General features: G+C 41.1%; 2 protein-coding genes and 1 non-coding gene across 3 annotated transcripts; 1 reads left to right on the top strand and 2 right to left on the bottom strand.

Moving 5' to 3' along the window:
- Positions 1 to 130,979: 130,979 nt before the first annotated feature.
- Positions 130,980 to 135,454, top strand: LOC149029030 (vesicle-associated protein 4-1-like). Its single transcript, XM_089140181.1, has 7 exons — positions 130,980 to 131,771; positions 132,463 to 132,533; positions 132,898 to 132,979; positions 133,070 to 133,188; positions 134,105 to 134,182; positions 134,284 to 134,403; positions 134,495 to 135,454. Exons 1-7 carry the CDS (start codon positions 131,540 to 131,542, stop codon positions 134,552 to 134,554), a joined length of 762 nt encoding a protein of 253 aa, XP_088996307.1. The 5' UTR covers positions 130,980 to 131,539; the 3' UTR covers positions 134,555 to 135,454.
- A 120,329-nt stretch (positions 135,455 to 255,783) lies between these two features.
- LOC149029029 (uncharacterized) lies at positions 255,784 to 265,586 on the bottom strand. The gene is made up of 2 exons (XM_089140171.1): positions 264,873 to 265,586; positions 255,784 to 261,202 (listed from the first exon to the last, which is right to left on the bottom strand). The coding sequence occupies exons 1-2, from the start codon at positions 265,347 to 265,349 to the stop codon at positions 260,843 to 260,845; spliced, it is 837 nt and encodes a 278-aa protein (XP_088996297.1). The 5' UTR covers positions 265,350 to 265,586; the 3' UTR covers positions 255,784 to 260,842.
- A 30,010-nt stretch (positions 265,587 to 295,596) lies between these two features.
- On the bottom strand, positions 295,597 to 295,703 carry LOC149029028 (small nucleolar RNA R71). The gene has a single exon (XR_016171337.1). It is a non-coding gene; the product is annotated as a small nucleolar RNA R71 (small nucleolar RNA).
- Between the last annotated feature and the right edge of the window lie 281,013 nt (positions 295,704 to 576,716).

Below are 576,716 nucleotides of genomic sequence, written 5' to 3'. Positions count from 1 at the left end.
GGGGTCCGACTTGACTTCCTAGGACTTTCCAAGGATAACAACACGGTATATAAGGTCAAACTCTAGGTCAAACATTAAACAAACCCTTCTTCATCCAAAACAAATAGGGTGTCCTGCCTAGGTTTGGGCTGGATTTTACATTCTCCCCCCCCCCTCGAAATTGGGGAAGTACTTGGCTTCCAAAGAGATGGAGATACTTTGCTTTTATCTTGACTTCCTTCTCCCAAACTTTACGGGAAACAAATAACAATAAGTCTTTTGTAAGAAAACAAAGGAGTAAATCTAACATGTTTTGAAATAAAAAGCAATTAGAAGGGTTAACAAATCATGAAGATCACACTTAATTTCCCTTCAAAATCATCATGTGGAGAATTCACAAGGTTATAAAGTGTATGGAGATCCACTGTAGAACAATAGGAATAGAAGGATCAGTCATGGGAATGGCTTAAGATCGCCGTCCTATCAAAGGGAAATAGAAGGCACTAGAAGAAATAGTAGAGAGAATAGATTAGCTTCAGGGGTAAACTTCTACCAAACGAAACTAGGCAACTCATACGACAGAGAATAAATCAAACAATGCATATGGTATGTATGCATTTGGCATAGCATCAAGGTTAGGGTTAGGTGGGATTTCACAATCTCGCCCCCTTACAAAAATTTCGTCCTCGAAATTGAAAGCATGTCTGGGCTTCCAAAAAGATGATGAAACTCCTTCAGGGGTGTGATTCTTCCACCGAATCTTTACCAAGGGGATGGAAAGTACACGAAAAATAGATCTAATAGGTACCAAACACTAGACTCTTGGTTGACTTCTTAAACAGCTGAGAGGAATTCAAAACAATAAGTAGATGTTAAGAATGCAAGAGATGCACAGGTGACAAATCGAACGAAGATAGGAACAAAGGCTACGAATAACGAACCTAAATAAAAGTTTTCTAGGCTTCCCAATAGGGTTCTAGGGTTCCAAAGGTCTTTCATAAAAGCATCACACAAGTAGAGATTATTCGAGGATAAGGAGGCAACAGTCCAAACTTCAAATGAGATTTAGGCTCAAGATGAAGATGATGCTGAGGATGAGGATGAGCACAGGGATGAGGTTCATGCTCAGGATGAGACTTAGGATTAGGAGGTTCAGGAAGATGAGGAGGAAACTATTCCAGCTCAACATTTTGAGGTTGGAGGTCAATCACATTCAACTTCCGAGGCACCAGGTGTGGTTTCTCAGTTGTCGGCGATAACTTCCACAGAAGAGAGGATAAAGACTTGACAGGAGAGGATGGAGACACACATATATACTATAGAAGATTGACTGACACGACTAGAAGAGGAGTCTCGGGCTATGAGAGATCAGCTCGATCCTCAGAAACAATTACCTAAATAGATAGTTCTAAGAATTTTCCTTTTATGTCATCACAAATGTAGTTACTTTCAGCTATGTAAACCTAAGTGATTAGTCAATTTCAATTTGTATCACTTGTATTATTGTACATTATGCTTTTCTTTCTGTTGCATTAGTAATTGTTCAACGTTTGGCTTATGACTCATACTCATGACTCACTACAACCACTCATGACCATTACTTCCAATGACAACTCTAAACAACAACTCCCGACTTAGATTCATATGACAACTCTCAACGACAACTTACAACTCATGACTCGACACATAACTACAACCTATAAGGACAACTCTCAACTCACTACAACCCAAGTACAAGTCAAAATTTATGATTATTGTGCATTATTCAAATTTGTGTATTATGCTTCATTTATTCAAGTTTCTAATCCAAGTTTTCTATTATTCACTTCTAAGAAAGTTTGTGTCACTTCTGGATCTATGACTCAAGGATGCTTCATTATTATGTTCTGTGGTTATGATTGTCCGAAAACTTGGGCTCTAATACCATTCTGTCACATTCAGCCAGCCGGTACCCTATCTAGAATACCCGGAGGAGTGATCCATAGCCCCATAGATCAAGTTTAGGAACGATCATATCCACTTAGCACAATAATATAATCAAAAGCAAGATTAAATCAAAATGTTAACTTTATTAATCAAAAGATCAAGATAAGGTTCAAGAATACAATCGGAGTGCGGAAAAGATACCCAACAAGTGTAGAGTGAGGCGGAAACTCACTCCACAATAGCAGCGGAAAAGTAGCTCAAACGTAAAAGATTACAATCGGCTCCCAGAATAAAAAGGGGAACAACAACTAAGGTCTCTATAATAGATCAAAAAGATAATGAGATGATGTCCCATCACTGGCACTCAAGTGCAAGAGTCGGACTACTCCTGATAAGTGTCAGTCTCGTACTGATAGTCTTCGCCAACGTTGTAAAACCCAACCCTAACCTTGACCAGGAAACCTTGTTATTTGTAGGTCCAGTGACCCGAAGTAAAGTAAGAAGTCAGCTTTGGGCCATCCCAGTGGAGGACTTGGTGTCTGGCTTTGAATCCATGAGAGTTGATGATGAAGTTCTATTTATGGAAACTGAATCTTGATGAAGATCGGATTAGTTGATGGACTTGGAGTGCTCTCTATCATGGTTTGAAGGCATTTCTACCTATTAGGTAAGTCACTTGTTATGTGTGCAGAACCCCTTTAGGATTGGATTTGATCTGGGTCTTCAATTCCCTGTTTTGGAATTGCTGTCAGCATTGGTCAACTGGACCAGTCGACCAATCCACTCGACCAATGGGTGTTGTCTTTGGCAATTAGGTTTTGCTTGCTCTATTTAAGTCCAATCTCGAGTCTACTTCGTATTTGCTGCCTCCAAACTCTTTGGAATGAACCAAAGACCTCTGCAAGTCATCTCCCTTGCATCCTTGGTGATTTTCTTGACGGATCTTCGTCAAAACTCTTCCTTTTGCATCAAAGGTATGTCTACACTCTCTTCTTCTCCTCCATCTCTGTTTTTCTTTCCTTTTTGAGTTGAGACAGTAGAGGAGATGCTGCATTCTCTGTTGCAAACATCTCTGGACTTGTCTCTCATGATCATCCTAAGGATTAATGGCTAGAACAATGATCTTAACCATGATCATTTCAAGCTTTTGAAGGAATCATGATCAAACCATGATCTAGTCTGTGTTTAACTTCTGATTTGAATTCTGATCTCCTTGGATCTTCTATATTGATCATGTTAGTAGTCAATTGCTGTGTTTTCTTTTCATGATCCATGATCTATCAATCTTTAGTTGTTCCTCTTCTACCATACCATGTTTTCTTCATGAATCATGATAGTTACATATATGGTAGGTTTTGTTTCCTTATTTAGATTTATGCTTTTAAGCCTATTTCCTTGAAGATCTAAGTATGCTTTTCATGATACCTTTACCTGAAGCAATGATCCATTCTCCTATTGTTCTTGTCTTTGATTTCTATCTTGAATTCTTCAAGATCCATGGTTGATCTAATTATGGTAACTTTTTGTTTCCTAATTTGGATCTTGATGGCTTGATTGGATTAGTGTTTTGAGGTCCCCTTTATGTTAGGATACTACTGATGTAGTTTACCCCTTGATTGGTACCCTTTTGAACCACCAAATTCGGATTTTATATCTTAAAACTCTGTTTTTTTTAGGCTACTGTCTGCATTGGTCGACTGATTGGTCGACTGGACCAGTCGACCAATCCACTCGACCAATGAGTAGAGCAACTCCAGAATTGGTCTGTGTTGGATGTTTTGGTATCTTTTCTGTTAGGGATCTTTCCTAATATGTTGTATACACTTGTTTAGGACCTTCTTCTCAAGTTTGCCAAGATCTTACTTTATTTCTTAGGATTCCTTTGCGAGTTATAAAAGGTAAGGATGGTTACTTCTTTAACAACATAAATTGCATATCCTAGTTTCTATATTAGAATCTTGTTAAGTTATTTCTTTAATTAGATTCTTATGATGTTATACTACTGTGGTACTATCTTGATATCAGTAGCATTACTTAATCATATTGAATTGACTCATGTATGATTTACTTACCAGTTATATACAAATTGATTGTAGTTATTGATTTCTTTCCATATATGAAGTTACCATATATGTGATGATATGAATTGATGCATGTGTATGCTTAAGTATGGTTTGGAAAGGAGAGGTGTCCTTTTGACACTTCTGTCCTTGGACTACTACGGGAATATTATGGGATGTTTCCGGAGATGCCCTATGGACACCTTCCTAAACTGTTGGATGACATATCTAGGATTGTCTAGTAGTGTTTGGCTAGGATGTCCTGTTATGTCAGACCCTAATCGGAGGGGTATTGAGACCGAACGACCCGTGGTAGCAATGGGGATTCATGGGCGCTCAAGACTGGTAACCAACCCGTGAGAGGACAGGAATCACATTGTGGGGGCCATTTATTGGTAGGGTTGCATATGGTTAGACTTGGGCTCACGGGCGTCTTGTGAAACTAGATAAGGGGTTATCTAAATGTCCTGTGTTGATTAGTGAGAAGAACTTGGAAGCCAATTTTGTAATTCTTGATATGAAGAACTTCGATATTATTTTGGGAATTGATTGGTTAACAGCCCACAAAGCTGTGTTCCTTTGTTCCTCAAAGAAAATTCAGTTCCATATTTGTGGAAGTCCGATCTTAGAATTTCAGGGGGAAAAGAGAAGGGTTTGTAAGAAGGTGATGTCCGCACTGATGCAAGTCTATGCCCTAGTGGATGATGCTTCATCTGAAGGCAAGGGTAAAGTGGAGAAAAGAGTCGATGAAGTCAGGGTTGTCTGTGACTTTGTTGATGTCTTCTCAGATGATCTATCGGGAGTGCCTCCAGATAGGGATGTCGAGTTTTCTATTGATCTCGTCCCTGGTGCCGCTCCGGTATCTAAAGCCCCGTATAGGATGGCTCCTACTGAGTTGAAAGAGTTGCAAAATCAGTTGAATGAACTCATTGATAGAGGTTTCGTACAGCCTAGTGTGTCACCTTGGGGAGCTCCGGTTTTGTTTGTCAAGAAGAAAGACGGTAGTATGCGCTTGTGCATCGACTACCGTGAGTTGAATAAGCCTACTATCAAGAATAGATACCCGCTGCCCAGAATTGATGATCTCTTCGATCAGTTGAAGGGTGCAGTTGTGTTCTCAAAGATTGACTTAAGATCCGGATATCACCAATTGAAAGTGAAGTCTAGTGATATCTTCAAGACAGCTTTCCGAACGCGGTATGGTCACTACGAGTTTAGAGTCATGCCCTTCGGATTGACCAATGCTCCTACGGTGTTCATGGACCTCATGAACCGAGTATTTCACGATGTGCTTGATAAGTTTGTGATTGTTTTCATTGATGACATCTTGATCTATTCGAAGAGCGAAGAAGAGCATGCGAGTCATCTAAGTTTCACTTTGCAAAGGTTGCGAGAAAAGAAGTTGTACGCCAAGTTTAGCAAGTGTGATTTCTGGCTTAAGAGAGTAGTATTCCTTGGTCATGTGGTTTCAGCCGAAGGTATTCGTGTCGATCCTGAAAAGGTTCAAGCTGTGGCTGATTGGGAAAGACCGAAGTCGGTAACGGAAATAAGAAGTTTTCTTGGATTGGCGGGTTACTACAGAAGGTTTATTGAGAACTTTTCTCGGTTGGCTGCTCCTATGACTAAGTTGACCAGGAAAGAAGAAAAGTTTGTTTGGTCTGACGCCTGTGAGAAGAATTTCCAAGAGTTGAAAGATAGATTGACAAGTGCCCCGGGTTTGACTATACCTGATAGTTCCGGTGGTATGACAGTTTATACCGATGCGTCAAAGATTGGATTGGGTTGCGTACTGATGCAACATGGCAAGGTCGTAGCCTATGCTTCTCGGCAATTGAAAGATTATGAGCGGAATTACCCCACTCACGATCTAGAACTCGCCGCTGTTGTCTTTGCTTTGAAGATTTGGAGACATTACCTCTACGGTGAGAAGATTGCCATTTTCACGGATCATAAGAGTTTGAAATACTTCTTCACCCAAAAGGAGTTGAACATGAGACAAAGGAGATGGTTGGAACTAGTCTCCGATTATGATTGTGATATTCAGTATCATCCTGGGAAAGCAAACGTTGTTGCTGATGCTCTTAGTAGGAAGAACCGGAGAGAAGACTTTGGATTTGAATGCTTTGAGTTTACCATTGTGGTCTTCTATTGAGAGTTTTGATTTGGAAATTGTCCCTGAGAATTCTGATTTTATTCTTTCTGCCATGACGGCAAGATCTGGTCTTAGAGATAAGATTGTTGCTCTGCAGAGTTCCGATCAAGAGCTTTTGATCAAAGTTGAGAAGATTTCTTCGAATCCTGAATCGGACCCCGACTTTGGTATATCCATGGATGGTGCTTTATTGTTTAGAGGAAGACTGTGCGTGCCTGCAAACGAAGAAGTTAAGAAAGAAATATTGAAGGAAGCACACCTGTCAGTCTTTACTATACACCCGGGAAGCACCAAGATGTACAAGGACTTGAAGGAACATTTTTTGGTGGATCGGTCTGAAGGCTGATGTTGATGATTTTGTTGCCAAGTGTGAGACTTGGCAACGTGTGAAAGCCGTTCGACAACCCCCATCTGGATTACTTCAACCTCTTCCTATTCCTAGTTGGAAGTGGGAGGATATCTCAATGGACTTTGTGACTAGCTTGCCACGGACAAGTAAAGGCAATGACACTGTGTGGGTGATTGTTGATAGGTTGACCAAATCAGCCCACTTCATTCCTATGAAGATCACTCATACTCTGGATAAGCTAGCAAGGCTTTACGTGGATAATGTGGTTCATCTGCATGGTGTGCCATTGAGTATTGTTTCGGATCGTGATCCTAGGTTCACCTCAAGGTTTTGGAATAGTTTGCAGAAGGCCTTGGGAACCCAATTGAACTTGAGTACAGCTCATCATCCACAAGTCGATGGACAATCCGAGCGGACAATTCAGACATTAGAAGACATGCTCAGATCTTGTGTGGTGGATATGGGTGGTAATTGGGATGAACACCTAGCTTTGGTTGAGTTTGCCTATAACAACAGTTATCAAGCAACAATAGGCATGGCTCCATTCAAGGCTTTGTATGGCAGTACTTGTAGGACACCTTTGTACTGGACTGAGACAGGTGAAAGAAAAGTCTTAGGTCCTGAAATGATTGAAGCTACGAGTGCTATGGTAGATATGATAAGAGAAAGGATTAAGTCTCGCCTGTCCAAGACAGAAATCTTATGCTGATAAGAGAAGGACCGATTTGGAATTTCAAGTTGGAGAGAAAGTCTTTCTGAAGGTTTCACCAATGAAGGGTGTGATGAGATTTAATGTTAAGGGAAAGCTTAGCCCTCGTTTCATTGGACCTTTCGAGATTTTGGAAAAGGTTGGACTTGTTGCGTATCGATTAGCATTACCTCCGCCTCTTGCTGGTGTTCACAATGTGTTTCATATTTCGATGCTCCGAAAATACATAGAGAATCCGGAACACATTTTGCAGCAAGCACCCGAAGGACTTACTGCTGATTTGACCTACGATGAAGAACCGGCCGAAATCTTGGATAGGAAGGACAAGCAGCTGCGGAATCGCACCATCCCTTTGGTAAAGATTCGGTGGAAGAACCATACCCCGGAAGAAGCTTCTTGGGAGAAGGAAGAAGACATGAAGGAGAAGTTTCCTTACCTCTTTGGAAGCACAGGTACGCTTTCAATTTCGAGGACGAAATTTCTTTAAGGGGGGGAGAATGTAAAACCCAGCCCTAACCTTGACCCGAAAACCTTGTTATTTGTAGGTCCAGTGACCCGAAGTAAAGTAAGAAGTCAGCTTTGGGCCATCCCAGTGGAGGACTTGGTGTTTGGCTTTGAATCCATGAGAGTTGATGATGAAGTTCTATTTATGGAAACTGAATCTTGATGAAGATCGGATTAGTTGATGGACTTGGAGTGCTCTCTATCATGGTTTGAAGGCATTTCTACCTATTAGGTAAGTCACTTGTTATGTGTGCAAAACCCCTTTAGGATTGGATTTGATCCGGGTCTTCAATTCCCTGTTTTGGAATTCTTGATCGACGCATTGGTCGACTGATTGGTCGACTGGACCAGTCGACCAATCCACACGACCAATGGGTGTTGTCTTTGGCAATTAGGTTTTGCTTGCTCTATTTAAGTCCAATCTCGAGTCTACTTCGTATTTTCTGCCTCCAAACTCTTTGGAACGAACCAAAGACCTCTGCAAGTCATCTCCCTTGCATCCTTGGTGATTTTCTTGACGGATCTTCGTCAAAACTCTTCCTTTTGCATCAAAGGTATGTCTACACTCTCTTCTTCTCCTCCATCTCTGTTTTTCTTTCCTTTTTGAGTTGTGACAGAGGAGGAGATGCTGCATTCTCTGTTGCAAACATCTCTGGACTTGTCTCTCATGATCATCCTAAGGATTAATGGCTAGAACAATGATCTTAACCATGATCATTTCAAGCTTTTGAAGGAATCATGATCAAACCATGATCTAGTCTGTGTTTAACTTCTGATTTGAATTCTGATCTCCTTGGATCTTCTATATTGATCATGTTAGTAGTCAATTGCTATGTTTTCTTTTCATGATCCATGATCTATCAATCTTTAGTTGTTCCTCTTCTACCATACCATGTTTTCTTCATGAATCATGATAGTTACATATATGGTAGGTTTTGTTTCCTTATTTAGATTTATGCTTTTAAGCCTATTTCCTTGAAGATCTAAGTATGCTTTTCATGATACCTTTACCTGAAGCAATGATCCATTCTCCTATTGTTCTTGTCTTTGATTTCTATCTTGAATTCTTCAAGATCCATGGTTGATCTAATTATGGTAATTTTTTGTTTCCTAATTTGGATCTTGATGGCTTGATTGGAATAGTGTTTTGAGGTCCCCTTTATGTTAGGATACTACTGATGTAGTTTACCCCTTGATTGGTACCCTTTTGATACACCAAATTCGGATTTTATATCTTAAAACTCTGTTTTTTTTAGGCTACTGTCTGCATTGGTCGACTGGACCAGTCGACCAATCCACTCGACCAATGAGTACAGCAACTCCAGAATTGGTCTGTGTTGGATGTTTTGGTATCTTTTCTGTTAGGGATCTTTCCTAATATGTTGTATACACTTGTTTAGGACCTTCTTCTCAAGTTTGCCAAGATCTTACTTGATTTCTTAGGATTCCTTTGCGAGTTATAAAAGGTAAGGATGGTTACTTCTTTAACAACATAAATTGCATATCTTAGTTTCTATATTAGAATCTTGTTAAGTTATTTCTTTAATTAGATTCTTATGATGTTATACTACTGTGGTACTATCTTCATATCAGTAGCATTACTTAATCATATTGAATTGACTCATGTATGATTTACTTACCAGTTATATACAAATTGATTGTAGTTATTGATTTCTTTCCATATATGAAGTTACCATATATGTGATGATATGAATTGATGCATGTGTATACTTAAGTATGGTTTGGAAAGGAGAGGTGTCCTTTTGACACTTCTGTCCTTGGACTACTACGGGAATATTATGGGATGTTTCCGGAGATGCCCTATGGACACCTTCCTAAACTGTTGGATGACATATCTAGGATTGTCTAGTAGTGTTTGGCTAGGATGTCATGTTATGTCAGACCCTAATTGGAGGGGTATTGAGACCGAACGACCCGTGGTAGCAATGGGGATTCATGGGCGCTCAAGACCGGTAACCAACCCGTGAGAGGACAGGAATCACATTGTGGGGGTCATTTATTGGTAGGGTTGCATATGGTTAGACTTGGGCTCACGGGCGCTCAAGACCGGTAACCAACCCATGAGAGGACGTGAGAGCTTCCTCTCACGGGTTGGTTACCGGTCTTGAGCGCCCCGTGAGCCCAAGTCTAACCATATGCAACCCTACCAATAAATGGCCCCCACAATGTGATTCCTGTCCTCTCACGGGTTGGTTACCGGTCTTGAGCGCCCATGAATCCCCTTTGCTACCACAGGTCGTTCGGTCTCAATACCCCTCCGATTAGGGTCTGACATAACAGGACATCCAAGCCAAACACTACTAAACAATCCTAGATATGTCATCCAACAGTTTAGGAACGTGTCCATAGGGCATCTCCGGAAACATCCCATAATATTCCCGTAGTAGTCCAAGGACAGAAGTGTCAAAAGGACACCTCTCCTTTCCAAACCATACTTAAGCATACACATGCATCAATTCATATCATCACATATATGGTAACTTCATATATGGAAAGAAATCAATAACTACAATCAATTTGTATATAACTGGTAAGTAAATCATACATGAGTCAATTCAATATGATTAAGTAATGCTACTGATATCAAGATAGTACCACAGTAGTATAACATCATAAGAATCTAATTAAAGAAATAACTTAACAGGATTCTAATATAGAAACTAAGATATGCAATTTATGTTGTTAAAGAAGTAACCATCCTTACCTTTTATAACTCGCAAAGGAATCCTAAGAAATCATGTAAGATCTTTGCAAACTTGAGAAGAAGGTCCCAAACAAGTGTATACAAGATATTAGGAAAGATCCTTAACAGAAAAGATACCAAAACATCCAACACAGACCAATTCTGGAATTGTTGTACTCATTGGTTGAGTGGATTGGTCGACTGGTCCAAATCGACCAATCAATGACCAATGCAGATAAAGAGCCTAAAAAAACAGAGTTTTAAGATATAAAATCCGAATTTGGTGGTTCAAAAGGGTAACAATCAAGGGGTAAACTACATCAGTAGTATCCTAACATAAAGGGGACCTCAAAACACTAATCCAATCAAGCCATCAAGATCCAAATTAGGAAACAAAAAGTTACCATAATTAGATCAACCATGGATCTTGAAGAATTCAAGATAGAAATCAAAGACAAGAACAATAGGAGAATGGATCATTGCTTCAGGTAAAGGTATCATAAAAAGCATACTTAGATCTTCAAGGAAATAGGCTTAAAAGCATAAATCTAAATAAGGAAACAAAACCTACCATATATGTAACTATCATGATTCATGAAGAAAACATGGTATGGTAGAAGAGGAACAACTAAAGATTGATAGATCATGGATCATGAAAAGAAAACACAGTAATTGACTACTAACATGATCAATATAGAAGATCCAAGGAGATCAGAATTCAAATCAGAAGTTAAACACATACTAGATCATGGTTTGATCATGATTCCTTCAAAAGCTTGCAATGATCATGGTTAAGATCATTGTTCTAGCCATTAATCCTTAGGATGATCATGAGAGACAAGTCCAGAGATGTTTGCAACAGAGAATGCAGCATCTCCTCTACTGTCTCAACTCAAAAAGGAAAGAAAAATAGAGATGGAGGAGAAGAAGAGAGTGTAGACATACCTTTGATGCAAAAGGAAGAGTTTTGACGAAGATCCGTCAAGAAAATCACCAAGGATGCAAGGGAGATGACTTGCAGAGGTCTTTGGTCTGCTCCAAAGAGTTTGGAGGCAGCAAATACGAAGTAGACTCGAGATTGGACTTAAATAGAGCAAGCAAAACCTAATTGCCAAAGACAAGACCCATTGGTCGAGTGGATTGGTCGATCGGCCCACCGACCAATCAACGACCAATGCCGACAAAGAATTCCAAAACAGGAATTGAAGACCCAGATCAAATCCAATCCTAAAGGGGTTTTGCACACATAACAAGTGACTTACCTAATAGGTAGAAATGCCTTCAAACCATGATAGAGAGCACTCCAAGTCCATCAACTAATCCGAACTTCATCAAGATTCAGTTTCCATAAATAGAACTTCACCATCAACTCTCATGGATTCAAAGCCAGACACCAAGTCCTCCACTGGGATGGCCCAAAGCTGACTTCTTACTTTACTTCGGGTCACTGGACCTACAAATAACAAGGTTTCCGGGTCAAGGTTAGGGCTGGGTTTTACAGTTGATGAGTCCGTAGTCAGGGACTATGAGGACTCTAGTGTGAAGGATACCGGAAAGGATCGTCAGGGACGAGGAATGGACTTATCTGGATCTGACTTGATGTAACTAAGTAGAAGACTTGCATTTGGCTAGGCTTTACCCTGACATGCGCCGGTACTTAGACCAATGGTGATGTGAGAGAGTGGTGACTTAACCCCCAGCCATGGAATGTCCCGAGGGATGCCGGACCCATTACCAACTGATGATGAGTGATTGAGACCTTCCTAAAGAAGTACGGTGCTATGACTTAAAGCATGTCTGCCAATAGAGACCAGCATATATAGAGTTAGATTCATTCATTCATTGCTTGTCTCATACCATAATGCATTTATGATTGTTCTGAAATCCTGCCATTTATGTTATTATGGATTTAACCGCCTTACTGAGTTTCTTTGAAACTCATTCCTTTATTGTACAATGTTTGTTAGACTATTCTGCAGTGTATCGAATATTATGACGGTCCCTATGAAGAAGCGCAAGGCGAAGAGGCATATCTCCAGGAAGGTGATTGCGGTTAAAACAATTACACTGAAGATTCCGCGAGTGGTTATGCTCCGTACGATGCTTAGTCCGACCATTGAGTGGAAGCGCCCTTGTGCCGTTTATGAGATTTATACTTATAGGGATGTTGTCTATAAAGTGGAGAACAATTTAGTTACCCATTGTACTTGCTACTGGGATTAGATTTTGTCTAGCTTATTCTCTTTTAGAACTACTTTTCCACTGGTTGTAGAGTGGGATTTTGCCTCACTTTACTTATCTGTTTTTGACACTCTGATTATATCTAGTACTCTGATTTATATATGATTCATTCTTTCCTTATTGGATCTATGGTTTATCTTCCGCACTTTTATTATTATTGTTCATGATTATGTTATTGTTTATGTGGGAGGTTGATTACTCGATACCTGATCTTCGGGCTGTGGATCACACTCTCGGGTATGCTAGATAGGGTACCGGCTGGGAGGATGTGACAAACGTTGTCACCGTAACCAGTACCATAAGAGTCCTCAACTTGGTCTTCATAATATAGACTATCATAGTCAATAGTAGTAGTACCTGCAGGAAAGTCTAACAAAAGATGTTGCAAAAAGGAGTGAGCTCAAAAGAACTCAGTAAGTATTCAATCACAATAAACATCTTCACACACATTCCAAGGCAAACATAAATGCAATGACATGAAACAATATGTGCAAGTATGCTTCTAACTCTACATATGTATGCTAGTCTCTATTGGCAGACACGCTTTAAGTCATAGCACCATACTCCTCTGGGTAGGTCTCAGTCAGTCTTCCCTCACGGCTCTGATGCACGTCTTTTGGGTTCTCCGCGGTAATTGGGTTAAGGCATCCATCCGAACATTCCAAATATCTTTAGATTATTTCCTGTGAAGATCAAATCATCAATATAAGCATACAATCAGATGTTTGCATTTTCATTCATCTTGGTCTAAAGGGCATTCTTTTTAGGAGAAAGCAACTCAAACTCATGGGGTTCCTTCTGGCAAATTGTACCGTTGCTACGCTAAGGCTACTTGAAAAATAAGAGAAAAGCCTAAACTAAAACTAAGATAAAAATGATAAGGTTAAATTGTCATTTGATTGATTGGTGAGTGGACCTGACAAACGAGTTTACACAACTACCTAAACCTACCTTTAAGAAAATCTCCTAAGGTTCTTGGAGATAAGCAAATCGAAATTCAAATTCAGAACTATAAATAACTGCTATATATAACTACTAAACTTTGAATGAGTTTCAGCCTGTTTGGACGAATCCAGTTTCATCATAAGTTAGCACTGTGTCAAACCTCCCTTATTCTTCTTGGTTTGTTCCAGAACCTGGTTTATTATAAGTGCCAATTTTTGGGGACTAACAAGGGGCCTAAATTAATAAAAGATATATATATATATATATATATATATATATATGGAGAACATGAACCTCACACTTCTGTCTCAAATGATATGAGTAACTTCTCACACCGGAGCAATCAATACGAGGACAAGTTACAAATATTCTAGAAATGTACCCTTTTGGAAGCCAAAACCTCACCCAAAGCTTCTTGGGGTTGGAACGCAATGCTCTAGGCTCATGATTTGCTAATCAAAGGACTTATGAAGCAAGTTGGGAATGGTACACCTATTGACCCTTAGGAGATAAATGTATACTGACCCTCAAACAGATGAAAGGGCATTTTCTTTACCACCAAATGCACTAAAATCTATAGCGAACCTTATCAATCAGGGTACCAAAACTTGGATATATAGGACGATATATCTCTTAAAATCTCCTAAGATACTGATATGGAGAGTTTATGATCAGACCGGGTTCACACCTGGTCCGACCCTTGACCCTGGTCGAGACGGAGAAAACCGAATCGCTCCCGAGCGAACCGGATCCAGAAGATGGCTTGCTGAAGAAGAAAGATTATTCTGCTGCAAGCGTGCCCTAATCTTACTTATGGATTAGGGTAATCACCCTGATGACAGCAGACTCAAACTGACGGTTGCGGATAATCATCATCAAAGGGATAACTATCGCATAACCTAACGGTTATCTCAGGAGTCCTCTACTAGCCCAAACTAGTAGAAGTCTATCGCTCAACGGGTCTTATTGATAAGATCCAACGACTACCCGAAGAAGGCTCGAGTGCATCCAACGAAGGAGATTCGAAGGTACACTCTATATAAACCTCACTACTATACATGGTGAGGGACGGATCAATTGATCAAGGAGAATATGATCTGAGACTCAAGTTCAGATACATACTGATAGACCTCAACTATCAGCATCCTGCTATCTAGATCACCTTTCCCGTTTCTTCATTCATTAGCTCGTTGCTTCTAGCAGAGCCGTTTGTGATTAAGTTCATCAACTGACTTTGTGACATCCAGCCCAAACCTAGCCCGGGATACCCTATTTGTTTTGGGATAAAGAAAGACTTGTTTAATGTTAGACCTTGAAGTTGGACCTTGATTTCAATGTTGTTATCCTTGAAAGCCTTAGGAAGCCATATCCGGCCTTATCCTTACCCTGACCCGGCCCGGAATTTGTATTGTCTGTTGATCCAATGACCCAAAGTGGTGGGAAAAGTCCTTGTATACCCTTTTGGTTGATGATTTGGTGTCGGAGCCCAAGCCCATGGACATTGACGATGATGCCCCTCACTTGAGAGCGTTGTCAGTGTTAGTTTTTAATCTGCGCACCGAAGAGGGGTGAATTATTTGGTAGACCTAATGAACACCTGTGCACAATCCAAAAGTATTTCCCGAAACTAGACTTCTTGATGGACTTGTAGGAGAAAATCCCACCCAATTTGACCCCATATAGCCCTCCAAATCCTTGTCCGAAGTTGCTGAACTATGTCTGGAAAATCCTGCTTGCGCATCGAAGAAGGTGAGCTTAGTTGGTAGACCTAATGAACTCCCATGCTTGATCCAAAGGTATTTCTGGAAACTAGACTTCTTTATTGACTTGTATGAGAAAACCTCACTCAATTTGACCTTGTATAGCCTTCCGAATCCCTGTTCGAAGTTCCTGAACTATTCCTGAGAATTCTGTTGAAACTGCTGTTGGTCGATACTATTGGTTGATACTATCAACCAAAGGTATCGACCAAAACAAGCCCAGAATCGTGAAAAAGATGCTGTTTGGATATTCCTTTGTCCTTTTAGGTGAAACCTCGAACCTAAATCATTATTTCACTCATTTCAACATCTGAGAACGTGGGAAAGCTCCTCTAAGCCTCCTCCTTGGCTTGGGTGATGATCTTCTACAAGAATCATTGTTTCTCTTCTCTAATCTCTTCTCCAAGGTATGTAATCTCTCACTCTCTCTCTCTAATCTACTTCTACCTCATCTTGTTCTTGCTACTGAGTTCGTGGAGAAGGTGCTGCAACCTTGCAACCACCTCTTCTACAAGCTCTCTTGGGTTGATTAAACCTCTCTTCATTCTTTCCATGCTATGATTCTCATACATGATGTTCTTGCTTTCTTATTTTGATTTTCCTCTTCTTTACAACATGAATTCATCTCTTAATCTGATTTTCTCTTTCAATTAGGTCTGATTATATGTTAGTAATTGTCTATATTCTGCTACTCATCATTCTATTGATTAAATTCCTAAGTTCTCTTGCAATTGTAATGGTTTTCATTGAAGAACATGGGTCTTGCAAGTTTGAACCTAGGACCTCAAATTGGGGGTTTTCAATCCGACCATTGGATCATGTTAATTCTTTCTACGTAGTCTCCTGCTACTGTTCTTAAGCATCCCTCCAAGTTTCATATCGATCCGAGACCCGGAAGACCAATTTTGAGCCAAAACCCAAAGAAATAGCCAATGCCATGATTAACAACTCTTGAACTTGATATGCCAATTTGGGGATTTCTAATTTGACCATTGGATGATGTTAATTCTTTGATAATTAGTGTCTCCATATTGTGTTTGAACTATTCCCCAAGTTTCGTATCGATCCGAGACCCGAAAGACCAATTTTGAACCAAAACCAAAAAAGCCAGCTTGCTGTCCGAGAGTCTATTGGTCGATGCTTGTTGGTCGATACTATCGACCCAATGTATCGACCAACAAGGTTGCTGTTCGAAACTTTTTCCCAGTTTTGATCCATTCGATCTTCGATTGTTTTGATTTCTTCTCTAATCCTTCATGTATGTTTGTTTAGGGCTTTAAGACTATAATTGGACCATTCTCTTGTGACTTCGGATCATCTTCTTCACAATTTGAGGTAAGGACGGTTATTGCCATATAACATAGACTGTATGACTTTTACATTGTTGTTGGTAACTTAGTAGACTTAACTTATTAGTTGATTTTAGACATCATATGACTACTGTAGTTACCTTATGACAGTAGCACCATGCTTAATTACTTGGTTTATCATGTTTACTTATTCTTGTCATTTATTTATACATTGTATTATGAGATGTTATGACATGTTTTCAATGTGATAATGTATTGTTGATATGTAATGGATGGAAATAAGCATGTGATTGCTTAGGTATGATTTGGGATTTGGGAGTGCCCTACTGGTACTTCTGTCCTTGGACATTGGAGGGAATAGTATGGGATGTTCTCCGAAGATGCCCATCGACGCTTTCCTGGATCAGTGGATGACATACATAGGACTTGTCTAGATGTATGGCTAGGATGCCCCTGTCATATCAGACCCGAATCGGAAGGGCATTGAGACCGAACTACCCGTGGTAGTAGTGTGGATTTGTGGGCGCTCAAGACCGGTAACCACTCCGTGAGAGGACATAAATTGCATTGCGGATACCCGGAAGGGGCCATTTATTGGTAGGGTTGCAAATGGCTAGACTTGGGCTCACGGGCACTCAAGACCGGTGAAATGATCCGTGAGGGGACGTGAGAGCTTCCCGTTTACCATTTGTGGATGACCAATAGGGTTGATGAGTCCGGTGAGTAATATCCGTGACTCTAGTGTGAAGGATACCGGAAAGGATCCCGAGAGGGGAGGAATGGACGTATCTGGAACTGACATGATATGACTAAGTAGATGACTTGCATTGGGCTAGGCTTTACTTTGACATGCGCCAATACTTAGACCAAATGGTGATGTGAGAGAGTGGTGACCGAAACCCCCAACCATGGATTTGTCTGAGAGGGATGCAGGACCCAACTTCCCCCCGGTGATGAGTGACTGAGACTACCTAAAGAAGTATGGTGCTATGTCTTAAAGCATGTCTACCATAGAGACCAGCATACTTAGAGTTAGAATCATATTTGCATCTTATGTCTCATGTCATCTGCATCATTTCATGATTGATATCATATGGCTTATGTATTATGGAATAACTTTCCTTGCTGAGTTCTTTTGAACTCACTCATTTTTGCAACATATTTTGTTAGACTTTTCTACAGGTACTCCTACTCACCGGACTCGTGACGGTCAACACTTTGAGGACTAAGTTGGTGACTCATACCACTTTGGCTACGGTGACTACATCGGTGAAGGCTATCAGTTCAAGACTCATATTTGTCAGGAGTAGATCCGGCCTGGCTTAGTTTCTTATGATTATGTTATTGAGGAGACATTGTATAAGTTAGAAGAAATTGTAACTTAGTTGCTTACCTTTTTATTTTCCTTCTTTGGAGATTTGGTTGTAACCTTTACCTTATTTCGATCTACCTTCCGCACAGTTGTCTTTTGATTTGGTACTTGTTATTCCGCACTCTGATGTTCGTTGTGATCCTTCTGTGATCATTTCTTAACTTTTATTATTAGATTACTTGAATACTATAAATTGTTCTTGCTTTTGATTATATTATTGTGATAAGTGGATATGATCGTTCCTAAACTAGATCTGTTGGGCTGTGGATCACTCCCGAGTAACCCAGATAGGGTACCCCCTCGGTGGATTTAGGGCGGGATGTGACAGACTTAACCTTCGGAGGTGGACTCCCGACCCCAGCGGTCGGGCCACATCTGACGCTTTTGTTTTGCAGGACATTACGTGGAGATCCAAGGGCTGAGCAGATTTTGGACGCATCATTTGGCGCCGTCTGTGGGAAAGACTTGAAAAAGCCATGGTGACTAGATCAGCAGCCGCTGCACAACGCAATTCCGGTGTTCAGATACCTGGGGTGAATAATCCAGATATTCCCCAGGAAAGCCAAAATCCTATCGAAGTGGATAAAGGCCAGGGAGGACGTAATCCTCCTGATACAATCCAAGATCAATTGGATCAGTTAAAGATTCAACTCTTGGAGGTGAGCCAAGCACTCCGCTTGCTCACCAGACGAGTGGTTTTGCCACAAGAACCTGATCAACATGATTCGGGGAGACGTGCATTGCCACGTGATCAAAGAATGGCTGAAGACCGGAATGTTGATCAGAATTTTCGTGAAGGAGATCGAGGACTTCGGAGGATTGATGATCAACTAAGGCGAGGCGATCGGTTCGATAGACCGCAAGAGAGTACAACCGATTCAAATACAAGGTTGGATTCTGGGGTAAGAACTCACTCACCCATTGTCAGAAGAACCGTTCGTGATGATCGAGCAGTTCGTGACGATAGAAACGTTCGAGAAGGACGAGTTGTTCGTGATGATCGAGTAGCACGTGATGATCGTGTTAATCGAGGTCGTGATCGTATTGCTGAAGATCACCCGACCCAGATTGGTCAAGAATTGGCCAACATCAATGAGAAGTTAGGGCAATTGGCTAAGGGAAGAATAACTGAGGATATATACTCAGTCATTCGGAAGACTCCTTTTGCTGAGCCCATCGCGGCATATCGGTTTCCCCATAACTTCCGTTTGCCTACCTTCTCAACATTCGATGGTTCCGGAGATCCAATAGCTCACATTGGCTATTACCAACAGACCATGGCGCTTCTGGTAATTCCGATGAAATTTTATGCGGGTTTTCAGATCATCTCTAATCGGAGCGGCACAAAAGTGGTTTTCTAACCTTCCCTCTGGAAGGATCGTAAACTTTGACGAATTGGCACGCCAATTCATAGGGCGATTCCAGAGTGGGATACAGGTCAAGAAAACGGAAGAAACCTTGTTTACTGTCAGACAGGGAAAGGACGAATCGATCAGAGAGTTTCTGAAAAGATTCAACAAGGTGACGATGGAGATAGAAAACTTGGATGAACAGGTAGCCAGAACCGCTCTATTCATAGGACTCACAAATCGGAAACTCCTGGAGTTATTACTACATGATATACCCACGACTTATGCTGAGTTGGTACAGAGATGCCAGAAGCAGGCTGAAGTCATGGAGATTCTAGATGCGTGCCAAGGAAATAATAAAGTCTCCAATAAGGAACAAAAAGCTCCCCGAGCGAAAGCGAAGCCAAGGAAGAATGTTCGTGATCGGGTTGGAAGATCCCAACCTTGGCGCCAAAGATCCCCCTGCAAAAGTGAGTACACTCCATTGAATGCTCCTCGGGCCAATATTCTGAATATCCTCAAAAGAAAAAATATTTTGAAGTGGCCGCCTAAAATTCTTTTGAAACCCGGAGAGCAACAGGATCGGGAAAAGTATTGCCGATTCCACAAGGACTATGGTCATTACACTAATGACTCGTCGTCATCCGAAGGCGATATTGAGAGATTGATATCTCGGGGACATCTCATCCGGTTTTGTTAGCAGGAGAAGGGAGGAGCCACGTGGGCCACGTGCGGCTGCCCCTAAAAGGAATCGTTCGGTCGTGCTCGTAACGATCAAGGGAGGCCCCGAAGTCCAAAAAAGGCAAGGAGGTGATTGAAGTCTGCTACTCGGTCACCGATCCTTACCATCTTCGGAGGTCCAGAGCCTGAATCATTCCGGAGTTTAAAAACCAAATCCAAATTTGTTGGAGCCGGAGAGGCGCAGAAGCGGAAGAAGCTGAATGGTGAAGATTCTATCACCTTTAGCGAAGAAGACGAGAGAGATGTTTGTTTACCTCACGATGATGCTATAGTCATCAAGGTAGAGATTGCACGGCGGGAAGTGCATAGAGTATTGATTGATACAGGGTCTGCGGCTGACCTAATTTCTTACGAAGTGTATCAAAAATTGAAGGTGGATCAAGATTTGATGAAACCATCATCAACACACCTATATGGCTTTGCAGGGTCATCTGCAGTGGCGGAAGGATCGGTTCAGTTGGATCTTTCCATTGGAAGTTTTCCCAAAGAAACGACTGTCCGAATCAACTTTCTGGTGGTTCGAGAACTACCAGCCTATAATATGATTCTTGGGCGACCATCTTTATCCAAGATAGGTGCTATTGTTTCGACGAAGCACTCGAAGATAAAATTCCCGACCGATATGGGAATCGGTCAAGTCTCCTCCGACCAGAAGATCTCTCGGCAGTGTTATGTTGCCTATTTAAAAGACAAGGAGGGTCCGAAGAAGGTTACTGCCCTCCCCATAGAAATTCGAGATGATCGGGAAGAGACAGAGATGCAAAGGCCCGAACCAGTGGAGAAACTGGAGCAAATCCAGCTGTGTACCGAGGATGCGAAAAAGATTACTTATGTCGGGTCTGAACAGCTGGAAGAGTTTAAAGATAAATTGAAGTTATTTCTTCAACAGAATAAAGATGTATTAGCGTGGTCTGCTGAGGACATGCCTGGGATCGATCGGGCCATTGTAGAGCACAAACTCGGATAGACCCTAAGGCGAAACCAAAGGATACGTAAAAGAAGAAATTTCTCTTTTGAAAAGTATGAAGCCGTTCGGAATGAAGTTGAAAAACTTAAGAATTCTGGTTTCATAGAACCAATCGAGTGCCCAACTTGGTTGGCCAACGTGGTAATGGTGAAAAAGGCGAATGGGAAGTGGAGGATGTGTACAGACTACACGGATCTAAACAAAGCTTGCCCAAAAGATTGTTACCCGTTGCCTCGGATTGACCTCTTGATAGATGCTATCAGCAGGGTATGAAACTTTAAGTTTCATGGATGCCTACTCAGGGTATAATCAGATCCTTATGAATAAGGAAGATGAGAAATATACGGCTTTTATGACTGATCATGAAAGCTATTATTACAAGGTCATGCCTTTTGGCCTGAAAAGTGCAGGAGCAACATATCAGAGGGCCGTCAACAAGATTTTCAAAGAGCTGATAGGAAAGAACGTTGAAGCATATGTTGACGACATGCTTTGGTGAAAAGCTTTACAAAAGCAAATCATATTGCAGATTTGATCGAGGTTTTCTCAGATCGAGGAAACATCAAATGAAGTTGAACCCCGAAAAATGTGCCTTTGGAGTCTCCTCGGGCAAATTCTTGGGTTTCATGGTATCACAGAGGGGAATTGAGGCAAATCCCGCCAAAATACAAGCTCGATTGATATGGAGGCTCCCAAAACCGTTCGGGATGTACAATGTTTGACAGGGAGAGTTGTTGCCTTAAATCGATTTATCTCCAAGTCCGGAGAAAAATGTTTGCCTTTCTTCAAGGCACTTAAAGACCTGAAGGGCAGTAAGGAAGCAAAGTGGATCGAAGAGTGCCGTAAAGCTTTCGAGGAATTAAAAGAATCACTTGGACAACCACCGATCCCGTCCGGGGCCAAAGAAGGGGGAAATATTACAGCTATATCTAGCGACATCCCTTTCCGCGGTCAGGGCAGTACTTGTTCGGGAGAAAGATAAGAAACAAGTGGCCGATTTACTATGTAAGCCACGTGTTGCTGGATGCGGAGACGAGATATTCGCAGATTGAGAAGTAGGCTCGCTCTCATGATGGCCGCCAGAAGCTAAGGCCATATTTTCGGGCTCATCCAATTGAGGTATTTACAATTTTTCCTCTTAGTAAAGTTCTTAACAAACCTGATTTGTCTGGAAGGATGGTATCCTGGTCGGTTGAGCTAAGTGAGTTCCAAGTGAGCTTTAAGCCCAGGACTGCAATCAAGGCTCAAGCATTAGCCGACTTTGTAGTAGAAACTACCGCACCAAAGTGGAACCCACCATTGAAGATCCCATTATACCAACCACTTGGGAGGTATATGTCGATGGTTCGAGTAATAAAGATGGAGCAAGCGCTGGAATTCTATTAAAAAGTCCGGCAGGATTCATTATTCGATATGCTTTGAGATTCGCATTTGATGCGAGTAATAACGAAGCGGAGTACGAGGCCCTAATAGCAGGACTTCGGTTGTCAAAGGCATTAGCTATTGCAGATGTTACTATTTATAGTGACTCTCAGCTTATAGTCAACCATGTCCAGGGGGAGTATGGCATTAAAGAACCACGCTTGCAAAAATATCGAGAGATAGTGCAAGCATTTCAGAACCAATTTCGGAATTTGAAGATATCTCAGATTTCGAGGAATGAAAATTCAAAGTGGCGGATGAGCTATCCCGACTAGCCAATGCCAAGGAAAAGAATCTAGACCCTTTGGTCTATATTGAAGAGGTAACTTTTCCAAGTTATCATGAGAAAAAAATTTCTTATATTGAAGCGAACGAACGTTCTTTGGATGGATCCAATAATTGAATATCTAAGAGATGACAAGTTACCGGGAGGATCCAAGAGAAGCAAGGTTGATCAAGATTCGATCAGCCGGATTTGTCATTCAGAATGGGAGACTATATAAAAGATCTTATGCTGGACCCCTTATGAGATGTATAGGTCCCGAAGGAGCAAACTCAGCTTTGGCTGAGGTTCATGAAGGAATTTGTGGCGCTCACATGGATGGCAGAGCCCTGGCCCACAAAATTCTAAGATTGGGGTTATATTGGCCTAAGATCCAAGAGGTCTGCTATGGACTACGTTCGTCGATGTAGTAACTGTCAAATTCATGCTACAAGATTTGAAGCGCCCGGCGGAGATTATGACTTCAATTCTAAATCCCATTCCCTTTGCAATGTGGGGAATTGATATCATGGGCAAATTCACCATGGCATCGGGCGGACGGGAATATCCGATAGTAGCAATTGATTACTTCACCAAATGGGTAGAAGCCAAGTGCACGCGGCGACAATTACTGAGAAAAAGTGGAGAAATTAGTGCTTGAATCAATCATATATCGCTTTGGGATTCCAAAGATAATTGTCACCGACCATGGTACTCGCCTCGACCGTCCACAATTTGAGCAATTCTCATGGAACATATATGATCGAGCATCGTATGTCCTCAGTGGCATACCCCCAAAGCAATGGCCAGGTAGAGGTTACTAACCGAACGCTACCGGAAGGAATAAAGAGAAGACTCGAAGCCGACAAAGCTTCTTGGGTCGAAGAACTATATAATGTACTGTGGGCTTATAGAACTACAGTTCGAACACCTAGGGGAGAAACTCCATTCAGAGTTGGCATATGGATCCGAAGCATTGGCACCAAGTGGAGATAATGGCAGGACGTTAATGGATCGTGAGTTCGAGGAAAAAGCAAATGAACAAGGACTCGCTTGATAGTCTTGATTTGTTGGATGAAGTTCGAGCAAAGGCAATAGCACGAACTCAACATTATCAAAGAAGGATAGCGTCTCATTATAATACTCGAGTGAAGAATCGTCGGTACTTAGCCGGAGATTTGGTGTTAAGAAACACCCTAGCTTCCGACCCGCGTCACCAAAGAAAGTTGGACCCTTCCTGGGAAGGACCTTATATGGTTGTGAAACCGGTCGGTTCAGGAGCTTACAAGCTGAAGAACATTGATTCCCAGAAAGAATTGGATCGTTCGTGGAATGCTAGGCATCTCAAAAAGTTTTATCCTTGAAGATGATTTCAATTTTGTTCGCGATGTAATCATTTTCAACTCAATCAATGCAATTTTTGGTTTTCAACAAACTATCTTTTGATTGGGGGGCATCATACACCACATTCAAGAACAAGATCCAACTATAAGGCATCGGATGAAAATTCGTGTGGGTCCTTCAACACTTCAACACTTATGGAAAATCTTTCGAACTTTCTTAAGTCGGGGCATCGGATGAAAATCCGAGTGAGTTCGTTTTGCAAGGCGTCGGTTTAATACCCGAGTGAGTTCCTTCGAGACTTACTGAATTTTTGAATTATCCTTAAGTATAAGGCATCGGTTTAAAACCCGAGTGAGTTCCTTCTCGCTTAGCCGCCGCCGACTTATTGTATTTCTCAGGAAATCCTTAAGTATAAGGCATCGGTTTAAAACCCGAGTGAGTTCCTTCTCAGACATATTGTATTTCTCCGAAAATCCTTAAGTGTAGGCATTGTTTCAGACAACTAAGACCTAATACAACGACGATTCAAGTGGCTAGCAAAGTTCAAGATAAAGTAATTTCTTATTTCTTCGGAAGATCCAAAGAGGCCAGTATCAAAACAATTACAAGAGCTGGATACAATCTCCGATCAAAGAAGGTCATTACAGGACTCGCTAACAAGTTATACAAGATCGATGCGACTTTGCTAGAACAAACATATGAGTCAACCATTGAGAGGAGTCAAGGAAAAGAAGAGAAGAAATGAGGATTACAAAAATATTCCAATATTTAGAAAATCCTCTGCAATTTCATACTCTTTGCCCAACTTTGTCCAGGAGAAGAATGGTCCTCGACCAAACTCGCATTCGGCACAAGCTCGTCATAATTGACTTATTCCAACTGGAGAATAAACAGAGAATCTTCCAGGATATTGCATAATATCCGGATTGGAAGGTGGAGGATCAATCTTATCCTTGGTCCAATCGGGAGGAGGAATACCCAGGTTGGTAAATACTTCAGGATGGCAAACAAGACCGTAGGGAGTCGTATCAAAATGAGGATCATTCCTTAGTATTGATTCCCATACTTCGTTCTCACCATCCCGGACGCCCGCAAGTTGTAAGCATTCAACATATCAACAAAAGGCTTACCGTGTAAATACTTGAAGACACAGCTCGCGAACATCGCTTGGAAGGGATTCGGGCAAAGGAACGACGGCTTGCCTGTCGGGTAATGTTTCAGATCCTTTAGCTCCCGACTTTCCAACTGTCCGTTCCAGCCGCGGATCTTCTCCCCGGCATCATCCAAATCTGACCGAAGACGACCAATCATCGAATTCTTTTCTCCCCGCCACCTCCCAAGCTAGATTCCGAAGGCGAGCAATCTCAACATCTTTAGCTTCAGAGATTCCCCGAAGCCTAGAAACTTCATTGCTCAACCTACCGAGTCTAGTAACCGCTTCCACTTGGTTGTGGAAGTTACCAAGAAGACTCCCGCAAACAACTATCGAGTTAGCAAGGAGCAGAAAAGTAATTTTTCAAAATCAGAGGAAAATGAAGAAAGACTTACATCACCAGTGACTTCGTAAAGACTTCAATCTGGAAGTTTGGAAAGAACTGCGCTCTCGTAAGTCATTCGAGCAGCAAGACACCATTCCAACGCTTTGTCAAACTCGTTTGACACTAATTCAGGCGAAGGATGAGAAGGATGAGCTACATCAAGAGAAGGACGAACTACACCAAGAGAAGGATGAGCTTCATCACTTGTCGTCCGACAACGCTTCCTGGTAGCAAAATCCTCCAACTCAGAAGGAGAGGAGGAGGATGCCAAACAAGCATTGGAGTTAGAAATAGGAGCAGCACTGGGGGGCACACACTTCATCGACGCCAACATAGTTGCCTCGGATGCCCGAAGAGTCTCCTTCGGGGGTGCACCGACAGAGCTCACCAACAAAGCTCACCAGCAGGATTGCCGCCGGGACCATCGGCAACGGAGTGATCAAGATCTTCCCGGGAAAGACGAGCGGTCACTTCGGGCAAAGGAGGCGCAGGGACGACATCAACAGAAGCTGCAGGAATCTGACTTGAAGATTCACCGCCAGCAGTCGCCTTACGCTTCGAGGATTCACTAGCTAAAACCACCACACTAGCCCCAATCACCACCGACGGAACGCTATTCTTGCGAGATTTTGCTCTGATAAAGTCTGGGTTGATCTTGGGAGCCACTATACAAAAAACAAACAGCCGTATCAGTACATAAATATAACGACAAAGCAACAATGGGGAAACCCTAGTTTTCTAAAGCATCCGACCGACCAAAAACTAAACCCCAAGTATAACTACTGTGCAGCTTACTATTGGGGGGAAAAGGGGAAGGAGATGAGAAATCTAAAACTCACTTGTTCAGAAATGGATAGAGCTATCGTCGAAGTACGACGAATACGGAGGCAGGCCAAAGGACGAAAGGTTGCTTTGGCACTTTAGCAAATCTATCTTGCAGAAGACAAGATAGATGGAGGGTACCCACGAAGGCTTTAAATAGCCTCAGGTATAAGACGACGGTTGAAGGCTAAGGACAACCGACGACCCAGATCGAAACGACGCTTCGAAATCCGTAAAAAGCAAGATCAACGGTCGAAGGGATGCCACATGGGAACATGTGGAAGCGAGCACCTGGTGCAGAGAAACCTCCAATCGTCGCACTGCCATTAAAATAATGGAGGTATTTCCGATTCATTGGAAACAATGAATGGTACACGAAAGCAGGAAAACGTTTGAACTTCGCATAAGGGAAACGTGCGGACTTTGCAATAAATGAAGTAGTGGGGAAGATTAACGCATCTTCCCGAAACGCATCTTCACATTATTTCTACAAGATCATTATTCGGCGAGGAATGAAGAGTTAAGTGATAAGCTTTATCATTAATACGTTGATATTCAAGGCAATACTTCGGCAAGAGATGGGGAAATTTTGAGACCAATATGAGTAAAGAAATGTCTATTCATTAAAATGAGGGTACATCTTTACAAAGGAACAACACCCTAAGCCTTTTCTTCATTGTTGCCCGAGGGACCCTGGTCGGGATGACTTTTCTCAGGATCCTGAGAAGAGCCTTCCTCAAGAATGTCATCGGCTGAATCCTCTACAGCAACAACTTGAGACTCGGCTTGTGATTTCTCCTCTGGAAGTGCCGGCTCCTCATCTAGATATGCCTCATATTGAGGGTCAGCTGGAAAAGGATCATCTACTCCCTGGGTCCAGTCTGGGAGATCCATACCAACTTTCCCGAAGACCTCTGGGTGGCATACTTCACGAAAAGGAGCAAGGTCGAAGTCGTGGATCGTTCCAAGGATCTGCTCCCAAATGTCGTTCTGCCCCATGCGATAAGCCTGAATGTTGTAGAAACCTAGCAATTCGGAGAAAGGTATGCTGTTCAGGTATTTCCGGATGCACTCCTTCCGAAGGTTTGGCTTGATATGCTCAGGCTTGCTAGGGATTGCCAACTTCAGATGTTCTTCGAGATCCCTACTCTTATTTTCAAGGCTGTCACCAAACAACGTGGCAGCTGCCTTTTGCTTCCTGGCCTCGCGCTCGGCAGCAGAGACACGAATTCTTGAAGCTTCAAGGGCTTCCTTGAGGGAGGTCACTTCTTCCTCATGCTTTTTCTCGCAACTCTACAAAGAGCTGCAACACACTGGTCTATTTCGGAATTGGCCTTGGCCAATTTCTCTTCACAAGTTTGCAAAGCAAGGAGCTGGTGCGACCAACACGGCTCAAAGCTTCCATGTGTTGATAAAAGCTCAACACAGCATTCCTGGGAAGATAGAAGATATCAGAAGAAGTCATAAGAAATTATGAAGTCATAAGAAATTATGAGAACATAAATAAGCAAGAAGAGCGTTACCTTGTGGATTGACTCACAAGGGAGGTGTCATCCAGGGCTTCAAATTGCTGGCGATCAGAAGGAGCAAGACTGAGAGAGCTCCACTCGCAGCTTTTCTCAGATCCCGAGTGACCCCATCGGTCATCTTCAGGGTCCACTAGGGGAGGAAGACTTCCTCACCATCCGTCGAAGCTTTGGATTTTTTGTTGGAGGGAGCATCAATTGTGTCATGCCTCCTCTTGGTTCGGACGGAGGAGGAGACGGTGGCCCTCTCCACCATTGGTTTCTTCCCTTTACCCGAAACATCAGCTACAGGCCTGATATTCCTGATACCCCTGTAAGAGGGATCGGGAGAGGGAAGAGAAGCCTCTTGATCTGCAGTCAAGACCCTGGGCGATTGTCGTTCGGCTGTCACAACGGCTCTAGCGGCCTTCACCCGCAGGCTTTCAGGGTTCGTTCTGGGAGGCACTGCAAAGAAGAAGGACAAGAATCGGAATTCAAGACATTTCACTTCAGTCAAATCAAAGGATGATGGTTAGAAGCTCACAATGAGCCAAGCCCCAGTACTGAAGGATGGAGTTATACTCCATTTCATATCCATGTATCTCTTGATACCACGGAATGGATTTGATCTTCCTGATGGCCGCCTCGTCTTCTTTGGATAAGGGAAGGCCCCGGTTACTTTCGGACGAAGAAGTAAACCTCCTCCAGGTGGTCGGGAAGTTAAGATCTGATGGAGGCGCTCGACAGAAAAAATATCGTTCGCGCCATCTTTTGTGGTTAGAAGGGCAAGTTCCTTTGGCGAGGATGCTGCCCCTCCAATCAAGTTCAGCCCTATTGCGCTTGGAAAGAAAGACCCATCCGGGAGGATGGGAGATAGAAAGAACATGAAAATGTACAAAAAGAGAAAGAGATGGCGTGATGCCAAGCTCAAAACACAAACCCAAGAAGCCGACGATGAGACGCCAGCTATTGGGGAGGAGCATTCCGGGACAAATGTTCCAGTGATTCAAAATTGCGGAGAACAAAGGATTAAAAAAGGGAAAGCGAATCCCGCTTTCCAGTGTATCTATATACAGAGAAAATTCACCCGGAAGGGATGAATCAACCCTCTCATCAGGGTGGGGAGCCCTAACCTAATATGAGGAAGGAAGGTCAAAATCTTGAACAGCGGAAAGAAGAGTTTCTCCATTATAAATGGAGGGAACAGAGCCAGGCCCACTATTGGACCCGGAGGTTTGAGGTTGCCTAGAGGAATCAACGATCTTGGAAGATCCAGACTCGACAAGGACAGGAGAAGTTTCGGTTTTTCTTTCAAAACCTTTTTGAGAAACTTCAGCGAACTCCTGCCAGAGGACGGTTAGGGTTTTGTTATCACTATCCGACTGTTCGAGGGTAGGAGAAGCAAAAGCATCACTGCTATCACCAGCATGGGGTATTAAAGAAGCCCTATCGTCCGCCATTACTCGTTTCAGTAAACTACAAAAGAAAAGATCAAGAAACTTACCGATTCAAAGGAGACGGAAGCTTGAGAGCAGGAAGGCGCGAAGGCACTGACAAAGGTTCAAATTCCAGACAGGAAGAATGAAACCTACGAAGACAACGAACCGCTTTTAAAACTCCCGCACGAGTGTTCGGGAATCTGGACGATCGAGATTGATTCAAAATTGACGATCACGATTGAAAGACGTTTTGAAAGTTTGAACTCACGAATCCGAAATAGGCGTTTGGAAACCGTCGCTTGGATGACGTGAGCCACGACAGATCAACTGCAACGGAGACATGTGGCCTTACACTCACAACGCTCGAGGAAAAGTGACCACCACATTAAATGTGATATGACATTTAATGAAGCACGCAGAGATCATCACTTAACGACGAACCCAGTTAAAAACCAAACCCTCGGGATCAACCGAACGCTTGGTCTGGGGGGCTCGTGATATGGAGAGTTTATGATCAGACCAGGTTCACACCTGGTCCGACCCTTGACCCCGGTCGAGACGGAGAAAACCGAATCGCTCCCGAGCGAACCGGATCCAGAAGATGGCTTGTCGAAGAAGAAAGATTATTCTCGTCAGCAAGCGTGCCCTAATCTTACTTATGGATTAGGGTAATCACCCTGATGACAGCAGACTCAAACTGACGGCTGCGGATAATCATCATCAAAGGGATAACTATCGCATAACCTAACGGTTATCTCAGGAGTCCTCTACTAGCCCAAACTAGTAGAAGTCTATCGCTCAACGGGTCTTATTGATAAGATCCAACGACTACCCGAAGAAGGCTCGAGTGCATCCAACGAAGGAGATTCGAAGGTACACTCTATATAAACCTCACTACTATACATGGTGAGGGACGGATCAATTGATCAAGGAGAATATGATCTGAGACTCAGGTTCAGATACATACTGATAGACCTCAACTATCAGCGTCCTGCTATCTAGGTCACCTTTCCCGTTTCTTCATTCATTAGCTCTGTGCTTCTAGCAGAGCCATTTGTGATTAAGTTCATCAACTGACTTAGCCTTCGGAGGTGGACTCCCGACCCCAGCGGTCGGGCCAGATCTGACGCTTTTGTTTTGCAGGACATTACGTGGAGATCCAAGGGCTGAGCAGATTTTGGACGCATCAGATACGATACTCAATACCAATACTTTAAACCTTGGCTCTTTGAGAGATTTTTTTTGAGTATTTACACGTTGCTCCTCTTAATAGAACATAAACTAATATTGGGTCGCACTTAGTACAATAAATTAAGTCTAGGTTTCATAGTAACTAAAAGTGTTTGAGAGGCGTTATGTATGTTTGGGAATTTACTAAAATACTCCCTTCATCCACACTTAACCTCCACACTCCCCTTGGCCACACCCAGTTACCCTGCTTGAAATTACCCACTACTGGCTTCACCCTTCTAAAAATCACCCACCACACAAATTTAATGGCTTAGATGAATCCCTACAGAACTTACAAGTCGTTGGGATCACATCAGGACAACACACCTCCTCTGCAATCAATGCCAATCTGGTTGCTCTAGCAATTGCCTTCCCATAGAAGTAAGACGAAGTTGTAGTATTTATTGGACACGAAATAAGACGATCAACATCTTTATAAAGGGCAAAGATAATTTCTGGAAAGCAACCATGGTTGCATCAGAAAATTGCCAATCATGGTTGCATCTACTTATAGGCTGTCTCTTGAGAATAATGAGAAGGTTGATGATATATTCTAGTTAAGGGCACCTTCCATTATCACATATCTTAACTGTCTTCTTTTTATTTTGAAGAATTAACTCTTGATCCCCTCTTTCTAGTTTCTACAATGCTGATTCAGCCAAAAACTCTTGGAATCTTATAATAAAGCCAAAATGGATACAATCACATAATATTGTGGAGCAAGTCCGAGATTTGATAAGAAACAGTGGAAAAAAAAGTTGCAATGCAACACTTAATGCTACAGTCGAACGTACATAGTATGGTCTTTGTATGGATACATGACACTGATGTTGTAACAACCCCTGTAATTCTAAACCATAATCCATATTGCAGGTACGATAACTTGAAGGTCAAGTTGGATTAAGTTGTGGAGTATCCGAATTGAAGTCAATGATCCATACCCTGAACCCATGGATCTGGATTCTCTTGATGAAGAACCTGCTTTGTTGGGAGAGTGGACTTCCAGCCAGGGTCAAGTGATGTTTGGAGATGTTCGGAATGAAGGTAAGACCTCCCTTATGTGTTGTTTAGGGTTAGGTTGAAGTTGAGAGTCAATCCCTTGAGCAAAGCACCCAAGTACAATAATGTACTAGGGGGCGGTTGCTTAAGGCGGTTGATTGGGCCAATCAACCACCCCAAGCAACCACCATGGTCTGGCTTGCGAAATTTGACCTAATTTGCCCCCTGTCCTCTATAAATAGCCAATCCCATGTTTTTAACTCATTATTATTGTCAAACTCCACCCATCAGTCTCGGTTACCCGCTTGACAACCCGTTGGAGTTATCCGTCATAGGATCCACGGTTTTAGTCTATCAATAATAATAAATGCAAGTAAAGACAATCATGAGCAAGAATAAGTTCATTAATTAAATAAAAGGATTACAGGAGTCCAAATACTCCAATAAAATAATCAAGGAAAGAATAAATGATGAAAAAGAGTATGAGTTCAGCAGAAGCAATAAAAGAATTAAATGATTTTCTTTTCAGTTTCTTTCTCTAAAGCTAGATAATGTTTCTCATGTATTTCAAGAAAAGGGGTCCTCCAGTTGTTCTCCAGACGATGACCAAACTGCCTAACAACTTGTCTCTACACCCATCAATGGGTGCTATAAGCGCACTCCATGCACTCGCAGGAGCTCCCGTACAGGCTATCTCCATTTTCCATTGCCGGTGCCACATCTTCTTCATACAAGAAAGCTCATTCATGGGAAACCAATCCATCTTCTAGCGTATATCATCAATTTGTACAGGCTATTAAAACATAGACAAATAAAAGAATAAGTTCTGGTGAACTCAGTAAGAACAACAATAATTCCCATCCATATGTCAAACCATCAGAAATGCATATATGATATGTATGAGTGTGATACAGAGAGATTATGATCAGACCGGGTTCATACCTGGTCCGACCCTCGACCCCGGTCGAGATGAAGAGATCCGACTCGACCCCGGTCGAGACGTAGAGATCCGACTCGACCCCGGTCGAGACGGAGAGATCCGACTCGCTCCGGAGCGAACCGGATCCGGAAGATGGCTTGCTGAAGAAGAAAGCTTATTCGGCTGCAAGCGCGCCCTAATCCTACTTATGGATTAGGGTAATCACCCTAATAATGGCAAACTCGAATTGACGGCTGCGGATAATCATTATCGAAGGGATAATCATCACATAACCTAAAGGTTATCTCAGGAGTCCTCTACTAGTCCAAACTAGTAGAACTCCATTGCTCAACGGATCTAACTGTTAAGATCCAACGACTACCCGAAGAAGGCTCAAGTGCATCCAACGAAGGAGATTCGAAGGTACACTATATATAAACCTCACTACCATACAAGGTGAGGGGATCGAAAAGAATACTATCTGAGACTCAGGTTCAGATACATACTGATAGACCTAAACTATCAGCGATCTGCTATCTAGATCACCTTTCCCAGTTCTTCATTCCTTAGCTCTGCGCTTCTAGCAGAGCCGTTTGTGATTAAGTTCATCAACTGACTTAGCCTTCGGAGGTGGACTCCCAACCCCAGCGGTTGGGCCACATCTGACGCTTTCGTTTTGCAGGACATCACGTGGATATCCAAGGGCTGAGCAGATTTTGGACGCATCATTTGGCGCCGTCTGTGGGAAAGACTTGAAAAAGCCATGGTGACTAGATCAGCAGCCGCTGCACAACGCAATTCCGGTGTTCAGATACCTGGGGTGAATAATCCAGATATTCCCCAGGAAAGCCAAAATCCTATCGAAGTGGATAAAGGCCAGGGAGGACGTAATCTTCCTCCTGATACAATCCAAGATCAATTGGATCAGGTAAAGATTCAACTCTTGGAGGTGAGCCAAGCACTCCGCTTGCTCACCGCACGAGTGGTTTTACCACAAGAACCTCGATCAACACGATTCAGGGAGACGTGCATTGCCACGTGACCAAAGAATGGCTGAGGACCGGAATGTTGATCAGAATTTCCGTGAAGGAGACCGAGGACTTCGGAGGATTGATGATCAACCAAGGCGAGGCGATCGGTTCGACAGACCGCAAGAGAGTACAACTGATTCAAATACAAGGTTGGATACTGGGGTAAGAACTCACTCACCCACCGTCGAAGAGCCGTTCGTGATGATCGAAGCGGTTCGTGACGAGAGAAACGTTGTGAAGGACGGGCTATTCGTGATGATCGAGTAGCACGTGATGATCGTGTTAATCGAGGTTGTGATCGTATTGCTGAAGATCACCCGACCCAGATTGGTCAAGAATTGGCCAACATCAATGAGAAGTTAGGGCAATTGGCTAAGGGAAGAATAATCGAGGATATTTACTCAGTCATTTGGAAGACTCCTTTTGCTGAGCCAATTGCGGGATATCGGTTTCCCCATAACTTCCGTTTGCCTACCTTCTCAACATTCGATGGCTCCGGAGATCCAACAGCTCACATCGGCTATTACCAACGAGACCATGGCGCTTTCGGGTAATTCGATGAAATTTTATGCGGGGTTTCGGATCATCTCTAACTCGAGCGGCACAAAAGTGGTTTTCTAACCTCCCCTCGGGAAGGATCGTAAACTTTGACGAATTGGCGCGCCAATTCATAGGGCGATTCCAGAGTGGGATACGAGGTCAAGAAAACGGAAGAAACCTTGTTTACTGTCAAACAAGGAAAGAACGAATCGATCAGAGAGTTTCTGAAAAGATTCAACAAAGTGACAATGGAGATAGAAAACTTGGATGAACAAGTAGCCAAAACTGCTCTATTCACGGGACTCACTAATCAGAAACTCCTGGAGTTATTACTACAAGATATGCCTGCGACTTATGCTGAGTTGGAACAGAGATGCCAGAAGCAGGCTGAAGTCATGGAGATTCTAGATGCGCGCCAAGGAGATAATAAAGTCTCCAATAAGGAACAGAAGGCTCCTGAGAAGAAGCAGAAGCCAAAGAAAAATGTTCGTGATCGGGTTGGAAAATCTCAGCCTTGGCGCCAAAGGTCCCCCGGTAAAAGTGAGTACACTCCATTGAATGCTCCTCGGGCTGATATTTTAAATATCCTCAAAAGAAAAAATATTTTAAAGTGGCCACCTAAAATTCTTTTGAAACCCGGAGAGCAGCAGGATCGAGAAAAGTATTGCCGATTCCACAAGGACTATGGTCATTATACTAATGACTGTCGTCATATGAAGGCAGATATTGAGAGATTAATATCTCAGGGACATCTGTCCAGTTTCGTTAGCAGAAGAAGGGAAGAGCCACGTGAGCCACGTGCAGCTGCTCCGAAAAGGGATCGTTTGGTTAGTTCGGAACGATCAAGGGAGGCCCCGAAATCTAAGAAGGGCAAGGAGGTGATTGAAGCTACTCGGTCACCAATCCTTACCATCTTCGGGGGACCAGAACCCGAATCACTCCGGAGTCTGAAAACAAAATCCAAATTTGTTGGAACCGGAGAGACGCAGAAGCGGAAGAAGCTGAATGGTGAAGATTCTATCACCTTTAGCGAGGAAGACGAAAGAGATGTTTGTTTACCTCATGATGATGCTATAGTCATCAAGGTAGAGATTGCACGACGGGAAGTGCGTAGAGTTTTGATTGATACAGGGTCTGCAGCTGACCTAATTTCCTATGAAGTGTATCAAAAATTGAAGGTGGATCAGGATTTGATGAAACCTTCATCCACACATCTATATCGTTTTGCAGGGTCATCTGCAGTGGCGGAAGGATCGGTCCAGTTGGATTTATCCATTGGAAGTTTTCCTAAGGAAACAACTATTCGAATCAATTTTTGGTGGTTCGGGAACTGCCAGCTTATAATATGATCCTCGGACGACCATCTTTATCCAAGATAGGTGCTATTGTTTCGACAAAGCACCTGAAGATAAAATTCCCGACTGATATGAGAATTGGTCAAGTCTCCTCCGACCGGAAGATCTCTCGGCAGTGTTATGTTGCCTATTTAAAAGACAAGGAGGGCCCAAGGAAGGTAACTGCCCTCCCCATAGAAGTTCGAGATGATCGGGAAGAGACAGAGATGCAAAGACCCGAACCAGTGGAGAAGCTGAAACAAATCCTACTGTGTACCGAGGATGAGAAGTATACGGCTTTCATGACTGATCGTGAGAGCTATTATTACAAGGTCATGCCTTTTGGCCTGAAGAATGCAGGAGCAACATATCAGAGGGCCGTCAACAAGATTTTCAAAGAGCTGATAGGAAAGAATGTTGAAGCTTATGTTGACGACATGCTAGTGAAAAGCTTTACAAAAGCAAATCATATTGCAGATTTGACTGAGGTATTCTCGATCTTTGGAAACATCAAATGAAGCTAAACCCGAGAAAAATGTGCCTTTGGAGTCTCCTCGGGCAAATTTTTGGGCTTTATGGTATCACAGAGGGGAATTGAGGCTAATCCTGCCAAAATACAAGCTCTGATTGATATGGAGGCTCCCAAAACTGTTCGGGATGTGCAGTGTTTAACAGGGAGAGTTGCTGCTTTAAATCGATTCATCTCCAAGTCTTGAGAAAAATGTTTGCCTTTCTTCAAGGCACTTAAAGACCTGAAGGGCAGTAAGGAAGCAAAGTGGACTGAAGAGTGCCGAAAGCTTTCGAGGAATTAAAAGAAGCACTTGGACAACCACCGATCCTGTCCAGACCAGAGAAGGGGGAAATATTACAGCTATATCTAGCGACGTCCCTTTCGGCGGTCAGTGCAGTACTTGTTCGGGAAAAAGATAAAAAACAGTGGCCGATTTACTATGTAAGCCACGTGTTGCTAGATGCAGAGACAAGATATTCACAGATTGAGAAGCAGGCTCTGTCTCTCATGATGGCCGCCAGGAAGCTAAGGCCATATTTTTAGGCTCATCCAATTGAGGTATTTACAACTTTTCCTCTTAGTAAAGTTCTTAACAAACCTGATTTGTCTAGAAGGATGGTGTCCTGGTCGGTTGAACTCAGCGAGTTCCAAGTGAGCTTTAAGCCCGAATCGCAATCAAGGCTCGGGCATTAGCCGACTTTGTAGTAGAAACTACTGCACCAGTGGAACCCACCATTGAGGATCCCATTATACCAACCACTTGGGAAGTATATGTGGATGGTTCGAGTAATAAAGATGGAGCAAGAGCTGGAATTCTATTAAAAAGTCCAGCAGGATTTATTATTCGATATGCTTTGAGATTCGCATTTGACGCAAGTAATAACGAAGCAGAATATGAGGCTCTGATAGCAGGACTTTGGTTGTCAAAAGCATTATCTATTGCAGATGTTACTATTTATAGTGACTCTCAACTTATAGTCAATCAAGTCCAGGGGGAGTATGGTATTAAAGAACCACTCTTGCAGAAATATCAAGAGATAGTGCAGGCATTTCAAAACAAATTTCGGAATTTGAAGATATCTCAGATTTCGAGGAATGAAAATTCGATGGCGAGATGAGCTATCCCGACTAGCCAATGCCAAGGAAAAGAATCTAGACCCTTCGGTCTACATTGAAGAGATAACTTTTCCAAGTTATCATGAGAAAGAAATTTCTTATATTGAAGCGAACGTTCTTTGGATGGATCCAATAATCGAGTATCTAAGGGATGACAAATTACCGGAGGATCCAGTAGAGGCAAGGTTGATCAAGATTCAATCAGCTAGATTTGTCATTCAGAATGGGAGACTATACAAAAGATCTTATGCTGGACCCCTTATGAGATGTATAGGCCCCGAAGGAGCAAAATCAGCTTTGGCTGAGGTTCATGAAGGAATTTGAGGAGCTCACATGGGTGGACGAGCCCTAGCTCACAAAATTCTGAGACTTGGGTTATATTGGCCTAAGGTCCAAGAGGCTTCTATGGAATATGTTCGTCGATGTGGTAACTGTCAAATTCATGCTACAGTATCGAAGCGCCCGACGGAAACTATGACTTCAATTCTAAAACCCATTCCCTTTGCGATGTGGGGAATTGATATCATGGGAAAATTCACCAAGGCATCAGGCGGACGGGAATATCAATAGTAGCAATTGATTACTTCACAAAATGGGTAGAAGCCAGTGCACTGGAGGCAATTACTGAGAAAAAAGTGGAGAAATTTGTGCTTGAATCAATCATATATCGCTTTGGGATTCCAAAGATTATTGTCACTGACCATGGTACTCAGTTCGACTGTCCACAATTTGAGCAATTCTGTGGAACATATATGATCGAGCATCGTATGTCCTCAGTGGCATACCCCCAAAGCAATGGACAGGTAGAGGTTACTAACCGAACGCTACTGGAAGGAATAAAGAGAAGACTCGAAGCTGACAAAGCTTCTTGGGTCGAAGAACTTCATAATGTACTGTGGGCTTATAGAACTACGGTTCGAACACCCACAGGAGAAACTCCATTCAGGTTGGCATATGGATCCAAGGCATTGGCACCAGTGGAGATAATGGCGGGGACATTACGGGATCGTGAGTTCGAGGAAAAAGCAAATGAACAAGGGCTGCTTGTGTGAAATCCTGCCTAATCCTAACCTTGCTACTGTGCCAAATCCATACCTACCTTATACATTGTTCGATTTATTCTCTGTTGTATGAGTTGCCTAGTTTCATTTGGTGGAAATTTATCTCGAAGCTGATCTTTTTCCCCTTCTATTTCTTCCCTTTGATGAGAGAGTGATCTTAAGTCATTCCCATGATTGATTTTTCTATACATGCTATTGTATAGAGGATCTCCATGCACTCTATAATGATCCTTCTATCCCTGCTATTGTAGAGTAGACCTCCATACACCCTATAACCTGGTGAATTCTCCACATGACGATTTTGAAGGGAAATCAAGTGTGATCTTCATGATTTGTAATTCCTTCTAATTATTTCAAGACTTCAAGCTTTTCATCCCCTGTTCCTCAATCAAAGGCTAGTAACCTCTCTTGTATTGTATTGATCTACTTTTACTATGTTTTATCCTTTGTGATTGAGATTTAGAAGAAGATGCTGCATCCTTGCAACCATCTCTTTACAATCTCTTTTCATTTTTTTTAGGTTTTATGATCTTCATATTGATCTTCACCATGATCCTTATGAAATCTTCATAAAGCCATGATCGTACTTTACTCTTACTATGTTTTATTCTTTGTGATTGAGACTATGAAGAAGATGCTGCATCCTTGCAACCATCTCTCTACAATCTATTTTCATTTTAAGGTTTTATGATCTTCATATTGATCTTCACCATGATCCTTGTGAAATCTTCATGAAACCATGATCATACTTTTGATTCGATTTCAAAGCATGTTAGATTTATTCCTTGTTTCTTATAAAATACTTTTTGTTATTTGTTTTCCTTTGATTTTGGGAGAAGAAAGGTCAAGATAAAAGCAATGTCCTCCATCTCTTTAGAAGCCTAGTACTCTCCCAATTTCGAGGACGAAATTATTTTAAGGGTGGGAGAATGTAACATCCAGCCCAAACCTATCCTGGACACCCTTTTTATTTTGGGATAAAGAAAGACTTGTTTGATATTAGACCTTAAAGTTGGACTTTAGTTTCAATATTATTATCTTTGAAAACCTTAGGAAGCCATGTCAGACCTTTCCCTTAGGGTAGATCTGTAATGTCTGGCCTTATCCTAACCTTGACCTGGCCTGGGACCTATTATGTTTATAGGTCCAAAGACCCAAATTGGGGGAAAATATACTTGTGGACCCTTTTGGTTGTTGATTTGGTGTTGGAACCCAAGCCCGTGGACATTGACGATGATGCCCCTCACTTGAGGGCATTGTCAGTGTTAGTTTTGAATCTGCGCACCCAAGAGGGGTGAATTAGTTAAAATACCAAATGAACTACTATGCTCAATCCAAATATATTTCCTGAAACTAGACTTATTTATGGAATTGTAGGAGAAAACCCCACTCCATTTGACCCCATATAGCCCTCCAAATCCCTGTCCGAAGTTACTGAACTGTGTCTGGCAAATCCTGCTTGCGCATCAAAGAAGGTGAGCTTAGTTGGTGGACCTAATGACCTCCCATGCTTGATCCAAAGGTATTTCTGGAAACTAGACTTCTTGATTGACTTTTAGGAGAAAACCTCACTCAATTTGACTATGTATAGCCTTTCAAATCCCTACTTGAAGTTGCTGTTCTAAACCTGAGTTTTCTGCTGAAAACATTTTGGTCCATCATTTTGGTCGATACCATCGACCAAGGACCATCAACCAGCATGGCCCAGTCTGCCAAATTAATGATTCCATGGAATATTCCTTTTTTATTTAATATGACCTCGATCCTTGAGCCTTTTGCAATCATTTTTCTCACCTGGGAACGTGGGGAGAGCTTCCCAAAGCAGCTCCTTGGTTAGTGTGAAGGGTATCTCATCAAAGACACTTAGTTTATCATTGATTCTTGCCTTCATCTTCTACACTAAGGTATGACTCTTCATTTCACTCTCTATCCTACCATTTCCTACTCTTTCCTATTGTCGTCTTGCTGATGGGACATTTGGAATGGTGCTGCAACCTTGCAACCACCACTCCAAGTGCCTACTCATGCTCAATCCATGATTCCCTTAGCCATTCATTGATGCTAATGCTTATATCTCATGCCTAGCATATGTTGTCACGCCCTCCCAGCCGGTACCCTATCTGGCATACCCGAGAGTGTGATCCACAGCCCGAAGATCAGGTATCGAGTGATCAACCTCCCACATAAACAATAACATAATCATGAACAATCAAAACAAGAGTGCGGAAGATAAATCATAGATCCAATAAAGAAAGAATGAATCATAAATGAATCAGAATAATAGATATAATCAGAGTATCAAACAGATAAGTAAAGTGAAGCAAAAATTCCACTTTACATCCAGCGGAAAAGTAGCTCTAAAGAATAAACTAGACAAAATCTAATCCCAGTAGCAAGTACATTGGGTAACTAAATTGTTCTCCACTTTATAGACAACATCCTTGTAAGTGTAAATCTCATAAATGGCACAAGGACGCTTCCACTCAATGGTCGGACTAAGCATCGTACGGAGCATAACCACTCGTGGGATCTTCAGAGTAATTGTGGTAACCGCAATCACCTTCCTGGAGATATGCCTCTTCGCCTTGCGCTTCTTCATAGGGACCGTCATAGTACTCGGTACTGCAGGGATAGTCTAACAACATTGTACAATAAAGGAATGAGTTTCCAAGAAACTCGGTAAGGCGATTAAAAATCCATAATAACATAAATGGCGGGATTCCGGAACAAACATAAATGCAATATGATATGAGACAAACAATGAATGAATGAATCTAACTCTATGTATGCTGGTCTCTATTGGCGGACATGCTTTAAGTCATAGCACCGTACTTCTTTAGGAAAGTCCACTCACATCCTCAACCATTTAAGATATCTTGGATTCTCTCACGGATCATTTCACCGGTCTTGAGCAGCCGATTGGTAATGGGTCCTTCATCCCTCGGGACAAACCTTGGCGGGGGTTAAGTCAACACACTCTCTCACAACCATTTGGTATAAGTCTTGGCGCATGTCGGGGTAAAACCTAGCCAAATGCAAGTCTTCTACTTAGTTACATCAAGTCGAGATCCAGATACTTCCATTCCTCGTCCCCGACGATCCTTTCCGGTATCCTTCACACTAGAGTCGGCGTATCCTATGGCACCGACCAACTCGGACTACGGACTCATCAACCCTATTGGTTATCCACATATGGTAAACGGGAAGCTCTCACGTCCTCTCACGGGTTGGTTACCGGTCTTAAGCGCCCGTGAGCCCAAGTCTAACCATATGCAACCCTACCAATAAATGGCCCCCACAATGTGATTCCTGTCCTCTCACGGGTTGGTTACCGGTCTTAAGCGCCCATGAATCCCCATTGCTACCACGGGTCGTTCGGTCTCAATACCCCTCCGATTAGGGTCTGACATAACAGGACATCCTAGCCAAACACTACTAGACAAATCCTAGATATGTCATCCAACAGTTTAGGAAGGTGTCCAGAGGGCATCTCCGGAAACATCCCATAATATTCCCGTAGTAGTCCAAGGACAGAAGTGTCAAAAGGACACCTCTCCTTTCCAAACCATACTTAAGCATACACATGCATCAAATCATATCATCACATATATGGTAACTTCATATATGGAAAGAAATCAATAATTACAATCACTTGTATAACATTGGTAAGTAAATCATACATGAATCAATTTAATATGAATAAGTAATGCTACTGTAATCAAAGTTATGCAACAGTAGTATATCATTGTAAGAATCTAATTTAGGAATCATATCTATGATATTCAAATATAGAAACTAGATTCATGCTATCTATGTAATTAAGGAAATAACCATCCTTACCTTTTATATCTCGCAAAGGAATCCTAAGAAATCAAGTAAGATCTTGGCAAACTTGAGAAGAAGGTCCTAAACAAGTATATACCACATATTAGGAAAGATCTCTAACAGAAAAGATACCAAAACATCCAACATAGACCAATTCTGGAGTTGCTGTACTCATTGCTCGAGTGGATTGGTCGAGTGGTCGATCGACCAATCAGTCGACCAATGCAGACAGTAGCCTAAAAAAAACTGAGTTTTAAGATATGAAATCCGAATTTGGTGGTTCAAAAGGGTATTAATCAAGGGGTAGACTACATCAGTAGTATTCTAACATATAGGGGACCTCAAAACACTAATCAAATCAAGATATCAAGATCCAAATTAGGAAACAAAAAGTTACCATAATTAAATCAATCATGGATCTTGATGAATTTGAAATAGAAAACAAAGACAAGAACAATAGGAGGATGGATCATTGCTTTCGGTAATGGTATCATGAAAACATACATAGATCTTCATGGAATAAGGCTTAGAAGCATAAATCTAAATAAGGAAATAAAACCTACCATATATGTAACTACCATGCATCATGAAGAACACATAGTATGGTAGAAGAGAACAACTAGAAATCTATAGATTATGGATCATGGAAAGAAAACACAGTAATTAACTACTAACATGATCAACAAAGAAGATCCAAAGAGATCAGAATTCAGATTAGAAGTTTAATCAAAGATTAGATCATGGTTTGATCATGATTCCTTCAAAAGCTTGCAATGATCATGGTTAAGATCATTGTTCTAGCCTCAAATCCTTAGGATGATCATGAGAACATGTTCAGAGATGTTTGCAACAGAGAATGCAGCATCTCTTCTACTGTCTCAACTCAAAAAGGAAAGAAAAACAAAGATGGAGGAGAAGAAGAGAGAGTAGACATACCTTTTGATGCAAAAAGAAGAGTTTCGACGAAGATCCGTCAAGAAAACACCAAGGATGCAAGAGAGATGACTTGCAGAGGTCTTTGGTTCGTTCCGAGAGAGTTTGGAGGCAGCAAATACGAAGTGGACTCGAGATTGGACTTAAATAGAGCAAGAACAACCTAATTGCCAAAGACAACGACTCATTGGTCGAGTGGATTGGTCGACTGCCCGCCGGTCGACCAATGCTTGACAAGAAGACCAAAACAGGGAATTGAAGGTCCAGATCAAATCCAATCCTAAAGGGGTTTTGCACACAAGTCAAGTGACTTACCTAATAGGTAGAAATGCCTTCAAACCAAGATAGAGAGCACTCCAAGTCCATCAACTAATCAGATCTTCATCGGGATTCAGTTTCCATAAATAGAACCTCATCATCAACTTTCATGGATTCAAAGCCGGACACCAAGTCCTCTCTTGGGATGGCCCAAAGCTGACTTCTTACTTTACTTCGGATCATCGGACCTACAAATAACAAGGTTTCCGGGTCAAGGTTAGGGCTGGGTTTTACATTCTCCCCCCTTAAAGAAATTTTGTCCCCGAAATTGAAAGCGTACCTGTGCTTCCAAAGAGGTAAGGAAAATTCTCCTTCATATCTTCTTCCTTCTCCCAAGAAGCTTCTTCAGGGGTATGGTTCTTCCACCGAATCTTCACCAAAGGAATGGTGCGATTCCGCAGCTGCTTGTCCTTCTTATCCATGATTTCGGCCGGTTCTTCATCATAGGTCAAATCAGCACTAAGTCCTTCAGTGCTTGCTGCAAAATGTGTTCCGGATTCTCTATGTATTTTCGGAGCATCGAAATATGAAACACATTGTGCACACCAGCAAGAGGCGGAGGTAATGCTAATCGATACGCAACAGGTCCAACCTTTTCCAAAATCTCGAACGGTCCAATGTAACGAGGGCTAAGCTTTCCCTTAACATTGAATCTCATCACACCCTTCATTGGTGAGACCTTCAGAAAGACCTTCTCTCCAACTTGAAATTCCAAATCGGTCCTTCTCTTATTAGCATAAGATTTCTGTCTCGATGGCGGACTTAATCCTTTCTCTTATCATATCTACCATAGCACTCGTAGCTTCAATCATCTCGGGACCTAAGACTTTTCTTTCACCTGTCTCGATCCAGTACAAAGGTGTCCTACAAGTACTGCCATACAAAGCCTTGAATGGAGCCATGCCTATTGTTGCTTGATAATTGTTGTTATAGGCAAACTCAACCAAAGCTAGGTGTTCATCCCAATTACCACCCATATCCACCACACAAGATCTGAGCATGTCTTCCAATGTCTGAATTGTCCGCTCGGATTGTCCATCGAGCTGTGGATGATGAGTTGTACTCAAGTTCAATTGGGTTCCCAAGGCCTTCTGCAAACTATTCCAAAACCTTGAGGTGAACCTAGGATCACGATCCGAAACAATACTCAATGGCACACCATGCGGACGCACCACATTATCCACATAAAGCCTTGCTAGCTTATCCGAGGTATGAGTGATCTTCATAGGAATGAAATGGGCTGATTTGGTCAACCTATCAACAATCACCCACACAGTGTCATTGCCTTTACTTGTCCGAGGCAAGCTAGTCACAAAGTCCATGGAGATATCCTCCCACTTCCAACTAGGAATAGGAAGAGGCTGAAGTAATCCAGGATGGAGGTTGTCGAACGGCTTTCACACGTTGGCAAGTCTCACACTTGGCAACAAAATCATCAACATCCGCCTTTAGACCAATCCACCAAAAATGTTCCTTCAAGTCCTTGTACATCTTGGTGCTTCCCGGTGTACTGATAAAGACCGACCGGTGTGCTTCCTTCAATATTTCTTTCTTAACTTCTTCGTTTGCGAGGCACACACGGTCTTCCTCTAAACAACAAAGCACCATCCATGGATATACCAAAGTCGGGGTCCGACTCGGGATTCGAAGAAATCTTCTCAACTTTGATCAAAAACTCTTGATCGAACTCTGTGAGCAACAATCTTATCTCTAAGACCAGATCTTGCCGTCATGGCGAGAAAGAATAAAATCAGAATTCTCGAGAACGATTTCCAAATCAAAACTCTCAATAGAAGACCACAATGGTAAACTCAAAGCATTCAAATCCAAAGTCTTCTTCTGGTTCTTCCTACTAAGAGCATCAGCAACAACATTTGTTTTCCCAGGATGATACTGAATATCACAATCATAATCAGAGACTAGTTCTAACCATCTCCTTTGTCTCATGTTCAAATCCTTTTGGGTAAAGAAGTATTTCAAACTCTTATGATCCGTGAAAATGGCAATCTTCTCACCGTAAAGATAATGTCTCCAAATCTTCAAAGCAAAGACAACGGCGGCAAGTTCTAGATCGTGAGTGGGGTAATTCCGCTCATAATCCTTCAATTGCCGAGAAGCATAGGCTACGACCTTGCCATGTTGCATCAGTACACAACCCAAACCAATCTTTGACGCATCGGTATAAACTTTCATACCACCGGAACTATCAGGTATAGTCAAAACCGGGGCACTTGTCAATCTATCTTTCAACTCTTGGAAATTCTTCTCACAAGCGTCAGACCAAACAAACTTCTCTTCTTTCCTGGTCAACTTAGTCATAGGAGCAGCCAACCGAGAAAAGTTCTCAATAAACCTTCGGTAGTAACCCGCCAATCCAAGAAAACTTCTTATTTCCGTTCTCGACTTCGGTCTCTCCCAATCAGCCACAGCTTGTACTTTTTCAGGATCGACACGAATACCTTCGGCTGAAACTACATGACCAAGGAAAACCACTCTCTTAAGCCAGAAATCACACTTGCTAAACTTAGCGAACAACTTCTTTTCTCGCAACCTTTGCAAAGTGAAACTTAGATGACTCGCATGCTCTTCTTCGCTCTTCGAATAGATCAAGATGTCATCAATGAAAACAATCACAAACTTATCAAGCACATCATGAAATACTCGGTTCATGAGGTCCATGAACACCGCAGGAGCATTGGTCAATCCGAAGGGCATGACTCTAAACTCGTAGTGACCATACCGCGTTCGGAAAGCTGTCTTGAAGATATCACTAGACTTCACTTTCAATTGGTGATATCCGGACCTTAAGTCAATCTTTGAGAACACAACTGCACCCTTCAACCGATCGAAGAGATCATCGATTACGGGCAGCGGATATCTATTCTTGATAGTCAACTTATTCAACTCACGGTAGTCGATGCACAAGCGCATACTACCGTCTTTCTTCTTGACGAACAAGACCGGAGCTCCCCAAGGTGACACACTAGGCTGCACGAAACCTCTATCTATGAGCTCATTCAACTAATTTTGCAACTCTTTTAACTCGGTAGGAGCCATCCTGTACGGGAGCTTTAGATACCGGAGCAGCACCGGGGACGAGATCAATAGAGAATTCGACATCTCTGTCCGGAGGCACTCCCGATAGATCATCGGGGAAGACATCAACAAAGTCGCAGACAACTCGACTTCATCGACTCTTTTCTCCACTATACCCTTGCCTTCGAGATGATGCATCATCCACTAGGGCATAGACTTGCATCGGTCAGAGACAGCACCTTCTTACAAACCCTTTTCTTTTCACCCCGAAATTCCAAGACCGGACTTCCACAAATATGGAACTGAATCTTCTTTGAGGAACAAAGGAACACGGCTTTGTGGGCTGTCAACCAATCAATTCCCAAAATAACATCGAAGTCCTTCATGTCAAGAATCACAAAATTGGCTTCCAAGTTCTTCTCACCAATCAACACGGGACATTTAGATAACCCCTTATCTAGTTTCACAACAGACCAGTAGGTGTACTAATCAATAAACAACTAGACAACTTCTCCGGGATTAGGTTAGTCTTCTTGATGAATGCGAGATGACATGAACGAATGAGATGGACCCGTATAAAATAAGACAAATGCGAAATAGAAGCGACTAACAATGTACACCGTAATCACATCATGGCTTGGATCCTGCTCAAGCCTTGGAAATACTGAAAACTCTACCGGAGGGAGGAGGCGGGAGCACTCTTCACCACCAGGGCGGGGCTGCTTGGGCGAGGCCGCCCGGACAGAGCACGAGCAAAATGACCAGCTTGCTTGCGGTAGAAGCAAACAGGATTGCTTTGGATCCAACGGGGGTGGCTGCAACAGAGGGCTTCCGAACAAAAGGCCTTGCACTTGCACTTGCTGGTGGTGGTCGGTTTCCGCCATCTTGTCCTAAACGGCCGGGCTGCTGAAAACCCGTGTTCGACCTACACTCTTAGCCCGAAAGGTAGGAGTGGGGGTAGGGTGTAGGTCTCACAAAACGACGGTCATTACGATCCACCAAACCAGAATTCCTTGACTGCCAAGGCTTTTGCACACGAGCACTTTCCTTCTCTGTTTCTTCCAACTTCTTCGAGTTCTCGCACCACTTGAGCATAGCTCACTATAGGCTGGAATGTGAGGTAAGCTTTAATGGCGGGACGCGATCCTCCGAAGAACTTCTTTGCTTTGGCGAGGTCTTCCTTCGGAGAATGCTGGAGCAAAGAAATGAAGCTCCTCGAACTTCGTTGGTACTCCAAAACAGACAGAGTTCCTTGAGTCGGAATCATGAACTCAGCTTCCTTCACATCTTTCACCGCCTCGGGAAAGTAGTTCATACAAAAAGCCTCTTTGAATAACTCCCAAGTTACAACTCCTGCATGCAAACCTTCCAAAACAGGCCGAGTGGAGATCCACCATGCATCAGCTTCTTGTTGCAACTTCTGTTCAACAAACAAAATCTTCGAGCTTCCGAGCATTGCGGATGTCGGAAAGCCTTCTCCAACTCACGAAGCCACTTGTTAGGAAACAAGGGGTCCTTGGTAACTCCGGTAAAAGTGGGTACTTGCATCTTCGAGAAAACTCTCCATCGAAGGCGAGTATGAGGAGTTCCGGCTAAACCTCCCGCATTCGGGACTGCGGCATGAGGATTCGCATTAGCACCAGCCCGGGTCTCATTATGCGAGTCATGAAACCCACCAACATCTGGTTGAACCGAGCTGCTTGCTGCTTGCATCATATTGCCCATAATATTGGCAATATCTCTGAAAACTTCCAACATTCGGGGCACCGGGGATCTCATGAGTACCCCTGATCAACATTTGGTATCTCACCACCTCCATGAGGTACTTCACCACCTCCATGACCACTGGATTCACCACGCCCACTTCTCGGAGTAACCATTACGCAAAACCGAGAACATCAAAATACCGAATTTCGAAGATTCAACATAAACCACAAGTCCAAATGATTTGAAAACTTAAATCATGCTCAAATATATCCATATAGTCATCAAACAATATTCCATAAGGCAAAAATCACATTTTCCAAAAATTCAACAGCAAATGAGGTCACTGTGTGACCATTGGTCGAGTGATTGGTCGAGTGACCCGATCGACCAATGAGTCGACCAATGCAGACAGAATGCGAAAATTCGCATTATAAGCCTCATTTTCACATTCCAACCTTATTCTAACTTCTTCCAAAGGTGAGAGAGCTCTAGGGAAAATCTCCAAGAGTTCCCACAAGTGTTCTTGAGGTGATTTAGTGCTTCAACAACAACACCACAACACACCATCTTCACAAACAAGGTAAACCTCTTAATCTTCCTTCCATTTTCATCTTCTCATGCTTGCATTTCAATAAAACCATGCTTTACTTGTATCCAATGCTAGAAATCATGCTTAGGAATGCTTAGAAACATATTCCTTAGGTTTTAGACACAATGCCATGCATAGACAACAAGTTTTAACACATTGGTGCTCATCTCGCAAAGTTTTATACCGAAATCGATATCTTTAGAAAAATTTCGTTTCCTCTCAAACCGCTTGAAATTTTCGCACGAGATCAAATGCTACATGCTCAAGATGACATTGTAGATAGGTCCATACAATTTGATTTAACCAATTTCAACTTTTCAAAAATCCAATTTTGACCTAAATTGCAAAATCCCAAATTTCCTTCTTGCTGAATTTTTCGCTTTAATCCAAGTTTTCGATCGATTTTCATCAAACAAACTTCATAGACATGAAATTCCAAGTATTGCGCACATGCTAGTATGTTCAAATCAAATTTCCCCCAAATTTGAAATTTTCCGAAAAATTACGAAAATACCCTTTTGGCTCAAATCTTAAAATAGCACTAATTGGAATTGTCTCTTGTCTCTTTCACAGATACACTATGCAAAGGGGAGCGCGAGGACGAGGTAGAGGTCGTGGTCGCATCGTAGGTGCTCTTAGGGGCAAAGGTCAGGTTCCTTTCGAGCCTAGACAGGAGGTTAGGAGACCGGACATGTTTGACACACCTCGGGCCGAGTTCTGTACGAGGCCTACTTCAGCTCTTGCAACATTGAGATGGGACGTCTACTACACTTACGCCAGCTCGAGCCTTTAGGATTCGGCGAGAGGTTCGACACTTTGCGGTGGACTCATCTCTTCACCGAGGATCTACCGGTATACCCGGAACTAGTGAGGTTGTTCTTCAGCAACCTAACTTACACGAGGAGGCTCGAGGCCAAGGACATCCACTTAGACTTGTCCTCGGGAGCGGGGTCTTCCGGACTCGGATTCGCTTCTCTACCCGGACACCGGCTTGAGATCTTGCAGGTTCCTTACTATCCACGGCGGTGTGTGTGGATACCTGCAGGAGAAGATCCGGACAGCCATCCGATGCCGTACGAGCTTCGCGAGATATGCTCTACGCTATGGGATAGCCGTCGATGCTTCACACCGTGGACTAGCGGACGGATGACGGGTTCTGCACGGATTATCGGTCGCATAGTCGGCTGAAACATTATGCCGAAAGCCGGACATCACCATCGGGTCACGGTGATGGAGGCCTTAGTCATCTACCGCATCTACATGGGCTTCGAGATCGATCTCTCCTACATCATTCAGCAGGTCATGCTTGGACTTAGTTCTGCGGCCTAGCATGCGGAACCTTTGCTATGGGAGGCTACTAACTTTGATCTTCGGGCATTTCGGGGTGAGTTTCGAGGATACACCGGTGGACACTAGATCACGGGGATACCCTATTGGGACTCGGACCATTCGTCGGATGAGACTACAGCGATCGGAGAGATCTCCTGGTCCGGAGGGTGAGGATGATGATGAATCGAGAGGATGAGGATCGGGGATCGGAGGATGGAGGAGGAGAGGATATCGGTCCCGATAGTGATGATCGGGCCGGAGATGATGCGGATATGCGCGAGGCTGAGCCCGTGCATCACGAGTTTCCTTCATCACACTTCGAGGTAGGTGGCCCTTCACATGCGGTTCCGGAGACTTCGGATCTTGGAGCACGGATGAGATCGATGACTTCCATGCTAGAGAGGATGGAGGCCGACAGGAGCAGATGTACGAGAGGATGGAGTCACGACGGGATAGGATAGAGCATCGGGTGACTCAGCTAGCGAGAGGAGTTCGAGCATACGAGAGATCGGAGCGGATCACCTAGATAGACTGTACCTTAGGATTTCCATTTATGCATTTCAGATGTAATCGTTGTAAAAACCTTTGAAATTAATGAAGTTCATTTTGTTCCTCTTTAATTATTGTATGTTATGCAACTTTCTTTTCCTTGCATTAGTGACATTTGTTCAAGTATAATTATGGTATGTTATTCGAATCTGTTCATTACACCTCAAAGGTCAAGTTTCTAATTCGGTGTTCTATTATTCACTTCTAACGAGTAGAAGAGTCATTTCGGATCAATGACTCGGGAATGTTCAGTTGTTGTCTTTTGTAGTTAGGATCTCCTCGAACCTTGGGCTCGATATACCAATCATCACGCCCTCCCGGCCCGGTACCCTATCTGGCATACCCGAGAGTGTGATCCACAGCCCGAAGATCAGGTATCGAGTGATCAACCTCCCACATAAACAATAACATAATCATGAAAAATCAAAACAAGAGTGCGGAAGATAAATCATAGATCCAATAAAGAAAGAATGAATCATAAATGAATCAGAATAATAGATATAATCAGAGTATCAAACAGATAAGTAAAGTGAAGCAAAAATTCCACTTTACATCCAGCGGAAAAGTAGCTCTAAAGAATAAACTAGACAAAATCTAATCCCAGTAGCAAGTACATTGGGTAACTAAATTGTTCTCCACTTTATAGACAACATCCTTGTAAGTGTAAATCTCATAAATGGCACAAGGACGCTTCCACTCAATGGTCGGACTAAGCATCGTACGGAGCATAACCACTCGTGGGATCTTCAGAGTAATTGTGGTAACCGCAATCACCTTCCCGGAGATATGCCTCTTCGCCTTGCGCTTCTTCATAGGGACCGTCATAGTACTCGGTACTGCAGGATAGTCTAACAACATTGTACAATAAAGGAATGAGTTTCCAAGAAACTCGGTAAAGCGATTAAAAATCCATAATAACATAAATGGCGGGATTCCGAACAAACATAAATGCAATATGATATGAGACAAACAATGAATGAATGAATCTAACTCTATGTATGCTGGTCTCTATTGGCGGACATGCTTTAAGTCATAGCACCGTACTTCTTTAGGAAAGTCCACTCACATCCTCAACCATTTAAGATATCTTGGATTCTCTCACGGATCATTTCACCGGTCTTGAGCAGCCGATTGGTAATGGGTCCTTCATCCCTCGGGACAAACCTTGGCGGGGGGTTAAGTCAACACACTCTCTCACAACCATTTGGTATAAGTACTTGGCGCATGTCGGGGGTAAAACCTAGCCAAATGCAAGTCTTCTACTTAGTTACATCAAGTCGAGATCCGAGATACTTCCATTCCTCGTCCCTGACGATCCTTTCCGGTATCCTTCACACTAGAGTCAGCGTATCCTATGGCACCGACCAACTCGGACTACGGACTCATCAACCCTATTGGTTATCCACATATGGTAAACGGGAAGCTCTCACGTCCTCTCACGGGTTGGTTACCGGTCTTAAGCACCCGTGAGCCCAAGTCTAACCATATGCAACCCTACCAATAAATGGCCCCCACAATGTGATTCCTGTCCTCTCACGGGTTGGTTACCGGTCTTAAGCGCCCATGAATCCCCATTGCTACCACGGGTCGTTCGGTCTCAATACCCCTCCGATTAGGGTCTGACATAACAGGACATCCTAGCCAAACACTACTAGACAAATCCTAGATATGTCATCCAACAGTTTAGGAAGGTGTCCAGAGGGCATCTCCGGAAACATCCCATAATATTCCCGTAGTAGTCCAAGGACAGAAGTGTCAAAAGGACACCTCTCCTTTCCAAACCATACTTAAGCATACACATGCATCAAATCATATCATCACATATATGGTAACTTCATATATGGAAAGAAATCAATAATTACAATCACTTGTATAACATTGGTAAGTAAATCATACATGAATCAATTTAATATGAATAAGTAATGCTACTGTAATCAAAGTTATGCAACAGTAGTATATCATTGTAAGAATCTAATTTAGGAATCATATCTATGATATTCAAATATAGAAACTAGATTCATGCTATCTATGTAATTAAGGAAATAACCATCCTTACCTTTTATAACTCGCAAAGGAATCCTAAGAAATCAAGTAAGATCTTGGCAAACTTGAGAAGAAGGTCCTAAACAAGTATATACCACATATTAGGAAAGATCCCTAACAGAAAAGATACCAAATCATCCAACATAGACCAATTCTGGAGTTGCTGTACTCATTGCTCGAGTGGATTGGTCGAGTGGTCCAGTCGACCAATCAGTCGACCAATGCAGACAATAGCCTAAAAAAAACAGAGTTTTAAGATATGAAATCCGAATTTGGTGGTTCAAAAGGGTACTAATCAAGGGGTAGACTACATCAGTAGTATTCTAACATATAGGGGACCTCAAAACACTAATCCAATCAATATATCAAGATCCAAATTAGGAAACAAAAAGTTACCATAATTAAATCAATCATGGATCTTGATGAATTTGAAATAGAAAACAAAGACAAGAACAATAGGAGGATGGATCATTGCTTTCGGTAATGGTATCATGAAAACATACATAGATCTTCATGGAATAAGGCTTAGAAGCATAAATCTAAATAAGGAAATAAAACCTACCATATATGTAACTACCATGCATCATGAAGAACACATAGTATGGTAGAAGAGAACAACTAGAAATCTATAGATTATGGATCATGGAAAGAAAACACAGTAATTAACTACTAACATGATCAACAAAGAAGATCCAAAGAGATCAGAATTCAGATTAGAAGTTTAATCAAAGATTAGATCATGGTTTGATCATGATTCCTTCAAAAGCTTGCAATGATCATGGTTAAGATCATTGTTCTAGCCTCAAATCCTTAGGATGATCATGAGAACATGTTCGAGAGATGTTTGCAACAGAGAATGCAGCATCTCTTCTACTGTCTCAACTCAAAAAGGAAAGAAAAACAAAGATGGAGGAGAAGAAGAGAGAGTAGACATACCTTTTGATGCAAAAAGAAGAGTTTCGACGAAGATCCGTCAAGAAAACACCAAGGATGCAAGAGAGATGACTTGCAGAGGTCTTTGGTTCGTTCCAGAGAGTTTGGAGGCAGCAAATACGAAGTGGACTCGAGATTGGACTTAAATAGAGCAAGAACAACCTAATTGCCAAAGACAGCACTCATTGGTCGAGTGGATTGGTCGACTGGCCCAGTCGACCAATGCTGACAGCAAGACCAAAACAGGGAATTGAAGGTCCAGATCAAATCCAATCCTAAAGGGGTTTTGCACACAAGTCAAGTGACTTACCTAATAGGTAGAAATGCCTTCAAACCAAGATAGAGAGCACTCCAAGTCCATCAACTAATCAGATCTTCATCAGGATTCAGTTTCCATAAATAGAACCTCATCATCAACTTTCATGGATTCAAAGCCAGACACCAAGTCCTCTACTGGGATGGCCCAAAGCTGACTTCTTACTTTACTTCGGGTCATCGGACATACAAATAACAAGGTTTCCGGGTCAAGGTTAGGGCTAGGTTTTACATATGTATTCCATGATTTACCTATTAACATCATACCATTAGATATCAAACTGAGCTATAGAGTGTATTATGTCCATGTTTAACATTGCCATATGATTCCAATCGAATTTCTATTAGTTCCCCTAGCTATTGCATGCTATTCCTCATCAATACAATCAATTCCAACTCATGCCATGATGTTTATCACTTGAACTTAATAGCTCAAATTGGGGCTTTTTAATTAGACCATTGGATTGGGTTAATTCCTTGATTTATAGTGTCCTACTACTGTTGTTAAGTATGCCTCCAAGTTTCAAATTGATCCGAACACCGGAAGACTCATTTCGGACCAAAATCCCCAAAATCCACTATTCTGCCCGAGGATTATTTTGGTCGATCCTTTTGGTCGATACCATCGACCAAGACCATTGACCAAACTTGTTGCTGACAGCAACCTTGCTCCGTTTTGATCCGTTTGACATCCGATCTTCCCGACTTCTTCTCTAACTTATTATTGATGTTTGTTTAGGGCCTTAACAATTATTTTGGACTATTTCTTGGTACTCTCAATTCATCATCAATTCAACCCAAGGTAAGGATGGTTATCTCCATAAACATATAGATCATCAACTTATGATTTATGTTCTTATTTATGAATAGAATCTCTTGATTTATTTTAATCGTTATAAGACTGTGATATATGTGTTAGAACAGTAGTATTGAAATCTTTATACTCTTGTCATGTTACATTACTATTCTTGTTTACTTATGTCTATGATGATTCATTTCAATATCATGATTTAACTTGTATTATGAAGATGTATTGGATGCATGAGAAGTGATGATCTTGAATATGTGATTGCCTACGTATAACTTGGGACTGGGGAGTGTCCTATTGACGCTTCTGTCCTTGGGCACCAGAGGGAATAGTATGGGATGTTCTCCGAAGGTGCCTATCGACTCTTTCCCGGGTTATTGGATAACATACATAGGATTGTCTAGTGGTTTGGCTAGGTGTCCCTGTCGTATCAGACCCGAATCGGAAGGGCATTGAGACCGAACGACCCGTGGTAGCAGTGGGGATTTGTGGGCACTCAAGACCGGTAACCAACCCGTGAGAGGTCATAAATCTCATTGTGGGAACCATTTATTGGTAGGGTTGCAAATGGATAGACTTGGGCTCACGGGCGCTCAAGACCGGTAACCAACCCGTGAGAGGACGTGAGAGCTTCCCGTTTACTATTTGTGGATGACCAATAGGGTTGATGAGTCCGTAATCCGGGATTACGCTGACTCTAGTGAGAAGGATACCGGAAAGGATCTCCGGGGGCGAGGAATGGACGTATCTGGATCTGAGTTGATATGACTGAGTAGATGACTTGCATTGGGCTAGGCTTTACTGTGACATGCACCAATACTTATACCAAATGGTGATGTGAGAGAGTGGTGACTAAATCCCCAACCATGGTTTTTTTTGAGGACTTTACCGATATTCCACGGGCATTCCCAAGATATGGAACGGGAGAGTGACAGACGACCCAGAGAAGTATGGTGCTATGACTTAAAGCATGTCTACCTTAGAGACCAGCATTCATAGAGTTAGAACCATACTTGCATCATGTGTTCCATATCATATTGCATCATGTTATGACTTGTATCATATGGTTTATATTTTATGGAATGACTACCTTGCTGAGTTCTTTCGAACTCACTCCTTTTTGCAACATATTTTGTTAGACTTTTCTGCAGGTACTACCACTGTTGACTGTGGCAGTCAACCCTCTGGAGGCTGAGTTGAAGACTTGTATCATACTGGTGGCGATGAACCAGTATATAAAGACGAGTAGACCGAGATCAGGCTGTTGCAGTTCAGTTTTATATTTGTGTGTTAGGGATGGGATGTCGCCTCATTCCCTTTTTAACCTTTTATTTGAATTGTCGGGACTATAGCTTAGTTGTTTCACTTGTTATTTGGTGAATCGGTTGTAACCTTTACTTTTAGTCGTCTCATCTTCCGCTATTATTATAGGATGGGTTTCCTCCCTCCTTTTCACACTTGATTGTTTATACTAATGAAATCCTTTCCGCACTCTGATGTTATTTGTGAATCCTTCGGAGGTACTTTCTCGACTTTTATTGTTTAATTATTTGGATACAAGGAATTGTTCTTGCTTTTGATTATATTATTGTGCTAAGTGACTATGATCGTTCCTAAACTTGATCGGCGGGACTGTAATTCACTCCCCAGGTAATCCAGATAGGGTATCCCCTTGGTGGATTTAGGGCGGGATGTGACAGCTTGATAGTCTTGATTTGTTGGACGAAGTTCGGGCAAAGACAATTGTCACGCCCTCCCAGCCAGTACCCTATCTGGCATACCCGAGAGTGTGATCCACAGCCCGAAGATCAGGTATCGAGTGATCAACCTCCCACATAAACAATAACATAATCATGAACAATCATAATAAAAGTGCGGAAGATAACCATAGATCCAATAAAGAAAGAATGAATCATAAATGAATCAGAATAATAGATATAATCAGAGTGTCAAACAGATAAGTAAAGTGAGGCAAAAATCCCACTTTACAACCAGCGGAAAAGTAGCTCTAAAAGAATAAACTAGACAAAAATCTAATCCCAGTAGCAAGTACATTGGGTAACTAAATTGTTCTCCACTTTATAGACAACATCCTTATAAGTGTAAATCTCATAAATGGCACAAGGACGCTTCCACTCAATGGTCGGACTAAGCATCGTACGGAGCATAACCACTCGCGGGATCTTCAGAGTAATTGTGGTAACCGCAATCACCTTCCTGGAGATATGCCTCTTCGCCTTGCGCTTCTTCATAGGGACCGTCATAATACTCAGTACCTGCAGGATAGTCTAACAAACATTGTACAATAAAGGAATGAGTTTCCAAGAAACTCGGTAAGGCGATTAAAATCCATAATAACATAAATGGCAGGATTCCGGAACAATCATAAATGCAATATGATATGAGACAAGCAATGAATGAATGAATCTAACTCTATGTATGCTGGTCTCTATTGGCAGACATGCTTTAAGTCATAGCACCGTACTTCTTTAGGAATGTCCACTCACATCCTCAACCATTTAAGATATCTTGGATTCTCTCACGGATCATTTCACCGGTCTTGAGCAGCCGATTGGTAATGGGTCCTTCATCCCTCAGGACAAACCTTGGCAGGGGGTTAAGTCAACACACTCTCTCACAACCATTTGGTATAAGTGCTGGCGCATGTCGTGGTAAAACCTAGCCAAATGCAAGTCTTCTACTTAGTTACATCAAGTCAGATCCAGATACTTCCATTCCTCGTCCTCCGACGATCCTTTCCGGTATCCTTCACACTAGAGTCCTCATAGTCCCTGACTACGGACTCATCAACCCTATTGATCATCCACATATGGTAAACGGGAAGCTCTCACGTCCTCTCACGGGTTGGTTACCGGTCTTAAGCGCCCGTGAGCCCAAGTCTAACCATATGCAACCCTACCAATAAATGGCCCCCACAATGTGATTCCCGTCCTCTCACGGGTTGGTTACCGGTCTTGAGCGCCCATGAATCCCCATTGCTACCACGGGTCGTTCGGTCTCAATACCCCTCCGATTAGGGTCTCGACATAACAGGACATCCTAGCCAAACACTACTAGACAATCCTAGATATGTCATCCAACAGTTTAGGAAGGTGTCCAGAGGGCATCTCCGGAAACATCCCATAATATTCCCGTAGTAGTCCAAGAACAGAAGTGTCAAAAGGACACCTCTCCTTTCCAAACCATACTTAAGCATACACATGCATCAATTCATATCATCATATATATGGTAACTTCATATATGGAAAGAAATCAATAATTACAATCACTTGTATAACATTGGTAAGTAAATCATACATGAATCAATTCAATATGAATAAGTAATGCTACTGTAATCAAAGTTATGCAACAGTAGTATATCATTGTAAGAATCTAATTTAGGAATCATATCTATGATATTCAAATATAGAAACTAGATTCATGCTATCTATGTAATTAAGGAAATAACCATCCTTACCTTTTATAACTCGCAAAGGAATCCTAAGAAATCAAGTAAGATCTTTGGCAAACTTGAGAGGAATGTCCTAAACAAGTATATACAACATATTAGGAAAGATCCCTAACAGAAAAGATACCAAAACATCCAACACAGACCAATTCTGGAGTTGCTGTACTCATTGGTCGAGTGGATTGGACGACTGGCCCAGTCGACCAATGCAGACAGTAGCCTAAAAAAACAGAGTTTTAAGATATGAAATCCGAATTTGGTGGTTCAAAAGGGTACTAATCAAGGGGTAAACTACATCAGCAGTATTCTAACATATAGGGGACCTCAAAACACCAATCAAATCAAGATATCAAGATCCAAATTAGGAAACAAAAAGTTACCATAATTAGATCAACCATGGATCTTGATGAATTCGAAATAGAAATCAAAGACAAGAACAATAGGAGGATGGATCATTGCTTCAGGTAATGGTATCATGAAAACATACTTAGATCTTCAAGGAACAAGGCTTAGAAGCATAAATCTAAATAAGGAAATAAAACCTACCATATATGTAACTACCATGCTTCATGAAGAATACATAGTATGGTAGAAGAGAACAACTAGTAATTGATAGATTATGGATCATGGAAGGAAAACACAGTAATTAACTACTAACATGATCAATCATAGAAGATCCAAAGAGATCAGAATTCAAATCAGATGTTTAACAAGATTAGATCATGGTTTGATCATGATTCCTTCAAAAGCTTGCAATGATCTTGGTTAAGATCATTGTTCTAGCCTCAAATCCTTAGGATGATCATGAGAACATGTTCAGAGATGTTTGCAACAGAGAATGCAGCATCTCTTCTACTGTCTCAACTTAAAAAGGAAAGAAAAACAAAGATGGAGGAGAAGAAGAGAGAGTAGACATACCTTTTGATGCAAAACGAAGAGTTTCGACGAAGATCCGTCAAGAAAACACCAAGGATGCAAGGGAGATGACTTGCAGAGGTCTTTGGTTCGTTCCAGAGAGTTTGGAGGCAGCAAATACGAAGTGGACTCGAGATTGGGCTTAAATAGAGCAAGAACAACCTAATTGCCAAACACAGCACTCATTGGTCGAGTGGATTGGTCGATCGGCCCATCGACCAATCAATCGACCAATGCCGACAAGAAGACCAAAACAGGGAATTGAAGGCCCGGATCAAATCCAATCCTAAAGGGGTTTTGCACACAAGTCAAGTGACTTACCTAATAGGTAGAAATGCCTTCAAACCAAGATAGAGAGCACTCCAAGTCCATCAACTAATCAGATCTTCATCAAGATTCAGTTTCCATAAATAGAACTTCATCATCAACTTTCATGGATTCAAAGCCAGACACCAAATCCTCTACTGGGATGGCCCAAAGCTGACTTCTTACTTTACTTCGGGTCACTGGACCTACAAATAACAAGGTTTCCGGGTCAAGGTTAGGGCTGGGTTTTACATTCTCCCCCCTTAAAGAAATTTCGTCCTCGAAATTGAAAGCGTACTCCGTGCTTCCAAAGAGGTAAGGAAACTTCTCCTTCATATCTTCTTCCTTCTCCCAAGAAGCTTCTTCAGGGGTATGGTTCTTCCACCGAATCTTCACCAAAGGGATGGTGCGATTCCGCAGCTGCTTGTCCTTCCTATCCAAGATTTCGGCCGGTTCTTCATCATAGGTCAAATCAGCACTAAGTCCTTCAGGTGCTTGCAGCAAAATGTGTTCCGGATTCTCTAAGTATTTTCGGAGCATCGAAATATGAAACACATTGTGAACACCAGCGAGAGGCGGAGGTAATGCTAATCGATACGCAACAGGTCCAACCTTTTCCAAAATCTCGAAAGGTCCAATGTAACGAGGGCTAAGCTTTCCCTTAACATTGAATCTCATCACACCCTTCATTGGTGAAACCTTCGGAAAGACTTTCTCTCCAACTTGAAATTCCAAATCGGTCCTTCTCTTATCAAAGATAAGATTTCTGTCTTGACCGGCGTACTTAATCCTTTCTCTTATCATATCTACCATAGCACTCGTAGCTTCAATCATCTCAGGACCTAAGACTTTTCTTTCACCTCGTCTCGATCCAAAGACAAAGGTGTCCTACAAGTACTGCCATACAAAGCCTTGAATGGAGCCATGCCTATTGTTGCTTGATAACTGTTGTTATAGGCAAACTCAACCAAAGCTAGATGTTCATCCCAATTACCACCCATATCCACCACACAAGATCCGAGCATGTCTTCCAATGTCCGAATTGTCCGCTCGGATTGTCCATCGACCGTGGATGATGAGCTATACTCAAGTTCAATTGGGTTCCCAAGGCCTTCTGCAAACTATTCCAAAACCTTGAGGTGAACCTGGGATCACGATCCGAAACAATACTCAATGGCACACCATGCAGACGAACCACATTATCCACATAAAGTCTTGCTAGCTTATCCAGAGTATGAGTGTTTTTCATAGGAATGAAATGGGCTGATTTGGTCAACCTATCAACAATCACCCACACAGTGTCATTGCCTTTACTTGTCCGAGGCAAGCTAGTCACAAAGTCCATGGAGATATCCTCCCACTTCCAACTAGGAATAGGAAGAGGCTGAAGTAATCCAGATGGAGGTTGTCGAACGGCTTTCACACGTTGGCAAGTCTCACACTTGGCAACAAAATCATCAACATCCGCCTTTAGACCAATCCACCAAAAATGTTCCTTCAAGTCCTTGTACATCTTGGTGCTTCCCGGGTGTATAGTAAAGACTGACTGGTGTGCTTCTTTCAATATTTCTTTCTTAACTTCTTCATTTGCAGGCACACACAGTCTTCCTCTAAACAACAAAGCACCATCCATGGATATACCAAAGTCGGGGTCTGACTCAGGATTCGAAGAAATCTTCTCAACTTTGATCAAAAACTCTTGATCGAACTCTCCAGAGCAACAATCTTATCTCTAAGACCAGATCTTGCCGTCATGGCGTAAAGAATAAAATCAGAATTCTCGGGACGATTTCCAAATCAAAACTCTCAATAGAAGACCACAATGGTAAACTCAAAGCATTCAAATCCAAAGTCTTCTTCTGGTTCTTCCTACTAAGAGCATCTGCAACAACGTTTGCTTTCCCAGGGTGATACTGAATATCACAATCATAATCGAAGACTAGTTCCAACCATCTCCTTTGTCTCATGTTCAAATCCTTTTGGGTAAAGAAGTATTTCAAACTCTTATGATCCGTGAAAATGGCAATCTTCTCACCGTAAAGGTAATGTCTCCAAATCTTCAAAGCAAAGACAACGGCGGCAAGTTCTAGATCGTGAGTGGGGTAATTCCGCTCATAATCCTTCAATTGCCGAGAAGCATAGGCTACGACCTTGCAATGTTGCATCAGTACACAACCCAAACCAATCTTTGACGCATCGGTATAAACTGTCATACCACCGGTACTATCAGGTATAGTCAAAACCGGGGCACTTGTCAATCTATCCTTCAACTCTTGGAAATTCTTCTCACAAAGCGCCGGACCAAACAAACTTTTCTTCTTTCCTGGTCAACTTAGTCATAGGAGCAGCCAACCGAGAAAAGTTCTCAATAAATCTTCGGTAGTAACCCGCCAATCCAAGGAAACTTCTTATTTCCGTTACTGACTTCGGTCGTTCCCAATCAGCCACAGCTTGGACCTTTTCAGGATCGACACGAATACCTTCGGCTGAAACTACATGACCAAGGAATACCACTCTCTTAAGCCAGAAATCACACTTGCTAAACTTAGCGAACAACTTCTTTTCTCGCAACCTTTGCAAAGTGAAACTTAGATGACTCGCATGCTCTTCTTCGCTCTTCGAATAGATCAAGATGTCATCAATGAAAACAATCACAAACTTGTCAAGCACATCATGAAATACTCGGTTCATGAGGTCCATGAACACCGCAGGAGCATTAGTCAATCCGAAGGGCATGACTCTAAACTCGTAGTGACCATACCGCGTTCGGAAAGCTGTCTTGAAGATATCACTAGACTTCACTTTCAATTGGTGATATCCGGACCTTAAGTCAATCTTTGAGAACACAATCGCACCCTTCAACTGATCGAAGAGATCATCAATTCTCGGGCAGCGGATATCTATTCTTGATAGTCAACTTATTCAACTCACGGTAGTCGATGCACAAGCGCATACTACCGTCTTTCTTCTTGACGAACAAGACCGGAGCTCCCCAAGGTGACACACTAGGCTGCACGAAACCTCTATCAATGAGCTCATTCAACTGATTTTGCAACTCTTTCAACTCAGTAGGAGCCATCCTGTACGGAGCTTTAGATACCGGAGCGGCACCAGGGACGAGATCAATAGAGAATTCGACATCCCTGTCCGGAGGCACTCCTGATAAATCATCAGGGAAGACATCAACAAAGTCGCAGACAACTCGACTTCATCGACTCTTTTCTCCACTATACCCTTGCCTTCGATGAAGCATCATCCACTAGGGCATAGACTTGCATCAAGTGCATAAAGCACCTTCTTACAAACCCTTCTCTTTTCACCCCGAAATTCAAAGACCGGACTTCCACAAATATGGAACTGAATCTTCTTTGAGGAACAAAGGAACACAGCTTTGTGGGCTGTCAACCAATCAATTCCCAAAATAACATCGAAGTCCTTCATGTCAAGAATCACAAAATTGGCTTCCAAGTTCTTCTCACCAATCAACACAGGACATTTAGATAACCCCTTATCTAGTTTCACAACAGACCAGAGGGTGTACTAATCAATAAACAACTAGACAACTTCTCGGGGATTAGGTTAGTCTTCTTGATGAATGCAGATGACATGAACGAATGAGATGCACCCGTATCAAATAAGACAAATGCAGAAATAGAAGGGACTAACAATGTACCCGTAATCACTTCATGGCTTGGATCCCGCTCAAGACCGAAAATACTGAAAACTCTACCGGAGGGAGGAGCAGGAGCACTCTTCACCACTGGGGCAGGCTGCTGGGCAGGCCGCTTTGGACAGGCACGAGCAAAATGACCAACGTGCTTGCAGTAGAAGCAAACAGGATTGCTGGATCCAACAGGGGGTGGCTGCAACAGAGGGCTTCCGAACAAAAGGCCTTGCACTTGCACTTGCACTTGCACTTGCTGGTGGTCGGTTTCCGCCATATCTTGTCTAAACCGGCCGGGCTGCTGAAAACCCATGTTTTGACCTACACTCTTAACCCGAAAGGTAGGAGTGGGGTAGGGTGTAGGTCTCACAAAACGACGGTCATTACGATCCACCAAACCAGAATTCCTTGACTGCCAGGGCTTTTGCACACGAGCACTTTCCTTCTCTGTTTCTTCCAACTTCTTCGAGTTCTCGCACCACTTGAGCATAGCTCACTATAGGCTGGACCGTGAGGTAAGCTTTAATGGCAGGGCGCAGTCCTTTGAAGAACTTCTTTGCTTTCGCGAGGTCATCCTTCGGAGAATCTGGAGCAAAGAAATGAAGCTCCTCGAACTTCGTTGGTACTCCAACACGACATGAGTTCCTTGAGTCGAATCATGAACTCAACTTCCTTCGCATCTTTCACCGCCTCGGGAAAGTAGTTCATACAAAAAGCCTCTTTGAATAACTCCCAAGTTACAACTCCTGCATGCAAACCTTCCAAAACAGGCCGAGTGGAGATCCACCATGCATCAGCTTCTTGTTGCAACTTCTGTTCAGCAAACAAAATCTTCTGAGCTTCCGAGCATTGCAGATGTCGGAAAGCCTTCTCCAACTCACGAAGCCACTTGTTAGGAAACAAGGGGTCCTTGGTAACTCCGGTGAAAGTGGGTACTTGCATCATCGGAAAACTCTCCATCAAAGTAGTATGAGGAGTTCCAATTAAACCTCCCTCATTCAGGATCTGCGGCATGAGGATTCACATTAGCACCAGCCCGGGTCTCATTATGCGAGTCATGAAACCCACCAACATCTGGTTGAATTGAGCTCCTTGCTGCTGCATCATATTGCCCATAATATTGGCAATATCTCGAAAACTTCCAACATTCGGGGCACCAGGTATCTCGTGAGTACCTTGATCAACATTTGGTATCTCACCACCTCCATGAGGTACTTCACCACCTCCCTGAGGTATTTCACCACCTCCATGACCACTTGGATTCACCACGCCCACTTCTCGGAGTAACCATTCTCAAAAACCGAGAACATCAAAATACCGAATTTCGAAGATTCAACATAAACCACAAGTCCAAATGATTTGAAAACTTAAATCATGCTCAAATATATCCATATAGTCATCAAACAATATTCCATAAGGCAAAAATCACATTTTCCAAAAATTCAACAGCAATTGAGGTCTCTATGACCATTGGTCGAGTGATTGGTCGACTGACCCAGTCGACCAATGAGTCGACCAATGCGATGCAATGCGAAAATTCGCATTATAAGCCTCACTTTCACATTCCAACCTCATTCTAACTTCTTCCAAAGGTGAGAGAGCCCTAGGGAAAGTCTCCAAGAGTTCTCACAAGTGTTCTTGAGGTGATTTGGTGCTTCAACCACAACACCACAACACACAATCTTCACAAACAAGGTAAATCTCTTATTCTTTCTTCCATTTTCATCTTCTCATGCTTGCATTTCAATAAAACCATGCTTTACTTGTATCCAATGCTAGAAATCATGCTTAGGAATGCTTAGAAACATATTCCTTAGGTTTTAAACACAATGCCATGCATAGACAACAAGTTTTAACATAATGGTGTTCATCTCGCAAAGTTTTATACCGAAATCGATATCTTTAGAAAAATTCCGTTTTCTCTCAAACCGCTTGAAATTTTCGCACGAGATCAAATGCTACATGCTCAAGATGACATTGTAGATAGGTCCATACAATTTGATTAAACCAATTTCAACTTTTCAAAAATCCAATTTTGACCTAAATTGCAAAATCCCCAAATTTCCTTCTTGCTGAATTTTTCGCTTTAATCCAAGTTTTCGATCGATTTTCATCAAACAAACTTCATAGACATGAAATTCCAAGTATTGCGCACATGCTAGTATGTTCAAATCAAATTTCCCCCAAATTTGAAATTTTCCGAAAATTAGGAAAATACCCTTTTGGCTCAAATCTTAAGATAGCACTAACTGGAATTGTCTCTTGTCTCTTTCACAGATACACTATGCGAGGGGAGGGCGAGGACGAGGTAGAGGTCGTGGTCGCATTGTAGGTGCTCTTAGGGGCAGAGGTCGGGTTCCTTCGGAGCCTAGACAGGAGGTTAGGAGACCGGACATGTTTGACACACCTCGGGCCGAGTTCCCGTACGAGGCCTACTTCAGGTCATCGCAATATCGAGATGGGACGTCTACTTCACTTACGCCAGCTCAGAGCCTTTAGGATTCGGCAGAGGTTCGACACATTGCAGTGGACTCATCTCTTCACCGAGGATCTGCCGGTATACCCGGAACTAGTGAGGTTGTTCTTCAGCAACCTTACATACACAGAGGAGGCCCGAGGCCAAGGACATCCACTTAGACTTGTCCTCAGGAGCAGGGTCTTCCGGACTCGATTCGCTTCTCTACCCGGACACCGGCTGAGATCTTGCAGGGTTCCTTACTATCCACAACGTGTGTGTGGATACCGGCAGGAGAAGATCCGGGACAGCCATCCGATGCCGTACGAGCTACGCGAGATATGCTCTACGCTATGGGATAGCCGTCGATACTTCACACCGTGGACCAGCGGACGGATGACGGATTCTGCACGGATTATCGGTCGCATAGTCGGCCGAAACATTATGCCGAAAGCCGGACATCACCATCGGGTCACAGTGATGGAGGCCTTAGTCATCTACCGCATCTACATGGGCTTCGAGATCGATCTCTCCTACATCATTCAGCAGGTCATGCTGGACTTAGTTCTGCGGCCTAACATGCGGAACCTTTGCTATGGGAGGCTACCGACTTTGATCTTCGGGCATTTCGGGGTGAGTTTCGAGGATACACCAATGGACACTAGTTCACGGGGATACTCTATTGGGACTCGGACCATTCGTCGATGAGACTACGGCGATCGGAGAGATCTCCCGGTCCGGAGGGTGAGGATGATGATGAATCGAGAGGATGAGGATCAGGGGTCGGAGGATGGAGGAGAGGATATCGGTCCCGATAGTGATGATCGGGCCGGAGATGATGGAGATATGCATGAGGCTGAGCCTCGTGCATCATGAGTTTCCTTCATCACACTTCGAGGCGGGTGGCCCTTCACATGCGGTTCCGGAGACTTCGGATCTTGGAGCACGAGATGAGATCGATGACTTCCATGCTAGAGAGAATGGAGGTCGGACAGGAGCAGATGTACGAGAGGATGGAGTCACGACGGGATAGGATAGAGCATCGGGTGACTCGGCTAGCGGAGCGAGTTCGAGCATACGAGATATCGAGAGAAGATCACCTAGATAGACCGTACCTTAGGATTTCCATTTATGCATTTCAGATGTAATCATTGTAAAAACCTTTGAAATTAATGAAGTTCATTTTGTTTCCCTTTAGTTATTGTATATTATGCACCTTTCTTTTCCTTGCATTAGTGACATTTGTTCAAGTATAATTATGGTATGTTATTCTGAAATGTTCTGTTATGCCTCAAAGGTCAAGTTTCTAATTCAGTGTTCTATTATTCGCTTCTAAGAGTAGAAGAGTCAGTTCAGATCAATGACTCAGGAATGTTCAGTTGTTGTCTTTTGTGGTTAGGATCTCCTCGAACCTTGGGCTCACGATACCAATCATCACGCCCTCCCGGCCGGTACCCTATCCGGCATACCCGAGAGTGTGATCCACGGCACGAAGATCGGGTATCGAGTGATCAACCTCCCACATAAACAATAACATAATCATGAACAATCATAATAAAAGTGCGGAAGATAAACCATAGATCCAATAAAGAAAGAATGAATCATAAATGAATCGAATAATAGATATAATCAGAGTGTCAAACAGATAAGTAAAGTGAGGCAAAAATCCCACTTTACAACCAGCGGAAAAGTAGCTCTAAAAGAATAAACTAGACAAAAATCTAATCCCAGTAGCAAGTACATTGGGTAACTAAATTGTTCTCCACTTTATAGACAACATCCTTATAAGTGTAAATCTCATAAATGGCACAAGGACGCTTCCACTCAATGGTCGGACTAAGCATCGTACGGAGCATAACCACTCGCGGGATCTTCGAGTAATTGTGGTAACCGCAATCACCTTCCTGGAGATATGCCTCTTCGCCTTGCGCTTCTTCATAGGGACCGTCATAATACTCAGTACCTGCAGGATAGTCTAACAAACATTGTACAATAAAGGAATGAGTTTCAAAGAAACTCGGTAAAGCGATTAAAATCCATAATAACATAAATGGCAGGATTCCGGAACAATCATAAATGCAATATGATATGAGACAAGCAATGAATGAATGAATCTAACTCTATGTATGCTGGTCTCTATTGGCAGACATGCTTTAAGTCATAGCACCGTACTTCTTTAGGAATGTCCACTCACATCCTCAACCATTTAAGATATCTTGGATTCTCTCACGGATCATTTCACCGGTCTTGAGCAGCCGATTGGTAATGGGTCCTTCATCCCTCGGGACAAACCTTGGCGGGGGTTAAGTCAACACACTCTCTCACAACCATTTGGTATAAGTGCGGCGCATGTCGGGGTAAAACCTAGCCAAATGCAAGTCTTCTACTTAGTTACATCAAGTCGAGATCCGGATACTTCCATTCCTCGTCCCTGACGATCCTTTCCGGTATCCTTCACACTAGAGTCCTCATAGTCCCTGACTACGGACTCATCAACCCTATTGATCATCCACATATGGTAAACGGGAAGCTCTCACGTCCTCTCACGGGTTGGTTACCGGTCTTAAGCGCCCGTGAGCCCAAGTCTAACCATATGCAACCCTACCAATAAATGGCCCCCACAATGTGATTCCTGTCCTCTCACGGGTTGGTTACCGGTCTTGAGCGCCCATGAATCCCCATTGCTACCACGGGTCGTTCGGTCTCAATACCCCTCCGATTAGGGTCGACATAACAGGACATCCTAGCCAAACACTACTAGACAATCCTAGATATGTCATCCAACAGTTTAGGAAGGTGTCCAGAGGGCATCTCCGGAAACATCCCATAATATTCCCGTAGTAGTCCAAGAACAGAAGTGTCAAAAGGACACCTCTCCTTTCCAAACCATACTTAAGCATACACATGCATCAATTCATATCATCATATATATGGTAACTTCATATATGGAAAGAAATCAATAATTACAATCACTTGTATAACATTGGTAAGTAAATCATACATGAATCAATTCAATATGAATAAGTAATGCTACTGTAATCAAAGTTATGCAACAGTAGTATATCATTGTAAGAATCTAATTTAGGAATCATATCTATGATATTCAAATATAGAAACTAGATTCATGCTATCTATGTAATTAAGGAAATAACCATCCTTACCTTTTATAACTCGCAAAGGAATCCTAAGAAATCAAGTAAGATCTTTGGCAAACTTGAGAGGAAGGTCCTAAACAAGTATATACAACATATTAGGAAAGATCCCTAACAGAAAAGATACCAAAACATCCAACACGGACCAATTCCGAGTTGCTGTACTCGATTGGTCGAGTGGATTGGTCGATTGGCCGATCACGACCAATCGATCGACCAATGCAGGCAATGCAGAGATAGCCTAAAAAAACAGAGTTTTAAGATATGAAATCCGAATTTGGTGGTTCAAAAGGGTACTAATCAAGGGGTAAACTACATCAGCAGTATTCTAACATATAGGGGACCTCAAAACACCAATCAAATCAAGATATCAAGATCCAAATTAGGAAACAAAAAGTTACCATAATTAGATCAACCATGGATCTTGATGAATTCGAAATAGAAATCAAAGACAAGAACAATAGGAGGATGGATCATTGCTTCAGGTAATGGTATCATGAAAACATACTTAGATCTTCAAGGAACAAGGCTTAGAAGCATAAATCTAAATAAGGAAATAAAACCTACCATATATGTAACTACCATGCTTCATGAAGAATACATAGTATGGTAGAAGAGAACAACTAGTAATTGATAGATTATGGATCATGGAAGGAAAACACAGTAATTAACTACTAACATGATCAATCATAGAAGATCCAAAGAGATCAGAATTCAAATCAGATGTTTAACAAGATTAGATCATGGTTTGATCATGATTCCTTCAAAAGCTTGCAATTATCTTGGTTAAGATCATTGTTCTAGCCTCAAATCCTTAGGATGATCATGAGAACATGTTCAGAGATGTTTGCAATAGAGAATGCAGCATCTCTTCTACTGTCTCAACTCAAAAAGGAAAGAAAAACAAAGATGGAGGAGAAGAAGAGAGAGTAGACATACCTTTTGATGCAAAAAGAAGAGTTTCGACGAAGATCCGTCAAGAAAACACCAAGGATGCAAGGGAGATGACTTGCAGAGGTCTTTGGTTCGTTCCAGAGAGTTTGGAGGCAGCAAATAGGAAGTGGACTCGAGATTGGGCTTAAATAGAGCAAGAACAACTTAATTGCCAAAGACAGCACTCATTGGTCGAGTGGATTGGTCGATCGCCCGATCGACCAATCGATCGACCAATGCTTGACAGCAAGACCAAAACAGGGAATTGAAGGCCCAGATCAAATCCAATCCTAAAGGGGTTTTGCACATAAGTCAAGTGACTTACCTAATAGGTAGAAATGCCTTCAAACCAAGATAGAGAGCACTCCAAGTCCATCAACTAATCAGATCTTCATCAAGATTCAGTTTCCATAAATAGAACTTCATCATCAACTTTCATGGATTCAAAGCCAGACACCAAGTCCTCTACTGGGATGGCCCAAAGCTGACTTCTTACTTTACTTCGGGTCACTGGACCTACAAATAACAAGGTTTCCGGGTCAAGGTTAGGGCTGGGTTTTACAACAATAGCACGAACTCAACATTATCAAAGAAGGATAGCGTCTCATTATAATACTCGAGTGAAGAATCGTCGGTACTTAGCCGGAGATTTGGTGTTGAGAAACACCCTAGCTTTCGACCCGCATCACCAAAGAAAATTAGACCCTTCCTGGGAAGGACCTTATATGGTTGTGAAACCGTTCGGTTCAGGAGCTTACAGGCTGAAGAACATCAACACCCAGAAAGAGTTGGATCGTTCGTGGAATGCTAGGCATCTCAAAAAGTTTTATCCTTGAGGATGATTTCAATTTTGTTAGCAATGTAATCATTTTCAACTCAATCATTGCAATTTTTGGCTTTCAACAAACTATCTTTTGATTGGGGGGCATCATACACCACATTCAAGAACAAGATCCAACTATAAGGCATCGGATGAAAATTCGCGTGGGTCCTTCAACACTTATGGAAATTTTTGGACTTTCTTAAGTCGAGGCATCGGATGAAAATCCAAGTGAGTTCCTTTTGCAAGGCGTCGGTTTAAAACCCGAGTGAGTTCCTTCTCAGACTTATTGTATTTCTCCGGAAATCCTTAAGTAAAGGCATCGGTTTAAAACCCGAGTGAGTTCCTTCTCAGACTTATTGTATTTCTCCGGAAATCCTTAAGTAAAGGCATCGGTTTAAAACCCGAGTGAGTTCCTTCTCAGACTTATTGTATTTCTCCGGAAATCCTTAAGTAAAGGCATCGGTTTAAAACCCAAGTGAGTTCCTTCTCAGACTTATTGTATTTCTCCGGAAATCCTTAAGTAAAGGCATTGTTTCAAACAACTAAGACCTAATGCAACAGCGATTCAAGTGGCTAGAAAAGTTCAAGATAAAGTTAATTTCTTATTTCTTCAAAAGATCCAAAGAGGCCAGTATCAAAACAATTACAAGAGCTGGATACAATCTTCGGTCAAAAAAGAAAGTCATCATAGGTGACTGTTGAGAAGTTATACAAGATCGACGCGACTTTGCTAGAACAAACATATGAGTCAACCATTGGTGGGGATTCAAGGAAAAGAAGAGAAGAAATGAGGATTACAAAAATATTTCGGTATGCATAAAATCCTCCGCAATTTCATACTCTTTGTTCAGCTTGTCCAAGAGAAGCATGGTTCTCGACCAAACTCGCATTCAGAACAAGCTCGTCATAATTGACTTCTTCCAGGGGAGAATAAACAGGAGAATCTTCCAGATAATGCATAATATCTGGATCGGAAGGTGGAGGATCAATCTTATCCTTGTTCCAGTCGGAAGGAGGAATACCCAAGTCAGTAAATACTTCAGGATGGCAAACAAGACCAGTAGGGAGTCGTATCAAAATGAGGATCCTTCCTTAATATTGATTCCCATACTTCGTTCTCACCATCCCGATGCACTTTGCAAGTTATAAGCATTCAGCATATCAACAAAAGGCTTACTGTGTAAATACTTGAAGACGCAGCTCTGCGAACATCGGTTGGAAGGGATTCGGGCAAAGGAATGACAGCTTGCCTTTCGGGTAACGTTTCAGATCCTTTGGCTCCCGACTTTCCAACTGTTCGCTCCGATCGCCGGATCTTCTCCCCGGCATCATCCAAGTTCGACCGAAGACGACCAATCATCGAATTTTTTCTCCCTGCCACCTCCCAAGCTAGATTCCGAAGGCGAGCAATCTCAACATCTTTAGCTTCGGAGATTTCCCGAAGCCTAGAAACTTCATTGCTCAATCTCTGAGCCTAATGCTGCTTCCACTTGGTTGTGGAAGTTACCAAAGAAGACTCCTGCAAAACAACTTTTGAGTTAACGTGGAGCGAGAAAAGTAATTTTTCAGAATCGAGAGGATAATGAAGAAAGACTTACATCACCGGTGACTTCGTAAAGACTTCATCCGGAAGTTTGGAAAGAAGCTGCGCTCTCGGAAGTCATTCAAGCAGCAGTACACCATTCCAACGCTCTGTCAAACTCGTTTGACACTAATTCAGGCGAAGGATGAGAAGGATGAGCTAAACCAAGAGAAGGATGAGCTGCATCACTTGTCACCCGACGGCGCTTCCTAGTGGCAAAATCCTCCAACTTGGAAGGAAAGGAGGAGGATGCCAAACATGCACTGGAGTTGGAAATAGGAGGAGCACCTGCTGGGACCACACCTTCATCAGACGCCAACATAGTTGCCTCAGATGCCCGAAGAGTCTCTTTCGGGGGTGCACCAACATCTCACCAGCAGGGGCGTCGGCAGCACCATCGGCAACGGAGTGATCAAGATCTTCCTGGGGAAGACGAGCGATCACTGTAAAACCCAGCCCTAACCTTGACCCGGAAACCTTGTTATTTGTAGGTCCAGTGACCCGAAGTAAAGTAAGAAGTCAGCTTTGGGCCATCCCAGTAGAGGACTTGGTGTCTGGCTTTGAATCCATGAAAGTTGATGATGAGGTTCGATTTATGGAAACTGAATCCTGATGAAGATCTGATTAGTTGATGGACTTGGAGTGCTCTCTATCTTGGTTTGAAGGCATTTCTACCTATTAGGTAAGTCACTTGACTTGTGTGCAAAACCCCTTTAGGATTGGATTTGATCTGGACCTTCAATTCCCTGTTTTTGGTCTTCTTGTCGACATTGGTCGTCGATTGGTCGATCGGGACCAGTCGACCAATCCACTCGACCAATGAGTGTTGTCTTTGGCAATTAGGTTGTTCTTGCTCTATTTAAGTCCAATCTCGAGTCCACTTCGTATTTGCTGCCTCCAAACTCTCTGGAACGAACCAAAGACCTCTGCAAGTCATCTCTCTTGCATCCTTGGTGTTTTCTTGACGGATCTTCGTCGAAACTCTTCTTTTTGCATCAAAAGGTATGTCTACTCTCTCTTCTTCTCCTCCATCTTTGTTTTTCTTTCCTTTTTGAGTTGAGACAGTAGAAGAGATGCTGCATTCTCTGTTGCAAACATCTCTGAAAATGTTCTCATGATCATCCTAAGGATTTGAGGCTAGAACAATGATCTTAACCATGATCATTGCAAGCTTTTGAAGGAATCATGATCAAACCATGATCTAATCTTTGTTAAACTCCTAATCTGAATTCTGATCTCTTTGGATCTTCTATGTTGATCATGTTAGTAGTTAATTACTGTGTTTTCCTTCCATGATCCATAATCTATCAATTTCTAGTTGTTCTCTTCTACCATACTATGTGTTCTTCATGATGCATGGTAGTTACATATATGGTAGGTTTTATTTCCTTATTTAGATTTATGCTTCTAAGCCTTATTCCATGAAGATCTAAGTATGTTTTCATGATACCTTTACCTGAAGCAATGATCCATCCTCCTATTGTTCTTGTCCTTGTTTTCTATTTCAAATTCATCAAGATCCATGGTTGATCTAATTATGGTAACTTTTTGTTTCCTAATTTGGATCTTGATATCTTGATTGGATTAGTGTTTTGACGTCCCCTATATGTTAGAATACTACTAATGTAGTCTACCCCTTGATTAGTACCCTTTTGAACCACCAAATTCGGATTTCATATCTTAAAACTCTGTTTTTTTAGGCTACTGTCTGCATTGGTCGACTGATTGGTCGACTGGACCAATCGACCAATCCACTCGACCAATGACTACAGCAACTCCAGAATTGGTCTATGTTGGATGTTTTGGTATCTTTTCTGTTAGGGATCTTTCCTAATATGTTGTATATACTTGTTTAGGACCTTCTTCTTAAGTTTGCCGAGATCTTACTTGATTTCTTAGGATTCCTTTGCGAGTTATAAAAGGTAAGGATGGTTATTTCCTTAATTACATAGATAGCATGAATCTAGTTTCTATATTTGAATATCATAGATATGATTCCTAAATTAGATTCTTACAATGATATACTACTGTTGCATAACTTTGATTACAGTAGCATTACTTATTCATATTAAATTGATTCATGTATGATTTACTTACCAATGTTATAAAAGTGATTGTAATTATTGATTTCTTTCCATATATGAAGTTACCATATATGTGATGATATGAATTGATGCATGTGTATGCTTAAGTATGGTTTGGAAAGGAGAGGTGTCCTTTTGACACTTCTGTTCTTGGACTACTACGGGAATATTATGGGATGTTTCCGGAGATGCCCTCTGGACACCTTCCTAAACTGTTGGATGACATATCTAGGATTGTCTAGTAGTGTTTGGCAAGGATGTCATGTTATGTCAGACCCTAATCGGAGGGGTATTGAGACCGAACGACCCGTGGTAGCAATGGGGATTCATGGGCGCTCAAGACCGGTAACCAACCCGTGAGAGGACAGGAATCACATTGTGGGGGCCATTTATTGGTAGGGTTGCATATGGTTAGACTTGGGCTCATGGGCGCTTAAGACCGGTAACCAACCCGTGAGAGGACGTGAGAGCTTCCCGTTTACCATATGTGGATGATCAATAGGGTTGATGAGTCCGTAGTCAGGGACTATGAGGACTCTAGTGTGAAGGATACCGGAAAGGATCGTCGGGGACGAGGAATGGACGTATCTGGATCCGACTTGATGTAACTAAGTAGAAGACTTGCATTTGGCTAGGTTTTACCACGACATGCGCCAGGACTTATACCAAATGGTTGTGAGAGAGTGTGTTGACTTAACCCCCGCCAAGGTTTGTCCCGAGGGATGAAGGACCCATTACCAATCGGCTGCTCAAGACCGGTGAAATGATCCGTGAGAGAATCCAAGATATCTTAAATGGTTGAGGATGTGAGTGGACTTTCCTAAAGAAGTACGGTGCTATGACTTAAAGCATGTCCGCCAATAGAGACCAAGCATACATAGAGTTAGATTCATTCATTCATTGCTTGTCTCATATCATATTGCATTTATGTTTGTTCGGAATCCTGCCATTTATGTTATTATAGATTTTAAGCGCCTTACGAGTTTCTTTGAAACTCATTCCTTTATTGTACAATGTTGTTAGACTATCCTGCAGTGCTTGAGTACTATGACGGTCCCTATGAAGAAGCGCAAGGCGAAGAGGCATATCTCCGGGGAAGGTGATTGCGGTTACCACAATTACTCGAAGATCCCGCGAGTGGTTATGCTCCGTACGATGCTTAGTCCGACCATTGTGTGGAAGCGTCCTTGTGCCATTTATGAGATTTACACTTACAAGGATGTTGTCTATAAAGTGGAGAACAATTTAGTTACCCAATGTACTAGCTACTGGGATTAGGTTTTGTCTAGTTTATTCTTTAGAGCTACTTTTCCGCTGGTTGTAAAGTGGGATTTTTGCCTCACTTTACTTATCCGTTTGATACTCGATTATATCTATTATTCCGATTCATTTATGATTCATTCTTTCTTTATTGGATCTATGATTTATCTTCCGCACTCTTGTTATGATTGTTCATGATTATGTTATTGTTTATGTGGGAGGTTGATCACTCGATACTTGATCTTCGGGCTGTGGATCACACTCTCGGGTATGCCAGATAGGGTATCGGCTGGGAGGGCGTGACAGATTGGTATCGAGCCCAAGGTTCGAGGAGATCCTAACCACAAAAGACAACAACTGAACATTCTCGAGTCATTGATCCGAATGACTCTTCTACTCTTAGAAGTGAATAATAGAACACCGAATTAGAAACCCGACCTTTGAAGCGTAACGAACATTTCCGAATAACATACCATAATTATACTTGAACAAATGTCACTAATGCAAGGAAAAGAAAGGTGCATAACATACAATAATTAAAGAGAAACAAAATGAACTTCATTAATTTCAAAGGTTTTTACAACGATTACATCCGAAATGCATAAATGGAAATCCTAAGGTACAGTCTATCTAGGTGATCTGCTCGATCTCTGTATGCTCCGAACTCCTCTCGCTAGCTGAGTCACCCGATGCTCTATCCTATCCCGTCGTGACTCCATCCTCTCGTACATCTGCTCCCGTCCGACCTCCATTCTCTCTAGCATGGAAGTCATCGATCTCATCTGTGCTCCAAGATCTGAAGTCTCCGGAACCGCATGTGAAGGGCCACCTACCTCGAAGTGTGATGAAGGAAACTCATGATGCACGGGCTCAGCCTCGCGCATATCTCGCATCATCTCCGGCCTGATCATCACTATCGGGACCGATATCCTCTCCTCCATCCTCCGATCCCTGATCCTCATCCTCCCGATTCATCATCATCCTCACCCTCCGGACCGGGGAGATCTCTCTCGATCGCTGTAGTCTCATCCGACGAATGGTCCGAGTCCCAATAGGGTATCCCCGTGATCTAGTGTCCACCGGTGTATCCTCGAAACTCACCCCGAAATGCCCGAAGATCAAGGTCGGTAGCCTCCCATAGCAAAGGTTCCGCATGCTAGGTCGCAGAACTAAGTCCAGCATGACCTGCGAATGATGTAGGAGAGATCGATCTCGAAGCCCATGTAGATGCGGTAGATGACTAAGGCCTCCATCACCGTGACCCGATGGTGATGTCCGGCTTTCAAGATGATTTTTCGGCCGACTATGCGACCGATAATCCGTGCAGAACCCGTCATCCGTCCGCTAGTCCACGGAGTGAAGCATCGACGGCTATCCCATAGCGTAGAGCATATCTCGCGAAGCTCGTACGGCATCGATGGCTGTCCGGATCTGCTCCTGCAGGTATCCACACACACCGCCTGTGGATAGTAAGGAACCCGCAAGATCTCAGCCGGTGTCCGGGTAGAGAAGCAAATCCGAGTCCGGAAGACCACTGCTCCCCGAGGACAAGTCTAAGTGGATGTCCTTGGCCTCGAGCCTCCTCTGTGTAAGTAAGGTTGCTAAAGAACAACCTCACTAGTTCCGGGTATACCGGTAGATCCTCGGTGAAGAGATGAGTCCACTGCAATGTGTCGAACCTCTGCCGAATCCTAAAGGCTCTGAGCTGGCGTAAGTGAAGTAGAGGTCCCATCTCAATATTGCAGTAGCTGAAGTAGGCCTCGTACAGGAACTCGGCCTGAGGTGTGTCAAACATGTCTGGTCTCCTAATGTGAAACCCAGCCCTAACCTTGACCCGGAAACCTTGTTATTTGTAGGTCCGATGACCCGAAGTAAAGTAAGAAGTCAGCTTTGGGCCATCCCAGTAGAGGACTTGGTGTCTGGCTTTGAATCCATGAAGGTTGATGATGAGGTTCTATTTATGGAAACAGAATCCTGATGAAGATCTAATTAGTTGATGGACTTGGAGTGATCTCTATCTTGGTTTGAAGGCATTTCTACCTACTAGGTGAGTCACTTGACTTGTGTGCAAAACCTCTTTAGGTTTGGATTTGATCTGGGCCTTCAATTCCCTGTTTTGGCCTTGCTGTCTGCATTGGTCGACTGATTGGTCGACTGGGCCAGTCGACCAATCCACTCGACCAATGGGTGCTGTCTTTGGCAATTAGGTTGATTCTTGCTCTATTTAAGTCTAACCTCGAGTCCACTTCGTATTTGCTGCCTCCAAACCCTCTGGAACGAACCAAAGACCTCTGCAAGTCATCTCTCTTGCATCCTTGGAGTTTTCTTGGCGGATCTTCGTCGGAACTCTTCTTTTTGCATCAAAAGGTATGTCTACTCTCTCTTCTTCTCCTCCATCTTTGTTTTTCTTTCCTTTTTGAGTTGAGACAGTAGAAGAGATGCTGCATCCTCTGTTGCAAACATCTCTGAACATGTTCTCATGATCATCCTAAGGATTTAAGGCTAGAACAATGATCTTAACCATGATCATTGCAAGCTTTTGAAGGATTCATGATCAAACCATGATTTAATCTCTGTTAATTTCCTAATCTGAATTCCGATCTCTTTGGATCTTCTTTCATTGATCATGTTAGTGGTTAATGGTTGTGTTTTCTTTCTATGATCCATAATCCATAGAATTCTAGTTGTTCTCTTCTACCTTACTATGTGTTCTTCATGATGCATGATAGTACATATATGGTAGGTTTTATTTCCTTATTTAGATTTATGCTTCTAAGCCTTATTCCATGAAGACCTATGCATGTTTTCATGTTTTCATTACCGAAAGCAATGATCCATCCTCCTATTGTTCTTGTCCTTGTTTTCTATTTCAAAATTCATCAAGATCCATGTTTGATTTATTTATGGTAACTTTTTGTTTCCTAATTTGGATCTTGATACCTTGATTTGATTAGTGTTTTGAGGTCCCCTATATGCTAGAATACTACTGATGTAGTCTACCCCTTGATTAGTACCCTTTTGAACCACCAAATTCGGATTTCATATCTCAAAACTCCGATTTTATAAGCAATCGTCTGCATTGGTCGACTGATTGGTCGACTGGACCATTCGACCAATCCACTCGACCAATGAGTACAACTCAACCTCCGAATTGGTCTGCTTCGGATGTTTTGCTATAGTTTCTGTTAGGGATCTTTCCTAATATGTTGTATATACTTGTTTAGGACCTTCTTCTCAAGTTTGCGAAGATCTTACTTGATTTCTTAGGATTCTTTGCGAGTTATAAAAGGTAAGGATGGTTATTTCCTTAATTACATAGATAGCATGAATCTAGTTTCTATATTTGAATATCATTAATATGTTTCTTAAATTAGATTCTTACAATGATATACTACTGTTGCATAACTTTGATTACAGTAGCATTACTTATTCATATTGAATTGATTCATGTATGATTTACTTACCAATGTTATACAAATGATTGTAAATATTGATTTCTTTCCATATATGGAGTTACCATATATGTGATGATATGAATTGATGCATGTGTATGCTTACGTATGGTTTGGAAAGGAGAGGTGTCCTTTTGACACTTCTGTCCTTGGACTACTACGGGAATATTATGGGATGTTTCCGGAGATGCCCTCTGGACACCTTCCTAAACTGTTGGATGACATATATAGGATTGTCTAGTAGTGTTTGGCTAGGATGTCCTGTTATGTCAGACCCTAATCGGAGGGGTATTGAGACCGAACGACCCGTGGTAGCAATGGGGATTCATGGGCGCTCAAGACCGGTAACCAACCCGTGAGAGGACAGGAATCACATTGCGGGGCCATTTATTGATAGGGTTGCATATGGTTAGACTTGGGCTCACGGGCGCTTAAGACCGGTAACCAACCCGTGAAAGGACGTGAGAGCTTCCCGTTTACCATATGTGGATGATCGATAGGGTTGGTGAGTCCGTAGTCAGGGACTATGAGGACTCTAGTGTGAAGGATACCGGAAAGGATCGTCGGGGACGAGGAATGGAAGTATCTGGATCCGACTTGATGTAACCAAGTAGAAGACTTGCATTTGGCTAGGTATTACCCCGACATGCGCCAAGATACTTATACCAAATGGTTGTGAGAGAGTGTGTTGACTTAACCCCCGCCAAGGTTTGTCCCGAGGGATGAAGGACCCATTACCAATCGGTCGCCCGAGATATCTTAAATGGTTGGAGGGAATCCAAGATATCTTAAATGGTTGAGGATGTGAGTGGACTTTCCTAAAGAAGTACGGTGCTATGACTTAAAGCATGTCTGCCAATAGAGACCAGCATACATAGAGTTAGAATCATTCATTCATTGTTTGTCTCATATCATATTGCATTTATGTTTGTTCGGAATTCTCGCCATTTAAGTTATTATGGATTTTAATCGCCTTACCGAGTTTCTTTGAAACTCATTCCTTTATTGTACAATGTTGTTAGACTATCCTGCAGTACGGAATACTATGACGGTCCCTATGAGGAAGCGCAAGGCGAAGAGACATATCTCCAGGGAAGGTGATTGCGGTTACCACAATTACTCTGAAGATCCCACGGGTGGTTATGCTCCGTACGATGCTTAGTCCGACCATTGAGTGGAAGCGTCCTTGTGCTATTTATGAGATTTACACCTACAAGGATGTCGTCTACAAAGTGGAGAATAATTTAGTTACCCAATGTACTTGCTACTGGGATTAGCTTTTATCTAGTTTATTCTTTCGAGCTACTTTTCCGCTGGATGTAAAGTGGGATTTTTGCTTCACTTTACTTATCTGTTGACACTCTGATTATATCTATTATTCCGTTTCGTTTACGATTCATTCTTTCTTTATTGAATCTATGATTTATCTTCCGCACTCTTGTTATGGTTGTTCATGATTATGTTATTGTTTATGTGGGATGTTGATCACTCGATACCTGATCTTCGGGCTGTGGATCACACTCTCGGGTATGCCAGATAGGGTACCGGCTGGGAGGGCGTGACACCTAACCTCCTGTCTAGGCTCGGAAGGAACCTGACCTCTGCCCCTAAGAGCACCTATGATGCGACCACGACCTCTACCTCGTCCTCGCCCTCCCCTTTGCATAGTGTATCTGTGAAAGAGACAAGAGACAATTCCAATTAGTGCTATTTTAAGATTTGAGCCAAAAGGGTATTTTCGTAATTTTTCGGAAAATTTCAAATTTGGGGGAAATTTGATTTGAACATACTAGCATGTGCGCAATACTTGGAATTTCATGTCTATGAAGTTTTTTTGATGAAAATCGATCGAAAACTTGGATTAAAGCGAAAAATTCAGCAAGAAGGAAATTTGGGGATTTTGCAATTTAGGTCAAAATTGGATTTTTGAAAAGTTGAAATTGGTTAAATCAAATTGTATGGACCTATCTACAATGTCATCTTGAGCATGTAGCATTTGATCTCGTGCGAAAATTTCAAGCGGTTTGAGAGGAAACGAAATTTTTCTAAAGATATCGATTTCGGTATAAAACTTTGCGAGATGAGCACCAATGTGTTAAAACTTGTTGTCTATGCATGGCATTGTGTTTAAAACCTAAGGAATATGTTTCTAAGCATTCCTAAGCATGATTTCTAGCATTGGATACAAGTAAAGCATGGTTTTATTGAAATGCAAGCATGAGAAGATGAAAATGGAAGGAAGATTAAGAGGTTTACCTTGTTTGTGAAGATGGTGTGTTGTGGTGTTGTTGTTGAAGCACTAAATCACCTCAAGAACACTTGTGGGAACTCTTGGAGATTTCCCTAGAGCTCTCTCACCTTTGGAAGAAGTTAGAATGAGGTTGGAATGTGGAAATGAGGCTTATAATGCGAATTTTCGCATTGCATCATGCATTGGTCGACTCATTGGTCGACTGGGTCATCGACCAATCACTCGACCAATGGTCACGAGACCTCATTTGCTGTTGAATTTTTGGAAAATGTGATTTTTGCCTTATGGAATATTGTTTGATGACTATATGGATATATTTAAGCATGATTTAAGATTTCCAATCATTTGGTCAAGTGGATTTTTGATGATTTTAAGTAAAGAGTGGAAGCAAGTTGTTGATGATGTTCTTGGATATCTTGCTTATGATTTGGAAACCAAGGTGACACACTAGGTGGGAAAAGTTAAAGAAGAGAAGGGAGTTTCACCTTGGGGAGCTCCGGTCTTGTTCGTCAAGAAGAAAGACGGTAGTATGCGCTTGTGCATCGACTACCGTGAGTTGAATAAGTTGACTATCAAGAATAGATATCCGCTGCCCAGAATCGATGATCTCTTCGATCAGTTGAAGGGTGCAGTTGTGTTCTCAAAGATTGACTTAAGGTCCGGATATCACCAATTGAAAGTGAAGTCTAGTGATATCTTCAAGACAGCTTTCCGAACGCGGTATGGTCACTACGAGTTTAGAGTCATGCCCTTCGGATTGACCAATGCTCTGCGGTGTTCATGGACCTCATGAACCGAGTATTTCATGATGTGCTTGATAAGTTTGTGATTGTTTTCATTGATGACATCTTGATCTATTCGAAGAGCGAAGAAGAGCATGCGAGTCATCTAAGTTTCACTTTGCAAAGGTTGCGAGAAAAGAAGTTGTTCGCTAAGTTTAGCAAGTGTGATTTCCGGCTTAAGAGAGTGGTATTCCTTGGTCATGTAGTTTCAGCCGAAGGTATTCGTGTCGATCCCGAAAAAGTCCAAGCTGTGGCTGATTGGGAAAGACCGAAGTCGATAACGGAAATAAGAAGTTTTCTTGGATTGGCGGGTTACTACCGAAGGTTTATTGAGAACTTTTCTCGGTTGGCTGCTCCTATGACTAAGTTGACCAGGAAAGAAGAGAAGTTTGTTTGGTCCGACGCTTGTGAGAAGAATTTCCAAGAGTTGAAAGATAGATTGACAAGTGCCCCGGTTTTGACTATACCCGATAGTTCCGGTGGTATGACAGTTTATACCGATGCGTCAAAGATTGGTTTGGGTTGTGTCTTGATGCAACATGGCAAGGTCGTAGCCTATGCTTCTCGGCAATTGAAGGATTATGAGCGGAATTACCCCACTCACGATCTAGAACTTGCCGCCGTTGTCTTTGCTTTGAAGATTTGGAGACATTATCTTTACGGTGAGAAGATTGCCATTTTCACGGATCATAAGAGTTTGAAATACTTCTTTACCCAAAAGGAGTTGAACATGAGACAAAGGAGATGGTTGGAACTAGTCTCTGATTATGATTGTGATATTCAGTATCATCCTGGGAAAGCAAATGTTGTTGCTGATGCTCTTAGTAGGAAGAACCAAAAGAAGACTTTGGATTTGAATGCTTTGAGTTTACCATTGTGTTCTTCTATTGAGAGTTTTGATTTGGAAATCGTTCCTGAGAATTCTGAATTTATTCTTTCTCGCCATGACGGCAAGATCTGGTCTTAGAGATAAGATTGTTGCTCTGCAGAGAGTTCGATCAAGAGTTTTTGATCAAAGTTGAGAAGATTTCTTCGAATCTGAGTCGGACCCCGACTTTGGTATATCCATGGATGGTGCTTTGTTGTTTAGAGGAAGACTGTGTGTGCCGCCGGTCTTTCCACCAGTCACCACCGGGAAGCACCAAGATGTACAAGGACTTGAAGGAACATTTTTGGTGGATTGGTCTAAAGGCGGATGTTGATAATTTTGTTGCCAAGTGTGAGACTTCCCAACGTGTGAAAGCCGTTTGACAACCTCCATCTGGATTACTTCAGCCTCTTCCTATTCCTAGTTGGAAGTGGGAGGATATCTCCATGGACTTTGTGACTAGCTTGCCTCGGACAAGTAAAGGCAATGACACCGTGTGGGTGATTGTTGATAGGTTGACCAAATCAGCCCATTTCATTCCTATGAAGATCACTCATACTGCGGATAAGCTAGCAAGGCTTTATGTGGATAATGTGGTTCGTCTGCATGGTGTGCCATTGAGTATTGTTTCGGATCGTGATCCCAGGTTCACCTCAAGGTTTTGGAATAGTTTGCAGAAGGCCTTGGGAACCCAATTGAACTTGAGTACAGCTCATCATCCACAGCTCGATGGACAATCCGAGCGGACAATTCAGACATTGGAAGACATGCTCAGATCTTGTGTGGTGGATATGGGTGGTAATTGGGATGAACACCTAGCTTTGGTTGAGTTTGCCTATAACAACAGTTATCAAGCAACAATAGGCATGGCTCCATTCAAGGCTTTGTATGGCAGTACTTGTAGGACACCTTTGTACTGGACTGAGACAGGTGAGAGAAAAGTCTTAGGTCCTGAGATGATTGAAGCTACAAGTGCTATGGTAGATATGATAAGAGAAAGGATTAAGTCTGCCCCAGTCGAGACAGAAATCTTATGCTGATAAGAGAAGGACCGATTTGGAATTTCAAGTTGGAGAGAAAGTCTTTCCGAAGGTCTCACCAATGAAGGGTGTGATGAGATTCAATGTTAAGGGAAAGCTTAGCCCTCGTTACATTGGACCTTTCGAGATTTTGGAAAAGGTTGGACCTGTTGTGTATCGATTAGCATTACCTCCGCCTCTTGCTGGTGTGCACAATGTGTTTCATATTTCGATGCTCCGAAAATACATAGAGAATCCGGAACACATTTTGCAGCAAGCACCTGAAGGACTTAGTGCTGATTTGACCTATGATGAAGAACCGGCCGAAATCTTGGATAGGAAGGACAAGCAGCAGCGGAATCGCACCATTCCTTTGGTGAAGATTCGGTGGAAGAACCATACCCCTGAAGAAGCTTCTTGGGAGAAGGAAGAAGATATGAAGGAGAAGTTTCCTTACCTCTTTGGAAGCACAGGTACGCTTTCAATTTCGGGGACGAAATTTCTTTAAGGGGGGAGAATGTAAAACCCAACCCTAACCTTGACCCGGAAACCTTGTTATTTGTAGGTCCGATGACCCGAAGTAAAGTAAGAAGTCAGCTTTGGGCCATCCCAGGTAGAGGACTTGGTGTCCGGCTTTGAATCCATGAAAGTTGATGATGAGGTTCTATTTATGGAAACTGAATCCTAATGAAGATCTGATTAGTTGATGGACTTGGAGTGCTCTCTATCTTGGTTTGAAGGCATTTCTACCTATTAGGTAAGTCACTTGACTTGTGTGCAAAACCCCTTTAGGATTGGATTTGATCTGGACCTTCAATTCCCTGTTTTGGTCTTCTTTATCGGCATTGGTCGATTGATTGGTCGACTGGGACCAGTCGACCAATCCACTCGACCAATGAGTGCTGTCTTTGGCAATTAGGTTGTTCTTGCTCTATTTAAGTCCAATCTCGAGTCCACTTCGTATTTGCTGCCTCCAAACTCTCTGGAACGAACCAAAGACCTCTGCAAGTCATCTCTCTTGCATCCTTGGTGTTTTCTTGACGGATCTTCGTCGAAACTCTTCTTTTTGCATCAAAAGGTATGTCTACTCTCTCTTCTTCTCCTCCATCTTTGTTTTTCTTTCCTTTTTGAGTTGAGACAGTAGAAGAGATGCTGCATTCTCTGTTGCAAACATCTCTGAACATGTTCTCATGATCATCCTAAGGATTTGAGGCTAGAACAATGATCTTAACCATGATCATTCCAAGCTTTTGAAGGAATCATGATCAAACCATGATCTAATCTTTGTTAAACTCCTAATCTGAATTCTGATCTCTTTGGATCTTCTATGTTGATCATGTTAGTAGTTAATTACTGTGTTTTCCTTCCATGATCCATAATCTATCAATTTCTAGTTGTTCTCTTCTACCATAGTATGTGTTCTTCATGATGCATGGTAGTTACATATATGGTAGGTTTTATTTCCTTATTTAGATTTATGCTTCTAAGCCTTATTCCATGAAGATCTAAGTATGTTTTCATGATACCTTTACCTGAAGCAATGATCCATCCTCCTATTGTTCTTGTCTTTGTTTTCTATTTCAAATTCATCAAGATCCATGGTTGATCTAATTATGGTAACTTTTTGTTTCCTAATTTGGATCTTGATATCTTGATTGGATTAGTGTTTTGAGGTCCCCTATATGTTAGAATACTACTGATGTAGTCTACCCCTTGATTAGTACCCTTTTGAACCACCAAATTCGGATTTCATATCTTAAAACTCTGTTTTTTTAGGCTACTATCTGCATTGGTCGACTGATTGGTCGACTGGACCAGTCGACCAATCCACTCGACCAATGAGTACAGCAACTGTAGAATTGGTCTATGTTGGATGTTTTGGTATCTTTTCTGTTAGGGATCTTTCCTAATATGTTGTATATACTTGTTTAGGACCTTCTTCTCAAGTTTGCCGAGATCTTACTTGATTTCTTAGGATTCCTTTGCGAGTTATAAAAGGTAAGGATGGTTATTTCCTTAATTACATAGATAGCATGAATCTAGTTTCTACATTTGAATATCATAGATATGATTCCTAAATTAGATTCTTACAATGATATACTACTGTTGCATAACTTTGATTACAGTAGCATTACTTATTCATATTAAATTGATTCATGTATGATTTACTTACCAATGTTATAAAAGTGATTGTAATTATTGATTTCTTTCCATATATGAAGTTACCATATATGTGATGATATGAATTGATGCATGTGTATGCTTAAGTATGGTTTGGAAAGGAGAGGTGTCCTTTTGACACTTCTGTTCTTGGACTACTACGGGAATATTATGGGATGTTTCCGGAGATGCCCTCTGGACACCTTCCTAAACTGTTGGATGACATATCTAGGATTGTCTAGTAGAGTTTGGCAAGGATGTCCTGTTATGTCAGACCCTAATCGGAGGGGTATTGAGACCGAACGACCCGTGGTAGCAATGGGGATTCATGGGCGCTCAAGACCGGTAACCAACCCGTGAGAGGACAGGAATCACATTGTGGGGGCCATTTATTGGTAGGGTTGCATATGGTTAGACTTGGGCTCACGGGTGCTTAAGACCGGTAACCAACCCGTGAGAGGACGTGAGAGCTTCCCGTTTACCATATGTGGATGATCAATAGGGTTGATGAGTCCGTAGTCAGGGACTATGAGGACTCTAGTGTGAAGGATACCGGAAAGGATCGTCAGGGACGAGGAATGGACGTATCTGGATCTGACTTGATGTAACTAAGTAGAAGACTTGCATTTGGCTAGGTTTTACCCCGACATGCGCCGGTACTTATACCAAATGGTTGTGAGAGAGTGTGTTGACTTAACCCCCTGCCAAGGTTTGTCTCGAGGGATGAAGGACCCATTACCAATCGGCTGCTCAAGACCGGTGAAATGATCCGTGAGAGAATCCAAGATATCTTAAATGGTTGAGGATGTGAGTGGACTTTCCTAAAGAAGTACGGTGCTATGACTTAAAGCATGTCCGCCAATAGAGACCAGCATACATAGAGTTAGATTCATTCATTCATTGCTTGTCTCATATCATATTGCATTTATGTTTGTTCCGGAATCCTGCCATTTATGTTATTATGGATTTTAAGCGCCTTCTGCGAGTTTCTTTGAAACTCATTCCTTTATTGTACAATGTTGTTAGACTATCCTGCAGTCTTGAGTACTATGACGGTCCCTATGAAGAAGCGCAAGGCGAAGAGGCATATCTCCGGGAAGGTGATTGCGGTTACCACAATTACTACGAAGATCCCGCGAGTGGTTATGCTCCGTACGATGCTTAGTCCGACCATTGAGTGGAAGCGTCCTTGTGCCATTTATGAGATTTACACTTACAAGGATGTTATCTATAAAGTGGAGAACAATTTAGTTACCCAATGTACTAGCTACTGGGATTAGGTTTTGTCTAGTTTATTCTTTAGAGCTACTTTTCCGCTGGTTGTAAAGTGGGATTTTTGCCTCACTTTACTTATCTGTTTGATACTCTGATTATATCTATTATTCTGATTCATTTATGATTCATTCTTTCTTTATTGGATCTATGATTTATCTTCCGCACTCTTGTTATGATTGTTCATGATTATGTTATTGTTTATGTGGGAGGTTGATCACTCGATACCTGATCTTCGGGCTGTGGATCACACTCTCGGGTATGCCAGATAGGGTACCGGCTGGGAGGGCGTGACAATCACTTCGGGCAAAGGAGGCGCAGGGACGGCATCAATAGAAACTGTGGGAATCTGACTTGAAGATTCACCGGCAGCAGTCGCCTTACGCTTGGAGGATTCACTAGCTGAAACCACTGCACTGGCCCCAACCACCACCGATGGAACGATTTTCTTGCAAGATTTTGCTCTGATAAAATCGGGTTGATCTTGGGAGCCACTATGCAAACAAACAAGCCGTATCAGTACAGAAATAAACGACAACAACAAGAGGGAAAACCCTAGTTTTTTATCAAATAACTAAACCCCAAGTATAACTACTGTGCAGTTTACTCAGGGGGGAAGTGGGGAAAGAGATGAGTAATCAAGAAACTCACTTGTTCAGAAGTTGATAGAACTATAGTTGGAGTACGAGGAATACGGAAGCAGGCCGAAGGACGAAAGGTCGCTTTAACACTTTAGCAAATCTAACTTGCAGAAGGCAGGATAGATGGAGAGTACCCACAAAGGCTTTAAATAGCCTCAGGTATTGAGACGACGGTTGAAGGCTAAGGACAACCGACGACCTAGATCGAAATGAAGCTTCGAAATCCGCAGAAAGCAAGATCAACGGTCGGAGGGATGCCACATGGTGACATGTGGAAGCGAGCAGCTGATGCAAAGATACCTCCAATCGTTGCACCGCCATTAAAATAATGGATGTATTTCCGATTCATTGGAAACAGTGAATGGTGTACAAAGGCAAGAAAACGTTTGAACTTTGCAGAAGGGAAACTTGCGGACTTTGCAATAAATGAAGTAGTGGAGAAGATTAATGCATCTTCCCGAAACGCATCTTCACAATATTTCTACAAGATTATTATTCGGCGAGGAATGTAAAGTTAAGTGATGAGTTTTATCATTAATACTTTGATATTCAAGGCAAGATTTCGGCAGGAGACGGGGAAATATAAAGGCCAACATGAGAAAAAAATGTCTATTCATTAAATAGAGGGTAAATCTATACAAAAAGATAACTCCCTAAGCCTTTTCTTCATTGTTGCCCGAGGGACCCTGGTCGGGAGGACTTTTCTCAGGATCATGAGAAGAGCCTTCCTCAAGAATGGCATCGGTTGAGTCCTCTACAGCAGCAACTTGAGACTCAGCTTGTGATTTCACCTCTGGAAGTGCCGGCTCATCAGCCAGGTATGCCTCATATTGAGGGTCAGCTGGAAAAGGATCATCTTCTTCCTGAGCCCAGTCCGGGAGATCCATACCAGCTTTCCCGAAGACCTCTTTGTGGCACACCCCACGAAAGGGAGCAGTGTCGAAGGCAGGGATTGATCCGAGGATTCGCTCCCAAACGTCGTTCTGCCCCAAGCGATAAGCTTGAAGGTTGTAGATACCTAGCAGCTCAGAGAAAGGTACGCTGTTCAGGTATTTCCGAACACACTCCTTCTGAAGCTCTGGCTTTATATGCTCGGGCTTGCTAGGGATCGCCAACTTCAGATGTTCTTCGAGCTCCCTACTTTTGAATTCAAGCCTATCACCAAACAACGTGGCAGCTGCTTTTTGCTTCCTGGCCTCGCGCTCGGCAGCAGCGGCACGAATCTTCGACGCTTCGAGGGCCTCCTTGAGGGAGATCACTTCTTCCTCATGCTTTTTCTGCAGCTCCACGGCAGCTGCAGTTAGCTGGTCTATTTCAGAATTAGCTTTCGCCAAATTCTCTTCACAGGTTTGCAGCAAGGAGCTGGTGCGACCAACCCGGCTCAATGCTTCCATGTGTTGATAAAAGCTCAACACAGCATTCCTGGGAAGGCGGAAAATATCAGAAGAAGTCATAAGAAATTATGAAAAAATAACTAAGCAAGAAGACCGGTACCTTGTAGATTGACTAACAAGGGAGGTGTCATCCAGGGCTTCAAATTCCTGGCGATCAGAAGGAGCAAGACTGAGGGAGCTCCATTCTGCAGCTTTCTCGGGATCCTGAGTCACCCTGTCGGTCAGCTTCAGGGTCCACTGGGGGGGTGAAGACCTCCTCACCATCCGTTGAAGCTTTGGATTTTTTATTGGAGGGAGCATCAATTGTGTTATGCCTCCTCTTGGTTCGGGCGGAGGAAGAGACATTAGACCTCTCCACCATCGGTTTCTTCCCTTTACCCGAAACATCAGCCATGGGCCTGATATTCCTGATACCCCTATAAGAGGGGTCGGGAGAGGGAATAGAAGCCTTTTGATCTACGGTCAAGGCTCTGGGCGATCGTTGCTCGGCTGTCACAACGGCCCTAGCAGCCTTCACCCGCAGGCTCTCAGGGTTCATTCTTGGAGGCACTGCAAAGAAGAAGGACAAGAGTCAGAATTAAAAACATATCACTTCAGTCAAATTAAAGGATGGTGGTTAGAAGCTCACAATGAGCCAAGCCCCAGTACTGAAGGATGGAGTTATACTCCACTTCAAGTCCATGTATCTCTTGATACCATGGAATGGATTTGATCTTCCTGACGGCCGCCTCGTCTTCTCTGGATAAGGGAAGGCCTCGGTTATTCTCGGAAGAAGAAGTACACCTCCTCCAGGTGGTTGGGAAGTTAAGATCTGATGGAGGCGCTCGACAGAAAAAGTATCGTTCGCGCCATCTTTTGTGGTTGGAAGGGCAAGTTCCTTTGACAAGGATGCTGCCCCTCCAATCAAGTTCAGCCTTATTGCGTTTGGACAGAAAAACCCATCCAGGAGGATGGGAGATAGAAAGAACATGAAAATGTACAAAGAGAGAAAGAGATGGCGTAATGCCAAGTTCAAAACACAAACCCAAGAAGCCGACGATAAGACGCCAGCTATTGGGGAGGAGTATTCCGGGACAAATGTTCCAATGATTCAGAACTACGGAGAACAAAGGATTAAAAAAGGGAAAGCGAACCCCGCTTTCCAGTGCATCTATATACAGAGAGAATTCACCCGAAAGGGATGAATCAACCCTCTCATCAGGGTGGGGAGCCCTAACATGATATGAGGAAGGAAAATCAAAATCTTGGACAGCTGAAAGAAGGGTTTCCTCATTGTAAATGGAGGGAACAGAGCCAGGTCCACCATCGGACCCGGAAGTTTGAGGCTGCCTAGAAGACTCGACAATCTTGGAAGATCCAGACTCGAGAAGGACAGGAGAAGTTTCGGTTTTTCTTTCTAAACCTTTTTGAGAAACTTCAGCGAACTCGAGCCAGAGGACAGTTAGGGTTTTGTTATCACTATCCGACTGTTCGAGAGCAGGAGAAGCAAAAGCCTCACTGCTATTACCAACACTGGGTACCAGAGAAGCCCTATCGTCCACCATTACTTGTTTCAGTAAACTACAAAAAGAAAAGGACCAGTAAACTTACTAATTCAGTGAGGCGGAAGCTTGAGAGCAAGAAGGCGCGAAGCAGACAACAAAGGTTCAAATTCCAGACAGGAAGAATGAAACCTACGAAGACAACGAATTGCTTTTAAAACTCCCGCACGAGTGTTCGGGAATCTGAACGATCGAGATTGATTCAAAATCAGCGATCAAGATTGAAAGACGTTTTGAAAGTTTGAACTCACGAATCCGAAATAGGCGTTCGGAAACCGTCGCTTGGATGATGTGAGCCACGACAGGTCAACTGCATGGAGATATGTGGCCTTACACTTACAACGCTCGAGGAAAAGTGACCACCGCATTAAATGTGATATGAAATTTAATGAAGCACGCAGAGATTACCACCTAACGACGAACCCAGTTAAAAACCAAGCCCTTGGGATTGACCGAACGCTTGGTTTGGGGGGCTCGTGATACGGAGAGATTATGATCAGACCGAGTTCATACCTGGTCCGACCCTCGACCCCGGTCGAGAGGAGAGATCCGACTCGCTCCCGAGCGAACCGGATCCGGAAGATGGCTTGCTGAAGAAGAAAGCTTATTCGGCTGCAAGCGCGCCCTAATCCTACTTATGGATTAGGGTAATCACCCTAATAATGGCAGACTCGAATTGACCGCTGCGGATAATCATTATCGAAGGGATAATCATCACATAACCTAAAGGTTATCTCAGGAGTCCTCTACTAGTCCAAACTAGTAGAAGTCCATTGCTCAACGGATCTAACTGTTAAGATCCAATGACTACCCGAAGAAGGCTCAAGTGCATCCAACGAAGGAGATTCGAAGGTACACTCTATATAAACCTCACTACCATACAAGGTGAGGGGATCGAAAAGAATACTAGCTGAGACTCAGGTTCAGATACATACTGATAGACCTAAACTATCAGCGATCTGCTATCTAGATCACCTTTCACAGTTCTTCATTCCTTAGCTCTGCGCTTCTAGCAGAGCCGTTTGTGATTAAGTTCATCAACTGACTTAGCCTTCGGAGGTGGACTCCCGACCCCAGCGGTCGGGCCACATCTGACGCTTTCGTTTTATCACGAGGAGATCTAAGGGCTGAGCAGATTTTGGACGCATCAGAGTGCAAAGTATGAATACCACTAAGATCTAACTGTGCAAGTCTCTAATAGTTGACATGCTTTAATATATGACACCAGCCCTCCTCTGGATAGGTCTAGTCACTCTGATCCGGCAAGGATTGGTTACCTCTGTAGGGATCCTGGGTAAAATGGAAAGTCCACACCTGGCTCTAAAACCATGGCTGGGGTTAAGTAAACACTCTCTCACCACGACCATTGGCATGAGTACTGGCACATGTTGGGGTTTTTAATCCAATGCAAGTCATAATGGTAACATACTACATGAAGTCCAGATACATCCCCTTTGGCACCAACCAACTCGGTTTAGTATCCTTCGCAACCTAGGAATGAGAATCCTCACGGATTGGTTACCACTATTAAACTCCATTCCATAACCCTATGGTCATCCACATATTGTTGGGGCGGAATGCTCTCATGACTCCTCACGACACCCGGTCTGTTCCTTGGATGTCCATAAGCCCAACCCTAACATATGCAACCCTACCATTGTATGACCAACAGTGGACCATAGTCACATCACTGATGTCACGGGTCATTCAGCTTCAATTCCCCTACCGAAAGGGTAGTAGCATGTGGGGTACCTAGCTATGCAACTCTAGACTCTACCTAAGTATGTCATCCAGTAGTTATGACAGTGCTGGAGACATCAGTGAGCATGTGTCCCATACCACAACCCTTTGATATCTCAACCAAGATATCCCTTCCATCAGAACCACAAACTGTCACATCCCCCCAGCCGGTACCCTAACTGGCATACCCGGGTGTGTGATCCACAGCCCCAAAGATCAAGTATCGAGGAAATCATCCTCCCACATATGCAATAACATAATCATGAACAAATAAAATCAAGTATAATGTTATAAACAAAAGATCCAATCAGGAAATGAATATCAGTATAATCAGAGTGTGGAGATGATACCAGATGTAAGCACATCAAAAAGAAGTAGAGTGAGGCGGAAACTCACTCCACAGTTACAGTGGAATGTAGTACGTAAGTCTAAAAAGAATTACAATTGCTTCTAAAGAAAAGTAAAGAAAACTGAACTACGAGCTTTCTATTCTATAGATAACATAGTCAAAATAGTGGACTTCATCAATCCAAAATAGATGTTCTAACTCTACGTTATGTCTAATTGTAGTACGCAACTTGATCGCTCGAGGGATCATCAGGGTTATCTTCATAGTTGCCAGTACCTTGCGTGTAGTACGCTTCATCGGTTTGCGCTTCATCGTACTATCCTTCATAGTAGTCAATACTCGTGGAATAATCTAACCAAAAAGATTGCACAAAAAGGAGTGAGTTCGAATGAACTCAACAGGGCAAGTTAACTCATAACAACATAAATAACATACAGCAGATCATAACAAGATGCAATGCAATATGAAACAGATAGTGTATGTATGCATCTAAAACTATATATGCTGTTCTCTATTGGCAAACATGCTTTAAGTCATAGCACCATACTTCTTTGGGAAGGTCTCAGTCACTTGGCTTCGGTTGGTAGTGGGTCCATCATCCCTCTCGGACAATTCATGGCTGGGGGTTAAGTCACCGCTCTCTCACATCACCATTGGTCTAAGTACTGGCACATGTTAGGGTTAAGCCTAGCCCAATGCAAGTCATCTACTAAGTTACATCAACTCAGATTCAAATACGTCCATTCCTCCCCTCTGGGGATCCTTTTCGGTATCCTTCACACTAGAGTCAGCGTATTCCCTCTCGGACTATGGACTCATCAACCCTATAGGTCATCCACATATAGTAAACGGGAAGCTCTCATGTCCTCTCACGGATATAACTCACCGGTCTTGAGCACCCATGAGCCCAAGTCTATCCATATGCAACCCTACCTATAAATGGCCCCCATAATGTGATTCTCGTCCTCTCATTGATATAACTCACCAGTCTCGAGTGCCCGTGAATCCCCATTGTTGCCACGGGTCGTTCGGTCTCAATACCCTTCCGAATTGGGTCTGATATAACTGGGACATCCAGCCAAACACTGCTGGACAGCCCTACGTATGACAACCAATGATTCGGGAAAGCGTCGATGGGCATCTTCGGAGAACATCCCATACTATTCCCTCCAGTGTCCAAGGACAAAAGTGTCAAAATCTCAATCCCAAACCATACCTAATCAAACACATTCCCAGATCAGTCATGACATACAAAATCAACAACTCATCACACAAAGAGAATGTAAAAGCATAATCTAATCATTAAACCATATGCAGTAATAAGCATTTCATATAATCTTGAATAATGAAAAAGAAGACATAAGTGAAGTGCTACTGTACTTACAATAGTACATCAGAAGTATAAAATACAAGAACAGTAAATAAACTCAGAGTTTCTTAAAGTAGAAACAAAAGAGTACGCGATCTATGTTATTATGAAATAACTGTCCTTACCTTGATTATCGTCGAAGATAATCCAAAGATCAAAGAGAGAGGCTCAAAACTTAGCAATTAAGCCCCTAACAATCATAGATATAGCATTAGGAAAGATGCCTAAAAGATCAGAGAGCAAACGAATCAAACTAAGCGAAAAACAAAGCTACTGACTTTATTGGTCGATTGATTGGTCTACTGACCCAGTCGACCAACAGAGTTAGTAAGAAGCAAATACGAGAATTCTGATCCAAAACTCAATCTATAGGGTTCGGAACTTCACGAAACTTGAAGGAAAACTATAGGATAGTATTCTAACACTAAGGGAGTAAAGATCGGGCACTAATAATAATTAAAAACATTACCCTCAATTTAAAATCATGGTTTCCCCAATTGGGAGAAAACCCTAGAATTCGATAAAAATATACTATGGAACTCAAAGAAAAGACAAGGGATGATCTAGATCTCATCCAAGAAAAAGGTAATCAGAATCAAGTACAAGTACGTCATGAAAATTAGATTTGGTCGGCTAAGAAATCAGATCCATAAGAAGAACTAGGGTTTCAAACGGATCTTACAAGAATTAGGGTTGAGATCTCTATGCTGATCATAAACCCTAAAGACAGAATGAGATCATGGAAGAGATGGTTGCAAGAATGCAGCATCTTCTTCCCATTCTCAATCAAGAACAAGATCGAAGAAAGAATAAATTACAATACAGAGGAGATACTAACCTTAGACTGACAAACCGGAGATGAGAAGCTTCAAATCTAGCAGAGGAATCTTCGAAATCACCGAAGAGAGTTTCAAACGAGTCTTCCCACATTCTCAGAGTGTTTTGGAGGCAGAGGATACTAAGAAACACAAAGTGTGTTTAAATAGAGAGTAAAAACCCTAAAATTGGAGTTTCTCGAATTTAACACACTATTGGTCGAATGCTTGGTCGACTGGCCCAGTCGACCAATCAGGTCAGCAAAGTTCAAACAGGGAAATGGAGGATCAAATGGACACTAAACCTCAAGGGCTTTTGCACACACATCAAGTGACATACCTAGGGTGTAGAAATGCCTTCAAACCAAGTCAGATAATATTCCAAGTCCTTCAACTAATCTCATCTTTAGTCAGGTGCAGCTTTCTTTCCAGATCTGCACAGACTTCCCAGTATGGAACACCAGCATCAATCTCCATGGGTTCTTTGTCAAACACCATGTCTTCTAATGAGATGGCCCATAGTTGGCTTCTTCCTTTACTCCGGGTCTTCGGACCTAAAAACAACCGGGTTTTCGGGTCAGGGTTAGGGTTAGGATAGGGCTGGATTTCACACAAACCATCAACCATCATCATATCACATTCATAATTGACAAGTATATGTAAAGACAGTACAAATAGCAAGCATATAATAAGATCAAAATGCTAAACAAGGTTACAACAACATATGAAATGAAAGAACTGTAATAACATAGATTGGACTAGCATGTTCAATTCATTACATAAAGATAGGATTGTATGTCCTTACCTGTAAATAAGTAGAATTTCTCTATATTGCAAACTAGAAACAATTATAAGACTTTTATTGGAAATAGAGGACACCTATAAACAGGGTTACATTAATATGTAAGTCGAATGAATCAAATCGGACAAAATCCAAAAGTTGCAAGCTCACTGGAAATCAGCCGGTCGCTTGGGTCAGTCGCTTAGGCTGAGCGACCGCCACTAGTGACCGCCCCAAAAACAGTGAGTTTCAAATCCAAAACTCATGCTTCTGATCATCTGGTTTCAATCCGAATTTTGAATGATCATAGTCCGAATTTCAAATCTATCACTCCCACAACCAACGGCGATACCAAACCTAACAACTGACACCAAATTGGTTACTCAGAATCCTCCTCTTGATTAGATCAGCCCTTTTCACGAAAGTAGGGCTTCGTTTTCAGATCTGATCTCACCAAGATCATTAAAAAGGTAGGTACTGTAATAGAAGGATCATGAACAACCAAAGAGGAAAATTAATCTACTTTAATCATAGCCAATGGTGGAGTTTGGGTGAACAGGGAATCACTTACCTCAACCAGATCAGCTATAAAAGATAGTAGAACCTTCTGGAACACTAATAGCACTTCAGATCACCTTCCAACACGTCTCCGCAACCGCCTAACCACCAAAAACAACAATATTGAATATAATATTCGTAAAATAAACGAGGGTTGCTATTTATAGAAGTTTGGGGGCAAAATAGGGCAAAACCCCACAACCAGGACCAAGTGGTCGCTTGGTCTAATCAATTGCCACTAGCAACCGCCCCCTAGTATATTGCTATACAAGGGTGCTTTGCTCAGGGGTTTGATGTCCAAGTACAACCTAACCCTAATGAACACATGGGGGAGGTCTTACCTTCAATCCGGACATCTCCAAACATCACTTGCCTTCTAGAAGTCCAATTACCAAGCAAGGCAAGCTCTTCATCAAGAGAATCCAGATCCAGGGTATGGATCATGGACTTCTATCCGGACACTCCACAAATTTACCCGACTAGACCTTCGGGTTCTCTGACCTGCAATACGGATCCCGGGTTAGAAATACAAGGGTTGTTACAATTATATTCGGGATTGCTGTTGTGGATGTTTAAGAGGTAGAAGGCACGTATTGGAAGTGAGGAAAGCGTAGTTTGAGATCTGGATCTGTTTCCCTCATTTGTTTGCAAGTCTGGTTTAGGTAAGTAAATCCCCTTCACTCAATTCTCTTTTTGAACTTTGGATTGATGTAGATCCATCTCCTTCATCTTGGGGTAACCTAATTGTGATTGGTTGTTTTCCCTTTTCAATGTTCTTGAAAGGATCCTGTCCGAAAACGAATCCTTGCATTCGAATAAAGGATGTATCCAATCAAGGGAGACGATTTGGGTGTTTGATCTCTGTCAATTTTAAGTTTTTGATTTGCTCCTTGATTATAAACTTGTTAAGTTTGGAATTCATATTAAGATAATCCCAAAATCGGATTGAAATCGGATGATCAAAAGTTGGAATTTCGGAGTTGGAAACTGTCTGTAATTGGGGCGGTTGCTTAAGGCGGTCGCTTGACCCAAGTGACCAGCCCAAGTGACCAGCTGGATCACAGTGACTGTGTGTGATTTGTGTTTGCTCTTATTTGACTCATGACTCTTGTGTATTCTTGTAACCCTATGTTTAGGTGTCCTCTGAGTCTATTGAAGGTCTTGTAATTGTGGTTTAGTTGCATTCTATTGAGCTTTTACTTAATTACAGGTAAGGACACACTATCTTGTTTATATGCAATGATATATATATATGATGATGAATTGGATGTTTCCTATATTATTCATTAATCATGTACATTGTTGTAGTTGTTTAATTCACTTTAATATTGTTATATACTTGTTGTTTGTGTTATATTTATATACTTTTTTACTTCATGATATTGGATGAATGGTTATGATATGATCTTGATTGATGTGGTGTAGTTGTGATAGAAAGGGTATCTGTTGTATATGTAACAAGGGTAATTTAGTCATTTACTTTCACTTAGGATAGGGGTATGTCTTATGTGTTTGTTAGTAGGGCAGGTTTGTCTTTTCAGCCCTATTGAGTGTTACTATGTAAATTAGGGGTTTTGGGGTTATTGTTTCATAACAAACGAATCACTCTCTCTCTCTCTTCTCTCATTCTCCTTCTCTGGTTCTTGCTCTCTCTATGGGAGTAAGGGTTTCGGTTGGTATGCTCTGGTGTTGATCTTGCTCATGCGATTGGCTCTCATGGTGGTTTGAATAGCTCTTGCTATTGAGGCGTGACGATACCTGTTGTGGTATTCTTGGATCTGCGCTAAAGAGAGGTTGAAGCTACGGTTCTTCTACAAGCTCAGGTGTAGTTGTTCCTAGTCTTGTTGTTTACCTTTCTTGTCCATGTATAGAGTTCTTATCTCAAGATCATAGGGCTGTAACCTTACTTTGCTATTGGATTGTTGCATAGCTTGATGAGTTCACCACTCATCCTTGGATGTAGGTCTTAAGGACCGAACCAAGTAAACATTTGGTGTATTGTTTCTTTTCTTCTCTTCCTTTCTTGATACAAATCCACTGCGTTTAGGTTATTATCTTAATAGTATCCAATTGGGTATCTTTGTTTGAGATATCAGAGAGCTGTGCTGGATGTCCATACCTAAGGAGTCTAGTATTGCATGGCTAGGCATCCTACATGTTATTACCCTTTCGGTAGGGGAATTGAAGTCAAATGACCCGTGACAATGGTGACGCGACTTTGTTTTGTCCTACAGCAATAACCAGTCCGTGCGAAGACTCAATGGTCCACTGTTGTTTTCAAGCAAAGGTAGGATTTCATATGTTAGGGTTGGGCTCATGAACGTACAAGGAGCGGCCCGGGTGTCGTGAGAAGTCATTAGAGCTTTCCGCCCCAATAATATGTGGATGACCATAGGGTTAGGGAGTGGAGTCCAAAAACGAAATCGAGTTGGTTGGTGCGATAGGGTAAGTATCTGGACTATATCTACTGTGTTATCAGTATGACCTTGCATTGGATTAGAAACTTTGACATGCGCCAGTACTCATTGCCAGTGGTTGTGGTAAGAGAGTATTGACTAAATCCCTAGCCATGGATGTCTGATGAGGACTTTACCCCTTCACCTAAGATCCCAATAGAGGTAATCAGTCTCTGAGGGATCAGAGTGACTAGACCTACCCAGAGGAGGGCTGATGTTATATCTTAAAGCATATCAAATATCTAGAGACTTGCATAGTTAGATCTTAATAGCATTCATACTATTGCATATCATTCATATCATATATGCATTGCTGATTGTGTTGACATATGAATGAGAAATGTGTTATATCCTTATTGAGTTCGTCAGAATTCATTCCTTTCTTTGTATGTTATACTAACTATACAGATGGTTACACGTCCTTGGAAATTGGAGAGAATTCATATGATTGAACCCTTTAGTATGAAGAAGACGTGGCACCGTCATTAGTAGACGGAGATAGCTTGCATGAAACTTCCAGCGGATACTTGGAGTGCACTTATAGCACCCATTGATAGCCGAAGGAGGCAGATTGCCAGACATTTTGAGGATCATATGAAGAAGAACTGGAGAACCCCTTTGCTTGCTAATTTAGAAAAGCTGTTCTTAGCTTTAGAGAAAAAAACTAGAAAGAAACTCATTTAGTTTATTTTAATTGCTTCCGCTAAACTCGTTATTTCTTTGATTATTGATTATTTTTTTCATTCTTTTATTGGAGTATTTGGACTTCTGTAATCATTTGATTAATTATTTGAACTCACTTGTGCTCTTGATTTATCTATACTCGCATTTATTATTATTACTGGGTAAGACTGTGGATTCTGTGACAGATCACACTCACTGGTTGTCGGGCGGATAATCGAAACTGGCAGGTGAAATGTGACAGATGTCATCTTTGGACAGGCATTCAAACAAGGTAAGCATGTATTTTAATTTAATTTGTAGCCCAGTTAATGCGAGAGTACAGCACCATCTTTAATTAGGAAAAATGGTGTTATGTTTTAAGGAGGGATGTGGTTGTAATCCTTGGTGGTTGTTGAAGCCTGGGCAGCAAGAAAGGACCTGGATTGGGTGATGAAAATGCATATTACCAAAGCTTGCGGTGGAAGGTGATAACTTGGACATCATGCTTCTACTCAATAAGATAACGAGTAATGCAAAAAAATAAGATACATTACACAGGATATCTGTGAAATAAACATAACCACTAGCTTTGAAAAAATTACCTTCGATAAGTTCGTGAAGCAACTAACATGGCTGATCTTTCTATAGAAAAATAAAAACAACGTCCCTGATCCATCTTTTCTGTTGGGATTTGTTAATAAACAATCCAGGTTGTAAAAATTCTCCCGTGATTTTAATTTTATATACTGACCAAAAAACAAAAAGACAGGACTCAAATTTCTAGACCAGTCCAAGATCAGTTCAATCAACACAAAACACCAAATTGAAATAACGGATTTAAAATGGAATTTGGTTTTTCTATATAGTAGTAGCTCAGATGTCACCATTCTAACTTACTTTGGGCAGCGAACTAGAAAAGCTGAATGTTTTATACGCATATGAGCACATTAGAATTATTCAATTCAATTCCGATAATCACGCATGATATTTATTTCCTATATTGGCTGGATTCAACAAAATTGCATGCGAATGTTTTTTGTTCTTATCATATTTCATTATGATGTGACTATCATTTTCAAAGAATATAGTAAGAATTGATCATGTCATTAGAAGGACTAATTGATCATTTCTTTTGTAATTGGTGTGTTGGTTATATTCTTATATATCTATACTCGAAATAGAAGGGAGAAAGATCTGGATTCGCATTCTTAAATATATAATAATTGCAGGGGAAATATTTTGGATCCACGTCCTCCTTTCTCCACAAACTCATCACCAGTTTGATTCCATAATCATGAGGAAATGGAATGTATTCCACAACCCAAATGCCGTGTGGATGGAAGAAAGCGGAGACCAAGACTAAGAAGAGAAGATCCATGAAAGCTTCTCCTTCCTACGTTTTCTTGGAGAGAGAGAGAGAGAGAGAGAGAGAGAGAGAGAGAGAGAGAGAGAGATGCCTTTCTGGAAATCTCACGTAATCGTATGTGATCACCCAAGTGATGTGGTGGTTACCAAAATATATATAACCCTATATTTTGTAACCGCCCAAAAGGTGAGTTTCCATTTTTGCCTTTGGGCATATAATTATATTAATAATAAATAAATCTTAACAATTCCCACTAGGCAAGTGTTAATCTCTCTCTCAATGTGTGTCCCAGACACACATGTATATCCAGATATACACATTCAATCTCTCTAACATAGTGTGTCCTAGACACACATATGTATCTCAGATATACATATTTTGATCTCTCTGCTATGTATCATAGATACATAGACCTCTTGTGTCCTAAACACTAACATCCACAAGTCATACTGACAAATGGGTTATGTGACTAGTGATATACCTGCAGGACTGAGCCCCAAACTATAAACCTTCCCAGAAGGCCAGAATGGCACATCACTCAAAGAAACGCATCAAATAAGCATAGTATACCATAGTTTCCTAGATTTATTCAATCTTACCAAACTAAAGGTATCTCAATCCCTCTAAGAGATCACCTTATTGTCCTTAAAATGTTCACTACTGTAATACATACAGTTCGCACCAGCAAACACTTTTAGGGTGCAGTTGAATCAAAAGTTTCCTTTAGCCCCAGACCATCACTACACTTGGGATTGACTCCTTTCCCAGTAATTCCCATTTAGGTCGAATCAATCATGATCATCAATAGGAACTATAAGTGCACTCCATGCACCCACAGGTAGCTTCGTGTTGTACATCACTACCTCCCATTGATGCCTCAAAAGTCTCTTCAAGGGGTTTTCCCAGTCATACAGAACTTCTTCCTTTTCAAAATAGCCATCTGAATAGTATACAATAATCCACAAAAAGGGTGAGTTCTAAAGAACTCAGTAAGGGAACAAATCTCATATACATGTCAACATCACATCACGGTAATTAACATAAAGGAAAGATGATATGCATGAGTATGGATGCACTTATTAGCTAACCATGCAAGTCTCTAGTATGGCAAACATGCTTTAAGATATATATCAGTCCTCCGTTGGGTAGGTCTAGTCACTCGGATCCCTCACGGACTAGTTACCTCTGTTGGGATCCTGGGCAAAGGGTACGGTCCTCGTTAATCAACCATGGCTAGAGTTTAGGTCCACAATCTCTCACCACAACCATTGGCATGAATATTGGCACATGTTAGGGATTCTAACCCAATACAGGGTCCTACAGTAACATACTACATATGGTCCAGATACTTTCCCTATGGTACCAACCAACTTGGTTTAGTATCCTTCTTCTCCACCTAGGAATGAGAATCCTCACAGGCTGACTACCTCTATTGGACTCCGCTTCCTAACCTTATGGTCATCCAAATATTGTTGGGACAGATGCTCTCATGTCCCCTCTGACTCTCAAGCTACTTATTGGACACCCATGAGCCCAACCCTAACATTTGCAACCTAAAAATGCATGATCAACAATGGACCACTGAGTCTCTGCAGGACTGGCTACCGTTGTAAGATGAAACAAGGTCACGTCATTGTTATCACGGGTCATTCGGCTTCAATACCCCTACGGAAAGTGTAGTAGCATGTATAGGTATCTAGCCATGCAATCTAGACCTTCTAAGTATGTAATCCAGCAACCATGATAGTGCTAGGGGCATCAGAGAACAGTGTCGATACCATAGTCCCTGATATCCCAAGCTAGGAATACCCAACATGGATACCCTCAATCATAGTTACAACATCTCATCATTCAATATCACATAATGATTCAAGTACGTCTTATCACATCCACCCAGCCGGTATTCAATCTAGCATTACCCGAGTGTGTGATCCATAGCTCAAAGATTAATTCAAGGAAATCAACCTCCCAAATTTACAATAATACATCAAGAACAAGACAAAATCAATGTTTAATTATTATAAAAGACAATCAAGAGAAGATTCAAAGAGAATTTATAATATAATCAGAGTGCAAAAAATGGTACCAATAGAATAAATCAATGTAGAGTGTAGCGGAAAATCAGTCTCCAACAGTAGCAGAAAAGTATATCAAAACTACAAAGAAGATTACAACCGATTCCAAAAATGGAAAGAAAAGAAGTAAACCAAATCTAAAGTAATGTCTCTTCAAACTTAAAAAGAACACTTCTAAAAGTAAAGGTCTCTATATCCAAGTATCGATGTACTAGCACATGAGTATGACTAATCCTGATACGCTCCTCCCTCACCTTAGTAGTCTTGACAGTCGAAGTCACAGTAGCCATCACCTTGGGTGTATATGAGTCAATCCAGGGCAATTTCATATGCTTGTCCGTTATAGTCATCAACACCTGTAGACGGATCTAACAAAATTGTTGCAAAAAGGAGTGAGTTCAAAAGAACTTAGCAAGACAGTTTATTCCACAGTAACACAATATAGCATGATATCAAAACATAAAGAATGCAATATGATATGAAACTGAAATGCAACTATGATTCTAACTCTATGTATGCTGGTCTCTATTGGCAAACATGCTTTAAGTTATAGCACCATACTCCTCTGGGTAGGTCTCAAATCACTCTCCCTCAACCATCTCAGTATCTTGGGTTCTCCGGTGGTAATTGGGTCCTACATCTCTCTCGGACATTCCATGGCTGGGGTTTAGGTCACCGCTCTCTCACATCACCATTGGTCTGAGTATTGGTGCATGTTAAGGTTAAACTTAGCCCAATGCAAGTCTTTTACTTAGTTATATTAAGTCAAAGTTAGATACTTCCATTCCTCACCTCTTGCAATCCTTTCTGGTATCCTTCTCACTAGAGTCAGCGTATCCTATAGCTACAACTAACTCGGCCTACGGACTCATCAACCCTATTGGTCATTTACAAATAGTAAACAGGAAGCTTTCATGTCCTCTCACGGGTTGGTTACTGGTCTTGAGTGCCCATGAGCCCAAGTCTACTACTGCAACCCTACCAATGAATGGACCCCACAATGTGATTTATGTCCTCTCACAGGTTGGTTTCCAGTCTTGAGTGCCCACAAATCCCCATTGCTACCATGGGTTACTTGGTCTCAATTCCCTTCCAAATCAGGTCTGATATAACAGGGTAGTCCTAGCCAAACACTGCTAGACAAACCCTAGGTATGTCAACCAATAATCAGGGAAAGAGTCAAGGGGCACCATAGGAAATGTCCCATACCACTTCCACTAATGTCCAAAGACAGAAATGTCAAAAGGACATTCCCCATTCCCCAATTACACTTAAGCAATCACATTCCAAATCAGTCATTCATAAGCACAACTGGCGAATCAATACATAGGGAAATAATCATTCATACATGATCAAAATAATAATTGAATTACATGAGCAAGTCCTATTGTAGTTACAGTATTTACAGCAGCAATTCAATTATAAAAAATATTATAAGAATAGTAGTATGGTTATGCAATACAAGTAAACATGCATTTTAGGTTATTAGGGAACAATCGTCCTTACCTTAATTAACTTCGAAGAATTCTGGAGAAAAGAATAAGGATAGGTCCAAAGTTAGCAAATAAACCCTAAACAAACATAGTTCAAGCATTAAGAACAAATCCTCGAAGATCGAAAGTTAAACAGATCAAAACAGACCAAACTTGAAGCTACTAACACAGTGGGCAGCTCAGCTGAGTCGCTCAGGCTGATCAACCTAGGTGATCGACCCCAGTGTCCTGTACGGATAGAAACTCCAATTTTTTATCTGAAACTTAACTTTCAGGATTCGAAAACACTCGAGAATTTAAGGAACTATCTAGCATAGATTAGGCATCAACAATGATCATTAGAGTAGAATTATAATTTAATAAAAAGTTAGGTTTACCGAAATTAATCTATGAATTCTACAAAGAGGCTAGAGAGAATGAGAATTCACTTTAGAAAGAAAAGAACAGTAGATCTTAGATAGAAATAATCATGGGAATGATTCTAGCATGCTTTAGAAATCAAAAACATAGAAAGGATAGTCAATCTTGAAGATCACATTTGATTTCCCTTTGAAATCATCATGTGGAGATTCACAAGGTTATAGAGTGTATGGAGATCCACTCTAGAACAGTAGGGATTGGAGGATCAATCATGGGAATGACATATGATTATCCTCCCAATGAAAGAGAATAGAAGGAACCAAAAGAAATAGAAGATGAAGTGTGTTTACCAACCTTAGAGAAGAAGAATCGCCAAAAAGCTTGAGGATTCGAAGAGGATCTTCCACAACTCCAATGTGAAGGCTTAAGAGAGGCTTCCCACATTCTCCAGAGGCTTTAGAACAATGTGGGGTTGATTACCACAAAGTTCTATTAAATAGAGCATAAAAACCTAAAAATCATAGATTTTACACTTAAGCCCCTATCACTGTGGGTCGCTCTGCCTGATCAACCTAGGCTGACAGCAGGCCCAAAACAAAGAACTAAAGCTCCAAACCTCAAATTTTCAATGGGGCTTCTCCCAACTCAACAAGTGACTTACCTAGCACTGAGGGACCTTCCAAAACATGTCCAACTAGGCCTCAAGTCCATCAACAAAGCTATTCAACACCAAGATGCAATTTCTTCTCCAAATCAAACAAGGTTTCAGAGTAGGGAATGTGAAACCCGACCCTAACCTTAACCCGGATACTCTTTTGTCAATAGGTCCGAAGACCCGAAATAGAAGTGAGAGTCAACTATGGACCATATTAGTAGAAGACATAGTGTTCAACTCCAAACCTATGAAGATTGAAGATGATGCCCCATACTTGAAGACAGTGTTGGATATAGAAAAGAGACTACGCCTTGATGAAGAGAAGATTGGTTGATGACCATAGAGTTTGGTGGGATATGATTTAAAGCCATTTTTCCATGCTAGGTAAGTTATAGAATATGTGTTTAAATTTTCGCTTGATTCCGAGTAGTGGAAGGCCCTCAAATCCCTGATCTTGGCTTTGCTGTCTGCCTGGGTCGACTGCTTGGGTCGACTGGGCCAGGCTTCCCAGCCAATCGACCCAGAGATGCTGAACTCGAGCAGAATCTTCTGTTTAGGTTATGTTGCTATATATACCCCCATGACTTCGTGATTTTAGTATCCCTAGCCTCCAAAACACTTAGAGAACGAAGGGAAACCATCTCCAAGCCTCCAAAAGTGTAGAAGAAGATCTAATCTTGCAAACTTGCTAGTTCTCTCTCTTGTTCTTCAATCAAAGGTTAGTATTCAATCTTTTATGTTCTTGATTCATTCTTTCCATGATCACTCTCATCTCTGAACTGAGATTATGATGAAGATGCTGCAACCTTGTAGTCATATCTTTACAATCTCTTTTCATTCTCTTATGCCATGATCATCTTATTCATTATTTATATGATTTTTTATGATTTCTTCTTAAACTATGATCATATTCTTATTTTGATTTATTCTAGCATTGTAGATGCCTCTCCATGATTATTCATACCTCTGATCTACTGTGTTCTTGTACTAGAATGAGACCTTATCATCTCTAGTTCATCTCTTTCATTCATAGCATGTTTCCAATGAAAACCATGATTTTTACCAAAATAGAAACTATGATTTCAAATTAGTAAGTAATGGTTTTAATAGTTGTTTGATGTCTAAATTATGCTTTTTAGTCTTAGATTACTGTGTTAGACATTCTCTCCAAGTTTCGTCGCATTCCGGATTGTGTAGCATAGGTTTCGGATCAAGATTCTCTTTTTGGATTCGGATTTGCTCTTGGGCGACTGCCTGGGTCGACTGACTCAGTCAACCTAGCCAATCAACCCGCAATGACAGAATTGGATTTCTTCATCCGTTTCGATTCGATTGATGCTTATTCTTCTAGGACTACTTCCTAATGATTGTGTGATGCTATTCTAGGGTTTATTTGCTAACTTTGGATTCGTCCTCTTGTCTGTCCAGAATATATTCGAATCTATTTAAGGTAAGGAAAGTTGTTACCATATTAACATAGATTGCATATATTTAGTTTCTAATTTGGGAACTACTTAGATTTGCTACTGTTATGTTAGTTTCTAATATGATATGAATGCTGTAAGTACAGTAGGATCTTATTTCCTTATTTACTTTATGTACTTGGATCATGTATGAATACTTATTCCTGTATGTTGCTTATTTATTTAATCATGTCTTATTATACTCTTTCATATGATGAGATATCTGCCGTGGATGATATGACTGAATTATGATTGTGATTGTTTAGGTATGATTTGGGATTGGGGAATGTCCTTTTGACATTTCTGTCCTTGGACCTCATTGGGAGTAGTATGGGATATTTCCAATGTTGCCCTTTGACACTTTCCCGAATTATTGGTTTTCATACCTAGGACTTGTCTAGCAGTGTTTGGCTAGGATATTTCCCTGTTATATCAGACCCGATTCGGAAGGGTATTGAGACCGAACGACCCGTGGTAGCAATGGGGATTCATGGTCACTCAAGACCGGTGAGTTATATCCGTGAGGGGACATGAATCACATTGTGGGGGCCATTTATGGGTAGAGTTGCATATGGATAGACTTGGGCTCACGGGCATTCAAGATCGGTAACCAACCCGTGAGAGGACATGAGAGCTTCCTGTTTACTATATGTGGATGACCTATAAGGTTGATGAGTCCGTATTTGAGAGAGTCGGATACGCTGACTCTAGTGTGAAGGATACCGGAAAGGATCCCGAGAGGGGAGGAATGGACATATATGCATCTGAGTTGATGTAACTAAGTAGATGACTTGCATTGGGTAGGCTTTACCCTGACATGCGCCAGTACTTAGACCAAACGGTGATGTGAGAGAGAGGTGACTTAACCCCTAGCCATGGATTGTCTGAGAGGGATGAAGGACCCTTTGCCAACCGAGGATGAGTGAATTGAGACCTACCCAAAGAAGTATGGTGCTATAACTTAAAGCATGTCTGCCTATAGAGACCAGCATACATAGAGTTAGACTCATACATGCATTGTCTATCTCATATCATATCACATTATGCTTTGCTTATATTATCATGTTATTTATGCTATTATGGAATTGCTTGCCTTATTGGGTTTCTTCTGAAAATCCCTCCTTTTGTACAACATCTTTTGTTAGACTATTCTACAGGCATTGATGACTATGAAGCGCAATATGAAGAAGCGCAAGATGAAGAAGCATACCATATGCAAGGTGTTGGCAACTATGAAGATTACGTTGAGGATTCCTCGAGTGGTCTCACTTATTACCAAGATTAGCCCTACTGTGGAGTGGGAGCATCTGAGCGTGATTGATGAAGTCTATGTTTATGAAGAAATTCTTTATAAAGTAGAATAGACTCTAGCTTAGTTAGATTATATCTTTCTTTCTTGTCTTTAGAACCAGTTGTAATTTCCTTTGTCTTTCGATCTACATTCCGCTGTACTCGTGGAGTGAGATTCCGCCTCATTCTATATTTGATTTTACATATCTATTGGTATCATTTCCGCACTCTGATGACTATTTCGTTACTTTACTTTGATTCAATTAAATAACATTGTTAACCGTGATTTAGTCTTGTTCTTGATTATATTATTGTGAATGTGGGAGGTTGATTTACTAGATACTGGATCTTGTGGACTGTGGATCACACACTAAGGTATGCCAGATAACGTACCGGCTGGGCCAGATAGGGTGTCACATCCACCCAGCCGGTACCCCATTTGGAATACCCGGGATGTGATCCACAGTCCAAGGATCAATGATCTAAGGTCCATGCCTCCCACATACACGGTAACATAATCATGAACAGTAATAATCAATGGTAAAAACAATTAATACTAAACAATATGTATAAGATAGGATTAAATATATATATATCAGAGTGCGGAAGGTAGATAATATCAGAATGTGGTCAAAATCATATCAAGGAGAGAAGGTGGGGTAGCCACTCTCAAAGCAGCGGAAAGTAAAAGTAGTTAAGTACATGTCCAAGTATTAAAGATAATTCCGAAAAGTTAATTAATTACAGATCCAAGTACTCCAAGAATACACCAGGGGAATGGGGCACTAAGCTAGGGTTTCTTCTATACTAATGGTAGTCTCCTCAACAGTACGGATGAAGTAAACCCAACGCTGCCGCTACCACACAACTGTGGGGCTAACCCTGGTGCGGATAGTAATCCTCCTCGGCTCCAATATACGGATCCTCACCGACGCCACTACCCGGAGGGTAGTATGTGGAATCATAGTCCGCCTCAAAGGAGGTGCCATCGTAGTCCTCGGTACCTGGAATATAATCTAAAAACATTTGCACAAAAAGGAATGAGTTCGAAAAACTCAGCAAGGCAGTTATTCCATAATTAGAAATCATACACATTCAGAACATAGTATAATGCAATGCGATATGGAACATATGATGCAAATATGAGTCTAACTCTATGAATGCTAGTCTCTAGGGTAGACATGCTTTAAGTCATAGCACCGTACTTCTTTGGGTCGTCAGTCACTCTCCCATTTCCATATCTTGGGAATGCCTGGGGAAGATCGGTAAAGTCATCAAAAACCGTGGTAAGGGGATCGGTCACCGCTCTCTCACATCACCATTTGGTCAAGTACTGGCGCATGTCACAGTAAAGCCTAGCCCAATGCAAGTCATCTACTCATTCAGTCAAGTCAGATTCATATACGTCCATTCCTCGCCCCCGGCGATCCTTTCCGGTATCCTTCACACTAGAGTCAGCGAAATCCCGGATTTCGGACTCATCAACCCTATTGGTCATCCACATATAGTAAACGGGAAGCTCTCACGTCCTCTCACGGATTGGTTACCGGTCTTGAGCGCCCGTGAGCCCAAGTCTAGCTATTTGCAACCCTAACAATAAATGGCCCCTTTCGGGTATCCGTAGCATGGTTTATGTCCTCTCCCGGGTTGGTTACCGGTCTTGAGCGCCCATCCAACCATACACTACCACGGGTTGTTCGGTCTCAATGCCCTTCCGATTCGGGTCTGACACGACAAGGATAAACCTAGCCAACCAACTAGACAGTCTTATGTATGTCATCCAATAACCCGGGAGAGTGTCGATAGGCACCATCGGAGAACATCCCATACTATTCCCTCCGATGCCTAAGGACAGAAGTGTCAATAGAACACTCCCCAATCCCAAGTCAAAACGTAAGCAATCATATATTCAAGTTCATCATCTTTCATGCATCCAATACATCTTATCATAAAAGTTAAAACATGATATTGAAATGAATCATCATAGACATAAGTAAACAAGAATAGTAATGTAACATGACAAGAGTATAAAGATGTCAATACTATTGTTCTAACACATATATAACAGTCTTATAAAGATTTAAAAGTAATCAAAAGGTTCCATTCATAAACAAGAACATAAATCATAAGTTGGTGATCCATATGTTTATGGAGATAACCATCCTTACCTTGGGTTGAATTGATGATGAAAAGAGAGTACCAAGAAATAGTCCAAAATAATTGTAAACATCAATAATAAGTTAGAGAATGGATTAAGAAGATTGGATATCAATTGGATCAAAATTGGCCAAGGTTGCTGTCAGCAACAACTTTGGTCGATGGTTTTGGTCGATGGTATCGACCAAAATTCCTTCAGGACAGAATGATGAATTTTGGGTGTTTTCATCCTAAATTGGTTTTTCGGTGTTTGGATCAATCTGAAACTTGGAGGAACACTTAACAACAGTAGTAGGACACTATAAGTCAAGAAAATTACCCAATTCAATGGTCCAAACAAAAAGCCCCAATTTGAGATATCAAGTTCAAGTGATAAACATCATGGCATGAGTTGGAATTGATTGCATTGATTAGGAATGGCATGTAATAGTTAGAGGAACTAATAGAAATTCAATTGGAATCATATAGAAGTGATAATCATGAACATAGCATGCCTTGCAACTCAGTTTGGTATAAAATGACATGATGTTAATAGAAGAATAGGGGAATACATAAGCTAGGCATGAGGTGGAGGCATAGCATCAATGGATGGCTAAGAAACTCATAGGTTAATCATGTGTAGACACTTGGAGTGGTGGTTGCAAGGTTGCAGCACCATTTCCAATGTCTCACCAGCAATAAAGGAAAAGAAAAGAGTAGAAAAGTGTAGGGTAGAGAGTGGAATGGTGATTCGTACCTTAGTGTGGAGGAAGTAGACAAGAATCAATAGTAAACAATGAGTTTTTGATGAGGTGCCCTTCACGTTAGCCAAGGAGGTGCCTTGGGAAGCTCTCCCCACGATTTCAGGTGAGAAAAATGATTGCACAAGGCTCAAGGCTCGAGGTCATAATAAATAGAATAGGAATATTCCATGGAATCTTTAACTTGGCAGACTGGGAAACTTTGGTCGATGGTATCGACCAAAAGGATCGACCAAAATGTTTCTCAGCAGAAAAACAGGTTTAGTTCAGCAACTTCAAGTAGGGATTTGAAAGGCTATACAAGGTCAATTTGAGTGAGGTTTTCTTCCACAATTCAATCAAGAAGTCTAGTTTCGGGGAATACCTTCGGATTGTGCACAGGAGGTCAATAGGTACATCAACGAGATTAATCTTCTCCGATGCGCAGACTTTCCTTAAACACTGATAATTCATTTAAGCAAGGGGTATCATCATCAATGTCCATAGGCTCAGTCTCCGAATCATGATCATCAATCAGAATGGTCCATAGGTCTCTTCTACCACCGCTTTGGGTCTTCGGACCTAAATACAACAGTGGATCCGGGTTAGGGTCAGGGTTAGAATAGGGCTGGATATTACATAGGGTACTGGCTTGTTGGATGTGATAGGGAACTCCATCATCAATCTCCATGGGTTTTGGGTCAAACACCATGTCTTCCACTAAGATGGCCCACAACTGCCTTCTACCTTCACTTCGGGTCTTCGGACACCTACAACCAAATGAGTTTTCAAGTTAGGGTTTGGGTTGGATTTCACACATCTAATCATCGTTCACAGCATATTATTATCAATTAATCATTTAAACTACTATAATAGCAAGTTATAAGATCACTTATGCATTCAAAGCAATGAACAATCATTACATTACATATCAATTCACATATAAGGAAATGTAACCTTGCTTGTCGAAGTGAAAAGTTACTAAAAATACAATTAAACTTCACAAGTAACAAGTTTAGTAAACCTCAGAGATCATCAAGATTAGGGTTAAGAAGATTCATTAAAATTAGAAGTCAAAACAAAGCAAAGGTCAAGTTGATAGGGCCACAGTGACCCAGCCGGTTGCTCATGGTGGTTGGTTGGGTCAATCAATCGCCCTGACCGACCACCCCCTTCTTGGGCAAAATCTTAAGTCTGAGATTCCAACTTTTGATCACCCATCCTCGATCTGATTTTGGGATGATCCAAATCTGAATTTCGTCCTTAACATTCTAGAGAGTTCATCTTATTCTTGAAATACAGAAGAGGAAGATTTATAATCCACTTTATCTCTTTGGACTAAACCAACCCTTGATTTGGATATAGAATACATATTCAGGTGTGATCTAGTCACGATCATCGATGGAAAGATCCTAGCCACCTCAACTTACTATCTACATAATCATAGAGGGGGAAAAAGCACACTACTAATAAAGAGAGACAAGTAGGAAGAGTGTGTGATTAACTAACTTCCCAAAAGATAGAGCAAGAATCAAAACTTCTCCATGATTCAAGCTTTCTTAACCACCAAACACGTATACTGTAGCTCCTAACCGTCCACAATAGCCTCCAAGAATTAAATAACACAAAATTAGGTTTTGGATGGCTATTTATAGAGAGCCAGGGCAAAACAGGGTTTAAAACTTGCAAATAGACCTTTTCAGTACTTGGGTGCTTTGCTCAACCAATTGATCCCCGACACCAATCTAACTTAAACCAACATGTGGGGGTCCTTACCTTGATCTCAAACATCTTCAAATTTGACTTGTCTTAGACTAGAGATTCATCTTCCTAGTCCATCAGGGTTTCCATTGGATCTCCTTTGAGTTCCTAGTATGGTAGGTTCTTCATTGGTAAAATCCAAATCCATGGGCTCAAGGTATGGATCATGGGCTTCAATTTGGATAGTCAACAACTTCTTCCAGCTGGAACTTCAGGTACTCAAACCTGCAATACAGATCTCAGGTTAGAATTACGAGGGTTGTTACATGATTAGTGTAATATCTAGCCCTATTCTAACCTTGACCCTAACCCGGATCCATTGTTGCTTTTAGGTCCGAAGACCCGAAGTGGTGGTAGAAGAGACTTACGGACCCTTTTGATTGATAATTATGAGTCGGAGACCGAGTCCATGGACATTGACGATGATACCCCTTACTTGAGTACATTGTCGGTGTTTAATGAAAGTCTGCACATCGGGGAAGAATGAGTTAGTTGATGTACCTAATGGACTCCCATACACAATCCAAAGGTATTCCCCGAAACTAGACTTCTTGATTGAATTGTAGAAGAAAACCCCACTCAATTTGACCTTGTATAGCCCTTCAAAACCCTGTGTGAAGTTGCTGAACTAAACCTGACTTTTCTGTTGAATTATATTTTGGTCGATCCTCTTTGGTCGATGCCATCGACCAAGGACCATCGACCAAAGTTTCCCAGTCAGACAAATTGATGATTCTTTGGAATATTCCCTATTCTATTTATACTAGCCTCGTGTTTTAAGCCCTATTGCAATCATTTTCACTCCTGAGAACATGGGGGGAGCTTCCCAAAGCAACTCCTAGGCATTTGTGAAGGAGACTCCACCAAAACTCATTGTTAATCATTGTTTCTTGTCTCCATCTACAACTACAAGGTATGATTCATCATCCCGCTCTCTATTCTATCTTTCTCTATTATTTTCTATCCCTCTCTTGCTGTTGAGACCTTGGAGATGGTGCCATTGATCAAAGACCATCGACCAAAGTTGTTGCTAACAGCAACCTTAGCCAGTTTTGACCCGTTTAACATCCGATCTTTCCGATTTCTTCTTTAACTTATTATTGATGTTTGTTTAGGGTCTTAACATTACTTTTGGACCATTTCTTGGTAATTCTCGATTCATCATCAACTTAACCTAAGGTAAGGATGGTTATCTCCATAAACATATAGGCCATAAACATATTGTCACATCCACCCAGCCGGTACCCCATTTGGAATACCCAGGATGTGATCCACAGTCCAAGGATCAATGATCTGAGGTCCATGCCTCCCACATACATGGTAACATAATCATGAACAGTAATAATCAATGGTAAAAACAGTTAATACTAAGTATCATGAATAAGATAAGATTAACTAAATTAGAGTGCAGAACACCATAACATTGAAGTATAAACATAATCATAAGGGTGAGAGAAGGTATGACAACCACTCAGTCACGCCCTCCCAGCCGGTACCCCATCTGGCATACCCGAGAGTGTGATCCACAGCCCGAAGATCAGGTATCGAGTGATCAACCTCCCACATAAACAATAACATAATCATGAACAACCATAACAAGAGTGCGGAAGATAAATCATGGATTCAATAAAGAAAGAATGAATCGTAAACGAAACGGAATAATAGATATAATCAGAGTGTCAACAGATAAGTAAAGTGAAGCAAAAATCCCACTTTACATCCAGCGGAAAAGTAGCTCGAAAGAATAAACTAGATAAAAGCTAATCCCAGTAGCAAGTACATTGGGTAACTAAATTATTCTCCACTTTGTAGACGACATCCTTGTAGGTGTAGATCTTATAAATAGCACAAGGACGCTTCCACTCAATGGTCGGACTAAGCATCGTACGGAGCATAACCACCCGTGGGATCTTCAGAGTAATTGTGGTAACCGCAATCACCTTCCCGGAGATATGTCTCTTCGCCTTGCGCTTCCTCATAGGGACCGTCATAGTATTCCGTACTGCAGGATAGTCTAACAACATTGTACAATAAAGGAATGAGTTTCAAAGAAACTCGGTAAGGCGCTTAAAATCCATAATAACATAAATGGCAGAATTCCAGAACAAACATAAATGCAATATGATATGAGACAAACAATGAATGAATGATTCTAACTCTATGTATGCTGGTCTCTATTGGCAGACATGCTTTAAGTCATAGCACCGTACTTCTTTAGGAAAGTCCACTCACATCCTCAACCATTTAAGATATCTTGGATTCCCTCCAACCATTTAAGATATCTCGGGCGACCGATTGGTAATGGGTCCTTCATCCCTCAGGACAAACCTTGGCAGGGGGTTAAGTCAACACACTCTCTCACAACCATTTGGTATAAGTACTGGCGCATGTCAGGGTAATACCTAGCCAAATGCAAGTCTTCTACTTGGTTACATCAAGTCAGATCCGGATACTTCCATTCCTCGTCCCCGACGATCCTTTCCGGTATCCTTCACACTAGAGTCCTCATAGTCCCTGACTACGGACTCACCAACCCTATCGATCATCCACATATGGTAAACGGGAAGCTCTCACGTCCTTTCACGGGTTGGTTACCGGTCTTAAGCGCCCGTGAGCCCAAGTCTAACCATATGCAACCCTATCAATAAATGGCCCCCACAATGTGATTCCTGTCCTCTCACGGGTTGGTTACCGGTCTTGAGCGCCCATGAATCCCCATTGCTACCACGGGTCGTTCGGTCTCAATACCCCTCCGATTAGGGTCCGACATAACAGGACATCCTAGCCAAACACTACTAGACAATCCTATATATGTCATCCAACAGTTTAGGAAGGTGTCCAGAGGGCATCTCCGGAAACATCCCATAATATTCCCGTAGTAGTCCAAGGACAGAAGTGTCAAAAGGACACCTCTCCTTTCCAAACCATACGTAAGCATACACATGCATCAATTCATATCATCACATATATGGTAACTCCATATATGGAAAGAAATCAATATTTACAATCATTTGTATAACATTGGTAAGTAAATCATACATGAATCAATTCAATATGAATAAGTAATGCTACCGTAATCAAAGTTATGCAACAGTAGTATATCATTGTAAGAATCTAATTTAAGAAACATATTAATGATATTCAAATATAGAAACTAGATTCATGCTATCTATGTAATTAAGGAAATAACCATCCTTACCTTTTATAACTCGCAAAGAATCCTAAGAAATCAAGTAAGATCTTGGCAAACTTGAGAAGAAGGTCCTAAACAAGTATATACAACATATTAGGAAAGATCCCTAACAGAAAATATAGCAAAACATCCGAAAGCAGACCAATTCTGAGTTGCTTGTACTCATTGGTCGAGTGGATTGGTCGAGTGGTCCAATCGACCAATCAGTCGACCAATGCAGACGATAGCTTTAGAAAATCAGAGTTTTGAGATATGAAATCCGAATTTGGTGGTTCAAAAGGGTACTAATCAAGGGGTAGACTACATCAGTAGTATTCTAGCATATAGGGGACCTCAAAACACTAATCAAATCAAGGTATCAAGATCCAAATTAGGAAACAAAAAGTTACCATAAATAAATCAAACATGGATCTTGATGAATTTTGAAATAGAAAACAAGGACAAGAACAATAGGAGGATGGATCATTGCTTTCGGTAATGAAAACATGAAAACATGCATAGGTCTTCATGGAATAAGGCTTAGAAGCATAAATCTAAATAAGGAAATAAAACCTACCATATATGTACTATCATGCATCATGAAGAACACATAGTAAGGTAGAAGAGAACAACTAGAATTCTATGGATTATGGATCATAGAAAGAAAACACAACCATTAACCACTAACATGATCAATGAAAGAAGATCCAAAGAGATCGGAATTCAGATTAGGAAATTAACAGAGATTAAATCATGGTTTGATCATGAATCCTTCAAAAGCTTGCAATGATCATGGTTAAGATCATTGTTCTAGCCTTAAATCCTTAGGATGATCATGAGAACATGTTCAGAGATGTTTGCAACAGAGGATGCAGCATCTCTTCTACTGTCTCAACTCAAAAAGGAAAGAAAAACAAAGATGGAGGAGAAGAAAAGAGAGTAGACATACCTTTTGATGCAAAAAGAAGAGTTCCGACGAAGATCCGCCAAGAAAACTCCAAGGATGCAAGAGAGATGACTTGCAGAGGTCTTTGGTTCGTTCCAGAGGGTTTGGAGGCAGCAAATACGAAGTGGACTCGAGGTTAGACTTAAATAGAGCAAGAATCAACCTAATTGCCAAAGACAACACCCATTGGTCGAGTGGATTGGTCGATCGGCCCGGTCCGACCAATCAGTCGACCAATGCAGACAGCAAGGCCAAAACAGGGAATTGAAGGCCCAGATCAAATCCAAACCTAAAGAGGTTTTGCACACAAGTCAAGTGACTCACCTAGTAGGTAGAAATGCCTTCAAACCAAGATAGAGATCACTCCAAGTCCATCAACTAATTAGATCTTCATCAGGATTCTGTTTCCATAAATAGAACCTCATCATCAACCTTCATGGATTCAAAGCCAGACACTAAGTCCTCTACTGGGATGGCCCAAAGCTGACTTCTTACTTTACTTCGGGTCATCGGACCTACAAATAACAAGGTTTCCGGGTCAAGGTTAGGGCTGGGTTTCACACACTCTCTCAGAGCAGCGGAAAAGAAGTGTGATAACGACAAATACATGTCCAAGTGTCAAAAGATAATCCCAAAGATAAGTTAGTTACAAGATCCAAGGTTCCACAAATACACCAGGGGAATGGGGCACTATGCTAGGGTTTCTTCTATACTAATGGTAGTCTCCTCAACAGTACGAATGAAGTAAACCCAACGTTGCCGCTCCCGCACAACTGTGGGGCTAACCCTGGTGCGGATAGTAATCCTCCTCGGCTCCAATATACGGATCCTCACCGACGCCACTACCCGAGGGGTAGTATGTGGAATCATAGTCCGCCTCATAGGAGGTGCCATCGTAATCTTCAGTACCTGGAATATAATCTAAAACATTTGCACAAAAGGAATGAGTTCGAAGAACTCAGCAAGGAAGTTATTCCATAATTAGAAATCATACACATTCAGAACATATAATAATGCAATGCGATATGGAACATATGATGCAAATATGAGTCTAACTCTATGAATGCTAGTCTCTAGGGTAGACATGCTTTAAGTCATAGCACCGTACTTCTTTGGGTCGTCAATCACTCTCCCATTTCCATATCTTGGGAATGCCCGGGGAAGATCGGTAAAGTCATCAAAAAGCCGTGGTAAGGGGATCGGTCACCGCTCTCTCACATCACCATTTGGTCAAGTACTGGCACATGTCACAGTAAAGCCTAGCCCAATGCAAGTCATCTACTCAGTCGGTCAAGTCAGATTCAGATACGTCCATTCCTCGCCCCCGGCGATCCTTTCCGGTATCCTTCACACTAGAGTCGGCAAAATCCCGGATTTCGGACTCATCAACCCTATTGGTCATCCACATATAGTAAACAGGAAGCTCTCACGTCCTCTCACGGATTGGTTACCGGTCTTGAGCACCCGTGAGCCCAAGTCTATCCATATGCAACTCTACCAATAAATGGCCCCTTTTAGGTATCCGTAGCATGGTTTATGTCCCCTACCGGATTGGCTACCGGCCTAGAGCGCCCATCCAACCATACACTACCACAGGTTGTTCGGTCTCAATGCCCTTCCGATTCGGGTCTGACACGACAAGGATGAACCTAGCCACACAACTAGACAGTCCTATGTATGTCATCCAATAACTCGGGAGAGTGTCGATAGGCACCATCGGAGAACATCCCATACTATTCCCTCCGATGCCCAAGGACAGAAGTGTCAGTAGGACACCCCCTAATCCCAAGTCATACATAAGCAATCACACATCCAATCTCATCATTTCTCATGCATCCAATGCATATTCATAATAGTAATCAAATCATGATATTGAAACGAATCATTATAAACATAAGCAAATCAAAATGATAAAGTAACACAACAAGAGTATAAAGATTTAAATGCTACTGTTCTAACACATATGTAACAGTCTTATAATGATTGAAAGGAAATTAAGGGATTTCATTCTTTAAATAGAGCACAATTCAATATTTGATGACTTATATGTTTATGGAGATAACCATCCTTACCTTGGGTGAATTGATGATGAATTGAGAATACCAAGAATAGTCCAATAGAATTGTTAAGGCCCTAAACAAACATCAATAATAAGTTAGAAAAGAAGTCAGGAGGATCGGATGTCATTTGGATCAAAATCGCCAAGGTTGTTGTCACAAGAACAACTTTGGTCGATGGTCTTGGTCGATGGTATCGACCAAAATTGTCTTCAGGACAGAAATGTGGATTTTGGGGGTTTTCATCCGAAATGAGTCTTCCGGTGTTTGGATCAATCTGAAACTTGGAGGCATACTTAACAACAGTAATATGACACAATAAATCAAGAAATTAACCAAATCCAATGGTCTAAATAAAAAGCCCCAATTTGAGCTATCAAGTTCAAGTGATAAACATCATGGCATGAGTTGGAATTGATTGCATTGATGAGGAATAGCATGTAATAGTTAGAGGAGCTAATAGAAATTCGATTAGAATCATATGGCAATGTTAAACATGAACATAATACACTCTATAGCTCAGTTTGGTATCAAATGGCATGATGTTAATAGGTAAATCATGGAATACATATGCTAGGCATGAGATAGAAGCATAGCATCAATGAATAGCTAAGGAAATCATGGATTGAACATGAGTAGACACTTGAAGTGGTGGTTGCAAAGTTGCAGCACCATTCCCAATGTCTCATCAATAAGGTGACAATAGAAAAGAGTAGAAAATGGTAGGGTAGAGAGTGGAATGAGGAGTCATACCTTAGTGTGGAAGATGAAGACAAGAATCAATGATAAACTAAGTGTCTTTGATGAGGTACCCTTCACACTAACCAAGGAGCTGCTTTGGGAAGCTCTCCCCACCTTCCCAGGTGAGAAAATGATTGCAAAAGGGCTCAAGGCTCGAGGTTATATTAAATAGAAAAGGAATATTCCATGGAATCATTAACTTGGCAGACTGGGATATTTTGGTCGATGGTCCTTGGTCGATGGTATCGACCAAAATATTTTCAACAGAAAATTAAGGTTTAGAACAGCATTTTCAAATAGGGATTTGAAAGGCTATACAAGGTCAAACTGAGTGAGGTTTTCTTCCACAATTCAATCAAGAAGTCTAGTTTCGGGGAATACCTTCGGATTTTGCACAGGAGGTCATTTGGTACATCAACCATATTAATCTTCTCCGATGCAGACTTTCCTTAAACATTGACAATGCGTTTAAGCAAGGGGTATCATTGTCAATGTCCATGGGCTCAGTCTCCGAATGATGATCATCAATCAGAATGGTCCATAGGTCTCTTCTACCACCGCTTCGGGTCTTCGGACCTGAATACAACAGTGGATTCGGGTTAGGGTCAGGGTTAGAATAGGGCTGGATATTACACATATGTTTGGTGCTTATACTTAAAGAACATAGTCTCTTAATTGCTTTTAATTATTATAGGACTGTTATACATGTTTTAGAACAGTAGTATTGTGATTTCTTATACTCTTGTTAGAATGGTTTATTACTCTTGTTATTTATATTCATGATGGATCAATTCGATATTATGATTTAACTCTTATCATGAAGATGTATTGAATGTATTAGAAATGATGGACTTGAATATGTGATTGCCTAAGTATAACTTGGGATTGGGGAGTGTCCTATTGACGCTTCTGTCCTTGGGCATCGGAGGGAATAGTATGGGATGTTCTCCGAAGGTGCCTATCGACACTTTCCTAGATTATTGGATGACATATATTGGATTGTCTATTTGTGTGGCTAGGATTGTCCTTGTCGTGTCAGACCCGAATCGGAAGGGCATTGAGACCGAACGGCCCGTGGTAGTGAATGGTTTGATGGGCGCTCAAGACCTGTAACCAACCCGGGAGAGGACATAAACCATGCTACGGATACTGTCACGCCCTCCCAGCCGGTACCCTATCTGGCATACCCGAGAGTGTGATCCACAGCCCGAAGATCAGGTATCGAGTGATCAACCTCCCACATAAACAATAACATAATCATGAACAATCATAACAAAAGTGCGGAAGATAAACCATAGATCCAATAAAGAAAGAATGAATCATAAATGAATCAGAATAATAGATATAATCAGAGTATCAAACAGATAAGTAAAGTGAGGCAAAAATCCCACTTTACAACCAGCGGAAAAGTAGCTCTAAAGAGAATAAACTAAATAAAATCTAATCCCAGTAGCTAGTACATTGGGTAACTAAATTGTTCTCCACTTTATAGACAACATCCTTATAAGTGTAAATCTCATAAATGGCACAAGGACGCTTCCACTCGATGGTCGGACTAAGCATCGTACGGAGCATAACCACTCGCGGGATCTTCAGAGTAATTGTGGCAATCACCTTCCTGGAGATATGCCTCTTCGCCTTGCGCTTCTTCATAGGGACCGTCATAGTACTCAGTACTGCAGGATAGTCTAACAAACATTGTACAATAAAGGAATGAGTTTCAAAGAAACTCAGTAAGGCAGTTAAAATCCATAATAACATAAATGGCAGGATTCCAGAACAAACATAAATGCAATATGATATGAGACAAGCAATGAATGAATGAATGAATCTAACTCTATGTATGCTAGTCTCTATTGGCAAACATGCTTTAAGTCATAGCACCGTACTTCTTTAGGAAAGTCCACTCACATCCTCAACCATTTAAGATATCTTGGATTCTCTCACGGATCATTTCACCGGTCTTGAGCAGCCGATTGGTAATGGGTCCTTCATCCCTCAGGACAAACCATGGCAGGGGGTTAAGTCAACACACTCTCTCACAACCATTTGGTATAAGTACTGGCGCATGTCAGGGTAAAACCTAGCCAAATGCAAGTCTTCTACTTAGTTACATCAAGTCAGATCCAGATACTTCCATTCCTCGTCCCTGACGATCCTTTCCGGTATCCTTCACACTAGAGTCCTCATAGTCCCTGACTACGGACTCATCAACCCTATTGATCATCCACATATGGTAAACGGGAAGCTCTCACGTCCTCTCACGGGTTGGTTACCAGTCTTAAGCGCCCGTGAGCCCAAGTCTAACCATATGCAACCCTACCAATAAATGGCCCCCACAATGTGATTCCTGTCCTCTCACGGGTTGGTTACCGGTCTTGAGCGCCCATGAATCCCCATTGCAACCACGGGTCGTTCGGTCTCAATACCCCTCCGATTAGGGTCTGACATAACAGGACATCCTAGCCAAACACTACTAGACAATCCTAGATATGTCATCCAACAGTTTAGGAAGGTGTCCAGAGGGCATCTCCGGAAACATCCCATAATATTCCCGTAGTAGTCCAAAGACAGAAGTGTCAAAAGGACACCTCTCCTTTCCAAACCATACTTAAGCATACACATGCATTAATTCATATCATCACATATATGGTAACCTCATATATGGAAAGAAATCAATAATTGCAATCACCTTGTATATAATTGGTAAGTAAATCATACATGAGTCAATTCAATATGAATAAGTAATGCTACTGTAATCAAAGTTATGCAACAGTAGTATATCATTGTAAGAATCTAATTTAGGAATCATATCTATGATATTCAAATATAGAAACTAGATTCATGCTATCTATGTAATTAAGGAAATAACCATCCTTACCTTTTATAACTCGCAAAGGAATCCTAAGAAATCAAGTAAGATCTTGGCAAACTTGAGAAGAAGGTCCTAAACTTTTATATACAACATATTAGGAAAGATCCCTAACAGAAAAGATACCAAAACATCCAACACAGACCAATTTTGGAGTTGCTGTACTCATTGGTCGAGTGGATTGGTCGACTGGTCCAGTCGACCAATGCGAGCAAAACGAGCCCAAAAAAACAGAGTTTTAAGATATGAAATCCGAATTGATAAACTACATCAGTAGTATTCTAACATATAGGGGACCTCAAAACACCAATCAAATCAAGATATCAAGATCCAAATTAGGAAACAAAAAGTTACCATAATTAGATCAACCATGGATCTTGATGAATTTGAAATAGAAAACAAAGACAAGAACAATAGGAGGATGGATCATTGCTTCAGGTAAAGGTATCATGAAAACATACTTAGATCTTCAAGGAACAAGGCTTAGAAGCATAAATCTAAATAAGGAAATAAAACCTACCATATATGTAACTACCATGCATCATGAAGAACACATAGTATGGTAGAAGAGAACAACTAGAAATTTATAGATTATGGATCATGGAAGGAAAACACAGTAATTAACTACTAATATGATCAATATAGAAGATCCAAAGAGATCAGAATTCAAATCAGAAGTTTAACAAAGATTAGATCATGGTTTGATCATGATTCCCTCAAAAGCTTGCAATGATCATAGTTAAGATCATTGTTCTAGCCTCAAATCCTTAGGATGATCATGAGAACATGTTCAGAGATGTTTGCAACAGAGAATGCAGCATCTCTTCTACTGTCTCAACTCAAAAAGGAAAGAAAAACAAAGATGGAGGAGAAGAAAAGAGAGTAGACATACCTTTTGATGCAAAAAGAAGAGTTTCGACGAAGATCCGTCAAGAAAACACCAAGGATGCAAGGGAGATGACTTGCAGAGGTCTTTGGTTCGTTCCAGAGAGTTTGGAGGCAGCAAATACGAAGTGGACTCGAGATTGGACTTAAATAGAGCAAGAACAACCTAATTGCCAAAGACAGCACTCATTGGTCGAGTGGATTGGTCGACTGGCCCAGTCGACCAATCAGTCGACCAATGCTGACAGCAAGTCCAACACAGGGAATTGAAGGCCCAGATCAAATCCAATCCTAAAGGGGTTTTGCACACAAGTCAAGTGACTTACCTAATAGGTAGAAATGCCTTCAAACCAAGATAGAGAGCACTCCAAGTCCATCAACTAATCAGATCTTCATCAGGATTCAGTTTCCATAAATAGAACTTCATCATCAACTTTCATGGATTCAAAGCCAGACACCAAATCCTCCACTGGGATGGCCCAAAGCTGACTTCTTACTTTACTTCGGGTCATCGGACCTACAAATAACAAGGTTTCCGGGTCAAGGTTAGGGCTGGGTTTTACAGATACCCAAAAGGGGCCATTTATTGTTAGGGTTGCAAATAGCTAGACTTGGGCTCACGGGCGCTCAAGACCGGTAACCAACCCGTGAGAGGACGTGAGAGCTTCCCGTTTACTATTTGTGGATGACCAATAGGGTTAATGAGTCCGTAATCTGGGATTACGCTGACTCTAGTGTGAAGGATACCGGATAGGATCGCCAAGGGCAAGGAATGCGAGGAATGGACGTATCTGAATATGACTTTATACGACTGAGTAGATGACTTGCATTGGGCTAGGCTTTACTGTGACATGCGCCAATACTTATACCAAATGGTGATGTGAGAGAGGGGTGACCGATTTCCCCTACCATGGTTTGAGAGGACTTTACCCAATTACCACGAGAGTCCCAAGATATGGAATGGGTTGAGGGAGAGTGACTGACAACCCAAAGAAATATGGTGCTATGACTTAAAAGCATGTCTACCATAGAGACTAGCATTCATAGAGTTAGAATCATATTTGCATCACATGTCTCATATCACATTGCATTATGTTATGATCTGTATTTGTATGATGTTAAATTATGGAATAACTGCCTTGCTAAATTCTTTGAACTCATTTCTTTGGTGCAAATGTTGTTAGATTATCCTGCAAGTACTGGAAGCCTCGATGGCACATTCTTTGAGACGGACTTTGATTCCTCATACTACCCTCCGGGTGGTAGCTTCGGTGAAGATCAGAGTTTTGGTGCCGAAGAGGATTACTCTTCGTACCAGGGTTAGCCCCACTATTATGCAGGAGTGGCAGAGATGGGCTTTCTTCGTCCACACCTATGAGGAGACGATCATTAGGATAGAAGAAACCCTTGTCTAGTGCCCCATTTCCTTGGTTTATTATGGAACAATTGGATATGTAATTAACTTTCTCTGGATTACTTTTTTTAAAACATGGGATTGTAACTAACTTGATTATTACTACATTTCCGCTGCTCTGAGAGAGTGACTCGTGGCAGCAATGGGGATTGGTGGGTGCTTAAGACCAGTAACCAACCCGTGAGAGAACCCAATCACATTGTGGGAGCCATTCATTGGTAGGGTTGCATATAGTAAGCTTGGGCTCGCGGGCGCCCAAGAAGGCGAGAAGCATGAGGGGACACAAGAGCTTCCCGTGTATTATATGTGGATGAGCAATAGGGTTAAGAGTATACGTAGCTGGGAAGGAGACGGTGACTCTAGGGGGAAAGATACTGGAAAGAATCGTGGGAAGCGAGGAATGGACATATCCAACCCTAAAGTAGATGTGACTCAGTAGATGACTTGCATTGGGGTAAGTTTAACCCTAACACGCGCCAATACTCATGCCAATGGTGGTGAGCGATAGTGTTGACCTAAACCCCAACCATGGAAAGTCCGAGAAGGATGCTCTGACCCTACTGCGGAGAACCCAATAAACTGGGAAGGTTGAGGGAGAATGATTTGAGACCTACCCAGAGGAGTATGGTGATTTATCTTAATGCGTGTCTGCCAATAGAGACCAGCAAATATAGATTTAGAAGCATACTTGCATACTATTTCATATCATTTGCATTCATGCCTCGTTTCTTGTTCTTGAGATTGTGACAGTTATAATGGTTAATTGTGTTTGAACTGCTTGCTAAGTTCTTTTGAGCTCACCCTTTGGGGGATATGTTTTTAGATGACTTTGCAGGTTCGGAAGAGATCTCGTGCACCAGTGCAGAGGACCCTTCCATATATGATACAGTTGTGGACGCAATGGGAGAAGCTGGTGACCAGTGGTAAGACCCGTACACTGGTCTGGACCACTTTGATGGCTCCTATTGATAGCAATAAACGCCTTCTTATTCGTCGTTGGGAACGTGAGTTAGATACTGATCCAAAGATGCAAGTGCATAAGCCCAAGATGAAAAAGATGAAGGTCGATGAAGAAGAAGAAGAAGAGGAAGAACCGATGGAAGACTTGGATTGATTCTTAGACTTCTTTGTTTTTCTTTTTCCTTAGTTTATTCGGTTGTAATAGTCTAGAGATTCGATCTATCTTTTGCTTTTGTTTTAGAATATTTTTCCGCTATACTCTTTACTTTGATCTTGTTTATTCCACACTCTAATATTCTTTTGAGATCCTTCTGAAATCCTTATTTGATTGTTTCTTAACTTACTTTAATACAATGATTTGTTCTTGCTCTTGATTTTATTATTGTGCTATGAGGGATATGATCGCCCTATACTTGATCTTCAAGGCTTTGGATCACACCTCTGGGTATTCTAGATAGGGTATCGGCTGGGGGGATGTGACAGTTAAGCAGAAAGACTTTGACTGCAGTGATGCAAGTGAAGACTTTGGTTGAAAGTGCGTCACTAAATGCTTCATCTGGAAGCGAGATCAAGAAGGAAAAGAAGCTTGAGGAAGTCATAGTAGTGAATGACTTTGTGGATGTTTTTCTGAAAGACTTGTTAGGTTTGCCTTCGGAAAGAGAGCTTGAGTTTACCATAAAATTGATTCCAGGAGCCCCCCCCCCTCCACGTTAAATCTTGAGTCGCCCCTGCATCAAGCATGGTTTTAACAATCTCGATGCCATACTGAAATAGATTGATTGTATAATATAAGGGATTCAAAAGTCAAAGAAAATCATAATTCTAGGAGATTCATGAATAAATTTATTTGATAGCATCAATCTATGTCAATACCAATCACTTGTATCAGGTGACCTATATTGGTTTTGCATCTTAAGGATTCCAATACGATGCCGACATCCTTTGATTGCATTATATTTCCACTGGATTAAAAAAAATTCAAAATATCTATCTTTTTGTTGGTCCAAATCTAACCCTTTGGGTAAAAACTTTTTCGTATTTATTGTATATATAAATAGTGACAGAGAGTCTACCAAAAAAAATAGTGATAGAGAGCCAATCATATTGGTCGAATACCTTTGACGATTAAGTCAGAAGACAAATAAAACATTGCCTCCAAAAGGTGGGGTGCTAAGGGCTCAGTACTAAGGGGTTGTTGAGCCAAAGGAGAAGATAATGGACATACATAAGTTGCATTAAGTTGATTTCAGTTGTATTTAGTTAGTATTGTATATAGAAGAAAGAAAAGAGCAAAACTCGTATAGCATTCATATTAAGAAAGTGTATAAGAACTAGCAAGATGATTATGCTAAGGTGTGCCAACAGAAACTTCCTTGAGACCATAAATGCCTTCAGTAGTGTTTCCAAGTTGAATGCGAATTGGCCTCCAAGATCCAACAGTCATAATAGCTTCCTATAGTAAATGAACACTTCGCCTATTAATTACCCTTAGAGATTTTCAAGATAGTAATAACTTGATAAAAATGAGAAAGAGTGAGAGGGGGGGGGGGGGGAGGAGGATAGAATGGACAAAATTCTAGAAAAACCCTCCATTTATGGAGGATGGTATCCTGAGTGGTTTACCCACAAAAGATGAAAAAAGAAACCTCTTAGTGAGAGGATGCACCTTTGGTGGAGGGTGTACCTTTTGGTGGAAGAGACATATCTTCCCAAGCTCTTAAAGAGACAACTCTTTTAGCTAAGGAAACCAAAGGTCCTTAGCTAAGCAAAATCAAGCCCAATGGATATAAATCCTGATTGAATCAACTCAATCATCATATCTAATCAGATAAAATGGATCAACCCATTTAATTATCCATATCCTTAATATATAAATGGATATGCTAATCATAGAGCAAAATTAAGCCATGCCACATCATCATGAACCGACCAATGATGATTTTTTTAAACTTATTTTTCCTTCCAAAAACCAACAGTTACTTTCGGCTGAGGTAGGTGGGAGGGTTTGTAAATATTAACATGAGTCTAGATATTTATTGGATCTTTCATGCTGGCCATTCTAGTTGATAGAGGTGTTGGCTTAATATTCACTTACCAACATTGTATACTAAATTCCTCAGTTGATGTGTCGCTTATGCTGATATGACGCGGAGTATCTTGAATACGGTACTAGATTTTCAAGCCTTTTCCGATGATGGCTCTGGGACCTGGGTGTTTCCAAGCAGTGCGCTTTCCCCGTAAGGGTGTCCTTAGGAGTCCGAATCTGCGACCCTGTGCTCGTCCGAGAGAAGGGTGTAAGTCTTTTAATCTGGTGTACCTCAGTCAACTGATTTTCCTGGTTAGGGGGCTGATTGGTCCATCTATTCGAGACCTAGCTGGAAATTGTACGAAACCGTAGGATATATCTATAAAGCAAAATGATCCAACGACCCCAATACCTCCAAAACACCATGCATTAGAACCATTCAAATATACCTCCCATTTTGGGGATTTATAGTTGCTGCAATGAATTTTTTTTTTCTGGTATGGTTGTTGCTAGCAGCATTTGTCGGATTACACCATGTGTACAAGAAATGATATGATGGTACTAAATCAAATGGGGTATTTATGTAAATATAGTTTTTTAGTTTTACATTTAAAGATTTAATATTTTATAAATTTACAAAATAAAACCCCTAGTTCTAACAAACCCCTATTTTCAAATCATGCCTATAATTTCTCAAGAATAGTAACGCATCTCTTACCATCTCGATCATCCTCTCTCTCTCTCTCTCTCTCTCTCTCTCTCTCTCTCTCTCTCTCTCTCAATCCTCCATTGTTCTCTCATTATTGCACTGCTGATATGAAGTGATTCAATTGAGAGTGCCCGCATAGAGGTTCCGCTACACATTGAGGGTGAGTTGGCATAAAGTGTCTTATGATTTAATGATTGATTCAACGGTCTGGTTGGATATTGTAGCGAGGCCAAGACGTTCGAGTACAAAGAATGGGATTAATTGGCAGGGGAAAAGAACATTACAACTTGGTGTGTGAGGAGGAAAGAATCAGTTTCACTCAGTGTGTTTGCAGGTTTAGACGAAAAAAGCGAGATCTTACAAAGTAGGCTAAGGGAGATTGTTTCTAAAGCAATGAAAAAAATTGACCGAATCTTGGTGGAAAAAGAAAACAATGGGATGAACAACCAAACATAGATTATTGGCTCTTTTGATTAGGGGTTTTTTCTATCTTAAAATTTTTTAGGCGAAGAATATCAGGGTTGTGAGGTAGAAGTCAAGGATCATGCTTTGCAAATGTAATTTCTTATTGATGCTTTTTTTTTCTTTTTTTTTTTTTCATTCTTAATTTAATACAAATGAGCTTTAGCAAAAAAAAACGAGAAAGAAAAAGATATGAAGCAATTTTTTAGTGTCCATGGGAAATCATTTAGGTCAATAGTGGGTTAGATACAACAAGTTATCAAGTCTCTATGTAAGTTTTGGTATCTATTAGGGTAAAAAGATCTCAGGATTTTATTTTAATAAACTTTTGTTTATTTTATTGCAATCATAGAGATATTGTTTCCAAATACAAAGGAAAAGTTTTTCCAGAAATCATTTACTTGTCAGTCACTTATTAATGTTTTAGATGGTGGTAATCAATTTATAATTTTTTTGGGTATAAAAGGACTTTATTAAGCTGGGGAATGGAGATATTAATATGCTTCAACAAAAGTTGAACTCACGACCTTTTCACTAAGAAGTGTTGGTTTCACCATTAGACGTAGACTGGTAATCAATTCATTGATTGGGTAAGTATAGTATTATTAAAGAAATTCAATAGTTATGTGCTAATTTCTCCTATTTTGAATTTTAGTTTACTAGTCGGTCATCTAAAGTGCTGCAAATACAATTGTTCATGGAGCAAATCTCTTTGCTCTTTCTAGATTTTGGTGCTCTGTCCCACCCCATTTTTTTGTGTGTAAATAATGACTCTAACTTCAGGTTTCTTTCTTGGGATATGTTAATGAAATGTTGTTAGAATTCCGGAAGAAGAAAAAAAATTGGTGGTTTCTGTCACAAAATTTGGAAATGCAATTAAACAAATATGACACTGATTAGGGCTTGAAATAAGGGTTTTTCAATTACTTCAAAAAAAAAAAATGAAATAAGAAAAATCATCTAGGGCTTACAAAAGACGGGTTTGGACTCAGGTAGAACTAGGAGTTTTATTTTATAATTTATAAATATTAGGGATAATTACTGTTGTCCTCTTATACTCTGATTTTATTACTACTTTATCCCCTCTACTTTTTAAAATTGCTAATCCAACCTTTAACTTTGTCTAAAATTACTAATGCCCCCTTCCGTTAAGCTCAGTTAGTTTACTGATGATGTGGCATCTATATATTTTTTCAAAAACCTAAAAATAACCTTACAATTATCTTTTTATTTATTTACTCTTTTGCAAGTTATAATACTATCATTAATTAACTATGGAGAAAAATTAACTTTAAATTAATTTTTCTTTTCTAAAAAAAAACTACCGAATAAAGAAAAGACTTGATTTTTCTTCTCTTAAAAGAAATCGCCTAATAAAGGAAATATGTGATTAAATAAAATTTAAAATATAAATAAAATATTAAAAAATATCAAATGTAATTCAAAGTTGAAAATTGAAAATCTCCTAATATATGCTAACCATTGTACAAAGTGTGTGGTCCCACCAAAGCCAAAATTTATTGTAAAATATATGATTTTAAGGATATAATTGACATTTAATATAATTTTTGAAAATGAAGGTAATGTCATATTTTTAACTTCTTAATTTTAATGAAGGGCAAAATAGACATTACATATCTGATGTTAACAACCACTTAATACCGTTAGAAGTGAAGGGGGTAACATTAACTTCATAAAGATAGAGATTTGATTAGTAATAAAACCAAAGTATAATGGAGAAATAAAAATTATCTCTAATTATTAAACCTTTAAACGTGCAAGTATATAGTTGTATTTACATACGTATCCTGCCATTTGATTCAGCACCGCGTCAGTTTGTTTTTCTACGGAGGAAGGTGGCTTACGGTTTTACCAAAAAAAAAATGGCTTAGGAATTAGAAGTCTGATTAAATCATTCAAAATACAAATGTTTTGGACGGTGATAAAAGGGGTGGAGGGCCTTAAATCGCTTCTTGTACACGTGGCATCATCCGGATGGGTCACTGCTGTTTCAGTTGCTGCAACAAATAAAAATCAACATTTTTTCCTTCTTTTTCCTCGAAAAATTAAAATCCCCCATTTTGACCAATGGGTTTGTTAAAGGGGGAGAATTCTCCATTATTCAACACCCAAGGGGCCAGGCGAGTTGGGATGGGAGCGTCTGTAGAAGCGAGTGTTATTTGGATATCCAGAGTTCAAATCGAGCGTAGATGGGTAGAACAAGACGAGCTCACGGGGGAATAGTTGATGGGTTCAGTAGCAAAGACCACAGGTCCACAGGGCAGTTAAAGTATGGAGAGAAATGAACTCTTGCAGTTGGAATTCGTAAACGGGGAAAGAAATCCACGGGGACGGACGTGAATCTCACGGCTCAAATACGATGAATTCCTTCTTTTAAGATCCGAGCTGGCTTGTTACTCTTTTCCAGTCTTCGTTCCTTCTTCGAACACACAAACAGAGGAAAGTTACCCCCGCCGTTTCCCAATCAAAATTATAGCCAAAGGTAGGGGAGACCTGGAGGGATAGAGAGAGTTAGCTGATAAGAGAGAGAGTTGAAGGTAAAGAAGCATCAAATAAAGAGAGAGATTCATAAGGGATGAGCGTTGAGAGTGATTTTCCTGTTTGATGGACTGACATAGGCATAATAGTGAGGTGGGTCAATCTCCGGTATAAAAGATGGCAATTGCTGAAGAAGAGTCTCATTCTGACGGCAAGGTTTGGAATCTATGTCGAATGCCCTTCTGGCAATCTGGAAATGCTTCTTCGTCTTCTTCACAGAATCTAAACCAGCAACAAATCGATGGTGCCAATCATCATTCTTCGAGCACAGTTTCCTCTGTCGCTAGATCTTTGATTCCCACTCGTCGTAGACTCCGTCTTGATCCTCGCAACAAGCTTTACTTCCCCTGTACGTTTTAGCTCTGTTTGATCTTCCGCTTGTTGACTTGACTTGACTTGCCTTCTTATGTTTCAAATTTGTCTTCTTTAATTTCCACTGATCTAATAGATTTGGACGACTGGGTTTTGTTGATGTCGCTGGTATTTCTATGTCTTTCGTTTTCATTTTCTGTAGATTGGGTTGTGTTAGACATCAAAGGGATATGGATTTTCTTTCTGTTTCCTTGGTTGTTTAGTTACCTCAGGGAATTGGGTTTTGTGTCTGTTGCCTTAGTTTGTTCAATTTTTATATTTGGTGCAGGGATTGACTTTCTGTTCTTTCTTTACTTTGACTTGGTTATTGCAGGCCAGGTTCTATGATTATTTAATTGCTTTGTTTTTCATTCGAATTGGATCTCTACACTCTGGTTTCTTATTATGATTATTTAATTGCTTTGGTTTTCATTTGAACTGGATCTCTACACTCTGGTGTCTTAGTGGTGTCTGGTTTTTAAGTTCTTTCACAGTTCCTTACAGCTCTTATTATACACATTGCAGAAATTTCTATTTTCTTTGACAAATGTGGTTGGGGATGCTTCCCAAATTCTTTCCTATATAAGTGGATGGTTATATTAAGGTTTAAAATTGTTGTATTCTGACGTACAGTTGGTTATATTCATTGCCTGATTATGACTTCCCTTTTACCCTTGTTTTTGTTGAAGATGAACCTGGCAAACAAGTCAGAAGCGCTATCAGGATAAAAAACACTAGCAAGTCTCACGTAGCTTTCAAGGTAAGGATGCTGACAATCAAAACTTGTTTCCAGATGATTATATATGCTCCTCAATGCTGATAGGTCCGAAATATCAGATTTAAGAATAATTATAAATTTTGTGCTTATAATCTTGGATCTTACGTCTTATCTAAGTTACTTGCCATTTGCTTATATCCATGTAGTGTATTAATCCAGAATGTAAGTTCTTACCTAGGTTACTTCCCATTGCCTATAGCCATGTAAGCTGTTAATCCAATATAAATCCTGCCTGCTGTCTACATTTAGTACGTGAATGCGTTGGCTTGTTTTCTATCATGCATCCCTGTATTGTTAATCAGTAGATCAGACCATCTAATTGGTATTTCTTTTGGTGGTGTATTAGTTTCAAACGACTGCACCAAAAAGCTGCTTCATGCGACCTCCAGGTGGTATCCTTTCTCCTGGAGAAAGTCTCATCGCAACTGGTAATAAAATAACCTTGTTATTAGGGGTTTGTAATTGTCATTCTCTCTTCTGGGTTTAAATTTGAATCATCCCTTATGTTGAATTTTAAGTGTTCAAGTTTGTGGAGCATCCTGAAAACAATGAGAAGCATTTGGATCAGAAGAGCAAGGTTAAATTTAAGATTGTCAGCCTAAAAGTAAAAGGAGGGATGGACTATGTGCCCGAGCTGGTGAGTGGTTTTCCTATGTTTAGTGATTACTGGTAGTTGTTCTGGTTTGTCATCTCAATTTGGTATCTCTTGCTTGACATGTAATAACTTTGATCCCTTTATATTATTCATTTGGGCCCTAAAATTGAGTAAAGAACTTCCCATCCTAGAGGTTGCTTTATGATTTGGGATTGGTTTCAGGGAATCAAATGGTTAAATTTGTTTATTGGAAGCTCCTTGGCATGAGGTGCACCTCCTTAAAAGTATTGAAGCCTTTTGTTTATAGCCTATGTTTTGACTTTTGTTATAATATATTTATAATCTTGTGGTATATATCAATATTCAGAATATTGAATTGATTTTAATATCTCAGAGTAATCTGCATTCCCGTAACCATCCATTCCCATTTCTGAGTTATTTGTGTATTATTGAACATTGGAAGGACCTACTCTACTTGAAAAGGAAAATTACAGTATATTTTGGAATCTGGTAATATTTTTGCCAAGATGAACACCATGTTGAGAATTCAAATGAATTACAGATTGGGATGAACATTAGCTGCCTAGATCTGATGAGAAACCTGGCTCTGACATTCCTATTTCAGTCACTGATCAAGGTCATTACTTGTGTGTCATCTGATCTTGTGTTGGAGTCAAATTTTTTCAGTTCTTTATAATTTGTGATAGTTTTTAGACAGTTCGGATCGTAGCACCGTTTGAACACTTGTGTTAATAATACTCACAGTTGTCAGTTGTGATTACCCTTTGGGCAATGCTTTTGAATAGTTCAGTGCCTACCTCTTTGAATCTCTTTGTAATTGGCACTATTAAATTCCCCTGTGTTCTTTTTTATGTATGACTGGATGGACATCAATATATCACTTAAGATTTATGTTTGGGAAAAGTTGAGGATGTGGTAATTTATGTTTTGAACCCAGTTTGATGAACAAAGAGACCAAGTAGCTGTCGAGCAGATTCTGAGGGTTGTATTCCTGGATGTGGAGCGTAGTAGCCCTGTAAGAAGGCCCTTTATACCCCTCTCACTTCCTAGTGGAATAACTGTCCTAACAATTCATGGCTTCATACAGCTTACGATGATAGTGTCTTTTGTTTCTAGGCAATGGATAAACTTAAGCGACAATTGGCTGAGGCTGAGGCGGCACTAGAAGCACGGAAGAAACCTCCAGAGGACACCGGCCCAAGAATTGTTGGGGAAGGGCTTGTTATAGATGAATGGGTAAATTAATTTTCTTGAGGATTTTTCCCTAGTTTGTGGTTAATTCTTTTATTTAATTGAAGTCTGTATCGTACGCTGTTGTCATTTGCAGAAAGAACGAAGGGAAAGATATTTGGCTCAGCAGCAGGTTGAAGGTGTTGACTCGGTGTAAAGTGTAAAATCCTTTTTGTTGTAAACACTTCCATACTTGAATGAATCATTATATGTACCATGGAACATATCGATTTCAACCCCTTTGTCTTAAGGGTTTATAGCGTTCAATACTTACGAACAACTAATGAGATAATAATGTGTTCTGTTATCATAAAATATGAGGTTAATCTAATCAAGTCGACTATACTAGAGTCTCCGCCTATATCCTCCCGCTTGTAACTAACGGGATTTTTGTTCTTTGCTGAAATAAAGTTGTTTACCACGGCAAGTAATGGTTAAAATTGCTTGTGCTATTTTGTTCTTCTGATTGTTACCTTCTGCTGAGATATGTTGAAGGACACATTCTGTATTTCAAATACTTTCACTATTAGCTCATGTATATCATAACGAGTCCATTCCCTTCAATTATATTTGAAGTTCTGGGTCTTGTAGATGAACAGTGATCTTATCTCACCACTTGTCTGATTTGGTTGTTTTTTTTTGTGAATGATTATATAAAAACAGTATGAATCACTAGTTTGTGATGAACAGGGTGCTTACAGTACTGGGAGAGGTGATCCTACATGCAGACCCAGAAGAGAAGTAAAATCCTGTATTACATTTGAATGTCATGGCAATGGATGAAGAGGGTCTGCCAAGACTCAGATAATTTGTTACAAAATCTAACTTTTCCCCAAATACAGGATAAAGGCACAGGATCAAGCAAATCCTGCAACCAAGAAGAGGATGCAGGCCAAGAAGTCGGGCTTGCAACCAAAAATGTCTTCCGGGCTAGAGAACTTGCAATGACATTGGATTCTCTTAAAATATAAGACAGGGAGAAGAAGGAAACCAGTCCTGCAGGACAGAAATATCGTCCAACACACAGAACAAAGATGAAGGCCCCCTCCCACCTTCCTTCAACTAAAGTCATTGGATTCTCTTAAAATATAAGACAGGGAGAAGGAAACCAGTCCTGCAGAACATAAATATCGTCCAACACATTGAACAAAGAGGAAGGCCCCCTCCACCTCCCTTCAACTAAAGAAACTGAATTCTAATTATCAATCTCGAAGGAAGCCAAGTGTATTCCCAAGTCTAGCAACCAAATCAAACTCTGTCGAACAGCCTTTGCTTCACCAAGCAGGACATCAGCCTCCACCGTTGGAATGGAGATGGCTAACACAAGAGCCCCTTCACTGGCAGTCACTAGCATGGCATAATAATCCCATACCACCAGCACCTGTGTTAGTGTTGAGTGAAAAATCAGTTACATATATAGTGTTCAACAGGAGGAGGTCATTACTAAATTTTGACATTTTTACGAAGTCAAGACAAAATTCGGAAACAGGCAGAAAAGGGCGAACTAGTGGTGAACCTTACAAGGCACCTGCTATATTTGGGGCAAAATTCTTGACTACCCACTATTGCTCATAAGTTTGCTGTAAAAATAAATTAGAAAATTACCTAAATGTTTTTATGCTATGCTCAACCCCTTCCCCCGTCTTCTTCCTGATATGGAGAAAATATGATTGAACCAGGTTCATACTTGGTTTGATCCTCGACCCCGGTCAAGAGAAGGAATCGACTCGCTCCCGAGCGAACCGGATCCGTAAGATGGCTTGCTGAGGAAGAAAACTTATTCAGCTACAAGCACGCCCTAATCCAACTTATGGATTAGGTTAATTACCCTAATGATGGCAGACTCAAATTGACGGCTGCTGCTTATCATTATCGAAGGGATAATCATCGCATAACCTAGAGGTTATCTCAGGAGTCCTCCACTAGTCCAAATTAGTAGAAGTCTATCGCTGAACGGATCTAACTGTTAAGATCCAACGACTACCTGAAGAAGGCTCAAGTGCATCCAACGAAGGAGATTCGAAGGTACACTCTATATAAACCTCACTGCCATACGAGGTGAGGGAGAGATTCAGATACAGACTGGTAGACGTAAACTATCAGGGGCTTACGATCTAGATCACCTTTCCCAGTTCTTCATTCCTTAGCTCTGTGCTTCTAGCAGAGCCGTTTGTGATTAAGTTCATCAACTGACTTAGCCTTCGGAGGTGGACTCCCGACCCCCGCGATCGGGCCACGTCTGAAGCTTTCGTTTTGTAGGTCATCACAAGGAGATCTAAGGGCTGAGCAGATTTTGGACGCATCATTTGGCGCCGTCTGTGGAAAAGACTTGTAAAGCCATGGTGACTAGATCGGCAGCAGCCGCTGCACAACACGATTCCGGTGTTCAAATCCCTAGAGTGAATAATCCAGACGTTCCCCAGGGAAGCCAACATCCTATTGAAGTAGATGGTGGTCAGGGAGGACATAATCCTCTAGATACATTCCAAGATCAATTGAATCAGGTGAAGATTCAACTCTTGGAGGTGAGCCAAGCACTCCGCGTGCTCACCAGACGAGTGGTATTACCACAAGAACCTGATCATCGCGATTCAGGGAGGCGTACATTACCCTGTGATCAAAGATTGGCTGAAGATCGGAATATCGGTCAGAACTTTCGTGAAGGTGACCGAGTACCTAGGAGAATTGACGATCAACCTAGGCGAGACGATTGGTTCGACAGACCGCAGGAAAGTACAACCGATTCAAATACAAGGTTGGACACGGGGGTGAGGACTCACTCACCAACTGTCAGAAGAATCGCTCGTGATGATCAAGCAGTTCGCGATGAGCGGAATGTTCGTGATGGACGGGCCGTTCGTGATGATCGAATAGCTCGTGAAGATCGTGTTTTTCGAGGTCCTGATCATATTGCTGAAGATCACCCGACCCAGATTGGTCAGGAATTGGCCAACATCAATCATAAATTAGGGCAGTTGGCTAAGGGAAGGATAACTGAAGATATTTACTCAGTCATTCGGAAGACCCCCTTTGCAGAGCCAATTGCGGGATATCAGTTTCCCCATAACTTCTGTTTGCCTACCTTTTCTACATTCGATGGCTCCGGAGATCCAACGGCCCACATTGGCTATTACCAACAGACCATGGCAGTTTCAGGTAATTTTGATGAAATTCTATGCAGGGTTTTTGGTTCATCCTTAACCAGAGAAGCGCAAAAGTGGTTTTCGAACCTCCCATCTGGAAGGATCGTAAACTTTGATGAGTTGGCGCGCAAATTCACAGGGCGATTCCAGAGTGGAATACAGGTCAAGAAAACGGAAGAAACCTTGTTTACTGTCAGACAAGGAAAGAGCGAATCGATTAGAGAGTTTCTGAAAAGATTCAACAAAGTAACGATGGAGATAGAAAATTTGGATGAGCAAGTAGCCAAAACTGCTCTATTCACTGGACTCACTAACTGAAAACTCCTGGAGTTATTACTACAGGATATGCCTGCAACTTATGTTGAGTTGGTACAGAGATGCCAGAAGCAGGCCGAAGTCATGGAGATCTTAGATGCGTGCCAAGGAGACTATAAAGCCTCCACTAAGGAACAGAAGGCTCCTGAGCAAAAGCAGAAGCTAAAGAAAAATGTCCGTGATCGGGTTGGAAAATCTCAAGCTTGGCGCCAGAGGTCTCCCGGTAAAAGTGAGTATACTCCAGTGAATGCTTCTTAGGCTGATATTTTAAATATCATCAAAAGGCGAAATATTTTGAAGTGGCCACCTAAAATTCCTTTGAAGCCTGGAGAGCAGCAGGATCGAGAAAAGTATTGCCGATTCCACAAGGACTATGGTCATTATACAAATGACTGTCGTCATCTAAAAGCAGATATTGAGAGATTAATATCTCAGGGACACTTGTCCAATTTTGTTAGCAGAAGAAGGGAGGAGCCACGTCAGCCGCGCGCGGCTGCCCCAAAAAGGGATCGTTTGGTTAGTTCAGAATGATCAAGGGAGGCTCCGAAGTCTAAGAAGGGCAAGGAGGTGATTGAGGCTACTCGGTCACCGATCCTTACAATTTTTGGAGGACCAGAGCCGAATCACTCCGGAGTTTGAAGACAAAATCCAAATTTATCGGAACCGGAGAGACGCAGAAGCGGAAGAAGCCAAACGGTGAAGATTCTATCACCTTTGGCGAGGAGGATGAAAGGGGCGTTTGTCTACCTCATGATGATGCCATAGTCATCAAGGTAGAGATTGCACGCCGAGAAGTGCATAGAGTTTTGGTTGATACAGGGTCTGCAGCTGACCTAATTTCTTATGAAGTGTATCAAAAGCTGAAGGTGGATGAGGACTTGATGGAGCCTTCATCCACGCATTTATATGGTTTTGCAGGATCATCTGCAGTGGCGGAAGGATCTGTCCAGTTGGACTTATCTATTGGAAGTTTTCCTAAGGAAACAACCGTCCGAATCAATTTTTTGGTGGTTCGGGAAGTGCCAGCTTATAATGTTATCCTCGGGCGACCATCTTTATCCAAGATAGGTGCTATTGTTTCGACAAAATACCTAGAGATAAAATTCCCGACTGATATGGGAATTGGTCAAGTTTCCTCGACCCAGAGGATCTCTCGGCAATGTTACGTTGCCTATTTAAAAGACAAGGAGGGCCCGAGGAAGGTGACTGCCCTACCTATAGAAGTTTGAGATGATCGGGAAGAAGCAGAAATGCAAAGGCCCGAGATAGTGGAAAAGCTGGAACAAATCCAACTGTGTACCGAGGATAAGAAAAAGATTACTTATATCGGGTCTGAGCAGCAGGAGGAATTCAAAAATGAGTTGAAGTTATTTCTTCATCAGAATAATGACGTATTCACATGGTCTGCCGAAGACATGCCAGGAATTGATCGAGCCGTCGCAGGGCACAAACTTTGGATAGATCCGAAGGTGAAACCAGTGATACAGAAAAGGAGAAATTTCTCCATTGAAAAGTATGAAGCCGTTCAGGGCGAAGTTGAAAAACTGAAAAATTCTGGTTTCATAGAACCAATTGAATGCCCAACTTGGTTAGCTAACGTGGTAATGGTAAAAAAGGCAAATGGGAAGTGGAAGATGTGTACAGACTACACAGATCTCAACAAGGCTTGCCCTAAAGATTGTTATCCATTACCTCGGATTGACTTCTTGATAGATGCGACTGTAGGATATGAAACTCTAAGTTTCATGGATGCCTACTCAGGGTATAATCAGATCCTTATGAATAAGGAGGATGAGAAGTTCACGGCTTTCATGACTGATCGTGAAAGCTACTATTACAAAGTCATGCCATTTGGCCTGAAGAATGCAGGAGCTACATATCAGAGGGTCGTCAACAAGATTTTCAAAGATTTGAGAGGGAAGAATGTTGAAGCTTATGTTGACGATATGCTTGTGAAGAGCTTTTCAAAAGCGAATCATATTGCATATTTAACTGAGGTATTCTCAGTACTGCGAAAATATCAATTGAAGCTGAATCCAGAAAAGTGTCCCTTTGGAGTTTCTTCAGGCAAAATTTTGGGCTTCATGGTGTCACAGAGAGGTATTGAGGCTAGTCCTGCCAAAATACAGGCTCTGGTTGACATGGAGGCTCCCAAAACTATTCGTGATGTGCAGTGTTTAACAGGGAGAGTTGCCGCTTTGAATCGTTTCATCTCCAAGTCTGGAGAAAAGTGTTTGCCGTTCTTCAAGGCACTCAAAGATTTGAGGGGCAGGAAGGAAGCAAAATGGACCGAAGAATGCCAGAAAGCTTTCGAGGAGTTAAAAGAGGCACTGGGACAACCACCGATTTTGTCCCGACCAGAGAAGGGGGAAATATTACAGCTATATCTAGCGACGTCCCTTTTAGCGGTCAGTGCAGTACTTGTTCGTGAAAAAGATAAAAAACAGTGGCCGATTTACTATGTGAGTCACGTATTACTTGATGCGGAGACACGATATTCGTAGATTGAGAAGCAGGCTTTGGCTCTCATGATGGCCGCCATAAAGTTAAGGCCATATTTCCAGGCTCATCCAATTGAGGTATTTACAACTTTTCCTCTCAGTAAAGTTCTTAATAAACCTGATTTGTCTGGAAGGATGGTGGCCTGGTCGGTTGAACTCAGTGAGTTCCAAGTGAGCTTTAAGCCCAGAACCGCAATCAAAGCTCAGACACTAGCTGATTTTGTAGTAGACACTACTGCACAAGTGGAGTCCACCATTGAAGATCCCATTATACCAACCACTTGGGAGGTATATGTGGATGGTTCGAGTAATAAAGAGGGAGCAGGAGCTAGAATTCTATTGAAAAGTCCAGTAGGATTTATTATTCGATATGCTTTGAGATTTGCATTCGAAGCAAGTAATAACGAAGCAGAATATGAAGCTCTGATAGCTGGACTTCGGTTGTCAAAAGCATTGTCCATTGCAGATGTTACTATTTATAGTGACTCTCAACTTATAGTCAACCAAGTCCAGGGTTAATACGGTATTAAAGAACCACGCTTGCAGAAATATCAAGAGATTGTGCAGGCATTTCAAAAGCAATTTCGGAATCTGAAGATATCTCAGATTCCGAGGACTGAAAATACAGTGGCAAATGAGCTATCCCGATTAGTCAATGCCAAAGAAAAAAATCTAGACCCTTCGGTCTACATTGAAGAGATAACATTTCCAAGTTATCATGAGAAAGAAATTTCTTATATTGAAATAAAGCGTTGCTGGATGGATCCGATAATTGAGTATTTAAGAGATGACAAATTACCTGAGGATCCAAAAGAGGCAAGATTGATCAAGATACGATCAGCAAGATTTGTCATCCAGAATGGGAGACTATACAAAATATCTTATTCAGGACCCCTTATGAGATGTATAGGTCCCGAAGGAGCAAAATCAGCTTTGGCTGAAGTTCATGAAGGGATTTGTGGTGCTCACATGGGTGGACGAGCCCTGGCACACAAAATTCTAAGGCTTGGTTTATATTGGCCTAAGATCCAAGAGGCTGCTATGGAGTATGTTCGCCGATGTAGCAACTGTCAAATTCATGCTACAGTATTGAAGCGCCCAGCGGAAACCATGACTTCAATTCTAGATCCCATTCCCTTTGCGATGTGGGGAATTGATATCATGGGCAAATTCACCAAGGCGTCAGGTGGACAGGAATATCTGATAGTAGCAATTGATTACTTCACGAAATGGGTTGAAGCCAGCGCCCTGGCAACAATTACTGAGAAAAAAGTGGAGAAATTCGTGCTTGAGTCAATCATATATCGCTTTGGGATTCCAAAGATTATCGTCACTGACCATGGTACTCAGTTCTGCTGTCCGCAATTCGAGCAATTTTGCAGAATATATATGATCGAGCATCGTATGTCCTCAGTGGCATACCCCCAGAGCAATGGACAAGTAGAAGTTACTAACCGAACGCTACTGGAAGGGATAAAGAGAAGACTCGAAGCTGACAAGGCTTTATGGGTCGAAGAACTTCATAATGTACTGTGGGCCTATAGAACTACGGTTCGAACACCCACAGGAGAAACTCCATTCAAGTTAGCATATGGGTCCAAAGCATTAGCACCTGTGGAGATAATGGCGGGGACAATACGGGATCGAAAGTTCGAGGAAAAAGCGAACGAGCAAGGACTTCTTGATAGTCTTGATCTGTTGGACGAAGTTCGGACAAAGGCAATAGCACGAACTCAACATTATCAAAGAAGGATAGCGTCCCATTATAATACTCGAGTGAAGAATCGTCAGTATTTAGCCGGAGATTTGGTGTTGAGAAACACCTTAGCTTCAGACCGACGCCACCAAAGAAAATTGGACCCTTCCTGGGAAGGACCTTATATGGTTGTAAAACCAGTCGGTTCAGGAGCTTACAGGCTGAAGAACATCAACACCCAGAAAGAGTTGGATCATTCGTGGAATGCCAAGCATCTCAAAATTTTTTATCCTTGATGATGATTTCAATTTTGTTCGTGATGTAAACATTTTCAACTCATTCAATGCAATTATTGGCTTTCAACAAATTATCTTTTGATTGGGGGGCATCATACACCACATTTAAGAACAAGATCCAACTATAAGGCATCGGATGAAAATCCGTGTGGGTCCTTCAACACTTATGGAATTTTTTCGGAACTTCTTAAGTCAAGGCATCGGATGAAAACCCGAGTGAGTTCCTTTCGCAAGGCGTCGGTTTAAAACCCGAGTAAGTTCCTTCAAGACTTATTGAATTTTCGAAATATCCTTAAGTAAAGGCATCGGTTTAAAACCCGAGTGAGTTCCTTCTACAATCCATCGATTTAAAACCCGAGTGAGTTCCTTCTCAGATTTATTGTATTTCTCCGGAAATCCTTAAGTAAAGGCATCATCTTAAAACCCGAGTGAGTTCCTTCTCAAACTTATTGTATTTCTCCGGAAATCCTTAAGTAAAGGCATCGGTTTAAAACCCGAGTGAGTTCCTTCTCAGACTTATTGTATTTCTCCGAAATCTTTAAGTAAAGGCATTGTTCTAAACAACTAAGACCTAGTACAACAGCGATTCAAGTGACTAGCAAAGTTCAAGATGAAGTTAATTTCCTATTTCTTCAAAAGACCAGAAGAGGCCGGTCTCAACATCAAACATAAGATTACAAGAGCTGGATACAATCTTCGGTCAAAAAAGAAAGTCATCATCGATGATCATTAAGAAGTCATACAAGATCGGTACAACTTTGCTAGAACAAACACATGAGTCAACCGTTGGTATGGATTCAAGGAAAAGAAGAGGAGAAATGAGGATTACAAAAAACATTTCAGTATGTATAAAATCCTTTGCAATTTCATACTCTTTGTCCAGCTTGTCCAAGAGAAGTATGGTCCTCGATCAAACTTGCATTCAAGGCGAGCTCGTCATAATTGAATCCTTCCAAGGGAGAATAAACAGGAGAATCTTCCAGATAATGCATAATATCTGGATCAGAAGGCGGAGGATCAATCTTATTTTTGGTCCAGTCAGGAGAAGGAAAGCCCAGGTTGGTAAATACTTCAGGATGGCAAACAACACTGTAGGGAGTCGTATCAAAATGAGGATCCTTCCTTAGTATTGATTCCCATACTTCGTTCTCACCATCCCGGTACGCCTACAAGTTATAAGCATTCAGCATATCAACAAAGGGCTTACTGTGTAAATACTTGAAGATGCAGGCTTTGCGAACATCAGTTGGAAGGGATTCGGGCAAAGGAATGACAGCTTGCCTTTGAGGTAACGCTTCAGATCCTTTGGCTCCTGACTTTCCAATTCCTCGTTCCAGTTGATGGATCTTCTCCCTGGCATCATCCAAGTCTGACCGGAGACGATCGATCACCGAATTCTTTTCTCCTACAACCTCCCAAGCTAACTTCCTATGGTGAGCAATCTCAGCATCTTTAGCTTCAGAGATCTCCCGAAGCCTGGAAACTTCATTGCTCAACCTATTGAGCCTAGAGGCTGCTTCCACTTGGTTGTGGAAGTTACCAGTAAGACTCCTGCAAACAACTTCCGAGTTAAAAAGGAGCAGAAGAGTAATATTCAGAATCAAAAGATAATGAAGAAAGACTTACATCACCATTGACTTCATAAAGACCTCATCTGGAAGTTTGGAAAGAACTGTGCTCTCAAAAGTCATTCGAGCAGCAGTGCACCATTCCAACACTCTGTCAAACTCGTTTGACGCTAATTCGGGCGAAGGATGAGAAGGATGAGCTACATCAAGAGAAGGATGAGCTTCATCACTTGCCAACCGACGACGCTTCCTGGTGGCAAAATCCTCCAACTCCAAAGCAGAGAAAGAGGATGCCAAACAAGCTCTGGAATTGGAAATAGAAGCAACAACTGCTGGAACTGCACCTTCATCAGATGCCAACATAGTTGCCTCAGATGCCCGAAGAGTCTCTTTAGGGGGTGCACGAACAGTCTCTGCAGCAGGGGCATCAGCAGCGCCATCAACAATGGAGTGATCAAGATCTTCCTGGGAAGAACGAGCGATCACTTCAGGCAGAAGAGGCGTAGGGGTGGCATCAATAGAAACTGTGGGAATCTGACTTGAAGATTCACCAATAGCAGTCGCCTTACGCTTAGAGGATTCACTAGCTAAAACCCCCTCACTGGCCCCAACCACCGCCGATGGAACGATTTTCTTACAAGATTTCGCTCTAATAAAGTTCGGGTCAATTCTGGGAGCCACTGTATACACAGAAAAAACCGTATCAGTACAGAAATCCAACAACAAAAGAAATGAGGGAAAACCCTAGTTCTCTGTCAGATATGAAATACCTATTAAATAAACCCCAAATATTTACTACTGGTGCGGTTTACTCGGGGGAAAGGGAAAGAGACGAGTAATAGCAAAAAGCTCACTTGTTCGGAAGCTAATAGAGTTATTGTTGAAGTACGAGGAATACAGAAGCAAGCAGGAGGACGGAATGTTGCTTTTGCAAATCTAACTTGCAGATAGTAGGATAGATGGAGAGTACCCACGAAGGCTTTAAATAGCCTCAGGTATTGAGACGACGGTTGAGAGCTAAAGACAACCAATGGCCCAGATCTAAAAGACGCTTCGAAATCCACAACAAGCAAGATCAACGGTCAGAGGGAGGCCACATGGAAACATGTGGAAGCGAGCACCTGATGCAAGAATACCTCCAATCGTCGCACCGCCATTGTGATAATGGATGTATTACCAATTTATTGGAAACATCCAATGGTATACCAAAGCAAGAAAACGTTTGGACTTCGCAGGTACCAGAAGGGAAACGTGTGGACTTTGCAATAAATGAAGGAGTGGGGACGATTAATGCATCTTTCCAAAACGTATCTTCATAATATCTTTACAAGATTATCATTCGTCGAGGAATGTGAAGTTAAGTGATAAGTTTTATCATTTATATTTTGATATTCAAGACAGGATTTCGATAGAAGACGAGGAAATAGTAAGGCAAACATGGAAGAAGTGTCTATTCATTAGCAAGGAGGTCAATCGTTACAAAAAAGAAAAAGACCAGTAAACTTATTGATTTAGTGAGGCAAAAGCTTAAGAGCGGAAGGCGCGAAGGCGACGACGAAGGTTCAAATTCCAGACAAGAAGAATGAAACCTACGAAGACAACGAACCGCTTTTAAAGCACCCGCACGAGTGTTCGGGAATCTGAACGATCGAGATTGATTCAACATCGACGATCAAGATTAGAAGACTTTTTGAAAGTTTGAACTCATGAATCCAAAACAGGCGTTCGAAAACTGTCGCTTGGGTTACGTGAGCCACAACAGATCGACTGCAAGGAGGCACGTGGCATTACCCTCACAACGCTCGAGGAAAAGTGACCACCGCATTAAATGTGATATGACATTTAATGGAACACACAGAGACTATTGCCTAACGAAGAACCTAGTTAAAAACCAAGCCCTCGGGATCGACCGAACGCTTGGTCTGGGGGGCTCGTGATATGGAGAAAATATGATTGAACCAGGTTCATACTTGGTTTGATCCTCGACCCTGGTCGAGACAGAAGGAATTGACTCGCTCCCGAGCGAACCGGATCCATAAGATGGCTTGCTAAGGAAGAAAACTTATTCAGCTACAAGCACGCCCTAATCCAACTTATGGATTAGGTTAATTACCCTAATGTTGGCAGACTCAAATTGACGGCTGCTGCTTATCATTATTGAAGGGATAATCATCGCATAACCTAGAGGTTATCTCAGGAGTCCTCCACTAGTCCAAACTAGTAGAAGTCTATCGCTGAACGGATCTAACTGTTAAGATCCAACGACTACCTGAAGAAGGTTCAAGTGCATCCAACGAAGGAGATTCGAAGGTACACTCTATATAAACCTCACTGCCATACGAGGTGAGGGAGAGATTCAGATATAGACTGGTAGACGTAAACTATCAGGGGCTTACGATCTAGATCACCTTTCCCAGTTCTTCATTCCTTAGCTCTGTGCTTCTAGCAGAGCCGTTTGTGATTAAGTTCATCAACTGACTTAGCCTTCGGAGGTGGACTCCCGACCCCCGCGGTCGGGCCACGTCTGATGCTTTCGTTTTGCAGGTCATCAAGAGGAGATCTAAGGGCTGAGCAGATTTTGGACGCATCACTTCCCATACTGAAAACTGCTCTTCACCACTGCCTAGGACGAGACCCGCCGGTGACCATAGCCCCCCTCCCATTCTCTCTCTACCTAATCTCCAGTGATGGGTCCACACAAAATATCTGAAAAGAAAAAATAAAAAATGCTAGTACGAACTGCATTAGAGAGGCGGTCACGGTGGCCGAGACTCCTCTGCTCTCTTTCTCTCTGATCATCCATGAACACTTTTCTCTACTTCTTGTCTTCGATCAGAGCTTAGAGCAATCTGTAGAGCATTCCACGAGCTGCGCAGATCAGCTTCTGTCTGCGCAGATCATCCATGGAAAACCCCAATCCCAACAAACTCCTTAACACCCGAATCCTTTACTCCCTTCTTCCTTCTCTTCTTTGGACAATCCTCCTTAGATCCACTTTCCTCAAACCCCATGCGCCAAAATCCAAATGAAGTTTAAAGAACCAAATTGCAACCCACTTCCCCAATAAATGAGGGACTGGTACAAAACGAAACAAAACCCGTGAACAAACTCAAAATCAAATCTAGGTTTTCCATCGGTCCTCTAGAACAACAACAACACCTCGATTGGATTAACATTCAATTGGAAGTGTTGTTGCAAAAATCCTCCTCATTCATCAAGATTTGTTGACCTGCACAAACAAACTTGATCGTGTTGGTCGAGATCCATCTCCAACAAGCAAGTTAACTAGAGATTAATAGGAAGAAACAAATGAGCAAGCTCTCAATGCAAGAATGATTTTTTCTTACCCTTTTCTCATCTTCATATCTGTTTATATAGAGTCTAAGAGGTTTACTTGCCCTTAGTGATTGAGTCCTGCTTGGACTCTTGCTGATGAGTTCGTTATGGACTCTCTTATCCGGAGAATCTCCTGGCCTTATCTTTTGGCCTAATGTGAATTCCAACCCTAACCCTAATCCGGAATCCCTGTTGTTTGTAGGACCTAAGACCCGAAGTGAAAGTAGAAGACAACTATGGCCCATCCCTGTTGTTTGATGATGGTGTTCTATACTTAGAAACCCTGTCTGAGTTGAAGAAGCTGCACATTGATGAAGGAGTGTCTGGTTGTTGGACCTAAAGCTTATGTGGACATGGTTTGAAGACATCCCTCAATGCTAGGTATGTTGTTTGAGGTGTTGTATGAAACCCATGCAAAAATATTGAAGTCTGGACCTACATTTCCCTATTCTGGAGTTGCTGTCTTGGTTGGTCGACTGATTGGTAGATTGGCCAATCGACCAACCAATTGACCAACAGGGTTATAATGGTCAGTTTTGGAAATCATAGTAATTTTGGGACTGTTTATGCTATTTAAAGGGGGGGGGGGAACTCCGTGTTTTTCAGTCAGAATCAGTTATAAGCCTCTGGAGAACTTGGGAAGAACCCTAGATGTGAAATCCAGCCCAAACCTAGCCAGTACACCCTATTTGTTTTGGTTGAAGAAGGGCTTGTTTAAGTTTGACCTTGAAGTTGGACCTTAATTACAATGTTGTTATCCTTGGAAAGTCCTAGGAAGTCAAGTCAAACTCCCCTAGTGTAGATCCTAAGACCTAAAATGAAAGAAGAAGTCTTTATGGGCCATCTCAATAGAAGACATGGTGTTTGACCCAAAACCCATGGATATTGATGATGGTGCTTCCTTATTGAAACCTTACTTGATTTGGAGTTGGACTTTTCATTGATGAAGAAGAACTTGGTTGATGGGCCTAAAGCCTAGTTGGGCCTAGTTCAAAGACATCCCTCCATATTGGGTAAGTAGTATGATGTGTTGAAATAAGCCCATCCAAAGTTAATGAAGTTAGGCCCATTAAATTCCTATTTTTGGGCAAGCTGCCTAGGCAGGAGCAATTTGGTAAAATTTTGTTTTTAGAGTTTTTAAAAGCTATATTTATTGGAATTTCGTGGTAAACAATCCCACTAGGTTTCTAAGTCTCTAGAGAACGTGGGAAGGAACTTAGAACTTCCTTTTTGGCAACCAATCAACCAACAGGGGCAGTTTGGTCAGTTTGGTGAAATCCAAGTAATTCTTGAACTTCTTATGCTATTTAAAGAGGGGAATTGTGAAATCCAGCCCTATCCTAACCTTGACCTTGACCCAAAAATCCGGTTGTTTGTAGGTCCGAAGACCCGGAGTAAAGGAAGAAGCCAACTATGGGCCATCTCAGTGGAAGACATGGTGTTCGACCCAGAACGCATGGAAATTGATGATGGAGTTCCATACTTGGAAGTCTGTACTGATCTGGAAAGGAAGTTGCAGCTTGTTGAAGATGAGTCAAGTTGATGGACTTAAAGTATAGTTGGACATGATTCGAAGGCATTTCTCTAAACTAGGTAAGTCATATGTTGTGTTGGGAGAAGCCCATGAGGTTTAGACTTGAGTTGGGCCTCCAATTCCCTGTCTGGGCCTTGCTGACCAGCTTGGTCGACTAGTTGGTCGATTGGGCCAATTGACCAAGAAGTCCAATAATCCGAGAAAATCCTCTGTTTAGGGTTTTTCATTTTCTATTTAAGTAAACTTCGTGTTTCTTAGTATCCTTTGCCTCCAAAACTCTCAGAGAATGTGGGAAGACTCTTTCAAAGCTCTCTTTGGTGATTTCGAAGGATCTTTGCGAGATCTGAAGCTTCTCATCTCTGATCTGACAATCCAAGGTTAGTGATCTCTTCTTTGTTGTGATTTATCCTTCCATGATCTTATTCTCGATTGAGATTGTGAAGAAGATGCTGCATCCTTGCAACCATCTCTTCCATAATCTCCTTCCATTTTTAAGGGTTTATGATCATCATAGTGACCTTAACCCTAACCCTGGTAAATTCTTCTTGAGACCCTAATTCTTCTTTTGGATCTAATTTCTTAACATGATTGGATCTAATTTTCATGATGGAATTGTGAATGACTTCTGATTATTTCCTACTAGGATGAGATCTGATCATCTCTAGTCTTTTCCATGGATTCATAGTATATTTTTCATCGAAAACTAGGGTTTTCACCAAATTGGGGAATCATGATTTCAATTGGAAGGTAGTGTTTTTAATCATTGTTAATGCCTAATCTATACTCCTTTAGTATTAGAATACTATTCTAAAGGTTTCCTCCAGGTTTCGTAGAGTTTCCAATCTCATAGATTGAGTTTCGGATCAAAATCCATTGTTTTGCTTCGTACTGACTCAGTTGGTCGACTGGGTAAGTAGACCAACCAATCGACCAAGCAAGTTAGTAGCTCTGTTTTTCGCTCGGTTTGATTCGTTTGATCTCCAATCTTTTAGGCCTCTTTCCTAATGTTGTATCTATGATTGTTAGGGGTTTATTTGCTAGGTTTGGAACCTCTCTCTTTGATTTTTGGATAATCATCAACGCTATTTAAGGTAAGGACAGTTATTTTCATAATAACATAGATTTCGTGTATTTTAGTTTCTGATTTTGGAAACTCTTAGATTCACTACTGATATTGTATTTTCTAATTATGATGTACTACTGTAAGTACAGTAGCATCTTACTTATGTTTTCTTTTTCATTATTCAAGTATATATATGTATGCTTACTCATGTATGATGTTTAATGAATGGATCATGCTTTTACATATTCTTTTATGTGATGATATGTCGGGTATGTATGATGTGACTGATCTGAGAATGTAATCTGATTAGGTATGATTAGGGATTGGGAAGTGTCCTTTTGACACTTCTGTCCTTGGACATCAGTGGGAATAGTATGTGATATTTCCAATGGTGCCCCTTGACGCTTTACCGGATTATTGGTTGTAATACCTAGGGCTGTCTAGCAGTGTTTGGCTATTATGTCCCCGTTATATCAGACCTGATTTGGAAGGGTATTGAGACCGAACGACCTGTGGCAGCAATGGGGATTCATGGGTGCTCAAGACCGGTAACCAACCCGTGAGAGGACGTGAATCACATTGTGGGGGCCATTTATTGGTAGGGTTGCATATGGATAGACTTGGGCTCACGGGAGCTCAAGACCGGTAACCAACCCGTGAGAGGACGTGAGAGCTTCCCGTTTACCATATGTGGATGACCTATAGGGTTGATGAGTCCGTAGTTAGGGACTATGAGGACTCTAGTGTGAAGGATACTGGAAAGGATCACCCGGGGCGAGGAATGGACATATCTGGAACTGAGTTGATATGACTAAGTAGATGACATGCATTGGGCTAGGCTTAACCTTGACATGCGCCAGTACTTAGACCAATGGTGATGTGAGAGAGCGGTGACCTATACCCCCAGCCATGGATTGTCCCGAGGGATGAAGGACCCACTACCAACCGGCGTTGTGTGATGAGACCCTCCTAAAGAAGTACGGTGCTATGACTTAAAGCATGTCTACCTATAGAGACCAACATACATAGAGTTAGATTCATACATTCATTGTCTGTTTCATATTGCATTGCATCATGTTATGTTCTAAAATCATGATATTTACGTAGTTATGATTTAACTTGCCTTACTGAGTTCATTCGAACTCACTCCTTTTTGTGCAACCTCTTGTGTTAGATTACTCTACAGGTACTTATTACTATGAAGGCCAATATGAAGAAGCACCAGTTGAAGAAGCGTACTACACGCAAGGTGCTGGCTACAATGAAGATCACATTGATGATCCCACGAGTGATCACGTTGCATACTACGATTAGACCTAATGTAGAGTGGGAACGTCTGAGTTGGATTGATGAAGTCCATTATTATGAAGACGTTATCTATAAACTAGAAGACTCTTAGTCTAGTTGATTTTCATTTCTTTACTTTCTTTAAGAACAACTGTATTTCTTTTTAGACTTACGTGCTACATTCCGCTGTAATTGTGGAGTGAGATTCCTTCTCACTCTACTCCTTTTTGATGTTTACATCTAGTATCATTTTTACTCGATTATACTTGTCATTTATTTCCTTATTTGGATCTCTTATTTATAATATTATACTTTGATTATAACTGTTCATGATTATGTTATTGCTTATGTGGGAGGATGATTTACTCGATACTTGATCTTTGGGGCTGTGGATCACACACTCGGTTATGCCAGATAGGGTACTGGCTGGGTGGATGTGACAGAGTGGTATCAGAGCCCAAAGTTCAAGGAAATCCTAACCGCATAGAACAATAACGGAACATTCCTGAGTCATAGATCCAAAAATGACTCAATTACTCTTAAAAGTGAATAATAGAACACTTGGACTAGAAACTTGATTAATGAAGCATAATTGGTGACTTGAATAATGCACAATAATTATGATTTAATAAATATCATATAATGCAATAAAGAAAAGTGCTTAATACACAATAATAAAGAGAAACAAAATAAACTTCATTAATTTTAAGAAAAGTTTACAATGATTACATCTGATAAAGCATAAAGGGAAATCCTAAGTACAATCTATCTAGCTGATCTCCTCTGATCTCTAAATGCTCTGAAGTCCTCGGCCATCTGAGTAAGCTAAGACTCTATACACTCCTGTCGTGACTCCATAGTATTGTACATCTGCTCCTGTCTGACCTCCATCCTCTCTAGCATGGAAGTCATCGATCTCATCTATGCACCCAGATCCGAAGTCTCTGGAACTGAGTGTGAAGGACCTCCGGTGTCAAAATGTGATGATCTGGGAATCTCATGATGCTCTAGATCAGCCTTATGCATCTCAGTGTCATCCTCTGGCTGATCATTAGAATCTGGACCAGCATCACCCTCATCTGCTGGAACCTCATCCTCCTCAGTATCATCATCATCCTCACCCTCTGGACCTGGAGATCTCATAGTCTAGGTAAGCCACATCTGTCTGATGGTCCTCGTCCCGATCGTATACCCCAGCGCTCCAGTGACTACCTCTGTATCCTCTAGACTCACCCCAAAGTGCTGGAAGACTAATGTCAGTAATCTCCCAAAGCAAAGGTTCCTCATACTGGGATGCGCCACTAGATCTAACATTACATTCTGGATTATGTAGGACAAGTCAATCTGGAATCCCATGTAAATGCAGTATATGACTAAGGCCTCCATCACTGTTACCCTATGATGATGTCCAGCCTCCGGCATGATGTTTCGACCCACAATGCGACCGATAATCCGAGCCAAATCCATCATATGTACGCTGTTCCGTGGAAAGTATCACTCTAAGTCGCTCCAGAGAGTGGCACATATCTCGTGAAGCTCATAGGGCAATAGGTAGCTGTCCACCTCAGCTCCTGAGGGTATCCATACACACTATCGTGGATAGTGAGGCACCCAGAGAATCTGTTCTAGTGTCCTAGTGGAGAACCGGATTTGTGTCTTCATGACCCTGCTCTCAATAATCAGTTTAGAAGGACGGCCCTATCCTCTGGCCTCCTCGACAGATGTGAGGTTATTGAAGAACAACCTCACCAACTCTAGGTAGACGGGCAAATCCGCCGTGAAAAGATGGGTCCACTCTAATGTGTCGAACCTCTAAAGGATCCTGAACACCCGCAGCTCTCGTAAGTGGAGTAGTCGCCTATACTCGATGCGACAGTACTCGAAGAAAGCCTCATACAAGAACTCTACCTGCAACGTATCGAACCGATCGAGCTGAAGTACCTCCTCTCTCGGCTGAGCTGGAACTCAACCTCTACCTCTCCAAGCACCGACTAAGTGACCTCCACTTCAACCTCATCCTCCTCTCTGCATGGTGTAAATGTCTGTGGAAAAGACAAAGGACATTGCTTGTTAGAGTTATTTCGAAATTTCAGCCAGAAGGGCATTTTCGTAATATTTGAAAAATTTTAAATTTGGGGAAAATGCAAATTGAACATACTAGCATGTGCATAATACTTGGAATAGCATGTTAAGATGTTTTATTTGAAGAAAATCCGTCAAAATCGTGGTCTAAAATAAAAAATTCAGCAAGAAGGAATTTGGGGATTTTGCAATTTAGGTCAAAATTGGATTTTTGAAAATTCTGAAATTGGATGAATCAAATTACATGTGTACATCCACGAAATCATTTTAAGCATGTAGCAATTGATTTCATGCGAAAACTCCAAGCGGTTTGTGAGAAATCGAAATTTTTCTAAAGTTTGGCGATTTCGGTTGCGAAAGCGATGTGAAAGTACAAGATTGTGTTAGAACTTGTTGTCTAAGCATGGCATTGTGTTAAAAACTCATGGAACATGTTTCTAAGTGCTCCTAGACATGATTTCTAGCAATAGACATAAGCGACACATGATTTTTGATGAGATGCAAGCATGAGAAGATGAATTTGAGAATGAGAATGAGTGTTTACCTTGTATGATGATCTAAGTGAGATGTAGTGTTGTTGTTGAAGCACCAAACTAATTAGAAAGACCTTAGCGCTTCTTCTCCAAAGCTCCCTCTCAAGTTTGCAAGGTTTGAAGTGAGTTTGGAATGAGTTTTTGATGCTTAAAAGCCTGATTTTCGCGTGCTGCCAGGCTTGGTCAATTGATTGGTCGACTGGGCCAATCGACCAAGCAGTTGACCAAAGGACCCAATAGCTCCAATTTCTGATGAATTTGGAAAATTGTGATTTTTGTCCTATGATTGCATATTTGATGACTAAATGGAAGTATATGAGTATGATTTAAGATTTCCAATCATTTGGACTTGTGGATTTTATCGAATCTTTGATTTTCGGTGTTTTTGACGTTTCGATTTTTGCAAGAATGGTTCGTTAAGAAGTGGTCGCGGTGGATCCAGTAGCTACGGAGGTGGTGAGATTCCTTTCGATTCTGAGATACCAATTGATGGTTCTGATCAGCAGACCCACACTAGTGACCAAGGTACTCATGACGTACCTGGTGCCCCGAACATCGGAAGTTTTCGTTTTTGCAGAATGGTTCTGTTAAGAAGTGGTCGTGGTGGATCCAGTAGCCACGGAGGTGGTGAGATACCTTTCGATTCTGAGATACCAATTGATGGTTCTAATCAGCAGACGCACATTGGTGACCAAGATACTCATGACGTACCCGGTGCCCCGAACATCGAAAGTTTTCGTGATATTGCCAACATCATGGGCAATATGATGCAACAGCAAGCAAACCAGTTTAATCAGATGCTGACGGGTTTCATAACTCTGCACAATGAGACTCGTGCTGGTGTTAATGGGAATCCTCATGCGTAGTCTTGAATGCAGAAAGGTTGGCTGGAACTCCTCATACTCGTTTGATGGAGAGTTTCTTAAAGTTGCAAGTGCCTACTTTCACCGGAGTGTCCAAAGATGCTTTGTTTCCGAACAAGTGGTTGCGAGAGTTAGAAAAGGCTTTCCGTCATCTGCAATGTTCTGAAGCTTAGAAGATTTTGTTCGCCGAACAGAAGCTTCAACACAAAGCTGACGCCTAGTGGACCTCTACTCGTCCTATCTTGGAAGCTTTGCATACTGGTGGAGTGACTTGGGAAATTTTCAAGGAAGAATTTTGGAAGAATTATTTCCCTGAAGCCATATAAGATGCTAAGGAAGCTGAGTTTATGGCTTTGATGCAAGGATCACAGTCTGTGTTGGACTACCAATAGAAGTATGAAGAGCTCCACTTCTTTGCTCCTGATTCTTTGAAACCTGATCGTGCTAAAGCGAAGAAATTCTTTAAGGGATTGTGACCTACAATCAGAGCATATCTCACAGTTCAGCCTATTGAAAGTTATGCTCAAGTGGTTCAGAATTCGAAAAAGTTGGAAGAGACTGAAAAGGAAAATACTCGTGTGCAAAGACCTTGGCAATCAAGGAATCCTGGATTTGTTGACCATATTGAGCGGCGCTTTGTTAGACCCGCACCATATCCTACTCCTGCTTTCCAGCCTAGGAGTGTAGGTCAGAGTCCTGGATTTCAGCAAGCCAGCCAACATAGTCAGTATGGTGGGAATAGACAAGTTGTGAATATTCCGAATGCTAGGCCTGTGAATGCAAATTCTAGACCTTTGGTTCAGAAGCCCCCAGCTACAGCTATCCCAGTTGGACTTAAGGATTTTATTTGCTTCTTCTGTAAGCAGACCGGTCACTTCGCTCGTGCCTGTCCAAAGAGGCCAGTTCAACAGTTTGCTCCTTTAGTGAAGAGTGTTCCTACCCCTCCTTCCAAAAGAGTGTTTAGTATTTCCGGTCTTGAACAAGATGCAAGTCAGGATGTGGTAAAAGGTACATTGTTAGTCGGTTCTATACCTGCATTTTTTTTATTTGATATGGGTGCATCACATTCGTTCATATCATCTGCATTCATTAAGAAGACTAACTTAACACCTGAGAATTTATTTAGTTGTTTATTGATTAGTACTCCTACTGGTCCTGCTGTGAAACTAGATAAAGTGTTAGTTAAATGTCCTGTTTTGGTTGGTGAGAAGAACTTGGAAGCCAATTTGGTACTTCTTGATATGAAAGACTTTGATATCATTTTGGGAATCGATTGGTTGACTGCCCATAAAGTTGTAATTCTTTGTTCTTCAAAGAGAATTCAGTTTCAGATTTGTGGAAGTTCAGTTTTTGAATTTCAAGGTGAAAGAGGAAGAATTGGTAAGAAGACATTGACCGCATTGATGCTAGTCTGTGCATTAGTGAAGGATGTTTCATCTGAAATCAAGGTTAAGGAAGAGAAGAAGATAGAAGAAGTCAATGTTGCTATGATTTCGTTGATGTTTTCCTGGTGATTTGTCAGGGCTGCTTCCTGATAGGGATGTAATCCCTGGAGCTGCTCCGGTATCTAAAGATATAGAATAGCTCCTACCGAACTTAAAGAACTACAAAACTAGCTGAATGAGCTCTTAGATAGAGGTTTTATACAACCTAGTGTATCACCTTGGGGAGCTCCGGTTTTGTTTGTTAAGAAGAAGGATGGTAGTATGAGTTTATGCATTGATTACAGTGAGTTGAACAAGTTGACCATCAAGAATAGATATCCGCTGCCCAGGATAGATGATCTCTTCGATCAGTTGAAAGGTGCAGTAGTGTTCTCAAGGATTGACTTGAGATCTGGATATCACTAGTTGAAAGTGAAGTCAAGTGATATTTTCAAGACAACTTTTAGAACAAGGTATGGACATTATGAGTTTAGAATCATGCCTTTCGGTTTAACTAATGCTCCTGCTGTGTTCATGGACCTCATGAACCGAGTATTTCATGATGTGCTCGATAAGTTTGTGATAGTCTTCATCGACGATATCTCGATTTATTCGAAGAATGAAGAAGAGCATGTAAGGCATTTAAATTTCACTTTGCAAAGACTGCGAGAAAAGAAGCTTTATGCTTAGTTTAGCAAGTGTGATTTTTTGCTCAAAAGGGTAGTATTTCTCGGCCATGTGGTTTTTGCTGAAGGTATTCATGTTGATCCTAAAAAGGTACAAGCAATTGCTGATTGGGAAAGACCGAAGACTGTTACGGAAATAAGAAGTTTTCTTGGATTGACGGGATACTACAGAAGGTTTATTGAGAACTTTTCTAGGTTGGCTGCTCCTATGACTAAGCTAACTAGAAAAGAAGAGAAGTTTATTTGGTCTGACGCTTGTGAGAAGAATTTTCAAGAGTTGAAAGATAGATTGACAAGTGCCCCGGTTTTGACTATACCAGATGACTCCGGTGGTTTGACAGTCTATACTGATGCGTCAAATATTGGTTTGGGTTGTGTGTTGATGCAACATAGTAAAGTCGTAGCTTATGCTTCTCGACAATTGAAGGATTATGAGCAGAATTATCCCACTCATGATTTAGAGCTTGTTGCAGTTGTGAAATCCAGCCCAAACCTAGCTAGGACACCTTATCTGTTTTGGGTGAAGAAAGGTTAGTTTAATGTTACACCTTGAAGTTAGACCTTGATTTCAGTGTTTGATGAGCACATTTATGTGTGAAATCTTAGGGCATAAAGCATGCATTTTATACACTTAGAGTGGAGTTACCATGGGTTTTATGTTGTTTTTGCAGATTTTAGGACTTTTCAAGATTTAAGCAAATATTTGGAGTTTTGGGCTTGAATCATGCTATTTTACACATCAAGAAGTCCATTCAAATTCTCAAATGCGAAAATAGAGCATGATCTGGAGCATGAAGGGCTAGAGATGTGTGATTATGGGGCAACTCCAAAATATTGAAGAGATAAAGAAGGCAAATTTGATCTACGGCTGCGATTTTAAATCAAATCTACAGAGATATTATTGAGAGAGTCCAAATGGAAAAGAGTCCTTGCATACCTCAATATCTTATCTCCTATCTTGGATTTAATTAAAGAAAGAAAAAGAGGAAAAAGAATTATATTAAGAAAGAAAAAGAGGAAAAATCCCGTTTTTGAATGCCTCTGTTCAGTTTCGATCAAACCCTTCATCGAATGTTCATCTGATGTTCGATCGTGCTGATTTTTGGAGGGGAGCTTCACGACTACTTAAACCTCAAATTCAACGGTGGAATTATGCATCTGATCTCTCTAAATCGGCGCGATTACTACGTCAAAACCTTAATTGGCTGAGTCAGATAGAAACCCTGAGTTTTATTCAAATTCAGCCGTGCTTCATATCTCATGTAAACTCTATAAAAGGAGAGCATACTCCATCAAAAGGAAAGATGTTCTCGAGCTTAGTAGAAGCATTCTTTCTTCTCTCTTCAGTTTATTTAGGTTTTCTCTAGTTTTCTTTGCTTGCATTAGTGAGATTTAAATTTCTAGATTCAATGTTTAGGTTTAATCTTTTTATGTAATGCAATTCAAGTTCAAGCTTCAAGTTCAAGTTTCAATATTTTTAGATTCGTTTTTCTCTGGGTCTAGCAATTGCAGATTTAGATCATTCTAGATATAGATCTGGTTGTTAGGGTTGTTGAGATTCGAATCGTTTGTTCAATTCGCAAGTAAGTAACCTTCTTTATTTTCTCCTCCCTCCATTCCTGCTTCTATCTACCCCTCCATATTCTTAATTTAGGATTTACTTTCAGCATTATTTATTGTTCTCCCTTCCCCTGGATCCTTGATCAGAGATGCCTACAGTCGTGCCTCTCTTTGGTTAAGGCTTCCTTTTCCTTTTATTGCTTTGTTATTTACTTTTTACCTATTCATTCATCATCTCGGACCACATAACCGGAGCAAGCCTACAGTCGTGCCTCTGCCTTCGGTATGGGTGGTGTTGCATCTGCATTTTAGCTATGAACTAAATTTTACTGACTGCTTTAACATACTAACTGGTTTTACTTTCTTTTTCTTTTTATTTTTATTGTTCGCATTTTTTTCCTGTCTTTTATTTATGCATTGATTGTGTTTAATTTATTTTTCGTTTCAATTCGATTGCATTAGACGTATAGATTAGGATCGTTTAGTTTAGTTAATTAGTTAACAAAAATTGAATCATTCCACTCTCACATTACTATTAAGAAGTTGAATTATAAGTGGCATATCTCCTTGAGATCGACCCGTTAGTTACATGATACCGTGCGCTTGCGGTTATTTTTAAAATTTCACAGACAGTGTTATTTCTCCTTCTTCTCTCTTTTCTTCTTCTTACTGTTCTATCTTGATGTTTTGATTGTGGAGAAGGTGTTACACCACTGTAACTACCTATTCTCTAATCTCCTTATGTCTTAGAGTGAACCCCCAATCACTCTATGCATTCCTTGAAACCACATGGTGAATTTCTTCAATTCTTCATTGATTTTGATCGAGTTTTGGACAACATGATCATTCTACTGTAGCTTCTTTTCTAATTAATGTTTAAAATGTTTGATCTTAGCCTTTACTGTTGTTCTAATGTATTTCACCTATTCAAATCAATTCCCCTTTCTTTCTAGCCATTTTAGCCTTATATGTTGACCATTGATATAAGCATTCTAGTAAGTTTCTATTTTTGATTCCTCCCATTCTAGGATTAGTATTCTTTGATTTTCTATTTAGTTATTCTTGTCTCTGATATGTTCTTGATATTCCATTAGAGTGAAGCCTTGTTCTCTCTAATTCTTCCCTTGAATCCATGGTGAGTTTGCTATGAAAACCATGTTGTTTCCAATTTAGAAACTCATGTTCCCAATTTATAAAGTACTGATTTTTGGACCATGAATGATGTCCAATTCATGCTAGATAGTCTTAGTATGTTTGTGTGAAGTTTCCTTTCGAATTTCGGATCAATCAGATTTCAAACGAAGAAGTTATGACCAAAACAGTGCATTTTTGTACCTTGCTGTCTCCATTGGTCGACTGATTGGTTGATTGGGGCCAGTAGACCAATCAATCGACCAATGAGATCTGTTTTTCTAATTAGGTCTTTGCTTGCTCTATTTAAGTCTAATCTTGAGTCTACTTTTTATTTTTTGCCTCCTAAGCCTCTGGAACGAGCCAAAGCTCCATTTCAATTATTTCTTTTGCATCCAAGGTTGGATTCTTGTAAGGACTCTTCGTTTCTTCTCTTCTTGCATCAAAAGGTATGTTACGCTCTCTTCTTCTTCTCCATCTCTGATTTTCTTTCCTTTTTGGGCTGAGACAGTAGAGAAGATGCTGCATTCTCTATTGCAAGCATCCCTCTACTCGTCTCTCATGATTTCCTAAGGATTAATGGCTAATTCAATGATCTTAATCATGATCATTGCAAGCTTTTGAAGGAATCATGATCTGAATCATGATCTTGTCTTCGTTCATCTTTTGATTCAAATTTTGATCTTCTTAGATCTGTTTTATCGATCATATTAGTAGTCAATCGCTGTGTTTTCTTTACAAGAGTTGTAACCTATCAATCTCTAGTTCTTTCTTCTTGATCATACCATGCTTTCTTCGAAAACCATAACTGATACATTTATGGTAAGTTTTGTTTCCTTATTTGTGTCTTTAGATTTTGATCAATGATAGTGTTAGGTATGTTCCTTAGCACTAGAATACTATCATGATAATTCATTTCTTGTTTGGTGGAGATTCGAATCACAAAATTCGGATTTTAGATCACAAATCCCTGTTTTTGTCTGTCACTGACCCTGTTGGTCGACTGATTGGTCGACCGGGTCAGTAGACCAATCAATCGACCAATGATGATAGTAACCTCATATTTGGTCTGTTTTGGATGATTTGATCTCTTACCTTCTAGGTTTCTTTCCTAATAAGGTATGTATACTTGTTTAGGATCTTCTTGCCAAGTTTAGAAAGTTTTTCCTTGATTCTTGGGATTCCCTTCAAGTTATTTAAGGTAAGGAAAGTTTTTTCTTTAATTACATAGGTTGCATGATTTGGTTTCCATATTTGAATCTTTCTGATTTATTTCCATAAATAGATTCTTATATTGATGTACTACTGATGCAACTACTCTAATTACAGTAGCATTACTTGTTTACATTATTTAGTTTATGTATGACTTTACTTGCCAATTATATATGAGTTGGATCATGTTCTTGATTCCATATGGAGAGTTACTATACTTGTGATATGATTGATTGATGATTGTGACTGATTAGGTATGGTTTGAAAAGGAGAGGTGTCCTTTTGACACTTATGTCCTTGGACATCAATGGGAATATTATGGGATGTTTACGGAGATGCCCTTTGACACCTTCCTGAACTATTGATTTTCATACCTAGGGCTGTCTAGCAGTGTTTGGCTAGGATGTCCCCGTTGTATCAGACCCTAGTCAGAAGGGTATTGAGATCGAACAACCCGTGGCAGCAATGGGGATTCATGGGCGCTCAAGACCAGTAACCAACTCGTGAGAGGACGTGAATCACATTGTGGGGGCCATTTATTGGTAGAGTTGCATATGGATAGACTTGGTGTGAAACCCAACCCTAACCTTGACCCGAAAACCTTGTTGTTTATAGGTCCGACAACCCGAAGTAAGGCAAGAAGTCAACTATGGGTCATCTCAGTGGAAGACTTGGTGTTTGGCTTAGAATCCATGAGTGTTGATGACAGTGTTCCATTTATGGAAACTGTTCCCTGATGAAGATGGATTTAGTTGATGAACTTGGAGTACTCTCTGACTTGGTTCGAAGGCATTTCTACATACTAGGTAAGCCACTTGGTGTGTGTGCAAAACCCCTTCATGTTTGGATTTGATCTGAGCCTTCATTTCCCTGTTTTGGACTTGTTGTCCTGCTTGGTCGACTCATTGGTCGACTGGGCCAGTCGACCAATCAATCGACCAATGGGATCTGGTTTGCTGAATTAGGTCTTGGCTTCTCTATTTAAGTCCAACTTCGCGTCTAACTCGTCTTTTGTGCCTCCAAACTTCCTAGAATGAACCAGAGCCCTCTTCAAGTCATCTCCTCTGCATCCTTGGTGATTTTCTTGACGGATCTTTGTCAAATCTCTTGCATTTACACAAAAAGGTATGTGATCATCCTCCTTTCTTCTTCATCTTTGATTCTCCATTGTTTTTCTTTCCTTTTCTGTTTGAGGACAGTAGAGTTGATATTGCATCTCTGTTGCAACCATCACTCTACTCATCTCCTCTCTTTTCCTAAGGATTTATTGCTTGATGGATGATCTTCATCAAGATCATCACTCGCTTTTGAAGGAAAACCATGTATTTGATCTTTTTTCTTTTTTAGATTCAATGTTCTTCAGTCTTAGATCTGTTTTTCTAGAAGATATATGCATGCTTTTCATGAATCCTTTATCAGATTAGTAATCCATCATCCTATACTTTCTCGTCCATGATTTTGCCATGATTTTTTCAAGAACCATGATTGATCTAATTATGGTAAATATTTGTTTCCTATTTTGTGACATGAAGACTTGATATTATTAGGGTTTTGAAGTCCTCTATAGACCAACAAACTATCCTTGCATATTCCCTCTTGTTTGAAGTCCTTTTGAATCACCAAATTCGGATTTTTAATCAGAAATCTCTGATTTTATCAGTCACTGACTCTGTTGGTCGACTGAGTCAGTAGACCAATCAATCGACCAATGAGGACAGCAACCTCATATTTGGTCTGTTTTGGATGATTTGATCTCTTTCATTCTAGGTATCTTTCCTAATATGAAATATATACTTGTTTAGGACTTTCTTTCCAAGTTTAGACACGATCTTCCTTGATCCCCAAGATCCTTTGCGAGTTATATAAGGTAAGGATAGTTATTTCCTTAATTACATAGATTGCATGATTTAGTTTCCATATTTGAATCTCTTTGATTTACTTCCATAAATAGATTCTTATATTGGCTTAATACTGATGCAACTACTTTGATTACAGTAGCATTACTTGTTTATGCTAATTAGTTCATGTGTGATTTACTTACCAATTATATACAAGTTGGATGTTGTTATTGATTTCTTTCCATATAAGAAGTTACTATATTTGTGATATGAATGATTCATGGTTGTGAATGATTAGGTATGGTTTGGAAAGGGGAGGTGTCCTTTCGACACTTCTGTCCGTGGACACCTACGGGAATATTATGGGATGTTTCCGAAGATGCCCTTTGGACACCTAGGGCTGTCTAGTAGTGTTTGGCTAGGATGTCCCGTTATGTCGACCCTAATCGGAGGGGGTATTGAGACCAAATGACCCTTGGTAGCAATGGGGATTCACGGGCGCTCAAGACCGGTAACCAACCTGTGAGAGGACGGGAATCACATTGTGGGGGCCATTTATTGGTAGGGTTGCATATGGATAGACTTGGGCTCATCGGCGCTCAAGACCGGTAACCAACCCGTGAGAGGACGTGAGAGCTTCCCGTTTACCATATGTGGATAATCAATAGGGTTGATGAGTCCGTAGTCAGGGACTATGAGGACTCTAGTGTGAAGGATACCAGAAAGGATCACCAGGGGCGAGGAATGGACGTATCTGGACCTGAGTTGATGTAACTAAGTAGAAGACTTGCATTTGGCTAGGCTTTGACCCACATGCACCAGTACTTAGACCAATAGTGATGTGAGAGAGCGGTGACCTAAACCCCAGCCATGGAATGTCTTGAGGGATGCCAGACCCATTACCAACTAATGATGAGTGACTGAGACCTTCCCAAAGAAGTACGGTGCTATGACTTAAAGCATGTCTGCCAATAGAGACCAGCATGCATAGAGTTAGAATCATATTGCATCATATGTATCATAACACATTGCATCTTACTTTGTTTGAAATACTGCTATTTATGTTATTATGGATTAACTGCCTTACTGGGTTTCTTTTGAAACTCACTCCTTTTGTGCTATGTATTGTTAGATTTCTCTATAGGTTCTGAGTATCATTACTGCTCGTATGAAGAAGTGCAAGGAGAAGAGACATACCTCCAGGAAGGTGATTGCGGTTATGACGATCACATTGAAGATTCCGTGGGTGGTTATGTTGCGTACGATGCTTAGTCCGACAATAGAGTGGAAGCGCCCTTGCGCCATTTTTGAGATTTATACTTATAGAGATGTTCTCTATAAGATTGAGAATGATTTAGTCACTCATTTTACTTGCTACTGGGATTAGTTTTCATCCCTTTTCCTTTTCTTTTTGGAACTACTTTTCCGCTGTTGGTAGAGTGAGATTTCTGCCTCACTTTACTTTATGATTTGACATTTTGATTGTCTTTCGTACTCTGATGATATATGATTTAATCTTTCCTTATTTGGATCTCTCATTTATACTTTGCACATTGATTATTTATGTTCATGATTATGTTATTGTCTATGTGGGAGGTTGATTACCTCGATACTTGATCTTTGGGGCTGTGGATCACACACTCGGGTATGCCAGGTAGGGTACCGGCTGGGTGGACGTGACACTTGGGCTCACGGGAGCTCAAGACCGGTAACCAACCCCTGAGAGGACGTGAGAGCTTCCCGTTTACCATATGTGGATGACCTATAGGGTTGATGAGTCTGTAGTCAGGGACTATGAGGACTCTAGTGTGAAGGATACCGGAAAGGATCACCATGGGCGAGGAATGGACGTATCTGGAACTAAGTTGATATAACTAAGTAGAAGACTTGCAATTGGCTAGGCTTTACCTTGACATGCGCCAATACTTAGACCAATGGTGATGTGAGAGAAGAGGTGACCTAAACCCCAGCCATGGAATGTCCCAAGGGATGCTGGACCCACTACCAAACGGTGTTGTGTGAGACCTTCCCAAAGAAGTATGGTGCTATGACTTAAAGCATGTCTGCCAATAGAGACCAGCATATCTAGAGTTAGATTCATACATTCATTGTTTGTCTCATACCATATTGCATTCATGTTTTGCTTTGGAATCTTGCCATTTATGTTATTATGGATTTAACTGCCTTACTAGGTTTCTTTTGAAATTCACTCATTTTGTACCATATCTTTTGTTAGACTTCTCTACAGGTTCGGAACACCATGACGGTACGTACGAGGAAGTACAGGGTGAAGAAGATGAAGACTGAAGAAGAAGAAGAGCTGACTGAAGATGTGGATTAGATTTCTCTTGTTTCTTCTATACTTATCTTTTACTCTACTTGTATTAGCTTAGAGCTTTACTTAGATTTCGATCTACCTTCCGCATATGTTTGCGGAGTATATTTCCACTATACTCCACAGTTGTTTTTTGATTTGGTATCTTGTTAATTCGCACTCTGATATTCTTAGTGATCCTTTTGAGATCTTTTCTTGAATTTTATTATTAACTTATTAGAATACAATGATTTGGTCTTGCTTTTGATTATGTTATTGTGCTAAATGGATATAATCGTTCATAAATTTGATCTTTTGGGCTGTGGATCACTCCCCCGGTAACCCCAGATAGGGTATAGGCTGGGTGTATTTGGGCGGGATGTGACAGATGGTATCAGAGCTCTCCTAAACCATTGCTGACTTATACTGACTCAACCCAATTTAAACCAATACCAACCCAAACCCATTAAACCCCTCATTTTCAAAACCAAAAGTCACCAACACTCAAAACAACCAAAGCAACCTAATGACACCTTCATCGTCTCCACTGCAACTTCTCAGTATTGCATCCTTCATCCTCTGCTTTCATCACAAAATTTTCACCTCCATTTGCCTACATTTGCCCCTCATTGCACCTTCTTCTTCACCAATAGTCCCTATCCCACTAAAACCCTAACTTTTCCCCCCATTTTACAATCGAATTGCTTCTCAGAGGACTACCGGTGCTGTACTAGGCTCGTGCACATTTTTGTTGTGTTTCGACACTCCATCTTCCCTACACCACATCAGCTAAGTGTTCTCCCCATCACTTTTCCTTTATTCCCTATTTTTGAAATTTCTATTTTGCTGTGTTTGTGTCGTATTTTCATTTTTTTTTTGTGGATTGTGTGTTTGTTCATGTCCTGTCTTAGTGTTTGTTTTCGTTAGGCTATGTGCAATATTTTTAATTTGTTTTAGGCACTGTTTCTGAGCTACCATCACTTGCAAACAACAACACATAATTTCTGGTTCATCGTTACTCTCTGTTCTCTTCATTTGTTTGTATTTCAGTGTTGTGGTTTCCCCTCTAATCCCTCTATTCCGTGTGTATGTTTGTTAGTTGTAGTTACTTTCTATAGTCTTTTACCTTTATGTAGTCTACTGTGTTTGTGATACGGAGAAAATATGATCGAACTTTGTTCATTCTTGGTTTGACCCTCGACTCCGATCAGGACGAAAGGAATCGATTCGCTTCCAAGCGAGCCGGGTCTAGGAGATAGCTTGATGAGGAAGAAAACTAACTCAGTCACAAGCACGCCCTAATCCAATACTTTCGGGATAGGTTAATTAACCTAATGACAGCTAGCAGAATTCGGCGGCTGTCACTCATCGCTATCATACGGATTACCATCAGATAACAATCGGGTTATCCTAGGAGTCATTTACTAGTCCAAACTAGTAGATGTCTATTGATGAGCACATTATGTGTGAATCTTAGGGCATAAAGCATGCATTTTTAACACTTTGAGTGGAGCTACCTTGGGTTTTATGTTGTTTTTGTAGATTTTATGAATTTTTAGGACTTTAGTGAATATCTAGAGTTTTGGGTATGAAACATGCGAATTTACACATCAAGAGGTCCGTTCAAATTCTCAAGTGCGAAAGTGGGCCTGATTTGGAGCATGATGGGCTAGAGATGCAATTATGGGCCAACTCCAGAATATCTTGTAAAATTAGATTAGGATTTTTATTTTATTTTTCTATATTGTAATTGAGAATTGTATGGGGCCCACAAGTAGTCAAAGACTAGGATTTTCTATTTTTTTTAGAAGATTTTATTTATTTCTCTAGTTAGTTTTTTTTCTCTCTCTTCCCACTTTCTATTAATTTCACTATTTTATTTTATTCTTTTTCCTTAATTAACACAAAATCGTTTTTGTATAAGCATATTTTTTTTCCTTCTTTCCTTCTTCCACTCTTTCTCATTCTCTTTCTTCTCCACCTTCTCTATGTGTAACTCAATCTTAAGTTTTATTTTTTTATTTATTATTTTTCTCCACTTTCCCTCTTAACGTATTTCTATTTTATTTTATTTTATTTTATTTCTCCCCACATTCTCTCTCTCTCTCCCTTGAATTTCTAACGAATTTTAGCTCTTTCATTATTTATTTCTTTCTTCTTCTTTTATTGTACTCCTTATTATTACTAGTATTATTGTTATTATTATTATTATTATTATTTTCCTTGTTTGTAAATTATTCTCCTTCTTCTATAAATATTACATCCCTCTTAGGTCTAGTTACACACTTTACTTTCTCTTTAGTTTTACTTTAGTCTTGCACTTTCTATTCTCTTTAGTTTGCTCTTCTCTAGTTCTTTGATTAATTTGTGGGCTCTAGTTCTAGTTTTTAGATTGAATGTTTAGGAAGATTGAAGTTGTGTAATTTTTCTTTTATGCAAGTGTAATTCCTTTAGTTTTATCAATGCAATTTCAAGTTCAAGTTCGAATTCAAGTTTCAAGAGGATTCGCTTTCTCTCTGGGTCTAGCAATTGCAGATCTAGTTTATTCTAGATCTGGTTGTTAGGGTTGGTTGAGACTCGAATCATTTATTCAAGTTTTGTTTGGAAGATGCAAGTAAGTAAGATTCTTCAATAGTCTTCTCTCCTCCCTCCATTCCTGCTTCTATCTACCCCTCCATATTCTAACAAAATATGTTGCAAAAAGGAGTGAGTTCAAAAGAACGCAGCAAGGAAAGTTATTCCATAATAACATAAATCATATGATGCAATATGATATGAGACAATGATGATATATGATTCTAACCCTAAGTATGCTAGTCTCTAAGGTAGACATGCTTTAAGTCATAGCACCATACTTCTTTAGGTAGTCTCAGTCACTCATCACCGGGGGGAATTGGGTCCTGCATCCCTCTCGGACAAATCCATGGTTGGGGGTTTCGGTCACCACTCTCTCACATCACCATTTGGTCTAAGTATTGGTGCATGTCAAGGTAAAGCCTAGCCCAATGCAAGTCATCTACTTAGTCATATCATGTCAGATCCAGATACGTCCATTCCTCCCCTCTCGGGATCCTTTCCAGTATCCTTCACACTTTAGTCATGGATATTACCCACCGGACTCATCAACCCTATTGGTCATCCACAAATAGTATACGGGAAGCTCTCACGTCCCCTCATAGATCATTTCACCGGTCTTGAGTGCTCGTGAGCTCAAGTCTAGCCATTTGCAACCCTACCAATAAATGGCCCCTTTCGGGTATCTGCAATGCGATTTATGTCCTCTCACGGGATGGTTACTGGTCTTGAGCGCCCACAAATCCACACTACTACCACTGGTCGTTCGGTCTCAATGCCCTTCCGATTCGGGTCTGATATGATAGGGACATCCTAGCCAAACACCACTAGACAAGTCTTATGTATGTCATCCAATGATCCAGGAAAGCGTCGATGGGCATCTTCGGAGAACATCCCATACTATTCTCTCCAATGTCCAAGGACAGAAGTACCAATAGGGCACTCCCCAATCCCAAATCATACCTAAGCAATCACATGCTTATTTCCATCCATTACATATCAACAATACATTAACTATGGAAACATGTCATAACATCTCATAATACAGTGTATAAATAAATGACAAGAATAAGTAAACATGATAAACCAAATAATTAAGCATGGTGCTACTGTCATAAGGTAACTACAGTAATCATATGATGTCTAAAATCAATTAATAAGTTAAGTCTACTAAGTTACCAACAACAGTGTAAAAGTCATACAGTCTATGTTATATGGCAATAACCGTCCTTACCTCAAATTGTGAAGAAGATGATCCAAAGTCACAAGAGAATGGTCCAATTATAGTCTCAAAGTCCTAAACAAACATACATAAAGGATTAGAGAAGAAATCAAAACAATCGATGATCGAATGGATCAAAACTGGGCAAAAGTTTCTGCAAGCAACCTTGTTGGTCGATACCTTGGGTCGATGTTATTGACCAATAGTATCGACCCAAAAGGGTCTCGGACAGCAAGTTGGGTTTTGGCTCAAAGTTGGTCTTCCGGGTCTCGGATCGATACGAAACTTGGGGAGCAGCCTAAACACAATATAGAGACACTAATTATCAAAGAATTAACATCATCCAATGGTCAAATTAGAAATCCCCAAATTGGCATATCAAGTTCAAGAGTTGTTAATCATGGCATTCACTATTTCTGAATGCAAGTTGGGGAAAAACATAGTGGATTAGGTAGGGAATAACTTAGGAGCAATATTGGAATCATATGCAAGGTATAGATTAGGTTAATCATAGGCTTCATCTCAGTTTTGGTAAATAAAGTAAGTTGGTAAGCAACAAATCATGGAAATGTATATTACTTGATCAAGAGGTAAGTGGAACATAGCAAGATGGTTGAAAACATTAATGTATGAGGTAAAGAAGACTCATGGCAAGGTGTTTGCAAGGTTGTAGCACCTTGGCCATGGTCCCAACAGCAAGAATAAGGTGAGGTAGAAGTAGATTAGAGAGAGAGTGAAAGATTGCATACCTTGTAGAAGAGATTAGAGAAGAGAGACAAAGGATTCTTAAAGAAGATCAACACCCAAGCCAAGGAGGAGGCTTAGAGGAGCTTTCCCACGTTCTCAGATGTTGAAATGAGTGAAATAATGTTTTAGGTTCGAGGTTTCACTTAAAAGGAGGAAGGAATATCCAAAAAGCACCTTTTTATTTGAATCTGGGCTTGTTGGTCGATACCTTGGGTTGATGGTATCGACCAACAGTATCGACCCAAAGTAGTTTCAACAGAATTTTTAGGAATAGTTCAGCAACTTCGAACAGGGATTCGGAGGGCTATACAATATCAAATTGAGTGAGGTTTTCTCCTAAACGTCAATAAAGAAGTCTAGTTTCCAGAAATACTTTAGGATCAAGCATGGAAGTTCATTAGGTCCACCAAATAAGCTCACCTTCTTTGATGCGCAAGCAGGATTTGCCAGACATAGTTCAACAACTTCGGACAGGGATTTGGAGGGCTATATGGGGTCAAATTGAGTGGGGTTTTCTCCTACAAGTCCATCAAGAAGTCTAGTTTCTGGAAATACCTTTGGATTGGCACAGGAGTTCATTAGGTATTTCAACTAATTCACCCCTCTTCGGTGCGCAGATTCAAAACTAACATTGACAATGCTCTCAAGTGAGGGGCATCATCGTCAATGTCCATGGGCTTGGGTTTCGACACCAAATCATCAAACAAAAGGGTCCACAAGTCTATTTTTCCCTCACGGGTCTTCGGACCTACAAACATAACAATTTCCGGGCCGGGTCAAGGTTAGGATAAGGCCGGACATGGCCTCCTAAGGCTTTCAAGGTCTAACATTAAACAAGTCTTTCTTTATCCCAAAACAAATAGGGTGTCCTGGTTAGGTTTGGGCTGGATTTTACAGGTCCAGTTGGACCTGTCAATTGGAAGCTTTCCCAAAGAGGCTACCGTTCGGGTAAATTTCTTAGTAGTTCGAGATCTCCTGGCTTACAACGTCATCCTCGGGAGACCCTCTTTGTCGAAGTTAGAGGCTATCGTTTCAACGAAGCACTTGAAAATAAAATTCCCTACTGAGATGGGAATCGGTCAAGTTTCGTCTGACCAGAGAATTTCTCGGCAATGTTACATTGCATATTTAAAAGACAAGGAGGGCCCAAGAAAGGTGACAACGCTACCAATTGAGGTACGAGATGATCGGGACGAAGTAGAAATAAAAAGGCCTGAGCCAGTAGAGAAACTGGAGCAAATCCAGTTGTATCTTGATGATGAAAAAAGAGTTACTTATATCGGGTCTGAGCAGCTGCAAGAATTCAAAGAAGAGTTGAAGTATTTTCTTCAACAAAATAGTGATGTGTTCGCATGGTCTCAGAGATGACATGCCAGGAATTCATCGGCAAATTGCAGAGCACAAACTTTGGATAGATCCAAAGGTAAAACCAGTTATTCAAAAGAGGAGAAATTTCTCCATGGAAAAATACGAAGCCGTTCGGGGCAAAGTTGAAAAATTGAAGAGCTCTGGTTTCATTGAACCAATTGAATGCCCAATCTGGTTGGCCAATGTGGTAATGGTCAAAAAGGCAAATGGAAAGTGAAGAATGTGTACCGATTACACAAATCTCAACAAGGCTTGCCCTAAGGACTGTTACCCATTGCCTAGGATTGATCTGTCGATAGATGCAACTGCAGGATATGAAACATTGAGTTTCATGGATGCCTACTCAGGATATAACCAGATCCTCATGAACAAGGAGGACGAAAAGTTTACGGCTTTCATGACTGATCGTGAAAGCTTTTATTATAGAGTCATGCCGTTCGGCCTGAAGAATGAAGGGGCTACTTATCAGAGGGTTGTCAACAAAATTTTCAAAAACTCGTTTGGGAAAAAGACAAGAAGTAGTGGCCAATTTATTATGTCAGCCACGTACTACTTGATGCGGAGACACGGTATTCTCAGATCGAGAAGCAGGCTCTAGCTCTTATGATAGCAGCTAGGAAACTACGGCCATATTTCTAGGCTCATTCAATCAAGGTATTTACTACTTTTCTCCTTTGTAAAGTTCTTCATAAACCTAATTTGTCTGGAAGAATGGTGGCTTGGTCGGTTGAACTCAGTGAGTTCCAAGTAAGCTTTAAGCCTCGAACAACAATCAAAGCCCAAGCACTAGCCGACTTTGTAGTAGAAACTACTGCACCAATGGAAGAAATTGCTGAACCCACTATCCCGACCATTTGGGAGGTATATGGGGATGGTTCGAGTAGCAAGCAGGGAGCAGGGGCTGGAATTCTCCTAAAGAGTTCGGCAGAATTTATTATTCGATATGCATTGAGATTTGCATTCGAAGCAAGTAACAACAAGGCAGAGTACGAGGCCCTAATACCTGGACTTAGATTGTCAAAAGCATTGGCGATAGCAGACGTAACTATTTATAGTGACTCACAGCTTATTGTCAATCAAGTACAGGGGGAATATGGTGTTAAAGAACCCCGGTTACAGAAATATCAAGAAATTGTGCAAGTATTGCAGAAAGATTCAGGAATCTGAAAGTATGTCAGATCCCAAGAAAAGAAAATACAATGGCAGATGAGCTATCCCAATTAGCCAATGCCAAAGAAAAGAATTTAGACCCTTCGGTCTACATAGAAGAGATAACATTTCCAAGTTATCACGAGAAGGAAATTTCCTATATTGAAGCGGAGCGCTGCTGGATGGATCCAATAGTAGAATATCTGAGAGATGATAAACTACCAGAGGATCCGCAAGAGGCAAGATTAATCAAAGTGCGATCAACGCAATTTATTATGCAGAATGGAAGGCTGTACAGAATATTTTATTCTGGACCCCTTTTGAGATGCTTGGGTCCCGAAGGAGCGGAATTAGCTTTGGCTGAGGTGCATGAAGGAATTTGTGGCGCTCATATGGGCAGTCGGGCCCTAGCACACAAAATTTTGAGGTTTGGGTTGTATTGGCCTAAGCTCCAGCAGGATGCTATGGAATATGTTCGTCGGTGTAGCAATTGTCAAATCCATGCTACCGTATCTAAATGCCCAGCTGAAACCATGTTCTAGATCCCATCCCTTTTGCGATGTGGGGAATCGACATCATGGGCAAATTCACCTAGGCGTCAGGCGGAAGAGAGTATCTTATAGTAGCAATCGACTACTTCACCAAATGGGTCGAGGCTAGTGCCCTAGCAACCATCACTGAAAGAAAGGTGGAGAAGTTCATGCTCGAGTCAATTATATATCGATTCGGGATGCCAAAAATAATCGTCACCAATCATGGCACTCAATTCGATAACCCGCAATTCAAACAATTTTGCGGAACTTATTTGATTGAGCATCGTATGTCATCAGTGGCATACCCCCAAAGCAATGGTCAAGTAGAGGTTACAAACCGAACGTTACTTGAGGGAATAAAGAGAAGGCTCGAAGCTGATAAAGCCTTGTGGGTCGAAGAATTGCAGAATGTACTGTGGGCCTACCGAACTACGGTTCGGACACCCGCAGGAGAATCTCCTTTTAAACTGGCTTACGGATCTGAAGTGTTGGAACCTGTCGAAGTAATGGCTGGATGAAGTTCGTGCAAAAGCAATAGCACGAACTCAACATTATCAACGAAGGATAGCATCAAATTATAATACACGAGTGAAGAATCGTCGGTACATAGTAGGAGACTTGGTATTGAGAAATACCTTAGCTTCAGATCCACACCATCAAAGGAAATTGGACCCTTCATGGGAAGGACCATATATGGTTATTAAACCAGTCAGTTCGGGGGCTTATAAGCTGAAGAACATGACAACCCAGAGAGAGTTGGATCGTTCGTGGAATGCCAAGCATCTGAAGAAATATTATCCTTGAAGATTATCATTTTCATTCATGATGTAACAAATCTCAACTCAATCAATACAATTATCAGTTTTCAACATACTGTCTTTTGATTGGGGGCATCATACAACATTCAAGAACTGATCCAGCGACAAAATCAAAAGGCATTGGTTTAAAACCCGAGTGAGTTCCTTCTCAAACTTATTGAATTTTTCCGGAAATTCTTAAGTAAAGGCATCGATTTAAAACCCGAGTGAGTTCCTTCTACAAGGCATTGGTTTAAAACCCGAGTGAGTTCCTTCTCAAACTTATTGAATTTTTCCGAAAATTCTTAAGTAAAGGCATCGGTTTAAAACCCAAGTGAGTTCCTTCTACAAGGCATCGGTTTAAAACCCGAGTGAGTTCCTTCTCAAACTTATTGAATTTTTCCAAAAATTCTTAAGTAAAGGCATTGGTTTAACACCCGAGTGAGTTCCTTCTCAAAACTTATTGAATTTCTTCAGAAAACTCTAAGAAAAGGCATTGTTTTGAACAACTAAGACCTACTACAACAATGACTCAAGCGGCTGGCAAAAGTTCAAAGATAAAGTTAATTCTTTATTCCTTTAAATGATCAGAAGGGGCCAACTTTTACATCAAATATACATATGAGATAACGAGTGTTGAGATACAATCTTCATTCGGTCAAAAAGGAAAGTCATCATCGGTGATTATCAAGAATTCAAATAACTTTGTCAGAAGTAACACAGATTCGAGAAGAAGAAGAAGAACAGAGTCGGGAAAACATATGTTATCATTTGTTTGTCTCCCTTGGGGATGGCGAAGCATTCTGCAAGTACAAAATCCTCCGCAATTTCATACTCTTTATCCAGCTTGACCGGGAGAAGTCTGATCTTTGATCAAACCTGCATTCAAGGCAAGCACTTCATAGCTGAATCCTTTCAAAGGAGAATAGGGAGGAGAATCGTCGAGATGATGCATTATATCCAGATCTGGAGGTGGAAGGTCTGTTGTATCCTTGGACCAAGAAGGAAGAGGAAATCCCAGCTTTGCAAACACTTCAGGATGGCAATTGGCGCGGTGGGGAGTCGTGTTGAAATAAGGATTTCTCCTTAATATTGATTCCCATACTTCGTTTTTGCCATCCCGGTATGCCTACAAGTTATAAGCGTTCAGCATGTCAACAAAAGGCTTACTGTGCAAATACTTGAAGATGCAAGCCCTGCGAACATTAGTTGGGAGGGACTCGGGCAAAGGGATAATAGCTTGCCTTTGGGGTACCGCTTCAGACCCTTTCGCCTCTGGCTTTCCTACTTCTCGCTCCAGCTGACGGATATTCTCCCTGGCATCATCCAACTCCAAACGAAGACGTTGGATCTCGGAATTCTTCTCTCGTGCAATCTCCTAAGCTCGGTTTCCAAGACAAGAAATCTCAGCATCTTTGGCCTTGGAGTCTTCCCGAAGCCTGGAAACTTCATCACTCAATCTACTGAGTCTAAAGGCTGCCTCCACTTGATTGTGAAAGCTACCAGTGAGACTCCTGCAATAACTTCAGAATTAGTCAAGAGCAAAAGAAAAATCTTTAGAACAAAAGCTAATGAAGAAAAACTTCCATCACCAGAGATTTTATGAAATCTCTGTCTGGGATCGTGGAGAGGGCTCTATTCTCGGCAGGCATCTGAACAGCAGTGCATCATTCCAATGCCTTGTCAAAATCGCCTGGTCACCAAGTCGAGCTCTTCAACGACCAAGAAGGATGAAACACATCATCAGCCAACCTAGGGCGCTTCCTAGTGACAAAATCCTCTGGCTCCAGAGAAGGAGGATGCCAAACAAGCACTAGAGTTGGAAATAGGAGCGGTAGCTACAGGGACCGCATTTTCCTCAGATGCCCGAAGGGTCTTCATCATGGAAGACCGAACGGTCTTGTCACGCCCTCCCAGCCGGTACCCTATCTGGCATACCCGAGAGTGTGATCCACAGCCCGAAGATCAGGTATCGAGTGATCAACCTCCCACATAAACAATAACATAATCATGAACAATCATAACAAGAGTGCGGAAGATAAATCATAGATCCAATAATGAAAGAATGAATCATAAATGAATCAGAATAATAGATATAATCAGAGTATCAAACAGATAAGTAAAGTGAAGCAAAAATCCCACTTTACATCCAGCGGAAAAGTAGCTCTAAAGAATAAACTAGACAAAATCTAATCCCAGTAGCAAGTACATTGGGTAACTAAATTATTCTCCACTTTATAGACAACATCCTTGTAGGTATAGATCTCATAAATAGCACAAGGACGCTTCCACTCAATGGTCGGACTAAGCATCGTACGGAGCATAACCACTCGCGGGATCTTCAGAGTAATTGTGGTAACCGCAATCACCTTCCTGGAGATATGTCTCTTCGCCTTGCGCTTCTTCATAGGGACCGTCATAATACTCGGTACTGCAGGATAGTCTAACAACATTGTACAATAAAGGAATGAGTTTCAAAGAAACCCGGTAAGGCGCTTAAAATCCATAATAACATAAATGGCGGGATTCCGAACAAACATAAATGCAATATGATATGAGACAAACAATGAATGAATGAATCTAACTCTATGGATGCTGGTCTCTATTGGCAGACATGCTTTAAGTCATAGCACCGTACCTCTTTAGGAAAGTCCACTCACATCCTCAACCATTTAAGATATCTTGGATTCTCTCACGGATCATTTCACCGGTCTTGAGCAGCCGATTGGTAATGGGTCCTTCATCCCTCGGGACAAACCTTGGCGGGGGTTAAGTCAACACACTCTCTCACAACCATTTGGTATAAGATCTTGGCGCATGTCGGGGTAAAACCTAGCCAAATTCAAGTCTTCTACTTGGTTACATCAAGTCGAGATCCGAGATACTTCCATTCCTCGTCCCCGACGATCCTTTCCGGTATCCTTCACACTAGAGTCAGCGTATCCTATGGCACCGACCAACTCGGACTACGGACTCATCAACCCTATTGATCATCCACATATGGTAAACGGGAAGCTCTCACATCCTCTCACGGGTTGGTTACCGGTCTTAAGCGCCCGTGAGCCCAAGTCTAATCATATGCAACCCTACCAATAAATGGCCCCCACAATGTGATTCCTGTCCTCTCACGGGTTGGTTACCGGTCTTAAGCGCCCATGAATCCCCATTGCTACCACGGGTCGTTCGGTCTCAATACCCCTCCGATTAGGGTCTGACATAACAGGACATCCTAGCCAAACACTACTAGACAATCCTAGATATGTCATCCAACGGTTTTAGGAAGGTGTCCAGAGGGCATCTCCGGAAACATCCCATAATATTCCCGTAGTAGTCCAAGGACAGAAGTGTCGAAAGGACACCTCTCCTTTCCAAACCATACGAAAGCATACACATGCATCAATTCATATCATCACATATATGGTAACTACATATATGGAAAGAAATCAGTATTACAATCACTTGTATAACATTGGTAAGTAAATCATACATGAATCAATTCAATATGAATAAGTAATGCTACTGTAATCAAAGTTATGCAACAGTAGTATATCATTGTAAGAATCTAATTTAGGAAACATATTCATGATATTCAAATATAGAAACTAGATTCATGCTATCTATGTAATTAAGGAAATAACCATCCTTACCTTTTATAACTCGCAAAAGGATCCTAAGAAATCAAGTAAGATCTTGGCAAACTTGAGAAGAAGGTCCTAAACAAGTATATACAACATATTAGGAAAGATCCCTAACAGAAAATATATCAAAACATCCAAAACAGATCAATTCTGGAGTTGCTGTACTCATTGGTCGAGTGGATTGGTCGAGTGGTCCAGTCGACCAATCAATCGTCGACCAATGCGAACGATAACCTATAAAATCAGAGTTTTATGATATGAAATCCGAATTTGGTGGTTCAAAAGGGTACTAATCAAGGGGTAGACTACATCAGTAGTATTCTAGCATATAGGGGACCTCAAAACACTAATCAAATCAAGGTATCAAGATCCAAATTAGGAAACAAAAAGTTACCATAATTAACTCAAACATGGATCTTGATGAATTTGAAATAAAAAACAAGGACAAGAACTATAGGAGGATGGATCATTGCTTTCGGTAATGAAAACATGAAAACATGCATAGGTCTTCATGGAATAAGGCTTAGAAGCATAAATCTAAATAAGGAAATAAAACCTACCATATATGTAACTATCATGCATCATGAAGAACACATAGTAAGGTAGAAGAGAACAACTAGAATTCTATGGATTATGGATCATGGAAAGAAAACACAACCATTAACCACTAACATGATCAATGAAAGAAGATCCAAAGAGATCAGAATTCAGATTAGAAGATTAACAGAGATTAAATCATGGTTTGATCATGAATCCTTCAAAAGCTTGCAATGATCATGGTTAAGATCATTGTTCTAGCCTTAAATCCTTAGGATGATCATGAGAACATGTTCAGAGATGTTTGCAACAAAGGATGCAGCATCTCTTCTACTGTCTCAACTCAAAAAGGAAAGAAAAACAAAGATGGAGGAGAAAAAGAGAGAGTAGACATACCTTTTGATGCAAAAAGAAGAGTTCCGACGAAGATCCGTCAAGAAAACACCAAGGATGCAAGAGAGATGACTTGCGAGAGGTCTTTGGTTCGTTCCGGAGGGTTTGGAGGCAGCAAATACGAAGTGGACTCGAGGTTGGACTTAAATAGAGCAAGAATCAACCTAATTGCCAAAGACAGCACTCATTGGTCGAGTGGATTGGTCGACTGGTCCAGTCGACCAATCAGTCGACCAATGCTTGACAACGAAGGCCAAAACGAGGGAATTGAAGGTCCGAGATCAAATCCAAACCTAAAGGGGTTTTGCACACAAGTCAAGTGACTTACCTAATAGGTAGAAATGCCTTCAAACCAAGATAGAGAGCACTCCAAGTCCATCAACTAATTAGATCTTCATCAGGATTCAGTTTCCATAAATAGAACCTCATCATCAACTTTCATGGATTCAAAGCCGGACACCAAGTCCTCTCTTGGGATGGCCCAAAGCTGACTTCTTACTTTACTTCGGGTCATCGGACCTACAAACAACAAGGTTTCCGGGTCAAGGTTAGGGCTGGGTTTCACAGGTCTCTTCAGCCAGAGGGAGCGTAGGAGAAACATCAGCAGAAACTATGGGAATCTGATCTGAAGATTCACCAACAGCAGTCTCCTCACGTTTAGAAGATTCACCAGGGGCAATCATATCAGAGGGAGCAACCTTCATTGGTAATGAGGCTATTTTCTTGCAGGAATTCACCCTAATAAAGTCCAAGTTAATTCTGGGAGGCACTGCAAATACAAAAAAGCAGTGTCAGTACGAGAATCCAGCAACTTGCATACAGAAAAGGGAAAACCCTAGATCTCTGTTGAACATGAACCACTCAGAACTTCCATAATAAGTAAACCCCAAGTATGAATACTGTGGAGATTACTGAGGGAGAAGAAGAGATTTGTGACATAGATAGAGCAGAAGACTTACTTGTTCAGATTCTGATCGAAAATATTGTTGGAGGATAGGAGTACGGATACGGCAAAGGAAGACGGAATGTCGCTTTGCAAATCTATCAAACAAAAATAACTTGCAGATAGTGAGATAAGGATGAAGTACCCTTAAGGAGCTCAAATAGCCTCAAGGAGAGATGTGATGGTTGAAGGCCCAAGATAATCAAGGGACAAGATCGAAGAGACGCTTCGAATTCCTAAAAACGCAGGATCAACGATCAGGGGATAACGGTGCTTCAAATTTGAAATTCGAAGGTTAAACTAAGTTTCCACATGGAACAGTATGCACCTGATACGAGGATACTGCCAAATACCAACCGTCACACCAGCATTAAATAATAGAGTATTTCCAATTCCTTGGGAGGAGCAATTGGTATACGAATACAAGGAAACGTTTGGGCTTTGTCATAAATGAAGGAGCAGCTGGGAGATAAAAGTTCATATGGCAGAAAAGGTTCAAAATTTGAACACGTCTCTCCCGAATGCATCTCCCTGTAATCCCGAACGTTATCTCCCTTTAAGGTACAAATTAATCTACGTGATAACTTATATCATTCACATATTATTCTTAAATAATTCCTTGGGAATGATACGAGGAAGTATTAAGGCAATCAAAGGGCCAACCCTTACAAAAAAAAAAAAAAAAAAAAGAGATGGTTTCCTATTATTCTTCTTCACTATCAGCCGAGGAGTCTTTATCAGGGTCTTTCTCCGAAGCAGGCTGTTGAGGTTCTTCGGGAAGGGGCGGTGAATCAGCAAGATACTCCTCGATGTTTGGGTCCACTGGAATGGGATCCTCCTCTTCCAAAACCCAGTCAGGGAAAGAAAGCTTAAGCTTCCCGAAGGTTTCCTTGTGACACACCTCTCGAAAGGGAGTTGTGTCGAAGGAAGGATTAGATTCAAGGATCTTTTCCCAGACATCATTTTGCCTCGCTCAGTAGGCTTGAAGGTTGAAGGAGCCCAACAACTTAGTGAAGGGGATGCTGTTCAGATACTTCCAAATGCAGTCCCTTCGAAGATCCAATCTAATATGATCGGGGTTGCTAAGAATGGCCATCTTCAACAGACATTCGTTCTCCAAGGATTTAAACTCGAGGCTCTCACCAAAAGTAGTAGCCTCATTCTTATGTTTCTTGGCCTCACGTTCGGCAGCAACAGCACGAATAGTTGATGAGTAAAGTTCTTTCCTCAAATAATTTATCTCCTCATCGTGCTTCTCCTTCAACTCTTCGGCTGCTTTCTTCAGACGGTCAACCTCAGAATTGGCCTTCTCCAAATTCTCTTCACAGGTCTGCAGCAAGGAGCCATTACGACCAACTCAGCTCAATGCTTCCATGTGTTGATAGAAGCTCAACACAGCATTCCTGGAAAGATAGGGAGATTATCATAAAATCTCAGAGAAGACTACAAAGCAATTAGCAAAAGATCAGGAAAAATAATACCTTGTGGAATGACGAACGAGAACGTCATCCTCCAGGGTCTCAAAGGCTTGACGATTGGCAGGCATAAGGCCGAGAGAGCTCCATTCAGCAGCCTTCTCGGGATCCTGTGTTGCCCGATCTGTTCGCATCAGTGTCCATTGAGGCACAAAGATCTCCTCAAAATCTTTATTCTTCTTGGATTTCTTCGGGGCGGAAGCATCAGCTGAGTCGTGCTTCCTTTTAGTTCGAGTGGGAGAGGGGATCTACCTCTTCCACCATTGGTTTTTTCCCTCTCCTAGAAGCCTCAACCACTGGCTTCAGGTTCCTGATACCCTTGTAAGAAGGGTCTGGAGGTGGTGCAGAAGCTACCTGTTCTGCAGTCAAGGCTCGAGGAGACCGTTGTTTAGCAATCACAACATCCCTGGCAGCCTTCACCCGAAGACTTTCGGGATTCATTCTTGGAGGCACAGCAAAGAAAAACGAAAGTCAGAGTTGAAAAAATTCACAGTATTTTCAAGAAAGTGAAACGTGGCAGTTAGAATGTCACATCCTCCCAGCCGGTACCCTATCTAGCATACCCAAGAGTGTGATCCACAGCTCGAAGATCAGGTATCGAGTAATCAACCTCCCACATAAACAATAACATAATCATGAACAATAATAATAGAAGTGCGGAAGATAAACCATAGATCCAAATAAGGAAAGAATGAATCATATATAAATCAGAGTACTAGATATAATCAGAGTGTCTAAAACAGATAAGTAAAGTGAGGCAAAATCCCACTCTACAACCAGCGGAAAAGTAGTTCTAAAAGAGAATAAGCAAGACAGAATCTAATCCCAGTAGCAGGTACAATGGGTAACTAAATTGTTCTCAACTTTATAGACAACATCCCTATAAGTATAAATCTCATAAACAGCACAAGGACGCTTCCACTCAATGGTCGGACTAAGCATCGTACGGAGCATAACCACTCGCGGGATCTTCAGTGTAATTGTTGTAACCGCAATCACCTTCCTGGAGATATGCCTCTTCTCCTTGCGCTTCTTCATAGGGGCCGTCATAATATTCAAGACTGCAGAATAGTCTAACAAACATTGTACAATAAAGGAATGAGTTTCAAAGAAACTCAGTAAGGCAGTTAAATCCATAATAACATAAATGGCAGGATTTTAGAACAAACATAAATGCAATATGGTATGAGACAAGCAATGAATGAATGAATCTAACTCTACATATGCTGGTCTCTATTGGCAGACATGCTTTAAGTCATAGCACCGTACTTCTTTAGGAAGGTCTCAATCACTCATCATCAGTTGGTAATGGGTCCGGCATCCCTCGGGACATTCCATGGCTGGGGGTATAGGTCACTACTCTCTCACATCACCATTGGTCTAAGTACCGGCGCATGTCAGGGTAAAGCCTAGCCAAATGCAAGTCTTCTACTTAGTTACATCAAGTCAGATCCAGATACGTCCATTCCTCGTCCCTGACGATCCTTTCCGGTATCCTTCACACTAGAGTCCTCATAGTCCCTTACTACGGACTCATCAACCCTATTGGTCATCCACATATGGTAAACGGGAAGCTCTCACGTCCTCTCACGGGTTGGTTACCGGTCTTAAGCGCCCGTGAGCCCAAGTCTATCCATATGCAACCCTACCAATAAATGGCCCCCACAATGTGATTCATGTCCTCTCACGGGTTGGTTACCGGTCTTGAGCGTCCATGAATCCCCATTGCTACCACGGGTCGTTCGGTCTCAATACCCCTCCGATTAGGGTCTGACATAACAGGACATCCTAGCCAAACACTACTAGACAGTCCTAAATATGTCATCCAACAGTTTAGGAAGGTGTCCAGAGGGCATCTCCGGAAACATCCCATAATATTCCCGTAGTAGTCCAAGGACAGAAGTGTCAAAAGGACACCTCTCCTTTCCAAACCATACTTAAGCATACACATGGATCAATTCATATCATCACATATATGGTAACTTCATATATGGAAAAAATCAATAATTACAATCACTTTGTATATACTTGGTAAGTAAATCATACCAAGTAAATCATACTTGGTGAGTCAATTCAATATGAATAAGTAATGCTACTGTTATCAAGATTATGCAACAGTAGTATAACATTATAAGAATCTAATTAAAGAAACAAATCAATGATATTCAAATATAGAAACTAGATTCATGCTATCTATGTTGTTAAAGAAGTAACCATCCTTACCTTTTATAACTCGCAAAGGAATCCTAAGAAATCAAGTAAGATCTTGGCAAACTTGAGAAGAAGGTCCTAAACAAGTGTATACAACATATTAGGAAAGATCCCTAACAGAAAAGATACCAAAACATCCAACACAGACCAATTCTGGAGTTGCTGTACTCATTGGTCGAGTGGATTGGTCGACTGGTCCAGTCGACCAATGCAGACAGTAGCCTAAAAATCAGAGTTTTGAGATATAAAATCCGAATTTGGTGGTTCAAAAGGGTACTAATCAAGGGGTAAACTACATCAGTAGTATCCTAATATATAGGGGATCTCAAAACACTAATCAAATCAAGTCATCAAGATCCAAATTAGGAAACAAAAAGTTACCATAATTAGATCAATCATGGATCTTGAAGAATTCAAGATAGAAATCAAAGACAAGAACAATAGGAGAATGAATCATTGATTCGGGTAAAGGTATCATGAAAAGCATACTTAGATCTTCAAGGAAATAGGCTTAAAAGCATAAATCTAAATAAGGAAACAAAACCTACCATATATGTAACTATCATGATTCATGAAGAAAACATGGTATGGTAGAAGAGAAACAACTAGAGATTGATAGATCATGGATCATGAAAAGAAAACACAGCAATTGACTACTAACATGATCAATATAGAAGATCCAAGGAGATCAGAATTCAAATCAAAAGTTAAACAAAGACTAGATCATGGTTTGATCATGATTCCTTCAAAAGCTTGCAATGATCATGGTTAAGATCATTGTTTAGCCATTAATCCTTAGGATGATCATGAGAGACAAGTCCAGAGATGTTTGCAACAGAGAATGCAGCATCTCCTCTACTGTCTCAACTCAAAAAGGAAAGAAAAACAGAGATGGAGGAGAAGAAGAGAGTGTAGACATACCTTTGATGCAAAAGGAAGAGTTTTGACGAAGATCCGTCAAGAAAATCACCAAGGATGCAAGGGAGATGACTTGCAGAGGTCTTTGGTTCGTTCCAAAGAGTTTGGAGGCAGCAAATACGAAGTAGACTCGAGATTGGACTTAAATAGAGCAAGCAAGACCTAATTGCCAAAGACAACACCCATTGGTCGAGTGGATTGGTCGACTGGTCCAGTCGACCAATCAGTCGACCAATGCTGACAGCAATTCCAAAACAGGGAATTGAAGGCCCAGATCAAATCCAATCCTAAAGGGGTTTTGCACACATAACAAGTGACTTACCTAATAGGTAGAAATGCCTTCAAACCATGATAGAGAGCACTCCAAGTCCATCAACTAATCCGATCTTCATCAAGATTCAGTTTCCATAAATAGAACTTCATCATCAACTCTCATGAATTCAAAGCCAGACACCAAGTCCTCCACTGGGATGGCCCAAAGCTGACTTCTTACTTTACTTCGGGTCACTGGACCTACAAATAACAAGGTTTCCGGGTCAAGGTTAGGGCTGGGTTTTACATAGAAAGCTCACGTTGAGCCAACCCCCAATACTGAAGGATGGAGTTGTATTCCATCTCATATCCATGTATCTCTTGATACCATGGAATTGACTTGATCTTCCCGACGACCGTTCTATCTTCTTTGGATAATGGAAGGACCCGGTTACCCTCAGAGTATGAAGTGTACTGCTTCCAGACGGTCGAGAAGTTAAGATCTGATTGAGGCGCTCGGCAAAAAAAATACCGCTTGCGCCATCCTTTATGATTGGAGGGGCAAGTTCCTTTGGCAAGAATGTTGCCCGTCAAGTCAAGCTCAACTTTGTTACTCTTAGAAAGCACAACCCAACTAGGAGGGTGGGAGATAGAAAAAACATCAAAATGTACAAAAAGAGGAAGAGAAGGTGCGATACAGAGTTCAAAGCATAAACCCAAGAAGCCGACGATGAGACGCCAGCTATTGGGAAGAAACATTCCGGGACAAAAGTCCCAATGATTCAGAATGGCCGCAAACAAAGGATTGAAGAAGGGAAAGCGAACCCCGCTTTCCAGTGTATCTATATACAAGGAAAATTCGCCCGAAAGGGTCGAATCAACTCTCTCATCAGAATTGGGAGCCCTAAGATGGTACGAAGAAGGAAAGTCAAAACCCTAGACAGCTAAAGGAAGATTTTCCTCGTTATAGGAGGAAGCAACAGAATCAGGTCCACCGGCGGACCTAGTAGGTTGTCTTGACTGACCAGATGATTCGGCAGTCACCTTAGGAGTCATGGATGGTCCAGACTCAGGAAGGGCAGAAGAAGTCTCAGCTTTTTCTTCTACTCTTCTCTATTGGCTAACTTCTGCGAAGTAACGCCAGAGAGCAGTTAGGGTTTTCTTGTCACTATCCGACTGCTCAGAGGGGACAAAAACAAAGGCCTCATCACCACTATCGCCTTTACCGACGCTAGGCACAGGGGAAATTTCAGAAGAAACTCTACTGTCCTCCATTACTGAAAAGTCTGTTTGTGGTTTCTAGAGAAAAAAGAAACCTGGAGACGAAAGTAAACTTTGCAAAAGAGTAAGTAAACTTACTGAATCACTGAGGCAGAAAGCTCGAGAACTAGAGAATCGTGAAGGCGTGAAGAAGACGACGAGGTTTCGAAATTCTAGACAAGGAGAATGAAACCTACGAAGACAATGAACCGCTTTTAAGCACCCGCTCGAGTGTTCAAGGACGTGTAAGATCAAGATGAATTCGGCATCAACGATCGAGATTTGAAGACGGTTCGAAAGTTTGAACTCACGAATCCAAAATAGGCGTTCAGAAACCGTCGTTTTGATTGCGTGAGCAACGATAGTTTCGGCTGCAAAGGACACGTGGCGTTACCCTCACAGTGCTCGAGGAAAAAGCGACACAACCGCATTAAATGTGATATGACATTCAATGGGTTGAGGATTATGCAAGACTATTATTCGACGAAGAACCCAGTTAAAAACCAAGCCCTCGGGATCGACCGAATGCTTGGTCGGGGGGCTCGTGATATGGAGAAAATATGGTCGAACTTGGTTCATTCTTGGTTCGACCCTCGACTCCGGTCAGGACGAAAGGAATCGATTTGCTTCCGAGTGACCCGGGTCCAGGAGATAGCTTGCTGAGGAAGAAAACTAACTCAATTTCATGCACGCCCTAATCCGATACTTTCGGAATAGGTTAATTAACCTAATGACGGCTAGCAGAATTTGGCGGCTATCACTCATCGCTATCATACGGATAACCATCAGATAACAATCGGGTTATCCTAGGAGTCATCTACTAGTCCAAACTAGTAGAAGTCTATCACTCAACGGATCTATCAATTAAGATCCAATGACTACCCAAAGAAGGCTCAAATACATCCAACGAAGGAGATTCGAAGGTACACTCTATATAAGACATCACCTACCCACAAGGTAGGGACAGACGAAAACACTAAGATGCTTACTATCTGAACCGTATTCTTGTTATTCATTCCTTAGCTCTGTGCTCTAGCAGAGCCGTTTGTGATTAAGTTCATCAACTGACTTAGCCTTCGGAGGTGGACTCCTGATCCCCACGGTCAGGCCACATCTGACGCTTTATTTTGCAGGTCACTCTCAGCAGATCTAAGGGCTGAGCAAATTTTGGCATCAGTTGTTTTTGTTTTATCATCCCCTGTCGTGGTTGTGTGTTTGAGTTTAGTATTGGTTGTTAGGGGCCAGCATTGTGCATTCCCTTAGAAATGGCTCCTAAGAAGAAGAGCAAATTCAACCCTATTTCTAGTGCTTCAATGGTCCCCCCTTATTTTGCCTCTCCCATGGCTGAGGCCCGCTTCACATCAATCTCCACCAAGAACTTTCTTCAGGAGAAGGGGTTCAAATTAAAACCCACTAAAGCACAAGCCTTTCCATTCATCCCATCCATCATAGCTGGGCATCATTGGGAACAATTTTGCACCCATCCTGGTGCCTACATCCCTTCCCTCGTCTACGAATTTTATGCCAATATCACTGCCCCATCTCAGAACCAGGTGTATGTTCGGGGGGTTTAGATCCGTACAGATGGTCCAACCCTTAATGCCTATTATGGTTTGGAAAATGTGGAGGATGAGCACAATGCCTATCTTGCTTCGGGAAACCCCACTGCCTTGCATAACATTCTCTCGGCTTTAAGTTCTCCTGGCACGGATTGGTCATCATCCCCCCAAGGTGCATTAACTATCGCCCGCCAGTCCTTGCAACCAGCGGCCAAACTATGGTACCATTTCTTACAGACCCGCTTAATGCCCTCCATGCATATCCAGACTATTTCAGTGGATAGAGCTTTGGTCCTCCACTCTATTTTGGAGGGGCGTCGGATTAATGTGGGTCACCGCATTCATGAGGCCATTTGTGCTTTGCTGCTAGGCAGGGTGGTAGTTTAGCCTTTCCATCTTTAATTATTGCTTTGTGTTTGGCTAACCATGTTCATGTGCAGACTTCTAATGTCCATGCACCTAACAAAGGTGCCATTACACACTTCAGTATCACTCGCATGCTTACTCTTGGTCCAGCTCCCACCTCCAGTGCACCACCTCCTGCTGCTGCCACAGCCATTCCTCCCATTTCCTCCACCCGTGGTGCTTCACCCTCTATTTACACTCAACTGGAACAGCACCTCAGTCAAATGGAAGTCACCCAATTTCACATGATGTTGGAAAATCAAATCACTCGTGACCTCTTCATTGATTATCTACATTATGTGGTTGCCCGTGACCGCGCCCTTGAGTCTAATTTAAGGATGAACAACACCAGGTTCCAATCTTTCCCCGCTTTTCCCACCCAACACTTTGCTAATCCTTGGGGCCCAAAAGGGGACTACATTCCAGCTGATGTAGATGAGGATGATGATGATGTGGCCTAGCTTGTTTAGGGAAGTTCTGTTCTCTTTCTTCTTTTACTTTGTTTTTTTTCTTTTTATTACCTTTCTTTCGCTGTGAGGACACTGGTCCTCTTTAGTTTGGGGGTACTATGCTTGCTTATGTTATCTTGTCATATTTTTTATCTTGTCATCTTGTTTGTACATATTTGTTTTGAAAATGTTTTGTGTAGTCAATCTGGCTTGTCATGTAATTTGGATGGTTGTTAATGAATGAGAATGTCAATGCCTCTTAATCTGATTTTGTTGGAGATCTTAGCACAAGTCTGCTATAATGATCTAATGTCTGCATTTACTTATTTCTGTGATGTCATATTATTGATGCACTAAGTGATGTTTCAAGCTTTGGAGAACCTGGGAAAAGTTGGATCAATGTGAGGGTTTAGGATTTTTAGAATTGGTTGAATGAGAACCTTGAGACTTACACATTAGGGGTCCCCATTTGGGTGTTTTCAGGAATTTTTGTGCATTGTAAGTTGGCTGAGGTTTGACCCCCTCCCTTACCCCATAAGAATAATGCTCCGCTACGGCCGCCTAGTAACCAGGAATATGCATGTAACCCATGTATATTTTTTACGTCAACAGTCGCCCGGAATATGAGCACATATATATTGATTAAAAAAAAGAGAGAGAAAGAAAAGAAAGAGAAAGAGAAAGAAATAATAATGCTCCGCTAATTTGGGCCGCCTAGTAACCAGGAATATGCATGTAACCCATGTGTATTTTTTATGTCAACAGTGGCCCGGAATATGAGTATGCAAAGGCACTCTTGTTTGTGATCTTGTTGAGTAACCGGGTATCTTCATCACAAATGAGTGATATTCGCGTAAAAAGGCAGGATGACAACAGCAGTTTAAAAAAAATGGTTCATAAAGAATAAGTTTGGGGGTCAAATGCTCTAAATAGTATGCATCAAGTTCTTGGGGGTGTAAAAGGATATGGGTCCCTAATTAGTGGAGAGGTAATCATTTGGTCAACATATTAGATCAATGAACTAAACTTGAGGACCATGATTCAACTAGACTAGGGTACTGTGGGGCAAGATTCTTAACTTTCACACACACACACTTGAGAGCATCTTGATGAGTAAAGTATGACATTTAAGAGTTATTGGCCAGACGTGTTGGATCGAAAAAATTAGAAAAAGATTGAGAGGCAAATTCTGTCTAACACCCATCCTATTGCATGATTAAGCCAAGTTATTTGCTTTTCTTTTCTTTTGATCTCTTAATGCTTTCATTAGTAGTTAGTTGGTATTTTCACTTGTCTTTATTGCTCGAGGTCAAGCAATGTCTTAAGTTTGGGGGTGTGATAACTCTATGAAATAGAGTTAAGATTGGTAACTTTATACTTGAGATGGCTTGATTTAGGAGTATTTTGTCTTTGTTTTAGTGATAGTATTCATTAGATGTTGTCTTATTTAGTCTTAACATGTTGCATCTTGTTTAGTTCATTATTGTCACTCTTACATGAATTTCTCTTCAGATTTGTGAATGAATTTAACTGTTTCTCTTTTTCTAGAAAAATGTAGGTAAAGAGACATAATAGGAGAAGAAGCTGTCCTCTAACTTTGCTGTGAAGTTTGTTGCAGCAATACGGAGCAGAATATTCTTAGATCCAATACAAGTGGAAATGACCAGAAGGGGCTAACTTAAGAGGACATTATTCTTGTAAATATATGATTGTTCTCAGCCCTTGATCTCAGGAGGAATGTTCTAATCCTATGGCTAGAATCTAACCTAATGATTGAAGGCATTTATGGAAGAAAGAGAAGAGAGGAAAAGAGGAGGAGAACATTGCAACACACGGCTAAGGGGAATAGAGGACACGGCTGAAGGAAGGAGAACCAGAGCTGGACTCATGCGGAAGCAAGGAAAGCTGCTGGAGAAGAAGGCTGGAGCTCTTGTGGAAGCATTGAAGCTTTAGTTTCTTTTAATTTTTATAAACTTATCTTCTCATCTTCTAGCTTAATGTTAACTATAACTACTGTTGTGTTTTTAATGTCTGTTATGGGCTAAACTTGTATTGTGTTGGGATGATAGTTGTACCTAACCTGAATTTTGAGATGTACTTATCATGTGTTCTTTAGTTTTACTACGATACAACTTGTTGTCAATGAATTCAGCATGATATATATTGATTAATTTTGGTTCTTGATGAATCTTTCATGAACGATTGTTATGATTGAGTTAGCTGAAAAGTTAATGCAGTCTAGATGCTTGTTGAATTGTGTGAGTTAGCATAATCTTTAATTAGTTTGTGTTAATTAGTAGGTTGGGTAAGAATACCCAATTACCTCACATTACCATGATTGGGATTGGGTTTAAATTGCATTCACATTTCAATTCTTCATAGGAATATGTAGATGTTGAATTAGGATGCTAAGCATATGTGTATTGGAAAATAACATATTGCCATTCAATCCAGGTTCTTGATATATTTTGGGGTTGTAGTATTACTTTAGTATTTGCATTATAAAATTCAGGGGAAGGGAAACTTGATTCCCAACACTCTTTTCACTTACTAAGTTCATTTTATTGCTCAATCTCCAATTTAGTTCGTTAGTTTAATTAATTGTCATTTGGTCATTTAGTTAGTCAATCACAAATCAATCTTTTTAATCTTGTTTAATTCAGGTTTACTTTTACATTGAAAGTTAAGGATAGAATTCTCCATGGGATCAATACTCTACTTATCATTTATTACTTGATTGCAACACGTGCACTTGCATAACATCTTGGTACACAAGCAACACTGCCACGAGTCATTCGGTCTCAATACCCTTCCGACTAGGGTCTGATATAACGGGGACATCCTAGCCAAACACTGCTAGACAGTCCTAGGTATGACAACCAACAATTCAGGAAGGTGTCAATGGGCACCCCCGAAAACATCCCATTATATTCCCATTGATGTCCAAGGACAGAAGTGTCAAAAGGACACCTCTCCATCCCGAACCATACCTAATCAGTCACAATCATCAGTCAATCATATCATACAAAATTCTAATAACTCCTCATATAGAAAGTATACATCAACATGATCCATCTCATATACAATTGACAATAAAAGACATTCATAAACTAAAGAATACAAGTATGTAATGCTACTGGAATTGAAGTAAGTACATCAACAATGTATCCATAAAAGAATCCATTTATGGTAACAAATCTAAATGATTCTAATATAGCAGCTAAGATCACTCAATCTATATAATTATAGAAATAACCCTCCTTACCTTATATAACTTTGAAGGGAATCCCAAGAATCAAGGAGAATCTTTCTAAACTTGGCAAGAAGATCCTAAACAAGTATACATACCTTATTAGGAAAGAAGTCAAAAAGGCAGGAGATTAAACGAACCACAACAGACCAAGAAAAGAGCTACTGTCTTCATTGGTCGATTGTCTACTGACCCAGTCGACCAATCAGTCGACCAACTGAGTCAGTAGCATATAAAAACAGAGTTTCTGATCCGAAAACAGAATTTTGTGATCCGAAACATCACCATACAAGAAGGGGATTGCAATGACAGTGTACTAGTACTAAAGAACAAGTCTAACACTATCATTGATCAAAACCTAAAGATATAAATAAGGAAACAAAACTTACCATAAAAGTAACAGTCAGGGTTTTTGAAGAGAACATGTTACGATCATGAAGGGAAAATCAGAGATTGATAGGTAACTAATCTAGTAAAGAAAACATAGAAATTGAACACTGATCTAATCAAGAAATAGATCTAAGACTATAAGAATTCAGATCATAAGATGAATCAAATAAGAAGATCATGGTTCCTTCAAAAGCTTGCAATGATCATGATCAAGATCATTATAGTAAGCCATTAATCCTTAGGAAACCATGAGAGATGAGTGGAGAGATGTTTGCAACAGAGGATGCAGCATCTACTCTATTGTCTCAGTCCAAAAAGAAAAGAAAAACAGAGATGGGGAAGAAGAAGAGAGTGTAGACATACCTTTCGATGCAAGAAGAAAAGAAATGCGAGAGTTCTTGCAAGAATCCAACCTAGGGCGCAAAGAAACTGATTGGAATGGAGTTCTGACTTGTTCCAGAGGTTTAGGAGGCAGAGGAGACGGAATAACCTCGAGGTTGGACTTAATAGAGCAGCCACAACCTAATTAGCAAAATACAATTCCATTGGTCGATTGGCCCAATCGACCAATCAGTCGACCAACCAATACAGCAAGGCCAAGGTTGGGATTTGGAGGATCAAATGAACACCAAACCTAAAGAGCTTTTACACACACATCAAATGACATACCTAGGGTGTAGAAATGCCTTCGAACCAAGTTATATAATACTCCAAGTCTTTCAACTAATCTCATCTTCAGTCAGGTGCAGTTTCCTTTCTAGTTCTGAGCAAGTTTCCATAATTGGAACACTAACATCAACATCCATGGGTTCAGGGTCAAACTTCATATCTTCCACTGAGATAGCCCACAGTTGACTTCTTCCTTTACTCCGGGTCATCGGACCTACAAACAACAGGGTTTCCGGGTCAAGGTTAGGGCTGGGTTTCACAACTTCTGCCTAGACTGAGCTACCTTGATTCTTTCTTTAATCAGATTAACCATAGTTCTGGTAGCTTCTATCAACTCAGGGCCCAAAACTCTTCGTTCTCTAGCTTCTCTTGCAACAAAGGATCCGAAGGCTGCAAGGTAATGATTCTGCCTCTTAGGGTAGACCTTGTTGTCAAAGCGGCAAGGATTACCTCAGAACCTTCTGGTACAATCTCCAACTCTAACTCCATGATAGAGTTCAACAAAAGCTTACTAAGAACATTAAGATCAATCACTCCTCGAGTGCTCTTCCTACTCAAGGCATCAGCCACTGCATTTGCTTTACCCGGATGGTACTAGATATCACAATCGTAGTCCTTTACTAGCTCCAACCACCAACGTTATCTCATATTCAACTCCTTCTGGGTGAAGAATTATTTCAAGCTCTTATGGTCAGTGAAAATAGCTATCTTCTCTCCAAAAAGATAGTGGTGCCATATCTTCAAAGCAAAAACCACCGCAACCAACTCAAGATCATGAGTGGGATAATTGTATTCATAATCCTTGAGTTGCCGTGACGCATAGGCTACCACTTTCCCATGTTGCATTAACACACAACTAAGACCAATCTTTCATGCATCCGTGTAGACCGTCAATCCTCCAAAGTTATAAGGTACTGTCAAAACCGATGCATTGGTCAATCTCTTCTTCAACTCTTGGAAGTTCTTTTCACATGATTCACTCCACACAAACTTCATACCTTTCTTAGTCAACCTTGTCATCAGGGTAGATAACCTAGAGAAGTTTTCCATAAACCTCCTATAGTATCCGGCAAGTCCCAAGAACTTCTAATTTAGGCAACAAACTTAGGTTGATCTCAATATGCCACTTCCTTGGCCTTATCAGGATCCCCTTTGAGTGCATCTGCAGATACAATATAACCCAAGAACACAACTTGTGCAAACCAAAATTCACACTTGAAAAACTTCACATACAACTTCTTCTCTCTCAACCTTGCAAAGCAAACTTCAAGTGTTCGACATGCTCTTTCTCATCCTTAGAATAAATCAAGATGTCATCAATAAAACTACTATAAATTTGTCTAAGACATCATGAAATATCTTATTCATCATGTGAAACCCAGCCCTAACTGTAAAATCTAGCTTTTACCTAACCCTGACCCGACCCGGTCATTGTTATGTTTGTAGGTCCAAAGACCCGAAGTGGTGGTAGGAGGGACTTATGGGCCCTACTGGTTGATGACGTAATGTCGGGATTCCAGTTTATGGACATTGATGATGCTGCTCCTTCCTTGAGCACATCACCAGTGTTAAGTTAGAATCTGCGCACTGATGAAGAGCGAGGCAGTTGAAATAGAAAACGGACTCTGGTGCATAATCCGAAGGTACTCCCTGAAACTAGACCTCTTGAGTGAACTGTAGGAGAAAACCCCATGCAATTTGACCTTGTATAGCCCTCCAAGTCCGCACCTAAAGTTGCTGTACTATTCTGTAAAATTCTGCAGAGTTTGTTTTGGTCGATACTATTGGTCGATACCATCGACCAAATGTATCGACCAACAAGTCTGCTGAGCCCAGATTTAAAGATTCTTAGAATATTCTTTTCTATTTATTTATTCCTCGAGACTGGAGCCCTATCCTCGCGTCTTTAACATCTGGGAACGTGAGAGAGCCTCCCAAGAACTCCTCCTTGGTAGTAGTGAAGCATCTTCTTCATCAATCATTGCCAACCACTTATTCCTACCTTCTTGTTCCACTTTAAAGGTATGACTCTCTCTCCTAATCACTTTCTCACTCATCTTTTCTCTATTTTACTGTTGGGACCATGGTCAAGGTGCTGCAACCTTGCATACACCTTGCCATGAACCTTCTAAACCCCATACAATGATGTTTTCACCGATATGACTATGATTGATTCACCTCATGATCATTGACTACACATTTCCATGATTTATTGCTTACCAACTTGCTTTATTTACCAAAACTGAGATGAAGCTCGTGATTTACTTAATCTATACCTTGCATATGTGCTCCATGTTACTTCTAAACGATTCCCTACCTAATCCCCCATGTTTTCCCCTAATTTGCATTGAGTTATAGCCAATGCTATGATCTACAACTCTTAACCTTAATATGTCAATTTGGGGATTTCCAAATGGTCCATTGGATTATGAAAGTTTCTTGATAATTAGTGTCCCCATGTTGTGCCTAGACTATCCTCCAAGTTTCATGTCAATCCGAGACCAGGAAGACCAAATCTGGGCAAGAATCCGAAAAGCCAGCTTGCTGTCCTGGAATTGAATTGGTCGATACTATTGGTCGATACTATCGACCAAATGTATCGACCAATAGAGTTGCTGTCAACAACTTTTGCCCGATTCCGATTCGTTTGATCTCCGATTGTTCCGATTTCTTCTCTAACCTTTCATATATGCTTGTTTAGGACTTTAAGACTATTTGGGCCACTGCTTGTGATCTTGGACCATTCTCTTCTCCGATTCAAGGTAAGGATAGTTATCGATGTAATTACCTAGGATATGGAAATCTTGACTTGGTATTCCTATCCTAAGTAAATATAGTTTCTAATTCATATCCTTATCATGTTAGACTTGCTACATATGTATTTTAACAGTAGCTTTGTGTTTACATTATATTACTTCAATGTTGTATCATGTTTATCAATTTCAATATATGATGACTTATGTCAATGTCATGAATCGAATGTTTATTATGACGTTGTATCTTGTGAACTGATATGATGAACTTGGGCATGTGATTGCTTAAGTATAACTTGGGATTGAGAGGTACCCTACTGGTGCTTCTGTCCTTGGACATCGGAGGGAATAGTATGGGATGTTCTCCGAAGGTGTCCATTGACGCTTTCCCGGGTTATTGAATGACATGCATAGGATTTGTCTAGATGTATGGCTAGGATGTCCCTATCATATCAGACCCGATTCGGAAGGGCATTGAGACCGAACAACCCGTGGTAGTAGTGTGGATTTGTGGGCGCTCAAGACCGGTATCCACTCCGTGAGAGGACATAAATTGCATTACGGTTACCCGAAAGGGGCCATTTATTGGTAGGGTTACAAATGGCTAGACTTGGGCTCACGGGCACTCAAGACCGGTGAAATGATCCGTGAGAGGGACGTGAGAGCTTCCCGTTTACCATTTGTGGATGACCAATAGGGTTGATGAGTCCGGTGAGTAATATCCGTGACTCTAGTGTGAAGGATACCGGAAAGGATCCCGAGAGGGGAGGAATGGAAGTATCTGGAACTGGCATGATATGATTAAGTAGATGACTTGCATTGGGCTAGGCTATACCCTGACATGCGCCAATACTTAGACCAAACGGTGATGTGAGAGAGCGGTGACCGAAACCCCCAACCATGGATTTGTCCGAGAGGGATGCAGGACCCAATTCACCCCGGTGATGAGTGACTGAGACTACCTAAAGAAGTATGGTGCTATGACTTAAAGCATGTCTACCATAGATGACCAGCATACTTAGAATAAAATCATATTGCATTATATGCCTCATATCATCTGCATCATTTTATGATTATCTTGTGGTTTATATGTGGAGGGATAACTTCCTTGCTGAGTTCTTTTGAACTCATTCCTTTTCTGTTGCAATATTTTGTTAGGCTACTCTACAGGTGATTACTCCGATGGTACCCTCCCTGAGACGGACCCGGATACCTCATACTACTATCCGGAGGCTGGCTACACTGAAGACTTCGGTGACCATACCGAAGAACATCACCCGGCGTACCAGGGTTAGCCCTGGAGTTGTATGGGAGCAGTCATGTTGGATCTCCATGGTCCTCACTTTTGAGGAGGACATATCCATTGTGGAGGAGACTTATGAGTAGTTACTACTTCTTTTTGTGACAGTTAAACTTAGAAGAATTGTAATAACTTTAATTTATCTTCATAACTTGAGACTTGTACTTAACTTAATTTTGACCTCACTTCCGTTTGGTGAAGGAGTGGATTCCGCCCACTGCCTTCTTAAGTTATCTGATTTGATATTTATTTCCGCACTCTGATTATGTCTGACACCTTATTTTTGGATTCCATGATCATTCATTGTTAGTCTATGATTATTATCTGTTCATGATTGTATTATCGTTGATGTGGATTATGTGGTCCCTGAACTATGGATCTGCGGGGCTGTGGATCACATCCCGGGTATGCCAGATAGGGTACCGGCTGGGTGGATGTGACACTAACTGTCACATCCTCCCAGCCGGTACCCTAATTGGCATACCCGAGAGTGTGATCCATAGCCCTAAAGATCAAGTTTAGGAACGATCATATCCATTTCGCACAATAACATAATCAAAAGCAAGAACAAATCATAATGTTCAAGTAATTTATAATAAAAGTCAAGAAAGGATCTCAGAAGGATCACTATAGAATATCAGAGTGCGGAATAACAAGATACCAAATCAAAAGACAATTGTAGAGTATAGCGGAAATATACCCTACAAACACATGCGGAAGGTAGATCGAAATCCAAGTAAAGCTCTAAGCTAATACAAGTAAAGTAAAAGATAAGTCTAGAAGAAACAAAAGAAATCTAATCCACATCTTCAGTCAGCTCTTCTTGCTCTTCAGTCTTCATCTTCTTCACCTTGTGCTTCCTCATACGTACCGTCAAAGAAATCCGAACCTGTAGAGAAGTCTAACAACAGATTGTACAAAAAAAAGGAATGAGTTTCGAAAGAAACTCAGTAAGGCAAGTTAATCCATAACAACATAAATAACATGGAAGCAAACCATAACAAGATGCAATGCAATATGAAACAGATAATGTATGTATGCATCTAAACTCTATGTATGTTGGTCTCTATGGTAGACATGCTTTAAGTCATAGCACCGTACTTCTTTGGGAAGGTCCTCTCACACCCTCAACCATTTAAGATATCTTCGGTTCCCTCAACCATTTAAGATATCTTGGGCAGCCGGTTGGTAATGGGTCCTGCATCCCTCTCGAACAAACCATGGTAGGGGGTTAAGTCAATGTCTGCAAAATAAAATAACCGCAAGCACAAAGTATCGTGTAGCTAACGGGTCGATCTCAGGGAGATATGCCACCTAGAATTCAACTTTTTGTTAACTAATTACTTAAACTAAACCAACGATCCTAATCCTTACATCTAATGCAATCGAATTGAAACGAAAAAAATAATGCAAACATAACTAATGCATAAATAAAAGACAGGAAAAAAAATGCAGATGCAACACCACCCATCACCAGAAGCAGAGGCACGACTGTAGGCTTGCTCTGGTTATGTGGTCCGAGATAATGAATGAATAGGCAGAAAGTAAATAACAGAAAGTAAATAACAAAGCAATAAAATGAAAAGGAAGCCTTAACCAAAGAGAGGCACGATTGTAGGCATCTCTGATCAGGGATCCAGGGGAAGGGAGAACAGTAAGTAAATGCTGAAATTTAAATCCTAAATTAAGAATATGGAGGGGTAGATAGAAGCAGGAAATGGAGGGGGGAGAGAAGACTATTGAAGAATCTTACTTACTTGCATCTTCCAAACAAAACTTGAATAAACGATTCGAATCTCAACCAACCCTAACAACCAGATCTAGAATAAACTAGATCTGCAATTGCTAGACCCATAGAGAAAGCTAATCCTCTTGAAACTTGAATTTGAACTTGAACTTGAAATTGCATTGATAAAACTAAAGGAATTACACTTGCATAAAAGAAAAATTACACGACTTCAATCTTCCTAAACATTCATCTAAAAACTAGAACTAGAGCCCACAAATTAATCAAAGAACTAGAGAAAACTAGAGCAAACTAAAGAGAATAGAAAGTGCAAGACTAAAGTAAAACTAAAGAGAAAGTAAAGTGTGTACTAGACCTAAGAGGGAGGTAATATTTATAGAAGAATGAGAATAATTTACAAACAAGGAAAATAATAATAATAATAATAATAATAATAATAATAATAATATCAATAATACTAGTAATAATAAGGAGTAAAATAAAAGAAGAAGAAAGAAAATAAATAAAGAAAGAAAGAGCTAAAATTCGTTAGAAATTCAAGGGAGGTAGAGAGAGAGAGAGAGAGAGAGAGAGAGAGAGAGAGAGAGAGAGAGAGAGAGAAAGTGGAGAAAGAAAATAAATAAAAAATAATTATAGTGAAATTCACTTGGAGACAAAGTGGAAGAAAGAAAGAAAAGTGGAAGAAGGAAAGAGAAAGAAAAGAAAAGAAAATAAATATATATATTTGTTAACAAAAATATAAGTGGGTTGGTTATTAAGGGAATAAGAAAGTATATAAAATAGAAAGTGGGGAGAGAACTAATTAGAGAAATAAATAAAATCTAACAAAATAAAATCTTCTAAAAAAATAGAAAATCCTAGTCTTTGACTACTTGTGGGCCCATACAATTCTCAATTACAATAAAGAAAAATAAAATAAAAATCATAATCTAATTTTACAAGATATTCTGGAGTTGGCCCATAATTGTATCTCTAGCCCATCATGCTCCAAATTAGGCCCACTTTCGCACTTGAGAATTTGAACGGACCTCTTGATGTGTAAAATCGCATGTTTCATACTCAAAACTCCAAATATTCGCTTAAGTCCTAAAAATTCATAAAATCTGCAAAAACAACGTAAAACCCAAGGTAGCTCCACACAAAGTGTTAAAAATGCATGTTTTATGCCCTAAGATTTCACACATAAATGTGCTCATCAGATTCCCCCACACTTAGACTAAGCTTGTCCTCAAGCAAGAATAAAAAAATGACATATGCAGAAAAGAAACTAATGCAACAACATAAAATCCTAACTCACTTTCGTAGGAATCACGATTACACTTAGCATGTGCAACAAGCCTTTAAACCACTAGGTTACCCCTAGAGGACGAGTTTTGTCTCGTGGATGTTTGCAGAGAATATACATCCAAAATTCCAATTCAGCTCAAAATAAAATATTGCAAATTTCAACTCTAACAATTGGTAAGTACTTATACATAATCAATAGCTATGACAACTTTCCTCACCATTGATTTAAGATCCCCCACACTTGAACTTTATTACCCCATATCGATTATTGAGACTAAGCATATATCTCAATCAAAGACTCACCTTATATCTTTCAAGTACACCTCTCCTTTAAGCAAAACCACTAATAGAGTAAGAGGACCAAGGACTAAGGTTTTGAAGTATTTTTTACCAAACATTGCTACCAAGGCATTGATGACACTTGCATTTATTTCTTTTTTTTTTTTTTTTTCTTTTTGAGTAGTGAACTCTACTTTACTCCACTACGGTTGGCTTGAATGACATGGTGGAGCAAACACCAGAAACCCAAGTTACTTTGTAGCTTTGCTTTGCATATGCCCACATAGACAGTGATACGAGAGTTCTTTTCAATAATATCATTCCTAAGAGTTTCGATCAAGTCACCTCGATTCCTGAGTCGGAGTGCCCTGTCTAGTTCCAAGAAATTCAACTTTTACTTTTTACTCTCTTTTTTTTTTTTCCTCTTTTCTTTTCACTTCTTTTTGAACTTTTGTCATGCCATACAAAAGATTGATCTCAACCTCTAGCCAAAGAAACAAGGACCCACAAAACCCATAGATGGTCCAACGCCTCAAGTTAAGGGCCTCTTATTTTTCTAAGGAAATTCTCATCTCAACATACATACAAGTTACCTTCCTCTCAATAGGGTTTTTATGTGTTCACAATGGGTACCAAAATCACTCTCATTTCACACATCATAGCAATTGAAATAATATGTACACTAACCAAAAGCCAAAGTTAAAATTCACAAAGAAGCCAAAGGTATTCTTCCCACACTTAAGTAATGCAATGTCCTCAATGCATGCATGAAAAGAAATACAATGACAAGGCAAAAAGAGGGCATTACCTTGAAGTTTCTCAATCATCAGTGTAAAAAGGCTCATAGAGATCTATGACCTCTACACTATCAACACTTGGCATTTCAAGGAAAGGCTTTAGACGTTAACCATTCACTTTGAAATTTGATTAGAATGAGGATCAATTATTTCCACAGCACCATGGTTAAAAACACGGTGAATAATAAATGGACCTTCCCATCTAGATCGCAATTTTCCTGGAAACAAATGCAACCGAGTGTTGTACAACAGAACCTTATCACCAACAGAAAATGATTTCCTAACAATATGCTTATCATGAAAGGTTTTAGTTTTAGCCTTGTAAATTTTTGAGTTTTCATAGGCCTCATTTCTAAGTTCCTCCAACTCAAATAGTTGGAGGCGACGGTGGATACCTGCATCGTCAAGATCAAAATTCAATTTCTTGATTGCCCAGAAAGCCCGATGCTCCAATTCAACCGGTAGGTGACAAGCCTTACCATACACTAAGCGGTATGGAGATTGACCCAAATCCGTCTTATATGCAGTTCTATGGGCCCATAAAGCATCAATCAAACGGTTCGACCAATCCTTACGAGTGGGGTTGACTGTCTTTTCTAAAATCTGCTTAATCTGCCTATTGGAAACCTCTACCGGATCACTCGTTTGCGGATAGTATGCAGTAGCAAGCTTATGGGTGATTCCGTATTTTTTCATCAAGGCCTCAAAAGGTCAATTACAGAAATGCTTGCCCCTATCACTAATCAAAGCACGAGTGCCAAAACGAGAAAATATATTTTCCCTTAAGAACTTGAATACCACTTTGTGATCATTTGATTTACAAGCTATGGCCTCTATCCATTTGCTCACATAATCGACAGCCAATAGAATATATAGATTCCCATAAGAATTAGGGAATGGTCCCATAAAATCAATACCCCAGACATCAAAAATTTCAACAATTAAAATCGGATTTAGGGGCAACATGTTCCTTTTGGTCACTCGACCAAGGGATTGACAAGCCTTGCAAGCTCTGCAAAAAGAAAAGGAATCCTTAAATATTGTAGGCCAATAGAACCCACATTGAAGCACTTTTTCTGCAGTTTTCCTAGGCCCAAAATGACCCCCACAGGCATGATCATGGAAAAATGAAAGAACAAACATTTGTTCATGCTCAGGTACGCAACGCCTAATGATTTGATCTGCACCCATTTTAAACAAATATGGATCATCCCAGAAAAAATATTTCACTTGGGAATGGGATCGATATTTATCTTGGGAGGACCAATGGGATGGGGTTTCATCAGTCACAAGATAATTGACAATATCTGCATACCAAGGTATCGTATTCACTGACAACAATTGCTCATCTGGGATGTCTCTAGAATTGGATGCTCTTCCTTTCTAGAATTAGAAAGGCGGGATAGATGGGTCTGCAACTAGATTTTCAGTTCCCTTTTTGTCCCTAATTTCTAAGTCAAACTCTTGTAGCAGCAAGACCCAACAAATGAGTCGGGATTTTGCATCCTTCTTCTTTAGCAAATATTTGATGGTGGAATGATCAGTGTAAACAATTACATGACTTCCTATCAAATATGAGCAGAACTTCTCTAATGCAAACACAACAGCCAAAAATTCCTTTTAAGTTGTTGTATAGTTAAGTTGTGCATCATTGAGGGTTCGACTTGCATAAGAAATCACAATGGGTATCTTATTTAGCCTTTGACCTAGAACTGCCCCTAAAGCATAGTCAGAAGCATCACACATTAACTCAAAGGGTTCTAATCAATTTGGTGCTTGTATTATAGGAGCGGTGGAGAGCTTCTCTTTCAATAATTCAAAACTTAGTATGCACTCAGAAGTGAAATGAAAGGGGACATCTTTAGCAAGTAATGAAGTTAATGGTCTAGCTATCTTGCTAAAGTCTTTTATGAAGCGGCGGTAAAAACCAGCATGTCCTAGAAATGATCTAACATCCTTAACACTTTTAGGTGATGGTAAATTAGAGATGAGATCAACCTTAGCCTTATCAACCATAATTCCCTCCTTAGAAACAATATGACCTAAGACTATTCCACTCTTCACCATGAAGTGACATTTCTCCCAATTAAGAACTAAATTTTTGGCTCTACTACGTTCAAGAACTAAGCGAAGATGGTGAAGGCAAGCAGAAAAAGTAGACCCATGAACAGAGAAATCATCCATAAATACTTCCAAATAATCCTCTACCATATCTGAGAATATGCTCATCATGCATCATTGGAATGTGGCAGGAGCATTGCATAACCCAAAGGGCATGCGTCGATAGGCATATGTTCCATACGGGCATGTGAATGTGGTTTTGTCTTGGTCTTCCGGTGCTATAGGAATTTGATTATAGCCAGAGTAACCATCAAGGAAACAATAATAAGCATGGCCGGCTAGACGTTCTAACATTTGATCAATGAAGGGCAAAGGAAAATGATCCTTATGAGTAGCTGCATTAAGCTTCCGGTAATCAATACAAACACGCCAACCAGTTTGAATACGAGTTGGGATGAGCTCGTTGTTAGCGGATGTAACTACTGTGACTCCGGACTTCTTAGGAACAACTTGGACTAGGCTAACCCACTGGCTATCTGAAATGGGATAGATAATCCCATTATCCATGCATTTCAACACTTCTTTGTGAATTGCTTCTTTCATCACAGGATTAGCCCTTCTTTGGGGTTCCCTAGAGGGTTTGGATCCATCAATCAAATTTATATGATGTTGAACTACGGAGGGACTGATTCCTTTAATGTTGGCCATTTGCCAACCTATGGCCTCTTGATTGTCTCTAAGCAAACTAAGAAGCTCATCTTCTTGGTCTTTGGCAAGATCAGAAGCAATGATTACAGGAAGTGTTGCATTGGGGCCTAGAAAAGCATACCGAAGAGTTGAAGGCAAAGGTTTCAATTCAAGTTGGGGAGCCTCAACCACAGATGGGACAAGAAGATTTCTAGACAACTTACCAAGTGGTTCATTAAATTGTTGCAAGCTCATCATATCAGCAAAAAACTCACTCCTGATATCCTCTAGTTCTTCCAAACAAGTGTAAAAATCATCCTCAAAACCTTTCGTAAGGGAGAAATCAATATCATCAAAAATGCTTTGCAACGTACTAATATTCTCAGAAAAGTTTGGTTGTTTTCCCAGCCTAAAAACATTGAACTCAACGGATGTATTCCCGAATGATAATCTCAAAAGACCATTTCTACAATTAATAAGGGCATTGCTTGTAGCTAAAAACGGTCTCCCTAATATCACAGGAATTTGGTCCTTAAGATTTGTAACTGGATGTGTGTCTAAGACAATGAAATCAACAAGAAAAATAAATTCTCCTACTCGAATTAACACATCTTCAATTACTCCATGGGGTATTTTAACAGATCTATCAGCCAACTGGAGAGTAACCGAGGTTGATTTGAGTTCCCCAAGACCCAATTGTTTATAAACGGTATATGGCAATAAATTAACACTAGCGCCCAAGTCTAGTAGAGCATGCTCGATTTTTCTATCACCAATAACACATGGAATTGTTGGACATCCTGGATCGCTATATTTAACTGGGACTTGTTTCGAGAGGATTGAACTCACATTTTCCGTTAGAAAGGCTTTCTTTGGGACATTCGTGGTTCTCTTTTGAGTACACAAGTCTTTAAGCACCTTAGCATAAGAAGGGACTTGAGAAATAACATCCAAAAGTGGAACGTTGACATTCACATTTTTGAAAACTTCTAGAACTTTGTCAACATTTGCATTCTTTTTGTTACTTGTTAATCGGCTAGGAAAAGGGGCCTTAGGTACCTAAGATCTCCCCGGCAACGGCGCCAAAAACTTGTTTGCAAAATAAAATAATCGCAAGCGCACAGTATCGTGTAGCTAACGGGTCGATCTCAGGGAGATATGCCACATAGAATTCAACTTCTTAATAGTAAAGCGAGAGTAGAACGATTCAATTTTTGTTAACTAATTACTTAAACTAAACCAATGATTCTAATACATACATCTAATGCAATCGAATTGAAACGAAAAAAATAAAGCAAACATAACTAATGCATAAATAAAAGACAGAAAAAAAATGCAGATGCAACACCACCTGTCACCAGAAGCAGAGGCACGACTGTAGGCTTGCTCCGGTTATGTGGTCCGAGATAATGAATGAATAGGCAGAAAGTAAATAACAGAAAGTAAATAACAAAGCAATAAAATGAAAAGGAAGCCTTAACCAAAGAGACGCACGACTGTAGGCATCTCTAATCAGGGATCCAGGGGAAGGGAGAACAGTAAGTAAATGCTGAAATTTAAATCCTAAATTAAGAATATGGAGGGGGGGAGAGAAGACTATTGAAGAATCTTACTTACTTGCATCTTCCAAACAAAACTTGAATAAACGATTCGAATCTCAACCAACCCTAACAACTAGATCTAGAAGAAACTAGATCTGCAATTGCTAGACCCATAGAGAAAGTGAATCCTCTTGAAACTTGAATTTGAACTTGAACTTAAAATTGCATTGATAAAACTAAAGGAATTACACTTGCATAAAAGAAAAATTACACCACTTCAATCTTCCTAAACATTCATCTAAAAACTAGAACTAGAGCTCACAAATTAATCAAAGAACTAGAGAAAACTAGAGCAAACTAAAGAGAATAGAAAGTGCAAGACTAAAGTAAAACTAAAGAGAAAGTAAAGTGTGTACTAGACCTAAGAGGGAGGTAATATTTATAGAAGAAGGAGAATAATTTACAAACAAGGAAAATAATAATAATAATAATAATAATAATAATAATAATAATAATAATAATAATAATAATAATAATAATATCAATAATACTAGTAATAATGAGTAAAATAAAAGAAGAAGAAAGAAAATAAATAAAGAAAGAAAGAGCTAAAATTCGTTAGAAATTCAAGGGAGGTAGAGAGAGAGAGAGAGTGGAGAAAGAAAATAAATAAAAAATAATTATAGTGAAATTCACGTGGAGACAAAGTAAAAGAAAGAAAGAAAAGTGGAAGAAGGAAAGAGAAAGAAAAGAAAAGAAAATAAATATATATATTTTGTTAACAAAAATATAAGTGGGTTGGTTATTAAGGGAATAAGAAAGTAAATAAAATAGAAAGTGGGGAGAGAGAGAGAGAGAGATAAAAACTAATTAGAGAAATAAATAAAATCTAACAAAATAAAATCTTCTAAAAAAATAGAAAATCCTAGTCTTTGACTACTTGTGGGCCCCATACAATTCTCAATTACAATAAAATAAAATAAAATAAAAATCCTAATCTAATTTTACAAGATATTATGGAGTTGGCCCATAATTGTATCTCTAGCCCATCATGCTCCAAATTAGGCCCACTTTCGCACTTGAGAATTTGAACGGATCTCTTGACGTGTAAAATCGCATGTTTCATACTCAAAACTCCAGATATCTGCTTAAGTCCTACAAATTCATAAAATCTGCAAAAACAACGTAAAACCCAAGGTAGCTCCACACAAAGTGTTAAAAATGCATGTTTTATGCCCTAAGATTTCACACATAAATGTGCTCATCAGTCAACACACTCTGTCACAACCATTTGGCATAAGTACCGGCGCATGTCAGGGAAAAGCCTAGCCCAATGCAAGTCATCTAGTCAGTTACATCAAGTCAGGTCCAGATACTTCAATTCCTCCCCTCTCGGGATCCTTTCCGGTATCCTTTCCACTAGAGTCACGGATATTACTCACCGGACTCATCAACCCTATTGGTTATCCACATATGGTAAACGGGAAGCTCTCATGTCCTCTCATGGATATAACTCACCGGTCTCGAGCGCCCATGAGCCCAAGTCTAGCCATATGCAACCCTCCAATAAATGGCCCCCACAATGTGATTCCCGTCCTCTCACGGATATAACTCACTGGTCTTGAGCGCCCGTGAATCCCCATTGTTACCACGGGTCGTTCGGTCTCAATACCCTTCCGAATCGGGTCTGATATAACAAGGGTATAACCTAGCCAAACACTGCTAGACATCCCTAGGTATGACAACCAATGATTCGGGAAAGCGTCGATGGGCAACCCCGGAAACATCCCATACCATTTCCAATAATGTCCAAGGACAGAAGTGTCAAAAGGACACCTCCCAATCCCAAATCATACCTAATCAAACACATTCAGATCAGTCATGACATGCACAATCAACAGTTCATCATATAAAAGAGAATGTAAGGTCATGATCAAATCATTTAAACAATATAGTAATAAGCAATTCATATAAGTTAAAATAATAAAAGAAAAATAAACAAATGCTATTGTTCTCACAGTAGAAAATCATAAATATAAAGTATAAAAACAGTAGGTAAACTCATAGTTTCGTAAGGTAGAAACCAGAGAGCATGCGATCTATGTAATTAAGGAAATAACTGTCCTTACCTTGATTATCGCCGAAGATAATCCAAAGATCAAAGAGAGAGGCTCCAAACTTAGCAAATAAACCCCTAACAATCATAGATATAACATTAGGAAAGATGCCTAAAAGATCAGAGAGCAAACGAATCAAACTGAGCGAAAATTGAAGCTACTGACTTCATTGGTCGAGTGCCTTGGTCTACTGACCCAGTCGACCAAGCAGTCGACCAATCGAGTCAGTACGGAATAGTGAAAATTGTTTTGGCATAACTTCTTCGTTTGAAGTCGGATTGATCCAAAATTCGAAGGGGAACTCCCTAGGATGTATTAGAATCATATGGGAAGATAAAATCATCAAGTCATGGTCAAAATATGGGTTCTTAATTTGACCCAAGAAACTAGGGTTTCAACCTTTATGGCTTTCATGAAAAGGTTATGATCACGGAAAGAGAGGGAATGATTGTTATCAAGAAAATAACAAGAAATCATAGGAAATCTAGTTTAGGTTAGTAAAAACATTGCCCATGAGGTTGATGACCAAGTACAACCTAACCCTAATGAAGACATGGGGGAGATCTTAGTCCGAAAATCAAACTCAAAAGGTCTATAACAAAGGGGTTAGGGTTTCATCATACATAACCGATGGCTCTCATGGAAAGGCTAGGGGTAATCAAGATTCACCCTAGGGAAAGAGAAACAAAGAATGCACAATCTAAAAAGGTGTTGGGGAGTTTCCAACAGATAAAAGAATATTAGGGTTTCATATATGGTTACCTCTCATGAGAGTTACCCATAATTAACTTTCACAAAAACAACCCAAGATAGATAAAGGAACATCTCATTAGTATTTCAAAATCAAGAATGGAATTAGGAAGGGTCTACCAATGAGAGAAAATAAGGTTCTCAATTAAAGTGAAAGGAAAGAAATTCAAATCATACGATTAGGGATTTACTAACAAGGATCGGTGTATCCCACGGAAAGACTAGGGAGAATAAAGATTCACCCTAGGGCAAAGAATTTGCAATCAAGAAAGATTTTGGGGAGGGTCCAATGAATTAACAGAAATAAAAGGGTTCCCAAATTGGTTAACCTCTCATGTGGGTTACCCAAGAATTTCCCCTCAAAATCTCTCCCTTTGGCTAGGGTTGAGATCATGACGATGATCATAGATCTCAAAGGATGGAATGAGATCATGGAATAGATGGTTGCAAGATTGCAACATCTTCTTCCTGATCTCAATCAAGAACAAGAACAAAGAAAGAATAATTTAGAAATCCTAATTAGGTTAAACATGGATCATGAAGAAAATATAGTATGATCAAGGATAAAGAATTAAAGATTGATAGGTTACAATTCTAGTAAAGAAAACACATTGATTGGAGGTTAACAAGATCAAACTAAGGGTTCTTGGTTTGATCCAAGAAGTTAGGGTTTCAGCCTTTTTGGCTCGCAGGAGGGAGGGAATTGATGATAGGCCAATTACAACAAGAAGAATTAAAGAATATTGAATTTAGACCAACCTCCACATTACCCATGAGGTTTCCCTCATATGGGGGTTACCAAAAAGGTTCTCATGATGACCACACAAAGTTAGGGTTTCAGAGGATTGGGTTTAGGGTTTCAAGAATTCAACCGGTTAGGGTTAAGATCATGATGATGATCATGGATCTTAAAGAACATGATGAGATCATGGAGTGGATGGTTGCAAGAGTGCAGCATATTCTTCCTGATCTCAACTAAGAACATAATTAAAGAAAGAAAATCAGAGATAGAAGAAAGAGTGAGTATACACATACCTTTGTTGCAGGAAGATGAAGATTTCTTCAAGTCTTGTGAGAGATCACCAAGGAATGCAAGGGAATTGATTAGATTAGGGTTCTAATTTGTTCCAGAGGCTTAGGAGGCATAGGAGGCGAAGTAATCCCGAGATTTGGACTTAAATAGAGGAGATACGACCAAATTGGTAAATTCAGAACCAATTGGTCGATTGGATTGGTCTATTGGTCCAGTCGACCAATAAGTCGACCAATCAGGACAGCAAGGTTCAAACAGGGATTCGGAGGGCTATACAGGGTCAAATTGAGTGAGGTTTACTTCTACGAGTCAATCAAGAAGTCTAGTTTCCAGAAATACTTTCAGATCAAGCATGGGAGTTCATTAGGTCCACCAACTAGGCTCACCTTCTTCGATGCACAAGCAGGATTTGCCAGACATAGTTCAGCAACTTCGAACAGGGATTTGGAGGGTTATATGGGGTCAAATTGTGTGGGATTTTCTCCTACAAGTCCATCAAGAAGTCTAGTTTTGGGAAATAATTTCGGATTGGGCACAGGATTTCATTAGGTATTTCAACTAATTCACCCCTCCTCGGTGCGCAGATTCAAAACTAACACTGACAATGCTCTCAAGTGAGGGGCATCATCGACAATGTCCATGGGCTTGGGTTCCGACACCAAATCATCAACCAAAAGGGTCTACAAGAAACAAGCTAAGATCAAATCAAGGTCCAACTTTAAGGTGTAACATTTAAACTAACCCTTCTTTACCCAAAACGGATAGGGTGTCCTGGCTAGGTTTGGGCTGGATTTCACACTAACCTTGACCCGGAAACCCTGTTGTTTGTAGGTCCGACAACCCGAAGTAAAGCAAGAAGTCAGCTATGGGCCATCCCAGTGGAAGACTTGGTGACTGGCTTTGAATCCATTAGTGTTGATGTCAGTGTTCCATTTATGGAAACTGTATCTTGATGAAGATCGGATTAGTTGATGGACTTGGAGTGCTCTCTGTCATGGTTCGAAGGCATTTCTACCTACTAGGTAAGTCACTTGGTGTGTGTGCAAAACCCCTTGATGTTTGGATTTGATCTGAGCCTTCATCTCCCTGTTTTGGTCTTGCTGTTCGTATTGGTCGACTCATTGGTCGACTGGACCAATCGACCAATCCAATCGACCAATGGGTTATGTTTTTGCTAATTAGGTCTTGCTTGCTCTATTTAAGTTCAATCTCGAGTCTACTTCTTATTTGTTGCCTCCAAACTCTTTGGAACGTACCAGAGACCTCTGCAAGACATCTTCCTTGCATCCTTGGTTGATCCCTCGCAAGAACTCAAGTAATCTTCTTCCTCTGCATCAAAAGGTATGTCTACACTCTCTTCTTCTTCATCATCTTTGATTTTCTTTCCTTTTTGGGTTGAGACAGTAGAGAAGATGCTGCATTCTCTATTGCAAACATCTCTTTACTTATCTCTCATGATTTCTAAGAATTAATGGCTAAAGCAATGATCTTAATCATGATCATTGCAAGCTTTTGAAGGAATCATGGTCTAAATCATAATCTTGTCTTCGTTCATCGTTTGATTCAAATTCTGATTTTCTTAGATCTATTTTATTGATCATATTAGTAGTCAATCGCTGTGTTTTCTTTACAAGATCTATAACCTATCAATCTCTAGTTATTTCTCCTTGATCATACCATGCTTTCTCCAAGAACCATGACTGATACATTTATGGTAAGTTTTGTTTCCTTATTTAGATTCATGTTCTTCAGTCTTAGATCTATTTTTCTTAAAGATCTATGCATGCTTTTCATGATTTCTTTATCACAATCAATGATCCATCATCCTATTGTTCTTGTCCATGATTTTTACTATGAATTCTTCAAGAACCATGATTGATCTAATTATGGTAACTTTTGTTTCCTAATTTGTAACTTGAAGCCTTGATTCGATTAGTGTTTTGAAGTTTTCTATATACTAGGATGCTGCCATTGTAGTTTACCCCTTGTTTAGTACCCTTTTGAACCACCAAAATTGGTTCTTTATTATCAAAATTCTGATTTTTGAAGGCCACTGTCTCGGTTGGTCGACTCATTGGTCGACTGAGGCAGTAGACCAAGTCAATCGACCAATGAGTACAGCAACTCCATATTTGGTATGTTTTGGATGTTTTGATATCTTTCCTTCTAGGTATCTTTCCTAATATGTTGTATACACTTGTTTAGGACCTTCTTCTCAAGTTTTGTCAAGATCTTACTTGATTTCTTAAGATTCCTTTGCGAGTTATAAAAGGTAAGGATGGTTACTTCCTTAACTACATAGATTGCATATCTTAGTTTCTATATTTGAATCTTGTTAGTTTATTTCTTTAATAGATTCTTACAATGTTATACTACTGTTGTACTATCTTGGTTTTAGTAGCATTACTTGTTTATGATTCATGTATGATTTACTTATTAATTATACGCAAGATATATGTTGTTATTGATTTCTTTCCATATATGAAATTACTATATATGTGATGTTATGGATTCATGTTTGTGTATGATTAAGTATGGTTTGGAAAGGGGAGGTGTCCTTTTGACACTTCTGTCCTTGGACTACTACGGGAATATTATGGTATGTTTCCGGAGATGCCCTTTGGACACCTTCCTAAACTGTTGGATGACATATTTAGGACTGTCTAGTAGTGTTTGTCTAGGATGTCCCGTTATGCCAGACCTTAATCGGAGGGGTATTGAGACCGAACGACCCGTGGTAACAATGGGGATTCATGGGCGCTCAAGACCGGTAACCAATCCGTGAGAGGACAGAAATCACATTGTGGGGACCATTTATTGGTAGGGTTGCATATGATTAGACTTGGGCTCACGGGCGCTCGAGACCGGTAACCAACCCGTGAGAGGACGTGAGAGCTTCCTGTTTACCATATGTGGATGACCTATAGGGTTGATGAGTCCGTAGTCAGGGACTATGAGGACTCTAGTGTGAAGGATACCGGAAAGGATCACCAGGGGTGAGGAATGGACGTATCTGGATCTGACTTGATGTAACTGAGTAGAAGACTTGCATTTGGCTAGGCTTTGACCCTGACATGCGCCGGTACTTAGATCAATGGTGATGTGAGAGAGTGGTGACCTATACCCCCAGCCATGGAATGTCCCGAGGGATGCCGGACCCACTACCAAAAGGCGTTGTGTGATGAGACCTTCCTAAAGAAGTACGGTGCTATGACTTAAAGCATGTCTGCCAATAGAGACCAGCATACATAGAGTTAGAATTATATTGCATCATGTGTTTCATATCATATAGCATTTTACTTTGCTTTGAAATCCTGCCATTTATGTTGTTATGGATTAACTGCCTTACTGAGTTTCTTTGAAACTCATTCCTTTTGTACAATGTTTTGTTATACTACTCTATAGGTTCTGAGTATCATCACTGTTCGTATGAAGAAGCGCAAGGAGAAGAGGCATATCTCCAGGAAGGTGATTGCGGTTACGACAATTACACTGAAGATTCCGCGAGTGGTTATGCTGCGTACGATGCTTAGTCTGCCCATAGAGTGGAAGCGCCCTTGCGCCATTTTTGAGATTTATACTTATAGAGATGTTGTCTATAAGATTGAGAACAATTTAGTTACTTATTGTACCTGTTATTGGGATTAGTTTTCATTACTTTTCTTTTTCTTTTAGTACTACTTTTCCGCTGGTTGTAGAGTGGGATTCCGCCTCACTTTACTTTATTGATTTGACATTCTGATTATCTTTCGTACTCTGATTATATATGATTTACTCTTTCCTTATTTGGATCTTTGGTTTATCTTTTGCACATTGATTATTATTGTTCATGATTATGTTATTGTCTATGTGGGAGGCTGATTACCTCGATACTTGGTCTTCGAGGCTGTGGATCACACACTCGGGTATGACAAGTAGGGTACCAGCTGGGTGGATGTGACACATCAAATCCATGAAAGCGGCTGATGCATTAGCCAGGTGTCCAGGTGATGCCATTCAACCTTACAAATCTCAGCCGCAAGTCAATTTTAGAGAATATCGAGGCTCCCTTCAATCGGTCAAACAAATCATCAATCCTCAGTAGATGATATCTATTCTTGATAGTGAGTTTGTTCAACTCTCTATGGTCAATACACATCCTCATACTTCCATCCTTCCTCTTCATGAACAACATCGGAGCTCCTCTAGGAAATACACTAAGTTGGATGAAACCTCTCCCTAGTAACTCTTTTAGTTGGCCTTGAAGTTCTTTCAACTCCATGGATGCCATCCTGCATGGTGCTTTGGATAAAGGTGTAGCTCCAAGTACCAACTCAACGGCAAACTCTAACTCTCTTCCTAGGGGTATTCCTTGTAATTCATCAAAAAAACATCATTGAAATTCTTCACTAATTACTTGTAGGAAAGACCTTCATATGGTATTTATTGACCTAGAAAAAGCTTATGATAGAGTCCCTAGAGCGTTAATTTAGCAAGTACTAGAGAAAAGAAGTGTTGCAAGTAAATATGTAGATATAGTTAAGGATATGTATGATGGTTCAGTGACTAGTGTTAGAACAGTGGGGGGACAAAGTAATGAATTCCCGATAACAGTTGGGCTACATCAAGGGTCAACTTTAAGCCCATATCTATTTGCACTGGTAATGGATGAATTAACCAAAGACATTCAAGATGAGGTCCCCTGGTGTATGCTTTTTGCGGATGATATTGTGTTGGTTGATGAAACCCAAGTGGGAATTAATACCAAATTAGAATCATGGAGAGTAGCTTTGGAATCAAAAGGCTTTAAACTTAGTAGATCGAAGACAGAATATCTAGTTTGTAACTTTAGTCATGATCGGGCAGATGATGAAGTGGTGATACTTGACGATAAAGAGATTCCACAGAGTGATTGTTTTAGGTACCTAGGTTCAATCATAAGTAAAAGAGGTGATTTAGAGGATGAGATTTCCCAAAGAATTAAAATAGGGTGGATGAAGTGGAGAGGTGCGTCCGGGGTCTTATGTGATCGGCGTATTCCATTAAAGCTTAAAGGAAAATTTTATAGGACCGTTGTTCGACCAGTTATGATGTACGGTGCAGAGTGTTGGGTTGTTAAAAAGAATCATATAGATAAACTCAGTGTAGCAGAAATGAGGATGCTAAGATGGATGAGTGGCAAAACTATGATGGATAAGATAAGAAACGATCATATTAGAGTTGGTCTGGGAGTTGCTCCCATAAGTGATAAGCTTAGAGAAAGTCATTTGATGTGGCACGGGCACATTCAACGGAGACCTATAAATGCTCCTGTTAGGAGAAGTGATATAATCCATATTGAAGGAACTAGAAGAGCTAGGGGTAAACCTAAGATAACCTTAGGAGAAGTGGTGAGAAAGGATATGTATAGCTTAGGCCTTGTATCTAGCATGGCCTCGAACAGAACTGATTGGAGGGCAAGAATCCATGTAGCCGACCCCATTTAGTTGGGACAAGGCTTATTATTGTTGTTGTTGTTGTTGTTGAAATTCTTCACTAATTCAACGTCTTCAATGGACTTCACTTCCTTCTTTTCTTTTATGGAAGCCCATAGTTTAACACCCCCACTAGTTCCTTTGTCTGGAGTGTCACCACTATAGTCTTCTCCACAATGCTTTCCCAAATCACCTTGGAACTCAAAAACAAGGCCATTGATGGGATGAAATTGAACTTTCAACTCAAGACATGAAATGACTGCCTTGTGAGCTGTTAGCCAATCCATGCCTAAGATTGCACTAAAGTCCTTCATGTCCAACTTTACAAGTGCACAAGTCCAATGCATCCATCTCTTGTATCAAACTCTAGCAAACCAATGAGTTGAAAGCGAGTGTGCAAAGCTATTGAAGCACATGAAAGGATTCCCAAAATTTCTTTTTTAATATGGGGACTAGGGGTCTTTGAAATCAGGACCCCCAAAAAAAAATGTTTTCCTTTTTTTTTAAATATCATAGGGGTCTTTGAAATCGAGGACCCGAAAAAAATGTTCTTTTTATTATTTTTTTTCATCTTTTTTAAGGGACTAAAGGTTTTTTGAAATTAGATGCCCAAAAAGAAGAAAAGAAAAAAAAAATTCAAAGGGACCGGGAGGTTTCTGAAAACAAAGGTCCAAATTTTTATTTTTATCTTTATAATGCCAAGAGGGGTTGGGCTGGGCACTTGACACGACCGCCCACCCGCCCAGCAGATTTTTTTTCTGCATCTTTCTTGTGTGCCACCTGCGGGGCGATGCGCCTTTGAGCTACGGGAGGGCGTAGCCATCCACGTAGCATGCGCTGCCGCGCGCGCTGAGTGCGTACTTGCTGCGCGCTACATGCGGCTCCTGCGCCTACAACGCGCGTGCAGAGTGCGTGCATGCGCCCAAACAGCCTAGAAAGCACATTTCCCCTTCTTTTTTTTCACTTTCTTTCTTGTTTTGGGAGGAGTCCTTCTACACTTCTAGCTCAAATCTAACTACATGCAATGCTAGAACATATAGTACCGAATTTACACGGTACGGTACGGTTTCAATATTTGCAAAAATGGTTCAATATGGTCTAACGGTATCTAGTGCAGTGCAATTTTGGTACAATAGACCCATGCCACTTTTGTTATTAGTTCATTAAGATCCTAATGAAATTGCGATGAGACATTCGATAGAATCTTATATTAACATAGACAAAATAAGTAAATTTAATTAATATATACAAAGCAAGTAAATCTAAGAAGAGGAGTGAAGGACGAAACGAAAAATTGAAATAAGGAATTAGGGATAAGGTAACGGTAAAGTGTTTTAATTGTAAAATTATATGTATATTCATTAATTTTATACAGTACGGTTTCGGTATATACCCAATGTATGAGTACCTGCAACTGAAACCGTAAGAAGAAATTTGATTTCGATACGTAACGTACTGAATTTTAAACTGTGCAATAAAGTGTAGTTGGAAATGTTTAAATGGTTTTAGTTTGCAATTGATATCCTTAACTTCAATGCCTTTGAGTTCAGGCCACAATTATGGTCTATCAATTATTGTGCTCAGATCCCTGCCCCTGGAAATTATTGAAAAAGTCGTTGTCAAACAAATCAACAATAAGTCTCTGGTAGAACAAATATTATCTTATTAATGATTTCTGTTTAACCTAATAGTGCTTCTTTAACCAGTAGCGCATGTAGGAGCCGCTCTACCATATAGAAAACAAAATAAATTATTTCTTTTTAAATAAACGAGAAAAAAGAAGAAGAATATTGAAAGTGTTGGATTTATATTGGATGCAAATGGATGAGTCACGAAAATAAGATGCTTTGTTTGAGATAAGGTCGCCACATGGCCCCTCACTTCTGCAGCTGAATCAGGAATTGCATGGACCACATACTTGGCTTTCCACCCCTCCCATGATATATCTTTGCACTCCAACTTCTCGCGAGTACTCTCGTGAGAAATTGGATTTGATCGAAGAGGGCGGGCGCTTAAGTCATTGCCGGAAGGCGGAAACTATGTGATTGACACGATATATAAAACTTTCTTCTGTTTTTTAAAAAAAAAAGAAGACAGACGGTACGAGTTCGCTAATACGTGGTGGTACCCACCTAAATTAAGATCTTGATTTCAATGGCAAAAGATGTCCCCATTCAGCAAGGATGGCCCCTTGTGAACCGTTCAATCACTTTTTTTTTTTTTTTTTTTTTTTTTTTTTTTTTTTTTAAGAAAAAGAGCTTTATTTACTCAAGAGAAACCCACGAGGGATCTTACATCTTAGAGAGTCATAGAGCAACATCCGTGTTAAAAGGGAGGGTGGGGGTGGGGTATGGTGGTACACGAACTAATCTTAAGATAGTTCTATAGATTTAGTCAACTCATCGGCGATGATGTTTGCTTTATGATGTACATGAGTGAATGAATAATCAGTGAAAGTTGTCGCTAACTTGAGAATATTATTGAGTAAATGGGATATTTTCTAGCTGTGACAGGATGTTAAATGCATAATAACCTGCACTAGCGCTTAGTTGTCACTTTCTCCGAGGATATGATGAATCTGGCAATCTAGGGCAAGATTGAGTCCATGTCGAATGGCTAGTGCTTCAATAATAAAAGAATCCTGACAGCCTGTTCCTTGTCCAAAAGCAAACACCCCCTGACGAATAGAGTCACGTACGAGACCGCCAACCCCAAAACGTTTCGGATAAAAACAAGAGGATCCATCGACAATGAGCTTGATCTGATCGGGCTGCGGAGGTTCCCACCTAAGGAGAGTAGGTGTTTTGCTAGAGTGAGGTTGTGGGGAGGGAGGACAAAAGTCAGTTATCACATGTTGTAAGCGCTGCACAACATTTTGATGCCTTGGGGTTTGGGAAGAGTGTGTGACAAGATTGTAGTATCTCCAAAGAGCTCAAAGTGAAATGACGATGTGTAGGTTTTGTTGTCTATTAAGGGATGATGGGGTAGAAAGGGTGACACAGGCTTGGAGTTGGGGCTGAAGGGTTTTGAGGGGTCCCACGGCTAGTGGTGTAGGGTGTGCCAGAGGTGAAGGGTAAAAGAGCAGCTCGTAAAGAGGTTATTCGCCGAAAAATTAGGGTGACAACAGGAAATACACTAGGGGGGACATGACATCCTCTTGCTGTCAACATATTTGATGTGGGTAATATTTCATGAATAGCCTTCCATAAGAAAAATAATATCCTAGATGGGAGGGGGAGATGCCAAAGCTGAAGCCAGTTAAAGGTGGGAAGTGGGGGCGGGTAGGTGTGAGATGAAGTTACCAACCTATAAGTTGAGCTGACAGTAAACCTCCCTGCTGAAGTAAGATTCCATATGAGACGATCCGCTGTTGGGGATAAAGGAAGGGGTATGCTAAGTACTTCTGCTACTATGCCAGTTGGCCACCAAGCCAGGACTTTGTCATGATTCCAAGCACTTGTCTCTGAGTTAATGAAGTCTAAAACTTTGAGTGGAAGGTAAGCTACTAGATAATAACCTCGATCCTGAGGGTGGTGTGGAACCCAATTGAGGTTCCAAGGGCTCGCTTTTTGACCATCTCCAAGCTGGAGAAAAAGATTCCCAGTGTGGGTTCTATTGCACAAGATTTTCATGTAAGGCTTGTAACAACCCCCGTAACTCTAACCCAAAATCCATATTGCAGGTCCGAGAACCCGAAGGTCTAGTCGGGTTGATTTGTGGAGTGTCCGGATAGAAGTCTATGATCCATACCTTGAACCCATGGATCTGGATTCTCTTGATGATGAACCTGCCTTGCTGGGAAGTTGGATCTCTAGATCAAGGCATGTAGTGTCTGGAGATGTCGGAATGAAGGTAAGACCTCACCCATGTGTTGATTAGGGTTAGGTTGTGTTTGGGTTTCAACCCCTTAAGCAAAGCACCCTTAGGCTGCGTTTGTTTGCTGGAATAAAGGTGGGGTGGGAAAAAAGGGGTGGGAAAATTCTTGAAAAATGTGTAAATTTCTTACTTTTCCTTTAAATCCTAAAATGGTAGAGTGTTTGGTTGCTTGGGGTGGGAAAGTGGGAAACAAGGTTCCTTGAATCAAGGAACCTTGTCTGCTGATGTGGCAGTTCAACTTTCCCACCCCATGCTATTTTAAAACCCCACATATTTGGTGGGATTTTGTGGGAAAGTTGGGAAAAGTAAAAAAGTGGGACCCACCCGATCACTTTTCCACAAAACCCTTTCCTTTCCTTTTCTTCTCCCTCACCCCACTACATGTGGGACCCACATGTTTTTTTTTCCCACCCCTTTTTTCCCACCCCACCTTTGCAAACAAACGCAGCCTTATACAACAATGTACTAGGGGGCGGTTGCTTGAGGCGGTTGATTGAACCAAGCAACAGCCAGGTTCTGCTTGGGGGAAAATACCCTAATTTGCCCCATGTTCATTATAAATAGCAACTCTCGCCCTATTAACACATTATTATATTCGGGATTGCTATTTTGGACGATTAGGCAGTAGTGGAGACGTGCTGAAAGGTGGGCGAAGTGTTGTTAATGATCTGGAACATTTTTCTTTCTATTGTTGCTGATCTGGTTGAGGTAAGTGAATCCCCATTCACTTAGTGTCTTTCTTCAGCTATTGAATAATGTAGTTTTGTTCCCTTTTTGGTTGTTCATGATCCTTCTTGTTACGATATCCCCTTTTTAATGTTCTTGATGAGATCCTGTCCGAAAATGAAACCCTTCTTTCATAAAAATGATGGATCTAATCAAGGGGAGGATTTTGGGTGACAAATCTATGTTTATTTTAGGGTTTCATTTTGTCCCTTGGTTGTAGATGTATTAGATTCGAAATTCGGATTGAGATCATCCCAAAACCGAATTGAAATCGGATAATCAAAAGCTTGAGTTTCGGATTTGAGCATTCTACTTTTTGGGCGGTTGCTCAAGGCGGTAGCTTGGGCCAAGCGACCGGCTGGGTTACAGTGAGTATGTGGCTTTTGGCTTTTATCCGATTTGACTCATTTGGCTTATATGATCTTGTTTATAGGTGTTCTTTGTTTCTACTAAAAGTCTTATAATTGTTTGTAGATTGCATTTTAAAGAGCTTTTACGTAATTACAAGTAAGGATATACATTTTTGTCTTTATGCAATGACTTGAACATGCTATATCAATGTCTTTCTTTACTATTCTTTAGTCGTATATCTTGCTGTAATTGTATTAAGCATGTTGATCTTATTGTATACTTGTTGTTTGTGATGTTCTTTTATGTACTTTATCACTTATTATATTGAACAACTGGTTGTGGTATGATGATGATTGGTGTATTGTAGTTGAGATGGAAAGGCTATTCCATTGGGATATCTTGGCTTGAGATATCAGAGGGTTGTGGTATGGGATACATGCTCACTAATGCCTCTAGCATTATCTTGACTACTGGATGACATACCTAGGGAGTCTAGATTTGCATGGCTAGGTACCCCACATGCTACTACCCTTTCGGTAGGAAAATTGAAGCCGGATGACCCGTGATGATGGTGAATTGACTCTGTTTTATCCTATAGCAGTAACCAGTCCGTGTGGAAATTCAGTGGTCCACTGTTGTTCATGCAATGGTAGGGTTGCATATGTTAGGGTTGGGCTCATGGACATCCAAGGAGCGGACCGGGTGTCATGAGGAGTCGTGAGAGCATTTTGCCCCAACAATATGTGGATGACCATAGGGTTAGGGATTGGAGTCCAATAGTGGTAGCCAGTCTGTGAGGGTTCTCATTCCTAGGTTGCGAAGGATATGGAACCAAGTTGGTTGGTGCCATAGGGGAAGTATCTGAACTTCATGTAGTGTGTTACCAATATGACTTGCATTGGATTAGAAACCCCGACATGCGCCAGTACTCATACCAATGGTCGTGGTAAGAGAGTGTTGACTTAAACCCCAGCCATGGATTGTGCCAGGAGTGGACTTACCCCTTTACCCAAGATCCCAACAGGGGTAATGTCACACCCCGCCCGCCGGGCCCGGTTACCCGCCCAACGACCCGTGGGTGCGATCCGTCACAGGATCCATGGTTTTAGTCTATCAATAATAATAAATACAAATACATGTAATCAAGAGCAAGAATAATGCAATAATTAATAAAAAGGTTACAGGAGTCCAAATACTCCAATAAATATCCAAGAAAGAATCAAAGGAAAGAATCAATAATCAAATGTAATATCGAGATCAGCGGAAGCAAAAAGAATAACTAAATAATCTTCATCTTCAAGAGGCTTCATGCTCTGCAAGTTCATGTATCACTGTCTGTGCCACATCAGCTTCATACGAGAAGGCTCTTTCATATGAATCATCTCCAACTTCTGACATTGTGCAACCATCTGTACAGTTTATATAATACATACAATGAAAGGAATGAGTTCCAACGAACTCAGTAAGGAACAAGCAATTCTCATATATATGTCAATACAATCCACGAATGCACATATGAAATGATATGGATGATATGCAGAAATATGAATGCTACTAAGATCTAACTATGCAAGTCTCTAATGGATGACATGCTTTAAGATATACACCAGCCCTCCTCTGGGTAAGTCTCATCACTCTGATCCGGTAAGGACTGGTTACCTCTGTAGGGATCCTGGGCAAAGGGGTAAATCCACACCTGGCTCTCAAACCATGGCTGGGGGTTAAGTCAACACTCTCTCACCACGACCATTGGCAATGAGTACTGGCGCATGTCGGGGTTTCTAATCCAATGCAAGTCATAATGGTAACATACTATATGGAGTCTAGATACTTCCCCTATGGCACCAACCAACTCGGTTCAGTATCCTTCGCAACCTAGGAGTGAGAACCCTCATGGACTGGCTACCACTGTTGGACTCCACTCCTTAACCCTATGGTCATCCACATATTATTGGGGCGGATGCTCTCATGACTCCTCACGACACCCGGTCCGTTCCTTGGACGTCCATGAGCCCAACCCTAACATATGCAACCCTACCATTACATGACCAATAGTGGACCACTGAGTCTCCGCACGAACTGGTTACCGCTGTTGGATGAAACATAGTCACGTCACCATTGTCACGGGTCACCCGGCTTCAATTCCCCTGCTGAAAGGGTAATAGCATGTGGGGTACCTAGCCATGCAATTCTAGACACTCCTAAATATGTCATCCAGTAATCATGATAGTGCTGGAGACATCAGCAGGCATGTGTCCCATTCCACAGCTTTCTGATATCCCAAGCTAAGATATCCCAAAGGAATACCCCTTCCATCACAACTACACTACAATCACTCTTTATCATACCATGAACAGTTGTGCAATATCATGAAAGATGAAGTACATCAAGGAATACCACAAAACAGCAAGTGAACAATAAGATTCACATGCCTTATACAATTACAGCAAGTTACATGATCAACGCATAGTAAATAGAACAACAGAATCATCATGTATATGTAATTGCATATAAATAAGAATGCATGTCCTTACCTGTAATTTAGTAGAAGTCCTCTAACTTGCAATCCAAAAACTATTATAAAACTTTTATTTGAAACAGAGAACACCTAGGCATAGGGTTACAAGAATGTATAAGAGTCAAGAGTCAAAACAAATCCAAAATCAAACTTACACAGATACTAGAAACCGGCCGGTCGCTTGAGCCGGTCGCTTAAGTTGAGCGACCGCCACTAGTGACCGCCCCAAAAACAGAGAGTTTCAAATCCAAAACTCAGGCTTCTGATCATCCGTCTTCAATCCGATTTTTGAGCGATCATGGCCAAAGTCTCGAATCTAACACTCCAACAGACACTAGGTGATAAGAAACCTAACAAATACCATAAATGGATTACCCAGAAACTTTCCCCTTGACTAGATCCATCCATTAACAAATGCAGGGATTCGTTTCTGGACAGGATCTCATCAAGAACATTGGAAAGGGAGTACAACAAATCAAATGGGTAACCACTAACAACAAGGGGATGGGTTCATATCAATCAGAGGTTAAAAAGAAGAGAATTGCAGATGGAGATTCATTACCTTAATCAGAATCACCAAGAATAGAAGAGAAAATGTTTCATATCATTAACAACACTTCAGACCTGAATCCCGTATATTTCCACAGACGCCTAATCGCCCAAAATAGCAATCCCGAACATAATAATGCGTTAATAGGGCGAGGGATGCTATTTATAACGAACAGGGGGAAAAATAGGGCAAAACCCCAAAAACAGAACCGGGCGGTCGCTTGGTTCAATCGACCGCCACTAGCAACCGCCCCCATGTATATTGCTATACAAGGGTGCTTTGCTCATGGGGTTGAAGACCAAGTACAACCTAACCCAAATGAAGACATGGGGGAGATCATAGACCGAAAAATCAATCTCAATAGGTCAATAATAAAGGGGTTAGGGTTTCATCATAACATATGGCTCATGAAAAGGTTATGATCACAGAAAGAGAGGGAATGATTGTTATTAAGAAAATAACAAGAAATCATAGGAAATCTAGTTTAGGTTAATAGAAATATTACCCATGAGGTTTCCCTCACATGGAAGGTTACAAAAGGTTTCCAGAAAGATCATAAAAGGATTAGGGTTTCAAGGAATTTATTTGGCTAGGGTTAAGATCATGATGATGATCATAGATCTCAAAGAATAGGATGAGATCATGGAATAGATGGTTGCAAGAATGCATCATCTTCTTCCTGATCTCAATCAAGAACAAGAACGAAGAAAGAATAATTAGAAATCCTAATTAGGTTAAACATGGATCATGAAGAAAATATAGTGATCAAGTTTAGGTTAACACAAATATCACCCAAGGGAAAGAGAAACAACGAATCAAGATTCACCCATGGGAAAGAGAAACAAAGAATGCACAATCTGAAAAAGTGTTGGGAAGTTTCCAACAGATAAAAGAACATTAGGGTTTCAGATATGGTTACCTCCCATGAGAGTTGGTTACCTCCCATGAGAGTTACCCATAATTAACTCCCACAAAAACAACCCAAGATAGATAAAGGAACATCTCATTAGTATTTCAAAATAAAAATGGAATTAGGAAGGGTCTACTAATGAGAGAAAATAAGGTTCTCAATTAAAGTGAAAGGAAAGAAATTCAAATCATACAATTAGGGATTTACTAACAAGAATCCGTGTATCCCACGAAAAGGCTAAGGAGAATAAAGATTCACCCTTAGGGCAAAGAATTTACAATCAAGAAAGGTTTTGGGGAGAGTCCAAAGAATTAATAGAAAATAAAAGGGTTTCCAATTGGTTACCCTCTCATGAGAGTTACCCAAGAATTTCCCCTCAAAATCTCTCCCTTTTGGTTTCCAATGATCCAAGGAATATTAGGGAACAACTCCTCAATCATGAGGACACAAGGGAAGGTCATGGTAATAATATGAGACCTTCCCCACAAACATAAAGATAGGTAGAAAATTAGGGAAAGTATCATTAAGAGCTTTGGTGGAATCAAATTCGAGAATCATCGCCATATGGCTTTCAAGAACATAGAGTGAATTGTGGAATTCACTCTAGGGCTAAAAGAATTAAAGAAGAGGTCATTACAGTAGTGTAATACCCCTCTCATCATCAGAAAATCAGAAGTAGAGAAGAAAGAATGAATTAAAAAAGAAACGAATTGAATACCAACCTTATAGAAGAGAAACCGATGAAGAAATCTGAACAGATGCTTGAGGATCTTCCTTGGCTTCGAAGGAGAGGTTCTAGGGATCTTCCCACGTTCTCCAAGGACTTAGAACAGAATGAGAGTGAAAAACATGGAGTTCCCCCTTTTAAATAGCACAAAGAATTCAAGAGTTACTAGGGTTTCACCGAACTGACCAAACGGCCCCCGGTGGTTGATTGGTTGCCAAAGAGGAAGTTCAAAGATCGATCCCACACTATCAAGAGGTTTAGAAACATGGTGGGAATAGTTTACCACGAAATTAAAGGAAATAAAGCTTTTGAAAATCTTCAAAACAGATATTTACCAAAATGCCACTGCTCGGACAGCTTATTCAAAAATAGGGATTTAATGGGCCTAACTTCAATATTGTTGGATGGACTTCTTTCAACACATCATACTACTTACCTAGTATGGAGGGAAGTCTTCAAACCAGGTCCAACTAAGCTTTAGGTCCATCAACCAAGTTCTTCTTCACAAATAAATAGTTCAACACCAAATCAAATAAGGTTTCCATAAGGAAACACCATCATCAATATCTATGGGTTTTGGGTCAAACACCATATCTTCTACTGAGATGGCCCACAAAGACATCTTCTTAAGATTTTCAAAGATAGTAAAACTGAAATCACGGTCAAACTTCAAAGTCAACATTAAACAAACCCTACTTCACCCAAAACATATCGGGTCTTCGGGCTAGATTTGGGCTGGGTGTCACAGGTAATCAGTCCATGAGGGATTAGAGTGACTAGACCTACCCAAAGGAAGGCTGGTGTATATCATAAAGCATATCAACTGTTAGAGACTTGTATAGTTAGATATTAGTAGCATTCATACTTTTGCATATCATACATATCCTATATGCATTGCTGATTGTGTTGACATATGGATGAGAATTATGTTATCCTTATTGAGTTCGTCAGAACTCATTCCTTTTCTTTGTATGTATTATATAAACTGCATAGATGGTTACCTAGCGACGGAAGTTGGAGGTGATCAGTATGAAAGACCCCTCTCGTATGAAGAAGATGTGGCACCATCAATGGGAGATGAAGATAGCTTATGAGGGAGTTCCTGCGGATGCATCGAGTGCACTTATAGCACCCATTGATGGATGGAGGAGACGGATTGCCAGACATTTTGCTGACCGTTTGGAGAAGAACTGGAGAACCCCTTTCCTTAATAAACTTGAGTCGCAGTTTTTAGCTTTAAAGAAAGAAACCGGAAAGAAACTTATTTAGTTATTTTGATTGCTTATGCTGAACTCTTTATTCTTTTTTATCATTGATTATTTCCTTTATTATTTTATTGGAGTATTTGAACTCCTGTAATCTTTTTATTAATTATTGCACTTATTCTTGCTCATTATTATCTATTACTTGCATTTATTATTATTGATGGTAAAACCGTGGATCCTGTGGCAGTTCGCTCCCACAGGTTGTCGGGCGGGTAATGCGGAGACCGATTGGTGGGGTGTGACAAGGCTGAACCATTGTACTTTAGAAGCCTCAAGGAGTTGACTCACTTGATAAGACCGACCTCTCAATATGGGGTTAAGGGTTCAAATTGTTTTGAGTACATGACCATAGCCCTGCAAGGCCTTCTTCAACTAAATCAAAAGCTGAGGTTCACCAACATTTTAACCCAGCAGCTGATGGATTTAATTTAGAAGCATTCTATCCTTTGGGCTTAGTGAACCATACTTCGAATGAGTTATCAATTCTAAGGCTAGAATCACATTCAACAAATCCAACTGCAACTTCTCCATCTTCTTACAATGTTGTTACAACACTTTCTCAAGTGCATCACCAGAGTTTTGAGAGTCCCTCTCAACATACCGAACTGCCTTCTCACAGAGACTCACTTATTTCTATTTCAAACAAATATCATTTTGTTGCAGGCCCTTCTAAAATTCACAATCTTGAAGTAGGAGGGAATGAAGATATCTCTCAAGTGAACACAAAGGAGATCATGGAAGAAAGGGAAATAAGGTTGGAAGATTCGGTTTCCCAAGGACCATATCAAATTATACTACCTGGAAATTCTATGAACATCCATGAATAGCAAAGTACATCCACGACTCTTATGAGACCTCAACCAACATCATTAGAGCTACTGCTCACTCCAGTCAGGCCTCTAACTCCTCAATCCGTATTGAGGAATTACATCCTTTTGGGGAAGATTACAATGAAGTGGTTCAAATGAATACTAGAAAAAGGGCTTACTCACCCGAGCTTGGATATTATTGAGAGAGTCCAAATGGAAAAGAGTCCTTGCATACCTCAGTATCTTATCTCATATCTTGGATTTAATTAAAGAAAGAAAAAGAGGAAAAAGAATTATATTCAGAAAGAAAAAGAGGGAAAATCCCGTTTTTGAATGCCTCTGTCCAGTTTTGATCAAACCCTTCATCGAACAGTCATCCGATGTCCGATCGTGCTGATTTTTGGTGAAGAGCTTCACGACTACTTAAAACTCAAATCCAACAGAGGAATTATGCATTTGATCTCTCTAAGTCGGCGCAATTACTACGTCAAAACCCTAATTGGTTGAGTCAGATAGAAACCCTGAGTTTTATTCAAATTCAGCCGTACTTCATATCTCATGTAAACTCTATAAAAGGAGAGCATACTCCATCAAAGGAGAAGGTGTTCTAGAGCTTAGTAGAAGCATTCTTTCTTCTCTCTTCAGTTTATTTAGGTTTTCTCTAGTTTTCTTTGCTTGCATTAGTGAGATTTAAATTTCTAGATTCAATGTTTAGGTTTAATCTTTTTATGTAATGCAATTCAAGTTCAAGCTTCAAGTTCAAGTTTCAATTTTTTTAGATTCGTTTTTCTCTGGGTCTAACAATTGCAAATTTAGATAATTCTAGATCTAGATCTGGTTGTTAGGGTTGGTTGAGATTCGAATCGTTTGTTCAATTCACAAGTAAGTAACCTTCTTTATTAATCTTCTCTCCTCCCTCCATTCCCGCTTCTACCTACCCCTCCATATTCTTAATTTAGGATTTACTTTCAGCATTATTTATTGTTCTCCCTTCCCCTGGATCATTGATCAGAGATGCCTACAGTCGTGCCTCTCTTTTATTAAGGCTTCATTTTCCTTTTATTGCTTTGTTTATTGTTTTGTTTACTTTCTGTTATTTACTTTCTGCCTATTCATTCATCATCTCGGACCACATAACCGGAGCAAGCCTACAGTCGTGCCTCTGCTCCTGGTGACGGGTGGTGTTGCATCTGCATTTTAGCTATGAACTAAATTTTACTGACTGCTTTAACATACTAACTAGTTTTACTTTTTTTTCCTTTTTATTTTTATTGTTCGCATTTTTTTTTCCTGTCTTTTATTTATGCATTGATTGTGTTTAATTTATTTTTCGTTTCAATTCGATTGCATTAGACGTATAGATTAGGATCGTTTAGTTTAGTTAAGTAGTTAACAAAAATTGAATCATTCCACTCTCGCATTACTATTAAGAAGTTGAATTAGAAGTGGCATATCTCCTTGAGATCGACCCGTTAGCTACACGATACCGTGCACTTGCGGTTACTTTTAAAATTTCACAAACAGCAGGCTACCTTGAATCAGCCCCCAAGGTCTCCATGAAGCTCCTAATGTGGAATTGTCAGGGAATCGGCCCAACCTTGACAGAACAATACCTACAAAAACTTTGTAGGAAGAGTGGGCCAGGATTGGTATTACTTCTTGAAACAAAGAATGATGGAGCTACAATGTCTAGATTAGCTAAGAAGTTTAGGTTTGATAATCATTTTAGTATGGATGCCATAGGTAAATCAGGTGGTATTGGTTTAATTTGAAATAATTCTATATCCATTACATTTCTCTCATCATCTACAAATATTGTTGATATTCTAATACTTGAAAATTCCTCTGGTGTAGAATTCAAGTTAACTTTGGTCTATGGGCATCCACAAAATGAGCTGCGAGATAGAATTTGGGATGAACTCTCTCAACTAGGAGCCTTTGTAAGTACTCCTTGGCTTGTTCTTGGTGTTTTCAATGAAATTTTGAGTAATGATGAAAAATTAGGAGGGAGACCTAAATCCCAAGCCCAAATGGATAGATTTAGGACTGCCATTGACAATTGCAATCTTTTTTAGGTCAAGTGTATTGGGCCAAAATTTTCATGGTCAAATAAAAGGCAGGGGGCATGTTTAGTAAAGGAGTGTCTTGATAGAGCTTTTATTAATATGGATTTTCTGGACCTATTTGGAAGTGTCCAAGGTCATAAGTATACTATGGTGGGATCTGACCATACCCCTCTTGAGGTTACCTTATACCCATCCAAGCATCACCTAATGTAGTTTCACTATGAAACTAAATGGGAAAGCCACCAAGATCTATCTCACCAAATATACCTAAGATGGGTAGCTCCAAGCCTTGGATCATCTTCCTACCAGCTACACCAGAAAATCAAAAATTGCACAGGATCACTTCAACTTTGGAGTAAGAATACATTTAAGAATGCATCTAAAGAAATTGAAAATCTCCCAGCTTCTTAAAGAGTGTCAACAAAAACCTCCTTTTGATTCCAATGCCCTTGAGGAAATTGACCTAAAACAACAATTATAACAATATCTCCTGATGGAGGAAAATTTTTGGTGCCAGAGATCTAGGGTTTTGTGGCTGACCAAGGGAGACCATAACACCCAATTTTTTCATGCCTCGACTACCCAAAGAAGACAAAAGAACACTATCCATCGATTAAAGGACAATTTTGGTTAATGGATTAAAGAAGAAGCCCATATCAAAACTGAAATATGCACCCACTTCTCTTCCCTTTTCACCTCCTCTTCCCCAAGTGATCCTCAAAATTTTCTTCTACGTACATCTCCATGCATTTCAGCTTCAGATAACTAGGTTTTATGTGCTCCTTTCTCACCAGAAGAAATCAAGAGCACTCTTTTCCAAATGAAAAGTAACAAAGCCCCAGGGACTAATGGTCTTCCCGCCAGATTCTATCAAAAGCATTGGGATACTATTGGGGATGACCTTATAAAAGGGTGCAACATTTCTTTAGGAGGGGTCATATGCTCAAAAGTCTCAACAAAATAGTTATCTCATTGATCCCAAAGAAAAGCAACCTTCAGAATGTATCTCAATCTAGACCCATCAGTCAATGCACCACTCCTTACAAAGTCATAGCAAAATGTTTAGCTAATAGACTTAAACCCTTATTGGGGTCCATTATTAGCCAGACTCGAAGTGCCTTCGTTCCAGGTAGAGCCATCTTAAATAACATTTATCTTGCCCATGAATTTTTACATTTCCTTAAGAAATCCCAATCAACATCTGGATACATGGCTTTGAATCTTGACATGTGTAAAGCCTATGACAAATTAGAGTGATCATTTATTGAGAATACTTTGAGATATCTAGGATTTGCTGATCAATGGGTTCAATGGATAATGCAATGTATTTCAACTGTCACTTTTCAAATTAAGATCAATGTTTCCCTTTCTAGATGTATTTTCCCTCAGAGGGGTATCAGGCAAGGTTGCCCATTAAGCCCATACATATTTATCCTGTGTCAAGAGACCTTCACCCACAGACTTTAATCCAATAAAGGGATTTCTAGGCTGACTGGTATAAGATTAGCACATCGGGGTCCAAAAATTAACCACTTGTTTTTCTCTGATAATTGTATGTTATTTCCCCCTACCATGGTTCAAAATGCTTCTGCAATTTCTGCTTTGCTTTTGGAGTATGAACAGGTGTCAGATCTCCATATTAATTTGGAGAAGTCAGCTATTTTGTTTAGTAAAAGAACACCTTCAAATACTAGGGCCGATGTTGTAACTTCTCTACGCCTAAAAGAAGTGCAATCTTATGGAACTTACTTGGGTCTTCCCTCATCTATAGGAAAATCTAAAGTGCAAACTTTTTCCTTCATCTTAGATAGACTTAATTCAAAGTTGGTGGGTTGGAGGGGCAAACTTTTGTCTTAAGGGGGTAAGGAAATTTTGATTAAGGTTGTGGTTTTTGCATTACTAGTGTATGCTATGTCTTGCTTTATGATTCCCAATGAAATTTGCAACTTAATGACTAAAAAAATTGAGCTTTTGGTGAAAAAAATGATCAAGGGACTTTATTGGGTAAAGTGGGATATCTTATATAAGAGCAAAAAAGAGGGAGGGCTTGGTTGTATAGATGTTCTATGCTTTAATAAAGCTTCATTAACTAAACAAAGTTGGAGACTCTTGACTAATCCAGCCTCCCTATGTGTCACATCCCCCCAGTCGGTACCCTAACTGGCATACTCGGGAGTATGATCCACAGCTCCAAAGATCAAGTATCGAGGAAATCATCCTCCCACATATACAATAACATAATCATAAACAGGAATAATCAAGGTTTAAACATTATAAACAAAAGATTAAAGTCAAGAAATGAATAAACAATATAATCAGAGTGCGGAAAAATGATTCCAGATATCCGCAGATATCAAAAGAAGTAGAGTGAGGCAGAATCTCACTCCACAAATACAGCGGAACGTAGCATAAGTCTAAAAGGAATAACAACTGAAACAAAAGAAAAATAAGAAAGACAACTGAACTAAGAGTCTTCTATTCTATAAATAACATCTTCAAAATAGTGGACTTCGTCAATCCAACAGAGATGCTCCAACTCCACGTTGCTTATAATCGTAGTACGCAACTTGATCACTTGAGGGATCATCAACGTAATTTTTGATTGTCGCTAACACCTTGCGTGTAGTACGCTTCATCGACTTGCGCTTCATCGTACTATCCGTCATAGTAATCAGTACCTGCAGAATAATCTAACAAAAGATTGTACAAAAAGGAATGAGTTTCGAAAGAAACTCAGTAAGGCAAGTTAACTCACAACAGCATATATAACATATATCAGAACATAACAAGATGCAATGATGTATGAAATAAATAATTAATGTATGCATCTAAACTCTATGTATGCTGGTCTCTATTGGCAGACATGCTTTAAGTCATAGCATCATACTTCTTTGGGTAGGTCATGCGTACGGCTCCTGTTGGTAGTGGGTCCGGCATCCCTCGGGACAATCCATGGCTGGGGGTTATGTCACCTCTCTCTAACATCACCATTTGGTCTAAGTACTGGCGCATGTTAGGGTAAAGCCTAGCCCAATGCAAGTCATCTACTCAATTACATCAACTCAGGTCTAGATACCTCCATTCTTCACCCCAGGGGATCCTTTCCGGTATCCTTTCCACTAGAGTCTTAATAGTCCCGGACTATGGACTCATCAACCCTATTGGTTATCCACATATGGTAAACAGGAAGCTCTCACGTCCCCTCACGGATCATTTCACCGGTCTTGAGCGCCCATGAGCCCAAGTCTAGCCATATGCAAGCCTCCAATAAATAGCCCACAGAATATGATTCCCGTCCTCTCACGGGTTGGTTACCGGTCTTGAGCGCCCGTGAATCACATTGCTACCACGGATCGTTCGGTCTCAATACCCTTCCGATTTGGGTCTGATATAACGGGAACATCCTAGCCAAACACTGCTAGACAGCCCTAGGTATGACAACCAATGATTCGGGAAAGCGTCGATGGGCATCTTCGGAGAACATCCCATACTATTCCCTCCCCTCCGATGTCCAAGGACAGAAACGTCAAAAGGACACTTCCCAGTCCCAAACCATACTTAATCAAACACATTCTCAGATCAGTCCTGACATACATAACCAACAATTCAACATATAAAAGAGAATGTAAAAGCAAAATCCGATCAAGTAGTAATAACATCTCATATAATTAAATGATGAAAAGAATACATAAACAAGTGCTACTGTACTTACAATAGTACATCAAAAGTATAAGGTACAAGAACAGAGAGCAAACTCATAGTTTCATAAAGTAGAAACCAGAGAGTATGCGATCTATAGCATTATGAAATAACTGTCCTTACCTTGATTATCACCGAAGATAATCCAAAGATCAAAAAGAGCAACTCCAAACTTAGCAAATAGACTCCTAACAATCATAGATACAACATTAGGAAAGAAGCCTAAAAGATCAGAGAGCAAACAAATCAAATCGGGCGAAAAATGAAGCTACTGACTCCTTTGGTCGAGTGCTTGGTCGAGTGGTCCACTCGACCAATCAGTCGACCAAGCAAGTCAGTACGGAATTGTACAGACTGCTTTGGCCATAACTTCCTCGTTTGAAGTCGGATTGATCCGAAATTTGAAGGGGAACTTCCTAGGATGTAATAGAATCATATGGGAAGATAAAATCATCAAGTCATGGTAAAAATTGGATTCTTGATTTAACCCAAGAAATTAGGGTTTCAACCTTTATGGCTCCCCAGGAAAAGTTATGATCATAGGATGAAAGGGAATGATTGCAATCAACAACATAATAAGAAAATCATAAAAATCTAGTTTAGGTTAATAGAAACATTACCCATGAGGTTTCCCTCACATGGGAGGTCACTAAAGTTTTCCAGAAATCAAGCAAGGGTTAGGGTTTCAAGAATTAATTCGGCTAGGGTTGAGATCATGACAATGATCATAGATCTCAAAGAAACGAATGAGATCATGGAATAGATGGTTGCAAGAATGCATCATCTTCTTCCTGATCTCAATCAAGAATAAGATCAAAGAAAAGAAATTCGCAATGCTGAAGCAATTACTAACCTTGAATTGTCAGAACAGTGATGAGAGGCTTCAGATCTGCAGAGGAGTCTTCGAAATTACCAAAGAGAGTTTCAGAGAGGTCTTCTCACGTTCAAAAAGTGTTTAGGAGGTAGCCGTAGTAAAGAAACACGAAGTAGGGTTTAAATAAAAGAAAAAAAACCCTAAAATTACAAATTCTTGGATTTCACACTCCTTTGGTCAAGTGCTTGGTCGAGTGGTCCACTCGACCAAGGAGTCGACCAAGCCAGACAGTAAGGCCAAGATAGGGAATTGAAGGATCAAATGGGCTATAAACCTTATGGGCTTTTGCACACACATCAAGTGACATGTCTAGTGTGAGGAAATACCTTCAAACCAAGTCAGATAATACTCCAAGTCCTTCAACTAATCTCATCTTCAGACAACTGCAGCTTCCTTTCCAAATCTGCACAGACATCCAAGTATGGAACTCCATCATCAACATCCATGGGTTCAGAGGCAAACTGTGAAACCCGGCCCTAACCTTAGCCCGGATACTCTTTGATTGTAGGTCCGAAGACCCGAAGTAGAAGTGAAAGTCAACTATGGGCCATATTGGTAGATGATATAGTGTTCGACTCCAAACCTATGGAGATTGAAGATGATGCCCCATACTTGAAGGCAGTGTTGGATATAGAGAAGAGACTGCACCTTGATGAAGAGAAGATTAGTTGATGACCTTAGAGCTTGGTGGGATATGATTTAAAGCCATTTTTCCATGCTAGGTATGTTATAGAATATGTGTTTAAAGTTTCATTTGATTCTGAGTAGTGGAAGACCCTCAAATCCCTATTTTTGGCTTTGCTGACAGCCTGGGTCGAGTGCTTGGGTCGACTACCCAATGCTACCCAGCCAATCGACCCAGAGTTGCTAAACTCGAACAGAATCTTCTGTTTTGAGAATCTTGCTATATATACCCCATGACTTCATGATTTTAGTATCCCTAGCCTCCATAACACTTAGAGAACGAAGAGAAACCATCTCCAAGCCTCCAAGAGTGAAGAAGAAGACCTAATCTTGCAATCTTGCAAACTCTCTCTCTTGTTCTTCAATTAAAGGTTAGTAATCTATCTTTTATGTTAATGATTTATTCTTTCCATGATCACTCTCATCTCTGAACTGAGATTATGATAAAGATGCTGCAACCTTGTAGTCATATCTTTAAAATCTCTTTTCATTCTCTTGTACTATGATCATCTCATTCATTCTTAACATGATTCTTATGATTTCTTCTTAAACTATGATAATATTTCCTATTTTGATTCATTCTAGCATTATAGATGCTTCTCTATGATTACTCATACTCTGATCTACTGTGTTCTTGTACTAGAATGAGATCTAATCATCTCTAGTTCATCTCTTTCATTCATAGCATGTTTCCAATGAAAACTATGATTTTTACCAAAATAGAAACTATGGTTCTAAATTAGGAAGTAATGTTTTAATGGTGGTTTGGTGTCTAAATTATGCTTTATAGGCTTAGACTACTGTGTTAGACAATCCCTCCAAGTTTCGTCGCATTCCTGTTTGTGTAGCATAGGTTTCGGATCAAGATTCTATTTTCACTTTCGGATTTGCTCTTGGGCAGACTGCCTGGGTCGACTGGCCAATGCTAACCAGCCAATCAACCCGCAACAGCAGAATCTGTTTTCTTCGTCTGATTTGATTCGAATTATGCTTATTCTTTTAGGACTACTTCCTAATGATTGTGTGATGCTATTCTAGGGATTATTTGCTAACTTTGGATTCATCCTCTTGTCCGTCCGGAATACTTTCGAATCTATTTAAGGTAAGGAAAGTTGTTACCATATTAACATAGATTTGCATAGATTTAGTTTCTAATTTGGGAACTACTTAGATTTGCTACTGTTATGTTAGTTTCTATTATGATATGAATGCTGCAAGTACATTAGGATCTTATTTCCTTATTTACTTTATGTACTTGATTATGTATGGATACTTACTAATGTATGTTTCCTTATTTATTTAATCTTGTCTTATTATACCCTTTCATATGATGTGATATTTGTCGTGGATGATATGACTGAAATATGATTGTGATTGCTTAGGTATGATTTGGGATTTGGGAATGTCCTTTTGACATTTCTGTCCTTGGACCTCATTGGGAGTAGTATGGGATATTTCCAATGTTGCCCTTTGACACTTTCCCGGATTATTGGTTGTCATACCTAGGACTTGTCTAGCAGTGTTTGACTAGGTTATACCCCTGTTATATCAGACCCGAATCGGAAGGGTATTGAGACCGAACGACCCGTGGTAACAATGGGGATTTATGGGCACTCAAGACCGGTAACCAACCCGTGAGGGGACATAAATCACATTGTGGGGGCCATTTATGGGTAGAGTTGCATATGGATAGACTTGGGCTCATGGGCGCTTAAGACCGGTAACCAACCCGTGAGAGGACAAGAGAGTTTCCCGTTTACTATTTGTGGATGACCTATAGGGTTGATGAGTCCGTAGTCTGGGACTATGCTGACTCTAGTGTGAAGGATACCGGAAACGATCGCTGGGGCGAGGAATGGATGTATCTGGATCTGAGTTGATATGACCAAGTAGAAGACTTGCATTGGGGTAGGCTTTGCCCTGACATGCGCCAATACTTAGACCAAATGGTGATGTGAGAGAGAGGTGACTTAACCCCTAACCAAGGAATGTCCAGGAAGGATGCAAGACCCAACTACCACCGGCAGACCCAAGATGCCAAGATGCCAAGATGGTTGAGGGGGAGTGATTGACCTACCCAAAGAAGTATGGTGCTATGACTTAAAGCATGTCTGCCTATAGAGACCAGCATACATAGAGTTAGACTCATACATACATTGTTGCCTCATATCATATCATCTTATGTTTTGTTTGTGATACTATGTTATTTATGCTATTATGGAATAACTTGCCTTGCTGAGTTTCTTTGAAACTCACTCCTTTTTGTACAACATCTTTTGTTAGACTATTCTACAGGTTTTGATGGCTATGAAGCGCAATATGAGGAAGCGCAAGATGAAGAAGTGTACCATACGCAAAGTGCTGGCGACTACGAAGATTACTTTGAGTATCCCTCGAGTGGTCTCTCTTGTTACCAGGATTAGCCCTACTGTGGAGTGGGAGCGTCTGAGCATCATCGATGAAGTCTATGTCTATGAGGACATCCTTTATAAAGTAGAAAAGACTCTAGTTTAGTTAGATTATATCTTCTTTCTTGTCTTTAGAAATGGTTGTAATCCCATTTGATTATCGAACTACATTCCGCTGTACTCGTGGAGTGAGATTTCGCCTCACTCTACTTTTGATTTATATATCTATTGTATCTTTTCCGCACTCTGATGAATATCTCGTTACTTTACCTTGATTCATTTGAAATATTATTGTTAACATTGATTTAGTCTTGTTCTTGATTATATTGTTGTGAATGTGGGAGGTTGATTTCTCTAACTACTGGATCTTGTGGACTGTGGATCACACACTCGGGTATGCCAGATAGGGTACCGGCTGGGTGGATTTGACACAAACACCATGTCTTCTACTGAGATGGCCCATAGTTGGCTTCTTCCTTTACTTCGGGTCTTCGGACCTAAAAACAACCGGGTTACTGGGTCAAGGTCAGGGTCAGGTTAGGGCTGGTTTTCACACTATGGGCCCAAGTAATGTCTACCAAATATCTTAAAGGCAAATCCATCTTGGAGGTTGAACCACCGACATATTGCTCTTGGGGTTGGAGAAGTGTTTTAATGGGGAGATATGTGCTAAGACATGATTTGATTAGATAGGTTGGAAATGGTTTACATACTCACATCTATCATGATCAATGGGTTCCCCTCTCTTCCTTTTAAATATATATCCAGTCCCCTACAAGCCAATGGGCCTTCACTTGTACATGATTTGATTGATTGGCCAAATCTTCACTGGAAAATAGACTTGTTGGCTTGTTTGTTTTCTCATTTGGAGGTTGTTGCTATTCTAACAATTCCCATCCTTTCCCCCAGTACTATGGATACATGGGTGTGGTACAAATCTTTTTTTTTTGGTGAAACAAGTTTCATTCCAAGACAGGAAGAAAACAAGGAGTCAGACTTACACAAATCCAACAACCAAGAGGTGGAAAGTGGCCAGTTAGTCCTTCCTGCCAAGGTAACTGCCTTCCCAGCTAGAGAACGAGCAACAGAGTTACATTCCCTAGGGATAAAAGAGAAATTACAAGCCAAAAAATACGAGGAAAGGTGATTAACATCATCCACAATATTCCTCAAACCAAATGGGGATGAGACTTCAGACTTTAGAATCTTGATCAACTCTTGGCAATCACTTTCTACTAATATGTAATCTATCCCCTCCGCAGCTGCAAGTAGAAGGCCTTCTCGAATACCAAGAGCCTCTCCAACCATTGGTGAGGTGAAAGAAGAAGGAATTGAGACAGCAGCAACTAAACCTCCTGAGTGATCCCTCAAAATGATGCCCAAGCCTCCCCTATTGTCCTTCAAAGCTGCATCTGAATTCACTTTAACAACCCCTCTAGGAGGAGGTTCCCATGAAAGTTGTGGAGCATTTAAAACGGTAGCAGTGGGAATCGATCTGTCCAAAACATGAACAACAGTATTTTGATCCAGTGACTCTCTCAAGGCCTGAGTTAAAATATTAGTTGGGGAAATAGTACTTCCTTCAAAGATGAGTTTATTTCTGGCTTGCCAAAGACCCCAACAGATGAAGGCTGCAAGGCATTGATTGTGATGCTTGTTTATCTTCCCCAACTTTGCGCCATGCTTGGATGAAACCTGACAGAGAGATATTGGAGTGAGGGGCAGCAAAACCAAGAGGTGAGGAGAACCAAACTGCTCTAGCTATGGGGCAATCTAACAAGATATGTTCAACACTTTCATCCACTAATCCACACCTAGGACAACATGCATCCCTAATGATACTTCTATGCTTCAATGCAGAAGCAGTAGCAAGACCGCCTGAGAGAGCCCTCCATAAGAAAGTGTGAACCTTTGGTGGAGCTTTACAATGCCAAATAATCTTCCAAACTTCCTTGGGAACCTGCAGTTGCTGAAATTCTGCACCTCTAATTAGTGAATTTTCGTTGTCTATTGCATCACATAAGAGGTGATAAGCTGATTTAACTGAGAACAATCCATTTTTTGTGGGCCCCCAAACCAACTGATCCTCTCCTGGAAATAGAGCCAGCTGTATATTAAGGATGGCAGAAACATCATCAACATGAAAGCAGCTATGAACAAGATCTTCTTTCCACACCTGATTTGTATGGTCAATCAAATCAGCAACCCACACTACTTGATTAGTTCTTAATTCAGGATGGAGGAGCTTAAAGTCTGGATTTTCTGGGATCCAATTATCCTCCCATATTCTAATTTTGTCCCCTTTTCCAATTCTCCACACTAAGCCAGCTTGAAGGACCTTTCTTCCCTCAAGAATTCCTTTCCAAGCCCAAGAAGGATTTGAGGATAATCTAGCTGCAAGGAAGTCACTATGAGGATAATAAATCTGTTTGTAGAACATGGCCCAGTGAGATTGTGGATTGGACCAAATTCTTCAGACTAACTTACCCAGGAAAGCTTTATTTTGAAGTTCAGGGTCTCTAAACCCCAGAACCCCCCCCCCTTTTCCTTGGATCTGCTCATTCTCCTCCAAGAAACCCAATAGATCTTATGATCCAGTTCATTGTTACCCCAATAAAATTGAGTGATGGCACTCTTAAGCTTTTTGTGATATGAGGATGAGATTTTGAAATGGGAAGCTGCATAGTTAAAACTATTTAATGCCACTGATTTTATCAATACTTCTTTACCTGCATGAGACAACAGCTTACTTTTCCAACCTTGAATTCGAGATTGAGTCTTCTCCTCCACCTCTTTAAAAAGAGTCTTTTTAGACAAACCAAATTCCACAGGCAGACCTTTTTAGGACCCTCTCCATAAGGGATTTTTAGAATCCTAGAAAACCATCTCTTGATTTTATTTGGGATGTTTGGGTTGAAAGTTAGGGAGGACTTCTGATAATTTATGCTTTGCCCACTAGCTTGACAGTAGAATTCTAAGCATGCTTTCAAGTTATGCACTTCCTCAAGACCTACTTCTGCAAACAAGAGACTGTCATCGGCAAACAGTAAATGGGAGAGGGGAGAGCTTCTGTTTCTGACCCTTATGCCATGAATGAACCCATTCCTTTCTGCTTCTATGAGGATGGCACTAAGAGCTTGTGAGCATAAAACAAAAATTGCAGGAGAGAGGGGATCCCCTTGTCTAATGCCTCTGGTAGGAGAGATGCTAGATTGGGGAATGCCATTCACTAAGATGTTGTATGTCACCGAGGTGATGCATGACATTACCATATCTACCCATTTCCTTGAGAAGCCCAACGAGAGAAGAACTTGTTCCACAAAACTCCATTCCATTCTATCGTAAGTTTTTTTCATATCTAACTTAATGGCCATTACCCTCTTCTTGCCTTTCTTCTTTCTCTTTATGTAATGGAATGTTTCATGGGCCATAAGAGCACTGTCAGAAATAAGTCTCTGGGGAATGATTGCTGATTGAGGGGGGAGATAATGGTATCTAAGTGCACCTTAAGTCTTGTTGCTAAGATCTTGCTGACTATCTTTGAGGTTACATTGCATAAACTAATTGGTCGAAAATGGTCCACTGTCTGAGGTTGTTCTACCTTGGGTATCAAGCAGATATATGTAACATTTGAAGCAGAGGGCATGCAACCAGATTTAAAGAATTCAAAGACAAAATTACAAACATCTGTACTTACCAGGTCCCAAAATTTCTGATTGAAAGTAGGTGGAAGTCCATCTGGTCCTGGAGATTTAAGAGGTGCCATGTCCCATACTGCTTCCTTAACTTATTTCTCTGTAGGTGAAGCAGTCAAACTAACATTCATTTCTTCAGTCATAGATTTGGAAAGGGCCAGTAGAGCCAAATGCATGGCCTCTTGGTTAATCTGCTCAGAAGAGAAAATGCTGATGTATTGTTTCTGAATAAGATCCTTGATACCCTTTTCAGATTGCACCCAATCAACCTCATGATTTTTCAGAGAACGAATTTTATTATGCTTCCTCCTTTGAATTGCACATGTATGAAAGAATTTGGTATTTTTGTCTCCCTCTCTAGCCCAATGGAGCTTTGCCTTTTGCAACCAGTGTAATTCCTCCCTTTGGTAAGCCAATTTCAACTGATCCTGTATCTCCACTTCCCTAGATTGATTGATATCCGAAGGAAGAGCATCTTGTAATTCCTCCAATTCAACTAATAAATCCTCAATCTGTTGTTGTATGTTACCAAATACTTTCTTGTTCCAGTGGGAGAATACCTTCTGACAATTTTTGGTTTTCTGTTGTAGAACCTCTGCTGCTTTGCCATGTGTGGGAATCTGCCATGCTTGTTTAGCAATATAACTGCATTGGTCATGTGTAAACCACATGGACTCAAATCTAAAGGGTTTCTTCCCTTAGGAAGCTGTCCTATAGTGTCCAAACTAATAGGAAGATGGTCGGAACCAATAGTGTTTTGTACCCTGACTTCTGCATTGGAAAATTTTCTTTCCCAGGCTTCATTGGCCACCAGGCGATCCAATCTGATCTTAATATTTGCATCTCTTTTCCTCTTATTATTCTAGGTAAACACAACTCCTTTAGATTTGATATCAAATAGATTGCACACATTCAAGAAATTTCTGAACAGGTTCATATCCTTTGTATTATTCTTTAGCCCGCCTTGCTTCTCTGTCCATTGCAAGAATGAATTAAAATCCCCGACACAGGCCCAAGCTTCCTCTCTACTTGCTCCCAACTCCTGAATTTTTTTCCAGACCAAGTGTCTTTTATCTCGAACTGGGTCTCCATATACCATGGTAAGATAAAATTCAGATTCAGCCTTTGGGTATACTCGAGTATCAATAATTCTCTGATCAGAGTAAAGAATCTGTAGATGTACCTCTTCATTCCACAGCACTGTTAGACCCCCCCCCTTCTTTTTATGGGAGGAATACTAAAAGAGTTCTTCATTTTCAGTTTGCTTCTCAGAATCTTCATTTTCTTCTCACCACAACATATTTCCATCAGAAAGATTATATCAGATCGGATCCTCTGTGAGAGCCTTTTAAGAGAAAGAACTGTCAAGTGGCTCCCAAGACAATTCCATGAGATGAGTTTCATGAGGCCCCTTGGGGCTGATTTCCCCCAGCCACCAAGGGTTCTTCCATTAAAAAATGTGATCCTCTAAATCCACCAAATCGTGTTCCATCGCAGCAACTTCTTCCTCCTCTATAGATGTTTTTGCCCTCTTGCATTTGGAGATAGACTGAGTAGGGGGATATAATCTGGTTCTAGGTGAAGTAGCAAGGGATGGTTGGGATGGAGGGGAAAGTTCTTTCTGTTTCTGAAGTTGAAGATGAAGATTGGAGCTTGACTGGTTCGCAACAACCTGAGGAGGAATATCTAAATGATTTAAAACAGTGGAAACGGGCAGGAGACTTGTAGAGGGGTCAATTAAGTGGGACTGGGCTAGATTCAGTTGACTTTCTTGGTGAGATGGTTCGCATGGAGGAAGATAGACAGGTTTTGGGTTGGACTCAGAAGTAAAGAAATTTACATGGGCTTGATGGGGGCCTTTAATGGATAAAGAAGGGTCCATAATATCAAGAGTAAGTTGTGGGCCAGTGGCTAAAGGAGGATTTATGGTAGAAGTGGGATTGGGTTGTTGTATGTGCACATGTGAGCATGGGGAGAAGGGATAAAAGTTGAGTTGCCACATTTGGGTTATGGTTGATATGAGCTTGCAGAGTTTCCATGAAATGAGGTGTAAGAGAGCTTGTGTCGGCGGAAACAGGTAAAGAAGCCATCGTCTCAGATGGGGAAGAGTGATAGGAGGTGATGGGGTTGGCTGCAGTGCTGATGGGGTTCCTTAAATGGCGGTATGAGGGAGTGTTCATAGTCTCACAGGCCAATGGTGAGGGGACACGTGTTGGGGCAGTGACGTGTGGGGGAAGAAATGACAGTTCTCTGTGTGCACGGCTCAGACTCATGTCATTGCTAGTCCCACTGTGATCTCTGCTTTGAGATTCTTGTCTGTTTGAGGAAGGATCAACCGGAGCTTGGCCGTCTACGGTGAAGGGAGCATGTTCAATGAGCCGTCGGGAAGGAATGTTGTCTCTCAATCTACTACCCAAAGTTGGTTGTGGTGCTTCAAGGCAATGCTGAACATTGCAGTGATGTGTTGTTGAATGGTTACACTGGCTAACATAAAAACTTTCACACCTCGAATCGTCGTGTCCGAGAAATCTGCAGAAAGCACAAAAATCTGGAAGTCTCTCATATTGGACAAGCAACAATAGCATCGTTCCATCACGTCGCTGAATCTCTATGCTTCCCTTTAATGGCCTTCGGATATCCATCCTCACTCTGCATCTGAAAAAAAAATTCCAGTTTTATCTCCCATCCCCTGAAATTTGATGACCTTCCTGGGAAGTCCCAATTTATGTGCAAGCTTCCAACCAAATTCTAACTTGAATAGTTCAAGAGGAACATCATATATGTCTGCCCAAATATCTGTGTATTTGAAGCTACAGTCAGCTTGACTTGACCACTGCTCTAAAATGATAAGATTTCCAGCGACCACCCATGGTTCACCTTGCAAAACATTTTCCACATCCATTCGGTGATTAAAGTGAAATGTAAAATAGTATCAGAAACCTGTTCGACTTGCACCCCATGTAAAAGATGCCAAGCTTTGACCAGACCTTCTGTAATTGCTTGTCGTCGATACGATCTGCCGTCTAGAATTTTTCCGGCAAGCACCAAATGCTCCTGGCGGACCAAAGATTCCTCTGCTTCATCATCCAGAATAAATGGCATATCCATCTCCGATAGGTTGGGTGGGGGGTCAGGGGTTGGTGGGTTTGATGAGAAATTACAGTTTGATGATTCACCTCTCATGGCTTAAGCTGCAATAAGAGAGAAACGTGATAACAGAACCACTTCGGCAAGGAGGACGACGGCACTCACGAGGAGGAAGAAACTGGTTTCCTGAGCTAGCAGCGTAAGATTCCTTAGTTGCTGTGTGGTATAAATCAAAGTAAGGAACTTTCAAGGTAAAATCAGCCTACTACCAATGTTTGGCAATGTCTGACTCCCAAGGTAATATATCTTTATCATCATTACCATCGTTGTTGGAAAAAACTTGAAATATTCCTACTTTACCAAAGATTAAGCATTTCTTGTGGAGAACATCTTATGAGGCACTTACTATAGGAAAATCTCTTTTTCATAGAAATAGTGTGCTCAAACCCCATTATGTCTTACATGCAGTAAGAATGTTGAAAAGTTTGGTCAAACTTTACTATTTTGTTCCCATGCAAAAGAATGTTGGAGAATGTCTCCTGTTAGGCTCGATGTTTCAGATTTCCATGATGAATCCCTTCATGATTGGATATATTTTATATTTGATAAATTTAAAGAATGTGGAAATTTGAATTACTCATCAAGTGTGGAGCTCTCTTATGTGATGCATTTGGAAATCTAGAAATTCTATTCTTTTTAATGGAATTGATCCTTCCATAAGACATACACTCACATCTTTTTATACCTTACGTGCAGAAATTCAATCTTTTTGTACTAATACTTCTCATGGAGACACTAGGGTAGCATACCCTTTGCATAGAGTGAAAAGCATGGATGATGATTCGGAATTATTTTACCTTTTTGTCAATGGATCATGGGATTCTAGATCTTTTTTTGGCGGTAGAAGATGCATTTTGTGGGATGCTCAACAGGTTTTTGTGGCAGCCCAATGCATTGGAAAATGAAGGCTCATCAGCAGCTTTGATGGAATTGGAGGCATTTAGAAATGGTCTCCTTTTTGCAAAAAGTTTGGGGATTTCGAAGATTCATCTTAGCTCAGATTTTAAACTGGCCATTCAAGCTCTTTAAGGTCTTAGTACCTATCTTGATTGGAAGTGTTTAAGTCTTATTTCTGAAATTAGGACAATTGCGTTGGATTTCACTTTTTTTACATTTGCTTACATATCTAGATCTAGAAATAGTTTTGTTGACTATCTAGCTCAGGGAGCTAATCTTTGGGTTTTCTACATTTCTTTGTTGTTTCCGCAAACTTGTTCCTCTCCAAGCCTTTGTCTTTAGATGTTTTTAATTAATGAAATTTTCATGTTGTTGAAAAAAAAAGTGTCTAAATTGTACTAAACGAATATTACATAAATATTACACAAAAAAAATGAAAAAAAAAATCCAAATCTATACTTGATTTGACATAAATACCATAGGAACTTGATTTTGATCTTAGCCCAAAATGCTTTCACGCATCTAAAACTTTCATGATAACCTTGAATTCCTTGATGACTTTAAATTTGATCTTAACCTTGCCATGCCATAAATACTCTCATTAGACTTTAAGTCTAACTTGATCTTGACCCTAAATGTCCTAATTAGACCTTATATCTATTATTAATTTTGATCCTAAATATCTTAGTTAGAATCAGACCTTAAACTTGACGCTGAACTTGATTCGAACCGATCGGGTCTAATTAAACATTCAATTGTAACCTTAACCCTAATTCTACCTATAAAATAATAAAATAGTCTATAATTCTATATTTGTACCTTACATTTATCAAAAATATAAGATATGATAGTAGAACTAACCAGACCAACTAAAATTGCTGCTGTTTTCATGTGTCGCCATAAATTCTCTCAGATTATTACCAAAAAAAATTTCTCTCAGATTGGACAAGGAGAAATTGCGGAGAATATATCGTTCTCATCTCGTCTGTTCACCGGTGATACGTACAAATGTCTCCCATCCTCTTTCTTTTCGCCATAAGAAATACCGAAAACCAGATACCCACTCCGGGTTTTACAAAACCACTTATAAATACCGCTTTCCAATTCTTCTATAAAGGCTTGGATCTTATCCCTCAAACGCAATCAACTCTCCCATCTGATGAGAAGGAGAAAGAACTGTCAAAATTAAACAGTTGAGAAGAGCAGCTAAGAGTGGAAAGAAGATCAAAGGCACAAGCCGATATGAATTATCTGAGCAAAGTATGGATCGTGGCCAGCTCTGCAGCGGTGCAGGGCAACACCAACACCGACACTGATCGGGGTTTCAACTGGAACGCCGGCTTCAGATCTCTTAAATCTAGCAACAGAAGCTTCTCTGGCAATGTGGGCCAGTTTACAGGTAACGGCGATGGAGAGCAGAGGAGAAGACAAGCAGAAGAGTCTCTCCAGAAAGCCATGTATCTGAGTTGCTGGGGACAGAGTTAAAAGATGGGATTTTGGACCTCTTGGCGTCAGTGTTTGTTGGGGAGCTTCATCGAGCGTCGAACAAAGAAACTAAGCGAGTTTGTAAGCTTCGATCTATCGGAAAAGATGTATCAGAAGGAAGACAGTAAACCCAACTCCGTTTGTGGAAACTAAATTTGGGAATAGTTTGGAAAAACAGAGAAAGGGTAGTGAAAATTGGGATGTGAAAATTGTAAATGCCTTGTATTTTGCTTTTCCAAATGTAAATATGTGTAACTTGCTGCTTGCAGAGGAATTAGAATGAAAGAGATTGTTCATATTACCCTTCTCTGTTTTTGAAATCAATCTCTTTGCAGTGAATGATTTGAATGTAAGATCATCAGTCACATTACAAGTTCCGTTGGTACAAAATGATTTTTTTTTTTTTTTTTAATCTTTTTGGGTTGCAAGCTTCAAGTTGTTATTATTTATTGAAGATTGAGCAACAATGTGCGTTAACCACTGATGGTTTCTTCCAAAGTTTGATGAATTTAGTGCATCAAAAGCATTTTTAAACTGAATGGGCTAAGTACAGCTGACCTAGCAACTTAACCCCATGACAGAAGATTGAATCCTCTTCTTCTCCTCCATCTCTAGTTTCGCTTAATCTCGCCTTTGCACTGCTGAGTAAGCTAGATTCCTTAAACCATGTGCTATGGAAGGCTCAATTCCTTCCATTCTTGAAGGGTTGTGACCTAAATGGGATACATAGATGGTTCTTTTCCAAGACCATCGACCTCTGCAACTTTAGATCTTTCCTCATATGCTGAAGGTTCCACCTCTTCCGCTTCATTTGTGCATTATGGGTCTGTCAAGATTAATTAATCCTTGGCTGGATGATAGCTTCTGTTTCAATGTTTGCTCTTCCCCACATTGTTTCTGCCCAGACCTCCTTTCAGGCTTGGGAAACCCTTACCCGAATTTATGCCTCAAGTTCCAAGTCTCATGTTCTTGAATTGAAAGACATTGTTTAGAGTCCAAAAAGAATTGAACCCTATGTTGGATTTTCCTGTTGAAATTTGCTCCATTGTCGACACCTTAGCCGGTGCGGATGCTCCTGTTCCAGACGAAGATCTCTTATGGTAATTGTTGTAACTAATATATCCACTGCCGGTTCATACCGGTCAAACCAATCTTAGTTGGGTTCGATTGAGAGATAAAGGAAGGATGATCAGCGACGTCCGAAGAGGAGCGATGATCCGACGGCTATGATTGAAAAAGTGTTATAAGCGGGAAAGCAAGTATAAAAGCGAGGGAAGATCCGAAAGAAGGTAAGTCTCTAGAATCAACCAAAACTCTAAACTCATTCTGATTGAACTCCATTACTAGCATTTTTAGAAGCTCCAGAGAGTTCTAAAAGACCATCGACACCATACTGACTAGATCGTCGGAGACGAGACGCCGATCAAGACGATCGGCTCCGTTTCTTACTGGTATTCTGTTTCTTTCAGGAGTGAGAGGTTGATCGATCGAAGAGCAAACCAGATCGAATCAGATCTGAGGAGTTCGGTGCGGAAAACTACGGTTCGAGGCGATCGGTAGAAATAGCACCAACATTTTGGCGCCGTCTGTGGGAGCAAGTTCAAAGCAGAAGCTATGGCTCAATCACCTGAGCGGGAGGAAGAATTACCGGTAGAAATGGCGGAAACAAGCCAGAGGGAGCCGAGGAGAGTAAATCCAAAAAGAAGAACGAGAGAAGTGGTTCCGATACCGCAAATCCCAATGATGCAGACTCGACAGAGGCAAAGAATGATGGAGGATCATTCACCTCGTCGAACTGATCAGTTCGAAAGGCAAGAGAAACAATTAGCAGATACATTGGCGACATCTCGTCCAGAGTTAGATTCAAATCTGATCGCTGAGCGGTTTGAGAGCATGCAGCATCAAATACTGGAGACACAAAATCTGATGAGGACTTTCATCAAGCAAATCGGAGTACATCCTGAGGAAAGAGTTCCGGTCTTATCAGCTGGAAGATCTCGAACTCTGTCCCGAGCAAAAGCGACCTCTGTCCCAAATTCTCAGATTCAAAAGTCGGGGAGGGAGCCGAAGGAGGTCATTTCTGAAGGAAGGATCAGGAGAGAGTGCGGATCCAAATTATATTCCACTAGAGACTGAAGATCGAGAATCGTCCAGAGATGATCAATTGAGTCATATATGGAGCAAAAAGAGTAGAAGCGTTGGGGATTGGAGAGATAAGAAAGAAACAGGAAAATCAGGAGATTGCAGATCTGAAGTCTATGGATCAGAAATCAGTAAAAGATTTTGCGTCCTCTATGATCAGATTCAGCGACTGGTGAACAAAGATGACGGAGAAAAAGTTGAGGAAATGATGAATCAAAATCCATTTGCTAAGGACATTATGTCAGCACCATTGCCGCGCAATTTTAAACTTCCGACATTCACGATGTATGATGGAAGCACAGATCCAATGGAACACCTGGCTCAGTTCAACTCTGTTATGATCTTTGGCGAGTAACTCGATGTTTTAAAGTGTCGCTCATTCCCATCTTCCTTGAAAGGATCTGCAACAACCTGGTTCTTCAGCTTATTACCAGATTCCATTAAGGATTTTAAGGATTTGACGAAAGTATTCTTGTCAAGATTCCAAAGTAGCATGAAAAGCAGCAAAACTGTTGATAATTTAGCTGCAATCCGTAAAAAATCGGGAGAATCAGTTCGAAATTACATGAAAAGATTCAATCAGGAGTCAATTCAAATTAAAAATTTGAATGAGGCAGTGGCATATGACGCTATGTTCAGAGGCCTAACAGATGAGCATCTTCTGGAATTCCTGATCATGAACAAGCCGGCGAATATAGCAGAATTGACGACTCGATGTAATCAGTATGCAAATATGAAGGACATTCTCCAAGCAAGAAAAGAAACTGACAGCAGTGGAGTTAAAAGGAAAGATGATGGAGTTGTGAAATCTGATCAGAGAGATCAAAGAGAGCGAAGGAATAGCAGGAGTTTTTCAAGAAATAATCCTGATCGTCAATACAGAAGGGACATCCCAAGACCATTCCAAGAAAACTACACTCCTCTCAACGCAAGAAGATCAGAAATTCTGATGCGAATTTAGCATCAGGGATTTATGAAATGGCCATTACCTATGATAGCAAAGGCGGATGAGAGGAATCCGAATAGATTCTGTAGATATCACAAAGATCATGGTCATGATACTGATGACTGCAGAATTCTGAAAAATGAAATTGAGCGACTGATCAGTCAAGGAAGATTGGACCAATTTGTTCAAAAGAGAAATGGGGGCAACAGAAGAAATGTCGTTGATCAGCCGAGAAGGTGGAATAATCGAACACCAGCTAGAGAAGACCAAACCAAGGGAGATTTTCAGTACAACTCTTCAGAGGAAAATGCTAAACAGCAGGAAAATCGGCAGATTCAACCGACGCCCGTCCCCGGCATGACCATCCTGGGAAGTTTGGATTTAAATTCAATTTCAAAATCTAAGGCGCATGCAGTGCGAGTAATACTGTTGAATCTCATGTTACTCCTAGAAGAATCAAAATGATGAAGGAAATAGTCTTCATGGAGGAAGAAATGGAAGGAATTCAAGAACCACACGATGACGCCATTGTGGTAGTCATTGAGGTGGCAAACAGAGATATTCATAGAGTTCTGGTAGACACAGGATCATCTGTAGACATAATGTCTTACGAAGCTTTTCAGCGATTGAAGTTGGATACGGTCAAGATAAAACCTTGCAGCATAAGGCTATTTGGATTTTCTGGAGAGTCTACTTCGGTAGAGGGGACTGTGGAGCTAACAATAACACTTGGAACACATCCACAAACGGTAACTACAGTTACTAAATTTTTGTTAATAAAAAGTCTATCAGTATACAATATAATTCTCGGGAGACCAACGTTGAATACTATTGGTGCAATAATTTCGACAAGACATTTGAAGGTCAAGTTCCCAACAGAAGGAGGCATTGGAGAATGCAAATCAGATCAGAAAACTTCAAGGCAGAGCTATACAACCTTTTTGAAGGATTCAAAAGCACAAGGTAAGGCACTCGCCTTTACTGTTGAAGTTACGGATAACAGGGATGAGGAAAAAATTCAAAGAGGTGAACCGGTAGAAAAGCTGGAAAAAATTTGTTTTGGTTTGGAGAATCCAGAAAAAGGGACCATGATAGGAGCTGATCAAAACAGTCAGGACAAGGAGCAATTGAGAGAATTTCTTCAGCGAAACGCAGATGTCTTTGCCTGGTCAGCACAAGACATGCCAGGTTTAAGCAGAGAAGTGGCGGAGCATTGCCTATGGATAGATAAATCTATCAAGCCAGTGAAACAGAGACGAAGGAATTTCTCATCAGAAAAGCATGATGCAATTAAAGTTGAAGTGGACAAGCTTAGGAGATCTCAGTTGATTGAGCAAATTGAGTGTCCAAGATGGCTAGCAAATGTGGTAATGGTAAAAAAGCATAATGGAAAATGGCGAATGTGTGTAGATTACATTGATTTGAACAAGGCATGTCCCAAGGATTGCTATCCTTTGCCGCGAATTGATCAGTTAATTGATGCTACATCAGGTCAGCAAATGTTGAGTTTTATGAACGCCTATTCTGGCTATAATCAAATTCTTATAAAGAAGGAGGATCAGCCTCACACGGCATTCATGACCAATCGGGAAAGCTATTGTTATAAGGTTATGGCTTTTGGGTTAAAAAATGTTGGTGCAACATACCAAAGGGCGATGAACAAGCTGTTCGCTGATCAGATTGGAAGAAATATGGAGGTTTATGTAGATGATCTTCTTGTAAAAAGTCAATTTAAATCTGATCATCTCGCCGATTTAATAGAGTGCTTTGATGTATTGAGGAGAAATGGAATGAAACTCAATCCTGAGAAGTGTGCATTTGGAGTTTCATCTGGTAAATTCCTAGGTTTCATGGTCACGCAGAGGGGTATTGAGGCAAATCCAGAAAAAATCAGGGCTATCTTAAATATGACAGCACCTAGCAGTATGAAAGAAATTCAAAGCTTAACAGGAAGAGTTGCAGCATTAAGTAGATTTATATCAAGATCAGGAGATAAGTGTGCACCATTCTTCAAGGCGTTGAAAAATCTAAATGCACTCAACGAATTCAAATGGTCGGAGGACTGTCGAATTCATTTGAAGAGCTCAAGAGGAGGCCGACCAGTCCACCGCTTTTATCTCGACCAAAGCCCGGAGAGAGCTTGCAGATATATCTATCTTCTTCAAAGGCGGCAGTAAGCGCGGTGTTAATCCGAGAAGAAGGTACTGTCCAAAATCCTATCTACTTTGTAAGTCATACATTGTTAGATGCAGAATCTAGATATCCGGAATTTGAGAAACAGGCTTTCGCCTTAATAATAGCAGCCAGGAAGCTCCAACCCTATTTTCAGGCTCATCCAATTATTGTTCTTACCAACTGGCCTTTAAAGAAAATACTGCATAAGCCTGATCTGGCGGGGAGAATGGTATCGTGGGCAGTAGAATTAACAGAACACGATATAGATTATAAACCTAGAACTGCGATAAAGGCACAAGTTTTGGCTGATTTTATTGCTTGAAAGTATTTCATCACCAGAGGAGGAAAAAGATTCTAGTGAGGTGTCTTCCTCAGGTGGATTTTACATGTAGATGGGTCAAGTCATTCACAGGGATCAGGAGCAGGGGTGATTTTACAGAGTCCGTTTGGATTTGTAATTCAAAATGCACTTCGGTTTAATTTTCATGCTTCAAACAACGAAGTAGAGTATGAAGCTCTTATTGCAGGATTACGACTAGCCAGATCCCCTCGTGTTCAAAGCATTGAAGTAAAAAGTGATTCTGAGCTGGTGGTCGATCGGTCAAGTCACGGGAGCGTATGGTGCGAAAGATGATCGAATGGTCATCTATCTTAAAAAAGTATCGCAATGTAAGGAGTGGATCGCACAATTCTCAGTCACGAGGATATCTCGAAATCAAAATAATGAAGCAGATTCTCTGGCAAAATTGGCATCCACAAAGCCTATTTCTATTCCACAAACTGTATATTATGAGGAGCTAGATGTTCTAGCATATTCAGAACCAGAGATAATGGAAATTGACGCAGAGATATCTTGGATGGATCCTATTATACAGTATCTGAAGGATGGTATTCTTCCTGAAGATAGGGAGAAGACCAGAACTGTGAAAAGAAGAGCTGCCAGGTTTATTCTAAAGAATGGGTTATTATATAAAATAACAGTTTCTGGGCCACTTTTGAAATGTTTGGGACCCTCTGATGCTCTTTATGCTTATCCGAGGTCCACGAAGGAATCTGTGGAAACCACTTAGGTGGGAAAGCTTTGGCTTATAAAATTCTAAGACAAGGATTTTATTGGCCACATATGCAATCTGAGGCGATTGAATATGTAAGAAGGTGTCATCAATGTCAGATTAATGCACCAATTCAAAACCAGGCAGCAGAGCAGCTAACATCAATTCTTAATCCCCTCCCATTTGCTATGTGGGGTATGGATTTGTTGGGACCTTTTCCTGTTACAACTGGAGGGAAAAAGTTTGTAGTGGTTGCAATAAATTATTTCACGAAATGGGTAGAAGCAGAAGCCCTGGCAACAACTACCACAAGTCAAATTGAAAAGTTCTTCAGAAATCATGTCATATTCAGATATGGCCTACCAAAGATTCTACTTGGACCGATCACGGACCACAATTTGACAATGAAAGATTCAAGGAATTCTCATGGCAGACTATCATATTGAGTGCAAGCACTCATGCATTTTGGCGTATCCTCAATGCAATGGCCAAATTGAGGTAACTAACAGAACACTTCTGTAAGGAATAAAAAGGAGGCTGGATGAAGCGCATAGTTTGTGGATCGATGAGCTACCTCATGTACTATGGGCGTATAGGACTACGGTCAGGACTCCAATAGGTGAAACACCTTTCAGACTGGCATATGGGTCAGAAGCATTGGCTCCAGTGGAGGTTATGGTGGGATCAAACAGATATGAGGGATTTGATCCAATAACTAATGAAGAAGGACTGCGGGCAAACCTTGAATTTTTAGATGAAGTCAGAGAAAAGGCCTTATACCATAATATAGAATATCAGAGGAGAACAGCGGCGTATTATAATGCTCGAATCAAACATAAATCTTTCAGAGTAGGAGATTTGGTTTTGAGGAAAAAATCAGCATCAGATCCAAGGAACTGTGGAAAGCTTTCTGGCAAACGGGAAGGGCCATATGTGGTAACAAAAACTGTGAGCAAAAACACATATTGGCTGAAAGATTCTCATGGGAGCTGTTTGAAACGACCGTGGAATGTAATTCACCTTAAGAAATATTATCAATAGAAAGATTTTATGGTATTCTTGGAGAAAACATTTTATTAAACGTGGTCATCTAAAGTATCTTCTTCATTATTAATCCAAGGGACATCTGTAGCATTACCAGATGGATCAACATCTGTAGCATTACCAGATGGATCAACATCAACAATATCATTGGCAGCAGTCTCTTCATCTTCTTGAGCAGGTAAGTTATCATCATCATTGTCATCTGAATCACTGGTAGAATGATCTTGGCCAGAACTGGAGGAGTCACTCATATCATTGTCAGAATTATCTTCTGATGAGCAATCAGAGTTGGGATATTTCAAGTTCCTAAGATCAAAAAAGGTTCTGGAAGGAAGAAATTCTGGGGATAACAGTTTGAAATCTAAACCAGGATGAATCTTAAGGATTTCTGAAAAGATTTGATCAAAGCAATCCTTTACCATATTTTTGCAAAATTCGAGGAAAGTTGGATTATTTCCAACTTCCTTCATTAAGGAGGTAACTGAATTTAAGACTATCTGATTTTCACTTTGTATTCTTTTCTTCTCAACTTAAAATTGTTTCCTCTCTACTTCTAAATCTTCATGCAGTAAAGTTTTGAATTTTAAAGTTTCATCCAGGAGAGCATGAAGACTTTCTTTCTCTTTAGAAACCAAACTAAAGGAAGCATCAAGATTATCCTTTTCTGCTGTTATTTCATTGAGTCTCAACCCCAAATCATTATTTTTATCGTCTAAAGCAGACTTCTCCAGCAAAATTGAACCGAAAGCTTTCACATGGTATTCTTGAGCCAACTCTAAAGTTGTATTTAGCTTTTCAATCTCATTGAACTTTTCCTGGAGTTCATTCTTTTCTTTCTCAATACTTTGTGACCAGACCAAGGCTCTGGTTAGCCTTCCTTTAAAATCCTCTCTTTCATCTGTGGCAATCCTAGCCCTGTCAATGGCATCATTCTTTAACATTTCGAGCTGAAAAAACTCATTCCTATAATTCAAAACGGCATCTCTCAACATAGAAACCTCTTCCTGCAATTCAGCACAATGGTCAGAGCAAATTTCATAGTCAGTGTGTAAGCTATCAAGATCATTCATCAAATCAATCTCTCTGAACTCAGCAGCTGTTAATTTTCTCTCTGAAGATTCCAATTTTCTCCGAAGATCTTGTACCTCATTGACCAATTCGAAATTCTTTTTGATCAGTTCATCATTTTTCTGAGACAAAGTTTTTTCTCTCTCCAATACTTCAGAAAATGCATTGAAGGCAGCCCCAAAACATCTGTTGATCAATCAATATATATATACACATTAAAAACAATATAAGTAATTAGATCAATAGTAAATTAATTCTAAATAGAAGAAAGGGAAAAAGGTCTATTTCCAATTTTCTCCGAATATCTTGTACCTCATTGACCAATTCGAAATTCTTTTTGATCAGTTCATCATTTTCCTGAGACAAAATTTTTTCTCTCTCCAATACTTCAGAAAATGCATTGAAGGCAGCCCCAAAACATCTGTTGATCAATCAATATATATATATATACACACATTAAAAACAATATAAGTAATTAGATCAATAGTAAATTAATTCTAAATAAAAGAAAGGGAAAAAGGTCTATTTCTTACCCCCACCCATGTGAATAAATGTCAGAATCAGACATTCGTGCAGTATTCCTCTTGTTGCAGGGGATTCTGCCTTTTGTGCCCCACTCTCTAGCAGCCTCCCAATTACGGCTGGCCGTATGATTTTCTTTCAAAAGCCACTCAGGGTGGAAAGGATTCCCGGAGTCAGCAATGCTCATGGTATCATCAGGCTGGTCAGGAACTGGTTGGAGGTCAGCTATCTCAAGAATATTCTCAGGATTTACATTTACAGCAGCATCATTTGAACCAGTCTGCATGATGATCTTTTCTTGGTTTTCATGACCATTTTGAGGGTCAATTACCATGAGAGCTTCAGGTGGGGCAGGATTATTCTCTGGTGGAGCTACTTCATGAATTTCCTGGGGAATATTCTGGTTATTTACCTCCAAGGGAGGAGCATCTTGATCATTTTCTTCAAAAGGGGGAACATCAGTATCTGGGGCAGCAACATCCAACACAGGGATGGATAAAGGTAAAACGGAAACGGAAATTTCATTCACATGGTCCTCGGCAACAACATCCAAGGGAGAGACAGGAACATCAGCATTTTCATCACATAATTGGTCAGCTATTTCCTCAATAATACCACCTGCAACATGTATTAATATGTCTTCAGCAATTCTCTTCAGATGATCAGAAGAATAGTCAAATAAATCCTTACCTCGATCTTCATTCTCAACCATCTTTTCTGGGAAGATGGAAGTATCGTGAGGTAAATCAGCTAATTGTGTGACAATAAATTTTCCCTATTTTCCTCAACATGAGCCTCGATGGCAGTAGGAATCTCTTCATGTGGATTATCTTCAACAGTGGGAACTTCTGTGGGAGCAGTATGAAATTCTTTTCTTCTCTTTTTCTTCTTTGAGCCAGACGAGCCCTGGTCAGAAACTGGATCTGTGGACCTAAGTCTGCATCTCAGTGTATTGGAGGTTCTGGAGGTCCTCGTCTTGGGACCAGGGGTCTTACTTGCAACAATTTTCACAATTTGCACATCGGTATCTTCTCTGACGGCATCTTCTGGAGCCGGAATGGTTTTCTCCTGGATCGGGGAATCTTTTTCAATGGTTTTTCTTTTTGAAGGATGACAGGCAGTGTGTTTCCTTTTCTTGGAGGGTTTGGTAACCCTAGAATCGGATTTCTTTTCTTCTGAAACAATTCTTCGGAGATCAGCAACACTAGGGACTGGACGAGCAATTACTTCTGATGATAAAAGTATATGATAATGAGTAAGGATTACAAAAAGAGAGAAAATAAGGGGAAAAAGAAAGAAAGGTATACAGTTGTTATTATCTTTACCTGGAAAAAGGCCGTGACTAATGAGACCTGCATCTGTTTTCAACTTGGCTGCATCTGCTGGAGTCCCAGTGGAAATCATACCCCAGGTTATTCGGTCATATTCAGTAAGTTTAGGACGCACTTTCAGAGGAGATAAGGATTCCAAGGAATGTAAGCACCATCGAGACCGAAAGTTTGGATTTGGAATGGCACAGAAGAAGTACTTTTCCCGCCATTGCTTGTTGTCATGAGGTATGGAAGAATCAATGAAAATTTTGGATTCTCTTCCCAGTTCACTCACAATGCAGGTTCTTCTAGCAAAATGAAGGTATCCGCGTTCGCGGGATACTTTCAAGGTGTAATAATTTCTGAAAAGGCCAACATATGGGATACGATTCATCTGGAGAATAAACGCAAAAAAACAGTAAACTAATCTCCAACTATTTTGAGTAAGTTGAGAAGGGCAGACATGATAATAGTCCAATAAAGATTGAACTATGGGAATCAGGGGGATTCTAAAACCTGAATCAAGATGATCAAGGTAAATGGTGATAACACCTGGATCAACTAAGTAGGGACGGTCGAAGGAGTCAGGAACCCATATTCTAGCATCGGAAGGAAAATGGTAACTTTCCAAATAAGAATCCAGATGGGACTTCTTTATTTTGGTGGGATACCACTCGGGACCAGCATGCTTTGGGTCCATTTTTTCTCTGGACATATTGACAGGAGTATAAATAAGAATGGCTTCATCGTGAGCATATGGAACAGGTTTCCAGTCTGAAGGATTATGCTGAGAAGAGGAAGCACCAGACACGTCTTTCATTTGCTCGTTGCTTGGAGGTATATCAGGTTAAGCAGAGGTATTGGGTACTGAAGGATTGGAAGTAGGATCCATGGCGGAGACAAGAAAGGAAGAAGTAGAAAACTGGAAAGGTAAAATCTGAAAAGGAGTGATAAAGGAAATGGCAGATAGGTATGTTTGATGTTCACGAAGAAGAAGAGCAGAGTACGGAAAGGAACAGGTGACAGTTGATAGATATATATAAAGAATGAGAGAAGATTTCTTGAAAGGAGGGGGAAATGCACGATGGTCCAAAATCAATGGTCATTACCTTTCGTAACCGACGCGTGGGATCAATCGGCTAACGTATGAAAACAGCAGTTGAAAAGAATGAGGATGATGTGTGAAAAGGTAAGGGAACAATATGATGGTAATGCATGGGAAAAAGACGAAATTAGTGATAAAGCGGCAGTAACGTTAAGGAAGCTGGAAAGTTATATTTGAAAATTCATAAAAAGTCTGACAAGAAAGTGATTGCGGCTGGTTTTAAGATAATTTGGGAGCTGAATACAGTAATACGACTCCAACCAAAACAAAGGACATAATTTCATAAGGGGCATGGTCGTAAATCGATTTTCAAGATAATTATGATATGATGACTCGCCATCAAGGTTTTGAAGAAATCGAGGATTACCTGGGGAAAAGGCGTAATAGCTGGACAAGGAATACTGTATGATTTTGATGAAAATGATAAAACCTGCTGATCAGAGTCTCATTTAGGTTTAACCTGATCAGCAGGCTTGGGGGCTTATGTTGTAACTAATATATCCACTGCCGGTTCATACCGGTCAAACCAATCTTTGTTGGGTTCGATTGAGAGATAAAGGAAGGATGATCAGCGACGTCCAAAGAGGAGCCATGATCCGACGGCTATGATTGAAAAAGTGTTATAAGCGGGAAAGCAAGTATAAAAGCGAGGGAAGATCCGAAAGAAGGTAAGTCTCTAGAATCAACCAAAACTCTAAACTCACTCTGATTGAACTCCATTACTAGCATTTTTAGAAGCTCCACAGAGTTCAGAAAGACCATCGACACCATACTGACTAGATTGTCGGAGACGAGACGCCGATCAAGATGATCGGCTCCGTTTCTTACTGGTATTCTGTTTTTTTCAGGAGTGAGAGGTTGATCGATCGAAGAGCAAACCAGATCGAATAAGATCTGAGGAGTTCGATGCGGAAAACTACGGTTCGAGGCGATCGGCAGAAATAGCACCAACAGTAATCCTCTATATTTGAAGCTTCATACTTCTCAGCCATGGTCGTTGCAGTGAGTTTGCAAAGAAACAGGGGTTGAAAAGAGTGAAAACTGGAGTGGTAAAAGGTAAAACTTATAAAAAAATAAAAAAAAGGGAAGCAACTCGGGTATGTATGAAGATTAACACGCAATCCGATCTTGGGATACATACATGGCGCCTTCTCTAGGCATTTACCATCTGAATTCTATAAAAAACGATTAGAAGTTGAGGAGATCCATTAGGAATGGATGCATGAGCTTCGATTTCAAAGTGATATCAACCGTTCTGAGGGACAACGTTTGTTCCCAAAAAAATCAACCCATTATGAACGGATCCAGTAGCAAACCAAACTAAATAAATACATGGGGTAGGGAACCAATTCAATGTTAGCCCAAACAAGGAGAATGTCGTGTTAAGTTGACCGAGACAAAGGAACAACAAACAAGGCAGTAGTTGAAGGTGGTGGTCGACAATTGCTTTTCCCAGTCATTTGCATTATTGTATCTGCGTGTAGTTGATTTGCAGGCAGGCCTCTGGGTAGTTACTATCTACAGTCTATAAATAAGTCATCATATTTTACTCTCACAACACGACATACCAATGAAACAACTATGTCCTTTCTTCTTCCATCTCTAGTTTGTAGCCTACAGTGTAGATTTCAGTGGTCTTAATTGGTTCAACACTGTAGTTTTATTTGGTCCAAGTCCATCATTGACGGAGAAGTTTCAGCTGTCTTCTCCCAAGAGTCATCAAAGTCGTCAGTACACTATAGCAAAGATAATCCATTGCCAACCAAATTAGACTTTTGGATCATTCTTGGCCTTGGCATGCCAGTGTAACTAATTTTATTAAAATTCAGATTCTAAGAAAACAACTACTAATTAGTAATTAAAAATTATTCTATCCAAAAACAAAATAGTAATTAAAAATTGTTGGTCAGGATAAGTACTCATTTTTTTTTTTGGGTAAAAAATAAAGATTTTATTTATTTAACTGAAATCCCCGTGAGATTTTACACATTAAAGAGTCAAAAAATAAAATCCAAGATAAGAAGGGGGGAGGGGTTAAGTGGTACATGAACCAATCCTGTGAGATGGCCACAGTTTTAGCAAATTCATTGGCGTAAAAATTGGCTTCTCGAGGGATATAGGAGAAGAAACATTTTGTAAAGGATTCTGCTAGCCTGAGGATATTGAAAACTAAGTGGGAGATTTTCCATCTTCCACAGGATGAGGGCTGCGTAAGAGACAAAACAAGTGATTGGTTGTCGCTCTCCACTTGGATATGGGAGATCTGGAAGTCGAAGGCGAGGCAAAGAGACCGCGTCGAAAACCTTGTTCCTTGGTAGTGAGAAAATCCTGACAGCCTGTGCCTTGACCAAAAGCAAACACTACTTGATGAGAAGAGTCACGTGCAAGCAAGGTTTAAAGTATCGGTATCAAGTATCATATCGGTCAAATGATTTTAAGAGACGTATCGTCCTGTATCGAGTATTGTATCGCTTTGTCAAATGTATTTAGTGTAATTCAATAAAGAGACGTATCGAGATGCATCGTATCGGTTGGGTCAAATATCAGCTAGTATCGTATGGTATCTTTAGATACTTTAAACCTTACGTGCAAGACCACCAATGCCTGAATGTTTTGAATTAATATTAGATGAGCCATCCACATTTAATTTGATTCTGCCCGGAGTGGAGGTTCCCACCTGATAACTGGGGTAGTGTTACTAGGGGTGTGAAGAGGGGGTGGAGGGGTGAACTCATGGATCCTATGTTGTAAATGCAGCAGGACATCCTGAAGCTTGGGTGGCTTGGAAGAGTGGGTAACCGTGGTGTAATATCCCCAAAGGGCGATAAGGGTGTGAAGGAGTTGTTTTCTATGAGGGGATGAGCAAGCAGAGTGGGAGGCAAGGGCTTGAAGTTGAAGGTCGAAAGGACGTGTGAGGTCCCATTGGTGAAGGTTAAGAGTATGCTAGAGGTGGGATGTGAAAGGGGACAGTATGAAGAGGTGATGTGCCAAAAAGGTGTGGTACCCACAGAGTCTGCAATGGAGCAGGACATTACAACCTCGTGCATGGAGCAGATCAGCCGTAGGTAATTTGCCTAGAATAACTTTCCATACGAAAAAGAGAATCCTAGGAGGTAGGGGGAGATGCCAAAGTTGAAGCCAATTAAGGTGTGGTAATGGGGTGGGGGAAGAGACTGATGAAGTGACCAACCTGTACGCCGAACTGACAGTGCACTTGCCTGAGGAAGTGGGTTTCCAAATGAAGCGATTAGCTTGTGGGAAGAGGGGGATTGGGATACTGAGGATGTTGACTATGATGTCAGCATGCCACCAATCTAACACCTTGTCTCTATTCCAGGAAACTGTTGCGGAATTTATGAAGGCTGAAACCTTGAGAGGAAGAGAAGCTGCTGGAAAGCAACCCAAATCTGGGGGTTGATTCGAGACCCAATTGAGTTCCAAGGGCTTGCTTGTAAACCGTCCCCAATCTGGAGGAAATGACCTTTGCGCAAAAGTTCTCTAGCCTTGATCAACGATTTCCATCCCCGCGAAGCAGAAGAGGGGGAGGGAGCTTCTAGAAAGGTGTCATTCTTAAAATACTTTTGTTTCATCAATCTACCCCATATTAACTGAAAGGCGTTAAGTAATTCCCATGCCTTCCGAGACAGAAGAGCGAGATTAAAAGCCGCACTGTTTTTGAGGTTGAGGCCACCTTCTCGAATCAAGTGACAAAGAATATCCCAAGAGATGGTGTGTACATGCCCTTGAGAACCATTTGACTAGAAGAAATCCCGAGAGAGCTTGTCAAGAGTATTTGTGATCAAGGCAAGGAGATGGAAGCATGACATGAAATGAGTGGGCATAGCAACTAAAGTGGACTGGATAAGGACTTTTTTCCCTGCGTAGGAGAAGTAGTTAGCCCTCCAGTGTTGAAGTCGGCAATTGACCCGAGAAAGCAACGAGGCACAATGCTTCTTTTTGAGAAATAAGAGGAATCCCTAGATAGATGTCCAGCTCCATTGTGGGGGTGATGTGGAAGTGAGAGAAGAGTGTACGCTTCATCCTTGAGGACGTACTCGGACTGTAGTGTGCACGTGTTTTTTGGATGTTGAGTTGCTAGCCTGAATAAAGACAATATTCCTTCAGAAATGTATAGAAGATTTAAGCTTCTGCTGTGGTGGCCTATCCAAACAGAATTAAGTCATCAGCAAAGGCGAGGTATGATAGACGCTCTCCACCTCTTAAGAGTTGTATTCCATGGAGCTTTTTGCATTATAGGGCAATTTCCAGATGAGAAGTCAGGACTTCCGCGCAAGGGACAAATAGGTAGGAAGATAATGGATCACCTTGCCGAAGACCCTGAGATGGGCTAATGGGCAACATGGGGAACCCATTAACCAGTACCGAGAACTGCGTGATGCTAAAACACTTCATGACCCACTCAATCCACTGAGAAGGGAAGCCAAAATTGCACAAAGTGGAAGCTCCAAAGCTCCATTCTAAGCAATCATAAGCTACAAAGGTAAGTACTCATGTTCTCACGGTTTTTTCTCATCAGAGTGTGTTTCTTTAAAATTCAAAATAACAAAAATATAAAGTAAAGTATATATTTCATAAGGTATTTCTAAATGAGGTAATATCAAAATAGATTTATACATCCAACCTTAAGTACAATAACAATATCATAAGGTCCAATCATTAATTAATCTGAGGCATCAATAATCTTCCCACATCAAAATCTTATGACGGCATTTCAAGAAATTACAAGATAAATAATTACAGAGACTTAAAATCTCCAACATCGAATTACCAAAAAAAAAAACCTCCAACATCTTTGCTAATTCTTTGTAATTATATACCCAAAGAATCCAATCCTTTGATCAGATAAAGACAATAAACAATTTAAAAACAATTTTCTATAACTTAAAGAAAACCACCACCAAACTTGGATCTTGTCCAAACATCCACCATTCGATATCTTATGTGGAGCAAATGAATCTAACACACCAATAAATAATTTGGGAACTATGAAAATCATCCAAAAAAAAATTGGGAACTATGAAGCGTTGGCACGCTGCTTGTAATGTCAATCGTGGCTCAACATTCTATCAAATTATTCATGATTCTTCTCACATCAACCTTTCCTTCTTATAGTATTTGATACACAAGCCATTTCAGAAATATACAAGCTATTCAAACTAATTATAAAGGACAGATATTCAACGACTCTAAAATCGCTGAAGAAAATTGAAGATGAAAAACAGTATAAAGAATACAAATCTCCCTCGACATCTCATCCCATGGAAGCATATATCCAGAACGACATTCAGTCACAGATAAACTCAAAAACCCAGAACTCACATCAGAAGAGAAGAAAGAAAAAGAACAGGAGAGCCTATGAATCACATACCCTAAACCTCCAAGATCATATCCTGTACTAAAGAATCAAATATAAAGGCTGGTCTAAACATAAAAGGTTCAATCTAGCTTTAAAGGTGTTCTGGCAAGCTGAAAGTCTGACAACCAAAGATTTGGAAAGATCTGTTCTGAACGAAGAGTGCAATTCCAGACTTGTTGCTGTTAAATCCTTCCCATAGTGAGAAGTTAACCATGCCATTCACTGATTTCTTAGCTGAGGTGTCCTTCACACTGCAGAGCTTCTCAACCTTCCGGACAACAAAGTCATTTGATAGAACACGGCCTCTGTTGTCCCCAGCTGAGCAGTCTGTCACCAGCCCTTTCTCGTATAGGGCCACTAACACATCAACTCCTTGGCTGTCCACCTTTGTTCTCAAAGCTCCTGTAAGATTGACTTGCAAGGTTTCTGGGGAAGGCTTTTGGAAAGTTGCCTGTTGGAACCAACCAATTCCCAAAATTATTAAAAAATTTCAATTTTATTCTAACATCCGATCACTTCTTATGTTGTGGCTTATGAACTAAATTCAAAATTAAAGACTAGATTAAATGTGTTTCATCAGTTCTAAACACAAAACACAGACCCTCTCCAATGACATTAAACACTGGAGTCAATCTCCCACCATCCATAGGGTGTAGAATTGATTGTTGATTAAATTTCATTGGTATGGAACTCTTCGTTCTATCTATAACTTCCAACAAATTCATATAGTGCCTAACAAGCAATCCCAAAAGAGGCTGGATCTAAGTGAGTATGCTGCTGGGGCCTATATTTGTATTTCGATTGGTAACAAGTGAAAAGTCTAACCTGTGCCTGGTAGAGCTGCTTGCTGTTGGGTAGAAGCCTCACAACCAGTACAGAAACGTGGTTGTTTATGTACCTAATTAGGTTCCTTGTAACATACTGATTAGATCGTATAGATCAAAAACCTTAATTTATACATTCCATTAGTTCTAAAATCCAGATCCTCTTTGACGACATTTAACTACCAAGTTGACCCGAACTGGCCCGGAGATTAACCATCTTTTCTTTGCAGATGACTGCATGCTTTTGGCCCTTGCCTCAATCCAAAATGCTTCTGTCATTAATACCCTCCTACAGGATTATGAGCTAGCATCAGGGTTACACATCAACCCTGATAAGTCTGCTGTTCTCTTTAGTACTAGGACACCCTTGAGTCTTCGTGGAGATATTGTCTCTACTTTTGACATCAAAGAGGTCCAATCTCATGGAACTTACCTGGGTCTTCCCTCCTCGACTGGAAAATCTAAAGTGCAAACATTCTCTTTTGTCCTTGAGAGATTGGTTTCTAGGCTTTCGGGCTGGAAAGGAAAACTTTTGACCCAAGCTGCCAAAGAGGTCTTGATTAAAGCTGTGGCTTTTGCCCTACCGGTTTATGCTATATCTTGCTTCCTCATCCCAACTGAATTGTGCAACAAAATGAATCAAAAAATCCGAGAATTTTGGTGGAAAAATGATCATGGGAAAGGAATACATTGGGTTAATTGGGAAACTCTATGCAAGGGTAAAAGGGATGGTGGGCTTGGGTTTCGGGATATTCATTGTTTTAATAAGGCTCTATTAGCAAAACAAAGTTGGCGATTGCTCACTAATCCAAACTCCTTATGGGCTCAGGTAATGTATGCCAAATATGTCAAGGACAACCTTTTTTTGGATTGTAGAGCCCCCACCACATGTTCTTGGGGGTGGAGGAGTATTCTTGTTGGCAGGGATATCCTTCGCCATGGATTAGTTCGACAGGTTGGGAACAGAGCTAATACACACATATACGGAGATCCATGGATCTCAACCTTACCTTTTAGGGGCATTAGCAGCCCACCTTTGGGCCATAGTTCCACTTGGGTTCAAGAGCTAATCCTATGACCTATTTTCCAATGGAATGTTCCATTGCTCAACTCCCTTTTTACCCCTGTGGAGGTGGATGCTATTATTACCATCCCTATTCTTTCTCTTGATACCCAAGATTCATGGATTTGGGGCAAAACAAAAAATGGGAAGTTCACTGTCAGATCGGCCTACTATCAGTGTCTTGTTTTGTCTGATGCTCATGGTAACATAGCCTCCTCCTCTACTTCATCTGTAATTTGGAAGGAAATATGGAAAATTCCCACCCTACCAAAAATCAAACATTTCCTTTGGCGAGCTTCTCATGCTGCCATGGCAATTGGAAGCTCTCTTTTTGCAAGAAGAGTTTCTTTAGCCCCACTATGTTTGATTTGTGGGAGGGGTGTTGAAACTGTATGTCATGCTTTATTTCATTGCTCTCATTCAAAGGATTGTTGGAAACTTTCTCCTTTACGTATTGATACAAATGAATTTCAGGGAGAGCACTTTAATGATTGGATTGATTTCATTCAGTATAAATTTAAAGTTCATGACAATATGAACTGGGGGAATCAAATTTGGAGTGCTTTGGTGTGGTGCATTTGGAACACACGAAATGCCGTCTTATTTCGGGGTAAAGATGCTTCTGTGCTTCTTACCATGGCTAACTTCTCTTTATTTCGCACAGACATTCATAATCACTTTTCAAGTCTAGCAATTGAGAGGAGTAACCCGGTAAGTTTCCTGGCATCGGAAACCTTGCAAGAGGAGATGGATCGTTTTCAAATGTCCGTCGATGGTTCGTGGGATGGCAGGACAAACAAAGGCGGTAGGGGCTGCATTCTATGGGACTCATCTGGAATGTTTGTGGCGGCTCAATGTAAAGAGGGATATGGTTTATCTGCAACTGTTCTGGAACTTGAAGCTATCAGAGATGGCCTGATTTTAGGACACTCTTTGGGTATTTTAAATATGAGGATTAACTCAGATTGTTTGCCAGTGGTTTTAGCCTTAAGAGGTTTTCAGTCTTCCCTTGATTGGAATTGTAATAGCCTTGCCTCACAGGTTATTAGGCTTTGCTCAGTTTTCAATTCTATTTTGTTTTGCTATGTCCCTAGGAGCTCCAATCTCTTAGCTGATTTTCTAGCCAAAGGAGCTAGGTGTTTGGATCTTTCTAGATCTTGGTGGCATGTTTCCACCAATGTTCATGATTAATTCCTCTTTGTTATCGTCCAGGTTTCCTGGCTTGAACAGTTTTATTTAATGAAGTTTACTCGTTCTTGACCAAAAAGAAAACTACCAAGTTGACTCTTCAATCTCCAATGGGAAAAAAATATTTGGCAGCAACACGCGTAGCAGTCATGTTCCTGCCAGCCTATCGTATGTATTGTATTGAAATGATTCCCTACCCATATAACCCCTCTTAGGCTTTATTATTTATCAAAATACCCTATTAGATTCCCGTGTTGACACATTCGATTGGATAGTAAGAACATTGCTACAACCGTGTTGCAGAGCCAAAGTTTATCCTAACCCATAGAATGGGATATCGACTTTGGTGGCTAAATGTCATTGGAGATGATCCCCTCTCTTATTTTATTCCATTCATATATTACCTAACATAAACCAACCCTAAATAGATGGTTTTTGATCCTCGGTTGCTTAGTTATCTAATTGTCACTACTGCAGAACATTGAAATTATCCTACATATGTAGTAGAACAATCTAAACCAAAAGTTGCCAACTAATGTAGGATAACTAGTAAACGTTCGCTACTTATGTGACACAATCTCAATGGTCAACAGTGGCGACAGCATGGCAAAAGAAGAAAAGAATGAACCCCAATTTCGGGTTTGGAAGATGCAAATCCTCTTGGTTTAGGATACACATCGAATCATCTGCTAAGTCTGCCAGCACGACCACTTTTGTAGTTTTTAATATCAAGGAATCTTCGTTCGAACAGGTTGCCCACTTACTTTCATCACACGTTGATCTAAACACAAAGCAAACTTTTGTTTATTTATTTATTTATATCTTTGGGGAGATAGACAATTAGTTTTCCTTGCAATCGTTCAATGGGGTTATAGCAGCTAATTAACTTCAGATTTCCATTACAGAAAACCATAATGCTGATTCAACCTTCAACCATTTGCTTCTCTCAAGTCATGATTTCTAAGCCCCAGATCTATTAAGCATTTTATGAAATGAAATGAAATTTAGATCGAAGAACAAGAAGAAGCAGAGATTAACTAACTGACCTGAAATGAAGGAGAAGGAAAACGAGGTGCGGAGGAGATGAGAGACAAGAGAGTATCCTGATCAGTCCCCATGCACTGGGCTCTACCTTGAACCACCACCTGCGGCGTGAACATGGTGTCAAGATTCAAAGCTTCCACATAAACCTTCTGCCTCACCGTCCATTTATTGGAACCGAAAGGGTCCTTCCAGCCCTTGAAATCCCAATAATCGACATGGAAAGCTAACACAATAACGGGAACCTCCAACTGAAAATCACCCCTTCCGAGCCTGGAAATCAAGAGCTCCGCCTCAGTGGAGGTAGAACAGCCCTGAGACGAGAAGAGCTCCACCAAAACGGGTCCCCCTCTCTTAAACTCCTCTGAGGCTTCGTCGGCGGTTGCATTCTCCTGTAAAGCCCTTTTCCTCGGCGTTGGAGGCTTGGATGAAGACGAATGGGAGGATCTCATACAGAAGCAGCTGAAGAGACGGGGCGCCATCCCGTCTTAACAGGAGTAAAGATATCTGAGAAACCCTTCTTCTGGGATCAGATCAGATCAGATCAGAGATTGCTATTACCTTCGGGTAGGAGAGACACACACAAGGTAGAGATCAGAGATTGTTACCGCAGCAGAATCCAGACAGGTGAACGGAGGTTCCTCTGGAGAGGTAGAGAAAAGGGTTTGGACGAAAGGGAGAGAAAGGAGCCGAAGACGAAGTGGTAGGCCCAACCGCTTGGAAATTGGAAGGTTTCTTTCATGCTAATAATTAAGCTTAATTTATATATCTCTAAAATGTGTTGGCTTTCTGTACTTGGGACAACTCAACTGTCAACTCACTGGCCTTGGAAAATAAAAGTAGGTGACCTGATGCCGGACGATGTTTGGATTCTTTGGAAAGCTGTCAGTGGGTCCCGCCCTCTTCCATTTTTCGGTGGTGGCTCAAGTCACCTGCAGCGCCATGCCGCCATCAAGTGTTTATTTTTCAAATGTTATTGAAGGTTTTTTTTTTTAAATTTGAGAAAATTACGTGGTTAGCAGCTTTTAGGTTTTTCTTAAAAAGAATAGTCGCTCAATGTTTTTTTTATAAAATTAGTCAAAATTGAGTTTGCATTTATGAAACTAGCCAAAATATTGATTTTTCATCTTTTTGGATATTTTTTACCCCTAAAACTGATCACATCGAGCGGAAAAATCACTATTTTGTCCAAAAGGGTAAAGTCATTATTTTTCATATTATTTGGACATTTTCACCCCTATGCCGGTATTAGGGATGTCAATGGTGCGATTTTGAGCTGTTTCGGGTTGGGCTTAATGATTTCAAGCTCAAATACACCCAGCCCAAACGCGACCTGTTAGTAAAATAACGGTTCGGGCCAGTTTCGATTTGGTGCTGATACGAGGAAAATTACACCGAACCCATTGGACCGGGTTCATAGTCTTCGTCCTGATTAGACCATGGTTGGGATCCACCAAAACCTAATTTAATAAGCATAAGGGTGCCACGCTTCAGTTATCAATCCGGTACAACCTCCTGAACTTTGTGGTAGACAAAGCTGACTCGTAGGAGGCAACTATCAGCAGAGCAGTGAGGGAATCGTGCTGAGATTGATAACTACTTGCATCCCTGAATATCTAGGGAGAAACCCTATGATCGGACGGCCACCAAAAGAGATCGAGATTTCACTCAACGGTCGAAAATTGGAGGTAAGGTCTATATAAACAAGTGATCAACTCACTCTAAAGGTATCTGAATTATTTCCCAATTATGTATTCATTCTTATGCTCTGCAATCAGCCAAAGCCTTCGTGATCAGTCCAGTTATTGACTTAAGCTTCGAAGGTGGCCTCCCGACCCCCACAGTCGAGCCACGTCTAACTCTTTTGCAGGCCAAAACCAGGAGAGCCGGAGGCTTAACATTTTCAGGACGCATCATCTGGCGCCTTCTGTGGGAAACGCTTTAGAAAGTCATGGTTACCAAGTCAGCAGCAGCAACTGCGGTAGCTCAGTGAGAGGCTGACATTCAACTTTTTGGTGGGAACAATCCAGAAGATATCCCTAAAGGAAGTCGTGCTCGAGAAATACGAGAAGATGGAGGACAAGGAGGTAATGATCTATTAAACCTTCCTGATCCTCTCCAACAACAATTGGACCAAATGCTGGTCTAGTTCTTGGAAATGCAGCAAATGCTCCGCACATTAACCAGGCAAGTAGTCGCTCCTCAGGCTCTTGATCAGGTGAAGGCTAGGAGATGTGCGGGAGAGGCAGATAGGTGTGTACCTCTCGTATGAGCACCATCCAACGAAGGAGACGAACAACCAGCCGAAGGCCATAATTTTGGCCCAAACGCTCAGAGGAATCCCTTAAGACGAGTCCGAGAATTGAGAACTGACCAATTACCCGAAGAGAGGCGATAGGTAGGACAGGCCACAGGCTAGCCGAACTGAATCCTGAACGAGACTACTGAGAGGAGTTCGCACTCACTCCCTAACACCCAGGCGTTTGGAAAGCGCGACATTTCTGACGGAGGATGGACAATCGTTGCATATTGGTAAAGAGCTTGCTAACATAAATCAAAGGTTGGGGCAACTCTCTCGAGGGCAAAAAATTGATGATATCTATTCGGTCATCCGAAAAACTCCTTTTGCCGATGCTATTGCTCTGTTTGAGTTTCCACACAATTTTAGACTCCCAACTTTCACAGCTTTTGATGGTTTGGGAGACCCCACGGCCCATATTAGTTAATATCAGCAAACAATGGCGGTAGCTGGAAACTCTGACGAGATTCTCTGCAGAGTATTCGCTTCTTCCCTAACCGGGGTAGCATAGAAATGGTTCTCAAACCTTCCTTTGGGAAGAATCAACGATTTCGACGAGCTTGCCCGCAAGTTCATTGGACGTTTTCAGAGTGGTATCCAAATCAAGAAAACGCAGGAAACACTATTTACAATAAGGCAGGGAAGGAATGAATCGATTCGGGAGTACCTGAAGAGATTCAATAAAGTTACCATGGATATAGAGAATTTGGACGAACAGGTGGCGAAAACGGCTCTCTTCATGGGGTTAACCAACCGAACGCTACTGGAATATTTACTTCAAGATATGTCATCCACCTATGCTGAATTAGTACAACAGTGTCAAAAACAGGCGGAAGTGGCGGAAATACTCAATGCACGGCAAGGGAAACCTAAAACAGCAACCAAGGAACCAAAGGTCCCTGAGAGAAGCCAGAAACAAAAGCCGCCCGTTCAGGATCAAGATCAGGCTAGAAAGCCACGTTTGACTTGGAAAAGGCGATCACCTGATCAAGACGAATACATGCCATTGAATGCTCCTCGATCGGAGATATTGATGCATATCAAGAATTAGGATATTTTAAGATGGCCGTCCAAGATAGTAACAAAGATAGAAGAAAAAAAATATGGAGAAATACTACCATTTTCACAAAGATTATGGGCACTACACTAATGACTGTAGGCACCTCAAGGCAGATATCGACAGATTGATCAATCAGGGGCATCTCTCAAATTTTGTGAAAGTTCAAGAGGATGAGAAGAGAATGACCAATGAAAAAAAGGATCGTTCGGCAAGCAGGGAGCGTTGGGTCGAAGCTCCAAAGTGTCACGCCCTCCCAGCCGGTACCCTATCTGGCATACCCGAGAGTGTGATCCACAGCCCGAAGATCAGGTATCGAGTGATCAACCTCCCACATAAACAATAACATAATCATGAACAATCATAACAAAAGTGCGGAAGATAAACCATAGATCCAATAAAGAAAGAATGAATCATAAATGAATCAGAATAATAGATATAATCAGAGTATCAAACAGATAAGTAAAGTGAGGCAAAAATCCCACTTTACAACCAGCGGAAAAGTAGCTCTAAAGAGAATAAACTAAATAAAAGCTAATCCTAGCTAGTACATTGGGTAACTAAATTGTTCTCCACTTTATAGACAACATCCTTATAAGTGTAAATCTCATAAATGGCACAAGGACGCTTCCACTCGATGGTTGGACTAAGCATCGTACGGAGCATAACCACTCGCGGGATCTTCAGAGTAATTGTGGTAACCGCAATCACCTTCCTGGAGATATGCCTCTTCGCCTTGCGCTTCTTCATAGGGACCGTCATAGTACTCGGTACTGCAGGATAGTCTAACAAACATTGTACAATAAAGGAATGAGTTTCAAAGAAACTCGGTAAGGCAGTTAAAATCCATAATAACATAAATGGCAGGATTCCAGAACAAACATAAATGCAATATGATATGAGACAAGCAATGAATGAATGAATCTAACTCTATGTATGCTGGTCTCTATTGGCAGACATGCTTTAAGTCATAGCACCGTACTTCTTTAGGAAAGTCCACTCACATCCTCAACCATTTAAGATATCTTGGATTCTCTCACGGATCATTTCACCGGTCTTGAGCAGCCGATTGGTAATGGGTCCTTCATCCCTCGGGACAAACCATGGCGGGGGTTAAGTCAACACACTCTCTCACAACCATTTGGTATAAGTCTTGGCGCATGTCGGGGTAAAACCTAGCCAAATGCAAGTCTTCTACTTAGTTACATCAAGTCGAGATCCGGATACTTCCATTCCTCGTCCCCGACGATCCTTTCCGGTATCCTTCACACTAGAGTCCTCATAGTCCCTGACTACGGACTCATCAACCCTATTGATCATCCACATATGGTAAACGGGAAGCTCTCACGTCCTCTCACGGGTTGGTTACCGGTCTTAAGCGCCCGTGAGCCCAAGTCTAACCATATGCAACCCTACCAATAAATGGCCCCCACAATGTGATTCCTCGTCCTCTCCACGGGTTGGTTACCGGTCTTGAGCGCCCATGAATCCCCATTGCTACCACGGGTCGTTCGGTCTCAATACCCCTCCGATTAGGGTCGACATAACAGGACATCCTAGCCAAACACTACTAGACAATCCTAGATATGTCATCCAACAGTTTAGGAAGGTGTCCAGAGGGCATCTCCGGAAACATCCCATAATATTCCCGTAGTAGTCCAAGGACAGAAGTGTCAAAAGGACACCTCTCCTTTCCAAACCATACTTAAGCATACACATGCATCAATTCATATCATCACATATATGGTAACCTCATATATGGAAAGAAATCAATAATTGCAATCACCTTGTATATAATTGGTAAGTAAATCATACATGAGTCAATTCAATATGAATAAGTAATGCTACTGTAATCAAAGTTATGCAACAGTAGTATATCATTGTAAGAATCTAATTTAGGAATCATATCTATGATATTCAAATATAGAAACTAGATTCATGCTATCTATGTAATTAAGGAAATAACCATCCTTACCTTTTATAACTCGCAAAGGAATCCTAAGAAATCAAGTAAGATCTTGGCAAACTTGAGAAGAAGGTCCTAAACAAGTATATACAACATATTAGGAAAGATCCCTAACAGAAAAGATACCAAAACATCCAACACAGACCAATTATGGAGTTGCTGTACTCATTGGTCGAGTGGATTGGTCGATCGTCCATCGACCAATCGATCGACCAATGCGACAGAGAGCCTAAAAAACAGAGTTTTAAGATATGAAATCCGAATTTGGTGGTTCAAAAGGGTACTAATCAAGGGGTAAACTACATCAGTAGTGTTCTAACCTATAGGGACCTCAAAACACCAATCAAATCAAGATATCAAGATCCAAATTAGGAAACAAAAAGTTACCATAATTAGATCAACCATGGATCTTGATGAATTTGAAATAGAAAACAAAGACAAGAACAATAGGAGGATGGATCATTGCTTCAGGTAAAGGTATCATGAAAACATACTTAGATCTTCAAGGAACAAGGCTTAGAAGCATAAATCTAAATAAGGAAATAAAACCTACCATATATGTAACTACCATGCATCATGAAGAACACATAGTATGGTAGAAGAGAACAACTAGAAATTTATAGATTATGGATCATGGAAGGAAAACACAGTAATTAACTACTAATATGATCAATATAGAAGATCCAAAGAGATCAGAATTCAAATCAGAAGTTTAACAAAGATTAGATCATGGTTTGATCATGATTCCCTCAAAAGCTTGCAATGATCATAGTTAAGATCATTGTTCTAGCCTCAGATCCTTAGGATGATCATGAGAACATGTTCAGAGATGTTTGCAACAGAGAATGCAGCATCTCTTCTACTGTCTCAACTCAAAAAGGAAAGAAAAACAAAGATGGAGGAGAAGAAAAGAGAGTAGACATACCTTTTGATGCAAAAAAAAGAGTTTCGACGAAGATCCGTCAAGAAAATACCAAGGATGCAAGGGAGATGACTTGCAGAGGTCTTTGGTTCGTTCCAGAGAGTTTGGAGGCAGCAATTACGAAGTGGACTCGAGATTGGACTTAAATAGAGCAAGAACAACCTAATTGCCAAAGACAACACTCATTGGTCGAGTGGATTGGTCGACTGGCCCAGTCGACCAATCAGTCGACCAATGCTGACAGCAAGTCCAAAACAGGGAATTGAAGGCCCAGATCAAATCCAATCCTAAAGGGGTTTTGCACACAAGTCAAGTGACTTACCTAATAGGTAGAAATGCCTTCAAACCAAGATAGAGAGCACTCCAAGTCCATCAACTAATCAGATCTTCATCAGGATTCAGTTTCCATAAATAGAACTTCATCATCAACTTTCATGGATTCAAAGCCAGACACCAAGTCCTCCACTGGGATGGCCCAAAGCTGACTTCTTACTTTACTTCGGGTCATCGGACCTACAAATAACAAGGTTTCCGGGTCAAGGTTAGGGCTGGGTTTTACACAAAGTCTAAAAAGGGAAGGAATTGGCAAGACCTAGCAGATCCCCAATTCTCACTATATTTGGAGGACCCGAACCCGAGTCCCTGCGGAAGTTGAAAGCCAAATCAAAATTCATGGGATCGGGAGAATCCCAGAAAAGAAAGAAAGTGGAAGAAATTCCCATCACTTTTGGTGAAGAAGACGAGTGAGGCGTGTGCATACCTCATGACGATGCAATTGTTATCAAAGTAGAGATCGAGCGAAGGGAGGTATACAGGGTCCTGGTCGACATGGGATCTTCGGCTGATTTTCTTTCTGATGAAGCTTTTCAAAAGCTAAATGTCGAGGAAGGTCTGATGAAGCCATCTTCAACACACCTGTACGGATTTGCTGGTTCATCTGCCGTAGCAAAGGGATCAGTTCAGTTGGATCTTTCGGGAACGGTAGGAAATTTCCCTAAAGAATCCACCATTCGGGTAAATATCCTGGTGGTTCGGGACCTTCCTAGTTACAACATGATCCTCGGTAGGCTTTCGTTGATGAAGCTAGGTGCTATAATCTCACCAAAACATATGAAGATAAAGTTTCCCACCGACACTGGAATCGGTCAAGTAGCTTCAGATAAAAAACTCTCCCGACAGTGTTATGTGGCCTATCTCAAAGAAAAGGCAGAACCAGTAAAAGCCATGGCCTTAAAATCGAGGTAAGGGATGATCGGGATGAAGACACCATGCAGAGGCCCGAACCCGTGGAAAAATTAGAACGAATCTGCTTGCAACCTGGAGATGAGACAAAGTCCACTTATATTGGATCCAAACAATCAAAACCCTTCAAGGAAGAATTGAAAACTTTCCTTCAGAAAAGCATAGATGTGTTTGCCTGGTTAGCAAACGATATGCCAGGAATTGATCGAGCCGTGGCTGAACACAAGCTATGGATTAATTCAGATGTCAAGGCCGAAATCCAGAGAAGATGAAACTTCTCGATTGAAAAACACAAGGCTATCAGAGGAGAGGTCGGGAAACTGAAAAAGTCTGGTTTTATTGAAACCATCGAGTGTCCAACATGGTTGGCCAATGTTGTGATGGTAAAGAAGTCGAACGGGAAGTGGAGGATGTGTACTGATTACACAAACCTCAACAAAGCATGCCCGAAGGACTATTATCCTTTACCACGTATAGATCTTCTGATTGATGCGACTGCTGGTTACGAAACGCTAAGTTTCATGGACGCTTATTCTGGGTACAATCAAATCCTGATGAATAAGGAAGATGAGAAATTCACATCCTTCATGACCAATCGGGAGAGTTATTTTTACAAAGTTATGTTGTTCGGTTTGAAGAATGTAGGAGCTACGTATCAAAGAGCTGTAAACAAGATCTTTAGTGATTTGATCGGGAAAAACATGGAGTTATACATAGATGATATGCTAGTAAAAAGTCTCACAAAGTTATGTTGTTCGGTTTGAAGAATGCAGGAGCTACGTATCAAAGAGCTGTAAACAAGATCTTTAGTGATCTGATCGGGAAAAACATGGAGTTATACATAGATGATATGCTAGTAAAAAGTCTCCAGAGGACAAGACACATAGCAGATCTTAGGGAAGTATTTTCCGTTTTAAGGAAATACCAGATGAGGCTGAATCCGGAAAAATGTGCCTTTGGGGTATCTTCGGGGAAATTCCTGGGGTTTATGGTTTCCTAAAGGGAAATCGAGGCAAACCCTGTCAAGATAAAAGCTTTGATCAACATGGATCCCCCACAGACTGTTCGGGATATACAGTGTCTGACCGGACAGATAGAAGCTCTAATCCGATTCATCTCACAGTCGGGAGAAAAATGCTTACCTTTCTTCAAAGCCCTGAAAGATTTAAGGGGAAGTAAAGAAGCACAATGGACGGATGAATGTCAAAAGGCTTTCGAGGAATTGAAAAGAAGGCTCGGGCAACTGCCACTACTTTCTAGGCCTGAAAAGGGAGAAAATTTGCAAGTATATTTGGTAACATCACAGTCGGCTATGAGTGTTGTCCTCATTCGGGAGAAAGAAAGGAAACAATGGCCCATTTACTATGTCAGCCATGTACTCCTGAATCTCGAGACAAGATATTCAACAATCGAGAAACAGGTGTTGGCACTTAACAGCCTGAAAGTTAAGATTGTATTTCCAGGCTTATCCGATCGAGGTTGTCACATCCCGTGAAATCCACCCAGCCAGTGAAACCCAACCCTAACCTTGACCTAGAAACCTTGTTGTTTGTAGGTCTGACAACCCGAAGTAAAGCAAGAAGTCAACTATGGGCCATCTCAGTGGAAGACTTGGTGTTTGGCTTAGAATCCATGGGAGTTGATGACGGTGTTCCATTTATGGAAACTTGTTCAGGACTGAAAAGGAAGCTGCATCCTGATGAAGATGGGATTAGTTGATGGACTTGGAGTACTTTCTGACTTAGTTCGAAGGCATTTCTACATACTAGGTAAGCCACTTGGTGTGTGTGCAAAACCCCTTCAAGTTTGGATTTGATCCGAGACTTCAATTCCCTATTTTGGACTTGCTGTCCTGATTGGTCAATTGCTTGGTCGATTGGGCTAGTTGACCAATCAATCGGCCAATGGGATCTGTTTTGTTGAATTAGGTCTTGGCTTCTCTATTTAAGCCCAACTTCGAGTCTAATTCATCTTTTGTGCCTCCAAACTCCCTGGAACGAACCAGAGCTCTCCTCAAGTCATCTCCTCTGCATCCTTGGTGGTTTTCTTGTCGGATCTTCGTTAAATCTCTTGCTTTTGCATCATAAGGTATGTGATCATCCTCCTCTCTTCTCCATCTTTGGTTTTCTATAGTTTTGCTTTCCTTTTCTGTTTGAGAATAGTGGAGTTGATGTTGCATCTCTGTTACAACCATCTCTCTACTCATCTTCTCTATTTTCCTAAGGATTTAAGGCTTGATGGATGATCTTAATCAAGATCATCACTTGCTTTTGAAGGAAACCATGTCTTCATCTTCTTTCCCTTTTTAGTTTCAAGTTCTTCAATCTTAGATCTGTTTTTCTAGAAGATCTACACATGTTTTCCATGAATTCTTTATCAGATTAGTAATCCATCATTCTACAGTTTCTCTTCCATGAATTTGCCATGATTTCTCCAAGAACCTTGATTGAGCTATTTATGGTAAGTTTTTGTTTCCTATTTTGTGACTTGAAGACTTGATGCTATTAGGGTTTTGAAGTCCTCTATAGACCAATACACTATCATTGCATATTCCCTCTTGTTTGGTGTCAATTTGAATCACAAAATTCGGATTTCGAATCAGAAATCTCTGATTTTGTCTGTCACTGACTCTGTTGGTTGACTGAGTCAGTAGACCAATCAATCGACCAATGAAGACAGTAGCCTCTGTTTTGGTTTATTTTTCGTTGATTTGATTCCTATCTTCTGGAGATCTTCCCTAATAAGGTATGTACACTGTCTAGGATCCCCTTCCATGTTTAGAAAAGATCTTCCTTGATTCTCGGGATTCTTTGCAAGTTATTTAAGGTAAGGATAGTTATTTCTTTAATTACATAGATTGCATAATTTAGTTTCCATATTTGAATCTTCCTGATTATTTCCATAAATAGATTTGTATATTGATGTACTACTGATGCAACTACTCTAATTACAGTAGCATTACTTCTTTATATTAATTAGTTCATGTGTGACTTTCCTTGCCAATTATATATGAGTTGGATCATGTTCTTGATTTCTTTCCATATGGGAAGTTGCTATATTTGTGATATGATTGATTTATGGTTGTGAATGATTAGGTATGGTTTGGAAAGGGGAGGTGTCCTTTTGACACTTCTGTCCTTGGACATCAATGGATATATCATGAGATGTTTCCGGAGATGCCCTTTGACACCTTCCTAAACTGTTGGTTGTCATACCTAGGGCTGTCTAGAAGTGTTTGGCTAGGATGTCCCGTTATATCAGACCCTAGTCAGAAGGGTATTGAGACCGAACGACCCGTGGTAGCAATGGGGATTCACGGGCACTCAAGACCGGTAACCAATCCGTGAGAGGACATGGATAACATTGTGGATACTCGAAAGAGGCCATTCATTGGTAGGGTTACATATGGATAGACTTGGGCTCATGGGTGCTCAAGACCGGTAACCAACCCGTGAGAGGACATGAAAGCTTCCCGTTTACCATATGTGGATAACCAATAGGGTTGATGAGTCCGTAGTCAGGGACTATGAGGACTCTAGTGTGAAGGATACCAGAAAGGATCGCCAGGGGCGAGGAATGGACGTATCTGGATTTGAGTTGATATAACTAAGTAGAAGACTCACATTTGGCTAGGCTTTAACCTTGACATGCGCCAAGATTTAGACCAATGGTGATGTGAGAGAGCGGTGACCTAAACCCCAACCATGGAATGTTTCGAGGGATGCTGGACCCACTACCAAATGGGGTTGTGTGATGAGACCTTCCCAAAGAAGTACGATGTTATGACTTAAAGCATGTTTGCTAATAGAGACCAGCATACATAGAGTTAGAATCATAATGCATCATATGTTTCATATCACATTGCATCATACTTTGCTTTGAAATCCTGCCATTTATGTTATTATGGATTAACTACCTTACTGGGTTTCTTTTGAAACTCACTCCTTTTGTGCTATGTATTGTAAGATTTCTCTATAGGCTCAAAGTATTATGACTGCTCATATGAAGAAGCGCAGGGAGAGGAGGCATATCTCCAAGAAGGTGATTGCGGTTACGACGATTACATTGAAGATTTCGCGGGTGGTCATGCTGCGTACAATGCATAGTCCGTCGATAAAGTGGAAGGGTCCTTGTGCTATTTTTGAGATTTACACTTATAGAGATGTTCTCTATAAGATTGAAAACGAATTAGTTACTCATTGCACTTGTTATTGGGATTAGTTTTTGATCTCTTTTCCTTTCTTTTTGGAACTACTTTTCCGCTGTTGGTAGAGTGAGATTTCCACCTCACTTTACTTTATGATTTTGACATTATTGTTACCTTTTGTACTCTGATGATACATGATTCATTTCCTTCCTTATTTGGATCTCTCATTTATACTTTGCACACTGATTATATATGTTCTTGATTATGTCATTGCTTATGTGGGAGGATGATTTCCTCGATACTTGATCTACGGGGCTGTGGATCACACACTAGGGTATGCCAAGTAGTGTCACATCCACCCTAAGGGTACCCTATCTGGATTACCCGGTGGAGTGATCCATAGCCCAAAAGATCAAGTTTAGGAACGATCGTATCCATTTAGCACAATAATTTAATCAAAAGCAAGAACAAATCAAAAATTTCAAATAGCTTAATAATAAAAGTCAAGGAAGAATCTCAGAAGAATCACAAAGAGCATCAGAGTGCGGAAAGATACTAATAAAATAATTAATCAAAATGTGAAATGAGGCGGAAATCCATTCTACAATAACAACGGAAGGTAGGTTGAGATAAGGTGCAGGTTACAACCAGTTCTTAAAAGAAGGGAAAGGAAAGGTAAACAATTAAATTACAGTTTCTTCTAACTTATACAATGTTTCTTAAATAACAAAATTATAAGAAACTAAGTCAGGCCGCATCTGCTCCTGACAAATATCAATCTCAGACTGCTAATCTTTATCAATGTGTTCACTGCCACCAGTGTGGTACTTGTCACCAACTTGGTCTTTAGAGTGTTGACTGATCACAGTCAACAGTAGTAGTCCCTACAGAAAAGTCTAACAAAATATGTTGCAAAAAGGAGTGAGTTCAAAAGAACTCAGCAAGGTAGTCATTCCATAAAACACAAGCCATATGATACAAACCATAACATGATGCAATATGATATGAAACACATGATGCAAGTATGGTTCTAACTCTACGAATGTTGGTCTCTAAGGTAGACATGCTTTAAGTCATAGCACCATACTTCTTTAGGTCGTCTGTCACTCCCCGTCAATCATACAAGATATCTTGGGTCTGCCGGGGTAATTGGGTAAAGTCCTCATCAAACCATGGCTGGGGGTTAAGTCTCCACTCTCTCACATCACCATTGGTATAAGTACTGGCGCATGTCACGGCGTAGCCTAGCCCAATGCAAGTCATCTACTCAGTCGTATCATGTCAAATCCGGATACTTTCCTTATGGCACCGACCAACTCGGACTACGGACTCATCAACCCTATTGGTCATCCACAAATGGTAAACGGGAAGCTTTGACGGGTTGGTTACCTATCTTGAGCGCCCGTGAGCCTAGGTCTATCCATTTGCAACCCTACCAATAAATGGCCCCTTTCAAGTATCCGCAGTATGGTTTAAGTCCTCTCACGAGTGGTTACCGGTCTTGAGCACCCATCAACCATACTCTACCATGGGTCGTTCGGTCTCAATACCCTTTCGATTCGGGTCTGATACAACAAGGATTAGTCCTAGCCATACACCTAGACAATTTTGTGTATGTCATCCAATAACCCGGGAAAGTGTCGATGGACACCTTCGGAGAATATCCCATACTATTCCCTCCAATGCCCAAGGACAGAAGCGTCAATAGGACACTCCCCAATCCCAAGTTATACCTAGGCAATCATATACCCAAGTCCATCATATCTCATACATTTGATACATCATCATGATAAAAGTTAAATCATAACATCAAATGATCCATCATATGTACAAGTACAAGAATGATAACTCATTATAACAAGAGAGTATGAAATCGCATTACTACAGTTCTAAAACATGTATAGTAGTCCTATAATATTCAAAAGCAATTAAGAGACTATGTTCACCAAGTATAAACACCAAAACTTAAGTTCATAGCCTATGTGTTTATGGAGATAACCATCCTTACCTTAATCGAGTCGGAAATAAAATCAAAGATCACCAAGAATAGCCCCAAAAATCAGTGTTGGTACCCTAGACAACATACAAGTAACATCAGAGAAGAAAACAATCGAATCGGAGGTCAAACGAGGCAATTCGGCCAAGTACAGGGAGGTTAACATCTCTTGGTTGATTGGCTTGGTCGACTGTCAGTCGACCAAGGCAATCGACCAAGGCAGTCGACCAAGACTTGTTAACAATGGGCAGAATTTAAGATTTGGCCCGACACTAACCTTCCGGTGCTCCGATCAACACAAAATTTGGAGAACATGATTATAAAAATATGAGGACACTACACACCAAATTTCATGACGATCCAATGGTCCAATTAAAAACACCCAATTTGAAACCCTATGTTCTATATGCTAAATATCAAGAATCGAATAGGAATTGTTTGAAATTGTAAAGAATGATGGGAATCAATCAAGTGAATGTTAAGAATTAAATTAGAATCATGAATTCATAATAATCTAGACCTAACATGCATCTACATATCAGTTTTGAATCAATAATACGTTGAAATGAAAGGAATCAAAGCAATGAAATGCAAGCAATCCTAATGGGAGCATAACATAGCAAGAGTGGGGTGATAATCATGGAATTGAAAGAGGGAAACTCATGGTTAAGTGTTTGCAAGGTTGCAGCACTTCAACCATGGTCACAAGAGTAGAAATTAATAGGAGATTGAGTAGATTAGAAGAAGAAGAAGAGAATCCATACCTTGAGTTGATGATTGAGGTGTAAAACTAATGATTGGAGTCAAAGATCTTCACAAACACCAAGGAAAGTCCAAGAGAGTGACACTTTTCGTTCTCTAGAGTGCCAATGATTGGGGGAAGACCTTCATTCACGAGTTCCAAAAAGGTAGGGTCAAAATGGGAAGTAATTTTGTGAATTTTTGAATTTCATTACTGCTGGTCGACTGGCTGGTTGACTGGCCAGTCGACCAAGGCATGAACAGCAACTTCAGACAGGGATTCAGAGGGCTATATGGGGTCAAATTGAGTGGGTTTTTCTCCTACAAGTCAATCAAGAAGTCTAGTTTCCATAAATACTTTCGGATTGAGCGCGGGAGTTCATTAGGTGCTTCAACTAATTCAATCTTCTTCGATGTGCAAGCAGAATTGGCCAGACATAGTTCAGCAACTTCGGACAGGGATTCGGAAGGCTATACGGGGTCAAATTGAGCGGGGTTTTCTCTTACAAGTCAATCAAGAAGTCTAGTTTCGGGAAATACCTTTGGATCTAGCATAGGAGTTCATTATTTTCACCAACTAAGCTCACCTTCTTCAGGCTGCAGATTCAAAACTAACACTGACAATGCATCCAAGTATGGAGCACCATCAACCATATCCATGGGTTTCGAGTCAAACACCATGTCTTCCATATAAAGGGCACACAAGGGCAACTTCCATCATTTTGGGACATGGATCTACACTAAGGGAAAGATCGGACATGATTTCCTAAGGCTCTCAAGGTAATAACACTGAAATCAAGGTCCAACTTCAGGGTCTAACATCAAACAAGTCTTTCTTCACCCAAAACAAATAGGGTGCCCTGGGCTAGGTTTGGGCTGGATTTCACATTCTCTCCCCCTTAAAATAATTTCGTCCTTGAAATTTGGAGAGTACTAGGCTTTCGAAAGAGATGGAGATACATTGCTTTTACCTTGACTTTCTTCTCCCAAAATATAAGGAAACAAATAACAATAAGTCTTTTGTAAGAAAACAAGGAATAAATCTAACATGCTTTGAAATCAAATCAAGAGTATGATCATGGCTTCATGAAGACTTCACAAGGATCACAGAAAAGATGAATATGAAGATCATAAAACCTTAAGAATGAAAGGAGATTGTAGAAGAGATGGTTGCAAGGATGTAGCATCTTCTTCATAGTCTCAATCACAAAGAATAAAACATAGTAAGAGTAGATCAATACAACATAAGGGAGGTTACTAACCTTTGATTGAAGAACAGGAGATGCAAAGCTTGAAGTCTTGAAACAATTAGGAGTAACAAATCATGAAGATCACACTTGATTTCTCTTTGAAATCATCATGTGGAGAATTTACAAGGCTATAGAGTGTATGGAGGTCCACTTTACAACAGGCAGTACAGAAGAATCAATCATGGGAATGACTTAAGATCACCCTCTCATCAAAGGGAAAATAGAAGGCACAAGAAGAAATAGAAGGGAGAAAAGATTAGCTTCGAAGTAAACTTCTACTAAACAAAATTAGGCAACTCATATGACAGAGAATAAATTGAACAATGTATATGGTAGGTATGCTTTTGGCACAGCAGCAAGGTTAGGATTAGGTGGGATTTCACAGGTAGGGTACCGGCTGAGTGGATGTGACACAGCCTATACCCTATCTAGATTACCCGGGGAAGTGATCCACAACCCCAAAGATCAAGTTTAGGAACAATCATATCCATTTAGCACAATAACATAATTGAAAGCAAGAACAAATCTTTGTATTCAAGTAATTTTAATAATAAAAGTCAAGAAAGGATCTCAAAAGGATCACTAAAGAATATCAAAGTGCGGAATAACATGATACCAAATCAAAAGACAACTGTAGAGTATAGCGGAAATATACTCCACAACAAATGCGGAAGGTAGATCGAAACTAAGACAAGCTCTAAGCTAATACAAGTAAAGTAAAAGTTTAGAAGAAACAAGAGAATCTAATCAACATCTTTAGTCGGCTCTTCTTCTTTTTCAGTCTTCATCTTCTTCACCTTTGGGTTATACTCTTGAGGCTTCAGATCAGCATCTAGCGCATGATCCCATTAGCAAATAAGATGATGCCGGCTACCATCAATAGGAGCCTTCAATGCAGACCAAATCTGTATGTTGGTTGCCTCACTGTTCATTACCTTGTCCAAGGACATCCGAAGCTGTACCATATATGGAAAGGTCCTCCGTACTGGGGCACGAGTTCTCTTTCGGTCCTGCAATGTCATTTTAAAACAAGTCCTCTGAAGGGTAAGCTCAAAAGAACTTAGCAAGTAATCTAAACACAATAAGCATCTTCACATGCATTCACAAGCAACCATATATGCAATGATATGAAACAATATATACAAATATGCTTCTAACTTTATATATGTATGCTGGTCTCTATTGTCAGACATGCTTTAGGTCATAACACCATACTTCTTTGGGAAGGTCTCAAATCACACATCATTGGTTGGTAGTGGGTTCGGCATCCCTCAGGACATTCCATGGCTAGGGTTTAGGTCACCGCTCTCTCACATCCCATTGGTCTAAGGATTTGGCACATGTCAGGGTAAAGCCTAGCCAAATGCAAGTCTACTACTTAGTCATATCAACTCAGATCCAGATACGTCCATTCCTCGCCCCTGGCGATCCTTTTCGGTATCCTTCACACTAGAGTCAGCATAGTCTTGGACTACGGACTCATAAACCCTATTGGTCATCCACAAATAATAGACGGGAAGCTCTCATGTCCTCTCATGGATTGGTTACCGGTCTTGAACGCCCATTAGCCCAAGTCTACTATTTGTAACCTACCAATAAATGACCCCCACAATGTGATTCATGTCCCCTCACAGGTTGGTTACCAGTCTTGAGCGCCCATGAATCCCCATTGCTGCCACGGCTCATTCGGTCTCAATACCCTTCCAAATTGGGTCTGATATAACAGGGTTTCCTAGCCAAACACTGCTAGACCAATCCTAGGTATGTCAACCAATAGTTAGGGAAAGAGTCAAGGGGCACCATAGGAAAGCGTTCCATACCACTTCCATTGATGTCCAAAGGCCAATAGGGCATTCCCCATTCCACAACCACAACCTAGGCATTCACATCACATCATGATCCCATACAAATCACATTCACATTCATATTCATATCATAGTCCAAATCATATTCACAATACTATATCATCAATATCAATATGTAAATAACAACATGAATACACTACTATAGTTACAGAAGTATTATGATGTAAAGAAAATAAAACGTCAGAAGCTAGGTCATGCATTCATGTCATAATACAATAAGACATGTAAATAGGCATATTGTGAATTGGAATTCTCACCTCGTAATCCGAACTTATAATCTTCAAGTAAGAGATCAGAGAACAGTTCCAAAATCACCTAATGTGAAACCCGGCCCTAACCTTAACCCGGATACTCTTTTGTCTGTAGGTCCGAAGACCCAAAGTAGAAGTGAAAGTCAACTATGGGCCATATTGGTAGAAGATATAGTGTTCGACTCCGAACCTATGGAGATTGAAGATGAGGCCCCATACTTGAAGACAGTGTTGGATATAGAGAAGAGACTGCACCTTGATGAAGAGAAGATTAGTTGATGACCTTAGAGCTTGGTGGAATATGATTTAAAGCCATTTTTCCATGCTAGGTATGTTATAGAATATGTGTTTAAAGTTTCGTTTGATTCCGAGTAGTGGAAGACCCTCAAATCCCTGTCTTTGGCTTTGCTGACAACCTGAGTCGACTACTTGGGTCGACTGGGCCATGCTACTCAGCCAATCGACCCAGAGATGTTGAACTCAACAGAATCTTTTGTTTTGAGTATCTTGCTATATATACCCCATGACTTCGTGATTTTAGTATCCCTAGCCTCCATAACACTTAGAGAACGAAGGGAAACCATCTCCAAGCCTCCAAGAGTGAAGAAGAAGACCTAATCTTGCAATTTTGCAAACTCTCTCTCTTGTTCTTCAATTAAAGGTTAGTATTCTATATTTTGTGTTATTGATTTATTCTTTCCATGATCACTCTCATCTTTGAACTGAGATTATGATGAAGATGCTGCAACCATGTAGTCATATCTTTACAATCTCTTTTCATTCTCTTGTGCTATGATCATCTCATTCATTCTTGACATGATTCTTATGATTTCTTCTTAAACTATGATCATATTCCTATTTTGATTTATTCTAGAATTATAGATACTTCTCTATGATTATTCATACCTCTGATCTACTGTGTTCTTGTACTAGAATGAGATCTAATCATCTCTAGTTCATCTCTTTCATTCATAGCATGTTTCCAATGAAAACTATGATTTTTACCAAAATAGAAACTATGATTCTAAATTAGTAAGTAATGGTTTTAATGGTGGTTTGATGTCTAAATTATGCTTTTTAGTCTTAGACTACTGTGTTAGACATTCTCTCCAAGTTTCGTCACATTCCGGTTTGTGTAGCATAGGTTTCGGATCAAGATTCTCTTTTTATTTTCGGATTTGCTCTTGGGCAGATTGCCTAGGTCGACTGGAGCACCCAACCCAGCCAATTAACCTGCAAGAACAGAATCTGATTTCTTCGTCCGATTTGATTCGATTCATGCTTATTCTTTTAGGACTACTTCCTAATGATTGTGTGATGCTATTCTAGGGTTTATTTGCTAACTTTGGATTCATCCTCTTGTCCGTCCGGAATACATTCGAATCTATTTAAGGTAAGGAAGTTGTTACCATATTAACATAGATTGCATAGATTTAGTTTTTAATTTGGGAACTACTTAGATTTGCTACTATTATGTTAGTTTCTATTATGATATGAATGCTGCAAGTACATTAGGATCTTATTTCCTTATTTACTTTATGTACTTGATTATGTATGAATACTTACTCATGGATGTTTCTTATTTATTTAATCTGTCTTATTATACTCTTTCATATGATGAGATATCTGTCGTGGATGGTATTACTGAATTATGATTATGATTGTTTAGGTATGATTTGGGATTGGGGAATGTCCTTTTGACATTTCTGTCCTTGGACCTCATTGGGAGTAGTATGGGATATTTCCAATGTTGCCCTTTGACGCTTTCCCGGATTATTTGTTGTCATACCTAGGACTTGTCTAGCAGTGTTTGGCTAGGTTATACCCCTGTTATATCAGACCCGATTCGGAAGGGTATTGAGACCGAACGACCTGTGGTAGCAATGGGGATTTATGGGCGCTCAAGACTGGTAACCAACCTGTGAGGGGACATGAATCACATTATGGGGGGCCATGTATGGGTAGAGTTGCATATGGATAGACTTGGGCTCATGGGCGTTCAAGACCGGTAACCAACCCGTGAGAAGACATGAGAGCTTCCCGTTTACTACATGTGGATGACCTATAGGGTTGATGAGCCCGTAGTCTAGGACTATGCTGACTCTAGTGTGAAGGATACCGGAAATGATTGCCAAGGGCGAGGAATGGACGTATCTGGATCTGAGTTGATATGACTAAGTAGAAGACTTGCATTGGGCTAGGCTTTACCCTGACATGTGCCAATACTTAGACCAATGGTGATGTGAGAGAGAGGTGACTTAACCCCCAACCAAGGAATGTCCAAGAAGGATGCAAGACCCAACTACCACTGGCAGACCCAAGATGCTAAGATGGCTGAGGGGGAGTGATTGACCTACCCAAAGAAGTATGGTGCTATGACTTAAAGCATGTCTGCCTATAGAGACCAGCATACATAGAGTTAGACTCATACATGCATTTCTGTCTCATATCATATCATCTTATGCTTTGTTTGTGTTACTATGTTATTTATGCTATTATGGAATAACTTGCCTTGTTGAGTTTCTTTTGAAACTCACTCCTTTTTGTACAATATCATTTGTTAGATTATTCTACAGGTTTTGATGGCTATGAAGTGCAATATGAGGAAGCACAAGATGAAGAAGCGTACCATATGCAAAGTGTTAGTGACTACAAAGATTACTTTGAGAATCCCTCGAGTGGTCTCTCTTGTTACCAATATTAGCCCTACTGTGGAGTGGGAGCGTCTGAGCGTAATCGATGAAGTCTATGTTTATGAAGACATCCTTTATAAAGTAGAAAAGACTCTAGCTTAGTTAGATTTTATCTTTCTTTCTTGTCTTTAAAATCAGTTGTAATCCCTTTGATTTTCGAACTACATTCCGCTGTACTCGTGGAGTGAGATTCCGCCTCATTCTACTTTTGATTTATATATCTATTGGTATCATTTCCGCACTCTGATGATTATCTCGTTACTTTACTTTGATTCATTTGAATAATATTGTTAACATTGATTTAGTCTCGTTCTTGATTATATTGTTGTGAATGTGGGAGGTTGATTTTACTAACTACTGGATCTTGTGGACTGTGGATCATACACTAGGGTATGCCAGATAGGGTACCGGCTGGGTGGATGTGACACCTAACAAGCTTGACAAAATATGTATAGGTCATAAGAAGTAAATCCAAGAGATAGAAGTCGAAACAGAGCAAAATTAGAGTTACTGACTGCCTTGGTCGATTGGGTGGTAGCTTTGTCCAATTGACCAAGCAATCAACCACCTGAAACAGTGTTCAAGAGCAAACATTAAATCGGTCATAACTTCTTCGTTTGAAGTCCGATTGATAAGAAATTCGAAGGGGAACTCCACATAAACATACTAAGACTATCTAGCATGGATTAGACACCATTTAAGATCAAAATCAAGGACTTTATAATTTAGAAACATGACTTTCTATTTTGATCAAAAACATGGTTTTCAATGAAAACAACCATGGCTGCAAGGAAGGATTAAGGATTCACTCAAGAGGATCATTAGCAATAGATTAGAGATGAATCCTAACATGAATTCAGATCTAATATGATTGAGAAATCAGATTAAAGGAATGATCATTAAGATATCATATAATCATGGCTAAGAATTCAAGTAAGAAGATCATAGCATCAATGGAATGAATGGAGATTCATTCAAAGTCATTGAATATAGTAGATCAGCAATGAAAACTAAGAATAAGAATGTCTAATATTGATTAGAAAGGAAAAACTATAGTAAGAAAGAATCATGCTATCAAAACCAATTTAGAAACAAGGAAAATCAAGGAGATTCGCCATATGGCTTCAAGGAATGCATAGAGTGATTGGGGGTTCACTTTAAGACACAAGGAGATCAGAGAATAGGTAGTTGCAGTAGTGTAACACCTTCTCCACAATCAAAACAATGAACTAGAACAGTAGAGGGAAGAGATTAGAGAAGAAAGAGGTAGAATACCAACCTTGGAGATGAACAAGAGACGAGCAACGTTAGATCTTGCAAGAGTTCTTCAAAATCACCAAGAAGAGGCTTTGAGAGAGGCTTCCCACGTCCACAATAGGTTTTAGAAACAAAAGGGGCTAAGGGACACGAAGTCTACTTAAATAGAACACTAAAAACCCTAAATAGAAGATTTTCTCGGATTCTGACACCCTATTGGTCGATTGGCCCAGTCTACCACCCAATCGACCAAACATGTCAACAAGGCCAAAATTAGGGATATCAAGGCCCAAACTTCATCAAATTCACTTGGGCTTCTCCCAACTCAACATACAACCTTCCTAGCACATAAGGGCACCTTCAAAACATGTCCAAATGGGTTTTAGGTCCTTCAACTAAGCTCTTAATCATCAAGGTGTAGTTTCTTATCAAACACTGATAATGCTACAAGTATGGAGCACCATCATCAAACTCTAGGGTTTCGGGTCAAATACCATGTCTTCCACTGAGAGGGCCCACAGAGACCACTTCCTTCACTTTGGGACATTGGATCAACCCTAAGGGAAAGGTCTGACATGACTTCCTAAGACTTTCAAGGATAGCAACACAGTTATCAAGGTCCAACTTCAAGGTCAAACATTAAACAAACCTTTCTTCACCCAAAACAGATGGGGTGTCCTGGCTAGGTTTGGGCTGGATTTCACACAGGTGCTAACCAATTTCCCTTTAAAAAAGGTTATGTTTAAACCTGATTTATCAGGAAGAATGGTTGCATGATCGGTCAAACTAGGGGAATTCTAGGTGGATTTCAAGCCCTGAACTGCTATAAAAGCACAGGCCCTAGCCGATTTTATACTGAAGTCCGTAACCCCGATCGAGGAAGAAGGAGAACCTACCCTGCCAAGTATGTGGCACATATATGTTGACGGTTCTAGCAATAACTTTGGTTCGGCAGCGAGCATTTTGTTAAAAAGTCCAGGAGGTTTTTTGATCCGATATGCTTTCATGTTCGGGTTTGAGGCAAGTAACAACAAGGCAGAATATGAAGCTTTCATCGTGGGGCTCTGGCTCGCTAAAGCTTTGGCAGTAGCTGAAGCAACAATATACAGTGATTCCTAACTTATCGTCAACCAAGTAGAAGCAGAATATAGAATAAAAGAGCCTCGTTTACAGAAGTATCAAGAGCTGATCCGAACTCTAAGGAAGGAATTCAAAGATATAAGGGTATGTCAAATACCCCGAAAGGAGAACTCTGTAGCAGATGAACTCTCGAGGTTGGCAAACGCTAAGGAAAAAACCTTAGAACCATCGGTCTACATTGAGGAATTAAATTTCCTGAGCGCAAAGGTCGACCTCATTTCGTATATAAAAAGCAAAAAATGCTGGATGGACCCCATCATTGAGTATATTCAGGATGACAAACTCCTCGAAGATTTAAAAGAAGCCTGATCAATAAGAGTTTGTGCGGCAAGATTTACTATCCAACACGGGAGGCTATATCGAAAGTCGTTTGCAGAACCCTTACTTAGATGCGTTGGTCCCAAAGGAGCTGAAATCGCGTTGGCTGAAGTTCATGAAGATATTTCCGGCGCACACCATGGGTGGACGGGCCGTAGCGCATAAAATCCTTCGGCTCGGGTTATATTGGTCCAAGTTACAAGAAGATTCCATGAAGTACGTTCGGTCTTGCAACCAGTGCCAGATACATTCGACTGTGCCAAAACAGCCTGCCACGATTCTTACGTCAATTCTGAACCCCATTTCATTTGCAATGTGGGGAATAGACTTGATGGGAAAATTTTCAAAAGCAACAGGGAAAAAGGAGTACTTGATCGTAGCAATTGATTATTTCACTAACTGGGTAGAGGCAGCTCCTCTGGCATCAATCACAGAAAAACAAATGGAAAAATTCATGCTGGAGTCAATCATCCACAGATTCGGGATTCCAAAAGTACTAGTGACCGATCATGGAACTCAGTTCGATAACCCTCAGTTTGAGCTCTTCTGCAACACTTATATGATTGACCACTGAATGTTGTCAGTAGCATATCCTCAAAGTAATGGTCAAGTGGAAGTGACGAACCGAACGTTGTTAGACAGGATCAAGAAACGACTCGAAGACAATAAAGCCTTGTGGACAGAAGAACTACAAAATGTCCTATGGGCATACCGAATGACCGTCCGAACTCCCACTGGAGAAACTCCATTCAGATTAACATATGGTTCGAAAGCGCTAGCACCGGTCAAGATAATGGCAGGAACCATTCGGGAAAGAGAGTTCGAAGAACAAGCAAACAAAGAATGTTTGTTAGATAGCCTTGAATTATTTGATGAAATTCGTGCAACTGCAATAGCTAAAAGTCAACAATATCATCGAAGGATAGCCTCTCACTACAATGCTTGAGTAAAACACCGGCAATTCCGAGTAGAAAATTTGGTTCTAAGGAACACTCTTGCGTCAGATCCATGTCATCAGAGGAAGCTAGACCCAACATGGGAAGGGTCGTATATGGTTATCAAGCAAGTAGGTTCGGGAGCTTACAAGATAAAGGATCTGGGCGTCGACCGCGAATTAGACCGATCATGGAACGCAAAGAATTTGAAGAAATAATTCTCTTGAAGTCATGTCAACATTTTTTTTTGAAGTTATTTAAATTACCAATTTGATCTAGTCGATCTGTAATTACTCAATGCAAATACTGGTTTTTACTACCAAATCTTTTGATTGGGGGCTGTCTATAGCAGAGTACATTTAGAATCAAAAGGCTTCGGGTAACACCGTATGAAACCTTTGAACATTCTGAAATATTCTCAGGAACTTTTGGGTAAAGGCATCGGGTAGCATCAAGTGGGACCTTCGACAGCCTACAAAAAATTCTAAGGAACTTTTTCAGGTTTAAGGCATCTGGTAAAACCGAGTGGGTCCTTCAAAAGCCTCGATGAAAATTCTAAAGAATTTTCTAAGGTCAAGGGCATCGGACTAATTCTGAACAAAACCTTAAAAGCCTAGGAAGTTCAAGCACTTTCTAAGGTAAAGGCCGATGGTAGCACAGAGTGGGACCTTCAAACGCCTAGAAAGAATTCTAAGGAATTTACTAGGTCAAAGGCATCAAGTAAAACTGAGTGAGACCTTCAAAAATCACGAAAAGTTCTGAAGAATTCTCCGGGGTCGGGTATATCGGATGTACATCGAGTATAACTTTCGAACTCTTAGAAAAAATTCCTTACAATTTTCGTGGATCTAAGGCTTCGGGAAAAAAAAAAACGAATTCCACCTTTAAACGCTTGTCAGTAAGGACGAACCAGATATGGTTCAGTTCGACCAAGCTAATTCCCCGAAGGATGAATGTGTTACAATCAGACAACGATTAACACAAAATTTGCTTTTCATTCATTTAAAGGCCAGTAGGGGCCATCCTTTACAATGTTCGGGATATACAGAGTATTCTAACATTTTGGACAAGGAATAGACCATGAAAAGAACTTTGTTCAGGCGAAGATATAATATCTTGGACAAGGAACATTTCTCTAAGAAGAACAAGAGCTTGACCAACGACTGGAAGGAGCATCCCGAACCCCTCGTCTAGCTTTTCCAGGATCCTTCCCTACTGTTTGTTGAAAAGACCTCATCTTCGGTCGTTGAGGTAAGAAGGAAAAGAAAATCGACAAGGAATCTTAGAACTTGTCTCCCGCAGTCTGTTTGGTCATTGTGGAAGAAAGATTGACGCCTTTGGGATTGACATTTGGAGCGTCTTCTTCTTTGTTTTCTGCAGTCTCTTCTATAATTGGAGTCACAGGAGGAGAATCGTTGAGATAGAGCGTAATATCCGGATCAGGAGCAGGTAGATCTTTGACGTCTTCGGCCCAATCTGGAGGAGGAAGCTGCAACTTCGAGAAGACCTTGGGGTGACAGAGAAATTGGTGAGGAGCCGTATCAAAATTCAGGTTTCTCCACAGAATAGATTCAAACACCTCATTCTGACCCTCCCGATAAGCCTGGTCATTCAAAATGTCCAACAACTTATAAAAAGGCTTACTGCCTAAATACTTACAGATACAAGCCCTCTGGGTCTCGGCAGGGATACAATCAAGATTGGGAGGAACTATTTAATTTCGCAGCTCCTCAACTTTTGCTTCGGAATCATTCAATTCTCTCGAAAGTCTCACGACCCTTCGCTCGAAACCACGGATGCGTCCATTGGCAACATCTAGATCTTGGGACAGACACTCGATCTCAATGTTCCTTACCTTGACCTCCTCCCAAAGTCTGTCTCGAAGGCGCTGAATCTCCCCTCCCAAAGTCTGTCTCGAAGGCGCTGAATCTCCCGATCCTTGGCCGAAGACTTTGCCCGAAGCCTGGAAATATCAAAATGAATTCTCCCGATCTGATAGGATGCCTCCACCTACTTGTGGAAACAATCAACAAAACTCTTGCAACCAAGAGAGTTTCGTTCGGAATTAGAAGTACAGAAGAAAAATGTGAAAGTTATACCCAAAAAAAAAAACTTACGTGACGAATGACCTCAAGAAGGCGTCATCAGAAATAGAATCGAAAGCTTTGCTTTTGGCTGGTGTTTGGGCAAGAGTACACCATTCTAAGGCTTTTTCAAAGCTGTCCGTGACTCGATCAGACCTTCACAACTTCCAGGGAGGCCTGTAAACCTCCTCGCCAGAATGGATTGGTCTTTTAGACGCAGAGGTAGAAGTTTCTTTGGCCACGCCTTCAGGTTCCTCCTTTGGAATATGCTTTGAAGACACTGTAGCAAGAACAGAACTGCCAGTTAAATCCATTGATCAACGGAATGCAGATTTTTTCAACTTATAAGATACTTACAATCTGAAAGAAGTAGCAAGCAAACTTACTCGATCAATCAGTAAAAAAAAAGTCTTCCATTTCTTCTACAAGTTTCAGCCTCTGAGAAAGAAGTTCTTGACTTCGCACAACTGAAAGACATGGAGAATGAAGAAATAAATGAAGGAGGAGAAGCGAAGTGTAAAACCCAGCCCTAACCTTGACCCGGAAACCTTGTTATTTGTAGGTCCAGTGACCCGAAGTAAAGTAAGAAGTCAGCTTTGGGCCATCCCAGTGGAGGACTTGGTGTCTGGCTTTGAATCCATGAGAGTTGATGATGAAGTTCTATTTATGGAAACTGAATCTTGATGGAGATCGGATTAGTTGATGGACTTGGAGTGCTCTCTATCAAGGTTTGAAGGCATTTCTACCTATTAGGTAAGTCATTTGTTATGTGTGCAAAACCCCTTTAGGATTGGATTTGATCTGGGTCTTCAATCCCCTGTTTTGGAATTGCTGTCAGCATTGGTCGACTGATTGGTCGACTGGACCAGTCGACCAATCCACTCGACCAATGAGTGCTGTCTTTGGCAATTAGGTCTTGGTTGCTCTATTTAAGTCCAATCTCGAGTCTACTTCGTATTTGCTGCCTCCAAACTCTTTGGAACGAACCAAAGACCTCTGCAAGTCATCTCCCTTGCATCCTTGGTGATTTTCTTGACGGATCTTCGTCGGAACTCTTCCTTTTGCATCAAAAGGTATGTCTATACTCTCTTCTTCTCCTCCATCTCTGATTTTCTTTCCTTTTTGAGTTGAGACAGTAGAGGAGATGCTGCATTCTCTATTGCAAACATCTCTGGACTTGTCTCTCATGATCATCCTAAGGATTAATGGCTAGAACAATGATCTTAACCATGATCATTGCAAGCTTTTGAAGGAATCATGATCAAACCATGATCTAGTCTTTGTTTAACTTCTGATTTGAATTCTGATCTCCTTGGATCTTCTATATTGTTCATGTTAGTAGTCAATTGCTGTGTTTTCTTTTCATGATCCATGATCTATCAATCTCTAGTTGTTCTCTTCTACCATACTATGTGTTCTTCATGAATCATGATAGTTACATATATGGTAGGTTTTGTTTCCTTATTTAGATTTATGCTTTTAAGCCTATTTCCTTGAAGATCTAAGTATGCTTTTCATGATACCTTTACCTGAAGCAATGATCCATCCGCCTATTGTTCTTGTCTTTGATTTCTACCTTGAATCTTCAAGATCCATGGTTGATCTAATTATGGTAACTTTTTGTTTCCTAATTTGGATCTTGATGGCCTGATTTGATTAGTGTTTTGAGGTCCCCTATATGTTAGGATACTACTGATGTAGTTTACCCCTTGATTAGTACCCTTTTGAACCACCAAATTTTGATTTCATATCTTAAAACTCTGTTTTTTTTTTAGGCTACTGTCTGCATTGGTCAACTGATTGGTCGACTGGACCAGTCGACCAATCCACTCGACCAATGAGTACAGCAACTCCAGAATTGGTCTGTGTTGGATGTTTTGGTATCTTTTATGTTAGGGATCTTTCCTAATATGTTGTATACACTTGTTTAGGACCTTCTTCTCAAGTTTGCCAAGATCTTACTTGATTTCTTAGGATTCTTTGCGAGTTATAAAAGGTAAGGATGGTTATTTCCTTAATTGCATAGATAGCATGAATCTAGTTTCTATATTTGAATATCATTGATATGTTTCCTTAATTAGATTCTTACAATGATATACTACTGATGAACACATTTATGTGTGAAATCTTAAGGCATAAAGCATGCATTTTATACACTTAGAATGGAGTTACCTTGGGTTTTATGTTGTTTTTGCAGATTTTAGGACTTTTCAAGACTTAAGCAAATATTTGGAGTTTTGGGCTTGAATCATGCTATTTTACACGTCAAGAAGTCCATTCAAATTCTCAAATGTGAAAATGGGCCTGATCTGGAGCATGATGGGCTAGAGATGTGTGATTACGGGCCAACTCCGAAATATTGAAGAGATAAAGAAGACAAATTTGATCTACGGCTGAGATTTTAAATCAAATCTACAAAGATATTATTGAGAGAGTCCAGATGGAAAAGAGTCCTTGCATACCTCAATATCTTATTTGGGATTTGATTAAAGAAAGAAAAAGAGGAAAAAGAATTATATTCAGATAAGGATGAAGCAAAAATCCCGTTTTTGAATGCCTCTGTCCAGTTTCGATCAAACCCTTCATCGAACGGTCATCCGATGTCCGATCGTGCTGATTTTTGGAGGAGAGCTTCACGACTACTTAAACCTCAAATCCAACGGTGGGATTATGCATCTGATCTCTCTAAGTCGGCACGATTAGTACGTCAAAACCCTAATTGGATGAGTCAGATAGAAACCCTGAGTTTTATTCAAATTCAGCCGTACTTCATATCTCATGTAAACTCTATAAAAGGAGATCATATTCCATCAAAGGAGAACGTGTCTTAGAGCTTAGTAGAAGCATTCTTTCTTCTCTCTTTAGTTTATTAAGGTTTTCTCTAGTTTTCTTTGCTTGCAGTTGTGAGATTTTAAATTTCTAGATTCAATGTTTAGATTTAATTTTTATGTAATGCAATTCAAGTTCAAGTTTCAAGTTCAAGTTTCAAGTTTTTAGATTCGTTTCTCTCTGGGTCTAGCAATTGCAGATTTAGATCATTCTAGATCTAGATCTGGTTGTTAGGGTTGGTTGAGATTCGAATCATTTGTTCAATTCGCAAGTAAGTAATTTTTCTTTATTAATCTTCTCTCCTCCCTCCATTCCCGCTTCTATCTACCCCTCTATATTCTTAATTTAGGATTTACTTTCAGCATTATTTATTGTTCTGCCTATTCATTCATAATCTCGGACCACATAACCGGAGCAAGCCTACAGTCGTGCCTCTGCTTCTGGTGACGGGTGGTGTTGCATCTGCATTTTAGTTATTTCCTTTCCTTTTATTGCTTTGTTTATTGCTTTGTTATTTACTTTTTGTTATTTACTTTCTGCCTATTCATTCATAATCTCGGACCACATAACCGGAGCAAGCCTACAGTCGTGCCTCTGCTTCTGGTGACGGGTGGTGTTGCATCTGCATTTTCCTGTCTTTTATTTATGCATTGATTGTGTTTAATTTATTGTTCGTTTCAATTCGATTGCATTAGACGTATAGATTAGGATCATTTAATTTAGTTAATTAGTTAACAAAAAAATTGAATCATTCCACTCTCGCATTACTATTAAGAAGTTGAATTATAAGTGGCATATCTCCTTGAGATCGACCCGTTAGCTACACGATACCGTGCGCTTGCGGTTACTTTTAAAATTCACAAACAAGTTTTTGGCGCCGTTGCCGGGGAGGTATTAGTCCACTTTGTTTTTCTCATTCTTAGGTAAATCGAAGTGATTAAAAAAAAAAAAATAAAAAAAAAAATTCAAAGATATTACTCTTAACTTGAGTAGAAACAAAAACGTATAGTAGTCCCCACTCTACCGGTAATCCCCGGATTCGATTGTAGGTGGCTCCGAAGACTATACGGATTCCCTTGCTGTCAAACCTATAAGCGCTCAGCTATACGGTAACCTTACAGCTTTGGAATCATTGTTTCAATCTTTGTGGTGGGAAATTCACTACTTTCCTTTTGTTTTCGTTATTTTCTTTTCTTTTATTCTTTAGTTAATTTATTTTTATAAAAAAAATAAAAAAATCTCATTCTTTCATAAGAGTCATTAATTGCATTAAGTGGTTAGTGCATGTGTGTCTGGACTCGAGATTCTACAAATAGAATTGTCCGAGTGTCTAACTTGACCATGGAAGGTCTACCTCCACTACCTCCACCACCTCCACCTAAGAGTCTTAGGGATAGATTTTATCCAACCCGATCTGCACAACCTTCTTGTATACGTTTACCTGAAGTGAGGGGTAATAATTTTGAGCTCAAATCTCATTATTTATCTATGTTACCCCAATTTCATGGGTTACCTGATCAAGATGCATACTTGTTCCTTAGGGAGTTTGAGGAGGTTTGTGTCCTTATGAAGGTACAACAGCTCACTGATGATGCTGTAAGACTAAGATTCATTACATTTGCATTAAAGGATCAAGCTAAAAAGTGGCTTTATAGCTTACCTAGGGATAGCATTATCACATGGGAACAATTTACTGTCCTCTTCTTGAAAAAATTCTTTCCTTTCTCTAAGACGAATAAAATAAGAAATGATATTCTTCAATTTCGTCAGAAACCCAGTGAGTCTTTTGCTAAGGTAATGGAGAGGTTTCAAAGCCTTCTCCAAGAATGCCCTCACCATGGTATAGAATTATGGCATTTATGTCAAATAATTTATGAGGGTATCGATTATCAAAGCAAGCAACTTTTAGAATCTATGTGCCCCACAGGATTTACATCATTCACTGATGATTCCGAAGCTTGGGAATTTCTTTTAGACTTAGCAGATAAAACTAGAGAATGGGAGTCAACCCAAGAATCTGAAAAGACTAGTAGGGGATATTTTGTTAATAGCCAAGTTCATAAGGAAGTACAAATAGATAATCTTTTAAAAAAGTTAGAGACTTTGGTAGTTAAGGCTGCACCACCATCACCAAGTAAAGCACATTTTATTGACAATTCTATTGCTAATTGTGCATGGTGTCAATCTCCTACACATGTAATTGAGGAATGTCCTAGCTATTCTGGAGGCCATCATGAAAATGTCAGTGCGATGTTTCCAAACCCGTACAGCAACACGTACAATCCTGGGTGGAAGAATCATCCTAACTTTTCATGGTCTCAAGGGCAAAACCAAAATGGATTAAGCAATTATTCCACACAAAATCACTTTGGTGCCCCTCAAAAGCAAAATGCCCAATTTTCTTATAATCCAAATGTCCAGTTCCCTCAAACCCCAAATTTCCAGAATGTCAATTTAGCTAGGCCTGTCAATCCACCTATTGTGCCTCATATGCCTCACATTGCACAAAATCAATCATCACCTGGTTTCAACAGAGGTAACAATCCAGAGTTTTCTCGTCTCTCTTCCTTAGAGAAGAATATGGAAGTACTTTCCAGCACCTTCATGACTTCTATGCATAATATGGAAAAACAAATTTCCACTCTTGCAAGTGCTTTATCTGAGCGAGAAAAAGGTAAAATGCCTAGCCAACCTGAGTTAAATCCTAGGATTCAGATTCAACAAAGACCACAAAATCAAGTCAACCAAGTTGAATCCTCCCATTCTTCTTTAGCTTCAATTAATTCTGTGTCTGCATTGAGAAGTGGGAAAGGGTATTTAACAGGTGAGTCACATATTAATGAAAAGAGCGAGATTAGTGACCACTGTGATGAGGAGAATGTTCAAGTATCTCGTAATGAGGGTTTGTCTGAGAAACCCATAGAAGTTGAGGATGAGCCAGTTGCTTTAGCAGTACCTAAGTTTGGTGAACCACTATCAGAAACTATGAGAAAAGAACAAATTTCAAATGAGAGTTCTTATGTTCCTAAGGCTCCTTATCCTAGTCGTCTAGTGAATAAGAAGAAGATTGCAACTATGGAGAAAATTTTTGATGTCTTCAAAAAGATAGAAGTGAATATCCCTCTTTTGGATGTCATATCTCAGATCCCCGCCTATGCAAAAGTGTTGAAAGATTTATGCACTCATAAAAGAATCACTAGCATTCCCAAAAAGGCGTTCTTGGCAGGTAACATTAGTTCCATAATTACTCAACCTGTAGCAGCCAAATATAAGGATCCAGGGAGCCCCACCATAGCTTGTGTCATAGGCAATACACACATTGAACATGCTTTACTTGATCTTGGTGCAAGTGTGAATCTTTTGCCTTACCATGTTTATAAGCAACTAGGACTGGGAGAATTGAAAGCAACTAGAACTACTCTTCAGTTGGCAGATAGGTCAATTAAGATTCCTAAAGGGATGGTTGAAGATGTTTTACTGAAAGTGGGAGAATTTATTTTTCCAGTTGATTTCATTGTGCTAGATACTAAACCTTTTTCAATCAAGGATGAAATCCCAATAATTTTAGGAAGACCATTTTTGGCTACTAGTAATGCATTAATCAATTGTCGAAATGGCCTCTTACGATTATCTTTTGGAAATCAAACTGTAGAGTTTAATATGTTCAGGATAGGGAAACAACCACAAATAGAAGAAGAGATCAATATGCTTGAGGAATCTTTTGATTTTCCTAATGATGTGATTACCAACTTTGAGATTGATTTTGATTCTAAATTTCAAGAATGTATGGATATGTTGGATGATGATAGTGAAACTTTCTTTTCCGAAGTTTTAAATTTTCACACACCTTTGGAGCCTATTGAACCTCTATCCATCTCCATCTCCATTCCCAAGCCCTCAATAATTGAACTTCCTCAGCTAGAATTGAAAGAGCTGCCTTCTAATTTGAAGTATGCTTTATTGGAACAAGATAATACTCTTCCTGTTATTGTTGTCTCTGATTTAACTTCTGACAAAGCAGAAGAGTTGATCACACTGTTGAATAATAATAGAGAACTATTGGGTTGGTCTATCACAAATATCAAAGGTCTAAGCTCTTCCATTTTACAACATCATATTCATCTTATGAAAGATGCAAAACCTTCTAGAAAACCTCAACGTATGATGAGAATTTTTTTTAACATTGTGAATGTTTTTCTTGAGATCTTTAGAGATGATTTTTCAATTCACGGTTTTTCTTATTTGGAGTGCCTTCCCCATCATACATTGATATTGAAGATAAGACTAAAGTTTCCCATGATAAGTACATCTTGACTTAAAGGTATACCCCTCATTTGTCTTCTTTGTTTAGCATACATGCATTGAGGACATTGCATTACGTAAGTGTAGGGGGGGTATAGCTGCGTTGTAGATTTTAACTTTGACTTTTGGTTATTATACATATTCTTTCAATTTCTATGATGTGTGAAATGAGAGTGATTTTGGTACCCATCATGAACACATAAAAACCCTGTTGAGAGGAAGGTAACTTGTCTATATGTTGAGATGAGACTTTCCTTAGAAAAATAAAAGGCCCTTAACTTAAGGCGTTGAACCATCTATGAGTTTTGTGGGTCCTTGTTTCTTTGGCTAGAAGTTGAGATCAATTTTGTGTATGGCATGACAAAAGAAGAAAGAAAGAAAAAAAAAAAGAGTAGAAAGTAAAAGTTGAATTCCTTGGAACTAGACAGGGCACTCCGACTCAGGAATCGAGGTGACTTGATCGAAACTCTTAGGAAGGAGATTATTGAAAAGAACTCTCGCATCACTGTCTATGTGGGCATATGCAAAGCAAAGCTACAAAGTAACTTGGGTTTCTGGTGTCTGCTCCACCATGTCATTCAAGCCAACCGTAGTGGAGTAATGTAGAGTTCACTACTCAAAAGAAAAAAAAAAAAAAAAAAAAAAAAAAAAAAAGAAGGAGAAATAAATACAAGTGTCATCAATGCCTTGGTAAAATTGTTTGGTCAAAAATACTTCAAAACCTTAGTCCTTGGTCCCCTTACTTTATGAGTGGTTTTGCTTAAAGGAGAGGTGTACTTGAAAGATATAAGGTGAGTCCTTGATTGAGATATATGCTAAGTCTCAAGAATCAATATGGGGTAATAAAGTTCAAGTGTGGGGGATCTTAAATCAATGGTGAGAAAAATTGTCATAGCTATTGATCTTGTATGAGTACTTACCAATTGTTAGAGTTGGAATTTGCAATGTTTTATTTTGAGCTAAAATTGGAATTTTGGATGTACATTCACTGCAAACATCCACGAGACAAAACTCGTCCTCTAGGGGTAACCTAGTGGTTTAAAGGCCTGTTGCACATGCTAAGTGTAACCGTGATTCCTACGAAAGTGAGTTAAAATTTATTTTGTTGCACTAGTTTCTTACCTGCATTTGTATTTTTCTTTAATTTTTGCTTGAGGACAAGCTTAGTCTAAGTGTGGGGGAATCTGATGAACACATTTATGTGTGAAATCTTAAGGCATAAAGCATGCATTTTATACACTTAGAATGGAGTTACCTTGGGTTTTATGTTGTTTTTGCAGATTTTAGGACTTTTCAAGACTTAAGCAAATATTTGGAGTTTTGGGCTTGAATCATGCTATTTTACACGTCAAGAAGTCCATTCAAATTCTCAAATGCGAAAATGGGCCCGATCTGGAGCATGATGGGCTAGAGATGTGTGATTACGGGCCAACTCCGAAATATTGAAGAGATAAAGAAGACAAATTTGATCTACGGCTGAGATTTTAAATCAAATCTACAAAGATATTATTGAGAGAGTCCAGATGGAAAAGAGTCCTTGCATACCTCAATATCTTATTTGGGATTTGATTAAAGAAAGAAAAAGAGGAAAAAGAATTATATTCAGATAAGGATGAAGCAAAAATCCCGTTTTTGAATGCCTCTGTCCAGTTTCGATCAAACCCTTCATCGAACGGTCATCCGATGTCCGATCGTGCTGATTTTTGGAGGAGAGCTTCACGACTACTTAAACCTCAAATCCAACGGTGGGATTATGCATCTGATCTCTCTAAGTCGGCACGATTAGTACGTCAAAACCCTAATTGGATGAGTCAGATAGAAACCCTGAGTTTTATTCAAATTCAGCCGTACTTCATATCTCATGTAAACTCTATAAAAGGAGATCATATTCCATCAAAGGAGAACGTGTCTTAGAGCTTAGTAGAAGCATTCTTTCTTCTCTCTTTAGTTTATTAAGGTTTTCTCTAGTTTTCTTTGCTTGCAGTTGTGAGATTTTAAATTTCTAGATTCAATGTTTAGATTTAATTTTTATGTAATGCAATTCAAGTTCAAGTTTCAAGTTCAAGTTTCAAGTTTTTAGATTCGTTTCTCTCTGGGTCTAGCAATTGCAGATTTAGATCATTCTAGATCTAGATCTGGTTGTTAGGGTTGGTTGAGATTCGAATCATTTGTTCAATTCGCAAGTAAGTAATTTTTCTTTATTAATCTTCTCTCCTCCCTCCATTCCCGCTTCTATCTACCCCTCTATATTCTTAATTTAGGATTTACTTTCAGCATTATTTATTGTTCTGCCTATTCATTCATAATCTCGGACCACATAACCGGAGCAAGCCTACAGTCGTGCCTCTGCTTCTGTGACGGGTGGTGTTGCATCTGCATTTTAGTTATTTCCTTTCCTTTTATTGCTTTGTTTATTGCTTTGTTATTTACTTTTTGTTATTTACTTTCTGCCTATTCATTCATAATCTCGGACCACATAACCGGAGCAAGCCTACAGTCGTGCCTCTGCTTCTGGTGACGGGTGGTGTTGCATCTGCATTTTCCTGTCTTTTATTTATGCATTGATTGTGTTTAATTTATTGTTCGTTTCAATTCGATTGCATTAGACGTATAGATTAGGATCATTTAATTTAGTTAATTAGTTAACAAAAAAATTGAATCATTCCACTCTCGCATTACTATTAAGAAGTTGAATTATAAGTGGCATATCTCCTTGAGATCGACCCGTTAGCTACACGATACCGTGCGCTTGCGGTTACTTTTAAAATTCACAAACAACTACTGTTGCATAACTTTGATATCAGTAGCGTTACTTATTCATATTGAATTGACTCATGTATGATTTACTTACCAATTATATACAAAGTGATTGTAATTATTGATTTCTTTCCATATATGAAGTTACCATATATGTGATGATATGAATTGATGCATGTGTATGCTTAAGTATGGTTTGGAAAGGAGAGGTGTCCTTTTGACACTTCTGTCCTTGGACTACTACGGGAATATTATGGGATGTTTCCGGAGATGCCCTCTGGACACCTTCCTAAACTGTTGGATGACATATCTAGGATTGTCTAGTAGTGTTTGGCTAGGATGTCCTGTTATGTCAGACCCTAATCGGAGGGGTATTGAGACCGAACGACCCGTGGTAGCAATGGGGATTCATGGGCGCTCAAGACCGGTAACCAACCCGTGAGAGGACAGGAATCACATTGTGGGGGCCATTTATTGGTAGGGTTGCATATGGTTAGACTTGGGCTCACGGGCGCTCAAGACCGGTAACCAACCCGTGAGAGGACGTGAGAGCTTCCCGTTTACCATATGTGGATGATCAATAGGGTTGATGAGTCCGTAGTCAGGGACTATGAGGACTCTAGTGTGAAGGATACCGGAAAGGATCGTCAGGGACGAGGAATGGACGTATCTGGATCTGACTTGATGTAACTAAGTAGAAGACTTGCATTTGGCTAGGTTTTACCCTGACATGCGCCGGTACTTAGACCAATGGTGATGTGAGAGAGTGGTGACTTAACCCCCAGCCATGGAATGTCCCGAGGGATGCCGGACCCATTACCAACTGATGATGAGTGATTGAGACCTTCCTAAAGAAGTACGGTGCTATGACTTAAAGCATGTCTGCCGATAGAGACCAGCATACATAGAGTTAGATTCATTCATTCATTGCTTGTCTTAGATCATATTGCATTTATGTTTGTTCTGAAATCCTGCCATTTATGTTATTATGGATTTTAACTGCCTTACTGAGTTTCTTTGAAACTCATTCCTTTATTGTACAATGTTTGTTAGACTATTCTGCAGGTACTGAATATTATGACGGTCCCTATGAAGAAGTGCAAGGCGATGAGGCATATCTCCAGGAAGGTGATTGCGGTTACAACAATTACACTGAAGATCCCGCGAGTGGTTATGCTTCGTACGATGCTTAGTCCGACCATGGAGTGGAAGCGTCCTTGTGCTGTTTATGAGATTTATACTTATAGGGATGTTGTCTATAAAGTGGAGAACAATTTAGTTACCCATTGTACTTGCTACTGGGATTAGATTTAGTCTAGTTTATTCTCTTTTAGAGCTACTTTTCCGCTGGTTGTAGAGTGGGATTTTGCCTCACTTTACATATCTGTTTTTGACACTCTGATTATATCTAGTACTCTGATTTATATATGATTCATTCTTTCCTTATTGGATCTATGGTTTATCTTCTGCACTTTTATTATGATTGTTCATGATTATGTTATTGTTTATGTGGGAGGTTGATTACTCGATACCTGATCTTCGGGCTGTGGATCACACTCTCGGGTATGCCAGATAGGGTACCGGCTGGGAGGATGTGACACGAAGAGTTTAAATAGAATCTCCCAAGAGACAAAACGATTCGTATCAAATGAATCAAGGGCGGAAAAGAAACGATGGTTCAAGTACAGAAAAATCAACAGTGAAGATTGAGCGACTTTTCGAAATCGAAAAAAAATGTTTTGAACTGATCGTATACACCCACGTGGCAACTTCGGCGCTGGTTACGAAGACGGCTGGTTGAGAAAAGAACCGTCATTCAGAGCATTTAAAGCTATGTGACGTTTACATTTCCCAATAAAAACTACTCATGAAAGCCTTTTAGAACGGGGTTTAGCAAAAGACCAAAAATGCAGTCGGGAAAAAGGACATTGGATAAAAAACAGCCCGAACCTGTTAAAAGTACGTTTGGTTCATTATGATTCTAGATGGTTTGGGAGCGCATTATGAATCCTGCGATCTTTTGAATGGGGGGCTAAAGAGGTAAAGATTACAACACAAATCAATTCAAAAGATTCTGGCTTAAGAACAAGCCGATAAGAACAAGCATAGTCAGAAGGCGAATTTTCATTAAGATCAACGACCTGAAGGGGAGGGTCTACCCTTACCAAAAAAAAAAAAAAAAAAAAAAGCATCTACAAATTCACAGAAGAGTGAGGAGGAACTTGGTAAGTGACAACTTCGGGAGTTTGTTCTTCGAGGTTTTGGACATTGGGTTGAACATTGTCCGCCACAACTTCTTGGTCGGCAGGCATTGGAGGTTCATCATCCAGATACTTGTTTATAATCGGGTTGGTCGGAGTAGCAGGTGGCGGATTGTTCTTCTCAGCAACCCAACTTGGAGTAGGCTGGTGCAACTCTTCAAAAGTCTCCTCATAGATTATGTCCTTATGTTCTTTGATTGGGAAGGAAGGATCGGTTGTCAGAACACTCTTCCACACATCATTGACACGCACCCGATAAGCAACCAGATTGTATAGGTTGAGCAACTCACCGAATGGAACACTGTTCAAGTATTTCTGGACACAGGCTTTCCAAACCTTCGGCTTCAGATCTTTGGGGGAGAAGCAATAGCTTCTAGATTTTCTTTCAATTCTTGCTTCTCTCGAATGAGATTCTCAATTTTGAACTCTGAGACCAAGACATTGCTTTTCATCTCTCCTAGCTCCTTTCTCATATCTTCCATTCGGGACTTAGCAACAATAAGTTCCCTTGTAGAAGTACGAAGTCGGTCTCTCTCCTCCTCCAGATGGGAAATTTTTCCTAGCCTCTTTTCCTCAATATCATCGCTAGGCTTGACTTTTGCGCGAAGACGGCCAACCCTCATATTTGCTTCCATCTTGCGATGGAAACTCTCAGTAAGAACCCTGTATCAACAATGCAAAGATAAGTCAGCAAACTACAGTAGGTTCGGCCAAAAGGAAAAATAAAGAATCAGGATATACCTGATGTTAGAGTTGACCAACTCATTGTCGGACATCTCGCAGGGCTTTCCGATCGCATGGAGTTCGAGCATTAACGGCCCAGTCAATGGAAGCATCGGTATCCAAAAGAACTGGGTCCCAAAGATTCACCTTCCACTTGGGAACATAGGTTTCCCCTTGATCAACTTTTCTCCTCTTACAAGCAGCATCATCGGTCAATTCCCTTCTCCTCTTGATAAGAGCATCATCACCATGGGTGGACTCTTCGACCACTACCGGCTCTTTCCCTTTGGCAACATGATCTTGCCTTGTCCTCAAAAGCCCCTTCGGGGGAATTACCCCTTTCGGGACAGCAACAGATGAAGCCCCCTTCGGGGAAGGAGCACCCTCAAGAACATCTTTTCTCCCCTTTCGGGGAACTCTCTCCTCGGCAGCGGCCAAACTCTGTTGAGCCAATGTTCTGACAGCATTGCGGTAAAACTTAGGAGGCACTGCAAGTTAACAGAAGATCAAGATCATTATAAGGACAAGGAGTACACACACAAATGAAAAAAATTAAAGCTTTTGGATGCTCACCATAGCTCAAACCCTAGTACCGGAGAATTGCTTCGTACTCCATGGCATATCCATGGATTTTCGAACGTCAAGAGATGGTTTTGATTGTCACATCCTCCCAGCCGGTACCCTAACTGGCATACCCGAGAGTGTGATCCACAGCCCTAAAGATCAAGTTTAGGAACGATCATATCCATTTCACACAATAACATAATCAAAAGCAAGAACAAATCATAATGTTCAAGTAATTTATAATAAAAGTCAAGAAAATATCTCAGAAGGATCACTATAGAATATCAGAGTGCGGAATAACAAGATACCAAATCAAAAGATTACTGTAGAGTATAGTGGAAATATACCCTACAAACACATGCGGAAGGTAGATCGAAATCTAAGTAAAGCTCTAAGCTAATACAAGTAAAGTAAAAGATAAGTCTAGAAGAAACAAGAGAAATCTAATCCACATCTTCAGTCAGCTCTTCTTCTCCTTCAGTCTTCATCTTCTTCACCTTGTGCTTCCTCATACGTATCGTCATAGTATTCAAACCTGTAGATAAGTCTAACAAAAGATTGTACAAAAAGGAATGAGTTTCGAAAGAAACTCAGTAAGGCAAGTTAATCCATAACAACATAAATAACATGTGGCAAAACATAACAAGATGCAATGCAATATGGAACAGATAAAGTATGAATGCATCTAAACTCTATGTATGCTGGTCTCTATGGTAGACATGCTTTAAGTCATAGCACCGTACTTCTTTGGGAAGGTCCGCTCACACCCTCAACCATATAAGATATCTTGGGCTCCCTCACCCATTTAAGGTATTCTTGGGCAGCCGGTTGGTAATGGGTCCTTCATCCCTCAGGACAAACCATGGCAGGGGGTTAAGTCAACACACTCTCTCACAACCATTTGGCATAAGTACTGGCGCATGTCAGGGAAAAGCCTAGCCCAATGCAAGTCATCTACTCAGTTACATCAACTCAGGTCCAGATACTTCCATTCCTCGTCTCTGACGATCCTTTCCAGTATCCTTTCCACTAGAGTCCTAATAGTCTCGGACTACGGACTCATCAACCCTATTGGTTATCCACATATGGTAAACGGGAAACTCTCATGTCCTCTCACGGGTTGGTTACCGGTCTTGAGCACCCATGAGCCCAAGTCTAGCCATATGCAACCCTCCAATAAATGGCCTCTTTCGAGTATCCACAATGTGATCCATGTCCTCTCACGGATTGGTTACCGGTCTTGAGCGTCCACGAATCCCCATTGCTACCACGGGTCGTTCAGTCTCAATAGCCTTCCGATTTGGGTATGATATAACAGAGGTATATCCTAGCCAAACACTGCTAGACAGCCCTAGGTATGACAACCATTGATTCGGGAAAGCGTCGATGGGCATCTTCGGAGAACATCCCATACTATTCCCTCCGATGTCCAAGGACAGAAGTGTCAAAAGGACACTTCCCAATCCCAAACCAAACTTAAGCAAACACATTCTCAGATCAGTCATAACATATACAACCAACAGTTCATCATATACAAGAGAATGTAAAAGCAAAATCAGATTAGGCAATAATAGGTAATTCATATAACATGAAAAATGAAAAAGATAATATAAACAAGTGCTACTGATCTCACAGTAAGAGATCAGAATTAAATTATAATAACAGTAAGTAATCTCATAGTTTCACAAAGTAGAAACCAGAGAACAAGCAATCTATGTAGTTAAGGAATTAACTGTCCTTACCTGATTATCAAAGAATATGATCCAAAACCAAAGAGAGCAACTCCAAACTTAGCAAATAGACTCCTAACAATCATAGATACAACATTAGGAAAGATGCCTAAAAGATCAGAGAGCAAACGAATCAATTCGGGCAAAAAATGAAGCTACTGACTCCTTTGGTCGAGTGCTTGGTAAACTTGGCCCATCAACCAAGCAGTCGACCAAGCAAGTCAGTACGGATTAGTGAAAACTGTTTTGGCCATAACTTCTTCGTTTGAAGTCGGAATGATCCGAAATTTGAAGGGGAACTTCCTAAGGTATATTAGGATCATATAGTAAGATAAAAACATCAAGTCATGGGGAAAATTTGGGTTCTTGATCTAACCCAAGAAATTAGGGTTTCAACCTTATGGTTCCCATAAAAAGGTTGAGATCACAGAATGAAAGAAAATTAAATAATTGGCCAAAAGCAACAAGAAAATCATAGGAAACCTAATTTAGGTTAATAGAAACATTGCCCATGAAGTTTCCCTCGCATGGGAAGTTAACAAGAGTTTCCAGAAGATCATACTAGGGTTAGGGTTTCAAGAAAATCTTCGGCTAGGGTTGAGATCATGATGATGATCATAGATCTCAAAGAAACGAAGGAGATCACGAAGGGATGGTTGCAAGGATGCAGCATCAACTTCCTGATCTCAATCAAGAACAAGATCAAGAAAAGAAAATTAATAATTCAGAAGAGATACTAACCTTGAATTGTAAGAACAGAGAAGAGAGGCTTCAGATCTGCAGAGGAATCTTCGAAATCACCAGAGAGAGTTTCGGAGAGGTCTTCTCACGTTCAAAAAGTGTTTAGGAGGCTGCCGTAACTAAGAAACTCGAAGTAGGGTTTAAATAGAAGTGAAAAACCCTAAAAATTACAAATTCTCGGATTTGGCAAACCCTTTGGTCGAGTGCTTGGTCGAGTGGTCCAGTAGACCAATCAGTCGACCAAACAGAACAGCAAGGTTCAAACAGGGATTCGGAGGGCTATACAGGGTCAAATTGAGTGAGGTTTTCTTCTACGAGTCAATCAAGAAGTCTAGTTTCTAGAAATACTTTTAGATCAAGAATTAGAGTTCATTAGGTCCACCAACTAAGCTCATCTTCTTTGATGCGCAAACAGGATTTGACAGACATAGTTCAGCAACTTCGGATAGGGATTTGAAAGGTTATATGGCGTCAAATTGAGTGAGGTTTTCTCCTGGAAGTTCATTACGAAGTCCAGTTTCGGGAAATATATTTGGATTGAGCACAGGAGTTCATTAGGTATTTCAACTAATTCACCCCTCTTCGGTGCGCAGATTCAGAACAATACTGATGGTTCTCATGGAAAGGCTAGGGGTAATCAAGATTCACCCTAGGAAAAGAGAAACAAAGAATGCACAATCTGAAATGGTGTTGGGAAGTTTCCAACAGATAAAAGAACATTAGGGTCTTAGATATGGTTACCTCTCATAAGAGTTGGTTCCTCCCATGAGAGTTACCCATAATAAACTCTCACAAAAAAAACAACCCAAGATAGATAAAGGAACATCTCATTAATATTTCAAAATCAAGAATGGAAATAGGAAGGGTGTACCAATGAGAGAAAAGAATGTAAATAAATTCAACGGAAAGAAATCCTAATATCCGATGGGAAGACTAGGGAGAATAAAGATTCACCCTAGGGACTAAAGATAAAGAAATCATAATAAAGAAAGTCTTGGGGAGGATCCAATGAATTAATAGAAAATAGAAGGGTTGTCAATTGGTCCAAGGAAAAACAAGGATCAACTCCTCAATCATGAGGACACAAGGGAAGGTCATGGTAATAGTATGAGACCCTCCCCACAATCATAAAGATAGGTAGAATTCAGGGAAAGTATCATCAAGATTGTTGGTGGAATCAAATTCAAGAATCATCGCCATATGGCTTCAAGAACATAGAGTGAATTGGGGAATTCAGTCTAGGGCTAAAATAATTAGAGAAGAGGTCATTACAGCAGTGTAATACCCTTCTCATAATCAGAATATCAGAAGTAGAGAAGAAAGAATGAATTAAAGAAGAAACGAATTGAATACTAACCTTTTAGAAGAGAAACCGATGAAGAAATCTGAACAGATGTTTGAGGGTCTTTCTTGGCTTCAAAGGAGAGGATCTAGGGCTCTTCCCACGTTCTCCAAAGGTTTAGAACAGATTGGGATTGAAAAACATGGAGTTCCCCCTCTTTAAATAGCACAGAGTCCAAGAATTACTAGGATTTCACCAAACTGACCAAACTGACCCTGTTGATTAATTGGTTGCCAAAGAGGAAGTTCTAAGGTCCTTTCCACGTTCTCTAGAGAGTTAGAAACCTAGTGGGATTGTTTACCACGAAATTAAAAGAAATAAAGCTTTTAAAAACCTTCAAAACAGAAAATTACCAAAATGCCACTGCCTAGACAGCTTGTTCAAAAATAGGGATTTAATGGGCCTAACTTCAATATTTTTGGATGGGCTTCTTTCAACGCATCATACTACTTACCTAGTATGGAGGGATGTCTTCAAACCAGGTCCAACTAAGCTTTAGGTCCATCAACCAAGTTCCTCTTCACCAATGAGTAGTTCAACACCAAATCAATTAAAGTTTCCATAAGGAAACACCATCATCAATATCCATGGGTTTTGGGTCAAACACCATATCTTCTACTGAGATGGCCCACAAAGACATCATCCCTCATTTTGGGACATTGGATCAACCCTAAGAGAAAGGTCTGACATGGCTTCCTAAGATTTTCAAAGATAGTAAAACTGAAATCACGGTCAAACTTCAAAGTCAACATTAAACAAAACTGAAATCACGGTCCAACTTTAAAGTCAACATTTAAACTAACCCTTCTTTACCCAAAACAGATAGGGTGACTTGGCTAGGTTTGGGCTGGATTTCACATTGATGGTCCGAACCGCTTTGTCATCATGGTCGGAAAGAGAAGAGGGGCGATTTATCTGGGTGAAGGAATCCCGAGTGCTCCAAGTCATCGAGAATTTTGGACTGGATTCAGGAACCTTACAGAAAACAAATTTCTCTCATCATCCTTTGTTATTGGAAGGACAAGTACCTTCGGCGAGGATTCCTCCTTCCCATTTGAATTGAGTCTTCTGACATTTGGAGAAGAATACCCATCCCGGAGGATTTGACTTATTCAGAGTATAAAAGTGACAAAAAAGGCCCAAGGAGGGGGCTAACCCGAGATGTGGCAGAGCCCCAGATAACCAATGATATGCCTCCAACTGTTCTGAAGGAGCATACCTGGACAAATCCCCCAATGATTAAGAATTTCAGCAATAACAGGGGAATAGAACAGAAGCCGAACCCCACTCTTAAAGGAATCGAGGTAAAGGGATAATTCCCTTGGAGGATTGGAATTAACCCTTTCATCCTCGTCCGGGACATGAAGAATACATGAAGAAGAAATTGAATATGTTGGAAAATGCCATGTCAGCATTTGCCACATTGGCCTCCAATCAGTTTTGATGATGACAAACACTCTACTAATGATTCCATGTAGATGTGTTTTGTCCAGCTCACAACTTCAGTGAATCTCGTTGAAAAATAACCGGATCAAAGAATTACTAGAGAGTCCAGCTCAACTCAAATCATTTTAGACGAAGAACCAAAGTCAAGATGAGTATCAAGACCATTGCTCAAGATCAAGCCGAAGATCAAGTCAAAGATCAAGCTGACGATCAAGTCAAAGATCAAGCCGACGATCAAGACTTAGACTAAATTAGGGCTTAGGACACTCTCGCATACACATCAATGTAAATGCATCAATCATATGTAATTCATGTTACTAGAGTGACCTAGGATATGTTAATAAGGTGTACAATGCTTAGGGTTGACCAAAAACTCCAAAAACCCAAGCCATGTCCCAGCCCCAAAGTTGTTCAGCAGAACAGAGCTCAGACGATCGACCGTCTGAGCAGACGGTCGACTGTCTATTATGTGTTTTCTGATTCTCTCAGAAACATAAGGCCAGACAGAATTTCCTTCTGGCAGATGGAATTCCATGTGGGCTAGTCCAAGCCAGACGGACGACCGTCTGGGCAGACGGCTGACCGTTTGGCCTTGACTTGAGTATAACGGCTAGTTTTAAATGGATATTCTCAACAACTGTATTTCAATGGGTACTTTTGAGACGGCTGATCGTCTGGGCAGACGGACGACTGTCTAGAATAAAATCTCGCTAAGATTTTATATTTGTTTGGGAAATGGGGAGGGCATTAAATTGAGGTCTATAAAAGTCCAACCACCCCCATTTGAGCACATACTCACTCACAAGTGAAAGAGCAAATCCTTGGTGTTTTATCACCATTACTGTCCTCCCAACTCCATTTAACTTTGAGGGATATTCCAAAGTTAATAAGCAAGTTTAATGAAGCAAAGCTTGGTGTTATTGAAGGCAATATGAGTCTATAGATGCTTGTTGTTCTTGATTCATTCATTCATTGCATCAATCACACACAAGGGGTAAAGTGTCACTCTCTTTGTTAGGTAATATCTAACACTTCTTGTATTTTGAATTGGTTATTGAATTCTAGTCTAGGTTGATTAGAATTTGTTGTTTGGGTGCTCTTGTCCGTGAACAAAGATTACTTGGGTACTCTTGCCTGTGAACAAAGATTGTAAGGGTCTGACTATCTACCCATTGTATTGAAAAAGATTCATTAGTGGAAAACTCTCTTGAGGCTAAGAGAGGAGTGGACGTAGACTCGTAGAGTCGAACCACTATAAATTCTGTGTTGTGATTGCTGTTTTTCTTAGATTTTATTTTAAATCGTCAATTCATTTTGAAATTGCAATCAAACCGAGAATTTAGTATAAACCACGAGGTACAACCTAATCACCCCCCTTCTAGGTTGCACCAACAATTGGTATCAAAGTGGGAGCTCAAATTGAGATTAAAATCAATCTCAAAAAGAGTAAAAGATCATGGCATCATTATCCAACCAATTCTCCTCAAGACCCGAAGGTTTAAATACCTTTAGGCCTCCATATTTTGATGGAGAAGGGTTTGGTTATTGGAAGAATAGATTTGAAGACTTTGTATGTGCTATTGATATAGATGTTTGGGACATAATTACATATGGACCAAACGAGATTACCAAACTTGATAAAGATGGTAACAAAATTCCAGAACCAAGGACTGAATGGGATGGAATTGACAAAATAAAATCTCAAGCAAACCGCAAGGCTAAAATGTTCCTACAATGTGCCTTGAGTGAGAAGGTCTACAATAGATGTGGTACTTGCAAGAATGCAAAAGAAGTTTATGATAAATTAATAGTTATTGATATGGAGGAAATATAATCGGACCGGGTTCATACCTGGTTCGACCCTTGACCCCAATCGAGACAGAGGGAATCGACTCGCTCCAGAAGCGAACCGGATCCGAAGATGGCTTGCTGAGGAAGAAAACTTATTCAGCTACAAGCACGCCCTAATTCAACTTATGAATTAGGTTAATTACCCTAATGATGGCAGACTCAAATTGTCGGCTGCGGCTAATCATTATCAAAGGGATAATCATCGCATAACCTAAAGGTTATCTGAGGAGTCCTCTACTAGTCCAAACTAGTAGAAGTCTATTGCTCAACGGATCTAACTGTTAAGATCCAACGACTACCCGAAGAAGGCTCAAGTGCATCCAACGAAAGAGATTCGAAGGTACACTCTATATAAACCTCACTGCCATACGAGGTGAGAGACGGGGACGGAGGGAGATGGAGATTGAGACTCAGACTCAGATTCAGATACATACTAATAGACGTAAACTATCAGAGGCTTACGATCTAGATCACCTTTCCCAGTTCTTTATTCCTTAGCTCTGTGCTTCTAGCAGAGCCGTTTGTGATTAAGTTCATCAACTGACTTAGCCTTCGGAGGTGGACTCTCGACCCCCGCGGTCGGGCCACATCTGACGCTTTAGTTTTGCAGGTCATCACGAGGAGATCTAAGGGCTGAGCAGATTTTGGACTCATCATTTGGCGCCGTCTGTGGGAAACGACTTGTAAAGCCATGGTGACTAGATCGGCAGTAGCTATAGCAGCCGCTGCACAGCGCGATTCCGGTGTTCAGATCCCTGGAGTGAATAATCCAGATGTTCCTCAGGGAAGCCAAAATCCTATCGAAGTAGATGGTGGTCAGGGAGGACGTAATCCTCCTGATACATTCCAAGATCAATTGAATCAAGTAAAGATTCAACTCTTGGAGGTGAGCCAAGCACTCCGCATGCTCACCAGACGAGTGGTGTTACCACAAGAACCTGACCATCGTGATCCAGGGAGGCGCGTGTTACCACGTGATCAACCGCGTGATCAAAGATTGGCCGAAGACCGGAATATCGGTCAGAACTTTCGTGAAGGTGACCGAGGACCTAGGAGAATTAACGATCAACCTAGGCGGGACGATCGGTTCGATAGACCGCAGGAAAGTACAACCGATTCAAATACAAGGTTGGACACAGGGGTGAGAACTCACTCACCAACTGCCAGAAGAACTGGTCCCGATGATCGAGCAGTTCATGACGAGCGGAATGTTCGGGAAGGATGGGCTGTTCGTGATGATCGAATAGCACGTGATGATCGTGTTAATAGAGGTCGTGATCATATCGCTGAAGATCACCCAACCCAGATTGGTCAGGAATTGGCAACATCAATCAGAAGTTAGGGCAGTTGGCTAAAGGAAGGATGACTGAGGATATTTACTCAGTCATTTGGAAGACCCCCTTTGCCGAGCCAATTGCGGGATATCAGTTTCCCCATAACTTTCGTTTGCCTACCTTTTCTACATTCGATGGCTCCGGAGATCCAATGGCCCACATTGGCTATTATCAGCAGACCATGGCAGTTTCAGGTAATTCTGACGAAATTTTATGCAGGGTTTTTGGTTCATCTTTAACCGGAGCAGCACAAAAGTGGTTTTCTAACCTCCCCTCTGGAAGGATCGTAAACTTTGATGAATTGGCGCACAAATTCATAGGGCGATTCCAGAGTGGGATACAGGTCAAGAAAACGGAAGAAACCTTGTTTACTGTCAGACAAGGAAAAAGCGAATCGATCAAAGAGTTTCTGAAAAGATTTAACAAAGTAACGATGGAGATAGAAAATTTGGATGAGCAAGTAGCCAAAACTGCTCTATTCACTGGACTCACTAATCGGAAACTCCTGAAGTTATTACTACAGGATATGCCTGCAACTTATGTTGAGTTGGTACAGAGATGCCAGAAGCAGGCCGAAGTCATGGAGATCCTAGATGTGCGCCAAGGAGATAACAAAATCTCCAATAAGGAACAGAAGGCTCCTGAGCAGAAGCAGAAGCCAAAGAAAAATGTCCGTGATCGGGTTGGAAAATCTCAGGCTTGGCGCCAGAGGTCTCCTAGTAAAAGTGAATATACTCCATTGAATGTTCCTCGGGCTGATATTCTAAATATCATCAAAAGGAAAAAATATTTTGAAGTGGCCACCTAAAATTCTTTTGAAGCCTGGGGAGCAGCAGGATCGAGAAAAATATTGTCGATTCCACAAGGACTATGGTCATTATACAAATGACTGTCGTCATCTGAAAGCAGATATTGAGAGATTAATATCTCAGGGACACTTGTCCAATTTTGTTAGCAGAAGGAGGGAGGAGCCACGTGAGCCACGCGCGGCTGCTCCTAAAAGGGATCGTTCGGTTAGTTCAGAACGATCAAGGAGGGCCCGAGGAAGGTGACTGCCCTATCTATAGAAGTTCAAGACGATTGGGAAGAGGCAGAGATGCAAAGGCCCGAACCAGTGGAGAAGCTGGAGCAAATCCAGCTGTGTACTAAGGATGAGAAGAAGATTACGTATATCGGGTCTGAACAGCTGGAGAAATTCAAAGATGAGTTGAAGTTATTTCTTCAACAAAATAAAGACATATTTGCATGGTCTGCTGAAGACATGCCAAGAATCGATCGGGATGTCGCAGAGCATAAACTCTGGATAGATTCGAAGGTGAAACCAGTGATACAGAAAAGGAGAAATTTCTCCATTGAAAAGTATGAAGCCGTTCGGGGCGAGGTTGAAAACTGAAGAATTCTGGTTTCATAGAACCAATTGAATGCCCAACCTGGTTAGCTAACGTGGAAATGGTAAAAAAGGCGAATGGGAAGTGGAGAATGTGTACAGATTACATAGATCTCAACAAAGCTTGCCCTAAAGATTGCTATCCGTTGCCTCGGATTGACCTCTTGATAGACGCGACTGCAGGATATGAAACTCTAAGTTTCATGGATGCCTACTCGTGGTATATAATCGGATCCTTATGAATAAGGAAGATGAGAAGTTTACGGCTTTCATGACTGATCGTGAAAGCTACTACTATAAAGTCATGCCATTTGGCCTGAAGAACGCAGGAGCAACATATCAGAGGGCCATCAACAAGATTTTTAAAGATCTGATAGGAAAGAATGTTGAAGCTTATGCTGACGACATGCTAGTGAAGAGCTTTACAAAAGCAAATCATATTGCAGATTTGACCGAGGTATTCTCGATCTTGGAAAAATATCAAATGAAGTGAATCCGAGAAAAAGTGCGCCTTTGGAGTTTCCTCGGGCAAATTTTTGGGCTTTATGGTGTCACAGAGAGGTATTGAGGCTAATCCTGCCAAAATACAGGCTCTGATTGATATGGAGGCTCCCAAAACTGTTCGTGATGTGCAGTGTTTAACAAGGAGAGTTGCCGCTTTGAATCGATTCATCTCCAAGTCTGGAGAAAAGTGTTTGCCATCCTTCAAGGCACTCAAAGATTTGAGGGGTAACAAGGAGGCAAAATGGACCGAAGAATGCCAGAAAGCTTTCGAGGAGTTAAAAGAAGCACTCGGACAACCGCCGATCTTGTCCCGACTAGAGAAGGGGGAAGTATTACAGCTATATCTAGTGACGTCCCTTTCAGCGGTCAGTGCAGTACTTGTTTGTGAGAAAGATAAAAAAACAGTGGCCGATTTACTATGTGAGCCACGTATTGCTAGATGCGGAGACACGATATTCGCATATTGAGAAGCAGGCTCTGGCTCTCATGATGGCCGCCAGGCAGCTAAGGCCATACTTTCGAAGCTCATCCAATTGAGGTATTTACAACTTTTCCTCTCAGTAAGTTCTTAATAAACCTGATTTATCTGGAAGGATGGTGTCCTGGTCGGTTGAACTCAGCGAGTTCCAAGTGAGCTTTAAGCCCAGAACGGCAATCAAGGCTCAGGCGCTAGCCAATTTTGTAGTAGAAACTACAGCACCAGCGGAGTCCACCATTGAGGATCCCATTATACCAACCACTTGGGAGGTATATGTGGATGGTTCGAGTAATAAAGATGGAGCAGGAGCTGGAATTCTATTGAAAAGTCCAGCAGGATTTATTATTCGATATGCTTTGAGATTTGCATTTGAAGCAAGTAATAATGAAGCAGAATATGAGGCTCTGATAGCTGGACTTCGGTTGTCAAAAGCATTGTTTGTTGCAGATGTTACTATTTATAGTGACTCTCAACTTATAGTCAACCAAGTCCAGGGGGAGTATGGTATTAAAGAACCACACTTGCAGAAATATCAAAAGATAGTGCAGGCATTTCAAAACCAATTTCGGAATTTGAAGATATCTCAGATTTCGAGGAATGAAAATTCAGTGGTAGATGAGCTATCCCGACTAGCCAATGCCGAAGAAAAGAATCTAGACCCTTCGGTCTATATTGAAGAGATAACATTTCCAAGTTATCATGAGAAAGAAATTTCTTATATTGAAGCAGAGCATTGCTGGATGGATCCGATAATTGAGTATCTAAGAGATGACAAATTACCTGAGGATCCGAAAGAGGCAAGGTTGATCAAGATACGATCGGCGAGATTTGTCATTCAGAATGGGAGACTATACAAAAGATCTTATTTTGGACCCCTTATGAGATGTATAGGCCCCGAAGGAGCAAAGTCAGCTTTGGCTGAGGTTCATGAAGGAATTTGTGGGGCTTACATGGGTGGACGGGCCCTGGCCCACAAAATTCTAAGACTTGGGTTATATTGGCCTACGATCCAAGAGGCTGCTATGGAATATGTTCGTCGATGTGGCAACTGTCAAATTCATGCTACAGTATCGAAGCGCCCGGCGGAAACCATGACTTCAATTCTAGATCCTATTCCCTTTGCGATGTGGGGAATTGATAGCATGGCCAAATTCACCAAGGCGTCAAGCGGACGGGAATATCTGATAGTAGCAATTGATTACTTCACGAAATGGGTTGAAGCCAGTGCCCTGGCAGCAATTACTGAGAAAAAAGTGGAGAAATTTGTGATTGAGTCAATCATATATCGCTTTGGGATTCCAAAGATTATCGTCATTGACCATGGTACTCAGTTCGACTATCCGCAGTTTGAGCAATTTTGCGGAACGTATATGATCGAGCATTGTATGTCCTCAGTGGCATACCCCCAGAGCAATGGACAAATAGATGTTACTAACTGAACGCTACTGGAAGGAATAAAGAGAAGACTCGAAGCTGACAAGGCTTCTTGGGTCGAAGAACTTCATAACGTACTGTGGGCCTATAGAACTACGGTTCGAACACCCACATGAGAAACTCCATTCAGGTTGGCATATGGATCCGAAGCATTAGCACCAGTGGAGATAATGGCGGGGACATTACGGGATCGAGAGTTCGAGGAAAAAGCAAATGAGCAAGGACTACATGATAGTCTTGATCTGTTGGAGGAAGTTCGGGCAAAGGCAATAGCACGAACTCAACATTATCAAAGAAGGATAGCGTCTCATTATAATACTCGAGTGAAGAATCGTCGGTACTTAGCCGGAGATTTGGTGTTGAGAAACACCATAGCTTCCGACCCACGTCACCAAAGAAAATTGGACCCTTCCTGGGAAGGACCTTATATGGTTGTAAAACCAGTTGGTTCAGGAGCTTACAGACTGAAGAACATCAACACCCAGAAAGAGTTGGATCGTTCATGGAATGCCAGGCATCTCAAAAAGTTTTATCCTTGATGATGATTTCAATTTTGTTCGTGATGTAAACATTTTCAACTCAATCAATGCAATTTTTGGCTTTCAACAAATTATCTTTTGATTGGGGGGCATCATACACCACATTTAAGAACAAGATCCAACTATAAGGCATCGGATGAAAATCCGTGTGGGTCCTTCAGCACTTATGGAATTTTTTTGGAATTTCTTAAGTTGAGGCATCGGATGAAAATCTGAGTGAGTTCCTTCCGCAAGGCGACGGTTTGAAACCCGAGTAAGTTCCTTCAAGACTTATTGAATTTTCAAATTATCCTTAAGTAAAGGCATTGGTTTAAAACCCGAGTGAGTTCCTTCTCAGACTTATTGTATTTCTTCCAAAATCCTTAAGTAAAGGCATCGGTTTAAAACCCGAGTGAGTTCCTTCTTAGACTTATTGTATTTCTCCGGAAATCCTTAAGTAAAGGCATCGGTTTAAAACCCAAGTGAGTTCCTTCTCAGACTTATTGTATTTCTCCGGAAATCCTTAAGTAAAGGCATCGGTTTAAAACCCGAGTGAGTTCCTTCTCAGACTTATTGTATTTCTCCAGAAATCTTTAAGTAAAGGCATTGTTCTAAACAACTAAGACCTAGTACAACAACGATTCAAGTGGCTAGCAAAGTCCAAGATGAAGTCAATTTCTTATTTCTTCAAAAGACCAGAAGAGGCCGGTCTCAACATCAAACATAATATTACGAGAGCTGGATACAATCTTCGGTCCAAAAAGAAAGTCATCATCGATGATCATTAAGAAGTCATACAAGATCGGCACAACTTTGCTAGAACAAACACATGGGTCAAACATTGGTATGGATGCAAGGAAAAGAAGAGGAGAAATGAGGATTACAAAAAACATTTCAGTATGTATAAAATCCTCCGCAATTTCATACTCTTTGTCCAGCTTGTCCAGGAGAAGTATGGTCCTCACTTGCATTCAAGGCGAGCTCGTCATAATTGAATCCTTCCAAGGGAGAATAAACAGGAGAATCTTCCAGATAATGCATAATATCTGGATCAGAAGGCGGAGGATCAATCTTATTTTTGGTCCAGTCAAGAGGAGGAAGGCCCAGTTTGGTAAATACTTCAGGATGGCAAACAACACTGTAGGGAGTCGTATCAAAATGAGGATCCTTCCTTAATATTGATTCCCATACTTCGTTCTCACCATCCCGGTATGCTTGCAAGTTATAAGCATTCAGCATATCAACAAAGGGCTTACTATGTAAATACTTGAAGACGCAGGCTTTGCGAACATCAGTTGGAAGGGATTCGGGCAAAGGAACGACAGCTTGCCTTTGGGGTAACGTTTCAGATCCTTTGGCTCCTGACTTTCCAACTCCTCACTCCAGTTGCCGGATCTTCTCCCTGACATCATCCAAGTCTGACTGAAGATGATCGATCACCGAATTTTTTTCTCCTGCAACCTCCCAAGCTAGTTTCCTAAGGCGAGCAATCTCAGCATCTTTAGCTTCAGAGATTTCCTGAAGCCTGGAAACTTGATTGCTCAACCTATTGAGCCTAGAGGCTGCTTCCACTAGGTTGTGGAAGTTACCAGTAAGACTCCTGCAAACAACTTCGGAGTTAAAAAGGAGCAGAAGAGTAATATTCAGAATCAAAAGATAATGAAGAAAGACTTACATCACCAGTGACTTCATAAAGACTTCATCTAGAAGTTTGGAAAGAACTGCGCTTTCAGAAGTCATTCGAGCAGCAGTGCACCATTCCAACGCTCTGTCAAACTCGTTTGACACTAATTCGGGCGAAGGATGAGAAGGATGAGCTACACCAAGAGAAGGATGGGCTGCATCACTTGTCACCCGATGGCGCTTCCTGGTGGCAAAATCCTCCAACTCCAAAGGAGAAGAGGAGGATGCCAAACAAGCACTAGAATTGGAAATAGGAGCAGCACCTGCTGGGACCACACCTTCATCAGACGCCAACATAGTTGCCTCAAATGCCCGAAGAGTCTCCTTTGGGGGTGCACCAACGGTTTCTGCAGCAGGGGCGTCAGCAGCGCCATCAACAATGGAGTGATCAAGATCTTCCTGGGAAAGACGAGCGATCACTTCGGGCAAAAGAGGCATAGGGGCGGCATCAATAGAAACTGTGGGAATTTGACTTGAAGATTCACCAACAGCAGTCGCCTTACGCTTGGAGGATTCAGTAGCTGAAACCACCTCACTGGCCCCAACCACCGCCGACGGAACGATTTTCTTACAAGATTTCGCTCTAATAAAGTTCGGGTTGATCTTGGGAGTCACTATATAAACAGAAAAGAAGTATCAGTACAGATATCCAACGACGAAAGAAAAGAGGGAAAACCCTAGTTCTCTATCAGCTATGAAAAACCCGATTAACTAAACCCCAAGTACTACTACTGTGCAGTTTACTCAGGGGGAAAGGGGGAAAGAGATGAGTAATCAAAAAACTTACTTGTTTAGAAGTTGATAGAGTTATTGTTGGAGTATGAGGAATAAGGAAGCAAGCAGGAGGACGGAATGTCGCTTTAGCAAATCTAACTTGCAGATAGCAGGATAGATGGAGAGTACCCACGAAGGCTTTAAATAGGCTCAGGTATTAAGACGACGGTTGAGAGCTAAAAGCCAACCAATGGCCCAGATCGAAATGACGCTTCGAAATCCGTAACAAGCAAGATCAACGGTCGTAGGGAGGCTGATGAGCACATTTATGTGTGAAATCTTAGGGCATAAAACATGCATTTTTAACACTTTGTGTGGAGCTACCTTGGGTTTTACGTTGTTTTTGCAGATTTTATGAATTTTTAGGACTTAAGCGAATATCTGGAGTTTTGAGTATGAAACATGGGATTTTACACGTCAAGAGGTCCGTTCAAATTCTCAAGTGCGAAAGTGGGCCTGATTTGGAGCATGATGGGCTAGAGATGCAATTATGGGCCAACTCCAGAATATCTTGTAAAATTAGATTAGGATTTTTATTTTATTTTTCTTTATTGTAATTGAGAATTGTATGGGGCCCACAAGTAGTCAAAGACTAGGATTTTCTATTTTTTTAGAATATTTTATTTTGTTAGATTTTATTTATTTCTCTAATTAATTTTTTTCTCTTTCTTCCCACTTTCTATTTTATTTACTTTCTTATTTCCTTAATAACCAACCCACCCATATTTTTGTTAACAAAATATATATATTTTTTCTTTTCTTTTATTTTCTTTCTCTTTCCTTCTTCCACTTTTCTTTCTTTCTTCCACCTTGTCTCCACGTGAACTTCAAAAGCAAGTTTTTATTTTATTTTATTTTATTTCTCCACTTATTCTCTCTCTCTCTCTCTCTCTCTTTCTTTCTCTCTTTCTCTCTAACGAATATTTTTTGCTCCTTCTTTATTTGTTTTTTTTTCTTTTTCTATTTTACTCTTATTATTATTATTATCATTATTTTTCCTTGTTTGTAAATTATTCTCATTCTTCTATAAATATTACTTCCCTCTTAGGTCTAACACACTTGATTTTCTCTTTAGTTTTACACTTTACTTTCTCTTTAGTTTTACTTTAGTCTTGCACTTTCTATTCTCTTTAGTTTGCTCTAGTTTTCTCTAGTTCTTTGATTAATTTTTGGGCTCCAGTTCTAGTTTTTAGATTGAATGTTTAGGAAGATTGAAGTTGTGTAATTTTTCTTTTATGCAAGTGTAATTCCTTTAGTTTTATCAATGCAATTTCAAGTTCAAGTTCAAATTCAAGTTTCAAGTTTGAGGATTCGCTTTCTCTCTGGGTCTAGCAATTGCAGATCTAGTTTATTCTAGATCTGGTTGTTAGGGTTGGTTGAGATTCGAATCGTTTATTCAAGTTTTGTTTGGAAGATGCAAGTAAGTAAGATTCTTCAATAGTCTTCTCTCCCCCCTCCATTCCCGCTTCTATCTACCCCTCAATATTCTTAATTTAGGATTTACTTTCAGCATTATTTACTGTTCTCCCTTCCCCTGAATCCTTGATCAGAGATGCCTACAATCGTGCCTCTCTTTGGTTAAGGCTTCCTTTTCCTTTTATTGCTTTGTTATTTACTTTCTGCCTATTCATTCATTATCTCGGACCACATAACCGGAGCAAGCCTAGAGTCGTGCCTCTGTTTCTGGTGACGGGTGGTGTTGCATTTGCATTTTTTTTCCCTGTCTTTTATTTATGCACTAGTTATGTTTGCTTTATTTTTTCGTTTCAATTCGATTGCATTAAATGTATGGATTAGGATCATTGGTTTAGTTTAAGTAATTAGTTAACAAAAATTGAATCATTCCACTCTCGCATTACTATTAAGAAGTTGAATTCTAGGTGGCATATCTCCCTGAGATCGACCCGTTAGCTACACGATACTGTGCGCTTGCGGTTATTTTATTTTGCAAACAAGTTTTTGGCGCCGTTGCCGGGGAGATATTTGTTCATCTTATTTTTCTCATTCTTAGGTAAATCGAAGTGTTTAAAAAAAAAAAAATCAAAGATATTACTCTTAACTTGAGTAGAAACAAAAACGTATAGTAGTCCCTACTCTACTGCAGAATCCCCAGGATTCGATTGTAGGTGGCTCCGAAGACTATACGGATTCCCTTGCTGTCAAACCTATACAACGCTCAGCTATACGGCAACCTTACGTCTTTGGAATCATTGTTTTAATCTTTGTGGTGGGGAAAACCATTACTTTCCCTTTTGTTTTCCGTTTTATTTTATTTTATTTTCTTCTTTAGTTTTCTTTATTTAAAAAAAAAAAAAAAAAAAAAAAAACGAGTGCATGCTTGTTTGGACTCGTGATTCCACCAATCGACTTGTTCGAATATCTACTTTGACCATGGGCGACATATCTCCACCTAAGAGTCTTAGGGATAGATTTTACCCAACTCGGTCTGCACAACCCTCCTGTATACGTTTACCTGACGTAAGGGGTAACAACTTTGAACTTATACCTAATTATCTGTCTATGTTACCCCAATTCCATGGGTTGCCTGATCAAGATGCATATTTGTTTCTTAGAGAGTTTGAGGAGGTTTGTGTTCTTATGCAAGTACAACAACTCACTGATGATGCCGTAAGACTACGGTTTATTACCTTTGCATTAAAGGACCAAGAAAAAAAGTGGCTTTATAGCCTACCTTTGGATAGCATTACCACATGGGAACAATTCACTGTCCTATTCTTGAAAAAATTCTTTCCTTTCTCCAAGACGAATAAGATAAGAAATGACATTCTTCAATTTCGTAAAAAACCCAATGAGTCTTTTGCTAAGGTAATGGAGAGGTTCCAAAGCCTCTTCCAAGAATGCCCTCACCATGGTTTAGAATTGTGGCATTTATGCCAAATAATTTATGAGAGTATTGATTATCAAACTAAGCAACTTTTGGAATCTATGTGCCCCACAGGATTTACATCGTTCACTGATGATTCCAAAGCTTGGGAATTTCTTTTAGACCTAGCAGATAGAACTAGAGAATGGGAGTCAACTCAAGAATTTGAAAGGACTAGTAGGGGATATTTTGTTGATAGCCAAGTTCATAAGGATGCACAAATAGATAGTCTTTTGAAAAAGCTAGAGACTTTGGTAGTAAAAGCTACACCACCACAACCAAATCAATCACTTTTTGTTGACAAATCTGTTGCTATATGTGCATGGTGTCAGTCTCCTACACATGTAATTGAGGAATGCCCTAGCTATTCTGGAGGCCAACATGAAAATGTTAGTGCGATGTTCCCAAACCCGTACAGTAACACGTACAATCCGGGGTGGAAGAGTCATCCTAACTTTTCATGGTCTCAAGGGAAAAACCAAAATGGATTAAGCAATTATTCCACACAAAATCAATTTGGTGCTCCTCAAAAACAAAGTACACAATTTTTTCATAATCAAAATGTCTAGTTCCCTCAAGCCCCAAATTTTCAAAATGCCAATCTAGCTAGGCCTGTCAATCCACCTGTTGTGCTTCATATGCCTCTCACTGCACAAAATCAATCAACACTTGGTTTCAATAGAGGTAATAATCCAGAGTTTTCTCGTCTCTCTACCTTAGAGAAAAATATGGAAGTACTTTCCAGCACCTTCATGACTTCTATGCATAATATGGAAAGACAAATTTCCACTCTTGCAAGTGTCACATCCTCCCAGCCGGTACCCTATCTGGCATACCCGAGAGTGTGATCCACAGCCCGAAGATCAGGTATCGAGTAATCAACCTCCCACATAAACAATAACATAATCATGAACAATCATAATAAAAGTGCAGAAGATAAACCATAGATCCAATAAGGAAAGAATGAATCATATATAAATCAGAGTACTAGATATAATCAGAGTGTCTAAATTAGATAAGTAAAGTGAGGCGAAATCCCACTCTACAACCAGCGGAAAAGTAGTTCTAAAAGAGAATAAACTAGACTAAATCTAATCCCAGTAGCAAGTACAATGGGTAACTAAATTGTTCTCCACTTTATAGACAACATCCCTATAAGTATAAATCTCATAAACAGCACAAGGACGCTTCCACTCCATGGTCGGACTAAGCATCGTACGGAGCATAACCACTCGCGGGATCTTCAGTGTAATTGTTGTAACCGCAATCACCTTCCTGAAGATATGCCTCATCGCCTTGCGCTTCTTCATAGGGACCGTCATAATATTCAGTACCTGCAGAATAGTCTAACAAACATTGTACAATAAAGGAATGAGTTTCAAAGAAACTCAGTAAGGCAGTTAAAATCCATAATAACATAAATAGCAGGATTTCAGAACAAACATAAATGCAATATGATCTGAGACAAGCAATGAATGAATGAATCTAACTCTATGTATGCTGGTCTCTATCGGCAGACATGGTTTAAGTCATAGCACCGTACTTCTTTAGGAAGGTCTCAATCACTCATCATCAGTTGGTAATGGGTCCGGCATCCCTCGGGACATTCCATGGCTGGGGGTTAAGTCACCACTCTCTCACATCACCATTGGTCTAAGTACCGGCGCATGTCAGGGTAAAACCTAGCCAAATGCGAGTCTTCTACTTAGTTACATCAAGTCAGATCCAGATACGTCCATTCCTCATCCCTGACGATCCTTTCCGGTATCCTTCACACTAGAGTCCTCATAGTCCCTGACTACGGACTCATCAACCCTATTGATCATCCACATATGGTAAACGGGAAGCTCTCACGTCCTCTCACGGGTTGGTTACCGGTCTTGAGCGCCCGTGAGCCCAAGTCTAACCATATGCAACCCTACCAATAAACGGCCCCCACAATGTGATTCCTGTCCTCTCACGGGTTGGTTACCGGTCTTGAGCGCCCATGAATCCCCATTGCTACCACGGGTCATTCGGTCTCAATACCCCTCCGATTAGGGTCTGACATAACTAAACATCCTAGCCAAACACTACTAGACAATCCTAGATATGTCATCCAACAGTTTAGGAAGGTGTCCAGAGGGCATCTCCGGAAACATCCCATAATATTCCCGTAGTAGTCCAAGGACAGAAGTGTCAAAAGGACACCTCTCCTTTCCAAACCATACTTAAGCATACACATGCATCAATTCATATCATCACATATATGGTAACTTCATATATGGAAAGAAATCAATAATTACAATCACTTTGTATATAATTGGTAAGTAAATCATACATGAGTCAATTCAATATGAATAAGTAACGCTACTGATATCAAGATAGTACCACAGTAGTATAACATTATAAGAATCTAATTAAAGAAATAAATTAACAAGATTCAAATATATAAACTAAGATATGCAATTTATGTTGTTAAAGAAGTAACCATCCTTATCTTTTATAACTCGCAAAGAATCCTAAGAAATCAAGTAAGATCTTGGCAAACTTGAGAAGAAGGTCCTAAACAAGTGCATACAACATATTAGGAAGGATCCCTAACAGAAAAGATACCAAAACATCCAACACAGACCAATTCTGGAGTTGCTGTACTCATTGGTCGAGTGGATTGGTCGACTGGTCCAGTCGACCAATTAGTCGACCAATGCAGACAGTAGCCTAAAAAAAAACAGAGTTTTAAGATATGAAATCCAAATTTGGTGGTTCAAAAGGGTACTAATCAAGGGGTAAACTACATCAATAGTATCCTAACATATAGGGGACCTCAAAACACTAATCAAATCAAGCCATCAAGATCCAAATTAGGAAACAAAAAGTTACCATAATTAGATCAACCATGGATCTTGAAGATTCAAGGTAGAAATCAAAGACAAGAACAATAGGAGGATGGATCATTGCTTCAGGTAAAGGTATCATGAAAAGCATACTTAGATCTTCAAGGAAATAGGCTTAAAAGCATAAATCTAAATAAGGAAACAAAACCTACCATATATGTAACTATCATGAATCATGAAGAACACATAGTATGGTAGAAGAGAACAACTAGAGATTGATAGATCATGGATCATGAAAAGAAAACACAGCAATTGACTACTAACATGATCAATATAGAAGATCCAAGATCAGAATTCAAATCAGAAGTTAAACAAAGACTCGATCATGGTTTGATCATGATTCCTTCAAAAGCTTGCAATGATCATGGTTAAGATCATTGTTCTAGCCATTAATCCTTAGGATGATCATGAGAGACAAGTCCAGAGATGTTTGCAACAGAGAATGCAGCATCTCCTCTACTATCTCAACTCAAAAAGGAAAGAAAATCAGAGATGGAGGAGAAGAAGAGAGTATAGACATACCTTTTGATGCAAAAGAAAGAGTTTCGACGAAGGTCCGTCAAGAAAATCACCAAGGATGCAAGGGAGATGACTTGCAGAGGTCTTTGGTTCGTTCCAAAGAGTTTGGAGGCAGCAAATACGAAGTAGACTCGAGATTGGACTTAAATAGAGCAAGCAAGACCTAATTGCCAAAGACAGCACTCATTGGTCAAGTGGATTGGTCGACTGGTCTAGTCGACCAATCAGTCAACCAATGCTGACAGCAATTCCAAAACAGGGAATTGAAGACCCAGATCAAATCCAATCCTAAAGGGGTTTTGCACACATAACAAATGACTTACCTAATAGGTAGAAATGCCTTCAAACCATGATAGAGAGCACTCCAAGTCCATCAACTAATCCGATCTCCATCAATATTCAGTTTCCATAAATAGAACTTCATCATCAACTCTCATGGATTCAAAGCCAGACACCAAGTCCTCCACTGGGATGGCCCAAAGCTGACTTCTTACTTTACTTCGGGTCACTGGACCTACAAATAACAAGGTTTCCGGGTCAAGGTTAGGGCTGGGTTTTACAGCAAGTGCTTTGTCTGAGCGAGAAAAGGGTAAAATGCCTAGCCAACCTGAGTTAAATCCTAGGATTCAAATTCAACAAAGACCATCAAATTTACCAAATCAAGTCAACCAAGTTGAATCCTCCCCTTCTTCTTTAGCTTCAATAAGTTATGTGTCTGCATTGCGAAGTGGGAAAGGGTATTTAACAGGTGAGTCACATATTAATGAAAAGAGCAAGAGTAGTGACCACTGTGATGAGGAGAATGTTCAAGTACCTCATAAAGAGGGTTTGTCTGAGAAGCCCATAGAAGTTGAAGATGAGCCAACTACTGTAGCAATACCTAAGTTTGTTGAACCATTAGTTGAAACAATGAGAAAAGAGCAAATTTCAACTGAGAGTTATGTTCCTAAGGCCCCTTTTCCCAGCCGTCTAGTTAATAAGAAGAAGACTGCAACTATGGAGAAAATTTTTGATGTCTTCAAAAAGGTAGAAGTGAACATCCCTCTTTTAGATGCCATATCCCAGATCCCCGCTTATGCGAAAGTGTTGAAAGATCTATGCACTCATAAAAGAATCAATAGCGTTCCCAAAAAGGCGTTCTTGGCAGGTAACATCAGTTCCATAATTACTCAACCTGTAGCAGCCAAGTATAACGATCCAGGGAGCCCCACCATAGCTTGTGTCATAGGCAATACACACATTGAACATGCTTTACTTGATCTTGGTGCAAGTGTGAATCTTTTGCCTTACCATGTTTATAAGCAACTAGGATTGGGAGAATTAAAAGCAACTAAAACTACTCTTCAGTTGGCGGATAGGTCAATTAAGATTCCTAAAGGGATGGTTGAAGATGTTTTATTAAAGGTGGGAGAATTTATTTTTCCAGTTGATTTCATTGTGTTAGATACTAAACCTTTTTCAATCAAAGATGAAATCCCAATAATTCTAGGAAGACCGTTTTTGGCTACTAGTAATGCTTTAATCAATTGTCGAAATGGCCTCTTACGGTTGTCTTTTGGAAATCGAACTGTGGAGTTTAATATGTTCAGGATAGGAAAACAACCACAAATTGAGGAAGAAATCAATATGCTTGAAGAGTCTTTGGATTTTTCTAATGATTTGATTACAAACTTTGAGATTGATTTTGATCAGGAATTTCAAAAATGTATGGATATGTTGGAAGATGATAGTGAAACCTTCTTTTCTGAAGTCTCAAGTTTTCACATATCTTTGGAGCCTATTAAACCCCCATCCATCTCTATCTCCATTCCTAAACCCTCAATAATTGAACCTCCCAAGCTAGAATTGAAAGAGTTGCTTTCTAATTTGCAGTTTGCTTTCTTAGGACAAGATAGTTCTCTTCCTGTCATTGTTGTCTCTGATTTAACTTCTGACAAAGCAGAAGAGCTTATCACATTGTTGCATGCTAATAGAGAAGCGTGGAGTTGGTCTCTTACTACTATCAAAGGTCTAAGTTCTTCCTTCCAACAATCTCATATTCATCTTATGAAGGATGCCAAATATTTTAGAAAACCTCAGCGTATGATGCGTATTTTGTCTGACATTGTGAAGATTTTTCTTAAAGTCTTTAGGGATGACTTTTCTATTCATGGTTTTTCTTATTTGGAGTGTCTTCCCCATCATACATTGATATTGAAGATAAGGCTAAAGCTTCCAATGATAAGAACATTTTGATTGAAAGGTATACCCCTCTTTTGCCTTGTCCTTGTTTATCTTTTCATGCATGCATTGAGGACATTGCATTACTTAAGTGTGGGGGAATACCTTCTTTGTGAATTTTAACTTTGGCTTTTGGTTAGTGTACATACTATTTCAATTGCTATGATGTGTGAAATGAGAGTGATTTTGGTACCCATTGTGAACACATAAAAACCCTATTGAGAGGAAGGTAACTTGTATGTATGTTGAGATGAGAATTTCCTTAGAAAAATAAGAGGCCCTTAACTTGAGGCGTTGGACCATCTATAGGTTTTGTGGGTCCTTGTTCTTTGGCTAGAGGTTGAGATCAATTTTTTTTGTATGGCATGACAAAAGTTCAAAAAGAAGTGAAAAGAAAAGAAAAAAAAAAGAGTAGAAAGTAAAAGTTGAATTTCTTGGAACTAGACAGGGCACTCCGACTCAGGAATCGAGGTGACTTGGTCGAAACTCTTAGGAATGATATTATTGAAAAGAACTCTCGTATCACTGTCTATGTGGGCATATGCAAAGCAAAGCTACAAATTAACTTGGGTTTCTGGTGTTTGCTCCACCATGTTATTCAAGCCAACCGTAGTGGAGTAAAGTAGAGTTCACTACTCAAAAGAAAGAAGAAAAAAAAAAAAAAGAGAAATAAATGCAAGTGTCATCAATGCCTTGGTAGAAATGTTTGGTCAAAAAAATACTTCAAAACCTTAGTGCTTGGTCCTCTTACTCTATTAGTGGTTTTGCTTAAAGGAGAGGTGTACTTGAAAGATATAAGGTGAGTCTTTGATTGAGATATATGCTTAGTCTCAATAATCGATATGGGGTAATAAAGTTCAAGTGTGGGGGTTCTTAAATCAATGGTGAGGAAAGTTGTCATAGCTATTGATTCTGTATAAGTACTTACCAATTCTTAGAGTTGAAATTTGCAATGTTTTATTTTGAGCTGAATTGGAATTTTGGATGTATATTCTCTGCAAACATCCACGAGACAAAACTCGTCCTCTAGGGGTAACCTAGTGGTTTAAAGGCTTGTTACACATGCTAAGTGTAACCGTGATTCCTACGAAACTGAGTTAGGGTTTATTTTGTTGCATTAGTTTTTTTTACCTTCATTTGTACTTTTCTTTTTGCTTGAGGACAAGCTTAGTTTAAGTGTGGGGGAATCTGATGAGCACATTTATGTGTGAAATCTTAGGGCATAAAACATGCATTTTTAACCCTTTGTGTGGAGCTACCTTGGGTTTTACGTTGTTTTTGCAGATTTTATGAATTTTTAGGACTTAAGCGAATATCTGGAGTTTTGAGTATGAAACATGCGATTTTACATGTCAAGAGGTCCGTTAAAATTCTCAAGTGCGAAAGTGGGCCTGATTTGGAGCATGATGGGCTAGAGATGCAATTATGGGCCAACTCCAGAATATCTTGTAAAATTAGATTAGGATTTTTATTTTATTTTTCTTTATTGTAATTGAGAATTGTATGGGGCCCACAAGTAGTCAAAGACTAGGATTTTCTATTTTTTTAGAATATTTTATTTTGTTAGATTTTATTTATTTCTCTAATTAGTTTTTTCTCTTTCTTCCCACTTTCTATTTTATTTACTTTCTTATTTCCTTAATAACCAACCCACCCATATTTTTGTTAACAATATATATATATTTTTTGTTTTATTTTATTTTCTTTCTCTTTCCTTCTTCCACTTTTTCTTTCTTTCTTCCACCTTGTCTCCACGTGAACTTCAAAAGCAAGTTGTTATTTTATTTTATTTTATTTCTCCACTTATTCTCTCTCTCTCTCTCTCTCTCTCTCTCTCTTTCTTTCCCTCTTTCTCTCTAACGAATTTTTTTTGCTCCTTCTTTATTTGTTTTTTTTTCTTTTTCTATTTTACTCTTATTATTATTATTATCATTATTTTTCCTTGTTTGTAAATTATTCTCATTCTTCTATAAATATTACTTCCCTCTTAGGTCTAACACACTTGATTTTCTCTTTAGTTTTACACTTTACTTTCTCTTTAGTTTTACTTTAGTCTTGCACTTTCTATTCTCTTTAGTTTGCTCTAGTTTTCTCTAGTTCTTTGATTAATTTTTGGGCTCTAGTTCTAGTTTTTAGATTGAATGTTTAGGAAGATTGAAGTTTTGTAATTTTTCTTTTATGCAAGTGTAATTCCTTCAGTTTTATCAATGCAATTTCAAGTTCAAGTTCAAATTCAAGTTTCAAGTTTGAGGATTCGCTTTCTCTCTGGGTCTAGCAATTGCAGATCTAGTTTATTCTAGATCTGGTTGTTAGGGTTGGTTGAGATTCGAATCGTTTATTCAAGTTTTGTTTGGAAGATGCAAGTAAGTAAGATTCTTCAATAGTCTTCTCTCCCCCCTCCATTCCCGCTTCTATCTACCCCTCAATATTCTTAATTTAGGATTTACTTTCAGCATTATTTACTGTTCTCCCTTCCCCTGAATCCTTGATCAGAGATGCCTACAGTCGTGCCTCTCTTTGGTTAAGGCTTCCTTTTCCTTTTATTGCTTTGTTATTTACTTTTCTGCCTATTCATTCATTATCTCGGACCACATAACCGGAGCAAGCCTACAGTCGTGCCTCTGTTTCTGGTGACGGGTGGTGTTGCATTTGCATTTTTTTTCCTGTCTTTTATTTATGCATTAGTTATGTTTGCTTTATTTTTTCGTTTCAATTCGATTGCATTAGATGTATGGATTAGGATCGTTGGTTTAGTTTAAGTAATTAGTTAACAAAAATTGAATCATTCCACTCTCGCATTACTATTAAGAAGTTGAATTCTAGGTGGCATATCTCCCTGAGATCGACCCGTTAGCTACACGATACTGTGCACTTGCGGTTATTTTATTTTGCAAATAGAGGCCACATGGAAACATGTGGAGGCAAGCACCCGATGCAGGGATACCTACAATCGTCGCACTGCCATTGTGATAATGGATGTATTACCGATTCATTGGAAACAGTGAATGGTATACCAAAGCAAGGAAACGTTTGGACTTCGCGGATACTAGAAGGGAAACGTGTGGACTTTGCAATAAATGAAGGAATGGGGAAGATTAATGCATCTTTCCAAAACGAATCTTTATAATATCTCTACAAGATTATTATTCATCGAGGAATATGAAGTTAAGTGATAAGTTTTATCATTTATATTTTATTCAAGACAAGATTTCAGCGGGAGACGAGGAAATGGTAAGGCCAACATGAAAAAGAAGTGTCTATTCATTAGCAAGGAGGTCAACCTTTACAAAAAAAGAAAAGAAAAGAGATAGCTCCCTAAGCCTCTTCTTCATTATTGGCCGAGGAGCCCTGGTCGGGAGGACTTTTCTCAGGATCCTGAGAAGAGCCTTCCTCAAGAACAACATTGTCAGAGTCCTCTTTAGCAGAAGCTTGTGTCTCGGCTTGTGACTTCTCCTCTGGAAGTGCCGGCTCGTCAACCAGATATGCCTCATATTGTGGGTCAGCTGGGAAAGGATCATTTTCTTCCCGAGCCCAGTCTGGGAGATCCATGCCTAATTTCCCAAGACCTCTTTATGGCACACCTCACGAAAGGGAGTAGTATCGAAGGAAGGGATTGATGCAAGAATTCGCTCCCAAACGTCATTCTGCCCCAAGCGATAAGCTTGGATGTTGTAGACACCTAGCAGTTCGGAGAAAGGTACACTGTTCAGGTACTTCCGAACACACTCCTTCCGAAGCTCTGGCTTGATGTGCTCGGGCTTGCTAGGGACCGCCCACTTCAGATATTCTTTGTTCTCTATACATTTAATTTCAAGCCTGTCACCGAACAACGTGGCAGCTTCTTTTTGCTTCCTTGCCTCGCGCTCGGCAGCGGCAGCACGAGCCTTTGAAGAATCAAGGGCCTCTTTGAGGGAGATCACTTCTTCCTCATGCTTTCTTTGCAGCTCCTCAGCAGCTGCAGTCAGCCGGTCTATCTCAGAATTGGCTTTGGCCAAATTCTCTTCACAGGTTTGCAGCAAGGAGCTATTGCGGCCAACCCAGATCAATGCTTCCATGTGTTGATAGAAGCTCAACACATCATTCCTGGGAAGGCGAAAATTATCAGAAGAAGTCATAAGAAATTGTGAAAAAATAAGTAAGCAAGAAGACCGGTACCTTGTGGATTGACTAACAAGGGCACGCCATCCAAGGTTTCAAATTCCTGGCGATCAGAAGGAACAAGACTGAGGGAGCTCCACTCTGCAGCTTTCTCAGGGTCTTGAGTCACCCTGTCAGTCAACTTCAGGGTCCACTGAGGGGTGAAGACCTCCTCACAATCCGGAGAATTTTTGGATTTTTTGTGGGAGGAAGCATCAACTGTATCATGCCTCCTTTTTATTCGGGCGGAGGAGGAGACATTAGACCTCTCCACCATTGGCTTCTTCCCTTTACCCGAAGCATCAGCCACAAGCCTGATATTCCTGATACCCCTATAAAAGGGTCGGGAGAGGGAACAGAAGCCTCTTGATCAACGGTCAAGGCTCTAGGCGATCGTTGCTCGGCTGTCGCAACGGCCCTAGCGGCCTTCACTCGCAGGTTCTCGGGGTTCATTCTTGGAGGCACTACAAAGAAGAGCAAAAGCCAAAATTGAAGACGTATCACTTCAGTAAAATTAAAAGATGATGGTTAGAAGCTCACAATGAGCCAAGCCCCAGTACTGAAGAATGGAGTTATACTCCACCTCAAGTCCATGTATCTCTTGATACCATGGAATGGATTTGATCTTCCTGACGGCCGCCTCGGTTATTCTCGGAAGAAGAAGTACACCGCCTCTAGGCGGTCAGGAAGTTAAGATCCGATGGAGGCGCTCGACAGAAAAAGTATCGTTTGCGCCATCTTTTGTGGTTAGAAGGGCAAGTTCCTTTGGCAACGATGCTACCCCTCAAATCAAGTTCAGCCTTATTACGTTTGGACAGAAAAACCCAACCGGGAGGATGGGAGATAGAAAGAACATGAAAATGCACAAAGAGAGAAAGAGATGGCGTAATGCCAAGTTCAAAACACAAACCCAAGAAGCCGACGATGAGACGCCAGCTATTGGGAAGGAGCATCCCGGGACAAATGTCCCAATGATTCAGAATTGCGGAGAACAAAGGATTAAAAAAGGGAAAGCGAACCCCACTTTCCAGTGCATCTATGTACAGAGAAAATTCACCCGAAAGGGTTGAATCAACCCTCTCATCAGGATGGGGAGCCCTAACCTGATAAGAGGAAGGAAAATCAAAATCTTTGATGGCTGAAAGAAGGGTTTCCTCCTTGTAAATGGAGGGAATAGAGCTAGGTCCGCCATTGGACCTGGAAGTTTGAGGCTGCCTAGAAGACTCGGCAGTTACCCTAAAAGTCTTGGAAGATCCAGACTCGGGGAGGACAGAAGGAGTTTCGGTTTTTCTCTCTAAACCTTTTTGAGAAACTTCAACAAACTCGCGCCAGAGGACAGTTAGGGTTTTGTTATCACTATCCGACTGTTCGGAAGGAGGAGAAGCAAAAGCTTCATTACCACTACTATTACTAACACCGGATACCAGAGAAACCCTATTATCCGCCATTACTTGTTTCAGTAAGGTACAAAAAGAAAAAGACCAGTAAACTTACTGATTCAGTGAGGCAAAAGCTTGAGAGCAGGAAGGCGCGAAGCAGACGACAAAGGTTCAAATTCCGGATAGGAAGAATGAAACCTACGAAGACAATGAACTGCTTTTAAAAGCACCTGCACGAGTGTTCGGGAATCTGAACGATCGAGATTGATTCAAAATCAACGTTCGAGATTAGAAGACGTTTTGAAAGTTTGAACTCACGAATCTGAAACAGGCGTTCGGAAACCGTCGCTTTGATTACGTGAGCCATGACAGATTGACTGCAAGGAGACACATGGCCTTACCCTCAGAACGCTCGAGGAAAAGTGACCACCGCATTAAATGTGATATGACATTTAATGGAACACGCAGAGACTATTGCCTGACGAAGAACCCAGTTAAAAACCAAGCCCTCGGGATTGACCGACGCTTGGTCTGGGGCACTCGTGATATGGAGGAAATATGATCGGACCGGGTTCATACCTGGTTCGACCCTCAACCCCGGTCGAGACAGAGGGAATCGACTCGCTCCCGAGCGAACCGGATCCAAAAGATGGCTTGCTGAGGAAGAAAACTTATTCAGCTACAAGCATGCCCTAATTCAACTTATGAATTAGGTTAATTACCCTAACGTTGGCAGACTCAAATTGACGGCTGCAGCTAATCATTATCGAAGGGATAATCATCGCATAACCTAAAGGTTATCTGAGGAGTCCTCTACTAGTCCAAACTAGTAGAAGTCTATTGCTCAACGAATCTAACTGTTAAAATCCAACGACTACCCGAAGAAGGCTCAAGTGCATCCAACGAAGGAGATTCGAAGGTACACTCTATATAAACCTCACTGAGGTGAGAGACGGGGACGGAGGGAGACGGAGATTGAGACTCAGACTCAGATTCAAATACATACTGATGGACGTAAACTATCAGAGGCTTACGATCTAGATCACCTTTCCCAGTTCTTTATTCCTTAGCTCTGTGCTTCTAGCAGAGCCGTTTGTGATTAAGTTCATCAACTGACTTAGCCTTCGGAGGTGGACTCCCGACCCCCGCGGTCGGGCCACATCTGACGCTTTAGTTTTGCAGGTCATCACGAGGAGATCTAAGGGCTGAGCATATTTTGGACGCATCAGTTACATATGAAGGAACAAATCAAATAAAAAAGATAAATTTGGATGTTTATATGCTTCAATATGAAAACATCAAAATGTTAGATAATGAGGATATAACTTATTTGTTTACTAGGTTTTCTAACATTATAAATAAGTTGCATAGCCTTGGCAAGAAATTTGCAAATGAAGATGTGACAAGAAGATACCTAGGAGCTCTTCCACCATCTGGGAGACCCAAGAAAACAACAATTCAAGAAGTAGGAAATCTAGAACATATCACACTTGATGAGCTCATGGGATCTCTACTTGTACATGAGGCAGAACTTGAAAAAGACAAGAAGTATGAAGAAAGCCATTCAAAAGAACAAAAGAAGAAATCCATCACTCTTAAAAGCTCCATCAAAGATGATGAAAGCGATGAAGAAAAAATGACTCCGACAGTGATATTGCCCTTATCACAAGAAAGTTCAAAAAATTTCTAAAAGGAAGGAAAGAAAGGTTTCCATCCAAAGGACAAGGGTCAAAAGAATTCAAAGGTAAAAACTCATCAAAAGGTAAAACTCCATCTACTAACAGTCAAGAAGTTATTTACTTTGAGTGTAGAAAACCAGGACATTTCAAGAACGAATGTCCTACCAAAGGGAAAAAGAAGGCGCACAAAGCCGAAATAATCTACACTACAAGTGATGATGAAGAAGAAAGTGAAGAGTCCGATGAAGAAAAGATCAACTTAGCCTTGATGGCTAGTTCACATGAAAAACAAGATCATGAGGTAAATTCCATATATGATAGTCTTGATTCTATGCATGTTGAAAATGATATAGATAACATTGATGAAGAAGACTTAGCTAGCGGTTTTGAAACTCTATACAATTTCAGCAAGAAAATTGAAAAGAAAAACAAAATCTTAGAAAAAGAAGTACTATCTCTAAATAACACAGTAAGTGACTTATGAGAGTACATTAAGAGAATAGAAAAAGAAAATAATGACCTAAACAAAAATAGTGTGAAATCCACAAGTGAGTAAGAGGATCTAGATGGTCTTATAGGAGAAGTACATTATCTCAATAACACCGTAATTGAATTATGGGAACATATTGAGAAAATAGAACGAGAAAATGTAGACTTAAACAATTCTCTTGTGAAATTCATAAATGGTCAAAAGAACTTAGATAGTCTTCTAGGAACCCCCAAAAAGAATCCACAAGACAAAGAATGACTAGGATTCAATAGTGAAACTTTTTAACTCCTAGAAAAGGGAAAGAAGTTCGATTTGAAAAAGGGACATCCAGTAAGAACTCCTTACCAACACCCAAAAATGCTCAAGGAAACATTCAAGGTGGGAACAAGACTCAACCTCAAACAATCAAAGGAAAGATTGAAAAGAAAAATTACTACTCCCAAAGAAAAAGGGAAAATGGAAATCAAAAGAATGGACCAAAGAATAATCAAGATTATTCAAGAAGAAATGGTAGAAATCAAAACAACTATGACCATAGGCAGCAAAAATTCCAAAATGACCAAAATGTCCAAAGCCAACATCATCAATTTTGGCCAAACCAAAATCAAATGATGTTTGGTTATAATTGGCCATATCCCTATTTTGCACCCTATGAGCATATCCCTCAACCTCCATTTATGCCACATATACCACACAATAAAAAATCTAGAAGAAGTGAAAACCTCTTTAAAAATACAAACAAGATAAATGGACAAAGAAGTCAAAACATCAATGGACCAAGGAGACAAAAACCTCAAGTCCAAGAACCATTTGATATTTGTGGTCCAAGATTTCAAAGACCAAAAGGATATCAACCTAGTTGGTTCAACATGGAACCAATAAGTGTGAAACCCGGCCCTAACCTTAACCCAGATACTCTTTGATTGTAGGTCCGAAGACCCGAAGTAGAAGTGAAAGTCAACTATGGGCCATATTGGTAGATGATATAGTGTTCGACTCCGAACCTATGGAGATTGAAGATGATGCCCCATACTTGAAATCAGTGTTGGATATAGAGAAGAGACTGCACCTTGATGAAGAGAAGATTAGTTGATGACCTTAGAGCTTGGTGGGATATGATTTAAAGCCATTTTCCCATGCTAGGTATGTTATAGAATATGTGTTCAAAGTTTCGTTTGATTCCGAGTAGTGGAAGACCCTCGAATCCCTATTTTTGGCTTTGCTGTTAGCCTGGGTCGAGTGCTTGGGTCGACTGCCCAATGCTACCCAGCCAATCGACCCAGAGTTGCTGAACTCGAACAAAATCTTCTGTTTTGAGAATCTTGCTATATATACCCCATGACTTCGTGATTTTAGTATTCCTAGCCTCCATAACACCTAGAGAACGAAGGGAAACCATCTCCAAGCCTCCAAGAGTGAAGAAGAAGACCTAATCTTGCAATCTTACAAACTCTCTCACTTGTTCTTCAATTAAAGGTTAGTAATCTATCTTTTATGTTAATGATTTATTCTTTCTATGATCACTCTCATCTCTGAACTGAGATTATGATGAAGATGCTGCAACCATGTAGTCATATCTTTACAATCTCTTTTCATTCTCTTGTACTATGATCATCACATTCATTCTTAACATGATTCTTATAATTTCTTCTTAAACTATGATAATATTTCCTATTTTGATTCATTCTAGGGTTATAGATGCTTCTCTATGATTATTCATACCTCTGATCTACTGTGTTCATGTACTAGAATGAGATCTAATCATCTCTAGTTCATCTCTTTCATTCATAGCATGTTTCCAATGAAAACTATGATTTTTACCAAAATAGAAACTATGGTTCTAAATTAGGAAGTAATGTTTTAATGGTGGTTTGATGTCTAAATTATGCTTTCTAGGCTTTGACTACTGTGTTAGACAATCCCTCCAAGTTTCGTCGCATTCCGGTTTGTGTAGCATAGGTTTCGGATCAAGATTCCCTTTTTACTTTCGGATTTGCCCTTGGGCAGACTGCCTGGGTCGACTGGCCAATGCTACCCAGCCAATCAACCCGCAACAGTAGAATCTGTTTTCTTCGTCCGATTTGATTCGAATCATGCTTATTCTTTTAGGACTACTTCCTAATAATTGTGTGATGCTATTTTAGGGATTATTTGCTAACTTTGGATTCATCCTCTTGTTCGTCCGGAATATTCTCGGATCTATTTAAGGTAAGGAAAGTTGTTACCATATTAACATAGATTTGCATAGATTTAGTTTCTAATTTGGGAACTACTTAGATTTGCTACTATTATGTTAGTTTCTATTATGATATGAATGCTGCAAGTACATTAGGATCTTATTTCCTTATTTACTTTATGTACTTGATTATGTATGAATACTTACTGATGTATGTTTCCTTATTTATTTAATCTTGTCTTATTATACTCTTTCATATGATGTGATATTTGTCGTGGATGATATGACTGAATTATGATTGTGATTGCTTAGGTATGATTTGGGATTGGGGAATGTCCTTTTGATATTTCTGTCCTTGGACCTCATTGGGAGTAGTATGGGATATTTCCAATGTTGCCCTTTGACGCTTTCTCGGATTATTGGTTTTCATACCTAGGACTTGTCTAGCAGTGTTTGGCTAGGTTATACCCCTGTTATATCAGACCCGAATCGGAAGGGTATTGAGACCGAACGACCAGTGGTAGCAATGGGGATTCATGGGTGCTCAAGACCGGTGAGTTATATCCGTGAGGGGACATGAATCACATTGTAGGGACCATTTGTGGGTAGAGTTGCATATGGATAGACTTGGGCTCATGGGCGTTCAAGACCGGTAACCAACCCGTGAGAGGACATGAGAGCTTCCCGTTTACTATATGTGGATGACCTATAGGGTTGATGAGTCCGTATTTGAGAGAGTCGGATACGCTGACTCTAGTGTGAAGGATACCGGAAAGGATCCCGAGAGGGGAGGAATGGACGTATCTGGATCTGAGTTGATATGACTAAGTAGAAGACTTGCATTGGGCTAGGCTTTACCTTGACATGCGCCAATACTTAGACCAAACGGTGATGTGAGAGATAGGTGACTTAACCCCTAACCATGGATTGTCCAAGATGGATGAAGGACCCACTACCAACCGGCGTTGTTTGATGAGACCTACCCAAAGAAGTATGGTGCTAAGACTTAAAGCATGTATGCCTATAGAGACCAGCATACATAGAGTTAGATTAATACATACATTGTTGCCTCATATCATATCATCTTCAGCTTTGTTTGTGATACTATGTTATTTATGCTATTATGGAATAACTTGCCTTGCTGAGTTTCTTTGAAACTCATTCCTTTTTGTACAATATCCTTTGTTAGACTATTCTACAGGTTTTGATGGCTATGAAGCGCAATATGAGGAAGCGCAAGATGAAGAAGCGTACCATACGCAAAGTGCTGGCGATTACGAAGATTACTGTGAGGATCCCTCGAGTGGTCTCTCTTGTTACCAGAATTAGCCCTACTGTGGAGTGGGAGCGTTTGAGCATCATCGATGAAGTCTATGTCTATGAGGACATCCTTTATAAAGTAGAAAAGACTCTAGTTTAGATTATATCTTTCTTTCTTGTCTTTAGAATCGGTTGTAATCCCATTTGATTTTCGAACTACATTCCGCTGTACTCGTGGAGTGAGATTCCGCCTCACTCTACTTTTGATTTATATATCTATTGGTATCTTTTCCGCACTCTGATGAATATCTCATTACTTTACCTTGATTCATTGAATAATATTGTTAACATTGATTTAGTCTTGTTCTTGATTATATTGTTGTGAATGTGGGAGGTTGATTTCTCTAACTACTGGATCTTGTGGACTGTGGATCACACACTCGGGTATGCCAGATAGGGTACCAGCTGGGTGGATGTGACAGAGTGGTATCAGAGCCCACAGTTCCAAGTGAAATCCTAACCACAAAAACAATGATAGAACATTCCTGAGTCATAAATCCAAAAGTGACTCAAGTATTCTTAGAAGTGAATAATAGAACACTTGAATTAGAAACTTAAAAGTGAAGAATAATATACTCTGAATAATACACAATAATTATGATTTAATAAACATCACTTAATACAACAAAGGAAATGCATAATGTACAATAAGATGGTGAAACAAAAGTGAACTTCATTAATTTTAGGAAAGTTCTACAACAAGTTACATTTGAGAAACATAAAAGGAAATCCTAGTACAATATATCTAAGACTACTGTCTCTGCTCTCTCAGTGCTCTAACATCCTCTACAACCTGAGTCAACTGTGACTCCATCCTCTCCTGTCTCGCCTCTATCCTCCCTAACATGGAAGTCATAGAGCGCATCTGTGCACACAGCTCCGCAGTCTCTGGAACTGCTAGCGAAGGGCCTCCGGTCTCAAAGTGTGATGATGTGGGAATATTCTGATGACCCTGATCTGCCTCACGCATCTCAATGTCATCCCCTGCCTGGTCATCTGTATCTGGACCTGCATCCTGATCACCATCATCTGACTCATCATCATCATTTGACCTCTCGGTCTGAGTAATCTGCATCTGCCGAATAGTCCTGGTTCCGATGGCATAGCCAAGCAATATTCTCTACATCGGTGTATCCTCCAGCCTCACACCGAAATGCCGGAAGACAAGTGTGAGTAGACGACCGAAGCAAAGGTTCCTTACGCCCAGTGACGTCACGACCTCTAGCATGACATTCTGGATGATGAAGGAAAGATCAATCTCGAAACCCTGATATATGCGGTAAATCAGTAGAGCATCCATCACTGATACTCTCTCGTGATGCCCTGCCTTTGGGATGATGTTGCGGCCTACAATGTGACCGATGATTCTAGCCGAATCAGTCATCTGTGCACTAGTCCATGGCATATAGCATCTGTCATCTCTCCAGAGTGTGGTGCAAATCTCATGAAGCTCATGTGGTAGTAAGAAAGCATCTATCTCTGCCCCTGCCGGTATCCATACACACTCATGAGGATGGTGTGGTACTCTGAAGATCTCGGCCAATGTGCTAGTAGAAAATCGAATCCGTGTCTCTCGAACTCGACTCTCTAAGATCAACTAGAATGGACCTCGTCTCCGACCCTCCTCGACTGATGTAAGGTTGCTATAGAACAACTTCACTAAATCTGGATAAGCTGGAAGATCCTCAGTGAAAAGATGGGTCCACTCCATCGTATCGAATCTCTAACGGATCCGAAATGTGGTAAGCTGTCATAGCCTGAGTAATCTGCCATACTCAATGCGACACCGCTCGAAGAAGGCCTCATATAAGTACTCCGCTCGGGGTGTACTGAATAGATCTCTTCGGTTAACTTTGTCTCTCGGCTCCAAAAGTGGAACCTGACCTCTAGCTCTGCCTCTCCTCCCACCCTTTCGTCCGCGAGGAGGCATGATGTCAATATAGCTGTAAAGAAGACAAGAAGAGAATTGACATTAGTAGAATTTCAAAATTTCAGCATGAAGGGTATTTTCGTAATTTTTCGAAAATTTTTGATTTTGGCGAAATTTCAGTTTGAGCATACTAGCATGTGCATGATACTTAGAATAGTAGGTTAGCATGTTTTATTGAGAAAAAACTTATCAATTTGATGATCTAAAGGACAAAATTCAGAAAGCATAGAAAGGGGGAAAATTCTCAAATTAGGTCAAAATGCAATTTTTGAAGTTTGGAATTGGCTTAATCGATTTAGATACACATGTTCTTCATATCATTGCAAGAATGTAGGAATTGATTTGAAGGCGAAACTCTTTGTGGTTTGAAAATGAAAGAAGGTTTTCAAAAGAGGGTTTTCGGTTGAGAAATCGTTAGCAAGAAACCATGAGATCGATAGCAAGCGTTGTAAAGACATGGCATTGTATTAAGATCACCTAGAACACATTCCTATACATTCCTAGACATGTTTCCTAGCAATCCTAGCAAGTAAATCATGATATTTGGAAGAATGCATCTCAGTTTAGAAGTTGTAAAGCAAGGAAATGAGAGATTTTACCTTAGATGGTGTTGCAAGAATGTTGAAGACTTGTTCTTGAAGTTAGATGGCCTAGAATGACTCTTGAAGACTTTAGAGAACCTTGCCCTAGAGCTCTCCCATGAAGCTTGGTGTTTTGAAGTGAGAATGAAATGAAAAGGTGATTTTTAAGGTGTTTTTCGCGCACTGTTTGCGTGGGTCGATGGAGAGTTTCTTGAAACTGCAGGTGCCATCTTTTACTGGTGTATCAAAGGATGTTCTGTTCCCTAACAGATGGCTGAGTGAACTAGAAAAGGCCTTCTGGAACTTGCAGTGTACGGATGCTCAGAAAGTGCTCTTCGCCGAGCAGAAGCTTCAGCAGGAAGCGGATGCATGGTGGACTTCTTCCCGCCCTATTCTTGAAACCCTCCACGGTGGTGTTCTCTCTTGGGAAGTATTTAAGGAAGCCTTCTGTAAGAACTATTTTCCTGAGGTAGTGAAAGATGCCAAGGAGACTGAGTTTATGGCATTGGCCCAAGGTTTCCTTTCTGTTCTGGACTACCAACAAGAATTTGAAGAGTTATTCTTTTTCGCCCTTGATTCGATGAAGCCTGACAATGCGAAGGCAAAGAAATTCTTCAAAGGACTGCGGCCATCTTTAAAGACATACCTCACCCTTCTCCCTCTTGAGAGTTACGCCTAGGTGGTTCAGAATGCAAAGAAGTTGGAAGAAGCTGAAAGAGAAAATGCTCGAGTTCAGAGGCCTTGGCAGCCTAGGCATCCCGGTCTTGTGGATCGCATCGAGTGTCAGTTTGTGAGGCCTTCACCATATCCCACTCCTGCGTTCCAGCCTAGGAGTGTGGGTCAAAGTTCCAGTACTACTCCCGTGGGCCCTCGTAGCCAATATAGTGGAGCTCGACCTATGGGACTTGTGCAGCCTTCCCGGACTGCTTTTTAGAGACCCCCTTTGGCAGCCGCCCCTATTGGACAGAGAGATCTTGTGTGCTTACTTTGCAAGTAGCCCGAACATTTTGCTTGCTTGTGTCCGAAAAAGTCTGCCTTGCCTAGTGTTTCTGCTCCTATTGTGAGAGGCGCTCCCACTTCTGTTCCTGCCCTTGCCCCACCTTCTGGGCGAGTATTTAGCATCTCCGGTACGAGCCAGAACCCTTGCCATGAAGTTGTAACAGGTACATTATTAGTCGCTTCTTTTCCAGCATTTGTGTTGTTTGATACGGGTGCATCTCGTTCATTCATTTCATCTACTTTTGCTGTGAAGACTAACCTAACACCCAGATGTTTATCTAGTTGTTTGTCAATTTGTACCCCTATTGGATTTGCTGTTAAACTAGATAAAGTGTTAGAGGAATGTCCTGTTCTTGTTTGTGAGTTGAACTTGAAAGCAAATCTAGTGTTGTTTGATATGAAGGACTTCAACATCATCTTGGGAATTGACTGGTTGACATCTTACAACGCCGTGATCTTGTGCTCTTCTGAGAAGATCCAGTTTCGATTGGATGGGAATCAGTTTTTGAGTTCCAAGGAAAGAAGGGAAGAGTGAGCAAGAAGACTTTGACCGCTTTAATGCAAGTCCACGCTTTGGTGGAAGGTGCTTCATCTGGAAGCAAAGTCAAGGAAAGGAAGAGACTTGAAGATGTTTGTGTTGCCTGTAATTTTGCTGATGTGTTTCCAGACGATCTATCAGGACTACCCCCTGATAGAGAGGTTGAGTTCTCCATAGACTTGATTCCTGGAGCGTCTCCGGTGTCTAAGGCTCCATATAGGATGGCGCCTACCGAGCTCGAGGAGTTGCAAACTCAGTTGAATGAACACCTGAATAGAGGTTCTGTGCAGCCAAGTGTGTCGCCCTGGGGAGCTCCGGTCTTGTTCGTTAAGAAGAAAGATGGTAGTTTGCGTCTGTGCATTGACTACCGAGAGTTGAACAAGTTGACGATTAAGAATAGATACCCGCTGCCACGGATTGATGATCTGTTTGATAAGTTGAAAGGCGCGGCTGTGTTCTCAAAGATTGACTTAAGGTCTGGGTATCACCAGTTGAAAGTGAAGTCAAGTGATATCTTTAAGACGGCGTTCAGGACTAGGTATGGACATTATGAATTCAAAGTCATGCCTTTTGGTCTAACCACTACTCCTATCACATCCTCCCAGCCGGTACCCTAACTGGCATACCCGAGAGTGTGATCCACAGCCCCGAAGATCAAGTATCGAGGAAATCATCCTCCCACGTATACAATAACATAATCATAAACAGAAAATAATCAAGGTTTAATATTATAAACAAAGGTTCAAAACAAAAATGAATAATCAGTATAATTAGAGTGCGGAAAAGATACAAGATATCCAATGATATCAAAAAGAGTAAAGTGAGGCGGAAACTCACTCCACCCATATAGCGGAACGCAGTATGAGAGTCAAAAGGAAATACAACTGAAACAAATGTACTAAGAAATAAACTAAGATCAAGCGTCTTCTAGTTTATAGATAACGTCTTCATAAGTGTGGACTTCGTCAATCCAATGAATCCATTCTAACTCCATGCTGTTTTCAAAAGTAGTACGCAGCTTGATCCGCCGGGGGATCATCAGAGTAATCTTGATCGTCGCCAGCACCTTGCGTGTAATACGCTTCATCGGCTTGCGCTTCACTGTATTGCTAGTCATAATAATCTGTACTGCGCAGGATAATCTAAATAGAGAATATACAAAAAGGAACGAGTTTCGAAGAAACTCAGTAAGGTAGTTAATCCATCACATCATAGATAACATGTGGCAAAACATAACATGATGCAATGTAGTATGAAGCAGATAAAGTATGAATGCGTCTAAACTCTATGTATGCTGGTCTCTATGGTAGACATGCTTTAAGTCATAGCATCATACTTCTTTGGGTAGGTCACGCATACGGCTCGTGTTGGTAGTGGGTCCGGCATCCCTCAGGACAAACCATGGCAGGGGTTTAAGTCAACACACTCTCTCACAACCATTTGGCATAATTACCGGCGCATGTCAGGGAAAAGCCTAGCCCAATGCAAGTCATCTACTCAGTTACATCAACTCAGGTCCAGATACTTCCATTCCTCACCCCGGGCGATCCTTTCCGGTATCCTTCACACTAGAGTCATGGATATTATTCACCGGACTCATCAACCCTATTGGTTATCCACATATGGTAAACGGGAAGCTCTCATGTCCTCTCACGTATATAACTCACCGGTCTCGAGCGCCCATGAGCCCAAGTCTAGCCATATGCAACCCTCCAATAAATGGCCCCCACAGTGTGATTCCCATCCTCTCACGGATATAACTCACCGGTCTCGAGCGCCCGTGAATCCCCATTGATGCCACGGGTCGTTCGGTCTCAATACCCTTCCGAATCGGGTCTGATATAACAGGGGTATATCCTAGCCAAACACTGCTAGACATCCCTAGGTATGACAACCAATGATTCGGGAAAGCATCAATGGGCATCTTCGGAGAACATCCCATACTATTCCCTCCGATGTCCAAGGACAGAAGCATCAAAAGGATACTCCCCAATCCCAAACCAAACTTAAGCAAACACATTATCAGAACAGTCATGACATACACAATCAGCAGTTCATCATATACAAGAGAATGTAAAAGCAAAAATTAGATTAGGCAATAATAAGTAATTCATGTATCATGAATAATAAAAAGACAAATATAAACAAGTGCTACTATTCCCACAGTAGGAGATCAGAATTAAAGTACAACAACAGTAGGTAATCTCATAGTTTCATAAAGTAGAAAATAGAGAACAAGCAATCTATGTAGTTAAGGAATTAACTGTCCTTACCTTCTAACTTGGATAGGATCTTAAAGAATCAAGTATGATCTTGACTAAACCTGAGAAGACAGTCCTAAACAAGTGCATACAACATGTTAGGAAAGATGCATAAAGGAAAAGATCATAAATCAATCGAAACAGACCAAGAATGAGGTTGCTGTAATCATTGGTCGATTGATTGGTCTGCTGGACCAGTCAACCAATGGAGACAGTGGCCTAAAAGAATACGAATTTCAAGAATCAAGAACCGGATTTGATGGTTCAAAAGGGTACAAATCAGAGGGAAATTATCATGGTAGTATTCTAGGGTATAGAGGATATCAATTCATAAATCAAATCAAGTTCCCAACCTAGGAACAAAAAGGTTAACCTACTAGGTTAAACATAGATTATGAGGGGAAAATATTATAATCAAAGATAAAAGAACTAGGATATGAAGATTACAGATATAGTAAGAAAAACATATTGATTGGGTTACCATGATAAAACTAGGGGTTTTTGGTTTGATTCCAGAAAATTAGGGTTTCACCCTTTTTGGTTCCCTTCGGAAAAAAATGAGAGCTCTGGATGAAGGGAGATAAATTGTTAACCAAAATTAACAAGAAGGGTCATTCAATGATGAAGTTTAGGTTAACACAAATGTCACCCAAGAGGTTTTCCTTCACAAGGGAGGTTACCAAAAGTTCATCAGATGATCACACAGGTTAGGGTTTTAAAGGATTAGGGTTAGGGTTTCGAAGATTTCACTGGCTGAGATTAAGATCATGATGATGATCATGGATCTTAAAGAACATGATGAGATCATGGAATAGATGGTTGCAAGAGTGCATCATCTTCTTCCTCATCTCAACGAAGAACAAAATTAAAGAAAGAAAATCAGAGATAGGAGAAAGAGTGAGTGAAATCATACCTTTGCTGTAGGAGTATGAAGAATTCTTTAAGTCTTTGTGAGAGATCACCAAAGAATGCAAGGGAATGGGTTAGATTAGGGTTCTAACTTGTTCTAGAGGCTTAGGAGGCAGATGAGGCGGAGTATTCCCGAGATTAGACTTAAATAGAAGAGACTGGATTAAAATTTCAAAAACAGAATCAATTGGTTGATTGATTGGTCGATTGGTCCAATCGACCAATGAGTCGACCAATCAAGACAGCAACTTCAAAATGTGGATTTGAAGGCTCAGATCAAGTCCAAACATCAAGGGGTTTTGCACACACCTAGAGTGACATACTTAGGAGTTAGAAATGCCTTTGAATCAATACAGAGACCACTCCAAGACCATCAACTAATCCAATCTTCATCAGGGTGCAGTTTCCACCATTGGAACACTGGCATCAACACTCATGGATTCCAATCCAGCCATCAAGTCTTCAACAGAAATGGCCCAAAGATGACTTCTTGCCTTATTTCGGGTCACTGGACCTACAATAACAAAGTTTCCGGATTAGGGTCAGGGCTGGGTTTCACATTCTCCCCCCCTTAAAGAAATTTCGTCCTCGAAATTGAAAGCGTACCTGTGCTTCCAAAGAGGTGAGGAGACTTCTCCTTCATATCTTCTTCCTTCTCCCAAGAAGCTTCTTCCGGGGTATGGTCCTTCCAACGAATCTTTACCAAAGAGATGGTGCGATTCCGCAATTGTTGGTCTTTCTTATCCAAAATTTCAGCTGGCTCTTCATCATAGGTAAGATCAACACTAAGTCCTTCAGGTGCTTGCTGTAAGACATGTTCCGGATTTTCAATATATTTCTGGAGCATTGAAACGTGGAACACATTATGCACCGCAGCAATAGCTGGAGGTAATGCCAATCGATAAGCAACGGGTCCAACCTTTTCCAATATCTCAAAAGGTCCAATGAAACGACGGCTAAGCTTTCCTTTAACATTAAATCTCATCACCCCCTTCATTGGTGAAACCTTCAAGAAAACTTTCTCTCCAACTTGAAATTCTAGATCAGTCATTCTCTTGTCAGCATAGGATTTCTGTCTTGACTGAGCAGACTTAATCCTTTCTCTTATCATATCCACCATTGCGCTTGTAGCTTCAATCATTTCAGGACCTAGAACTTTTCTTTCACCCATCTCAATCCAATCCAATGGTGTTCTACAAGTGCTACCATACAAAGCCTTAAACGGAGCCATGCCTATCGTTGCTTGATAACTGTTATTATAGGCAAACTCAACCAAATCTAAGTGTTCATCCCAATTTCCACCCATATCCACCACGCAAGATCTGAGCATGTCTTCCAAAGTCTGAATTGTCCGCTCAGATTGTCCATCTGACTGTGGATGATGAGCTGTACTCAAGTTCAATTGGGTTCCCAAGGCCTTCTGCAAACTGTTCCAAAACTTTGAGGTGAACCTAGGATCACGATCGGACCAAATACTCATTGGTACACCATGTAGACGAACCACATTATCCACATAAAGTCTAGCTAGCTTATCCAAAGTATGAGTGATCTTCATAGGAATGAAATGGGCTGATTTGGTCAACCTATCAACAATCACCCACACAGTGTCATTGCCTTTACTTGTCCGAGGCAAGCTAGTCACGAAGTCCATAGAGATATCTTCCCACTTCCAATTAGGAACAGGAAGGGGCTGAAGCAATCCAGATGGAGGTTGATGAACGGCTTTCACACGCTGGCAAGTCTCACACTTGGCAACAAAGTCATCAACATCGGCCTTCAAACCAATCCACCAAAAATGTTCCTTCAAGTCCTTGTACATCTTGGTGCTTCCAGGGTGTACTATAAAGATTGATTGGTGTGCTTCCTTCAATATTTCCTTCTTAAGATCTTCATTTGCTGGCACACACAATCTACCTCTAAACAATAAAGCACCATCCAAAGATATACCAAAGTCGGGATCCAACTCAGGATTCGAAGAAATTTCTGAACTTTGTCCTTAAGTTCTGGATCAGAACTCTGCAAAGCAACAATCTTATCTCTAAGACCAGACCTTGCCGTTATAGTAGAAAGAACAACAGCAGAATTCTCAAGAACAACTTCCAAATCAAAACTCTCAATAGAAGACAACAAGGGTAGACTCAAAGAATTCAAATCCAAAGCCTTCTTCTGAATCTTCCTACTAAGAGCATCAGCAACAACGTTTGCCTTACCAGGGTGATACTGAATATCACAATCATAATCAGAGACTAGTTCCAACCATCTTCTTTGCCTCATGTTTAACTCTTTCTGGGTAAAGAAGTATTTCAAACTCTTATGATCCGTGAATATGGCAATTTTCTCACCATAGAGGTAATGTCTCCAAATCTTCAAAGCAAAAACAACAGCGGCAAGCTCTAAATCATGAGTGGGGTAATTCCGCTCATAATCCTTCAATTGCCGAGAGGCATAGGCTACAACCTTACCGTGCCGCATCAGTACACAACCAAAACCAATCTTCGACGCATTAGTATAGACTGTCATACCGCCAGAACCATCAGGTATAGTCAAAACCAGGGCACTTGTCAGTCTATCCTTCAATTCTTGGAAATTCTTCTCACAAGCGTCAGACCAAACAAACTTCTCTTCTTTCTGGGTTAACTTAGTCATAGGAGCAGCTAACCGAGAAAAGTTCTCAATAAACCTTCTGTAGTAATCTGCCTGACCAAGGAAACTTCTTATTTCCGTTACAGTCTTCGATCTTTCCCAATTAGCAACTGCTTGGACTTTCTCAGGATCAACACAAATATCTTCAGCAGAAACCTCATGGCTGAGGAATACTACACTCTTGAGCTAGAAATCACACTTGCTAAACTTAGCATAAAGTTTCTTTTCTCGTAGTCTTTGCAAAGTGAAATCTAGATGCCTTTCATGCTCTTCTACACTTTTCGAATAAATCAGAATATCATCAATGAAGACAATCACAAACTTATCGAGCACATCATGAAAGACTCGGTTCATGAGGTCCATGAACACAGCAGGAGCATTAGTCAATCCAAAAGGCATGACTCGGAATTCATAGTGGTCGTACCTTGTTCGGAAAGCTGTCTTGAAGATATCACTTGACTTCACTTTCAACTGGTGATATCCAGACCTGTTTGTGAATTTTAAAAAGTAACCGCAAGCGCACGGTATCGTGTAGCTAACGGGTCGATCTCAGGGAGACATGCCACTTAGAATTGAACTTCTTAATAGTAATGCGAGAGTGGAATGATTCAATTTTTGTTAACTAATTAACTAAACTAAACGATCCTAATCTATATGTCTAATGCAATCGAATTGAAACGAAAAATAAATTAAACACAATCAATGCATAAATAAAAGACAGGAAAAAAAATGTGAACAAAAATGCAAGCAATAAACAAAGAAATAAATAAAGCAATAAAAAGAAAAGGAAATAGCTAAAATGCAGATGCAACACCACCCGTCACCAGAAGCATAGGCACGACTGTAGGCTTGCTCCGGTTATGTGGTCCGAGATAATGAATGAATAGGCAGAAAGTAAATAACAGAAAGTAAATAACAAAGCAATAAACAAAGCAATAAAAAGAAAAGGAAATAGCTAAAATGCAGATGCAACACCACCCGTCACCAGAAGCAGAGGCACGACTGTAGGCTTGCTCCGGTTATGTGGTCCGAGATGATGAATGAATAGGCATAAAGTAAATAACTGAAAGTAAATAACAAAGCAATAAACAAAGCAATAAAAGGAAAAGGAAGCCTTAACCAAAGAGAGGCACAACTGTAGGCATCTCTGATCAAGGATCCAGGGGAAGGGAGAACAATAAATAATGCTGAAAGTAAATCCTAAATTAAGAATATGGAGGGGTAGATAGAAGCGGGAATGGAGGGAGGAGAGAAGATTAATAAAGAAGGTTACTTACTTGCGAATTGAACAAACGATTCGAATCTCAACCAACCCTAACAACCAGATCTAGATCTAGAATGATCTAAATCTGCAATTGCTAGACCTAGAGAAAAACGAATCTAAAAAAACTGAAACTTGAACTTGAAGAAGCTTGAACTTGAATTGCATTACATAAAAAGATTAAACCTAAACATTGAATCTAGAAATTTAAATCTCACTAATGCAAGCAAAGAAACTAGAGAAAATCTAAATAAACTGAAAAGGGAAGAAATAATGCTTCTACTAAGCTCTAGAACATGTTCTCCTTTGATGGAGTAGGATCTCCTCTTATAGAGTTTACATGAGATATGAAGCACGGCTGAATTTGAATAAAACTCAGGGTTTCTATCTGACTCATCCAATTAGGGTTTTGACGTACTAATCGCGCCAACTTAGAGAGATCAGATGCATAATCCCACCGTTGGATTTGAGGTTTAAGTAGTCGTGAAGCTCTCCTCCAAAAATCAGCACGACCGGACATCGAATGACCGTTCTATGAAGGGTTTGATTGAAACTGGACAGAGGCATTCAAAAACGGGATTTTTGCTTCATCCTTATCTGAATATAATTCTTTCTCCTCTTTTTCTTTCTTTAATCAAATCCCAAATAGAAAATAAGATATTGAGGTATGCAAGGACTCTTTTCCATCTGGACTCTCTCAATAATATCTCTGTAGATTTGATTTAAAATCTCAGCCGTAGATCAAATTTGCCTTCTTTATCTCTTCAATATTTCGGAGTTGGCCCGTAATCACACATCTCTAGCCCATCATGCTCCAGATCAGGCCCATTTTCACATTTGAGAATTTGAATGGACTTCTTGATGTGTAAAATAGCATGATTCAAGCCCAAAACTCCAAATATTTGCTTAAATCTTGAAAAGTCCTAAAATCTGCAAAAACAACAAAAAACCCAAGGTAACTCCATTCTAAGTGTATAAAATGCATGCTTTATGCCTTAAGATTTCACACATAAATGTGCTCATCAAGACCTTAAGTCAATATTTGAGAACACAGCTGCACCCTTCAATTGATCAAAGAGATCGTCAATCCGGGGCAGCGGGTATCTATTCTTGATAGTCAGCTTATTCAACTCACGGTAATCAATGCACAGATGCATGCTACCATCCTTCTTCTTGATGAACAAGACCGGAGCTCCCCAAGGTGACATACTAGGCTGTATGAAACCTCTTTCAATGATCTCATTTAACTGGTTTTGCAACTCTTTTAACTCAGTAGGAGCCATCCTATATGGAGCCTTAGATATCGGAGTGGCACCAAGGACGAGATCAATAGAAAACTCAACATCCCTATCTGGAGGCACTCCCGATAGATCATCAGGGAAGACATCAACAAAGTCACTGATAACCTTGACTTCGTCAACTCTTTTCTCCACTTTTCTCTTGCCTTCAGAAGAAGCATCATCTACTATGGTATAGATTTGCATTAGTGCGGACAATATCTTTTTACAAACCCTTCTTTTCTCACCTTGGAATTCAAAAACTGAACCTACGCAAGTATGGAACTGAATCTTTCTCGAGGAGCAAAGAAATACAACTTTGTGGGCTGTCAACCAGTCAATTCCCAAAATAACATCGAAGTCTTTCATATCAAGAAGTACCAAATTGGCTTCCAAGTTCATCTTACCAACCAACACAGGACATTTAACTAATCCTTTATCTAGTTTCACAATAGGACCAGTAGGTGTACTAATCAATAAACGACTAGACAATTTCTCAGGGATTAGGTCAGTCTTCTTAATGAATGCAGATGATATGAACGAATGGGATGCACCCGTATCAAATAAAACAAATGTAGGAAAAGAAGCGACTGACAATGTACCTGTGATCACATCATGGCTTCCATCTTGCTCAATACTAGAGATACTGAACACTCTACCAGAGGGAGGAGCAGGAGCACTCTTCACCATTGGGGTAGGCTGCTGGACAGGCTTCTTCGGACAATCGCGAGCAAAATGACCGGACTGCTTACAGTGGAAGCAAACAGAATTGCTCGGTCCTACCGGAGTAGCTGCAACAGGAGGCTTCTGAACAAAAGGCTTAGGATTCAAATTCACTGGCCTAGCACTTGCATTCACTGGTGGTCGATTCCCGCCATCTTGAAACTGACCAGGCTGTCGAAAACCAGGGCTTTGACCTATACTCCTAGGCTGAAAAGCAGGAGTGGGATAGGGTCTAGGTCTCACAAAGCGCCGATCATTACGATCTACCAAACCAGGGTTTCTAGACTACCAAGGCCTTTGCACGCGAGCATTCTCCTTTTCATTTTCTTCCAAGTTCTTCGAGTTCTGCACCACTTGGGCATAGCTCACTATAGGCTGGACAATGAGGTAGCCTTTAATGGCAGGGCGCAATCCCTTAAAGAACTTCTTCGCCTTAGCAATATCAGGCTTCAGAGAATCAGGAGCAAATAAATGAAGTTCTTCAAACTTCTGTTGGTACTCTAACACAGACAAGGATCCTTGTGCGAGAACCATGAATTCAGATTCCTTCGCATCCTTCACCGCCTCAGGGAAATAATTCATGCAAAAAGCCTCTTTGAACGAATCCCAAGTTACAACACCTGCATGCAAACCTTCCAAAATAGGCCGAGTGGAAGTCCACCAAGCATCGGCTTCATGCTGCAACTTCTGTCAAGCAAACAAAATCTTTTGAGCTTCGGAGCATTGCAGATGACGAAAAGTCTTCTCCAACTCACGAATCCACTTGTTAGGGAACAAGAGATCCTTGGTAACACCAGTAAAGCTGGGCACTTGCAACTTCAGAAAACTCTCCATCAGGTGAGTATGAGGAGTTCCAGCAAGGCCAGCCGCATTCAGAACTGCGGCATGAGGATTCACATTAACACCAGCACGATTCTCATTATGCAGTGTCATGAAACCCGTCAACATCTGATTAAACTGGGCTGCTTGCTGTTGTATCATATTGCCCATGATGTTGGCAATATCATGAAAGCTTCCGACATTCGGGGCACCTGGTATGTCATGGGTACCTTGGTCACCAGTCTGCTGATTATGACCACCTTCAGGTATCTCACCACGACCACTGGATTCGCCACGCCCACTTCTCAGAGTAACCATTCTGCAAGAATCGGAAACGTCAAAATACCAAATCTCGAAGTTTCAATATAATCAACATGTCCAAATGATTTAAAAATTTTAAATCATGCTCAAATACATCCATTTAGTCATTCAACAACAATTCATAGGACAAAAATCACATTTTCAAACATTTCAACCAAAAATGGACTTACTGGGTCCATTGGTCGGTTGATTGGTCGATTGACCCAATCGACCAATGAGTCGATCAATGCTCATAGAATACGAAAATTTGCATTATAAGCTTCATTTTCACATCCAAACTTCATTTTAACTTCTTCCACAAGTGAGTGAGCTCTGGGGAAACATCTTCTAAGGTTCTTCCAAGCATCCTTGGGTGATTCAAGTGCTTCAACAACAACACCACAACTCACATTCATCAAACACAAGGTAAAACTAACATTTTCTCTTTCACTTTCATCTTCTCATGCTTGCATTTCAATCAAATCCATGTTTTACTTGTATCCATTGTTAGAAATCATGTTTCGGAATACTTAGAAACATATTCCATAGGTTTTAAACACAATGCCATGCATAGACAACAAGTTCTAACACCTTCATGCACTTCTCGCAACGTTTTCGTACCAAAATCGTTAACTTTAGAAAAATTTCGTTTTCTCTCAAACCGCTAGGAATTTCGCATGAAATCAATTGCTACATGCGCAAAATGATAATGTAGATATGTCCATATAGTTTGATTTAACCAATTTCAACTTTTCAAAAATCCAATTTTGACCTAGAATGCAAAATCCCCAAATTCCTTCTTGCTGAATTTTTCGCTTTAGATCAAGTTTTCGATCGAATTTTATCAAATAAATTTCATAGACATGAAATTCCAAGTATTATGCACATGCTAGTATCTTCAAATCAAATTTCCCCCAAATTTGAAATTTTCCGAAAAATTACGAAAATACACTTTTGGCTTAAATCTTGAAATAGTACTTAACCAACAATGTCATTGTCTCTTCTACAGATATTCACTATGCCGAGAGGAGTACGCGGACGAGGTAGAGGTCGCATGGTAGGGGCACTTAGAGGTAGAGGTCATGTTCCTTCAGAGCCTAGACAGTATGTCCGGAGGCCAGAGCGCTTCGATACTCCGTAGGCCGAGTTCCTGTATGAGGCCTACTTCAGCTCTTCCCAGATCGAGCTAGGACGTCTATTACACCTTTGCCAGCTCCGAGTCTTTAGGATAGAGCAGAGGTTCGACACCTTGCAGTGGACTCATCTCTTCACAGAGGATCTGCTTGTATATCCTGAGTTAGTGAGCTTGTTCTTCAGCAACCTTACATACACCGAGGAGGCTAGAGGTCTAGGGCATCCACTTAGACTTGTTCTCAGGAGCAGGGTCTTCCAGACTCAGATTCGCTTTTCCACAAGATCACTAGCTGAGATCTTGCGGGTCCCTCACTACCCAGATCAGTGCGTATGGATACTTGCAGGAGCAGATATAGATAGCTACTTGATGCCATACGAGTTGCGCGGGATATGCAACACACTGTGGGACAGCCGCCGGTGCTTCACTCCTAGGAATAGTGGACAGATGACAGATTCTGCACGAGTTATCGGTCGCATCGTCGGCCGAAACATCATGCCGAAGGCTGGACATCACCATTGGGTCACAATGATGGAGGCCATAGTCATCTACCGCATCTACATGGGCTTCGAGATCGACCTTTCCTACATCATACAGCAGGTCATGCTGAATATGGTTCTGCGGCCTAGCATGCGGAATCTTTGCTATGGGAGGTTACTGACTTTGATCTTCAGGCATTTCGGGGTCAGTTTAGAGGATACACCAGTGGACACTGGTCCATGAGGATACGTCATGGGGACTAGGATGGTACGTCAGATGGGGCTGACACAGACAGTGAGATCTCCTGGTCTAGAGGGTGAGGAGGATGATGAAATAGAGTATGAGCAGGAGTCAGAGGATGGTGGAGAGGATATCGGTCCTGACAGTGATGATGATCAAGCCATAGATGATACTGAGATGCACGAGACTGTGCCGGAGCATCACGATTTCCCTTCCTCGCACTTCGAAATAGGTGGTCCTTCTCATGCGGTTCCAGAGACTTCGGATCTCAGTGCACAGATGAGATCGATGACTTCTATGCTGGAGAGGATGGGAGTCAGATAGGATCAACTATATTAGAGGATGGAGTCACGACAGGATAGGATAGAGTATCAGGTGACTCAGCTTTCAGAGGAGTTCCGAGCTTACAGAGATCAGAGGATATCACCTAGATAGACTGTACTAGGATTTTCATTTATGCTTTTCAGATTTTATCGTTGTAAAACTTTTCTTAAAGTTAATGAAGTTCTCTTTGTTTCACTTTATTATTGTGTATTATGCACTTTTCTTTTATTGCATTAAGTGACAATTGTTTAAGTATAATTATTGTGCATTATTCAAAAGTATTCAGTTTTGCTTCATTAATAGTTTCTAGTCCAAATGTTCTATTATTCACCTCTAAGAGTAGATGAGTCATTTATGGATCTATGACTCAGAAATGTTCTGTTATTGTTTTCTGTGGTTAGGATTTCCTTGAACTTTGGGCTCTGATACCAATCTGTCACATCCTCCCAGCCGGTACCCTAACTGGCATACCCGAGAGTGTGATCCACAGCCCCGAAGATCAAGTATCGAGGAAATCATCCTCCCACATATACAATAACATAATCATAAACAGGAAATAATCAAGGTTTAATGTTATAAACAAAGGTTCAAAACAAAAATTAATAATCAGTATAATTAGAGTGCGAAAAATATACCAGATATCCAATGATATCAAAAAGAGTAAAGTGAGGCGGAAACTCACTCCACCAATATAGCAGAACGCAGTATGACAGTCAAAAGGAAATACAACTGAGACAAATGTACTAAGAAATAAACTAAGATCAAGCGTCTTCTAGTTTATAGATAACGTCTTCATAAGTGTGGACTTCGTCAATCCAATGAATCCGTTCTAACTCTATGCTGTTTTCAAAAGAAGTACGCAGCTTGATCCGCCGGGGGATCATCGGAGTAATCTTGATCGTCGCCAACACCATGCGTGTAATACGCTTCATCGGCTTGCGCTTCACTGTACTGCTTGTCATAATAATCTGTACCTGCAGGATAATCTAAACAGAGAATATACAAAAAGGAACGAGTTTCGAAGAAACTCAGTAAGGTAGTTAATCCATAACATCATAGATAACATGTGGCAAAACATAACATGATGCAATGTAGTATGAAGCAGATAAAGTATGAATGCGTCTAAACTCTATGTATGCTGGTCTCTATGGTAGACATGCTTTAAGTCATAGCATCGTACTTCTTTGGGTAGGTCACGCATACGGCTCGTGTTGGTAGTGGGTCCGGCATCCCTCAGGACAAACCATGGCAGCGGGTTAAGTCAACACACTCTCTCACAACCATTTGGCATAAGTACCGGCGCATGTCAGGGAAAAGCCTAGCCCAATGCAAGTCATCTACTCAGTTACATCAACTCAGGTCCAGATACTTCCATTCCTCGCCTCGGGCGATCCTTTTCGGTATCCTTCACACTAGAGTCATCGATATTACTCACCGGACTCATCAACCCTATTGGTTATCCACATTTGGTAAACGGGAAGCTCTCATGTCCTCTCACGGATATAACTCACCGGTCTCGAGCGCCCATGAGCCCAAGTCTAGCCATATGCAACTCTCCAATAAATGGCCCCCACAATGTGATTCCCGTCCTCTCACGGATATAACTCACCGGTCTCGAGCGCCCGTGAATCCCCATTGCTACCATGGGTCGTTCGGTCTCAATACCCTTCCGAAACGGGTCTGATATAACAGGGGTATATCCTAGCCAAACACTGCTAGACATCCCTAGGTATGACAACCAATGATTCGGGAAAGCGTCGATGGGCATCTTCAGAGAACATCCCATACTATTCCCTCCGATGTCCAAGGACAGAAGCATCAAAAGGATACTCCCCAATCCCAAACCAAACTTAAGCAAACACGTTCTCAGAACAGTCATGACATACACAACCAGCAGTTCATCATATACAAGAGAATGTAAAAGCAAAAATCAGATTAGGCAATAATAAGTAATTCATTTATCATGAATAATAGAAAGACAAATATAAACAAGTGCTACTATTCCCACAGTAGGAGATCAGAATTAAAGTACAACAACAGTAGGTAATCTCATAGTTTCATAAAGTAGAAACTAGAGAACAAGCAATCTATGTAGTTAAGAAATTAACTGTCCTTACCTTCTAACTTGGATAGGATCTGAAAGAATCAAGTATGATCTTGACTAAACCTGAGAAGACAATCCTAAACAAGTGCATACAACATGTTAGGAAAGATGCATAAAGGAAAAGATCATAAATCAATTGAAACAGACCAAGAATGAGGTTGCTGTACTCATTGGTCGATTGATTGGTCTGCTGGACCAGTCGACCAAAGGAGACAGTGGCCTACAAGAATCCGAATTTTGAGAATCAAGAACCGAATTTGATGTTTCAAAAGGGTACAAATCAGAGGGAACTTATCATGGTAGTATTCTAGGGTATAGAGGATATCAATTCATAAATCAAATCAAGTTCCCAAGTTGTTACCTAGGAAAAAAAAGGTTAACCTACTAGGTTAAACATAGATTATGAGGGGAAAATATTATAATCAAAGATAAAAGAACTAGGATATGAAGATTACAGATATAGTAAGAAAAACACATTGATTGGGTTACCATGATCAAACTAGGGGTTCTTGGTTTGATTCCAGAAAATTAGGGTTTCACCCTTTTTGGTTCCCTTCGGAAAAAAATGAGAGCTCTGGATGAAGGGAGATAAATTGTTAGCCAAAATTAACAAGAATGGTCATTCAATGATGAAGTTTAGGTTAACACAAATGTCACCCAAGAGGTTTTCCTTCACAAGGGAGGTTACCAAAAGTTCATCAGATGATCACACAGGTTAGGGTTTCGAAGATTTCACTGGCTGAGATTAAGATCATGATGATGATCATGGATCTTAAAGAACATGATGAGATCATGGAATAGATGGTTGCAAGAGTGCATCATCTTCTTCCTGATCTCAACGAAGAACAAAATTAAAGAAAGAAAATCAGAGATATGAGAAAGAGTGAGTGAAATCATACCTTTGCTGTAGGAGGATGAAGAATTCTTCAAGTCTTTGTGAGAGATCACCAAAGAATCCAAGGGAATGGGTTAGATTAGGGTTCTAACTCGTTCCAGAGGCTTAGGAGGCAGATGAGGCGGAGTATTCCCGAGATTAGACTTAAATAGAAGAGACTGGATTCAAATTTCAAAAACAGAATCAATTGGTCGATTGGTCCAATCGACCAATGAGTCGACCAATCAAGAAGCAACTTCAAAATGTGGATTTGAAGGCTCAGATCAAGTCCAAACATCAAGGGGTTTTGCACAGACCTAGAGTGACATACCTAGGAGTTAGAAATGCCTTTGAATCAATACAGAGACCACTCCAAGACCATCAACTAATCCAATCTTCATTAGGGTACAAATTCCACCATTGGAACACTGGCATCAACACTCATGGATTCCAATCCAGCCATTAAGTCTTCAACAGAAATGGCCCAAAGATGACTTCTTGCCTTTCGGGTCACTGGACCTACAATAACAAAGTTTCCGGATTAGGGTTAGGGCTGCGTTTCACAGCTCCTACTGTGTTCATGGACCTCATGAACTGGGTATTTCATGATGTGCTTTATAAGTTTGTAATCGTTTTCATTGATGACATCCTGATATACTCGAAGAACGAAGAAGAGCATGTGAAGCACCTAAACTTCACATTGCAAAGGTTGAGAGAAAAGAAACTCTATGCTAAATTTAGCAAGTGTGACTTTTGGCTCTCAAGGGTACTACTCCTTGGCCATGTTGTTTCAGCCGAAGGTATTCATTCGTGTTGACCCGAAAAAAGTGCAGACCGTTACCGATTGGGAAAGACCGAAGACCGTGACTGAGATAAGAAGTTTTCTTGGATTGGCTGGATACTATCGGAGATTTATTGAGAATTTTTCTAGGTTGGCTGCCCCTATGACTAAGCTAACTAGAAAAGAAGAGAAGTTCGTTTGGACCAAAGCCTGCGAGAAAAATTTTGAAGAGCTGGAAGTTAGATTGACAAGCGCCCCGGTTTTAACTATACCTAATAGTTCCGGTGGGTTGACAATCTACACTGATGCTTCTAAGATCGGTTTGGGTTGCGTGTTGATGCAACAGGGCAAGGTTGTGGCTTATGCCTCTCGGCAATTGAAAGATTATAAGCGGAATTATCCCACTCATGACTTGGAGCTTGCCGCCGTTGTTTTTGCTTTAAAGATTTGGAGGCATTACCTGTACGGTGAGAAAATCGCTATTTTCACAGATCACAAGAGTTTGAAATACTTCTTCACACAGAAAGAGCTGAATATGAGACAAAGAAGATGGTTAGAGTTGGTTTCTGACTACGATTGTGACATTCAGTATCACCCAGGTAAAGCAAATGTAGTTGCGGATGCTCTTAGTAGGAAAGATCAGAGGAAGGATTTGAACTTGTGTGCTTTGAATATGCCTTTTCTTTTGTCGATGGAAAGATTTGGTTTGGAAGTGGTTCTTGAGGGTTCGGATTGTATCCTTTATGCCATGACGGTAAGATCCACCCTTAGAGACCGCATTGTTGCCTTGCAAAGTTCTGATCTTGAGTTGAAAGAAAAGATTGAGAAGATCGCCACGAATTCAGAAATGGACCCTCTTTCAAGAACGTCTTTAGATGGTACTTTATTGTTTAGAGGTAGACTATGTGTGCCTGATGTTCATGAAATCAAGAGGGGAATATTGAAAGAAGCACACCAGTCGATCTTTACAATACACCCTGGAAGTACCAAAATGTATAAAGACTTAAGGGAACATTTTTGGTGGAATGGTTTGAAAGCGGATGTGGAAGACTTTGTTGCCAGGTGTGAGACTTGTCAACGTGTGAAAGCTGTTCGTCAGCCTCCGTCCGGATTGCTTCAGCCCCTCCCTATTCCTAGCTGGAAGTGGGAAGATATCTCCATGGACTTCGTGAATAGCTTGCCACGGACAAGTAAGGGAAATGACACTGTGTGGGTGATTGTCGATAGGTTGACCAAATCAACCATTTCATTCCTATGAAGATCACTTACACTTTGGATAAGCTAGCTAGGCTTTATGTGGACAATGTGGTTCGTTTGCACGGAGTGCCTGTGAGTATTGTTTCTGATCGTGATACTAGGTTCACCTCAAGGTTTTGGAATGGTTTGCAGAAAGCCTTGGGAACCCAATTCAATCTGGGTATAGCCCATCATCCATAGTCTGATGGACAATCTGAGCGTACAATTCAAATTTTAGAGGATATGCTTAGATCCTGTGTGGTGGACATGGGTGGAAATTGGGATGAACACTTAGCTTTAGTTGATTTTGCCTATAACAATAGTTATCAAGCAACAATAGGCATGGCTCCATTCAAAGCTTTGTACAGTAACACTTGTAGGACACCTTTGTATTGGACTGAGACAGGTGAAAGAAAAGTCTTAGGTCCGGAAATGATTGAAGCTACAAGTGCAATAGTCGACATGATTAGTGAAAGAATTAAGTCTGCTCAATGAATTTGTGGGCGCTCAAGACCGGTAACCACCCCGTGAGAGGACATAAATTGCATTGCGGTTACCCGAAAGGGGCCATTTATTGGTAGGGTTTCAAATGGCTAGACTTGGGCTCACGGGCACTGAAGACCGGTGAAATGATCTATGAGGGGGACGTGAGAGCTTCCCGTCTACCATTTTTGGATGACCAATAGGGTTGATGAGTCTGGTGAGTAATATCCGTGACTCTAGTGTGAAGGATATTGAAAAGGATCCCAAGAGGGGAGGAATGGACGTATCTGGAGCTAACATGATTTGATTAAGTAGATGACTTGCATTGGGCTAGGCTATACCCTGACATGCGCCAATACTTGGACCAAATGGTGATGTGAGAGAGTGGTGACCAAAACCCCAACCATGGATTTGTCTGAGAGGGATGCAGGACCAAATTTCCCCCCGGTGATGAGTGACTGAGACTACCTAAAGAAGTATGGTGCTACGGCTTAAAGCATGTCTACCCTAGATGACCAACATACTTAGAGTTAGAATCATATCACAGCATATGTCTCATATCATCTGCATCATTTTATGATTATCTTGTGGCTTATGTGTTGTGGAATAACTACCTTGCTGAGTTCTGTTGAACTCATTACTTTTCTGTTGCAATATTTGCTAGACTACTCTACAGGTGATTACTCTGATGGTATGTTCCCTGAGGCGGACTCGGATACCTCATACTACTATTCGGAGGCTAGCTACATTGAAGACTTCGGTGATGGTACCGAAGCAGATCCTTCGGCGTATCAGGGTTAGCCCTTGGATAGTTTGGGAGCAGCCATGTTGGATCTCTATGGTATTCATTTTTGAAGAAAATTTATTTATTGTGGAGGAGACTTATGCGTAGTTGCCCACCCCCTTCTTTTGTGAGAGTTAAACTTGGAGGAATTGTAATAACTTTAAATTTAGTTTCATAACTTGGGATTTGTAATTTACCAGTTTTGACCTCACTTTTTGCTTGATTGAAGGAGTGGATTCTGCCCACTGCCTTCTTAATTTATCTGATAAGATATTTACTTCAGCACTCTGATTATCTTTGATATCTCATTTTCGAATTCTATTATTATCAGTTGTTAGTTTAATATTAATTGTTCATAATTGTGTTATCGTCGATGTGGATGATGTGGTCCCTAGACTATGGATCTTCGGGGCTGTGGATCACATCTCGGGTATGCCAGATAGGGTACCGATTGGGTGGATGTGACATAGTGGTATCAGAGCCCCAGGTTCATTAAGACCCTAACCACAGAAGCGATGACGAAACATTCCGAGTTACAGATCAAAAGGGTAACTCAACTATTCTTAGAGCTGAATAATAGATAACTGGGATTAGTAACTAAATAAATGAAACTTAACTGATTATGGAATAAGACACAATAATATAAGCAAAACAACTTGATCTCATTAATCACATAAGAAAATTTTTACAAGTCTGAAAGAAAGTACATTTGTTAAAACATAAAAGGAAATTCCTAGTGCTATCTATCTAGGTGATCTACTCCGACGATCTATCTGATCCCTCCTCGATCTGAACTCATCCTCGAGTCGTGTAAACCTCTCACCTAGAGTGTGCATGTATGACTCCATCCTCATCTGTCGAGCCTCGATCCTCTCGAGTATGAATGAATCGAAGACTGATGAGAAGCCACACCTGGAATCTCAGAAGTCTGGTGACATGAACCTCCAACCTCGAAGGATCGTGGAGCAGAAATCTCCCCATGCCCCTAATCAACATCCTGAGCTGGTGCATCACCATGATCATCATCGTTTCCATGCTCATCTACATCGTCATCCTCGGCATCCCCGTCGATGTCGGCCTCATCATCTAATCTAACTGCATTACCAAGCCCCATCTTCCTGATCGACCATGCACAGAGGTCCTCACCTATCTCTATATCAGGAATCATCAGTGTGTCCTCTAAATCCACCTGAAAGTGCTGGAAGATGCGTGTCAAGACCTGACCAAAAGCTAAGTTCCTGACCCTGGGGAGCTCAACTCGGTCTATCATGACATGCTGCACGATGTGACCTAAGTCAATCTACACTCCAGTGTAAATGCTGTAGATGACTAATGCCTCCATGATAATCACCCTACTGTGATGCCCTGCCTTCGGAATAATGTTTCGCCCGACGAAGCGAGCGATGACTCGAGTAGATGGTAGCATAGAAGTGCCATTACTGGGCATGTAGCAGTTCTCATCATTCCACAGAGTCATGCATATCTCGTGTGGAAGAAGAGCCTCCATGATGTTCGGGCGAGGAGGAATCCACCAACGGAAATCCGGTACGGACGGCACCCCCATGATCGTAGCCAACTTATTGGTGGTGAATGTGATCTCGATGCCTCTGACCATGGAGTTGATGACAATCCAAGAACTGTCTTTTGGGGCATCCTCGAATTGGTAGGTCAGGTTACTATAGAAGTACCTGACAAGCTCTGGATAGACTGGAAATGGCGTGGTGTACAAAGGTAGCCAGCCCATCGCCTCTAACCTCTCCTGGATGCGGAAAGTCTCTAACTCATCCAAGATTACCGACCGCCCGTACTCGATCAGTATGTCGTAGAAGTAGCGCTCAAATAGGAACTCTGCCTTAGGTGAGATGAAGAGGTCCTCCTCGATAACCTCTTGCTGTGGAGCGTGCCCTTGACCTCTTTCAGGCCTCCGTCCTCCTTTGGGCATGATGAATCTGTGGAGACAAGAAAGAGATTTCATTTTGATTAGTCCCCGTGTGCATTTGGTAGATGAAGGGCATTTTCGTTAATTTTTGAAAAATTTAATTTTTTTGCGAAACTGCGATTTGAACATACTAGCATGGGCATAAGACTTGGATAAACATGCTGGGATGTTTTGTTTGGTGAAAGCCTAACATTTTGGCCATGTGGAAGTGAAAATTCAGCAAGAAGTGAGAAGGAAAATCCCTCTTTGGGCTATGTTTGTGTTTTTTCAAAAATTGAATTTTCGGCAAACCAAGTGTGGGAACATCTTCCCCATGGTAAATTAGTCATGTGAGACTTGGTTTCATGTCAAAATTCAAATTGGTTTAAAAACGAGACAAGCGTTTGCAAAGTTGGAAAATTTTGAAATGAATAGTGATTTTGGAACCAAAGTGTGTGAAATCTTGTGTTCTATGCTTGGTTTTGTTTGTAGGCTAGTGGGAACATGTTTCTAAACCTCCCTAGACATGATTCTAACCATTAACAACAAGCATTTTGCAGTTTTGAAGGAAAAATCATGTCATGGTAAATGATAATGCAAGAAAAGAGAAGAAGAATGTAAGGCTTACTTATGTAGATGATCAATACAAGTTTGCAAGAGTTTGGAAGCCTCAAATCACCCCTAAAACCCTTAGAGACCTTAAGAGAAATCTTTCCCCAGAGCCAAGAACGAAGTGGGAGTGTTTTGAAATGAAACGAGTGGGCCATATATTTTGTTTTCGCGCAGATTATGTTTTGGTCGATACTATTGGTCTATGCCATCGACCAAATGTATCGACCAATAAGGGAAAATTTCTGCTTTTGGGTTTTTTCATGGAAATCTGATTTGTGATTTGATTTTTAACAATGTTGGATTATAATCTTGCTATGTTGATGATTTTAAGCATGATGTGGGCATTCTAATCTTTTGGTCAAGTGATTATTGACAAGTTTAATTTTTGATGTTGTAATCCTTGACTCTCTTGTAGAATGGTGCTTCTAAGAAATCGTTTGATTGGTTTTGATAATTCCGGGGTCGACGATGTGCCTGCTGGTGTGAAACCCAGCCCTAACCCTGACCCCGAAACCCTGTTGTTTGTAGGTCCAGTAACCCGAAGTAAGGCAAGAAGTCAGCTTTGGGCCATCTCTGTTGAAGACTTGATGGCTGGAGTGGAATCCTTGAGTGTGGATGTCAGTGTCCCTACAATGGAAACTACACCCTGATGAAGATTGGATTAGTTGATGGACTTGGAGTGCTCTCTATATTGATTCTAAGGCATTTCTACCTACTAGGTATGTCACTTTAGGTGTGTGCAAAACCCCTTGATGTTTGGACTTGATCTGAGCCTTCAATTCCCTGTTTTGAAGTTGCTGTTCTGATTGGTCGACTCATTGGTCGACTGGACCAGTCGACCAATCAATCGACCAATTGATTCTATTTTTGAAATTTAGGTCGTGGGCTACTCTATTTAAGTTTAGTCTCGGGAATACTCCGCCTCATCTGCCTCCTAAGCCTCTGGAACGAGTTAGAACCCTATTCTAATTGATTCCCTTGCATCCTTGGTTGATATCTCGCAAGAACTCAAGTAATCTTCATCCTCCTGCATCAAAGGTATGTTTACGATCTCTTTCTTCTCTATCTCTAATTTTCTTTCCTTTAATCTGTTCTTGAATGAGATCAGGAAGATGATGCTGCATTCTTGCAACCATCTATTCCATGATCTCATCATGTTCTTTGAGATCTATGATCATCATCATGATCTCAACCCTTGCCAATTGAATCCTGGAAACCCTAACCCTTGAAACCTTAACCTTGTGTGGTCATCATGAGAACCTTTTTTGTAAACCCCCATGTGAGGGAAACCTCAAGGGTAATGTGGAGGTTGATCTAAATTCAATATTCTTTAATTCTTCTTGTTGTAATTGGCCTATCATTAATTCCCTCCCTCCTGTGATCTCAACTTTTTTCACGGGAGCCAAAAAGGGTGAAACCCTAATTTCTTGGACATATGTTATTGACCCTATTAACATCCAATCAATGTGTTTTCCATACTAGAATTGTATCCTATCATCCTCTAATTATTTACCCTTGATCCATACTATATTTCCTTCATGATCTATGATTTGACCTAATTAGGTTAACTTTCTGGTTCCTAAGTTGTAACCTGGAAACTTGAATTGACTAATGGTTTGATGTCCTCTATAGACTTAGATGCTTCCATTAAAGTTTTCCCCTTATTTTGTACCCTTTTGAACCACCAAATTCGGATTCATATTCTAAAAATTCTGATTTTTGAAGGCTATTGTCTCTGTTGGTCGACTCATTGGTCAACTGGGGCAGTAGACCAATCAGTCGACCAATGGGTACAGCAACCCCTTTCTTGGTCTGTTTTGATTGAATTGTGATCTTTCCTTCTATGTATCTTTCCTAACTTATTGTATACACTTGTTTAAGACTCTTTTCTCAGGTTTAGTCAAGGTCTTACTTGATTCTCTAAGTTCCTTTACGAGTTAGAAGGTAAGTACAGTTATCTCCTTAACTACATACATCACATACTCTCTAGTTTTTATATTTATGAAACTATGAGATTAATTACTGTTTGTATACTTTTACTTTTGATATACTACTGTGAGAACAGTAGCACTTGTTTAGGTTGTCTTTTCATTATTCATACTTATATGAATTGGTTATTATCATGTTGTTAATGATTAGATCATGACTTTATATTCTCTTTGGTATATGATGAACTGTTGACTGTGTATGTAATGACTGATTTGAGATTGTATTTGATTAGGTATGATTTGGGATTGAGAGGTGTCCTTTCGACACTTCTGTCTTTGGACATTATCGGAAATAGTATGGGATGTTTCCGGGGTTGTCCATCGACGCTCTCCCGAGTTATTGATTGTCATACCTAGGGTTGTCTAGCAGTGTTTGGCTAGGATGTCCCCGTTATATCAGACCCAATTCGGAAGGTTATTGAGACCGAACGACCCGTGGCAGCAATGGGGATTCACGGGCACTTAAGACCGGTGAGTTATATCTGTGAGAGGACGGGAATCACATTGTGGGGGCCATGTATAGGAGGGTTGCATATGGTTAGACTTGGGTTCATGGGCGCTTAAGACCGGTTAGTTATATCCGTGAGAGGACAAGAGAGCTTCCCGTTTACCATATGTGGATAACCAATAGGGTTGATGAGTCCGTAGTCTGCGACTATTAGGACTCTAGTGGAAAGGATACCAGAAAGGATCGCCCGGGGCGAAGAATGGAGGTATCTGGACCTGAGTTGATGTAAATAAGTAGATGACTTGCATTGGGCTAGGCTTTACCTTGACATGAGCCGGTACTTATACCAAATGGTTTTTGTGAGAGAGAGTGTTGACTTAACCCCTTGCCATGGTTTGTCTTGAGGGATGCCGGACCCACTACCAACAGGAGTCGTATGCGTGACCTACCCTAAGAAGTACGGTGCTATGACTTAAAGCATGTCTGCCATAGAGACCAGCATACATAGAGTTTAGATGCATACATACACTACTTGTTTCATATTGCATTGCATCTTATTATGGTTTGATTTCATGTTATTTATGTTGTTATGGATTAACTACCTTACTGAGTTTCTTCGAAACTCATTCCTTTTGTACATTGTTTTTGTTAGACTATTCTACAGGTATTGATTACTATGGCGAACAGTACGATGAACCGCAAGCTGATGAAGCGTACTTCACGCAAGGTGTTGGCAACAATCAAGATTACTCTGATGATCCCTCAGTTGATCAATCTACGTACTACGATAAAGGACAACGTATATGTGGAACGTCTCAAATGGATTGATGAAGTCCACTATTTTGAAGACTCATCTATAGAATAGAAAACTCCGATGTTTAGTTATCTTTATTAGTTCCTTTGATTTAGTTGTTATTTCTTTTAGACTTACATACTGCGTTCCGCTGTATTTTGTGGAGTGAGTTTCCGCCTCACCCTACTTCTTTTGATGTGATTACATCTGGTATCATATTTTTGCACTCTGATTATATTGATTATTCATTTCTGGACTTTAATCATTTGTTATAATATTAAATCTTGATTATTTCCTGTTTATGATTATGTTATTGTATTTGTGGGAGGATGATTTCCTCGATACTTGATCTTCGGGGCTGTGGATCACACTCTCGGGTATGCCAATTAGGGTACCGGCTAGGAGGATGTGACAGCTGGGGTCCCGGACCAGCAAAGACAAAGGGAGAACCCCACCCCTAATGGAGTTCCCGAAGCCCTTGAAATCGAAGCTTCCAGAGACATTGATAACGTTATGACCAACATGATGCAGCAACAGGTAGCACAGTTCAATCAAATGATGACCGGATTTATGGCCTTGCGAGAAGAGAACCGAGCAAGTGGTTCAAGAAACCCCGGCCATGCAGCTCCATATGTGGAGAGGTCCACCGAGATCCCGCATACCAAGCTGATGGAGAGCTTTCTTAAGCTTCAAGTACCAACTTTTACTGGCGTGACCAAGGACGTCCTCTTTCCTAATAGATGGTTGAGAGAATTGGAGAAGGCATTCAGACACCTACGGTGTTCGGACATTCAGAAGGTGTTGTTTGCAGAACAGAAGCTTCAGCATGAAGCTGATGCATGGTGGACCTCCACTAGGCCTATTCTCGAAAACCTCCATGTTGGTTTGGTTTCTTGGGAGTTGTTTAAAGAAGCATTCTATAGAAACTATTTCCCTGAGTCAGTGAAAGATGCCAAGGAAGCAGAGTTTATGGCATTGGTATAAGGTTCCCTTTCTGTTCTGGAATACCAACAGAAGTTTGAAGAACTTTTTTTCTTCGCTCCTGATTCCTTAGGCTTCGATGTTGCCAAAGCGAAGAAATTCTTCAAAGGGCTGCGACCTTCGATCAAAGTTCACCTCACTGCCTTGCCTCTTGGGAACTATGCTCAAGCCGTTGAGAATTGAAAGAAGATTGAGGAAACTGAGAAGGAGAATACGCGAGCTCAGAGACCTTGGCAGTCCAGACCTCCTGGATTTGTTGATCGTACTGACCGTTGTTTTGTGAGGCCTGCGCCGTACCCCGCTCCCACCTTTCAGCCCCGTAGTGTTGGGCCGAGTCCTAGTGTTGTTCATGTAGGCCAGTACGGCCAGACTAGTGGGACCCGACCTGCGGGATTTGTCCAGCCTCCTCAACCTGGAATGGTGCATCCCAGGCTTGCCTCTCAGAGACCTCCAGTGACAGCTACCTCTGTTGGATCAAAGGATAATGTTTGTGTCATTTGCAAGCAGCCTGGCCATTTTGCCCGCCTCTGCCCCAAGAAGTCTGTTCAGCCCAGTGCTCCTGTTCAGAAGAGTGTCCCTACTCCTCCTGCCAGCAGAGTCTTCAGTATATCTGGTACTGATCAAGAAGCTTGTCATGATGTTGTTACAGGCACATTGTTAGTTGCTTCTTTACCAACATTTGTGTTGTTTGATACGGGTGCGTCTCATTCATTCATTTCATCTACTTTTGCTGTGAAGACTAACCTAACACCCAGATGTTTATCTAGTTATTTGTCAATTTGTACCCTTGTTGGGTATGCTGTTAAACTAGATAGAGTGTTAGAGGAATGTCCTGTTTGTGTTTGTGGATTGAACTTGAAGGCAAATTTGGTGTTGTTTGATATGAGAGATTTCGACATGATCTTGGGAATTGATTGGTTGACATCCTACAACTCTGTGATCTTGTGCTCTTCAAAGAAGATTCAATTTTGATTGGAAGGGAATTCAGTTTTGGAGTTCCAAGGGAAGAAAGGAAGAGTGAGCAAGAAGACTTTGACCGCTTTAATGCAAGTCCACTCCTTGGTGCAAGATGCTTCATCTAGAAGCAAGGTCAAAGAAAAGAAGAGACTTGAAGATGTCTGTGTTGTTCGTAACTTTGCTGATGTGTTTCCAGACGATCTATCAGGACTACCCCCTGATAGAAAGGTTGAGTTCTCCATAGACTTGACTTCTGGAGCGTCTCCGGTATCTAAGGCTCCTTATAGGATGGCCTACCGAGCTAGAGGAGTTGCAAACTCAGTTGAATGAACTCCTGGATAGAGGTTTTGTGCAGCCAAGTGTGTCGCCCTAGGGAGCTCCGGTCATGTTCGTTAAGAAGAAAGACGGTAGTATGCGCCTATGCATTGACTATCGAGAATTGAACATGTCACATCCTCCCAGCCGGTACCCTATCTGGCATACCCGAGAGTGTGATCCACAGCCCGAAGATCAGGTATCGAGTAATCAACCTCCCGCATAAACAATAACATAATCATGAACAATCATAATAAAAGTGCGGAAGATAAACCATAGATCCAATAAGGAAAGTATGAATCATATATAAATCAGAGTACTAGATATAATTAGAGTGTCAAAAACAAATAAGTAAAGTGAGGCAAAATCCCACTCTACAACCAGCGGAAAAGTAGCTCTAAAAGAGAATAAACTAGACAAAATCTAATCCCAGTAGCAAGTACAATGGGTAACTAAATTGTTCTCCACTTTATAGACAACATCCCTATAAGTGTAAATCTCATAAACAGCACAGGGGCGCTTCCACTCAATGGTCGGACTAAGCATCGTACGGAGCATAACCACTCGCGGGATCCTCAATGTAATTGTTGTAGCCGCAATCACCTTCTTGGAGATATGCCTCCTCGCCTTGCGCTTCTTCATAGGGACCGTCGTAGTATTCAGTACCTGCAGAATAGTCTAACAAACATTGTACAATAAAGGAATGAGTTTCAAAGAAACTCAGTAAGGTAGTTAAATCCATAATAACATAAACGGCAGGATTTCAGAACAAACATAAATGCAATATGATATGAGACAAGCAATGAATGAATGAATCTAACTCTATGTATGCTAGTCTCTATTGGCAGACATGCTTTAAGTCATAGCACCGTACTTCTTTAGGAAGGTCTCAATCACTCATCATCAGTTGGTAATGGGTCCGGCATCCCTCGGGACATTCCATGGCTGGGGGTTAAGTCACCACTCTCTCACATCACCATTGGTCTAAGTACCGGCGCATGTCAGGGTAAAACCTAGCCAAATGCAAGTCTTCTACTTAGTTACATCAAGTCAGATCCAGATACTTCCATTCCTCGTCCCTGACGATCCTTTCCGGTATCCTTCACACTAGAGTCCTCATAGTCCCTGACTACGGACTCATCAACCCTATTGATCATCCACATATGGTAAACGGGAAGCTCTCACGTCCTCTCACGGGTTGGTTACCGGTCTTGAGCGCCCGTGAGCCCAAGTCTAACCATATGCAACCCTACCAATAAATGGCCCCCACAATGTGATTCCTGTCCTCTCACGGGTTGGTTACCGGTCTTGAGCGCCCATGAATCCCCATTGCTACCACGGGTCGTTCGGTTTCAATACCCCTCCGATTAGGGTCTGACATAACGGGACATCCTAGCCAAACACTACTAGACAGTCCTAAATATGTCATCCAACAGTTTAGGAAGGTGTCCAGAGGGCATCTCCGGAAACATCCCATAATATTCCCGTAGTAGTCCAAGGACAGAAGTGTCAAAAGGACACCTCTCCTTTCCAAACCATACCTAAGCATACACATGCATCAAATCATATCATCGCATATATGGTAACTTCATATATGGAAAGAAATCAATAATTACAATCACTTTGTATATAATTGGTAAGTAAATCATACATGAGTCAATTCAATATGAATAAGTAATGCTACTGTAATCAAAGTTATGCAACAGTAGTATATCATTGTAAGAATCTAATTATGGGAACATATCAATGATATTCAAATATAGAAACTAGATTCACGCTATCTATGTAATTAAGGAAATAACCATCCTTACCTTTTATAACTCGCAAAGGAATCCTAAGAAATCAAGTAAGATCTTGGCAAACTTGAGAAGAAGGTCCTAAACAAGTGTATACAACATATTAGGAAAGATCCCTAACAGAAAAAGATACCAAAACATCCAACACGGACCAATTCTGAGTTGCTGTACTCATTGGTCGAGTGGATTGGTCGATCGGTCCATCGACCAATCAATCGACCAATGCAGACAGTAGCCTAAAAAAAATAGAGTTTTAAGATATAAAATCCGAATTTGGTGGTTCAAAAGGGTACTAATCAAGGGGTAAACTACATCAGTAGTATCCTAACATAAAGGGGACCTCAAAACACTAATCAAATCAAGCCATCAAGATCCAAATTAGGAAACAAAAAGTTACCATAATTAGATCAACCACGGATCTTGAAGAATTCAAGATAGAAATCAAAGACAAGAACAATAGAAGAATGGATCATTGCTTCAGGTAAAGGTATCATGAAAAGCATACTTAGATCTTCAAGGAATTAGGCATAAATCTAAATAAGGAAACAAAACCTACCATATATGTAACTATCATGATTCATGAAGAAAACATGGTATGGTAGAAGAGAAACAACTAGAGATTGATAGATCATGGATCATGAAAAGAAAACACAGCAATTGACTACTAACATGATCAATATAGAAGATCCAAGGAGATCGGAATTCAAATCGGAAGTTAAACAAAGACTAGATCATGGTTTGATCATGATTCCTTCAAAAGCTTGCAATGATCATGGTTAAGATCATTGTTCTAGCCATTAATCCTTAGGATGATCATGAGAGACAAGTCCAGAGATGTTTGCAACAGAGAATGCAGCATCTCCTCTACTGTCTCAACTCAAAAAGGAAAGAAAAATAGAGATGGAGGAGAAGAAGAGAGTGTAGACATACCTTTTGATGCAAAAGGAAGAGTTTCGACGAAGATCCGTCAAGAAAATCACCAAGGATGCAAGAGAGATGACTTGCAGAGGTCTTTGGTTCGTTCCAAAGAGTTTGGAGGCAGCAAATACGAAGTAGACTCGAGATTGGACTTAAATAGAGCAAGCAAGACCTAATTGCCAAAGACAGCACTCATTGGTCGAGTGGATTGGTCGACCAATGCTGACAGCAATTCCACAACAGGGAATTGAAGACCCAAATCCAATCCAATCCTAAAGGGGTTTTGCACACATAACAAGTGACTTACCTAATAGGTAGAAATGCCTTCAAACCATGATAGAGAGCACTCCAAGTCCATCAACTAATCCGATCTTCATCAAGATTCAGTTTCCATAAATAGAACTTCATCATCAACTCTCATGGATTCAAAGCCAGACACCAAGTCCTCCACTGGGATGGCCCAAAGCTGACTTCTCACTTTACTTCGGGTCACTGGACCTACAAATAACAAGGTTTCCGGGTCAAGGTTAGGGCTGGGTTTTACAGAACAAGTTAATGATCAAGAATAGATACCAGCTGCCGCGGGTTGATGATCTGTTTGACCAGTTGAAAGGTGCATCTGTGTTCTCAAAGATTGACTTAAGGTCTGGGTATCACCAGTTGAAAGTGAAGTTAAGTGATATCTTTAAGACGGCGTTCCGAACAAGGTATGGACATTATGAATTCAAAGTTATGCCTTTTGGTTTAACGAATGCTCCTGCCGTGTTCATGGACCTCATGAATCGGGTATTTCATGATGTGCTCGATAAGTTTGTAATCATTTTCATTGATGACATCTTGATTTACTCAAAGAATGAGGAAGAGCATGTAGAACATCTGAACTTCACATTGCAAAGGTTGAGAGAAAAGAAACTCTATGCTAAGTTTAGCAAGTGTGACTTTTGTCTCTCAAGGGTAGTGTTTCTTGGCCATGTTGTTTCAGCCGAAGGTATTTGTGTTGACCAGGAAAAAGTGCAAACTATTACTGATTGGGAAAGACCGAAGACCGTGACTGAGATAAGAAGTTTCCTTGGATTGGCAGGATACTATCGGAGATTTATCGAGAACTTTTCTAGGTTGGCTGCCCCCATGACTAAGCTAACTAGAAAGTAAAAGAAGTTCGTTTGGACTGAAGCTTGCGAGAAGAATTTTGAAGAGCTGAAAGTTAGATTGACAAGTGCCCCGGTTTTAACTATACCTGATAGTTCCGATGGTTTGACAGTCTACACTGATGCTTCCAACATCGGTTTGGGTTGCGTGTTGATGCAACATGGCAAGGTTGTGACTTATGCCTCTCGGCAATTGAAGGACTATGAGCGGAATTATCCCACTCACGACTTAGAGCTTGCTGCAGTTGTTTTTGCTTTAAAGGTTTGGAGACATTACCTGTACGGTGAGAGGATCGCTATCTTCACAGATCATAAGAGTTTGAAATACTTCTTCACCCAGAAAGAGCTGAATATGAGACAAAGAAGATGGTTGGAGTTGGTTTCTGACTATGATTGTGACATCCAGTATCACCCAGGTGAAGCAAATGTAGTTGCGGATGCTCTTAGTAGGAAAGGTCAAAGGAAGGATTTGAACTTGTGTGCATTGAGTCGACCTTTGTTGTTGTCAATGGAAAGGTTTGGCTTAGAAGTGGTTCCTGAGGGTTCGGATTGTATTCTTTATGCCATGACAGCAAGATCCGCCCTTAGAGACCGGATTGTTGCTTTGCAGAGTTCTGACCCTGAGTTGAAAGAGAAGATTGCCACAAATTCAGAAATGGACCCTGCTTTTAGTACATCTTTAGATGGTACCTTATTGGTTAGAGGTAGACTCTGTGTGCCTGCTATTGATGAAATCAAGAAGGAAATATTGAAAGAAGCACACCAGTCGATCTTTACAATACACCCTAGAAGTACAAAAATGTATAAAGACTTAAGGGAACATTTTTGGTGGAATGGTTTGAAAGTGGATGTTGAAGACTTTGTTGCCAAGTGCGAGACTTGTCAGCGTGTTAAAGCCGTTCGTCAACCTCCATCCTGAATGCTTCAGCCCCTTCCTATTCCTAGCTGGAAGTGGGAAGATATCTCCATGGACTTCATGACTAGCTTGCCGCGGACAAGTAAAGAAAATGACACTGTGTGGGTGATTGTTGATAGGTTGACTAAATCAGCCCATTTCATTCCTATGAAGATCACTTACACTTTGGACAAGCTAGCTAGACTAAGTACAGCTCATCATCCACAGTCTGATGGACAATCTGAGCGGACAATTCAAATTTTGGAAGATATGCTTAGATCTTGTGTGGTGGATACGAGCGGAAATTTGGATGAACACTTAGCTTTAGTTGAGTTTGCCAATAATAACAGTTATCAATCAACGATAGGCACGGCTCCATTTAAAGCTTTCTACGGTAACACTTGTAGGACACCTTTGTATTGGACTGAGACGGGTGAAAGAAAAGTCTTAGGCTCGAAAATGATTGAAGCTACAAGTGCAATGGTTGACATGATTAGAGAAAGGATTAAGTCTGCCCAGTCAAGACAGAAATCCTATGCCGACAAGAGAAGGACCGATTTGGAGTTTCCAATTGAAGAGAAAGTTTTCCTTAAAGTGTCACCTATGAAAGGGGTGACGAGATTCAATGTGAAAGGAAAGCTCCATGTTTCAATGCTTCGGAAGTACATAGAGAACCCGGAACACATACTGCAGCAAACACCCGAAGGACTTAGCGCCGATCTTTCTCACGATGAAGGACCAGCCAAAATCCTAGATAAAAATGACAAGCAGCTGCGGAATCGCACTATCCCTTTGGTGAAGATTCGGTGAAAGAACCATACCCCGGAAGAAGCTTCATGGGAGAAGGAAGACGAAATGAAGGAGAAGTTTCGTCATCTTTTTGGAAGAATAGGTACGCTTTCAATTTCGAGGACGAAATTTCTTTTAAGGGGGGGGAGAATGTAAAATCCAGCTTTTACCTTACCTTGACCCGACTTGGTCATTGTTGTGTTTGTAGGTCCAAAGACCCAAAGTGGTGGTAGAAGGGACTTATGGGCCCTACTAGTTGATGACGTGGTGTCAGAACTCCAGTCTATGGACATTGATGATGCTGCTCCCTCCTTGAGCACATTATCAGTGTTAAGTTAGAATCTGTGCACTAATGGAGAGTGAGACAGTTGAGATATAGAACGGACTCCTATGCACAATCCGAAGGTATTCCCTGAAACTAGACCTTGAGTGAACTGTAGGAGAAAACCCCATGCAATTTGACCTTGTATAGCCCTCCAAGTCCACACCTAAAGTTGCTAAACTAGTCTGAAAAATTCTGCAGAAACAGGAATTGGTCAATACTATTGGTCGATACTATCGACCTAATGTATCGACCAATAGTTTTGCTAAACCCAAGTTTAAAGATTCTCTGAAATATTCTTCACTCTATTTATTTATTCCTCGAGACTGGAGCCCTATTCCAATGATTGCAACTCTTGAGAACGTGGAAAAGCCTCTCAAGAACTCCTCCTTGGTAATGGTGAAGCATCTTCCCCATTAATCATTGCCAACCACTCACTTCCACTCTCTTGCTCTACTCTCAAGGTATGACTCTCTCTCCTAGTCACTTTCTCACTCATGTTTTCTCTTATTTTACTGTTGGGACCATGGCCAAGGTGCTGCAACCTTGCAAACACCTTGCCATGAGTCTTCTATACCTTATACATTGATGTTTTCTCCGATCTTGCTATGATTTACTTACCTCTTGATCATTAATCATCCATTTCCATGATTTATTACTCACCAACTTGCTTTATTTACCAAAATTGAGATGAAGCCTATGATTAACCTAATCTATACTTTGCATATGATTTCAATATTGTTCCTAAGTTATTCCCTACCTAATCTACTATGTTTTTCCCCGACTTGCATTACGAAATAGCCAATGCCATGATTTCCAACTCTTGAACTTGATATGCCAAATTGGGGGTTTCTAATTTGACCATTAGATGATGTTAATTCTTTGATAATTAGAGTCTCTATGATGTGTTTAGACTATTCCCCAAGTCTCGTATTGATCCGAGACTCGGAAGACCAAATTTGGTCAAAACCCCAAAATCCCAGCTTGCTGTCCGAAATTCTTTTGGTTGATGCTTGTTGGTCGATACTATCGACCCATTGTATCGACCAACAGAATTGCTGTCAGCAACTTTTGCCTAGTTTTGATTCGTTCGACCTCCAATTGTTCTGATTTCTTCTCTAACCCTTTATATATGCTTGTTTAAGATTTTAAGACTATTTGGGGCACTTGCTTGTGATCTTGGACCATCCTCTTCTCCAATTCAAGGTAAGGATAGTTATCGACATAATTACATAGGATGTGAAATTTTTACTTGGTGTTCCTAACCTAATGAACATAGTCTCTATCTCATATTCTTTTCATGTTAGAGTTGTTACATATGTCTTTCAACAATAGCTTTGTGTTTACATTAGTTTTATTTCAATGTCTTATTATGTTTATCAATTTCAATATATAATGAATTATGTCAATGTCATGAATCAAATGTTTACTATGATGTTATATCTTGGGCATGTGATTGCTTAAGTATAACTTGGGATTGAGGGGTACTCTACTGGTGCTTCTGTCCTTGGACATGGGAGGGAATAGTATGGGATGTTCTCCGAAGATGTCCATCGACGCTTTCCCGGGTTATTGGATGACATACATAGGACTTGTCTAGTGGTGTTTGGCTAGGATGTCCCCATCATATCAGACCCGAAGCGGAAGAGCATTCAGACCGAACAACTCGTGGTAGTAATGTGGATTTGTGGGCGCTCAAAACCGGTAACCACCCCGTGAGAGGACATAAATTGCATTGCGGTTACCCGAAAGGGTCCATTTATTGGTAGGGATGCAAATGGCTAGACTTGGGCTCACGGGCACTCAAGACCGGTGAAATGATCCGTGAGGGGGACGTGAGAGCTTCCCGTATACCATTTGTGGATGACCAATAGGGTTGATGAGTCCGGTGAGTAATATCCGTGACTCTAGTGTGAACGATACCGGAAAGGATCTCGAGAGGGGAGGAATGGACGTATCTGAAGCTGACATGATTTGATTAAGTAGATGACTTGCATTGGGCTAGGCTATACCCTGACATGCGCCAATACTTGGACCAAATGGTGATGTGAGAGAGTGGTGACCGAAACCCCAAGCATGGATTTGTCAGAGAGGGATGGAGGACCCAATTTCCCCTCGGTGATGAGTGACTGAGACTACCTAAAGAAGTATGGTGCTATGGCTTAAAGCATGTCTACCCTAGATGATCAGCATACTTAGAGTTAGAATCATATCACATCATATGTCTCATATCATTTACATCATTTCATGATTATCTTGTGGCTTATGTGTTGTGGAATAACTACCTTGCTGAGTTCTGTTGAACTCATTCCTTTTCTGTTGCAATATTTGCTAGACTACTCTACAGGTGATTACTCTGATGGTATGTTCCCCGAGGCGAACCCGGATACCTCATACTACTATCCAGAGGCTAACTACAATGAAGACTTTGGTGACGGTACCGAAGCACATCCTTCGGCGTATCAGGGTTAGCCATTGGATAGTTTGGGAGCAGCCATGTTGGATCTCTATGGTCTACACTTTTGAAGAAAATTTATTTATTGTGGAAGAGACTTATGCGTAGTTGCCCACCCCCTTCTTTTGTGACAGTTAAACTTGGAGGAATTGTAATAACTTTAAATTTAGTTTCATAAATTGGGATTTGTAATTTACCAGTTTGAGCTCACTTTTCGCTTGATTGAAGGAGTGGATTCCACCCACTGCCTTCTTAATTTATCTGATAAGATATTTACTTCAGCACTCTGATTATCTTTGGTATCTCATTTTCGAATTCTATTATTATCAGTTGTTAGTTTAATATTAATTGTTCATAATTGTGTTATCGTCGATGTGGATGATGTGGTCCCTAGACTATGGATCTTCGGGGCTGTGGATCACATCCCGGGTATGCCAGATAGGGTACCAGCTGGGTGGATGTGACAGTTATTGACTTAAGCTTCGAAGGTGGCCTGGGCCACGTCTAACTCTTTTGCAGGCCAAAACTAGGAGAGCTGGAGGCTTAACATTTTCAAGACGCATCAGGTGCGGTTTAGGTTCGGGCTAACTAACAGTTTATGTTAACGATCTATACTCGGTTTGATTAACGGTTTGGACTAACAATTTATGATATGCAAGAAAAAGAACAAAAAGAAATAGTTGAGCTTCTTGCAACAAGAGCGAAAATTCTATAGAAAGCAACATTGTTATTGATGAATTCCCATTAAAAAAATGAATAGCCATTCCACATTACTTAATTTAACTTAATATGCTAAGACATACATCTGGATTGGATAAAATATTTACTTAATTTAAACAAACTTGGTACATTCAATTGGGCATTCATACTTAATCCTTTTAATTGTCATTTACAAGTAGTAGAAGACTATTTGATCTTTGAATTCATACTTGATTTTTTTGATAGTCTAACCAACTACCTAGTGATAATACGATGATTCAAACAATATTTAATGTAAAACTATAAAACGGGTTGTAAAACGGGTTGCGATTTGGGTTCGGGTTGGTGCGAGCTCTACCACCCTCAGCCCAAACATAGCCCATTAAGATGCGTTCTGGGCCGGTTCGGGCTATAACGGACTGGTGTTGTTCGGTTTTAACGGTTCGGGTTGCAGTTTGACACCCCTAGCCAGTATGGTCAATTTTAGGGGTAAAAATGTCCAAAGAGGTGAAAAAACACTATTTTGGCTAGTTTTGTAAATGCAAACTCAATTTTAACTAGTTTTGTGAAGTGAAACATTGAATGACTATTTTTGTAAGGGGAAACTTAAAAGCAACTAATCAAGAAATTTTCCCTAAAAATTTCAACCGAAATTTTGATCCAATGATTATTTTCCTATTTTGCACAACAGTAAGAAAAAAGCATCAATAGACACCATCTGTGCCGCCATCAATTTTTAATCATTGTATTATGATATTTTTTAAACCCAGGTATGTTTATTTCATCACTCAAACCAAATTTTATGAATAATCCAATGAACAAAAATTCATAAGGAAAACGTGGCGGTGTCTGTTGATAGCTAGCTAATAGCAGTGCCTTCGATGATCCAAACAATTTAAATCCACAAAAGGTCTAGAATTCAATCGTTGATTTTATAGAGTTATTTTCTCACTTAATTTATAGAAAGTAATTATTTTTTCACATTTGATAGGGCTGCAACAGAGTCAGACTTTTGCAATCCCAACCCAGCCTATATGTTCTAATCTGAGCTCATTCCCACCCTGACCCTAGTTTAGGGCCAAGAATTATTGTTCCTAACCCTAAGTCCTACAGGACCAAGCCAAGCCCATTCCTGCCCTAATTGACCTAATTGGGCCAGGTCGGGATGGATTGGCCTTGATTGGCTCTGTCCTAACCCTTGCCTAACCCTGATTAGCCCTGATTGGCCCAATCCTTGGCTCTGACCCAGAGTGGCCATGATTGGCCCTATCCTTGGCCCTGACCTTGATTGGCCCTGACTCGCCTTGACCTTGATTGGCCCTGATTGGCCTTGATTAGCCATATCTTGGCTCTGTCCCTGACTCTGATTGGCCCTATCCTTGGTCCTAAAATATCAAATGTAAATTCATAATAATTCTTAATTTACTCCTTTTAGGCCCTACCAGCATAATATTTTTCAAAAGACAAAAAGACTTATGACATTTAAAATGTATCCCCATTTATTTACAAGTTTGATCTAAAAAAATGCTAATTTAATTGAATTATAAATTCGATTGTAAGTAATTCATAGTTATTTACATAAATTTTATTAATAAAGATATAGAATGTTACTCGGCGTGTAAATGACTAAATGAATAATTGAAATCCACTTTCGAATATGCATCCGCATCTATTTAGAGGTATCCGAATCCATTTGATCACTAATAGGATATTATTAAGACACAACCTCAATAGGAAAAATGGTTGAATAATTTCATATGAGAGAACCTCAAATATATAAGCAACATACATCCCATGTTGTTAGGTAACTATGAACTTTAAAAGAAAGATATAAAACATGGAAATACAATACATGAAATTTTTTGTATGGAAATATAATACATGAAAATGTTTGTATAGAAATACAATGTATGGAAAGGATTTAATAGAGAAACCAATCAAGCTAAATTAGGATACTCATGAAATGGAAGAATGAGATGGTATGGATAGAATTCAAATTGAAGGAAGGATGAATGGAAATAATTCAAATGAGAGGAAGAGATAATATGGAAAGAAATCAAATGAGAGGATTAAATAATATAGAAAGAATTCAAATTAGAGAAAATTAGGGAAAGGATGAAAAATCTTCCTTATCATGCCTAATACTCCCCTTCAAGGTGGAGAGTGAATGTCAAGAACTCCAAACATGCCTTTATGATTGAGAAACAAATCTTTTCCAAGGGCCTTGATGAAAATGTCAGCAACTTGGGCAACACTTGTGAAATCCAGTCCTAACCCTAAGCCGGAAACCCTATTGTCTGTTGGTTTGAAGACCCAAAGTGAAGGTAAAAGACAACTATGGGCCATCTCAATGGAAGACATGGTGCTTGACCCAGAACCCATGGAGATTGATGATGGTGTTCCATACTTAGAAACCTTATCTGAGTTGGAGAAGAAACTGCACCTTGTTGGACTTAAAGCCTATTTGGACATGGTTTGAAGGCATCCCTCCATGCTAGGTAAGTTGTTTGATGAGTTGTGAGAAGCCCATCCAAAGATATTGAGGTTTGGACCATTAATTCCCTATTTTGGAGTTGCTGACATGGTTGGTCGACTGGCCAGTCGACTAACAGGGACCGTAAGGCCAATTTGGTAAAATCTCTGATTTTTAAGGGTTTTTGTTTTATTTAAAGGGGGAACTCCGTGTTTTTCACTCATAATCAATTCTAAACCTCTGGAGAACGTGGGAAGAACCCTAAGACCTCCTCTTCGAAGCTAAGGAAGATCCCCAAGCATCCGTTCGAGTTTCTTCATCGGTTCTTCTTCTACAAAGGTTAGTAATCGAATTGTTCGTTTGATCTATTCTCTCTTCTTTTCTTATGATCTCTTGATTATGAGAAAAATATTGCACTACTATAATGGCCTTTTCTCTGATTCTATTAGCCCTAGAGTAAATCCCCCAATTCACTCTATGTTCTTGAAGTTCTTAAAGCCATATGGTGTTGTTTCTTGAAATTGATCTTACATGAGGTCTTGATCACTCCCTCATTATTTTTCTACTAATCTTGGTGATTGTGGGAAAGGTCTCACAATAGTGTTACAATCTTTCCTTTTACCCCCATGATTGTTGGGTTGATCCCTATTTTCCTTTTTACCATGGGAAACCAAAGTGGTTGATTTTGGGAGGAAACCCTTGGGTAACCCTCATGAGAGGGTATCCAAATTGGGGAACCCTAATCCTCTTTTAATTCATTGGATCCTCCCCAACACTTTCTTGATTATAAATTTCTACTTCTCTTTACCTAGGGTGAATCTTTATTTTCCCTAGTCTTTCCATGGGATACACGGATTCTAGTTGGTAAAACCCTAATTGTTATGATTAGAATTTTTTTCCTTTGATTTTATTCGAAACCTCGTTTTCTCTCATTGCTATACCCTTCCCAACACCTCTCTTGATTATAAACTTCTATTTTCTGGACATAGGGTGAATCTTTATTCTCCCTAATCTTTCCATGAGAGCCATGGACTATATTAATGAAACCCTAATCCTATGGTTCGATTAGGATTCTATTTTTTGACCATGTTTTGATGCAAAGACCTTCTTAGATAGTCTTAATATGTTTTTAGGAAACTCCCATTAGAATTTCAAAGCAATCAGACTTCAAATGAAGAAGTTATGACCAAATTAGGGTTTTCTGCCCATTAGTGAGTTGAGCGCATGTGGGCACCAAAAGACTGATGAGGAGCAAGTCTCTGCAGTCATCAGGTCACTGCCAAAGACTTGGGAGCATATGAAGATCTTCTTGACTAATGCTGATGATGTCAAGAATTTTGATCAAGCTGCCAAGCACCTTGAGCTGGAGGAGGATTGGATGTTGGCCGATGACCCTCAAACTGAAGTACTTGCTGCTGAAGCTAGCACTTGTAAGGGTGCAAACTCTAAGCGCAAGAGAGAGAAAGCTCAACTCAGTAGTCCAGGCAAAGCAACCAAGGTGGAAATAGAAATAAGAATGTCCCCAAGCGTTTAAGAAGGACTAGAGCTGGCAAGAAGAAATCACCTTTGATTTCCTTCAACTGCCAAAAGCCTGGTCATTTTGCTCGTGATTGCACTAAGCAGGAGGTATGCACTGTGTGTTATACCTCATCTTATTATGTAACAAGTTCTACTATGCTTGCTAAACTAAATCATTTGTGGATTGTTGATTAAGGTGCGACAGAACACATAACAAGCGTGATGCGTCCAAAATCTGCTCATCCCTTAGATCTCCTGAGAATGACCTGCAAAACAAAGCGTCAGATGTTGCCCGACCGCTGGGGTCGGGAGTCCACCTCCAAAGGCTAAGTCAGTTGATGAATTTAATCACAAACGGCTCTGCTAGAACATAGAGCTAAGGAATAAATAACTGGAATACGATTTAGATAATAAGCATCTGAGTGTTTTCGTCTGTCCTCACCTTGTGAATAGGTGATGTCTTATATAGAGTGTACCTTTGAATCTTCTTCGTTGGATGTATTTGAGCCTTCTTTGGATAATCGTTGGATATTAACAGATAGATCCGTTGAGTGATAGATTTCTACTAGTTTGGACTAGTAGAGGACTCCTAGGATAACCCGATCGTTATTTGGTGCTTATCCATATGATAGCGATGATTGACAGCAGCTGAATTTTGCAAGCTGTCATTAGGTTAATTAACCTGCTTCAAAAGTATTGGATTAGGGCGTGTTTGTGGCCGATTTAGTTTTCTTCCTTAGCAAGCTATCTCCTGAACCCGGCTTGCTCGAAAACGAGTTGATTCCCTTCGTCTCGATCGGAGTCGAGGGTCGAACCAAGAATGAACCAAGTTCGATCATATTTTCTCCGTATCACGAGCCCCCCAGACCAAGCGTTCGGTCGATCCCGAGGGCTTGGTTTTTAACTGGGTTCTTCGTCAAGTAATAGTCTTTGCACAACCCATTAAATGTCATTTCACATTTAATGTGGTTGTGTCGCATTTTCCTTGAGCATTGTGAGGGTGCCACCACGCATCCTCCTGCAGTTGAAACTGTCGTGGCTCACGCAATCAAAAACGACGGTTTCTGAACACCTGTTTTGGATTCGTGAGTTCAAACTTTCGAACCGTCTTCAAATCTCGATCGTTGATGCCGAATTAATCTCGATCGTTCACGTCACATCCATCCAGCCGGTACCCTATCTGGCATACCCGAGTGTGTGATCCACAGTCCACAAGATCTAGTAAATAGTGAAATCATCCTCCCACATTCACAACAATATAATCAAGAACAAGACTAAATTAATGTTAACAATATTATTCAAATGAATCATAGATAAGTAACGAGATAATCATCAGAGTGCGGAAAAGATGCCAATAGATACATAAATCAAAAGTAGAGTGAGGCGGAATCTCACTCCACGAGTACAGCGGAATGTAGTTCGAAAATCAAATGGGATTACAACCGATTTTAAAGACAAGAAAGAAAGATATAATCTAACTAAACTAGAGTCTTTTCTACTTTATAAAGGATGTCCTCATAAACGTAGACTTCATCGATGATGCTTAGACGCTCCCACTCCACAGTAGGGCTAATCCTTGTAATAAGAGAGACCACTCGAGGGATCTTCACAGTAATCTTCGTAATCGCCAACACTTTGCGTATGGTACGCTTCTTCATCTTGCGCTTCCTCATATTGCGCTTTGTAGCCATCAAAACCTGTAGAATAGTCTAACAAAAGATATTGTACACAAAGGAGTGAGTTTCAAAAGAAACTCAGCAAGGCAAGTTATTCCATAATAGCATAAATAACATAGTATCACAAACAAAGCAATAAGTGATATGATATGAGACAACAATGCATGTATGAGTCTAACGCTATGTATGCTAATCTCTATAGGCAGACATGCTTTAAGTCATAGCACCATACTTCTTTGGGTAGGTCTCATCACACAACGCCGGTTGGTAGTTGGTCCTTCATCCATCTTGAACAATCCATGGTTAGGGGTTAAGTCACCTCTCTCTCACATCACTGTTTGGTCTAAGTATTGGCACCTGTCAAGGTAAAGCCTAGCCCAATGCAAGTCTTCTACTTAGTCATATCAACTAAGATCCAGATACATCCATTCCTCCCCTCTCGGGATCCTTTCCGGTATCCTTCACACTAGAGTCAGCGTATTCGACTCTTTCAAATACGGACTCATCAACCGTATAGGTCATCCACATATAGTAAACGGGAAGCTCTCATGTCCTCTCACAGGTTGGTTACCGGTCTTGAACGCCCATGAGCCCAAGTCTATCCATATGCAACTCTACCCATAAATGGTCCCCACAATGTGATTCATGTCCCCTCACGAATATAACTCACCGGTCTTGAGCACCCATAAATCCCCATTGGTACCACGGGTCATTCGGTCTCAATACCCTTCCGAATCGGGTCTCATATAACAAGGGTATTGTCACGCCCTCCCAGCCGGTACCCTATCTGGCATACCCGAGAGTGTGATCCACAGCCCGAAGATCAGGTATCGAGTGATCAACCTCCCACATAAACAATAACATAATCATGAACAATCATAATAAAAGTGCGGAAGATAAACCATAGATCCAATAAAGAAAGAATGAATCATAAATGAATCAGAATAATAGATATAATCAGAGTGTCAAACAGATAAGTAAAGTGAGGCAAAAATCCCACTTTACAACCAGCGGAAAAGTAGCTCTAAAAGAATAAACTAGACAAAAATCTAATCCCAGTAGCAAGTACATTGGGTAACTAAATTGTTCTCCACTTTATAGACAACATCCTTATAAGTGTAAATCTCATAAATGGCACAAGGACGCTTCCACTCAATGGTCGGACTAAGCATCGTACGGAGCATAACCACTCGCGGGATCTTCAGAGTAATTGTGGTAACCGCAATCACCTTCCTGGAGATATGCCTCTTCGCCTTGCGCTTCTTCATAGGGACCGTCATAATACTCAGTACATGCAGGATAGTCTAACAAACATTGTACAATAAAGGAATGAGTTTCAAAGAAACTCGGTAAAGCGATTAAAATCCATAATAACATAAATGGCAGGATTCCGAAACAATCATGAATGCAATATGATATGAGACAAGCAATGAATGAATGAATCTAACTCTATGTATGCTGGTCTCTATTGGCGGACATGCTTTAAGTCATAGCACCGTACTTCTTTAGGAAAGTCCACTCACATCCTCAACCATTTAAGATATCTTGGATTCTCTCACCGGATCATTTCACCGGTCTTGAGCAGCCGATTGGTAATGGGTCCTTCATCCCTCGGGACAAACCTTGGCAGGGGGTTAAGTCAACACACTCTCTCACAACCATTTGGTATAAGTACTGGCGCATGTCAGGGTAAAACCTAGCCAAATGCAAGTCTTCTACTTAGTTACATCAAGTCAGATCCAGATACTTCCATTCCTCGTCCCTGACGATCCTTTCCGGTATCCTTCACACTAGAGTCCTCATAGTCCCTGACTACGGACTCATCAACCCTATTGATCATCCACATATGGTTGGTTACCGGTCTTGAGCGCCCGTGAGCCCAAGTCTAACCATATGCAACCCTACCAATAAATGGCCCCCACAATGTGATTCCTGTCCTCTCACGGGTTGGTTACCGGTCTTGAGCGCCCATGAATCCCCATTGCTACCACGGGTCGTTCGGTCTCAATACCCCTCCGATTAGGGTCCGACATAACAGGACATCCTAGCCAAACACTACTAGACAATCCTAGATATGTCATCCAACAGTTTAGGAAGGTGTCCAGAGGGCATCTCCGGAAACATCCCATAATATTCCCGTAGTAGTCCAAGAACAGAAGTGTCAAAAGGACACCTCTCCTTTCCAAACCATACTTAAGCATACACATGCATCAATTCATATCATCACATATATGGTAACTTCATATATGGAAAGAAATCAATAATTACAATCACTTGTATAACATTGGTAAGTAAATCATACATGAATCAATTCAATATGAATAAGTAATGCTACTGTAATCAAAGTTATGCAACAGTAGTATATCATTGTAAGAATCTAATTTAGGAATCATATCTATGATATTCAAATATAGAAACTAGATTCATGCTATCTATGTAATTAAGGAAATAACCATCCTTACCTTTTATAACTCGCAAAGGAATCCTAAGAAATCAAGTAAGATCTTTGGCAAACTTGAGAAGAAGGTCCTAAGCAAGTATATACAACATATTAGGAAAGATCCCTAACAGAAAAGATACCAAAACATCCAACACAGACCAATTCTGGAGTTGCTGTACTCATTGGTCGAGTGAATTGGTCGACTGGCCCAGTCGACCAATCAGTCGACCAATGCAGACAGTAGCCTAAAAAAACCAGAGTTTTAAGATATGATATCCGAATTTGGTGGTTCAAAAGGGTACTAATCAAGGGGTAAACTACATCAGCAGTATTTTAACATATAGGGGACCTCAAAACACCAATCAAATCGAGATATCAAGATCCAAATTAGGAAACAAAAAGTTACCATAATTAGATCAACCATGGATCTTGATGAATTCGAAATAGAAATCAAAGACAAGAACAATAGGAGGATGGATCATTGCTTCAGGTAATGGTATCATGAAAACATACTTAGATCTTCAAGGAACAAGGCTTAGAAGCATAAATCTAAATAAGGAAATAAAACCTACCATATATGTAACTACCATGCTTCATGAAGAACACATAGTATGGTAGAAGAGAACAACTAGTAATTGATAGATTATGGATCATGGAAGGAAAACACAGTAATTAACTACTAACATGATCAATCATAGAAGATCCAAAGAGATCAGAATTCAAATCAGATGTTTAACAAGATTAGATCATGGTTTGATCATGATTCCTTCAAAAGCTTGCAATGATCTTGGTTAAGATCATTGTTCTAGCCTCAAATCCTTAGGATGATCATGAGAACATGTTCAGAGATGTTTGCAACAGAGAATGCAGCATCTCTTCTACTGTCTCAACTCAAAAAGGGAAGAAAAACAAAGATGGAGGAGAAGAAGAGAGAGTAGACATACCTTTTGATGCAAAAAGAAGAGTTTCGACGAAGATCCGTCAAGAAAACACCAAGGATGCAAGGGAGATGACTTGCAAAGGTCTTTGGTTCGTTCTAGAGAGTTTGGAGGCAGCAAATACGAAGTGGACTCGAGATTGGGCTTAAATAGAGCAAGAACAACCTAATTGCCAAAGACAGCACTCATTGTTCTTGTCTTTGATTTCTATTTCGAATTCATCAAGATCCATGGTTGATCTAATTATGGTAACTTTTTGTTTCCTAATTTGGATCTTGATATCTTGATTTGATTGGTGTTTTGAGGACCCCTATATGTTAGAATACTGCTGATGTAGTTTACCCCTTGATTAGTACCCTTTTGAACCACCAAATTCGGATTTCATATCTTAAAACTCTGTTTTTTTTTAGGCTACTGTCTGCATTGGTCGACTGGGCCAGTTGACCAATCCACTCGACCAATGAGTACAGCAACTCCAGAATTGGTCTGTGTTGGATGTTTTGGTATCTTTTCTGTTAGGGATCTTTCCTAATATGTTGTATATACTTGTTTAGGACCTTCCTCTCAAGTTTGCCAAAGATCTTACTTGATTTCTTAGGATTCCTTTGCGAGTTATAAAAGGTAAGGATGGTTATTTCCTTAATTACATAGATAGCATGAATCTAGTTTCTATATTTGAATATCATAGATATGATTCCTAAATTAGATTCTTACAATGATATACTACTGTTGCATAACTTTGATTACAGTAGCATTACTTATTCATATTGAATTGATTCATGTATGATTTACTTACCAATGTTATACAAGTGATTGTAATTATTGATTTCTTTCCATAGATGAAGTTACCATATATGTGATGATATGAATTGATGCATGTGTATGCTTAAGTATGGTTTGGAAAGGAGAGGTGTCCTTTTGACACTTCGTTCTTGGACTACTACGGGAATATTATGGGATGTTTCCGGAGATGCCCTCTCGAACACCTTCCTAAACTCGTTGGATGACATATCTAGGATTGTCTAGTAGTGTTTGGCTAGGATGTCCTATTATGTCGACCCTAATCGGAGGGGTATTGAGACCGAACGACCCGTGGTAGCAATGGGGATTCATGGGCGCTCAAGACCGGTAACCAACCCGTGAGAGGACAGGAATCACATTGTGGGGGCCATTTATTGGTAGGGTTGCATATGGTTAGACTTGGGCTCACGGGCGCTTAAGACCGGTAACCAACCCGTGAGAGGACGTGAGAGCTTCCCGTTTACCATATGTGGATGATCAATAGGGTTGATGAGTCCGTAGTCGTGGACTATGAGGACTCTAGTGTGAAGGATACCGGAAAGGATCGTCAGTGGACGAGGAATGGAAGTATCCGGATCTGAGTTGATGTAACTAAGTAGAAGACTTGCATTTGGCTAGGTTTTACCCCGACATGCGCCAAGATTTATACCAAATGGTTGTGAGAGAGTGTGTTGACTTAACCCCCCGCCAAGGTTTGTCCCGAGGGATGAAGGACCCATTACCAATCGGCTGCTCAAGACCGGTGAAATGATCCGTGAGAGAATCCAAGATATCTTAAATGGTTGAGGATGTGAGCGGACTTTCCTAAAGAAGTACGGTGTTATGACTTAAAGCATGTCTGCCAATAGAGACCAGGATACATAGAGTTAGATTCATTCATTCATTGCTTGTCTCATATCATATTGCATTTATGATTGTTCGGAATCCCGCCATTTATGTTATTATGGATTTTAATCGCTTTACCGAGTTTCTTTGAAACTCATTCCTTTATTGTACAATGTTTGTTAGACTATCCCGCAGTACAATCGAGTATTATGACGGTCCCTATGAAGAAGCGCAAGGCGAAGAGGCATATCTCCAGGAAGGTGATTGCGGTTACCACAATTACTCTGAAGATCCCCCGAGTGGTTATGCTCCGTACGATGCTTAGTCCGACCATTGAGTGGAAGCGTCCTTGTGCCATTTATGAGATTTACACTTATAAGGATGTTGTCTATAAAGTGGAGAACAATTTAGTTACCCAATGTACTTGCTACCGGGATTAGATTTTTGTCTAGTTTATTCTTTTAGAGCTACTTTTTCCGCTGGTTGTAAAGTGGGATTTTTGCCTCACTTTACTTATCTCGTTTGACACTCGATTATATCTATTATTCCGATTCATTTATGATTCATTCTTTCTTTATTGGATCTATGGTTTATCTTCCGCACTTTTATTATGATTGTTCATGATTATGTTATTGTTTATGTGGGAGGTTGATCACTCGATACCTGATCTTCGGGCCGTGGATCACACTCCGGGTATGCCGATAGGGTACCGGGCCGGGAGGGCGTGATGATTGGTATCAAAGCCCAAGGTTCGAGGAGATCCTAACCACAAAAGACAACAACTGAACATTCTTGAGTCATTGATCCGAAATGACTCTTCTACTCTTAGAAGTGAATAATAGAACACCGAATTAGAAACTTGACCTTTGAGGCATAACAAAACATTTCCGAATAACATACCATAATTATACTTGAACAAATGTCACTAATGCAAGGAAAAGAAAGGTGCATAATATACAATAACTAAAGGGAAACAAAATGAACTTCATTAATTTCAAAGGTTTTTACAATGATTACATCTGAAATGCATAAATGGAAATCCTAAGGCACAACCTATCTAGGTGATCTTCTCCGATCTCTCGTATGCCCCGAACTCCTCCGCTAGCCGAGTCACCCGATGCTCTATCCTATCCCGTCGTGACTCCATCCTCTCGTACATCTGCTCCCGTCCGACCTCCATTCTCTCTAGCATGGAAGTCATCGATCTCATCTCGTGCTCCAAGATCCGAAGTCTCCGAACCGCATGTGAAGGGCCACCCGCCTCGAAGTGTGATGAAGGAAACTCGTGATGCACAGGCTCAGCCTCGTGCATATCTCGCATCATCTCCGGCCCGATCATCACTATCAGGGACCGATATCCTCTCCTCCATCCTCCGACCCCCGATCCTCATCCTCCGATTCATCATCATCCTCACCCTCCGGACCAGGAGATCTCTCTCGATCGCCGTAGTCTCATCCGACGAATGGTCCGAGTCCCAATAGAGTATCCCCGTGAACCAGTGTCCACCGGTGTATCCTCGAAACCACCCCGAAATGCCCGAAGATCAAAGTCGTAGCCTCCCATAGCAAAGGTTCCGCATGCTAGGCCGCAGAACTAAGTCCAAAGATGACCCGCTGAATGATGTAGGAGAGATCGATCTCGAAGCCCATGTAGATGCGGTAGATGACTAAGGCCTCCATCACCGTGACCCGATGGTGATGTCCGGCTTTCGGCATAATGTTTCGGCCGACTATGCGACCGATAATCCGTGCGAGATCCGTCATCCGTCCGCTGGTCCACGGAGTGAAGCATCGACGGCTATCCCATAGCGTAGAGCATATCTCGCGTAGCTCGTACCGGCATCCGATGGCTGTCCAGATCTGCTCCCGCAGGTATCCACACACACCGCCGTGGATAGTAAGGAACCCGCAAGATCTCAGCCAAGTTGTCCGGGTAGAGAAGCGAATCCGAGTCCGGAAGACCCCGCTCCCGAGAACAAGTCTAAGTGGATGTCCTTGGCCTCGGGCCTCCTCTCGTGTATGTAAGGTTGCTGAAGAACAACCTCACTAGTTCCGGTATACCGGCAGATCCTCGGTGAAGAGATGAGTCCACCGCAATGTGTCGAACCTCCGCCGAATCCTAAAGGCTCGAGCTGGCGTAAGTGAAGTAGACGTCCCATCTCGATATTGCAAGAATCGAAGTAGGCCTCGTACAGAACTCGGCCCGAGGTGTGTCAAACATGTCCGGTCTCCTAACCTCCCGTCTAGGCTCGAAGGAACCCGACCTCTGCCCCTAAGAGCACCTACAATGCGACCACGACCTCTACCTCGTCCTCGCCCTCCCCTCTGCATAGTGTATCTGTGAAAGAGACAAGAGACAATTCCAGTTAGTGCTATCTTAAGATTTGAGCCAAAAGGGTATTTTCGTAATTTTCGGAAAATTTCAAATTTGGGGGAAATTTGATTTGAACATACTAGCATGTGTGCAATACTTGGAATTTCATGTCTATGAAGTTTGTTTGATGAAAATCGATCGAAAACTTGGATTAAAGCGAAAAATTCAGCAAGAAGTAAATTTGGGGATTTTGCAATTTAGGTCAAAATTGGATTTTTGAAAAGTTGAAATTGATTTAACCAAATTGTATGGACCTATCTACAATGTCATCTTGAGCATGTAGCATTTGATCTCGTGCGAAAATTTCAAGCGGTTTGAGAGAAAACGGAATTTTTCTAAAGATATCGATTTCGGTATAAAACTTTGCGAGATGAACACCATTATGTTAAAACTTGTTGTCTATGCATGGCATTGTGTTTAAAACCTAAGGATTATGTTTCTAAGCATTCCTAAGCATGATTTCTAGCATTGGATACAAGTAAAGCATGGTTTTATTGAAATGCAAGCATGAGAAGATGAAAATGGAAGAAAGAATAAGAGATTTACCTTGTTTGTGAAGATTGTGTGTTGTGGTGTTGTGGTTGAAGCACCAAATCACCTCAAGAACACTTGTGAGAACTCTTGGAGACTTTCCCTAGGGCTCTCTCACCTTTGGAAGAAGTTAGAAAGAGGTTGGAATGTGAAAGTGAGGCTTATAATGCGAATTTTCACATTCTGTCTGCATTGGTCGACTCATTGGTCGACCGGGTCACCGACCAATCACTCGACCAATGGTCACAGAGACCTCAATTGCTGTTGAATTTTTGGAAAATGTGATTTTTGCCTTATGGAATATTGTTTGATGACTATATGGATATATTTGAGCATGATTTAAGTTTTCAAATCATTTGGACTTGTGGTTTATGTTGAATCTTCGAAATTCGGTATTTTGATGTTCTCGGTTTTGCAGAATGGTTACTCTGAGAAGTGGGCGTGGTGAATCCAGTGGTCATGGAGGTGGTGAAATACCTCAGGGAGGTGGTGAAGTACCTCATGGAGGTGGTGAGATACCAAATGTTGATCAAGGTACTCACGAGATACCTGGTGCCCCGAATGTTGGAAGTTTTCGAGATATTGCCAATATTATGGGCAATATGATGCAAAGAGCAAGCAGCTCAATTCAACCAGATGTGTTGGTGGGTTTCATGACTCGCATAATGAGACCCGGGCTGGTGCTAATGTGAATCCTCATGCCGCAGTCCCGAATGCGGGAGGTTTAGCGGGAACTCCTCATACTCGCCCGATGGAGAGTTTTCTCAAGATGCAAGTACCCACTTTCACCGGAGTTACCAAGGACCCCTTGTTTCCTAACAAGTGGCTTCGTGAGTTGGAGAAGGCTTTCCGACATCCGCAATGCTCGGAAGCTCGAAGATTTTGTTTGCTCGAATGAAGTTGCAACAAGAAGCCGATGCATGGTGGATCTCCACTCGGCCTGTTTTGGAAGGTTTGCATGCAGGAGTTGTAACTTGGGAGTTATTCAAAGAGGCTTTTTGTATGAACTACTTTCCCGAGGCGGTGAAAGATGCGAAGGAAGCCGAGTTCATGATTCTCGACTCAAGGAACTCGTCTCGTGTTGGAGTACCAACAGAAGTTCGAGGAGCTTCATTTCTTTGCTCCGCATTCTCCCAAGGATGACCTCGCGAAAGCAAAGAAGTTCTTCAAAGGATCGCGCCCCGCCATTAAAGCTTACCTCACAAATTCAGCCTATAGTGAGCTATGCTCAAGTGGTGCGGAACTCGAAGAAGTTGGAAGAAACAGAGAAGGAAAGTGCTCGTGTGCAAAAGCCCCGGCAATCAAGGAATTCTGGTTTGGTGGATCGTAATGACCATCGTTTTGTGAGACCTACACCCTACCCCACTCCTACCTTTCAAAGTTAAGAGTGTAGGTCGAACACGGGTTTTCAGCAGCCCGGCCGCTTTAGACAAAGATGGCGGAAACCGACCACCAGGCAAGTGCAAGTGCAAGTGCAAGGCCTTTTGTTCGAAGCCCTCTCAGCTGCAGCCACCCCCGTTGGATCCAAAGAATCCCGTTTGCTTCTACCGCAAGCAAGCTGGTCATTTTGCTCGTGCTCGTCCGGGCGGCCCGCCCAACAGCCGCCCCTGGTGGTGAAGAGTGCTCCCGCTCCTCCCTCCGGTAGAGTTTTCAGTATTTCTAAGGAGCAGGATCCAAGCCATGAAGTGATTACAGGTACATTGTTAGTCCCTTCTATTTCGCATTTGTCTTATTTGATACGGGTGCATCTCATTCGTTCATGTCATCTCGCATTCATCAAGAAGACTAACCTAATCCCCGAGAAGTTGTCTAGTTGTTTATTGATTAGTACACCTACTGGTCCTGTTGTGAAACTAGATAAGGGGTTATCTAAATGTCCCGTGTTGATTGGTGAGAAGAACTTGGAAGCCAATTTTGTGATTCTTGACATGAAGGACTTCGATGTTATTTTGGGAATTGATTGGTTGACAGCCCACAAAGCCGTGTTCCTTTGTTCCTCAAAGAAGATTCAGGTCCATATTTGTGGAAGTCCGGTCTTTGAATTTCAGTGGTGAAAAGAGAAGGGTTTGTAAGAAGGTGCTGTCTCAGACCGATGCAAGTCTATACCCTAGTGGATGATGCTTCATCTCAAGGCAAGGGTATAGTGGAGAAAAGAGTCGATGAAGTCGAGTTGTCTCCGACTTTGTTGATGTCTTCCCCGATGATTTATCGGAGTGCCTCCGGACAGGATGTCGAATTCTCTATTGATCTCGTCCCCGGTGCCGCTCCGGTATCTAAAGCTCCGTACAGATGGCTCCTACCGAGTTGAAAGAGTTGCAAAATCAGTTGAATGAGCTCATTGATAGAGGTTTCGTGCAGCCTAGTGTGTCACCTTGGGGAGCTCCGGTCTTGTTCGTCAAGAAGAAAGACGGTAGTATGCGCTTGTGCATCGACTACCGTGAGTTGAATAAGTTGACTATCAAGAATAGATATCCGCTGCCCGTAATTGATGATCTCTTCGATCGCTTGAAGGGTGCATTGTGTTCTCAAAGATTGACTTAAGGTCCGGATATCACCAATTGAAAGTGAAGTCTAGTGATATCTTCAAGACAGCTTTCCGAACGCGGTATGGTCACTACGAGTTTAGAGTCATGCCCTTCGGATTGACTAATGCTCCTGCGGTGTTCATGGACCTCATGAACCGAGTATTTCATGATGTGCTTGACAAGTTTGTGATTGTTTTCATTGATGACATCTTGATCTATTCGAAGAGCGAAGAAGAGCATGCGAGTCATCTAAGTTTCACTTTGCAAAGGTTGCGAGAAAAGAAGTTGTTCGCTAAGTTTAGCAAGTGTGATTTCCGGCTTAAGAGAGTGGTATTCCTTGGTCATGTAGTTTCAGCCGAAGGTATTCGTGTCGATCCCGAAAAGGTCCAAGTCGTGGCTGATTGGGAACGACCGAAGTCGAGAACGGAAATAAGAAGTTTCCTTGGATTGGCGGGTTACTACCGAAGATTTATTGAGAACTTTTCTCGGTTGGCTGCTCCTATGACTAAGTTGACCAGGAAAGAAGAAAAGTTTGTTTGGTCTGACGCCTGTGAGAAGAATTTCCAAGAGTTGAAGGATAGATTGACAAGTGCCCCGGTTTTGACTATACCTGATAGTACCGGTGGTATGACAGTTTATACCGATGCGTCAAAGATTGGTTTGGGTTGTGTACTGATGCAACATGGCAAGGTCGTAGCCTATGCTTCTCGACAATTGAAGGATTATGAGCGGAATTACCCCACTCACGATCTAGAACTTGCCGCCGTTGTCTTTGCTTTGAAGATTTGGAGACATTACCTTTACGGTGAGAAGATTGCCATTTTCACGGATCATAAGAGTTTGAAATACTTCTTTACCCAAAAGGAGTTGAACATGAGACAAAGGAGATGGTTGGAACTAGTCTCCGATTATGATTGTGATATTCAAGATCACCCCGGGAAAGCAAATGTTGTTGCTGATCCTCTTAGTAGGAAGAACCAGAAGAAGACTTTGGATTTGAATGCTTTGAGTTTACCATTGTGGTCTTCTATTGAGAGTTTTGATTTGAAAATCGTCCCTGAGAATTTTGATTTTACTCTTTCTGCCATGACGGCAAGATCTGGTCTTAGAGATAAGATTGTTGCTCACAGAGTTCCGATCAAGAGTTTTTGATCAAAGTTGAGAAGATTTCTTCGAATCCCGAGTCGGACCCCGACTTTGGTATATCCATGGATGGTGCTTTGTTGTTTAGAGGAAGACTGTGTGTGCCTGCAAATGAAGAAGTTAAGAAAGAAATATTGAAAGAAGCACACCAATCAGTCTTTACTATACACCCGGGAAGCACCAAGATGTACAAGGACTTGAAGGAACATTTTTGGTGGATTGGTCTAAAGGCGGATGTTGATGATTTTGTTGCCAAGTGTAAGACTTGCCAACGTGTGAAAGCCGTTCGACAACCTCCATCTGGATTACTTCAGCCTCTTCCTATTCCTAATTGGAAGTGGGAGGATATCTCCATGGACTTTGTGACTAGCTTGCCTCGGACAAGTAAAGGCAATGACACCGTGTGGGTGATTGTTGATAGGTTGACCAAATCAGCCCATTTCATTCCTATGAAGATCACTCATACTCCGGATAAGCTAGCAAGGCTTTATGTGGATAATGTGGTTCGTCCGCATGGTGTGCCATTGAGTATTGTTTCGGATCGTGATCCCAGGTTCACCTCAAGGTTTTGGAATAGTTTGCAGAAGGCCTTGGGAACCCAATTGAACTTGAGTACAGCTCATCATCCACAAGCCGATGGACAATCTGAGCGGACAATTCAGACATTGGAAGACATGCTCAGATCTTGTGTGGTGGATATGGGTGGTAATTGGGATGAACATCTAGCTTTGGTTGAGTTTGCCTATAACAACAGTTATCAAGCAACAATAGGCATGGCTCCATTCAAGGCTTTGTATGGCAGTACTTGTAGGACACCTTTGTACTGGATCGAGACAGTGAAAGAAAAGTCTTAGGTCCCGAGATGATTGAAGCTACGAGTGCTATGGTAGATATGATAAGAGAAAGGATTGAGTCCGCCTACCAAGACAGAAATCTTATGCCGATAAGAGAAGGACCGATTTGGAATTCAAGTTGGAGAGAAAGTCTTTCTGAAGGTTTCACCAATGAAGGGTGTGATGAGATTCAATGTTAAGGGAAAGCTTAGCCCTCGTTACATTGGACCTTTCGAGATTTTGGAAAAGGTTGGACCTGTTGCGTATCGATTAGCATTACCTCCGCCTCTCGCTGGTGTTCACAATGTGTTTCATATTTCGATGCTCCGAAAATACTTAGAGAATCCGAACACATTTTGCTGCAAGCACTCGAAGGACTTAGTGCTGATTTGACCTATGATGAAGAACCGGCCGAAATCTTGGATAGGAAGGACAAGCAGCTGCGGAATCGCACCATCCCTTTGGTGAAGATTCGGTGGAAGAACCATACCCTTGAAGAAGCTTCTTGGGAGAAGGAAGAAGATATGAAGGAGAAGTTTCCTTACCTCTTTGGAAGCACAGGTACGCTTTCAATTTCGAGGACGAAATTTCTTTAAGGGGGGGAGAATGTAAAACCCAGCCCTAACCTTGACCCGGAAACCTTGTTATTTGTAGGTCCAAGGGACCCGAAGTAAAGTAAGAAGTCAGCTTTGGGCCATCCCAAGAGAGGACTTGGTGTCCGGCTTTGAATCCATGAAAGTTGATGATGAAGTTCTATTTATGGAAACTGAATCTTGATGAAGATCTGATTAGTTGATGGACTTGGAGTGCTCTCTATCTTGGTTTGAAGGCATTTCTACCTATTAGGTAAGTCACTTGACTTGTGTGCAAAACCCCTTTAGGATTGGATTTGATATGGGCCTTCAATTCCCTGTTTTGGTCTTGCTGTCAGCATTGGTCGACTGATTGGTCGATCGGGCCGATCGACCAATCCACTCGACCAATGAGTGTTGTCTTTGGCAATTAGGTTGTTCTTGCTCTATTTAAGCCCAATCTCGAGTCCACTTCGTTTTTGCTGCCTCCAAACTCTCTGGAACGAACCAAAGACCTCTGCAAGTCATCTCCCTTGCATCCTTGGTGTTTTCTTGACGGATCTTCGTCGAAACTCTTCTTTTTGCATCAAAAGGTATGTCTACTCTCTCTTCTTCTCCTCCATCTTTGTTTTTCTTTCCTTTTTGAGTTGAGACAGAGAAGAGATGCTGCATTCTCTGTTGCAAACATCTCTCGAACATGTTCTCATGATCATCCTAAGGATTTGAGGCTAGAACAATGATCTTAACCAAGATCATTGCAAGCTTTTGAAGGAATCATGATCAAACCATGATCTAATCTTGTTAAACATCTGATTTGAATTCTGATCTCTTTGGATCTTCTATGATTGATCATATTAGTAGTTAATTACTGTGTTTTCCTTCCATGATCCATAATCTATCAATTACTAGTTGTTCTCTTCTACCATACTATGTGTTCTTCATGAAGCATGGTAGTTACATATATGGTAGGTTTTATTTCCTTATTTAGATTTATGCTTCTAAGCCTTGTTCCTTGAAGATCTAAGTATGTTTTCATGATACCATTACCTGAAGCAATGATCCATCCTCCTATTGTTCTTGTCTTTGATTTCTATTTCGAATTCATCAAGATCCATGGTTGATCTAATTATGGTAACTTTTTGTTTCCTAATTTGGATCTTGATATCTTGATTTGATTGGTGTTTTGAGGTCCCCTATATGTTAGAATACTGCTGATGTAGTTTACCCCTTGATTAGTACCCTTTTGAACCACCAAATTCGGATTTCATATCTTAAAACTCTTTTTTTTTTAGTCTATCGTCTCGCATTGGTCGATCGATTGGTCGATCGGGCCAGTCGACCAATCCACTCGACCAATGAGTACAAAGCAACTCCAGAATTGGTCTGTGTTGGATGTTTTGGTATCTTTTCTGTTAGGGATCTTTCCTAATATGTTGTATATACTTGTTTAGGACCTTCCTCTCAAGTTTGCCAAAGATCTTACTTGATTTCTTAGGATTCCTTTGCGAGTTATAAAAGGTAAGGATGGTTATTTCCTTAATTACATAGATAGCATGAATCTAGTTTCTATATTTGAATATCATAGATATGATTCCTAAATTAGATTCTTACAATGATATACTACTGTTGCATAACTTTGATTACAGTAGCATTACTTATTCATATTGAATTGATTCATGTATGATTTACTTACCAATGTTATACAAGTGATTGTAATTATTGATTTCTTTCCATATATGAAGTTACCATATATGTGATGATATGAATTGATGCATGTGTATGCTTAAGTATGGTTTGGAAAGGAGAGGTGTCCTTTTGACACTTCTGTTCTTGGACTACTACGGGATATTATGGGATGTTTCCGGAGATGCCCTCTGGACACCTTCCTAAACTGTTGGATGACATATCTAGGATTGTCTAGTAGTGTTTGGCTAGGATGTCCTGTTATGTCGACCCTAATCGGAGGGGTATTGAGACCGAACGACCCGTGGTAGCAATGGGGATTCATGGGCGCTCAAGACCGGTAACCAACCCGTGAGAGGACAGGGAATCACATTGTGGGGGCCATTTATTGGTAGGGTTGCATATGGTTAGACTTGGGCTCACGGGCGCTTAAGACCGGTAACCAACCCGTGAGAGGACGTGAGAGCTTCCCGTTTACCATATGTGGATGATCAATAGGGTTGATGAGTCCGTAGTCAGGGACTATGAGGACTCTAGTGTGAAGGATACCGGAAAGGATCGTCGTGGACGAGGAATGGAAGTATCTGGATCCGAGTTGATGTAACTAAGTAGAAGACTTGCATTTGGCTAGGTTTTACCCCGACATGCGCCAAGTACTTATACCAAATGGTTGTGAGAGAGTGTGTTGACTTAACCCCCGCCAAGGTTTGTCCCGAGGGATGAAGGACCCATTACCAATCGGCTGCTCAAGACCGGTGAAATGATCCGTGAGAGAATCCAAGATATCTTAAATGGTTGAGGATGTGAGCGGACTTTCCTAAAGAAGTACGGTGTTATGACTTAAAGCATGTCTGCCAATAGAGACCAGGATACATAGAGTTAGATTCATTCATTCATTGCTTGTCTCATATCATATTGCATTTATGATTGTTCTGGAATCCTGCCATTTATGTTATTATGGATTTTAACTGCCTTACTGAGTTTCTTTGAAACTCATTCCTTTATTGTACAATGTTTGTTAGACTATCCTGCAGGTACTGAGTATTATGACGGTCCCTATGAAGAAGCGCAAGGCGAAGAGGCATATCTCCAGGAAGGTGATAGCGGTTACCACAATTACTTTGAAGATCCCGCGAGTGGTTATGCTCCGTACGATGCTTAGTCCGACCATTGAGTGGAAGCGTCCTTGTGCCATTTAGGAGATTTACACTTATAAGGATGTTGTCTATAAAGTGGAGAACAATTTAGTTACCCAATGTACTTGCTACTGGGATTAGATTTTTGTCTAGTTTATTCTTTTAGAGCTACTTTTCCGCTGGTTGTAAAGTGGGATTTTTGCCTCACTTTACTTATCTGTTTGACACTCTGATTATATCTATTATTCTGATTCATTTATGATTCATTCTTTCTTTATTTATTGGATCTATGGTTTATCTTCCGCACTTTTATTATGATTGTTCATGATTATGTTATTGTTTATGTGGGAGGTTGATCACTCGATACCTGATCTTCGGGCTGTGGATCACACTCTCGGGTATGCCAGATAGGGTACCGGCTGGGAGGGCGTGACATTTTCTGTCGAGAGCCTCCATCAAATCTTAACTTCCCAACCACCTGGAGGAGGTTTACTTCTTCGTCCGAGAGTAACCGGGACCTTCCCTTATCCAGAGAAGACGAGGCGGCCATCAGGAAGATCTCCAAGTCTGGAGAGAAATGTTTGCCTTTCTTCAAGGCACTTAAAGACCTGAAGGGCAGTAAGGAAGCAAAGTGGACTGAAGAGTGCCGAAAAGCTTTCGAGGAATTAAAAGAAGCACTTGGACAACCACCGATCCTGTCCGGACTGGAGAAGGGGGAAATATTACAGCTATATCTAGCGACGTCCCTTTCGGCGGTCAGTGCAGTACTTGTTCGGGAGAAAGATAAAAAACAGTGGCCGATTTACTATGTAAGCCACGTGTTGCTAGATGCGGAAACGAGATATTCGCAGATTGAGAAGCAGGCTCTGGCTCTCATGATGGCCGCCAAGAAGCTAAGGCCATATTTTCAGGCTCATCCAATTGAGGTATTTACAACTTTTCCTCTTATTAAAGTTCTTAACAAACCTGATTTGTCTGGAAGGATGGTATCCTGGTCGGTTGAGCTCAGGGAGTTCCAAGTGAGCTTTAAGCCCAGAATTGCAATCAAGGCATTAGCCGACTTTGTAGTAGAAACTACTGCACCAGTGGAGCCCACCATTGAGGATCCCATTATACCAACCACTTGGGAGGTATATGTGGATGGTTCGAGTAATAAAGATGGAGCAGGCGCTGGAATTCTATTAAAAAGTCCAGCAGGATTTATTATTCGATATGCTTTGAGATTCGCATTTGATGCAAGTAATAACGAAGCGGAATATGAGGCCCTGATAGCAGGACTTCGGTTGTCAAAAGCATTAGCTATTGCAGATGTTACTATTTATAGTGACTCTCAGCTTATAGTCAACCAAGTCCAAGGGGAGTATGTCATTAAAGAACCACGCTTGCAAAAATATCGGGAGATAGTGCAAGCATTTCAAAACCAATTTCGGAATTTGAAGATATCTCAGATTTCGAGGAATGAAAATTCAGTGGCAGATGAGCTATCCCGACTAGCCAATGCCATGGAAAAGAATCTAGACCCTTCGGTCTACATTGAAGAGATAACTTTTCCAAGTTATCATGAGAAAGAAATTTCTTACATTAAAGCAGAACGTTGCTGGCTGGATCCAATAATCGAGTATCTAAGGGATGACAAATTACCCGAGGATCCAGTAGAGGCAAGGTCGATCAAGATTCGACCAGCTAGATTTGTCATTTAGAATGGGAGACTATACAAAAGATCTTATGCTGGACCCCTTATAAGATGTATAGGCCCCGAAGGAGCAAAATCAGCTTTGGCTGAAGTTCATGAAGGAATTTGTGGAGCTCACATGGGTGGCCGAGCCCTGGCCCACAAAATTCTAAGACTTGGGTTATATTGGCCTAAGATCCAAGAGGCTGCTATGGACTACGTTCGTCGATGTGGTAACTGTCAAATTCATGCTACAGTATCGAAGCGCCTAGTGGAAACTATGACTTCCATTCTGAATCCCATTCCCTTTGCAATGTGGGGAATTGATATCATGGGCAAATTCACCAAGGCATCAGGCGGATGGGAATATCTGATAGTAGCAATTGATTACTTCACAAAATGGGTAGAAGCCAGTGCACTGGCGGCAATTACTGAGAAAAAGTGGAGAAATTTGTGCTTGAATCAATCATATATCGCTTTGGGATTCCAAAGATTATTGTCACTGACCATGGTACTCAGTTCGACTGTCCACAATTTGAGCAATTCTGTGGAACATATATGATCGAGCATCGTATGTCCTCAGTGGCATACCCCCAAAGCAATGGACAGGTAGAGGTTACTAACCGAACGCTACTGGAAGGAATAGAGAGAAGACTCGAAGCTGACAAAGCTTCTTGGGTCGAAGAACTACATAATGTACTGTGGGCTTATAGAACTACGGTTCGAACACCTACAGGAGAAACTCCATTCAGGTTGGCATATGGATCCGAAGCATTGGCACCAGTGGAGATAATGGCGGGGACATTACGGGATCGTGAGTTCGAGGAAAAAGCAAATGAACAAGGACTGCTTGATAGTCTTGATTTGTTGGACGAAGTTCGGGCAAAGGCAATAGCACGAACTCAACATTATCAAAGAAGGATAGCGTCTCATTATAATACTCGAGTGAAGAATCGTCGGTACTTAGCCGGAGATCTGGTGTTGAGAAACACCCTAGCTTCCGACCCGCGTCACCAACGAAAGTTGGACCCTTCCTGGGAAGGACCTTATATGGTTGTGAAACCGGTCGGTTCAGGAGCTTACAGGCTGAAGAACATCAATTCCTAGAAAGAGTTGGATCGTTCGTGGAATGCTAGGCATCTCAAAAAGTTTTATCCTTGAGGATGATTTCAATTTTGTTCGCGATGAAATCATTTTCAACTCAATCAATGCAATTTTTGGCTTTCAACAAACTATCTTTTGATTGGGGGGCATCATACACCACATTCAAGAACAAGATCCAACTATAAGGCATCGGATGAAAATTTGTATGGGTCCTTCAACACTTATGGAAATTTTTCGAACTTTCTTAAGTCGGGGCATCGGATGAAAATCCGAGTGAGTTCCTTTTGCAAGGCGTCGGTTTGAAAACCGAGTGAGTTCCTTCGAGACTTATTGAATTTTTGAATTATCCTTAAGTAAAGGCATCGGTTTAAAACCCGAGTGAGTTCCTTCTCAGACTTATTGTATTTCTCCGGAAATCCTTAAGTAAAGGCATCGGTTTAAAACCCGAGTGAGTTCCTTCTCAGACTTATTGTATTTCTCCGGAATCCTTAAGTAAAGGCATCGGTTTAAAACCCGAGTGAGTTCCTTTTCAGACTTATTGTATTTCTCCAGAAATCCTTAAGTAAAGGCATTGTTTCAGACAATTAAGACCTAATACAACGGCGATTCAAGTGGCTAGCAAAGTTCAAGATAAAGTAATTTCTTATTTCTTCAAAAGATCCAAAGAGGCCAGTATCAAAACAATTAGAAGAGCTGGATACAATCTTCGATCAAAGAAGAAAGTCATTATAGGTGACTGTTAACAAGTTATACAAGATCGACGCGACTTTGCTAGAACAAACATATGAGTCAACCATTGGTGGGGATTCAAGGAAAAGAAGAGAAGAAATGAGGATTACAAAAATATTTCAGTAAGCATAAAATCCTCTGCAATTTCATACTCTTTGTCCAAATTTGTCCAGGAGAAGAATGGTCCTCGACCAAACTTGCATTCAGTACAAGCTCGTCATAATTGACTTCTTCTAGCGGAGAATAAACAGGAGAATCTTCCAGATATTGCATAATATCTGGATTGGAAGGTGGAGGATCAATCTTATCCTTGGTCCAGTCGGAGGAGGAATACCCAGGTCGGTAAATACTTCAGGATGGCAAACAACACTGTAGGGAGTCGTATCAAAATGAGGATCCTTCCTTAATATTGATTCCCAAACTTCGTTCTCACCATCCCGGTACGCCTGCAAGTTATAAGCATTCAGCATATCAACAAAAGGCTTACTGTGTAAATACTTGAAGACGCAGGCTCTGCGAGCATCAGTTGGAAGGGATTCGAGCAAAGGAACGACAGCTTGCCTTTCAGGTAACGTTTCAGATCCTTTGGCTCCTGACTTTCCAACTGTTCACTCTAGTCGCCGGATCTTCTCCCTGGCATCATCCAAATCCGACTGAAGACGACCAATCATCGAATTTTTTTCTCCTGCCACCTCCCAAGCTAGTTTCCGAAGGCGAGCAATCTCAGCATCTTTAGCTTCAGAGATCTCCCGAAGCCTAGAAACTTCATTGCTCAACCTACTGAGCCTAGAAATTGCTTCCACTTGGTTGTGGAAGTTACCAGCAAGACTCCTGCAAACAACTTTCGAGTTAGCAAGGAGCAGAAAAGAAATTTTTCAGAATCAGAGGATAATGAAGAAAGACTTACATTACCAGTGACTTCGTAAAGACTTCATCTGGGAGTTTGGAAAGAACTGCGCTCTCAGAAGTCATTTGAGCAGTAGTACACCATTCCAACGCTCTGTTTAACTCGTTTGACACTAATTCAGGCGAAGGATGAGAAGGATGAGCTACACCAAGAGAAGGATGAGCTGCATCACTTGTCAACCGACGGCGCTTCCTAGTGGCAAAATTCTCCGACTCGGAAGGAGAGGAGGAGGATGCCAAACAAGCATTAGAATGGGAAATAGGAGCAGCACCTGCTGGGACCACACCTTCATCAGACGCCAACATAGTTGCCTCAGATGCCCGAAGAGTCTCCTTCGGGGGTGCACCAACAGGCTCACCAGCAGCACCATCGGCAACGGAGTGATCAAGATCTTCTTGGGAAAGACGAGTGATCACTTCGGGCAAAGGAGGTGCAGGGACGGCATCAATAGAAACTGCGGGAATCTGACTTGAAGATTCACCGCCAGCAGTCGCCTTACGCTTGGAGGATTCACTAGCTGAAACCACCGCACTGGCCCCGACCACCACCGACGGAACGCTTTTCTTGCAAGATTTTGCTCTGATATAGTTCGGGTTGATCTTGGGAGCCACTATGCAAAAAAAAAAAAAAAACCAGCCGTATCAAGACAGAAATAAACAACAGCAACAGCGGGGAAACCCTAGTTTTCTAAAACTTTTGACAAACCAACATACTAAACCCCAAGTATAACTACTGTGTAGTTTACTCAGGGGGGAAGTGGGGAAAGAGATGAGTAATCAAAAAACTCACTTGTTCAGAAGTTGATAGAGTTGTTGTTGGAGTATGAGGAATACGGAAGCAGGCCGAAGGACGAAAGGTCACTTTGGCACTTTAGCAAATCTAACTTGCAGAAGTCAGGATAGATGGAGAGTACCCACGAAGGCTTTAAATAGCCTCAGGTATTAAGACGACGGTTAAAGGCTAAGGACAACCGACGACCTAGATCGAAATGACGCTTCGAAATCCGCAAAAAGCAAGATCAACTGTTGAAGGGATGCCACATGGAAACATGTGGAAGCGAGCACCTGATGCAGAGATACCTCCAATCGTCGCACCGCCATTAAAATAACGGATGTATTTCCGATTCATTGGAAACAGTGAATGGTATACAAAAGCAGGAAAACGTTTGAACTTCGCAAAAGGGAAACGTGCGGACTTTGCAATAAATGAAGTAGTGGGGAAGATTAATGCATCTTCCCGAAACGCATCTTCACAAGATTTCTACAAGATTATTATTCGGCGAGGAATAGTGATAAGTTTTATCATTAATACTTTGATATTCAAGGCAAGATTCTGGCAGGAGACGGGGAAATTTAGAGGCCAACATGAAAAAAGAAATGTCTATTCATTAAATTGAGGGTAAATCTTTACAAAAGGACAACTCCCTAAGCCTTTTCTTCTTTGTTGCCCGAGGGACCCTGGTCGGGAGGACTTTTCTCAGGACCATGAGAAGAGTCTTCCTCAAGAGCGGCATCGGCTGAGTCCTCTACAGCAACAACTTGAGACTCGGCTTGTGATTTCTCCTCTGGAAGTGCCGGCTCGTCATTCAGGTATGCCTCATATTGAGGGTCAGCTGGAAAAGGATCATCTTCTTCCTGAGCCCAGTCCGGGAGATCCATACCAACTTTCCCGAAGACCTCTTGGTGGCATACCTCACGAAAAGGAGCAGTGTCGAAGTCAGGGATCGATCCAAGGATTCGCTCCCAAACGTGGTTCTGCCCCATGCGATAAGCTGGAATGTTGTAGAGACCTAGCAACTCGGAGAAAGGTACGCTATTCAGGTATTTCCGAATGCACTCCTTCCGAAGCTCTGGCTTATATGCTCAGGCTTGCTAGGGATCGCCAACTTCAGATGTTCTTCGAGCTCCCTACTTTTGATTTCAAGGCTGTCAACAAACAACGTGGCAGCTGCCTTTTGCTTCCTGGCCTCGCGCTCGGCAGCAAGGACACGAATTTTCACTTCTTCCTCATGCTTTTTCTGCAGCTCCACGGTAGCTGCAGTCAGCTGGTCTATTTCAGAATTGGCCTTGGCCAATTTCTCTTCACAAGTTTGCAGCAAGGAGCTGGTGCGACCAACCCGGCTCAATGCTTCCATGTGTTGATAAATGCTCAACACAGCATTCCTGGGAAGGCAGAAGATATCAGAAGAAGTCATAAGAAATTATGAAAACATAAGTAAGCGAGAAGACCGGTACCTTGTAGATTGACTAACAAGGGAGGTGTCATCCAGGGCTTCAAACTCCTGGCGATCAGAAGGAGCAAGACTGAGGGAACTCCATTCTGCAGCTTTCTCGGGATCCCGAGTAACCCTGTCGGTCATCTTCAGGGTCCACTAGGGGGTGAAGACCTCCTCACCATCCGTCGAAGCTTTGGATTTTTTATTGGAGGGAGCATCAATTGTGTCATGCCTCCTTTTGGTTCGGGCGGAGGAAAAGACATTAGACCTCTCCACCATTGGTTTCTTCCCTTTACCCGAAGCATCAGCTACAGGCCTGATATTCCCCGATACCCCTATAAGAGGGGTCGGGAGAGGGAAGAGAAGCCTCTTGATCTACGGTCAAGACCCCGGGCGATCGTTGCTCGGCTGTCACAACGGCCCTAGCGGCCTTCACCCGCAGGCTTTCAGGGTTCATTCTGGGGAGGCACCGCAAAGAAGAAGGACAAGAGTCAGAATTCAAAACATATCACTTCAGTCAAATCATAGGAAGATGGTTAGAAGCTCACAATGAGCCAAGCCCCAGTACTGAAGGATGGAGTTATACTCCACTTCATATCCATGTATCTCTTGATACCACGGAATGGATTTGATCTTCCTGATGGCCGCCTCGTCTTCTCTGGATAAGGGAAGGTCCCGGTTACTCTCGGACGAAGAAGTAAACCTCCTCCAGGTGGTTGGGAAGTTAAGATTTGATGGAGGCTCTCGACAGAAAATGTCACGCCCTCCCAGCCGGTACCCTATCTGGCATACCCGAGAGTGTGATCCACAGCCCGAAGATCAGGTATCGAGTGATCAACCTCCCACATAAACAATAACATAATCATGAACAATCATAATAAAAGTGCGGAAGATAAACCATAGATCCAATAAAGAAAGAATGAATCATAAATGAATCAGAATAATAGATATAATCAGAGTGTCAAACAGATAAGTAAAGTGAGGCAAAAATCCCACTTTACAACCAGCGGAAAAGTAGCTCTAAAAGAATAAACTAGACAAAAATCTAATCCCAGTAGCAAGTACATTGGGTAACTAAATTGTTCTCCACTTTATAGACAACATCCTTATAAGTGTAAATCTCATAAATGGCACAAGGACGCTTCCACTCAATGTTCGGACTAAGCATCGTACGGAGCATAACCACTCGCGGGATCTTCAGAGTAATTGTGGTAACCGCAATCACCTTCCTGGAGATATGCCTCTTCGCCTTGCGCTTCTTCATAGGGACCGTCATAATACTCAAGCACTGCAGTATAGTCTAACAAACATTGTACAATAAAGGAATGAGTTTCAAAGAAACTCAAGAAGGGCGATTAAAATCCATAATAACATAAATGGCGGGATTCCAGAACAATCATAAATGCAATATGATATGAGACAAGCAATGAATGAATGAATCTAACTCTATGTATGCTGGTCTCTATTGGCAGACATGCTTTAAGTCATAGCACCGTACTTCTTTAGGAAAGTCCACTCACATCCTCAACCATTTAAGATATCTTGGATTCTCTCACGGATCATTTCACCGGTCTTGAGCAGCCGATTGGTAATGGGTCCTTCATCCCTCAGGACAAACCTTGGCAGGGGGTTAAGTCAACACACTCTCTCACAACCATTTGGTATAAGTACTGGCGCATGTCAGGGTAAAACCTAGCCAAATGCAAGTCTTCTACTTAGTTACATCAAGTCGATCCGAGATACTTCCATTCCTCGTCCCTCGGCGATCCTTTCCGGTATCCTTCACACTAGAGTCCTCATAGTCCCTGACTACGGACTCATCAACCCTATTGATCATCCACATATGGTAAACGGGAAGCTCTCACGTCCTCTCACGGGTTGGTTACCGGTCTTAAGCGCCCGTGAGCCCAAGTCTAACCATATGCAACCCTACCAATAAATGGCCCCCACAATGTGATTCCTGTCCTCTCACGAGTTGGTTACCGGTCTTGAGCGCCCATGAATCCCCATTGCTACCACGGGTCGTTCGGTCTCAATACCCCTCCGATTAGGGTCTGACATAACAGGACATCCTAGCCAAACACTACTAGACAATCCTAGATATGTCATCCAACAGTTTAAGAAGGTGTCCAGAGGGCATCTCCGAAAACATCCCATAATATTCCCGTAGTAGTCCAAGAACAGAAGTGTCAAAAGGACACCTCTCCTTTCCAAACCATACTTAAGCATACACATGCATCAATTCATATCATCACATATATGGTAACTTCATATATGGAAAGAAATCAATAATTACAATCACTTGTATAACATTGGTAAGTAAATCATACATGAATCAATTCAATATGAATAAGTAATGCTACTGTAATCAAAGTTATGCAACAGTAGTATATCATTGTAAGAATCTAATTTAGGAATCATATCTATGATATTCAAATATAGAAACTAGATTCATGCTATCTATGTAATTAAGGAAAATAACCATCCTTACCTTTTATAACTCGCAAAGGAATCCTAAGAAATCAAGTAAGATCTTTGGCAAACTTGAGAGGAAGGTCCTAAACAAGTATATACAACATATTAGGAAAGATCCCTAACAGAAAAGATACCAAAACATCCAACACAGACCAATTCTGGAGTTGCTGTACTCATTGGTCGAGTGGATTGGTCGACTGGCCCAGTCGACCAATCAGTCGACCAATGCAGACAGTAGCCTAAAAAAACAGAGTTTTAAGATATGAAATCCGAATTTGGTGGTTCAAAAGGGTACTAATCAAGGGGTAAACTACAACAGCAGTATTCTAACATATAGGGGACCTCAAAACACCAATCAAATCGAGATATCAAGATCCAAATTTGGAAACAAAAAGTTACCATAATTAGATCAACCATGGATCTTGATGAATTCGAAATAGAAATCAAAGACAAGAACAATAGGAGGATGGATCATTGCTTCAGGTAATGGTATCATGAAAACATACTTAGATCTTCAAGGAACAAGGCTTAGAAGCATAAATCTAAATAAGGAAATAAAACCTACCATATATGTAACTACCATGCTTCATGAAGAACACATAGTATGGTAGAAGAGAACAACTAGTTATTGATAGATTATGGATCATGGAAGGAAAACACAGTAATTAACTACTAACATGATCAATCATAGAAGATCCAAAGAATCAGAATTCAAATCAGATGTTTAACAAGATTAGATCATGGTTTGATCATGATTCCTTCAAAAGCTTGCAATGATCTTGGTTAAGATCATTGTTCTAGCCTCAAATCCTTAGGATGATCATGAGAACATGTTCAGAGATGTTTGCAACAGAGAATGCAGCATCTCTTCTACTGTCTCAACTCAAAAAGGAAAGAAAAACAAAGATGGAGGAGAAGAAGAGAGAGTAGACATACCTTTTGATGCAAAAAGAAGAGTTTCGACGAAGATCCGTCAAGAAAACACCAAGGATGCAAGGGAGATGACTTGCAGAGGTCTTTGGTTCGTTCCAGAGAGTTTGGAGGCAGCAAATACGAAGTGGACTCGAGATTGGGCTTAAATAGAGCAAGAACAACCTAATTGCCAAAGACAGCACTCATTGGTCGAGTGGATTGGTCGACTGGCCCAGTCGACCAATGCGACAAAGAAGACCAAAACAGGGAATTGAAGGCCCAGATCAAATCCAATCCTAAAGGGGTTTTGCACACAAGTCAAGTGACTTACCTAATAGGTAGAAATGCCTTCAAACCAAGATAGAGAGCACTCCAAGTCCATCAACTAATCAGATCTTCATCAAGATTCAGTGTCCATAAATAGAACTTCATCATCAACTTTCATGGATTCAAAGCCAGACACCAAGTCCTCTACTGGGATGGCCCAAAGCTGACTTCTTACTTTACTTCGGGTCACTGGACCTACAAATAACAAGGTTTCCGGGTCAAGGTTAGGGCTGGGTTTTACAGAAAAACTATCGCGCGCCATCTTTTGTGGTTAGAAGGGCAAGTTCCTTTGACAAGGATGCTGCCCCTCCAATCAAGTTCAGCCTTATTGCGTTTGGAAAGAAAAACCCATCCGGGAGGATGGGAGATAGAAAGAACATGAAAACGTACAAAAAGAGAAAGAGATGGCGTAATGCCAAGCTCAAAACACAAACCCAAGAAGCCGACGATGAGACGCCAGCTATTGGGGAGGAGCATTCTAGGACAAATGTTTCAGTGATTCAAAACTGTGGAGAACAAAGGATTAAAAAAGGGAAAGCGAACCCCGCTTTCTAGTGCATCTATAAACAGAGAAAATTCACCCGAAAGGGATGAATCAACCCTCTCATCAGGGTGGGGAGCCCTAACCTGATATGAGGAAGGAAGATCAAAATCTTGGACAGCTGAAAGAAGGGTTTCCTCATTGTAAATGGAGGGAATGTCAGCCGAGGTCCACCATTGGACCCGGAGGTTTGAGGCTGCCTAGAAGACTCGACAATCTTGGAAGATCCAGACTCGAGAAGGATAGGAGAAGTTTCGGTTTTTCTTTCAAAACCTTTTTGAGAAACTTCAGCGAACTCTTGCCAGAGGACAGTTAGGGTTTTGTTATCACTATCCGACTGTTCGGGAGCAGGAGAAGCAAAAGCATCACTGCTATTACCAACATGGGGTACTAAAGAAGTCCTATCGTCCGCCATTACTCGTTTCAGTAAACTACAAAAAGAAAAAGACCAGTAAACTTACTGATTTAGTGAGATGGAAGCATGAGAGCAAGAAGGCGCGAAGCAGACAACAAAGGTTCAAATTCAAGACAGGAAGAATGAAACCTACGAAGACAACGAACCGCTTTTAAAACTCCAGCACGAGTGTTCGGGAATCTGAACGATCGAGATTGATTCAAAATCAACGATCAAGATTGAAAGACGTTTTTAAAGTTTGAACTCACGAATCCGAAATAGGCATTCGGAAACCGTCGCTTGGATGACGTGAGCCACGACAGATCAACTGCAACGAGATATGTGGCCTTACACTCACAACGCTCGAGGAAAAGTGACCACCGCATTAAATGTGATATGACATTTAATGAAGCACGCAGAGATCATCACCTGACGACGAACCCAGTTAAAAACCAAGCCCTCGGGATCGACCGAACGCTTGGTCTGGGGGGCTCGTGATATGGAGAGTTTATGATCAGACCGGGTTCATACCTGGTCCGACCCTCGACCCCAGTCGAGACGGAGAAAACCGAATCGCTCTCGAGCGAACCGGATCTGAAAGATGGCTTGCTGAAGAAGAAAGCTTATTCGGCTGCAAGCGTGGCCTAATCTTACTTATGGATTAGGGTAATCACCCTAATGATGGCAGACTCAAACTGACAGCTGCGAATAATCATTATCGAAGGGATAACCATCGCAAAACCTAAAGGTTATCTCAGGAGTCCTCTACTAGCCCAAACTAGTAGAAGTCTATCGCTCAACGGATCTAACTGATAGGATCCAACGAATACCCGAAGAAGGCTCAAGTGCATCCAACGAAGGAGATTCGAAGGTACACTCTATATAAACCTCACTACCATACAAGGTGAGGGACGGATCAATCGATTGAAAAGAATACTATATGAGACTCAGGTTCAGATACATACTGATAGACCTAAACTATCAGCGATCTGCTATCTAGATCACCTTTCCCAGTTCTTCATTCCTTAGCTCTGTGCTTCTAACAGAGCCGTTTGTGATTAAGTTCATCAACTGACTTAGCCTTCGGAGGTGGACTCCCGACCCCAGCGGTCGGGCCACATCTGACGCTTTCGTTTTGCAGGTCATCACGAGGAGATCTAAGGGTTGAGCAGATTTTGGACGCATCACTCATCAATGCAATCAATTCCAACTCATGCCATGATGTTTATCACTTGAACTTGATAGCTCAAATTGGGGCTTTTTTATTTAGACCATTGGATTGGGTTAATTTCTTGATTTATAGTGTCCTACTACTGTTGTTAAGTATGCCTCCAAGTTTCAGATTGATCCGAACACCGGAAGACTCATTTCGGATGAAAACCCCCAAAATCCACATTTCAGTCCCGAAGACAATTTTGGTCGATCCTTTTGTTCGATACCATCGACCAAGACCATCTACCAAAGTTGTTGCTGACAGCAACCTTGGCCAGTTTTGATCCAAATGACATCCGATCCTCCCGACTTCTTTTCTAACTTATTATTGATGTTTGTTTAGGGCCTTAACAATTCTATTGGACTATTCTTGGTATTCTCAATTCATCATCAATTCACCCAAGGTAAGGATGGTTATCTCCATAAACATATAAGTCATCAAATATTGAATTGTGCTTTATTTAAAGAATGAAATCCCTTAATTTCCTTTCAATCATTATAAGACTGTTACATATGTGTTAGAACAGTAGCATTTAAATCTTTATACTCTTGTTGTGTTACTTTATCATTTTGATTTGCTTATGTTTATAATGATTCGTTTCAATATTATGATTTGATTACTATTATGAATATGCATTGGATGCATGAGAAATGATGAGATTGGATGTGTGATTGCTTACGTATGACTTGGGATTGGGGGGTGTCCTACTGACACTTCTGTCCTTGGGCATCGGAGGGAATAGTATGGGATGTTCTTCGATGGTGCCTATCGACACTCTCCCGAGTTATTGGATGACATACATAGGACTGTCTAGTTGTGTGGCTAGGTTCATCCTTGTCGTGTCAGACCCGAATCGGAAGGGCATTGAGACCGAACAACCCGTGGTACTGTATGGTTGGATGGGCGCTCTAGGCCGGTAGCCAATCCGGTAGGGGACATAAACCATGCTACGGATACTTGAAAGGGGCCATTTAATGGTAGAGTTGCATATGGATAGACTTGGGCTCAAAGGCGCTCAAGAACGTTAACCAATCCGTGAGAGGACATGAGAGCTTCCCGTTTACTATATGTGGATGACCAATAGGGTTGATGAGTCCGAAATCCAGGATGTCGCCGACTCTAGTGTGAAGGATACTGGAAAGGATCGCTGGGGGCGAGGAGTGGATGTATCTGAATCTAACTTGACCAACTGAGTAGATGACTTGCATTGGGCTAGGCTTTACTGTGACATGCGCCAGAATTTAACCAAATGGTGATGTGAGAGAGCGGTGACCGATCCCCTTACCACGGCTTTTTGATGACTTTACCGATCTTCCCCGGGCAATCCCAAGATATGGAAATGGTAGAGTGACTGACGACCTAGAGAAGTACGGTGCTATATGTCACGCCCTCCCAGCCGGTACCCTATCTGGCATACCCGAGAGTGTGATCCACAGCCCGAAGATCAGGTATCGAGTGATCAACCTCCCACATAAGCAATAACATAATCATGAACAACCATAACAAGAGTGCGGAAGATAAATCATAGATTCAATAAAGAAAGAATGAATCGTAAACGAAACGGAATAATAGATATATAATCAGAGTGTCAACAGATAAGTAAAGTGAAGCAAAAATCCCACTTTACATCCAGCGGAAAAAGTAGCTCGAAAGAATAAACTAGATAAAATCTAATCCCAATAGCAAGTACATTGGGTAACTAAATTATTCTCCACTTTGTAGACGACATCCTTGTAGGTGTAGATCTCATAAATAGCACAAGGACGCTTCCACTCAATGGTCGGACTAAGCATTGTACGGAGCATAACCACCCGCGGAATCTTCAGAGTAATTGTGGTAACCGCAATCACCTTCCTGGAGATATGTCTCTTCGCCTTGCGCTTCCTCATAGGGACCGTCATAGTATTCCGTACCTGCAGGATAGTCTAACAACATTGTACAATAAAGGAATGAGTTTCGAAGAAACTCAGTAAAAGCGATTAAAATCCATAACAACATATATGGCGAGAATTCCGAACAAACATAAATGCGATATGATATGAGACAAACAATGAATGAATGATTCTAACTCTATGTATGCTGGTCTCTATTGGCAGACATGCTTTAAGTCATAGCACCGTACTTCTTTAGGAAAGTCCACTCACATCCTCAACCATTTAAGATATCTTGGATTCTCTCACGGATCATTTCACCGGTCTTGAGCAGCCGATTGGAAATGGGTCCTTCATCCCTCAGGACAAACCTTGGCAGGGGGTTAAGTCAACACACTCTCTCACAACCATTTGGTATAAGTCTTGGCGCATGTCGGGGTAATACCTAGCCAAATGCAAGTCTTCTACTTGGTTACATCAAGTCAGATCCAGATACTTCCATTCCTCGTCCCTGACGATCCTTTCCGGTATCCTTCACACTAGAGTCCTCATAGTCCCTGACTACGGACTCACCAACCCTATTGATCATCCACATATGGTAAACGGGAAGCTCTCACGTCCTCTCACGGGTTGGTTACCGGTCTTAAGCGCCCGTGAGCCCAAGTCTAACCATATGCAACCCTACCAATAAATGGCCCCCACAATGTGATTCCTGTCCTCTCATGGGTTGGTTACCGGTCTTGAGCGCCCATGAATCCCCATTGCTACCACGGGTCGTTCGGTCTCAATACCCCTCCGATTAGGGTCTGACATAACAGGACATCCTAGCCAAACACTACTAGACAATCCTAGATATGTCATCCAACAGTTTAGGAAGGTGTCCAGAGGGCATCTCCGGAAACATCCCATAATATTCCCGTAGTAGTCCAAGGACAGAAATGTCAAAAGGACACCTCTCCTTCCCAAACCATACGTAAGCATACACATGCATCAATTCATATCATCACATATATGGTAACTCCATATATGGAAAGAAATCAATATTCACAATCATTTGTATAACATTGGTAAGTAAATCATACATGAATCAATTCAATATGAATAAGTAATGCTACTGTAATCAAAGTTATGCAACAGTAGTATATCATTGTAAGAATCTAATTTAGGAAACATATTAATGATATTCAAATATAGAAACTAGATTCATGCTATCTATGTAATTAAGGAAATAACCATCCTTACCTTTTATAACTCGCAAAGAATCCTAAGAAATCAAGTAAGATCTTGGCAAACTTGAGAAGAAGGTCCTAAACAAGTATATACAACATATTAGGAAAGATCCCTAACAGAAAATATAGCAAAGCATCCGAAACAGACCAATTCTGGAGTTGCTGTACTCATTGGTCGAGTGGATTGGTCGAGTGGTCCAGTCGACCAATCAGTCGACCAATGCAGACGATAAGCTTAGAAAATCAGAGTTTTGAGATATGAAATCCGAATTTGGTGGTTCAAAAGGATACTAATCAAGGGGTAGACTACATCAGTAGTATTCTAGCATATAGGGGACCTCAAAACACTAATCAAATCAAGGTATCAAGATCCAAATTAGGAAACAAAAAGTTACCATAAATAAATCAAACATGGATCTTGATGAAGTTTGAAATAGAAAACAAGGACAAGAACAATAGGAAGATGGATCATTGCTTTCGGTAATGAAAACATGAAAACATGCATAGGTCTTCATGGTATAAGGCTTAGAAGCATAAATCTAAATAAGGAAATAAAACCTACCATATATGTACTATCATGCATCATGAAGAACACATAGTAAGGTAGAAGAGAATAACTAGAATTCTATGGATTATGGATCATAGCAAGAAAACACAACCATTAACCACTAACATGATCAATGAAAGAAGATCCAAAGAGATCAGAATTCAGATTAGGAAATTAACAGAGATTAAACCATGGTTTGATCATGAATCCTTCAAAAGCTTGCAATGATCATGGTTAAGATCATTGTTCTAGCCTTTAATCCTTAGGATGATCATGAGAACATGTTCAGAGATGTTTGCAACAGAGGATGCAGCATCTCTTCTACTGTCTCAACTCAAAAAGGAAAGAAAAACAAAGATGTAGGAGAAGAAGAGAGAGTAGACATACCTTTTGATGCAAAAAGAGGAGTTCCGACGAAGATCCGCCAAGAAAACTCCAAGGATGCAAGAGAGATGACTTGCGAGAGGTCTTTGGTTCGTTCCAGAGGGTTTGGAGGCAGCAAATACGAAGTGGACTCGAGGTTAGGCTTAAATAGAGCAAGAATCAACCTAATTGCCAAAGACAAGCACCCATTGGTCGAGTGGATTGGTCGATCGGCCCGATCGACCAATCGGTCGACCAATGCGACAGACAAGAAGGCCAAAATAGGGAATTGAAGGCCCAGATCAAATCCAAACCTAAAGAGGTTTTGCACACAAGTCAAGTGACTTACCTAGTAGGTAGAAATGCCTTCAAACCAAGATAGAGATCACTCCAAGTCCATCAACTAATTAGATCTTCATCAGGATTCTGTTTCCATAAATAGAACCTCATCATCAACCTTCATGGATTCAAAGCCGGACACCAAGTCCTCTACTTGGGATGGCCCAAAGCTGACTTCTTACTTTACTTCGGGTCATCGGACCTACAAATAACAAGGTTTCCGGGTCAAGGTTAGGGCTGGGTTTCACATTCTCCCCCCCTTAAAGAAATTTCGTCCCCGAAATTGAAAGCGTACCTGTGCTTCCAAAGAGGTAAGGAAACTTCTCCTTCATGTCTTCTTCCTTCTCCCAAGAAGCTTCTTCAGGGGTATGGTTCTTCCACCGAATCTTCACCAAAGGAATGGCGCGATTCCGCAGCTGCTTGTCCTTCCTATCTAGGATTTCGGCCGGTTCTTCATCATAGGTCAAATCAGCACTAAGTCCTTCAGGTGCTTGCTGCAAAATGTGTTCCGGATTCTCTATGTATTTTCGGAGCATCGAAATATGGAACACATTGTGCACACCAGCAAGAGGCGGAGGTAATGCTAATCGATACGCAACAGGTCCAACCTTTTCCAAAATCTCGAAAGGTCCAATGTAACGAGGGCTAAGCTTTCCCTTAACATTGAATCTCATCACACCCCTCATTGGCGAGACCTTCAGAAAGACTTTCTCTCCAACTTGAAATTCCAAATCGGTCCTTCTCTTATCAGCATAAGATTTCTGTCTCGATCAAGGCGAGACTTAATCCTTTCTCTTATCATATCTACCATAGCACTTGTAGCTTCAATCATCTCGGGACCTAAGACTTTTCTTTCACTTGTCTCGATCCAAGACAAAGGTGTCCTACAAGTACTACCATACAAAGCCTTGAATGGAGCCATGCCTATTGTTGCTTGATAACTGTTGTTATAGGCAAACTCAACCAAAGCTAGGTGTTCATCCCAATTACCACCCATATCCACCACACAAGATCTGAGCATGTCTTCCAATGTCTGAATTGTCCGCTCGGATTGTCCATCGAGCTGTGGATGATGAGCTGTACTCAAGTTCAATTGGGTTCCCAAGGCCTTCTGCAAACTATTCCAAAACCTTGAGGTGAACCTAGGATCACGATCCGAGACAATACTCAATGGCACACCATGCGGGACGAACCACATTATCCACATAAAGCCCGGCTAGCTTATCCGCAGGTATGAGTGATCTTCATAGGAATGAAATGGGCTGATTTGGTCAACCTATCAACAATCACCCACACAAGTGTCATTGCCTTTACTTGTCCGAGGCAAGCTAGTCACAAAGTCCATGGAAATATCTTCCCACTTCCAACTAGGAATAGGAAGGGGTTGAAGTAATCCAGGATGGAGGTTGTCGAACGGCTTTCACACGTTGGCAAGTCTCACACTTGGCAACAAAATCGTCAACATCCGCCTTTAGACCAATCCACCAGAAATGTTCCTTCAAGTTCTTGTACATCTTGGTGCTTCCCGGGTGTACAAAGAAAGACCGACTGGTGTGCTTCCTTCAATATTTCATTCTTAACTTCATCGTTTGCGGGCACACACAGTCTTCCTCTAAACAACAAAGCACCATCCATGGATATACCAAAGTCGGGGTCCGACTCAGGGATTCGAAGAAATCTTCTCAACTTTGGTCAAAAACTCTTGATCGAACTCTGCAGAGCAACAATCTTATCTCTAAGACCAGATCTTGCCGTCATGGCGAAAAAGAATAAAATCAGAATTCTCAGAACGATTTCCAAATCAAAATTCTCAATAGAAGACCACAATGGTAAACTCAAAGCATTCAAATCCAAAGTCTTCTTCTGGTTCTTCCTACTAAGAGCATCAGCTACAACATTTGCTTTCCCAGGATGATACTTGAATATCACAATCATAATCGGAGACGAGTTCCAACCATCTCCTTTGTCTCATGTTCAACTCCTTTTGGGTAAAGAAGTATTTCAAACTCTTATGATCCGTGAAAATGGCAATCTTCTCACCGTAAAGATAATGTCTCCAAATCTTCAAAGCAAAGACAACGGCGGCAAGTTCTAGATCGTGAGTGGGGTAATTCCGCTCATAATCCTTCAATTGCCGAGAAGCATAGGCTACGACCTTGCCATGTTGCATCAAGTACACAACCCAAACCAATCTTTGACGCATCGGTATAAACTGTCATACCACCGGAACTATCGGGTATAGTCAAAACCGGGGCACTTGTCAATCTATCCTTCAACTCTTGGAAATTCTTCTCACAAAGGCGTCGGACCAAACAAACTTCTCTTCTTTCCTGGTCAACTTAGTCATAGGAGCAGCCAACCGAGAAAAGTTCTCAATAAACCTTCGGTAGTAACCCGCCAATCCAAGAAAACTTCTTATTTCCGTTCTCGACTTCGGTCTCTCCCAATCAGCCACAGCTTGGACCTTTTCAGGATCGACACGAATACCTTCGGCTGAAACTACATGACCAAGGAAAACCACTCTCTTAAGCCAGAAATCACACTTGCTAAACTTAGCAAACAACTTCTTTTCTCGCAACCTTTGCAAAGTGAAACTTAGATGACTCGCATGCTCTTCTTCGCTCTTCGAATAGATCAAGATGTCATCAATGAAAACAATCACAAACTTATCAAGCACATCATGAAATACTCGGTTCATGAGGTCCATGAACACCGCAGGAGCATTGGTCAATCCGAAAGGCATGACTCTAAACTCGTAGTGACCATACCGCGTTCGGAAAGCTGTCTTGAAGATATCACTAGACTTCACTTTCAATTGGTGATATCCGGACCTTAAGTCAATCTTTGAGAACACAACTGCACCCTTCAACCGATCGAAGAGATCATCGATTACGGGCAGCGGATATCTATTCTTGATAGTCAACTTATTCAACTCACGGTAGTCAATGCACAAGCGCATACTACCGTCTTTCTTCTTGACGAACAAGACCGGAGCTCCCCAAGGTGAAACTCCCTTCTCTTCTTTAACTTTTTCCCACCTAGTGTGTCACCTTGGTTTCCAAATCAGAAGCAAGATATCCAAGGACATCATCAACAACTTGCTTCCACTCTTTACTTAAAATCATCAAAATCCACTTGACCAAATGATTTGAAAACTTAAATCATGCTCAAATATATCCATATAGTCATCAAACAATATTCCATAAGGCAAAAATCACATTTTCCAAAAATTCAACAGCAAATGAGGTCACTGTGACCATTGGTCGAGTGGTTGGTCGAGTGACCCAGTCGACCAATCAGTCGACCAATGAAGACAGAATACGAAAATTCGCATTATAAGCCTCATTTCCACATTCCAACCTCATTCTTACTTCTTCCAAAGGTGAGAGAGCTCTAGGGAAAATATCCAAGTGTTCCCACAAGTGTTCTTGAGGTGATTTAGTGCTTCAACAACAACACCACAACACACCATCTTCACAAACAAGGTAAATCTCTCATTCTTTCTTCCATTTTCATCTTCTCATGCTTGCATTTCAATAAAACCATGCTTTACTTGTATCCAATGCTAGAAATCATGCTTAGGAATGCTTAGAAACATTTTCCCTAGGTTTTAAACACAATGACATGCATAGACAACAAGTTTTAACACATTTGGTGCTCATCTCGCAAAATTTTATACCGAAATCGATATCTTTAGAAAAATTTCGTTTTCTCTCAAACCGCTTGAAATTTTCGCACGAGATCAAATGCTACATGCTCAAGATGACATTGTAGATAGGTCCATACAATTTGATTCAACCAATTTCAACTTTTCAAAAATCCAATTTTGACCTAAATTGCAAAATCCCCAAATTTCTCCTTGCTGAATTTTTCGCTTTAATCCGTGTTTTCGATCGATTTTCATCAAAACAACTTCATAGACATGAAATTCCAAGTATTGTGCACATGCTAGTATGTTCAAATCAAATTTCCCCCAAATTTGAAATTTTCCGAAAATTACGAAAATACCCTTTTGGCTAAAATCTTGAAATAGCACTAATTGGAATTGTCTCTTGTCTCTTTCACAGATACATCATGCAGAGGGGAGGACGAGGAGGAGGTAGAGGTAGAGGTCGCATCGTAGGTGCTCTCGGGGGCAGGGGTCGGGTTCCTTTCGAGCCCGGAGAGGAGGTTAGGAGACCGGACCTATTTGACACACCTCAGGCCGAGTTTCTGTACGAGGCCTACTTCAGCTATTGCAACATCGAGATGGGGCGTCTACTTCACTTACGCCAGCTCGTAGCCTTCAGGATCCGGCAGAGGTTCGACACCTTACAGGTGGACTCACCTCTTCACCGAGGATTTGCCGGTATACCCGGAGCTAGTGAGGTTGTTCTTCAACAACCTTACTTACACGAGAGGAGGCTCGGGGCCGGGGACATCCACTCGGACTTGTCCTCGGGAGCAGGGTCCACCGGACACGGATTCGCTTCTCCACCCGGACACCGGCTGAGATCCTGCAGGTCCCTTACTACCCACATCGGTGTGTGGATACCTGCCGGAGCAGCACTGGACAGCCATCTCGCTGCCGTACGAGCTTCGCGAGATATGCTCTACGCTATGGGATAGCCGCCGATGCTTCACACCGAGGACTAGCGGACTGATGACGGGTTCCGCACGTATTATCGGTCGCATAGTCGGCCGAAACATCATGCCGAAAGCCGGACATCACCATCGGGTCACGGTGATGGAGGCCTTAGTCATCTACCGCATCTACATGGGCTTCGAGATTGATCTTTCCTACATCATTCAGCGGGTCATGCTTGGACTTAGTTCTGCGGCCTAGCATGCGGAACCTTTGCTATGGGAGGCTTCGACTTTGATCTTCAGGCATTTCGGGGTGAGTTTCGAGGATACTCCGATGGACACTAGATCACGGGGATACCCCATTGGGACTCGGACCATTCGACGGATGAGACTTCATCGGTTAGAGAGATCTCCTGGTCCGGAGGGTGAGGATGATGATGAATCGGAGGATGAGGATGAGGGATCCGAGGATGGAGGAGAGGATATCGGTCCCGATAGTGATGATCAAGCCGGAGATGATACAGAGATATGCGCGAGGCTGAGCCCGTGCATCACGAGTTTCCTTCATCACACTTCGAGGCGGGCGGCCCTTCACATGCGGTTCCGGAGACTTCGGATCTTGGTGCACAGATGAGATCGATGACTTCCATGCTAGAGAGGATGGAGGTCGACAGGAGCAGATGTACGAGAGGATGGAGTCTCGACAGACGAGGATAGAGCATCGGGTGACTCAGCTAGCGAGAGGAGTTCGGAGCATATAGAGATCGAGTAGATCACCTAGATAGACTGTACCTTAGGATTTCCCATTTATGCTTTTCGGATGTAATCATTGTAAAAACTTTTGAAATTAATGAAGTTCATTTTGTTTCTCTTTAATTATTGTATGTTATGCACTTTTCTTTTCCTTGCATTAGTGTCATTTGTTCAAGTATAATTATGGTATGTTATTCGAAATGTTCGTTATGCCTCAAAGTTCAAGTTTCTAATTCAGTGTTCTATTATTCACTTCTAAGAGTAGAAGAGTCACTTCAGATCAATGACTCAGGAATGTTCAGTTGTTGCCTTTTGTGGTTAGGATCTCCTCGAACCTTGAGCTCGATACCAATCATCACGCCCTCCCAGCCGGTACCCTATCTGGCATACCCGAGAGTGTGATCCACAGCCCGAAGATCAGGTATCGAGTGATCAACCTCCCACATAAGCAATAACATAATCATGAACAACCATAACAAGAGTGCGGAAGATAAATCATAGATTCAATAAAGAAAGAATGAATCGTAAACGAAACGGAATAATAGATATATAATCAGAGTGTCAACAGATAAGTAAAGTGAAGCAAAAATCCCACTTTACATCCAGCGGAAAAAGTAGCTCGAAAGAATAAACTAGATAAAATCTAATCCCAATAGCAAGTACATTGGGTAACTAAATTATTCTCCACTTTGTAGACGACATCCTTGTAGGTGTAGATCTCATAAATAGCACAAGGACGCTTCCACTCAATGGTCGGACTAAGCATTGTACGGAGCATAACCACCCGCGGAATCTTCAGAGTAATTGTGGTAACCGCAATCACCTTCCTGGAGATATGTCTCTTTGCCTTGCGCTTCCTCATAGGGACCGTCATAGTATTCCGTACCTGCAGGATAGTCTAACAACATTGTACAATAAAGGAATGAGTTTCGAAGAAACTCAGTAAGGCAGTTAAAATCCATAACAACATATATGGCAGAATTCCAGAACAAACATAAATGCGATATGATATGAGACAAACAATGAATGAATGATTCTAACTCTATGTATGCTGGTCTCTATTGGCAGACATGCTTTAAGTCATAGCACCGTACTTCTTTAGGAAAGTCCACTCACATCCTCAACCATTTAAGATATCTTGGATTCTCTCACGGATCATTTCACCGGTCTTGAGCAGCCGATTGGAAATGGGTCCTTCATCCCTCAGGACAAACCTTGGCAGGGGGTTAAGTCAACACACTCTCTCACAACCATTTGGTATAAGTACTGGCGCATGTCGGGGTAATACCTAGCCAAATGCAAGTCTTCTACTTGGTTACATCAAGTCGATCCGGATACTTCCATTCCTCGTCCCCGACGATCCTTTCCGGTATCCTTCACACTAGAGTCCTCATAGTCCCCGACTACGGACTCACCAACCCTATTGATCATCCACATATGGTAAACGGGAAGCTCTCACGTCCTCTCACGGGTTGGTTACCGGTCTTAAGCGCCCGTGAGCCCAAGTCTAACCATATGCAACCCTACCAATAAATGGCCCCCACAATGTGATTCCTGTCCTCTCACGGGTTGGTTACCGGTCTTGAGCGCCCATGAATCCCCATTGCTACCACGGGTCGTTCGGTCTCAATACCCCTCCGATTAGGGTCCGACATAACAGGACATCCTAGCCAAACACTACTAGACAATCCTATATATGTCATCCAACGGTTTAGGAAGGTGTCCGAGAGGGCATCTCCGGAAACATCCCATAATATTCCCGTAGTAGTCCAAGGACAGAAATGTCAAAAGGACACCTCTCCTTCCCAAACCATACGTAAGCATACACATGCATCAATTCATATCATCACATATATGGTAACTCCATATATGGAAAGAAATCAATATTCACAATCATTTGTATAACATTGGTAAGTAAATCATACATGAATCAATTCAATATGAATAAGTAATGCTACTGTAATCAAAGTTATGCAACAGTAGTATATCATTGTAAGAATCTAATTTAGGAAACATATTAATGATATTCAAATATAGAAACTAGATTCATGCTATCTATGTAATTAAGGAAATAACCATCCTTACCTTTTATAACTCGCAAAGAATCCTAAGAAATCAAGTAAGATCTTGGCAAACTTGAGAAGAAGGTCCTAAACAAGTATATACAACATATTAGGAAAGATCCCTAACAGAAAATATAGCAAAGCATCCGAAACAGACCAATTCTGGAGTTGCTGTACTCATTGGTCGAGTGGATTGGTCGAGTGGTCCAGTCGACCAATCAGTCGACCAATGCAGACAGTAGCTTAGAAAATCAGAGTTTTGAGATATGAAATCCGAATTTGGTGGTTCAAAAGGATACTAATCAAGGGGTAGACTACATCAGTAGTATTCTAGCATATAGGGGACCTCAAAACACTAATCAAATCAAGGTATCAAGATCCAAATTAGGAAACAAAAAGTTACCATAAATAAATCAAACATGGATCTTGATGAAGTTTGAAATAGAAAACAAGGACAAGAACAATAGGAAGATGGATCATTGCTTTCGGTAATGAAAACATGAAAACATGCATAGGTCTTCATGGTATAAGGCTTAGAAGCATAAATCTAAATAAGGAAATAAAACCTACCATATATGTACTATCATGCATCATGAAGAACACATAGTAAGGTAGAAGAGAATAACTAGAATTCTATGGATTATGGATCATAGCAAGAAAACACAACCATTAACCACTAACATGATCAATGAAAGAAGATCCAAAGAGATCAGAATTCAGATTAGGAAATTAACAGAGATTAAACCATGGTTTGATCATGAATCCTTCAAAAGCTTGCAATGATCATGGTTAAGATCATTGTTCTAGCCTTTAATCCTTAGGATGATCATGAGAACATGTTCAGAGATGTTTGCAACAGAGGATGCAGCATCTCTTCTACTGTCTCAACTCAAAAAGGAAAGAAAAACAAAGATGTAGGAGAAGAAGAGAGAGTAGACATACCTTTTGATGCAAAAAGAGGAGTTCCGACGAAGATCCGCCAAGAAAACTCCAAGGATGCAAGAGAGATGACTTGCAGAGGTCTTTGGTTCGTTCCAGAGGGTTTGGAGGCAGCAAATACGAAGTGGACTCGAGGTTAGGCTTAAATAGAGCAAGAATCAACCTAATTGCCAAAGACAGCACCCATTGGTCGAGTGGATTGGTCGACTGGCCCGATCGACCAATCAATCGACCAATGCGAGATGACAAGGCCAAAATAGGGAATTGAAGGCCCAGATCAAATCCAAACCTAAAGAGGTTTTGCACACAAGTCAAGTGACTTACCTAGTAGGTAGAAATGCCTTCAAACCAAGATAGAGATCACTCCAAGTCCATCAACTAATTAGATCTTCATCAGGATTCTGTTTCCATAAATAGAACCTCATCATCAACCTTCATGGATTCAAAGCCAGACACCAAGTCCTCTACTGGGATGGCCCAAAGCTGACTTCTTACTTTACTTCGGGTCATCGGACCTACAAATAACAAGGTTTCCGGGTCAAGGTTAGGGCTGGGTTTCACACTATAACTTAAAGCATGTCTACCCTAGAGAGTAGCATTCATAGAGTTAGACTCATATTTACATCATATGTTCCATATCGCATTGCATTATTATATGTTCTGAATGTGTATGATTTCTAATTATGGAATAACTTCCTTGCTGAGTTCTTCGAACTCATTCCTTTTGTGCAAATGTTTTAGATTATATTCCAGGTACTGAAGATTACGATAGCACCTCCTATGAGGCGGACTATGATTCCACATACTACCCTCTGGGTAGTGGCGTCGGTGAGGATCCGTATATTGGAGCCGAGGAGGATTACTATCCGCACCAGGGTTAGCCCCACAGTTGTGCGAGAGTGGCAGCGTTGGGTTTACTTCATCCGTACTGTTGAGGAGACTACCATTAGTATAGAAGAAACCCTAGCATAGTGCCCCATTCCCCTGGTGTATTTGTGGAACCTTGGATATTGTAACTAACTTCTTTTGACACTTAGACATGTATTTGTCGTTATCACACTTCTTTTCCGCTGCTCTGAGAGAGTGGTTGTCATACCTTCTCTCACCCTTATGATTATGTTTATACTTCAATGTTATGGTGTTCTGCACTTTGATTTAGTTAATCTTATCTTATTCATGATACTTAGTATTAACTGTTTTTACCATTGATTATTACTGTTCATGATTATGTTATCGTGTATGTGGGAGGCATGGACCTCAGATGATTGATCCTTGGACTGTGGATCACATCCCGAGTATTCCAAATGGGGTACCGGCTGGGTGGATGTGACAAAATCTATGCAAATCTATGTTAATATGGTAACAACTTCCTTACCTTAAATAGAATCGAGAATATTCCAGACGGACAAGAGGATGAATCCAAAGTTAGCAAATAAACCCTAGAATAGCATCACACAATCATTAGGAAGTAGTCCTAAAAGAATAAGCATGAATCGAATCAAATCGGACAAAGAAAACATATTCTGCTGTTGCGGGTTGATTGGTTGGGTTGAGTGCTCCAATCGACCCAGGCAATCTGCCCAAGAGCAAATCCGAGAATAAAAAGAGAATCTTAATCTGAAACCTATGCTACACAAACCGTAATGCGACGAAACTTGGAGGGATTGTCTAACACAGTAGTCTAAGACTAAAAAACATAATTTAGACATCAAACCACCATTAAAACATTACTAATTTAGAACCATAGTTTCTATTTTGGTAAAAATCATATTTTTCATTGGAAACATGCTATGAATGAAAGAGATGAACTAGAGATGATTAGATCTCATTCTAGTACAAGAACACAGTAGATCAGAGGTATGAATAATCATAAAGAAGCATCTATAATGCTAGAATGAATCAAAATAGGAAATATTATCATAGTTTAAGAAGAAATCATAAGAATCATGTCAAGAATGAATGAAATGATCATAGTACAAGAGAATGAAAAGAGATTGTAAAGATATGACTACAAGGTTGTAGCATCTTCATCATAATCTCAGTTCAGAGATGAGAGTGATCAAGGAAAGAATAAATCATTAACATAAAAAGATACATTACTAACCTTTAATTGAAGAACAAGAGAGAGAGTTTGCAAGATTGCAAGATTAGGTCTTCTTCTTCACTCTTGGAGGCTTGGAGATGGTTTCCCTTTGTTCTCTAAGTGTTATGGAGGCTAGGGATACCAAAATCACGAAGTCATGGGGTATATATAGCAAGATTCTCAAAACAGAAGATTCTGTTCGAGTTCAGCAACTCTGGGTCGATTGGCTGGGTAGCATTGGCCAGTCGACCCAAGCACTCGACCCATGCTGACAGCAAAGCCAAAAATAGGGATTTGAGGGTCTTCCACTACTCGGAATCAAACGAAATTCTAAACACATATTCTATAACATACCTAGCATGGAAAAATGGCTTTAAATCATATCCCACCAAGCTCTAAGGTCATCAACTAATCTTCTATTCATCAAGGTGCAGTCTCTTCTCTATATCTAACACTGTCTTCAAGTATGGGGCATCATCTTCAATCTCCATAGGTTCGGAGTCGAACACTATATCTTCTATCAATATGGCCCATAGTTGACTTTCACTTCTACTTCAGGTCTTCGGACCTACAATCAAAGAGTATCTGGGTTAAGGTTAGGGCCGGGTTTCACAGTTCACGTCCTTGAACACTCGTGCGGGTGCTTAAAAGCGGTTCGTTGCCTTCTTCATAGGTTTCATTCTTCTTGTCTGGAATTTTGAAACCTCGTCGTCTTCTTCACGCCTTTACGATTATTTCGTTCTCGATCTCTCTGCCTCAGTGAATTAGTAAGTTTACTGATCTTTTTGCAAAGTTTACTTTCTGTCTCCAGGTTTCTTTTTCTCTGGAAACTGCAGTCAGACCTTTTAGTAATGGAAGATAGTAGGGTTTCCTCTGAGACTTCCCCTATGTCAAGCGCCGGTAAAAGCGATAGTGGCAATGAGGCCTTTGTTTTTCTCCCCTCCGAGCAGTCAGAGAGTGACAACAAAACCCTAACTGCTCTTTGGCGTGACTTCGCAGAAGTTAGCCAACAAAGAGTAGAAGAAAAAGCTGAGGCATCTTCCGTCCTTCCTGGGTCTGGACCATCCATGACTCCTATGGTGACTGCCGAGTCTTCTGGGCAGTCAAGACCACCTACCAAATCTGCTGGTGGACCTGATTCTGTTGCTTCATCCTATAACGAGGAAAATATTCCCTTAGCCGTCCAGGGTTTTGACTTTCCCTCTTCGTACCATCTTAGGGCTCCCAAATCTGATGAGAGAGTTGATTCGACTTTTTCGGGCGAATTTTCTCTGTATATAGATGCTCTGGAAAGCGGGGTTCGCTTTCCTTTCTTTAATCCATTGTTTGCAGCCATTTTGAATCATTGGGACATTTGTCCCGGAATGTTTCTCCCCAATAGCTGACATCTTATCGTCGGCTTCTTGGGTTTGTGCTTTGAACTTGGCATCACGCTTTCTCTTCCTCTTTTTTTACATTTTCATGTTCTTTCTATTTCCTATCCTCCTGGTTGGGTTGTAATTTCCAAGCGCAATAAAGTGGAGCTTGACTGGACGGGTAGCATTCTTGCCAAAAGAACCTGCCCTTCCAATCATAAAGGATGGCGCAAGCGGTATTTTTTCTACCGAGCGCCTCAGTGAGATCTTAATTTCCCGACCATCTGGAAACAGTATACTTCAAACTTTGAGGGTAACTGGGTCCTTCCCTTATCCCAAGAAGACCGAATGGCCATCAAAAAGATCAAGTCAATTCCATGGTATCAAGAGATACACGGATATGAGATGGAATACAACTCCATACTTTAGTATTGGGGGTTGGCTCAACGTGAGCTTCCTAACCACCAAGTTTTACTTTCTTGATGATACTGTGAATTCTTTCAATTATGACTCTCGTCCTTCTTTGCAGTGCCTCCAAGAATGAAACCCGAAAGTCTTCAGGTAAAGGCTACCAGGGCTGTTGTGACTGCTGAACAACGGTCCCCTCGAGCCTTAATAGCTGAACAGGTAACTTCTGTACCTCTTCCGAACCCTTCCTACAACGGTATCAGGAATCTGAAGCCAGTGGTTGAAGCTTCGGGGAGAGGGAAGAAACCAATGGAAGAGGTAGATATCCCCTCTCCCGCTCAAACTAAGAGGAAGCATGACTCAGCAGATGCTTCCGTCCCGAAGAAATCCAAAAAGAATAAAGACTCCGAGGAGATCTTTATGCCTCAATGGATGCTGAAGCGTACCGATAGGGCAACACAGGAACCTGAGAAGGCTGCCGAATGGAGCTCTCTCAGTCTTTTGCTTGCAGATCGTCAGGCCTTTGAAGCCCTAGAGGATGACGTTCTCGTTCGTCGCTCCACAAGGTACTGTTTCTTTGATCTTCCATCAATTGCTTTGTAATCTTTTCATGAGCTCTTCTAATAATCTCCTTGGCCTTTCAGGGATGCCGTGTTGAGCTTTTATCAACACATGGAAGCGCTGAACCGAGTTGGTCGCAATGGCTCTTTACTGCAGACCTGTGAAGAGAATTTGGCAAAGGCCAATTCTGAAGTAGACCGGCTGAAGAAAGCAGCCGAAGAGCTGAAGGTGAAACACGATGTGGAGCTAAATTCCTTAAGGAAGGAACTTGACTCGTCAATTGCTCCTGCCCATGCTGCTGAACGTGAGGCCAGGAAGCATAAAAAAAGGAGGCTATTGCCTTTGGCGAGAGCCTTGAGCTTAAGTCCTTGGATAATGAACGTCTATCAAAAATGGCAGTTCCCAGCGAACCCGAACATATCAAGCCAGATCTTCGGAGGAAATGCATTCGGAAGTACCTGAACAGCGTTCCTTTCTCCAAGTTGTTGGGCTCCTTCAACCTTCAAGCTTACCGAGTGGGCCAAAATGACGTCTGGGAGAAAATTCTTGCATTTAACCCCTCCTTCAACACAGCTCCTTTAGAGAATTTTGTCACAAGGAAATCTTTAGAAAGCTTAAGTTGGAATTTCCTGACTGGGCCTTGGAAGAGGAGGATCCCTTTCCAGCAGACCCGAATATTGAGGAGTATCTTGCCGATTCACCGTCTCTTCCCGAAGAACCTGCACAGCCTACTTCAGAAAAAGACCCTGAAAAGGACTCCTCAGCTGATAATGAGGAAGAATCATAGGAAATCATATTTTCCTTTCTTTTTGTAGGGGTTGGCCCTCCACGATCTTAATGAAATATAAATCGTCTTCTTTATCTCGAATTTTTTCAATGACTGCCTTAATACTTCCTCATCTCATATTCGTGAGATTGTTCTGGGAACAAAACCTAAATGATACAAGTTATCACGTAGATTAACTTGTGCCTTAATGGGAGATAACTGTGAGATCCCACCTATTCCTAACCTTACTGTGGTACCAAATGCATACATACTATATGCATTGTTCGATTTATTCTTTGCTGTATGAATTGCCTAGTTTCGTTTGGTAGAAGTTTACCCCAAAATTGATCTATTCTCTCCATGATTTCTCCTTGTGCCTTACATTCCCTTTGATAGAAGGATGATCCTAAATCATTCCCATGACTGATCCTTCTATCCCTGCTATTCTAGAGTGGATCTCCATACACTCTATAACCTTGTGAATTCTCCACATGATGATTTCGAAGAGAAATCAAGTGTGATCTTCATGATTTGTTATTCCTTCTAATTGTTTCAAGACTTCAAGCTTTTCATCTTCTATTCTTCAATCAAAGATTAGTAATCTCTCTTGTGTTGTATTGATCTACTCTTGCTATGATTTATTCTTTGAGATTGAGATTATGAAGAAGATGTTGCATCCTTGCAACCATCTCTTCTACAATCTCCTTTCATTCTTAAAGTTTTATGATCTTCATATTAATCTTTGCCATGATCCTTGTGAAATCTTCATGAAGCCATGATCATACTTTCGATTTGATTTCAAAGCATGTCAGATATATTCCTTGTTTCCTTACATAAGACTTACTGTTATTTGTTTTCCGTGGACTTTGGGAAAAGGAAGCCAAGATAATAGGAAAGTACCCCTGCCTTTTTGAAACCTAGTACTCTCCCAATTTCGAAGACGAAATTATTTTAAGGGGGGGAGAATGTGAAATCCAGCCCAAACCTAGCTAGGACACCCTATCCGTTTTGGGTAAAGAAGGGTTAGTTTAAATGTTACACCTTAAAGTTGTACCTTGATTTGATCTTACCTTGTTTCTTGTAGATCCTTTTGGTTGATGATTTGGTGTCGGAACCCAAGCCCATGGACATTGTCGATGATGCCCCTCACTTGAGAGCATTGTTAGTGTTAGTTTTGAATCTGCGCACCGAGGAGGGGTGAATTAGTTGAAATACCTAATTAACTTCTGTACCCAATCCGAAATTATTTCCCAAAACAATACTTCTTGATGGACTTGTAGGAGAAAACCCCACTCAATTTGACCCCATATAACCCTCCAAATCCTTGTCTAAAGTTGCTGAACTATGTCTGGCAAATCCTGCTTGCGCATCGAAGAAGGTGAGCCTAGTTGGTGGACCTAATGAACTCCCATGCTTGATCTGAAAGTATTTCTGGAAACTAGACTTCTTTATTGACTCATAGAAGAAAACCTCACTCAATTTGACCCTGTATAGCCCTCCGAATCCATGTTTGAACCTTGCTGTTCTGATTGGTCGACTCATTGGTCGATTGGACCAGTAGACCAATCCAATCGACCAATTGGTTCTGAATTTACCAATTTGGTCCTGTCTCCTCTATTTAAGTCCAAATCTTGGGATTACTTCACCTCCTATGCCTCCTAAGCCTCTGGAACGAGTTAGAACTTTAATCTAATCAATTCCCTTGCATTCCTAGGTGATCTCTCACAAGACTTGAAGAAATCTTCATCCTCCTGCAGCAACGGTATGTGTATACTCACTCTTTCTTCTATCTCTGATTTTCTTTCTTTAATTCTGTTCTTAGTTGAGATCAGGAAGAAAATTCTGAACTCTTGCAACCATCCACTCCATGATCTCATCATGTTCTTTAAGATCCATGATCATCATCATGATCTTAACCCTAACCGGTTGAATTCTTCAAACCCTACACCCAATCCTCTGAAACCCTAACTTTGTGTGGTCATCATGAGAACCTTTTTGATAACCCCCATATGAGGGAAACCTCATGGGTAATGTGGAGGTTGGTCTAAATTCAATATTCTTTAATTCTTCTTGTTGTAATTGGCCTATCATCAATTCCCTCCCTCCTGCGATCTCAACCTTTTCCTGCGAGCCAAAAAGGGTGAAACTCTAACTTCATGGATCAAACCAAGAACCCTTAGTTTGATCTTGTTAACCTCCAATCAATGTGTTTTCTTTACTAGAATTGTAACCTATCAATCTTTAATTCTTTATCCTTGATCATACTATATTTTCTTCATGATCCATGTTTAACCTAATTAGGATTTCTAAATTATTCTTTCTTTGTTCTTGTTCATGATTGAGATCAGGAAGAAGATGCTACAATCTTGCAACCATCTATTCCATGATCTCATTCCATCCTTTGAGATCTATGATCATCGTCATGATCTCAACCCTAGCCAAAGGGAGAGATTTTGAGGGGAAATTCTTGGGTAACCCTCATGAGAGGTTAACCAATCTGGGAACCCTTTTATTTCTGTTAATTCATTGGACCCTCCCCAAAACCTTTCTTGATTGTAAATTCTTTGCCCTAGGGTGAATCTTTATTCTCCCTAGTCTTTTCGTGGGATACACGGATCCTTGTTAGTAAATCCCTAATCGTATGATTTGAATTTCTTTCCTTCCACTTTAACTGAGAACCTTATTTTCTCTCATTGGTAGACCCTTCCTAATACCATTCTTGATTTTGAAATACTAATGAGATGTTCCTTTATCTATCTTGGGTTGTTTTTGTGAGAGTTAATTATGGGTAACTCTCATGAGAGGTAACCATAAATGAAACCCTAATATTCTTTTATCTGTTGGAAACTCCCCAACACCTTTTCAGATTGTGCATTCTTTGTTTCTCTTTCCCTAGGGTGAATCTTGATTACCCCTAGCCTTTCCATGAGAGCCATCGGTTATGTATGATGAAACCCTAACCCCTTTGTTATAGACCTTTTGAGTTTGATTTTCAGACTAAGATCTCCCCCATGTCTTCATTAGGGTTAGGTTGTACTTGGTCATCAACCTCATGGGCAATGTTTTTATTAACCTAAACTAGATTTCCTATGATTTCTTGTTATTTTCTTGATAACAATCATTCCCTCTCTTTCCGTGATCATAACCTTTTCATGAAAGCCATAAAGGTTGAAACCCTAGTTTCTTGGGTCAAATTAAGAACCCATATTTTGACCATGACTTGATGATTTTATCTTTCCATATGATTCTAATACATCCTAGGGAGTTCCCCTTAGAATTTCGGATCAATCCGACTTCAAACGAAGAAGTTATGGCCAAAACAGTTTTCACTATTCCGTACTGACTCGATTGGTCGACTGGGTCAGTAGACCAAGGCACTCGACCAATGAAGTCAGTAGCTTCAATTTTCGCTCAGTTTGATTCGTTTGCTCTCTGATCTTTTATGCATCTTTCCTAATGTTATATCTATGATTGTTAGGGGTTTATCTGCTAAGTTTGGAGCCTCTCTCTTTGATCTTTGGATTATCTTCGGCGATAATCAAGGTAAGGATAGTTATTTCCTTAATTACATAGATCGCATGCTCTCTGGTTTCTACCTTATGAAACTATGAGTTTACCTACTGTTGTTATACTTTATATTTCTGATTTTCTACTGTGAGAACAGTAGCATTTATTTATGTTTCTTTTATTATTTTAACTTATATGAATTGCTTATTACTATATTGTTTAAATGATTTGATCATGACCTTACATTCTCTTTTATATGATGAACTGTTGATTGTGTATGTCATGAGTGATCTGAATGTGTTTGATTAGGTATGATTTGGGATTAGGAGGTGTCCTTTTGACACTTCTGTCCTTGGACATTATCGGAAATAGTATGGGATGTTTCCGGGGTTGCCCATCGACGCTTTCCCAAATCATTGGTTGTCATACCTAGGGATGTCTAGTAGTGTTTGGCTAGGTTATACCCTTGTTATATCAGACCCGATTCGGAAGGGTATTGAGATCGAACGACCCGTGGTAGCAATGGGGATTCACGGGCGCTCAAGACCGGTGAGTTATATCCATGAGAGAACGAGAATCACATTGTGGGGGCCATTTATTCGAGGGTTGCATATGGCTAGACTTGGTCTCATGGGCGCTCGAGACCGGTGAGTTATATCCGTGAGAGAACATGAGAGCTTCCCGTTTACCATATGTGGATAACCAATAGGGTTGATGAGTCCGGTGAGTAATATCTGTGACTCTAGTGGAAAGGATAACGGAAAGGATCCCGAGAGGGGAGGAATGGAAGTATCTGGACCTAACTTGATGTAACTGACTAGATGACTTGCATTGGGCTAGGCTTTTCCCTGACATGCGCCGGTACTTATGCCAAATGGTTGTGAGAGAGTGTGTTGACTTAACCTCCTACCATGGTTTGTCCGAGAGGGATGCAAGACCCATTACCAACCTGCTGCCCAAGATATTTTAAATGGTTGAGGGAACCCAAGATATCTTAAATGGTTGAGGGTGTGAGCGGACCTTCCCAAAGAAGTACGGTGCTATGACTTAAAGCATGTCTACCATAGAGATCAGCATACATAGAGTTTAGATGCATACATACATTATCTGTTTCATATTGCATTGCGTCTTGTTATGGTTTGCTTCCATGTTATATATGTTGTTATGGATTAACATGCCTTATTGAGTTTCTTTCGAAACTCATTCCTTTTTTTTTGTACAATTTGTTGTTAGACTTCTCTACAGGTTCGGATTTCTTTGACGGTACGTATGAGGAAGCACAAGGTGAAGAAGATGAAGACTGAAGAGCAAGAAGAGCTAACTAAAGATGTGGATTAGATTTCTTTTGTTTCTTCCAGACTTATCTTTTACTTTACTTGTATTAGCTTAGAGCTTTACTTGGATTTCAATATACCTTCCGCATGTGTTTGTAGGGCATATTTCCGCTATACTCTACAATTGTGTTTTGATTTGGTATCTTGTTATTCCGCGCTCTGATATTCTATAGTGATCCTTCTGAGATCCTTTCTTGACTTTTATTATAAATTACTTGAACATTATGATTTGTTCTTGCTTTTGATTATGTTATTGTGCGAAATGGATATGATCGTTCCTAAACTTGATCTTTAGGGCTGTGGATCACACTCTCGGGTATGCCAGTTAGGGTACCGGCTGGTAGGATGTGACAATAACGTTCGGGATATCATGAAGATGCGTTCGGGAGAGATGCGTTCAGCCTCTGACTACCCCCAACTATTCCTTCATTTATTGCGAAGTCCAAACGTTTCCCTGCATTCGTATATCCATCACTCCTCCCAAGGAGTTGGAAATACTTTATTTAATGGTGGTGTGACGATTGGTAGTATCCTCGTATCAGGTGCATATTGTTCCACGTGGACACTTTGTTTAATTTTCGAATTTGAAGCGCCGTTTTCCCCTGACCGTTGATCCTGCCTTTTGAAGAATTCTAAGCGTCTCTTCGATCCAATCCCTTGGTTGCCTTAGGCTTTCAACTATCACATCCTTCTTTGAGGCTATTTAAACCCCTCAAGGGTACTTCACCCTTATCTCACTATCTGCAAGTTATTTCTTCTTGGTAGATTTGCAAAACGACATTCCGTCTTCCTCTGTTGTGTCCGTACTCTTGTCCTCCAACACTATCTTTTATCAGAAAATAAATGAGTAAGTCTTGTTTTATGTTGATGTTACTAACCTTTTCCTCTCTCTGAGTAAGCTCCACAGTATTCATACTTGGGGTTTACTTATGACGGAAGTTCAGAGTAGTTCTGTGAAACCCAGCCCTAACCTTGACCCGGAAACCTTGTTATTTGTAGGTCCGATGACCCGAAGTAAAGTAAGAAGTCAGCTTTGGGCCATCCCAGTAGAGGACTTGGTGTCTGGCTTTGAATCCATGAAGGTTGATGATGAGGTTCTATTTATGGAAACAGAATCCTGATGAAGATCTAATTAGTTGATGGACTTGGAGTGATCTCTATCTTGGTTTGAAGGCATTTCTACCTACTAGGTGAGTCACTTGACTTGTGTGCAAAACCTCTTTAGGTTTGGATTTGATCTGGGCCTTCAATTCCCTGTTTTGGCCTTGCTGTCTGCATTGGTCGACCGATTGGTCGATCCGGGCCAGTCGACCAATCCACTCGACCAATGGGTGCTGTCTTTGGCAATTAGGTTGATTCTTGCTCTATTTAAGTCTAACCTCGAGTCCACTTCGTATTTGCTGCCTCCAAACCCTCTGGAACGAACCAAAGACCTCTGCAAGTCATCTCTCTTGCATCCTTGGAGTTTTCTTGGCGGATCTTCGTCGGAACTCTTCTTTTTGCATCAAAAGGTATGTCTACTCTCTCTTCTTCTCCTCCATCTTTGTTTTTCTTTCCTTTTTGAGTTGAGACAGTAGAAGAGATGCTGCATCCTCTGTTGCAAACATCTCTGAACATGTTCTCATGATCATCCTAAGGATTTAAGGCTAGAACAATGATCTTAACCATGATCATTGCAAGCTTTTGAAGGATTCATGATCAAACCATGATTTAATCTCTGTTAATTTCCTAATCTGAATTCCGATCTCTTTGGATCTTCTTTCATTGATCATGTTAGTGGTTAATGGTTGTGTTTTCTTTCTATGATCCATAATCCATAGAATTCTAGTTGTTCTCTTCTACCTTACTATGTGTTCTTCATGATGCATGATAGTACATATATGGTAGGTTTTATTTCCTTATTTAGATTTATGCTTCTAAGCCTTATTCCATGAAGACCTATGCATGTTTTCATGTTTTCATTACAAAAAGCAATGATCCATCCTCCTATTGTTCTTGTCCTTGTTTTCTATTTCAAAATTTATCAAGATCCATGTTTGATTTATTTATGGTAACTTTTTGTTTCCTAATTTGGATCTTGATACCTTGATTTGATTAGTGTTTTGAGGTCCCCTATATGCTAGAATACTACTGATGTAGTCTACCCCTTGATTAGTACCCTTTTGAACCACCAAATTCGGATTTCATATCTCAAAACTCTGATTTTATAAGCTACTGTCTGCATTGGTCGACTGATTGGTCGACTGGACCATTCGACCAATCCACTCGACCAATGAGTACAGCAACTCCAGAATTGGTCTGTTTCGGATGTTTTGCTATATTTTCTGTTAGGGATCTTTCCTAATATGTTGTATATACTTGTTTAGGACCTTCTTCTCAAGTTTGCCAAGATCTTACTTGATTTCTTAGGATTCTTTGCGAGTTATAAAAGGTAAGGATGGTTATTTCCTTAATTACATAGATAGCATGAATCTAGTTTCTATATTTGAATATCATTAATATGTTTCTTAAATTAGATTCTTACAATGATATACTACTGTTGCATAACTTTGATTACAGTAGCATTACTTATTCATATTGAATTGATTCATGTATGATTTACTTACCAATGTTATACAAATGATTGTAAATATTGATTTCTTTCCATATATGGAGTTACCATATATGTGATGATATGAATTGATGCATGTGTATGCTTACGTATGGTTTGGAAAGGAGAGGTGTCCTTTTGACACTTCTGTCCTTGGACTACTACGGGAATATTATGGGATGTTTCCGGAGATGCCCTCTGGACACCTTCCTAAACTGTTGGATGACATATATAGGATTGTCTAGTAGTGTTTGGCTAGGATGTCCTGTTATGTCGACCCTAATCGGAGGGGTATTGAGACCGAACGACCCGTGGTAGCAATGGGGATTCATGGGCGCTCAAGACCGGTAACCAACCCGTGAGAGGACAGGAATCACATTGTGGGGGCCATTTATTGATAGGGTTGCATATGGTTAGACTTGGGCTCACGGGCGCTTAAGACCGGTAACCAACCCGTGAAAGGACGTGAGAGCTTCCCGTTTACCATATGTGGATGATCGATAGGGTTGGTGAGTCCGTAGTCAGGGACTATGAGGACTCTAGTGTGAAGGATACCGGAAAGGATCGTCAGGGACGAGGAATGGAAGTATCTGGATCTGACTTGATGTAACCAAGTAGAAGACTTGCATTTGGCTAGGTATTACCCTGACATGCGCCAGTACTTATACCAAATGGTTGTGAGAGAGTGTGTTGACTTAACCCCCTGCCAAGGTTTGTCCTGAGGGATGAAGGACCCATTACCAATCGGTCGCCCGAGATATCTTAAATGGTTGGAGGGAATCCAAGATATCTTAAATGGTTGAGGATGTGAGTGGACTTTCCTAAAGAAGTACGGTGCTATGACTTAAAGCATGTCTGCCAATAGAGACCAGCATACATAGAGTTAGAATCATTCATTCATTGTTTGTCTCATATCATATTGCATTTATGTTTGTTCGGAATTCTGCCATTTATGTTATTATGGATTTTAATCGCCTTACCGAGTTTCTTTGAAACTCATTCCTTTATTGTACAATGTTGTTAGACTATCCTGCAGTACGGAATACTATGACGGTCCCTATGAGGAAGCGCAAGGCGAAGAGACATATCTCCGGGGAAGGTGATTGCGGTTACCACAATTACTCCGAAGATCCCACGGGTGGTTATGCTCCGTACGATGCTTAGTCCGACCATTGAGTGGAAGCGTCCTTGTGCTATTTATGAGATCTACACCTACAAGGATGTCGTCTACAAAGTGGAGAATAATTTAGTTACCCAATGTACTTGCTACTGGGATTAGCTTTTATCTAGTTTATTCTTTCGAGCTACTTTTCCGCTTGGATGTAAAGTGGGATTTTTGCTTCACTTTACTTATCTCGTTGACACTCTGATTATATCTATTATTCCGTTTCGTTTACGATTCATTCTTTCTTTATTGAATCTATGATTTATCTTCCGCACTCTTGTTATGGTTGTTCATGATTATGTTATTGTTTATGTGGGAGGTTGATCACTCGATACCTGATCTTCGGGCTGTGGATCACACTCTCGGGTATGCCGGATAGGGTACCGGGCTGGGAGGGCGTGACCGATTGGTATCGGAGCCCAAGGTTCGAGGAGATCCTAACCACAAAAGGCAACAACTGAACATTCCCGAGTCATTGATCTGAAGTGACTCTTCTACTCTTAGAAGTGAATAATAGAACACCGAATTAGAAACTTGAACTTTGAGGCATAACGGAACATTTCGAATAACGTACCATAATTATACTTGAACAAATGACACTAATGCAAGGAAAAGAAAAGTGCATAACATACAATAATTAAAGAGAAACAAAATGAACTTCATTAATTTCAAAAGTTTTACAATGATTACATCTGAAATGCATAAATGGGAAATCCTAAGGTACAGACCTATCTAGGTGATCTACTCGATCTCTATATGCTCGAACTCCTCTCGCTAGCCGAGTCACCCGATGCTCTATCCTCGTCTCGTCGAGACTCCATCCTCTCGTACATCTGCTCCCCGTCCGACCTCCATCCTCTCTAGCATGGAAGTCATCGATCTCATCTGTGCACCAAGATCCGAAGTCTCCGGAACCGCATGTGAAGGGCCACCCGCCTCGAAGTGTGATGAAGGAAACTCGTGATGCACGGGCTCAGCCTCGCGCATATCTCAGTATCATCTCCGGCCTGATCATCACTATCGGACCGATATCCTCTCCTCCATCCTCTCGATCCCTCATCCTCATCCTCTCGATTCATCATCATCCTCACCCTCTGGACCAGGAGATCTCTCTAACCGATGTAGTCTCATCCGTCGAATGGTCCGAGTCCCAATGGGGTATCCCCGTGATCTAGTGTCCATCGGTGTATCCTCGAAACTCACCTCGAAATGCCCGAAGATCAAAGTCGAAGCCTCCCATAGCAAAGGTTCCGCATGCTAGGCCGCAGAACTAAGTCCAAAGCATGACCCGCTGAATGATGTAAGAAAGATCGATCTCGAAGCCCATGTAGATGCGGTAAATGACCAAGGCCTCCATCACCGTGACCCGATGGTGATGTCCGGCTTTCGGCATGATGTTTCGGCCAACTATGCGACCGATAATACGTGCAGAACCCGTCATCCGTCCGCTAGTCCACGGTGTGAAGCATCGGCGGCTATCCCATAGCGTAGAGCATATCTCGCGAAGCTCGTACGGCATCGATGGCTGTCCAGTGCCTGCTCCGGCAGGTATCCACACACACCGCTGTGGGTAGTAAGGAACCTGCAAGATCTCGGCCGTTGTCCGGGTAGAGAAGCGAATCCGAGTCCGAAGGACCCCGCTCCCGAGGACAAGTCCGAGTGGATGTCCCCGGCCCCGAGCCTCCTCTCTGTAAGTAAGGTTGCCGAAGAACAACCTCACTAGCTCCGGGTATACCGGCAAATCCTCGGTGAAGAGGTGAGTCCACCGTAAAGTGTCGAACCTCTGCCGGATCCCGAAGGCTCCGAGCTGGCGTAAGTGAAGTAGACGCCCCATCTCGATGTTACAATAGCTGAAGTAGGCCTCGTACGCAAACTCGGCCCGAGGTGTGTCAAATAGGTCCGGTCTCCTAACCTCCTCTCTCGGGCTCGAAAGGAACCCGACCTCTGCCCCCGAGAGCACCTACGATGCGACCTCGACCTCTACCTCCTCCTCGTCCTCCCCTCTGCATGATGTATCTGTGGAAGAGACAAGAGACATTTCCAATTAGTGCTATTTTAAGATTTGAGCCAAAAGGGTATTTTCGTAATTTTTCGGAAAATTTCAAATTTGGGGGAAATTTGATTTGAACATACTAGCATGTGCGCAATACTTGGAATTTCATGTCTATGAAGTTGTTTTGATGAAAATCGATCGAAAACTTGGATTAAAGCGAAAAATTCAGCAAGAAGAAATTTGGGGATTTTGCAATTTAGGTCAAAATTGGATTTTTGAAAAGTTGAAATTGGTTAAATCAAATAGTATGGACCTATCTACAATGTCATCTTGAGCATGTAGCATTTGATCTCGTGCGAAAATTTCAAGCGGTTTGAGAGAAAACGAAATTTTTCTAAAGATATCGATTTCGGTATAAAACTTTGCGAGATGAGCACCAAATGTGTTAAAACTTGTTGTCTATGCATGTCATTGTGTTTAAAACCTAGGGAATATGTTTCTAAGCATTCCTAAGCATGATTTCTAGCATTGGATACAAGTAAAGCATGGTTTTATTGAAATGCAAGCATGAGAAGATGAAAATGGAAGAAAGAATGAGAGATTTACCTTGTTTGTGAAGATGGTGTGTTGTGTTGTTGTTGTTGAAGCACTAAATCACCTCAAGAACACTTGTGGGAACTCTTGGATATTTTCCCTAGAGCTCTCTCACCTTTGGAAGAAGTTAGAATGAGGTTGGAATGTGGAAATGAGGCTTATAATGCGAATTTTCGTATTCTGTCTTCATTGGTCGACTGATTGGTCGATCGGGTCACTCGACCAACCACTCGACCAATGGTCACAAGTGACCTCATTTGCTGTGGAATTTTTGGAAAATGTGATTTTTGCCTTATGGAATATTGTTTGATGACTATATGGATATATTTGAGCATGATTTAAGTTTTCAAATCATTTGGACTTGTGGTTTATGTTGAATCTTCGAAATTCGGTATTTTGATGTTCTCGGTTTTTGCGTAATGGTTACTCCGAGAAGTGGGCGTGGTGAATCCAAGTGGTCATGGAGGTGGTGAAATACCTCGGGGAGGTGGTGAAGTACCTCATGGAGGTGGTGAGATACCAAATGCTGATCGTGGTACTCATGAGATCCCCCGGTGCCCCGAATGTTGGAAGTTTCAGAGATATTGCCAATATTATGGGCAATATGATGCAAAGAAGAAGCAGCTCGCTTCAACCAGATGTTGGTGGGTTTCATGACTCGCATAATGAGACCCGGGCTGGTGCTAATGTGAATCCTCATGCCGCAGTCCCGAATGCGGGAGGTTTAGCTGGAACTCCTCATACTCGCTTCGATGGAGAGTTTTCTCAAGATGCAAGTACCCACTTTTACCGGTGTTACCAAGGACCCCTTGTTTCCTAACAAGTGGCTTCGTGAGTTGGAGAAGGCTTTCCGGCATCTCGCAATGCTCGGAAGCTCGTAAGATTTTGTTTGCTTGAGCGTAGGTTGCAACAAGAAGCCGATGCATGGTGGATCTCCACTCGTCCTGCTTTTGGAAGGTTTGCATGCAGGAGTTGTAACTTGGGAGTTATTCAAAGAGGCTTTTTGTATGAACTACTTTCCCGAGGCGGTGAAGGATGCAAAGGAAGCCGAGTTTATGATTCCGACTCAAGGAACTTTGTCTCGTGTTGGAGTACCAACAGAAGTTCGAGGAGCTTCATTTCTTTGCTCCAGCATTCTTTGAAGGAAGACCTCGCCAAAGCAAAGAAGTTCTTCAAAGGATCTGCGCCCGCCATTAAAGCTTATCTCACAAATTCCAGCCTATAGTGAGCTATGCTCAAGTGGTGCAGAACTCGAAGAAGTTGGAAGAAACAGAGAAGGAAAGTGCTCGTGTGCAAAAGCCTTGGCGTCAAGGAATTCTGGTTTGGTGGATCGCAATGACCGTCGTTATGTGAGACCTACACCCTACCCCACTCCTACCTTTCGTGCTAAGAGTGTAGGTCGAACACGGGTTTTCAGCAGCCCGCCCGCCGCTTTAAACAAAGATGGCGGAAACCGATCACCAGCAAATGCAAGTGCAAGTGCAAGTGCGAGTGCAAGGCCTTTTGTTCGAAGTCCTCTCATTGCAGCCACCCCCGTTGGATCCAAAGAATCCCGTTTGCTTCTACCGCAAGCAAGCTGGTCATTTTGCTCGTGCTCGTCCGGAGCGGCCCGCCCCAAAGAGCCCGCCCCCAAAGGTGAAGAGTGCTCCCGCTCCTCCCTCTCGTAGAGTTTTCAGTATTTCCAAGATCGAGCAAGATCCAAGCCATGATGTGATTACAGGTACATTGTTAGTTGCTTCTATTTCGCATTTGTCTTATTTGATACGGGTGCATCTCATTCTGTTCATGTCATCTCGCATTCATCAAGAAGACTAACCTAATCCCCGAGAAGTTGTCTAGTTGTTTATTGATTAGTACACCTACTGGTCCTGTTGTGAAACTAGATAAGGGGTTATCTAAATGTCCCGTGTTGATTGGTGAGAAGAACTTGGAAGCCAATTTTGTGATTCTTGACATGAAGGACTTCGATGTTATTTTGGGAATTGATTGGTTGACAGCCCATAAAGCCGTGTTCCTTTGTTCCTCAAAGAAGATTCAGTTCCATATATGTGGAAGTCCGGTCTTTGAATTTCAAGGTGAAAAGAGAAGGGTTTGTAAGAAGGTGCTGTCTCGCACCGATGCAAGTCTATGCCCTAGTGGATGATGCTTCATCCCAAGGCAAGGGTATAGTGGAGAAAAGAGTCGACGAAGTCGAGTTGTCCTGCGACTTTGTTGATGTCTTCCCCGATGATCTATCGGAGTGCCTCCGGACAGAGATGTCGAATTCTCTATTGATCTCGTCCCCGGTGCCGCTCCCGTATCTAAAGCTCCGTATAGGATGGCTCCTACTGAGTTGAAAGAGTTGCAAAATCAGTTGAATGAGCTCATTGATAGAGGTTTCGTGCAGCCTAGTGTGTCACCTTGGGGAGCTCCGGTCTTGTTCGTCAAGAAGAAAGATGGTAGTATGCGCTTGTGCATCGACTACCGTGAGTTGAATAAGTTGACTATCAAGAATAGATATCCACCGCCCGTAATCGATGATCTCTTCGATCAGTTGAAGGGTGCAGTTGTGTTCTCAAAGATTGACTTAAGGTCCGGATATCACCAATTGAAAGTGAAGTCTAGTGATATCTTCAAGACAGCTTTCCGAACGCGGTATGGTCACTACGAGTTTAGAGTCATGCCTTTCGGATTGACCAATGCTCCTGCGGTGTTCATGGACCTCATGAACCGAGTATTTCATGATGTGCTTGATAAGTTTGTGATTGTTTTCATTGATGACATCTTGATCTATTCGAAGAGCGAAGAAGAGCATGCGAGTCATCTAAGTTTCACTTTGCAAAGGTTGCGGGAAAAGAAGTTGTTTGCTAAGTTTAGCAAGTGTGATTTCCGGCTTAAGAGAGTGGTTTTCCTTGGTCATGTAGTTTCAGCCGAAGGTATTCGTGTCGATCCCGAAAAGGTCCAAGCTGTGGCTGATTGGGAGAGACCGAAGTCGTGAACGGAAATAAGAAGTTTTCTTGGATTGGCGGGTTACTACCGAAGGTTTATTGAGAACTTTTCTCGGTTGGCTGCTCCTATGACTAAGTTGACCAGGAAAGAAGAGAAGTTTGTTTGGTCCGACGCCCGTGAGAAGAATTTCCAAGAGTTGAAGGATAGATTGACAAGTGCCCCGGTTTTGACTATACCCGATAGTTCCGGTGGTATGACAGCTTATACCGATGCGTCAAAGATTGGTTTGGGTTGTGTACTGATGCAACATGGCAAGGTCGTAGCCTATGCTTCTCGGCAATTGAAGGATTATGAGCGGAATTACCCCACTCACGATCTAGAACTTGCCGCCGTTGTCTTTGCTTTGAAGATTTGGAGACATTATCTTTACGGTGAGAAGATTGCCATTTTCACGGATCATAAGAGTTTGAAATACTTCTTTACCCAAAAGGAGTTGAACATGAGACAAAGGAGATGGTTGGAACTCGTCTCCGATTATGATTGTGATATTCAAGATCATCCCGGGAAAGCAAATGTTGTTGCCGATGCTCTTAGTAGGAAGAACCGTAAGAAGACTTTGGATTTGAATGCTTTGAGTTTACCATTGTGGTCTTCTATTGAGAATTTTGATTTGGAAATCGTTCTCGAGAATTCTGATTTTATTCTTTCGCCATGACGGCAAGATCTGGTCTTAGAGATAAGATTGTTGCCCCTGCAGAGTTCCGATCAAGAGTTTTTGACCAAAGTTGAGAAGATTTCTTCGAATCCCGAGTCGGACCCCGACTTTGGTATATCCATGGATGGTGCTTTGTTGTTTAGAGGAAGACCGTGTGTGCCTGCAAACGATGAAGTTAAGAATGAAATATTGAAGGAAGCACACCAACTCGGTCTTTATCAGACACCCGGAAGCACCAAGATGTACAAGGACTTGAAGGAACATTTTTGGTGGATTGGTCTAAAGGCGGATGTTGACGATTTTGTTGCCAAGTGTGAGACTTGCCAACGTGTGAAAGCCGTCCGACAACCTCCATCTGGATTACTTCAACCCCTTCCTATTCCTAGTTGGAAGTGGGAAGATATCTCCATGGACTTTGTGACTAGCTTGCCTCGGACAAGTAAAGGCAATGACACCGTGTGGGTGATTGTTGATAGGTTGACCAAATCAGCCCATTTCATTCCTATGAAGATCACTCATACTCGGATAAGCTAGCAAGGCTTTATGTGGATAATGTGGTTCGTCCGCATGGTGTGCCATTGAGTATTGTTTCGGATCGTGATCCTAGGTTCACCTCAAGGTTTTGGAATAGTTTGCAGAAGGCCTTGGGAACCCAATTGAACTTGAGTACAGCTCATCATCCACAATCCGATGGACAATCCGAGCGGACAATTCAGACATTGGAAGACATGCTCAGATCTTGTGTGGTGGATATGGGTGGTAATTGGGATGAACACCTAGCTTTGGTTGAGTTTGCCTATAACAACAGCTTATCAAGCAACAATAGGCATGGCTCCATTCAGGGCTTTGTATGGTAGTACTTGTAGGACACCTTTGTACTGGATCGAGACAGGTGAAAGAAAAGTCTTAGGTCCCGAGATGATTGAAGCTACAAGTGCTATGGTAGATATGATAAGAGAAAGGATTAAGTCTCGCCTCAATCGAGACAGAAATCTTATGCCGATAAGAGAAGGACCGATTTGGAATTTCAAGTTGGAGAGAAAGTCTTTCTCAAGGTCTCACCAATGAAGGGTGTGATGAGATTCAATGTTAAGGGAAAGCTTAGCCCTCGTTACATTGGACCTTTCGAGATTTTGGAAAAGGTTGGACCAGTTGCGTATCGATTAGCATTACCTCCGTCTCTTGCTGGTGTGCACAATGTGTTCCATATTTCGATGCTCCGAAAATACATAGAGAATCCGGAACACATTTTGCAGCAAGCACCCGAAGGACTTAGTGCTGATTTGACCTATGATGAAGAACCGGCCGAAATCCTGGATAGGAAGGACAAGCAACATGGAATCGCGCCATTCCTTTGGTGAAGATTCGGTGGAAGAACCATACCCCTGAAGAAGCTTCTTGGGAGAAGGAAGAAGACATGAAGGAGAAGTTTCCTTACCTCTTTGGAAGCACAGTACGCTTTCAATTTCGGGGACGAAATTTCTTTAAGGGGGGAGAGAATGTGAAACCCAGCCCTAACCTTGACCCGGAAACCTTGTTATTTGTAGGTCCGATGACCCGAAGTAAAGTAAGAAGTCAGCTTTGGGCCATCCCAAGAGAGGACTTGGTGTCCGGCTTTGAATCCATGAAGGTTGATGATGAGGTTCTATTTATGGAAACAGAATCCTGATGAAGATCTAATTAGTTGATGGACTTGGAGTGATCTCTATCTTGGTTTGAAGGCATTTCTACCTACTAGGTGAGTCACTTGACTTGTGTGCAAAACCTCTTTAGGTTTGGATTTGATCTGGGCCTTCAATTCCCTGTTTTGGCCTTGCTGCCGCATTGGTCGACCGATTGGTCGATCGGGCCAGTCGACCAATCCACTCGACCAATGGGTGTCAGTCTTTGGCAATTAGGTTGATTCTTGCTCTATTTAAGTCTAACCTCGAGTCCACTTCGTATTTGCTGCCTCCAAACCCTCTCGGAACGAACCAAAGACCTCTCGCAAGTCATCTCTCTTGCATCCTTGGAGTTTTCTTGGCGGATCTTCGTCGGAACTCTTCTTTTTGCATCAAAAGGTATGTCTACTCTCTCTTCTTCTCCTCCATCTTTGTTTTTCTTTCCTTTTTGAGTTGAGACAAGAGAAGAGATGCTGCATCCTCTCGTTGCAAACATCTCTCGAACATGTTCTCATGATCATCCTAAGGATTTAAGGCTAGAACAATGATCTTAACCATGATCATTGCAAGCTTTTGAAGGATTCATGATCAAACCATGATTTAATCTCTCGTTAATTTCCTAATCTGAATTCCGATCTCTTTGGATCTTCTTTCATTGATCATGTTAGTGGTTAATGGTTGTGTTTTCTTTCTATGATCCATAATCCATAGAATTCTAGTTGTTCTCTTCTACCTTACTATGTGTTCTTCATGATGCATGATAGTACATATATGGTAGGTTTTATTTCCTTATTTAGATTTATGCTTCTAAGCCTTATTCCATGAAGACCTATGCATGTTTTCATGTTTTCATTACCGAAAGCAATGATCCATCCTCCTATTGTTCTTGTCCTTGTTTTCTATTTCAAAATTTATCAAGATCCATGTTTGATTTATTTATGGTAACTTTTTGTTTCCTAATTTGGATCTTGATACCTTGATTTGATTAGTGTTTTGAGGTCCCCTATATGCTAGAATACTACTGATGTAGTCTACCCCTTGATTAGTACCCTTTTGAACCACCAAATTCGGATTTCATATCTCAAAACTCTGATTTTATAAGCTACTGTCTGCATTGGTCGACTGATTGGTCGATCGGACCATTCGACCAATCCACTCGACCAATGAGTACAAAGAACTCCAGAATTGGTCCGTTTCGGATGTTTTGCTATATTTTCTGTTAGGGATCTTTCCTAATATGTTGTATATACTTGTTTAGGACCTTCTTCTCAAGTTTGCCAAGATCTTACTTGATTTCTTAGGATTCTTTGCGAGTTATAAAAGGTAAGGATGGTTATTTCCTTAATTACATAGATAGCATGAATCTAGTTTCTATATTTGAATATCATTAATATGTTTCTTAAATTAGATTCTTACAATGATATACTACTGTTGCATAACTTTGATTACAGTAGCATTACTTATTCATATTGAATTGATTCATGTATGATTTACTTACCAATGTTATACAAATGATTGTAAATATTGATTTCTTTCCATATATGGAGTTACCATATATGTGATGATATGAGTTGATGCATGTGTATGCTTACGTATGGTTTGGAAAGGAGAGGTGTCCTTTTGACACTTCTGTCCTTGGACTACTACGGGAATATTATGGGATGTTTCCGGAGATGCCCTCTGGACACCTTCCTAAACCGTTGGATGACATATATAGGATTGTCTAGTAGTGTTTGGCTAGGATGTCCTGTTATGTCGACCCTAATCGGAGGGGTATTGAGACCGAACGACCCGTGGTAGCAATGGGGATTCATGGGCGCTCAAGACCGGTAACCAACCCGTGAGAGGACAGGAATCACATTGTGGGGGCCATTTATTGATAGGGTTGCATATGGTTAGACTTGGGCTCACGGGCGCTTAAGACCGGTAACCAACCCGTGAAAGGACGTGAGAGCTTCCCGTTTACCATATGTGGATGATCGATAGGGTTGGTGAGTCCGTAGTCGTGGACTATGAGGACTCTAGTGTGAAGGATACCGGAAAGGATCGTCGGGACGAGGAATGGAAGTATCTGGATCTGACTTGATGTAACCAAGTAGAAGACTTGCATTTGGCTAGGTATTACCCCCGACATGCGCCAAGATTTATACCAAATGGTTGTGAGAGAGTGTGTTGACTTAACCCCCGCCAAGGTTTGTCCTGAGGGATGAAGGACCCATTACCAATCGGTCGCCCGAGATATCTTAAATGGTTGGAGGGAATCCAAGATATCTTAAATGGTTGAGGATGTGAGTGGACTTTCCTAAAGAAGTACGGTGCTATGACTTAAAGCATGTCTCGCCAATAGAGACCAAAGATACATAGAGTTAGAATCATTCATTCATTGTTTGTCTCATATCATATTGCATTTATGTTTGTTCTGGAATTCTCGCCATTTATGTTATTATGGATTTTAATCGCTTTACCGAGTTTCTTTGAAACTCATTCCTTTATTGTACAATGTTGTTAGACTATCCCTGCAGTACGGAATACTATGACGGTCCCTATGAGGAAGCGCAAGGCGAAGAGACATATCTCCAGGAAGGTGATTGCGGTTACCACAATTACTCTGAAGATCCCACGGGTGGTTATGCTCCGTACGATGCTTAGTCCGACCATTGAGTGGAAGCGTCCTTGTGCTATTTATGAGATCTACACCTACAAGGATGTCGTCTACAAAGTGGAGAATAATTTAGTTACCCAATGTACTTGCTACTGGGATTAGCTTTTATCTAGTTTATTCTTTCGAGCTACTTTTCCGCTGGATGTAAAGTGGGATTTTTGCTTCACTTTACTTATCTGTTGACACTCTGATTATATCTATTATTCCGTTTCGTTTACGATTCATTCTTTCTTTATTGAATCTATGATTTATCTTCCGCACTCTTGTTATGGTTGTTCATGATTATGTTATTGTTTATGTGGGAGGTTGATCACTCGATACCTGATCTTCGGGCTGTGGATCACACTCTCGGGTATGCCAGATAGGGTACCGGCTGGGAGGGCGTGACAAGTTCACACTTAACAGAGATCTAGGGTTTTCCCTTTTCTGTATGTTTGCTGGATTCTTGTACTGACACTGCTTTTTTGTATTTGCAGTGCGTCACAGAATTAACTTGAACTTTATTAGGGCAAATTTCTGCAAGAAAACTGCCCCTGTACAGATGACAGTTTCTTCTTCCGAGGTGGTTGCCATTGGCGAATCATCTAAACGTGAAGACACTGTTGTTGGTGAATCTTCAGATCAGATTCCCACAATTTCAGCTGATGTTTCTCCCACGCTCCCTCTGCCTGAAGAGACCACTCGGTCTCATAAGGACGATGTGGCTCCCTCAGTTGCTGTTTGTACTGTGGATGCCCCTGTCGCAGAGACTGTTCAATCTTCCCTGATGAAGACCCTTCGGGCATCTGAGGCAACTATGTTGGCATCTAAGGAAGATGCGGTCCCTGGAGGTGCTACTTCTATTTTCAACTCTAAGGCTTGTTTGGCATCCTCCTCCTCTCCTTCTCTGGAGCTGGAGGATTTTGCCACCAGGAAGCGCCCTAGGTTGGCGGATGATGTAGCTCATCCTTTTTGTTCGTCGAGGAGGTCTGACTTAGTGTCAAGCGATTTTGACGAGGCACTGTAGTGGTGCACTGCTGTTCAAATGCCTGCCAAGAGCAGATTCCTCTCCACCATTCCAAACAGTGACTTTATGAAGTCACTGGTGATGTAAGTTTTTCTTCATTACCTTTTTGTTCTGAAGATTTTTCTTTTGCTCATGACTAACTCGGAAGTTGTTGCAGGAGTCTCACTGGTAACTTCCACAATCAAGTGAAAGCAGCCTCTAGACTCAGTAGACTGAGTGATGAAGTTTCCAGGCTTCGGGAAGACTCCAAAGCCAAAGACGCTGAAATTACTTGTCTTGGAAACTTAGCTTGGGAGGTTGCAGGAGAGAAGAATTCCGTGATCAAACATCTTCATTCGGATTTGGATGATGCCAGGGAGAAGATCCGGCGGCTGGAATGGGAAGTAGGGAAGTCAGGGGCGAAAGAGTCTGAAGCGTTACCCCAAAGGCAAGCTATTATCCCTTTGCTCGAGTGCCTCCCAACTGATGTTCGCAGGGCCTGCATCTTCAAATATTTGCATAGTAAGCCTTTTGTTGATACGCTGAACACTTATAACTTGCAGGCATACCGGGATGGTGAAAACGAAGTATGGGAATCGATATTAAGGAGAAATCCTTATTTCAACACGACTCCCCATCGCGCCAATTGTCATCTTGAAGTGTTTGCCAAGCTGGGACTTCCTCTTCCTGCCTGGACCAAGGATGTGACAGACCTTCCACCTCCAGATCCGGATATCCTGCATTATCTTGATGATTCTCCTCCTTATGCTCCTCTCCAGGGATTCTTTTTTTAGTTATGAAGATCTTGCCTTGACTGCAGGTTCGATCAAAGATCAGACTTCCGATCAAGCTGGATAAAGAGTATGGAATTGCAGAGGATTTTGATGACATGTGCTTTCCCGACTCTGTTCTCCTTCTTCTTCTTCTTGAATCTATGCTGCTTCTTGACTCTGTGTTACTTCTGGCAAAGCTCCTTCGATCTTGTTTAACTTCTTAATGATCACTAATGATGACTTTCTTTTTTGACCGAGCGAAGATTGTACCCCAACACTTGTTGTCTCATATGTATGCTTGATTTAAAGGTTGGCCTCTCTGGTCGTTTAAAGAAATAAAGAATTAACATCATCTTTGAACTTTTTCAATCACTTGAGTCATTGTTGCAGTAGGTCTTAGTTGTTCAATACAATGCCTTTACTTAGAGATTTCCGTATAAATTCAATAAATCTTGGAAGGAACTCACTCGGGTTTTAAACCGATGCCTTGTAGAAGGAACTCACACGGGTTTTAAACCGATGCCTTGTAGAAGGAACTCACTCGAGTTTTAAACCGATGCCTTTACTTAAGAATTTCTGGAGAAATTCAATAAGTCTAAGAAGGAACTCACTCGGGTTTTAAACCGATGCCTTGTAGAAGGAACTCACTCGGGTTTTAAACCGATGCCTTGTAGAAGGAACTCACTCGGGTTTTAAACCGATGCCTTGTAGAAGGAACTCACTCGGGTTTTAAACCGATGCCTTGTAGAAGGAACTCACTCGGGTTTTAAACCGATGCCTTGTAGAAGGAACTCACTCGGGTTTTAAACCAATGCCTTGTAGAAGAAACTCACTCGGGTTTTAAACCGATGCCTTGTGATTTGGTCGCTAGATCTGTTCCTCGAATGTGTTGTATGATGCCCCCAATCAAAAGACAGTATGTTGATAACTAAAAATTGTATTGATTGAGTTTGAAATTTGTTACATCGTGAATGAAAATGATAATCTTCAAGGATAATATTTCTTCAGATGCCTGGCATTCCACGAACGATCCAACTCTTTCTGAGTTGTCAATTTCTTCAGCTTGTAAGCCCCCGAGCCGACTGGTTTGATAACCATATATGGTCCTTCCCAGGAAGGGTCCAATTTCCTCTGATGGCGTGGATCTGAAGCTGAGGTATTTCTCAATACCATTTCTTCTGCTGAGTACCGACAGTTCTTTATTCGGGAATTATAATGTGTCACTATCCTCCGTTGATAATGTTGGGTTCGTGCTATCGCTTTTGCACGAACCTCATCCAATACATCGAGGCTATCAGGAAGTCCTTGTTCATTCGCTTTTTCTTCGAATTCTCTGTCCCGTAGTGTTCCAGCCATTACTTCCACATGTGCCAATGCTTCATATCCGTATGCCAGTTTAAAAGGAGATTCTCCTGTAGGTGTCCGAACCGTAGTTCGGTAGGCCCACAGTACATTCTGCAATTCCTCGACCCACAAGGCTTTATCAGCTTCGAGTCTTCTCTTTATTCCTTCAAATAGTGTTCGGTTTGTAACTTCTACCTGACCATTGCGTTGGGGGTATGCCACTGATGACATACGATGCTCGATCAAATAAGTTCAACAGAATTGTTCAAATTGTTGACAGTCGAATTGGGTGCCATGATCGGTAACGATTATTTTTGGCATTCCGAACCGGTATATAATTGACTCAAGCATGAATTTCTCCACCTTTTCGCCAACTTTAGATGTTCTTCGAGCTCCCTACTTTTGAATTCAAGCCTGTCACCAAACAACGTGGTAGCTGCTTTTTGCTTCCGGCCCTCGCGCTAGGCAGCAGCGGCACGAATCTTCGAAGCTTCGAGGGCCTCCTTGAGGGAGATCACTTCTTCCTCATGCTTTTTCTGCAGCTCCACGGCAGCTGCAGTCAGCTGGTCTATTTCAGAATTGGCCTTGGCCAAATTCTCTTCACAGGTTTGCAGCAAGGAGCTGGTGCGACCAACCCGGCTCAATGCTTCCATGTGTTGATAAAAGCTCAACACAGCATTCCTGGGAAGGCGGAAAATATCAGAAGAAGTCATAAGAAATTATGAAAAAATAAGTAAGCAAGAAGACCGGTACCTTGTAGATTGACTAACAAGGGAGGTGTCATCCAGGGCTTCAAATTCCTGGCGATCAGAAGGAGCAAGACTGAGGGAGCTCCATTCTGCAGCTTTCTCAGGATCCCGAGTCACCCTGTCGGTCAACTTTAGGGTCCACTGGGGGGCGAAGACCTCCTCACAATCCGTTGAAGCTTTGGATTTTTTATTGGAGGAAGCATCAATTGTGTCATGCCTCCTTTTGGTTCGGATGGAGGAAGAGACATTGGACCTCTCCACCATCGGTTTTTTCCCTTTACCCGAAGCATCAGCGACGGGCCTGATATTCCTGATTCCCCTATAAGAGGGGTCGGGAGAGGGAACCGAAGCCTCTTGATCTACGGTCATGGCTCTGGGTGATCGTTGCTCGGCTGTCACAACGGCCCTAGCGGCCTTCACCCGTAGGCTCTCAGGGTTCATTCTTGGAGGCACTGCAAAGAAGAATGACAAGAGTCAGAATTAAAGACATATCACTTCGGTAAAATTAAAGGATGGTGGTTAGAAACTCACAATGAGCCAAGCCCCAGTACTGAAGGATGGAGTTATACTCCACTTCAAGTCCATTTATCTCTTGATACCATGGAATGGATTTGATCTTCCTGACGGTCGCCTCGTCTTCTCTGGATAAGGGAAGGCCTCGGTTATTTTCGGAAGAAGAAGTACACCTCCTCCAGACGGTTGGGAAGTTAAGATCTGATGGAGGCGCTCGACAGAAAAAGTATCGTTCGTGCCATCTTTTGTGGTTAGAAGGGCAAGTTCCTTTGACAAGGATGCTGCCCCTCCAATCAAGTTCAGCCTTATTGCGGTTTGACAGAAAAACCCATCCGGGAGGATGGGAGATAGAAAGAACATGAAAATGTACAAAGAGAGAAAGAGATGGAGTAATGCCAAGTTCAAAACACAAACCCAAGAAGCCGACGATGAGACGCCAGCTATTGGGGAGGAGCATTCCAGGACAAATGTTCCAATGATTCAGAATTGCGGAGAACAAAGGATTAAAAAAGGGAAAGCGAACCCCGCTTTCCAGTGCATCTATATACAGAGAAAATTCACCCGAAAGGGTTGAATCAACCCTCTCATCGTGGGTGGGGAGCCCTAACCCGATAAGAGGAAGGAAAATCAAAATCTTGGATAGCTGAAAGAAGGGTTTCCTCATTATAAATGGAGGGAACAGAGCCAGGTCCACCATCGGACCCGAAAGTTTGAGGCTGCCTAGAAGACTCGACAATCTTGGAAGATCCAGACTCGAGAAGGACAGGAGAAGTTTCGGTTTTTCTTTCTAAACCTTTTTGAGAAACTTCAGCAAACTCGCGCCAGAGGACAGTTAGGGTTTTGTTATCACTATCCGACTATTCGGGAGTAGGAGAAGCAAGAGCCTCACTGCTATTACCAACACTGGGTACCAGAGAAGCCCTATCGTCCGCCATTACTTGTTTCAGTAAACTACAAAAAGAAAAAGACCAGTAAACTTACTGATTCAGTGAGGCGGAAGCTTGAGAGCAAGAAGGCGCGAAGCAGACAACAAAGGTTCAAATTCAAGATAGGAAGAATGAAACCTACGAAGACAACGAACCGCTTTTAAAACTCCCGCACGAGTGTTCGGGAATCTGAACGATCGAGATTGATTCAAAATCAACGATCAAGATTGAAAGACGTTTTGAAAGTTTGAACTCACGAATCCGAAATAGGCGTTCGGAAACCGTCGCTTGGATGACGTGAGCCACGACAGATCAACTGCAAGGAGATACGTGGCCTTACACTCACAATGCTCGAGGAAAAGTGACCACCGCATTAAATGTGATATGACATTTAGTGAAGCACACATAGATTATCACCTGACGACGAACCCAATTAAAAACTAAGCCCTCGGGATCGACCGAACGCTTGGTCTGGGGGGCTCGTGATACGGAGAGATTATGATCAGACCGGGTTCATACCTGGTCCGACCCTCGACCCAGGTCGAGACGGAGAGAACCGACTCGCTCTTGAGCGAACCGGATCTAGAAGATGGCTTGCTGAAGAAGAAAGCTTATTCGGCTGCAAGCATGCCCTAATCCTACTTATGGATTAGGGTAATTACCCTAATGATGGCAGACTCGAATTGACGGCTGCGAATAATCATTATCGAAGGGATAACCATCACATAACCTAAAGGTTATCTCAGGAGTCCTCTACTAGTCCAAACTAGTAGAAGTCTATTGCTCAACGGATCTAACAGTTAAGATCCAACGACTACCCGAAGAAGGCTCAAGTGCATCCAACGAAGGAGATTCGAAGGTACACTCTATATAAACCTCACTACCATACAAGGTGAGGGGAGATAGATGGAAAAAGAAAGAATACTATCTGAGACTCAGGTTCAGATACATACTGATAGACCAAAACTATCAGCGATCTGCTATCTAGATCACCTTTCCTAGTTCTTCATTCCTTAGCTCTGTGCTTCTAGCAGAGCCGTTTGTGATTAAGTTCATCAACTGACTTAGCCTTCGGAGGTGGACTCCCGACCCCAGCGGTCGGGCCACATCTGACGCTTTCGTTTTGCAGGTCATCACAAGGATATTTAAGGGCTGAGCAGATTTTGGACGCATCATACACAAACCGGAATGCGACGAAACTTGGAGGGATTGTCTAACACAGTATTCTAAGATTAAAAAGCATAATTTAGACATCAAACCACCATTAAAACATTACTTACTAATTTAGAACCATAGTTTCTATTTTGGTAAAAAAAAAACATAGTTTTCATTGGAAACATGCTATGAATAAAAGAGATGAACTAGAGATGATTAGATCTCATTCTAGTACAAGAACACAATAGATCAGAGGTATGAATAATCATAGAGAAGCATCTATAATGCTAGAATGAATCAAAATAGGAAATATTATCATAGTTTAAGAAGAAATCTTAAGAATCAAGTTAAGAATGAATGAGATGATCATAGTACAAGAGAATGAAAAGAGATTGTAAAGATATGACTACAAGGTTGCAGCATCTTCATCATAATCTCAGTTCAGAGTTGAGAGTGATCATAGAAAGAATAAATCATTAACATAAAAGATAGATTACTAACCTTTAATTGAAGAACAAGAGAGAGAGTTTGCAAGATTGCAAGATTAAGTCTTCTTCTTCACTCTTGGAGGCCTGGAGATGGTTTCCCTTCGTTCTCTAAGTGTTATGGAGGCTAGGGATACTAAAATCACGAAGTCATGGGGTATATATAGCAAGATTCTCAAAACAAAAGATTCTGTTCGAGTTCAGCAACTCTGGGTCGATTGGCTGGGTAGCATTGGCCAGTCGACCCAAGCACTTGACCCAGGCTGATAGCAAGGCCAAAAATAGGGATTTGAGGGTCTTCCACTACTCGGAATCAAATAAAACTTTAAACACATATTCTATAACATACCTAGCATGGAAAAATGGCTTTAAATCATATCCCACCAAGCTCTAAGGTCATCAACTAATCTTCTATTCATCAAGGTGCAGTCTCTTCTCTATATCTAACAATGTCTTCAAGTATGGGGCATCATCTTCAATCTCCATAGGTTCAGAGTCGAACACTATATCTTCCACCAATATGGCCCATAGTTGACTTTCACTTCTACTTCGGGTCTTCGGACCTACAATCAAAGAGTATCCGGTTAAGGTTAGGGCCGTGTTTCACATTCCCCCCTCCTTAAAAGAAATTTCGTCTTCAAAAATGATAGTATACCTGAACTTCCAAAAAGATGAGGAAACTTCTCCTTCATGTCTTCTTCCTTCTCCCAAGACGCTTCCTCAGGGGTATGGTTCTTCAACTGAATCTTCACCAAAGGGATAGTTCGATTCCTTAACTGTTTGTCCTTTCTATCCAAGATTTTAACCGGTTCTTCCTTATAAGATAAATCAGCACAAAGTCCTTCAGGTTCTTGCTGTAGTATGTGATTTGGGTTCTCAACATACTTCTGAAGCATTGAAACATGAAATACATTATGAGTCTCAGCGAGTGATGGAGGCAATGCCAAACGGTAAGCAACTGATCCAATCCTTTCAAGAATCTCATTAGGTCCAATATAACGAGGACTAAGCTTTCCTTTAACATTAAACCTCATTACACCCTTCATAGGCGATACCTTTAGAAAAACGTTCTCACCAACTTGAATTCCAAATCTAACCTTCTTCTATCAGCATAAGATTTTTGTCTTGACTGAGCAGTCTTAATCCTTTCTCTTATCATATCTACCATTGCACTTGTAGCTTCAATCATTTCTCTAGTTTCGGTACAATACAGAGGTGTCCTACAAGTGTTTCCATATAAAGCTTTAAAAGGAGCCATGCCTATTGTTATAGGCAAACTCAACCAAAGCTAAATGTTCATCCCAATTACCACTCATATCAACAACACACGATCTAAGCATATCTTCAAAAATCTGAATTGTCCGCTCAGACTGTCCATCAGACTGAGGGTGGTGAGCAGTACTCAAATTCAACTGGGTTCCCAAAGCTTTCTGCAAACTATTCCAAAATCTGGAAGTAAATCTAGAGTCACGATCAAACACAATACTCACAAGCACTCCATGCAAACGAACAACATTGTCCACATAAAGCCTAGCTAACTTATCCGTAGTGTGAGTGATCTTCATAGGAATAAAATGGGCTGATTTGGTCAATCTATCAACAATTACCCACACAGTATCATTACCTCTACTCGTTCGAGGCAAACTAGTCACGAAGTCCATAGTAATGTTCTCCCATTTCCAACCAGGAAAGGGTAGGGGCTGCAATAATCCAGACGGAGGTTGTCGAATTGCTTTAACACGTTGACAAGTCCCGCACTTAGCTACAAAATCTTCTACATCATCCTTCAATCCAATCCACCAAAAATGTTCTTTCAAATCCTTATACATCTTTGTACCTCCTGGATGTACGGTAAAGATTGACTGGTGTGCTTCCTTCAAAATTTCCTTCTTAACTTCTTCAACTGCAGGCAGAAAGTCTTCCTCTAAACAATAAAGCACCATCCATAGATATACTATAATTAGGGTCCAAATCAGAATTTAAAGAAATCTTCTCTATCTTCTCTATCTTCTCTTTCAATTCCGGATCCGAATCTTGCAAGGCAACAATTAGATCCCGAAGGGTGGATCTTGCTGTCATTGTCACATCCACCTAGCCGATACCCTATCTGGCATACCTGGGATGTGATCCACAGCCCCGAAGATCCATAGTCCAAAGACCACATCAGCCACATCGACAATAACACAATCATGAACAATCAATATTAAGCTACAATCAATATAATAGAATTCAGGAATAAGATATCAAGGATAATCAGAGTGCGGAAATAAATATCAAATCATGTAAATTAAGAAGGCAATGGGCGGAATCCACTCCTTCACCAAGCAGAAGTGAGGTCAAAATTTAGTTAAGTACAAGTCTCAAGTTATGAAGGTAAGTTAAGGTTATTACAATTCTTCTAAGTTAACTGTCACAAAAAGAAGGGGTAACTACTCATAAGTCTCCTCCACAATGGATATGTCCTCCTCAAAGGTGAGGACCATGGAGATCCAACATGACTGCTCCCATACAACTCCAGGGCTAACCCTGGTACGCTGGGTGATCTTCTTCGGTATGGTCACCGAAGTCTTCAGTGTAGCTAGCCTACGGATAGTAGTATGAGGTATCCGGGTCCGCCTCAGGGAGGGTGTCATCAGAGTAATCACCTGTAGAATAGCCTAACAAAATATTGCAACAATAAAGGAATGAGTTAAAAAGAACTCAGCAAGGAAGTTATTCCACCACACATAAACCACAAGATAATCATAACATGATGCAGATGATATGAAGCATATAATGCAATATGATTTTATTTTAAATATGTTGGTCATCTATGGTAGACATGCTTTAAGTCATAGCACCATACTTCTTTGGGTAGTCTCAGTCATTCATCACCGGGGTAAATTGGGTCCTGCATCCCTCTCAGACAAATCCATGGTTGGGGGTTTCGGTCACCACTCTCTCACATCACCATTTGGTCTAAGTATTGGTGCACGTCAAGGTATAGCCTAGCCCAATACAAGTCATCTACTTAATCATATCATGTAAGTTCAAGATATGTCCATTCCTCCCCTCTCGGGATCCTTTCCCGTATCCTATACACTAGAGTCACTGACATTACTCACCGGACTCATCAACCCTATTGGTCATCCACAAATGGTAAATGGGAAGCTCTCACGTCCCTCTCACGGATCATTTCACCGGTCTTGAGTGCCCGTGAGCCCAAGTCTAGCCATTTGCAACCCTACCAATACATGGCCCCTTTCGGGTAACCGTAATGCAATTTATGTCCTCTCACGGAGTGGATACCGGTCTTGAGCGCCCACAAATCCACACCACTACCACGGGTTGTTCGGTCTGAATGCCCTTCCGAATCTGGTCTGATATGATAGGGACATCCTAGCCATACATCTAGACAAGTCCTATGTACGTCATTCAATAACCTAGGAAGCGTCGATGGACACCTTCGAAGAACATCCCATACTATTCCCTCCGATGTCCAAGGACAGAAGCACCAATAGGGTACCCCTCAATCTCAAGTTATACTTAAGCAATCACATGCCCAAGTTCATCATATCAGTTCACAAGATACAACATCATAATAAACATTCAATTCATGACATTGACATAAGTCATCATATATTGAAATTGATAAACATGATAAGATATTGAAATAACATAATGTAGACACAAAGCTACTGTTGAAAGACATATGTAGCAAGTCTAACATGATAAGGATATGAAATAGAAACTATATTTACAAAGTTAGGGATACCAAGTCAAGATTCCATATCTTAGGTAATTGTATCGATAACTATCCTTACCTTGAATCGGAGATGAGAATGGTCCAAGATCACAAGCAAGTGGCCCAAATAGCCTTAAAGTCCTAAACAAGCATATATGAAAGGTTAGAAAAGAAAACAGAACAATTGGAGATCAAACGAATCAAAACTAGGCAAAAGTTGCTGACAGCAACTCTATTGGTCGATACATTTGGTCGATAGTACCGACCAATAGTATCGACCAAATCAATTCCAGGACACCAAGCTAGCTTTTTGGATTCTTGCCCAGATTTGGTCTTCCGGGTCTCGGATTGACACGAAACTTGGAGGATAGTCTAAACACAACATGGGGACACTCATTATCAATAAATTTTCATAATCCAATGGTCCATTTGGAAATCCCCAAATTGACATACCAAGGTTAAGAGTTGTAAATCATGGCATTGGCTACATCTTAATGCAAATTGGGGGAAAACATGGGGGATTAGGTAGGGAATCATTTAGAAGTAACATTGAACTCATATGCAAGGTATAGATTAGGTTAGTCATAAGCTTCGTCTCAGTTTTGGTAAATAAAGCAAGTTGGTAAGCAATAAATCGTGGAAATGTGTAGTTAATGATCATGAGGTGAATCCATCATAGTCATATCGGTGAAAACATCATTGTATGGGGTTTAGAAGGTGTATGCAAGGTTGCAGCACCTTGGCCATGGTCCCAACAGTGAAATAGAGGAAAGATGAGTGAGAAAGTGATTAGGAGAGAGAGAGTCATACCTTTAAAGTGGAACAAGAAAGTAGGAAAGAGTGGTTGGCAATGATTGATGAAGAAGATGCTTCACCACTAACAAGGAGGAGTTCTTGGGAGGCTCTCCCACGTTCCTAGATGTTAAAAACGCGAGAATAGGGCTCCAGTCTCGAGGAATAAATAATTAGAAAAGAATATTCCAAGAATCTTTAAATCTGGGTTCAGCAAACTTGTTGGTCGATACATTTGGTCGATAGTATCGACCAATAGTATCGACCAAAACAGTTCTGCAGAATTTTACAGAATAGTTCAACAACTTTAGGTGTGGACTTGGAGGGCTATACAGAATAGTTCTTCCACCGAATCTTCACTAAAGGGATGGTGCGATTCCGCAGCTGCTTGTCCTTTTTATCTAGGATTTCAGCTGGTCCTTCATCGTAAGAAAGATCAGCACTAAGTCCTTCGGGTGCTTGCTGTAGTATGTGTTCCGGTTCTCTATGTACTTCCGAAGCATCAAAACATGGAACACATTGTGAACTCCAGCAAGAGATGGAGGCAAGGCCAAGCGATAAGCAACATGTCCAACCCTTTCCAAGATTTCAAAAGGTTCGATGAAGCGGGGGCTAAGCTTTCCTCTCACATTGAATCTCATCACTCCTTTCATAGGTGATACTTTAAGGAAAGCTTTCTCTCCAATTGAAAATTCCATATCGGTCCTTCTCTTGTCGGCATAGGATTTCTGTCTTGACTGAGCAGACTTAATCCTTTCTCTAATCATGTCGACCATAGCACTTGTAGCTTCAATCATTTCCGTGCCTAAGACTTTTCTTTCACCTGTCTCAGTCCAATACAAAGGCATTCTACAAGTGTTACCGTACAAAGCTTTAAAAGGGGCCATGCCTATTGTTGATTGATAACTGTTGTTATAGGCAAACTCAACTAAGGCTAAGTGTTCATCCCAATTTCCACCCAAATCCACCACACAAGATCTAAGCATATCTTCTAAAATTTGAATCGTCCGCTCAGATTGTCCATCAGACTGGGGATGATGAGCTGTACTCAGATTTAATTGGGTTCCCAAGGCTTTCTGCAATCCATTCCAAAACCTTGAGGTGAACCTAGGATCACGGTCAGACACAATACTCACCGGCACACCGTGTAGACGGACCACGTTGTCCACATAGAGTCTAGCTAGCTTGTCCAAAGTGTAGGTGATCTTCATAGGTATGAAATGGGTTGACTTAGTCAACCTATCTACAACCACCCACACAGTGTCATTTCCTTTACTTGTCCGCGGCAAGCTAGTCACGAAGTCCATGGAGATATCTTCCCACTTCAAACTAGGAACAGGAAGGGGCTGAAGCAATCCGGACGGAGGTTGGCGAACGGCTTTAACACGTTGACAAGTCTCGCACTTGGCAACAAAGTCTTCAACATCCGCTTTCAAGCTATTCCACCAAAAATGTTCCCTTAAGTCTTTATACATTTTGGTACCCCCAGGGTGTATTGTAAAGATCGACTGGTGTGCTTCTTTCAATATTTCCTTCCTGATTTCATCAACAGCAGGCACACAGAGTCTACCTCTAAACAATAAGGCACTATCTAAAGATGTACTAAAAGCAGGGTCCATCTCTGAATTTGTGGCAACCTTTTCAATCTTCTCTTTCAGTTCAGGGTCAGAACTTTGCAAAGCGACGATCCGGTCTCTAAGGGTGGATCTTGCCGTCATGGCATAAAGAACACAATCCGAACCCTCAGGAATCACTTCTAAGCCAAACCTTTCCATTGATAACAACAAAGGTCGACTCGAAGCACACAAGTTCAGATCCTTCTTTTGACTCTTCCTACTAATAGCATCCTCAACTTCATTTGCTTTACCTGGGTGATATTGGATGTCACAATCATAGTGAGAAACCAACTCCAGCCATCTTCTTTGTCTCATATTCAGCTCTTTCTGGGTGAAGAAATATTTCAAACTCTTATGATCTGTGAAGATAGCGATCTTCTCACCGTATAGGTAATGTCTCCAAATCTTTAAAGCAAAAACCACGGCGGCAAGCTCTAAGTCGTGAGTGGGATAATTCCACTCATAGTCCTTCAATTGCCGAGAGGCATAAGCCACAACTTTGTCATGTTGCATCAACACGCAACCCAATCCGATCATGGAAGCATCGGTGTAGACTGTCAACCCACCGGAACTATCAGGTATAGTTAAAACCGGGGCGCTTGTCAATCTAACCTTCAGCTCCTCGAAATTCTTCTCGCAAGACTCGGTCCAGATGAACTTCTCTTCCTTTCTTGTTAGCTTAGTCATAGGGGCAGCCAACCTAGAAAAATTCTCGATAAATCTCCGGTAGTATCCTGCCAATCCAAGGAAACTTCTTATCTTAGTCACGGTCTTTGGTATTTCCCAATCAGTGATCGGTGACCGTTTGCACTTTTTCCGGGTCAACACGAATACCTTCGGCTGAAACAACATGGCCAAGAAACACTACCCTTGAGAGCCAAAAGTCACACTTGCTAAACTTAGCATAGAGTGTCTTTTCTCTCAACCTTTGCAAAGTGAAGTTTAGATGTTCCGCATGCTCTTCCTCATTCTGCGAGTAAATCAAGATGTCATCAATGAACACGATCACAAACTTATCGAGCACATCATGAAATACCCGGTTCATGAGGTCCATCAACACGGTAGGGGCATTCGTTAAACCAAAAGGCATAACTTTGAATTCATAATGTCCATACCTCGTGCGGAACGCCGTCTTAAAGATATCACTAGACTTCACTTTCAATTGGTGATACCCCGATCTCAAGTCAATCTTCGAGAACACAGACGCGCCCTTCAACTGGTCAAACAGGTCATCAATCCGAGGCAACGGGTATCTATTCTTGATCGTTAACTTGTTCAACTCTCGGTAGTCAATGCATAGGCGCATACTACCGTCTTTCTTCTTAACGAACAAGACCGGAGCTCCCCAGGGTGACACACTTGGCTGCACAAAACCTCTATCCAAGAGTTCATTTAGCTGAGTTTGCAACTCCTCTAGCTCGGTAGGCGCCATCCTGTAAGGAGCCTTAGACACCGGAGACGCTCCAAGAGTTAAGTCTATAGAGAACTCAACCTCTCTATCAGAGGGTAGTCCTGATAGATCGTCTGGAAACACATCAGCAAAGTTACAAACCACATTGACATCTTCAAGTCTTTTCTTTTCCTTGACCTTGCTTCCAGATGAAGCATCTTCCACCAGGGAGTTGACTTGCATTAAAGCGGTCAAGGTCTTCTTGCTCACTCTTCCCTTCTTTCCTTGGAACTCCAAAACTGAATTTCCCTCCAATCGAAATTGGATCTTCATTGAAGAGCACAAGATCACAGCGTTGTAGGATGTTAACCAATCAATTCCTCTAACACTTTATCTAGTTTAACAGCAGACCCAACAGGGGTACAAATTGACAAATAACTAGACAAACATCTGGGTGTTAGGTTAGTCTTCATAACAAAATTAGATGAAACAAATGAATGAGATGCACCCGTATCAAACAATACAAATGTTGGTAAAGAAGCAACTAACAATGTACCTGTAACAACATCATGACAAGCTTCTTGGTCAGTACCAGATATATTGAAGACTCGCGGCGGCGAGGAGTAGGGACACTCTTCTGAACAGGAGCACAGGGCTGAACAAACTTCTTGGGGCAGAGACAGGCAAAATGGCCAGGCTATTTGCAAAAGAAGCAAACATTATCCTTCGGTCCAATAGAGGTAGCTGCCACTGGAGGTCTCTGAAATGCAGGCCTGGGGTGTACCATTCTAGGTTGAGAAGGCTGAACAATTCTTGCAGGTCGTGTCCCACTAGTCTGGCCATACTGGCCTACATGAACAGCACTGGTTCTCAGCCAAACACTCCGGGGCTGATAGGTGGAAGTGGGGTACGGTGCAGGCCTCACAAAGCGATGGTCGGTACGATCAACAAATCCAGAAGGTCTGGATTGCCAAGGTTTCTGTGCTCACGCATTCTCCTTCTCAGTTTCCTCAATTTTCTTCGCATTCTCTACGGCCTGAGCATAGTCTCCAAGAGGTAAGGCGGTGAGGTGGATTTTGATCGAAGGTCGCAGCCCTTTGAAGAATTTCTTTGCCTTGGCAACATCGGAACTCAAGGAATCAGGAGCGAAGAAAAAGAGTTCTTCAAACTTCTACTGGTATTCCAGCACAGAAAGGGTACCTTGCACCAATGCCATAAATTTTGCCTCCTTGGCATCTTTCACCGACTCAGGGAAATAGTTTCTACAGAATGCATCCTTAAACAACTCCCAAGTAACCACACCAGCATGAAGGTTCTCTAGAATAGGCCTGGTGGAGGTCCACCATGCATCAGCTTCATGTTGAAGCTTCGTTTCTGCAAACAACACCTTCTGATTATCTGAACACTGCAGGTGTCTAAATTCCTTTTCCAATTCTCTCAACCATCTATTAGGAAAGAGGGTGTCCTTGGTCATTCCGGTAAAAGATGGTACTTGAAGTTTAAGAAAACTTTCCATCAGCTTGGTACGCGGGATCTCAGTGGACCTCTCCACATAAGGAGTTGCACGGCCAGGGTTTGTTGAACCACTTGCTCGGTTCTCTTCTCGCATAGCCAAAAATCCTGTCATCATTTTATTGAATCAGTGCACTTTTCTTGCTGCATCATGTTGGTCATAATGCTAGCAATGTCTCTGAAGCTTCCGATTTCAGGAGCATCGGGGACTCCATTATGGGTGGGGTGCTCTCCTTGTCTTTGCTGGTCCAGGGTCCCAGCAGGCACATCTTCAACTCCGGAATTATCAGAACCAATCAAACGATTCCTTAGAAGCACCATTCTGCAAACATTGTAATTTACAACATCGAAATTTAACTTGTCAAAATCACTTGATCAATAGAATAGAATGCCCAAATCTTGCTTAAAATCATCAACATAGCAAGATTATAATCCAACATTGACAAGAAACAATCACAAATCAGATTTCCACAACAAGCCCAAAAGCAGAAATTTTTCCCTATTGGTCGATACATTTGGTCGATGGCATCGACCAATAGTATCGACCAAAAACATTCTGCGCGAAAAACAGAATATAAGGCCCATTCGTTTCATTTCAAAACATTTCCATTTCAACTTGGCTCTGGGAAAAACTTCTTCTTAAGGTCCCTAATGGTTTTAGGGGTGATTTGAGGCTTCCACTACTCTTCCAAGCTTGCATTGATCAACAACACAAGTAAGTGTCATTCTCTTCTTCTCCCTTCTTGTGTTTTCATTTACGAAGATATGGTTTTTCTTCAAAACTGCAAAATGGTTGATGCTAATGGTTAGAATCATGCCTAGGGATGTTTAGAAACATGCTCCCACCATTTTACAAGCTAAACTAAGCATGAAACACAAGATTTCACATTCTTAGGTTCCAAAAATCACTATTCATCTCAATATTCCCAACTTTGCAATTACTTGCCTCATTTTTAAACCAAAATGGATTTTGACATGAAACCAAGTCCCACATGACTAATTTACCATGGGGAAGATGTTCCCACATTCGGTTTGCCGAAATTCCAACTTTTGAAAAATCACAAACATAGCCCAAAGAGGAATTTTTCCTTCACTTTTCTTGCTGAATTTTCACTTCTACATGGCCAAGATGTTAGATTTTCACCAAACGAAATATCCTAGCATGTTTATCCATGTCTTACACACATGCTAGTATGTTCGAATCACATTTTCGCAACAATTTCAAATTTTCGAAAAATTACAAAAATGCCCTTCATCTAACAAATGAACAAGGGAACTAATCAAAATGAGATTTATTTCTTGTCTTCGTAGGTCCATCATGCCTAGAGGAGGACAGAGGGCTGACAGAGGTATAGGACATGCTCCAAAGCACGAGGTACGGGCGGTTGGTAGTCTTAGATGAGCTAGAGTCCTTTCGCATACGGGAGAGGTTAGAGGCGATGGGATGGTTACCTTTGTACACTATGCCATATCCAGTCTACCCAAAGCTTGTCAGGTACTTTTATAGTAACCTGACCTACCGATTCGGGATGACCCGCGAGATGGTCCTCGGATTGTCATCAGCTCCGTGGTTAGAGGCATTGAGATCATATTCACTACCGGCGAGTTGGCTGAGATCTTGGGGGTGCCGTCCGTACCAGACTCTCGTTGGTGGATTCCTCCTCGCACTGACATTCTGGAGGGTCTCATTCCATACGAGACACACGAGATATGCATGACTCTATGGGACGATGAGAACTGCTTCATGCCCAGAAGTGGCACTTCTATGCTACCATCTGCCCGAGTCATCGCTCGCTTTGTCGGGCGAAACATTATTCCGAAGGCAGGGCATCACAGTAGGATGACGATCATGGAGGCACTAGTCATCTATTGCATTTACATTGGCGTGCAGATAGACTTGGCTCACATCATGCAGCATATCATGATAGACCGAGTTGAGTTTCCCGGGGTCAGGAACTTAGCTTTCGTCCGGGTCTTGACATGCATCTTCTAGTACTTCTAGGTGGATTTAGAGGACACACTAATGATTCCTAATATAGAGATAGGTGAGGACCTCTGTGCATGGTCGATCAGGAAGATGGGGCTTGGTAATGTGGTCAGATCAGACGATGAGGCCGACATAGATGGGGATGCCGAGGATGAGGATGTAGATGAGCGTGGAGATGATGATGATCAGGGTGATGCTCCAGCTCAGGATGATGATCAGGGGCATGAGGAGATTCCTGCTCCACGATTCTCCGAGGATGGAGGTCCATCTCACCAGACTTCTGAGGCTTCAGGTGTGGCTTCTCATCAGTCTTTGATTTATTCCATACTCGAGAGGATCGAGGCTCGACAGATGAGGATGGATACATACATGCACACTTTAGGTGACAGGTTTACACGGCTCGAGGATGAGTTCAGATCGAGGAGGGATCAGACAGATCGTCGGAGTAGATCACCTAGATAGATAGCATTAGGAATTTTCCTTTTTATGTTTCCCAGATGTACCTTTTTTCAGACTTGTAAAAATTTTGTTATGTGATTAATGAGATCAAGTTGTTTTGCTTATATTATTGTGTCTTATTCCATAATCAGTTAAGTTTCATTTATTTAGTTACTAATCTCGGTTATCTATTATTCAGCTCTAAAAATAGTTGAGTTACCCTTTTGATCGGTAACTCGGAATGTTCCATCATTGCTTCCGTGGTTAGGGCCTTATTGAACCTGGGGCTCTGATACCACTCTGTCACATCCACCCAGCCGGTACCCTATCTGGCATACCCGGGATGTGATCCACAGCCCTGAAGATCCATAGTTCAGAGACCACATCAGCCACATCGACAATAACACAATCATGAACAATCAATATTAAGCTACAATCAATAAAATAGAATTCAGGAATAAGATATCAAGGATAATCAGAGTGCGGAAATAAATATCAAATCAGATAAATTAAGAAGGCAGTGGGCGGAATCCACTCCTTCACCAAGCGGAAGTGAGGTCAAAATTTAGTTAAGTACAAGTCTCAAGTTATGAAGGTAAGTTAAAGTTATTACAATTCTTCTAAGTTTAACTGTCACAAAAAGAAGGGGTAACTACTCATCAGTCTCCTCCACAATGGATATGTCCTCCTCAAAGGTGAGGACCATGGAGATCCAACATGACTTCTCCCATAGAACTCCAGGGCGAACCCTGGTACGCCGGGTGATCTTCTTCGGTATGGTCACCGAAGTCTTCAGTGTAGCTAGCCTCCGGATAGTAGTATGAGGTATCCGGGTCCGCCTCAAGGAGGGTGTCATTAGAGTAATCACCTGTAGAATAGCCTAACAAAATATTGCAACAATAAAGGAATGAGTTCAAAAGAACTCAGCAAGGAAGTTATTCCACCACACATAAACCACAAGATAATCATAACATGATGCAGATGATATGAAGCATATAATGCAATATGATTTTATTCTAAATATGCTGGTCATCTACGGTAGACATGCTTTAAGTCAGAGCACCATACTTCTTTGGGTAGTCTCAGTCACTCATCATCAGGGGAAATTGGGTCCTGCATCCCTCTCGGACAAATCCATGGTTGGGGGTTTCGGTCACCACTCTCTCACATCACCGTTTGGTCTAAGTATTGGCGCATGTCAAAGTAAAGCCTAGCCTAATGCAAGTCTTCTACTTAGTCATATCAACTCAGATCCAGATACGTCCATTCCTCCCCTCTCCGGATCCTTCACTCTAGAGTCATGGATATTACTCACCGGACTCATCAACCCTATTGGTCATCCACAAATGGTAAACGGGAAGCTCTCATGTCCCTCTCACAGATCATTTCACCGGTCTTGAGTGCCCGTGAGCCCAAGTCTAGCCATTTGCAACCCTACCAATACATGGCCCCTTTCGGGTAACCGTAATGCAATTTATGTCCTCTCACGGAGTGGATACCGGTCTTGAGCGCCCACAAATCCACACCACTACCACGGGTGGTTCGGTCTCAATACCCTTCCGAATCTGGTCTGATATGATAGGGACATCCTAGCCATACATCTAGACAAGTCCTATGTATGTCATTCAATAACCCGGGAAGCGTCGATGGACACCTTCAGAGAACATCCCATACTATTCCCTCCGATGTCCAAGGACAGAAGCACCAATAGGGTACCCCTCAATCTCAAGTTATACTTAAGCAATCACATACCCAAGTTCATCATATCAGTTCACAAGATACAACATCATAATAAACATTCAATTCATGACATTGACATAAGTCATCATATATTGAAATTGATAAACATGATAAGACATTGAAATAACATAATGTAGACACAAAGCTACTCTTCAAAGACATATGTAGCAAGTCTAACATGATAAGGATATGAAATAGAAACTATATTTACTAAGTTAGGGATACCAAGTCAAGATTCCATATCTTAGGTAATTGTATCAATAACTATCCTTACTTTGAATCGGAGATGAGAATGGTCCAAGATCACAAGCAAGTGGCCCAAATAGCCTTAAAATCCTAAACAAGCATATATGAAAGGTTAGAGAAGAAATCAGAACAATTGGAGATCAAACGAATTAGAACTAGGCAAAATTTGCTGACAGCAACTCTATTGGTCGATACATTTGGTCGATAGTATCGACCAATAGTATCGACCAAATCAATTCCAGGACAGCAAGCTAGCTTTTTGGATTCTTGCCCAGATTTGGTCTTCCGGGTCTCGGATTGACGCGAAACTTGGAGGATAGTCTAAACACAACATGGGGACACTAATTATTAAGAAATTTTCATAATCCAATGGTCCATTTGGAAATCACCAAATTGACATACCAAGGTTAAGAGTTGTAAATCATGGCATTGGCTACATCTTAATGCAAATTGGGGGAAAACATTGGGGATTAGGTAGGGAATCATTTAGAAGTAATATTGAACTCATATGCAAGGTATAGATTAGGTTAGTCATAAGTTTCATCTCAGTTTTGGTAAATAAAGCAAGTTGGTAAGCAATAAATCGTGGAAATGTGTAGTTAATGATCATGAGGTGAATCCATCATAGTCATATCGGTGAAAACATCATTGTATGGGGTTTAGAAGGTTCATTGCAAGGTGTATGCAAGGTTGTAGCACCTTGGCCATGGTCCGAACAGTGAAATAGAGGAAAGATGAGTGAGAAAGTGATTAGGAGAGAGAGAGTCATACCTTTAAAGTGGAACAAGAAAGTAGGAAAGAGTGGTTGGCAATGATTGATGAAGAAAATGCTTCACCACTACCAAGGAGGAGTTCTTGGGAGGCTCTCCCACTTTCCCAGATGTTAAAAATGCGAGAATAGGGCTCCAGTCTCGAGGAATAAATAATTAGAAAAGAATATTCCAAGAATCTTTAAATCTGGGTTCAGCAAACTTGTTGGTCGATACATTTGGTCGATAGTATCGACCAATAGTATCGACCAAAACAGTTTTTGCAGAATTTTACAGAATAGTTCAGCAACTTTAGGTGCGGACTTGGAGGTCTATACAAGGTCAAATTGCATGAGGTTTTCTCCTACAGTTCACTCAAGAGGTCTAGTTTTAGGGAGTACTTTCGGATTTTGCACCGGAGTCCGTTTGATATCTCAACTGTCTCACTCTTCATCAGTGCGCAGATTCTAACTTAACACTGGTATTGTGCTCAAGGAAGGAGCAGCATCATCAATGTCCATAAACTGGAATCCCGACATTACGTCATCAACCAGTAGGGCCCATAAGTCCCTTCTACCACCACTTCGGGTCTTCGGACCTACAAACACAACAATGATCGGGTTGGGTCAAGGTTAGGTAAAAGCTGGATTTTATAGTCATGGCTGACAACATCTGACCTTGCAAAACAACTTCCATTTCAAAATCTGAGATTGACTTCATCAACGAGTTGCTCAAAGCATTCAAATCTAGATCCTTTTTGTTACTTTTCTTACTAAGAGCGTCCGCAACAACATTTGCTTTACCAGGATGATACTGGATATCACAATCATAATCAGAGACTAACACCAACCATCTTCTTTGTCTCATATTTAACTCCTTTTGGGTAAAACAATACTTTAAGCTCTTATGATTTGTGAAAATCGCAATCTTCTCACCATACAAGTAATGTCTCCAAATCTTTAGGGCAAAATCAACGGCTGCAAGTTCCAAATCATGAGTGGGATAATTCCGCTCATAAACCTTCAATTGCCTTGAAGCATAAGCTATCACCTTCCCATGTTGCATTAGAACACAACCCAAACCAATCTTAGACGCATCATTATAGACTGTCAGACCACCGAAATTATCGGGTATTGTCAAAACCGGGGCACTTATCAATCTATCCTTCAATTCTTGAAAATTCTTCTTACATGCGTCAGACCAAACAAACTTCTCTTCTTTCCTAGTTAGCTTAGTCATAGGAGCAGCCAACTTTGAAAAGTTCTCGATAAATCTCCTATAATAACCAGCCAAACCTAAGAAACTTCTTATTTCAGACATCGTCTTCGGTCTTTCCCACTCGGCAACTGTCTTAACCTTGTCGGGATCGACACGAATACCTTCAGCAGAAACAACATGACCAAGAAATACCACTCTTGGAAGCAAGAAATCACACTTACTAAACTTGGCATACAACTTCTTATCTCTTAGTCTTTGCAAAGTAATACCAAGATGCTTCCGATGCTTTTCTTCGCTCTTTGAGTAAATCAAAATGTCATCGATAAAGACAATAACGAACTTATCTAACACAACATGAAATACTCGATTCATCAAGTCCATAAACACAGCAGGAGCATTAGTCAAACCGAAAGGCATAACTCTAAACTCAAAAGGACCATATCTTGTCCTAAAAGCTGTCTTACAAATGTCACTAGCTTTCACCTTCAACTGATGATATCCGGATCTCAAATCAATCTTCGAGAACACTGCTGCACCTCTTAACTGGTCGAAAAGATCATCAATCCGAGGCAGCGGATACATATTCTTAATGGTCAATTTGTTGAACTCACGGTAATCAATGCACATACGCATACTACCATCCTTCTTCTTAACAAACAAAACTGGGGCTCCCCAAGGCGATACACTAGGCTGTATATAACCTTTATCTGAGAGTTCATTCAGTTGGTCTTGTAGTTCTTTCAACTCGGTAGGTGCCATTCTATATGGAGCTTTAGATACCGGAGCGGCTCCTGGAATTAATTCAATCGAAAATTCCAACTCTCTATCCGGAGGTAATCCTGATAAATCATCCGGAAAGACATCCTTGAAATCACAAACAACTTCAACTTCTTCAAGCTTGTTTTTCACTTCCTTGACTTCACTTTCAGCTGTAGCACTTTCCACTAGTGCACAAACTTGCATCAAAGCAGACAAAGTCTTCTTACTAACTCTTCCTTTGTCACCTTGAAACTCAAAGGCTGAATTACTACTAATCTGAAATTGAATTTTCCTCGAAGAACAAACAATTACGGCCTTATGGGCTGTCAACCAATCAATTCCAAGAATCACATCAAAATCTTTCATGTCAAGAATCACTGAATTGGCTTTCAATTTCTTGTCACAAATCAAAATGGGACAATCTTCTATCACTTTATCTAGTTTCACAACTGATCTAGTAGGAGTACTAATCATTAAACAACTAGACAAATTCTTAGGTAACAAGTCAGTCTTCTTAATGAATGCAGACGAAATGAATGAATGAGATGCACCCGTATCATACAATACAAATGCAGGAATAGAAGCGATTAACAAAGTACCTGTCACAACTTCATGACTTGCATCTTGTTCAGTACCAGATATACTAAACACTTTTCCAGGCACAGGGGCAGATACACTATTCGCTACAGGAGCATAGGGCTGATTAGACTTCTTGAACAAGTACGAGCAAAATGATCGGGCTGCTTACAAAAGAAACAAACTGGCGGTCCAACTGAAGGTACTACTACTGGAGGCTTCGGACCCATAGGTCGAGGATTCACACTCACTGGCTTAGCACTTGGAACATTCGCAATTGGTCTGTTCCCACTGAATTCACGTTGCTGTCCAGCTGGTGCAAAACTATAATTTTGGCTTACACTTCTAGGCTAAAAACTAGGAGTAGGATATGGAGTAGGCCTAATGAATCTTCTTTCTGAATGGTCAACCAAACCATTGTTCCTTGGCTGCCACGTCCTTTGCACACGTGCACTTTCCTTCTCAGTTTCTTCAATCTTCTTTGAAACTTGAACTACCTGAGCGTAGCTCTCAATCGAAATCACAGTAAAATAAGCCTTGATTGCAGGATGCAATCCCTTGAAAAACTTCTTTGCCTTGGCACGATCAGGTCTTACAGAATCAGGGGCAAAGTAAAATAATTCCTCAAACTTCTGTTGATATTCCAATACAAACAAAGGTCCTTGAGTAAGGGCCATAAACTCAGCTTCCTTAGCGTCAGTCACTGCTTCAGGGAAATAGTTCTTACAAAATGCATCCTTGAAAATTTCCCAGGTTAATCCACCAACATGCAAGGTTTCCAAAATAGGACAAGTGGAGGTCCACCAAGCATCGGCCTCTTGCTGAAGCTTCTGGTCGGCAAACAAGATCTTCTGTGCTTCAGAACACTGCAAGTGACGAAATGCTTTCTCTAATTCCCTCAGCCACTTGTTAGGAAACAAAGTGTCCTTAGTAACACCAGTGAAAGAAGGCACTTGCATCTTCAGAAAACTTTCCATCAGACGAGTATGAGGAGTTCCAGCTAACCTTTCCGCATTAGGGACTGCGGTATGAAGAGTTCCATTCACACCAGCACGAGTCTCAATATGAAGAGTCATGAAACCCATCATCATCTGGTTGAACTGATTCAACTGCTGCTGCATGATGTTGCCCATGATGTTGGCAATATCACGAAAATTGTTCACTTCCAGAGCATTAGGAATACCGGTCGTATTATCACCATTCACATTAGTGTGCTGACCAATGCTACCATTAGGAGTATCTCCATGAAGTACTTTTTCCTCATTTCCAGTAGTATTAGAACCAATATTGCGATTCCTTAGCACAACCATTCTGCAAAATCAAAGTAAGTCAAAAATACCGAAAATTTCCAATATACCATCAATAACCACTTAACCTTAGTATTAGCATATCCAAATAAGGCTAAAAATCATCACTTTAATCACAGAAAAGTCACCCAAGAATTATATATCAAAATCCCAAAATTATGCCAAATCTCCAAAATTTACACCTTGGGTCGAGTGGCTGGGTCGAGTCTTCAATCCGACCCAAGCAGTCGACCCACGCACACAGTGCGTGAAAAACACCTTAAAAATCACATTTTTCATTTCATTCTCACTTCAAAACACCAAGCGTCGTGGGAGAGCTCTAGAGCAAGGTTCTCTAAGGTCTTCAAGAGTCATTCTAGTCCATTTAACTTCAAGAACAAGTCTTCAACATTCTTGCAACATCATCTAAGGTAAGATTTCTCATTTCCTTGCTTTACAACTTCAAAACTGAAATGTATTCTTCCAAATATCACGATTTACTTGTTAGGATTGCTAGGGAACATGTCTAGGAACATATAGGAATGTGTTCTAGGTGATCTTAATACAATGCCATGTCTTTACAATGCTCACTATCGATTTCATGGTTTCTTGCTAACGATTTCTCAACCAAAAACCTTCTTTTGAAAATCTTCCCTCATTTTCAAACTGCAAAGAGTTTCGCCTTCAAATCAATTGCAACATACTTACAATGATATGAAGAACTTGCGTATCTAAATCGATTAAGCCAATTCCAACTTCAAAAATCGCATTTTTGACCTAATTTGAGAATTTTCCCCCTTTCTATGCTTGCTGAATTTTTACCTTTAATCCATCAAATTGATAAGTTTTTCTCCAATAAAACATGCTAACACACTATTCTAAGTATCATGCACATGCTAGTATGCTCAAACTGAAATTTCGCAACAATCAAAAATTTCAAAAATTATGAAAATACCCTTCATGCTAAATTTTGAAATTCTACTAATGTCAATTCCCTTCTTGTCTTCTTACAGCTATATTGATATCATGCCTCCATGCGGATGTCAGAGTGGGAGGAGAGGCAGAGCTAGAGGTTAGGTTCCACTTTTGGAGTTGACAGACGAAGTTAACCACATAGACTTATTCAGTACACCCCGAGCGGAGTACTTATACGAGGCCTTCTTTGAGCGGTGCCGGATTGAGTATGGTAGATTACTCAGGCTACGACAGCTTAGCACATTTCGGATCCGTCAGAGATTTGATACGATGGAGTGGACGCATCTTTTTACTGAGGATCTTCCAGTTTACCCGGATTTAGTGAGGTTGTTCTACAGCAACCTTACATCAGTCGACGAGGGTCGGAGACGAGGTCCATTCGAGTTGATCCTAGAGAGTCAGTTCGAGAGAAACGGATTCGATTTTCTACTAGTACACTGGCAGAGATTTTCAGGGTACCACACTATCCTCATGAGTGTGTATGGATACCGACTGGGGAAGAGATAGATGCTTTCCTACTACCACAAGAGCTGCATGAGGTTTGCATCACACTTTGGAGAGATGATAGGTGCTACACACCACGAACTAGTGCTCAGATGACAGATTCGGCTAGAATCATCGGTCGCATTGTGGGTCGCAATATCATCCCAAAGGCGGGGCATCACGAGAGAGTATCAGTGATGGATGCGCTACTGATTTACCGCATATATCAGGGTTTCGAGATTGATCTTTCCTTCATCATCCAGAACATCATGCTAGAGGTCGTGATGTCACCGGGCGTACGGAACCTTTTCTTCGGTCTCCTACTCACACTTATCTTCCAACATTTCGGTGTGAGGCTGGAGGATACACCGATGCAGAGACGATTGCTTGGCTATGCCATCGGAACCAGGACTATTTGGCGTATGCAAATTACTCAGACCGAGAGGTCAGATGATGAGGATGGTCCCGAGACTGATGAGGATGATGATGATCCAGATGATGGTGATCACGATGCGGGTCCAAATATAGATGACCAGGCAGGAGATGACATTGAGATGCATGAGGCAGATCAGGGTCATCAGGATATTCCCACATCATCACACTTTGAGACCGGAGGCCCTTCACTAACAATTCCAAAGACTGCGGAGCTGTGTGCACAGATGCCCTCTATGACTTCCATGTTAGGGAGGATAGAGGCGAGACAGGAGAGGATGGAGTCACAGTTGACTCAGGTTGTAGAGGATATTAGAGCACTGAGAGAGAAGAGATAGTAGTCTTAGATAGATTGTACTAGGATTTCCTTTTATGTTTCTCAAATGTAACTTGTTGTAGAACTTTCCTAGAATTAATGAAGTTCACTTTTGTTTCACCATCTTAGTGATGTTTGTTAAATCAAAGTTATTGTGTATTATTCAGAGTATATTATTCTTCACTTTTAAGTTTCAAATTCAAGTGTTCTATTATTCGCTTCTAAGAATACTTGAGTCACTTTTGGATTTATGACTCGGGAATGTTCTATCATTGTTTCTGTGGTTAGGATTTCACTTTGAACTGTGGGCTCTGATACCACTCTGTCACATCCACCTAGCCGGTACCCTATCTGGCATACCCGAGTGTGTGATCCACAGTCCACAAGATCCAGTAGTTAGTGAAATCATCCTCCCACATTCACAACAATATAATCAAGAACAAGACTAAATCAATGTTAACAATATTATTCAAATGAATCATAGATATGTAACGAGATAATCGTCAGAGTGCGGAAAAGATATCAATAGATATATAAATCAAAAGTAGAGTGAGGCGGAATCTCACTCCACGAGTACAGCGGAATGTAGTTCGAAAATCAAATGGGATTACAACTGATTCTAAAGACAAGAAAGAAAGATATAATCTTACTAATCTAGAGTCTTTTCTACTTTATAAAGGATGTCCTCATAAACGTAGCCTTCATCGATGATGCTCAGACGCTCCCACTCCATAGTAGGGTTAATCCTGGTAATAAGAGAGACCACTCGAGGGATCCTCACAGTAATCTTCGTAATCGCCAACACTTTGCTTATGGTACGCTTCTTTATCTTGCGCTTCCTCATATTGCGCTTCATAGCCATCAAAACCTGTAGAATAGTCTAACAAAAGATATTGTACAAAAAGGAGTGAGTTTCAAAAGAAACCCAACAAGGCAAGTTCTTAGGAAGTTCCCAAATTAGAAACTAAATCTATGCAAATCTATGTTAATATGGTAACAACTTTCCTTACCTTAAATAGATCCGAAATATTCCGGATGGACAAGAGGATGAATCCAAAGTTAGCAAATAAACCCTAGAATAGCATCACACAATCATTAGGAAGTAGTCCTAAAAGAATAAGCATGATTTGAATCAAATCGGACGAAGAAAATAGATTCTGTTGTTGCGGGTTTATTGGCTGGGTAGCATTGGCCAGAGACCCAGGCCAGCCTGCCCAAGAGCAAATCCGAAAATAAAAAGGGAATCTGGATCCGAAACCTATGCTACACAAACCGGAATGCGACGAAACTTGGAGGGATTGTCTAACACAGTAGTCTAAGACTAAAAAGCATAATTTAGACATCAAACCACCATTAAAACATTACTTACTAATTTAGAACCATAGTTTCTATTTTGGTAAAAAAACATAGTTTTCATTGGAAACATGCTATGAATGAAAGAGATGAACTAGAGATGATTAGATCTCATTCTAGTACAAGAACACAGTAGATCAGAGGTATGAATAATCATAGAGAAGCATCTATAATGCTAGAATGATATCAAAATAGGAAATATTATCATAGTTTAAGAAGAAATCTTAAGAATCAAGTTAAGAATGAATGAGATGATCATAGTACAAGAGAATGAAAAGAGATTGTAAAGATATGACTACAAGGTTGCAGCATCTTCATCATAATCTCAGTTCAGAGATGAGAGTGATCATAGAAAGAATAAATCATTAACATAAAAGATAGATTACTAACCTTTAATTGAAGAACAAGAGAGAGAGTTTGCAAGATTGCAAGATTAGGTCTTCTTCTTCACTCTTGGAGGCTTGGAGATGGTTTCCCTTCATTCTCTAAGTGTTATGGAGGCTAGGGATACTAAAATCACGAAGTCATGGGGTGTATATAGCAAGATTCTCAAAACAGAAGATTCTGTTCGAGTTCAGCAACTCTGGGTTGAGTGGCTGGGTAGCATTGGCCAGTCGACCCAAGCACTCGACCCAGGCTGACAGCAAGGCCAAAAATAGGGATTTGAGGGTCTTCCACTACTCGGAATGAAACGAAACTTTAAACACATATTCTATAACATACCTAGCATGGAAAAATGTCTTTAAATCATATCGCACCAAGCTCTAAGGTCATCAACTAATCTTCTATTCATCAAGGTGCAGTCTCTTCTCTATATCTAACATTGTCTTCAAGTATGGGGCATCATCTTCAATCTCCAAAGGTTCGGAGTCGAACACTATATCTTCCACCAATATGGCCCATAGTTGACTTTCACTTCTACTTCGGGTCTTCGGACCTACAATCCAAGAGTATCCGGGTTAAGGTTAGGGCCGGGTTTCACAGTTTTGGGAGCCTCCATGTTAATCAAGGCTTGTATTTTGGCTGGATTAGCCTCAATACCCCTTTTTGATACCATGAAGCCCAAGAATTTGCCTGATGACACTCCGAAGGCACATTTCTCCGGATTCAGCTTCATCTGGTATTTTCATAGTACCGAAAGTACCTCTGTTAAATCTTCAATATGTTTCGTTCTTGCAATGCTCTTTACCAGCATATCGTCAACATCAGCTTCAACATTTTTCCCGATCAAATCCTTGAATATTTTGTTGACGGCCCTCTGGTAAGTAGCCCCTGCATTCTTCAGGCCGAATGGCATGACTTTATAATAAAAACTTTCACGATCAGTCATGAAAGCCGTAAACTTTTCATCCTCTCTACTCATGAGGATTTGATTATACCTTGAGTAAGCATCCATGAAACTCAAGGTTTCATATCCTGCAGTTGCATCTATCAACATATCAATCCTAGGCAACGGGTAACAATCTTTAGGGCAAGCCTTGTTGAGGTCTGTGTAATCTGTATACATTCTCCACTTCCCGTTTGCCTTTTTGACCATCACGGCGTTGGCCAACCAGATGGGGCATTCAATTGGTTCGATGAAACTAGAACTTTTCTGCTTCTCGACTTAGCCCCGAACGACTTCCTATTTTTCCATGGAGAAATTTCTCCTTCACTAGATAACTGGTTTTACCTTGGGATCTAGCCAAAGTTTGTGTTCCGTAACATGCCTATCAATTCTTGGCATATCATTTGCAGACCACGCGAACATGTCACTATTTTGTTGAAGAAGAGACTTCAACTCCCCTTTGAATTCTTCCAGCTGCTTAGACCCGATATAAGTAACTCTTTTTTCATCACCGGGATACAACTGGATTTGCTCCAGTTTTTCTACTGGCTTGGGCCTTTGCATTTCTGCTTCATCCTGATCATCTTGTACTTCAATCGGTAACGCCGTTATCTTTCTCGACCCTTCCTTATCTTTTAAATATGCAACATAACATTGGCGAGAAATTCTCTGGTCAGATGAAACTTGACCGACTCCCATCTCAGTCGGGAACATTATTTTTAGGTGCTTCGTAGAAACGATAGCACCTAGTTTTGACAAGGATGGTCTTCCGAGGATGACGTTGTAAGCCAGGAGCTCCCGAACTACCAAGAAATTTACCCAAACGGTGGCTTCCTTGGGGAAGCTTCCAATTGATAAGTCCAACTGGACCGATCCTTCCGTAACTGCAGATGATCTTGCAAAGCCATATAGATGTGTGGATGATGGTTCCATCAAGTCTTCATCCACCTTAAGTTTTTGATAGGCTTCATAAGATAAAAGAAGATCTATAGCAGATCCGGTGTCAACTAACACCTTGTGTACTTCGCGGCGTGCAATCTCTACCTTGATGACTATGGCATCATTATAAGGCAGACAAATGCCTCTCTCATCTTCTTCTCCAAAGGTGATCGAACCCTCACCATTTGGTCTCTTACGCTTCTGCATCTCTCCGGTTTCAACAAATTTTGATTTTTCTTTTAGCCTCCGGAGTGATTTAGGCTTGGGACCTCCAAAAATTGTAAGGATCGGTGACCGAGTAGCATCAATTACCTCTTTACCCTTCTTAGATTTAGGAGCCTCTGCCAGTTGATATGGGCTAACGAAATGGTCCCTTTTTATTGTTGTATCGCGTGGTTCTTCTCGCCTTCTATTGACGAAACTGGACAAATGTTCTTGGGATATCAATCTTATATCTGCCTTTAAATGTCTACAATCATTGGTATAATGACCGTAATCTTTATGGAAACGGCAATACTTTTCTTGATCCTACTCCCCTGGTTTTGAAGGAAGCTTCGGAGGCCACTTCAAGATGTTCTGCTTCTTGATAATGTTCAGAATATTAGCTCGAGGAGTATTTAATGGAGTATACTCACTTTTTTTGGGAGATCTCTGCCACCACGCTTGATGAGGCTTTCCAACTCGATCTCGAAAATTCTGCTTTGGCTTCTGCTTATTCTCAGGAGCCTTTTGCTCCTTTGCAGAGGCTTTAGTGTCCCCTTGGCGGGCATCTAAGATTTCCATGACTTCAGCCTATTTTTGACATCTCTATACTAACTCGGCATAAGTTGTGGGCATATCTTGAAGTAATAACTCCAAGAATCTTCGATTAGTGAGACCAGTGAACAAAGCAGTTTTAGCTACTTGCTCATCTAGATTCTCAATCTCCATTGTAACCCTGTTGAATCTTTTCAGGTATTCCCTAATCGATTCGCTCTTTCCTTGTCTTATAGTGAATAAGGTTTCCTCGGTCTTCTTGATTTGGATTCCACTTTGAAATCGTCCTATAAATTTGCGTGCCAACTCGTCGAAATTCACGATCCTTCCCGATGGGAGGTTCGAGAACCATTTCTATGCCTCTCCAGTTAAAGACGAACCAAAGACCCTATAAAGAATTTCATCAGAATTACCTGCAACTGCCATAGTTTGCTGATAATAACCGATGTGGGTTGTGGGATCTCTCGAGCCATCGAATGTAGAAAAAGTTGGCAGACGGAAATTGTGAGGAAACTGGTATCCGGCAATGGCCTCGGCAAATGGAGTCTTTCCAATAACTAAATAGATATCATCAGTTATCCTACCTCTCGCCAATTGCCCGAGCTTCTGATTGATGTTAGCCAATTCTTGACCAATATGTGTCGATCGATCCTCAACAACATGATAACGACCTCGAACAATGCGATCATTATCACGAACAACACGATCATCACGAACAGCACGTCTAGTAGTTGGTGAGTGAGTTCTCACTCCTGTAACCAACCTTGTATTTGAATCAGTAGTACTCCCTTGTGGTCCGTCGAACTAATCATCACGCCTAGGGAGATTTTCAGCTCTCCTAGGTATTCGGTCGCCTTCATGGAAGTTTTGACCGACATTTTGTTCGTCAATCAGTCTCCGATCCCACTACGATGCGCGCCTTCCTGCATCACGACGATCGGGCTTTGGTCGTACCACCACCTATCTGGTCAGTGCATGGAGTGCCTAACTTACATCCAGCATCTAGAGTTTCAGTTGATCCAGTTGATGTTGGAGTGAATTTGGAGGATTATTACCTCCTTGACCGCTGTGAAACCCGGCCCTAACCTTAACCCGGATACTCTTTGTCTGTAGGTCCGAAGAATCGAAGTAGAAGTGAAAGTCAACTATGGTCCATATTAGTAGAAGATATAGTGTTCGACTCCGATCCTATGGAGATTGAAGATGATGCCCCATACTTGAAGACAGTGTTGGATATAGAGAAGAGACTACGCTTTGATGAAGAGAAGATTAGTTGATGACCTTAGAGCTTGGTGGGATATGATTTAAAGCCATTTTTCCATGCTAGGTAAGTTAAAGTATATGTGTTTAAAGTTTCGTTTGATTCTGAGTAGTGGAAGACCCTCAAATCCCTGTCTTTGGCTTTGCAGATAGCCTGGGTCTACTGCTTGGGTCGACTGGGCCATGCTACCCAGCCAATCACCCAGAGTTGCTGAACTCGAGCAGAATCTTCTGTTTTGAGTATCTTGCTATATATACCCCATGACTTCGTGATTTTAGTAACCCTAGCCTCCAAAACACTTAGAGAACGAAGGGAAACCATCTCAAAGCCTCAAAGAATGAAGTAGAAGATCCAACCTTGCAAACTTGCAAGTTCTCTCTCTTGTTCTTCAATTAAAGGATAGTATTCAATCTTTTGTATTATTGATTCATTCTTTCCATGATCACCCTCATCTCTGAACTGAGATTATGATGAAGATGCTGCAACCTTGTAGTCATATCTTTACAATCTCTTTTCATTCTCTTGTACCATGATCATCTCATTCATTCTTAACATGATTTTTATGATTTCTTCTTAAACTATGATCATATTCCTATTTTGATTTATTATAGCATTGTAGATGCTTCTCTACGATTATCCAAACCTTTGATCTACTGTGTTCTTGTACTAGAATGAGATCTAATCATCTCTAGTTCATCTCTTTCATTCATAGCATGTTTCCAATGAAAACCATGACTTTTACCAAAATAGAAACTATGATTCCAAATTAGTAAGTAATGGTTGTTCGATGTCTAAATTATGCTTTTTAGTTTTAGACTACTGTGTTAGACATTCTCTCCAAGTTTTGTCTCATTCCGGTTAGTGTAGCATAGGTTTCGAATCAAGATTCTATTCTTGAATTCGGATTTGCTCTTGGGCAGATTGCCTATGTCACATCCACCCAGCTGGTACCCCATTTGGAATACCTGGGATGTGATCCACAGTCCAAGGATCAATGATCTGAGGTCCATGCCTCCCACATACACGGTAACACAATCATGAACAGTAATAATCAATGGTAAAAACAGTTAATACTAAATATCATGAATAAGATAAGACTAAATAAATCAGAGTGCGGAAGGCAATAACATTAAAGCATAATCATAAGGGTGAGAGAAGGTATGATAACCACTCTCTCAGAACAGCGGAAAAGAAGTGTGATAACGTCAAATACATGTTTAAGTGTCAAAAGATAAACCCAAAGATAAGTTAGTTACAAGACCAATGGTTCCACAAATACACCAGGGGAATGGGGCACTATGCTAGGGTTTCTTCTATACTAATAGTAGTCTCCTCAACAGTACGGATGAAGTAAACCCAGCGCTGCCGCTCCCGCACAACTGTGGGGCTAACCCTGGTGCGAATAATAATCCTCCTCGGCTCCAATATACGAATCCTCGCCGACGCCACTACCCGGAGAGTAGTATGTGGAATCATAGTCCGCCTCATAGGAGGTGCCATCGTAATCTTCGGTACCTGAAATGTAATCTAAAACATTTCCACAAAAGGAATGAGTTCGAAGAACTCAGCAAGGAAGTTATTCCATAATTAGAAATCATACACATTCAGAACATATAATGATGCAATGTGATATGGAACATATGATGCAGATATGACTCTAACTCTATGAATGCTGGTCTCTAAGGTAGACATGCTTTAAGTCATAGCACCGTAATTCTCTGGGTCGTCAGTCACTCTCCCATTTCCATATCTTGGGAATGCCCGGGGAAGATCGGTAAAGTCATCAAAACCATGGTAAGGGGAATCGGTCACCGCTCTCTCACATCACCATTTGGTCAAGTACTGGCGCATGTCACAGTAAAGCCTAGTCCAATGCAAGTCATCTACTCAGTCGGTCAAGTCAGATTCAGATACGTCCATTCCTCGCCCCCGGCGGTCCTTTACGGTATCCTTCACATTAGAATCAGCGAAATCCCAGATTTCGGACTCATCAACACTATTGGTCATCCACATATAGTAAACGGGAAGCTCTCACGTCCTCTCACGGATTGGTTACCGGTCTTGAGCGCCCGTGAGCCCAAGTCTATCCATATGCAACTCTACCAATAAATGGCCCCTTTCAGGTATCCGTAGCATGGTTTATGTCCCCTACCGGATTGGCTACCAGCCTAGAGCGCCCATCCAACCATACACTACCATGGGTTGTTCGGTCTCAATGCCCTTCCGATTCGGGTCTGACACAACAAGGATGAACCTTGCCACACAACTAGACACTCCTATGTATGTCATCCAATAACTCGGGAAAGTGTCAATAAGCACCATTGGAGAATATCCCATACTTTTCCCTCCGATGCCCAAGGACCGAAGTGTCAGTAGGACATCCTCCAATCCCAAGTCATACGTAAGCAATCACACATCAGATCTCATCATTTCTCATGCATCCAATGCATATTCATAATAGTACTCAAATCATGATATTGAAACGAATCATTATAAACATAAGCAAATCAAAATGATAGAATAACACAACAAATGTATAAAGATTTAAATGTTACTGTTCCAACACATATGTATCAGTATCATAATGATTGAAAGAAATTTAGGGATTTCATTCCTTGAATAAAGCATAGTTCAATATTTGATGACTTATATGTTTATGAATATAACCATCCTTACCTTGGATGAGTTGATGATGAATTGAGAATACCAAGAATAGTCCAATAGAAGTGTTAAGGCCCTAAACAAACATCAATAATAAGTTAGAAAAGAAGTCGGGAAGATCGGATGTCATTTGAGTCAAAACTGACCAAGGTTGCTGTCAGCAACAACTTTGGTCGATGGTTTTGGTCGATGGTATCGACCAAAATAGTCCTCGGGCAGAATAGTGGATTTTGGGGATTTTGGTCCAAAATGAGTCTTCCGGTGTTCGGATCAATCTGGAACTTGGAGGCATACTTAACAACAGTAGTAGGACACTATAAATCAAGGAATTAACCCAATCCAATGGTCTAATTAAAAAGCCCCAATTTGAGCTATCAAGTTCAAGTGATAAACATCATGGCATGAGTTGGAATTGATTGCATTGATGAGGAATAGCATGCAATAGCTAGAGGAACTAATAGGAATTCGATTGGAATCATGTGGCAATGTTAAACATGAACATAATACACTTTATAGCTCAGTTTGATATCACATGGTATGATGTTAATAGGTAAAGCATGGAATACATATGCTAGGCATGAGATATAAGCATTAGCATCAATGAATGGCTAAGGGAATCATGGATTGAGCATGAGTAGGCACTTGGAGTGGTGGTTGCAGGGTTGCAGCACCATTCCAAATGTCCCATCAGCAGGATGACAATAGAAAGGAGTAGAAAATGGTAGGGTAGAGAGTGGAATGAAGAGTCATACCTTAGTGTAGAAGATGAAGGCAAGAATCAATGATAAACTAAGTGTCTTTGATGAGATACCCTTCACACTAACCAAGGAGCTGCTTTGGGAAGCTCTCCCCACGTTCCCAGGTGAGAAAAATGATTGCAAAAGGCTCAAGGCTCAAGATCATATTAAATAGAAAAGGAATATTCCATGGAATCATTAACTTGGCAGACTGGGACATTTTGGTCGATGCTTTTGGTCGATGGTATTGACCAAAATGATCGACCAAAATGATTTCAGCAGAAAACTCAGGTTTAGAACAGCAACTTCAAGTAGGGATTTGAAAGGCTATACAAGGTCAAATTGAGTGAGGTTTTCTTCCACAATTCAATCAAGAAGTCCAGTTTCGGGGAATACCTTCGGATTGTGCACAGGAGGTCATTTGGTACATCAACCATATTAATCTTCTCCGATGCGCAGACTTTCCTTAAACACTGACAATGCATTTAAGCAAGGGGTATCATTGTCAATGTCCATGGGTCAGGGTCAAGGTTAGAATAGGGCTGGATATTACATTCTCCCCCCTTAAAAGAATTTCGTCCTCGAAATTGAAAGCGTACCTGTGCTTCCAAAAAGATGAGGAAACTTCTCCTTCATGTCTTCTTCTTTCTCCCATGAAGCTTCTTCAGGGGTATGGTTTTTCCATCGGATCTTCACCAGAGGGATGGTGCGATTCCGCAACTGCTTGTCCTTTCTATCTAGGATCTCGACTGGTCCTTCATCATAAGAAAGATCGGCACTAAGTCCTTCGGGTGCTTGCTGTAGTATGTGCTCCGAGTTTTCTAGGTATTTCTGAAGCATTGAAACATGGAACACATTGTGAACTCCAGCAAGTGACGGAGGCAAGGCCAAGCGGTATGCTACCGGTCCAACCCTTTCCAGAATCTCAAAAGGTCCAATGAAGCCAGGACTAAGCTTTCCCTTCACATTGAATCTTGTCACCCCTTTCATAGGTGATACTTTAAGGAAGACTTTCTCTCCAATTGGAAATTCTAAGTCGGTTCTTCTCTTGTCGGCATACGACTTCTGTCTAGATTGAGCAGACTTTAATCTTTCCCGAATCATGTCAACCATATCACTGGTAGCTTCAATCATCTCTGGACCTAAGACTTTTCTTTCACCAGTCTCAGTCCAATACAAGGGCGTTCTACAAGTGTTACCATACAAAGCCTTAAACGGAGCCATGCCTATTGTTGCTTGATAACTGTTGTTATAGGCAAACTCGACTAAGGCTAGGTGTTCATCCCAATTTCCACCCATGTCAACCACACAGGACCTAAGCATGTCTTCAAGAATGTGAATTGTCCGCTCGATTGTCCATCGGTCGTGGGTGATGAGCTGTACTCGATTCAATTGGGTTCCCAAGGCTTTCTGCAATCCATTCCAAAACCTTGAGGTGAACCTAGGATCACGGTCCGAAACGATACTCACTGGTACTCCGTGTAGACGAACTACATTGTCCACATAAAGTCTAGCTAGCTTATCCAAAGAGTAGGTGATCTTCATAGGAATGAAATGGGCTGATTTAGTCAACCTATCAACAATCACCCACACAGTGTCATTTCCCTTACTCGTCCGCGGAAAGCTAGTCACAAAGTCCATTGAGATATCTTCCCACTTCCAACTAGGAATAGGAAGGGGCTGAAGTAATCCAGATGGGGGTTGGCGAACAGCTTTCACACGTTGGCAAGTTCCACACTTGGCAACGAAGTCTTCGACATCTGCTTTCAAACCAATCCACCAAAAATGTTCCCTTAAGTCCTTGTACATTTTGGTACTTCCAGGGTGTACTGTAAAGATGGACTGGTGTGCTTCTTTCAATATTTCTTTCTTGATTTCATCAACAGCGGGCACATAGAGTCTTCCTCTAAACAATAATGTACCATCCGTAGATGTACTAAAAGCAAGCTCCATTTCTGAATTCGAGGCAATCTTATCAATCTTCTCTTTCAACTCTTGATCAGAACTTTGCAAAGCAACAATTCTATCTCTAAGGGAGGATCTTGAAGTCATGGCATAGAGAATACAATCCGAACCCTTAGGGACCACTTCCAAACCAAATCTTTCCATCGAGGACAACAAAGGCCGACTCAAAGCATTTAAATCCAACTCTTTTCTTTGACTCTTTCTACTAAGAACATCCGCCACTACATTTGCTTTACCCGGGTGGTACTGGATGTCACAATCATAGTCAGAGACCAACTCCAACCATCTTCTCTGTCTCATATTCAACTCCTTCTGGGTGAAGAAGTATTTCAAACTTTTATGATCCATGAAGATGGCGATCTTCTCATTGTATAGATAGTGTCTCCAAATTTTCAAAGCAAATACAACAGCTGCAAGCTCTAAGTCATGAGTGGGGTAGTTCCGCTCATAATCCTTTAGTTGTCGAGAGGCATAAGAAACTACCTTCCCATGTTGCATCAACACGCAGCCCAAACCGATTTTAGAAGCATCACTGTAGACCGTCAATCCATCGGAACTATCAGGTATAGTCAGAACCGACGTGCTTGTCAATCTAACTTTCAGCTCTTCGAAGTTCTTCTCACAAGAATCGGTCCAGACAAACTTCTCCTCTTTTCTAGTTATCTTAGTCATAGGGGCAGCCAACCTAGAAAAGTTTTCAATGAATCTCCGGTAGTATCCTGCTAATCCAAGAAAACTTCTTATCTCGGTCACGGTCTTCGATCTTTCCCAATCAGTAACAGTTTGGACTTTCTCTGGGTCAACACGAATACCCTCGGCTGAAACAACATGGCCAAGAAACACTACACTTGAGAGCCAGAAGTCACACTTGCTAAATTTAGCATAGAGTTTCTTTTCTCTCAACCTTTGCAACGTGCAGTTCAGGTCCTTCGCATGCTCTTCCTCATTCTTTGAGTAAATCAAGATGTCATCAATGAAAACGATTACAAATTTATCGAGTACATCGTGAAATACTCGGTTAATGAGATCCATGAACACGGCGGGGGCATTAGTCAAGCCGAAAGGCATCACTTTAAATTCATAATGTCCGTACCTTGTTCTGAACGCTGTCTTAAGGATGTCACTTGACTTCACCTTCAGCTAGTGATATCCTGATCTCAAATCAATCTTTGAAAAGACAGCAGCACCCTTCAACTGATCAAAAAGGTCATCAATCCGAGGCAAAGGATATCTGTTCTTGATTGTCAGCTTGTTCAATTCCCGGTAGTCAATGCACAGACGCATACTACCATCTTTCTTCTTTACAAACAAGACCGGATCTCCCCAAGGCGACACACTTGGCTGCACGAAACCTCTCTCTAAGAGTTCATTTAATTGAGTTTGCAACTCTTCGAGTTCGGTAGGTGCCATTCTCAGCAGGGGCCTTGGATACGGGAGCCGCTCCGGGAATTAAGTCTATAGAAAACTCAACTTCCCTATCAGGAGGCAAACCTTACAAGTCATCCGGAAAAACATCAGGGAATTCACTAACAACTCTGACTTCTTCAAGTCTCTTCTTCTCTCTGACCTTGCTTCCAGACGAAGCATTTCCCAAAAAGGCATGGACTTGCATTAGAGTGGACAAGGTCTTTTTGCTAAATCTTCCCTTCTCTCCTTGAAATTCAAAAACTGAATTCTCTTCTACACGGAACTGAATCTTCTTTGAGGAACATAAGATCACGGCATTGTAGAAGGTCAACCAGTCAATTCCCAAGATTAAATCAAAATCTCTCATGTCAAATAATACAAGGTTTGCCTTCAGATTTCTTCCACAAATCAAAATAGAACAATCTTCTAACACTTTATCTAGTTTAACAGCAGACCCAACAGGGGTACAAATAGACAAATGACTAGATAAACATCGAGGTGTCAAGTTAGTCCTCAAGGAAAAAGTAGATGATATGAATGAATGTGATGCACCCGTATCAAATAATACAAATGCGGGAAGAGAAGCTACTAACAGAGTACCTGTTACAACATCGTGGCAGGGGTCTTGCTCGGTACCAGATATGCTAAACACTCTACCGAGAGGGAGGGGCGAGAAGTAGCAGCGGGAGTACTCTTCACTACGGGAGCTTGAGATTGCACGGACTTGTTGGGGCAAGAACGAGCATAATGGCCTGCTTGCTTGCGGAGGAAGCAAGTAGTATCTTTCGGTCCAATAGGAGCTGCAGCGAGGGGAGGTCTCTAATAAGCTGGTCTAGGATTCACCATCCCGGGCCTAGGAGGATAAGTAGCTCCCTGAGGTCTGGCTCCACTGGACTGACCATAATAGCTCACAGGAAGGGAATTAGGATTCTGACCAACATGTCTTGGCTGAAAGGCGGGTGCAGGATAAGGAGTAGGTCTAGCAAAACGCCAATCGGAGCGCGGTCCACAAATCCGAGAAGATCTAGGCTGCCGGGGTTTCGAACTCGAGCATTTTCCTTTTCATTCTCTTCAAGCTTCTTCGAGTTTTGAACCACCCGAGCATATCCTTCAAGAGGCAAGACAGTGAGGTATGCCTTAATAGAAGGTCGCAAACCCTTGAAAAACTTTTTCGCCTTGGCTTCTTCGGACTTAATAGACTCGGGGGCGAAGAAGAAAAGTTCTTCAAATTTCTGCGATACTCAAGCACGGACAAAGTACCTTGTACTAAGGCCATGAACTCGGCCTCCTTTGCGTCCTTTACGGCTTCCGGAAAGTAGTTCTTGCAAAAAGCTTCCTTAAACTTCTCCCAGTAACGACACCACCATTCAAGGTCTCAAGGATAGGCCTAGTGGAAGCCCACCATGCATCGACTTCTTGCTGAAGCTTCGCTCGGCAAACAACACTTTCGAGCATCGAACATTGCAAATGTCTCAAGGCCTTCTCCAACTCACGAAGCCACTTGTTCGGAATGAGGGTGTCCTTTGTTACACCAGTAAAGGAAGGTACTTGCAACTTTAGGAAACTTTCCATCAAACGGGTGTGGGGTGTCCCGGTGAATCTTTCCATAAGAGGGGCTGCGGCTCCAGAAGTTCCAATTCCAGCACGATTCTCATTGCGAAGGGTAGCAAAACCAGTCATCATTTGATTAAATTGGGCAGCCTGCTTGTTGCATCATGTTGGTCATGACGTCTGGCGATATCTCTAAAGCTTCCGATATCGGGGGCACCAGGAATGCCATTCGTGGTGTGGCTATCGTCTTGTGTCTGCTGATCAGAGCCCCCAGCAGGAGTTTCTTCGTTTCCGTTGCTTCCGGATCCGACGAAACGATTTCTAAGTAAGACCATTCTGCAAGGATCAAAGATAAGGATACCAAAATTTCAAATTTGACAAAGATAACTTGGCCAACGAATAGGATAACCAAATCATGGTTAGAATTATCAATATAACAGTAAAATAAATCAGCATTGATCAAAATCCAAAGGAAATGAGTCCAAGAATCAAAAACTCCCAAAATAACCCAATGCGAGAAAAATGAAGGATTTTGGTCGATGCTTTTGGTCGATGGTATCGACCAAAATGATCGACCAAAATAAATTCTCGAGCAAAATCAGATTTAAAGGGCCCACTTCTCATTTCATTTTCATTTCTCACTCAACCATTTCGAGTTTAGCTCTGGAGAAAGCGATTTTCTAGGGTTTTCAAGAGTGCTAGGACTTGATTCAAGGCTTCAATCATTCTTGATAATCTCACTTGATCATCTACACAAGTAAGTTCTCTTTCTTTTTCTCTTTTCTTGTAAACTTCGTTCACCATTGTTGTGTTCTTCAATAAAACTGAGTAATACTCGCAGCTAATGGTTAGAATCATACATATAAATGATTAGAAACATGTTTTCATAACTTTTCAAATAAGATTAAGTTCCAAACACAAGATTGTATCCATTTTGGTTACCAAAACACTATTCATTTCACAAAAACTCAACTTTACAAGCACTTGTCTCATTTTCAACCCAAAAGGAATTTTGACATGAAACAAATTTCTACAACACTGATCTACTAGGGGTAAAGTGTCACGCCCTCCCAGCCGGTACCCTATCTGGCATACCCGAGAGTGTGATCCACAGCCCGAAGATCAGGTATCGAGTGATCAACCTCCCACATAAGCAATAACATAATCATGAACAACCATAACAAGAGTGCGGAAGATAAATCATAGATTCAATAAAGAAAGAATGAATCGTAAACGAAACGGAATAATAGATATATAATCAGAGTGTCAACAGATAAGTAAAGTGAAGCAAAAATCCCACTTTACATCCAGCGGAAAAAGTAGCTCGAAAGAATAAACTAGATAAAATCTAATCCCAGTAACAAGTACATTGGGTAACTAAATTATTCTCCACTTTGTAGACGACATCCTTGTAGGTGTAGATCTCATAAATAGCACAAGGACGCTTCCACTCAATGGTCGGACTAAGCATTGTACGGAGCATAACCACCCGCAGAATCTTCAGAGTAATTGTGGTAACCGCAATCACCTTCCTGGAGATATGTCTCTTCGCCTTGCGCTTCCTCATAGGGACCGTCATAGTATTCCGTACCTGCAGGATAGTCTAACAACATTGTACAATAAAGGAATGAGTTTCGAAGAAACTCAGTAAGGCAGTTAAAATCCATAACAACATATATGGCAGAATTCCAGAACAAACATAAATGCGATATGATATGAGACAAACAATGAATGAATGATTCTAACTCTATGTATGCTGGTCTCTATTGGCAGACATGCTTTAAGTCATAGCACCGTACTTCTTTAGGAAAGTCCACTCACATCCTCAACCATTTAAGATATCTTGGATTCTCTCACGGATCATTTCACCGGTCTTGAGCAGCCGATTGGAAATGGGTCCTTCATCCCTCGGGACAAACCTTGGCAGGGGGTTAAGTCAACACACTCTCTCACAACCATTTGGTATAAGTACTAGCGCATGTCGGGGTAATACCTAGCCAAATGCAAGTCTTCTACTTGGTTACATCAAGTCGAGATCCGGATACTTCCATTCCTCGTCCCCGACGATCCTTTCCGGTATCCTTCACACTAGAGTCCTCATAGTCCCCGACTACGGACTCACCAACCCTATTGATCATCCACATATGGTAAACGGGAAGCTCTCACGTCCTCTCACGGGTTGGTTACCGGTCTTAAGCGCCCGTGAGCCCAAGTCTAACCATATGCAACCCTACCAATAAATGGCCCCCACAATGTGATTCCCTGTCCTCTCACGGGTTGGTTACCGGTCTTGAGCGCCCATGAATCCCCATTGCTACCACGGGTCGTTCGGTCTCAATACCCCTCCGATTAGGGTCCGACATAACAGGACATCCTAGCCAAACACTACTAGACAATCCTATATATGTCATCCAACAGTTTAGGAAGGTGTCCAGAGGGCATCTCCGGAAACATCCCATAATATTCCCGTAGTAGTCCAAGGACAGAAATGTCAAAAGGACACCTCTCCTTCCCAAACCATACGTAAGCATACACATGCATCAATTCATATCATCACATATATGGTAACTCCATATATGGAAAGAAATCAATATTCACAATCATTTGTATAACATTGGTAAGTAAATCATACATGAATCAATTCAATATGAATAAGTAATGCTACGTGTAATCAAAGTTATGCAACAGTAGTATATCATTGTAAGAATCTAATTTAGGAAACATATTAATGATATTCAAATATAGAAACTAGATTCATGCTATCTATGTAATTAAGGAAATAACCATCCTTACCTTTTATAACTCGCAAAGAATCCTAAGAAATCAAGTAAGATCTTGGCAAACTTGAGAAGAAGGTCCTAAACAAGTATATACAACATATTAGGAAAGATCCCTAACAGAAAATATAGCAAAGCATCCGAAACAGACCAATTCAGGAGTTGCTTGTACTCATTGGTCGAGTGGATTGGTCGAGTGGTCCAGTCGACCAATCGATCGACCAATGCGACGATAACTTAGAAAATCAGAGTTTTGAGATATGAAATCCGAATTTGGTGGTTCAAAAGGATACTAATCAAGGGGTAGACTACATCGGTAGTATTCTAGCATATAGGGGACCTCAAAACACTAATCAAATCAAGGTATCAAGATCCAAATTAGGAAACAAAAAGTTACCATAAATAAATCAAACATGGATCTTGATGAAGTTTGAAATAGAAAACAAGGACAAGAACAATAGGAAGATGGATCATTGCTTTCGGTAATGAAAACATGAAAACATGCATAGGTCTTCATGGTATAAGGCTTAGAAGCATAAATCTAAATAAGGAAATAAAACCTACCATATATGTACTATCATGCATCATGAAGAACACATAGTAAGGTAGAAGAGAATAACTAGAATTCTATGGATTATGGATCATAGCAAGAAAACACAACCATTAACCACTAACATGATCAATGAAAGAAGATCCAAAGAGATCAGAATTCAGATTAGGAAATTAACGAGAGATTAAACCATGGTTTGATCATGAATCCTTCAAAAGCTTGCAATGATCATGGTTAAGATCATTATTCTAGCCTTTAATCCTTAGGATGATCATGAGAACATGTTCAGAGATGTTTGCAACAGAGGATGCAGCATCTCTTCTACTGTCTCAACTCAAAAAGGAAAGAAAAACAAAGATGTAGGAGAAAAAGAGAGAGTAGACATACCTTTTGATGCAAAAAGAGGAGTTCCGACGAAGATCCGCCAAGAAAACTCCAAGGATGCAAGAGAGATGACTTGCAGAGGTCTTTGGTTCGTTCCGAGAGGGTTTGGAGGCAGCAAATACGAAGTGGACTCGAGGTTAGGCTTAAATAGAGCAAGAATCAACCTAATTGCCAAAGACAGCACCCATTGGTCGAGTGGATTGGTCGACTGGCCCGATCGACCAATCGGTCGACCAATGCGAACAAAGAAGGCCAAAACAGGGAATTGAAGGCCCAGATCAAATCCAAACCTAAAGAGGTTTTGCACACAAGTCAAGTGACTTACCTAGTAGGTAGAAATGCCTTCAAACCAAGATAGAGATCACTCCAAGTCCATCAACTAATTAGATCTTCATCAGGATTCTGTTTCCATAAATAGAACCTCATCATCAACCTTCATGGATTCAAAGCCAGACACCAAGTCCTCTACTGGGATGGCCCAAAGCTGACTTCTTACTTTACTTCGGGTCATCGGACCTACAAATAACAAGGTTTCCGGGTCAAGTTTAGGGCTGGGTTTCACATTCTCCCCCCCTTAAAGAAATTTCGTCCCCGAAATTGAAAGCGTACCTGTGCTTCCAAAGAGGTAAGGAAACTTCTCCTTCATGTCTTCTTCCTTCTCCCAAGAAGCTTCTTCAGGGGTATGGTTCTTCCACCGAATCTTCACCAAAGGAATGGCGCGATTCCGCAGTGCTTGTCCTTCCTATCCGGGATTTCGGCCGGTTCTTCATCATAGGTCAAATCAGCACTTAGTCCTTCAGGGCTTGCTGCAAAATGTGTTCCGGATTCTCTATGTATTTTCGGAGCATCGAAATATGGAACACATTGTGCACACCAGCAAGAGGCGGAGGTAATGCTAATCGATACGCAACAGGTCCAACCTTTTCCAAAATCTCGAAAGGTCCAATGTAACGAGGACTAAGCTTTCCCTTAACATTGAATCTCATCACACCCCTCATTGGCGAGACCTTCAGAAAGACTTTCTCTCCAACTTGAAATTCCAAATCGGTCCTTCTCTTATCAGCATAAGATTTACTGTCTCGATTGAGGCGGACTTAATCCTTTCTCTTATCATATCTACCATAGCACTTGTAGCTTCAATCATCTCGGGACCTAAGACTTTTCTTTCACCTGTCTCGATCCAGTACAAAGGTGTCCTACAAGTACTACCATACAAAGCCTTGAATGGAGCCATGCCTATTGTTGCTTGATAAGCTGTTGTTATAGGCAAACTCAACCAAAGCTAGGTGTTCATCCCAATTACCACCCATATCCACCACACAAGATCTGAGCATGTCTTCCAATGTCTGAATTGTCCGCTCGGATTGTCCATCGAGCTTGTGGATGATGAGCTGTACTCAAGTTCAATTGGGTTCCCAAGGCCTTCGCAAACTATTCCAAAACCTTGAGGTGAACCTAGGATCACGATCCGAAACAATACTCAATGGCACACCATGCGGACGAACCACATTATCCACATAAAGCCTGGCTAGCTTATCCGAGTATGAGTGATCTTCATAGGAATGAAATGGGCTGATTTGGTCAACCTATCAACAATCACCCACACGGTGTCATTGCCTTTACTTGTCCGAGGCAAGCTAGTCACAAAGTCCATGGAAATATCTTCCCACTTCCAACTAGGAATAGGAAGGGGTTGAAGTAATCCAGATGGAGGTTGTCGAACGGCTTTCACACGTTGGCAAGTCTCACACTTGGCAACAAAATCGTCAACATCCGCCTTTAGACCAATCCACCAGAAATGTTCCTTCAAGTTCTTGTACATCTTGGTGCTTCCCGGGTGTCCGATAAAAGACCGATCTGGTGTGCTTCCTTCAATATTTCATTCTTAACTTCATCGTTTGCGGGCACACACGGTCTTCCTCTAAACAACAAAGCACCATCCATGGATATACCAAAGTCGGGGTCCGACTCGGGATTCGAAGAAATCTTCTCAACTTTGGTCAAAAACTCTTGATCGAACTCTGTGAGCAACAATCTTATCTCTAAGACCAGATCTTGCCGTCATGGCGAAAAGAATAAAATCAGAATTCTCGAGAACGATTTCCAAATCAAAATTCTCAATAGAAGACCACAATGGTAAACTCAAAGCATTCAAATCCAAAGTCTTCTTCGGTTCTTCCTACTAAGAGCATCAGCTACAACATTTGCTTTCCCGGGATGATCTTGAATATCACAATCATAATCGGAGACGAGTTCCAACCATCTCCTTTGTCTCATGTTCAACTCCTTTTGGGTAAAGAAGTATTTCAAACTCTCATGATCCGTGAAAATGGCAATCTTCTCACCGTAAAGATAATGTCTCCAAATCTTCAAAGCAAAGACAACGGCGGCAAGTTCTAGATCGTGAGTGGGGTAATTCCGCTCATAATCCTTCAATTGCCGAGAAGCATAGGCTACGACCTTGCCATGTTGCATCAGTACACAACCCAAACCAATCTTTGACGCATCGGTATAAACTGTCATACCACCGGAACTATCAGGTATAGTCAAAACCGGGGCACTTGTCAATCTATCCTTCAACTCTTGGAAATTCTTCTCACAGGCGTCAGACCAAACAAACTTCTCTTCTTTCCTGGTCAACTTAGTCATAGGAGCAGCCAACCGAGAAAAGTTCTCAATAAACCTTCGGTAGTAACCCGCCAATCCAAGAAAACTTCTTATTTCCGTTCTCGACTTCGGTCTCTCCCAATCAGCCACAGCTTGGACCTTTTCAGGATCGACACGAATACCTTCGGCTGAAACTACATGACCAAGGAAAACCACTCTCTTAAGCCAGAAATCACACTTGCTAAACTTAGCAAACAACTTCTTTTCTCGCAACCTTTGCAAAGTGAAACTTAGATGACTCGCATGCTCTTCTTCGCTCTTCGAATAGATCAAGATGTCATCAATGAAAACAATCACAAACTTATCAAGCACATCATGAAATACTCGGTTCATGAGGTCCATGAACACCGCAGGAGCATTGGTCAATCCGAAAGGCATGACTCTAAACTCGTAGTGACCATACCGCGTTCGGAAAGCTGTCTTGAAGATATCACTAGACTTCACTTTCAATTGGTGATATCCGGACCTTAAGTCAATCTTTGAGAACACAACTGCACCCTTCAACTGATCGAAGAGATCATCGATTCTGGGCAGCGGATATCTATTCTTGATAGTCAACTTATTCAACTCACGGTAGTCAATGCACAAGCGCATACTACCGTCTTTCTTCTTGACGAACAAGACCGGAGCTCCCCAAGGTGAAACTCCCTTCTCTTCTTTAACTTTTCCCACCTAGTGTGTCACCTTGGTTTCCAAATCATAAGCAAGATATCCAAGAACATCATCAACAACTTGCTTCCAAAGGGGAGAGAGCTCTAGGGAAAATATCCAAGAGTTCCCACAAGTGTTCTTGAGGTGATTTAGTGCTTCAACAACAACACCACAACACACCATCTTCACAAACAAGGTAAATCTCTCATTCTTTCTTCCATTTTCATCTTCTCATGCTTGCATTTCAATAAAACCATGCTTTACTTGTATCCAATGCTAGAAATCATGCTTAGGAATGCTTAGAAACATATTCCCTAGGTTTTAAACGCAATGACATGCATAGACAACAAGTTTTAACACATTTGGTGCTCATCTCGCAAAGTTTTATACCGAAATCGATATCTTTAGAAAAATTTCGTTTTCTCTCAAACCGCTTGAAATTTTCGCACGAGATCAAATGCTACATGCTCAAGATGACATTGTAGATAGGTCCATACAATTTGATTCAACCAATTTCAACTTTTCAAAAATCCAATTTTGACCTAAATTGCAAAATCCCCAAATTTCTCCTTGCTGAATTTTTCGCTTTAATCCGTGTTTTCGATCGATTTTCATCAAAACAACTTCATAGACATGAAATTCCAAGTATTGTGCACATGCTAGTATGTTCAAATCAAATTTCCCCCAAATTTGAAATTTTCCGAAAATTACGAAAATACCCTTTTGGCTAAAATCTTGAAATAGCACTAATTGGAATTGTCTCTTGTCTCTTTCACAGATACATCATGCAGAGGGGAGGACGAGGAGGAGGTAGAGGTAGAGGTCGCATCGTAGGTGCTCTCGGGGGCGGGGGTCGGGTTCCTTTCGAGCCCGGAGAGAGGAGGTTAGGAGACCGGACCTATTTGACACACCTCGGGCCGAGTTTTGCATACGAGGCCTACTTCAGCTATTGCAACATCGAGATGGGGCGTCTACTTCACTTACGCCAGCTCAGAGCCTTCAGGATCCGGCAGAGGTTCGACACCTTACAGTGGACTCACCTCTTCACCGAGGATTTGCCGGTATACCCGGAGTTAGTGAGGTTGTTCTTCAGCAACCTTACTTACACGAGAGGAGGCTCGGGGCCGGGGACATCCACTCGGACTTGTCCTCGGGAGCGGGGTCCACCGGACACGGATTCGCTTCTCCACCCGGACAACGGCTGAGATCCTGCAGGTCCCTTACTACCCACATCGGTGTGTGTGGATACCTGCCGGAGCGGACACTGGACAGCCATCTGCGATGCCGTACGAGCTTCGCGAGATATGCTCTACGCTATGGGATAGCCGCCGATGCTTCACACCGAGGACTAGCGGACTGATGACGGGTTACGCACGTATTATCGGTCGCATAGTCGGCCGAAACATCATGCCGAAAGCCGGACATCACCATCGGGTCACGGTGATGGAGGCCTTAGTCATCTACCGCATCTACATGGGCTTCGAGATTGATCTTTCCTACATCATTCAGCGGGTCATGCTTGGACTTAGTTCTGCGGCCTAGCATGCGGAACCTTTGCTATGGGAGGCTTCGACTTTGATCTTCGGGCATTTCGGGGTGAGTTTCGAGGATACTCCGATGGACACTAGATCACGGGGATACCCCATTGGGACTCGGACCATTCGACGGATGAGACTTCATCGGTTAGAGAGATCTCCTGGTCCCGGAGGGTGAGGATGATGATGAATCGGAGGATGAGGATGAGGGATCCGAGGATGGAGGAGAGGATATCGGTCCCGATAGTGATGATCAGGCCGGAGATGATCTGAGATATGCGCGAGGCTGAGCTCCGTGCATCACGAGTTTCCTTCATCACACTTCGAGGCGGGCGGCCCTTCACATGCGGTTCCGGAGACTTCAGATCTTGGTGCACGAGATGAGATCGATGACTTCCATGCTAGAGAGGATGGAGGTCGGACGGGAGCAGATGTACGAGAGGATGGAGTCTCGACGGACGAGGATAGAGCATCGGGTGACTCGGCTAGCGAGAGGAGTTCGGAGCATATAGAGATCGAGTAGATCACCTAGATAGATTGTACCTTAGGATTTCCCATTTATGCTTTTCAGATGTAATCATTGTAAAAACTTTTGAAATTAATGAAGTTCATTTTGTTTCTCTTTAATTATTGTATGTTATGCACTTTTCTTTTCCTTGCATTAGTGTCATTTGTTCAAGTATAATTATGGTATGTTATTCAGAAATGTTCTGTTATGCCTCAAGGTTCAAGTTTCTAATTCAGTGTTCTATTATTCACTTCTAAGAGTAGAAGAGTCACTTCAGATCAATGACTCGGGAATGTTCAGTTGTTGCCTTTTGTGGTTAGGATCTCCTCGAACCTTGAGCTCGATACCAATCATCACGCCCTCCCGGCCGGTACCCTATCGGCATACCCGAGAGTGTGATCCACAGCCCGAAGATCAGGTATCGAGTGATCAACCTCCCACATAAGCAATAACATAATCATGAACAACCATAACAAGAGTGCGGAAGATAAATCATAGATTCAATAAAGAAAGAATGAATCGTAAACGAAACGGAATAATAGATATATAATCAGAGTGTCAACAGATAAGTAAAGTGAAGCAAAAATCCCACTTTACATCCAGCGGAAAAAGTAGCTCGAAAGAATAAACTAGATAAAATCTAATCCCAGTAACAAGTACATTGGGTAACTAAATTATTCTCCACTTTGTAGACGACATCCTTGTAGGTGTAGATCTCATAAATAGCACAAGGACGCTTCCACTCAATGGTCGGACTAAGCATTGTACGGAGCATAACCACCCGCGGAATCTTCAGAGTAATTGTGGTAACCGCAATCACCTTCCTGGAGATATGTCTCTTCGCCTTGCGCTTCCTCATAGGGACCGTCATAGTATTCCGTACCTGCAGGATAGTCTAACAACATTGTACAATAAAGGAATGAGTTTCAAAGAAACTCGGTAAAGCGATTAAAATCCATAACAACATATATGGCGAGAATTCCAGAACAAACATAAATGCGATATGATATGAGACAAACAATGAATGAATGATTCTAACTCTATGTATGCTTTGGTCTCTATTGGCGGAGACATGCTTTAAGTCATAGCACCGTACTTCTTTAGGAAAGTCCACTCACATCCTCAACCATTTAAGATATCTTGGATTCTCTCACGGATCATTTCACCGGTCTTGAGCAGCCGATTGGAAATGGGTCCTTCATCCCTCAGGACAAACCTTGGCAGGGGGTTAAGTCAACACACTCTCTCACAACCATTTGGTATAAGTCTTGGCGCATGTCGGGGTAATACCTAGCCAAATGCAAGTCTTCTACTTGGTTACATCAAGTCGGATCCGAGATACTTCCATTCCTCGTCCCCGACGATCCTTTCCGGTATCCTTCACACTAGAGTCCTCATAGTCCCCGACTACGGACTCACCAACCCTATTGATCATCCACATATGGTAAACGGGAAGCTCTCACGTCCTCTCACGGGTTGGTTACCGGTCTTAAGCGCCCGTGAGCCCAAGTCTAACCATATGCAACCCTACCAATAAATGGCCCCCACAATGTGATTCCTGTCCTCTCACGGGTTGGTTACCGGTCTTGAGCGCCCATGAATCCCCATTGCTACCACGGGTCGTTCGGTCTCAATACCCCTCCGATTAGGGTCCGACATAACAGGACATCCTAGCCAAACACTACTAGACAATCCTATATATGTCATCCAACAGTTTAGGAAGGTGTCCAGGAGGGCATCTCCGGAAACATCCCATAATATTCCCGTAGTAGTCCAAGGACAGAAATGTCAAAAGGACACCTCTCCTTCCCAAACCATACGTAAGCATACACATGCATCAATTCATATCATCACATATATGGTAACTCCATATATGGAAAGAAATCAATATTCACAATCATTTGTATAACATTGGTAAGTAAATCATACATGAATCAATTCAATATGAATAAGTAATGCTACTGTAATCAAAGTTATGCAACAGTAGTATATCATTGTAAGAATCTAATTTAGGAAACATATTAATGATATTCAAATATAGAAACTAGATTCATGCTATCTATGTAATTAAGGAAATAACCATCCTTACCTTTTATAACTCGCAAAGAATCCTAAGAAATCAAGTAAGATCTTGGCAAACTTGAGAAGAAGGTCCTAAACAAGTATATACAACATATTAGGAAAGATCCCTAACAGAAAATATAGCAAAGCATCCGAAGATGACCAATTCGGAGTTGCTTTGTACTCATTGGTCGAGTGGATTGGTCGAGTGGTCCAGTCGACCAATCGATCGACCAATGCGAGACGATAGCTTAGAAAATCAGAGTTTTGAGATATGAAATCCGAATTTGGTGGTTCAAAAGGATACTAATCAAGGGGTAGACTACATCAGTAGTATTCTAGCATATAGGGGACCTCAAAACACTAATCAAATCAAGGTATCAAGATCCAAATTAGGAAACAAAAAGTTACCATAAATAAATCAAACATGGATCTTGATGAAGTTTGAAATAGAAAACAAGGACAAGAACAATAGGAAGATGGATCATTGCTTTCGGTAATGAAAACATGAAAACATGCATAGGTCTTCATGGTATAAGGCTTAGAAGCATAAATCTAAATAAGGAAATAAAACCTACCATATATGTACTATCATGCATCATGAAGAACACATAGTAAGGTAGAAGAGAATAACTAGAATTCTATGGATTATGGATCATAGCAAGAAAACACAACCATTAACCACTAACATGATCAATGAAAGAAGATCCAAAGAGATCAGAATTCAGATTAGGAAATTAACAGAGATTAAACCATGGTTTGATCATGAATCCTTCAAAAGCTTGCAATGATCATGGTTAAGATCATTATTCTAGCCTTTAATCCTTAGGATGATCATGAGAACATGTTCAGAGATGTTTGCAACAGAGGATGCAGCATCTCTTCTACTGTCTCAACTCAAAAAGGAAAGAAAAACAAAGATGTAGGAGAAAAAGAGAGAGTAGACATACCTTTTGATGCAAAAAGAGGAGTTCCGACGAAGATCCGCCAAGAAAACTCCAAGGATGCAAGAGAGATGACTTGCAGAGGTCTTTGGTTCGTTCCGGAGGGTTTGGAGGCAGCAAATACGAAGTGGACTCGAGGTTAGGCTTAAATAGAGCAAGAATCAACCTAATTGCCAAAGACAGCACCCATTGGTCGAGTGGATTGGTCGATCGCCCCCGATCGACCAATCAGTCGACCAATGCGACAGCAAGGCCAAAACAGGGAATTGAAGGCCCAGATCAAATCCAAACCTAAAGAGGTTTTGCACACAAGTCAAGTGACTTACCTAGTAGGTAGAAATGCCTTCAAACCAAGATAGAGATCACTCCAAGTCCATCAACTAATTAGATCTTCATCAGGATTCTGTTTCCATAAATAGAACCTCATCATCAACCTTCATGGATTCAAAGCCAGACACCAAGTCCTCTACTGGGATGGCCCAAAGCTGACTTCTTACTTTACTTCGGGTCATCGGACCTACAAATAACAAGGTTTCCGGGTCAAGTTTAGGGCTGGGTTTCACATAAAGTGTTCCCACTCTCCATTTGGTCAAATTCCAATTTTTCAAAAATCACAAATGCAAGCCAAAAGAGGGATTTTTCTCTCTCTTACTTGCTGAATTTTCACTTTGAATATGCCAAAAAGATGTATTTTCACCAAATAAAGTATTCTAGCATGCTTGTATAGGTCTTATGCATATGTTAGAATGATCAAATCAAAATTTCACCAAAAATCGAATTTTCTGAAAATTTACGAAAATGCCCTTCATCTAACAATCATACACTGAGACTAATCCAAATGAGTTTCTTTCCTTGTTTCAACAGATACACCATGCCTAGAGGAGGGAGACGAGTAGACAGGGGTAGAGGACTTGTTCCCTGGGCTGAGGTCATAGACGAGGAGCATTTCACTACTCCTATGGCGGAGTTTCTATACGAGCATTATTTCCATGATATACCGATCGAGCACGGACGATTGGTGGATGTGGATGATTTAGAGGTATTTCGCATCCGAGAGAGATTAGAGGCTATGGATTGGCTTCACTTATACACTACGGCACAGCCAGTCTACCCAGATCTTATCAGATATTTCTATAGTAATTTGACTTACCGTATAGAGGATGATCCGAGGGATGGTTCTAGGATTGTCATAGATTCCATGGTCGGAGGTAGAGAGATCAGTTTCACCACGAGGACACTGGCTCGCATGTTAGATGTACCGATCGTACGAGATTCCCGTTGGTGGATTCCTGCTGGTACAGATATCACAGAGGTGCTTCTTCCTTATGAGGTATACGAGGTGTGCATGACTATATGGGATGACATTGACTGTTATATGCCCCGGTGTGGTACCGCGATGCGTCCTTCAGCTAGAGTTATCGATCGCATCGTCGGGCGAAACATCCTTCCGAAGGCAGGGCATCATAGCAAAGTGTCGGCGATGGAGGCACTGATCATTTATAGTATGTATACTGGAGTACAAATCGATTTAGCATACATCATGCAAAATGTCATGATTGATCGGATCGAGTTTCCTGGGGATAGGAACTTGGCTTTTGGTCGACTCTTGACTCGTATCTTTGAGTACTTTGGTGTGGACTTGGAGCATACACCTACGATTTAGGGTCGAGATTTAGGTGAGCCCATTTGTGCATGGTTGATCAGGAAGATGGGGCTCCAGGATGCAGTCAAATCAGAGGATGAGGATGATATCGATGATGCATCAGGAGATGACGACTCAGAGGATGATAGTACTGATGATGATGACGGTGGTAACGATGATGAGCATAGTAAGGATGATGATCAGGGTCATGATGATTAGGGTCATGATGATGCTCCGAGGCATGAGGAGGTTCTCGCTCCACGACTTACTGAGGTCGGAGGCCCATCACACACGACTTCTGAGGCTCCAGATGTGGCTTCCCATCAGTCGTCGATTTACTCTATTCTTGAGAGGATCGAGGCTCGGCAGGAGAGGATGGAGTTACACATGTGCACCCTCAGTGAGAGGTTTGCACGACTGGAAGAGGAGTTCAGATCTAGGACGGATCAGACAGATCGCAGGAACCGTTCACCTACATAGACATCACTAGGAATTTTCTTTTATGTCATGATGGATGTATTTCTCTTTTTCAGACTTGTAAAAATTTCCCTATGAAATCAATGAAGTTCAGTTGTTTTGTCTATATTATTGTGTCTTATTCATGAGTCAAGTTATGTTTCCATATTTTGGTTTCTAGTCCAGGTTATCTATTATTCACTTCTAGGAGCACTTGAGTCACTTTCGGATCTGTGACTCGGAATATTCCGTCACCGTTTCTATGGTCGGGGTTCCACTTGATCTTGGGCTCTGATACCAATCTGTCACATCCACCCAGCCGGTACCCCATTTGGAATACTCGGGATGTGATCCACAGTCCAAGGATCAATGATCTGAGGTCCATGCCTCCCACATACACGGTAACACAATCATGAACAGTAATAATCAATGGTAAAAACAGTTAATACTAAATATCATGAATAAGATAAGACTAAATAAATCAGAGTGCGGAAGGCAATAACATTAAAGCATAATCATAAGGGTGAGAGAAGGTATGATAACCACTCTCTCAGAACAGCGGAAAAGAAGTGTGATAACGTCAAATACATGTTTAAGTGTCAAAAGATAAACTCAAAGATAAGTTAGTTACAAGACCAATGGTTCCACAAATACACCAGGGGAATGGGGCACTATGCTAGGGTTTCTTCTATACTAATAGTAGTCTCCTCAACAGTACGGATGAAGTAAACCCAGCGCTGCCACTCCCGCACAACTGTGGGGCTAACCCTGGTGCGAATAATAATCCTCCTCGGCTCCAATATACGAATCCTCGCCGACGCCACTACCCGGAGGGTAGTATGTGAAATCATAGTCCGCCTCATAGGAGGTGACATCGTAATCTTCGGTACCTGGAATGTAATCTAAAACATTTGCACAAAAGGAATGAGTTCGAAGAACTCAGCAAGGAAGTTATTCCATAATTAGAAATCATACACATTCAGAACATATAATGATGCAATGTGACATGGAATATATGATGCAGATATGAGTCTAACTCTATGAATGCTGGTCTCTAAGGTAGACATGCTTTAAGTCATAGCACCGTACTTCTCTGGGTCGTCAGTCACTCTCCCATTTCCATATCTTGGGAATGCCCGGGGAAGATCGGTAAAGTCATCAAAACCATGGTAAGGGGAATCGGTCACCGCTCTCTCACATCACCATTTGGTCAAGTACTGGCGCATGTCACAGTAAAGCCTAGCCTAATGCAAGTCATCTACTCAGTCGGTCAAGTCAGATTCAGATACACCCATTCCTCGCCCCCGGCGATCCTTTCCGGTATCCTTCACACTAGAATCAGCGAAATCCAGGATTTCGGACTCATCAACCCTATTGGTCATCCACATATAGTAAACGGGAAGCTCTCACGTCCTCTCACGGATTGGTTACCGGTCTTGAGCGCCCGTGAGCCCAAGTCTATCCATATGCAACTCTACCAATAAATGGCCCCTTTCAGGTATCCGTAGCATGGTTTATGTCCCCTACCGGATTGGCTACAGGCCTAGAGCGCCCATCCAACCATACATTACCACGGGTTGTTCGGTCTCAATGCCCTTCCGATTCGGGTCTAACACGACAAGGATGAACCTTGCCACACAACTAGACACTCCTATGTATGTCATCCAATAACTCGGGAAAGTGTCGATAGGCACCATCGGAGAATATCCCATACTATTCCCTCTGATGCCCAAGGACCGAAGTGTCAGTAGGACATCCTCCAATCCCAAGTCATACGTAAGCAATCACACATCAGATCTCATCATTTCTCATGCATCCAATGCATATTCATAATAGTACTCAAATCATGATATTGAAACGAATCATTATAAACATAAGCAAATCAAAATGATAGAATAACACAACAAATGTATAAAGATTTAAATGTTACTGTTCTAACACATATGTATCAGTATCATAATGATTGAAAGAAATTTAGGGATTTCATTCCTTGAATAAAGCATAGTTCAATATTTGATGACTTATATGTTTATGGATATAACCATCCTTACCTTGGATGAGTTGATGATGAATTGAGAATACCAAGAATAGTCCAATAGAAGTGTTAAGGCCCTAAACAAACATCAATAATAAGTTAGAAAAGAAGTCGGGAAGATCGGATGTCATTTGAGTCAAAACTGACCAAGGTTGCTGTCAGCAACAACTTTGGTCGATGGTATCGACCAAAATAGTCCTCGGGCAGAATAGTGGATTTTGGGGATTTTGGTCCAAAATGAGTCTTCCGGTGTTCGGATCAATCTGGAACTTGGAGGCATACTTAACAACAGTAGTAGGACACTATAAATCAAGGAATTAACCCAATCCAATGGTCTAATTAAAAAGCCCCAATTTGAGCTATCAAGTTCAAGTGATAAACATCATGGCATGAGTTGGAATTGATTGCATTGATGAGGAATAGCATGCAATAGCTAGAGGAACTAATAGGAATTCGATTGGAATCATGTGGCAATGTTAAACATGAACATAATACACTTTATAGCTCAATTTGATATCACATGGTATGATGTTAATAGGTAAAGCATGGAATACATATGCTAGGCATGAGATATAAGCATTAGCATCAATGAATGGCTAAGGGAATCATGGATTGAGCATGAGTAGGCACTTGGAGTGGTGGTTGCAAGGTTGCAGCACCATTCCAAATGTCCCATCAGCAGGATGACAATAGAAAGGAGTAGAAAATTGTAGGGTAGAGAGTGGAATGAAGAGTCATACCTTAGTGTAGAAGATGAAGGCAAGAATCAATGATAAACTAAGTGTCTTTGATGAGATACCCTTCACACTAACCAAGGAGCTGCTTTGGGAAGCTCTCCCCACGTTCCCAGGTGAGAAAAATGATTGCAAAAGGCTCAAGGCTCGAGGTCATATTAAATAGAAAAGGAATATTCCATGGAATCATTAACTTGGCAGACTGGGACATTTTGGTCGATGCTTTTGGTCGATGGTATTGACCAAAATGATCGACCAAAATGATTTCAGTAGAAAACTCAGGTTTAGAACAGCAACTTCAAGTAGGGATTTGAAAGGCTATACAAGGTCAAATTGAGTGAGGTTTTCTTCCACAATTCGATCAAGAAGTCTAGTTTCGGGGAATACCTTCGGATTGTGCACAGGAGATCATTTGGTACATCAACCATATTAATCTCCTCCGATGCGCAGACTTTCCTTAAACACTGACAATGCATTTAAGCAAGGGGTATCATTGTCAATGTCCATGGGCTCGGTCTCCGAATCATGATCATCAATCAGAATGGTCCATAAATCTCTTCTTCCACCAATAGTGGATCCGGGTCAGGGTCAAGGTTAGAATAGGGCTGGATATTACAGCCTAGGTCGACTAGATCACTCAACCCAGCCAATCAACCCACAAGAACAGAATCTGATTTCTTCGTCCGATTCGATTTGATTGATGCTTATTCTTTTAGGACTACTTCCTAATGATTGTGTGATGCTATTCTAGGGTTTGTTTGCTAACTTTGGATTCATCCTCTTGTTCGTCCGGAATATATTCGAATCTATTTAATGTAAGGAAAGTTGTTACCATATTAACATAGATTGCATAGATTTAGTTTCTAATTTGAGAACTATTTAGATTTTCTACTGTTATGTTAGTTTCTATTATGATATGAATGCTGCAAATACATTAAGATCTTATTTCCTTATTTACTTTATGTACTTGATCATGTATGAATACTTATTCATGTATGTTTCTTATTTATTTGATCTTGTCTTATTATTGTCACATCCACCTAGCCGGTATCCTATCTGGCATACCCGGGATGTGATCCACAGCCCGGAGATCCAGATCGAGCGGCCATGCCTACCACATACACGATAACATAATCATGAACAATATAATCAATGTATAAAGTAAACAATAAATAGATCAAATGAATAAGAGAAGAGAGAAAATCAAAGTGAGGAAATATTAAATATCAACTTCTAAGTGGCAAAATCTCAAAGAGAAAGAGTGATCAGAAGTCACTCCTTCACAACAGCGGAACAGTGGTAAATCAAGTTAAGTTACAACCAGTGTTATGAACAAATCCATAGGAACTAGAGAGAGAATATCCAAATGATTACAGTCATCCAAGGAAATGGGGCCTACATATAGGTTTCCTCTTTCCTAATGATATCCTCTTCGAAAGTATGGATGAAGTAAACCCAACGTGGCCGCTCCCTCACTAATGTGGGGCTAACCCTGGTACGCACTATAATCCTCCTCGGTATAGCAATCCTGACTCTCCGCGTAGCCATCACCCGAAGGGTAATATGCGGGATCATAGCTCGGGTCATAGGACGTGCAAGGTCTTCTGTACCTGCAGTATAATCTAACAAATCGCAGAAAAGGAATGAGTTCAAAAGAACTCAGCAAGGCAAGTCGTTTCATAATCCACAGTTCATCCAACACAAGTCAAAATATGATGCAATATGATATGAGACAATGATGAAATATGATTCTAATCTTAAGTATGCTAGTCTCTAAGGTAGATATGCTTTAAGCCATAGCACCATACTTCTTTGGGTCGTCAGTCACTCCCCCTCAATCATAAGATATCTTGGGTCTACCCGGGGAAGTTCGGTAAAGTCATCTCAAAACCATGGTTGGGGATTTATTCACCACTCTCTCACATCACCGTTAGGTATAAGTTGTGAAATCCAGCCCAAACCTAGCCAGGGCACCCTATCTGTTTTGGGTAAAGAAGGGTTAGTTTAAATGTTTGACCTTAAAGTTGGACCTTGATTTGATCTTAGCTTGTTGCTTGTAGACCCTTTTGGTTGATGATTTGGTGTCGGAACCCAAGCCCATGGACATTGTCGATGATGCCCCTCACTTGAGAGCATTGTCAGTGTTAGTTTTGAATCTGCGCACCGAAGAGGGGTGAATTAGTTGAAATACCTAATGACTTCTTGTGCCCAATCTGAATATATTTCCCGAAACTAGACTTCTTGATGGACTTGTAGGAGAAAATCTCACTCAATTTGACCCCATATAACCTTCCAAATCCCTGTCCGAAGTTGCTGAACTATGTTTGTCAAATCCTGCTTGCGCATCAAAGAATATGAGCCTAGTTGGTGAACCTAATGAACTCCAATTCTTGTTCCGAAGGTATTTCTGGAAACTAGACTTCTTGATTGACTCGTAGAAGAAAACCTCACTCAATTTGACATTGTATAGCCCTCCGAATCCCTGTTTGAACCTTGCTGTCCTGATTGGTCGACTCATTGGTCGACTGGACCAGTAGACCAATCCAATCGACCAATGGTGTCTGAATTTACCAATTTGGTCCTGTCTCCTCTATTTAAGTCAAATCTCAGGATTACTTCGCCTCCTATGCCTCCTAAGCCTCTGGAATGAGTTAGAACCCTAATCTAATCAATTCCCTTGCCTTCCTTGGTGATCTCTCACAAGACTTGAAGTAATCTTCTTCCTCTCGCCTCAAAGGTATGTCTACTCTCTTTTCTTTCTTCTCCATCTCTGATTTTATTTCTTTAATCTGTTCTTGGCTGAGATCAGGAAGAAGATGATGCACTCTTGCAACCATCCACTCCATGATCTCATCTTGTTCCTTGAGATCTATGATCATCATCATGATCTCAACCCCAGCCAGTGGAATCTTTGAAAACCCTAACCCTAATCCTTTGAAACCCTAACTTGGGTGATTATCTGAGAACCTTTTTGGTAACCTCCCATGTGAGGGAAACCTCATGGGTAATGTGGGGGTTGATCTGAATTCAATATTCTTTAATTCTTCTTGTTGTAATTGGCCTATCATCAATTCCCTCCCTCCTGTGATCTTAACCTTTTTATGGGAACCATAAGGATGAAACCCTAATTTCTTGGGTTAGATCAAGAACCCATCTTTTGACCATGATTATCTTCCCATAATGTTTCTATTAACCTAAACAAGATTTTCTTATTATGTTCTTGATTGCAACCATTCCCTTTCTTCCTGTGATCATAACCTTTTCATGAGAGCCATAAAGGTTGAAACCCTAATTTCTTGGGTTAAATCAAGAACCCATATTTTTACCATGACTTGATGATTTTATCTTCCCATATGATTCTAATACATCCTAAGAAGTTCCCCTTCGAATTTCGGATCAATCCGACTTCAAACGAAGAAGTTATGGCCAAAACAGTTTTCACTATTCCGTACTGACTCGATTGGTCGACTCATTGGTCGACTGGGTCAGTAGACCAAGGCAATCGACCAATGAAGTCAGTAGCTTCAATTTTTGCTCGATTTGATTCGTTTTCTCTCTGATCTTTTATGTATCTTTCCTAATGTTATATCTATGCTTGTTAGGGGTTTATTTGCCATGTTTGGTGTCTCTCTCTTTGATCTTTGGATTATCTTCGGCGATAATCAGGTAAGGACAGTTGATTCCTTAACTACATAGATTGCTTGTTCTCTGGTTTCTACTTTATGAAACTATGAGATTACCTACTGTTATTGTATTTTAATTCTGATCTCCTACGTGGGAACAGTAGCACTTATTTATATCATCTTTTCATTGTTTATGTTATATGAATTACTTATTATCGCTTAATCTGATGTTGCTTTTACATTCTCTTTTATATGATGAACTACTGGTTGTGTATGTCATGACTGATCTGAGAATGTGTTTGCTTAAGTTTGGTTTGGGATTGGGAAGTGTCCTTTTGACACTTCTGTCCTTGGACATTATCGGAAATAGTATGGGATGTTTCCGGGGTTGCCCATCGACACTTTCACGAATCAATGATTGTCATACCTAGGGATGTCTAGCAGTGTTTGGCTAGGATATACCCCTGTTATATCAGACCCGATTCGGAAGGGTATTGAGACCGAACGACCCGTGGTAGCAATGGGGATTCACGGGCACTCAAGACCAGTGAGTTATATCCGTGAGAGGACGGGAATCACATTGTGGGGGCCATTTATTGGAGGGTTGCATATGACTAGACTTGGGCTCATGGGCGCTCGAGACCGGTGAGTTATATCAGTGAGAGGACATGAGAGCTTCCCGTTTACCATATGTGGATAACCAATAGGGTTGATGAGTCCGTAGTCCGAGTTGGTCGGTGCCATAGGATACGCTGACTCTAGTGCGAAGGATACCGGAAAGGATCGTCAGGGACGAGGAATGGACGTATCTGGAACTGAGTTGATATAACTGACTAGATGACTTGCATTGGGCTAGGCTTTTCCCTGACATGCGCCGGTACTTATGCCAAATGGTTGTGAGAGAGTGTGTTGACTTAACCCCCTGCCATGGTTTGTCCTGAGGGATGAAGGACCCATTACCAATCGGCTGCTCAAGACCGGTGAAATGATCCGTGAGAGAATCCAAGATATCTTAAATGGTTGAGGATGTGAGCGGACCTTCCCAAAGAAGTACGGTGCTATGACTTAAAGCATGTCTGCCATAGAGACCAGCATACATAGAGTTAGATGCATACATACATTACTTGTTTCATATTGCATTGCATCTTGTTATGGTTTGCTTCCATGTTATTTATGTTGTTATGGATTAACTTGCCTTACTGGGTTTCTTTCGAAACCCATTCCTTTTTTTGTACAATCTGTTGTTAGACTTCTCTACAGGTTTGGATTTCTTTGACGGCCCGTATGAGGAAGCGCAAGGTGAAGAAGATGAAGACTGAAGAACCAGAAGAGCTGACTGAAGATGTGGATTAGATTTCTTTTGTTTCTTCTAGACTTATCTTTTACTTTACTTGTATTAGCTTAGAGCCTTATTTAGATTTCGATCTACCTTCCGCATTTGTTTGTAGGGTGTATTTCCGCTATACTCTACAGTTGTCTTTTGATTTGGTATATTGTTATTCCGCACTCTGATATTCTATAGTGATCCTTCTGAGATCCTTTCTTGACTTTTATTATAAATTATTTGAACATTATGATTTGTTCTTGCTTTTGATTATGTTATAGTGCGAAATGGATGTGATCGTTCCTAAACTTGATCTTTTGGGCTGTGGATCACACTCTCGGGTATGTCAGATAGGGTACCGGCTGGGAGGATGTGACATAAGTACTGGCGCATGTCACAGTAAAGCCTAGCCCAATGCAAGTCATCTACTCTGTAAAACCCAGCCCTAACCTTGACCCGGAAACCTTGTTAATTGTAGGTCCGATGACCCGGAGTAAAGTAAGAAGTCAGCTTTGGGCCATCCCAGTGGAGGACTTGGTGTCTGGCTTTGAATCCATGAAAGTTGATGATGAAGTTCTATTTATGGAAACTGAATCTTGATGAAGATCGGATTAGTTGATGGACTTGGAGTGCTCTCTATCTTGGTTTGAAGGCATTTCTACCTATTAGGTAAGTCACTTGACTTGTGTGCAAAACCCCTTTAGGATTGGATTTGATCTGGGCCTTCAATTCCTCGTTTTGGACTTCTTTGTCGGCATTGGTCGACTTGATTGGTCGATCGGGCCAGTCGACCAATCCACTCGACCAATGAGTGCTGTCTTTGGCAATTAGGTTTTTCTTGCTCTATTTAAGTCCAATCTCGAGTCTACTTCGTATTTGCTGCCTCCAAACTCTCTGGAACGAACCAAAGACCTCTGCAAGTCATCTCCCTTGCATCCTTGGTGTTTTCTTGACGGATCTTCGTCGAAACTCTTCCTTTTGCATCAAAAGGTATGTCTACTCTCTCTTCTTCTCCTCCATCTTTGTTTTTCTTTCCTTTTTGAGTTGAGACAGTAGAAGAGATGCTGCATTCTCTGTTGCAAACATCTCTGAACATGTTCTCATGATCATCCTAAGGATTTGAGGCTAGAACAATGATCTTAACCATGATCATTGCAAGCTTTTGAAGGAATCATGATCAAACCATGATCTAATCTTGTTAAACTTCTGATTTGAATTCTGATCTCTTTGGATCTTCTATATTGATCATGTTAGTAGTTAATTACTGTGTTTTCTTTCCATGATCCATGATCTATCAATCTCTAATTGTTCTCTTCTACCATACTATGTGTTCTTCATGAAGCATGGTAGTTACATATATGGTAGGTTTTATTTCCGTATTTAGATTTATGCTTCCAAGCCTTTTCCTTGAAGATCTAAGTATGTTTTCATGATACCTTTACCTGAAGCAATGATCCATCTTCCTATTGTTCTTGTCTTTGATTTCTATTTCGAATTCATCAAGATCCATGGTTGATCTAATTATGGTAACTTTTTGTTTCCTAATTTGGATCTTGATGTCTTGATTTGATTGGTGTTTTGAGGTCCCCTCTATGTTAGAATACTACTGATGCAGTTTACCCCTTGATTAATACCCTTTTGAACCACCAAATTCGGATTTCATATCTTAAAACTCTGTTTTTTTTAGGCTACTGTCTGCATTGGTCGATCGATTGGCCGTCGACCAATCCACTCGACCAATGAGTACAACAACTCCAGAATTGGTCCGTGTTGGATGTTTTGGTATCTTTTCTGTTAGGGATCTTTCCTAATATGTTGTATATACTTGTTTAGGACCTTCTTCTCAAGTTTGCCAAGATCTTACTTGATTTCTTAGGATTCCTTTGCGAGTTATAAAAGGTAAGGATGGTTATTTCCTTAATTACATAGATAGCATGAATCTAGTTTCTATATTTGAATATCATTGACATGTTTCCTAAATTAGATTCTTACAATGATATACTACTGTTACATAACCTTGATTACAGTAGCATTGCTTAAATTGATTCATGTATGATTTACTTACCAATTATATAAAAGTTGATTGTAGTTATTGATTTCTTTCCATATATGAAGTTACCATATATGTGATGATATGAATTGATGCATGTGTATGCTTAAGTATGGTTTGGAAAGGAGAGGTGTCCTTTTGACACTTCTGTCCTTGGACTACTACGGGAATATTATGGGATGTTTCCGGAGATGCCCTCTGGACACCTTCCTAAACCGTTGGATGACATATCTAGGATTGTCTAGTAGTGTTTGGCTAGGATGTCCTGTTATGTCGACCCTAATCGGAGGGGTATTGAGACCGAACGACCCGTGGTAGCAATGGGGATTCATGGGCGCTCAAGACCGGTAACCAACCCGTGAGAGGACAGGAATCACATTGTGGGGGCCATTTATTGGTAGGGTTGCATATGGTTAGACTTGGGCTCACGGGCGCTTAAGACCGGTAACCAACCCGTGAGAGGACGTGAGAGCTTCCCGTTTACCATATGTGGATAACCAATAGGGTTGATGAGTCCGTAGTCAGGGACTATGAGGACTCTAGTGTGAAGGATACCGGAAAGGATCGTCAGGGACGAGGAATGGACGTATCTGGATCTGACTTGATGTAACTAAGTAGAAGACTTGCATTTGGCTAGGTTTTACCCCCGACATGCGCCAGCACTTATACCAAATGGTTGTGAGAGAGTGTGTTGACTTAACCCCTGCCATGGTTTGTCCCGAGGGATGAAGGACCCATTACCAATCGGCTGCTCAAGACCGGTGAAATGATCCGTGAGAGAATCCAAGATATCTTAAATGGTTGAGGATGTGAGCGGACCTTCCTAATGAAGTACGGTGCTATGACTTAAAGCATGTCTGCCAATAGAGACCAGCATACATAGAGTTAGATTCATTCATTCATTGTTTGTCTCATATCATATTGCATTTATGTTTGTTCGGGATCCTGCCATTTATGTTATTATGGATTTTAATCGCCTTACCGAGTTTCTTTGAAACTCATTCCTTTATTGTACAATGTTTGTTAGACTATCCTGCAGTGCTTGAGTACTATGACGGTCCCTATGAAGAAGCGCAAGGCGAAGAGGCATATCTCCAGGAAGGTGATTGCGGTTACCACAATTACATCGAAGATCCCGCGAGTGGTTATGCTCCGTACGATGCTTAGTCCGACCATTGAGTGGAAGCGTCCTTGTGCCATTTATGAGATTTACACTTATAAGGATGTTGTTTATAAAGTGGAGAACAATTTAGTTACCCAATGTACTTGCTACTGGGATTAGATTTTGTCTAGTTTATTCTTTTAGAGCTACTTTTCCGCTGGTTGTAGAGTTGGATTTTTGCCTCACTTTACTTATCTGTTTGACACTCTGATTATATTTATCATTCTGATTCATTATGATTCATTCTTTCTTTATTGGATCTATGGTTTATCTTCCGCACTTTTATTATGATTGTTCATGATTATGTTATTGTTTATGTGGGAGGTTGATCACTCGATACCCGATCTTCGGGCTGTGGATCACACTCTCGGGTATGCCGGATAGGGTACCGGGCTGGGAGGACGTGACATGATTGGTATCAGAGCCCAAGGTTCGAGGAGATCCTAACTACAAAAGACAATAACTGAACATTCCTGAGTCATTGATCTGAAATGACTCTTCCAATCTTAGAAGTGAATAATAGAACACTGAATTAGAAACTTGACCTTTGAGGCATAACAGAACATTTCCGAATAACATACCATAATTATACTTGAACAAATGTCACTAATGCAAGGAAAAGAAAGGTGCATAATATACAATAATTAAAGGGAAACAAAATGAACTTCATTAATTTCAAAAGTTTTTACAACGATTACATCTGAAATGCATAAATGGAAATCCTAAGGTACAGTCTATCTAGGTGATCTTCTCTGATCTCTGTATGCTCTGAACTCCTCCGCTAGCTGGGTCACCCGATGCTCTATCCTATCCTGTCATGACTCCATCCTCTCGTACATCTGCTCCTGTCTGACCTCCATCCTCTCTAGCATGGAAGTCATCGATCTCATCTGTGCTCCAAGATCTGAAGTCTCCGGAACTGCATGTGAAGGGCCACCTGCCTCGAAGTGTGATGAAGGAAACTCGTGATGCACAGGCTCAGCCTCGTGCATATCTGCATCATCTCATGTCCTCTCACGGGTTGGTTACCAGTCTTGAGCGCCCGTGAGCCCAAGTCTATCCATATGCAACCCTTCCGATTCGGGTCTGATACGACAAGGAATATCCTAACCATACACCTAGACAATCCTATACATGTCATCCAATAACTCGGGAAAGCGTCGATGGACACCTTCGGGGAATATCCCATACTACTCCCTCCGATGTCCAAGGACAAAAGTGTCGAAAGGACACCTCCCAATCCCAAGTCATACGTAGTCAATCACAATCATAATCTCATCATATTATACTAAATCAAGGATTCATAATATAAACAAATACATATCATAACATGATTGATCATACATGAATCATAAAGTAAAACTGAACATGATATTCTAAATGATATATACATTCTATTACTGATAAGAAAACACATAACAATCATGTATAGTAAAGGATTACTTTTATGAACATAACCATTAAGTTCCCATAATGTAAGCATGTTGGTATAATTAACATACTTGAGTTAACGATTGTCGTTACCTTAATCAAGTTGTAAATAGATTCAATGATTACCAAGTATGGTCCCAAGATCAGTGTTGATACCCTAGATAATCATACAATTAATGTCATAGAAGAAAGCAATTGAATTGGGGTTCAAATGGATCAAATTGGCTGAGTACAGGGCCTTAACAACTCTTGGTTGACTGGCTTGGTGGACTGTCATCGACCAAGCCAGTCGACCAAGACTTGTTATCTTCAGGACAGCAATGGAAACTTGATCCGAAAATGTCCTTCTGGTGCTCCGATCGTCATGAAATTTTGAGGGCATGCTTATAACTGTAAGAGGATACTACACACTAATTTTCATGATGATCCAATGGTTCAATCAAAAATACCCAAATCGAATTTTAGGTCCTATATGATACTTAGCAAGAATCAATTTGGAATTTATAGAAATTGAAAAGGATGATAAGAATCAATCAAATGAGTGTCAAGAATCAAGCTAGAATCTTAATTTCATTATAGTCTAAGCTTATCATGCATCTACATATCAGATTTGAATCAAAATAGGTTAGATTGAATAGAATCAAAGTGATGGAGTGCAATTAATCTCATTTGAATCATAGCATAGCAAGAGTGGGGGAGGATTAAGAAATTGAAAGGGGGAAACTCATGGTTAAGTGTTGGCAAGGTTGCAGCACTTCAGCCATGGTTTCAAGATCATTAATTGATAAAAAATGAATAGATTAGAAGAGGAATAGAAGAAATCATACCTTGAGTTGATGATTAATGTATACAATAATGATTGGAGTCAAAGATCTTCCCAAACATCAAGGAATAGCCCAAGAGAGTGTCCAACCTTGAGCTCTGGAGTGCCAATGATTAGTTTAGGTCCGCATTCATGAGTTCCAAAAAGGTAGGGGCAAAATGGGAAGAGATTGGTCGATTGTCTAGTCGACTGTTAGTCGACCAAGCACTCGACCAAGCTATGACAGCAACTTCAGGAGTGGATTCAGAAGGCTATACAAGGTCAAATCGAGCGGGGTTTTCTCCTACAAGTCAATCAACAAGTCTAGCTTCAGAAAATACCTTCGGATTGATCACGGGGTTTTGGGAAGTGCTTCAACTAATTCAATCTTCATCGATGCGCTGATTTTCACCCAATACTGACAATGTGCTCAAGTGAGGGGCATCATTGTCAATGTCCATAGGTTCAGCATCAAGCATTGAATCATCCACTAAGAGGGCCCACAGGTCTCTTCTACCACCACTTCGGGTCTTCAGACCTACAGCAGTATAAAATCCGGGCCGGGTCAGGGTTAGGATAGGGCCGGATTTTACATTCTCCCCCCCTTAAAAGAAATTTCGTCCTCGAAATTGAAAGCATACCTGTGCTTCCAAAAAGATGAGGAAACTTCTCTCTCATGTCTTCTTCTTTCTCCCATGAGGCTTCTTCCGGGGTATGGTTCTTCCACCAAATCTTCACCAAAGGGATGGTGCGATTCCTCAGCTGCTTGTCCTTCTTATCAAGAATTTCGACTGGTCCTTCATCATAAGAAAGATCGGCACTGAGCCCTTCGGGAGCTTGCTGTAATATATGCTCTATGTTCTCTATGTACTTTCGGAGCATAGAAACATGGAACACACTGTGAACTCCAGCAAGGGATGGGGGCAATGCCAAGCGATAGGCAACAGGTCCAACCTTCTCCAGGATCTCATAAGGTCCAATGAAGCGAGGGCTAAGCTTTCCCTTTACATTGAATCTCGTCACCCCTTCCATAGGTGACACTTTAAGGAAAACTTTTTCTCCAATTGGAAACTCCAGATCAGTCCTTCTCTTGTCGGCATAAGATTTCTGTCTTGACTGAGCAGACTTAATTCTTTCTCTAATCATGTCGACCATTGCACTTGTAGCTTCAATCATTTCCAGACCTAAGACTTTTCTTTCACCTGTCTCAGTCCAATACAAAGGTGTCCTAGAAGTGTTACCGTACAAAGCTTTGAATGGAGCCATGCCTATTGTTGCTTGATAACTATTGTTATAGGCAAACTCCACTAAAGCTAAGTGTTCATCCCAATTTCCACCCATGTCCACCACACAGGATCTAAGCATATCCTCTAAGATTTGAATTGTATGCTCAGATTGTCCATCAGACTGTGGATGATGGGCTGTACTCAGATTCAACTGGGTTCCTAAGGCTTTTTGCAAACCATTCCAAAACCTTGAGGTGAACCTAGGATCACGATCAGAAACAATAATCACAGGCACTCCGCGTAGACGAACCACATTGTCCACATAAAGTCTAGCTAGGTTAGCAAAAGTGTAAGTGATCTTCATATGAATGAAATGGGCTGATTTGGTCAACCTATCGACGATCACCCACACAGTATCATTTCCCTTACTTGTCCACGGCAAGCTAGTCACGAAGTCCATGGAGATATCTTCCCACTTCCAGCTAGGAATAGGAAGGGGCTGAAGCATTCCGGACGGAGGTTGACGAACGGCTTTAACACGCTAACAAGTCTCACACTTGGCAACAAAGTCTTCAACATCCACTTTCAAACCATTCCACCAAAAATGTTCCCTTAAGTCTTTATACATTTTGGTACTTCCAGGGTGTATTGTAAAGATCGACTGGTGTGCTTCTTTCAATATTTCCTTCTTGATTTCATCAATAGCAGGCACATAGAGTCTACCTCTAACCAATAAGGTACCATCTAAAGATGTACTAAAAGCAGGGTCCATTTCTGAATTTGTGGCAATCTTCTCAATCTTCTCTTTCAACTCAGGGTCAGAACTCTGCAAAGCAACAATCCGGTCTCTAAGGGCGGATCTTGCCGTAATGGCATAAAGGATACAATCCGTACGCCTGGTGACGTCACAACCTCTAGCATGACGTTCTGGATGATGAAGGAAAGATCAATCTCGAAACCCCGGTATATGCGGTAAATCAGTAGAGCATCCATCACTGATACTCTCTCGTGATGCCCTGCCTTCGGGATGATGTTGCGACCCACAATGCGACCGATGATTCTAGCCGATTCTATCATCTGTGCACTAGTCCGTGGTGTATAGCATCTATCATCTCTCCAAAATGTGATGCAAACCTCATGCAACTCATGTGGTAGTAGAAAAGCATCTATCTTTGCCCCAGTCGGTATCCATACACACTCATGAGGATAGTGTGGTACCTGGAAGATCTCTGCCAGTGTACTAGTAGAAAATCGAATCTGTGTCTCTCGAACTCGACTCTCTAGGATCAACTTGAATGGACCTCGCCTCCGACCCTCCTCGACTGATGTAAGGTTGCTGTAGAACAACCGCACTAAATCCGGATAGACTGGAAGATCCTCAGTGAAAAGATGCGTCCACTCCATCGTATCGAATTTCTGACGGATCCGAAAAGTGCTAAGCTGCCGTAGTCTAAGTACTCGGCCATACTCAATGCGGCACCGCTCGAAGAAGGCCTCATATAAGTACTCCGCTCGGGGTGTACTGAATAGGTCTCTGCGATTAGCTATATCTCGTGGCTCCAAAAGTGGAACCTGACCTCTGGCTCTGCCTCTACCTCTCCTACCACCCATGTGTCGTCCGCGAAGAGGCATGATGTCTGTATAACTGTAAAGAAGACAAGAAGAGACTTGACATTAGTAGAATTTCAATTTTCAGCTTGAAGGATATTATCGTAGTTTTTTATTTTGGCAAAATTTCAGTTTTGGGCATACTAGCATGTGCATGGTACTTAGAATAGTGTGTTAGCATTTTTTATTGGAGAAAAACATCTCAATTTGATGGATTAAAGGTTAAAAATTCAGCAAGCATAGAAAGGGGGAAAATTCTCAAATTAGGTCAAAATGCGATTTTTGAAGTTTGGTATTGGCTCAATCAATTTAGATACACAAGTTCATCATATCATTTCAAGAATGTAGGAAGTGATTTGAAGACGAAACTCTTTGCAGTTTAAAATGAGAGAAGATTTTCAAAAGAAGGTTTTCGGTTGAGAAATCGTTTACAAGAAACCATGAATTTGATAGCAAGCATTGTAAAGACATGGCATTGTGTTAAGATCACATAGAACACATTCCTATATGTTCCTAGACATGTTTCCTAGGAATTATAACAAGTAAATCATGATATTTGGAAGAATACATTTCAGTTTTGAAGTTGTAAGCAAGGAAAAGAAGGAATTTTACCTTAGATGATGTAGCAAGAATGTTGGAGACTTGTTCTTTATGTTAGATAGCCTAGAATGACTCTTGAAGACTTTAGAGAACTTTTCCTTAGAGCTCTCCACGAAGCCTTGTGTTTTGAAGTGAGTATGAAATGAGAAATGTGATTTTTAAGGTGTTTTTCGCGCACTGTTTGCGTGGGTCGACTGGATGACTCGACCCAAGGAGTAAAATTTTGAAACTTTAGATAATTTTGGGGATTTTGATATATGATTCATGGATGACTTTTTGATGATTAAAGTGATGATTTTAAGCCTTATTTTGATATGCTAAGACTGAGGTTAAGTGATTATTGATGGTAGATTTGAATATTCGTGGATTAACATGGGAAATTTTCAAGGATGCTTTTTGTAAGAACTATTTCCATAAAGCAGTGACTGATGCTAAGGAAGCTGAGTTCATGGCCCTTACGCAGGGACCTTTGTCTGTGTTGGAATATCAACAGAAGTTTGAGGAATTATTTTACTTTGCCCCTGATTCAGTGAGACCTGATCGTGCCAAGGCAAAGAGATTTTTCAAGGGATTGCGTCCTGCAATCAAGGCCTATCTTACTGTGATTTCGATTGAGAGCTACGCTCAGGTAGTTCAAGTTTCGAAGAAGGTTGAAGAAACTGAGAAGGAAAGTGCACGTGTGCAAAGGACGTGGCAGCCAAGGAGCAATGGTTTGGTTGACCATACGGAAAGAAGATTTGTTAGACCTACACCGTATCCTACTCCTAGCTTTCAGCCTAGAAGTGTGAGCCAAAATTCTAGTTTTGCACTGGCCGGACAGCAGCACCAATTCAGTGGGAACAGACCAATTGCGAATGTTCCAAATGCTAGGCCAGTGAGTGTGAACCCTAGACCTATGGGTCCGAAGCCTCCAGTAGTAGTACCTTCAGTTGGACCGCCGGTTTGTTTCTTTTGTAAGCAGCCCAGTCATTTTGCTCGTACTTGTCCAAAGAAGCCTAATCAGCCCTATGTTCCTGAAGCGAAGAGTGTATCTGCCCCTGTGCCTGGAAAAGTGTTTAGTATATCTGGTACTGAACAAGATGCAAGTCATGAAGTTGTGACAGGTACTTTGTTAATCGCTTCTATTCCTGCATTTATATTGTTTGATACGGGTGCATCTCATTCGTTTATTTCGTCTGCATTCGTTAGGAAGACTGACTTGTTAGCTAAGAATTTGTCTAGTAGCTTAATGATTAGTATTTCTACTAGATTAGTTGTGAAACTAGATAAAGTGATAGAAGATTGTCCCATTTTGATTTGCGAGAAGAAATTGAAAGCCGATTTAGTGATTCTTGACATGAAAGACTTTGATGTTATTCTTGGAATTGATTGGTTGATAGCCCATAAGGCTATAATTGTTTGTTCTTTGAGGAAAATTCAGTTTCAAATTAGTAGTAATTCAGCCTTTGAGTTTCAAGGTGACAAAGGAAGAGTTAGCAAGAAGACTTTGACTGCCTTGATGCAAGTTTGTGCACTAGTGGAAAGTGCTACAGCTGAAAGTGAAGTCAAGGAAGTGAAGAAGAAGCTTGAAGAAGTTGAAGTTGTTTGTGATTTTAAGGATGTCTTTCGAGATGATTTATCAGGATTACCTCCGGATAGAGAATTGGAATTTTTCGGTTGAATTATTTCCAGGAGCCGCTCCGATATCTAAAGCTCCATATAGAATGGCGCATACCGAGTTGAAAGAACTACAAGACCAGCTGAATGAACTCTCAGATAAAGATTATATACAGCCTAATGTATCACCTTGGGGAGCCCCGGTTTTGTTTGTTAAGAAGAAGAATGGTAGTATGTGTATGTGCATTGATTACCGTGAGTTGAACAAATTGACCATTAAGAATAGGTATCCGTTGCCTCGGATTGATGATCTTTTCGATCAGTTAAGAGGTGCAGCAGTGTTCTCGAAGATTGATTTGAGATCCGGATATCATCAGTTGAAGGTGAAAGCTAGTGACATTTGTAAGACAGCTTTTAGGACAAGATATGGTCATTTTGAGTTTAGAGTCATGCCCTTCAGTTTGACTAATGCTCCTGCCGTGTTTATGGACTTGATGAATCGAGTATTTCATGATGTGTTAGATAATTTTATTATTGTCTTTATCGATGATATTTTGATTTACTCAAAGAGCGAAGAAGAGCATCGGAAGCATCTTGGTATTACTTTGCAAAGACTAAGAGAGAAGAAGTTGTATGCCAAGTTTAGTAAGTGTGATTTCTGGCTTCCAAGAGTAGTATTTCTTGGTCATGTTGTTTCAGCTGAAGGTATTAGTGTCGATCCCGACAAGGTTAAGACAGTTGCCGAGTGGGAAAGACCGAAGACGGTGTCAGAAATAAGAAGTTTCTTAGGTTTGGCTGGTTATTACAAAAGGTTTATTGAGAACTTTTCTAAGTTGGCTGCTCCTATGACTAAGCTAACTAGGAAGGAGGAAAAGTTTGTTTGGTCCGACACATGTGAGAAGAATTTTCAAGATTTGAAGTATAGATTGACAAGTGCCCCGGTTTTGACAATACCCGATAATTCCGGTGGTCTAACAGTCTATACTGATGCGTCTAAAATTGGTTTGGGTTGTGTTTTAATGCAACATGGGAAGGTGATAGCTTATGCTTCAAGACAATTGAAAGAATATGAGCGGAATTATCCCACTCATGATTTGGAACTCGCAGCCGTTGTTTTTGCCCTAAAGATTTGGAGACATTACTTGTATGGTGAGAAGATTGCTATTTTTACAGATCATAAGAGCTTAAAGTACTTCTTTACCCAAAAGGAGTTAAATATGAGACAAAGAAGATGGTTGGAATTAGTCTCTGATTATGATTGCGATATCCAGTATCATCCTGGTAAAGCAAATGTTGATGCAGATGCTCTTAGTAGAAAAAGTAACAAGAAGGATCTAGATTTGAATGCTTTGAGCAAGTCGTTGTTGAAGTCAATTTCTGATTTTGATTTGGAAGTTGTTTCGCAAAGTTCAGATGTTGTGCTTTCAGCCATGACTGCAAGATCCACCCTTAGGGATCGAATTGTTGCTTTGCAAGATTCGGATCCGGAATTGAAAGAGAAAATAGAGAAGATTTCTTTAAATTCTGATTTGGACTCTGATTTTAGTATATCTATGGATGGTGCCTTATTGTTTAGAGGAAGACTTTGTGTGCCTGCAGTTGAAGAAGTTAAAAAGGAAATTTTGAAGGAAGCACACCAGTTGATCTTTACCGTACACCCAGGAGGTACAAAAATGTATAAGGATTTGAAAGAACATTTTTGGTGGATTGGATTGAAGGCTGATGTAGAAGATTTTGTAGCGAAGTGTGAGACTTGCCAACTTGTTAAAGCTGTTCGACAACCTCCGTCTGGATTATTGCAGCCCCTACCTTTACCTGGTTGGAAATGGGAGAACATTACTATGGACTTCATGACTAGCTTGCCTCGAACAAGTAGAGGTAATGACACTGTATGGGTAATTGTGGATAGATTGACCAAATCAGCCCACTTTATTCCTATGAAGATCACTTACACTATGTGTAATATCTAGCCCTATTCTAACCTTGACCCTAACCCGGATCCACTGTTGTATTTAGGCTCGAAGACCCGAAGCGGTGGTAGAAGAGATTTGTGAACCATTCTGATTGATAACTTTGATGCAGAGACCGAGCCCATGGACATTGACGATGATACCCCTTGCTTAAATGCATTGTCAATGTTTAAGGAAAGTCTGCGCAGCGGAGAAGATTGATTTAGTTGAACTACTTAATGACCTCCCGTGCACAATCCGAAGGTATTCCCCGAAACTAAACTTCTTGATTGAATTGTAGAAGAAAACCTCACTCAATTTGACCTTGTATAGCCTTTCAAAACCCCACTTGAAGTTTCTGAACTAATCTTGTTTTTCTGCTGAAAAATATTTTGGTCGATGCCATCGACCAAAGTTTCCTAGTCAACCAAGTTAATGATTCCATGGAATATTCTCTTTTCTAATTATTATAACCTCGATCCTTGAGCCCTATTGCAATCATTTTCACTCCTGAAAACGTGGGGAGAGCTTCCCAAAGCAACTCCTAGGTATATGTGAAGGGTACTCCACCAACATTCATTGTTTATCATTGATTCTTGCCTCCATCTTCAACATCAAGGTATGAATCATCATTCCACTCTCTATTCTACCTTTTTCTATTATTTTCGATTCCTCTCTTGCTGTTGAGACATTGGAGATGGTGCTGCAACCTTGCAACCATCACTCCAAGTGTCAACTCATGATTAATCTAGGATTTCCTTAGCCACCTATTGATGCTATGCCTCCATCTCAAGCCTAGCATATGTATTCCTTGATTTTCCTCTCAACATCATGTCATTTTGTACAAAACTGAGTTGTATGGTATGCTATGTTCATGTTTATCACTATTATTTGATTCCAAACTAATTTCTATAAGTTCCCCTAGCTATTTCATGCCATTTCTATGTTAATGCAATCAATCCCAAACCATGCCATAATGCTTGTCACTTGAACTTGATAGCTCAAATTGGGGCTTTCTATTTAGACCATTGGATTACGTTGTTTTCTTGACTTATAGTGTCCTACTACTGTTCTTAAGCAATCCCCCAAGTTTCAGATTGATCCGAACACCGGAAAACCAATTTCGGATGAAAACCCCCAAAATCCACTATTCTGTCCCGAAGAGAATTTTGGTCGATCTTCTTTGGTCGATGCCATCAACCAAAGACCATCGACCAAAGTTGTTGCTAACAGCAACTTTAGCCAGTTTAGACCCATTTCACATCCGATCTTTCCGATTTCTTCTCTAACTTATTATTGATGTTTGTTTAGGTTTTAACAATTCTTTTGGACCATTTCTTGGTATTCTCAATTCATCATCAACTCAACCCAAGGTAAGGATGGTTATCTCCATAAACAATATAGGCCACCAACTTATGAATTGTGTTCTTACTTAAAGAATAGAATCTCTTGAGTTCTTTTAATTATCGTAAGACTGTTATACATGTGTTAGGACAGGTAGTATCGAAATTCTTATACTCTTGTCATGTTAAATTATTATTGATTACTTATGTTTATGATGATTCATTTCAATGTCATGATGTAACTTTTATTATGAAGATGTATTGGATGCATGAGAAATGATGAATTTGAATATGTGATTGCCTACGTATAACTTGGGATTGGGGAGTGTCCTATTGACACTTCTGTCCTTAGGCATCGGAGGGAATAGTATGAGATGTTCTCCAAAGGTGCCTATCGATACTTTCCCGGGTTATTGGATGACAAATATAGGATTGTCTAGTTGTGTGGCTAGGATTATCCTTGTCGTGTCAGACCCGAATCGGAAGGGCATTGAGACCAAATGACCCGTGGTAGTGTATGGTTTGATGGGCGCTTTAGGCCGGTAACCAATCCGGTAGGGGACATAAACCATGCTACGGATACCTGAAAGGGGCCATTTATTAGTAGGGTTGCAAATAGCTAGACTTGGGCTCACGGGCGCTCAAGACCGGTAACCAATCCGTGGGAGGACGTGAGAGCTTCCCGTTTACTATGGATGACCAATAGGGTTGACTAGTCCGAAATCTGGGATTTCACTGACTCTAGTGTGAAGGATATCGGAAAGGATCGCCGGGGGCGAGGAATGGACGTATCTGGATCTAACTTGATACGAATGAGTAGATGACTTGCATTGGGCTAGGCTTTACTATGACATGCGCCAGTACTTATACCAAACGGTGATGTGAGAGAGCGGTGACCGATTCCCTTACCATGGTTTTTGAGATGATTTTATCTAACTTCCCTGGCAGACCCAAGATATCTTGTATGATTGAGGGGGAGTGACTGACCACCCAAAGAAGTATGGTGCTATGACTTAAAGCATGTCTACCATAATTAGCTAGCATTCATAGACTTAGAATCATATTTGCATCATATGTTCCATATCACATCGCATTATGTTATGTTTTGTATCTGTATGATTTTAATTGTGGAATAACTACCTTGCTGAGTTCTTCGAACTCATTCCCTTTGTACAAATGCTTTTAGATTAACCTACAGGTACTGAAGATTATGATGGCACCTCCTTCGAGACGGACTTTGATCCCGCATACTACCCTCTGGGTGGTATCTTCGGTGAAGATCAGAGTGTTGGTGCCGAGGAGGATTACTATTCGCACCAGAGTTAGCCCCACGATAGTGTGGGAGTGGCAGAGCTGGGATTTCTTCATCCACACCATTGAGGAGACCATCATTAGGACAAAAGAAACCATAGCTGTCACGTCCTCCCAGCCGGTACCCTATCTGGCATACCCGAGAGTGTGATCAACAGCCTGAAGATCAGGTATCGAGTGATCAACCTCCCACATAAACAATAACATAATCATGAACAATCATAATAAAAGTGCGGAAGATAAACCATAGATCCAATAAAGAATGAATGAATCATAAATGAATCAGAATAATAGATATAATCAGAGTGTCAAACAAATAAGTAAAGTGAGGCAAAAATCCCACTCTACAACCAGCGGAAAAGTAGCTCTAAAAGAATAAACTAGACAAAATATAATCCCAGTAGCAAGTACATTGGGTAATTAAATTGTTCTCCACTTTATAGACAACATCCTTATAAGTGTAAATCTCATAAATGGCACAAGGACGCTTCCACTCAATGGTCTGACTAAGCATCGTACGGAGCATAACCACTCGCGGGATCCTCAGAGTAATTGTGGTAACCGCAATCACCTTCCTGGAGATATGCCTCTTCGCCTTGCGCTTCTTCATAGGGACCGTCATAGTACTCAGTACCTGCAGGATAGTCTAACAAATATTGTACAATAAAGGAATGAGTTTCAAAGAAACTCAAGTTAAGGCGATTAAAATCCATAATAACATAAATGGCAGGATTCCAGAACAAACATAAATGCAATATGATATGAGACAAGCAATGAGTGAATGAATCTAACTCTATGTATGCTGGTCTCTATTGGCAGACATGCTTTAAGTCATAACACCGTACCTCTTTAGGAAGGTCCCCTCACATCCTCAACCATTTAAGATATCTTGGATTCTCTCACGGATCATTTCACCGGTCTTGAGCAGCCGATTGGTAATGGGTCCTTCATCCCTCAGGACAAACCATGGCAGGGGGTTAAGTCAACACACTCTCTCACAACCATTTGGTATAAGTACTGGCGCATGTCAGGGTAAAACCTAGCCAAATGCAAGTCTTCTACTTAGTTACATCAAGTCAGATCCAGATACGTCCATTCCTCGTCCCTGACGATCCTTTCCGGTATCCTTCACACTAGAGTCCTCATAGTCCCTGACTACGGACTCATCAACCCTATTGGTTATCCACATATGGTAAACGGGAAGCTCTCACGTCCTCTCACGGGTTGGTTACCGGTCTTAAGCGCCCGTGAGCCCAAGTCTAACCATATGCAACCCTACCAATAAATGGACCCCACAATGTGATTCCTGTCCTCTCACGGGTTGGTTACCGGTCTTGAGCGCCCATGTATCCCCATTGCTACCACGGGTCGTTCGGTCTCAATACCCCTCCGATTAGGGTCTGAGATAACAGGACATCCTAGCCAAACACTACTAGACAATCCTAGATATGTCATCCAACAGTTTAGGAAGGTGTCCAGAGGGCATCTCCGGAAACATCCCATAATATTCCCGTAGTAGTCCAAGGACAGAAGTGTCAAAAGGACACCTCTCCTTTCCAAACCATACTTAAGCATACACATGCATCAATTCATATCATCACATATATGGTAACTTCATATATGGAAAGAAATCAATAATTACAATCACTTGTATAACATTGGTAAGTAAATCATACACGAATCAATTTAATATGAATAAGTAATGCTACTGTAATCCAAGTTATGCAACAGTAGTATATCATTGTAAAAATCTAATTTAGGAATCATATCAATGATATTCAAATATAGAAACTAGATTCATGCTATCTATGTAATTAAGGAAATAACCATCCTTACCTTTTATAACTTGCAAAGGGATTCTAAGAATCAAGTAAGATCTTGGCAAACTTGAGAAGAGGGTCCTAAACAAGTATATACAACATATTAGGAAAGATCCCTAACAGAAAAGATACCAAAACATCCAACACAGACCAATTCTGGAGTTGCTGTACTCATTGGTCGAGTGGATTGGTTGACTGGTCCAGTCGACCAATCAGTCGACCAATGCAGACAGTAGCCTAAAAAAAACAGAGTTTTAAGATATGAAATCCGAATTTGGTGGTTCAAAAGGGTACTAATCAAGGGGTAAACTACATCAGTAGTATTCTAACATATAGGGGACTTCAAAACACCAATCAATTCAAGATATCAAGTTCCAAATTAGGAAACAAAAAGTTACCATAATTAGATCAACCATGGATCTTGATGAATTCGAAATAGAAATCAAAGACAAGAACAATAGGGGGATGGATCATTGCTTCAGGTAAAGGTATCATGAAAACATACTTAGATCTTCAAGGAAAAAGCTTAGAAGCATAAATCTAAATAAGGAAATAAAACCTACCATATATGTAACTACCATGCTTCATGAAGAACACATAGTATGGTAGAAGAGAACAACTAGAAATTGATAGATTATGGATCAAGGAAAGAAAACACAGTAATTAACTACTAACATGATCAATATCGAAGATCCAAAGAGATCAGAATTCAAATCAGAAGTTTAACAAGATTAGATCATGGTTTGATCATGATTCCTTCAAAAGCTTGCAATGATCATGGTTAAGATCATTGTTCTAGCCTCAAATCCTAAGGATGATCATGAGAACATGTTCATAGATGTTTGCAACAGAGAATGCAGCATCTCTTCTACTGTCTCAACTCAAAAAGGAAAGAAAAACAAAGATGGAGGAGAAGAAGAGAGAGTAGACATACCTTTTGATGCAAAAGGAAGAGTTTCGACGAAGATCCGTCAAGAAAACACCAAGGATGCAAGGGAGATGACTTGCAGAGGTCTTTGGTTCGTTCCAGAGAGTTTGGAGGCAGCAAATACGAAGTGGACTCGAGATTGGACTTAAATAGAGCAAGAAAAACCTAATTGCCCAATACAGCACTCATTGGTCGAGTGGATTGGTCGACTGGCCCAGTCGACCAATGCTGACAGCAAGACCAAAACAGGGAATTGAAAGCCCAGATCAAATCCAATCCTAAAGGGGTTTTGCACACAAGTCAAGTGACTTACCTAATAGGTAGAAATGCCTTCAAACCAAGATAGAGAGCACTCCAAGTCCATCAACTAATCCGATCTTCATCAAGATTCAGTTTCCATAAATAGAACTTCATCATCAACTTTCATGGATTCAAAGCCAGACACCAAGTCCTCCACTGGGATGGCCCAAAGCTGACTTCTTACTTTACTTTGGGTCATTGGACCTACAAATAACAAGGTTTCCGGGTCAAGGTTAGGGCTGGGTTTTACAAAAACTCTCAATAGAAGACCACAATGGTAAACTCAACGCATTCAAATCCAAAATCTTCTTCTGGTTCTTCCTACTAAGAGCATCAGCAACAACGTTTGCTTTCCCAGGGTGATACTGAATATCACAATCATAATCGGAGACTAGTTCCAACCATCTCCTTTGTCTCATGTTCAACTCCTTTTGGGTAAAGAAGTATTTCAAACTCTTATGATCCGTGAAAATGGCAATCTTCTCACCGTAAAGGTAATGTCTCCAAATCTTCAAAGCAAAGACAACGGCGGCAAGTTCTAGATCGTGAGTGGGGTAATTCCGCTCATAATCCTTCAATTGCCGAGAAGCATAGGCTACGACCTTGCCATGTTGCATCAGTACACAACCCAAACCAATCTTTGACGCATCGGTATAAACTGTCATACCACCGGAACTAGCAGGTATAGTCAAAACCGGGGCACTTGTCAATCTATCTTTCAACTCTTGGAAATTCTTCTCAAAGGCGTCAGACCAAACAAACTTTTCTTCTTTCCTGGTCAACTTAGTCATAGGAGCAGCCAACCGAGAAAAGTTCTCAATAAACCTTCGGTAGTAACCCGCCAATCCAAGAAAACTTCTTATTTCCGTTACTGACTTCGGTCTTTCCCAATCAGCCACAGCTTGGACCTTTTCAGGATCGACACGAATACCTTCGGCTGAAACTACATGACCAAGGAATACCACTCTCTTAAGCCAGAAATCACACTTGCTAAACTTAGCGAACAACTTCTTTTCTCGCAACCTTTGTAAAGTGAAACTTAGATGACTCGCATGCTCTTCTTCGCTCTTCGAATAGATCAAGATGTCATCAATGAAAACAATCACAAACTTATCAAGCACATCATGAAATACTCGGTTCATGAGGTCCATGAACACCGCAGGAGCATTGGTCAATCCGAAGGGCATGACTCTAAACTCGTAGTGACCAATATGCGTTCGGAAAGCTGTCTTGAAGATATCACTAGACTTCACTTTCAATTGGTGATATCCGGACCTTAAGTCAATCTTTGAGAACACAACTGCACCCTTCAACCGATCGAAGAGATCATCAATTCCGGGCAGCGGATATCTATTCTTGATAGTCAACTTATTCAACTCACGGTAGTCGATGCACAAGCGCATACTACCGTCTTTCTTCTTGACGAACAAGACCGGAGCTCCCCAAGGTGACACACTAGGCTGTACGAAACCTCTATCAATGAGCTCATTCAACTGATTTTGCAACTCTTTCAACTCAGTAGGAGCCATCCTATACGGAGCTTTAGATACCGGAGCGGCACCAGGGACGAGATCAATAGAAAATTCGACATCCCTGTCCGGAGGCACTCCCGATAGATCATCGGGGGAAGACATCAACAAAGTCGCCGACAACTCGACTTCATCGACTCTTTTCTCCACTATACCCTTGCCTTCGGATGAAGCATCATCCACTAGGGCATAGACTTGCATCGGTGCAGACAGCACCTTCTTACAAACCCTTCTCTTTTCACCCCGAAATTCAAAGACCGGACTTCCACAAATATGGAACTGAATCTTCATTGAGGAACAAAGGAACACAGCTTTGTGGGCTGTCAACCAATCAATTCCCAAAATAACATCGAAGTCCTTCATGTCAAGAATTACAAAATTGGCTTCCAAGTTCTTCTCACCAATCAACACAGGACATTTAGATAACCCCTTATCTAGTTTCACAACAGACCAGTAGGTGTACTAATCAATAAACAACTAGACAACTTCTCGGAGATTAGGTTAGTCTTCTTGATGAATGCGAGATGACATGAACGAATGAGATGCACCCGTATCAAATAAGACAAATGCGAAATAGAAGCAACTAACAATGTACCTGTAATTACTTCATGGCTTGGATCCCGCTCAAAGACTGGAAATACTGAATACTCTACCAGAGGGAGGAGCAGGAGCACTCTTCACCACCGGGCAGAGCATCTGGGAAGGCCGCTTCGGACAGGCACGAGCAAAATGACCAGCTTGCTTGCAGTAGAAGCAAACAGGATTGCTTTGGATCCAACAGGGGTGGCTGCAACAGAGGGCTTCGAACAAAAGGCCTTGCACTTGCACTTGCACTTGCACTTGCTGGTGGTCGGTTTCCGCCATATTGTCTATACTTGGCCGGGCTGCTGAAAACCCGTGTTCGACCTACACTCTTAGCCCGAAAGGTAGGAGTGGGGTAGGGTGTAGGTCTCACAAAACGACGGTCATTACGATCCACCAAACCAGAATTCCTTGACTGCCAAGGCTTTTGCACACGAGCACTTTCCTTCTTTGTTTCTTCCAACTTCTTCGAGTTCTCGCACCACTTGAGCATAGCTCACTATAGGCTAGACTGTGAGGTAAGCTTTAATGGCGGGCGCGATCCTTTGAAGAACTTCTTTGCTTTGGCGAGGTCATCCTTCGGAGAATCTGGAGCAAAGAAATGAAGCTCCTCGAACTTCGTTGGTACTCCAACACGACAGAGATCCCCGAGTAAGAATCATGAACTCAGCTTCCTTCGCATCTTTTACCGCCTCGGGAAAGTAATTCATACAAAAAGCCTCTTTGAACAACTCCCAAGTTACAACTCCCGCATGCAAACCTTCCAAAACAGCCGAGTGGAGTTCCACCATGCATCGGCTTCTTGTTGTAACTTCTCTGTTCAACAAACAAAATCTTCCGAGCTTCCGAGCATTGTAGATGTCGGAAAGCCTTCTCCAACTCACGAAGCCACTTGTTAGGAAACAAGGGGTCCTTGGTAACTCCAGTGAAAGTGGGTACTTGCATCTTCGAGAAAACTCTCCATCAAAGTAGTATGAGGAGTTCCAGCTAAACCTCCCGCATTCAGGACTGCGGCATGAGGATTCACATTAGTACCAGCCCGGGTCTCATTATGCGAGTCATGAAACCCACCAACATCTGGTTGAACCGAGCTGCTTGTCGCTGCATCATATTGCCCATAATATTGGCAATATCTCGAAAACTTCCAACATTCGGGGCACTAGGTATCTCATGAGTACCCCGATCAACATTTGGTATCTCACCACCTCCATGAGGTATTTCACCACCTCCCCGAGGTATCTCACCACCACCATGACCACTGGATTCACCACGCTCACTTCTCGGAGTAACCATTCTCAAAAACCGAGAACATCAAAATACCGAATTTCAAGTTTCAACATAAACCACAAGTCCAAATGATTTGAAAACTTAAATCATGCTCAAATACATCCATATAGTCATCAAACAATAATCCATAAGGCAAAAATCACATTTTCCAAAAATTCAACAGCAATTGAGGTCTCGTGACCATTGGTCGAGTGATTGGTCGACCGACCCGGTCGACCAATGCGACAGACGTAATGCGAAAATTCGCATTATAAGCCTCATTTTCACATTCCAACCTCATTCTAACTTCTTCCAAAGGTGAGAGAGCTCTAGGGAAAGTCTCCAAAGGTTCTCACAAGTGTTCTTGAGGTGATTTGGTGCTTCAACAACAACACCACAACACACAATCTTAACAAACAAGGTAAATCTCTCATTCTTTCTTCCATTTTCATCTTCTCATGCTTGCATTTCAATAAAACCATGCTTTACTTGTATCCAATGCTAGAAATCATGCTTAGGAATGCTTAGAAACATATTCCCTAGGTTTTAAACACAATGCCATGCATAGACAACAAGTTTTAACATAATGGTGTTCATCTCGCAAAGTTTTCATACCGAAATCGATATCTTTAGAAAAATTCCGTTTTCTCTCAAACCGCTTGAAATTTTCGCACAAGATCAAATGCTACATGCTCAAGATGACATTGTAGATAGGTCCTTACAATTTGATTTAACCAATTTCAACTTTTCAAAAATCCAATTTTGACCTAAATTGCAAAATCCCCAAATTTCCTTCTTGCTGAATTTCTCGCTTTAATACAAGTTTTCGATCGATTTTCATCAAACAAACTTCATAGACATGAAATTCCAAGTATTGCGCACATGCTAGTATGTTCAAATCAAATTTCCCCCAAATTTGAAATTTTCCAAAAAATTACGAAAATACCCTTTTGGCTCAAATCTTAAAATAGCACTAATCGGAATTGTCTCTTGTCTCTTTCCACGGATACCCACTATGCGAGGGGAGGGCGAGGACGAGGTAGAGGTCGTGGTCGCATTGTAGGTGTTCTTAGGGGCAGAGGTCGGGTTCCTTCAGAGCCTAGACAGGAGGTTAGGAGACCGGACATGTTTGACACACCTCGGGCCGAGTTCCCGTACGAGGCCTACTTCGCCATCGTAATATCGAGATGGGACGTCTACTTCACTTACGCTAGCTCGTAGCCTTTAGGATTCGGCAGAGATTCGACACATTGCGGTGGACTCATCTCTTCACCGAGGATCTGCCGGTATACCCGAACTAGTGAGGTTGTTCTTCAAAGCAACCTTACCTACACGAGAGGAGGCTCGAGGCCAAGGACATCCACTTAGACTTGTCCTCGGGAGCAGGGGTCTTCCGGACTCGATTTCGCTTCTCCACCCGGACACCGGCTGAGATCTTGCAGGTTCCTTACTATCCACAAGCAAGTGTGTGGATACCCGCAGGAGCAGATCCGGACAGCCATCCGATGCCGTACGAGCTACGCGAGATATGGTCTACGCTATGGGATAGCCGTCGATGCTTCACTCCTTGGACCAGCGGACGGATGACGGATTCTCGCACGGATTATCGGTCGCATAGTCGGCCGAAACATTATGCCGAAAGCCGGACATCACCATCGGGTCACGGTGATGGAGGCCTTAGTCATCTACCGCATCTACATGGGCTTCGAGATCGATCTCACCTACATCATTCAGCAGGTCATGCTAGACTTAGTTCTCGCGGCCTAGCATGTGGAACCTTTGCTATGGGAGGCTACCGACTTTGATCTTCGGGCATTTCGGGGTGAGTTTTGAGGATACACCAGTGGACACCGGTTCACGGGGATACTCTATTGGGACTCGGACCATTCGCCGGATGAGACTACAGCGATCGAGAGAGATCTCCCGGTCCGGAGGGTGAGGATGATGATGAATCGGAGGATGAGGATCGGGGGTCGGAGGATGGAGGAGAGGATATCGGTCCCGATAGTGATGATCAGGCCGGAGATGATGCAGATATGCACGAGGCTGAGCCTGTGCATCACGAGTTTCCTTCATCACACTTCGAGGCGGGTGGCCCTTCACATGCGTTCCGGAGACTTCAGATCTTGGAGCACAGATGAGATCGATGACTTCCATGCTAGAGAGGATGGAGGTCGACACAGGAGCAGATGTACGAGAGGATGGAGTCACGACAGGATAGGATAGAGCATCGGGTGACCCAGCTAGCGGAGGAGTTCGAGCATACAGAGATCGGAGAAGATCACCTAGATAAACTGTACCTTAGGATTTCCATTTATGCATTTCAGATGTAATCGTTGTAAAAACTTTTGAAATTAATGAAGTTCATTTTGTTTCCCTTTAATTATTGTATATTATGCACCTTTCTTTTCCTTGCATTAGTGACATTTGTTCAAGTATAATTATGGTATGTTATTCAGAAATGTTCTGTTATGCCTCAAAGGTCAAGTTTCTAATTCAGTGTTCTATTATTCACTTCTAAGAGTGGAAGAGTCATTTCAGATCAATGACTCAGGAATGTTCAGTTATTGTCTTTTGTAGTTAGGATCTCCTCGAACCTTGGGCTCTGATACCAATCAGTCACGTCCTCCCAGCCGGTACCCTATCTGGCATACCCGAGAGTGTGATCCACAGCCCGAAGATCAGGTATCGAGTGATCAACCTCCCACATAAACAATAACATAATCATGAACAATCATAATAAAAGTGCGGAAGATAAACCATAGATCCAATAAAGAAGGAATGAATCATAATGAATCAGAATGATAAATATAATTAGAGTGTCAAACAGATAAGTAAAGTGAGGCAAAAATCCCACTCTACAACCAGCGGAAAAGTAGCTCTAAAAGAATAAACTAGACAAAATCTAATCCCAGTAGCAAGTACATTGGGTAACTAAATTGTTCTCCACTTTATAGAAACCATCCTTATAAGTGTAAATCTCATAAATGGCACAAGGACGCTTCCACTCAATGGTCGGACAAGGCATCGTACGGAGCATAACCACTCGCGGGATCTTCAGTGTAATTGTGGTAACCGCAATCACCTTCCTGGAGATATGTCTCCTCGCCTTGCGCTTCTTCATAGGGACCGTCATAGTACTCAAGCACTGCAGGATAGTCTAACAAACATTGTACAATAAAGGAATGAGTTTCAAAGAAACTCGGAAAGCGATTAAAATCCATAATAACATAAATGGCAGGATTCCAGAACAAACATAAATGCAATATGATATGAGACAAGCAATGAGTGAATGAATCTAACTCTATGTATGCTGGTCTCTATTGGCAGACATGCTTTAAGTCATAGCACCGTACTTCATTAGGAAGGACCGCTCACATCCTCAACCATTTAAGATATCTTGGATTCTCTCACGGATCATTTCACCGGTCTTGAGCAGCCGATTGGTAATGGGTCCTTCATCCCTCAGGACAAACCATGGCAGGGGTTAAGTCAACACACTCTCTCACAACCATTTGGTATAAGTACTGGCGCATGTCAGGGTAAAACCTAGCCAAATGCAAGTCTTCTACTTAGTTACATCAAGTCAGATCCAGATACGTCCATTCCTCTTCCCTGACGATCCTTTCCGGTATCCTTCACACTAGAGGCCTCATAGTCCCTGACTACGGACTCATCAACCCTATTGGTTATCCACATATGGTAAACGGGAAGCTCTCACGTCCTCTCACGGGTTGGTTACCGGTCTTAAGCGCCCGTGAGCCCAAGTCTAACCATATGCAACCCTACCAATAAATGGCCCCCACAATGTGATTCCCTGTCCTCTCACGGGTTGGTTACCGGTCTTGAGCGCCCATGAATCCCCATTGCTACCACGGGTCGTTCGGTCTCAATACCCCTCCGATTAGGGTCTGACATAACAGGACATCCTAGCCAAACACTACTAGACAATCCTAGATATGTCATCCAACGGTTTAGGAAGGTGTCCAGAGGGCATCTCCGGAAACATCCCATAATATTCCCGTAGTAGTCCGAGGACAGAAGTGTCAAAAGGACACCTCTCCTTTCCAAACCATACTTAAGCATACACATGCATCAATTCATATCATCACTTATATGGTAACTTCATATATGGAAAGAAATCAATAACTACAATCAACTTGTATATAATTGGTAAGTAAATCATACATGACTCAATTTAAGCAATGCTACTGTAATCAAGGTTATGTAACAATAGTATATCATTGTAAGAATCTAATTTAGGAAACATGTCAATGATATTCAAATATAGAAACTAGATTCATGCTATCTATGTAATTAAGGAAATAACCATCCTTACCTTTTATAACTCGCAAAGGAATCCTAAGAAATCAAGTAAGATCTTGGCAAACTTGAGAAGAAGGTCCTAAACAAGTATATACAACATATTAGGAAAGATCCCTAATAGAAAAGATACCAAAACATCCAACACAGACCAATTCTGGAGTTGCTGTACTCATTGGTCGAGTGGATTGGTCGACTGGTCCAGTCGACCAATGCACCAAGCAGATAGCCTAAAAAAAACAGAGTTTTAAGATATGAAATCCGAATTTGGTGGTTCAAAAGGGTACTAATCAAGGGGTAAACTACATCAGTAGTATTCTAACATAGAGGGGACCTCAAAACACCAATCAAATCAAGACATCAAGATCCAAATTAGGAAACAAAAAGTTACCATAATTAGATCAACCATGGATCTTGATGAATTCGAAATAGAAATCAAAGACAAGAACAATAGGAAGATGGATCATTGCTTCAGGTAAAGGTATCATGAAAACATACTTAGATCTTCAAGGAAAAAGCTTAGAAGCATAAATCTGAATACGGAAATAAAACCTACCATATATGTAACTACCATGCTTCATGAAGAACACATAGTATGGTAGAAGAGAACAATTAGAGATTGATAGATCATGGATCATGGAAAGAAAACACAGTAATTAACTACTAACATGATCAATATAGAAGATCCAAAGAGATCAGAATTCAAATCAGAAGTTTAACAAGATTAGATCATGGTTTGATCATGATTCCTTCAAAAGCTTGCAATGATCATGGTTAAGATCATTGTTCTAGCCTCAAATCCTTAGGATGATCATGAGAACATGTTCAGAGATGTTTGCAACAGAGAATGCAGCATCTCTTCTACTGTCTCAACTCAAAAAGGAAAGAAAAACAAAGATGGAGGAGAAGAAGAGAGAGTAGACATACCTTTTGATGCAAAATGAAGAGTTTCGACGAAGATCCGTCAAGAAAACACCAAGGATGCAAGGGAGATGACTTGCAGAGGTCTTTGGTTCGTTCCAGAGAGTTTGGAGGCAGCAAATACGAAGTAGACTCGAGATTGGACTTAAATAGAGCAAGAAAAACCTAATTGCCAAAGACAACACTCATTGGTCGAGTGGATTGGTCGACTGGCCCAGTCGACCAATGCTGACAGCAAGTCCAAAACAGGGAATTGAAGGCCCAGATCAAATCCAATCCTAAAGGGGTTTTGCACACAAGTCAAGTGACTTACCTAATAGGTAGAAATGCCTTCAAACCAAGATAGAGAGCACTCCAAGTCCATCAACTAATCCGATCTTCATCAAGATTTAGTTTCCATAAATAGAACTTCATCATCAACTTTCATGGATTCAAAGCCAGACACCAAGTCCTCCACTGGGATGGCCCAAAGCTGACTTCTTACTTTACTCCGGGTCATCGGACCTACAATTAACAAGGTTTCCGGGTCAAGGTTAGGGCTGGGTTTTACAATAGCTTAGTGCTCCATTTCCCTAGTCTATTTATGGAACCTTTGGCCATGTAACTAACATGTTTTTGGATTATCTTTTTATACTTGGGATTGTAATTAACTTAATCATACTTCATTTCTGTCACATCCACCCAGCTGGTACCCTATCTAGCATACCCGAGTGTGTGATCCACAGTCCACAAAATCCAGTAGTTAGTGAAATTATCCTCCCACATTCACAAGAATATAATCAAGAACAAGACTAAATCAATGTTAACAATATTATCCAAATGAATCGTAGATAAGTAACGAGATAATCATCAAAGTGTGGAAAAGATACCAATAGATATATAAATCAAAAGTAGAGTGAGGCGGAATCTCACTCCACGAGTACAGCGGAATGTAGTTCGAAAATCAAATGGGATTATAACCGATTCTAAAGACAGGAAAGAAAGATCCTCATAAACGTAGACTTCATCAATGATGCTCAGACGCTCCCACTCCACAGTACGGCTAATCCTGGAAATAAGAGAGACCACTCGAGGGATCCTCACAGTAATCTTCGTAATCACCAACACTTTGCGTATGGTACGCTTCTTCATCTTGCGCTTCCTCATATTGCGCTTCATAGCCATCAAAACCTATAGAATAGTCTAACAAAAGATATTGTACAAAAAGGAGTGAGTTTCAAAAGAAACTCAGCAAGGCAAGTTATTCCATAATAGCATAAATAACATAGTATCACAAACAAAGCAATAAGTGATATGATATGAGACAACAATGCATGTATGAGTCTAACTCTATGTATGCTGGTCTCTATAGGCAGACATGCTTTAAGTCATAGCACCATACTTCTTTGGGTAGGTCTCATCACACAACGCCGGTTGATAGTGGGTCCTTCATCCATCTTGGACAATCCATGGTTAGGGGTTAAGTCACCCCTCTCTCACATCACCGTTTGGTCTAAGTATTGGCGCATGTCAAGGTAAAGCCTAGCCCAATGCAAGTCTTCTACTTAGTTACATCAACTCAGATCCAGATACGTCCATTCCTCGCCCCTGGTGATCCTTTCCGGTATCCTTCACACTAGAGTCAGCGTATCCGACTCTCTCAAATACAGACTCATCAACCCTATAGGTCATCCACATATAGTAAACGGGAAGCTCTCATGTCCTCTCACGGGTTGGTTACCGGTCTTGAACGCCCATGAGCCCAAGTCTATCCATATGCAACTCTACCCACAAATGGTCCCCACAATGTGATTCATGTCCCCTCACGGATATAACTCACCGATCTTGAGCACCCATGAATCCCCATTGCTACCACGGGTCGTTCGGTCTCAATACCCTTCCGATTCGGGTCTGATATAACAAGGGTATAACCTAGCCAAACACTGCTAGACAAGTCCTAGGTATGAAAACCAATAATCTGGGAAAACATCAAAGGGCAACATTGGAAATATCCCATACTACTCCCAATGAGGTCCAAGGACAAAAATGTCAAAAGGACATTCCCCAATCCCAAATCATACCTAAGCAATCACAATCATAATTCAGTCATATCATCCACGACAAATATCTCATCATGTGAAAGAGTATAATAAGACAAGATTAAATAAATAAGGAAACATACATGAGAAAGTATTCATACATAATCAAGTACATAAAGTAAATAAGGAAATAAGATTCTAATGTACTTGCAGCATTCATATCATAATAGAAACTAACATAACAGTAGCAAATCTAATTAGTTCCCAAATTAGAAACTAAATCTATGCAAATCTATGTTAATATGGTAACAACTTTCCTTACCTTAAATAGATCCGAGAATATTCCGGACGGACAAGAGGATGAATCCAAAGTCAGCAAATAATCCCTAGAATAGCATCACACAATCATTAGGAAGTAATCCTAAAAAAATAAGCATGATTTGAATCAAATCGGATGAAGAAAATAGATTTTGTTGTTGCGGGTTGATTGGCTGGGTAGCATTGGCCAGTCGACCCAAGCAGTCTGCCCAAGAGCAAATCCGAAAATAAATGGAATCTTGATCTGAAACCTATGCTACACAAACCGGAATGCGACGAAACTTGGAGGGATTATCTAACACAGTAGTCTAAGCCTAGAAAGCATAATTTAGACATCAAACCACCATTAAAACATTACTTCCTAATTTAGAACCATAGTTTCTATTTTGGTAAAAATCATAGTTTTCATTGGAAACATGCTATGAATGAAAGAGATGAACTAGAGATGATTAGATCTCATTCTAGTACAAGAACACAGTAGATCAGCGGTATGAATAATCATAGAAAAGCATCTATAATGCTAGAATGAATCAAAATAGGAAATATTATCATAGTTTAAGAAGAAATCAAAAGAATCATTTCAAGAATGAATGAGATGATCATAGTACAAGAGAATGAAAAGAGATTGTAAAGATATGACTACAAGGTTGCAGCATCTTCATCATAATCTCAGTTCAGAGATGAGAGTGATCATGGAAAGAATAAATCATTAACATAAAAGATAGATTACTAACCTTTAATTGAAGAACAAGAGAGAGAGTTTGCAAGATTGCAAGATTAGGTCTTCTTCTTCACTCTTGGAGGCTTGGAGATGGTTTCCCTTCGTTCTCTAAGTGTTATGGAGGCTAGGGATACTAAAATCACGAAGTCACGGGGTATATATAGCAAGATTCTCAAAACAGAAGATTCTGTTCGAGTTCAGCAACTCTGGGTTGATTGGCTAGATAGCATTGGCCACTCGACCCAAGCACTCAACCCAGGCTGACAGCAAGGCCAAAAATAGGGATTTGAGGGTCTTCCACTACTCGGAATCAAACGAAACTTTAAACACATATTCTATAACATGCCTAGCATGGAAAAATGGCTTTAAATCATATCCCACCAAGCTCTAAGGTCATCAACTAATCTTCTATTCATCAAGGTGCAGTCTCTTCTCTATATCTAACACTGACTTAAAGTATGGGGCATCATTCTCCATAGGTTCGGAGTCGAACACTATATCCTACCAATATGGCCCATAGTTGACTTTCACTTCTACTTCGGGTCTTCGGACCTACAATCAAAGAGTATCTGGGTTAAGGTTAGGGCCGGGTTTCACATTCCCCCCTCCTTAAAAGAAATTTCGTCCTCGAAATTGAAAGTATACCTTTACTTCCAAAAAGATGAGGAAACTTCTCATTCATGTCTTCTTCCTTCTCCCAAGACGCTTCTTTAGGGGTATGGTTCTTCCACTGAATCTTCACCAAAGGGATAGTTCGATTCCTTAACTGCTTGTCCTTTCTATCCAAGATTTTAACCGGTTCTTCCCTATAAGATAAATCAGCACAAAGTCCTTTAGGTTCTTGCTGTAGTATGTGATCTGGGTTCTCAACATACTTTCGAAGCATTGAAACATGAAATACATTATGAGTCTCAACGAGTGACGGAGGCAAAGCCAAATGGTAAGCAACTGATCCAATCCTTTCAAGAATCTCATAAGGTCCAATATAATGAGGACTAAGCTTTCCTTTAATATTAAACCTCATTACACCCTTCATAGGCGATACCTTTAGAAAAAAGTTCTCACCGACTTGAAATTCCAAATCTGACCTTCTTCTATCAGCATAAGATTTTTGTCTTGACTGAACAGTCTTAATCCTTTCTCTTATCATATCTACCATTGCACTTGTAGCTTCAATCATTTCTGGTCCTAACACTTTCCTTTCTCCAGTTTCGGTCCAATACAGAGGTGTCCTACAAGATGTTTCCATATAAAGCTTTAAAAGGAGCCATGCCTATTGTCGACTGATAACTATTGTTATAGGCAAACTCAACAAAGCTAAATGTTCATCCCAATTACCACTCATATCAACAACACACGATCTAAGCATATCTTCCAAAATCTGAATTGTCCGCTCAAACTGTCCATCAGACTGATGCTGGTGAGCAGTACTCAAATTCAACTGGGTTCCCAAAGCTTTCTGCAAACTATTCCAAAATCTAGAAGTAAATCTAGGGTCTCGATCAGACACAATACTCACAGGCACTCCATGCAGACGAACAACATTGTCCACATAAAGCCTAGCTAACTTATCCATAGTGTGAGTGATCTTCATCGGAATAAAATGGGCTAATTTGGTCAATCTATCAACAATTACCCACACAATATCATTACCTCTACTTGTTCGAGGCAAACTAGTCACGAAGTCCATAGTAATATTCTCCCATTTCCAACCAGGCAAGGGTAGGGGCTGCAATAATCCAAACGTAGGTTGTCGAACAGCTTTAACCTGTTGACAACTCTCGCACCTAGCTACAAAATCTTCTACATCAGCCTTCAATCCAATCCACCAAAAATGTTCTTTCAACTGCAGGCACACAAAGTCTTCCTCTAAACAATAAGGCACCATCCATAGATATACTAAAATCAGGGTCCAAATCAGAATTTAAAGAAATCTTCTCTATCTTCTCTTTCAATTCCGGATCCGAATCTTGCAAGCCAACAATTCGATCTCTAAGGGTGGATCTTGCTGTCATAGCTGAAAGCACAACATCTGAACTTTGCAAAACAACTTCCATTTCAAAATCTGAGATTGACTTCAACAACGACTTGCTCAAAGCATTCAAATCTAGATACTTTTTGTTACTTTTCCTACTAAGAGCGTCCGCAACAACATTTGCTTTACCAGGATGATACTGGATATCGCAATCATAATCAAAGACTAACTCCAACCATCTTCTTTGTCTCATATTTAACTCCTTCTGGGTAAAGAAATACTTTAAGCTCTTATGATCTGTGAAAATCGCAATCTTCTCACCATACAAGTAATGTCTCCAAATCTTTAGGGCAAAAACAACGGCTGCAAGTTCCAAATCATGAGTGGGATAATTCCGCTCATATACCTTCAATTTCCTTGAAGCATAAGCTATCACCTTCCCATGTTGTTTTAGAACACAACCCAAACCAATCTTAGACGCATCAATATAGTTTTGTCAGACCACCGGAATTATTGGGTATTGTCAAAACCGGGGCACTTGTCAATCTATCCTTTAATTCTTGAAAATTCTTCTCACATGCGTCAGACCAAATAAACTTTTCTTCTTTCCTAGTTAGCTTAGTCATAGGAGCAGCCAACTTAGAAAAGTTTTCAATAAATCTCCTATAATAACCAGCCAAACCTAAGAAACTTCTTATTTCAGACACTGTCTTCGGTCTTTCCCACTCGGCAACTGTCTTAACCTTGTCGGGATCAACACGGATACCTTCGGCTGAAACAACATGACCAAGAAATACCACTCTTGGAAGCCAGAAATCACACTTACTAAACTTGGCATACAACTTCTTCTCTCTTAGTCTTTGCAAAGTAATACCAAGATGCTTCTGATGCTCTTCTTCGCTCTTTGAGTAAATCAAAATGTCATCGATAAAGACAATAATGAACTTATCTAACATATCATGAAATACTCGATTCATCAAGTCCATAAACACAGCAGGAGCATTAGTCAAACCGAAAGGCATCACTCTAAACTTAAAATGACCATATCTTGTCCTAAAAGCTGTCTTACAAATGTCACTAGCTTTCACCTTCAACTGATGATATCTGGATCTCAAATTAATCTTCGAGAACACTGCTGCACCTCTTAACTGGTTGAAAAGATCATCAATCCGAGGCAGCGGATACCTATTCTTAATGGTCAATTTGTTCAACTCACGGTAATCAATGCACATACGCATACTACCATCCTTCTTCTTAACAAACAAAACCAGGGCTCCCCAAGGCGATACACTAGGCTGTATATAACCTTTATCTGAGAGTTCATTCAGCTGGTCTTGTAGTTCTTTCAACTCGGTAGGCGCCATTCTATATGGAGCTTTAGATACCGGAGCGGCTCTTGGAATTAATTCAATCGAAAATTCCAACTCTCTATCCAGAGGTAATCCTGATAAATCATCCGGAAAGATATCCTTGAAATCACAAACAACTTTAACTTCTTCAAGTTTCTTCTTCACTTCCTTAACTTCACTTTCAGCTGTAGCACTTTCCACTAGTGCACAAACTTGCATCAAAGCAGACAAATTCTTCTTACTAACTCTTCCTTTATCACCTTGAAACTCAAAGGCTGAATTACTACTAATCTGAAATTGAATTTTCCTCGAAGAACAAACAATTACAGCCTTATGGGCTGTCAACCAATCAATTCCAAGAATCACTAAATCAGCTTTCAATTTCTTCTCACAAATCAAAATGGGACAATCTTCTATCACTTTATCTAGTTTCACAACTGATCTAGTAGGACTACTAATCATTAAACAACTAGACAAATTCTTAGGTAACAAGTCAGTCTTCCTAATGAATGCAGACGAAATGAATGAATGAGATGCACCCGTATCAAACAATACAAATGCAGGAATAGAAGCGATTAACAAAGTACTTGTCACAACTTCATGACTTGCATCTTGTTCAGTACCAGATATACTAAACACTTTTCTAGGTACCGAGGCATATTTACTTTTCGCTACAGGAGCATAGGGCTGATTAGGCTTCTTGGGACAGGTACGAGCAAAATGACCGGGCTGCTTACAAAAGAAACAAACTAGCGGTCCAACTGAAGGTACAACTACTGGAGGCTTCAGACCCATAGGTCGAGGATTCGCACTCACTGGCTTAGCACTTGGAACATTCGCATTTGGTCTGTTCCCATTGAATTGACGCTGCTGTACAGCTGGTGCAAAACTAGAATTTTGGCTTACACTTCTAGGCTGAAAACTAGGAGTAGGATACGGAGTAGGCCTAATGAATCTTCTTTCCGAACGGTCAACCAAACCATTGTTCCTTTGCTGCCACGTCCTTTGCACACTGCACTTTCCTTCTCAGTTTCTTCAATCTTCTTCGAAACTTGAACTACCTGAGCGTAGCTCTCAATCGAAATCACAGTCAGATAAGCCTTGATTGCAGGACGCAATCCCTTGAAAACTTCTTTGCCTTGGCACGATCAGGTCTTACAGAATTAGGGGCAAAGTAAAATAATTCCTCAAACTTCTGTTGATATTCCAATACAGACAAAGGTCCTTGAGTAAGGGCCATAAACTCAGCTTCCTTAGCGTCAGTCACTGCTTCAGGGAAATAGTTCTTACAAAATGCATCATTGAAAATTTCCCAGGTTAATCCACCAACATGCAAGGTTTCCAAAATAGGACGAGTGGAGGTCCACCAAGCATCTGCTTCTTGCTGAAGCTTCTGTTCGGCAAACAAGATCTTCTCTAATTCCCTCAGCCACTTGTTAGGAAACAAAGTGTCCTTAGTAACACCAGTGAAAGAAGGCACTTGCATCTTCAGAAAACTTTCCATCAGATGAGTATGAGGAGTTCCAGGTAACCTTTTCGCATTAGGAACTGCGGTATGAGGAGTTCCATTCACACCAGTATGAGTCTCAGTATGAAGAGTCATGAAACCCGTCATCATCTGGTTGAACTGATTCGACTGCTGCTGCATGATGTTGCCCATGATGTTGGCAATATCACGAAAACTGTTCACTTTCGGAGCATTAGGTATACCGGTCGTATTGTCACCATTCACATTAGTATGCTGACCAGTACTACCATTAGGAGTATCTTCATGAAGCACTTCTTCCTCATTTCCAGTACTATTAGAACCAATATTGAGATTCCTTAGCACAACCATTCTGCAAAATCAAAGTAAGTCAAAAACACCGAAATTCCAATATACCATCAATAACCACTTAACCTTAGTCTTAGCATATCCAAATAAGGCTAAAAATCATCACTTTAATCATCATAAAGTCACCCAAGAATTATATATCAAAATCCCAAAATTATCCAAATTTCCAAAATTTTACACCTTGGGTCGAGTGGCTGGGTCGAGTTTTCAATCCGACCCAAGCAGTCGACCCACGCAAACAGTGCGCGAAAAACACCTTAAAAATCACATTTTTCATTTCATTCTCACTTCAAAACACCAAGCTTCGTGGGAGAGCTCTAGGGCAAGGTTCTCTAAGGTCTTCAAGAGTCATTCTAGTCCATTTAACTTCAAGAACAAGTCTTCAACATTCTTGCAACATCATCTAAGGTAAGATTTCTCTTTCCTTGCTTTACAACTTCAAAACTGAGATGCATTCTTCCAAATATCATGATTTACTTGCTAGGATTGCTAGGAAACATGTCTAGGAACATATAGGAATGTGTTCTAGGTGATCTTACTACAATGCCATGTCTTTACAACGCTTGCTATCGATTTCATGGTTTCTTGCTAACGATTTCTCAACCAAAAACCTTCTTTTGAAAATCTTCCCTCATTTGCAAACCGCAAAGAGTTTCGCCTTCAAATCAATTCCTACATTCTTGCAATGATATGATGAACATGCGAATCTAAATCGATTAAGCCAATTCCAAACTTCAAAAATCGCATTTTGACCTAATTTGAGAATTTTTCCCCTTTCTATACTTGCTGAATTTTTACCTTTAATCCATGAAATTGATAAGTTTTTCTCCAATAAAACATGCTAACACACTATTCTAAGTATCATGCACATGCTAGTATGCTTAAACTGAAATTTCGCCAAAAATCAAAATTTACAAAAATACCCTTCATGCTAAATTTTGAAATTCCACTAATGTCAATTCTCTTCTTGTCTTCTTACAGTTATATTGACATCATGCCTCCACGCGGACGTCAGGGTGGGAGGAGAGGCAGAGCTAGAGGTCAGGTTCCACTTTTGGAGCCGAGAGATGAACTTAACCGCAGAGACTTATTCAATACACCCCGAGCGGAGTACTTAAATGAGGCCTTCTTTGAGCGGTGCCGCATTGAGTATGGAAGATTACTCAGGCTACCACAGCTTAGCACATTTCTGATCCGTCAGAGATTCGATATGATGGAGTGGACGCATCTTTTCACTGAGGATCTTCCGGTTTATCCGGATTTAGTGAAATTGTTCTACAGCAACCTTACATCAGTCGAGGAGGGTCGGAGACAAGGTCCATTCGAGTTGATCCTAGAGAGTCGAGTTCGAGAGACACAGATTCGATTTTCTACTGGTACACTGGCAGAGATCTTCAGGGTACCACACTATCCTCATGAGTATGTATGGATACCGACTTGGGCAGAGATAGATGCTTTCTTACTACCACATGAGCTGCATGAGGTTTGCATCACACTTTGGAGAGATGATAGGTGTTACACACCACGGACTAGTTCAGAGATGACAGATTCGGCTAGAATCATCGGTCGCATTGTGGGTCGCAATATCATCCCAAAGGTAGGGCATCACGAGAGAGTATCAGTGATGGATGCTCTACTGATTTACCGCATATATCAGGGTTTCGAGATTGATCTTTCCTTCATCATCCAGAACGTCATGCTAGAGGTCGTGATGTCACCGGGTGTACGGAACCTTTGCTTCGATCGCCTACTCACACTTATCTTCCGGCATTGCGGTGTGAGGCTGGAGGATACACCAATGCAGAGACGATTGCTTGGCTATTGTCACATCCTCCAAGCCGGTACCCTAACTGGCATACCCGAGAATGTGATCCACAGCCTCGAAGATCAGGTATCGAGTAATCAACCTCCCACAAAAACAATAACATAATCATGAACAATAATAATTGATGTGCAACAGATAAACCAAAGATCCAAATAAGGAAAGAATACACCATGTATATGATCAGAGTACGAAAGATAATCAGGATGTCTAAATCAATAAGTAAAGTGAGGCGGAATCCCACTCTACAACCAGCGGAAAAGTAGTTCTAAAAGAAAAGGAACAAGATAAAATCTAATCCCAATAGCAGGTACAATAGGTAACTAAATTGTTCTCAATCTTATAGACGACGTCTCTATAAGTATAAATCTCATAAATGGCACAAGGGTGCTTCCATTCTATGGTCGGACTAAGCATCGTACGGAGCATAACCACCCGCGGAATCTTTAGTGTAATTGTCGTAACCGCAATCACCTTCCTGGAGATATGCCTCTTCTCCTTGTGCTTTTTCATATGAGCAGTCATGATACTCAGAACCTGTAGAATAATCTAACAAAACATTGTACAAAAGGAATGAGTTTCAAAGAAACTCAGTAAGGCAGTTAAACCGTAATAACATAAATGGCAGGATTTCAAAGCAAACATATATGCAATATGGTATGAGACAAACAATGAATGTATGAATCTAACTCTATGTATGCTGGTCTCTATTGGCATACATGCTTTAAGTCATAACACCATACTTCTTTGGGAAGGTCTCGTCACACAACACCTTTTGGTAGTGGGTCCGGCATCCCACGGGACATTCCATGGCTGGGGGTATAGGTCACCACTCTCTCACATCACCATTGGTCTAAGTACTGGCGCATGTCAGGGTAAAACCTAGCAAAATGCAAGTCTTCTACTTAGTTATATCAAGTCAGATCCAGATACGTCCATTCCTCGCCCCTGGTGATCCTTTCCGGTACCCTTCACACTAGAGTCCTCATAGTCCCTGACTACAGACTCATCAACCCTATTGGTTATCCACATATGGTAAACGGGAGGCTCTCACGTCCTCTCACGGGTTGGTTACCGGTCTTAAGCGCCCGTGAGCCCAAGTCTAACCATATGCAACCCTACCGATAAATGGTCCCCACAATGTGATTCCTGTCCTCTCACGGGTTGGTTACCGGTCTTGAGCGCCCATGAATCCCCATTGCTACCACGGGTCGTTCTGTCTCAATACCCCTCCGATTAGGGTTTGACATAACGGGATATCCTAGCCAAACACTACTAGACAATCCTAAATATGTCATCCAACAGTTTAGGAAGGTGTCCGAAGGGCATCTCCGGAAACATCCCGTAATATTCCCATAGTAGTCCTAGGACAGAAGTGTCAAGAGCACACCTCCCCTTTCCAAACCATACTTAAGCATACACAAGCATCAATCCATAACCTCACATATATGGTAACTTCATATATGGAAAGAAATCAACAATAACATTCAACTTGTATAAAACTGGTAAGTAAATCATACACCAGTCTATTAAATATAAACAAGTAATGCTACTGATATCAAGACAGTACAATAGTAGTATAACATTGTAAGAATCTAATTAAGGTAATAAACTAACAAGATTCAAATATAGAAACTAAGATATACAATTTATGTTGTTAAGGAAGTAACCATCCTTACCTTTTTATAACCTGCAAAGGAATCTTAAGAATTCAAGTAAGACCTTGACAAACTTGAGAAGAAGGTCCGAGACAACTGTATACAACATATTAGGAAAGATCCCTAAAAGAAAAGATATCAAAACATCCAAAACAGACCAAATCTGGAGTTGCTGTACTCATTGGTCGATTGGATTGGTCTACTGTCCCAGTCGACCAACAGAGACAGTGGTCTACAAAATCAGAGTTTTAAGAATAAAGAACCGAATTTGGTGGTTCAAAAGGGTACTAAACAAGGGGTAAACTACATTGGTAGTATCCTAACATAAAGAGGACTTCAAAACATCAATGGAATCAAGTTTTAGAGTTACAAATTAGGAAATAAAAGTTACCATAATTAGATTAATCATGGTTCTTGAAGAATTAAAAATACAAATCATAGACAAGAACAATAGGAGAATGAATCATTGATTTTGATAAAGATATCATAGAAGGCATACATAGATCTTCAAGAAATAGATCTAAGAACCTGAATCTAAATAAGGAAACAAAACTTACCATAGATGTATCAGTCATGATACTTGAAGAGAACATGGTATGATAGAGGAGAAACAACTAGAGATTGATAGATCATGGATCATGTAAGGAAAACACAGCGATTGACTACTAATATGATCAGTAAAATAGATCTAAGAAGATCAGAATTTAAATCAAAGACAAACGAAGACAAGATCATGATTTAGATCATGATTCCTTCAAAAGCTTGCAATGATCATGATTACGGACATTGCTTTAGCCATTAATCCTTAGGAAGATCATGAGAGATAAGTTCAGAGATGTTTGCAACAGAGAATGCAGCATCTCCTCTACTGTCTCAACTCAAAAAGGAAAGAAAACAAGGATGAAGAAGAAGAAGAGAGTGTAAACATACCTTTTTGTATAAGAACACAAGTTTTGACGAAGATCCGTCAAGATAAACACCAAGAGTGCAAGGAAGATGACTTGCAGAGGTCTTTGGTTCATCCCAAAGAGTTTGGAGGCAGAAAATACGAAGTAGACTCGAGATTGGACTTAAATAGAGCAAGCAAGACCAAATTACCAAAGACAGAACCCATTGGTCGAGTGGATTGGTCGACTGGTCTAGTGGACCAATGAGTCGACCAATTAGTTCAGCAAGTTCAAAACAGGGAATTGAAGGCTCAGAACAAATCCAAACATAAAGGGGTTTTGCACACACACCAAGTGACTTACCTAATAGGTAGAAATGCCTTCAAACCATGATAGAGAACACTCCAAGTCCATCAACTAATCCGATCTTCATCAAGATTCAGTTTTCATAAATAGCACATTTTCATCAACACTCATGGATTCAAAGCCGGACACCAAATCCTCCACTGGGATGGCCCAAAGCTGACTTCTTGCTTTACTTCGAGTTGTCGGTCCTATAAACAACAGGGTTTTTCCGGGTCAAGGTTAGGGCTGGGTTTCACATTCTCCCCCCTTAAAGAAATTTTGTCCTCGAAATTGAAAGCGTACCTGTGCTTCCAAAGAGGTGAGGAAACTTCTCCTTCATATCTTCTTCCTTCTCCCAAGAAGCTTCTTCAGGGGTATGGTTCTTCCACCGAATCTTCACCAAAGGGATGGTGCGATTCCGCAGCTGCTTGTCCTTCTTATCAAGGATTTCGACCGGTCTTCATCGTAGGTCAAATCAGCACTAAGTCATTCAGACGCTTGTTGTAAAATGTGTTCTAGATTCTTTATGTATTTCCGAAGCATCGAAATATGAAACACATTATGAACACCAGCAAGAGGCGGAGGTAATGCTAATCGGTACGCAACAGGTCCAACCTTTTCCAAAATCTCAAAAGGTCCAATGAAACAAGGGCTAAGCTTTCCCTTAACGTTGAATCTCATCACACCCTTCATTGGTGAAACCTTCAAGAAAACTTTCTCTCCCACTTGAAATTCTAAATCGGTCCTTCTCTTGTCAGCATAAGATTTCTGTCTTGACTGGGAAGACTTAATCCTTTCTCTTATCAAATCAACCATAGCACTCGTAGCCTCAATCATCTCAGGACCTAAGACTTTTCTTTTCCCCGTCTCAGTCCAGTACAAAGGCGTCCTACAAGTATTTCCATACAAAGCCTTAAATGGAGCCATGCCTATTGTTGCTTGATAACTGTTGTTATAGCCAAACTCAACCAAAGCTAGGTGTTCATCCCAATTACCACCCATATCCACTACACAAGATCTGAGCATGTCTTCCAACGTCTGAATTGTTCGCTCAGATTGTCCATCCGATTGCGGGTGATGAGCTGTACTCAAATTTAATTGGGTTCCCAAAGCTTTCTGCAAACTATTCCAAAACCTTGAGGTGAACCTAGGATCGCGATCAGAAACAATACTCATTGGCACACCATGCAGACGAACCACATTGTCCACATAAAGCTTAGCTAACTTATCCAGAGTATGAGTGATCTTCATAGGAATGAAGTGGTCTGATTTGGTCAACGTATCAACAATCACCCACACAGTGTCATTGCCTTTACTTGTCCGAGGCAAGCTAGTTACAAAATCCATAGAGATATCCTCCCACTTCCAACTAGGAATAAGGAGGGGTTGAAGTAATCCAGATGGGGGTTGACGAACGGCTTTCACATGTTGGCAAGTCTCACACTTGGCAACAAAATTATCAACATCAGCCTTCAAACCAATCCACCAAAAATGTCCCTTCAAGTCCTTGTACATCTTGGTGCTTCCCGGGTGTATAGTAGAGACTGACTGGTGTGCTTCCTTCAATATTTCCTTTTTAACTCCTTCATTTGCCGGCACACACAGTCTACCTCTAAACAATAAGGCACCATCCATGGATATACCAACGTCGGGGTCCGACTTAGGATTCGAAGAAATCTTCTCAACTTTGACCATAAGTTCTTGATCAGAACTCTGCAGAGCAACAATCTTATCTCTAAGGCCAGATCTTGCAGTCATGGCAGAAAGAACAGAAACAGAATTCTCTGGGACAACTTCCAAATCAAAGCTCTCAGTAGAATACCACAATGGTAGATTCAAAGCATTCAAATCCAAAGTCTTCATCTGGTTCTTCCTACTAAGAGCATCAGCAACAATGTTTGCCTTCCTAGGGTGATACTGAATATCACAATCATAATCAGGGACTAGTTCCAACCATCTCCTTTGTCTCATGTTCAACTCCTTCTGGGTAAAGAACTATTTCAAACTCTTATGATCCGTGAAAATGGAAATCTTCTCACCGTAGAGGTAATGTCTCCAAATCTTCAAAGCGAAGACAACATCGGCAATTTCTAGATCGTGAGTGGGGTAATTCCGCTCATAATCTTTCAATTGCCGAGAAGCATAGGCTACGACCTTGCCATGTTGCATCAGTACACAACCCAAACCAATCTTTGACGCATCGGTATAAACTGTCATACCACCGAAACTATCAGGTATAGTCAAAACCGGGGCGCTTGTCAATCTATCTTTCAACTCTTGGAAATTCTTCTCACAGGCGTCAGACCAAACAAACTTCTCTTCTTTCCTGGTCAACCTAGTCATAGGAGCACCCAACCGAGAAAAGTTCCCAATAAATCTTCTGTAGTAACCCGCCAATCCAAGAAAACTTCTTATTTCCGTTACCGACTTTGGTCTTTCCCAATCAGCCACAGCTTGGACTTTTTCAGGATCGACACGAATCCCTTCAGCTGAAACCACATGGCCGAGGAATACTACTCTCTTAAGCCATAAGTCACACTTGCTAAACTTGGCGTACAACTTCTTTTCTCGCAATCTTTGCAAAGTGAAACTTAGATGGCCCGCATGCTCTTCTTCATTCTTCGAGTAGATCAAGATGTCGTCGATGAAAACAATCACAAACTTATCAAGCTGATGCGTCCAAAATCTGTTCAGCCCTTGGATCTCCACGTGATGTCCTGCAAAACGAAAGCGTCATATGTGGCCCGACCGCTGGGGTCGGGAGTCCACCTCCGAAGGCTAAGTCAGTTGATGAACTTAATCACAAACGGCTCTGCTAGAAGCACAGAGCTAATGAATGAAGAAACGGAAAAGGTGATCTAGATAGCAGGACGCTGATAGTTTGGATCTATCAGTATGCATCTGAACCTGAGTCTCAGATAGTATCCTTTTTGATCGATTGATCCGTCCCTCACCTTGTATGGTAGTGAAGTTTATATAGAATGTACCTTCGAATCTCCTTCGTTGGATGCACTTGAGCCTTCTTCGGGTAGTCGTTGGATCTTATCAATGAGATCCGTTGAGCGATAGACTTCTACTAGTTTGGGCTAGTAGAGGACTCCTGAGATAACCGTTAGGTTATGCGATAGTTATCCCTTTGATGATGATTATCCGCAGGCGTCAGTTTGAGTCTGCTGTCATCAGGGTGATTACCCTAATCCATAAGTAAGATTAGGGCACGCTTGCAGCCGAATAATCTTTCGTCTTCAGCAAGCCATCTTCTGGATCCGGTTCGCTCGGGAGCGATTCGGTTTTCTCCGTCTCGACCGGGGTCAAGGGTCGGACCAGGTATGAACCCGGTCTGATCATAAACTCTCCATATCACGAGCCCCCGAGACCAAGCGTTCGGTCGATCCCGAGGGCTTGGTTTTTAACTGGGTTCGTCGTCAGGTGATGATCTCTGCGTGCTTCATTAAATGTCATATCACATTTAATGCGGTGGTCACTTTTTCTCGAGCGTTGTGAGTGTAAGGCCACGTATCTCCGTTGCAGTTGATCTGTCGTGGCTCACGTCATCCAAGCGACAGTTTCCGAACGCCTATTTCAGATTCGTGAGTTCAAACTTTCAAAACGTCTTTCAATCTTGATCGTTGATTTTGAATCAATCTCGATCGTTCAGATTCCCGAACACTCGTGCTGGAGTTTTAAAAGCGGTTCGTTGTCTTCGTAGGTTTCATTCTTCCCGTCTGGAATTTGAACCTTTGTTGTTCGCTTCGCGCCTTCCTACTCTCAAGCTTCCGTCTCACCTGAATCGGTAAGTTTCTTGGTCTTTTCTTTTTGTAGTTTACTGAAACGAGTAATGGCGGACGATAGGGCTTCTTTAGTACCCCATGTTGGTGATAGCAGTGTTGCTTTTGCTTCTCCTGCTCCCGAACAGTCAGATAGTGATAACAAAACCCTAACCGTCCTCTGGCAGGGGTTCGCTGAAGTTTCTCAAAAAGGTTTTGAAAGAAAAACCGAAACTTCTCCTGTCCTTCTCGAGTCTGGATCTTCCAAGATTGACGAGTCTTCTAGGCAGCCTCAAACCTCAAGGTCCAATGGTGGGCCTGGTTCTGTTCCTTCCATTTATAATGGAGATACCCTTCTTTCAGCTGTCCAAGATTTTGACCTTCCTTCCTCTTATCAGGTTAGGGCTCCCCACCCTGATGAGAGGGTTGATTCATCCCTTTCGGGTGAATTTTCTCTCGTACATAGATGCACCTGGAAAGCGGGGTTCGCTTTCCCTTTTTTAATCCTTTATTCTCCGCAGTTTTGAATCACTGGAACATTTGTCCTGGAATGCTCCTCCCCAATAGCTGGCGTCTCATCGTCGGCTTCTTGGGTTTGTGTTTTGAGCTTGGCATTACGCCATCTCTTTCTCTTTTTGTACATTTTCATGTTCTTTCTATCTCCCATCCTCCCGAATGGGTCTTTCTTTCCAAACACAATAAGGCTGAACTTGATTGGAGGGGCAACACCCTTGTCAAAGGAACTTGCCCTTCTAATCACAAAAGATGGCGCGAACGATACTTTTTCTGTCGAGCGCCTCCATCAGATCTTAACTTCCCAACCACCTGGAGGAGGTTTACTTCTTCGTCCAAAAGTAACCGGGGCCTTCCCTTATCCAAAGAAGACTAGGCGGCCATCAGGAAGATCAAATCCATTCCGTGGTATCAAGAGATACATGGATATAAAGTGGAGTATAACTCCATCCTTCAAGATCTTGGGGCTTGGCTCATTGTGAGCTTCTAACCATCATCCTTTGATTTGACTGAAGTGATATGTCTTGAATTCCGATTCTTGTCCTTCTTCTTTGCAGTGCCTCCCAGAAAGAACCCCGAAAGCCTGAGGGTGAAGGCCGCTAGGGCCGTTGTGACAGCCGAGCAACGATTGCCCAGGGTCTTGACTGCAGATCAAGAGGCTTCTCTTCCCTCTCCCAACCCCTCTTACAGGGGTATCAGGAATATCAGGCCTGTAGCTGATGCTTCGGGTAAAGGGAAGAAACCAATGGTGGAGAGGGCTAACGTCTCTTCCTCCGTCCGAACCAAGAGGAGGCATGACACAATTGATGCTCCCTCCAACAAAAAATCCAAAGCTTCGACGGATGGTGAGGAGGTCTTCATCCCCCAGTGGACCACCGAAGATGACCGACGGGGTCACTCGGGATCCCGAGAAAGCTACAGAGTGGAGCTCTCTCGGTCTTGCTCCTTCGATCGCCAGGAGTTTGAAGCCCTGGATGACACCTCCCTTGTTAGTCAATCTACAAGGTAACGGTCTTCTTGCTTACTTATGTTTTCATAATTTCTTATGACTTCTTCTGATATCTTCCGTCTTCCCAGGAATGTTGTGTTGAGCTTTTATCAACACATGGAAACATTGAGCCAGGTTGGTCGCACCAGCTCCTTGCTGCAAACTTGTGAAGAGAAATTGGCCAAGGCCAATTCTGAAATAGACTAGCTGACTGCAGCTACCGTGGAGTTGCAGAAAAAGCATGAGGAAGAAGTGATCTCCCTCAAGGAAGCTCTTGAAGCTTCGAGAATTCGTGTCTCTGCTGCCGAGCGTGAGGCCAGGAAGCAAAAGGCAGCTGCCATGTTGTTTGGTGACAGCCTTGAAATCAAAAGTAGGGAGCTCGAAGAACATCTAAAGTTGGCAATCCCTAGCAAGCCCGAGCATATAAAGCCGGACCTTCGGAAGGAGTGCATTCGGAAATACCCGAACAAAGCATACCTTTCTCCGAATTGCTAGGTTTCTACAACATTCAAGGCTTATCGCATGGGGCAAAATGACGTTTGGGAGCAGATCCTTGGAACGATCCCCGACTTCGACATCGCTCCTTTTCGTGAGATATGCCACCCGCGAGGTCTTCGGGAAAGTTGGTATGGATCTCCCCAGACCGGGCTCGGGGAGAAGATGATCCTTTTCCAGCTGACCCTCAATATGAGGCATATCCCGAATGACGAGACGGCACTTCCGGAGGAGAAATCACAAGCCGAGTCTCAAGTTGTTGCTGTAGAGGATTCAGCCGATGCCACTCTTGAGGAAGGCTCTTCTCATGGTCCTGAGAAAAGTCCTCCCGACCAGGGTCTCTCGGGCAACAATGAAGAAAAGGCTTAGGGAGTTGTTCTTTTGTAAAGATGTACTCTCAATTTAATGAATAGACATTTCTTTTTTCATGTTGGCCTCAAAATTTCCCAGTCTCCTGCCGAAATCTTGCCTTGAATATCAAAGTATTAATGATAAAACTTATCACTTAACTTTTCATTCCTCGCCGAATAATGATCTTATAGAAATATTGTGAAGATGCGTTTCGGGAAGGTGCGTTAATCTTCCCCACTACTTCATTTATTGCAAAGTTCGCACGTTTCCCTCTCGCGAAGTTCAAACGTTTTCCCGCTTTTTGTATACCATTTACATGTTTCCAATGAATCGGAAATACATCCATTATTTTAATGGCGGTGCGACGATTGGAGGTTTCTCTCGCATCGGTGCTCGCTTCCACATGTTTCCATGTGGCATCTCTTCGACCGTTGATCTTGCTTTTTGCGGATTTCGAATCGTCGTTTCGATCTGGGTCGTCGGTTGTCCTTAGCCTTCAACCGTCGTCTTATACCTTAGGCTATTTAAAGCCTTCGTGGGTACTCTCCATCTATCCCGACTTCGCAAGATAGATTTGCTAAGGTGCCAAAGCAACCTTTCGTCCTTCTGCCTGCTTCCGTATTCCTCGTACTCCAACGACAGCTCTATCCATTTCTGAACAAGTGAGTTTTTAGATTTCTCATCTCTTTCCCCACTTCCCCCCGAAGTAAACTGCACAGTAGTTATACTTGGGGTTTAGGTTGTTGGTCCATTAGAAGCTTTAAAAAACTAGGGTTTCCCCATTGTTGCTTGTCGTTTATTTCTCAGATCGATACGGCTGGTTTTTTTGTTGTTTTGCATAGTGGCTCCCAAGATCAACCCGAACTTTATCGAGCAAAATCTTGCAAGAAAAGGGTTGCGTCGGTGGTGGTTGGGGCCGGTGCGATGGTTTCAGCTAGTGAATCCTCCAAGCGTAAGGCGATCGCTGCGGCGGTGAATCTTCAAGTCGATTCCTGCAGCCTTCGTTGATGCCGTCCCTATGCCTCCTTTGCCCGAAGTGATCGCTCGTCTTTCCCGGAAGATCTTGATCACTCCGTTGCCGATGGTGCTGCCGGAACTCCTGGCTGGTGAGCTCTGTTGGTGCACCCCCGAAGAAGACTCTTCGGGCATCCGAGGCAACTATGTTGGCGTCGATGAAGGTGTGGTCCCGGCAGGTGCTGTTCCTATTTCTAACTCTAGTGCTTGTTTGGCATCCTCCTCCTCTCCTTATGAGTTGGAGGATTTTGCCACCAGGAAGCGCCGTCGGGTGACAAGTGATGAAGCTCAGCCTTTGCTTGATGTAGTTCATCCTTCTCATCCTTCGCCTGAATTAGTGTCAAACGAGTTTGGCGAGCGTTGGAATGGTGTCTTGCTACTCGAATGACTTCGAGAGCGCAGCTTCTTTCCAAACTTCCGATGAAGTCTTTACGAAGTCACTTGGTGATGTAAGTCTTTCTTCATTATCCTCTGATTCTGAAAAATTACTTTTTTGCTCCTTGCTAACTCGGAAGTTGTTTGCAGGAGTCTTGCTGGTAACTTCCACAACCAAGTGGAAGCAGTTACTAGACTCAGTAGGTTGAGCAATGAAGTTTCTAGGCTTCGGGAAATCTCTGAAACTAAAGATGTTGAGATTGCTCGCCTTCAGAATCTAGCTTGGGAGGTGGCAGGAGAAAAGAATTCGATGATTGGTCGTCTTCGGTCGGACTTAGATGATGCCAGGGAGAAGATCCGGCGACTGGAGCTGACAGTTAGAAAGTCAGGAGCTAAAGGATCTGAAACATTATCCGAAAGGCAAGGTGTCGTTCCTTTGCCCGAATCCCTTCCAACTGATGTTCGCAGAGCCTGCGTCTTCAAGTATTTACACAGTAAGCCTTTTGTTGATGTGCTGAATGCTTATAACTTGCAGGCGTACCGGGATGGTGAGAACAAAGTATGGGAATCAATATTAAGGAAAGATCCTCATTTTGATACGACTCCCTACTGTAAAACCCAGCCCTAACCTTGACCCGGAAACCTTGTTATTTGTAGGTCCGATGACCCGAAGTAAAGTAAGAAGTCAGCTTTGGGCCATCCCAGAGGAGGACTTGGTGTCTGGCTTTGAATCCATGAAAGTTGATGATGAAGTTCTATTTATGGAAACTGAATCCTGATGAAGATCTGATTAGTTGATGGACTTGGAGTGCTCTCTATCTTGGTTTGAAGGCATTTCTACCTATTAGGTAAGTCACTTGACTTGTGTGCAAAACCCCTTTAGGATTGGATTTGATCTGGGCCTTCAATTCCCTGTTTTGGACTTGCTGTCAGCATTGGTCGACTGATTGGTCGACTGGGCCAGTCGACCAATCCACTCGACCAATGAGTGATGTCTTTGGCAATTAGGTTGTTCTTGCTCTATTTAAGTCCAATCTCGAGTCCACTTCGTATTTGCTGCCTCCAAACTCTCTGGAACGAACCAAAGACCTCTGCAAGTCATCTCCCTTGCATCCTTGGTGTTTTCTTGACGGATCTTCGTCGAAACTCTTCTTTTTGCATCAAAAGGTATGTCTACTCTCTTTTCTTCTCCTCCATCTTTGTTTTTCTTTCCTTTTTGAGTTGAGACAGTAGAAGAGATGCTGCATTCTCTGTTGCAAACATCTCTGAACATGTTCTCATGATCATCCTAAGGATTTGAGGCTAGAACAATGATCTTAACTATGATCATTGCAAGCTTTTGAGGGAATCATGATCAAACCATGATCTAATCTTTGTTAAACTTCTGATTTGAATTCTGATCTCTTTGGATCTTCTATATTGATCATATTAGTAGTTAATTACTGTGTTTTCCTTCCATGATCCATAATCTATAAATTTCTAGTTGTTCTCTTCTACCATACTATGTGTTCTTCATGATGCATGGTAGTTACATATATGGTAGGTTTTATTTCCTTATTTAGATTTATGCTTCTAAGCCTTGTTCCTTGAAGATCTAAGTATGTTTTCATGATACCTTTACCTGAAGCAATGATCCATCCTCCTATTGTTCTTGTCTTTGTTTTCTATTTCAAATTCATCAAGATCCATGGTTGATCTAATTATGGTAACTTTTTGTTTCCTAATTTGGATCTTGATATCTTGATTTGATTGGTGTTTTGAGGTCCCCTATATGTTAGAATACTACTGATGTAGTTTACCCCTTGATTAGTACCCTTTTGAACCACCAAATTCGGATTTCATATCTTAAAACTCTGTTTTTTTTTGGGCTACTGTCTGCATTGGTCGACTAATTCGTCGACTGGACCAGTCGACCAATCCACTCGACCAATGAGTACAGCAACTCCAGAATTGGTCTGTGTTGGATGTTTTGGTATCTTTTCTGTTAGGGATCTTTCCTAATATGTTGTATATACTTGTTTATGACCTTCTTCTCAAGTTTGCCAAGATCTTACTTGATTTCTTAGGATTCCTTTGCGAGTTATAAAAGGTAAGGATGGTTATTTCCTTAATTACATAGATAGCATGAATCTAGTTTCTATATTTGAATATCATAGATATGATTCCTAAATTAGATTCTTACAATGATATACTACTGTTGCATAACTTTGATTACAGTAGCATTACTTATTCATATTGAATTGACTCATGTATGAATTACTTACCAATTATATACAAGGTGATTGCAATTATTGATTTCTTTCCATATATGAGGTTACCATATATGTGATGATATGAATTGATGCATGTGTATGCTTAAGTATGGTTTGGAAAGGAGAGGTGTCCTTTTGACACTTCTATCCTTGGACTACTACGGGAATGTTATGGGATGTTTCCGGAGATGCCCTCTGGACACCTTCCTAAACTGTTGGATGACATATCTAGGATTGTCTAGTAGTGTTTGGCTAGGATGTCCGTGTTATGTCGGACCCTAATCGGAGGGGTATTGAGACCGAACGACCCGTGGTAGCAATGGGGATTCATGGGCGCTCAAGACCGGTAACCAACCCGTGAGAGGACAGGAATCACATTGTGGGGGCCATTTATTGGTAGGGTTGCATATGGTTAGACTTGGGCTCACGGGCGCTTAAGACCGGTAACCAACCCGTGAGAGGACGTGAGAGCTTCCCGTTTACCATATGTGGATGATCAATAGGGTTGATGAGTCCGTAGTCAGGGACTATGAGGACTCTAGTGTGAAGGATACCGAAAAGGATCGTCAGGGACGAGGAATGGAAGTATCTGGATCTGACTTGATGTAACTAAGTAGAAGACTTGCATTTGGCTAGGTTTTACCCTGACATGCGCCAGTACTTATACCAAATGGTTGTGAGAGAGTGTGTTGACTTAACCCCCTGCCATTGTTTGTCCTGAGGGATGAAGGACCCATTACCAATCGGCTGCTCAAGACCGGTGAAATGATCCGTGAGAGAATCCAAGATATCTTAAATGGTTGAGGATGTGAGTGGACTTTCCTAAAGAAGTACGGTGCTATGACTTAAAGCATGTCTGCCAATAGAGACCAGCATACATAGAGTTAGATTCATTCATTCATTGCTTGTCTCATATCATATTGCATTTATGTTTGTTCCGGAATCCTCGCCATTTATGTTATTATGGATTTTAATCGCCTTTACCGAGTTTCTTTGAAACTCATTCCTTTATTGTACAATGTTTGTTAGACTATCCTGCAGTCTTGAGTACTATGACGGTCCCTATGAAGAAGCACAAGGCGAAGAGGCATATCTCCAGGAAGGTGATTGCGGTTACCACAATTACTCTGAAGATCCCGCGAGTGGTTATGCTCCGTACGATGCTTAGTCCGACCATCGAGTGGAAGCGTCCTTGTGCCATTTATGAGATTTACACTTAAAAGGATGTTGTCTATAAAGTGGAGAACAATTTAGTTACCCAATGTACTAGCTACTGGGATTAGATTTTATTTAGTTTATTCTCTTTAGAGCTACTTTTCCGCTGGTTGTAAAGTGGGATTTTTGCCTCACTTTACTTATCTGTTTGATACTCTGATTATATCTATTATTCTGATTCATTTATGATTCATTCTTTCTTTATTGGATCTATGGTTTATCTTCCGCACTTTTGTTATGATTGTTCATGATTATGTTATTGTTTATGTGGGAGGTTGATCACTCGATACCTGATCTTCGGGCTGTGGATCACACTCTCGGGTATGCCAGATAGGGTACCGGCCGGGAGGGCGTGATGATTGGTATCGGAGCCCAAGGTTCGAGGAGATCCTAACTACAAAAGACAACAACTGAACATTCCTGAGTCATTGATCTGAAATGACTCTTCTACTCTTAGAAGTGAATAATAGAACACTGAATTAGAAACTTGACCTTTGAGACATAACAGAACATTTCCGAATAACATACCATAATTATACTTGAACAAATGTCATTAATGCAAGGAAAAGAAAGGTGCATAATATACAATAATTAAAGGGAAACAAAATGAACTTCATTAATTTCAAAAGTTTTTACAACGATTACATCTGAAATGCATAAATGGAAATCCTAGGGTACAGTCTATCTAGGTGATCTTCTCGATCTCTCGTATGCTCCGAACTCCTCCGCTAGCTGAGTCACCCGATGCTCTATCCTATCCTCGTCGTGACTCCATCCTCTCGTACATCTGCTCTCGTCCGACCTCCATTCTCTCTAGCATGGAAGTCATCGATCTCATCTGTGCTCCAAGATCCGAAGTCTCCGGAACTCGCATGTGAAGGGCCACCCGCCTCGAAGTGTGATGAAGGAAACTCGTGATGCACGAGGCTCAGCCTCGTGCATATCTGCTTCATCTCCGGCCCGATCATCACTATCGGGACCGATATCCTCTCCTCCATCCTCCGACCCCCGATCCTCATCCTCCGATTCATCATCATCCTCACCCTCCGGACCAGGAGATCTCTCTCGATCGCTCGTAGTCTCATCCGACGAATGGTCCGAGTCCCAATAGAGTATCCCCGTGATCCAGTGTCCACCGATGTATCCTCGAAACTCACCCCGAAATGCCCGAAGATCAAAGTCGGTAGCCTCCCATAGCAAAGGTTCCGCATGCTAGGCCGCGAGAACTAAGTCCAAGCATGACCTGCTGAATGATGTAGGAGAGATCGATCTCGAAGCCCATGTAGATGCGGTAGATGACTAAGGCCTCCATCACTGTGACCCGATGGTGATGTCCGGCTTTCGGCATAATGTTTCGGCCGACTATGCGACCAATAATCCGTGCAGAATCCGTCATCCGTCCGCTGGTCCACGGTGTGAAGCATCGACGGCTATCCCATAGCGTAGAGCATATCTCGCGTAGCTCGTACGGCATCAGATGGCTGTCCAGATCTGCTCCTGCAGGTATCCACACACACTGCTTTGTGGATAGTAAGGAACCCGCAAGATCTCAGCCAGTGTCCGGGTAGAGAAGCGAATCTGAGTCCGGAAGACCCTGCTCCTAAGGACAAGTCTAAGTGGATGTCCTTGGCCTCGAGCCTCCTCTGTGTAAGTAAGGTTGCTAAAGAACAACCTCACTAGTTCCGGGTATACCGGCAGATCCTCGGTGAAGAGATGAGTCCACTGCAATGTGTCGAACCTCTGCCGAATCCTAAAGGCTCTGAGCTGGTGTAAGTGAAGTAGACGTCCCATCTCGATATTGCAATGAGCTGAAGTAGGCCTCGTACGGGAACTCGGCCCGAGGTGTGTCAAACATGTCCGGTCTCCCTAACCTCCCGTCTAGGCTCGAAGGAACCCGACCTTTGCCCCTAAGAGCACCTACAATGCGACCACGACCTCTACCTCGTCCTCGCCCTCCCCTTTGCATAGTGTATCTGTGAAAGAGACAAGAGACAATTCCAGTTAGTGCTATCTTAAGATTTGAGCCAAAAGGGTATTTTCGTAATTTTTGGAAAATTTCAAATTCGGGGGAAATTTGATTTGAACATACTAGCATGTGCGCAATACTTGGAATTTCATGTCTATGAAGTTTGTTTGATGAAAATCGATCGAAAACTTGGATTAAAGCGGAAAATTCAGCAAGAAGGAAATTTGGGGATTTTGCAATTTAGGTCAAAATTGGATTTTTGAAAAGTTGAAATTGGTTAAATCAAATTGTATGGACCTATCTACAAGGTCATCTTGAGCATGTAGCATTTGATCTCGTGCGAAAATTTCAAGCGGTTTGAGAGAAAACGGAATTTTTCTAAAGATATCGATTTCGGTATAAAACTTTGCGAGATGAACACCAATATGTTAAAACTTGTTGTCTATGCATGGCATTGTATTTAAAACTTAGGGAATATGTTTCTAAGCATTCCTAAGCATGATTTCTAGCATTGGATACAAGTAAAGCATGGTTTTATTGAAATGCAAGCATGAGAAGATGAAAATGGAAGAAAGAATGAGAGATTTACCTTGTTTGTGAAGATGGTGTGTTGTGGTGTTGTTGTTGAAGCACTAAATCACCTCAAGAACACTTGTGAGAACTCTTGGAGACTTTCCCTAGAGCACTCTCACCTTTGGAAGAAGTTAGAATGAGGTTGGAATGTGAAAGTGAGGCTTATAATGCGAATTTTCGCATTACATGCATTGGTCGACTCATTGGTCGATCGGGTCGATCGACCAATCACTCGACCAATGGTCACAGAGACCTCAATTGCTGTTGAATTTTTGAAAAATGTGATTTTTGCCTTATGGAATATTGTTTGATGACTATATGGATATATTTGAGCATGATTTAAGTTTTCAAATCATTTGGACTTGTGGTTTATGTTGAATCTTCGAAATTCGGTATTTTGATGTTCTCGGTTTTGCAGAATGGTTACTCTGAGAAGTGGGCGTGGTGAATCCAGTGGGCATGGAGGTGGTGAAATACCTCGGGGAGGTGGTGAAGTACCTCATGGAGGTGGTGAGATACCAAATGTTGATCGGGGTACTCATGAGATCCCCGGTGCCCCGAATGTTGGAAGTTTTCGAGATATTGCCAATATTATGGGCAATATGATGCAGCAGCAAGCAGCTCAATTCAACCAGATGTTGGTGGGTTTCATGACTCTGCATAATGAGACCCGGGCTGGTGCTAATGTGAATCCTCATGCCGCAGTCCCGAATGCGGGAGGTTTAGCTGGAACTCCTCATACTACTTTGATGGAGAGTTTTCCGAAGATGCAAGTACCCACTTTCACCGGAGTTACCAAGGACCCCTTGTTTCCTAACAAGTGGCTTCGTGAGTTGGAGAAGGCTTTCCGACATCCGCAATGCTCGGAAGCTCGAAGATTTTGTTCTTTGCCGAACGAAGTTGCAACAAGAAGCTGATGCATGGTGGATCTCCACTCGGCTGTTTTGGAAGGTTTGCATGCAGGAGTTGTAACTTGGAAGTTATTCAAAGAGGCTTTTTGTATGAACTACTTTCCCGAGGCGGTGAAAGATGCGAAGGAAGCCGAGTTCATGATTCTGACTCAAGGAACTCTGTCTGTGTTGGAGTACCAACAGAAGTTCGAGGAGCTTCATTTCTTTGCTCCAGATTCTCTCGAAGGATGACCTCGCGAAAGCAAAGAAGTTCTTCAAAGGACTGCGCCCGCCATTAAAGCTTACCTCACGGTCCAGCCTATAGTGAGCTATGCTCAAGTGGTGCAGAACTCGAAGAAGTTGGAAGAAAAGAAGAAGGAAAGTGCTCGTGTGCAAAAGCCCTGACAGTCAAGGAATTCTGGTTTGGTGGATCGTAATGACCGTCGTTTTGTGAGACCTACACCCTACCCCACTCCTACCTTTCGGGCTAAGAGTGTAGGTCGAACAAGGGTTTTCAGCGGCCTGGCCGGTTTAGGACAAGATGGCGGAAACCGACCACCAGCAAGTGCATGTGCAAGTGCAAGTGCAAGGCCTTTTGTTTAGAAGCCCTCTGCTGCAGCCACCCCCGTTGGATCCAACAATCCCGTTTGTTTCTACTGCAAGCAAGCTGGTCATTTTGCTCGTGCCTGTCCGAAGCGGCCCGCCCAAAGCAGCCTTTGCCCAGTGGTGAAGAGTGCTCCTGCTCCTCCCTCCGGTAGAGTTTTCAGTATTTCCAAAGCTTTGAGCGGATCCAAGCCATGAAGTGATTACAGGTACATTGTTAGTCGCTTCTATTTCGCATTTGTCTTATTTGATACGGGTGCATCTCATTCGTTCATGTCATCTCGCATTCATCAAGAAGACTAACCTAATCCCCGAGAAGTTGTCTAGTTGTTTATTGATTAGTACACCTACTGGTCCTGTTGTGAAACTAGATAAGGGGTTATCTAAATGTCCTGTGTTGATTGGTGAGAAGAACTTGGAAGCCAATTTTGTGATTCTTGACATGAAGGACTTCGATGTTATTCTGGGAATTGATTGGTTGACAGCCCACAAAGCTATGTTCCTTTGTTCCTCAAAGAAGATTCAGTTCCATATTTGTGGAAGTCCGGTCTTTGAATTTCAGGGTGAAAAGAGAAGGGTTTGTAGGAAGGTGCTGTCTGCACTGATGCAAGTCTATGCCCTAGTGGATGATGCTTCATCTGAAGGCAAGGGTATAGTGGAGAAAAGAGTCGATGAAGTCAGAGTTGTCTGCGACTTTGTTGATGTCTTCCCCGATGATCTATCGGGAGTGCCTCCGGACAGGGATGTCGAATTTTCTATTAATCTCGTCCCTGGTGCCGCTCCGGTATCTAAAGCTCCGTACAGGATGGCTCCTACTGAGTTGAAAGAGTTGCAAAATCAGTTGAATGAGCTCATTGATAGAGGTTTCGTACAGCCTAGTGTGTCACCTTGGGGAGCTCCGGTCTTGTTCGTCAAGAAGAAAGACGGTAGTATGCGCTTGTGCATTGACTACCGTGAGTTGAATAAGTTGACTATCAAGAATAGATATCCTGTGAAACCCAGCCCTAACCTTGACCCGGAAACCTTGTTATCTGTAGGTCCGATGACCCGAAGTAAAGTAAGAAGTCAGCTTTGGGCCATCCCAGTAGAGGACTTGGTGTCTGGCTTTGAATCCATGAAGGTTGATGATGAGGTTCTATTTATGGAAACAGAATCCTGATGAAGATCTAATTAGTTGATGGACTTGGAGTGATCTCTATCTTGGTTTGAAGGCATTTCTACCTACTAGGTAAGTCACTTGACTTGTGTGCAAAACCCCTTTAGGATTGGATTTGATCTGGACCTTCAATTCCCTGTTTTGGCCTTGCTGTCTGCATTGGTCGACTGATTGGTCGATCGGGCCAACGACCAATCCACTCGACCAATGGGTGCTGTCTTTGGCAATTAGGTTGCTTCTTGCTCTATTTAAGTCTAACCTCGAGTCCACTTCGTATTTGCTGCCTCCAAACCCTCTGGAACGAACCAAAGACCTCTGCAAGTCATCTCTCTTGCATCCTTGGAGTTTTCTTGGCAGATCTTCGTCGGAACTCTTCTTTTTGCATCAAAAGGTATGTCTATTCTCTCTTCTTCTCCTACATCTTTGTTTTTCTTTCCTTTTTGAGTTGAGACAGTAGAAGAGATGCTGCATCCTCTGTTGCAAACATCTCTGAACATGTTCTCATGATCATCCTAAGGATTAAAGGCTAGAACAATGATCTTAACCATGATCATTGCAAGCTTTTGAAGGATTCATGATCAAACCATGATTTAATCTCTGTTAATTTCCTAATCTGAATTCTGATCTCTTTGGATCTTCTTTCATTGATCATGTTAGTGGTTAATGGTTGTGTTTTCTTTCTAGGATCCATAATCCATAGAATTCTAGTTGTTCTCTTCTACCTTACTATGTGTTCTTCATGATGCATGATAGTACATATATGGTAGGTTTTATTTCCTTATTTAGATTTATGCTTCTAAGCCTTATTCCATGAAGACCTATGCATGTTTTCATGTTTTCATTACCGAAAGCAATGATCCATCTTCCTATTGTTCTTGTCCTTGTTTTCTATTTCAAACTTCATCAAGATCCATGTTTGATTTATTTATGGTAACTTTTTGTTTCCTAATTTGGATCTTGATACCTTGATTTGATTAGTGTTTTGAGGTCCCCTATATGCTAGAATACTACTGATGTAGTCTACCCCTTGATTAGTACCCTTTTGAACCACCAAATTCGGATTTCATATCTCAAAACTCTGATTTTATAAGCTATCGTCTCGCATTGGTCGACTGATTGGTCGACTGGACCACTCGACCAATCCACTCGACCAATGAGTACAGCAACTCCAGAATTGGTCTGTTTCGGATGCTTTGCTATATTTTCTGTTAGGGATCTTTCCTAATATGTTGTATATACTTGTTTAGGACCTTCTTCTCAAGTTTGCCAAGATCTTACTTGATTTCTTAGGATTCTTTGCGAGTTATAAAAGGTAAGGATGGTTATTTCCTTAATTACATAGATAGCATGAATCTAGTTTCTATATTTGAATATCATTAATATGTTTCCTAAATTAGATTCTTACAATGATATACTACTGTTGCATAACTTTGATTACAGTAGCATTACTTATTCATATTGAATTGATTCATGTATGATTTACTTACCAATGTTATACAAATGATTGTAAATATTGATTTCTTTCCATATATGGAGTTACCATATATGTGATGATATGGATTGATGCATGTGTATGCTTACGTATGGTTTGGGAAGGAGAGGTGTCCTTTTGACATTTCTGTCCTTGGACTACTACGGGAATATTATGGGATGTTTCCGGAGATGCCCTCTGGACACCTTCCTAAACTGTTGGATGACATATATAGGATTGTCTAGTAGTGTTTGGCTAGGATGTCCTGTTATGTCAGACCCTAATCGGAGGGGTATTGAGACCGAACGACCCGTGGTAGCAATGGGGATTCATGGGCGCTCAAGACCGGTAACCAACCCGTGAGAGGACAGGAATCACATTGTGGGGGCCATTTATTGGTAGGGTTGCATATGGTTAGACTTGGGCTCACGGGCGCTTAAGACCGGTAACCAACCCGTGAGAGGACGTGAGAGCTTCCCGTTTACCATATGTGGATGATCAATAGGGTTGGTGAGTCCGTAGTCAGGGACTATGAGGACTCTAGTGTGAAGGATACCGGAAAGGATCGTCAGGGACGAGGAATGGAAGTATCTGGATCTGACTTGATGTAACTAAGTAGAAGACTTGCATTTGGCTAGGCTTTACCCTGACATGCGCCGGTACTTAGACCAATGGTTATGTGAGAGAGTGGTGACCTATACCCCTAGCCATGGAATGTCCCGAGGGATGCCGGACCCATTACCAACTGATGATGAGTGATTGAGACTTTCCTAAAGAAGTACGGTGCTATGACTTAAAGCATGTCTGCCAATAGAGACCAGCATACATAGAGTTAGAATCATTCATTCATTGTTTGTCTCATATCATATTGCATTCATGTTTGTTCTGGAATTCTGCCATTTATGTTATTATGGATTTTAACTGCCTTACTGAGTTTCTTCGAAACTCATTCCTTTATTGTACAATGTTGTTAGACTATCCTGCAGGTACGGAATACTATGACGGTCCCTATGAGGAAGCGCAAGGCGAAGAGACATATCTCCAGGAAGGTGATTGCGGTTACCACAATTACTCTGAAGATCCCGCGGGTGGTTATGCTCCGTACAATGCTTAGTCCGACCATTGAGTGGAAGCGTCCTTGTGCTATCTATGAGATCTACACCTACAAGGATGTCGTCTACAAAGTGGAGAATAATTTAGTTACCCAATGTACTTGCTACTGGGATTAGCTTTTATCTAGTTTATTCTTTCGAGCTACTTTTCCGCTGGATGTAAAGTGGGATTTTTGCTTCACTTTACTTATCTGTTGACACTCTGATTATATATCTATTTTTCCGTTTCGTTTACGATTCATTCTTTCTTTATTGAATCTATGATTTAACTTCCGCACTCTTGTTATGGTTGTTCATGATTATGTTATTGCTTATGTGGGAGGTTGATCACTCGATACCTGATCTTCGGGCTGTGGATCACACTCTCGGGTATGCCAGATAGGGTACCGGCTGGGAGGGCGTGACATATCCGCTGCCCAGAATTGATGATCTCTTCGATCAGTTGAAGGGTGCAGTTGTGTTCTCAAAGATTGACTTAAGGTCCGGATATCACCAATTGAAAGTGAAGTCTAGTGATATCTTCAAGACAGCTTTCCGAACGCGGTATGGTCACTACGAGTTTAGAGTCATGCCCTTCGGATTGACCAATGCTCCTGCGGTGTTCATGGACCTCATGAACCGAGTATTTCATGATGTGCTTGATAAGTTTGTGATTGTTTTCATTGATGACATCTTGATCTATTCGAAGAGCCAAGAAGAGCATGCGAGTCATCTAAGTTTCACTTTGCAAAGGTTGCGAGAAAAGAAGTTGTTCGCTAAGTTTAGCAAGTGTGATTTCTGGCTTAAGAGAGTGGTATTCCTTGGTCATGTAGTTTCAGCCGAAGGTATTCGTGTCGATCCCGAAAAGGTCCAAGTTGTGGCTGATTGGGAACGACCGAAGTCGAGAACGGAAATAAGAAGTTTTCTTGGATTGGCGGGTTACTACAGAAGGTTTATTGAGAATTTTTCTCGGTTGGCTGCTCCTATGACTAAGTTGACCAGGAAAGAAGAGAAGTTTGTTTGGTCTGACGCTTGTGAGAAGAATTTCCAAGAGTTGAAAGATAGATTGACAAGTGCCCCGGTTCTGACTATACCTGATAGTTCCGGTGGTATGACAATTTATACCGATGCGTCAAAGATTGGTTTGGGTTGTGTACTGATGCAACATGGCAAGGTCGTAGCCTTTGCTTCTCGGCAATTGAAGAATTATGAGCGGAATTACCCCACTCACGATCTAGAACTTGCCGCCGTTGTCTTTGCTTTGAAGATTTGGAGACATTATCTTTACGGTGAGAAGATTGCCATTTTCACGGATCATAAGAGTTTGAAATACTTCTTTACCCAAAAGGAGTTGAACATGAGGCAAAGGAGATGGTTGGAACTAGTCTCCGATTATGATTGTGATATTCAGTATCATCCTGGGAAAGCAAATGTTGTTGCTGATGCTCTTAGTAGGAAGAACCAGAAGAAGACTTTGGATTTGAATGCTTTGAGTTTACCATTGTGGTCTTCTATTGAGAGTTTTGATTTGGAAATCGTCCCTGAGAATTCTGATTTTATTCTTTCTACCATGACGGCAAGATCTGGTCTTAGAGATAAGATTGTTGCTCTGCAAAGTTCTGATCAAGAGCTTTTGATCAAAGTTGAGAAGATTTCTTCGAATCCTGAGTCAGACCCCGACTTTGGTATATCCATGGATGGTGCTTTGTTGTTTAGAGGAAGACTGTGTGTGCCTGCAAATGAAGAAGTTAGGAAAGAAATATTGAAGGAAGCACACCAGTCAGTCTTTACTATACACCCGGGAAGCACCAAGATGTACAAGGACTTGAAGGAACATTTTTGGTGGATTGGTCTGAAGGCGGATGTTGATGATTTTGTTGCCAAGTGTGAGACTTGCCAACGTGTGAAAGCCGTTCAACAACCTCCATCTGGATTACTTCAGCCTCTTCCTATTCCTAGTTGGAAGTGGGAGGATATCTCCATAGACTTTGTGACTAGCTTGCCTCGGACAAGTAAAGGCAATGACACCGTGTGGGTGATTGTTGATAGGTTGACCAAATCAGCCCATTTCATTCCTATGAAGATCACTCATACTCGGATAAGCTAGCAAGGCTTTATGTGGATAATGTGGTTCGTCTGCATGGTGTGCCATTGAGTATTGTTTCGGATCGTGATCCCAGGTTCACCTCAAGGTTTTGGAATAGTTCGCAGAAGGCCTTGGGAACCCAATTGAACTTGAGTACAGCTCATCATCCACAGTCTGATGGACAATCTGAGTGGACAATTCAGACATTGGAAGACATGCTCAGATCTTGTGTGGTGGATATGGGTGGTAATTGGGATGAACACCTAGCTTTGGTTGAGTTTGCCTATAACAACAGTTATCAAGCAACAATAGGCATGGCTCCATTCAAGGCTTTGTATGGCAGTACTTGTAGGACACCTTTGTACTGGACTGAGACAGGTGAAAGAAAAGTCTTAGGTCCTGAGATGATTGAAGCTACGTGTGCTATGGTAGATATGATAAGAGAAAGGATTAAGTCTGCCTACCAAGACAGAAATCTTATGCTGATAAGAGAAGGACCGATTTGGAATTTCAAGTTGGAGAGAAAGTCTTTCGAAGGTTTCACCAATGAAGGGTGTGATGAGATTCAATGTTAAGGGAAAGCTTAGCCCTCGTTACATTGGACCTTTCGAGATTTTGGAAAAGGTTGGACCTGTTGCGTATCGATTAGCATTACCTCCGCCTCTTGCTGGTGTTCACAATGTGTTTCATATTTCGATGCTCCGAAAATACATAGAGAATCCGGAACACATTTTGCAGCAAGCACCTGAAGGACTTAGTGCTGATTTGACCTATGATGAAGAACCGGCCGAAATCTTGGATAGGAAGGACAAGCAGCTGCGGAATCGCACCATTCCTTTGGTGAAGATTCGGTGGAAGAACCATACCCCTGAAGAAGCTTCTTGGGAGAAGGAAGAAGATATGAAGGAGAAGTTTCCTTACCTCTTTGGAAGCACAGGTACGCTTTCAATTTTGGGGACGAAATTTCTTTAAGGGGGGGAGAATGTAAAACCCAGCCCTAACCTTGACCCGAAAACCTTGTTATTTGTAGGTCCGATGACCCGAAGTAAAGTAAGAAGTCAGCTTTGGGCCATCCCAGTGGAGGACTTGGTGTCTGGCTTTGAATCCATGAAAGTTGATGATGAAGTTCTATTTATGGAAACCGAATCCCGATGAAGATCTGATTAGTTGATGGACTTGGAGTGCTCTCTATCTTGGTTTGAAGGCATTTCTACCTATTAGGTAAGTCACTTGACTTGTGTGCAAAACCCCTTTAGGATTGGATTTGATCTGGGCCTTCAATTCCCTGTTTTGGACTTGCTGTCAGCATTGGTCGACTGATTGGTCGATCGGGCCGACCGACCAATCCACTCGACCAATGAGTGTCGTCTTTGGCAATTAGGTTGTTCTTGCTCTATTTAAGTCCAATCTCGAGTCCACTTCGTATTTGCTGCCTCCAAACTCTCTCGGAACGAACCAAAGACCTCTCGCAAGTCATCTCCCTTGCATCCTTGGTGTTTTCTTGACGGATCTTCGTCGAAACTCTTCTTTTTGCATCAAAAGGTATGTCTACTCTCTTTTCTTCTCCTCCATCTTTGTTTTTCTTTCCTTTTTGAGTTGAGACAGTAGAAGAGATGCTGCATTCTCTCGTTGCAAACATCTCCGAACATGTTCTCATGATCATCCTAAGGATTTGAGGCTAGAACAATGATCTTAACTATGATCATTGCAAGCTTTTGAGGGAATCATGATCAAACCATGATCTAATCTTTGTTAAACTTCTGATTTGAATTCTGATCTCTTTGGATCTTCTATATTGATCATATTAGTAGTTAATTACTGTGTTTTCCTTCCATGATCCATAATCTATAAATTTCTAGTTGTTCTCTTCTACCATACTATGTGTTCTTCATGATGCATGGTAGTTACATATATGGTAGGTTTTATTTCCTTATTTAGATTTATGCTTCTAAGCCTTGTTCCTTGAAGATCTAAGTATGTTTTCATGATACCTTTACCTGAAGCAATGATCCATCCTCCTATTGTTCTTGTCTTTGTTTTCTATTTCAAATTCATCAAGATCCATGGTTGATCTAATTATGGTAACCTTTTGTTTCCTAATTTGGATCTTGATATCTTGATTTGATTGGTGTTTTGAGGTCCCCTATATGTTAGAATACTACTGATGTAGTTTACCCCTTGATTAGTACCCTTTTGAACCACCAAATTCGGATTTCATATCTTAAAACTCTGTTTTTTTTAGGCTATCGTCTCGCATTGGTCGATCGATTGGTCGATCGACCACCGACCAATCCACTCGACCAATGAGTACAAAGCAACTCCAGAATTGGTCCGTGTTGGATGTTTTGGTATCTTTTCTGTTAGGGATCTTTCCTAATATGTTGTATATACTTGTTTAGGACCTTCTTCTCAAGTTTGCCAAGATCTTACTTGATTTCTTAGGATTCCTTTGCGAGTTATAAAAGGTAAGGATGGTTATTTCCTTAATTACATAGATAGCATGAATCTAGTTTCTATATTTGAATATCATAGATATGATTCCTAAATTAGATTCTTACAATGATATACTACTGTTGCATAACTTTGATTACAGTAGCATTACTTATTCATATTGAATTGACTCATGTATGAATTACTTACCAATTATATACAAGGTGATTGCAATTATTGATTTCTTTCCATATATGAGGTTACCATATATGTGATGATATGAATTGATGCATGTGTATGCTTAAGTATGGTTTGGAAAGGAGAGGTGTCCTTTTGACACTTCTGTCCTTGGACTACTACGGGAATATTATGGGATGTTTCCGGAGATGCCCTCCGGACACCTTCCTAAACTGTTGGATGACATATCTAGGATTGTCTAGTAGTGTTTGGCTAGGATGTCCTGTTATATGTCGACCCTAATCGGAGGGGGTATTGAGACCGAACGACCCATGGTAGCAATGGGGATTCATGGGCGCTCAAGACCGGTAACCAACCCGTGAGAGGACAGGAATCACATTGTGGGGGCCATTTATTGGTAGGGTTGCATATGGTTAGACTTGGGCTCACGGGCGCTTAAGACCGGTAACCAACCCGTGAGAGGACGTGAGAGCTTCCCGTTTACCATATGTGGATGACCAATAGGGTTGATGAGTCCGTAGTCAGGGACTATGAGGACTCTAGTGTGAAGGATACTGGAAA

The sequence above is a fragment of the Hakea prostrata genome, chromosome 1 (genome assembly GCF_041222555.1).
Source record: "Hakea prostrata isolate BN-2017 chromosome 1, UWA_Hpros_2, whole genome shotgun sequence".
NCBI classification, from domain to species: Eukaryota; Viridiplantae; Streptophyta; class Magnoliopsida; order Proteales; family Proteaceae; genus Hakea; species Hakea prostrata.
Note: the sequence above shows the minus strand (reverse complement) of the source record. Positions and strands in the feature narration are given on the sequence as shown.

Excerpts from the sequence above, each read along its gene's own strand:
- LOC149029029 (XM_089140171.1), bottom strand. The coding sequence starts at position 265,349 with ATGGCGCCCCGTCTCTTCAGCTGCTTCTGTATGAGATCCTCCCATTCG. Across the intron at positions 261,203-264,872 it reads TTCCTTCTCCTTCATTTCAG|GCAACTTTCCAAAAGCCTTC; the intron begins GTCAGTTAGTTA and ends TGGTTCCAACAG.
- LOC149029030 (XM_089140181.1), top strand. The coding sequence starts at position 131,540 with ATGGCAATTGCTGAAGAAGAGTCTCATTCTGACGGCAAGGTTTGGAAT. Across the intron at positions 132,534-132,897 it reads AGTCTCACGTAGCTTTCAAG|TTTCAAACGACTGCACCAAA; the intron begins GTAAGGATGCTG and ends GTGGTGTATTAG. Across the intron at positions 134,404-134,494 it reads GGCTTGTTATAGATGAATGG|AAAGAACGAAGGGAAAGATA; the intron begins GTAAATTAATTT and ends TGTCATTTGCAG.